The sequence below is a fragment of the Lagopus muta genome, chromosome 5 (genome assembly GCF_023343835.1).
Source record: "Lagopus muta isolate bLagMut1 chromosome 5, bLagMut1 primary, whole genome shotgun sequence".
Taxonomy (NCBI): Eukaryota; Metazoa; Chordata; class Aves; order Galliformes; family Phasianidae; genus Lagopus; species Lagopus muta.
The window spans coordinates 38,254,138-38,830,853 of NC_064437.1; the positions used below are offsets into that span (position 1 = coordinate 38,254,138).

At 39.6% G+C, this 576,716-nt stretch overlaps 7 protein-coding genes and 4 long non-coding RNA genes across 51 annotated transcripts; 5 read left to right on the forward strand and 6 right to left on the reverse strand.

Moving 5' to 3' along the window:
• Positions 1–1,247: 1,247 nt before the first annotated feature.
• LOC125693888 (protein FAM13A-like) lies at positions 1,248–31,235 on the reverse strand. Of its 3 annotated transcripts, none has more exons than XM_048946330.1 (8): positions 19,305–31,235; positions 15,956–16,127; positions 15,529–15,738; positions 13,839–14,022; positions 8,027–8,162; positions 6,605–6,823; positions 4,813–4,974; positions 1,248–1,277 (listed from the first exon to the last, which is right to left on the reverse strand). In XM_048946330.1, exons 1-7 carry the CDS (start codon positions 19,338–19,340, stop codon positions 4,957–4,959), a joined length of 975 nt encoding a protein of 324 aa, XP_048802287.1. In that variant the 5' UTR covers positions 19,341–31,235; the 3' UTR covers positions 1,248–1,277; positions 4,813–4,956. The 3 variants fall into 3 exon arrangements, with proteins under 3 accessions (XP_048802287.1, XP_048802285.1, XP_048802288.1); XM_048946328.1 differs by having other exon boundaries at positions 4,813–6,520; XM_048946331.1 differs by lacking the exons at positions 1,248–1,277; positions 4,813–4,974 and having other exon boundaries at positions 6,716–6,826.
• On the forward strand, positions 8,456–17,729 carry LOC125693891 (uncharacterized). The gene is made up of 3 exons (XR_007377292.1): positions 8,456–11,471; positions 11,956–12,018; positions 15,969–17,729. It is a non-coding gene; the product is annotated as an uncharacterized LOC125693891 (long non-coding RNA).
• Positions 31,236–31,352: 117 nt separating the features above from the next.
• Positions 31,353–50,498, reverse strand: SLC16A9 (solute carrier family 16 member 9). 10 transcript variants are annotated; one of them, XM_048946318.1, is made up of 9 exons: positions 49,847–49,876; positions 46,745–46,791; positions 45,969–46,028; positions 45,399–45,516; positions 44,495–44,723; positions 36,156–36,299; positions 35,174–35,269; positions 32,569–33,477; positions 31,353–32,274 (listed from the first exon to the last, which is right to left on the reverse strand). In XM_048946318.1, the coding sequence occupies exons 5-9, from the start codon at positions 44,688–44,690 to the stop codon at positions 32,096–32,098; spliced, it is 1,524 nt and encodes a 507-aa protein (XP_048802275.1). In that variant the 5' UTR covers positions 44,691–44,723; positions 45,399–45,516; positions 45,969–46,028; positions 46,745–46,791; positions 49,847–49,876; the 3' UTR covers positions 31,353–32,095. The 10 variants fall into 10 exon arrangements, with proteins under 10 accessions (XP_048802275.1, XP_048802276.1, XP_048802278.1 ...); XM_048946319.1 differs by lacking the exons at positions 46,745–46,791; positions 49,847–49,876 and adding an exon at positions 50,430–50,495; XM_048946321.1 differs by lacking the exons at positions 46,745–46,791; positions 49,847–49,876 and adding an exon at positions 50,365–50,387.
• Positions 50,499–50,595: 97 nt separating this feature from the next.
• Positions 50,596–57,192, reverse strand: LOC125693892 (uncharacterized). Its single transcript, XR_007377293.1, has 3 exons — positions 57,081–57,192; positions 52,866–55,154; positions 50,596–51,788 (listed from the first exon to the last, which is right to left on the reverse strand). It is a non-coding gene; the product is annotated as an uncharacterized LOC125693892 (long non-coding RNA).
• Positions 57,193–62,873: 5,681 nt separating this feature from the next.
• On the forward strand, positions 62,874–67,364 carry LOC125693890 (uncharacterized). Its single transcript, XR_007377291.1, has 2 exons — positions 62,874–62,971; positions 64,130–67,364. It is a non-coding gene; the product is annotated as an uncharacterized LOC125693890 (long non-coding RNA).
• On the reverse strand, positions 67,334–113,742 carry CCDC6 (coiled-coil domain containing 6). The gene is made up of 9 exons (XM_048946323.1): positions 113,410–113,742; positions 96,232–96,381; positions 90,531–90,659; positions 85,833–85,936; positions 83,880–84,040; positions 81,518–81,674; positions 78,207–78,307; positions 74,451–74,575; positions 67,334–72,089 (listed from the first exon to the last, which is right to left on the reverse strand). Exons 1-9 carry the CDS (start codon positions 113,725–113,727, stop codon positions 71,898–71,900), a joined length of 1,437 nt encoding a protein of 478 aa, XP_048802280.1. The 5' UTR covers positions 113,728–113,742; the 3' UTR covers positions 67,334–71,897.
• Positions 113,743–119,721: 5,979 nt separating this feature from the next.
• Positions 119,722–320,869, reverse strand: ANK3 (ankyrin 3). 23 transcript variants are annotated; one of them, XM_048946931.1, is made up of 50 exons: positions 320,457–320,869; positions 265,732–265,833; positions 265,156–265,254; positions 264,710–264,808; positions 259,908–260,006; positions 256,380–256,565; positions 255,805–255,828; positions 254,507–254,605; positions 242,745–242,843; positions 235,586–235,684; positions 231,236–231,433; positions 229,328–229,426; positions 226,870–226,968; positions 225,532–225,630; positions 223,694–223,891; positions 223,059–223,157; positions 222,224–222,322; positions 218,715–218,912; positions 216,667–216,765; positions 206,295–206,393; positions 206,107–206,205; positions 205,622–205,717; positions 202,654–202,726; positions 202,398–202,460; positions 196,025–196,148; positions 194,287–194,298; positions 193,047–193,134; positions 185,765–185,871; positions 181,732–181,764; positions 177,902–178,126; positions 174,729–174,883; positions 168,249–168,460; positions 166,193–166,400; positions 165,480–165,576; positions 164,004–164,232; positions 163,324–163,449; positions 162,485–162,607; positions 161,993–162,019; positions 158,705–158,786; positions 146,334–154,022; positions 145,651–145,725; positions 144,634–144,765; positions 143,468–143,611; positions 140,491–140,578; positions 138,269–138,647; positions 134,934–135,026; positions 126,742–126,825; positions 126,560–126,619; positions 124,905–124,997; positions 119,722–122,851 (listed from the first exon to the last, which is right to left on the reverse strand). In XM_048946931.1, exons 1-49 carry the CDS (start codon positions 320,568–320,570, stop codon positions 124,929–124,931), a joined length of 13,299 nt encoding a protein of 4,432 aa, XP_048802888.1. In that variant the 5' UTR covers positions 320,571–320,869; the 3' UTR covers positions 119,722–122,851; positions 124,905–124,928. The 23 variants fall into 23 exon arrangements, with proteins under 23 accessions (XP_048802888.1, XP_048802889.1, XP_048802894.1 ...); XM_048946932.1 differs by lacking the exon at positions 194,287–194,298; XM_048946930.1 differs by lacking the exon at positions 194,287–194,298 and having other exon boundaries at positions 119,723–122,851; positions 193,047–193,149.
• Positions 196,155–199,439, forward strand: LOC125694159 (uncharacterized). Its single transcript, XR_007377438.1, has 3 exons — positions 196,155–196,926; positions 198,676–199,254; positions 199,332–199,439. It is a non-coding gene; the product is annotated as an uncharacterized LOC125694159 (long non-coding RNA).
• A 148,164-nt stretch (positions 320,870–469,033) lies between the features above and the next one.
• CDK1 (cyclin dependent kinase 1) lies at positions 469,034–476,855 on the forward strand. Its single transcript, XM_048946268.1, has 8 exons — positions 469,034–469,161; positions 469,869–469,919; positions 471,247–471,403; positions 472,451–472,574; positions 472,964–473,134; positions 473,644–473,807; positions 473,913–474,054; positions 476,563–476,855. Exons 2-8 carry the CDS (start codon positions 469,883–469,885, stop codon positions 476,677–476,679), a joined length of 912 nt encoding a protein of 303 aa, XP_048802225.1. The 5' UTR covers positions 469,034–469,161; positions 469,869–469,882; the 3' UTR covers positions 476,680–476,855.
• Positions 476,856–501,438: 24,583 nt separating this feature from the next.
• On the reverse strand, positions 501,439–549,285 carry RHOBTB1 (Rho related BTB domain containing 1). 8 transcript variants are annotated; one of them, XM_048946431.1, is made up of 13 exons: positions 549,187–549,285; positions 544,976–545,070; positions 535,039–535,095; positions 534,461–534,574; positions 522,595–522,796; positions 522,112–522,215; positions 511,324–511,509; positions 508,670–509,637; positions 508,142–508,260; positions 505,525–505,675; positions 503,812–503,900; positions 502,573–502,678; positions 501,439–502,094 (listed from the first exon to the last, which is right to left on the reverse strand). In XM_048946431.1, exons 5-13 carry the CDS (start codon positions 522,784–522,786, stop codon positions 501,925–501,927), a joined length of 2,085 nt encoding a protein of 694 aa, XP_048802388.1. In that variant the 5' UTR covers positions 522,787–522,796; positions 534,461–534,574; positions 535,039–535,095; positions 544,976–545,070; positions 549,187–549,285; the 3' UTR covers positions 501,439–501,924. The 8 variants fall into 8 exon arrangements, with proteins under 8 accessions (XP_048802388.1, XP_048802387.1, XP_048802384.1 ...); XM_048946430.1 differs by having other exon boundaries at positions 535,019–535,095; XM_048946427.1 differs by lacking the exon at positions 535,039–535,095.
• Positions 549,286–556,286: 7,001 nt separating this feature from the next.
• Positions 556,287–562,128, forward strand: LOC125693679 (rho guanine nucleotide exchange factor TIAM1-like). Its single transcript, XM_048945872.1, has 2 exons — positions 556,287–556,553; positions 561,502–562,128. The coding sequence occupies exons 1-2, from the start codon at positions 556,464–556,466 to the stop codon at positions 562,126–562,128; spliced, it is 717 nt and encodes a 238-aa protein (XP_048801829.1). The 5' UTR covers positions 556,287–556,463.
• The last annotated feature ends 14,588 nt before the right edge of the window (positions 562,129–576,716 follow it).

Below are 576,716 nucleotides of genomic sequence, written 5' to 3' on the forward strand. Positions count from 1 at the left end.
TAGCCGGTGAAAATGCATAGCTGCTGGTGGTGGTTATGCTGAAAAGAGTTCGTTGTAACTGACAATTTTCTGTCTTACACAATGTCACTGTGCTCTTTGTATCTGCTGTACTTTCCATGGAAATAGATAGGAGGCGCTACTTTCAGAGTGTCCTGTGTAAGGGTCATGTAGCAGTTTCCAAAACTATTATTTTGCTATGAATGGAAGAGCTGCAGAAGGGTGAGATAGGGACACAACTCCAAACTTCATTTAAATGATTAATGAGTTGATATTGAAGAAGTAATTTATTTTTCTCTTTTCCACTACATTTTTTTTCTTCCTTTCAACTAATAGAAAAGCCATACTGAAGACCATACAGGGACAGCAGCATCCCTTCAACTCCAAAGTCAACTTTGATTAAAAAAAGAAAACCCATGTTATGTAAGGATTTCAAAGAGGGAACAATATATATTGTAGAATCTGCTGACTAGGAAGAAGTCTAACTGAAGAGAACCATAATTTCCCCTCAGTATTCTTAAGAGCTGACCTGTCTGTTCATTGAAATTACCATATCCCATTTTGAAGAATTTCTTTCCTTTTCCAGAGTGCCTGAAGAAATGCCAAGCTGCCCAAGAGAGACAGCTTCATAACAATATAAAAAAATTTGCTGTCCTCTTCTGCACATAGAGATTTTGATGTTTTTTCTTTTAATTTAACTTCATAAAGAATGACAATTACATGGATATGCTTTTGCAATATATACTAGAAGCAAAGTTTTACAAGGATTGACATAGACATGGATCTAGATTTAGATTTGATCTGCTTATGCTCTTTCTGGTTAGAATTCACAGTGACATTGCTACCAAATCCATATAAGGAATAAGCAACACGGGAAAAGAAGTCAGCAGCGCTGATGCCAGTAACTCACTGCACACATATCCAGATAGAAATTTTGGTTTAGCTCACAAGCCTGCCTGCAATTGCAAATTTGCTAGGAGCATTTTTATTCTACAACTTAAAAGAATAGAAGACTATTTTCTCTGTAATGCCCAAATTACCCAGAGCAGTCAAAAAGAAAGGAACGCAGAGCTTAGTGACTATCTAGAACATACCAGCTTGATGTTCCAGCAGCAGCAGCTTTCACGAGTTGCTCAACTTCTTACATGAGGTGCCCCTATTGATTGCAAAACATAATTACGCAGAGACATGTTGTCTGCATTGTTCTATAGCCCATTCAATATTAACCTTGAATGCAGTTTTCTCTTTCTCTTCCCCTTTTGTCCACCCCAGCCAGTATTCTGTTTAAACATGGAAAGAGTTATGGAATATGGTTAGTAAAATAGCTAAGAATTTGCTTAGATGAAACTTCAAGGACATGAAAGGAAGAGTTGAAAGAAAAGTAAAGTAGCCAAGGAAATAATTTCATCCATCATTCCTTGCACTGAGGTGGTAGATTGCTTGCTATGCTTTCCTAGTGAAAATATGCAAAAGACAAACATTTTTAGAAGTAGTGTATGGCTTTGAGTTACAGTGTGCTGCATAAACTCAACTCACCATTTATTATTGTGGCATAGCCCTCTCCTAATGATGGTAAAAAAGATTAGGTAGCTCAAAGTATCAAGAGTTGGATTTGATCCCCTTCCAACATGGGATATTCTGTGACTCTGTGAAAGCTATCCACACAATTCTGATGTTTGAAAAAAGCGTTAAAAAGCTAACAACTGAAATAATATCAGAGAAAGTGCTAAGTTGCAATTTCTTCCCTTGCTCCCTTGATCTTCAGCATAACTTTTTGAAAATCCTAAAGCTATCACATAAATGTAAATGTACATAATGGGTTCTTTTTTCCCCAACTTTTTTTTCTTTTTTTTTTTTTTTTAAACGGTAATAGATTTCTTAATTTCAGTGTATAAAAATGGGAAAAAAAAACCCAAAATCCTAAAGAATCTAGGATACCATTTGTTCTCCTCTACTTGGACCCCCAATACTTAACTTGCATAGCTCAGCTCTGTCACAGTTCAGCCTGGCTTGGCCTGGTTCCATGATGGAGGGGCAAAACCAAGATCCCAAAACCTGGCTGCTGGCATAGGGCTCTCCAGAATTAACCGAAACCTGAGCTCCTAACTCTGCTTTTGTGTACAGCCAGCAACACTAGCAACTCCCAGGTAAAGCTCCAGTCACATACTGGAAGCAGTACTGCCTTGTGCTGCAGCAACCCCTCATCAAGTATTTAACTCTTCAACAATTTACCAAAAAAATGCAGTACTGACCAGCACCCTTTAATACAGTCATCCCACAGCACAGTTATGCCACTTGTGAGAACAAAGTCAGACAGTATTAAGGACTCTACCCAGTAAGGAAAGGTATACTCATCTGTGGCCCTACATTTCAAGCCATACATTTCATCTGATTTTTCATATTTTCTGCTCAGCTGCACTTGTGTTCTCCTAATAAGCACATTTTACATCTTTCCTTTTTCATAGCAAAATAAGAAAGTACCCAGTCTTTAGTTTGATAGCTCTGGAAACTATTTAATAGCAGTGCTGACTCATGAATACACATTTCCTTTTTCACTTGAAGCAAAGAAATTAAATACCACAGAGACTGCTCTACAGCAAAAATCCAAATAAGTTGGGAGTGAAACTGCATTAGGCTATAACACACTGATACGCTTTCAAGATTCAGCCAAGCTTTTCTTCTTGCAACTGTGATAAGTGCTGGCATATTCTTCTGGCAAAGTGATGTTAAGTACTTCAGCATGTTTGCATACTTGCTAGGGTAGACGAAAAACCCACTAAAGATGAAAAAAGTGGTCTAAGAATTTGGGGCAGAAGGGAGGGAGCACTGCATTCAGAAAACATCTATTGAATTCACTGCTGCATAGCAGAAAGCCCAAATCTCTATGAAAACTACAGAAAGATGAAAAACAGGATCTTTTTTTCATTCCAGTGAAAATATCCATAACAGTGGATATTTTAAGGGTTTTATTTTACATTTTGTCTGCTTCTCTGAAAACATTTCCCTTTCCCAACCCTACCCTAATATAAACTGAAAAGCCACGAAAAGTTTAAAAGAAATGTCAATTTTTTTGCTACAATAACAGCAAAAAAAAAAAAAAAAAAATAGGACTGAAATGTTTTGATGCTTACATATCACAAGTCTTTCAATAAAAATACTTTTAATTTCCCAAGGGAGGAGTTTCCTATGAAAGACTTCACCTCCAATGTTTTCTCAAAACACCCTGATCATCGGTATGTGTGGAACAAATCAAGTTGCTCGTGTTCACCAAAGAAAATGAATACAAAAGCGATAACAGGCTTTATTGGTAGTCTTGCCGAGTTAAAGAAGGTGACATGAACATAAAATGAAAAAGAGTTGTGTTTCACAGTGATTTGGAGGTGAGTTCATACCCTTCCTTCATGCTTCTCTGACATCAGTAATTATCTAAGGAAGGAACAGGATGGTCTGCTGATATGTTACAGAAATAGAAATTTAATATGTACTTTTAAGATAGGTGCTCAGAACGTATTAAAGGGTTATGCTTAAAGGAAATACAGCTCAGGAGCCAGGGAGAACAATGCTGACACCAAGTGGAAGAAAATGTTGCTGCAAACTTGAGATGGATCTCTGAGCCGCAAGTCTTCTCAAGCCACAAGCACAGTAAATTTTAATAAACATCAGAGGAAGGCCGCATGGTCCTCTGAAAGTAGAACTTTGTGTTATCCTAACATGTACACCATATTAATTGAGTCTGTTCCCTGTGTTGCAGCTGGCCTTGATAAGCAACACAACCACCTGCCATTCTAAACACATCTAAACATATCAGATATTTCTCTCCGTTGTGAACTGCAAATAAGACTCTTCGATCTGTAATCAACATACAGTCTGCAAGTCTGGCTTGGTAGGAGCTTTCAAGATGCTCTGTTCGCAGCAAAACTGAAAACAGGCATTCACAGAGAGGTAACAAAGGTAAATCTCCATTACTGCTTAGTTTGTTTCTGTACAGCATATCACCTCTCAGTGTTTTTCCAATTCAGGAAAGGCATCTGTCAGCAATCAGTTTTAGAAAGACCTTTCCCACTCACATTCTTTATGCCATTATTGAATGGCTGATGGTGATCAATGTCATCAGCTTGTGCAATCACTTGAGCACTATTTCTGAATTATTCATCACATTAAAGAATCATAGGACTTCAATGTAACTGGCTTCCCTCTTCATGTTCAAGTCACTTGCTGAAGTAAAGCGCAGCTGAGAGTGTGCTTCAAAGCCTGCAGAACACACCTTCTCCTACCCCTATTCCCTCCTAGCACAACTTTCACCAGCCAAAGAAAAATAAAAGTAACATTGTCTAGATGTCACAGGGAGCAGAGAGGTAGTGGCAAAATCCACTAAGTCACAAAAAGGATTTAAGTGTGACAGCACTCATACAGTAAGGCAGCAGAAAGCCCCAGCAATGCTGGAGCAAGCATTACATGTGTCACATTCACTCCACACCTTGTAGTTTGCTAAAAACAGAGACCAGGGACATTTGTCATTTCAGACTTACAGACCTCCACCACAAAGGCAAGTCTACTGAAGACCATAGGCACAGCTCAGAAATAACATCACACATTACCATATCCCCTCTGCTCTTCACCTATCAATGGGAAGGCTTTGCCATTGAAGACCTAGAATGTGTACTGAATATTCCAGCCACCTCTAGTAAGTCTTTTTAAGTCACAACTGCCTAACACAGTGCTCTTTATCAAATCCTTATGCTTGCAGTCAGTAAAATATTTTTCTTTGTTTATCCAGAAGAAGAAGAAAAAAAAAACATTTTCACAATATATTACCCATAATTTCTGTGGAGATCCAAGTCCTGCTCTGATTCTCAATGTGAGGCATTTTTAATCCAGTCTTCTGGTTTGGACATCTCCCAAACTCAAACTTACAACTTAATGTTTAATGAGCCCATGCTTTCACGAAATTTACAAAGGTCAGAAAAAATACTTTTCCTGTGGAATGGGAAGTAATATAAAGAAATCTTTCTATAACATAACAGCAAGCCCTACAGAAGAACTGACAAATCTCTTGGCAGTTCAAATGCTACGCACAGAACTTGCTATGTTCACAACTCAACTAGAAGTTATCTTTGCAATGCAGAGAACTTATGTGAAAGAAAATAATCAGGATTGTACCAGTTAGAAAAAAATGCTAAACCCACAAATATGAATCGGAATTATGAGACTCTATCCATGAAAAATTACACTGGCGGGACGCTTTAGTCTAAACTGGAAGCTTGAGTTAACTAACTCATAAGATCACATTTGTTTTTTTTGTTTTTTTGGGTTTTTTTTTTTGTTTGTTTTTGAAAGTTTTCAACTAATATCAAAAGCATGATCATGGGATTAACGAAGGAGAACATCATTTAAATTATGAGCTGTCCTTGAAATTGAGGACAGCCCACTTGGAAAACTGCAAATCTTTTTTTATATCAACTTCAAACAAAAGCGAAGCATCGATTTTTCTTTTTTTCTTTTTTTTAAACAAATCGGTTAATGTGGAAACATCCACAATCCTCACTGAAAAATGCTAAAAACCTGATACTAACAAAACTCCCTAAACCACAAAGAGCCATCTCAATAAAACTGTAAGTCAAACAGATAAATTCTCCATAAAATATTTAGCTGCAGTAAGCCGACCAACTCAAACCTCATTGTACAGTTTCAGAAATCCACTCTGAGGTGTCTGTGGTCTTTCTGAAGGACTGGAAGAGTGTTCACCTCCCCTCTCCCAGCAATGGCTCTCTGTAATCACTTTTCAGTAGGGCTCCACTATTGCAGAGAATAACTACATAGTCTCTGCAGCCTTGCTGATAAAAAGGGAAGCACACGTAAAGGTCACAGGAAGAAGAGAAAACAAAAAATGAGAGTTATTTCCTCAGGGTTTTAGCTTTTCTTTTAATTAACTGAAGGATGGGATGCAGTGGTATGCACACACCAAAAAAGTCGTGCTTCTGTTTGCTTAGTTCAGGAAGGATTTATCTATCATGCTTCAGCACAGAGATGAGATACGAAAAAGCACTCTAAAACTCCATGCCAAATAAATAAATAAATAAATAAATAAATAATCGATCCAGTCGTTTCTTAACCCAGAACATAAGATTTGGAAATAATGATGAAAGAGTATGACAAATCACTACTAGCAAGGTTTGATTTATAATTTAATTCACTTACATGGCATAATCTTCTACAAAAAGCGCACCCCAACAGCAATAAAAAGATCCCTCAAATTAAATAGCTGAAAATGCAAACATCAGCGTAACTGCTTCAAGTTACTTCAGGAGAAACAGCCAATAAAAGCAAGTTTCATTTTCAGGAAGAAACAAGGGATCTGAGCCACGTTTGCCATTTCACTTTTTGCTTGCTTTGCTGGAACTAGTTCATGCACGTTGACTGTGTTTACTTTGTAAACCTAACTTTCATGTTTCTCATTTAGTGGACTTTTAGCAATTGTTATATCATGAAAGATGAAGAGTACCTATCCAATATGCTGGATTTCCTGCCAGAAATTACAAAAGAAAGATCAACCACAGAATTCTAAATTCCCTTCTCACCACAGATGGGATTTCTTTCATAAGCTTACCTCAGAGCAGGAGAGTGCCTTGTGGCTATGCTTCATCTGGACTTTTATTAAAGAACTTGAAAGGATTTTTTTCACCATACTTCTTTCCCACATCACCACAAGCCCAGACAGACTGTGACATTCTGCAGAATTACAGGGAGTGAAGTTCCTTCTAAAACAGTCATTGAAATTGAATGCCAAGTCTCTTGGCTTTTCCAAGACATTTCCAATTTCCTCTTGCTACTGTAAAAATACATAGTTATTGTGAGTAGAAGCATATACAGTTGGATGGTCTTGCACACTCATTTGAGTACATGTTTCAGGGATTCTCAAAGATAGCAGTGACACAGGAGAGTATGACGGGAGGTAGAAGTGCGTGTTTCGATGCTATCTATATGAATTGACTAGGATTTTAGATTTGGAATCATTTCATAAACTTCTTTGCACTGGTGTCTTCTGTTCTCTGTACCTATGATTATACAGAATTTTTCAGGATTTTTTTTTATAGAGAGGTGTTCCAAGAAGAATGACAGTCCCAATATTCTCCTTGCAGATATAGAACATGCTCTACATATGAACTGTGACTTAGCATTATAAAAGTCTGCTGATTTTTCCTTACTGCAGAAAATTAAGTAAGAAGCCAAAAAGAATGGAGTCACAAATGTGAGACTCATGATCTTCAATTACATACAATTTAAAACTATTTAATAATACTCTACATGATCTTTTATCCTTCTAATCATCTAGGCATGACTTGCAAGGATTTGTGGTAACTTCATGGTATGTAGTATGAGACAGCAGGCCTTACTACTACATGCCCCTCCAGTTTTTTTCTAAAAAAATCAATTTCAAATTAGGCAGTAATGATATGTGACATCACAAACTGAAAACTAAACTTATATTGACCTTCCCCCCTAAAGCAACAATAGTCTATCAAGGTTCTTCCACCAGGAGATTTTTGACAAATGAGGCCAACAAGAAATCAAAGTACTAACATTCTTTTAAAGAAGAACATGTCGCCCAAGGAGAATCTCAGACAGTTCAGCAAAATATGGAAAGATGAAATGGGTTTCACTCTTCTGTATTTTGCTCCCCTGACTCACCAGTGTGTAGCAATACGGTATAAAGAGTTTCAGCAGGGGAAAAATTCAGTGGCTTTGATCTAACAAATCTCTGCATTAAGATATTTAAAATGGAAAACATTGGAATCCTATTCCTGACTCAGTTCTTATACTATTACATTTGCATTTTTTCAAAAATCAGAATTTTAACTTCTGTTTCCCCTCTAGCTTATGCATGTGATGAATAAGTATTCACAGTACTCGCAAGTAGCTGTGGTCAGTACCTAAACTACATACAAAGTAAATTATTTCCATTTGTAGCTTACAAGCCAATTAAGCACTTTTGTTGACCTTGCTGAATCAGTTCATGTAACTTTCTTACCTGGAGGCCATCTGCTTGTCTTGGTGAGAAATAAGGGCTCACATCAACAAAAAGCATCTCATAGTGCTGAAGCAAATACAGCAGGAGGCCATTGTAAAGCCTTTGTTCTTCACAAGCCAAGGGACTGACGGGAATCCTAAGGGAAGAACAGATAGATCAAGTTTCAGAGCTCTGAGATCAGGGGCTAGTGGTAAGTCATGCAGGAAGCACCCCTAATATCCCAAACAATTCAGAATGCAACCTGTTGAACAACTGGATAAAACAAGTGTTCCAGCCCCCTTCCTAATATGCAATTGTTGAGACGGGAGTCATCTCCATTTGCTGGGGGTCACGATACTGCAAAGCTCACAGTGATAGAGTCTCAGTTTGCTACAGCTACTCACATCACACTGAATCTTTGATGCAGTACAACAATATAGCTAGAGCCTGACAGTTTCTCAGCTGTGAAGTTCATAAAATCAAGGATGAAGAGGACAAAAAAAAAAAAAAAAGCCTCAAAAATCTGCCTCTACTCAAAGGCACAAGGGCTTAAAGAGCTGTTTTGCTGTTTCAGCTTCTGATGGTGAATTTTGATGACTCAAATATTAAGAGAACAGCCTGTGGGGAAAAAAGAAAATTGTAAGTAAGACAGTGTTTCATTATAATAATTTGTAATTTCATAGACTTTGGTCACATGTAGCAGAATTTCCAGCTGCTCCCAATAATAGATGGTCCATCATGGGATTTTTTATTATTATTAAATAAGTGGTAGTTTAACTTGTTCTATCCGTACAAGTAGACTAAGTTGGAATAATTTAATTTAAATCTGGGGATTCATTAGGTGGCATTGTAATCTCATTCCCTGAAAGGACTGCGTATTCCCATCGTGACCTATCTGGAGGCTCGGAGGACATTTGCATATAAATTTGTTGCCTAATCCAGCTTCCCTAGTTATGCTGCATCAACTCAATTCTATGCAGCACGATACTATTATTTAAACAAGAAATTCATAAACTCTGGAGACTAAAGAAGAGAAATGCACACACCAGTCTTCTGTTTGCCAAATCGGTACGTTCCTTATTCATTTGCAATTCTGAAGTACGAATATATGGACCAGGTCCAGTCCAAGTGCTTTTGTTTTCACATTTTACTTTTACCTACTGTTGTTTCTGTAAGAGCTTGGGCTTCTTTTAAAGGAGAATGTTTTAAGCAGAGTTACATGCAGATGTAACTTAGATGCACTGGATAAACCGCCTGATCAGCAAGCACTTCTTTCTTCAGGACTGGCTAACAATTCTCCCTCTTGAATTCCTCTTTTTCTCAAAACTTCATCAATTTCTCAAAAAACAAAGCAAAACAAAAATAAAAATCCTCTTTTTCAGGCTTGTTAATAGAGCACACAGCAACCTCATGAGACTACTCATACTTTACCCAAACATTAATACCCTCAATTCACAGTTGCTACAAGGAATCTTTTCTGTTCCCTGCCTTCTTTTTCATCGGCTTAAACATTTGTTCTCTAATTTACCAACTCTTTACTATGTTAGCATGGAGCATTCCACAAACAGCTCTCTCCATATTTACTGGGGCTCACATTCGCACAGTACTACTGAGTGCTCCATTCCAAGTCAGCTTTAGACAAACCAAAGCAATACTCAGAATGCGGCCCTACTGCTAACTCCAAATATCAGATATCTGCAGATATTCACAGGTGGCAACACATGAGGATTCCAAATATAGAAAGAACATTTTTAGTTTTCTCTGCAGCCACATTCCACATTCAGTTTCAATTAGTTCTGCAAAACAAGCACTTCCTGCCTCTTCAGACACTTCTGCTTCTAGCAGAAACTAATCATCAGGCTGACAAGAGGAGCTGTGTTCATTCTGCACTGACCAGGAATATGTTCCTAGGAAGGGCATAGCTACTGGAGCACATGCTGCACTTTAGCTCAAAAACTCTTTTGTAGTACAAATCAAACACAAAAGAACTCTAAAAATGAGAAATAAAACTTGATTTTGTCAGGAATCAATTAATGTTTTCCTTGAGAAAGCCTAAATCTTTCAAAGTTGCTTTGCCACAGAGCGCAAGCTAGAAAATTCATACACGCTTTGCCTTGGTTTTATTCAGGAGACCTGCCAAGGTTCCTTGCTGGCAGAAGCTTGCATGTAAGACTTGCTGTAAATTTACAGAAAGAATGAGTCAAAATGAGTAGATGCAAACAGATAGTTGGCTAGCATCCTTACACACACATCCAAGAACTGCTAACTGCGGTTAGCAAAAATCTCTTTAGCAAGATGAGGCATAGCGAAGTACACACAGAAATCTAAGTAATACAGGTCAAATCTCTGATAAAAGAAAAGCAACATTCTCTCTTCTCAGCACTTGTGCAGGCTAACAGGACACGAAACAGCTCACAAGAAGGATGAATAGTGATAGAAATGAATAGTTCAGAGGATGAGCAGAAAGAATTCACTGGTGGAAACTGAAAGAAAATGGGCCTCAGCAAAGAAAATCTAGGGAGTAACCAGTGTAACTCTTGACCTATGAGCTACTTTTTTGGCTCCCTCACCTACAAGGAGGTGAGGACGCGATAGCTGCATTGTGCAGATTTTAATTCTGGAGTTTTAAAAAGCAAGAAACAAATGCCTCAAAATCTCAAAAAAAAAGGCTCAAAATGTAAGAGAATGGTGTCACAGGAAGAAAAAAACAGAAGCTGGTTTATGAAGACTAAAGTGAAAATTGGAATATTTTACTCAGTTACCATTTTTTCTGATATATACCTTCTTTTTTTATTGACACTTTTGGTCCTATCACACCAAACAGGGACAAGAAGTATATGTGCCACTAATATAATAGAGAATAATTCCAGTGTAAAAAAGTTTTCAGTCAAATATTCAAAACAAGCAGGACTAAGGTAAAGGGTTGCAACAGATTAAAATCAGAGAACTGACATTTAATAGCCAGTTTTCATATGGAGATTTTTTTTAGCATTTAAAATTCAAGGTAGTAAGTTTTCTGTGTTCCTGTAACTAGTCTTCCAATGTAACGCCTATGCTAAGGCTTGTAATTTCTATGTTGAGATAATGTACTTAATAGCTGTTCGGTATACACAGTTTAGGTTGGCAAGGTGTAATTAGCAGCAAGTTTTATACTCTAATTTTGTGTCCCAAAATCCGTAACTGCTCCATGGTCCAATTACTGAAATACTAAACTCCATCACTTTAGTGAAGCGTACAGGAAATGTTGAGTCACAGCCTGAAGCGCTGATTGAGCACCTGCAGAAAGGACCTGGTCAGCCCTGGGAGCACAGGTGAAGGCAATGCAGCTGTGTGACTGGAAGTCACGGAGCCTGGGTGCACCTCTCTTAGATCCATTTAAGGGCTGACTGCCACAGGGGAAGATTTCTTCCCGGAGAACTCTCTCTGGTGGAGCTTTCCTCTGTGAACCTGGAATCTTCTGATATGGGTAAGCAATCTTTTTCCCTTCCCTTATAGCACCTTTCTATCATGCTGATCCTCCCATCATACCGATTTGCCCAATTGCTGCAGTGAACTATGAAAATGACAGGTCTCCACATTGAAACTGTCAACAGATTTAGACAGGTAATAATTGAAAATCGAATTTATGCTTGAATATCAACAGATCAAAAACTAAAGCAGAACAGTATAATGAATAACCCAACATAAAAGCAGGAAGACATTGTTATACTGAAAATGCAGAGTACCAGTATAGGTGAAGAACAGTTAACACCTGCAACAAATTAATGTCACAACCATAGTTAATGTTACATCCAGGAAGATATTTCCAACAATAGCATGGGGTGTATGTTTCTGTAGACTAGAATTAAAATTGTATTTTCCACAAGCTATATGTTCTGAAGCAGAACTATATTCAAAGTATGGCAAGGAGTACTCAGTATGTCTCACTTTCCTGTTTATCTGTATCCTAGGTGCCAAGCATTTAATGATGTTGCAGCTAATCGTGCAAAGGTCCTTCTTTGAGAGACTTAATGGTAATGTATGGCTTTATTCCCTGTGCCATGCTTGACTACCTAGAAATTAATCTGGTACAGGAAAATACAGCAGTTTGCTCTGAATCTTGGAGGCCTCAGGCTACTCAGCAGGAAGCAGTACAGCAATCTTACTGAAAGAAAATGCCAGTTGAAAGGCTCTCCTCCCCACCCAATTACCAGAAAGGTGGTTTTTCACAATTCTGTAGAGTAGCTCTCAAGGACAGCACTAGCTACACACTTCACAAAAAAGAAAATGACCTACTGGTTTACCTCTCCCAGAGCTGGTGAGATCAGAATGACTATAAAAAGCATTAACATTCACTTTCATTGGGTAGATACACTTCTATTTAAGATGCTGTGCTGTCTTAACAAATCTCTCTGGCAGGGAAACTCAAAGCTGATAATTTCTAAGGCTTCTCATACAAATTACTGCCACAAACATTTAGTTTAGCACTAAGTGAACTCTAAAAAAAACCCAAACAAACAGGCATGATTGGAACTAGCTTGAGGATCTCCCAAAATAGATTAGGATGCTTAAAAACTGGAAGAGTTTATCAATTAAAAATGGAACCCACTTGGTTCTTCTGCAGAGATAAAGAAATCTGTGGGCATAGATTCAAATAATTTGGGAAAAGAGTAATAAAACATTATGTCTACATGCACACAAGCTAAATGTGATGGCAAAGGTGCCTTAGGATACAAGTGTGGCAGTCAGTGCAGTCCTTGTTGAGTTAGCATGGGGTGAGGTCTGGATTTTTGATGGAGGCTTTTTAGCATCAATCTTTTTTACCTATTCTAGGTATCATGCAACTAGCCCAGACACTTGAAGCAAATCTCATTTGCCTACACTTATTAGTTAATAAGCTTTCAGTACACAGGTATTAAGGGGTTGCGTTGTACAACTGCTTTGTTCCACTGGAGTCCCTTGGAGTAGGCTCCATGGCGAAGTCTATTCTTGTAAGAGTGAATGCTATAAGCCCTCTCACACTACACGCTGCTAGATAAGTCTCTCCAGCTGTTTTTTTTAACTTGCAAGGGTTTATAAGCTGTACACCCTGTATTAAGCTCTCAGAGTAGAGAAAAAGACATGGAACATCCTGAAAATGCTGAGCACAGTTCCCCAAAACAAAGATTGTCATTACTTTCTAACATATATTCAGTGAAATTGGTAACAAGTATGCTTTTTAAAAATCTGCCTTTAAAAAATTTGCCACATTGAGAAGTAGGAGGAAAAAAAACACAAGAGTTCTATTGCTGTATAGAAAATGCCAATAGTTAATAAAAATTTTGCAAGTAGACATTAGCTTGTAATTCACACTAAGCTGGAATGACTGATCCACTGAAACAAAGGTTTACAAATTTTGAAACAAGTATAAACACTTCATCACTTTTCTGTGTCAATGTGAAGGATTGGATGAAGTGCTGAGATTTCAGTTTCTCTGGGAAACCCAGCACCGTCAGACTATTCCAGGCTGCTGCTTCTTACCACCTTGACTGACCTGACATATGCTCTCCCACCTTTCTTTTTTAGCACCCAGTTTAGTGTCTGGCCTCTACCATTTCAAATGCACCTTCAGCAGCTTCAGCACCTACTGCTTGCAAGCAGAGCTGCCCACAGTTCAGGTATTGACATGCAATTCAGTGGCACCAATATATCCAAAACTCTCTCGACGAAGAATACAATGAATTACTTGTGCATCTTGGAGAGACACTAGCCCATAATATTCTGTACAGACATTTAACTTTCAAAACGCTATGCTTACTATTGGATATGTTATGATAGAAAGCCTTATTTTAAGGTGTGATCATGTAGTACTCACTTGAAAAGAGCAGGTCCAAACACAATGGCTAAATTTTCCAGAGTCATGCAATTCACTGCACTGTACGTTGCTACCTTTAACAGGAATGCAAACAAGAACTGGAGAAGGTTTTGATGTGCTTTGGGAAGGCAGCTAATTAACTGTCTCAGATTCTTTATGCACTCTGTAGTGTCGGTCCTGTGCTCTGTATTTAAAAAAAAAAAAAGTTATTTCATAGTTATTCCTGGTAATAACAACCTCACCAGAGACATTAAAATATTTGTTCTGTGCTTTACTCTTAGTATGTATTCTAAATGAAGAATTTATACACTAAATTTTAGTAACTATTTTCACAGATTTCCCAGATAACAAGTTTTATATGCACTGTTTATGCTATTCTTCCTGCTAGGATAGAAGAAGCTAGTACTTGTTGCTTTTTTAGTAAAGCTGGTAACAGACAGTAATCATGTACATGAATCCTTAAGGCTGCCTTGAGGACATAAGATTATCAGCCTTGATTTTACGCAGAGATCTGATGCATGTTGTTTGCCTCTCATTAAGAGGTATAAGAAATAGTACCCCTTCAGTCCCAACTCACCTCCATTTCCTGACTAATTAGTAGGTCTCCATCTCAAAACAATTTTGCTCTATGAATACATGAGTGTAGTTACACGAGATGCTCAAAAAAAACTAAATTGTGGATACTTAGCATTTCCTTGATTCCCATTCTTCAAAGAAATGTTACAAGGCAAAATTGTCTCCCTGTTTGATCAGCAATTCAGAATTAGAGTGATAAAGTCTCCTGGATATTAGAACTGAAATGTCAGTGCTGCTCAGTAACTGTCAGCTGATGCCCAAATTCGCCGTAGATCTCCAGGAAACATCTGTGTAGCTTTAATACTGTGAAGAGCAAATCAATCCTTTAGGGCAATTGTAACCCTAAAAAATACATTTCATAAAAATTAAGACCCATGTTGCTCAACATATTAATAAAAAGGAGTTGGAATGGAGGAGGAAAAAAAGAAAGAACAAGCAAGATTATTCAGGGTACTCAAAACATGATGATTGCAAAAATTTGTGGAAACAGAAAGATCTTTCAGCACAATCTTCTAGAGTTGATGAAAGTGATTTTCTGTGGTCTTTTTTTGTCATCACTGTTGGTTTGGTTTTTGGTTTTTTTTTCTTTTTTCTGAAGTATTTATATAACTTGGAATTAGCAGATGAAGTTTGAACAAGAGCAACCTGCAGTATAACCCATAAAACACACTTATTTGTACACAAAAACTTGAACTGGTTATCACTGAAAAGCACTTGCTGTAATTGCCTGAAAGCATTAGCTACCATCCATGGTAGAGTTTTATTTTATTTTACACATTAAGAACTATCAGTGGGAACAGGGAACTAGACAGCATTGCTCTAAGCAACTCCTTCTGGCTTTGCAATTAAAATACTGCACACCATTCCATGCCACCCACTGCTTCAAGGAAGTTGGTAAGAAAATTGGTAAAAAGTACTGCATCAGAACAGGGAATAAAAAGGTTGCTGTACAAGGAAATGTGAAATAGTGAAGATTTGGCTTTGGAAAGAGAGATGTGAGGCAGTAGATAAATAAACGTAATATTATGGTGATTAGATTAAAAAATGGCATCTCAGCAGTTAGTAAAGCAGTGAATCTTTTGGAGAAGGAAGCTTAGAAATGTCCATTCTGTACCTTGGAAAGCTTTTAGCATGCCAGCACAGACATTGTCTGGAAGAACAGCCACTGGCAGTTCATTTAGAAACAGTTTCAGAAGGCTGGCCACAGAATCAACATCTCCATGATTAATGAGGTCTACTTCTTCTCCCTGATTGTACTTCTGCTTCAGTTCCTTGATTTTATTCACTGAACCACTGATTCGAAATATACCAACATGCTGCAGACCTGCTCAAGAAGAAATATGAAGCAGTAAGCAAGAGTCATATATCATACCTATGTGGTGAGAACCGCATCTTAAAAAGTTCTTTAAAAAAAGCACAATAATAGAAATAGATGATGGAAGTGCTGAGTATTTACAGCTTAAATGTACAGTTTATGTAAAAAAAAAAAAAAAAAACAACAACAGCTCTCAGAGAGCAGAGAAGACAAAACATTAACTTACCAAATACTTCTAGGTACTCCACCATCTGTGTGACAAGAGAGGGGACTCCACATTGCGTTGCATTCTTTGTGAGAGCTTCTAGAGGAGCACCAAATGCTCTTTCTCTGCTGAACTGTGGGTCTGGTGAAACTTTACTTGTTGTGTGCCTGACTTGAATAGAAGATAATGATTTCTGGGGAATTAAAACAGGCAAGATAGAAGAAGTAGTTGATTTTCCTTCATTTTAAGGTTGAAGAGTCAAACATTTTAGTTATAATTATTGTGCTCATTAGAATCATGGAATATCCAGAACTGAAAGGAACCCACAAGGAACACTGAGATCAACTCTTGAGGCTCCACAAAGGACCATCCAAAATCAAGCTCCGTTTCTGAGATCATCATCTAAAACCCCCCTGATCTCTGGCCATCCTGGGGCCCTGATCACAGCTCTGGGAATCTTTTTCCATGCCCACCGCCCTCTGGTGCAAAACTTCTTCCTGATACTCAACCTGCCCCTCCCCTGACACAGCTACACACTGTTCCTTCAGGCCCTGTCACTGTCACGGAGAGCAGAGCTCGGCGCTGCCCCTCCGCTGCATTTGAGGAGCTGCAGCTGCCATGAGGTCTCCCCTCAGCTCCTCTGCTCTGGGTTGAGCAAACAAACGGACTCTGTTGCTCTTCATACATCTTGCCTTACAGATCTTTAACCTTCACAGCCTTCCCTTGGAAGCTCTCTAATAGTCTTGTATCCCTCTGATGTTGCAGCGCACAGTGCCCAAGGTGAGACTGCACCAGCTCACAGTAGAGGCTCTTTGCACATGTTTTACCTCCATTGCACATTCCTAACATTGTAGACTGTTAATATCTTCCTTCTTTAGAGCTGAGATAGGACCTGTGAACACTTTAACCATAAAAATCCAGATACAGGTGGTGTTTGAAGAGCCCTGGAGAGCAGCAGCATGGAGCTGTCAGCCCTGCAGAGCCAGGAGCTCACTCAGCTAATGCTTATTGTGGTTTCCACACATAGACATGCCTATAACTGCACATAGACACATAGACACAACCTAACGCTACAGTTCAGCAAGAAATCCAACCGTGCAAGCTTAAAACATAGAGGGCTGTGAGTAGTAGCTGTAGGTCTCTTGGGAGGTCCTAGTGGCGGGGCCTTCACCACAGCCTGCTGATGAGAAGAGCAGCATGGCACAGCAGCAGTCGTTCTGAGTTCCACAAGCCTCCCATTGCTTCTGTATTCAAATCCAGGTGGCCACAAGTCAGAAGCTTAACCTGAAGCCCTGAAAGGTACATGTGCTATTTATGTCAGCTGTTCCATGAGAACACTCCTGAGCATTGCTATAACCACACCAGCCTCCCTGGCAATCAAACCTTCTGCTTTGGAAACTGGGTTCCTGTGTAATGCAGACGCAGCATTACCTCAGCTACCAAAATACACAAAGCCAGGAGCCTCAAGCACCAACTGTCCCCTTCCCTCCTGTTCTCTTGCTCCTAAGTAATGCAAACTTAACCCCTACATTCAGCATATTAAATCCAAACAAATGCAACTTTCCACAAACCCTAGCTAATGGAAACCCATATTCTCAGCACATATGCTGACACACTCTTAGCCACACACACCACACCTAATGTGTGAAAGCACATCGTGTTTGTAGCAGTACCCAACCAAACCCAAAGTTTGCTGCAGGCACCTGCTATCAGCACACTTCTCTGTCCACAGACTGACCTCTGAATTTCCGAGAAAAATACAAGTAGAAATCAACCAGTATCAGACCTAGCAAAGGGGAAAATGCCCCCACTTCCTTATTCTCCTTCCCTCCTCATACCCATTCCTCTGCATTTTGCCTTATGAAGTCCCTGGAGGTGTTCAAGGTGAGTTGTGATGGGGACCTGGGCAGCCTGGCCTAGTATTAAATGTGGAAGTTGGTGGCTTTACACATGGCAGGGGGGTTGGAACTTGATGATCCTTGGGGTCCCTTCCAACCCAAGCTTTTCTATGATTCTATGATGTGGTATTATCCACTACGCTGCATTTTGTTCTCAATTTTCTTTCATGCAGGCCATGCTTTATCACACAGGAAAGGACTCATTTATTCAAAGCTTCACACAGCACAGAAAGCAGAATTCTAAACCCAAACCTTCCAGACTTACATGCTGGTATCAGTTCTGCATCAGGAAGATTTAAACAAGCACCCACATTTCATTTTAAAGGGGAATTCTGATTTTTATGTTTTAATAGTGCCATCCTAACACATTACAAAACCTTTTTAAATGTTGTTATTACTATGTTATTATATTATATATATAATATTATATAATTTTACAATATATGATATATAATATTATATATTATGTTGTTATCACCATGTTTCACTACAAAAGGAAAGACTTTCTCACAGATTCGTAGCTGAATTGCTACAGCAAAAGCAGCTTATAAAATGTACACCTTCAAGTTCTGGCTTGCGGCACTGTTGACTTGGCTTCTGTTCAGCTCTGTTGCCATGGCAAAAGTGCACAAACTGAAAAAACTAAACCTTATTCTGCTCTTTCAGTACATAATATGCAAGGTTAGAACATGATATTATTAATGCTAAAGAGCTAATGATTACTACAAAAAAAAAAAAAAAGCATAGAAAAATTAATGTATTTTAAACATTTTTTCTGTATAAGTTGTGACATGTTAAAAAAAGTCTCTATATTAAAAATATCTATGATATTTTACTCTAAAAGTCTCAGATACAACAGCTGAGTTGAGAAAAGAAGAGCATCTTTCTCAGAAAACGAGAGAAGACATGAGAGAGACCCACGAAGCCAGAGGTAAGTTCACTTACACAAACTGAAAGGGAGGCACTTGCTCCCATATTAGCCTGGAGAATAGCAGTATTTCAGCTGTGCTGCTCAGAAGATACCATCACCTTTCTTCCCATTATAAGTCTGTGCAGCGCAGCCAAGACAAACTGCATCCATCAGGCTGTTCCTCTGTAATTAACTTATCGCAGCACAGTTGCTAAGTATCATCTTCATCAGCAGTTTCACCCCAAGCATGTCCCAGGTAGAGGTTAACTCCTAGGAGAAGAGAATTCTTTGTAGCCAACCCTTTCCTCCAGGCTCATATTGCAAAAGTTCACAGGTGTATTACCATTAAGAGATGTCTCCATGGCACCTAATACACAATGGCACAGCTTCCTGAAAACCCATACATCATCTGTTTGATATTTAGTTTTGAGCAGCTTTTCCAATGCAAATTTGCAAATACTCATATTGCCTGCTGTCTGTTCTGTCTGCCAGGAGCAGTAAAATGTTTTGAGGTGGCCCACAGCATATGCATATTATAGGTATACATTTATATAACACTTACACAAACATCTTGGTAAGCATATGAGCAAGGATCCATCCAATCTTAGAAATAAAGTCATAGATGCTGTTAAGAACAACACACACAGTATTATAATTCCTTCAGATATTAATTCAATCCTATGAAATAAGCCAAAACAAAGCAGTTAATGTTGCAATTAAAAGTAACTGGGATAGATTCTTAACACAAATTTAGTCAATTTTGTAATCAGGTACATAGAAAGCAATAAACACAAATGATAAACACACAAAATTATAAACGGAGTAAAGGAACTTCTTTTCTAGGGTGCTACAAAAATGAATTACTCCATCAGCACACCAAATCAGTGGTTTAAGTACAGATGGAAAGTCCGTCTTCCTTAGTAGAGGGAGTATCACTTAAATATAATACAGATTTTTAGCCCTCTTACCTCTCCACAAGGTCCAGTGCTGCTCTCTGGAAATGCTTCAATTTAAAGTTTTCTTGCCTATGATCCAAGGTTTTCCTAATCATCTGGAGTGAATCAACAGGGCACACATGTGAGGACCCTGCTTTCACATTAGGGCACATTCACTACCACCATTACACCCAGGTGCAGCGAGGACATGGCCAAACATGTAGTAAGCAGGGTTCATATTCACACTGCTATCTCAGCATGCTCCAGATCTGGGTTTTTTAGCACTTGGAGTATCAGTCAATTACCTTGCTTTGCAACAGAAGATGCTAGCAGATTTAGCCACCCCAATGGGCATTTAATCTCTTTGTTTCATGGTTCACATGCTATTCCACAGTCCAGACAGTTTCCCCCAAAGCCCATTTAGTATCAGTGTCCCACTGCAAGGTGTGAAGGGACAGCCAGTTCTGGCACACAGCAGCAGTGTCAAGGTGACTGCTTGGAACAAAGTGTGTCACATTTCCTTTTGTTCAAAGTCCCTCTGTTATTTTCTGTCAAGACACTGGGGTGGAAGAGAGGACTATGCAAGCATGGTGCTGCTATTGCCTTGTCCTCCTGTCAGGCAGATGTTGTACAGGAGCTAGCAGGCAGCAAGAGCTAGGCTTTCCTCCAGTACCAGAAAAGCAGGGTTTTGAACATGCTCTGGGAAAGTGAAGAACAGGGCCCTCTCCCTTTGTGTTTGTGACGGAAAAGGCTCAGAAGACAGCTGCAAGAGAAACAGTTGTGTAGATTACAGCCCAACACCATTTCAGCTCCCTCCTGCCCTTCTTGCCATCCTGGCCTGCACACACAGCCACAGGGACCTCTCTCATGCTCTGCCCATGGGCTGAACAGGGGGCTGATGTCACTTTTCCAGCAGCACAGCCTTCCCCAGAACAGCAACCCCATCATCACTACCTCCTGGTGTCCAGCCAGCTGAGCAGCATCCCATCACCACTGATATGCTCCACCTGGGCCCATAGCTACAGCTGTCTGAGAGGCCCTAAACCTGCCTGGATACCTCCAGCACTGCCACCCTATGAAATGACCAATTTCAAGCTCTTGTTCTTGCTCCTGCAGGCAGCACCCAGGCTGGTAGTACCATACCCCCAGGCAGCACATGTCCTGCCTGCAGCTGACAGTCATTCTATGCCTCACCTCCAAGCACAATTGTGAAATGATGACTGAGATGGGAATGACTACAGCTCTGCAACCACTAGTAGCAGTGAGAGGGTTCACTCACAGCCTGCGTCAATGCCCTGTCCAGATGAACTGCAGAGATACAGTACTGGCTGCAAGAACAGATGGCCCTGGAGCAGGACAAACAAGTACAGCTCATGGATGTTTATCTTCAAGAAAAGAAACCACACAAAAAGACTGATTAAAAAAAGACAACAAAATGTATTGGTCCTGCAATACCCCATGGTGTGACTACTCTTTTCTGTCACAGCAATGTGGCTGTCCAGTGCTTATCTCTGAGAGGTTACAGTGGTATTTTGTTGCACTGAATCTCCTTTGGGATGGAAAAAAGCACAAAGCAGTCAGAGCCAGCAGCTCCCCAGCTAACTGTGCCTGCAGGCTGGTAGCTATCTGTTGTCCACAGAGTAACAAAAACCTGAGCCAAAAACCCCTAACCCGCTGCTCCCTGCCACACAGAGCATTTCTAACCCCTCATCTCTCTCTATTTCACAGAATGTGTCATAGCTGACACATTGCTCCCCCCTGCTTCAGCTGAACATTTAAACTCTAAGCACATACCTTTTAAAGCAACAAATTCCCTGCCTGAGCAGCAAGCACAAGTTTTTTCTATTGGATCATCACAGCAGTAGCAGTGCAAACAAGGCAGTAGTGACTATAATCAGCCACTTGCTCTCTACTGTGTCCTTAACTGCAATTGTCCAATAATTTGTTTTCAAAACCTGCTTGCTGAGTCCAAAACCAGAATGCAGCAAGTGAAGTTTATGTAAAACTGAGATATTTCAGCTCTCCAGACAGCCTGCAGCAGCTAGAGGGCACACGAGGCATGCTGCAGAGGTGGTCCTGCAACCCTCACTGCAGACACAGCAAGGAAACCTAAGGCCTGAACAGTTTTCCTTTCATACAAAGCAACACAGTTCAAAGGGATGATTTCTCATTCTGATGTTGTATGAAGAACAGAAGGCCACACACATGACAAATGAAACATATTTCAGCCCAAACCCTTGTTCTGATTAAAATGAATTCCTGTAAGACTTCTGTTGTCTGAGTACAATGCACAGTGCTCTGAGCAGCCACCCTTACTTCAAGGGCTGCATCTAAATTAAAACCAAAACTTTCGGTGTCCTATCACCCTACTGACCTGGGGAAGGCTACTGAGAAAAGACAGTGCCCTGGCTTGGGTGGTGCAAGGAGGCTGGGGAAGCACTAGGGGTTGCTTTCGTACTTTTTTCACTTGGAAATGACCTCCAGCTTCAGAAGGGCTGCTTCTGAGGCCTGCTGATGTCTTGAAAAGACAGGAAGAATATAAAACAATAAACATGGAAAGAAAATATAAAAGCTTCATTTTCTTCTTTAGAAAACTTTTTTTTTAAAAAAAGTAGAAGCATTAGAAACAACAGTATCCCTGTGGGAGAGGGCAGAGGTAGCTGCTGTGGTAAATAGTCTGTCAGCAGCAGTAAAAACAAAAAACAACAGCAGCAAGAAAAATAATTAACTGGAACTTTATGGTTCAGTTAGAGTTTTCCTTCAAAACTGCAAGCAGCCTGTTCTGAAGGTCCAGTAATCTCAGTTTCAGGAGTCTCATGGCATGCAGTCAGATAGGAAGAAAAAGCCCTTCTTGGTGGGCAAGAGCCATCACAGCCAGAGCACATGCCCTGCAGAGAGGCCATGGTGGGGTTGCAGCGTGGGTAGCCACTTGCCCTGCCCTGGACCAGGTCCAGCTGGAGAGACTGTAGTGGCTCTGGGTTAGAAGAAAACACCACAGAATGCAGCCCTGCTGATCCCAGCTGAAGAGTCACTTGCAAACCACAGATGCTAGATGCTCAAGATCAGAGGAGAATCGTAGGGTTCAAAAATAAACCAAGTTTGATCTAAAGCAAAGAAATTCAATCCAACTGCAACTGTTAGCCAGCCCTTCCATGACACAATCCTTATTAGCTAGTGAAAGCTTCACAGCAGCTTTTTTCAAGGATACATGGAAATACAATGCCAATGAAAAGGCAGCACTCATTTAAAGCACTGTCCACACCAAAATGCTGTGTTTTAGTCATACTGCTTGTCTTCTGGTATCTAACTCATGTCATCTTAAAACAGAACTTATGATTCCCTGATATGTGTTGTTGCCTTGTCGCATGTAGGTCTTTTACATTGTTTTTCACGTGGATAACTGCAGTGAAGAAGAACCATTTCTCTGAGTGAGAAGGTCAGAGAACAGCCTAAATGCAAATTAACCAACTCTTGAGAACAGCACAAAATTTGTTCCATCTGTACTAAATAATCCAGACCCTCTGTGACTGCTCTGGTGGAGATGCCAAATTATGCTGTTGCTACAGGAAGATTATGAACTGCGTGGCATCCGGAACAGGGGATATTACAATTCCACATAATCAACATCCAAGTCATTTCAGCTGCTTTAACAATCTTTTCATTTCCATATCCCAAAACAAATGCCAGGTGAAAAAGCCCACTGGGCAGCATCTCAGAGAATCTCACAGTTAAAGGTGCTGCTTTTTTTTGCGGTTGCCAGCAGGCCAATCAGTGCATGCACCCAAACAGTACTCTGCAGCTGTGAGACCCATGACAACACTGCCTCTTGCCCATCCCAGTGCAGGGCCTTGGGGCAGTGCAGTGCAAAAAGGGCCAGGCAGACCATGTGAGAGCTGAGGGAAGCAGGGAAGGCACGGGAAGATGAGACAGCGTAAGAAGCTGATGGTGTAAAGCAAGGCATACAGGACTCCAGCAAATTGCTCTGCTGTACTCAGAACGATTTTGAAAAGCACAGTTTGTTTTGGGTGGGGAGCTTCAAGAAAAGTCTCTTGCATAAGCAGGGATGCAATTGCCCTGACTTTGTAATCCATATAGCTTTCTAAAAATAGGATAAAAGACCATGACAGGCACACAAACCCATGCCAGCACCCATCAGAGCATGCTGACCTCTTACAGCTGACAGCTTCAGAAAGTAAGACAGGAAACACCGAAAGGCCCCCCCGATTTGTCTGAACAGAAGGAAAACACAGACAGAATTCTGTTGCCCATTCCCTGGTTCAAAATCTTTAAAACTGTCCAGTTCAGGAATGTATTCTCTTTTCTTTCTATGGAAACAGCATGATCCCTTGCTAAATTCACTATGATGCAACAGTTGCAACATCTGGGGCTTGACAACTCTTTTGTACTTACCCCATATAAAAGTATTCTTGAATTATCACAGAAAACATTCAGGGTCAGATACATACAGAGAAGTTTCCATCAGATGAACCCATCTTACTGGCCCCCAAAGTGGGTTTCATTGACACCACAGACACACAGCAGTCATCTATTTTGTTCCAATTAATCTTGAACCACTTGAAACTGAAAAATGAGTAAGTCATAAAAAATCTTGTATTTTAAAGGCAATTAGATGGAACTGGTGGTGAAACTACTGGATCTTTCATGAGGGACAGTCAGTACTGAAGTGCAGAAGGAGAAAAAATGCACGCATTAGATAACCACTGACTAGAAATGAGGCATGAAAAAAATGGTATTTCTATATTTTAATCACTACTGCATAAATATACAATACTTTTCCCCATAATTTAGCTGCTAAAAGCCATAGTATAGACATAAAAGAATGGTTGCCACACATCCCCCATCACAATATTTTGACTGCCTGCTCACCAAACTCAATTGTCAGATGTTGCTGTCCTGACAAGAAAGCAGCTCTCCCCTGTTGCATTGCTTTTCACCTACTTGTAGAGACAGTATACAGGCCACAATCCCTCCTACCAGGCAAGCTCAACAGCTGCCAGCAATGTCCCCCACCCCCCAACCCAATTTTATTTCTGCTCACAGCTGATGAGGTAGGATCTCATCTCCTTGGGATGTGGATGCCTGGGGGACAAAGGCAGGTACATCTCCTGGCCAGACATGTGCAAGGAAACTGCCTCCTTCTCCATCAGCCAGGCACGTACCAGTCCAGTGTTGTGCCTGAGCAAATATCTCCTGAGTCATGGCAAGGCTATTATTTATTACTGTAGACGCAGCACTACATTAACCCACCTGGCAAGTTTGCAGTTGCTTTCCTCTATCTGCACCCATCTCTGGCAGTGAATGTGTTAGTGCCCTGCAGTGGCTCAGCAGAACCTGTTTCCAGGCAGCTGAATTACAGGCATGTGGAGAACTGTCCAACAAAACAGCAGGAGGCACATGTTAGGAATGCTTGATCACTTACCCTAGCTCCCCCGCACCCCCTTCCCCTGTTTAAACTCATGCATGTTTTCTTTCAAAGGCTTTAGAAAATCATAAGCTTTAGAAAATGGCATACTGGCTTGGCACTTTTTGCAGAACTACAAGCACCATGTGGCAGGTCAATTGCTGACAGTGCTCTTCTCCACTTGGGGAGAAATGGTATGAAGGTGAGCTGAAGCCTGTCTCTCCCTGCTTCCTGATTTCAATTTCATTTTCTTCCTCTAATCTCCATCTGGCACTCAAATCTCTTAAATTTCTTAATGCTGTTCCAGGGAAAGCAAGTCAGTATTCAAAATTCAGTATTGCTTCATTATCAAAGGCACTGTCTTGCTCTTGCTGCTAAAGAGCACAAGCATCAGGAAAACCAGCTGTGGGTATGGAGGAAGAAAAGCTCTTTTCAAGACTTACGAGTTATTTAAAACTCTTCTAAGACATATCACAAAGTTCAAAATGCATATGAATAAGGCTGATAACTGAGCTCTATATTCAGGGAATTAACTGAGTGAAAGTAAATCCCAAACTTTGACACAGATGGTAAATTTGAGAGGAAAAGTATTTCCAAAATAGCTGGGGTTAATATTTCTTACCAGTAGAGGTTCTGTGCAGCAAAAATTGAGCATAGATGCAAAGGCTTTTCTGCAACTAGACATCTATCACTGCTCCTTATCATACTTCATATGTCAGTATATACAGCATCTCTTACTGGAAAAGACACGAAGAAATACTCAGTGGGAAAGAAAACCATTCTCTCTCCACAGACAAATATTCAACCTGCTTCTTGGTGCAGTCCACACATACAAAAAAGAAGTTTCGGGAACAGGGGCTTGGTATGAAGGATTGTATTTGTAAAAGAGAACCTTTTCTTCTTTCCAGACAGATTTCTCTGCCATTTGCTAACGGTTGCCTCATTTTTCTCTGCTCCAAATTTCCTAAGCTGTCTTTTTCACTTCAAAGTGAATGTTAGCTTACAGCGCTAGAAGTCAGTATTTCTAGCATTACAATTGCACCAGAGTACAGAAAACATCTCAATAAGATTTGGCCTCTGCTGCAGCTATGGGTATTTTCCTGCAGTTAAGGGCACCTGGATTTTCTGCTAAGGCACTACAGCAATATTTGAATGAAGCTGACTGACAAGCAATTACTGAACATTCATGCAAATGTAATCAGGAAATGATAACTTAGGAGAATGTTCTTTCATTTTGGCTGACCCCAGGTTTTCTTCTCCAAGAAACAAGAATCTGAAAAATGAAACTTGAAGCAAAACAAAATACTCATAATTATGGCTTGTTCCCTATCCATTCATTTTCATATCATATTTGAATGCTGGACTAGCTTTAGCTAAAGCTGTTAAGGACCAGCCCATTTCCTGCCACCCCAGTCATCCTCCCAGGAAGAAACATCTGCAACATCTAGCCTGACCAACCCGCGAGGCTCCATCTAGGACCTGGTCACCACTTTCTGATGATTTTCCATGGCTGATAAGAAACCTGACTCCCACCTACAGCTCTATACAGCTCATGGACTATGGACATCTATTTAAAGTAATCATCTCTGGCATAATATACTGCCATTTTACATAAATGATAGTTCCAACACAATATTATCTCTTTGAAGAAATCTTTGAGAAGCTGCAAAGAAATAAAACACAGTTAGTCCTTGCCTGCTCTCTGCATCTAGCTTGAACAACATCTGAAGTGGGAACTGAAAAAAAAAACAAAACAGCAGGAATACAGTAAGAGGAGACTTCAGCATCTTCCTGCACCATAAACATTGTCCAAACACACGTGGAAGCCAGGCAGAGGCAGGTTTCTATCTATATTCTTTCCAGTAGCATATTGATACCTTTGGTCTTTACTGATTCAGTATCATTTCAAATGAATTCACCTGAGCATTAACTCTGTCTTCTGCACCCTAGTGATACTTGTTCCTGAGCAAAATTAGAAAGAACTCAGAAAAGGTGGAAGACCCTCTAAAATGACATCTTCCCTCTATGAAACTCACATGGCAGCAGCAACTTCACTAGCTCTCCCCATTCCAGGCAAGATGAAGACCGTTTTCAGTAATTGAATCCATCATATTCAAATTAAAGCCTCCAATTTCTGAAGCAACAAGGTACACAGTGTGCTCAGTGAGAATTCCCTCTTCCCCATCTCTGTCTCCCCATTTTCAGTAGCCACCATACAGCCCAGTGACTATTTAGTTCTATTTTCTACAATAACAGTGCCTATGGAGACACCAGACAGTCATGCCTAGTCTTGTAAATTTTTTGTCCCTTATCCTGTGACAATACCTTCACGTGATCCTGTTTTATTTGGAGCAAATATTAAATAATACAAGTTTTTTTTTTTTTTTTTTTTTTTTTTTTAATGAACACTTGCCCTCATATATGGTATTTATTGTAATTCAGAACATATCAGATGATTTCAGTTACTCTGATTTGCAAGGACAGCTAAGTAACTAAAAGCAGAGAGACAGCCACTGTAACCCAGGGACATTTTAACCAAACAGCAAAGTAATTTAATTCCAACAGAAGGCAGCATGGCCCAATGCAACTTGATATGCATGTCACATTACCAAATTTTAAAGTCATAATCACAAAAAAAAAAAGCACAAAATCTAGATATGATCTCTACATATAGAGTTGGTCTGAACATTGGCCATTTACAAAACAGGTGGGTAGGCATTCATCTTGTTACTCAGCAACATCCCTAAGTCGTTGCTGTTAACCACAGAAAACATTTACTTTTCAATGTGAACTATGACACCAACAAAAATGGAAAGAGTTTAGTCAGGTGATTTTCAGCTTGTAATGAGAGAAACAGGGGGAAAAAAAAAACCCAACACATTAATTTGAATTATTAGAAAACATCTTGGTAAGTTTAACTATGACAAAGTAAGGCTCAGCTTGGAGTTTTAGACAGCCGGGCATGATGTAGGCTGCATGACCATAACAGTTTCCAAAGAAATTACTCCAAGCTCAGTCCAATCCTCATGCTGGCATGCTGTTGTTTACCAAGCAGGCAGTTACACATGAACCCTTACTTTAAAAACAACTAGCTAATCTCAGCTATAAAAAGAAGCATTTCCAAGGGGGTTTCTGGATGGGTTCACAATGCAACACCTGTGAAAATGCACTGAAGAGGCATAACAGCTCAGCAAGAAAAGCATGCCAAGGATGCTTCCTTGAAGACTGGAGCCATAAATATTAAGTCTTATGCTCCAAGCATACTGTTTTCCTGCCTCTAACCTTATGCTAGTTCACATACAGGTCATATATGACATGGGAGATCCAAATGAAAAGATCCGTGTTGAGACCCTGGAGCCAAGTCATTTGTCCCACCTTTACTCGTCATGTTCAAGACCTCCATTCCTTCATTAAATGAAGTCTTGAACATCTGCAGGCAGAGAAATTGTGAGGTCTGCATTCATACCAGTCATACTTGGTTTTAGTTCTGTAGCAGAGAGTCTTCTGGATAGAAGTCTCACAAGCCTTTAACTTGGGTCTTTAGCATAATTCCTTTAGTCTACAGCAAAACTTCAATAAAACAGTCCTTTGAATTTAAAGAATTCTATTTTGTACTAGACAGAAGCTTTTGCCTGTCCCTTTGAGATATCGATCCAATTTCTGTATCATTTATGCTTTGCCAGTTTTAATCTGATCAGCATCATACTCAGCCCAACATATTCATCAAACTTGCCCTTAAAAAGAGCATTTTTTTGAAACATCTTTCTATAAAAAATACTGCAATGTCAGTATAATACTATACACCATCTCAGCCAATTTTCATAGCACGTCATCTGTAGCCCTTACTCAGTACGTTGTTCAATGGCAGTACGCAATGCTGGAATCCAGTATCAGCATGATGAAAACAAATTAACAGCTACCAAAGGAATGCAATTAATTTTTTTGCAGCTAACCATAAAAACTATCAATTAAGCAAGGCACATAATAGACTATAAATCTAACAGAACTTAGTCGTTTCATTTGTATTGGGTTTTGGTAACTGCAGTACATTTTCTTAAGATCTGCAAATAAGGACATAAATGTTCTGTTCATGACTGACGCCGTATTAATTTAGGTAATAAGCAATTAATTTATTTTAGAATGAAGAATAATTATCTAAGCATTGAAATTTTTCTGTCCCACATCTGTCTGGCAACAATGGTAAGATTCAGGGAGATGCAGAATTTAATTCTACATGGCAGAACTGTATATTTCCCTACCTCTAACAGCCTGTCAAGACTAATGACCAAACAATCAAACAAAGGAGGCAAAGATAAACATGTTGTACCCATCCTGCAGCCTTCAAAAACAAACAAAAAAACAGCAACAAAAATCCCACCCCATTTGAGCCTATTGTTCAATGTAAATGAAATCTTCCAGTCAGAAGTAAATACTTTCAGACAGAACGCAAGCATCCCTGAAAATAATTTCCTGAAATGAACCTACCCCTCCCCCAGTCAAAACTAGAGAAGTAAAAGCGAAAGCTGAAACACTAAGTCCTTGCTCTTGTTTATCAGTTAGTATGGGCACAGTGCTCAACCATCTGGTTGGGATTAGCAGTCCTAACACACTGACTGCAGTGGCAATATAAGGTCATTCCACAGCCTGGCTTCTTTCCTCATACACGGATAATGTTATACCAGGAAACTGTCACAAATCACTAGCCAGATTTCCAAACACATCAAGCTGCCTAATTATAGACACTATTTCCATTGCAGAAGAGCACTACACGTTGCCCAATCTTTAACATTAATTGTAGCTGACTTTTTCCAGAAACTAATAAATAATAATGTAACACCAGTTTCATATTCAACATATTCAGAATGCACTGTTAGCAGAAAGTGAAATACTTTTAAGATATTAACGTGCAGGCACACACATCCTGATCACATCCAATATACCACTGCAGTGTCTCTGAGATGCATAGAATGTTACTACCTCCACATGAGTGCAGTGAAAGCTGACTATAGGTGCAAATTCACTTCAGATTTGCAGAGCTCCAATTTAGAATTGGAGCTGCATTTCTGCATATAATGAGTACTCAATATTTTTTCCCCCCACATGCATTGAATAAGAAATCTAAGAAATAAAGAACAGTCATTACACCCAGTTGACATGTGGAGGAAAGAACAGAAGGCCAAATTACTGAACTGTTATTTTTTTCAGACTTTAATACAAACAGAAATAAGAGTCTTGGAAAGCTAGCAGAAAATGTCTGAAGGCAACCTGCTTTTTTCCACCTTGGGCCAGAAAAGGGAACTTCACTGACTCTTATATCTGCCCCACTTAAGGGATATCTGACTCTTGCATAACTAGCTCTGAAAAAAATAGTGACTCTCTTCATAGTACTTTGACAACAAAGGCTGCTCATTACATGCATTTCTTTTTATCTTAAGAATTATTTGTGAGCCAGAATCACAGCACACATTTGAAGAACATACTATGGCAGAGAAGAACACATGCATCTGCAGAGAGCAGTATGTAAATCAGGAAAAACTAAAAACATCCAATTCGTACAAGGCTTCCCAATATGTTCCAGTAAACTTCAAGCCTACAAGAAGCCAAAGCACGCAGGATGTGCCACTGGTGGACAGGAGATTGCTGTGACTATGATGTAAGAACAATGGCGTGGGAGAAGCAACAGAAGCTACTGCACAGGGCACTGAAAGCAGAGCAGGCCCAGCTGAGCCTTCCTGCCTTGCTCAGGAAAAGCCTCCTCCTCACACAGCATCCCTTAAGTCACACCGACCTTTGGTTAAGCAAAAAGCAACACAGGCGTATGGAGCTGGACTGCAGTGAGAGAGTTTCAGGGCAGCAGTTCCAGTAGCTCATTCAGGGCCTGCTTGGCATTCCAGTGTTGCAATTCTCACCAACGTGTCTCTTCTATTATCCCTCCCACACATATTGTATTGATCCCTTTTATTTGCTTCTCTTCTTGCTATATCCATTCAGAAAATTGCAGCAAAAATAAGATTAGTATCACATTTTTTCCTTTTTCAGTCAAATCTTCTTTGTTGAAAGCTCTCTGACTCATCACAAGCTCACTTCAGCAGGCCCAGCCAACTAACTGCAGTTGTGCAACAAGAGATGCCCCTGGTACTGCTAGACTGCAGCAACTTGCTTAGAAACACTCACCTGAGGGCTTCTGTGAACACATCTCCAACTTCAATCTGAACACTTTCAACTTGTATAACCAAGTCAGCATTTCTTTACATGGTTTCAAAAATCATGTTTATTCCTTGGTTTGAAAGATTTTGGTTCAACAGTATCATAAACAAACTTCACCAAAAGTGCAATAATTATAAACATAGTCCTCAGTCGCAGTGTTAGTAAGAATCTTTACTTTCATCATAAAGTTCATTAATGCAACAGAAGGATGGTTTTGTTCTTCCTCCCTCATTGGCACTTAATTGTAAATTGGAGAAACTTTAAGAAGTCAGAAGGTTAATCTAAACATTATGTTACGAGCACCTTGCCATAGCATTATATTCTCATAAGGCAAATGTTTGTTTCATAAAGTCTGATTGTGCATCTTGGAGACCTATAAATGGTGACAGAAATGCCAGTCTTCTCCAATAAGAAATAGGCCTTCATTTTTGCTTCAATGTCTTCAACCCTCCACACTCCCTATCCCTTAAAAAACAGCAACAACAAAAACAGTACAGCCAATAATACAGCACAATATATCCATTACAGGCTGAGAGGAAATTGCAGTAGACAAAGGCAGAAAACACAGTGCACAGTAGACAAAATAAGATTTTATAAGATAATATTGTTCTTAAAAAAAGGGGATGGGAAAAGGATAAAAAAAGGAAAAAAAAAAGCTGAATATAAACAGCAATATAATTTTTCTAGTGGATAAGGATTTTTGGACTTCATAAATAAGTGAAAAATTACTAAAATCCTTTGCTATATAATATATAAAAAAGGCATAAAGTAGTGTTTTCCAGTTGTCACCTAAGCACTAGATGCAACTTTGTAGGAGTAAGTATTTGGAGGCAGCTTTGAGCTCTGACTGGTACAGGCATTCCAGCAGGGTAACGCTGCCAACAGCAGAAGAAATCCTCCCAGTAAAACACAAAAGCCACTGAAATAGAATGCAGTGTCATACTCCTGCGTCCAGTCATAAAACCAACCTGAGGGTGAAAATAAAAGAGAAGAGCATCAGTGAAGAGTTAAACAGAACACAGCACTGTAAATCAAAGGAAAATCATGGGGATAAAACAAAAGGTTAAATGTAATTCACACTATGACCACTTACACATGAAATGTGCTTTTAAGCAAAGCCAAAAACAGAACAAAATCTGGAGAAACAGGGTTTAGTTTTTAAGATTTTTATATCATCTTTCTACTGTTATTAGAACAAAGTAGGACTACCCACATACAAATGGGGTTCTGATAATCTCGTGTTAATTTTAACTTGACCTTACCTACAATTGGTGGTCCGAGGCTGTTTCCAAGTCCAGCAAAGAACATCAGTATCCCATAAGCATGAGTCAGTTTCTCAATTCCCACAGTCTTTGTTGTTACATATGGAAAAATTGACCAATTCCCAGTCAGAAAACCCAGAATCCCAGAAAGCACTGCTAATGTGAAGTAACTTCTGGCAAATGGAATTGCAAGCAAGGCCGCTCCCATCATTAGTAATGTAAGTACATATAGATACAATGTGTTAACCCACTTAAAATCTGCCAGTATTCCTAAAATAAGTTTGCCAATAGCAGTCATAATGCCTATAATGGAAACAAGGGGCATATGATAGTCTTCTTCATTGATGTTTGCACTTCTTGCTATATCTTCCATGAGCAGAGAAGGAGGAAATCCACCAATATCAAAGAGCAAAATGGCAAAAAAGAGAGCTGAAAATACTCTGTTCTTAAAAAGAACCACAGTTTCCTCCCAGTAGTTCAAATAGAGCTGCCATTTTCTTTTAGCTAGTTGCTTGCAGAAGTTTGTCTGTTCCACAACTTTCTTTTTATAAGTGTCTTTCTCATTTACATTTATTGAGCTTAATACATTCTTATTTAAAATATTATCTTGTTTGTAGTCAGGCACATTGTTTGTGCATTTCTCATCAGTGTAGCCCTTTTCAAGGATGCTTATATTTTCTTCTACAGTTTTTTCTTTTTCATGGTAAACAAAGTATTGATCTGGGACTTTGTCTATATGTGCTTTTTCTGTTGAAGGGGAATCAGATGACTCCAATGGTCTCATTAAGCTGCCACATGCTAATATATTTAGAGAGAGTGCACCAACTATTAGCAGGCAACCATCCAGTCCGTACAGCTCAATAAGCTCTCTTTGTAATGCTGCATATATAAAGAGTCCAACACTTGAGCCTATAAAACAAGAATAACATAACTGAGAACTTTGTTCACCAATAAAAAATTAACATTCCTGTGACAGCATATTTTGTAGTTGTTGAAATACAGAAGTCATTTGTGCTCCTTTGTTCTCAATCTAATAAACTAATTACCTTCCCTGCTTAAGTCAGTTTCTTGAGTGATTATGCACACAATATTTTTCAAAACATTGGAGAATTTATGATGATTAACACCAGCAGACACTTTTAGAAACAAGTAGAATCCAGACAGTATCTGATGAAAATTATACACATATCCCTTTAGGTACCATGTTCAGTAACACTCTGAATCAGTTCTGTTAGAATTTCACATAAGACCGTTTTCTCCTTTCTCCTCACTGCTGCCACCTGCCTCCTCTAAGGCAGAAGGAGACCAGTGGTTCACCAAGAGCCTTTCTACAAACAGCAGGTGACCATCTGGTGTTTAAGGAGAGTAGCTCAGAGCCTACAGGTAAATTTACTCCAGAGGCACTTCTGAAGCCCTACAGGTCCAAACATGCATTTGAGAAACCTGACTACTCAGAAGAAAATATTGAAGGGTAAGCAACTACAAGGAGCACAAGCATTTTATGCAATCCTACCAACGTAAAGTATGCACTCTTGGCTAAAGTGAGCATAGATTCATTGCATAATCAATGGATATCCACTCACAAATACAAAGCACTGATTTTTCAAGTCAATTTAAAGACAAATTTTTAATTATTTTCTGAAGAATCTCCAGGTTTTATAAAAATAATCCATACACTTGAATGTATGAACTAACACTCAAATAAGATCAAGTCCCACAGCCAACTGCCTGCAAACCCAATAAAAGCCACTAAAAGTATTTCTAGGGCAGAATGCAGTAGTGGTTCCCCTTTATTACACCAATGTAGGTCATCTGTACATAACTTGGAGTACTAACGGTACTGACCAGGCCCCTCTTAACTAACCACTGCTTGAGAAAAAGGATCAAAGACACAATACAACACAGAAAGACAGGTGTGGAACAGTACACTTCTTTAACTATTTCTACTTGGTTCATTAAGTTAATTTCTCCTGGTAAAAAGTGCAACACCACACAACCTAAAGACTGAGAAAGGCTGCTCAGCAGCCTTCAAATTATTTCCCTTCTATTATCAGAGGTTCATTCTTCTAAGATCCCTTTCACACACATGGATAAAAATTGGGATGAGCTTTTGGAACATTCTTTGAGCTTTCAGACATTCATCTTCCTTTTATACTGAAAAGGAAAACAAAAACAAGACTGAGCCCAAACTTTAACTCTAGTTTTTAGGAAATAGTTGATGAGAGATTATGTTAATCCAGCATTTATATTTATATCTCAAGTCTCTTTTATCTGTAATCTTGTGTAAGTACAAAGAGAAAGAAGAGAACTGTGTAGAAAGTTTCCTCTGGTATTACTCCCATGGAACACAGCCCAGGCTACTCATAATCTATTTTCATTTTGGTGAATTGCCATTTCTCATCTCTATGGATAATCCACATGGCCATATAACTGCAGATGTAGTTACTAATTTATCTGAAGCCGACCGTTACATGCTCATTGCTACTGAGGCTTTCTCTTCAGGAAGTAACTAAGAAAAATATAATGCTCCATTTTTCTACTGCCAGAATAATATTAGCTGTGTTAGCACTGAAAAATTAGAGAGAACGGCAATTAAAAATCATACCTGTTGAAATCAGACCAAGTGCAAGGCCTCTGCGTTTGTCAAAATACTGGCAAGTGATGGTAACTGTTGCAGTATACAGAAGGCCACATCCGAGTCCTGCAAAGAAAGAAAAATAAGGCATAAACTGTATTCAGGGAAATGAACATCCGCTTAGTCCCTAGATGTGGTGTACCCCAGACACAGAGATGTTTTTAAACCTGGCTCAGCACCCATCACACTGACAGTGGCATTTGGCTGCCAGCACTGTCCAAACCTTCTCTCCCTACAGCTAATCCCAGTTCCCAAATCTGCATGAAGCTGGCTCAGTTTGAGCAGTTCACCAGCTCACATTTTATGCTATGTGGAAGCAGTTAAATGGCTGGCCTGGGCCAAAATACAGCTTTGTCTGCATGGCACTGTACCATAGCTAGGACACCCTGCTGGGTCCTGATGGCCAGTAAGGCGTCTAGATTCTTGACACAGTTAATTGGAAATTTGATAACCACCCACAGCAGCCCTCTGCAGCAAAAAAACAGCCCCCGTCCCACGAGGAGAACTGCACTTTCATGCCCTTAGCAGAACACCTTAGGTTCAAACCAGTTTATGTGGAGAACAACACTGCTCCTTAACGATCTCTAATTTACTAAGTTAGAATGAGTACATGAGTACAAAATTCCTGAAGGGATTTTATTCTTTCAAGATTAGTGCTTCCAACCCACAGAAGACCTGCTTGAATCTACCCCTCCCTCAGGGTAAATGAGTATTTCCATCTCTAGTAATCATATTAACAGAGAACAAACTGCTTTTAAATCCCAAAGAACATATGCATTGCCTTTGTCTTTCACAACGAGGTAACAGGCTGTGTGACCCACCCTGAAGTAAATTAATCCGTGGTAACTCAAGTCCTAGACTATAGCTGCCTCTGTGAATCAGCTTCTTTCAGATTACTAAACCAAGACTTAAAAAGCTCTAAGTCTCTATATGAAAGGGAGATGTTTCTTACCAACAACAATCCCATATGAAAGATAGAGAAAGTATATGTTTGGTGCAAAACTGCTCATCATGAGGCCACCAGCCACCATAAAGCCACTGAAGATTGCTACTGGTCTTGCTCCAAAGGATGATACACATATGCTGCACACAGGACCTAGGTAAAAAGCAGGAAAAACAGTCCTGTAAATAGCAGTAACAGGAAGAAATACAAAAACCTTGGTCAATGTTCCTTGTGATAATAAATATATAATTACACTAAAAAACAATTGAGTACACATGGGATTCTTTAAGAGTAGGTTATAAAAACATGAAAGATCAAGCTTGCAAGAATTCTGCTCAAGGAATGCAAAATTATAAGAGCAGGGAGGGAGAGAGCAAAATATAATATAAAAATAGGGTGATACATACATTCTATACTATAACACTGTGACTACAAACCTGAGAACTTGTACGAAGGTTCTGAAAAAGAGTCTTCATCTGTACGTACCAAAAAATTTAGACCCTCAGCCAGGCTTTAGCCAAGCAGACTTTTTTTAATAGAAACAAAAAACGGTGTTTCAGAAAGGAGTATCAGTAGTCATCTTGATATGAGATGAAAGGTAGAAAAGCGAAATGGAAAAATCTGATCATAATCACAGTAACAATGCCACCTGGTGCTTAGAGAGAGGAAACATCTGCTGATGTAGCACATAAAGTCCAGTGGTACTCTTCCCTGATTTTTGAGGGAACATCTGCCAGCCAGTATTTTATTAAATAACTGTTCATTACCTGCCTTGACTATTATTGTAAAATTATGGAAAATAGAAGTCATTTATTGAGAACGTCCAGAGCAATGTTTACAAAGCTTGCAAGAGGTTTCTCCTTCTCTTTGTCCCCCAACATTTCCTGGTTGGTTGGTTTTTCAAAACAAGAAGAAAATACAGGCAACAGCCATACTCTGCCTCTACTGAATCAGTTCTTCCCTCACAGAAGTTGTAGAACAAGCACTTAATTTTCTGTTGTGTGGCCTTTTAGCATGCAAGCTCCGCATCCTGCATAAATAAGTAACCAGCATGGGACTTGGCTCACAAAAAACAAATTCTCTTCTGAAACCCCCCAGTTCCAAACATTCATAGACGTATCTCAGACCCACAATCCTGAATTCGTCAGCCGTGAAATTAGAAGTTTGATATACATTCAAATGACATTATTTAAAGAACAAAACAAAACAAAAACCCCTCACCATCTTTGCATCATGTTCACATTGATAAAAAAGGCACCTCACAGTCAATAGAGTCTGTGAAAGCAGTAATTTCAGAGTCTGCTCTTTTTCAGGTCGGTTCTCCGACTCACACAGAACTACGATTCCTGGCAGATGGGAGCTGAGCCCAGACATGATATAAGGTGAACAACAACACTTGGAGCTGATGACGGTGCTTGCCTAGGTTTACAGACAGGAGCTAGCAGCTGGGAATGCAGACAAGGTGTTTGTGTGGTTACCAGCCATGGGACAAGGAGTTCTGGCAGGCAGGAGCACTGATTCGTTAGCAGGTGAAACAGCCCTCAGATGGAAAGCAGGTCAGAACTTCTGCCCTATGTGAGAGCTGTTTGCTTAGGAAACTTAAAGAGAACAGAGTTTGAACTGAGATTTAACTAGGCCAAAAGTCAGAGTTCAAGAAGAAAGGAGAAAATCTTCTGGGGAAGTTGGGTTTACGTGCATTCTGGAAACAATGAGAAAGGAAGATATAAGCACTTGCTGCTTCTCAAGAACCAGCACGCTGTGGGAATGAAAGCCAGCCAGAATAACTTGGGCAGAGCAACTTGCCAAGAACAAAAGCTGAGAGTGTTAGATTGATGCTGATTCCTAGAATTACTTACAAGAACTGGCAAATTAAGATTGGCATGTTTCTTAAAATTGCAGGGTTTATAATAAATAAAGGATTGAATCTGCATCATATTAAAAAAAAAAAAAAAAAAAACTTCTACACTGAAAGAACGTTAGGTAGTGATAACATAATTCAATTAAGCAAAGGAATTTGCATGCTTTCTACCCATTATTTCTTACCCACTGCCCTGCTGAAACAAACTATTTCCCTTACACATTCTCTCTACGCTGTGACATATTCTTCTTTCAGAAGCTCTCTGCCCAGCCTGCAGTGCTGATATGGATTGCACTGGTTGCTAGCAAAGGATTCAAAGTAAAATGGGATCTCCTGGAACCCAGCCAAGGAAGGCAGGGGGAGAAAGAACTGAGGAACACATCTGCATACTGTGACAAGGGCACTCTTTGGAACATCATCAGAAGCAGCTCTGACAGGGTCCAAGGAGATGTTCTTCCATCTTCTTCCCATTACAAAAAATAATCCCAAAAGAGAATAGAATGTACAAAGAGATCTTTCTGCTCTGACATGGAAAATAACCTGCACAAAACTAAATAACTCATTCCAGTAAGTTCAGAATTAATATGTCGTCTCACACAGCAAGAGATTTGGCATCTCAGCAATGGCTCTGTTTATAAGAAGGAGCACCACTAAAGCAGTTATAGATCTCCAGGATGAGAAGAAAAACAGATCCATCTTCCACAACAGGCCTTACTTTCTCGCTCCCATTATTATACTGCTAGAAAATAAGTCACAAAAGAAAACCCCCACAAGAGCAAGCATCTTTGTTTCATTTTCCTGCCTCTCCACAGTTCTTAACTCTGTTTCCCAAAGAACACTTTTTTCAATAGGCAAAGTATGTTTGGTTATTACCATGGTATTTGCACAGGAGTTTACTGTACACAAACATGTCATTCTCTACAAGTAATTCAAGCACAATGGGTTCAAAGCAGTTAAATCTGGTCGAACATTCAGCTTTCCCAGAATGGGACTGAGACTTGCTCTGTGAACTCCTGCCCTGTGGATTTTGTTCAAAGTGGACGCTTGTATTCTCAAGAATGTAAGAGTCAACGCACAATCACACAGCAAAAAGATTTACAGGCAGTGTAAAGGTTTTTATTTAGTCAAATGTTTCAGAAGGATCCTTCTACTGATAATACATTTCCCATCATAACATGAACAAAAAATAGAATCCCAGTGGCAATCCTCAACAGGAAGCACAGATAACATTTTGTAGGCCAGGATTTTCTTCAGTTTCCTAAGCAACTCCAGAGGTTAGAACTAGAATTGGAATATTTGAAGACATGGCTCACAATATACCTCTCTTACAAATTAAATCTCAGAGGGTTTTTTTCTTTTTTTTTCTTCCAAGTAAAGTCTATCAGGAAGAAACCAGCCCACTTTACCAGAAGGGCAGCTAACTCTAGGAAGAAAACTGAGTTCTCTGAAAGACTTCAAAGGCAGCACTGGAACTGCCAGTGGTGTTCTGCATACAACCTATCAATGATCGGCTGCCTGGTAATTGTTCTATATGCAGAAGAGTGGTCCAGATGCTCCCTAGAAAAAAAAAAACTGGAAGAGGCAGCAGAAAAGACATGCTTTCTCTTGATGGAAAACGATCAAAGGGAAAGAACTCCAGAAAAGAATCAAGTTTACACTGATATTTTCATTAGGATTTTCTAAATAAATAAAAGATTTTACACTCAGTGAGATCTGGATGTGACAGTGATTCCTTCATGAAATGTGAAAACAAGCCATATGATGCTAACGCAAGATCTTCACAACTGCTCTGATCTTCCGACCTCTGTAAACACACTCCTTCCAAACAGATGCTTCCGTCTGTAATTTCACTACAGAGCTGTTTTCTTTTATGACATCAAGAGCTAACACTCTCTTCCTCAGTGTTCCCACACAGAGCAAAAAAAAAAAATACTGCAAACAAATACGCTCTTCCTTCACCCTCATATCTACAGTCCTCCTTCCTCACTTCACAGCTACTAAACAAACAATGCTGGGCAACAGTTCTTTTTCTTATCACCCACATTAATCTGACCCACCTTACCTGTTGGTATCTCTACTAGCTCCTTGAAACAGCAGAGTAAGAGCAATGCTCATAAACTGTAAGTAAAATAAACTGGACATAACACAAGAACATTTTTTGCATACTACAAGCATTGCTAAAACCTGCTGAAAACAAACACAGTATCCTCTAAGAGTTTGTATAAGAACATAGATAAGAAAAAGAAATCTCTCTCTAACTCATTAAAGAAGATCACTCCCTTTTGATAAAATTTTTAGATGGTCTGGGCTTCTCTTTGGAGGAATCTGGGGACCCTCTCCACTCCTTCCGTGTTCTGTACAGTTTCCACAGCCATGGGTGGGAGCTACCCATGTGCAAGGTTTTTTGTCTAAAACTCTGTAGATGGTCTTTTGCAGAGTTGTACAAATATTGCTTGACAATACAAAAGTTCACCATTTTTTCAGACATTTAATACAAAGAACCTCAGGCCAGCAGAAACAGTCCATTAATTTATCAAGACCTGCTTTTCAAGAAAATCTTCCCTTTGTTCTTAATCCATCAATAAAGGGAAGTGGGAATGAGAGACATACTGCTGGCTTACCGTAAACAGCTGTGGTGCCAACTACAGGTGCTAAGGTCTTTGTCTGTTTTGCTTTTAACAAGTATAACATGGACCTAATTTAATTTCAGGCTCCAAATGGATGTCAAATTAAGAACACTTGGTGCAGGAGAAACAATCTTCAAGAACATAATGCATATTTTCCTCTGGCCTGCTTTACCAAGCAAAACATAAGTGCTTTTAATTTCTTCCTACACAACAAGTCCTACATCATCCCTGGAGCCATCTCCCACATCTATGATAACCAATCAGTGTTATGATATCTCATGTTCAGACATTGTCTCACCACTGCCCTGTACAATGACACTGATGCATTCTCCTTTTTTTTTTTTTTTTTTTTACTTACTCTTCTTTCAACACACGGTCATAGAAAGTTCCAACTTGAGTCATCCCACAAGGAAGCAATCGGTCAGGCCCCTGTCCCACTTCCGTTTCTAGCTGATGAACTTTTTTCAACTCAGAGCTGGATTGTCCTTAGCCTCACAGCCTGTACTCCAACGGGACAGTAACTGAACACCAGAGTACCAGGGAATTCGTCTCAATAAACAAGGTATTGTACTAGGTTTCTATGTCTTGGCCTAAGTTTAGCTCTCACGCAAGCAGAGTGAACACTGTAGAAAGGATATCAGCAAAACAAATGTATCAGCACTCACCAGCATCTACTACTTTAAAAAATGTTTAAAACTACGTTTACAGACAGGACAGAAACTTTTCTCACTGCCAACTGTCTTTCACATAAGGACATAGTCCTGCTTTCAGTTAAATTACAGTATCTATCTAGCAAACTCACTAGACATACCTCTCACTGTCACAGAAGTTATCTGATGTATTTTTCAATGCTGATAATGAGAAAACAAAACAAAACAAACCAGAAAACTGGTATCAATGACGAAAAGAGACTGAATCAAAGTATACAGGCTTAAAAGAAAAAAATAATTACATTGCAGTCTCCAAACACAAACAACACTTATCCTGGACACTTCAAATATACCATTTTTAAAGATAAACTTATTAATCAGCTGAAAGTTAAAACTAAACAACCTCTATGATAAGATTACATACTCTCAAGGAAGCAATTAACTACTGAGAAAAGTTACAAGAGATGGAGAATGCGCTAAACAAACACTTTCTGATAATTTAGAAAAATATCTATTAGCCTGATCATCTATTTAACATAGGCTACAACACACAATGGTCCTGTGCATCTGGCCTGTAATACTAGAACCTGCAATTGATAGAACCAGAATTGATAACAAAAACAAGTTCACTTGTTCTATGATCATGAAAAGGTTCTAACACTGCAGTGTGTTATACCATTGGTTTTGCACTAAAAACACATGCTTTTTGCACTAGTGACTGGGTCTTTCCTGCTATGAATTCTGCAGGAAAAACAGTTTCTGTAAGAGACTGCATGTTCCACAAACAAGAATGAAAATACTCCTTGTACCAATCTAGAAGGCTAATCTACTGAAGCCCTTGGAATTTTAACATGATAAGAGATTGAGACATTTCTACAAATAAAAAAAAGGATTAATTAACCATATCTTTTTACAGGCTTTTTGTAGCCATTCCTGCTCTTCAATGAGCTGATCTTTAATAAAAACACTTTTAGAGAATTACAGTTTTTAAGGTCACTTTTTACGCAACATGAAAGAATTCTGATGAGCTTTACAGTCACTGACACTAATGCATCCTTCTTCCACAGCAAGGAAAGAGGAACAAATCTCCCACAGAGAGCAACAGAAGATATGATGGGTGCACAGATTCATGAGCATCATCAATTTCATTATTTTAGTCTTTGCTAAACCTCCTTCATAAGTCCCTTATTTGCAATAAAGAGCTTTTATCGTCAGAGCCAGAAATTACTCCCTCAAGACATAAGATTTCATATAAAAGGACAACGGGATTTTTCCCTTATTTCCTGCTGTGAACACCGAACCAACTGGACAACATCATCATTACTGTGTTTATGTTAGTCTCACAGAGAAACTTTTACATACTTCAATTTAAGGGGTACTGGGGGAATTTTCCAGTAGGATACCAGCACATCACAGAATTGTAAACCCTCAAAAGCATTCTAGTTTTCAGTAGAGGTTAGGATAATCACAGTGCCCTTCAATAAGTTTAAATCAAGTAGAGTTACTACTAAGGTCAGATCCCAGCTTGACAAGACAGCAGGATCTTCCATTTAACGTAGAACAGGGGACACAACTTTTGTTTTCAGTCAACTCTGATAACTTCAATGCAATTAAAATATTTCTCTGTGCTTTTCTCTGAGCTAAAACTACAAATTACTGCTCAGCTTTCAAATCCCAAACTGAAATAATAAAATCATACTGACAGACTGTCAAAATGTCAAGCAATTTAATCATTCCACACCAAAGCAATTTATAACAGCACCTTTTTCCTGCACCATTCAGTCACAGAAGTTTCTATTTGCCTAAAAGCACATTACTGACAACTGATTACAGAGGCAAGGCAGAGGGAACTAAGAAAGCTGGAAATTAGCACGGTGTTGCCATATGAAGAAAGGGTCTGAAGCTCTCATTAGAGGAGTGAGCCAAAGACTTCCAGTCTGCAGAGAGGTTTTTCCTCGCTCCTTCTCTTGCAATCCCCTTCTGCTTAGTTTTCCTTCAGTAACTATCTTGTTTGGCCTTATTTTCTCCCACAAGTTTATTTGGGCTTTAATCCTTTCATAATAAGAGTAAACGCCCTCAAAACAGAAAAGTAAAATTCTATAAGAGAAGAATAGACTCATACACCCTCAGACTGAATATAGTTGTGTGGTAAACCATCTGCCTTTGCCTCTTCCTGTTCTGCCTAGTGATATAAATCCCTAACACAAATGCAAGAACAGTATTTGGCCATTTAGAGTTGCATAAAGCAGAGGCTTTTGTTCAGTTCTGTATCATAATTTGAATGTCAGTTCTCTTTTCAGGAGAGATTTCCTCAGAATCCTGAACTAGATTTCAGCCATTAAGTTACTTGAATGCTTTTGCCCATAGCAATATTTCTGCTGATGGGCCATTTTTCTCCAGATTCAGCAAAAAGGTAATAGCTCCCTTGACAAATCTTTGAGAAGCAGAAGTTAGTCATGTTACCAGTAGATTACCCATGGCTCAGTAGTAAAACAACAACAGCAAAACGGACCTATGGACCTTCGCAACGGTACTTAATTTTCACAAAACCCTGCTGTTCCTCTTCAGGACAATGTCTTACTAAAATAAATAAATAAATAAAAAGCTTCCAGTGAAATTATTTTATTTAATGCCACTTTTATCCATGGCTCAAAAACCTTCAAGAACAGCTTTTTTCACCTCAAACAAAAAGCAAGAGAGCCCAAATCTACTTCACTTGGTGAATTTATTTCTAGAGATAAAAAACAAGTAACTAGTTTATTAACTGACTTTTTTTTTCCTGAAGCACTTGAGACATTTCAGACTAGCAGTTTGCCCTGATTTTAAAGACACTAATGCAAATGTTAGCCAACACCACATTAAAAAAAAAAAAAAAAAAAAAAAAAAAAAAAAAAAAAAAAAAGTCCTAACAACAAAATTACCATTGAGTTTCTCAAGTATAGTTTGGTATTTGTAGATTATTCAGATACAGCCATTTTGAATTTTATAGGGTTAATACTTCTTTTGCTATTTTACCATTGTTTTGGTTTATTGAAAGGGTAACTACAAATGCAGTATTCTTACCTATCTTGACCTGAAACAAAAATACACTATTCCTCATGCTCTTTCGTCATTACAGCTGTGTTAAATACAATTCCGAAAGCACACACAGATGAAGGCATCTGTTAGAAAGGAAATGTTTCCATTTAAGATAGATACTGTATCTACACTTACTGGCAAGCAATCCGATTCCATTTGCTAGTGATCCAACCCAAGCAGTCTTGCCTTTGCCTTCTCCAAAAGCATCCAACCATTCCAAATACAAGACTCCCACCGCCAGCGGTGATCCGTAACACAAGAACTGAGTAAAGAAGGAAACGATAACAATCACCCAGCCCCAGCCACCATCGGGTGGTTTCTGAAACACCATCTTGTCAGATGAGCATAGATGGACACGGAGACCCTGTGCAAACAAACAAACAAACAAGAAAAAAGAGAGAGTCAGAACAGAGCATTAAAATCTGGGCTTGTTAATATAACTGAGCTGTAGAAGTAAGATAATGCCAAGCAAACTTCAAGAAATATAATAAAAAGCAGCATACAGGCAATGAAGATGAGTTGCCATATGGTATTTCTGATCCTCCATAGTCATATATGGCTCCCGTTGTACAGTGCGAGTCATATATTAGTATGTCACACATCCATCAGCACTGCAGAAATGGATCACATTTCGTTTTCTGAATGCTACGGAAGCTTTGTGAAGGCCCCAGGCACCAATATATGGTGCAGTACAGCAAGAGAAACACTTGGTCACTAGCAGTTATGCCCTTGGTTATCCTAAGCAAGCACACAGGCCCAAAGGCAAAGGAAGACTACAAGTATAAAATAACTCTAATAAATAATTTAGGCATGAAAAAAATTCAGAAGCATAAAAGTATTAGTCCAAGGCATGGCAAGATCCACCATCTGTGCATCTCAGCTTTAAATAACTAACTGTCCTCACCTTCTTAGGGCTAGTTTCTGAATGTAGGGAGAGGTGCCTCTAACTTGTAGCAAAGAATTTATTAGTTTCCAGACTAAATTGCTTTGGAGTTTGGATGACTCCATTGATACGTGAGTTCCCATGCATGCAACTAACCTGCCCTCCCTCTCTTTAGGGAGCAATCTGCTGAACTGATGATCACAAAACCCATGTTCTGTTCCTGGCTCTCTCACTAACCAGATGTGTGATTTTCAATCGTTTTATTTTCCTTACCCTGTAAGACAGAGACAGATAAGATCTCACTCTGTTTCTTTCAGGACATTTTCACACCACAGCTTAAGCATTAAGAGTGCTGCAGTAATGGTTCTGATCTGGGAGACCCCAGGGGCAAAACAACAAAATAAGCAGGTCTTACTGTCTGTTTGTGAAGAGGTGCCAGTTCTTGAACATTTTTCAGTGAAAAGGGGGAAAAAAAATGACTGCTTTATGAAAGTAATGATCTAAATGAGTAGATTGTAACAGAAGTCCCATTCAAGAGTCTGCTCTTCATGATCAGTTTTTAAGGATTCATGTGGAAAACTCACAAAAAAAAAAAAAAAAACAGCAACAAAAAATGCAGTATAAAATTGCAAAGAATAAATACTATAGGGTGAGACACGAAAAGAGCTGGTTCTATCTAATTCATAGACACAATGCTTAAATGTTACTTCAGGAGTAGATACTTACAGATGACAACAGGCAAGTCCTTCAGCCCCCTACAAATGTAGCTTCATGTGGCAGCTCTACCTGCAGAAAAAGAGCAGCAAAGCAACTGTTCAGCCCAAGTATCACTGCAACAGTAGAAACAGTATTTTTACAGAGGAAGTTCAGAAGAATTCAAGTTACGGAGTTACCTCAGTGGAGAAATACTGATTCCCCCCCCCCAATAAATCAACAGCTGACAGCAGCCTTGAGCACGAAATAACAATAACATGACCTACTAACATAAAATAAGCCTTGACATTCGAGGTCTTAGGGGAAAGATTTATGGTTTTAACCTAATAACTGTCCTTCATGATATAGTATTTCCAGTTACAACCATCATGAAGTTTTCTTTCAGTTACAAACCTAAATTCTGATTTACTCCTTCAAATGTCTGGCAACTGCCCATTGATCACAGTGGATGCCAGGGTGATAGCTGTCTGAAATCACAGGATACATAAGGCACACTAAAAAGCTGCTTAAAGGTATCTTCCAACAATAACCCTTACAATTACACAACAGAGGATCTCCTCTATCTCTAAACAAAGCACACTACATGTATACAGTCATAAGAAGACTGGGCACATGCACCTCTTCTTGCACTAAAGAAGTGTTTGCTTTGTCCCTGAATGGGGTAAAAATGGTGGAAATTAGTTACAGCTTCTAGAAAAGACAGTTCCACTGAGGGAAAAGTAATAATAATAATAATAATAATAATAATAATAATAATAATAATCACATTGTAGATTTTGAAAACTCACCAAAATATATACAGTGAATAATCCCAACTCTTGTTTGTTTAAGGTCTCTAGAAAACAATACATGCTAGCTGTTATGCTCACAGCAAAACTTTGCAAAGGCACAGCTCTCACCTAACTCAGTTCTGCTATTCTTTGATACGATGGGGAGGAAGGGAGGGCAGGTGATGAAAAGTTTTCACAGCCTTCAGTCTTAGTCTTTTCTAATAGAAAGTTTAAAATAAAATTTGGACCAGCTCCTTGTCTGCCTTTAGTCCACATGGCTTTATCAACTTTAACAGAGTTCTGCCAAGTTAGGGCGGCAAAAGAGCTGACCTTTGATTTCCCAGAAGACTCCTATTTTGCACAGCAGTTTTCTTTCACATCTTTCAGCTAAAATGACAGATATATATGACAGATGTCTATAAAGACAGCAAAAATGTCTCTTTTCTAAGCACTTCAGGCCATTTACAGGCAACTGTCAAGCACAAAGTGAAAATCACCATCACTTCCCCCAAAGAAATCATCCTTGTAGTGAAAAAAGGATTTACCAAATCCCACAGATTGTTTTTACCAGCTATCATGCCCTGGCTTTTCTTTCCCTCTCTTGCAGGTCCCTTAAGGGACATTGCTGTGTGCCTATTTATCTACAACAAGGCACATTTTCTTACTTCCCTGAAGGCATGAAGTTCTCCCGTGGAGAAAGTGTTAGCCAAGAGCCTGTCTCCTGGAGCTTTCTGCTACAGTACATGGTTAAAGGTACTCCAGTAAACCAAACCTATTATCACAAGTGTGGATATCAAGGTACCTTTTATTGGTACGTCATTTAATAGTTCCCTGCAAATGGCAAGTTGGAATACAAAATTATTTAGCAGAGCCCTGCTGAAAAGGCCTTGGGGTACTGGAGGATGGCAAGCTGGCTGTGAGCCAGCAAGGTACCCTTGTAGCCCAGAAAGCTGACTGCATCTTGAGCTGTATCTAAAGCATCATGGCCAGCAAGGTGAGGGAGGTGATCCTGCCCCTCTACTCCATGTTGGTGAGACCTCAGTTAGAGCACTGCATCCAGATGTGGAGTCCTCAGTACAGGAGAGACACAGAGCTGTTGGAGCACATCCAGAGGGGAGCCACAAATATGATATAAGGGATGGAACACTTCCACTATGAGCTGAGAGAGCTGGGGCTGTGCAGCCTAGAGAGAGAAGGCTCCACGGAGACCTGATAGAGACCTTCCAGTATCTAAAGGGAGGCTATATTAAAGAAGGGGACACAACACCTTAGCAGGGTTTGTCATGACAGGACAGGACAAGGGAAATGGTTTCAAACTGAAAGAGTGGATGTTTAGATTGGATACATGGAAGAAGATTTTTTTTTTTTACAATAAGGGTGGTGAGGTGCTGGAAGAGGCTGCTCAGAGAGGTGGTGGATACCTCAAGCCTGGAGACATTCAACCTGAGCAACCTGATCTAGCTGTAGATGTCCCTGTTCACTGCAAAGGAGTTGGATTAAATTGGATTAAATGACCTTTAAAGGTCACTTTCAACTCAAATGATACTATGATAAAAATCCAGTAGGATGGCCAAGAGCTGACAGTAAGAGTTAAAGCGTTGTTACTCCCAGTGCTGCCTAGATGGGCATCCATTCTGTGCATCTGCCTGGGAGGGATGCAAAGTGCCTCCCACTGTTTTCTCTCTCTGGGCAAGAGGAAGACACAGACTGTACTAAATCGTCAAAAATAAAGAAGGATGCTCATAAAGAAGAGAGGTTAATGGACAATGAACACCTGTTAACACAGTAATTTAGGCGGGAACCAGTCTGCAAATCTTACTGTTCAGAAGAACTGAGGATGTTGTTTTGGACTGCAGGAAACCTAGTCACTTCAAAATGACAGAAATGGAGAAATAAAGCAAAAAGGGGTAAACAGTAACTGGAAGAGTGTTTAGAAAAAGCTTTTCAATGATTTGTACTCACAAAGAACAAGAATCGGAGGAAGAGAGCTGTTTGATGAAGGCCTTGAACAATAGCAAGAAAAGAAAAACAAACCCTAGAGAACAAACTGAACAACAGTTAAAACATAGGATAGTGGTGTCATGCTGTAACTACTTTACTCTGTATAGCTGGTTTCCTCACAACACCAAACCGTTATTGTAGAAATGTTAAAATTCAGCTTAAAGATGACAGATGAGCACCAACACACCAAAACACAAGTTGACTTGAACTGCATGATTGCAATTGAAACTCCAGCCCTCAGCACAGAAACTTGTATCAATCTGTGGCAAAGGGAATCTTGAGAAAAACAGTAGCAAAAGGATTGTTTTCAGTTTGTTATATGTGTAACTGGAAGCTCGTTAAGCACGCCGCTTTCTGTGAGCAGCATACGGCTGCAAGGAAGGCTGAGGTCAGCAGAATCTGTGCGATTAACAGCTCTTCCAGTCTGGCAACGCACTGGTACGAACAGAGACAGAAGCAGGCAGAATGATAGTATCCCCCATTTTAAAGAGGATTCAATTTCAGGTAGATTTGTGGGGCTTTTTTTTCTTCAGTCACAGATGCTATGGCAAGTACAGGCATTGTGTTAAAAGCACTGAAAAAGGCTTGTCTGTACTTTGACAATGTCAGGCTTGAACTGATGTTTGAGCTACAGTAGCTCCCCACACTTCAATACCAGTCTTTAAGTACTTCCACCCCAAGCACAAAAGCGTCCTCTCAGTTCTCAGCATTCAGGTTTACACATCTATCACACTTCACTTTCCCTTTGGCAGCTCACACGGGAGGCTCCTCAACATAAACACTTCCTTCCATTTCTGCCCGAGCAGTACCACGGGGCTTAAAACAAAACACCGGAACAAAACTTCCTGACAACGTAATAACATTTTTCCCATTAAGCTCACTAAGTTCACACAAAGAAGCGTCCGTCAGGGCAGCACAGAGCCCAGCCACCCTCGTACAGGTCCGTCAGCTCAGCACAACCAGTCCTACCTGTTCTCAGCCCCACCACCCCAGAGGATGTGGAAACCCCCCCTCTGCAGTACAACCAGCCGTCAGAGAGCAGGCAGAGGTAAAGCCAGTCGCAAGCCACCAGCCAGCCACGCTGGGAAGATGAGCGCGCGTCTCCGTACGCATCGCTACCTGCGAGGGCTGCCGCGCTGCGCTCCCTCACCAGCCCGCGTCCCTCGGCCGCCTCTACGGGACGGACGCGCTTTTATGGCCCCGGCTCGCCTGGCCCCTTCCCACGCCCCCGGGCCAGCCCAGCCGCCGGGCCAAGGGCCAAGTTACGCGCGGTGCCTTCCGCCCGGGCCCACATAGCGGGCGAGGAACGGCAAGAGGACATCCTCGGCGCGTTCCTCTCAGCGGAGCCCAACGTCACGCGAGCATGGAGACGGGCGCACGCTCTCCCGAAACGCCGAGGGCGCTCCGCGACGGGCACCGGAGTGACGGGCACCTGCCGCGGATACCGCCGCGTGCGCGCAGCGGAAGCCAGCGGGCGTCTGCACGCCGACGGGCATCTGCGAGGGACGGCGCGGGCGCGGAGCCGTCTCGTGCCGAGCGCCACGGGGAGCCCCGCGTTGCCCCGTCCAGGCGGGGCGCGATGCAGGACACCCCGCGCGAGGCCCCCCACCCGGCTCCCCGCCGCGGCCCCGCCTCACCCCGGACCGGCGGCGCCTCCGCTCGGGGCCCCCCGGCCCGGGCCCCCGGCGCCGTCCTCGGTTACCTGCGCGGCGGGGGCAGGAGCCGCCCCCGGGAGCGCCGGGGCAGCCCCGCATCCCCGGCGGGGCGGGGCGCGGCCGCGGCCGGTGCCAGCCCGAACCGGTTGTAACTTGGCGGGGGGAGGAGCCGCCGGGGGCCGCCGCCACCGCCTCCTCTCGAGGCTGCGGGCGGGGGGGGTTGCCCGGCCCCGCGGGTCCCGAGCGACCCCTTCGGGCGAGAGCACCGCTCGCCTCCGCAGCGGCCCCGGCCCTCCTCCGCGCTCCGGGCGGCCCCCGGCCCCGCCGCCTCCTCCCGCCGGCAAGTCTCGCTGCCTCCCCCATTTTTATTGACGCGTCTGTGGCGAAGCCTCGCAAGCACGACCGCCGCTTCTCTCGCTTTTAACGCGCCCGGGTGCACGCAGCGGGGATCACGGCCGCGCCGCTTGATGACCGCAGGCGCTTCCTTGCGGCATCACGGCCGGCCCCGAGCTCCCCCCTGTTCGGCGCGCTGCGGCTTTCCCTCCACGGTCTGCGATACCCGCCGCAGAAGCTGCCCGACACCGCGGCCCGTGTGACAGCCGTGCCGCTGCCCTGCCAGGCCGGCACTAGCGTCCGCCGCATCCGCATCAGCTGCAGCTGGGAATAGAAATATTCCCAGACGAGTGGCTGCTGACGTTCTGAAGCAATTTAAAACGTGCACAGCCCCCGCAGCAGTGACAGGCATGGCAGAACTCCTTTTTGGTATCAGCAGTCCAGACTGACTCCTCCATACACACTTTGTAAAGGTCCATGAACTTTAGCGGTTTCTTAAAGTGCTTAAATCTACCTCAGAGTGTTCAAGAAAATAAAGAAACACTGCCAGGAGTGACAGATGTATGATATGAACTCCAGCCTCATTTCTGAGACAGTGCTGTAGTGCAAAAGGCTCTGTCTGTGTACTTCACAGCAGAAAGAGCAGCCCACAACACAAAAAGAGCCATCAGGGCTCTAGAAAACTGGTAATGGGAGAAAACTACATGGGGTTTAACCTAAAGAGAAGGAGAGCAGAATGATACATAACATTCTTCCAGAAAACAAAACAAGTCACGGCAAAGAAAAAGAACAAACTTATACTAGCCATAACCAAGAGGTCAGTGAGCTTCAGTTCCATCAGAGAATTTTGCGCTACATATTAGGAAAAGTAAGGTTAGTGTGGCATTGGCAGAGATTTCCCTGGGAGAGCGTGGCATTTCGCAAACACACGCACTGGGTTGCCTAAGTGAGAAGTGACTGAAGACAGCTGCCCAGCCAGCACAGTCTCCATTTACTTCAGTCATTCCTTGGGCTCCATGACAGCTGAAGCGGAAAGGCCACTTGAAATTTTACTGTAGCCACACGAGGAGCAGCTGGAAAATAACAATTCTGAAATGACCATTCAAGTCGTGCTGTTTCCTATACGTAATAGAAAACTAACAACTTTGATAAAACTCATTTTTTTCCACATAAGTGTACAGATGCCCCAGTTCCCATTACGGCACTTGACAGAAGTGTTTTGCTTTTTGAATTCTGCAAAAGCTTAGAAAACAATGCTACAGGCTAAAATTAAACACAAAACATTTCAGTCTACCAAAATTGGTTATAAGCATCAGAAAAAAAGGGTGAGGAAGAATATTTGTGTATTCTCAAGTAGATCTGCACAGAAGAAGCTAAAAGTTAGTTGTGGCTTATCTATACAGGAACATTCAAAGGAGTTGTGTATCAGTCACAGCATACATTAAAATAACCTAGCTCTTTCTGCAGAGGAAGTGGTCCAAGGCATATCCAATTCAACCTCAGATCACAAGCAGCTTTGGACCTAAGTGAGAAACCTCACTTCAGAAATAAAATGCACTTTATGTGAGTGCATATTGATCCTAGTTGCTTTACCTTAACTCCTTTGGATGCCCTCCTATTGAGAAGTCCTCTGCTTCAAATTTAACTCTGCCTTTCATATGAACAAGCCAGTCATGCACATATCATAATTGTGAGAGGGCAGCCTTGCTAGTAAAAAACAGTCCTATGAAAATGAGCCATAGAAACCAAAGCCCTCCTCCACGTCTGCTTCATCCTTGGTTTTGCAACAAGCAACACATCTCCCTCCAATTCCAGGTTTTTGCTCACAGCCTACAGTGCTTTGGCAGCTGCCACTTGGCTTAGTTCTCAAATCAGTGATAAATCTCATTTCTTCACATCAGAAACCCTTCCTAAAGGGCCTTCAAAGGCAAGCAAATTGTAACAGTGCCACAGCTGCATCTTTAATAGTTACGCTTTTGTCCTATACATCACCAGAAGAATTCTCAATCTTCTGCTGCAAAATAGAAAACAAAGGGAAGTACAAATAAAGCCTATAGCAGCCCTCCCCAGCCTTAGGGCTTAGGAATCTAAAGGGCAAATACTCATGAAACATGGCCAGACATGAGACTAACACTTAGTTAAAAAATTACCTTATTTTGGTCTAGAATGATCTCGGGGTGTGCAATTCTAGGTCACAGCTGTACGGGTGTACAGATAGATGATCTGCTCTGCAGGTGGTGTAGCAGTGGCAGCTCCTGAGGGCATAGAGAAGTGCATCCATAAAGCCCCCTGGAAGGAGTACTTGCCAGGCACTGAATGCAGCTGGTGTGCTAAATAACCCAAAGGAATAACTTCCTCAGTTTAAAGTGGTGGTTTTTCTTTGCTGTTGTTTTATTATCAGAAGGTACAAAATCTGCTATGGAGGAAAACCTCGAAACACAGAACTGTTCCACATAATAGACCTACTACTGTCCTCTAACCTGTGGTCCAGACTGAGAAGCACCCTTTTGTACACTTGCAGTCTTTACAAGATCTCTCTGTTGGTGAACTAATTCTAGAAGTACAAATTCAAACTAGTAAGTCCAAAGTTCGTCATCTGCTTGGGTGTTTTAACTTACTTGTAGGAAACGTTCATTAATGATTGAAGGGAAAAAAAGGTGAGGAAAGCAATCAGTATAATTTACGTGGATGTATTAAACATCTGTGTTTAAAGTCACAGAGTCTAAAGGACAGTCATGTTATAATTTAACCTTTCATGTGAGAGGCAGAAAAAACAAAGCTGCTGGACCACGTTAAACAGGATCTTTATACCTTCTTTAAGATTTGAGTGAAAGGGAGCAAGATTGCTTAAGCTGCAAAGAACTCTGATTTCCCCCCAGATGCCCAAAGGGTACTGCAATAGTCCCTAGTGCCATCAGGGCTGCGCTGACAGGGAACTCAGCATGCAGTGCCAAGAGCCAGGTCCAGCAGCAGAAACACTTCATCTGCCTTGCCAACATGCAGTGCAATGAACCCACGCTGTGGTCTTCTGAAAGGGCCTGAAAGATGGACCAGCCCTGAAGCAGGTGTTCAGAATATTGCCAGGCTAATTGCTGTCTGGCAGACTGTGTACTTAGAAATGCTGATAAAGAAAGTCTCCTAAGTTAATCTTCAAAAATACGTGTGCCAGATAAATGCCATTTTTGAACATGCAAAACTTGTAACAAAAAATAAGTAGTAGACATTTAATTTGAAAAATGCAATCTATGATCACCTTTGTAGCTTTTGCATTACTGTATAAGATATTTTTTTTAGGCTCTCACACTAATCATTTAAGTGATAAGGCCATGGAAAAATTATAGGAAAATGTTGCCTGAAACAACAACAACAACAACAACAATTTTATCTTGTTCTTCATTTAAATATTTTTGCTATGCAATGCATTCCACTACTGTACTCACAAGGACTGTCTTCTGAAGATTTCACAACTACATGTGCTTAATAGGTTTTTTTGTAATAAACTAGGGAACTATCACAACTTTTCCATAGCGTAATTTTACTAATCGACCAATGTCTATTCATTCTCTATGCTGATAAACAAACTATTTGGGTTCCCAAATTAATTATATTGTATGTATTAGAACATTAAGAAAAAAATCACAGTAACTTAAGGCATTTTTTAAAAAAATTATCTTTCAACAAAAATGCAATAGTATACATGAAATGATAAATAACTGCTGGTAGCATGAAGAACATTTGCTAACTGTGTAAAATGGAAATAAAATGACAGTACTATATCTTCAAGCAAAGAAATATTCCTTCCTTTTCTCAGAGCATTCACTTTTACTGAACACAAAGGATGTATTTATTATGGCATAGGCCTTTCATGACCTCTGTGTTAGCCATAAATTCACTGAGATCAATGCCAGCATACGTCACAGGTGTATGGAGATTTTCTGATTTTCAACTGTCTTCTCTTACTGCACTACTCTCATGAAACATCCCCCACAGCAAAACAAAACTTAAGTAAGACCAGGATAACTCAGATCTGTCTTAGGGAAAAGATTCAATTTCCTCTGTAAATTGGAAAAGGGCTTCTTATGGGAGAGAGGCAAGAATCACAGCCATCCCACTTGGGAACAGAACTCATACATACAAGTACAGTTACATGAGAGACCCAGATGTCAGTGAAAATATCTCTATGTTAAAAAAAGAAAAAAAAAAATCATAATATACAAATAATCAATCCGCTTTCATAGAAAATAGCATTCACAAGGAAATACAATCTATTTCCCATTTCTGAACACTGCACCTCTTCCTGAACTGTTGTACATATATGAATACGGCATCTGAATAGTTTACTTACCTATAGGAAGGTGAACTGGCTTACACGACATTGACTTTTTTGTTTTCCATCACAAATATCAGACCTTTTTTCATCCGCTGCTGAAAGTAAAAATCTGTTATACAGAAAATAAAAGAACCAGGTCTTTATTATTTCTGAAAAGCAGCGTTAACTTTACAAAGCAAGTACCAGAACATCCCCTCTGGTGCCATGCTACAAATCCAGGGCTGACTACTGCAATAATCAGAGCCATGACACAGGACATGATGAGGTGGCAAAAATGCATTAGAGAAGGTCCTTTAAGAAAACAATGACACCTTTGTTACACAGAACTATCTCCAGCATCTGCTCGTCAAGCGTATGACATGGATAGGGCTGTTACCAACCACATCACGTGCCTGATGACTTCCCAGTGGGACTCAGTGTACAATCTGTGTCAATTGATTGCTCTAGAAATGCTCAGGTACTCTCCAGGGGGTAGCTGTTAGTCATTGTTAAGACTATTTAGAATTTCAGAATGGCTTGGTTTGGAAGAGACCTTGAAGATCATCCAGTTTCAAACACCCTGCCATGGGCAGGGTTGGCACCCACCCAATGAGGCTGCCCAGAGCCCCATCCAACCCAGCCTTGAATGCCTCCAGGGATGGGGCATCCACAGCTTCTCTGGGCAGCCTGTGCCAGTGCCTCACCACCCTCTGAGTAAAGAGTTTCTTCCTAACATCTAACCCAAATTTTCCCTCTTACAGCTTAAAGTCATTCTCCCTTGTCCTATCACTATCAGACCATACAAAAAGACAGCCCCCTCCTGCTTATAAGCTCCCTTCAGGTAGTGGAAGTTGGCAGTGAGGTTTTGCCTGGAACCTTCTCTTCACCAAGCTAAACAAGCCCAACTCCCTCAGCCTTTATTCCTAAGAGAGGTGCTTCAGCCCAAGCATTTGTGGCCCTCCTCTGGACCCACTCCAACAACTCTACAGCTTTCTTGTGCTGGGGGTCCCAGGTCTAGATGTAGTACTCCAGATGCAGTCTCACAAAGGCAGGGTAGAGGGAGACAATCACCTCCCTTACTCTGCTGGCCATCCGTCTTTCAATGCAACCTCTGTCAGAACAGTCCAAGGAGGTGACTTCACCTCCATAGCAGAAATAATGACCATCTTAGCATACTACAAAGGAAGTATTTTTGTCAAGGTAGTCATAAGGCATGGCAAGGATACTGGAGGAAGCCCTTCAGAAAGAGGGTTTGCTTATTTCTTAATGAAAATTAATCTACTTGCCATTACCACATGCTGAAATGTAATGGCATCCATCGATCACAGCAGGAAGGATGATGTATTTGTCTCTCTGCAGACAACACACACACACTTTTCATCTTGCTAGAGTATTAAGTTAATAGAGTTGGTAGCTTTTCCCTCACTTAGTTAACTACATTAAAATACTGAGGAAGGCATTTATATTCTGTCAACAAAATTGAGAGGTTAATAGGAGCAGTACAAAACAGCCAGTGACCTAAATTCATCTCAATGCAATCTCATTACTTCAATGTTGTCATTTTTTTTCCTTGCCAGCTAAGTTGTAGCCTCATTTCCTATATTGTTCTCAGCCTAATCTTGCGTTGTCACAGAGGCAGAGATTTCAAATTACACTGCATTTTTGTAGTCATGCTTACAGTTTGTTACATAGCATGTTCTAAAGCAAGTCACAATTTATCTCTAAATACCCGTGAAGTGTCCCCAAAGGCCTGTGTATTTTAACTTTGTATTGCCAACACAAACTCAGTGGAAGGATGAAAAGGAAAGGAAGGTTCCACAATGGAAGAGGTTTATTTTAAACCTATGTTAAGCTGCCACCTGGCCTGTCTAAATATACATTTGTCTACAGTAAACACCCTTAGTCTGCATTTAGTGCAGACACGCGGAGTTCTTCAGGAACAGCAAGGAGGCTTTGCATTCACACCCAGGCCAAAGATAATCATAACCGATGTCCAATGAAAGTTTGTAAGCATGTTTTTGTGTGTAGGGAGGAACAATAACCAAGAAAAGCTTACCTCTACTGTTGGCCTTGTGCCTTTGTCATCTGAGCTTTGGGAAGCTCCATGAAGGCTCTCGAGATGAGTAGCATGTTCACCAAGGGGCTTCAGCTTTCAAGACTAGTTCTTCAAGTCAGCTCAGTTTGCAAAGGACAGGTAAGTGGGGTCTGTGCAGACACGTTCCTTGAGCTTCTGCAGTGGCTTGCACGTCCCCAGGCAGGAGGCAGCTTGTGCTGGACACGTGTTGGTCCTGGCTCTGCCCAGTCAGAAATCCTGCCACTTCTGCCTGAGGTTCCTGCTAACTCCTACCTCCTGTCCTCCACTTGCTAATACTTGCTTTAGCTCTGGCTTGCTAATCCTTGTATTCAGCTAAATATTCAACTATACTGAAATCATCTATATCAAGTACCAGCAAGTAGCCACATCTGTGAAGAGCTTGGACAATGTACTATCACTAAATTAGCTTAAAAGTTATTTGCTCTGACAACTACAGTGTAAACACAACTGGTTCCACCACAGTACTGATACTCTCTCCAAGCTTGCATTAATTGTACAGCAGTGACTGTGAAGAGAATTGGAAACCTCTGTGTGTTTTGATTGATCAGAGTCAACCATTTTATTCATAGAATACCTTTCTAAGTAGAAAAGGTACAAATGTGAACAAGCATATTTTCACTGAAACAGCCTAGAGACTCCTTTGTACTCTGTAAACCAGGCATAAATGTGTAACTATATTTATGATAAACTTCATTTGACTTTTCAGCTTTGCTACTGGACTACTAGATCAGGACTGATTTGCAGGCTGTATTTTAGCAGACTAGCAGATCTGCCAAGATTGAGTACTGCGCTGTTGTGCTGACTCAGAGACAGAACGGTGCAGTGTCAGCACCTGGGATGGTTCCAGACCTCAATGTAATATGAGCGTTCAGCTCTGAGGTGCATCACCTACCAATGAAATCACGTAACGAGATGTATCTTTGAAACCTTCACAATCTGGTTTGAGGTAGAATATTTCAACTTGTCCAACAACTAGTGAAACAAGTAGACAAAGTAGAAAACAATACTGTCATTAGCACATATGCATGTTGCATACTCATTTCTGTCCTGAAAACAAGCTGATGAAGGTTTTTGCTTTGCAGCAGCTACCAGTGCAACATATCCACAGAACGAGTTCTGACCAAATCTGTACAATACTCCTCTCTCACAAATAACACTCCTTATACAACATCACCTGGCCAGTACATCTTAAGTCTTATGGACCATCTGCTGCCCCTGCAAATCAAGCAGCAAATGCAACAAGAATCATGCTGGAGTACCAGTATCATTTAAATTATCAGCTCTCCAGAATGCATCAATGTTCAGGAACAGTCATTCATTTTGAGGGAGGAAGGAAAAAATTCTTCATAGCACCTGAGTTTTCCACAGCTGGTGTTAACACTTATCCTTATCTCACAAGGAATGATCCTAAGACTTATTGGTGCCACAGGTCAAAAAAAAGAGATGTGTGTGAGGAAAAAGAAAACACCCCCTTTAGGAATATGAAAGGCAAATACGGTGCTTTGGTATCCTTTAAGCTATAAAATCTCTGCACTCAGAGGATGAAACAAGCTGTGGAATATGCATATCAGCAAGGCAAAGGTAAATCTTCTGGCAGTGCACTTCAGATTAGGCAATGCCAAAGCAGAAGCTTTCCACCTTGAAAGTGAGATTAGGAGGGGCAGGCAGAAAGACCAGCTCACTGATGCCAGTCTCAGAAAATCCAGTGCCATTATATACGTAAAGAGAGTTCCAAATGACTGATTTAGATGTCATTCAGACACTGCTGAACAGAGAAGTGAAATACACTCCTGTAAATATAAATGGATTTTGCCTCGGTGATTTCATAACATTTTGACATACAGTCTACATTCATTTGCAGGGTTTCTGGCTTTGACCTTCTTATGTTCAGATGTTAAGATCTGATAAGCTTTTGTCCAAAAAGTTACACGTGAGTCATGATCTAATTTTTAAGACACAGCCTGAAGTCTCTACCTTGAATTCACAACATTTTGGAGCAAATTTGTTTTTCCCCAAAGCAAAAGCATGCATTTAATACACACACAAAAAAAGACCACTTTCAGAGGAAAGCTTCTTGAAAAGGTTGCACTGCCAAGTGTGCAACAGGAAACAGAGTCCCACCTTGAAGTGCACAACACATGCTTGTAACAATGCCATGAGACTGAGGGCTAAGCCATGGTTCTGCAGGGGCGTGCATTTTGGGGATAATTCAAGCAGGCTTTTAAAGATCTTCTAAAGCAATAAAAAGCCCATCTGTTCTCATCTGTTCCTCATCCTCAGAATACGAATCTCTGTAACCATACTTAGTCCATACAGACCTTGCTGATTTGCTCTGTAAATTGTTTTTAAATTGTTTTAATTTGTGTCATATAATATATATTAAAAAAAAAAACCCTCATATACTTCATGCATTTCAGCAATACTTTCTAAGGACTGTGAATGTGCACTGAAATAAGTACACAGTTATCCAGTTTTTTTACACTGTTGATTCAGCTAGCAGATAACACACACAGAAATGGGCACAGGAAGAATGTTATAATCCCATATTAAATCGTACATGCATTTGCTTATCATGGAGCCCAGAGGAAGATTATTCCATACCAATCGAGGCACACAGTAATAAACTACAAGAATTTCTATTTTCAAATATCCAGTATTTATCAGTGCCATAAGTAATGAGGAACTGCCTTATCTTTTTCACGACATTTAATTAGCGTTGACTGGTGGTATTACTGTGTAAGAACTTTGAAGAAGCTCAAGTTTTAGTACATCACTCTACAAGCAAGCCTTAACTTACGTTAGGTATGTGACATATAGAGCAGCCAGAATAAGTATCATCAGATCACCACGACAAACAGGTGTTTTGAATGAGTATTGGTTAGAAAATTTGAGCTTAGAGTAAACTGTTCAGCTTCTTCTCTCTACTGGTGAGTCTCATCTTAGAGTAAGGTTATTTCTCCATTGATTTATGTGACCTATTTTTAGTTACTGAGAAGGTCCTCAGAAGAGCCACAAGTATCTGCAAGGATATTAAAGGGATTTGAGAGGCAAAAAACCCCATTCTCTTGCGGAGGGAAAAGGCTATTCTTGTTTGGATATACTTATGTATTTTGGAAATATTTGAGACACAAAGGAAAGTTTATTTTAAAAATCTCTACATAGGCTTTGAATTTATTTTTAACACATAGCATTCCCACACAGTTAATGTTCATGAACTGACACGTTACTTCTTCCTCTTTCCTCTGCACTGGATAATCATTAAAAGAAGTATCTATGGTTATAGTTAGCCCAAAAGTTCAATTGACATTGACTTAATATGTAATTAGATTGCATCTTAAGTACAGGTCTTCATACAAAATGCCATTGCTTCATATTGCAGTTTATTTTATTTATTTATTTTAAACAAACGCCAGTGAGGAAAACAATCTCAGAGCAGATCTACCCCAGTCAAAAGACTTAAAGTAAAACAGGTGAAGAAATATGAATTTAAAACTTGAGTAAGCTGACAGTGAATTAAGCCTGCAATCCCAGAACATTGTTATTTTTTTAAAAGGGAAGTTTTTTGCCTCAGGGTAGGCTGACAAACCACCTTAACTTTCTCCAGTTCAGAGATGGAAATCATCCTTCACAGCTTCCATTACCTGTTTTTGATGTCCTGCAGTAATTACACAACTGCTCTGGAAAGCAAAGAGGAGCTACGGGATCCTTGCCTCTGAGTAGAACACTTGGGAAGGGGCTAAGAAAAAAGTTTTTGCTGATCCATTGCTCTTCACTGAGACCTCCCCCAACCTAACCCTAAGGCTGGGATGGGAAAGCAGAAGAGAGCATGTTAGGTTTTTATTGCTTGTTCTACTTTTGGGGATTGGCTGTGGAGGAAGAAAGTAAACCCTGATTATCACGAGGGCAACTTTAGTATCAGTGGACAGATAAGGAGAAAGCAGCATGTTGGCCCCTTTTGCCCCACAGGAATGACGTTGCCGTGCCTTTCGCTGAAATCTGAGATCTGAACCCGGGAGGAAGCGCTCAGTTTAGAAATCACCATGAATTTGTCAGGAAGGTGTAGAAGACTCCAAAGTTAATTTTGAAATCTGCTGATCCATTTGGAATTTGCAACCAAACTCAGTTCTCATTTCTACTTGTCTAGTTCCCAAGCTATTTTACAACTGCTATTTCACCAGTATGAACAACAGCTGACCCACAATATCTAGGTAAGTCCTAATTTCTGCTAACAATAAATCCTAGTATTTTGGGAATCAAAAATTCATTGATGTCTGCTCAATTACATCTAAAAAGATTCCTTGCCATAATACATTTAAATAATATCAGGTAGGTGACAGTGCTGTAAAATAAGCAAACCACTACAAACTCCTTCCCAGAACAGTTTATTAAGAAGGAATCTGGAAGACAAGGAGAAAACAGAAAAATGAGAGCACTGAAGTTGTTCTGTCAGCAGCTAATGGGGCTACTATGAAATGACAGTTAAGTTTGGCAGTTTCAGTATCATTTATAAGAAAAAAATCACTGAAACACAGTTCTGCAGTAGTAAAAGGAAGCTGCCCCAGCAAGTATAGGAGACTGCCAAAAGGCAGTATGGACAAAAGATTCAGACCTGCATGAGAAGTAAGCAGCAAAAGATCAAAGAAGAAAAGGGCAAATAAACCTGGTAGCATGTTAAAAAAAAAACAAAGGAACAAACTTCTAAAGAAGTGAAACTTGTAGCCTGACAGACTCTCAGTCATGATCAGTTCAATCAGTGCACTGTTTATCCAGCACTTCACAGCTTTTCCCAGCATACTTACAGTAAATTGTATCACAATCATCAGACATCCTGTCTAGCCAAATACTGGGAATCTTTGGGAAATTACTTTCCTTTCATTTTTAAGAATATATAACCTGGGAAAATGGAGATGCCTTGTTTGGCTTGACACATCCTGAAACTAAGAATATGTTTCAGAGTAAGAATATTATTCAGAATATTTCAATAGTGAAATGGAAATACTTAAGGAAAAACAAAACAGAACAAAACAAAATAAACACAAAAAATCCACAACTATTAATTCCAGCAAAAAGGTCACTTTCCTCTTCAAAAATGAGCTAGATTCCCCACTCACTGGGTTTTTAACCAGTGTAAAGGAACTTACTCTGTTCACGTTGTGCCCTGTCCTCCCGTTATCCATCTGGCACACTCAAACTGCTGTCACGCATTACTCACAGCAGTTTGTTTCATTATTCAGATAACTTTCTGTAAAAATGGTGGGTAGATAAGTTAAGCTGTTATACATTAAAACAGAAACTGAAAACCTAAAACTTTCCTTGCCCGACAGTCTTGCCCTGGAAGCAGCAGTCTGTGTTGCATGTCAGAAGTGTAAAAACCTGTCAGGGATTCTTGCTCTCAGCATATGTGGGAGGTGAAATCACAGAAGCCAATTACTTTCCTTCTGTTTTCCTTGCTCTTTTTTTTCCATACCTCTTCCCTCCCCCTATTCTTTGCAAAGATAGGAACAAGCCAGAACCAGACAGACTGCAGTGAGGGCTCCAGCTCACATGCTGGCTGTGCTAAAGCTATGATACAGTGTTGAATCTGAAATGGGCTTTGTTTTGTCTTCCTGCTACAGATCAGGCAGATGCATAGAACTAGGAGAGGTGGTAAAACTGGAAGGACATTAATAATATTTCTAGCCACGTTCATATAAGCACGGATGTTTGGACTCGATGATCTCTTGAGGTCCCTTCCAATTCCTGTGATCTCTCTCTAGAAAAACAAACCAAACCCACCAAACACATGCATTAAACTCCAGATGAGCTAAGAATGGTGACTGTTCTCAAGAGACCACGTGTTTACAAGAATCTAGGTAAGATTTGGGTTGAAATTACAGTTAATACGGATTTAGTGCAAAGTGCTCTCCTTTCAATTAGGTGGGTTTCTACAACATACGATAAACATAAAAGTCAAAGCTTTACTCTGTAGTTTTGACTCTCACAAACCATCCATCCAATGCACTGACACTTGAATCAGGGAGATTCAAGGAAAAGGGCATCACATTCCCAGAGCATCTTTGGGAAGCTATTGGGGTATTTCAGCCAAAAAATAGGTTTTGCTTTGCACTTAACTCAGAAATTAACTTCAGTTACACAGAGCCAATACTCATACACTTAAAAATAAGAGACACTTCAGTCTACACACAAGGTTTTAAAAGAAACTTCATGACTTTTCACAATATGAAATAGTTGATTTCAGAACCCTTAACTTCCTCTAGGAACTAACTGCATTAATAAAGTCCTTCATTAAACAGTCAAGACAACAGTCATACTAAACCTAGAGCTTTGTAATAGTGTGAAGAGTGTAGTAACATTTAACAGGATTAATTCCTTAATACGTTGTCATGGCTAACATTTATTTTGGAAATAACTTAAATAAAACTTATGATATTTATGATTCACTAAATTTGCTGTAAGTTCTCTGTGCAGGACGAGCAAATAGATTACTCAACAGTTACATACAAATATGTTTGGATAAGTGACAGTACTCAAGGATGTATTATAAGACTTTATTCTAACCACTCATGCACAGAAACTCATTTCTAAATAGTTTCAGTGAACATTAAGATGTTGCTGATATACAACACTGCAGATGTGGATTAAACACTTCAAGGCCCTAAACACAGTTGGCTACATCCAGATGTTCTGTGAGATCCCTGTAATTTCCTCAACTCACCTCTACTGTGAGAAGTACCTGCGCTGTTTAGATCAGAACCACTAGTCATGAGCTTCTGCCTTGTTGAAAGAACAGAGATGATCACACAACATGCATTTGAGACTATCACAGACCACTGTTTGGGTTTCATTAAATTCATGACAGATTCTGTTTAAAATACCTGATGTCCAGCTTTTACTCTTATTTCTAAATAATCTTTTACTCTATGTCACTCAAAGGAAAAAAAAACAACAAATGTTTGCCAGAGCAGGCATTACCACCAACTCACTGATTAACAAGACTTTCTCTCTTCCAGGGATACAGAAGAGGCTGTAGCCAATTCCATGACGAGCCCTCAGGTGGAAAAGCAGTACTCCCCAATACTCGCATTCAGTGTTTTCTGTATTCCAAAGAACTAATGGTCTTTCACATGCATTTTAAATCTCCATCTGGGAAATGCAGGACTAATTTCAAACTCTTCTTGCTTCTGCACTGAAGGATATTTTGTTCACCTCTCACCTTACACCTCAAAAGGTATATAATTGCCTATAATTGCCAGAGAAAAGGTGTATAATAATGCGTGAGCAACTTAATACTCCTACTGGCATTCTATATAAACGATTAGGGTTATCAAAATTGCTTACTTTACAATGCAGAGTTTATTTTCTGCTCTCAGCAGTTTATCGGAATTTTTATTACTGCAATGCTGAGAACCTGCTTTCCCAGTACAAGCTCCAGAAGAAATAAAGAAGAACCACTTAAAGAGGAGATCACACGGACAAAGGAACTTGAAATTACACTGATCACATGCATATTCTTCTCATTTTGTCTTCTGGAAGAATTCAATTTACTCCTTTCAGTTCAGACAAATGTCAGAGAAAAGATGAAAGGCATGAAGACAAACAGCATCAGCACAGCTCATTCACTGGTTAACACTCTCACCAGGTGCGTCAGTATCAAGCAGGATACTCACAAGGAGACAGGCAGAACAGATTGCTCAGCATTTGCAGCAGTGGAGAGAATAAAAGCATCTGATGAAATACTGCATTGTAGGTACAGAATAACACAGAAGAGCTAGATCAGCATTTCACTGCAGAAGTACTCACATGTCCTGCTGCCCTAGGACCTGCAGTCTGATATCATGCTACAGGGATTTTCCTGTATATATTATCACCAGATTAAATGGACAACATGCTCTTTATAGTGTCAGTGAGAAAAGAGTACAAAGTAATGCAGTAACTCTTATTCATACACAGGAACACAGGAAATGCAGAGCAGAGAGTGCGCATACAGATACGTACCAGAGAAGGAGCTGAACAAGGCAGGAACAAGTGGATCCATCCAAGCAGTTTGGTAAGACTTGGACACTGAATAGAAGATGAACAAAGGACAACTGAGAAGTGCTTCCAAGGCTAAGATCTAAGCCCAGAAACTTAGCAATACAGCAAAGTACACAAAAAGTATGCTGTGCAGGCAAACTCTGTGCTAAGTTAATGCATGAATGCATACAACAATAAGAAGATGACAAAAACAGATTTCACAAGGGACAACAAAACAAAGCACCTACACAAGTTTCAGAAATGCATATCCACCACTGTTAGCTATCTAAGGCTTATAATTCAACACACTGCAACTATAAAAATGCTAGGACTGTTCTTATCACTGCTTTCACTCAAAGACAGTTAACACAATGTCACAGTATCAAAGTGTTCACTACAAATAACAAAAATATCCGTAAATTTATATTAATCAATGCAATGCTTTAACAAAGACAAAACAGTACAAACAGTACAAATTATGGTGGATTTTTAACATAAGTCTCCATTAGAATATGGCAGAATATGTCAAAAATAGAACTACTTAAAGCTGTCAATGTTTGACTACAATAAAAATCATGAAAAACTGTAACAGACTACCAGACACTATAACCTTTAGCAGTGCAAAAAAACTGGAAGGTATTCTCTTCCAAACTACGAAACAGAAAGCAAACCTTTTAGTACGTGCAAAGGAACATTTTTCCCTTCTCTTCCACTCACAAACAGAATAGAACAGTAGCTGTACCGTTGTAAACTTCTTAAGACTCAAGAATGTGTGATAGGGCCCATGTCCCAAATAATCAAAAAGTACCCGCAAGGTGTGCAGGCCTACTAAGATCAAAAGTTCTTGCTGTGGCAAAAAAAAAGAGATAAATCTCACTGGAAGGAAATTGGAGGTCAAATATACATATTTAACTGTGAAAGATGTTCTGGAATTTTTAGTGCCCCATCCCTGCAGGCATTCAAGGCCAGGCTGGATGTGGCTCTGGGCAGCCTGGTCTGGTGGTTGGCGACACTGCACATAGCAAGGAGGCTGAAACTAGATGATCATTGTGGTCCTTTTCAACCCAGGCCATTCTATCATTCTATGATTTTCCCCACAATAACAGCTCAAGAGACAGAGCTACACTTTTCCAAGATGGAAGTAAAGCTAAGGAATCAAATATGCACGGCTGATTGTACCTTGAATATCCACATCTGATTCAAAGCGAAGAGCATCTCAGGTACAAACTTTATTATACAAATAAGGTAATCCCCAGATTCTCCAATCAGCCATTTAAGTGAAAATACCAGAAACGGTCCAATTAGAATCAAAAACAGCAAAAACAGACAAGCACATATCTTTCACTGATTCTTAGTTTTCATTCTCTTCACCCCAGTGATGGCAGGCTGATAGAAGGAAATATACATCCACCCCATAGTCTTTCAATACAAGTAAATACAAAAAAATCAAGTGTTTATTGGAAATCTGCATGAAGGCACAGATGAGCTTGATTACAGACACATTGTAACAATTACAAATATATGTAAACACGTTGAGATATACAACAAAGCAGTAATACAGCTAATACAGGAATAAAATGTAATCTGTTAAAAAAACAACAACAAACTTTTGTATCGGAGGTTCTTTCAGTTATAAGATCTGATTCACACCAACACAGTGTAATGTTTTTAAGTCACCACTTGGATTCACACTCAACAAATCTGCACTTTGACTGTTGTTATTAACTGATGTATTTATAAACTGGATCCAAATTTGAACAGGCTTCCTTCCCTAGGAGCGGGAAAACAAAGGAATAACCAACTAGACACGCATCCAACCTAGAATAAGGCTTCAGAGATTCCCTAAACACGTAAGAGCAATCACCGATGTACTGAAATTAAATATAAGCTTCAGAAAAGCTCAAGGACGTTAGTTCCACTTTTACTTGCATTTGAGGAAATTGCTGAATTTCTGCAGGAAAGGAACAGTCTACATCTGTCAGGTGATTTTTTTCTTCCTCCACAGGAGGCTTAGATTTCATCTGAAACACCTGCCAAAACAAAAGTCAGCAATCACAAACTAAAGTGCCTTGGACAGCTTAGGCTTTACCACTAGAACAAAATGCCTTTGTTTACAGATACAACATTAATTCATATAGTGAGAAAACTCACCTTTGCAAGTAGAACACTACTTCCAATATTTCTGTGGAAAGGGGAATCACTTTTTTTTTTTTTTTTTTTTTTTTTTTTAATTAGATACCAGCACCAAGAACTTAAAAAAAAAAACAACAACTGCGACACAGCTCTTTGAAAAACGTTGTGGTTCAGGCCTAGCCAAAGAGTACTCTGAGCAGCAACTTACTACAGGAACACGCAGTTTTCTCAACCTCAACCATCTGGCCAACTCTCCACTCCCCATCTACAAAAGCTTTATAACCTTTGGAGCCCAGCTGCAGTGAAGAAAGACTCCTGTCTGGGTAATATATGCTGAAAAAAACCTAGCATAGCTACATTTCTACTGACTCTGCAGCCACATCATCCCAACGTAAAGATGAGGTAGTACTTTTCTTTGGAGCCCAACTAGTTGAACAGGAAAGGAACAAAGATTATTCTCCCTACTGTAGCAGCTGTCTGTTAATGCAGCACCAAATTTCTGCATTTTCCCCCTCTACTTCAGGGCACATTACTAATGCAAGCACAGGAATAGCTTCTTAAAAGAGAAATCATATTATGAGCATACAATCCCACCTGAACTAAGACTGAATCATAAAGGCCACATTATGGCACACTGAGTGGCTTTCTCCAATCCACAAAATGGCAATGTCTCTTAACCTCTATTTGTACTGGGACTAGTGATTTTTATCCAAAGAGCATACGAAAGATCCTGAGTACTTATTACAGTGAAACGCAGACTAAAAAAAATACAGAAAAATAAAAATTAACAAGTCTAGTTCAAACCCAAAAAAGATTGGGAGAGAAATTCACCTCATTTGAGAACTGAGGAAACCAGATTGTCTCTATGAATACAGTTCATTTGGAACTTATGGGCCTTGTTTTCCCTCCCTTGAAGAAGGCAGTTCCTTCCCCTTAAGGGAGATTGCTGCAACGTACATATGTATCAAGATTTCAAAGCTTACACTAATAAGCCTTCTGTTTCTTTATGAGATGGCTTGAACTGGAGAAATATGCTCTGCATAGTTCATACTCTGTAGACTCCCACAGATCAAAAAGAAACCACTTGCTATGACTAAAACAGAGGAAACACTGGAAAAAAATGGAATAGGATTAGAACTTATACTGCCTGTAAAACTAAATATTAGAGGGGGAAAAAAAACAAAACAAAACAAAACAAAACCACTATAAGACTTTAAAGAGGTCCCTGGATGCATCCTCTTAGTAAGCAATAACTAATATTGAGAATGAAAGACTGTGACCTTTGCCAGACAAAACCAGCCAAGGCTCCATGGTCAGCTTCCATATTTAACAAAATATATGGAGTCTAAATTGTTTCCTGTTAACAGTGCAGCTTGCACAGATTCCAGGAAATTCCAACATTTTCGCTGCTTCCAAGACTGTACTTTTCATTCAGTTGAAGTGCACTGAAGTTCCACTCAGACAGATGGATTCATGAACCTGATTTTAACAGGACAAGGAGTCCTGACTCTAACAGGACAAGGAGTCCTGTTTAGCTCTGGTACAGCAAGACAGACGTTACTGTCTTTGAACGTTACTTTCTTGGGAATCTCTGATAATCCTTTTTGACCTTGGGAATATGCTCTTAGAGGAGTAGATATAATTAAAACAATCTTATCTGGCTTTTAGCTGGAAGACTATCTCCGAACAATCCCATCTCTTCTTCCAAAGAACTCCTCTGGAACAAATTCTGGATAAAATGAACTCAATGCTCTACAGAGATCAGCTGCATTCCAGTGTCGAAACCAGATCCCTTGAGAGAAAAAGTAAAAAAGAAAGCTGTTTGGTTGTCAGAGAAGTAAGTACTGCTGAAACAGCCACAAGATTTATTTATTTATTTTAAACCTTCAGCTATAAACAGGCACACTCACAAAATGTTCATCACGGCTAAAAGTTGCTTCTGTGACCTTGCACAACTCGCGATGATGCATCGTGTAACCCACAGGCATCATAAATGATGACAACAGCAGAAACCTACCCGGATGCTTCTGAGATAAAATAAAGAAGCTAAGTCAGACCTCTCTGTCAAAGGAGTTTCTCTAGCCTATGGAAGATTCTCACAAAATCACCACTGCAGAATGATAATTCATTATTATAATTCACAAAGAAAACTGAAAATCCATTTACATTTATTAGGACATGGTTGTGCACAATTCCTTATCTTCTTCAAAAAGACTACAAATAGAGCTTAACACTTCTCATTGCAAGCACAAGTTTGTTCAACGTTCTTAATTAGGTAAGGCCAATTTAGTGGCTTGTTACATTTTCAGGATTTAGTATACATTTGGCAGTTCTTTACTTTCATCTGGTAACAGTCCCATTGGAATAATACGGAGAGTTCACTAAGACACTTCATAACAGCAGCTGAATTGAGTTACACAAATTCAGTTTTGGAATATGCATCAAATGTTATTCGAGGCAAATTTCTATTTTAAGGTCCTTATACAACATTATCAAAGGCCTTCCCCCACCCCCAGCATTTATACTAGTACTACTATTGGCTCGTACTCCATAGAGCCATACGGCCAAAAATCTCAAAGCACTTCAGAAAGGAGGACACCATTTTCAACAGTGATATGATCAAGCTGGAATCCTGCTTATAAAAGAATATATATTTTTTATTTCTCTTCAGCTTACAAAACCAATCCTACCTATCTTGACCTTAGTCTCACCTCTGACTGCCTGTCATCTTCTCACATTCAATCCTACCACTGATTCAGGAGCTGCGTTTAATGGTAATGCTCACAGCTGCATTTCCTCTGTGGAAAAATGAGCACCTGCCATGGGCAGTTATTTTCAGATGGAAGCACTGGTCGAATTGTAGATCTGCCACAATCTTGAGTATCACTTTATCAGAAAGTCACCGTCATAACTAAAGTAATTTGATAATGCACTTGATCCCATACTGGTTTAACAAGTGTAATAGGCTAGGTATGCATTTCTCTAAATTCTCTATGAGCCGAAACTACATAGATAGAATGAATAAATTCTAGTTTTGCCATAAGCTGAACCTTTTACAACACTGTTTTAACTTACTACTTTGATTTAGAGCACTGATTTTATGAAGATATTCAACCTTCAACTCTTACTGAATAGTTGAGCGGCAAACATGGAAAATACATGTACAAGTCTTACTATACTACCAGAATGCTGTACTTCCTTCTTAAAAGTGTCCTTAATAAAGCATAGGCATGTCAAACAAATTTTTGTAAACAAAAGATAAATTACTCACGTTCTGCTCTGATTATAGCCAGATACATATTCTCATAAAATAAACATTCTCTTGTCATTTTCCATGGCCCACATATAGATGAGGTAAACCACTTGAAATCATCAATAATATATAAACCTCAGTACTCAACAGGAACCTCAGGAAAAATAAAACTGAGCAAGATGTCAATACCAAGAAGTGACACTTTGTTCCACTGCAAAGTGAAACCAAACAATTTATTTGTGCTAAATGAATGCAAAGAATGTATTTGAAACATACTTCTTTATACATTGTACCGGCTTAGGCTGCTAAATAAGCATTCATTAGTGCCATGTTGTGCTACTTTCTTGTACTCTGTTTCTATCAAGTAATACAACATTTTTGGCTGTTATGCCAATATATTCCTATATGCTCATGGTACATCTTGTTATCTAACAGACTTGAACATTTCAAATACTTGTTCGATCTTTGTTTTAGGGAAATCACAATTAATATATTTTAACAAGGAAAAAATAATCAGCTGTTTTCTACAATCATGTTGCCTTCTGCAGCAAAAAAATCAAAGAGCACACTTCAATCAGCTATCAGTAACCTGTGGGCAGGACCACACTTAGAGCTCTAAGTTAACTGCGACAGATCACACCGTATGGACAGCTTACAGGTTAATGTAAACGTCAAGTGAAATAATTAAATCTTAAGGTCCACAAATTGTACATTCCATATACTCCAGCAAGTCAGCTCCCTCTCCTTAAAATTCAGACTACACCATACGTTTGAGGTGTTTTTAAACAGAAGTATGGATGTGTCCTGTGTGCTGAATTAAGCTTATTTACTACGTAATACAATAGAGTATGTGTCTTGGGCACTGATTAGGGTGACTGACTCACTTTTGCGCTAGAAGCTGTTATTTCAAATGACTGAAACGTAGTGCTAATTTTCCACAAGCTTGGTAAAACACTGTAATATTTCAGAATTTATCAGATAGCCCATCATGCCTTTAACTTTATGCAAATTGTCATGAAAAAATATAGAAAGGTATCCCTTTAATTTTACAAACCTAGAAGCCAGGAAAATGAAGCTTTGGAGCCAAGCAAAACGACATAATGTCGTATTACCAAACAGAGTTGCAAATGTTCCAGCCAGAGAATGGACATACATGTAGTTCAAGTAAACACTGATGGAAATTTTCGTTAAGTTAGTGTTGTAGACCCACAACACTGGCTGCATTTTTATACAAACGTTTACAACACAATTAACAGTGAAGCCTATATAACCTCAGTGCAAATAAGTCAAATCCAAATATGCCAAGTAAGCCTTTGGCTTTAGTAAACTGCTCCATGTTATGAGTCCAATTCTGACATACAGACTGCTGAGCACATGCACTAAGGCTGAGAGGAGGGATGCACTGAATGTTGAAAAGTGGCTGACTGCGATGCTGCGGATTGGACCGTAGGTTGCACAGGTGGAGGAGGTGGTGGCGGAGGTGGCTGCACAGGGGTCTGCGTGTTTGGAGAAGGAGGAGGAGTGGGACGTTTAAATTTGTCAGGGCTGTTACTTCTTCGTGGTGAAGGCCTCTGCAGAACAAATATTGAAATTATGTTTAACTCATTCCTTAACAACTTTAGGTGCAAGTCCTCTAATCAATGCATTGAGCTTGGCACAGGAAAAAAAAAATCCAACACAATTATATGGGGACAATCACTTTCAAACATCGCAAGAGTCACCGTACAATTTCTATGTATGATACATTGTTTCTCTAAAACGGAAAGCAAAGGAAAGTAGAAGTATTTCTGAAACCAAACAAAACATGCGTTCCTCCCAGTCAGCTTGCAGGAAATGAAAATAAGACATTATGTCCTGAACATATGTTTACCTCTGATGATCTGCAACCTATAAAAGAGATTTGGAGAGACGCCGAAAAGATGGTACCTCTCAGTTGTGCTAGCCCAACAGCAGGCACTGATGAACTTTTAAATTCACACTGCTGGCACATCAGGTCCAAATATGCAGTCTGTGAGTGAGTGTGGGAATGTCCTGAATGCCAAAGCATTTGCCTGGAATCTTTAGCATTCTGAAGGACTCCTAACCTGCATACTGGAGCAAGACTGAAGCATAACTTATGTTTTCATTCTGAGAATAAATACCACACAACAAAGATCACAATCCCTTGAGCTGCAGAAAAAAGCAGTTGTTAGAAAGCTCCCCACAACACAAACCACAGATCTGCCATAGACTCCACATTTAAACACAAAGATTTAAAGTCCAGTTTATATTTACAATCCAGTGAGGAGAAAAGAATCTTAAAAGTTAGCAATGTGACAACTGTAAGTTACACTGCAGAACTAACTTCTACAGTTTTGAAACTGAAATGGTCACTACTTACCAATATGGAACTTCATGGTATGACAAAACCACCCACCCACAATTAATAACCACCAAAATCAATCAGCTCTGAGGAGAAGAATGGTTACAGTGCTACACTAAATGCTTTACATATAAACTCAATTTATTCCATAAAGGAGGTTAAAAATAAGAACCAAGAAGCAAATAGCAGTTTGATCAAAAAATGTGTATTGTATCTATTTGTCTGCAAAACTATGTACAATAGATCAGTTGCACATTCTACGGAAAAAGTCAAGAGATTATCAATAACTGACTGATGTTTCTGAAACATTTTAAAATCATTTATTGCCTTTGTTATTGCCTTTATGTCTAATAACATGAAGGGAACCGGCCTAAGCATCAACACAAAGCCAAGAGCCACTTAACACACCTTCTTCAAAACAGTATTTTGTCCTAGCAGTTGTCCCTGTTATAGTGACTGAGTGAGACCCCAATTAACTTATACTAGATGAAAGAGCAGAAATAGCATTTCACAGAGACTGAAGAGAACAAGGTCCTTCAAAAATTCACTTATAAAACTAGGCTCTAGATCTTCCAGAAGATTTTCCTGTGGCTAACCTGGGGTTAGTTACAGCAGGGTGCTGGACTTGGATTAGGACTCTACCCTTCTGCTGAGCTCCAGCCTCCTGTTCAAAGTACTAGTATATAGCTCCCACTTCCATTTGCTCACTGGAATTAGCAATGACTTTAGCATGTTTACCTAAGCAATTTTAGAAACAGACATATTTTAACATTCTTCTAAATACTCTATTGAAACAAGTTTTCACATCTGAGAATGACAAGTATGAGCAAACACCTTACAGAACAATATTTACACTTGACCATATCTGTTGAGAAAAATCAAAATGGTCTTGACACACCCACTACAAGCTGTCTTTCCAAAGATGGCTAATACTGAGGCTCTGTTTGCTCATAAAACTCCACAAATACTGAGAAGAAACTCAATTAGGTAGAAATGCATTAAATAACAGTGTTAAAAAGGAAACAAATCCAGTTGAAAGATATACTGAGAAATTGTCCTAGCAGATGTTTATTATATTAACTTTCTTCTTTGCCAATGAGAATAGAAAATAAGAGTTAACTGCCTGTTACAGTGACATGGTGGTAGCATTGTGTGCCATCCTGGAGAAAACCTGAGCTTGGAGCAACCTCAGATGACTCATCCGTCAGATGGTGGAGACTAGGAGAAAAATGAAAGCAGTGTTTTTACTTCCTGTGATAGGCTCAGTAGCTTAGAACATCACTTCTCACATCCTGCCTGCTGATCCATAAGATGATACCTATTACTGTCCTTAAGATGATAATACATCCTATTCTTTTGCGGAAAATAAGGTTCTTCAAAAAGAATCAGTTTCTGAGGGGTGAAGAGGAAAATCAGGGTTGAAGAAAGCAGCAATAGATATCTTGGAGTAAGGAGACAAAAACAAACATATACAAAACTGTTTTGCACAAAGCTTAAGGACAAGCAATCATAACTTACAAAAAATTAAACTGACATTGGCAACAACTATTTGCTTTGTTACAATACTTACTGTAATACCATGGGACGGACCCATATGTTGCACGTGAAGGCCTGGGGAATTGTAGTAAGACATTCCAGCTCTAGTCAGTGAAGTTGGTGGTGTGAAACCAACTGTGTGACTTGCATATGACAGACCTAAAAATTGTTAGAAAAACTAACATCAATATTCTTGTTTATTTTTTAAAATAAAGAGGTTTTAGGGGTGCTTTTTTATTATTTTTAAACAATGATGAGTTATTATTTAAATAATAACTGGTGCCAAATTAGACACCTAAAAAAATTCACTGCACTGAAAAGAGTGATTCAAGATTTATTCCATTCTTTTCCTGTAGTAAACTACCAGGTGTTTCAAAACACACATCACACGGCATTAAACATGCATTTTCACTTCACGTAAACAAGTCTCCCTTGTAAGTTTACCTTCAGTTCACAGATATTCCATGCAACTTTCCATCTCTCCTTGGAACAAATCGCTCCCTGGACAAAATGCAGTCTGAAGAAGTAGACACGTTGTGTCTGGAGAAGCTGTCTAGCACTGAGACACTAAGAGTTTCTACATGAAAGAAACTGGATGGAGGTGCTTCCTTCAAGGCAGAGCAGCTCTGCATCCAAACCAACAGCAGCCTACTTTTTTGCCTTGGTGTTTATAGGCAGAATCCCGAAGATCTTTGGAGATGTGAAGTTAAAATACTATGGGATGATATTCCACACTAAGAACAAACATCTAAAATTAAAATGTGTTCTATCTGTGTTAAAGAGACTGTAATATTCAAAAGAGCTAATATCTAATCCTCCCACCTCAACACTTCCTCTCTGTAAATCCCAGTTTATAAAAATGCAGAGTACTTGTATAGCGAACCTAGGTGAGAAGAAACAGTAGCAGCCAATTGCACGAAATTCAGACTTGGAAGTGTTCTGACCATTTTAACTATTTCTCAAAACAGCAAACTTTCAAAAACTTTTAGCTCACCTTCACCTTCTGGAAAAAATGTCAGTAGGATAGCAGACAACTCTTTTCTCAGCTGCTTAGTATTAGAAACTAGAAACTGCTTTAGAACACCTCACTGAATTTAGCAGTTTTCACACTACATCAATGCAATCAAGTGTAAGTAAAGATACAGTACACACTCTCATCATTAAAGCTTTGTCCTTAACTCCATATACCTGCTTTCGTGCCTGTTCTTGATGAGGCTTTTCAGAAAAACAAAAACAAACAACAAAAAAGCTTCAGATCACTAATAAAGCTGTACAAGAAAACATATTATGCTACCCTTGCTTCTTTCTATTCTACGTTTGATTCTGCTTCGTTATCAATGTACATCTAGTGCAAACTGTGAGCAAATCCATCACTTTAGAGTAGCTAAACAATACAGATAACAAATCAATTTCATTTTTGACTATGTAATCTAATCGTCTGCATAGCACATATTTTATAACTAACATATCAAGTCATCTTTGCAATATTACAATTTTGGACTCCTCTGGGATACATCAGCTTCAAAAACTTCAGAAATGCAAATCTGCATGGCAGTCAAATCAGTGATAACAGTAATGCATGTACGCGCAAGGTAGCTCATCCACAGCTCTGCAGCCTAAAATATCTATCTAGCCTGGATGCAGAAGAAAAGCATACAAAGCTTTAACTACACCAAAGACTAATCAGTAATTACAGCAACCATTCCCCAGCTGCCTAGGAGTAGCAGTTTCATGCACTGTGCTATAAATCGCAGTGTGCTGCTTGAAAGAGTCCTCAAAAGCAGCATCTCAAGCCACACAAGCGTGAAAGGCTTCAAAAATAAGGAGCCAGAATCTGACCCATTAAGTCCGACTCACTAACGCATAAATTTATACCATTTTAAAATGGTTTCAAATTATGTCTCTAAAAAGTCAAGCAAATCATTTATTTTAAAAACCCAATATGTCAGGTCAATTGATCAAATCAATTGATGCAAAATACTAATAGTATTTTCTGTGCTGATACTTCTTGCAGTCTTACTGCTTTACTCTCAAAAACAAACTGTTTTCATTAATTACTACTTTCATACATATCAGACAACTGTGTGAAATTCCCTACTGATCTCATTAGTTCTCTAGCAAACTGCTGTTTTTGTTTTTCTAAGTCTGAAACTTTCCAGCTGTGGACATTAATTTATCAAATATGAAGGAGAGCAGTATAGCCGCCTGTGCAGAAGTGCTGAGCTGGAATATCTTCTGTACAACCACCAAAAAAACCTGTGAGGTCTGTTGGAAATGATCATTTCAGCCATGCTATTTTTAACTCCATTTCAGACTGCATTGCAGCATCCCCTGCCTGTAGGAATAATTCCCACAAGAATGCAGGACTGCCTCCCATGAGCAGAGGAAGCCCACAGCAAGCAAGGAACCTGCCACAGTCCCAGTGCAGAAACAATGAACCAAAAGAACACTCCTGCTCTGAAACATCAGCATGCATTTCTAGGAAATCTAGCATGTAAGCTTAGCATAAGCTGCCAGCGAATTTTCACCACACATACTTTTTATTATTTTAACACTGTGTGGACTGCAGATGCAATGTGTAAATGAGTACTGGGTCATTATGAAGCCTGCGCAGATACATGTTCAAAGCAGTTGCTTGAGAACAGTTTTTAGTATGGCTGTATCTCTGTACACACCACACAGTTAGAGGCAAAGGATAAGAAGGTATGTATCATTTCTGTGATAGTATATCTAGTAAAACATTAAAAGCCAAGTGATCTGGCTCATCTCTTTAAAAAAACTAAACTCTCAGTCATAAGCCAGTGCCAGAAAAATACATGCTTGCTCTTTTACCCACATAAAGATGAAAACTGTTTTGAGTCTTTCTGAAAAACTGAAGTCAATCTTGAAAACTAAGGAGTTTAAACACACTACTTATGTTCTAGCAGACCTATGCAATCAAATGTCTAAGTCCCACTCTGTAGAATGTATCAATATTAAGAACATCTCCTTTGCTCTTATGGTAGGACTCTGTCTGACAGGTTCTAAAGCTGAACTTTGTAAAGAGAAGCATGCAGGATTCACTTTGTTAAATACAAGTGAATAGGTGATCATCACCTAACATCCATGGTCAACAATTTATAACAAATATCCAGTGCCATTTCTAATGAATTTTATATGTCAACACAAATACACTTCCTTTGACTTAAAAATATATTCAGTTATTAAAAATTCAATCATCTAAGGTCAGATGTAATCCATTCAGGTTCTTTCGAAATTCCAAAGCCTACATAATCCACTTATTATAGTCAAAAAAGGTTAGTTTGCTTTTAATGCATAAGGTACAATGGACAGAAATCCTTAATTTTATTATTGTTATTGTTTTAAAACATAAATTGGCAGCAGTGCCAAAGCCATTTCTCTACAGAAGAGAAATGAAAATGAACTTATTTCCAGTATGTCAAGATTAGACTTCTACAAGACATTTTATTCAAACCACAATAGCAGTCTCACTTCTAGTCTGTCAGGAGAATCAGGATATCTACTGGAATGAAAGAAATGCAGCTATGGGGAAGGCAGGGGAAGTAGAGAGGAGTTAAAATGATAGCTACTTAACTGACCTCTGATAATTTGATCACAGCATAAAACAGAACCATTCAAAACACATGCTGCAGTAGAAGAAATCTAAGGCAAATCTATTATTACATTTACAATGCACTTTTTCCCCAGACCAGCTTTGAAAGGCTATCGACCTAGGGCACATTACTATGTGATGCATACAAAAATTTTAGAAACTGGGTAAAATATTTACCAGGTGATATAGGTCTGCTAGAACTTGGTGAGGGTGTATAAGGGATAGGACTGGACACAGTGCGAGGTCTTAATCCTTGTGCAGACATCTCATTAAAATATCTAACAAAAGAAGGCAAAGAATAATTAGATTAAACCTTTTAAAATGTGCCATGCTTTAAATGTTTCACTGTGCATTTTCAATTCCCATAAGAGTCACACGAGATTAGTGTAGGACCACCAGTTGCCTTTAGGAAGGCATGACAGGAACAATTCATTGCTGAACGGAAACAGATGGACTTACAGTCATTTGCAGTTAAACTGTACAAGTTGTGCACAATTGGAATAATATGTATTAAGGTCAGGGGTTTACACCACATCATTCCATTTGACCTACGCTACAGTCTTGCATTTACAATTACATTTTAGAATTTCTACATTGAACTCAATACCTTGTCTCCCAGGAATGCTCCTACTGCCAGAAAGACATTCAAGCATTAATTTTTAATCACAAAAAAAGGAGAAAAGCCACTCAAGTATTGACAGTTGGTTACAAGAGCTGGTCAGTCTCAGTCCTGCTTCCTATTTGAATCCATCTAGTCTCAACATTAAGCCATCTGCTCATCAGGTCTTTTGCCACAGGAACAGAGAGCTATTTTGAATGCAGCACTTTCACCTGCTAGACACTTGTAGGTTGTGTAGCAAGATGCCTCCCACACTTCATTTTGATAAAATAAACAGGTAGAATTTTATTCCACCTGTAACTATTTTAGTGGCTATTTTATTTGTTCTTTCTTCACCGAATAAAGAGAAGTTTCTTCACAACCATGAAGTGCTAGTCCTACTCAGTATAACAAGAATCATACCACTTGCTCCTAGTTCCGCTCAGTGTTTCTATCTCAGAAGCAATTTTATGTATTTTTTTCCATAGCACTGTGATGTTAACTTTTAGGTTTACTTGCTCATGCTTCCTCCCTGTAGATTTTTCAATCGCTGTGTAGATCAGAAGTTTCTCTGCTCATTTCCTCCTGTACATAAGGCTGCAAATCAACGGCCTCATATTAACAGCACATCTACCTGTGTTTCTTTACTGAACTTCACAAAGCAGCAGGCAAAATTAGCTAGCTAAATACCCTTTTCCATCTACCACTGTGCTGCTCAGAAATTCTTAGTTACTACACTTACTTTCAGATCAAAGGAAAAAGAAATATTATAAAATATTCCTAGTCAATGGAACTCAGTGAGTGCTTTGAGCCCTGCATGGCAGTTCTTAATCAATCTGATAAATGCTTTAACACTGCATTTAATTCATTTTTAATCAAAATATTCAGAGTCATCAAACCACAATACCTACCAGAGGCAGTGGATTGTAGCAAGGCTGAAGTTGGTTTAAACTTAGGTAGATAAAGCAACAATGGTAGCTGCCACCTGGAACAACTGTGGGCAAATAAGGGCTTTACTTAAATACCAGTTTCCCAAAGAGATGCCAATGGCAGCACTGGCAAAATTGAACTGACGAGGTTACTTCCATAACATACAAGAATTTGTAATGCAGACAATATATGCATTACAGCAAGGCAGTGGTCTTTATGACTCAATCTTATTCTAGATAAATACAACTTTTTTTTTTTTTTTTTAAGTCTTCCTAGTTACCTAGAGCATATCAAATGGAATAACCACATATCATTTGTATGCTTCTTGGGTTTAGAAATCTCCATCTTATTTTCTTCAATAACAGGGAAAAGATAAAGCTTCTGCTGTCAAGTTGAGAAAATTTTGGGAGAACTATGCATTTTTAATCCAGTAAAGCATCTTCATCTACCCCATCCACAAAAAAGCACACATAAGTTTCATCCACTAGCAACGCAACTAAAAAATCTGGATAACTGATCTGCCAGCATGATCACTTTTAGGAAAACAAAAGAAGCTGACAAATTTACGATTTTAAGTCATTACCACATGTTGTTCTACAGTTTTTTCTCTGTGCAGTTCTCTTCTAAGACTAACCATTCTAACATATGCCTAAGTACTTCACATTACTAACAGTGCAAATCACTGTTTTGGAGTGATTCTCTTATGTTTTTGCAATAACAAAAAGAAAAAAACAATATGACAATGAAATCTCTTATTTAATCATTTTCCACATTTTTACTACTATCACTACGTGGAAAAAGTAGGAAAAAAAGTCGGGATATGTCACATTTTTAGATGAACATTGATAATTCATATAAATAGAGATTCTGACTATTTCTATTGTAATGTAAGTATTGGTGGAAAATGTCAGGCTATTAAAATTAGATCTGAACACCAGAATCCTGTGTTTCTCTCTACACTCTAATTTAGATGGTATTAACTACAGCATAATACTGGATTCTACTGCAACAAACATCAGTTGCTTAGCATTTCATCAGAATGAACATATTGCTTTGTATTTTAAGGGCGTTTCTTGAAGCAAAGTATCTGACACTCTTTCTGGTAGATTATATTTCACAACAAATATACTGCTGACACAAGAAGCATCATCTCAGTATCTGCAGAACACATCACAGGGTGAGGGTGGGTTTATTTTGTTTTGTTTTTTAAAACCATAAATCCAAAATAATGTAAAATTGTAACAAAATAATGGGCATGTTAGAAGAAATAAGATAACACCACCTTCGAAATGTAACACTGTCATGATACTATCACGTAAAAAAAACCTAAGAGGCATTACATAAAACCAAGATAACAAAATCTGAACTACCTGTAAGGACAGTGCAAGCAATGCATTTCTCAGTAGAGTAAAAACAAACAAACAGAAAACCACCAAGCATGTTATGTCTTGGACTTCAAGAATGCATTAGCTCTGGAAATGCCTCCTCTTTCTAAGGCTTTATATATTACTCCCTTAGATTTGGCAGAATGTATCCTATTTTCTGCAAAAGAAAAGTTTGCTGCAAGTAAGAATATTGTACCTACCTCAAAGAACTCATTACAAATTCATTAAGTCATCAAGTTAGAGGAAGAATAAAGGTATCATGATTAAAGCATCCTCAAGCTCAATCACACAGGTATATTTATTTCGATATACATTATCAAAACCCTAAATGATCCTTAGAAGTAACTTTTTCAATTCTCACTGTTATAATTAGTCCAATTTTACACAAGTTTGACATAGTTCTACCAAACATATTGCTGCACCATGCTGAAATTTGATACATATATGAAAACCATATGTCAGTTATTACCATGAGTACTCATTGTGCAGTACTAAGAATAAATCTAAAACACAATACACACATAATAATTAACAAGCTCAATGCCAACATACCTGAATAGCTAAAAGATACACACCTTTCATCGTCCATTTCCAAGCTGGATTCGCTTTCTGACAGTTGCCTGCAGAGTGCTTCCCTACGCTCCATTTCCCTCTGTAATTTTCTTTGAAGCCTCAAGTTTTCTTCCCTCATATGTCGCTCCTCTTCTAAATACTGCGCCATCTTCTCCGAATCTGAAATTCAGAATTCTGTTAAAATTTGATTCAAATTCCATTTCAGAGACAGGAATTTTACCTCACTACGTCAAGAAGGAAGGTGTAGAAAATGTTCAGAATGGATCATCGAGATTCTCATCCATAAGACACTACTGCTCTGGCTAATTTGTAACAGTAGCTACTAAAACAAAGTGCTGTCTGACTGCAATTTTACAAGGAAGGGTAAAAAGCTAAACAAGTTTCAAGTATTTACTTAAATAAATTCAAAAAGCAAAGAAAAAAGTCATTAAGAAAATGATAAAACCAAAACCGTGAAGCAGTACCATGAATGACTGCTGCTTCATTTGAGTAATGCTACTGAACATCTACAAGAATTTTATGAAGAAATGATTTAAGGTATTTGACAAGGGAAAGAGAGCAAAACAAGTTCTGTAACACAAAATATTCCAACTTAATTAAATTGCTATCTTAAAATATTCTATAGCATGCTTTCAATAAGCCAGCAGGACATCTACCAGTATCAAAAGCTAACCAGTGATTTACTCTCTACATAAAAGATAACCTGAGTTTGCAGTTCTAAAGAGTTCATCAGACATCACTTTAAAAGTCATTTACCAGATCATTTAAGTGATTAAATTACATCAAGGAAAGCCTTGTAGCACACTGATACATTATTGCAATAAAACAGAACCTACGGTACGTGTAACGTATTTTGTGAGGTTTTCTAATATTTGATCGAGTATATAGTGAATTCCTTGTTACTAAAACAAAAAAAGTGATCCCTTACTCTCTGATCATTTCTTTATGCTGCAGTCCAAAGAATATTCCTGTTTCAGAAAACTATCAACTGTCTACAATTCTCCACTTATCTGTGTGAATACAACTTCTAAATGTAACAGCATTACGTATTTGCAGATATTACTGTACCAATAATACATAACAATACAAAATTAGTATTGTCCTAAACTGGAAGTGTTTCGGGAAAATGCAATATAACAACACAATAACAATTTTCTAAGTAGACTTTACAAAGTACTCAAGTAAAACAGTAAGGGTTCTGAAACAGCCACATACTGCAAAGCATCAAACTTCCTCCCCCAAAAAACTGCTTTTCAGTTTAACCTTCTGTTTGCAGGCAGTCCATAAAGCAGTAAATCCACAACTTTCATTAGTATGGCTATACATTCTGCAGCTTTTTCTAACCTGTTTACAACAGAAAAGAGTATTTCTAAACCTAAACTCCACTTTTCATAAGAATTTGACTTCAACTGCTTCAAAATTTTTACTCTAAATCACAGTATTTCAAAAAGAAATTACCTGGAAATAATAAAGAATGCGTGAAATGAGATTAATTATGCCAGATCTGCATAATGACAGTAAATCTAAGGCCATGCTCTCATTCTGAGGTTCACAAAGCGAAGGCTACAGCACAGAACTGCCAAGTACAAAGATTAGCAGCCCTTATCTTCTTTTAACTGAGACAAATTATTAATGCCACCAATGTGTGTACAAGGCCTTTGCACAAGAGCACTCTGCAAGCTACTCCGCCTGTAAGGAAAGTCTCTGGCAAGCTGTTGGAGAAGTACTGTAGTCAGCCTGTCATAGCCAGCACTGCTGAGGGGATATTGTTTGCTTCCTGCTCCCCCACACTTTCCTGACCACGTAGCTAGGTACCTCCTTATCTAGCGGTGGAAGTACACCATGACTAAAAAAATACACAAAAAACAAAAAGGTGGAGCCGACTAACCACAGATAGGAACTTTAATTGTAGGATGAAGGGATGATGGAATGGTCTTGCAGACCACAGGAAGAAACAAACCATCTTCCTGCCACCCTAAAACACGCATTTGGGCCCTTCCTTTCTCCCCAAGAGGGGTGGAGCTTGATGATCCTTGAGGTCCCTTCCAACCCAAGCCATTCTATGATCCTATGAAAGTATTTGTGTGTTGAAATACTTCTAAAAGTCTCTGGAAAAAAAAAAACACGATAGAAACATATATTCAAGAACTATTCAGTGATTCTTTCCCATTCTAATAATGCTAAAAACAAACAGACCAAACTGCTGTATAAGTACATTAATGAGTTATAATACTGCAATCATTAAACTATTTTAGACTGAACTTGTCCCATTTGTCCACTGATATCTTAAATTACACCACACAATTTTAGGTAGAAATCTAATATTACATCCTTAAAAAGATTTGCAGCAAATTGTTTACTCACGCTGTAACTGTGCAGCCCTCAGTTGTTTCTTTAACCTCTCCACTTCATTCTTTAAAAATCTGATATGTCTCATCATATTTTCTGGGGAATCTATCTCCATTGATATGTCTCTGGGTGACGGTGGAGCGGATACTGGCTGGTCTAATTTCTCCTGCAAAATTCTGAATAGAAAACAGCTTGAACTTTACCTTCAGCTTTAATGAAAAGAAAACCCTTTAAATTCCTCAGAAAGTAAGCGAAAGGATTTTGACAGATAACCGAAATTATCAAATACAATTATCTACTATATTCGTTTTGAAGAACCTTAGGAAGATTTATAATGTTTTCTTCTTTAATTTAGAATTTTAAAAATTAAGATTTGTCCAAGGACAAATAGACTTCTTAGGACACTCAGATGTTGTCACTGCCAAATATTTATGCATATAGTTTGGGAAAAACAAGTCACAGACCATACATAGTGACCTCTGTTTCACACGCAAAATATGATTATTCCCCAAAATAATTTCAAGTAAAGTCACTTAATCTGAGTTTTTACATGCATGTTCTCACAGGAAGAATAAACATGAAGGTGAGAAAAGGAGTATGGTGAAATGCAGCCTTTTCTGCATTCCACTCCTACAACGAAACAAGCACTTGGAACACGTCTGTGTTTCAGTACATATTTCCTGACTTCACGTGCATTTTTTCAGCCTGGAAGCACGAAACTGTTCTTCACTTGAACAAGGCTGACTGGCCAGATCCAAGTTTGCCCTGAAGAGCAGGGACACTACTACACAAACACAGCAGCTGCACGGCCTGCTATTCACAAGTACCACACAATGTGGTACTAAAGCACAGTTTATGACTCCACCATATATCCTGGAAAGAAGGCGTGCAGTCCAAAATAAATTATACCACAAATAATCTAGCTTAAAAAAGACTTCAAGATGCACAAAAAAGTTCTACAAAGACATATCTGCTATGGATTTATCACTGCTGGATATATGAAGCTCTTTGGAGCTCCTTCCACACAGCAGGGCTCTATAAAATAAAACTACAAAAACTGCAGTTCTGATTGGTTTCTAGTCCGTAGCCAAGATTCACAGAGTTGCACCAGCATAACTCTCCTAAAACATGTAGCAGAAATTAAGGAATTAGAAATCTCTTCTCCCTTACTCCTTCCAAGGCAAAGTTCTCATAATGTAGCAAAGAGAGGATCAAGAGAGGATTTAATCCTAGCTTTCCCAGGAACATAAAAAATCCTTGTCTTATTTTCTAGTGAACAAATAGAGGGAAATGTATGGGAACTGCTGAATCACGGCCTGAACATTTGATTGACTGGAGAATGATCTCTTTTGCAGATGGCTTCTCTTGGAGTCTTCTCAGTGAGCCCAGGACAAGGGTAAGCTTTCCATCCATTCTTCTTTAGTATGACAACCTGCTTAGCCTAACTTTCCTGTATTATAACCTTAATTATACAACCTATATAACCTTAATTATATAACCTATATAACCTTAATTATAATGTCCGAATATTCATTGATTACACAGGGAAGTCTTAGTGAAACAAATGCACAGCTGAGAAATAGTTGAAGTCTTCTCCAAGCAGGCAGGGAAAAAACAAGAGCTTCTCATAAAAAGAATAAACTAAAACAATGCATTATTTTCTTCTGGCCACAAACAGAAAGCTACTTCTAAACCAAGATATCTTGAGTATATCAGCTGTTGAAAAAATTCAGAAAACTTTTCCTTTCCCAGCTTTCCCAGGTCAATTTTTATACTGTCCTCATTTCATCTAGTTTAGGCACTCAAGCCTGCGGTAACACGTAAACAAAGACCTTTACAACAATGTTAAATTCCAGGTTTCCATAGATCAGATAGTGCTTGCATTACTGAAATGAACATACTTAAATCAGAAGTTAAGTATTAAATGATACATCTCCCACAGTAACAAATACACTGAACAAGACAAACCGTTTTTCTGCTTCGAGCTTGTCCATCCTCTTCCAAAGACGATTCACTAGTGCTTCTTGCTCTTGTTCCAAAGTATTTTCAAGGTCAATCTTCTCACGTCTTAGCTGCAGAGAAAAGCAATCGATTAAAATGATGGGAATAGAAATATTTGCAAAGAATTGTCATTAGGAATGACTACTGTGTTGCAAGAAAGACAAGACAGTTTCCCAAGATTCTCTAAGATGCCAAGAAGGCAAAGGAGAGAAAAATAAAGGAAAAATCTTTTCTTGGTAGTATTTTAGTACAAACACTGTGCAACTATTAATACGAATACACTAGGATATCAGGAGCCAATCTTATCCAGTAACACTAGTGGCTGAACTACGGGAGATAGCAGTAACAAAACCAACATGATGATTAGCATCTTTATAAAAATACTATGGAGGTATTTCCCCCACCCAACTACAGTGAGCTGAAGTTAACACATGCTATCTTTGGAATAGGCAGAAAAGCCCACATTCATTGAAAGAATGAAAACACATCAAATGACTTTCTTGCATCCTCACTGCATCAGTACAGCTGAAGTGGTATTACAGCAACTAAATCCATCAGGGCTATGTTCTAACCACTTCATAATGCGATAACCAAGCAGAATTTACACTTGTGCACTTAATGCAGCAGTAATGGTTTAATGAGTGCATAACTGTCTTTTTCAACACTTAGGGCAATTAGATACCACAAGTAAAAACATATTCATTTTGATGAGTAATAGGAAAAAAATAAGAAAAAAAAAACAGTCAACCTTCTCATGTCTGTACTTCTGGATGTACATTAATAGTTGAGGGAATTTAGACTTTGGTAACATAGCAGTCAGGAGCAATATGCTTCAGTCTCACATGAGAGATGAGAATTTGTACCCTGCTACTTGCACACTGTAGACCCTGGCTGCCACTTGCACACTGTAGCAAGTATTTTATACCAGAATGGTATGAAGACAAAGCGCTCAGCCCTGGAGAGACATGGCACTCTGCCTTAGGACACAGCTCAATAACCACCTGGTCGATGCCTGGGCTGGATGAGTTCAGAAGGACGAAAGTAATACAAATCAACACACCATGCTCCAGTATTAACAGCATGCAGATCTTCATTACATCAGATAACTATCTGTATAACAACATGGTGAAGGTTTGACTGCAAATGACTCATTCTGCAACAATGGTTTTTGCATCACTTCAATGTAGTATCATTTAGACTCATCTGCTCTGACCCTTCATAGTCTTTTTACAACTACATGATTAATCTTGCACCAACAAGACATACAGATGAAAATAAATCTATCTCATTTAATGGTAGGAAAAAGAGCACACTTGGAAAGTGAATTACTTATAACCTGATTTGAAAAATCAGTGTTATAGCAGCCATCACCACGGCAGCAGTTTGTTAATTAGGCACCTGTATATAGTTGAGCATGTACAATGGGAAAGTCAAATCATCAGAGATAACAGATAAATGAGCCAGGAAAGTATTGCAACCTGAGGCTGACGGATGTCGTCTGATGAAAGGCCAAAGAAGCTGGGCTTTGAAAGAGATCTAAAGCTCTACTTTTTCAAGAATGTCAGACTATACAGCAAAGAAGAATCCTTCTCTGTTAATCTTCACTGTTTTACCAGTTCCTACCAGGATATTAAAGCTTTAAGGATTTCAACCTACATAAGCCAGTACAGCATGCTGAGCAGAGCTGCGAATTCACAGGGACAGTAGGTATGTTTGTTTTGTTATAGGTATTCCAAGTGTACTTTGAAATGAAGTCTAGCTCTAGTCAATGCGTTTCTTTGGAATTTGATTGTATTTAGAATGAAATTGAGAAAAAGGATCACATCTCAAGACAAAACTAACAGCTCTGTCAATATTAGTGCTTGATACCCATGTAAGATGACATCTTTTAATTTTTATCATCACAGTAGGGAAGTGAAAAAAGTATTGCTTATTGTTGTGAACCTTAGTCTTCCCTTCAGAAGAAGAGAAGAATCCCTTTTAAGCTTTCTCACCATCCAATTGTGTTTTACTTGTCTCTGGCACTTGCTTTACTTCTAATGGAGCCAAAATATGCATTGTCTGTATTTCTAGATTATTGCCTCTTCAGTCTTCCAGCAAACTTGCTAACAAGCACAACTGTTTCCTCCTAAAATGTTGGACATCTTATAGATCAATGAAAGCTGTGTACACTCTCCACCTAGTCCCACTATCCCAAATCCCACATATTTTGCTTCTCATCTGCTGCTTCCCGTTTGTATCACTTTTCTGTTCTCCAAGAAAATCTTTCCAGGAAATTTTACATTTAATGATCTTCTCCTTTTCAAGATGCAGACATAGGAGATGATTACTGGCATCTTAGTTCTTATTTCTCATCTGCTAGCTGCATTCAGTTACCCACTGTAACGTGTGAAATAGCAAAGCGATTAAACAGGGTAACAGCAAGACTACACAAACTCGACCTCTGTAGAACAAAACTGGCAGCTACTACATTTCCTATCAAATCACTGAACTATAACCGAAAAGCCTTACTGTTCCTTTTGGCTAAAACATTCAGTTAAGAAAATAGTTCTGTGTTGCAAACTTCTTCATGGTCAGCCTTTAGAGAATTCTCTGCTGCTTCAGGCTGGCTCAAGCAAATTACGCTGGGTCACATGTGAAATCTAAGAAACCAATTTTTTTAAATTAGGATTAACATCCGTCAAAACCATCACTGCTACAGACCAGCTACTTAAGGTGCTACAAGCTGGTTGGATGAGAGAAAGCAGATGAAAAAGGAATCAAAGCACAGCTAATTCACATTATTCCATATTTTAAGGAAAGTAATTAATGGATAATTAATTTTGTTCTAACTGTCTGATCATTGGTTGCAGTGATAGATCTAGTGAAGATAAAGTTGCAAGCAATACAGTTCTAGCTCACTACGTTCAAAGCATTCCTGAAATACTTGTTCCAAGTCCTGTTTAACAGTGCTCTTGTTGAAGATGTGTAAGTCTCCTCTCCTTTATTTCCTATTTGCACAATAAAGGCATAACTGCTCTGCTCACAATTTTTGGTTGCTTCTTACTAGATAAAACAGTGTTGCAAGAAAGCATAAAGATCGAATATGAGATTTTTTTTCTATTTTATTGTATTGGATGACATTTAAAAATACATGGAAATTCAAAGTAAGACCAAAAGCCTATTAGAACACCTTCATAATCAAAGTAAGCTTACAAGGTCACATATTTGAGAGAAAGACCTGATAACACTAACATATAAGCAAATTCATTGTTAAGCTTTCACATTTTTTTAAAGACATCTACTGTTGATATTCCAACATAGCAAAAAGTTCCAAATGTTATCATTTCACGTGTCTGTTTGCCCAGCACAATGATGCAAAAATAAATACCACTGAGCTTCCAGCTGTGGCTCATTCTAATATTTCAAAGGCTAAACCAGCTTAATGCCCCATCCCTGGAGGCATTCAAGGCAAGGCTAGATATGGCTCCGGGCAACCCTGCACACAGCAGGGGAGTTGAAACCTTTTCAACCCAGGCCATTCTATGAAACTAAGTTTGGAGTATGCAGCTTAATTTGTAATCTTTGCATTCACTGCAGTTTTGATTACGTGGCCATCACCACCACCTTGTGGCTAAGAGAGTTAGTTCAGCCTCATTAATTTACATGCAGCTTCAGGATTTGCTGGCAACTCCAGCTTCCTACCTTTATACATTTATTTCGTAGATCTCTTTGCATAGAATGTTAACATAAGAATTGAGAAAATTCATTTCGTCATTAAGATAGCTATTAATTAAGTAGTCTATGATGCCAAATGAAATATGAAAGTCAAAAAACTACTAAAATTTCAGATGACCAGTAGCACAAGATTTATGTGTCTGAGAATAGCAAGCAAAGTCTCACGAATAACGTACGATATTTACACCACTCAAAATTGCTGGAGTTTCACAAGTTAGGAAAACTGAAGTTCTTTAACAAGCGTGTATTTTTTCATCAGTCTGTCTTTCAGTCAAAAAGATTCCTCCTAAAGCCATTCAGATGCTTTGATGCACATGCTTAAAATTCAGCAGGATAGGAGCAATTTCCAGTGGAAACAAGGTGGAAACTAGCGGAGTTTTCACCTGTAATCTCTCTCTAGGGGGAAAGGGAGTTGAACGTAGCTTCATCTCAAATCTTTGTGAGTTTACACACAGCTGACATTTGAGTACTGTGCTACCCAAGGTACCACAAAATGGTCACCCACAGTACAAGTATACCACATATATGTGGTTTACTACCACACTTAACTGCTAATAGAAGAGGCAGTCCTCAATAGCTGCACGATAGTGCAAACTAACAAACAGCAACAGGAAGCATAACTTATAAAAAAAAGTAAATTACTTCTGCAAAATAATTACAGCTTATCCAGCAGATATTAAGGTCTGCATTAAGGGCACTAAGAGCTATAAAGGCCATGGGAAAAAAAAAAAAAAAAAAAAAAATTCCTAATAATTTCTGTGAATAATTTATTGCTTTGACTGCAAGAAAATCCCCCCCCCCCCTTTTTTTTTTAAATATACATATTCTTGATATTGCCTAATTTCCTAAAGATTTAAAAAGGAATTCGAATCGAATAAAAAAATAAGAAGATACTTTTTGAATCCCTTCTTGTTTTACAGCCATACAGCTCCAAAAGGAATGCATTACCTGTTCCAGGGTGAGCTGTTTTGAAATCGTATCATTTTCCAGTTTTTTAATCTTCTTCATCAGTTTGTTCACTTGAAATTCCTGTTCCTGCTCTAGATGCTGCTCCAGCTCAGCTTTCTCATGCTGTAGCTAAAAATTCAGGACACATGAAATATTTTAAACACACAGAAATATGAAACATTATGTTACATTTATACTTCTATTTTTACATGTTGATTCATACTGAACATTAAATTCTCTACTGATGATTCTTCTGAAAAGACTTCAAAATGCACAACCCACCCAACAGCCTTTCACAAAGGAGCATTTTAAACAGTTCAATTTATAAAGAAGATGGAAGTAAGCTACATTTCTAAATAGTTAATAAAGTCAAATCAAAATAGACACATTATATACAGCATATAAAAAGCACACACATTTCAAAAGGAAAAATACATCAATGTTCACAAAAGCATTAATTTTAATCTACATGCATAATCTTGAGCACTCACAACATAAAATGCAGGCCTTAGCATGTCTTCCTTCACAGCTGAAACTTTAAAATTCATGGAAGTCATAATACTGACAATACTGTGCAACAATATAAAAATCTTACACTGTGCAATAATAGAAAAAATCTTATTTCTATTCCTGTGACAGCAAGAATCAAAAGATTATGATGACAAAGATGCTGTTATTACAAAGCCATGGTATTGGTTTTCTTAATACTTAAGAGCACTTTTTTTTTTTTTTTTTTTTTTTTTTTTTGTGTGTCCATGTAATAGTTTCCATGAAAATAAAGAAATCTTTAAGAGACAGAAAACAAAAATCTCTGACAGGTAGAAATCAAAAAAAACACAAATTATGGTGTGGAGTAGAGTCACTTCTAGTATTAACTGTCAAAATCAGAATGGAATCCTGAGAAAAGGATTCAAGCCTTCCTACAGATAAGAGCAACTGTCACCGTGACATGAGTACATGACATGACTTACTGGGAATTAAATGTCACAAAAAGACAGTGGTGCTGGCCATACAACAAAAATTGGAGGCATTTTTTCACTTGCTTACTTTCTTTGCCAGTTCTTCTGAGTTAAATAATGGTTTGAATGGTAAGATGACAACAGATATCTGCAGCACATTGTGAGAAACATCTGAAGACATACCTAATAGTCATGGACACAAGTCAAGAATGCTATACTTCTACAACAAAGAAAAATAATTTTCTAACAAGCTGAATTTCATTAGTTCATTAATTCAACTTCTTTTGCTGCTAACCTGCAGACAAAATGATCTATGAAGTGTAGACTGGCAGAAGATTTAAAGCAGAAATCTTAGTGTGGAGAGAGCACTAGACAAACAGAAACTGCTTGCAACACACAAAGAATTTAGAGCTCACCTGTGTTTTCAGGGCTTCTCAGTATTTTAATACGTGAAAAATGAAATTGTAATGAAGAATTTTCAAATAAATGAGTTCACTCCATTCATTTTTTTCCCCCAAACCCGAGGCACATGGAAATTCCCATGCACTTGAGGAAGCCAGCTGGACCCATGTGATATAACTGAGCTTATCATGGCCATTCATTCTTAATTGAATGGTTAGGAAATCTTGTTACATTGCCTAGTCAGAAACGAAGCCATTTCCTTTTTGTGTGAGAAAACGCAGGGCTACTAAGAAAGATTTTCATTAGGAAAAAAAAGTTGCATTTAGAGTTTTAAATCAAAATACTGGTTTTGTTTTTAAGAATCAAAAGTTTAAGACTGAAGACAGCCAAAGCACACACAGAACAGGCAGGGTGCAAATGCCCACCTAGCACCAGGTGCTTGTGCCTAGCTACAAATTAAAACCAAAGTCAGTTGCTGCAATCAGCTTATATTTAGTTAGCTGAATAAACTGTGCAAAAAGGCACAGTGCCAAAATCTCAGCCTAGAGCCAGATGCTGCTAAGATGAAATTAGGAACTGGGGGCATTAGCAGGCACTCTAGAGAGCCAGGCTGCTGTTATGGCCCTATGAAGGTACCTGAAACCAACCTAACAAGTTCTATTTCTTGATCTCACATCCTGTATATAAATGCAGTTGTCATATTACTTAAAACAAATTGAGCTGCAATAGCACAATATTGCTTGTTAAATCATTATTTTTTAAAGTTTGCATGGAATTTGCGTCACATGGAAACTGATAATTCTTACTTGTTGGATCTGTAGCTGCTGTGTAGCATCTACTAAACCTTATCTTGGGAGCAGGAACTGCAGCCAGAGGATCACTCTAGCTGAGCAGAAGGCTAATAAGTCAAGTTAGAAGAGATCTACTACAGCAATATTTTCTATTCGGGTTTAATCATAAGTACACCAGGAAGTGAAATAACTATTATTCAAAGCAGGAAGAAAACAGTGATAGCCCTCTCAAAACACATCTCAGTGATCACTCACACTTGGGTAAAATCCTCCTTTGCTTTCACTGCTTTTGATCAGAAAACAAAAGGAACCACCACAAACAAGTGAATGCTGAAACCCTAAGACTGAAACAATGAGAAAGTATTCAATGGTAACACATGGATAAAGACTTTACTCAGGAAAAGAAGCAAACATTTTCAAACTTTTACATTGTATGTAATGGTAGTAACAACTGTTTCCATATACACCTATAACTGCTAACTGAGGAGAAGCAAAATATGAGTTAGATTGAATCACCTTCGCAATGTCTTTCTTACAGACCTTGAAGTGCCCATGAAAGTCGTAGGAGAAATACGGTATGCATTTACACAAGATCAAAAATGGACTTAGGTTAACAAAGATAGCAAATACTTTGAAGTGAGAAGTAGAGCTTTAAACAGAAAGCTTAGCAGCAACAAGAGTGCATGCATTAGTTCAGGTAAGTCATAAACAACTACAGTAATATTCTATTCTCCCTACAAAGATGATTCCTGATGCAACATAGGATGACATCTGCCATAATATTTTACCATACTGCCTTGTGCCATTAAAAAAAATGCTTGAAGTTCCCTTTTCAAATAAAACCCAGCAAACAAATATCCCTCAGACTACAACCTCGTACGCTGAACACTTCCTTTTTACTGTGTCAGCCTTCAAAATTTGTTCAATTCCTTTTCCACTGTATGTTGAAAGCCCTTTTCATTAACAAACCTGCACCATCAGCATGCCTCCTCTTTAATCCAGATGAACATCAAATCCATGATAGATGAGTTTACTCTGATAATTCAGCACTGCTTTTATTTATTTGCATCCTCAGGCTGAAGCATGGTATATGGAGAGCAGGAAGGAAATACCTTATGTCAACTGACTTACAACTTTTGAAAGCATTGCCAAGAATCAGACTTTCACAGGGTACCTTTCATTATAGCTTCCCATTTACTTAATTCACCCTTAATTCAGCTATTATCTTTGGAAGTCACAACATTTTCATTTCAAGGACAGGTACTTAAGAGTCACTTGCACTTTCAAAATAAAAGACACAGAAGATCTGTATTTGTAATTTGAAATCTGTATTTGATTTTGAAAAGGACTGCTAGACAATGTGCAGAATAATGGACTTCGTAAATTAAAGCAATATTAAAAATTAATTACTCTTCTAAGCAGGCTTTTCACAACAGATGTGATTTTACTTCCTTAAATCTCAAAACTACAACTCAACAACCCATGTGCACAGCTGCAGGAGTAGATTTCCCATCAAAACACTTGTAGTGATACTCTGCCAAACATTACTACCATTCTCCAGTGATTAGGAATTGACAGCTCTACAAAAATAATTATGCCAAACTTTCCAGAGATGTAGCCTGGTAAATGACAATAAGGAGTACACACATGGAAAAGTGTAGTGGATTTATATAGAGCTTATTAAAACAAGGAATAAGTGTAATGGATAGCTTTTGTTTACGCCAAAATATCTATTAAGATGGATATATGGATGTTCTCCCTCATCTCTGCTGCACTTCATTTAGAAAATCAAAAATTGTGTTAATCCAAGGAAAATCAACAGGTAAAAGAATACATTTACCTATTAGGCTTGTAAAGTCAGTAAAAGCTAAGGCCACACAGTTATAAATACACAGCTAGCATCCAGCAATGGTTTGACATCAGAAAGCCTGGCCACAGAAAGACAATAGTATTTTATTGAAAACTCTTTCATACAGAATCAGTCTGGCAGTGAATGCTTCAAATTTACTTTCCTAGAACAACACTGCAAACCTGATACAGCAGTGTTTTACAGCAGCAGCACACATCATGCTGATCTGGGAAATTCATGTTAGGCTATTAGTGAGGAGCACTGCAGCTGGAACTCTGGCAGACAGCTTTCATATTTGAAGCATGTTAGCACTGTAGGATCTTGGTCCCAATGCTGCTCTGAATGCCATGCATAAGCCCCTACAACAATGAAAAACAAAGGGCTAAAAACCTGCTACCTGCATGCAAAGTCACCACATAGGTTCAAAACCCTTCAGCCAAATCAAGTGTAATTCATGCTGTTACTTTTAAAGCATTACTTTGCTTAATACAATATAACAGCACGGCCCCACATAACCTGGTTCTGTAACCAATTTCCACATAGCCCTTTCAATCAGCAGCACTGCTCAATACAGCATTTTCTTTAGTAGAAAGCTTTTTTGATAGTATGTACATCTTCAATTAGAAAAGAACACTAGAGAACTTTTTTTTTTTTTAAAGTTGACTTTGAAAGCAAATGTCTTACTCAGAAATGTTCTCACCAGTCCTCAACCAGAGTAATGGGAAACGGTATATATAAGGTAGAGGATATTTAACTTGACAACATACTAGGTGATATTAGGCATTAAACTAAGTCTCAGGAGTTTTCAGCACAGAGGGGGTTCAGATGAATGGGATTAGCTCTAAAGTTGTTTAGAAACAACACATTTCCTAACTGCAGGGCTACACATGCCTCTCAAATCTCCAACTGCAGCATATAAGAAATTGTTACAACATACTGGCAGGTTATTCAAACTCAACTAATTTTTCACGACAAAGCTTGTACAAAATCACATGAGAAGAGCCATAGTAGACCACACCTAACTTAGTGACCCATCTTCCTCAGAGGCCAAAACCAGGTACTGCACACCTATCAGAACAGGGCAGACGTGTACAGAAACTTCCCACAGATACTCACCCACTCTCCACAAATTTGCACCGTGGGTAATCAAAAGGTGTTTCTCTGCCATAAATTGTTCCAGCACCTTAAACTATTTTACTTCCAGCACCTAACACATATTAGAGTTTTCTAGAGAATTCTAGAGAAGCAACTGTTTTGTTAGAAATATGGCTAAACTCGCAGTTTCCTGGCAACCTTCAAGCATCACTGCACAGTTCTGTATATAAAGTTCAATATTCAGGACTCACTGAAATATCACGTAGTCCAGAGGGAAAAAAAAAAAAAAAGAAAAAGCATCTATCTCACTCACTTTTAAAATTAACTAACCATCTTTACGAGTTACATCTACTGCTTTGTATCTCTATAAACTTATAGGTTCTCAATGTGCATTTCAAGATGCAAATTCCACAATAACATATTAAAAAACAAAAAACATCAAAAGCCAACCCTCACTCACTGTACTTCTTGTACTTTACTTTATCAGATGTCAGCTTTACTGCAAATATGACCTGACCACATCCCTGACTGCCCTCACACTAGCAAGAACAAAAACTCAGCCACTGTTTGGCCCTGAGAGAAACACCAGAAAAGGAACCACTTACCTGCATCAGTTTTCTTGAGAGCTCATTAGTGAGAAATTCCTCTTCCTTTTCATAGTTTACCGCAAGTGTTTCTTTCTCTTTCTGCAGAGCCTGAATCTTCTTGAACAGTGTGTTACTGATGAATTCTTCCTCCTGCTCTGCCCTTGCTTGCTGTGAAATAAAGACAAAGTTTTAAGAAAAAAAGGAAGCAACTTTCCACACCAAAAACTACAATTATTCTGTTTGTCTTAATATTCCTTTTCTCCACCCTTCATATTAAAGCTTGTCCGTCCATTCTGGAGAACAGTGAGATGAACGTAGGCCCTGTTACCTTTTCCAGCAGAACAACATCATTCTTCCTTTTTTTTTGTTCCCCATCTTTTAACTTTGGAAACTACACAGATGGTTTAAAGTGGCTTCCCTCAACCAAATGCATGAACTCCTTAGCCTCTTAAAGTTTATAAAAACATCAGTGATTCAGAGATAACCACTTTTACCTTCTCTATTCCTAAAAACAAAATACTGCAGCCACCTCTCTAAATGTTCTCCATTACGAACCAACGCACAGATGTGAGGCATTCAGCACTGTGCCAACTTGCCAGATCCCTTCAGCTGCAGCACTGCTCTCTGGGAGGCACACAGTGTTTGTCTCTCCTGCAGGTACACCTCTGGTGACAGTGACAGGGCCAGAGGGAATGGCTTGGAGCTGTGTCAGGGGAGAGACAGGCTGGTGTTAGGGAAAGGTTCTGCACCAGAGGGCGGTGAGCATGGAACAGGGCAATGAGCACAGCCCCAGGTTGCTGGAGTTTGGTGAGCATTTGGTTGACACTCTCAGACAAAAGGTTCGGATTCTGGATGGTCCTTTTTGGGGCCAGGAGTTGGGCTGCTCCAAAGAAAGACAACTAAACTCCTCCCTCCGCCTCCCCCTTTGCATTCTCTGCTATTCAGGTATTTCCAGATTTTTTATGTACACTTAAGAAACTTCATAAACAGAATATAGTAGTTATCTTTGGATGTCTGCTCTAGAAAACCGCAAAGGGCAACTCATATGGGCAAATGACAGCCCACAGCTACAGATGGGTAAAGCCAACTCCTAATTACACAAGCAATGCATAATTAGCCCAGAAAAACAGAACAACACAAACACAGAATTCCCAAGCCATAACCTTCAACAAATCAGACCACACAGTGTTGAGGAGTTTTCTCTGTCCCTACAACAAAACCCATATCACATGAACTGCAGATTTGTGATTTCCCCTGAGTTTAATAAAATTATACCAGCTTGTAGCTTGCAATACATAAGGATTTGCTTAGTTTTATTTCAGCAAAATTTGACTGTGGAAACTTTAAGAAATAGGATCCAGAAGTATAACTGTTTAACTTGCATAATGTTCTGCCCCAAATGTGGCAGAATAATCATCTCTTTATATATATTGCACAATGGAAAGTGCTCACAGGATTTCATTATGTCAGTGATCTTTTAACTGGAATGATGCATTCCCTAGTAGTCCAAGAGGCAATTACTTAAGCAGAGACACCTTTCATGCCTACAAGAAAATTTACTTACAAAGCATAACTGTCTTTAAAGCTGGTGGAATAAAAGGGACAACCATAAATATCCCCAGATCTCCAGTATCATAAAATCTATAGCAGTGGTTTGGAAACTTTTCAATTGAGTCTTCCTTGCTTCAAATCTTCACATCCTTACCAGTGCCTTCTCCCATCTTCATTGCTTTTGTGCCATGGCCCTTACACACTACCTGCTACCAGCTCCTGTCTCGCTTGGCACAATCCCAAGATGAGGAAAAAGACAATAAGGAAAGAAAGGAAGCTCTGGCACAGTTTATTAGATGAGGTCCTGCTCAGCACCTTCTCTCTAACGTCAGTGCATCTCACTGGCACAGAACCACTCTTCCTGCATGTTCATTAAGGGTTATCATTGGCCACATCAGGACAACATAAAGATGCCCAAACGCCTGAAAGAAATACTAAATTGTCAGCTTACATATCAGAATGCTACAACACAAGGGATCTGACTAAAATCTCAATAACATCATTATCCCGTTATAAATGTAGCTTTACTTTGAGCTACTAACAATCTTATGCCTTCACAGAAATGTCAGAACAGAATAAACAATTCAAACTGCAAAGGTTCATTGTCCTCAAATTGTTAAAATTCATGTGTTCTCTTCCAAAGTCATCCCCCTCCTTTGTCTTCATGGCACAGATTTCTACTGCCAGCTTTCTGATGGTTCAAAGACAGTAAAAGGGAAGAAGCAGACCAAGTATACATAGAATTATATTAGAAAGGTCTTGGTTTTAAAGACTCAAAATGCATCTACTTTGATTTCTCTTCGTTTCTAACTTGCATAAAGTCTGTTCTGTCCCAGCTTTGCACCCATCAAAACCTTTGAAATCATATTTCTCAGCTGAACAAACAAGAAGCATACAAATCTAAGTATGAATGTAAGTCTGTAAGAATGTAAGATATCCATATGTCAAATTAAATACAGCATCCACTTAAACTACTTGGTGGTCTGCAATTTCAACATTATCTATGAAGTAAAAAAACCACACTAGAGTTATGAAACAAGGTATAAAAAGCACAGAGTGTTCCTCTATTTCTTCTAAAGCTACATACTTTCATTCTGAAACTTTCCCTTTATCTTGTTCATCGCTGGAGATAGTTTGGCTGTAACAAAATCCCTCATGTTAATATTGCCTGAAATCTATTAGTCATTTAGCCCACAGTCAAAAACACTGTTTCCTGCACAGACTGTCACAGTAATATTTTTCTGAACATACATGCACAGTTTCCATACAAATAATCTGACTCTAAATCAGGCATTTGCATTAGAAAACAGCCCCTGATAGAATCAGCAAAAAAATTGAGAAAGAGCACGGAAATCAGAGACAGTGGGTCAGTGAGGGCATAGAGTTCATGATTTCTCTGCTACTCACATTACATTCAACATCCATAAATGCCAAAAGTAATTTACTTCATTCTGTATACCACCTTACAAAACAAATTGCTAAGACACTGAGTGATATAAAATTATAACATTGGATCTGACAGCTTTTAGAAACCTGAAAGGTGCAATCTCCTTGCTGCACAGATCTGCAGATATAACCATGTCCACCTGTCAGCTGTGTCTCAAACTTCAGGTCTGGCTAACTCAGAGGACTGCATGGACGCACCCAGTAAGGGGATATCTGTAATTACTGAAGTCAACACCACACATGTCTAAGACAACCATCAAAGACAATCATGTTACTTTGTGAAAATCAAAAATAAAGAGGGGATTTTGACTGCAGTAGCATGCGACATCCCAATTACTAGTAGAGTAGGGGTGTGAAGTGTTATAAAAGATCCATCCTTCTGACTTTAGTATCCAGTGGACTGTTTTTAACAGAACTAAGACATATTTCTTTTGAAAACTTTACATAGTAACTGAGCACCTTATTAAGAAGACAATCTCATTACAAGTTATTTTTCCACACACTGCGTATGTGTGGAAGTATAAACTATCAAGAGTTTAGGTCCAAAGTATTTTTATGCTTTCAGTTCTTCCTGTGTATGTATCTCTAGCAGGCCAAGAGCACACGCTGCTAGATTCCCCTCTGCCCACTTGCTTCTAGCTCCCACAGCAGCTTCTGCGCCTGGTGGAATGCTCTCTTTCTGCATCAGACCAGATTCCAACCACTGCTCTAGTGGCAATATTTTATGAACAGCAAAACCCCGGTTTTCTGATGCTTTAACAAAGCCAAATAACAATGACAGCTGCCTACACTTCCTTCTCCTCCAAGGTTACCATTTCTCTAAGTTTCACAAATCTTCCCATTACTGCAAAGCAGGGTAAGGAAAAGCAGGTTCAACATCACAGCTGAAAGCTATTTCCTAGAGAACACCAGTGCCACATTATCAGTGGTATGACGTGAATGAGACCTTGCATTTTAATTTCAGCTCTTTCTTCAGATGCAGTCTCAGGAATACGTGTTTCATGAATGGCTTGTCGGCCCCATAAAGCCTGAGAGCTAGGTGGCAAAGCACCATCCGCCTTCGCTAGTGCCTGCAGTAGAGCTGGCACTAAGATTTCAGGGGATGTTGCTGGAGACAGCTTACCAAGCACTGTTCTGATCTAATTCATCCTTGAAGTTTCCCTATCTTTAAAGACAAGGCCCACCACTGACTCTTTATCACTCACCCATGCAGAGCAATTTCTGCTGGGTGACAGGGACAAAATACACCTGCAGATGGAGCTGAAGAGCAATTCAACCCGCTGGCTATACACTCAGAAACTCAATCTTCACTACTGAATATAGCCCAAAAGGTTGGGGCAGCTTCAGGAGGGATACCTCAGTGCAGCACACGGTACACTGAGATAGAACTGCCTCTTCAGAAAGCTGCCTGTCCCAAGATCCTACAAGAAAGCATGAAGTGAACAGGGTGTAAAGAGCAGTAAGGCACAGTGACACAATTTTAGAAATGTAAAATCTTCCCACAAAACATTACCATATTTAGGTTTCCCATTTGTGCTGTAGCACATACTTCTCTAGCACAGTCAACTCAAGAACTGCTCTAGCCATGCTTACTGCACTAGTTTAAAATAATACAGAAAAGTCCTGGTCCACAAATGCAACAATTATCTCAGTTAAACAATGCTGTTCCTTTACAGGAGAAACTTTCACACTGCAGCCCTTCTGGGTTGGAGCTCTTTATCTTACAAGTTCTTCAGCAGCTGAAACAACCACACTGCATGCAGCGTGCCTTTCAGACAAGAAGAAACACAAACTACTGCAAACTATGTGCAAGGAAAAGACTGTTTTCAAGAAATGGAAGAAGAATCAGCTCAGAGATGATGGCTCACACTGCCGCAGCTGCTGTGGCTGCCCAGCAGCACACTCTATTTGTGGCTCCTGGGGTACAAGGAAGGCCATTGAAGCCCTCCTGTGCCACAGCCAGATACCTCTGCAGCCTTCCGGCTCACAGCTCCCATGGGCACAGCCATGTTCTGCACCTCAAGTTCTGGGTCTGATTTGAGTGTGATTTCCTGTTTTATGTAGGGCAACCCCCCAGATAACTTCCTCACTTTCACTTCAGGCAGAAGAGCAAGTTTAGTTTGTTTTTTTTTTTTGCTTTTTTCTTTCTTTCCCCTTTACATTTTTTTCCTCCTCTTTTCCCATTTAAGTGAAATTTTCAGGAGTAATGGAGCTATTGTGTGTGCTACTTCCAAAACAGACAAATGGAAGAGGAAAAAAATGAATCACCATCAGACCTCAACCTACCAGCTTCAACTACTCTAAACATAATATATCCTGCAACATTAACACCACAAACAGAACTGCCTTAAAACATTATTTAGTGTTAAAATACTGTTCCCTTCTCTCTCCCTTTCATCCCCTCTCACCCCTTTTAATAGGACCAGCCAGGCTTTGGCTGAGCTGTGATCAGATGTTTTTAGCTACACAGCACCCATGCAGCCTCATGAGCAACCCTCTCAAAAAACACAGTTATATTCAAGATGAGTGCATCCATACTGTGCTTTGGAAAGCTACACAAGAAACAGCTCTTTATACTCAATACCTATATATATATATACATACACACACACCTACACTCTAGTCCTCAACACCAACTACCTTCTTGAAGACAGAAGTTCTGTAGTGTTAACGCACACTAAGCCTCTGAGCATTGCAATTCACTGTCTGATGGTGTGCAATTGCATTCCACTTCAGACTTCTACATGCCTAAAATAGCTTCCCTCTGCAGGTTGCTGCTGACCTGTGAGAGTCCCAGCAACTGAAAGACATCAGGTGAAACAAGAAGGTTATGAAAACAGTTGTTCCATAAACATGGTGACACATAAAATTCATGCATTTGGTTCATCACACAAAACTTATGAGAAGCTATGTGCAATTCATAATTCATACAGTGCAATTTTAAAATAATTTTAAAGGCTTTCTTCAAGGCATAAAAAATTGGTCTGTTCTCTTTGAGGGAGTTTATTTTGTCAAAATACTGGCTTTAAATAGTTAATTAAAAGGCAGCTCCTGGAAAAGCTACTGTAATAAGAAAATGTCAAGACAGGGTCCAGAAAGTGTATCAACCTTCAAATAACTTTTACCTAGCAGCTTAACCATGATCATACACCGTTATGCAAAAGTCTTATGTCATTAAAGACTACGTGGGCATAAAGCTCCACAAAGGAAAGGCAGCACAGCTGTACAGGTAAACTGTATGTCAATATTTCCTATTTGGAGTGCTTAGGATTAGCAGAGACATATTAGGATTCACCAGAGACATATTGATAGCATGAATTTTTCAATCACTTAGCCATCTCCACGTGGAAGCCCAGCAGACCGTGAGGACGCAACTGTGGTCTCCCATACACAAGAGCTGTAAGCTGAGCTAGCAGAAGCTACAGGCCAAGACAGGAATGACCTAGCAGGAATACACTCTGTTCTGGGAGCATGAAGCTCTGCCTTGACAAAGACAACCAATATCCTTTCTAGTTAATCAATAGGTGTAAAGCAAATAGACTACAGAAACACGTGGAACAGGTTTTGCATCTGTTCAGCCTCAGTATAAAAGCTGCTGAAAAATGAAATAAGGACACACATGTACATAGGTGCACAGATCCCCAACCAGACTTGTAGTTGTACTTCAGTCTGCCCAAGTTTTTGAACATGCAGCCTTCTGGATGGAGCAATGATGAAATGGTGGAGTGGGGTGAAAGTGATCCAATTGCATGTAGCTAATGTTGGGGCAGACTTGGTTGGTTTTATTTGTTTGGGTTTTTTAAACTTATTTTTCATAGGCTCCATGATCATTTGAACTTCCTTTAGACTTGATCGTCCTTTAGAAATAGACTTCATGTTTGATTTGCATCTAAAATACCCCAGCTAAATGCAATCTGGTTGTGTCAGGCTGCTCAGAAAGCAAAAAACCAACACCAGCTAAAATCCCAGCAATGCCACTACTCAGTAGGACAACTTGGAAGAAATGTAACCCTGCTGCAAACTGGTCCAACTACTCTGCAGCATGAGATGTCCAGGGCACAAAAATATAACTTATCTTATTAGTACTTCTTTGCCTTTTTTTCTACTACTTTTACTACTTACTTCCTACTACTTCACCATTTATCTTTGATGCAGAGAGGTATTAATTACAAAATATACTACATTAATCACAAAACATACTGCTGACCAATTAAAAACTCCTTGTTGCTCACTCCCAAAGTTTCAGTGAAAGAAAAAAGAGCAGCAAAAAACAGCAAGGATTCAGAAGAATAGAACAGAAAGAAAGAAAACAAACAGAAGAATAACTACTAGGTGACTAATTTACTAAGCAGCTTCTTTTCAGTGAGCTATGCACATCTGTGCCATCAGGCACCGACCCATGTTTTAAAACAACACGCTTGTGCACAAAGTGCAAGCACAGCACGCTTTTGTTAGAAGCTGCCACGGCTGCTTCTCTCTGCAGGCAAACAGAGAGGAGAGGCTGAGCAGCCAGCCCCTCTAAATCATCTGTGTCAATCCTACTTCACCTCCTAGCTCAGATAAGCCAGGGCAAAGATGCGGATATAAAACAGTTGGTCTTCTTCACTGGAGTAGATAACAGCCAAAGCATTATCCTGTCCCACCCCACTTCTCTAGGCAGACCATACATTGCTACCACAAGCATCCCCCATGCAGTGCCTTCGGCATTTTCTTAAAACCTCTGCTGTTGGCTTCTTGGTTTTGCTTTTTATAATGCCAAGTTTCAATACAGCTTACATAGTCATAGGGATGGCCGTGTTCTTCTCCACACTAGCAAGGTGCCTGATAACACAACCAGCCTCTGAAGAGCGCTCCTTTCAAAACCCCCCTTAATTCCTCATGCACACACTGGCTTTCCAGAAAAGCCATAATGTCACCAACATTAATCACACCTTGTTCCAAACCCACACATTCACAAAGCTCACATCACATCATCCATCCCACAGTTAACGCATACTAGCTCTAATTCCAACACAACAAACACGTGTTCAGAACTCTGTGCATTCAGGGTTTTTTTTTTCCCAAATATTTTGGGTCTCTTGCAATACACACACCATAATATGTCAAAGTGCAATCACTTTTCAGGCTTTCAAGACAAGAAACAGGTCTATTACACAGTGCAGGAGAAGACGCTGAGGAAGATGAAGCATCTACATCCTCTGCTCTGCCTGTGAAGGTGCAGAGGTTTACAGGATGTAAGAGAATGCACTCATCTTTGAGTATTCACCCCATAAAGAACTGAAAAAGTACATCTAACACAGAGAAATAACCATATGCATTTTTCAGGAAATGCCTACCCATCTTTCCATCCTCAGAGCAGGAACTTTAAGTTAAATATCTCACTTTTTAAAAGAAAAAGGAGGTTATGCCAGATCTTGACTCAGCCAGCACCTCAGGGCCTATGAGGGCATTGCTTTTACCTAATGAATGGATTACTCGCAAAGCTGGCTGCAGAAAACTCCTACTCTTCATTTGTCACAGATGTGAAAAACACACTGTTTGAAGCTCTTGGAAAAGTATTGATAAAAACTAAATTTTGCAAAAGTCATAGTAACTGCTTTTGCTGCTTATTTGGAAGTAAAGGGAAACAAAGTGACAATCCCTCCACTACAATCAAAAACAAAGTCCTTTCCACATTTGCTCTAAGTAGAAATGGAACTCCAAGGGACAGGAAGAAACATCGTAAGGGGCTTTTGAATATCAAACTTTATCATGTCTGACTTAATAAGAATCATTTATATCTTTATCCAAAACTGAACTGTATCATTGTGGGAATTATATATATTTTTTTAATCTTTGTGGTAGGACTTTTAAATATCACAGAATGACTAAGGTTGGAAAAGACCTCTGAGATCATCCAGTTCAACCACCAACCCATCACCACCGTGTCCGCTAACCCACATCATGGTTAGCATCAACAGCAATAAAGGAACTAAAAATCCTTAGCTTTATGGCAACTAACAGAAACGTCACATTCTGAGGCTATTTAGACCAAAGCTGACAGACAGCTGAAACACTGCGAGGACACTTCGATCTACAGCACAGCTGAGGAGATGCACATCTACTTCTTAAAGCTTACCCCAGCCTGAAAAGCAGCTCATGTTAACAAGGCCTTATGCCAAGTGTCTCTCCCTTGGTTGTACCACCAGCACCAGCTTAGCTGAAGGAATGCCCTCTTTCCAGGAACTCAGTGGGAGCAACAGAAGACACAAAGATGCGGATGACTCCTGAGAACTGCTAGGACTGCTGCTGTAGGCAACAGTTAGCCTACAATTTTAACAGGAAAGTTGAAAAAGTTACAGCACAGACATCACAATTCAACACTGATTCAACATTTCTGCAAATTGCTTTAACTTTAACCAAGGAGCCCTTACAACCCCCAGATGTGAGATCTACACATCACTTGTGCTACAGCCTTTCTGACTTAGACATTTGCCTGTTTACTTTGGAATAGTGTACCTCAATGGTCTTGCCTTCGTCATTACTTCTTTTTTCATCCCATGTATTGAAACAGGACCATAACAGTCCCTGTAATTAGAGCTCAGACATTCCCCTGGTCAGCCAGGCAGCAGGCCTTGGCTAAAGATGAACTCAAGGCCTTGTTTTGTTGATGCCCCCTGGCTGCTGCACTGGAAGCAATGTATCACAGCAGTATTTTCCCTTACTGATCCATAGGGACTTGTTTTGTATTTTATTTTCTGCCTCTCTTCCAGAACATGTCATTGCCTCATCCACTCCTTCTGTTCAGATATGAAAACCTGTACAAGATGCAGTTTGTACATTTTGTCCCTACCATTCTCCTCCTCCAGATTTTTTTTTCCAAGTAAGACAAAAAAGGATTCACCCCTTGCTCTGCTGCTAAATTCAGTATCTTCCTCCTACCCCCAAGCATAAAAAAGAGCAGCAAACAACTGTTTCTCTCTGCTGCTCTTAGCAAGCTATGCTGCAGTGCATCAGATATGTTCTGCTGACAAATTCTGCTCCTTTGGAAGAGTACTTTCTTACTCCCTATTGCACATTTCAAGAACAGTGAGAAGTTAGCATCATGTCCTTCTGTGGCATCTCGCACACTGAGCTCAGTGACCAGCTCTATTTGCAGCATCGTGGATTCACCACTGCAAGCATTCTGTGGCCTTAGAGTTTCTACCTGAAATTCCACCCAAGCACATCTTATAAGCTGCTGTGTGATGACACAATCTTTTGTTGAAATCATTAGCAGCAGCAAATCATTACCTGCTTAACACACCTGTGTTGCACACAGCAGTATTATTTCCTCATGTGACACAAGGAGTGTTAGCATTAACAGTCTGCAGATGAAAATATGCCCCCTGCACACCAACACCCAGGACTGAGTGCTTAGGAACAAACTCCAATATTAACTGAAGCCAATATCAGCAGCAGGAGGAAACAATCAATAAAGACAAGTAAAATGAACTTGCAGGTGAAAGAAAAGCAAAGACCAAGTCACTACTCTAAATGAAAGACTTAAACAGTCAGATTTCCTTCACCCTTTGCAATCAGCAATAAAAATCAAACTCTATTACGCTCAAAACTGCAACTAAAATGCAGTGCAGAACTTCCAGGAGTTGAAAATCATTCTACGGTTTTGTCCATAGTAGCTTTTCAAAACTGGGATTAGCAACAGGGCTAGAACCTGGAGAAAAGACCAAAGCCTTACCCTACCATTCAAAGCAACAGGTGTGTAGCATACAGGGATATTTGTTTCTGTGAAAACAGACCTGTTAGGTGTACAATGCAGAAGAAACTAGAACAGCTCCTTCAAAATGCTTCAGTCCTTGAAGACACACTAAGAAAGAAGAGCTGCTAGCCTCAGTAAATGTTCAAACCTGGCAATAAGCTGTGTTTGGAAAAACTCACTACAAACAGTCTGACACAGAACTGAATACCACTTTGATGAGAAGGTTTGTTTAAAAGAACACTGCACACGCACAACAGGAAGCTTACAGAAACAACAAGGACTTTGCATTATTAAAAATTCCTAAATATATTCTCAAATCACAGTTCTTACTTCACTTCCATCCCAAATTAATTCAAACCAATATACCAACACTACTATTGATTGAAGACATTCCACCATTACTCAACAAAGCAACACCAGTAAAGTAACGGGTAACGAAGCAGAGCTGTTTTGCAACCTTTCTAGGCAAGCATGACATAGATGGTTATCACAGTTTGGTATCAACCCAATGGCAATACTGAAAACAAACTCACTGTAAAAAGGACAGAAACATTAGGAGAGCTATTTGGCATGGTTTTATAGGGAACAAGTTCTGGCAGATAAGCAGAGATTTATCTTTCAGCCAAAGCCTATTTCTAATAAAGATTACTGCAAAGGCATAAGACATGTACATGGTGCTCATAAGACTGTATTGAAGACAGCAATGCAATAATCAAAGTACAGGCAGAATTCCGGAGTGGCTTGCAGACCTTAAAAACACTTGTCGGTGGGAAATGTCTAATGCAATTTCACACCAACACGTACTAAGCATGATGCTGATCAAAACATCAACTGCATATCACTCTTCATTAAGTCATTTCTGACAAACTCCACGAGACTAAAATTGCAAGATGGCTAAAAAAGAGACTCTTTACCAATCCCACAAATAAGGGATTCTCCTCAGAGAATGGACATGGAGAGAAGGGAGCACTGGCCTCACCAGTGATGCTGCAGCAGAGGTACTGCTCCACAAGGTCCTCCAGGCTCCAGCAGAGGAGAACACCTCCACCACCGTGAGCAGCATCGGTGAAACTGATATGGGGAAATAAATGTATGGCGTTACGATCTCTTTGTAAAGAGAGCTAAAAGAGCCTCATAAAAATCAAGAACAGAGGAAAACATTCTTTTTGAGACCATGGCACCGCAGTTACGAGCACCAAATCAGGTGGTGCTGCAGCAGTACGAGTCAGGCCTGGAAAAGACATGCGTGTGCTGCTGCAAGTTGTGCTCAGTTAGCTGCAGCACACAACAGTCAGCTCACAGAGCAAGACTGACGATACAAGATGAAAAAATAAAAGCCATCAGTTCCAAATGAAGCTCTCAGAAACAGCTGGGCAAATCTGGAGCAGAAAAACGTGTTCAGCCTCGACCAGTGCATCATACAGCCACAGCATATTGATCCAGCACATTGGACTTTCAGCATCTCAGAGCCTGACAGCTTTTTTCAGTTGTGCCAGGAGCTGTGCACAAGGATCAAGCAGCAGCAAACGGTACCACACCTTCCCATTAGCAGCTTACCAGCACTGCAGCAAACAGCATGGCTTTTATCACCTTAACCTAAGGGTCACGAACAGTAACAAAGTCCATCATGAAGCTTCCTTCTTCCTTTACAGATTTCTGTAGAAGTTCAATTTCTTGAGAAGGCGGCAAACACAACATTCAAATACAAGACAGTTGTTTCCTCTGCATCTGCTCTTTCTGAAAAACTTTGGAGTTTCACTGCATATTAATTTGCTCATCTCAGCAAAAATGTTGTCTTCAAGAAGCCAAAAACCAGAACTGAACGATGCTGTTAGATTTGAAAGCTGTGAGAGCACTTTTACACCTACAGAAGTTGCCACAAAACAGCAGAACCCCCTTTTTCACACTTGCAACACCTACTTTAAAGCAAAGCATAAATAACAGACTTTACCTCTGCTAAAACATTCACCTCCTCACTTTCTTGATTCACTTTGTAACTTCTAACCGCTCTCCTCCCTCTGCCCTTAGCTGAGTACCTTTCAGAAGTTTGTGTTTTCATACAGCCTGCTCTGCTTTTTCTCCTACCATTCACATTCTGTATTGAAAAAGCATTCTGCTTTGAAACTCTGGTTCCAACTGCAGGAAAGGCAAAAGCGCTCTTTGCAGAGGATTTTCACCAATACAATACACATGAACTTCCCCAAACTACCTCTCCAGGCTGACATTTTCCACAAAGAACCACAGCAGCAGATCACAAACACACACACATCCCACCACATACTTCCTTGAGAACAAAATGCTAAAATCACATCTATTTCCAGCACCTAAATCTGGTTGTTTACCAAGAAAACTGTAACAACTCTGCAATACCACAGAAGATTTTGCCAATCTCTAAGTCACAGAAAGCCTGCTTGTTTGCAGGAGATGTCTGTTATTGCAAGCGACGAATTTCCCCAGAATTTGTGACTAAAACAAGGAAATGAGAGCTGAGTAAGCCCTTTTCTTCCATTGTTTCTCCCAGCTAGCAGAAGCCTGTCCACACTGCAGTGCAGAAACACAGGAGACTGTGAAGCTAGGAGCCGCAGCTGCCCTCTGCTAACATTCAGTATATAAACAAGGTCGTGCTTGGCCCCAAGGTGTGGGTTTAGCTGGAGGGACAAGGACAGCAGAGACTCCCAGGAAAACACTGCTGCTCGCAACTCGCAGCACAGCAGCCCTTTGCCCCAACTCCTGTGCCTCTGAGCATCATGGAACTCACAGCACGACAGCAGGGCACATGACAAGCTCACCCCAGCAGCACCCATGTGGCACTCATACCATCGCTGTTTGGGATCAGTCTTCTCTATCTCAACCTATATTCCTTCGGGCACCCACATACCTCACAATGGGATTTCTAGGATCTTTCCTTCCCTGCAAAGCAAACCGGGTAGAAGAACAGGAAGCTGTTCTCAGAAAGTCTATGTTACAGCATTAAAACTGCTACATCTGGCACCATGCAACAGGAACGTTCTCAAATCAAGACTATGCAAATCCACTACCTTTACACCAGTTAGAAAAAAATAATCCCTAGAGTAAGGCTCACTACACCTTATTCCTCTGATGCTACAGGAGATGCCGGACTATTCCAGGCCAACTCATGGGAGGTAAATGACCGAACCTAACACCCAGGGAAGCATGTACGTACCTGCAGGAATTGGACTGAAACGGGTTTTGTAATGAAAAGCAGCCTGCTTCTATGAGGCCTGTTAAGTAGAAAGAACAACAAAACCAAAACGCTCCAAGACTGCGTGGCTTTCACTGAGCCAACTTTGTGACATCAAACACTGGAAGGTGAAAATCAAATAATGAAAGGAACAAACCCAAGCTCTTCTGACTTCAGGACAGACTCCCTTACCCAGACATGCGCGCAGCCTCCTGGCTGAAGCACTGCAGCTCCCATGGCACGCAGCAGTGCAACCTTTGGGAGAGTGCTCCTCCTCCCCCCAGGGTTGCACGTACTCTGCTTTCACCAGAGAAGTTGTGCTGTGTCAGACTTAGTCCACCATGTATGACATTTCCTTGCAGACCTCTCACCAAGAAACGAAGGAAGTACATACAGGAACTCCTCTTCTGGTAGTGTATGTAGCACTGTAACCAAAAGTAATGACTTCACATCACAAACACACAGCTGCTCAGATTTTCAGACTTTTCCCAACCTGAACACCATTCTTTCCATTTCCTAAAAACGATCTTACAGAAACATATAATGCAATCATATAATTAAAGATTGCTAAATACATGCAAACAAGTGACGTGAACTCAGCTATTTCTTTTTAATACTTACTCTCATACTCCAGACAACACTTTAGATCTCCACACTTTCCTCACTGAGTACCTCCCCATGGTAATTACCAATAGCAGCAGGTCAGATAAAATTATCTTGTGTACTTATTTAACGCCATAGCCTTGCACGAGACCAGCAGTGTAACTCCATTTGCATTTCAGGCTGCAGGAATGAGCAGAGCTTGCAAGCTTTTTGGAAACACACTTAGACCAAGCAAGTTTTACAGATTCCGGCATTAAACCAGCATCTGTTGTTACACATTTTATGAAGTTAGTGAGCGTACAAATCTGCCAAGTCAACACCTCTTCTCAATCAGTTTTCCAAGTACCACTGCTTAACATACGTCCCCTATGCTGACCAATTATTTTCAACCCTACAATGCTAGGATTAACTACAAATATCAGGATGCCTATGCAGCAAGCATAGTACAGTTCCTGAACACCGTACATGCTCACACTGACACCAACAATTCTACACACAAACGAAAACAGTGCCATCTTACAAGCGTACGTCAGTACAGACACGAGAGGAAAGAAGAAAAAGACTGCCTTCTATCCGGTAAATCTAAAAGGGAAAATATTCAAAACCAGAAAAGAAGTTGGAGGGAACTATTTAAAGCACAGTGTCACTGCAGCACAACAGAGTTCAGAGGAAGGGGTGGCGAAAGGCACGGGGATGATGGGACACACAGCCAGAAGCATCACCTCCACCTACTGCACACAGCTTGCATCATCTCACCTGCAGTTCTGGCTACCTCTCGGTTCCGCTCATGCTTCACAGCTCATCCCCAGCAAATGATAAAAATCAAAGCTGATCCGTGAGAGCACAGTGCCTACAGCAGGAAGTGGCTGTGCTGCACAGCCCTGCCCACACTGCACACCAGCGACCAGCTGGAGAGGGGCTGTGGGAGTACCTCCACAACGGCTTACCATCACAATGGGGAAAATCAGAAAACTTTGCATTTAATGACATTTCCATGCAAATGGCACACATTTCAGCGTTCCAACAACGCTCATCTCCGATCACTTTCATAGTCAGAGCAACAAAGTATTGTGACTGCAAATTTGTTTACATTAAGGACTATGTAAATCGCAGCACAGTCTCGGTGGCTCAAAAAAAAAAAACCCAAACCTGCTCTGCATTCACTGTTTTGCTGCTTGCTGAATTAGGAGTGGTTCACTCAACTATGTATAGCAAAAACAGTGTCTGCTCAAGACGCTGGTTTTCTAGGCAGCCTACAGGTTGCTGTGAAAGTCTAACACCTTCCCCTCTTCAGTCAAGATGTCGAGAAAGACACAGATGGTTTCAGATTTAAGAAAAACACTCCCTTTTTTCCAATTAAAACCTAATGTAATCAGTCCCTAGAGAGAGCACAAAAGGAATGTTAGTTCACAGGAACTCATTTACAAACAGCAATACATCTACCAGGGGTTCAGACAGATGCCATGTCTTTCCAACAGGCAGAGAGAAAATGTCTGACTGACAAGATGTCTTAGCCCCTTCCAGCACTGAAGGCACTCCACCGCTACCTAATTAAGACTCATTCTCTTCTCGTAAAGTACTAACAAAGCACACGTTTCCCCAACCGGCACTATATTTGTCATTCTTGAATAAATTACTTCTGTACTGTGTTTCACGCACTCTTCCGGCCCACATCCTGCTAGCACTATTGGGAACAGAGGAGGGGTCTGCCTGCGTGAGCTCCAGATCCCATTCCTTTGCTAGATGTATCGCAACAAACTGCTCAGCAATTGAACGGCTACGAGCCGGTCAGTGAAGCATCAGATGGGAATGAGCACTCGCAGGTGGGCTCTGGAGTCTTTACTGCGGCTCTGCCCGCAGCAGCAAGGGCTGCAGGGCAGCACAGCGCTGCCGGCACCACCTCCAAGTCCGTATTCCCCCAGCTGCCTGGGCTGCCCGCACACCAGCCGTGGCCATTGCAGCACCCAGAGCAGCGCTGACGGCTGAGATAGCACAGACAGTCCCCCCAGATAGCACAGACCTAAACCCCAGACGCCCCTCAGATGGGGAAGGAAACCGTGCCATGCGGATTACATTTTCATACGTCTTTTGCCGAGGACTGACGCCTCGGAGCGCCGCAAAGTGAAGATAAACTCATTTATCCTGCCGGTGCTGATAAGGGAGCAGGAGCGGAGCTAGGACGGCGCGGCGCGCTCCCGCACGGCTGTCGGTCCTCCTCTCGCGCGAGCTCCGGACCACCTTTTCAGACGGTACGAACGACCAGAACGAGTTCGGGCCACCGGGTCACCACCCGCAGCTCTCGCGGTTCGGTCCGCCCGAAGAGGCGGCTGTTCGGAGCGGCCCCGCCGCGCATCCCGCTCGCACCCCCGCACGAAGCGGTGCTCCAAGAAACTTCGCGGCAACCCGCGTCCCGTCGGGGCGCCCTCGGGCCCGACGCCCGCCGTCCCTTCTCAGCCGCGGCCCGCGGAGGGCGGCTCGGGGCCGGGCTCTCGGCGCGCGGCCGCGCCGCTGACGGCCGGCGGCCTCTGTGCCCGCGGCGATCCCGGCCGGCGCGGGGCCCGGCGTGGCGCGGGGCAGGCCGAGGCCCGGCCGCGCGTGGAGCCCCGAGGCCCGGTGCCGCCCCGCCGCCCCCTCCCGCGGCGCCGCCCGCACTCACGATGGTGACGCTGGCCTTGCGCAGGTCGCGATTCTCCTCCTGCAGCGCCTTGCACTTCAGCTTGTAGGTCTCCAGCTCGATCTTCAGCACCTTGTTCTCCTGCTGCAGCGAGGCCAGCCGGTTCGTCAGCTCCTCCAGCCGGAACGGCGAGATCACGATCCCGCCCGCCTTGCCGCCGCCCGCGCTCCCCGAGCCGCCGCCGCCGCCCGGCCCCGCCGCCGCCGCCGGGCCGCCCGCCGCCAGCGCTCCCGCCGCGCTCCCTCCGCCCCCGCTGCCGCCGGCGCCGTCCGTGTCGCTCTCGCTGGCGCTGTCCGCCATCGCCGCCGCTCCCGCCGCCGCCGCGCCGCCAGGCGAGCAGGGGGCGGCGCCCGCCGCGCGCCGCCGCCGCCGCCGCCGCCCCGCGCGCCGAGAGCGGCCGCCGATCGCGCCGCCCGCCACAGCGCCCCCTGGCGGACCCGCCCGCCGCAACGCCCGGACCAGGGGCGGCCCCCGAGGGGATCCCGCGGGCGCAGCCGCCGCTGGCACGGTGTGCCGGCGGAGCCGCGTGCTCCGCGGAGCCCGGCGACCTCGGGTGGAAGCGTCCCTTCTGACGGAAGACGCCCGCTTCGGTACCGACTGAAACCTTCCCCCGTGGAAAGGCTTTTAAGTGGAGCGCGTTGTTTAAATATTAAAATAATCGTGTCTACCAGCTCGTACGCAGAGCTTGGGTTTCATGGCTGAGTACGTGGCAGAGAAACGCCGAGCGTGCAGAGCCGGGCGCACGCAGCGGCTCTTTGCTGCGGGTGCTGACACGCAGCTGCTGCCCAGGTTTCATTTACACGAGATCGGTGCTGCAGCCTCATTTACACGCGGTTGAAACAACCGAACCCCCTGTGTTATAAAGAAACAAATATATATAATATACATAATACAAGGAGCATTCCTCGGGGATCTCGCTTTTCATTGTACAGGGAGGCAAAACGTAGGAAGAGTTCCTTCAGAGGCTACTGAACGATTGATGATAAATCCCAGGGAATGCTGACTTTCCTCAGCACGGTGCCTCCAGAACTGATTTGTCATCAGCATTCATTCCGGTCTGGGAGTGGGAGAGGAAAGCGTTGCTCCCTTGGACATGGCTCCTGGAAAACCAGTGGGCAAGTCACAGAGGAAAGCACGCTCCCTGGAAATAGCATCACCCTGGAAACAGATGTAAGGACATTCCTTCCACTTTATTCAGTGTGGGGCTGCTGCGGACTGCCTTCCGTGCACATCTGGTTCACGCTGATCTGCCTCGATGACTTCAGCTAAACTTCATCATGATGATGACACCAAAATGCTTTGCATCTCATTCTCACGCTCTGTATCTTGAGTATTAGGTCATGACTTCGCAGGTTGCTTCATCTCTCTGCTTTCTTCAAAGAGCTCTTTGGGAGGCCTGTGTGGCTCGGCAGTGAGCATTTCATGCTGGAGTGCACTTCAGCAGGGGCTGCATTGAAAACTCTTCAGAAAGAGGAAAAAAAAACACCTTAATCTCATCAGCCTCCTGCCTGATTGCCAAAGTTATAAGCATTTTCCCCAGCCAGATCAGATAACTCCCAGGGACTAGAGAAAGAGGAGGAAAATTCCTTACTGGAAAAGTTGATTTACATTCAGGATCATTTTCTGACATGCACAAAGCTGTATGCTCTTACTGGAATAGACCTCAGCTTCAGTATTTCACTACTGGATGCTGTAAGACAATTTGAAACGAAGATTGGTTTGTAATCTGATAACTGGAGTCTGGATTGCAGAGCATGCCACAGCTTGCCTGGGCAACTTTAATAGCACAAACATCTAAATCAAGCAGGAAATCTAACCACAGCCAGTTTGGTGGTTATTCCCTCGGGCGAGAAGGCATAACACAGCGGGGTTCCTGCAGGCCTGCTTGTGCAGAGCTGTGCCAGAGCAGGCAGGGGCGAAAGAGGGAAGTGGCATGGCTGCGCTGAGCTGGGAGCAGTTTCTGCATCTCATCTCTCACACTTCGGACTCGACTTTCCTAGCCAGCTCTCAGTTTGTATCTATTGCTCGAGTGTGCAGCAGATTTTCTTTGCCTGACGCAGCCCATCATGAGTGCAAAGCCGTGTCCCAGGGGCAGCATCTTCAGTTGGGACACACACACCCTGTGCAGCAGTGAGCAGCAGGACAGCTCTGTGGGGACAAAGGCGTGGTGGACCCAGGTGGCTCTGGGGCAGCCAGCAGCAGGGAGCTGCCATGCCTCATAGAACCATAGAATGGCCAGGGTTGGAAGGGACCTCAAGGATCATCAAGCTCCAACCCCACTGCCACAGGCAGGGCCATCAACCTCCAGATCTGGTACCCAGGGCCCCATCCAACCTGGTCTTGAGTGCTTCCAGGGATGGGGCATGCACAGCCTCTCTGGGCAGCCTGTGCCAGCACCTCACCACTCTCTCTGTGAAGAACTTCCCCTCACAACATGTTTTGCTGAGAGCAAAGCATGCCTTGCAGCTGCCATGGTGCAGCATGCTGCTGTGATGGGCAGCACAGCACACAGGTCTGGATGAACCCCATTTGGCCCAGCCCAGCCCTGGCTGTGCATGTCTGCAAAACCCTTCTTCCATTTACAGCACAGGGACTAAATGGCATGTTAATTCAGGCTTCTCTGCTTAGGCAAAGTCATTTTAAATTGAGATACATTAATGCACATCTCTCATTTTAGATGATGTATATTCTGATTACTATGTGCATTCATTTCCTTCTTTATTATTATTATTAGTTTGAGGAGTAGCTGAATAAAGGAATGAGTTGTAGGGAAATGTAATGGAGCGTACACGCTGTTCGTTATATGGAATAGCGTGGTCCATACTGCTTCTGGATAAATGAGTCACCAGGACTCTATAATTGGTTTCTTAATTATTTATGAAGGGGTCTTTTAACAACGGTAATTTTTCCATTAATGGCAAGTAAGGATTTCATTATCTCTAACTACACTGCCTTTTTGTTCTATGCCACAGCAAATATCAAATTTTATTCTTTCTACGGCTATAATATACGAAGGAATTTCAACTCTGTAAAGTAATTATTCTTTGCCGTCTGCCTGGGAATACAAGTGTAGGTCATCTTATTTTTGGTTTCTTAATCACAAGAAGGTGTATCATTTTTCAGAGGACTTATTGGGCAGGGGCCTCTGCTATTTCAGGCAGCACAGGGAGCCTGGAAGGGGGGACTGGGCAGTGCACTCAACATCCCCAGTGCAGCCACTGGGACTGGTCAGCTCAGCCAGGGACTGTGCTCACAGGCCTACATCGGACAGCTGTTGATATTGCTTTCAACAGAAAATATAAAAAAATAGGCTGGAATTGCTACAGACCTGCAGGTGCACAGATGAGGTGCTCTCAGGTGACAGGAGAGTTTCTCCTGGTAAAGTCCAGCCTCCATGCCATCCACACTCTGAGGGCATTGCATCAGAGTGCTTGCTCCCCAGCCAGCACGACTGTTTTCATAATAATAAATTATAACTTGGCACTTTTGTAGCACTCTCCAGTTCAAAGCTGTGCTGAAACATTATCTAATTAATTCTCACAATAGCCCTGGAAGGCAAGAAGTGGAGGTAGTGAGCTAATGTACTTGCCCAATGACAAACAATGAGTCAGTGGGAGAGTGGGAGTAACACTCAAGGGCCCTTGATGTTTAGATCTGAGACAGCATCCTTCTTTTCATAAAAGCATTTTAGTGATTTACAAGACAGACCCCATATATTTAATTACAATTATATCCAACTACTCCAAATTAATAGATTAAAAGGGGAGAGAAAACATTAGCCTAGTTAGCACCAAGAAGAAATCACATGCTTTGCACATCAGTAAAACATTAACTGAAGCAATTAAAAGGTACAAATATGTGGTATAAGCAGAGTTGGCAAACCCTCATGGGAGGGCTTCCAGCTGCAAGGGGCTGGGCACAGGCTGGCAGGTCCTGCCCTCCTCTGCCCTCCCAGGGGCTGGGTGCTCCTACGGCACCAAATCCACCAACCCATCCCCACCGCAGGGCACAGGGCCATTTGCCTTGCCCCATAGAGGCAGAGATGCCTCTTGCTGCCCAGCAGCAAACCCGAGGGACCTGCAGAGATGCAGCTCAGTGTTTCACTGAAGCAGGCAAAGAGTGGCAGTAATATTGTATGAGAAATAAATGCAAAACTCTAGGGGGCAAGGGGAGCAAGTAAAGAGTCTTAAAATGTCGCTGGCACTGTAATGGTACCAAAGCAGATATCACAGCAAGAAGCAGCAATAAAAAAGGCAGGGATTTATTAAGAGAAACTGTCAGTACAGGAGATAATGGGCAATTAGAATCGGTATTTCATAAACTCATATCAACAGTAGAAATATTTGAATAAAATATACTGCTGGCATGAGGAAGAGGTATGTTCAGAGATTTCATACAAACTGAAATATAATTCCAGGGGTCCATTAATCAGCTGGAACAACTTCTGTAACAATGCAATTTTATTAAAATGTTCAGCAGTTACAGAGTGAAAAGAGCCACTGAAGCTAATTAACCTAGGAACAATTCTTTAGTGGTACTCAGGAGTATCCGACTGAAATTGAGAGGGGAAAAAGAAAGGAAAGTCACTGTTGCATTAAAATGCAGGTAATGGAAAATAAACTGAAGCAGGGTCAAAAATAATTGTGACTTCTATGCAAGCAAATATTCAAGGAGAATGCTGATTGTATATGTAGGGACTTTACCACCTTCCGAGGGTTGTTGAAAGGGAGAAACCTAGATTTGAAAAATATGTGTAAAAAAGAAAACAAATTCACTGATGCTGTTAATTAAATTGTTTATTAATGCAGGATGTCTCATAAGAAGTAGATCAAACTAAAATAACGATGTGGCACTTTCTTTTTCAGACAGACAATTATTTAATCAGAAACTTGTATTTGAAAAATAGCCTCTCTTCAGAACAGAATATGGGATTATGGAAATTTTCCACGTGGCAGCAATCCAGCAGATAGTGCACCTTCAGCTCTTGGGCTTTTCTTTCTTATTCTTATTTTCCCAGGGAATTTTTTTTTCAAAATTTGGAATAGGTTTGTTCTTTTGTTCTGGCCTTGCCATAGCAATACCCAGCTTCTGGAGGCTTTCCAAGGAAATTGGTGAACAGTGGATTGCTGTGTGTTGCTGTTTTATTGACCAAATGGCTCTCAATAATTAGCGTGATGGGAAGAGTACCAATAAAACTTTCATTATAAATCTTTGCTTTCCTCCACGATTTAGGGTCAAATAATAGAGCCATGCACAAGCAGTGCACTGTTTTTAGCATCAGCAGTCATGAAAACCGTGGCACGTACATAAGATTTTTCTCGAGCAGCTCATTTTTCTGTCCTTCACTAACCTTTTTCTCTTATGGTAATGGATTATTTTTTATGGAAAGCACTTTGTAGCATGCAGGGTCAAAGTTTTCCATCTCTCCCTCCCTCCCCTTGGGTCTGCATTTCAGTCGGAAAATCGCTGCTCTCTCAGCCAAGTGAGAGCATTTTCCTCCCTGCTCTCCCTGTAGGATGGGGCCTATCCTGAACACATAGGCCCTGTTTGCTCTGCTGCACCCAGCACAGCCTCATTGTGCCTCTTCCCACATCTCTATGCCCAGTGCCCCACCCTGCTCCACAGCTTCCCAAGGAGTGGGCCACACGACCTGGAGCTGCAGTAGCACAGAGGCTACCACTGGCCAGGCACCTGCCTTACATGGGCACAGACTTTGTGTGACCCCATGTAAGGGTCTGCCCTTATAGACGTTGTTAAAAACTCCAACCCCGGACTTGCAGTCCCCTACCCCCAGCTGATAGAACACAGCTGGGCAAGAGACTGGCGCCCAGCCCTGGCACCTCTGGGCTGCCCCAAGTGACCAACTGTGTGTCAGGGCTTGGGGGAGAGCAGCAGCCCCCCCAGGAAAGCACAGCATGATTGCCTGCACTGTGCATGCTACAGACAAAAGCTTGCGTTCAACAATCCCCCAGGAAATTAGCATTAATTAGCAGGGTGCTGCAATCCTGCAAGCTACTGCCATTTATCCCACTAATGTCATCTCTGCACTACAGGAGCTCTTAAGATTTCTGACATTAAAACTACTACCAGCCTCAAATAAAACGTAATTGATATTCTTTCCAAAGTGGAAAAAGTACTGGAGAATATTATTCAGCATGATTATTAGGTAGTGCTAAAACAAATAGCAAAGGTTGAAAAGACCACTGTACTTAGCAATCTCCTTTATTTTTATAGATGCAGTAAAAGCCCCATGACTTACAGTTTTAGTTCTAAGGAGAATGTTCTCACTGGAGAAAAAAATGAAAAAATGACAAAAGCATGTATTAGATGCAGAGCCCTCACTCTGCTGCCTGCACTTGATGCTAGTACTGGCAATATTTCTTTTAAGATGTTTGTGCTTCTACCTCGTTTTTTCCTGAGCTACTGTTGAAGTCAATACATTCAGCACAAACAAATCAACACCCACAGAATTCCGTTTGTGCAACATTTACTGGGAAATTCACAACTCTGGGAATGCAGCTGCAGACTTCCACCTTTCCCTCCCTCCTTTGAATCAAAGCTTCACAGGCAGGGCTGGGGAGGCAGCAAGCAGCAGAAGAGGCAGCCTGCACTGCAGGCAAGAGATTCACCTGCACACCTCTGCTACCCTGCACAGGCAACCCTGTTTCTCTGTCTAAGGAGACCTTCTGCCTGCCAGAACTACAGTATCAGCTTTTTTCCTTGCATCAGCACCGAGAGGTGACCAGGAAGAGAACAGAGATGAATCAAATCGAAGTCCTGTGCTCTGGATGCTGCTAGAGATGAGTGAGGCTCTTCGACACTGTTGCTCATGCATTTGTGCTGCTGGCCACTGCAGTCTTTGTTTCCAACTGTAGAGTGATATAATAGTAAACATACACACCACTCACTCAAAACATTCACTTTCACCCAAACAGCATGGATACTTACAACTGGGATGGAGGCAGCTGGACAGAGAGGTCGCCAGGAGCATGGACACTGTTGGACTGTGACCTGCAATCAGATGTTTTTGCTCTTCGCTGACTTAAAAGGCATTTTCCCTGCAGACTTGCTCATGTCTTAAAGCTGCCAGCATTGTACCAGCAGTCTCCTGAGCGAGGAGTGTGCATGGCAACACAGATTAACTGCTGAAATTATGAGGAACTCTTCATTTACTGCCTCTTCTACAAAAGCTCGCAGCCCTAATAACTCAGAAGCACTGACAAACCTGTTATGCTCTGCCAAAGCCAGCTAGTGCTTCTGTAATGCTTTTCACCACAGAGGCTTTGCTTATTGATCCCAGGTGAGGACTGGCTCCTGAGCTTTCAGTACAGCACAGCTCTAATAAGCAGACTGAGCCCCCTCTGCAACAATGGTGCTTCCTCCAGTGCCAACATAGGGTAAAATACATCTTTGTATTACCTTCAAAGTCAAGTAAAACCAAACCTTCAGCAATAAAAAGTATTTATTGTGCTCAAGCAGAAGACGCATTCCAGCAGCAAGCGTGTACTGAAGCTACTTAGAAAACTTTGTTTCTATATGTAAAGATCCACCACCTATAATAAACTGGAAATGCATGCAATATACAAGAGATGTATGCTCCATTTCCATCATCTGCAGTGAGCTGGTTATTGGTCTGACTGACACCTACTGGGAACAAAACTACTTTTAGTAGTGATTTTCCTGGTGTTCTCAGTAGGGTGAAATAAATTAAAGAAGGTCCAGATTTAACATGTGTTGGAGAAGAGGCTGTGCATAACCTACTGCACTGGTTCCTCCCCCAGGTCCGAGTCTCCTGTGTCCCAGAGGTGGGGGCTCCTTGTTTTTACTGAAGATGTGCTGGCTGCTGGGTCTTACTCCTGTTCCACATACTGTGGGACAGCCTGCTGACCGACAGCCTGCCACACTAGGAAGACGAGGAGGTGAATCACACAAAGAAACAGTGGAAAAGAAGCAAAATGCCAGGGATGATTAACAGCTAACATTCTGAAGACACTTCTATGGGGTACAATAACACTGCCAAATACACATTATCCAAGAGTTTTAACACAATTTATTTTATGCTTAAATAATCAACTAGATCATCCAGTGTTTGTTGTTTTCATACATATGTAATTAGAGCTATTATCAATGAATGCTGTTTCCATATGAATATAATCAACAAATTAAAGTATTTCACCAAAACCCAAATAAAAATGCCCTTTAAAACACAGCAGCCTTAACAACCTAATATTACACTGCTAGGATGATTACAGATGATTGGCTTACTGAAAGATTCTACATCTTATAGCCAGTACACAATACAGTAATAATTTTACAGCGTGCTGCCAGTCTATTAGCTAATAATTTCTCTTCAGTTCATTTAAAAATATCCCAAACTTGTGCCCGCTGGAGCACCAACCCACTTCTAAAGCTGCAAGCAGTACCCCCGTTATAAAGCGAGAACAGATAGCACCCCCCTCCCCATAATGCAACTACTGTATATGTTATGGTTCTTAGGTCATTTCATTGAAAAATTGGCAACAGCAACAAATATTAGATGAAGGGCTTTGTGTTTACAGATAAAATCTTATTTTTCATGTTGCAGTATAGTGTTTGCAAAACTGGAAAAGATTTAATCAAAATAAGGTGAAACACATGCATCAAAATATTAGTACTCTGAAGAAAAATTTTCACAGAACTACAGAATTCCTCATTTTGGGAATCATTTAAATTTGCAGCAGATTTTAAAGATTTTTTTAAAATCAAGCTAGCATTTTTGCATATACAAACATTATAATTGCTAATATACAAGAATCTGTGAAGATACACCCAGAATATCCCTGTAGGTGTAGCTGCTTGAGACACCTAGCCTGCTCAATGCATTTGCGGTATTCTGTTTGTGATCGAAAAGGCAGTGCCTTATCAACATTTATTCTATTTTGTTAGAATTTATACAGTGTTATTTATTTACAGCAAAACTATCGATGTTTAAAAAAGAAACAACTAGTGTTTTATACCCTGACAGTTTGGGTCCGAGAAAAATAAGGCGAGCTGTTGTGGATTTTAGTAATTTTAGTGTCTTTCCATGGTTTAACCATTTCGTCTTCGTACATCCCCTCTAGCCACAGGAATTTATTTCTTTTGTGATGACATCAAACTGCTTGAAATAAGCTGTTAACAGCATGACATCTTGTATATACACTGCATTGTTAACTGCGCACTCTCCAATCCTGTGAATGAAAGTGAATTTCCATGCTCTGTAAATTGGCTCATGCTAAATTAACTTTTTGTTTCTTTGTTTTGTTTTTGCTTTTGCATAAAAACCATGCGGTTAATGTGTGGAAGCAGCAAACACACGCACACTTTTATAGGTGAATGTTTAATTCCTGTTGATTTTTCTTCTGTGACTGTCCCTCTGGAATACTGGCAGTAAAAGCACACGGTCCTACGGAAAGGAAAGAGAGCACAGAGTCATTTCAGAATATCTCGTTAGAATCAATTTCATGCCTTTCCCTGACTAAACATAATAGTTTTAATTGACATTATGGGATCCTGTAATGGGCTAAATCATACAGTTTCTAGGTATGTAATGAAATTAGTTGAGCCCCTAGCACGAAGGGAAAATGCATCATTTACAGACACCCACGTTGCTCATGAGCTGATTTACAAATATGTTTGCAAGACACTGCATTTCATCACCTCTAAGTAACAGCTCTTCAGTAAGGATTACAAGAAATTTATGCTCACTATGATGGAAGATATGATGAAGCACTGTCTCCAGAATGACACAGCGGCTTCCTTCACAACACACTTTTGTTTGTTATTTAATAATATGCAACCGCTCATATTGGTCTAAAACCTGCACTCCTTGCACATCCACCTCTCTGCCTCTTGGGGAATGTGACCATAAGAGCCAGGAATGCAGAGGGAAGCCCTCATGAGGCTTCACAGAGGACAAAGTAAGGAAGAAGAGCTGCTGCGCAACATCTTCCACCTGGCTCATGTGAGCGGCACAGACTTGTTTACTAATCAGGTCACAGGTCCATGTGCATTCTCTGGGAGCACCTGCACTCTGCTATGCTAAAACAATGTGTCCTCGCCCACACCTATGGCTGACATAAATCTATGCTGTAGCTAAAAGCTGTGTATTCACAATGCACCAGCCAGACTCGCTTGCACAGTGCTTGGTGGAAACCTGTCCTGCACTTCTGCAGAGCTTCATGCAAAATGTTGTGGCTTTTCCTTTAAACTTGCATTTTGCAGTGGGTTTATCTGCAATGGTGACAAAGCCTACGTGATTTTTTTCCCCCAAAAAACATTTAAAAGAAAAGCAGCACATCTGATCCCCAGAGAGGACTTTTTGTCTTTTGTGACAAAGAAACCATTGGGCTATCAGAATGCCTGTTCTGTGAAAATTCATCCACTTCCACGTTCAAATGGAACTTCTACAATAGATACCTGGCTGGGCTTAAGTAAATGATTACTTAAAGCACCTCTGCTTGGTGCTATCCCATAAAGCCCTCACCAAGATCCCACACACTGAGTCACTGCAATCACAAATGGCACTCAGCACACACTCAGAAATCCAGTACTGTCATGTGGCTTTAGGAGGACATATTGCAATGGATGGAAGGGACTAATGGCTCAAGAGAGCTGCTTCTGTTCTTTACAGAACACCTCTGCTTCTGTTCTTTACCTCCACACCATTTGGTATGTTCAACAGGTCCTGTTTATTCTGTTCATTAACCCTGCAGTCAATCCTTTATGAAAATGATAACACAAACTTCCACTTCTTAAACTCCTCTGCCCACTTCCTAAAAGCCACCAAAGCTAAGAAAAATTCTGAGTGGAAAAAAGACAAACACAGTAAATACACACACAGTGTGATTACAGCTATAGACAAAGCATCTTCTGGCTTCACGGGATCCTGCACTCTGTTGCAATAGTGTCAGCCTGTGGCATTTGTTTTCACTTTGGGAAGCTCTTGTACTGCCAGCTGCTTTTTTTGTTACAATCATTTAGGTTGCATCAATAAAATCTACAAGACACATCTGGTAAGGATTCTTTGTTGGAAAATATCTAGACACTTCACAAGGTCACTGACATGCATGACTGCCTGTAGACCACAGGTTCAGCTGTGGAAGAAGTCTTTCCCTTCCAGAACATCTACTTGTATACACAGCTCTATAACTGCTGGCATCTAAGTCCACCCTTAGGAGTAGAACATACTGTGGATTATAAACTACTCTTTGTGAAACTACAAATTCTTACACATGACGCAGTTTTGCTTTGCTTACGTTCCGATAGATAAAGCTCAGTTTCTGTACGTGAACTCAAGGTCATATTCTCCTTACACGACAGAGGGTCATCTCCTCAGCTTTGCAGCTTGAAAGCAATGCCAGGAAGCAAAAAGCAAGCCTTTACTCTGTGCTCAAGTGCTAGTTCCTTGCGATGCTGTGCAAAAGGCTTCACAAGCAAAGAAAACTGATAAAACTGACCGGTCAGTGGTTGGCTTTCAGCTTTCACGAGTAACTTTTCTTCTCCACATGTCTGACTTCTTTCTTCGTCTTAACCTTGTAAGCTTCGCCCTGCTTTGAAGGAAAAGTATAAACATTAACATAGCCTGTGGAGAGTGCTCACAATTATAAACCTACTTACAAACCAGCCTCCACATTTTGCTGCAACAGGATAAGTAAAAAGCAGTTAAATCACATTAATGTTTCATTTCAAAGATACACACAATATGTTTATCCACTCTGCTGAGCTGCAAAAGCACAGGCCTGAAATATCATCTTCAAGTAGATAACACAGATCTACAATTTGGGAATGAGCACCTGGGCTGGAGCACCTGGGCTGAGCCCCTGCCAGCAGCTGCAGCCAGATTTGCCACCATCATCAGGGAAAAAATCAGTCTCCAGTCAGTGTCCTGGGCCAGGGTCAGTGGGCATTTCTTAGAGCGCAGGGCATGGCTGCTGTTGTGATGTTTCAAAATGTCTGTGCTTTAATGTGAGCAGGTTAGTAATGGAATAAAGAAAACAGGATGAAAGCAGCAAAAACCATCCCCAAAGCAGAGCGGAAGTAAAACCAATGGTAGTGACAAGCAGTGCAGGTTTTTGGTGTCTTTTAAACAGCAAACACCAAAATCAGAAGTTCATTGCGCTCATTAAAAATAGCTCAATAGTCATCTAAAAATAAATACTCCGGTAATCACAAGCCTCATTCACATCAGAGAATGTATCTGTTTATGTGTGGCTATCGGCAGAATTTACCCCTTGGCTGGTCTGCATTGATTTATCTGTAACTATTTGTAGTTTCTGAGTACTCTAATCTGGTGCAGCGTAATTCTCCTTTGCTGGGCAGAACTAATACTTTCCCTGATAAAGGACAGAGAAAGAGAGGATGGAGATACATATTTTTTTTCAACTCTCTTCTATTTCTGTACTCCCTGCCTGGTTTTTTAGTCTTCATTATTAGAAGAAAAGAGTAATTTTTCATATTTGTTATGTTTTTGAGTCTCCAATTCTGTCTTCACTCAAAAATTCCACTGACAATTTAACTGGAGCAACACCCTCCTCCACAGAGGGCTTCCAATTTTATCTGCATGGGACAGAGCCCTGTCCTGATATTTGTTTATACAGGGTACTATTACATAGCTACGTTCATGCGACCCCACTGTCTAGCAAGGGGTTATTGCACAGGTGAGTGAGAGGCTGGTAGGGACCAAGCTGGGGTTTACTCCTTTGGGCTGGTGAAAAACCAACACCGCACACCTATGGGTGTAAGGTACAACTCCAACAAGGGCTTAGCTTTACTCACAGACACTGCTTGTTTTGATGAAACACAAAAGGCCTTAAAGCTGTTTTAAACACGCTGCCTATTTCAAATAAACAGACTGTAATGCTTTTGTGTGGAAGGCATTTTGCACAGAGCAGAACTCTGTGAGGCCTCCTTGAAACATCCCCTAACAGGAAACAAAATGAAGAGAAATGCCTGCCCCTAGCCCCCAATGCATAACTTGTCAATAACTGCAAGCACTGCACTTTGCCAAGGCTTCTTGTTAAATGCAAACTTCCAGCCCTTTAGCAGCACTTTCTAGCAGCCAACACAACCCTCTGCATTTACTGTAATTTCCTGGCAGTCCCCATTCCATTACCATTTCACCAGCTTTCCTCTCATGTGGGATAACAACACGCCTTACTACTTTCCGGGTGATCTGTAGGAAGCAATACATGAAAAGTATTGATTTTTTTTTTTTCCTAGATTCTAAAGGGGGAAAGTATATTAAAAGAAGTTACTTGAATACAAAGACAGAGCAGTGATGTAATTCATGATTACTTTTCTTGTGATGACGTTGCCTTCTTCATCAGTAAACTGCTCTTCTGTTACAGATTCACCAGGAATGTTTTTTGCTTCCTCACCCTAAAGAACGTGTTATAAGATTAGCAATATAACCTATATTCTGCCAAACCCACACATATTTTCACACCAATCCAAGCAACAAGCACATGTTAGCTTCATCTTTATGTAACAGATTGCTTTACGTCACACAGATAACGTGAAAGCCGCTGTAACTTAACATGCCAGTACCTATGCATTTATTCCACAGAACTTGTCCTTAAAACGTGTAGGGAACACCTGGCACATTTCTATGATCTGCTAATTCATTACATGAAGCTCTGGGTAACAAATAGTCTGTTAGCCTGAGTCCTGTGAGATGGCATTAAGTCAGGACAGTAAAATCTCTAAACAGACATCCATTAGCAGGAGGCTTTTCACAGCTTCTCAGTGCTCATTACACACAGAAACATGTTCTAACACCAAGTAAGGAAGGAGAAAAATTGGAATTTTAATGACAACTCTGCCTATAGCTTGCTAAGTGCCGGGTCTTAAACACGTACACAGAAGACAAGACTGCTCGGTATTTACAAAATGGAGAACAGTGAAAGGTAACTTACATGAAACCTTTTCTGGCACAGTATCAGCGCCAACCTGCTGAGGAGTGCCAGCAGCCTGCTGCACAGTGTACTGAAATTGACAGCACTCCATCCACCAGTTCTTGTAGCACCCACAATTTATGGGACCAGTATAAATAAATACTCTAACGGCTGTGCTAGGACCAAATACTACAACGTGAATTGTTGCTGAAATTATAAATAAATGAAGTGACTTTGGAGTATAAGGCTAGCTAGCGGCCTATGTTGCAGAGAAACACTGACAATTTTACCTCAAAAAATGTTTCCAAATGTGGGTGCTGAAGTAAGCACTGCCTTTGAAGCTTCAGAAATATCCATCATCTGTGCTTAATTTGTATGAAACAAATATAATGTAGAATTATTTTCTGTAACTAGAAAACTAAGAAAGAAAATTGCTCTCTCTGTAACATCCAGTTTATATGTACTGTTTTCCATGCTTGGATCACAGTGAGAAGTACACAGCTGAAATTAACATGATTACCCATTTTGGTGCTGGGAAAACTGGGGCACACAGCAATACGACGCCATTATTTTGTTCATCTATCTTTATAACATTAGCAATCCTTACTTGCTGGCATGCCTATGAGAAACTACCACGTGCACCAACTACTCTTCCCAACAGGTGTATGCTGCACTAAAATCAGTGTTCTCCCACCCATAAGTGCAGCCCATAGGAAGGAAGCATTTTTGGCTGTGTTTGTGAGACTGTGGACAAATCTGGGCTCTCTCATCTAAAGGACTAAATCACGTTCAGAAGTCAAGATTGCAGATGACTTGCTTTTTCTATCTGCTTAGAGCAAATCAGTAGCACTCAGATGGGCAGGGAATTCCTCCATTTTTTCCCTAGAAATCTTTAATTTAAAAAAAAAAAAAAAAAAAAAAAAAAGCCTTAAAACTTTTCTTCTCCCTTAATCCTCAACCCACCATGGGAAAAACAGTAACTAGAGGAAGGAAATGGAAAACCTATTATACAAAGCATTTTATATCAATATTAACAGCAAAATAATGTTTGAATTGAGATTAATTCAAATAAACGTCAAACCTTGATAATGCTTTCAAGTATTAAGAAGCACCTGGCAAACATAATCCACGTTTACTGTTGTCTGTACACTATGTAGTTACCTTTATAAGCTCCTGGCACTGCTTTACAATGAGTAAATACAGTGAAGCCATGTTGATTTTTTGAAATTTTCTCTGCAAGTACAGCTTTTTTCAATATGCACCTTAAAGTGTTAGGTTTGTATGTTATTTCTGAGTGCTAGAACAAATAAACCTTCATTTTTGTTCACAAGCCATTAGCAGTCTTCTATAGACCGTGGTCTTACAATTTCCTTGATTTAAATATGTGACACCAGGCAAAAGCCACACGGAGGTCCTGAGGAGCTCGGTGAAACTGCCACCAACCACATCTCCAGCCATTATGTGTCATTACTCAACAGTGCAGAATTTCTACTTATACGAAAAGCTGTGTTCAAATCATCATTTGATAATAAGTAATTCAACAGGTTTAGACATATTTCCTTTTCCTGTGCTTTCACTGAATAGAGCAAAATGGTACAGCTCACAACTGCAGTACCTCAGAAGGCACTGCTGAAGGATGGGCAGCCTGTCCCCAGGGGACATCCCTGCCCTGGGATGCTTGGCTGCAGGGGCATGGCAGCAATTTGGCAAGCAGACAGCACATCAAGCGGCTGCTGAAGCTCCTGGATGGAGTCTCACATGACAATTCATGTCCCAGAAGGGCTCTACGAAGGAGATCCTGGAAGGAGAAACTAAATACCTGCCTAAGTGCCAGTGTTACACTGTGCACAACAACTCAGTGAGCGGGCCCCATTGGAAGCCAGCTCCTTCCTTCCTCACGAGCAAGAGAGCAGAAATGAAAATGGCACAGGGATGGCTGCTGCAGGCAGGGACACCAATAGCTGTGTACAGACTTGGAGAAGTGAAACCTGTGGGACTTCCTAGCTGCAATGAAATAAGGGAAAATACTGATTATGGAGACTTCACCACTTAACGAGAAATGCTGCAGACACGAAGCTGACTGCTCTGTTTCTTTCCTGGCCTCCCACCCATGGGCTCAGAATCCCCAGCGGTTCCTGAGCAGCGAGGGCTGGGACAGAAGAGAACAGTGGCTCAGACATCTCTCGCTGCCTGTGGTGCACAGAGGTACCAAGATTGTCCCTCTCATCAGGAGGGTCTCCAAAGCCACTGTGACAAAAAACAGAAACAGAACACCACAGCTCCAAACAAGGTCATCAGGTTACCCAGCACACCAAAGCTGTTAGCATGTACTGGCCCTCACTGTGATGATCAGGGCTGTTCCTTAACGCAAGACAGTGAAAGTGCATTCAATTTGAAAATGGAAAATGTATCGATACACTGAAAGACAAATGCAGTTTTAAAGGCATGGTGAATCTCGGTCTTTAATTAGCTACTTGCTCTTTTTTGCACAATCTAAAGATAAATGCTGTAAATATTCAACAGTCAGTATGCACGAAATCCAGCTTTCACAACTTTCTTTCATGTGGGCAGTTAAACAAATTGCAGGAGGGCTTGCAATTGGCAGGAAGTAGATGTGATCTACTGATGTTTCTAATCCCATACATTTATAAAGTTACCCCAAACAGTAATCCCATACAGTTACAAAGACGGATGTTTGCTAGGAAAAAGAAATCCCTTACCCACTGGCAGTTTTACTTGTCAGCTCTCAGCACAGCTTTGCGTTAGAATGGCACATTAGATGACCTTGTCAACAAAAGCTGTTTTTAAACACAAAGCTGGTACATCTGCGTCATAGCTGAAGAATAAAATTATTTCTGCCGCATCATACTAATGCGGGCTTCGTTCTACCCTTGACCAGTCTAAATCACTGACACAATACCAAGAGCTTTAGAAAGGCAGGGAGAAAACCTAATACAGTCATTTTTAGATGCTGGGTTGCATCCCTGAGACTAAACTGTACAAAGGCTGCATGCTGTACCAGACCATGCCAGGAAGCTTTGTGGAGCATAGTCTTTAACTTCACTCTGCTTGCTGGAGTGCAGTCCTGCCAAAACTAGTTGGTATCCTCTCTGCTGCTCTCCAGGGTAGGAGAACTAAGGAGCAGCTTCTGCAGCATCTCCTGCCAATTCCACTGATTTTCTTAACTGTTATTTGCAGATGATGGGTGTTCCCAGGGACTGCCAGATAAATGCAGGAGTTGGTGCTGCAGCACTGTGCCAAAGTTCACTGCAGCTTTCTCCGAGTTCTGGTTTTCTTTCATGTTTGTTTTGTTACTGAGGGATAATAGCCCTTTTATTCCTCTTTTATTCCTCTTATATATCTAGTGCTGTTGTAGCAGTGAAGGAAGAAGGTGTGGCTGGATGTCTGTTACCCAGAAGGATAAAAAGGAATTTAAAAGCAGATGGAAATAAACGAGATGGAAAGATCCTAAATATTTAATTTTGCTAATGACTGGGGGCAATGCTGTGATGGGAACAGGAGTGGTACCGAGCACTGAGATCTCTTCCCCTTCTGGCCTAAGCCACCATCCAGACATAATCCTTTCAGTCTTGACATCGCATTCTTATAAATGCATAACCAGCAGCTGCACCTCTTTCTCCTTGAAGTCTGAAGCTTCTGTGGCAGTAGAAACAAACATCTTTCATTAAGGTCATTTTCATTAGTGAGTTCTGCCTACTCAGGGAGACTTCGTTAATCACATGCCACAACTGTCCGCGTGTGCCTGTGCTGAGTTTGTACTTGCTTGCCTGAAGATGTATTGCTAAGGCACTGGGGGGGAACCAGCAGGCAAGCCAAGGAGAGCAGAAAGGAAACGGTGCTGCAAATGGCACTGAGCATAGCAGCCCAACACTGAGCCAGGTCAGAGCTCTGTTACTTGTTTGTACCTTGTGCCTCTTGTAACAGGTCTCTCAACAGAACTCTGTAGCCTGTGTTCTAATTCACATATACTGACCCAGTGCAGCCAGCAGCTCCCAATTGCCAGTCTCTCCTGGTGAAATGGGTGTGGGATGTTCACCGAGCAGAGCACAGCCCTTCTGCAGTTCTTTCAGCCTGGATGTAACTAACTGCTGCCCAGGAACCCTGTTGGTCATTCCAGGGAAAGTCTCCTCAGTCACTACTGGGGAGCTTAATGGGCAAAATGCATGGCAAGAGGAAAATCTCTATCAGAAAATGGTAAAAAATAACAAGATACACGATAACATCAGATTTAAACAACTCCTGCTTAGAAGTTTGTTTTATTTTCCACTACAAAATTCTACCATAAACTTTTTGGCAAGAATCTAACTAAACAGTTTTTGCCAAACATTTGTACCCATGAAGGATTTAACAATCTCTGAAAAAGCATGAGAAATTAGACACTGATTTCTGGCATGATGGAATAAAAAGAGCTTTGGCTCAGGCTCTGAAAGTGCACATTGTGGAAGCACTCTTATTTTTCCCTTGTGTGCTAATTGCTCGCATTCCTTCACTATTATAAAAAACTATTTCTTTTGCAATGCTCTGTCCCATCAATCCGCCATGTGAACAGAGCGAAAGGAAGCAAAACCAAAAACATCTGCACTACCTTGAGGTTAAAATACAATCTTATTACATGTGGAAATGGGCATCAGCCCCTGCTTGTCTGGTTTTATGGGCTCAGCTCTCTGAAGTGCTAAATCCCATGGGAATGTGCTCGAGAGCACTTGACAGGACCCAGCTCTCAGACCTCTGGGAAAATACCTCTGGGGACAGGAAAGACTTCTACATATTTGGGCCAGGAAAGAGGACTAAGGTAGCAGTTAAACGGAAATAATAATGTTAGCAATAACGTGGAATGGCACTGAAATGAAAAACAAGTTGAGAAAGAAGAACAAAGGCAATGAAGCAATTCAGTCCTGACAGTAACCATGGAGGCACATTGCAAATTTCTTTTTTCCACAGGAGTCAATTTATCCCCAAGGTTTAGGTGTGACAAAACTTCACTCCTGCAGGCTACATGAGTATTTCTGCTGCTTTTAATGCAGCACGGAGGCATTGATGAACACAGACTACAGCAGAACACTGACCCCACGTGCAGCTCTGCCCAGGTGCACCTTCCTCTGTGTCCATTTGCTGCAGTTGGCACAAGGCAAGTGAGCTTGCGGCACGGGCACAAGCACTGCCATAGAATTATGCAGCCCTTACCCAGGCTCTGCAGATGTTCAAAATGTTTTTTATTCCAGGGATGACATTCTCAACACAGCCTGCCAGGGCTGGCTACACCACATCCCTAACGTCAGACAGTGCAGGATAAGTGCTCCCATGGTTCAGGCATAACTGCCAAAAAGCACAGAATCATTTGAGTTGGAAGGAATCCTTAAAGGTCACCTAGCCCATCTCCCCTGCAATGAACAGGGATACCTACAGCTCCATCAGGTGCTCAGAGCCTGGTCCAGTCTAACCTTGAGTGTCTCCAAGAACTGGGGAATCCACCACTTCTCTGGGCCAGTGCCAGTGCTTCCCTACCCTGTCCTGAGAGCTGCCTGAACAAGGAGCTGGTACTCAGTTGGCACGTGCTCTGTGACTTCATTTCACATCAACAGAACCTCAGCTCCCAGGAATTTGAAAAAAATAATCGAAATCCAGATACCTTCCAATCTCAAAGCTCAATTTTTCTACTTCATACCATCAATTCATGAATCATATGTGACCAAAATGTACCTAATGGTTGCTCTCTTACTAAATTTTCTCTAAAAGGCCTGGCAACTGCTGCTTTGAAAGTTTCTTGCTCCATTTCAAACCTGTCTCAAGATGCAGAGGGAAAAAAAGAAGCAGCTACGCATCATCAGAAAATGACAGAAATATCACAGGTGTTAAAATCCAGAAACAGGGGCAGCCCGGCCCTGGCTCCACACAAGTTCTGCTGCCTCCAGTCACACACATCCCTAGAGGGTCCAGCCAGCTCCCCCGAGCCAGCTGCAGACCACACCACTCTCTGTGCAGACACAGCACTCTGTAGCTTTGTAGAGCTGCACCGCTGCTCTGTAAGCACAACCCCAAATTACACTGCCACATTTAAAAACACTTTTTTATGCCCTTTTTTAAACACTGTACTTGGGGGAAAAAAAAAATGAAGACTGCCTTTTTCACTTTCTCTCTTTCCTATTCTGACACTTCCTGATTCACAGACAGCGGACATTAAAATAGCTCAGACATTGGGTGGGAAAACCCAGAAACAGGCTGACTGTGCACAGCCTTTAAAACATGCAGCCCACTGATGCTTTATGTCTTACCAGAAATGCACTTACAGCGCTTGAAGGTTTGTGATCACCCTCAGGCCACCTGTCCCATCTGAAAACAGAATCATTCCTATTTCTTGTCATGAGTTATCTGCAGAGGCAATTACTGATAAATGGCTATATCCTAAGCTGCCCAAGGGCTTTCATTTAAGGCAGCAGGTTCTTGGTGTAAAGATGTGGTAACAGACAAAATATTTACTTAAATACAAAGTATTTAGCCTTTGCAATTCTTGCCTGGTTCAGAATGGGAACAAAACCGGTAAACTAAAGAAATACAGGATGAAGGCAGACAAAAAAATCATGCTGCATTTTCCAAAAGCATCTGTGTCTTGGAGGTATGTATGCATGTAGCACATCGGCCATTCACATTGCACAGAAGGTGCTGTGCATGTATAATACCTTTTGCACCAAACAAACAACAGCAATATCGATAGGTGCAGGCCGTGTGACAAGTAATTCCTGAAGTAAGAACTCCATCCTAGGCTATTATAGTAACAGCACTACATTGGCTGTCCTTTTTATGGCTTTAATACATGATTTTCTAATGAGAATCTAATAAATCATGTGAGTTACTGAGAACTAATGTTATTTCTGATGAAGAATGATTGTCTTATGCTATGTTATCAAGACACATAATACCAAGCTATACGACCATACAGAAAACAGTATGAGGGAGAATTCAACAATTTATATGACTCCACCATTGTTATTAGCATATGAAGTATGTTGTGCCAGGGCATGTGTAAATAAGTATACTAAACAAAGCCTAATGAAGTCAAATGCAAGCACTCTTTATTTTTATATTTATTTTATTAACTATGGTAGGTTTTAAATCAGCACCACCCACTGCTCTCCAGAACACAAGGCACTCTAGATCGCACCTTCCAGCCAGAGTACCGTGTCACCCTATATTCCACTCATGTACATTCTTGCATTTTTTTTAACTTGTCATTTAGACTTTTTTTTTTTTTAGGAGAAAAAGGGGAAATACATACAAATATCTCCTATGTCAGTCTGTAATTCATTTTCCATTTGGCCAACACTCTATACCTAGCTGTAGTCTTAAAGGTGGCATGCAAAACACTGAAGGACACATCAGGCCATGCAGCACAGTAGTTTTCCAGCAGGAGACAGCCATAAATTTCTGGGTTAAGCAATGAATGGCCACCTGCCATTTGGTTATAAATACAGATGGGCAGAGGGACTCCATTGTGCCAGAAGTGACATTCTCACACAGCAGTCCAAATCCACGTCCATGCCAACAATAGCCTCAAGAAAGCACATCACAAAATACCTTCAGAATCAACCGCCGTCGATACACTCTTGTAGTAATCCTCTGTTCCTCACCTGAGCTCGAATCACTCTCAATCTCACTGTCACTACATTCCTAATAAATGCAGTTTTAGTACATTTTAACAGCACATTTGCAAGATAGAACGTGCTATCAGAACTACAACAAGAAAATAAAGGTTATCATGGACAACATTTTTCCTGTCTATTACATACCTAATGACTTCTGCTCCTGAAGTATTTTCTGCTCTTTGACATGCTGTACTAGATACATATAACAGGTATGGAATATGCTTGCCGCTTTTAAGTGTTAGAAAATTGTATTTGGAATGCATGTGACCTAACACCTTACTTCCAAGTACCTTACTGGGAAGTGAAGAATTTTGTGTACAAAAAAATCTTCCAATAACTTTGCTGTTTCCTCCTCAAAAATTAACAATTCATTCTAATTCCAATTCTGTGCATTTACAAGGCATGGAAGTGAATTCCCTTATAAAGAAAGACTACAGTCACACAGAAAGATTCAGAGGCCCACCTGCCAAAGGTTAAAAACAAGAATTTTGAAGACGACCTTCTCTGTGTAAATGTTTTTCCTGCTCAGCATCTATCTCGTTTTAAGCAGTACTAACTGAAGCCTGAAATACAACTGCCCCACATCACTTGAGAAGGAAGGGGCAGGCCTCAGCTCGGGGCAGGCGGAGCCTGGTGCTGCTCACAGCTTGGTGCTGGGCAGGTGCTGCACACCAGTGTCTGCTCCATCCCAGTGTCTCCACCGGCCCCACTGCCTTCCCTGCAAGACCCATGGAGCACTTTGACTTCTGCTTCTTTTTCTTTCTTTTTTTTTTTTTTTTTTTTTAACCTTGCTCAAGGCATCCTAAACAAGAGGCACTTCTCAGAAATGATGTGTAAAGTCCGAGTCGGCATATGTGGGTGGAAGAGGAAAAAAGATCATGTGAGATTAAAAAAAAGCATTTAGGGCAGGATGACAACATTCATCTGCATGCAGCATCTCCTGCTATCCTCTGTCACTAGCCAAATAAAGAAATAAAAATAAAAAAAATCCAAACCTACCCTGAACAAGTAACAAGAAGCAGAAGTTTCCCAAAAGAGCACAAAAGTTTAGGAGGAAGAGTAATACTAATGCATGACTTCAAGGGTTTTAGCTGTGACAGAACTCTGGCACTTCAAGTCACCTCAACCACATGACGTAACCTTCCTTGGGATAACACAAGTGTGCTGCACTTCTCTAATTTAAAAAGATCATTTGAATCTAATGCTTAATCTTAGGTAAAACATTATACGGTCCTCACAGTCACTGCTTTTTAAAATGTTGAGCATTTATGTGGACATGGGACAAGGTCAGCAATTCACTTCATTAACATCATCAGACATCAGCCCAGATGGCTTATCTCTGTTGCAAACCACATCCCAAAATATGGATGCAGCCTCTCCCAGCAGGTGAATGCTTATTGCTTTTTAGCTATTTCCCAAAGGGTCACAGTAACAACTGCTTTCTTTAGGAAGCAATATCCTTTTGTTGCCTCTGCTTTCCACAGAATGCCTTCCAGACAGACTGCAACTGAAATTTGCTTTCTGTTTTCACGACAGCACATGAAGAATTATCTCCCTATGAACTGGATTCTGTGAGTAATTAAACTATTGACTTCAAGTAGATCACGTGAGAGACCCAGGTTTAGAAATCCCATTACTGACTCACATTGGTTTATTCAAAGATTGCATCTATTAAAAAAAATGTTATTTGGAAGATGAGATTATCACCCTTTACCAAGAAAGCAAAAGTAGTGCAAAAAGCGCATATACGAAATGCACACACTGATTCTTACCAATCCAGGTGGAATATCCAAAAGTGAAGAGAGGACAGGAGTGGATGACAACTTATCTTCTCACTGATGGGAATCCAGAGGGGGAAGTGCAGCACTGTAGCACACCCCTCAGCACATGTTACAGTGTACATCTATGCTTATCTCTGTATTTAAACTGAGCATAATAATATTAACCCACGGTCTGCCCCAAAGCCTACTGATAATACAGGAACTGCAGTCTGAGTTTAGCTGCCTCTGCAGCAGCTTTTTCTTACACTCTTTAATACTCAAGAAATGAGTGAACATTAGGAAAGATCTTAATTGCTTTAACTATGTCACAAACTAAAAAAAAGATCATAACAATCATATGCTGCATAACTGATGAGACTGATTGTTACTATTCAATAAAATAATTCTTTATTGTACAATCAAAAGAATAGTTTGAAATGAATTAAACTTGAATAATTTATTGCAGCCCATCACAGCTGCATTTTTACTGCACTACAATAAAAAAAATGCCACATCACGTAGAAGCCATTCTAAAAAATGCATCACTTCTTTAAGTCTTAGTCTTCTCTTGTATTATGCCCAAGAACAGACTGTCTCCTAACATGGGAATGTAGAAGAAATTCTATAATTCTCTTTTTTTGCAATCTTTGAGCCTAGGAATTGTCCAACCAGCTCCCAAATTCCTACTGGACTAAAAGCCATTCCTTGAGTCAATTCTGGGAAACAGAACGTAGGTCACAGAGGAAGCTGTTAAGATTTTCATTTATCTAATACCAACTTATAAGTGAGATTCTGCAGGTAAGTATGTACAAGCCAGGCAAGCAGAACTGAAGGGGAAACCCACAGCAGTAATTTAAGAATGAACTACCACCTGGGAAAGTGTACTACACATTTGGAGATTTTTTTGCTAGATGCACCTTGGAATTGGGATGAATGAAACCAAGGAGCAAAGCATAAGAAGGAGATTAGACTTCACCCAAGATTTATTTTCCTGCAAATTAATCAAGTAAAAAAAAAACAAAAAAAAACAGAAGGTGCTAGGGACAGGGATCTGGAAAGAGACAAAAGACACCCCGTATTTATTTGCTCTCCTCAATATCACAAACAGATCAGAAAACAGTGTCATCACCTTACTGGAAGTGAGTTGAGGAGAGCAGACCTGCCTAGCACTGTTTGCACAGGTAAGTCGGGCAGGAAAGGGACCTGCTTCTCAGCAATGCAAACGACATCACAAGCTGCTCTCATCCCTTCCAGATTTCAGGGCCAAGCAAGAAGAAGATTAAGCACCCTGCTTGGCTCCTCTGCCTGCCCTGACTGCACTTCATTCTGTTCATAGCACAGAAGATAATTTTCCACTAACTTCCACTTTCCTTAATTTGGCAATAAACGTAACACACATAAAGGAGGATTAAAAAAACACCTGTCACAATATTACATGTCTTATAAAAAAACTATACTAAGCAATAGGGACTCCTCAAACAGCTAATAATTACAGGACATACTGTACCTTCTGTTCAGACATTCCTGCTCCCTCCTCCTCTTGGATGCCTGTTCTTGCCTTGCCATCCTCTGAAGTACTCCAGCCCATCTTCTTCACACTGACAGGCACAGATGTTTTGCTGCCTTCCGTTGTTGGCTTGCTAGTCTCTTCCAAAGATTTCTGATATGCTGTTGATGACAATGTTTGCTCATCAGTACCAGCTGAAATTTGGGACTTTGTTTTTGGGGCTTCTTTGTCACTGTGTTTTCCCACATCATTTAAAGATTCCTGGACATAGGATTTAGTTTTTGTTTCTGTTGTGGTTTCTGAGAGGCTTCCATTTGTTTCTGGTTTCCCTGCTTCTCCTTTGACGTATGAGGTAACAGAGTCCCTACATTGGTCCAAGCTACAGAGAAACAAAAAGAAGAGACATTCATAAATAACACGCAGAAGAGAAAAGCACTCAGCCTTCAATCTTAGTGCTCACATTTCAGACAAAGTAAAATTTGAAATTCAACATGTAAGCATCAGTCTATTTAACAGCCTTGTCTTCCGCATTATGGTATCTTTTCAAAAGCAAGGAGAACATGGTGAACGTTGGAAATAAAGCCAAATGTTTAACATTAATTCCCTTCCACTTAGGAAGAAAAAAAAAGGAAAAAAAAAAGGAAAAAAAAAAAAAAACCCACAAAGAAAAAGACACCAATCCTACCATTTCCTTTGTATAATCACAAGACAAATCCCTTGTGGCACTAATTCTTTAACCTGCTCTCCAAACTAGGAAGTAATGAAAGTGTCTGCTACCCTTCCCTCAACATCTTTATTCCAAATAACTCATGCCTCCTGAAAAATACTGATGCTCAGAAATTATTCCTTAGCACAATTTCAATAATGCACAAAGCCAAGGGCCAGAAAGATTACAAGATAGAAAGCTCTGGACCAAACTTTTTTATTTTTGTTTGCTTTTCAGATAAACATTGGGACAATATGCAAGAGAAACCCACAGCTATTTGCTGGCAAAACTGCTATAAAATATAGCAAGTTGATTTCCTCTAGCTAGAAATCGATGTGTCATCTCCTTAAGGAAGATCTTTTACTCCTGGAAGAGATATATTTCATTAATTTAACACAGTAGAAAGCACATAATATAAGGCAGAATGGTTGCTTAACATAACAAAAATCATATCAGTAGCAGATCAAATGTTTTCAAGTCTTGAAAGACAACTTGTTGGAATCAAAAGCCTTCCCACTTGATTCAGAAGGACTATCTCATGCCACCTGGAGCTCTTAAACATCCTGAATCAAAGCTGCAAAGGATGTAAACTGTTGACAGAGAGACGACTGATCTGTAAGATAATCATTCTCTGCTGATTTACACCACCTGCAGAGCTGGCACCTTCTGTCACAAACCATGAGAGCCAGTACAGAATTAAGGCAAGAGCTCTTTATTGGTACCCAGCGGGCACCAATATAGCCAAACATGCCAGCACATACTGTGACTGCTGAAAGCTTACGCAGGTCCAGTGGGAGGCTGGAAAAGCACATGCAAGAGAAACACGGTGATCATAAATCTGTGGAAAGCATCTACCATCTCAGAAAGTCATTATGATGAAAGTAAATGGAGCCCAATAACGTACAAGTTCCCTGAGCATCTTCTGTAGCCAGAATTGGGTAGAAGCATATGGGACTAGATGGATTTGGTGTTGCCACTGTTACCTTCTTGTGACTTGAAACACATTGCTTAAAACGTCTAGCAAATTAGCATGACATAACACACTTGAAGTAAACGTTATAAAATGGTGTCAGCTTAAAAAACTGTGGTATGGAGAAAGAAATGCCTCTTTGATGGAATGCAAAGAGATGCAATAAAAAGGATGACTGCTAAAATAAGAGCAACACAGTATCCTGGTTCCAACAAGTTGTCATTTCATAGTCTCAAATTCCAATTCCATTTGCCTTGCTTAGATTCATTCAAAATGGAAATACAAAGAACATGAAAACAAAGATTATCTAGGAAATATAATGTAAACTAATTCTGTATTAAGCATGAAACTTGCTATATATACATTTTTGAAAATAAAAATGTTTGAAGCCAGATGGAGTCACAATGTTTTTTCTTACATACATATGCACATACATATATATATGCACAATCTCATAAAACAGCAGAACATCAGCCTGAGACTGCTCCTTGAAGGCAATGGCTGCACATGAAGGCTATTTACACACATGTACAAGAAGATGCTCACCTATCATCCAGGCGATCTAGCAGGCTACCACCTATCCTGCGTCCCGACGTTGGTGGCTCAGTGACACTTGATGAGTCAGTCTGCCAACCTGTAATTGAAGACATTTCGTGTTCTGCTTGCTGAACACCTTTAAGAATTGACCATACTTTTTCTTCCGTCATCTCCTCAGACTCAGCTCCTTCTTCCAGATGAATGTCCTCAAACAGAGATTTAAACTTTTCTTCCGTTATCTCCTCATCAGTACCAGACTTTTCTCTCTCAGGCTGTTCAGTCCTTACTCCTGTTTTGCTAGTCTCTTCGCTCTGCCTTTGTTTAGCATCCTTAGGTATCCCGCCATAACTACCAAGATACCGTGGATAATCCTTAAGGTCCACTTCCTCCAACTGGCTCTGGCCTACAGAAATACCTTTAGGTGTTCCTTCGCTAGGCACTGAGAAATCATGCTTGCTGTCGTCCAGTGAGGTGTCTTCTTCAGTCACCACTGGCGGTGCTGCTGCTGTACCATCTACATGTCCCTGGGAGGTCACTAACACGTCACTCAGTCTACTGGGAGTTCTAAGGGGTGACTCTAGGCTAGAGGTGTCGCTAAAGAAATCATCCTGGTGGAAAGGGGTGGGTGGCACGAAGCGCAACCCAGTGGGAGTTTCCAGTTCCACTTGAATGGTGGGATAACCTAAGGAAGACAGCACATTTGGACTGACTGGGATGAAGCATGGAGCAACAAATCAGCAAATGTTAAAAGACTCATGAGTTACGTCAAGTATGAAAACCATGAGGAGATGCAGGTGTATAAGAACAAATGCAGTTCTGATAGATTTACTTTGCTCTAAATATTTGGAACAAAAAAGAGCATTGCCAAAATAGCTAGTACAGCAAAGCTAATACTTTTGACTATTTTGTAAATAGTCTGTAAAGATTTCAGCAATTGCTTTTGCAGCCACTCGAATGTTTTCAAGCTATAGCAGATTGCCTTATGAATCAAATTGCATGCAATGAATCAAACATGGACAGGGATGGCTGTCCCTTTATAGCCAGTCCAGAATCTTGCAGCCAAATTGCATACATCTTTCTGAGTTTTTACTGCTTTAAAATTGGAATTTTAATAAATAGACTTTAAAGACAGAAGTAGATTGAAACATTGGACAGTCACTTTTCATAAATATATATTAAACAGGTCCACATTCTTAATATACTTATATAAAAAATACACAATACTAGCAAGACAATGCTACTAATACTTATCTCCAATATAATCACAGAGCCACAAGAATAGAATAGTTAAAGAATGAGGCATAGAAATGGATCTCAAGGAGGATACTAAAGAACAGTAGGGGTAAATACACAGCAGGATAAAAAACTAAAGAAGGAAGTTAGCAGGAAATTAAGAGAATACAAAAAACACAGGGAGAGCTAGATGAATATTTCAGGTACAGTAAAGTTATACAGGTGAGAGGACTGTGGTGGGTAAGGAGATCTTGGTGATCTTGGAGACTGAGGCGATCTTGGTGACATGGGAACAATCAGATACACTGATCAAATGAAAAGAGAAAAGAAAAGGAAATTGATGAAAACATAAGAAAATCATACAAAAGGATTAAACTGAATACACATGTAAAATGACAACAAAACCTGAAATTCATTGCAACAGATAATAGACTGTGTAACCCACCGAAGGAAAAAATACATGCTTTGGGTTAACTTGACATTGTGCTGCCTGCAAAGGGAGATGCTCTGACAGGGCTTGCTTTTTTTCTGTTTCCTGAATCAGCTGAGAGAAAGGTAAAGGCGGTCTGGTCTTGGTGAGGAAAGGAAGCTTGAGGAAGGCTCAGAGAAGAGGAGAGACAGAAAGCAACTGCAGGGAAGCGTACTGTCTTCAGGAAAACTCTGATGCTGCTATTTAAAGGCGCAAGCAACATTTCAAGAGCAACTTTCTTAAAATGTCAACAGAAAATTATTTCTGTAGTGCAATGATTCAATGACCAGCAATGCTGCTCAACAATGGAAGTACACTGAGCTTATATGCTCTGAGTACAAGAACATCCTGCTAAAACACAGAGAGGGACCAATACAAACTTGAATATACTACAAAAAAAAAAAAAAAACAAAAAACAAACAAACAAAAAAAAAAAAAAACTCAAAGAAGTCTTACTTAACAAGCTATTTATAACACATGGTAAAAAAAAAAAAAAATCAAAGTAAAGAATATAGCAACCCAGTGTCATTAACTAACATTTAAAAGAAGAAACAACATTTAGCATGCTCAACATAATGATAAATAATAAGCATACCTCTAGCAATTCTGATTTATAAGCAGAACTCCACTTATCCTGTTAAGATCTGACTCAAAATAACCATGCACAATTCTATGCTCAGTGTGTTCAGCTTCCATGCGAAGATTATTACATTTTTAGTCATTACTAGACTGACAAAGATATTGTCTCATGAAAAAATGTAACATTTTCTTATTTTTCTACTGCCACTACACATTTGGATAATAATGGCCCCAAATAACAACAACAAAAATCATGAAAATCTTGAAATAATTGATGTTTGTAGATAACTCATAGAGTTGCTGAACACTTTTTCCTTGAAAGAAATCTTACAGTTACTTACGTAGAGAGGAAGTCAAAGAGCGGGGGATGAGGTGAGTATGAGAGATTTCCAGCTAACTTGGAAAGCATAAATGGACTAACACCAACACACGACTACTGAAGGAGAAAAACATTCAGGTCTATTCAGGTCTTGTCAACTGATACTGAGGCTGGTGGAAACGAGCTTACTTAGGTGTGCATTTGTGGGATCCTGAGCTTGTTCTCTGGGACATCAGTGTACAATGCGAATATACCATGAGGAAAAAGCCTTAACATTAAAAGCAATCATTTCTTTAGACCTTCTTTTTCTTAACATCTAGTTAACACAACATTATTACATTACCGGAGATAATACAGAACTAAATATGACCATGGAATTCAATTACCATCAATGGGATCATGAAAAACGTTATTTTCGTCTGCAAAGCTTCTGGTGCCTGAAATATTTCCATAATCAAATATTGGTCCTTCCAGCAGGGTCACAATATCTATTCGATTAATTTTTGTCAATACAGAAGTTAAGGCATCAGCTGAAAAACAAATAAGTCACATCAGAAAACAGGTTCAGTGTTCAGAACTGTCTAATTGTTTCAGTTACATTCACACTGCATTAATTATAAGTTGCTGACAAATGTTTCTGTCCCAATGCCTTTGATTCTAGCAAACTCCATCATTTATGTAGTCATTTTGCTGCCTACTTATGCAAGATGTACCTCTATTAAGATTTTTCCCTCGCGAGTGCTATATTGCAACATAAGAAGCAGGAAAAATAGGGTCGAAGAGCTCTTAAAGAACATATTTACTTGCTACTGAAATAAAATAACTTTTTATTGGAACGTAAAAGGATTGTTAAAATCCTTGACAGAATTCTATTTTAAGAAACAGAATAGGTAGCCTTATAAGTAGTAATGCACATAAAGGCTGTTCACGTGGTACACACTGAAATCACATTTACAACAGTCCTGTTGCAAGAACACAGTAATAGCGGAAACAACTTTTACATTGAAAAAGATACAGGTTGACTTAAATACCACGCAGAAGTTTGTGGGTTAGAGAATGGTAACAATCACCATTGACTGAATACAAAAATCAGACCCCTATTTCAATTTGAGGAATTTACAGAGATAAATACAGCAGAATCGACCCAGACCTTGTCCCCAGAGAGTTCTCTTGTCTCAAACACATACATTACTTCTCAGAGGAGAGTGTCTGGTCTATTATTAAAACCTGCAATACTGCGAGACTATGTAACTTTTCCAGGCAGCCTATTTCTATGTTTTAGGTTTATTGCTATTGCCAAATCTTCCCTAATATTTCCTTCACTGGGATTTAAACATTTTTCTTGCCCTGTCCTATGGATGTGGAGAAGATATTATTTCCCTCTGCATAGGTACTGAATAAATATTACACTTCTCTGCCTTCTGGCAAAAATGTAGCTGAAACATTTCTTTCCCATTAGTGATTTGCATAAGAAATTAATTGCTATCTTCTACTTAACTTACCTAGAACAGGCTGTAACTTACAAACAACTGAAGTAACTAATTGAACTTACTTGTAGCATTTTTCCCGTCTCTGGTAACCCATTTTTTTAATAACATGAAACTCTGAGCAATAAGAGAATTTGGGTTTTCTACTCGGATTTGGTTTATTTCATCCACAGAAAAATTCAGTTCTCTTGCCAGTTCTATGAAGAAAAAAAAATAAAAAAAAAAAAAAAAATAAAGAACAATAACAACAAAAGCTCCAAACAGCACAAGTCTCTCAATTATCCTGTCAGGCTTAGAAGTATTAGCCTTCTTAGACCGCACAGACATCAGCAAATCTACCTGACGCAAAGGGGTATCTTAATAGATAATGACGAGCATGGCACTAAACACTTAAACACTTCAGTTTCCTAAGACAGGCATAATTCTGAATTTTCAATCACGTCTCTGCAAGCTGCTACTGCATTTATATAACGCTCTCAACCAGTGAAGAAAAGCTCCATGGAGACTTCATCACTGCTCACCAATAACACTTGTCCTGGTGACCACTGCTCATTTGTGAGTTTGCTGCACAGCTCACATACCAGCACTGCCATTGCTACAGCAGGGAGAGCTGACTGCAGCACCCATAAATCCAGGAGGAGCCAGCACTGCCCGTCAACATGTTGATGGTACGGTGGGCACATGATGAGGCAATCCTACATGGCACCAAACTGCTGGAGCCCCAGGAAGCCCCCAGGGCTTTGAGGAATTCACTGCCTTGCCACAGCATCAGATACCAGAAGCCCTGACCCTGAGTAGATAGATCCTTCCAACTACTTCGGTGTAATATCTTGGGAGGAAAAACATTTTAGCTATATACCCTATGAGTTTCCATTTGATTCAGTGAAACCTGGTACAATAACTCCACTGAGCCATTTCCTACCAGACATCTCTTCCCAGCTATCTGCTGAATATTTTCAGAGGCTGGGCTCACTGTGAATTCAGGAGAAGCTGACAGGGCCTTGCTGCAGCTTTTGGTAAAAAAGACTACCTGAGAATGCAACAGCAAAGACTGATTTCAGTATAAAAGCAGAAAAGCTTACCTGTCCAGCTAAGTCCAAGGTGATCAGCTACAATTGCCATCCTTATATCTGTTCGCTCACATGGACTTTGTGGACCTGCGATTTACAATTTCTTGATTAAAAGAGTTTTGCACAAAAAAACACAATACCGGACAATAGTTTCTTATAAGTTATAGCTGGAATTCGACTAAGTTGCCGGTGCTTATATTGTTTACTAGAATGGTTGTGTGTCCTAATAACCTACAAAGCAAATTTTTTTTTTTCACCTGTGTAAAGCCGAATGTCAAACTACATGATGTTGTGTAATGAAATCAAACATGCTGACAATCTAGCTGTTAGACTGTACACAAGTTGTTTAATTACCGGTGGAAACCACCAAGACCAAATTAACATCTATTTTCTCTACTTTGACAGAACAAATTTGCTGTCACAAAATAAATCTTTCAATTTCTAAGTTACATCAATGTCTTTGGCATGCTTCACTAGCTTTCTACAGTACAGGATTTGTTTAAAGGAAGAAAGAAGAGTATAAGACAGCACATACAGATGACAATGACAGAATGAAAACTACGGTTAAGTCACTTCACAGGCAATCACAACAGTTCATGCACTAGGATCAACAAGTTGAAAGTTTTACAAACTAGGCTTGATCTCCACGAGGTGAGCCATGAGAGCTCCAGAAACCTGACTGCCTTCATTCTCACCAGTCCTCTTACTCCTCCTCCTCTCACTGTCGGCCTTTTCACTCTTTGATTTTATAGATGCTGCCTCTGTTCTCATATCTCTAGCAGACTTCGATGTAATGGAAGGCAGGTACACTTGAGTAGCTTCTGACAGTGATGTGTTCCTTGATGTACTGTCTTCTTCATCGTCAGAGACCTCTGACTGCATCTTTTTCTCTTCATCAGATAGACGATCCACAAGCTTTAATGTCTCACCACTAATTCCCTTAAAATATTCAATTGAATGTTTACACACCTCCCTAAGCTGATTTTTTTTTACTTTAACTGTTGTCATTGTGACGGAGGTAGATCTTACCTTTACTGGTAATTTAGAAGGAAGCTGTTTTGGTTTTTCTTTCTCTACCTGCTCTTGCTTTGGTAGGGCTGGAGGTTTTCTAGATAAATTACTCCTACGTGTATTTTTTACAGGAATCCTAGACCTTCCTTCTAGACAGGGAGGAGCATTATCTTGTTTTGCTTTGTCAGGCTTACTAGCCTGTCTCACTTTACTCCCTGTGTTGCTTTGGAGATTATTTTGCGGCAAGACTTCTTTTACTGAGCTGGCCTTTACAGGAAGTTTTGATTTTCCTCTAGCCCCTACCAACTCTGTTGACTTCTGCTGCTCTCCATGTGCTTTTTGTTTCTCTCTTACTCTTTGTCCTTGTGTTGTCCCTGTACCTTTTCCTGAAGTGCTTTTTGCTGGGTTAGCTTTCTGCAGGGAACATTTTGGTTCCGAATGTTCTTCTAGCACTACATTAGAGGTAATATCATCTGTAGAGACTGCAGATGAATCCAAATTGTTGTTGTTATTAAAATTATCTTTTGGAAACTCAGTGTTTTCTGTTTGCCTACAGCTTGTCTCGCTAGAAGCTGAACTCGCAATCATTGCTACAGTTTCATTTTCTAATCCCTGACCACTTGGCATCACAGCTTCTATCTTATCTGTCACTTCGCCAGGACCATCTTTCTTCAGAGTCATGGTGGAAGCAGAAATTCCCATTTTAATTGGCGTGCGCAATTTGGGATCAACTTTAGAAGCATTTACCGCTGCCGATGATTTTTCCAGTGAGTTACTACCAAGTGTTTGTTCCATGCAATCTCCACTGGCCTGGATGATGGGCTTATGTTCAACTGCTGGTGTTTCTACTGGTCTCTCTAGGTTTGTTTCTACAGTGTTGTCCCCTGCCTGTGGCTGTGTGATGGCAGTGACTGTACTTTTATCCCCTTCCCCCTTGTCCCCTGACTTCCCTTCAGAAGTATGCTCACCAATCTGAAAAAATTGGAGTCTTTCTTCAACAAAATCCCTCTTGCTCATGTCAATTGCACCACTGCGAGTCATCTCAAACATCTTCCCTTCATGAAATGGGAAGGGGTTGGGCTCGCTAGTTGGCGTACTCTCATCTGTTGGAGTTCTGGCTGGAGTTGTATCAGGTGTTGTTGCTTGAGATCTGTCTTCTACTGCCAGACCAAATGGCTTTGCCTCATCATCCCTTGATTTAGTCTCAAACACTTCGTCGTCACCTCGGTTATTGGACCATGGGTCAAAATCTAGACTCTTAGTGGCCACAGTTTTGAAAGGCGTTGCAAATTCTTCATCTACTTTGTAACTGAAATATGAATCGGGAAACACAGTCCTGTCAGGGTGTCTGCCTTCCAAAGTGAAAAACTGCGCCCCTGACTTCTGCTCGCTTTTATCTCCGGCCTTTTCAGAAGCTGGACCCTTTGAAGGCACCTTGTCTTCTTCAGGGCCTACCTTCCCTTCCTCCTCAATGACTTCAAGTTTACTCTGGCTAAAGCAGCGATCAGTCTGCTTTAGAATACCTTCTGTAGTCCATACGTCCTTTTTGGTTTCAACTGCCGGACCTGCAAGTTTAGAATCACTCTCAGTTAAACCATCATCTTCATCTTGCAAATCATAACCGTCAAGAGAGTCAATCTCAGTCGCATCGGTATCATGGGAGAATTCTGCAGTGGTTGCTATGGAACACTCTGTGACAGACTGGTCATTATTATTCCCATTTTGCACTACATCATTCTGGGGTGAATCAAGCCCAACGTCAAACTCACTAGGTTTCCCAGAAGTGGGGTGTCCTAACTCTTTCTGTTTCTCAATCTTTTCAGGGGTTCTGGGTTTTGAGCTTTCTTTCTGGTCATCTTCTAGTTCTTTCAGTTTGAACGTGTACTTTTTAAGCGGAACAGGTTGATAGAGAGATTCATCATCACTGGAGTCACTGACATCTGCTCCCGGCGGCACAGGAGACGGCGGCTGTACTCTTATAACTGGCTCAGCCAGTTGACATTTGTCATGTTCATCCTGCAGGTTCACTTCTGTCATCTCCATTTCACTCTCAGTGGAATACTGAAGCTTCTTTTCTGACTCGCCTTGATCGGCATCCAGTGGTGGAGGAGGTGGGAATTCAATGTAGGCAACTCTGTTACCTTTCGGTCTTTTGTTAGAGTCCTTATTTATATGGTTAGGTAATGATTTGTCAGTCTGTGGTTCCTCAACTACTGCCTGTTTTACAGAGGTTGACTTAGCCTCTGCTTCCTCCTCTGATTCCTCAGAAACCTCAGGTATAGGACTGGGTTTGCCTGGGATATATGCTATTAGTGAGTCAGGTGTTTTAGATGTAAACTCATAACTCACTTCCTCTGAACTTGGTGTTTCTGGTGTTAAAGGACTTTTGCCAGAGCTATCAATAAAGGACACCTGTTCTAGCGTATCATCTTCTGGACTACCTTGTGGAGAGGGAGGTTGCTTTTGCTGTCTAGCTGTGTAAAAGGTCCCCCTTGTCTCTTGCACTGTCTTACTTTCCTGACTGACAATTTTTTTAATATTTCCTTGTTGCACCTCTTTCTCATATTGCTTTCCTACTTGCACAAAACTGACATAAACCGGTAAGGTCTTAATTTCTTTCACTCCCTCTGTACTTACTAATGGTGCAACTTTATCCAAGTAATCACTGGCACCAGGGTCAACTAACTCATTTGAAGGAGATTCCTTTCCTGGACTAAATTCTAGAGAATCTGGTGATTTGCTAGGGGATATCTCAGTTTCCTCAACAGGAGGACTTAGACCTATCAAGCTCTGCTGCTTGGTAACTCTTCTAATTTCTGAATGCTTTACTTGATCATCTTCCATATAACCTATCTGCCTCTCAACTTTCTCCTTAATCACAGCTGACTGGGATACTTTAGCTGAAAGTTGATAAACACCATCAAGCACAGTTCTCTTCTCCTCAGCAATCCTTACTGGAATATGGGACACAGCAATTTCTTCTTTCCTTCTGGATATTTTATCAGCTATTTCACCGTTATGTTCCCCCTCCCTGACAACAAATTCTCTGTATAAAACCTTTTTTGAGGGAGATTTTACAGTCATTTCTTTCACTTCTTCTGAATGAATGCCATTTGCTGCCAGTTTGTGCTCTGTCAGAGTAATAAATTCAGTTTTTTTGTCAGCTTCAACATGATCAACGTGGTTTTCCTTTACTGTATCTGGAATCAGCACATGTGAAAGCTTCTCTTTTTGTGTTTTATGATTAGAAGTTCCAGGACTTTCCCAAGTCCTATAGATTTTTTTGTCCCAGTGTCCCTTTGCCGTTGAGTCTGAGCCATACACCAGGTCTTTTGTCTGTGATTCTGAAAAGTACTCTGGCACACTTGTTTCAGTTCTTTGCTTTTGTGTGTCTGAAGCACAGAATTCTTCTATAGCTTTTCCTTTACCTGGGACAAAATCTTCCTGTATTTTCACCTCTTTCTGTAAAGCTGCACTTCCATCAATGAGCTCGACTTGCTTTGCGTGTTTTTCTCTAGAATAAAACTGGTAAACCGGTAACTTACTTTCTTGCAACTTCTTTACTGGAATTTTGGACTGACTGTCCAGTTTTTTTTCCTCTTGAGTTGGGTCCTTACTCTTTGGACTTATGCTTTGTTCAAACTTCAGCCTAATAGAACTGAGTTTTGATTGCTTCAGCTGAAATCCAGCCTGTGAAACCTCAGGCACTCCAGTCTGCTGAGCACTTCTTTTGTGTTCCATAGTTTGTTTAGAGTCCTCTGCTGGTTGCACAAATATCCTTTTCTCAGGACTGCTGGGCAAACTGGACACTTTTCTTTCATCCACTTTAGGAAAGCATTTGCCATCACGTGCATGCTGCTTTGCTTTACTCCAGTCATCACCAGACGCTGGTAATTCAGAGAGTAGAACCTTCTCAGGGCTGCTGCTGGCAGAGCTCTGACTAGAATGTATTTCTTTGCCATTTTTTTTATGCTGTTTTTTCTCTGGAGACTGTAGCTCATCATTCAACTTCTCTGTTTTATCCCGAAAAAACTGTGATACTTCAGTCAGTTTTTCTTCTGCCTCCTTAACAGTCCTGTCCACCCTGTCTTCATACATCAACTTTTCTCTACCTCTGTCTAATCTGTCCTCAGTAAAGCGCATCCACATCGCATGCTTTGGACTACTAACATCTCCAGTGTAGTGTAATACTGTCACTTTATCATAATGATCATCTTTAGACATTTTACCCACACCATTTTCAGATACATCTTTATAGATTTTGGAGAGAATCTCTTTTTTAGGGGCAGTAGCTACTTTTTCTCTGCATCGTTTATCAGACCCCTGTAACTCTGCACTAAGGGGTAGAGCATGATCAGTAACTGACTCCTCAGTATCAGACTGAGAAACATCTAGCTTTTCTGAAAGAAGCATTTTCTCAGCAAACCTGTAAGACTCCCCTCTTAGTTCTGACAACTCATCATCATGGTATTCTATTGAGTGCTGACTCAAAAGCTTCAGTGTTTTGTAAGAGTCATCAGACATGAGTTGAGCAGAACTAGGGCGACTGTCTTCTTCCTGGGACACGGGAGTGTTAACTCTAGAGGATTCCAGATAAGAAGGAAGTGACTCTTCGGCTGTGAGCTCCTCTTCTTCTTGCTGACCTTGTTCATCTGAACAAGGAAAAGCATCATGTTTTTCCAACTCTTTTAAGTTAATATCTCCCCGAGGTAAGTCTTTCTGATATACATACATTTCTTTTTCTGGATGCTTTTTTGTTTCTCTAATAATCACTTCAGTAGGTTCAGCCTGATTACCTTTTTCAATATGGACCTCTATTATTCGCTCCAGTTTGGGTTTCATTTTGCTGTCCTTCTCTGCATGTTGTGGTGAAGTTTCAGCAGACTTGCTAACATCGGCTGTTACTGATGATTTATGTTCAAACAGACCTGCCAGTTCTTTGGAAGGGTCACGTCCAGACTGAAAGGCTTTCATTATGTCATGAACAGACATCGTTTCCTCAATTCTTTCCGATGTGCTTTCAGTGCATGGAGGTTTATGATAAACCATCCTAGTTGTCGTAGTGATGTGAGTTTCTTCTTTTACTCGGACACCTTTGCTAAGGACACACTTATGGTCATCTTCCTCACTGCTGCTAGCTTTCATTTGAAATGCTTTAACCTTCTCTTTAATAGACCCGGCAGGCTTTTGCTCCAGCTCCATGAAAGCAGGAGCAGGCTTTGCAGCCGGTAGTTCTTCTGTTTTCTGCTCTGGAATTTCTTCAGATGATGGTTCGTAGCTACGGATAACATGAACTACCTCAGTTCTTGTTTCTGTAATGACGGGAGGGATGGGTACATCATGGAAAAGTGGTTTTGGCCCTGTGCTTTCAGCGCTTTGAGGGGCAGAAGGTGTTTTTTCACTCCTTGTTTCAAAGCCACTGTCAGATAAAGGACTTTTGTCTTGATCGTGTTGAGAAAAGTCATCCGGAGACTCTAAAATTGTATCTGCTCCAAAAAAGGAATCTGCAATTTTACATAACTCCTTTTCTGATGTTGAAGGCCTCATGGAGGCAGGAGGCATTTTGAGTTTGTGTTCCTGCAAAGCAATAGCTGGCTTTAAAATGCGCTTTTGTCTCTCTTCACCTTCTTTTTTCCCCTCTTCAAACTTGTACTTTATGTTTGTTAATGAACTGCTACCGATATCATTTGCTAAGTAATCAATAACTTTTGATAAGTTATAATCCTTTTCCGACACAGTTTTAGCTTTAATTTGTGCCTTCTCTGGAACAGACATAGGAGGGCTTGTCAAAGCTTGCTGTCTTGCTTCATCAATCTCCTCTGTACTGAACTCTACCCAGTCATCCTCAGAGACATGTCCTTGATCGCTTTTAGATACTTTAGCAGACCCTTTACTTTCTAAACATACATCTTTTTTCAGAATCTCACTAACTTTTACTAAGTCCTCTTTCACTTTCTCAACAATTTTAAAAGGCTCTTCATCATCGATTCTACCCTCTTTTGGTATCTCAGGATGGAACGGTTTGTCCTCTGTGACATCTGTCTGCAATATTGCAGTCATTCTTATTAGATCCTCTTTCATTTCAGCAACATCTTTCAGTATCTCCTGACTGGAGGATAAAGAAGATGGCGTGGACAATTTGAGAGCAGAGGGTGCTAAGAACAAGGACGATTTTATTGGAGATGAAGTTCGATTAAAGGGAGGTTGCGTGCGTGCCTCTGTAGTCAATGTTTTAATAGGTGACAGTAACGCAGCAGCTGATTTTGTAAGCGGAGATGACTCTGGGAGCTTCTTTAATGCTGGTTCAGACAAAACATTGACTACAGAATATACCGGCACTGTTATTGTTGATGAAGTTACAGATGAGGTAGTTGCTGATATTGACCCAAGGGCTGTATACAAAGCACCTGCAGGAGGAGTTCTTATTGACTGGAAAGCTGATGGTGCTGACGACACAAATGACCTGAGTGGAGAAAATGACATTGTTGAAGCAGTTGAAAACACTCTCTCAGCTGTGTCAGCAACTGCGCTAGCAGCACAACTTGCAGAATGTGCAGCTGCAGCAATCTTGTCTTGGAAAACAGCTGCAGCTTTGGATCCATTTATTAAGCTGGAAGAAGATGGGTATTTCAGCGGTGACACAGACCCATTAAGTAATGGTACATCTGTGTGCCCAGCTACATGTTTTGCTGGCGACGAGAGAGACGAGGCCATCATGACCTTAGAGGATGAAACAGCATCAACTGCTGACTTAGCAGGTGACACCACTGACTTTAGAGGGGACGATAATAGTGAGGATGCTGATGTGATGACCGATTTAAGAGGCAAACTCGAAGAGTACATGTTAATGTTGGATTTGGGGGATGCTGGAGGCGTCATGGTTATGGATGATCTCTCCAAGAGAGACCCTGCTGTAGTCACAGGAGATGTCCGAGTGGGGAATGTGGTAGTGGATGCCAGCCCTTTTAGGCTAGCAGCTTCTGTTACTGCGGGAGCTCTGACGAAAGAACCTGAAGTAACCTGCATATTGTACGGAGGCTGCGAAACCACAGTTTTTATTGGTGAGGAGATTGTCCGAAATGATCTAATCGGAGATGCTACATCACTAACAGATTTAACTGATGATGTGGTAGAAGCTCCTAATGTGGATTTGATTGGAGAAGCAGAAGAAACAGACCATATTGATTTTAATGGGGAAGCTGTAGGAGTGTTAGAGGAAGAGCTTGATAAGGAAGTGAAGCCTGATTTGGTTTGCCCAGGCACTGTAATTGGAGCTGTTGTCCATGACTGATATGGCCGTGTTGAAAAGAATGGCTTGTATGAGTAAGTAGCAGGTAGGGATCTTGTTGCTCCTGCACTCCGTTCAACTGTTTCTTAAATTGTTAAATTAAAATCAAACATAAAATCAACAAAAATGATTGGAAAACAGAGAGACCAGAGAAGAAAATTGGTCAGTAAACGTTGTAATATTACAAAAAGCAAGTACAATTGTTCGCATGAGTTAGGATGAAGGAGGCAAAAGAAGATTTAAAAAGGAAATAAATATGAATGGAGCCATACACTGACGATTGGTCCAAAACAAAAAGTAACATGAAATGAAAGACAGAAAGACATAGCAATCGAGTCTGCAAAAAGTGAAGACCAGAAAACACAAAGAAGGAATCCATAAGGTAAAAATAAAAACCACATGAAAATTCTTCTCTTACTTCCTATTGACTTTCTGACGTGCTAATTCTGAAATACTCGTATCAGTGCTCTTTTGCCTGTTTATGTATGCTTGATTTGCACAACTATTAGAATTATCCTATTAATAATTTTTGTTGATGGTGTTGTTCTATTCAGATATTGAACCTATACAAAACATAAGCTTATGTAAAATGACATTATATTGCTAAAATCTTTTTTTTTTAAACCAGTCAGAACTATTTCATGCAGAACCCAAAATTCCTTTTAGTGACAGGCAATTAATGTGCAAACTGTGAAGCAACTGGAATAAAATTCAAATCTGTATCTCCCATGCATAATTCGGATATGCTTCACACTCACAAAGCCAATAAGAGCAAGAGCTTTTCTGAGTTGATATTTTATAAAATAATAAATAAAAAAAAAGGAACGTTTGCATTTGTTTTTCATGCGATATTCCTTTTGTTTGGAAAAAAAAATAAGTAAAACTAAAGTAGAACTTTACATGAAATGATTTAAGAAGCATATGTCATACATCAAATACGGAAAGTATGATATATGATAAACGTGAGCAAGCAAAGCAACTGAATCAGTTTTCGTTCATGCACAATATATCATGTCAAAACAAGCACACATTAATAAGTTTTTATGCTGGATAAGCACAAATATGTAAATCTTAAAAATATCATTTCACAAGTGGCCATTAAAAGAAGAGTACACTTTTTCTACAAGATGTAGTGTCTTGGTACCTTTTGAGGAGATTTCTTGCATCAGCTCATAGACAGACCTGTTCAACTTTCAATTTCTCAAAAGGTAACATTAGAAAAGCAGTCAAAGAACAATATGTTATGCAAAAAACTTCCTGGCAAGGACAAACCTGTCAACTGTTACCATCCCCCAGAACACTCAGCTTATTCATAGGCATTTCAAACAAAATCATCATCAACCACATTTTGCATCATGGGAGGTACTCATGCCAGAAGACAGCATTTCTGGGAATCCCAATACATATCCTCTGATACAACGATAACATTTAGAGAGTTGACATTGAAAGTGAATTAAAGGATCTTTTTTTTCTTTTTTTTTTTAAACTCCTCGGTTTAAAGTTGAGTTAGAAACTGAGCTGAAATATCCAAATAACTTATTCAACAAACCTTTCTCTGAAGTAATAATTTGTCAAACTTACTTGGTCTGTCTTATAGACAGTAACTTCCATGAAAGAAACTTAATAAGGCTAATACTAAACTGTTAAAACACACACAATTGCAGAATTGTAAATAAGTGTTCAGTATACCACAGGTCCATATCCTGCAAGGAAAAACGTGCTGGTCCTACAAAAGCCAGATGAAACTCAGAAAGCAATGTGGATGGCTGGTGATGTGGCAATATTAGAACATCTAGGTTGAAGAGAGCTTGAATGCTAGGCCTGACTGGCACAGCCTATTTCTAGAAATGTTCAATTTTCCCATCCTCCTCACAAATTTATTTTGAAGCACATACATACCTTTTTTTTTTTCCCCCAAAGAAGAAAACCCTTTGTATTCCATTAAATTAATTAGACTTCATTGTGAAGATTAATTAGCAGCACCTGCTGACACTCACCAGAAGTTCACACTGCCCCAAGTCCAAAAAACAACCCCCCAAATCACTGAAAAAATAACCAACATCAAAACAACTTGTTCAGCAGTTTCTGTTTGGAAATGTCTTCAGAGGGACCCCACTGTGCTGTGTTGAGCAATTCTGCCACAACTGGTTTGTACAGTAATCAAACCAGCAAACCATCCTCTTAACTGTTCTTTATCCCTAAATCACGAAGTCAGACACATATAAGATGCTTTTTTGGTACTCTGTATGGCAGCTGAGAAGAACTGATACAAACAAAAAGGACTAATTTACAAATGTGTGCAGTTCTGACACAAGTCAAAATAGCAGGAAAACGGGGCAGTTTTACTGTTCTGAAATAGCAAAGCAATCCCCACAATCATTCCAGACTTCAGAGTAGGGTATGATTCTAAAGAGTGTAGTTTCTAAATCAGAACAGCCTTTTTTAGTTAAAATTTAGTTTAGTTACTGGACACTGCTGGCCTTAGCAGTATCCATTCCTCTGTATCCGAGGCTATCAGAAAACACATTACTATCTTCTGTACAGCAAACGGCATTTGCTTGCAGCTGGTAACTGAAAGCACTGAGTGAACTTCACCATGCAAATGCCCCCAGCTCCTGCTGGAGCAGCCCTCCTCCTCTTCAGCTGCAAGCAGTCAGCACTGGGCAGGGTTAACCCACCACAGCTGTCCTTTTCAGTGCGAAATCTCACTGCTGGGGAGAACAGAGAAGCCCCTCTGACCTCTCCTCCCTGAGGAGGGATAAGAAGAGGTAGGCAGGAGACTGCCTCACCTTCCTTGCTCTCTTCTGCCCCTACACTGGCACCAACACAAGCAGAGCAAAAAAAAGTTGTGTGTGTGTGCATGCCTGAACTTGTGAGAGAAAAACAGCCCAGCCTGCACTGCTACCAAAACTGAAGAGTTGTGCCATCACATTTGCTGGAAAGAGGCAGAAGTTACACACACCTCCACCAGTGAAGCAAATGCTCTGTGGAGTAAAGCAACCACAGCAGCCTCACTGGCTCTGTTGGGTAGCATGCTCTAGAAGAACTGTGCCTCTAAACCTGCATTATCTCCCAGCAGCAGCATGTTGGTGGTGATGGTGGCAGCCAACAACTGCAAACTGTGTGCACAGGAGGTGGTACTCAGGTTGTTGGCCAAACCACTGCCTGCCATCTTTCCTGGCACATACAATAATTTTTGCATGCTCTTTGAGTAGCTCACCACCACAAGTAGAAACCACTGCCTCATGGGATAGAGTAGTTAAAGAATGGTCAAGGACTTCTACTATGCCCTAACGTTAGTTTTCTTAGAATAAAGCCCATTAACTGGATTTGTTTTTTTCTTCCACTTTTTGCAAATGAGACTTAATGAACCTTTGGTGAATAAATTTTAAATAGTTTAAAACTTTTTTTTTTCTTTTGTCCCCCAACGAGGCCTGAAAAACAAATTGTAAGCAGTACACACAAGCATCAAACTTATTTGAAGCAGCTTCCTTTTCACAGAATCACCAAGGTTGGAAAAGACCTACAAGATCACCCAGTCCAAACATCACTAATATCTCTCACTAAACCGAGTCCCTCAACACAACATCCAAACGTTCCTTGAACACCTCCAGGGTCGGTGACTCCACCACCTCCCTGGGCAGCCTATTCCAGTGCCTGACAGCTCTTTCAGAGAAGTAGCAGAGTTTCCTAACGTCCCCTGGTGTAGCTTGAAACCATTCCCTCGAGTCCTATCACCAGTTACGTGAGAGAAGAAGCCCCCCCAGCTCACTACAACCTCTCTTCCGGTAGTCTCAGTTCCCAGCAAGCCTTTGACGATACCTGATGACGATACCATCAAGAAGTCTCAGTAGATCTGATAGCTTCTTCAGATGTTATATGCTTGAGGTCTTCTTCCAGGTCTGAGAAGTGTAATACATTCTGGAGCACATCTGATCCAAAGAAGCCACAGATCTTATAGGGCAATTAAACAGCAGCCTTCCAGTGGAAACTCTCAAGACCCGATGAAGCTTGTCTATGGATTTTGGAATTATACCAAAGGGTCTGTTGCAGGGTAGCAACTGAGAAGTTATGAGGCAGAAAACAGATAAGAAAAAGTCTGGCAATGGGGAACAACAGCAGTCAACCTCAGGCAGGAAACGTGAAGGAATAAAAGGTAAGCCAAATATATTGTATTTAATGAGGAAGGAAAGTAATGACACAGGTCTAGTGAAGGGGAACAAATCTAAGAGGAAGCAACATGTGGTGCCAAAGAATAGAAAGCATCTGCAGGGAACAAAGGAACAAGGGAAGAGGACAAGAAAGAGGAGGAAGATACAAAATATGTGAGAGTCTGTTTTGGCTAAGCATCTAAACATTTAAGTGCTTATCTAAATGTCATTCTCCAGTCTTGCTGAACTTTTGCATATCACTCCCTTCTGCAAAACGAAGGTATAGCAGCTAGTCTAACATCCCTAAGGGAAGAGGAACAGACTCCTTGTGGAAGCAATCTGTAATCCTATTTGTCTGAAGCTACATGGTACTTAAAAAATATATTATGTTTTTACTTAATTAGTGCATGCCATTTGCCAGTCAGGATTCTTCAAGCTCTCACAACACAAAATTTCACAGACCATCCAACAGTTTTGCTTTAGATAGCTGTTTTTTTTTTTCCTTCCCATTTTCTTTTTCTCCAAAGTGACACCAAATACAACGTTTATAGAAAAAATGTCTCTTCTTCTGAAAAATCACATATATATGGTTTAGTATTTGGTAAGAGCAACTCACTCATTCCAGGCTCAGTCAGATAGCTGTAGCGCTTACGTAAAGCAAGGGAGACAAAGTTCTGACGCCGGTCGGCTTTCTCCATCTGCAACAAAACATAATGCTGTTTGGTGCCATCCCCCATACAAAACATCATCAAACCCCAGCACGACAGGACATCCTGCAGTACACATCCCCACACAGGAAAACTGATGCCTCCACTCAGCTTCAGGATGGTATGCTGGAGGCAAATTTGGGCAAGCAGTGAGAAATGGACAGAGCAGATCTCCATTCCTGTCTGCCATGTAATGAGCGTCAGGTGTTGTGGAGCAGGGAGCATGGCTATCAGAGGTGGCAGGCACTTGCTACGAACAACCACCATCCTAGAGAAAGCAGGCAAGAAGCTGCAACCCTAGGAGACAATCCCATGGACTCTTTCCTTCTCAATGTCTCTGCTCACAAGGTAGAAGAGCTTAAATAGCAGACACAGTTCATGTTGTTGCCCTACTGTATTTCAATACTATGTTATCCTACCATCACTTAGCAAACTGTTTCATACTACTACAAATGGCATGATATTTTTCATTCTCTATAAAATAAACCACCTTTGACTGGAAACAGGAGATCAACACAAAAGACTACAGATGCAGACATAGAACATTCAGAGAAGTACAACTTTGATCAAATGTCTCTCCCCGAATTAATTTGTCCTGGAAGCACATACACCATGATGTACACTGGCTTTTGAGTGAATACATTCAGGACAAAAAAGGTAAGGGAGGGGATTTTTCTATTTAATAGGCACAAAATGCAAAGATGCAGATTAGAAAACAGACTACTACTGTTAACTAGTAAAGTGCTCCTTTATCCTAAGTAACTGCATTCAGTGACATAGCTGCTAGTGTGATGTCTTCAATATCAGAAGTCCTTCAGAAATCAGCTCACTCGATTGTTTAGAAACATTTAATTTGTTTAGAAAGAAAACTTGTTTTAGCTATATAATAGTTCACAAGGATCAAACTCTGCGGAGGCAACGTGATATAGTTGGAGTTATTATTTGAACATAATAAGGAGTGTTTTATTTCTGTTTTGGTCAGCAGGTGGCTGCTGAAGTTTGTTTTCTACCAGGAAGAGAAAAATGGTTTGCTGCTAAGGGATGAAGGGATCTATCTTGTGTGGTTTCCTTCTTAAGGTGATCTCAATTACTGCCATCTTCGACTAAAACCCATTCAATTTCCTGACAATCACATGTGGCAGTTTCTGGCAAACTAGGCATTTCTAAGCTGCAAATATTTAAGGTTTATTTGAAAATATATTTATACACAATATCTAGGAATTGCTCTTGGTTATTTTGCTTTTTAGAAGGGTTTAGTTTATTTTCAGAAATAAAATAAGAGATCTGCTCTGAAACTAATGCCCCCTATTTTATTACATTGGCTCACGATGTCAGAGTTGGATGGTGGTGGGACGGCAGTAGAGGATGAACCTTCCCACCAGTATTCTGTTGTGCTGTAACAGATGACAGCAGAGAGGCAGTCATCTGACATCAAAGTGTGTATGAAACAAAGGTGTATCACTGAAATCCTCCATGTGGAAACAATGGCACCCATTCACATTTATCAATGATTCCTGAACATTTATGGAGACCAAACAGTGCACGTGAGCACTGCGAGGTAGTGAGTGGTGCATTTCAACAGTGGTGACAGCAGTGTGAAAGACAAGCCATATTCCAGATCACAGAATCACAGAATGACCAGGGTTGGAAGGGACCTCAAGGATCATGAATCTCCAACCCCCCTGCCACATGCAGGGCCACTGACCTTCAAGTTTAGTGCTGAACCAGGCTGCCCAGGGCCCCATGCAACCTGGCCTTGAATACCTCCAAGGACAGGGCATCCACAACCTCTCTGGGCAGCCTGCTCCAGTATCTCACCACTCTCTGGGTAAAGAATTTTCCCCTGATGTCCAACCCAGATGACCATCTACAGATGTCACATCACAAAATGAAGAGTGTCTCGGTCACCTCACATGCACAGATCAGTGGATTACAACCAATGAACTGCATACGGAGCTGCTTACCAGCTTCTACGCATTGGAAATGATGGTGGCAAAGCTAGAATATTGCAAAGCTTGTGCCAAGTGAGTCCCATGAATACACACATGGGAAGAGAAAGAATAGTGTATGCAAGTTTGTCAGGATCTATTCAACCAATACAAGTCTGAAGGTGACAACTGCCTGGATCACATCATAATCAGTGACACGATGCAATGTCATCACTACAAGCTGTACTCAAAACAGCAGTCCATGGAGTGGCAACATGTGAATTTCCCATTGAAGAAAAAGTTCAAGACACAGCTCTCAGTGGGTAAAGTGATGTTCACTGTTTGCAATAGGAAAGAAGTGATCCTTCTGGATTTAGAGGAACTCAGACAAAACATTGACCTTGACTGCTATATTACAACACTGACTAAGCTACACGCTCAAACTTCCAGAGTCAGGCCAGAGGACAACCTTTCTCTTGCAACACAATAACGCCAGGCTTCGTGTTAGTTTAAAGATCATGGAGCACATAGCCATTTTAGGTTGGAATGTCCACTGTATAGCCTGGATTTGGTGCTTTCTGACTTCCATCTGTTTGGGCCCATGAAAGATGGACTGCATGAGCAACATCCTTCCAGCAACAGTGCTGTCACAGCAGCTGTGAAACAGTGGCTCACCTCCACTAGTGCAGATTTTTATGAGCGCAGCATGAGGGCTCTTGTTCATTGCTGTAAAATGTGCATAGCTACTGGAGATGACTGTGTTGAAAAAGAATGTTTTGCAGCCAAGGTTTTGCTCTATCAAATAGTGTTATTGTATTCTTTGTAGTTGTTGTAGTTTCCATGGAAATACATAGGAGGCATTACTTTCAGAGTGCCATCCATACTATAGGCCATTGTTTTAATACCTTCTCAGATACGTGAGTTATCAAAACACTGGAAGTATTATTCCAAGAGCTAAAAATCACACAGTAAGCTCTTTGTGATTTTGCCAAAAATAGACTTGATCACTACTTTGTAATGATGCCATTTTTTTCAGAAGAAAATCAGTTAAATGTTAGACTACTGTTATTCAACATGTAGTTTATTTTTATCACATATAGTCCTGTTTTCTACATTTGTGATTTGTTTTGCAACATAATATAAGATGCTGAGGAAATGGTTATTCTGTAAGTATTACTTCAATGCCATAGCTATTTTTTTTCTATAACATATTTACTGTTCTTCACTAAATCTGAAGAAAATAAAAACAGAAGACAGTGTTTATATTACCTCATCATCTTGATCTGACTCTGTTTCCTTTTGGTCCCAAGATGCATTGCAGAGACAAGGAATATTATAATGGACAGCAGGGAAAAGAATATCAGGATATGAAAAGGACCAGATTGGGAGCACAAAATGCAAGCTGATTTATAAGGCAAAGCAAATCCAAAATGCCAACACACACATAAAAAAAACTTACATCTACTGCAAATTAACATGTGACATTATTGAAAGCATAAACCTATGACTTGCAGGCTGAAGCATGAGCTGCAAACAGAATCATAAAAAATACAGGAACTTGACACCACAGTAACAAGAGACTTTAAAAGTGTTCTACAGGAAACCAATAAAACATAAATGTAAACTCTTAACCATACTCCAAAGCATTCTCACAACTGGCATTTCACAAGTTTTCTTTATCACTAGCGGAAAAAAGACAAAGACTAGAAGAGCAAAAATAAAATCAAACCAACTCTAAGGACAATGTTTCCTAACAAATACCTTTTTGTGTGCTGGCAAAGTGATATTCAAGTTGCAAACAGCTGTTTGTGGCAGTCCTTTGGTAGTCTTTGGTTCTTTCAAAAATGATAATCGACCACAGGGTTCTTGGCTGGTGTCTCTTACCTAAAAAATAAATGTTAGTGATTTGCAGTAATTCACATATGTAGGGGAGGTTTCTGAAGGGTTTCTCAGAGTGTCCTTTCACAAGAACCTATCTAATGTTAGCGAGCTGGGGCTCAGTCTCCTCTCTAAGAAAATAAAGAATTACCATAAATGAGTTACATCAGCCTGAAGCTTCCTGAATAGAAACAAGCTCCTGAAATCCATGTAAGAAAAGATGCTGGGTGAGTCCAACCAGATAGCAACATCCTAGTATAAAAATGATTACATTTTCAGCTCACCTTCATTTTTCTCTGCAGTGTTTTGCACTTGTGTTCAAAACCTATTTGTTTATATTTTTTTCCTCACAGAAACAAGGCTAACAAAAGCTTGCACCCTTTCATGGTAATTTAGAAGTGAAGAGTTTGCACGCATATTTTGGGGACTGTTCTGCTGCACCTCTTCTTAGTCCCTGGGACACTGTGATCTAACACTGCTACTGTGGAGGTCTAACTCATATGGTTTTGTTAGAAGTTTGAGAGTCCTTATCACGGGTTTTCTGGTCCTAGCTCTGTCAGCAACTCTCTTGTGGCTTCATGCAAAGCACCATCTCCACACTATTCACATATTAAACAATGACACTGACACCCTTGGGGTAAGTTAGTTCTATCTGGCTGAAAAAGCGTTATCACGGAAAAAATAAAGATCTCAGCAGATTTAGTTGGCTTGTTTTCTTTTACCTTGATAGAGAATGGCAGTCTATTTTCTTTGAAAGCATAAAAATTAAAAACAAGCTGCTGTCCTCCTTTAGTCAAAGGGGCAAGATTTCCATAGCAATCAACGTAAATAGGCTTTCCTTCGAGAACCTATCAAAGTAATAAAAGTCAATAAAATCTCTTTTCATAGTAGATCCATGCAAGTAAATATAGCATTATTTCCCCCACCACAGTTCCTGAGTTTAGCATAAGCCCCTATTCACAGTAAATTCAATGACAAATTACAGTCAGTGAGCATTATTGCAAGGTATTTTGAGTGCTGGCAGTTTGAGAAACTGCTACATGAGCAGCTTTTCTTCAAGAGACACTGTGTTGTTGCCAAAGTATTCATCACGGACCAGCTCTACCTGAAAAGCATGTCTGTGAGATTGGTGAGAAAGAACTGAAGGTCAATTTTCTTCAAAACCTTAAGTTACTTGATACAACAGGTGCGAAACCCACCACAGACTAGCATCCATCCATGAGGGCACACCTTCATGCTTTCTCTACTTATTCTCTCTTGATATCATCTCAATAATTTTTTTGACGTAGTCTTGCTGTGAACCTTTATTTAACTGAGTTTACAGTGGCTTTTGTAGGATCTACTGCCATTTGGAAAACAGACAATCTGCTCACAAGGAGGAAACCAGCTGTAAGAAATATACCTCAATGTCTTTGCTTCTTGCAACTTCTTCAAAATTCTCTTGTTGCTCCAAAGTTTTGTCCACTTTGTCATCAGTCATGCAGAAGCAACGCAAATTGGATTCTACAGGGTCATTCATTTTGGCAAATATAACAAACTTTGCCATGTAAGGAACACATATTAATTCTCTGTAAAGCTGCGTTGCCAGCCCAACAGTCTCTAGTACTTGATGGCAGTCTGCAAGCCAAAATCTGAATGGGAAAAAGGAAATTGTTAAATTAACTCTTTATTATGTTCAAACATAAGCCTTTAAAAAGAAAGCATGACCTATGATTTTTTGTCTGCTTTGCATGTGTACTGTCTCTTCAGGTATCCCAGAGCTGTGACTTTTCTTCTGTTTTCAATAGAGCCTTAAACATTCAAAAATGTGAACACCTAGCAGTGAAAGGTTGATATTTTTACTTGTCCCTTTCTATGTAAACTGTTTTTGTGAGGCAAAACTGTGCAAACAGCATGTTTTTTGTGACCATATGCTATGTATATTGTAACTTGCTGGCGCTTCACTGTAAATTTGATTGTTAGGAAATCTTTGCCTAAACAGCCGCTTTGATAAAACATACATACAACAAAATCGCATTTCCCACCTAGACTGACTCCAAATAAGCCCACAGTTCAGTTTCTCAAAGAGATATTATACTATAATTTCCTCCTTGCAAGATTAAGAGCTTGATAACAATTTTGATAAAACTCAGAAATATTTTCATCTGTAGTTCATACAAGTCTTCCTTCAATATTACAGTCCTAACGCATTTGGTTTGTTCAGCCATTTGCTCCCTCTATAAAGCTCCCTTGTACATGCAAATGCTATGCACCAAATGATAAACTCTTTACCTGGCATACAAATTTTCTCCCCCAGGATGTGTGATTTGTACTGAATGTCTCCAGACATCATGCAAATCCACTACGTCCATTGCAATTCATTTAAAACTTTGATTTTTTTTTTCCCCAGAAATGATATTTTTGTGAAAATAATTTCACATCATCTTCAACTTAAAAGCCAAGGACCAGAAATTGAACCCCTTCTGCATTTTAAGAAAATATACTTCTATGAGTCCTCCATATTCTTTTACTGAACGACCATTTAAAACTTTCCTCTTCTGTTGCTGTTTGCAGAAAAACAAACCCATGTGTGGCACTGCAACCTTTAGCAAAACAGCATGTGTGACCGCCAGGAGACATCTCAACATCTCCCAGCAGAAAAGGCCAAGACAAAACTTCATGTGCAACCTTAAGTGCCTGGCATGCTGATACACAGTGACAAAGAAGCATCTGGTTCATTATCGCTTCATCAGTCTTGTAAAAGTCTTAGTGAAAGCGGAAAAAAACCAAACCCACCATCATCATAAATAACCCCTTCCCTCCCATTCTCACAACAGTGCACACTGTTAATCAAGGAACACTATTCTCTGGCGGCATTTGACAAGTTCTGCTACCTTACCTGGCTGAAACATTGGTTGTGAAGGAGACACAATCATTAGAGAACGTCAGAGGAGTCGTGCCTGTGATGTCCTCCCACTGCGCAGGTGAAGTACCTCCTGTGTACATATATATACATAAACCATATGTATAAACCATAAACCATATACACCATCTATAAACCATAGAGATATTTTCTTTCAAACATCAAGCAAATGCAGACTATGTAGAACATTTCTGTCAAAATACTTTGCTTCACACAGCAAATGACAGCACAGACTATCATGTTTTCCAACAGGTAAACTACATGTTACAGATTTAACGTATGTTAAATACCAGGAAATGGTGTGATGTCAGAAAGGTACATTCCCTACAGTCAACAGTGAAAGTCTCCCTTTGATATCAGCTAAGCAGAATTACTTCGGCAAACTAATTTATTGATAACTATATGTAATAGCCAGGTTGAAATTCTTTGTACTAGCTAAATATAAAGGAGTATTTATTATCTGTTGTCCAGAATTCTTTTAAAACAGCGTGAGACAAGACTAAAAGCCCAGGGAACAAGTGAGAGGCTTTCAGGTGACCTGAGCTGGCTTTGCCCAGAGGAACTGATCTGAAATCTACTGGACCAACCAACTTCCTGTTACTGGTAGGAACAACTTATACAGCTATATGAGTGGGTACAGAGGCACTGTTGCCACAGAAACCTTTTCAAAGAGCATGATTTTCTCTAACCTGTAATGCTACATAAAAGTCGAAGGCTGGGCGTCGTGTCTCCTTTGTACCCATTGGTTACACCTTCTCCTGATGGAGGTGGCACAGGAATTGTCATGGTTATTGGCTTATGAAATTTTCTTCTTCTTGGCTCCACTGTGACAATGGGACTGAAAGTTGCCTTGTTTCCAAGGATTTTTTTAACAATTTCCTCTGGAACTGGTTGAGCCTGTCAACATAGAGAAAATAGTTTAAAGAAGAGCTACAAATTGACTGTACACACACAGAACTGTTTTCCAACACATAACTTTATTTTCCTTAAATTTTCTCCAGAATTTTATTTCATCTTCTCTTATAGCTCTCATGTGATTAGTAGTACAATTCATACTTCAGCATTATTCTTAAAAGCCCACTTGTGATTTCCTAAGAACTAACTTTGTTGATAAAAGCTATAAATCTCAGAGGGCTGTCTGTAGTTTTTGCTGAGAAGTTTTCAGAGCTTGCTCATTTGAAATTTACTGTGATGTGTGACATCACAGAAAATTTCAAAATGCAAGTGCAGCCTTATTTTGTTACAAGGGTCTTGAGAGGTGAGGACTAAACACTCTCTCTCAGATGCTGAACAGTTCTCACATCTCTGCATCTCCTCACTTCTTTTTGTGCACAAATCCATGCACAGAAGGAACACCGTGTACCCCTGATCTGCCTTTGTCTTCAGTGCTTCATATGCTATTTTGCTATCAATTATTAGTAAACAAATATTTGAGTCAAATTTATACAGAATACAAACAGTTGCCTTAAGCTGAGCTATAAGTGATTTTCAGACTTTCCACATCCATTTTTGTACCTTCAGAGATTTCTTAACTTTTTACTGGTAGAAAAAAAGAATGAGTATGGGAAGAAGTGCTGCAGAATTTTAGCAGTTTTTGTTATGTGAGATTTGAACTCAGAACTAACATGGGTTTTTGCAATTGCTTTTTAAAATAAATTCAACTCCCTATTTAAATCAGGTTGAACTGTAACTTGCTGCATTATTTAAACTATAAATTGTATTGATATTCAAAGAATAGGTGGTCATATTGCAATTTCAACAGTGATAACACTGCATGTGGAGATAATATGTTTCCTTCACTCCAGCTAGCTCTGGAAAGACAGCTGAAGAACAGTAATAGCAGAGCTTCCAGTTTCTCAGGATTAATAGTCTTTCTTTGAAATATTGTTAGCAGATGAGAAATGTTCCAGGGTATGAGGAAAGGCTGAGTAATCTGGATCTGTTGAGCCTGGGGAAAAGAAGACTGAGAGGGGATCTGATAAATGTTTATAAATATCTAAAGGGAGGTGGGAGGCAAATGGATGAGGCCAGGCTCTTCTTGGGGGTGCAAAGTGATAGAAATAAGGTGTAACGGCCTAAAGATCGAACATAGGAAGTTCTATACAAACATGCAGAAGAATTTTAAGGTAGTGGTGACAGCACTGGAACAGGCTGCCCAGAGGAGTTGTGGAGTTTCCCTACCCGTGTGACCTATTGTAGGGTACCCGCTTTGACAAGGGGGTTGCACTCAATTTCTTGAGGTCCCTTCCAACCCCTGCAATCCTGTGATTTCCAAACACTGGGATTCAAACCAGCATCCCTGTTTCATGAACCCATCACACTCATCAGGTTATTAAGAAATTTTACGCAATAATCAACAGAACTCAATGAAAAGATACATTCTACAAAGTATTTCTCCACTTTTCAGGCAGTTTGTTCAAGGACAGGTCAAGCTATTTGCTCCTTCCAGATTCCATCCATTGCTAGAAACACCATGACCTAAGCTACGACAGATGTATACAGAATGTACATAGCTGCCACTTAGCCACAGGAGACCGGACTGCAGAGCAGCTGTGCAGCTCACAGGAGACTGCCACTAAGGCTTGTTATGGCTCCAGACCTTTGCCTATTCTCTCCATCCTAAGTGATATGCCAGGTGACAATAAAAGAGTAGCTAGGTTTTTGCCACACAGTGGAGGACCATCCTTTACCCACAGCAAAGAAGCACAGTGTACACAGGTGACAAGATGATGAGGGCACCCTTACCTGGAGTCCCACACGGATTCTTTTGGTTAGAGCACCCTCGGGGAAGGACGCCTGGACACGTGGCACCGTTGTGCTGCTCAGCACGCCGCCCTCTGGGCCAATTTGGTTACTTTCTTGCTTGATTCGTGAAACCACTGCAAAGTACTGAGGGAAATCCTTTGTGACAATCCTACAGATACGCTTCTTCTCTAGCTCCTCAACGCTGTCCAGCTCTGGAGGGAGAAGACAGGTAAAACAGGCTCATATCAGATATATCTACCAGCTTGCAAGGTTTTTAACTTGCATTTATATCTTGAGAAGATTAAAAAAAATTATTTACTACAGGAAAAACAAACACAACAGTGCTATTAATTATCAAGCATTGGTTTGCTCTGGGAACTTTTGCATATATCTTAACTATGAAAGCTCTCAGCACTGGACACACAGATATGCCCGGACACTGAAGCACATGACAGCTGCCCTGGGATGGCAGGTTGGTCACTGGAGCCCACTGAGATGCAGAGGAGACTGTCAAGCTTCTTTTCTCTCATTTACATCTGGAAGCACAGAAGTAAACTGATCTTTCTGAGTAAACTTTGCAGAGATGTTTATTTCCTGCCTCCTCCCTCACACAGCTCTGGCACACAGAAAAGCAGAGAAAATTGCAGGCAGTTCATGAACAAACTGTACAGCAAGTGTAAAGACACCTGGAACAGAAACAGGACAGCAATAAGGAGAGCCCAGTGCCACATTCCCAGCACGTAGGGTCACCAGAGTGCAGAAAGGGGCATGGTATATCCACTCATAGCAATTAAGTAGATCTTATGTAAGTATGTGCACAGAAGAAAACTGTGATGTGCGACAGCTATGAAACTGTAGCTATGTGTATGTGTATCCCTTAATGAAATCTCCGTGATACAGACAAATGCAGGTAATTACATGACTGTCATGCATTTCTCGTGTAATTTTGTTACACTTTACCTTCTTAGATATTTCTGGGCTTTCCTCCAGCATACCACAAGATGCCACTCTTATTTTCCTCCTTAAAAAAAGCACCATGATTCTAAACAAGAAAGTTCACTGCTCAAAAGATGACACTTCTACCAGATGCAGTAAGAGAAAGCTGGAGGACCAAAATAAGTACTATGACAATGGACACTTGTACAATTATTTACTTGGCTGAGACATTTTCCTCCTCTGAGCATGTAAGCTCAATTGCAAGTCCAAAAAATTTGAATATAAATTTGGTAAAATGTCAAGTTTTCCATTTTAAAACCTTCAATGGCTAATTTGAATTAATTGCTCAGTGTTGCTGTGGATCATACAAACCTACCAGAAGAGGATAATTTCTTATCATAATGTCAGCTTCCATTTAGTTTGACTCAGAGATGATATCTGGAGCCCCCTAATGAATTAGGTATTCTGCCTGCAGCCTCTGGAAGCAATGGCTCGTGCTGTGGACAAACTGAATTCTTAAATTCCTAGGCAGGTATAATCTTGATTGGTAAATCCTGTGTGTTCTTGCGAGAATAAGTGCACTGTAAAATGCTCACTGAGATAGAGGATAATTAAAATTCTCCTGCAGTAGAAATTTTTATATAAGAACAAAGCCCTCTGAAAGCCCTCTGTAGCCTGGCAAGCACTCTCCTTTAGAAATGGAAGATGCACAGATAAGAGTGGCAAAACAACAGCCAGGCATGGCGAGGAGTTTGACCACATACACGGAAATTATGTTGGATATGTATCTGAGCTTTTACATGGATTTGCCCCCTAGAAAAACAAAGAAAGGAAATAAAAAATCAGACCAGAAAATGAACAATCTTTAGCTGCCTCTCCACATGTGTAAAGAATGCAGCATTAGCATGACAGAATTAAAGAAACAGGGACAACACGGCTTGGGAAAAGTCACTTTCCCAAACACACCTCATACATTTTACAGCTAGAGAAATACTCCATCATTACTGTTTTCCTCACCAGCTGATGCTTCATTACTGTGCAGCGCATTTCACTTAAAAAACTGAAAGGTTTTGTTTTCTTATATTTAAATCACAGAGGAAATACGCTATACACTTCATCTTACAGCAAAACAGAGAGAAATAAAGCAGAAAAGTAATGGCAGAATCGGGACCATTCTTCCAGTGTCATGCTCTGATATTGTGCTAATAGTCCAAAAAACACCTACTGCCATTAAGTTTTGGTAGGTCAACAGAAGGGTACCACGCGTGCTCCTTGCAGAGGTCTTCCACTGCCACCCAAATGTAAGATATGCTTATCCTTACATAGCTGGTGGGAGCAAGTACCCAGAGATGAGGATGGAGGAAAGGAAAGGAGAGAGAAAGGAAGATTGCTTCTGTAGTCCATTCAGCCCACTTGAGTGCTATAGGTCCTGGACAGGAGAGGAGAAACCTAGTTGCGTCCTCTAGGATCAGAGGGGGACCTCATGTAGGCTAGCTCAGGTCAAGGACAGCAATCACACCAGTTCTGCCAGGTGTGAGGCAGCTGTGGATCAAATTAATTCCTTCTCTGATTCTTTCTTACATTCAGGTAAAGTGTTTTCTGACTGCAAATGGAATTAGAGAAGTCCCAGAACACCTGCTTCATGACCTTCAAAGTGTCTTTATGTGATCCAGGATTGTACTTCTCTTACTACAGCCATACAAGTTTTGCTCACATCTAAAATGCAAACCCCACAGTTATTTAGCAGACCAAACAGCTCTTGGAGTTTTGCAACCCTCCTACAGTTCTGGTTAGAGCAGAGCTGACCTAGTCTCTGTACAATGAAAGACAGAACAAACTTATGACACCAGTTTCTCCAGTAAGGAAATTGTTGTAATAAAGACAAAACACACAGCAGGCAGTGCTCACATGGAAAATTACTGGAGATGGACAGATGCAAAAAGGGGAAGGGACAAAGAAAAACAGAGTGCTGACACTTAAAAATGCTGGCAAGTCACTCTCTCAGCTTCACCATACAGAACTGGACACTTCCAATACCACAGCTAGCAAGGAAGTCTCATCTTCAAATGAGGCAATGTTCTTTACATGCTCCTTTGCCTATTTAAGCAGTTTCTTATCTTGCTGTTCACAGCATGAGGTTTAACAGTGGTAAGTTTAAAAGCTTTTCTTGGAAACGTGGCAAAATCACTGCAGCAATTTATGGTGGTATTTTAAAATTCAAGCATAAACAAGGTCACTCTGGTCTTATCTGTAGATCTGAAGAACTATTTATGCAAAGACTCCTGCTTCACATCTGAAACCACACTGTGCAGCTGCAAGCATACTGTAGCCACAAATACATGCATTGCTTGGCTCACTCACTAGCTTGCAATTGTCCATCAAAAGTTTAGCTACCCTGGTGTGTGCATTTATGCTCACAGTTTGTCTACAGGTACAGAAAGGTGCCTGTAAAAGGAGCAAGAACGTAAAAAGCAAGCACACATTAGACCTAAAAGAAGACCTGATTAAATGTAACCTATTTATAAGACAGAGAGCTTTTTCCTATATATGTATATACACACATATATTTTACTTGATTTTATTTTAAATAAACGTACTAGAGGCAAGAGCTGTGAATTACTACCCTCACATCTGGAATCAAGCTCATTCTATTCCAAAAAGGAACCCATGTAATGCTGATGCAATACAGGTATAGCACTATCTTCTGAAAAAAATTAATTAAACAGAATTAATAAAATTAATCTAAACAGAAACCTGATGGTACCAAAGGAACTGACTCTTTGCATCACAATATACTGCTCTTCCATGGTAATAAAAGTTTTGCTATTATTTAATTCTACATTTAGTACCCTGAAGTACTGCCTCCTGTTCTGGATTATTGTGAGTCTCTGACAAGTTTTTCCAGCAGATGGTGCTGCTTCCAGTAAAGAACAGGCAGATTTTCAGTAGTCCCCACGGAGGGAGAGCAAAGATGTCCTCACTCTCATCCCCACTGGCTGAGCAGAGCAGAGCAGGGAAAAGGACAATTAAACCAGAAAAGCAGACTGCATCTTTAAAAGTCAGCACATCAACTAGTCGAGAACACAAGTCTGACTGTGCTCCTTCCACACAGATAGAAAGAACCAGTGAAACACAGCACGTCTAACACAAAATAGAACAACTGCTTTTAACAGAAAAAATGGCTATTCCTGCAGCATGTTACTTGGAGGTGACTGCGCAGATGAATTTCCGTCCAGTGAGACATTAAATTTTTAGAAATTACTGAGCATCTAGATGGTCATCTTTTTACTTCAGTTCAAAGATTGCTTCTGCCTCCAGATTTCATACCTGGAATCAACTTCTTCCAAAGCCATGGCTTCTGAGATACAAAACATTGCTTCAGAGCCAAGTCCAACTGAGATACATCACAATAATCCAGAAAAAAATAAGATTAAAAATGCTTGTAATTCTAGGAATCTGTATTTTATGTCAGCACTTGGAATTTTTTTTAAGTAGAAAAGGTCTCCTTTGAGCAGGACAGAATTTTGTCAAGGCCCTTGTACTATTTTAATTCAGGGTTTTTTGTTTCTTTTTCTTTCCCAATTAAAGAAGGATTTAGAGAAAATGAATTGAGCAAGTAATCAACACAGTGCTCTGAGCATGACCGCAGTATTTTTTTGTCCTTTTTCTCTCATAAATGATTGTCTGTGTTGGTAGACTGCTTTTCTGTGGCTTGGAGTTTAAGATGCCTAGTGCCCATGGTACTTTCTGTGACACAGACTGTACTTATGAGCACTAATTTCAAACAGCAGTACCCTGGAAGGTAAGAGCCACCTGAAGTCCTTAGGAGTTGTAATCTGGCTCCAAATTTTGAAGCTTATTATTTTACGCTCCAAGTACAGAAGAGTTCATGCCCACCTCACTCAAAGTGATTTTATTTTCAATACGTGATTTTTCTATATGGCACCTCTGGGACCTCTTTCATAAGCAGTGTGAGTTGGAGCACTTCAGAACAGTTATTTGTGCCTAGATTTCCAATTCCCAAACTGAACTCAACTCAGCTTGGAAAGCACACAAAGCAAATGAGCAAATTGTTAATCATTTCTGACTACCTCATCATGGACAAGGCACAGATACCTTACCCAAATGCCAAGCCTTTATTTCCTGTCTCGTATTCTAGTGCACAGAGAAGCAGCTGCCGCTGGTGAGATCTTTCATTCAGAAAGGCTAGTGCCTTCAATTCTGGAGCAGTTCTTACCTAAGCAACACCATCCTTGGTCACGCTTCACTGCTTTTAGGTACATTTCTGTGACAAGGTTTATCACATTTTTCCAAACCCAGTGACCCAACATCCACAGTGTTTCTGCCTCAGTACTTGTTGGTTCTATTAGATTTATTATACAGCTACATTAAGTAGTCATGTAATGAACACATCCTCCTCCTCTTTTTACATGCTTAGGTGCAGCTCAAGTAGTTCAAAATGATGATATTACACTAGCCCATTCTGCAAATTCCTATCTCAGATATCCAGATGCTAATCTCATATCTCAGATGCCCAGGGAACCTCTCACAACTGTTTTCCTTTCCATGTTTTCAAAGCTCACTTTTTACTAAGGCTGCCCTCTTTAAACAAGGGAGGCCAAGATCAAAGGCAGAGCTGGCTCACAGATAATTCTCATAGCTGCCATCCAAATCTGATCATTATCTTCAAACACTTCTGCCAATGATGGAAGAACTTTCCTGCAGCTTGTACCTCACTGCACAGTGACTTTCTGGAAGATGTTATCCACAGAAAATCCTGTGGATAAACCCTTATAGAAAAACGAAGTTCAAACTTCAGGCCATTTCATTCACAGTCAGATGCAAAGAGCTAGAATAATGTTTTATCAACACAAGTGCTGAAAAATACTTGCTGGGAAAAGAAAGCAGTGGTGCCAAGGACTCTCTGCAGCCCCAGCCTGGCTTTGCTCACAACATGTCCGCAGGGACCATCTGTCACAGCATCTTCTGATGCACTGAGTACAGCTGAGCCCTCTCTTCTTCAGGGACTCTCACAAACATCAATATCCACACAAAACAAGGGAGCCAGACTTCCCAGATGGACACTGAGGCAGCAGGTTGTGTATCTGTGGGAGATGACCTCTAACAATAGCGATTCTAAGAAGAATGGACTATAGGCTGAGGCCTGCATCTGTGGGAAAACTGAACTGAACTGATAGTTACCCTTGGCTTGGAATGACCTTCACATGGCCCCATCTGAGCTGAAGAAACACACTTACCTCCAGCTGGGATGTTATTCTCAGCTCTGTGCTGTAAAGCAACTGCGCAGCTTTGCTTAAACTTGGCACAACTTCAGACCAAAGCTTAAGATTTATTCTAGGATGTCTCCAGGCCAGTGCTGAACCATTTCTCTATACAATCTTTCCATTTGTTTAATAGGTAACATACTGTATTCCCCAAAGTCAGATATCCTCTGCTCTGTTTTATTTTAGGTTACTTCAGTCTACTTACATTAGCAAGCCCTAAGAAAGATAAGGCCTGCTAAAGCTGTGAGAAAATGTTTACCTTCATCCATGCCATTGAGTACTTCAGTTAAGTCTTCGTGCTTGCTGTCATACTGGTGCTCCTTCCACGTTTCACCATTTTCACTTCGAAGCACGATTAACTCTCTTTCCTTTCCTCGCATTGATCCAAAATGTGGGATTTCCACTATGACAGGACTAGACAAAAAAATAATCAAATTATTTTTAAACCATGCAACTCCCTACTGCCCTTAATTTTCCTATGGGTGTTAAATCCTTAAGAAAACTATCATCATTTTAAATAGTAAGCATTGTTACAGTAAAAGTGCTTTTAAAATTGCCAAAGCTGCACAATCCTTTATCATTTAAACTGTAGATAATATATTAACTTGATGATATTCGTACATAGCTCATTTTAAACATAAATCTTTCCAAATAACTGCCTAATGAAAAAAACATCCACAAATTTTGCTGAAGACCCCGTGCATTTATCCCAGGATGTGGGTGAACCAACCCTGCCTCCACAACATGCAGCACTGCTGACTTTCAAGTGGCATTATTATAGCCAAAATTTGGAATTGGTTCAAGGAATTTGAAGGAATCAAACTTAGTTCAGCAACAGCCCAGCTATTCGAATGCATGCAAATGCTATTGACTGCAGCAGGAATTGTGTGAGCATGTAGCTTTTAGATTTCAAACCAAGTCTCAAACTTTACAGATAGGTTTCTTCTCATTAGTTTCACTTTCTGGTTCTCATGCCCAAAATCACAGCTGCAGCATCTGCACTGTAAACATCACCAGGGAATGTTTAGATCCTTACAGAATGGATTTCTCTGAGTTTAGCAACACTGCAACCACATTTAGATAAGTTACTGTCAAACATTCTGGGGGGAAGGAAGGGGAAAGGGAAGGTGGTTAATAGTACACCTATGTCACCAGACAATGTACCTTCAACAGAGGACCGCAAGTGCATTACTGAACAATAGTTGTGAACAACTGACAGAAACCACCATTCACTTCATGTGCCATTCCTGAACAAAACAGACACTTTTGCCAAACACTTCACAGGCAAGATATGCATTTTAAAGTATGCTAAGACATCTGACTGAAATCACGCAGTAAGTGAACAACTATGGATTATGCAGCTTTAAGACATTTAAATAGACAGTATCATCATTTTCCTACAGAGGTTGTAAAATATTTCACCTCTTTGTTTCACTCAGTTGAAAGAAACACCACATGACGGGAGGAGTACGCAGCACTTCTGCACTACCAAACACCAGCAAGGTGCTAGGCTGCAGTAACCAATCAATTATTTGAGTACAGAAATCACAACAGCCATCGTCAGGAGAAAATACAAATTGGAAGAGCCAGATTTCATACTCTACACTGTTTGTCCCCACAAAAATTATCAAAAGGCAGTTTAATTCATACGTATTTTAGATGCTTTTAAGAACACCCAGGCTGTTAATCCAATCTTGAATCTTTTAACAAGAAATAGAAATGTATCTGCTGCCTCATTGTGCACAGCAAATAAATACAAAAAATTCAAATACATATTCAGATATTTACTCTCTAGTTCAAAAGGAGTCCGAACTGAAAAACTAACACTGTAGTACAATCTTTGCAGGCTAATATTTCAGATACTGTCTCTGTAAATATTTAGAAACCACACAATTTTGTGCATGACATTTAACAAGAATACTCAGTGAGAAGGTATTAAACAGGTATTGAACACCAAACACTCACCAATATTTTGTAAACCTAATGCAGTAAATTTCACAGTATGGTTTGAAAACAACATCAAAAATGTATGGAAACATTCTTACATTTTAGACCATACCCTGCAGCTCCTTTGGGTTGCATTCTTGGCGTTATAAATCTATTTTAACAAGATGACTCTTGCAGTTTGAAAATAATAGTATCTCTTCAGCCTTGTTAAAATAAAGTTATTCACTCAATGAGATCTTGAATAATCTTTTATAAATAGTAGACTTTATACGACCACATTTTACAATGCTTTTCCCAAAACAGACTCACTCAAGGCCTGTAAATACCTTCTCTACTACAGGGTTGAAATTAAAGGACTGTCACTGTGTATTAAAATGTATTTGATGCAGTTGAAACACTTCAAATTTAAAAAATTACAAAAGCACAGAAGTTATGAAAGCAGAATGCTGGCAGTGAATTTTACATGCCTGTAAGCACAAGGTAGTAGCAGAGCTATATTAAATCAAGCCACTATGATTTTCTTTCAGTGACATAAGTCAACTGAAAGCTTTAGAAAACTAAATAAATAAATAAATGGGAATAACGAAAAATTGGAAACAAAAGAAAAACTGTAGACATTCTGTATCTTTTCCGTATATATCCTACCCAATAAATTTTGTTCCTTGTGGACCAAGCTGCAGGATTCGGCTAACCATGCTCTCGCCCTCATTTAGAGGGGGAGGAGATTTAGGAAGATGCAGTTTACTGAATAACATCCATGCAGCAGGAAGAGAAACAAGAAGGGGAAATTAGGAACAAGCTGTCATTCCCAACAGAACCGGCAGTTTACACCAAGGTGCCACTCACGGTAATGAACAAAATTTATAATTAGGAAAAAAAAAAGCCACATCATAGTGGATTGTTTCCCCTATTTCAAGCTTTAAAAAATGTTAGTTCCTAGCATTTGTGCTCCTTGATGCTCTATAGTAAGTGCTCTGCCATCACCCTCCGTGGCCTTGCTACTTGGGAGGAAGAGGAAGCTCGCAGCAACTTGGGCAGAAGCCATGTATGCACTATGGCACAGGGAACTGAGCTCAATGTTTGGGCCCTTGTGACTGTTTAGGATGCACTTCTGTGACAGTGACATCTCTGTGGCACTCTGTGAGCGAGAGGGTCAAAACGTGCTCTGGGTTACAGGCTCACGAGTCCTCCTGACTTCAAAGGGAGGTTGCACAAGTAGCTGGGGGCAGGGATCTGGCCTTTTCACGTCTTTCCTTACCTTTGGCTTCTCCCTGCAGTCATCATAGAGGCAAAGCTCCTCTTAAAACACAAAGGTACTTTCAAGGTAGGAACTGCAGTTTGGCTTTTTAACTATTTTAAGATAAGTAACCTAATCTTACATGGCCAAATGAGGTAAAGTCAATGTTTAACTTCTTAGATCCACAGAATAACAGAAATGGAAGATGCAACACCAGTGTGAACAATGAAATTCATAGAAGAACTCACCCTAAAAATTGTGCCCCTGCTGGCCCCATTTCTACAAGTCTACTTGCTAATCCTTCTCCTTCAACCATTGGTGGTGGGCTGGCCAGCTTATGCCTCTTTACCAAGCGGCAGGTGATGCGGGTTGGTGCTGTGCATTTGCGTGGTGGGATGATAATTCTCATTCCATGATGACGACTACCTCTCATCGAACCCCCGCGGGCATCGACCATAAAACTAACCAGGAAACTGCAGGGAAAAGGAAACAAGTCATTAAAAATAGTCATAAAATAAGCAGGGAAAACATCAGCAAAAAGTCAACTGCCACAAACTTAAAAGCTTATCGGAAAAGTCCTCCCAGGCCCAGATAAACTAAGAAAAACATAATAATTTATTTATACTTACATGTTAACTATTGGTTAAGAAAAGCAGGAATTTCTAAAGGTCTAGCAATATTATAGTGAAATATCAGGTGAATAATCAGGTGCTACTGAGTAATTTGGATTAGAGAGTTCACAAGTAGCGTATTAGTAGTGTCGTATTAGAATTTAAGATCAGCCCTCTGTTATTGTTATCTCTACTGTCCAAAAATAAGTAATGAGCCCCACATGCAGAAAGGAACCAGACAGCGTAGAAAACGGAGAATCAAAAGTGCACATTGTTGTAGGAGTCTCAGCCTTCACAACCTCCTCAAACTCTCATCTGCAAACACTTCTGCTGGCTGACAGAGAGTGCTGGCACTGTGGGTGACAGTTGGAGCTACAGCTGCTTCCGCTGATGGGGAACGAGTAAGAATATCAGGAACGTAACTAGCTTTAGACTGCTGGCACTCTTGAGAAAACCATGCCATTAGCCCTCTGTGAAGATGACGTTCCTTAGCAAAAAGCTGCATTAGGGGAAAAAACATTCTTTCCAATGCCAAATTTTCCAATTAATAATTAAAGAATAAGCAATTACATTTTAAAGGGTAAGTGGTAGACTTAAAAATTGAATTACTTTTAATAGCAAGGGAATAATAATAATACTGAGAAGAATAACTGCTAATAGTCATGGACTATTTCATCTGTGAAATGCTGAGCAGCAGTGTATGTGAAGCATTACTGTCCTTAACAAATCACAACAGTGATAGCAAACTGGAGCCTCCTTCCAAGGCTGGCAACACACTTCACCCTCTTTCAAAACTGCAGCAAATAATTCTTCCAGTTTAAGGGGATCAAAACCTACAGGTTACTTAAAGGCTAAGGTGTTACTAGGGTGGTCCTTTGAGGTTCCATTCTCTCTAGAACATAAACTACAGACAGATTCAGTTAATGGGCCAGCATCAACAGGGACAAGAGTTACAAATTCAGCCTTGGTGCCTGTCCATTTTTTTGTTTGTTTGCTCCTTCTGTATGTTGCAAAGATGCTCACATAGCTGGCACATCTGCTGAATAGCTTCAGTATTTTCAAGGCTGTTGCCAAAACTTCCAGATCTCACAGGCTAAATCTTCACAAGACTAGAAGGTGAATCCATTCCATTTCCTGGCTCCCTACTGTAAACATAATGCAGGCTAAGAGCCAATAATCCAGGGGGGTCATGAAGATTCTTTAAAACAAAAAAAAACAAAACAAAACAAAAACAAAACAAAACCAAGTGCTTTTAAGTGTGTATGAAAATTTATGTAAGAAAGTTTGATTTGCTTTTGAGACCAGCAGGATATCAAAAGTAACAGCTGACATGCAAGTGGCAAGCCCTGCAAAAAAGATACATTTGAAAGTCCTGCCAACGTGGGTGGGAAAAATTTGCACAAAAGCAGGAGCATAATCAAAACTTTGTATTGAGTGCACTGTAGGAGGCAGGCACATAAGGAGGTCAGCTGTAAATATATGAAGCAAGAAAAAAGTTGTCCAACTGAATTATAGAAAAAAATTGCTAGGCTGCCCTTTTTCAAATTAAATTAAAATGCATCAGTAGAGATAGGAAGATAAAGCACACCTCCCAGATGACCCTAACTCTAACTTATCAGTCTTTGTGCTACACATACTTTAGAAGGCTGAAGCATGGAACAATATTTGTCTGCTCTAGCATTAGATAAGGAGGTTGGTGGCCCTGCATTCGAGAGTGGAGTTGGAGATTGATCATCCTTGAGGTTGCTTCCAACCCAAGCCACTCTATGATTCTGATTTGTCATGTCTTACACTAGTTTTCATACAAATAAACTGTGCCTACATTTTCCTCCTAGACAAAACACTATGTATACCACTGAACAAATTCAAGTGCTGCCACTAGGTAGCCCAATTCCTAATAAAAGGAATTATGTTTCAGTGGAATGTCTGCTGAATGGTTATCCAAACACTTTCAATATTTTATCTATATTAAAACCAATATCATTGAATTTTTAAATTACAGTAGAAGTTACAGTAATCTTAATATTTATAGATACAAGATGTCAGATGTCCTGCAAACCACTGACTGGAAACTTATCAGTTTGCTAACAATGGGCTGTAAACAATCAAAAACAGCAGCTACAGAGAGCCTAGCCTCACTCCCCTTTGCTCACTAACTGCTACTAGCCAGTCATTCTGTTTTTTCACCCTGCAACTGCTCTTCATGGTGAGCACTGATGGGATGAGGCAGATGTCACTGAACCTGTGGGGAAAGTAGGCTACAGTTGGTCTTCAGAGCTGGCAAGGAGCCAGCTTGTGACTAGCTGTGAAGAGAGTTCAAGACAATCCATTATCATTTATGAAACAAAGTAAAATACTGAGAGGGGACTCACAGCCCTTGGTCTCTGAAGGGAAAACACTGAGAGAGGAATCCACTATAGTTGTGCCATGATGGCTTTTTAGAAATGCACTTGGCTTTGGTCTGCAGAAAGGGAAACCAATTCTGTCGAGAGAGAAGCACAGAGCGAGAGGCTGGAGCATCCCTTCAGGGTGGCCGTAGCAGCTGTGCTGAGGGGCACATCTGGCTGGAGTGCACAGCAAGGTGGGGCCTCCGGGGAGCTTGGCCTGATGGCTCAGTGCAAGGCAGAGCTTTGGAGAGCTGCCTATCGTCTATGCGATTACTAACATGCTAAGTCAGCTCATAATTAATACAAAAGTTCTTCATCTCACACAAAAATGCCAGAGCTTCCACTCAGATAAGACGCCCCTGCATCCACATGACTTAAAAGATGTAAGTATGTAACCATGGATTTTTAAAAATCTAGGCACCTAAATCAACTGACACGTTATACAAAAATCAGTGGAAGTTAGACATAGCTATAAAAATTGGACCCAGACTTCCCAGGTGTATTTATTTAGGTTGTATGGGGATAGGTGGGCAGGGTTTGATGGCAGGCACTTACACTGCCCAGCCTGGGGCTCAGCAATGCTCACAGCAAGGGAAGATCAGCCCCTGGCACAAGTCCACTCCCCAGCAAAGGAACCAGCCCTCTTACAGCCAGCGAGGGTGTCTATGCCACACTACAGCCTTCTGTGAAGATAAAACCCTTAGCAGATCAGTCTTGGTGTGTATTGATCCCATATAAAAGTCACTATTGTTGAGATTATAGTAATTCTCTGTTTAGTTCCCTGATTAGTATTTTATCATTTCAAGCAATAACAATAATTTTAAACAGTATTTCATGCACTTTCTATCACAAAGATTAGTAGTCGATGCTTACCTACATTAATGCTGTACTAATAATGGAAATTACAGTATGATCTCTAAACACAAATGCTAAATGCTGGTGAGCATTTCTACTTGAATATATGGAAGGGATGAGGATGTGGGTGGATGCACTACAAACATCTACATACACTCTGACTGTGGGAAACAAGTTTGAAAAAAAATAAAAGATGAGGATTCACAGAAAGCACAGAGTTATCACCTTGAATCATACTGGGGAAGTGGAGAGGAATAGCTGCAAAATAATTTAAAAGCAAATGGGAAAAATTAATATAAGATAATTAGAGGCAAGCAACAGAAAATATCAATAATAAGCGCAAAGGAAAAGTATCAATCAGAAAAAAAATAACAAAAGTAGCATGTTTGAAGTTCAGCTTTAAAAATGATTTGGCTTTTGCTTCGCATATCACAAACCATGACATAAAATACACCACTCATGGAAAAAAAAAAAACTATCTGAAGGGAAGTTTTCATTTCACTGGTCAGCACAAATCTGTAACTTCTCTGAGAAACACAGAAGTTCATGGAATAGTGAAAAGCATGTGAGATTTACTCAGGTCAACAGAGAATTTACTTTAAAAGAACTTCTTTGATTCCCAAAACAAGTTTCACTGTGTGATGTAAAATCAGGTATTGTGCTTTTCTATAGTCGTTTATTTTCCAAAGTATAGCTTATAAAATATGTATGGCAGAATATCTGAAGGGAATATCAGCCTTTGCCATTCATGACACTGCTTTCAAAAATAAATTCTCTCTCTAAAAAGGTTGGAATAATTAACTTGAATATGACACTTTGCAAGACTGGATCACGCATTTTTGAGTTTCTCAGTTTGGGAGAGAGTAACACATTCATTTCTTTCTTTGGGCTCAGGAAATCAAGGAGTTTAAAAGGGCAATAAGAAGAGAGCACAGCCACAATTTGACTGGGAGGTCACAAGAAGGCTCACATCTGAGAGCTGGAGGTCACCATGGTGAAGTGGATCTACCCTTTCAGAAGCTTCACAATTCACAGCATATTTTAATGTCTTATTTACAATGGACTCTGTTCAAAACATGCTGGCAAAACAATTTACCTGCACCCAGAAAGAAAAACATTGAATACTGTCTTGGCTTAAAAAAAGGAAAAACCAGAAGAGTCAAAATTACTGCCAGCACTTCCTTCTCTCTTCCCCTTTCACTGATACATTGCTGGATACACACAACCTGCTGCCCCAAATTCTCCTTCTGCCTGAGTTTAGAAATGGGAAGAAACATCGATGCTCTCTTCTGGCAGCAGGTGCAAGGGGAAAGGAGCAAGCTGAGGCAGCAGGCTGCAGAGGGGTGGCCCCACTATGGCATGCTGCAGGCTCAGGAGAGTGAGGAATGTGGAGGGCAGTGAGGTCAGGCTTCAGCCACAGGGTGACCCCGACCCCAAGGGCTGCTGGCAGCTGGGGAGCCAGCTGTCACATTTCTGCCTGCGGGCACAGAACAAGCAGGGACCAGGTGAGGGGACTAAGCAGGAAAGGAGTGGATTTTCAGAAAAGACAACTCATGTTTTAATGCCTCTCAGAAATGCCAAGGTACTGGGAGATGCAAGATGAACACCTGGTGGTTACCCCTAGATGAAGATAATGGGGACAATCAAACAGTACCATATTATCATTGGAGATCACGATAGAAAACAAGCAAAAAGGGCTTTGTTTTTTTTTTTTGTTTGTTTGTTTTTACTAAGAAAGGAACTGAGTCTCAGTATCATTTCAGATGGACTTTATCCATAAAATGTGACAGGCCAGAAAAGCCACACCTGGTGGCAGTGTTTCGGTGTTTGGATTCTCTCCCTTACCATCTCCTTTCTCCTCTGCAGCCCCATAGTTTTCTGCACAGCTGCAGGTCTGCAGGCCTTCCCCTCCAAACAGCAGTCTTAGCTGCAGGCATTAGCAGGGACTCTCAAGTAGTTAATGCAAAAGATCCCATGTCCACAGACTGTATGTTTTGAAGGGCTGGAAGCATTAATGAGCACATTGAACAAAGTGGTTCTAGAGGACCAGCAGAAGGCAAACATCAGCTCTACTCTGTACCAGGAAGAAGAAGAGCCAGAAAATTTTAGGCCATCATTCTAACATTGATTACTGCAAATGTTCAGGAGTAAATTATCCAACAATCAATTTATGGGGACAATGACAACCAACGTATAGGAATAATACAGCTATTAGAACTCAACTACCACCAACAATTCTCAAAACAAGAAAAAGCCAAAATATTTGCTGCAAGAGTAACATACATCAAATTGAATCAACTACCTTCTTTTACAGGGCAACTTATCCAGTGGATGCATGGAAATTCTCTATTTGTACTCCAGTAAGCATGTGAAGCACAGTACATATAAGTGCACAAACACTTAACAAACAGCCTCAGAAGAGCCACCCTTTGTGTTTTCCTGCCAAACTGAAAGGAAAATTCAAGTGGGGATTTCACTGTACTGTCCTGGGCCTGACCAGGCACCAAGCTAGTGTCTTCATTCATGATTTGAGCACTGGACAGAAAGGTCTGAATAACACTTTGGAAAAGAGGAGCAAAATTAAAAGCTATCTTGCTAAAATGGGTTCTGATAACAGCAATCTAAAATACAGTAAAGGTAAGTACAAATAGAAGAACCAAACACATAAGCACAAAACATAGTAAAAAATACCTAGATTGCAGAACTTCAGAAAGAAACTAAGAAATGCTTGCAGGTCAAACATGTCTACTAACAGAAGCTGCAATTACCAGAACATTAAGTGTCACTGTGGGATTCCTTAAGACTAGCTGTGCCATGTGTCAGACACAGAAGTAGCAATCCTATCCTAGTCAGTACTGATGATGTCTCCTCTTTGGAAGCCTGATGCCCAAACTGGTTTAGAAACAATCAATCATCAAAAAGAGAGAGGCAGGGGATGCCTGCAAGAATCCCGTGGTGTGCAGGAAGCACCACCTAGCAAGACCTGAGATGTTACAGTTTACAAAAGAGAAGAGAATGTTCCATTTTTTTCCATTTTATGTTCCACAACATAAAATATTGTAAAGAGACTACTAAGATACTGTGCTTCACAAATACCAGTGATAAGACAAGAAGGCTTAACTGGCAAAGAGACTTTGAATATCAAGGAAAGAAATATTGTAACAGACAGTGAGACAAAGAAGCTAGAAGACCATAGATCTTAAGTGGCGATGAAGAAATTGATCATATTTCAGGAATGGGTTGCTTACATTTTATCCTGCCATAAAACAAATGGGTGGCCTGCGAGCTCTCTGAGGTCCCATGGAAGGTCATATCCTTCCATGCTTACAGGCTTCAACTTTTCATTATGAAGCTACTGATATTTCAATTCTAGCACTGAACATATGCAGTGTTTTAGTAAATTAAGACCTCGAACCCCACCCAATGCATAGTTCCATTCAGCTCAAGCAGGTGTTTATGCTTATTGTGGGCCTGTGGCTTTAGGTCTGTGGGACTTATTGTTACCTTGGAACTGAAATTGTTTGGTTTGTGCTGGAGACATTTTCATTTTAAGAATGCAATTAGTCACAAAGTGGGGAAGTAAATTAAAAAGATATGAAACCTTATGCCCTGATCCTGAAAATTATACAATCAAGATTTATAGAGGACAATCTTATATGCAATATTATATTCAGCTACATATTTATTTGTAAATTTTTATAACGTGCATTCCAAAATTACTCCTGTTGCATTTAATCAGGTTTGTGTGCTACTGCCAAGAAGCACTGTCAGCACAGTAATGATTCTTGTATAAATGACTGAAGTCAAACCATGTATTTTGGAGAACAGACAGGAGTATAGAGACATATATAAAACATGAAATTAAAGCCCCTCATTCTTCCTGTAAGAAAGAACAAAAGGCATTAACGCTATGACTTCATGCTTCAAATAATTTAATATAATTCAAACAAAATCACCTTACAACACTTGAAAGCATAAGCAACAGAAAAAGCAAAACATGACTATTAAAGAGAAGCCTGTGAGATTACCACGTTTTTTGGCATTCAGAAAATAAATGCAGACGCAATGTTCTGGTTTGATAAGCAACAATTTAGCCTGACTCCTGTTATTAAGCACCCACGTTGAAGCCAGTGTGAATTTTGCCACTGGCTTCAACTGGAGCAAGAACAGGCATGTCATCAGCCATCACAGAACACCATATTCTTCATCTAATACATTTCCACATTTAAACATAAAGGAAATCTGCTAAATGACCTACCCAGAATGGATGGGACTTGAAACAAGGTTAACATTGTCCAAGGTGTCTGCAGCCCAGCTGTAGTGTCTGAGAGAATCAGAATCAAACTCCCTCTGAAACGTCAGGTGCTTAAAAAACAAACAAAAAAACAAACGTAAGATGTAAAACACTTGTCTTAAATACAAGCTTATTAATATAATTCCCTTACATTTAGATCCGTCCCCTTTCCTATAGCCAGTATCCTAGGTGTTGAATTACTAGAAATTCCTGAATAGAAATATGGAACCCAGAGAGAAATTTATCTCATGTCTTCAAACCTCTTTTCAAAATTTCTTTTGCTAGCTCTCACCGGTTCCTTCAGTTACATGTACACCTCTCTTCAATCTGTATTTACACACACAAAGTTAAAGAAGACTGAAAAAATACTACAGTTTGTACTACAATCATATGCTATATAAACAGGCAGCATATTATTCCCACACAGAAAATGCCACTGCCCAGATCCTTACTCGAGCACAACTTCTATCCGTACAATCAACATGGGCACTATCTGGGAGTGCCACCATCCCTACTCATCTGTATAAAAATAGTCATAACTCTGTGTAGCCCTGGCACACTAGTGCTCTAATTAAACTGTCTCATCTGACCGACACCGAGGCTTAGTTTGGTTCTGACTACTGCCTGTAGACATGAGCGCACGCAGGCTTCGCATGTCCTGCAACAAGGTCTCACTCTGTAAATCTTCTGTATAGCAAAGCCATTTGTGGCAAATATATATATATTTTTGTCTTCTTTTTGTCATCCCCCCCCTTCTTTTTTTCCCCTAGGAAATTAAATAAATCACATCTGTAAGTACTGTTAGATTATATTTCCAGGGCAATATGAAACCATTTATGCAACCACCATTAGAAGTTACACAAATAAAACTAAGTCAAGATACTGCCATGCAACACACAGACCATCCTCCACCAAGATGGTGTTAAAAACATCAGTGTATCCTCCAGGCAGGTTGTTTTCTGGTGACAGATAACTACAGGCTGAGTTCTCCACTTTCTTTCTCAATACTGTGAAGACTAAAACCTCATGGGCCATTTTCAAATTAAATTCCATGACTACCACTCAAACCTGAGCCAAACACAAACACACACCTCTGCAGAGAGGAGTTTTATAACTTTCATTTTTTAAAATTTTTGTTAATGTACTGGCATACAGAGGTATTGTAAGCATATTAGTTTGAATGGAAATGCCAGCATTAGTAGTAAATCTATAAAGCCAGTCATAAAAATCCCGAGATACTTCTGTTCAGAAACTTCCACAAGAAAAGCAAACAGACACTGATCTGTTGTTGGTCAGAACCTGCAACATTCCTGTTACTTCTTGGAGACCTCATTGGGGCCTTCCAATATTTGAAGGGAGCATACAAATAGGAGGGGGAACAACTGTTTACGAGAGTGGGTGGACAGTGATAGGACAAGGGGGAATGGTTTTAAACTGAGACAGGGGAGATTTAGGTTAGATATTAGAAGGAAGTTTTTCCATACAGAGAGTGGTGACACGCTGGAATAGGTTGCCCAAGGAGATTGCAGATGCCCCATGCCTGGAGGCATTCAAGGCCAGGCTGGACGCGGCTCCGGGCAGCCAGGTCTGACGGTTGGCAACCCTGCCTGTGGCAAGGAGGTTGAAACTAGATGATCATTGTGGTCCTTTTCAATCCAGGCCATTCTATGATTCTATGATACTCTGGGGTTTGATACTCTTTGGACATTTCCTGCAATTAAATAAGCACCCCAGGCTTACTCCCACAACTGACAAGATTATAATTTACTGCTAATTAGTAGTAATATCTGCAGGGGACAGCTTCACTTTATCATCTGTCCAACACTATAGCACACGTTTTCAATGCCTCCTTCTTTTGCTACCTTAAGCTCTTTTATTAGGATCTTCTACCAGTCTTTGTACTGTGAGATATGCACTTGAGGCCTGATGGTTCAATCACAGACAACAGTAACAGGCAAACACACTGCTAAGTGTGGCACACATTGACCACAAAATACACCAAGAGATGTAACAGATAAAATTAATGCCATTTAAAAACAATGGTGATTAAACAAGGGCACTGAATTTAATTAGCACTACTTTGAAAAATGTGTTATAATTCAGTTTAATGAAGACAGTTTTATAACTCCTTCCAGTAGAATACATGGGACTCTTCCACATGCCTTGAAGAACCTGTGGTTTAGACACAAAAACTGCCACTGTGGATTTCTGTTGTTCCAAGTCACCTAACTTTGTAAGAGCTCATACCAAATACACAACTACTTTCTGACTCCAGAGATGTTGGGATCCGGATGTGGTATCAGAAATTGTAAATATTTAGATAAACATAAATAAAAAATAGCACACCACATAGATTTTGTAAGACATGCATTAAAAAGGAGGAAAAAACAATTTAGTGTTTGTCATTCTGATGTCCACTGAGCTATAACTGTCCCTGCACTGAGGTCCAGGCATGCAAAAAAATACAGAAAACACAGGATTGCATTTGCTGTAACAGATGAAAAATGTCAAAAGTTCGTGAGCACTGTAGAGCCATATGATTTTCAAAGAAATACCACCTCTCTAAAACAATCTAATCCAGACAGAGATGCTGCTATCCCCACCTAAGTTGCCGTAAGTTTACTTGCATGTACACATAGGGCTCTTTGCTGTATTCCTACAGGGTCTGAACATGAGGTGAACTTCTTTGGTGCATTCCTTTCCGACAGAGTGCATTCGAGTAAATCTTTGGGGCATATTTACAGCCAGCAAAAGCACAAAAACTGCAGCCAATAATTTTGGCAGAGAAACAGACTAATAAAAGCTAATGGCTGGACAAACACATCTTACACACAGCACACATCTGCTGATCTCATTCCGTTGACCTGCTGAGGTGTTGGATTTTCCAGGCAGGCAAAGAAATCTCCCAGTGCAAACTGCAGTATGTATGAGCAGTCCAGAAGACAGTACATCATCTGTGATACTGAACTGCAAGATTTGTCCCGGGTTTGGTCAGGGCAAAGCATTCCCTACTTGGACTGAGGGAGATTAAATATGCATTGGTAGGGGGTGTGCTGTTGTCAGATGCAAACGCGTGTACTAAAATGCTGACAGTTCTGTTGTCAAGGATCCTGCTGGTTGCATAACCAAATATCCAGGCTGCGTAATATCAGAGTTCAGCAAATGGAAGAATTTATGCTTCCTCCCAGATGAATTTATCCAGACAGAAGAGATTCAGCAAGCTGCTATGCAATGGACAGCCTGATTCATCGTGCCTGTGGCTGATGTAAATTATTCCATGGAGAATGTCGCTCAGATTTGGTCTGAGTTACAGTATCCATGGTAACGCACTAGGACACACAAATTTTAACTTTGCTCTAGCCAGGTTATGAGGCACAGTATGGCCTGGACTCAGCTTTCCCTGTTGAAAAGAATCAGCAATAAAGAACCAAGTTCAAACAACGAAGATTGTCTTGACTTCTTTGGCAGTTCTTAGAAAATCCTCTCAAACACCCAACCTCTCATGATAGCAGCCAATATCAGCAAAAAACTGTCTTAAATCTTCCTCACGTGACCCTTTTTAGACTTCCAAGTCTCCCAGTGGTCTGGTGAAGAAGTGGTCATGGGACCTTCTGATTCCACCTTAGCAGCAATTTGACAGTTGTCCATCTTTAATATCCTTTTATTTCTGGTAATATTAATTCCCTTTATCCTGAGAGCTGCTGTAATTAACTGTACATGCTTTACAACAGAAGAGAAGCCATTTATACAAATAGGTAATGGCTTGTTACTTCTTCTAAGCTATGTAATACCCCTCATATCCCGTATGAGCTTCCAGCTGGTCTTTTAAGATAAGGTTTTGACCCACTGTGAACTTTGTTCCTATGACTTTCATAGATGGAACATGATTCTTCTTCTTCCTTTTCACTGTGAAAGCAGAGATTACTTGGAAACCCAGTAATGTGCAAAAGGAGGGATGGGAAGAACAAAGGCAGGAGTATTCTCCCTCTCCCAGATGCACTTTTCCCATTTCAGCTGAAGCACCATAAATTTTACCCAACTTCCCTTTGATATGTTTAGGTTGACAACTTTCTTGAAGAACAAGAAAATTCCCAAGGACAAACTTATTTTTTTGTCAAGACTTCAAGGCTGGCAAAAGCCATAGCATAAAAAATGTTAACAGTGTCCCCTTTCTCAAGAAGATAATTCATTGTTTTATTGTTGTTTGTTTTCAGGGGAATCGTGTTACAAACCTCTTGAGAAAGCTCAGAACTAGGAATGACATTGTTCTCACCATTACCTTCACCATTTCCTGCTCTCCTGGATACAAGAAACTTGAAGCTTGTCTAAAAAATTAAGACTAACATAACATGCAAAATTAGACTGTTAAGACAGGCATCCAGTCTGACTTCATTTTGTATGACAGATTTGGACCGGAGTTGAAGTGCAATAATTGCACAACCACTGCTGGACAAAAACTAGAATTACAAAAATATGAAGATTAAAAATGCAAAGAAAACAGCCTGATCTCTACTGCTCAGCATTAATACTTTTAAGTGAAGAGGCACCATTGCAAGCAATTCTCCAGAAAGAATGGAGGTCCATAGCCATTTGTACAGAATATGACATTTGCTCTACGTTGATTTGCTGTATGCAATGAGGTGTTGCTGCAACCTCTCCATGCACAGAGAAGTCACTTTTCATTGTCAAGTTGTATTTTGTAATAAAAGCAGGTTAACAATACACACTTTGAACAATGTTCTTTAGGAGTTATTTGGCACAGTGTTTCTTGTAGGTCTTGTTATTTGATCAAATGCATCATAGCTGCCATCAATACCATCAACTTTTATGATAATCCCGAAAACAACCAGAATCCTAAAACAAAATGTGTTCTCAGACTGGAGGGAAGGCTTCCCTCTCCTATGTTATGTCTATCACATCAGGAAGATTTAATGAAGGCTTAGAAGAAAGAACTGTCAAAGGAATTTTAGGTTCTCACACCTGAAGTTCTATTACTGAGATAGCTGTTATTGATCAAGGTTATTGAAGGCTTACGGCACTTCATTTGGAAGTAACAATCTAATAATACACAAAGGCTAATGCCTCCTATTGTATTATGTTGGCCTACGACATCAGAGCGGATGTTGGTAGGATGGTAGTAGAGGCTGAACCTTCCCACCAATATTCTGTCACATTTTGTTGCTGTGTGACAGACGGCAGCAGAGAAACAGTCATTTGACATCAAAGCATGTATGTGGCGAGTGGTGCATTTCAGCAGTGGTGACAGCAGTGTGAAAGACAAGCCATATTCCAGATGACCATGCACAGCTGCCACATCACAAAATGAAGAGTGTCTCGGTCACCTCATGTGCACAGATCAGTGGATTACAACCAATGAGCTGCATACAGAGCTGCATATCACCTTCAACACATTGGAAATGATGGTGGCAAAGCTGGAATATTGCATAGCTTTTGTCAGGTGAGTCCCATGAATGTGAACAGAAAGAACAACATATGCAAGTTTGTCAGGACTTAGTCAACCAATATGAGTCTAAAGAGGGCAGCTGCCTGGACCACATCATTAACAGTGACAAGATGCAATGTCACCACTGCAAGCCATACTCAAAACAGGAATCCATAGACTGGCAACAGGTGAATTCCCCATTGAAGAAAAAGTTCAAGATGCAGCCCCCAGCGAGTAATGTTCACTGTCTTCTGCAATAGGAAAGAAATGATCCCTCTGGATGGATTTCCTGGAATCTGGACAAACCATCAACTCTGACCACTACACTGCAATACTAAGGCTGAGGGCTTGAACTTTCAGAGTCAGGCCAGAAAAAAAGACAATCTTTCTCTTGCAACAAGAGAATGCCAAGCCTCATCTCAGTTTGAAGACCGTGGAGCATATTGCCAATCTTGGCTAGACTATTCCATCAGACCCACCAAATAGTTCAGATTTGGTACCTTCTGACTTTCATCTACTTGGGTTCCATGAAAGCTGGGCTGCATGGGCAATATTTTAGCAATGATGTCATCACTGCAACTGTAAAACAGTGGCTCACCTCCACTGGTGCAGATTTTTATGAGCGCAGCACACACGCTCTTGTTCATCACTGGCAAACATGCATAGCTAATGGTGGTAACTATGTTGAAAAACAGTGTTTTGTAGCTGAGAATTTGCTCTATCAAATGAAAAACTGCTCTATCAAATAGTGTTATTGTGCTCTTTGTGGCTGTTGTAAGTTCCATGGAAATAAATAGGAGGCAGTACTTTTGGAGTGACTTATGTACCTTTCCTTGCTAAAGAGAGTAGAATTTATACCATGGCCAGAATACTAACAAAACTGTGTGCAAAAGCTGTAGTAGAACTGGACAATTTACACTACACTGGAACTAATACAAAAAAGATTTAAAAAGCTGGAGTCTCACCCCATGGACCCTTTCCCCTGTGAAAGTATTCATTCTATCTATAAAACCCTGTGCAGGAATACTTGCCACTGCTGAATGGAACCCCTGCAAAATTGATAGCAGAAAATCTGTTTTCCGTTACAATCCATCTAATGCTTCTCTAGGACATAACAGTTCCACTCCACAGTTCTTTAACTCCTAAGTAAAAACTCTTCTGTGGGTTTTATCCAGCTTCCTAGCAGATCTCTGGCTTCTGTGATGAAGAAACTCATGAGTAACTTAACTGGATTTAAAAGTCACAAGCAAGTCCACCAAAAGCTAAGGAGCTCACAAAACAAAGCATATAGCACCCTATCACCTCCAGCATTAGCTTTTCAAAATACTTTCCCACGCTGTAATCAGGTCAAAAGATTCTGTGCTTCTTTTATTAGTCATTGAATAAATGTTTGGAAGAGACACGAACTGGTTAGTGGATAATAGCTCAATCATTACAAGGCCAAATTTTTCCCAAGGGTGGAAAAACAAGGACAGTGGTTGGAGTCTTCTCCCTATGGGCAGAACTGGCAAGACCCAAACTCCTGGTCTCTACGGTGCTGACAACGGTTGTTTAGTGTAAAATACATTGCTCTCAGCTTAACAAAGCACTGAAAATACACGTAACATTAATCTCACAGATACTCTCACCAACACAAAATCAAAGCCACAATATGGCAAACCCATGATTTCTTTCTTGCAGCTCTTCTCCTTTTTCAACAGTCAAGAGTAGTCATAGTCACTGCAAGCACAACTGAGGGCTGCAGATTATCATCCCCTACAACCACAGAGCACAAACACCTGGTGCCAGAGAGGCAGCACATACCTGATCCTTTGCTGGTACCAGCAGCTCTTCAATCATCATGCTGTCTCGGGCATAAGAACTTCTGTTCAGCGTGTAGGACCTATCCGAACTGAAGGAGCGGAGGCTGTTGTATTTACCATTTATCATAGAAAGTGCAGATGACAATGAGATGAACAAAAAATAAAAATAAATTAATACATGCAACTTCCAGGGATAGATGGAAAAATATACATACTATATGAAATAAATACAAGGGAAAAATGGAGTAGTAAGTACTTAACTGTATTTAAATATTTACTTGCCTAAAATATACATAAACAAACTGAAACAGATGTTTACTGCTTAGGTAGCAATGCTATGGCTTAAGAATAAATCCAGAAAAGTGTATTTGAGTATTTAGATGAATTTTTGCAAATGCCTTCAAGCCCTAATCCTGCAACAAGACACATAAGGGCAGGTCCTAGTGGATCTGTGGGTAGTTTATAGTGCCTGCCCACACTGCTGAGTCAGGTTCAACTAAATGCAAGTTTTATGTGGTGGTGTTCTCTCTTTGTGGCTGAACCACTTTGACTTTGTTGTAAACACCCTAGTTAGTCACTTAGGAGAAGAAAAAAAAAAGAGAATTTTGAAATAAATTAAAAAATTATTTCTTAATGATTAAATACGGATTCCAATACTTGGGGGATTGTTTTGTGCGCGTTAGATTATTCAGAAATTAATGACTGCTCTGAATGTGTTGCAATTAAATCAATGTTGAAGCGTGTTACACTTAGCCCTGGAAGATACATTATGGTATGTGCTAAAAACATGCTGCAGGCCTAGACATGCTCACTACGTGACAAAAAATAAAGTAGTATAAAACGTGAATTAATAAAAAGCAACATCCAACAACATGTTACACCTTCAAACTAGCAACACTGTTCAGACTCAAAACTCTACAACTCATTTCATGCACTTGGTAGTTGTTAATAGAACTTTTCTAGTCCTTGGCAAACATTTTTCCTTGTGCTGGAAGCAGAACCAGGATTTTTATTACATTCTCTAGGCATACATTAAGCAAACTCTCACATGACAAAGGGTATAATGAAATCAAGTTACATTTGTTAGAACAACAAACGGATATTCTCTAAGGCTGAGCAAACTCTTCCCACCCTCTATCCCCTGCCCCAAAAGAAAAGCATGTCATTTTCTAATGCTGAATAAAATGAAGATGAGCAATGGCAGCAGCAGGAGGATGTAACACGATGCCATGCCTTCTTACCTGACTTTAGGACTAAAGCAATTTACAGTGGAAAAGAAACAGGAGAAATAGAAAGCAAAGAATCAGACGGGAAAAGCAAGATGTTATGGCTTGGATGGCTTATATATTTAATGTGTTTATTTCTTAATGTTACACTCAGAATCAGTAGTAAGGTATACTCTCAGAATACTTTTCACCGAACAAAAAAAAGCACTGTTGTTTATCTCCTCTGAGCATAACATGTGTGCAATGTAAAACATGAGTTACGCAGCAACAAATAATAATGGCACTGCTAAAATCAGAAGCATGGAAATATTAGGTTTCTCTCAAAGAAAACTCTCAGGTTTATCTAACAGACTTTGACCGTGAAATTCTGCTCTCCCATTTGCAGAGTGAGAATTTAGACCTCTGCATGAAGAGCAGCATAACGAGGAGGTGTCCTGTAAAGCAGAGCACCCAGCTCTGTATGCTGGCCTCACACTCTCCTCTATCCCTTACAAACTGACCACATCATATAGTGCTGTCTGATGACCTTGTTCATGCCAGCTCATGTTTAAAAGCAGCACATCAGCTTTGCTAATTAACTGTACAAAGACATCAGATTCTCCCTTCTGTTCTAGTTGATGAACATTTAAAAGCATTTTGGCATTCTCTGTGAATGTATTATCACAAAAATTCTTATTAACTTACCTAAAAATTGGAAATGAAGCAAAACATGGCTGGGTATTACTAAAGAGCAAATTTGCAAGGCATGCTTGCATTTCTAATGCAACCATAACAAACAAGATTTGAGGAGCAGACATCGAGGCTTTACCTTATGGGAGTTGCCATTCACTGTTAGACAATGAACTCACTTTTTAAAACAGATCTTTAAACTACAGTACAGGAAAAAGTCCTCAGGGCTCCAGCATATGAGGTTTAATTATTAGCTCCAGTACAATCCAACTGTCAGTAAACACACTGCAGATCCACAGCTATGGAATTAATCTGTCTTCACACAGCTTTACTTGTTTTGAGCAATGAACAGTGCAGGCTTTAGCAAGATTTAAAGAAGAAACCTACAACGTTGATCTACAAACATGTGAGTTTGAATCAACAGTAGTCAGACGTTATGTTAACTCTACAGTGTTTTATCCGGTTCAGGGAAACTTTGGCCTGCTTTATGCAACACGATCTGTTTCCAGTCACAAGAAATCTGACATCAGATTTAGGGTTCACCTCACCTTTCTACGAATTCTTGGACCAACTTTCTTTAATACTGACTATCTGTCTGCTTATTCACTGGCACCCTTAAAGAAATAAAAGCACCGAAACAGCAAAATGATTTAATTCAATTTTTCTGGCATTTACATTCTTTGGCTAAATCGGTCCATCAAGGAATACTCAAACGTAAGCACTAGTCTGAGGGTCAGCAGTGAGAAGAACTCAAATATCAGTGGTGGTGCTAGATCAGTTTCTAGACCAGTAGGAAACTCGCAGTGAGGAGAGGCCTGGAAGATGCTCAGAGAACAAGTAGATACCAGAAAAAATGAAGTTAGTTTTCTGTATCATTGCCATAAGAAGCCAACATGAACAAAGATTGTGAAATAAAACAGCAATGAACATATGCTTTAAAGGCACAGTATTACCATAACACGGAAATACACCCCGTCTGCTTCATTTCAAAATAGACTCTAGCTTTGAGTGAAAGAGAGTGCTTGGTTGGTAACAACTTGTAACTGTGGTGACACACAAACACAAGAAACAGCAAATACAATACCTGGCAGAGCGGGCTCCCAGGCTAAAGCCCATGTAGCCTTCAGCAGGCAAAGAATCATCGCCCAACTCTTTTAGATCCTGGGGTCCGAGATATTTGTCCGTGTCACCTGTCATTGCATCCTCACCTGCCAAAAGAAAAGCCAAGCTGAAATCAGCAGCTGCTTGTCTCATAAATGTTTGTGCACTTACTAATTTATAACACCCTCCTTGTGCTTGCCAGCAAGTAAGCAATCCCATCAAGCCTACTTTCCCTAAGGCTCCTCCTGTGCAGACTGTCAATTATCCACCCTCTGAATGGGCCTGAGAAAATCATTTTATTGGGGGCAAATATAAAAGGCAAATCTGCATGTTGACATAAAATCAATTTAGTTATACACAGGATGACTTTTGCCCAATTGCTTAAGCAAGCTAAAGGGATCTTCTGTACTTTGAACCATCCCACTCAGTTTTGCTTTCCTTACCAAAAGGCTGAGCTGACAAAGTTGGGTCTCTGACACTAAGAAACCAGCTGTGAAGGCTGCCCACTTGCCCATCAGTACGGAACTGTGCAGGAATGTGAACGGATGCAACTGAAGAGGCCTACCCTTCGCCCTTGGTATTTCTCAGTAACTTTTCTGAGTTTGAATACAAGAGGGAACTTCTATTTTTTTGTAATGACGCATTCCCCAGGCCCTGGCTCACGTTGCCCAGGTGAGAGGAGCACTGTACCCAGCCTCTGCCGGGCACAGCAAGACGTCCATCCGCGGGAGCAACACAAAGCCTTAACCCAGCAGGCCCTCCCAGCACGCCAGCATCAGGCAGCCCACATTCACATAAGCACCGCCACCAGCTGAGCTCAAACCGCCAGACACCAGGGTACGGGGCATCGGCTGAGAAGCAGATTCGTGTTTTAGAAAAACGGAGGTAAGGAAAGTTAAGTCTTGGGGGAGGAGGGCGGATGCCGCAAAGGGTTAATGGAGCAGCTCTCTCTCCCTGGGAGCATTTGCATACCATTACATCATGCAAAAACTACATTCTTGCACTGACACAGCAAGTCCAAAATATGCCTTCTGCGGTGGAAAGAGGTTTTCCCCGTTCCCTTTACAACACGGAGCAGTGAGCTTCCTGCAGCTCGTTATTTGCCTACGCTTGCACTCTCCCTTTGTTGTGAATGCATCTCAGGTGTGTACAATTGCCCAACAGACAACTTTCTCAGCGGGTTTACAAAACTCGGGCTCCGCAAGCCCAGTCCGTCCGCAAGCCCAGTCCGTCCCCAGTCCCATTCACGGCGCTACACGGCTTCCCATTCACTTCGCTCAGGAAACCACCGCGAGCGCTGCTTCAAACCAACAATCGGGTCTAAAAATACCCCTTCGGCCACTGCTCCGCGAACGGCAAACAAACACACCAACTTTCCCCTCCAACCCGACAACAACGCTTATTTTAAGCACGAGTTTCTAAGCTAAAGTAGTCAGCGCGTACCACAAAACATTACGAAAAACAAAAACGTAAACATAAGCATGAACGTTATAGATTAAATTAAACTTTAAAAGATCTTACTGTTTTGGAAAGCCATTTCCACAGCCTGGTCTATAAGGTTTTTCCCTGGTGTTTCCAAGAATTCCTATTAGTCCTATTAGTCCTTAAGCAGTGATTTAGAGTTAATCTCCAAACCAGCACCAGCAAACTAATCCCTGGGGGTCATATTCGCTTTCCACACAACAACCGAGATCTTCTTAACATCCTGATCTCTTCGTATGTATTTTACGACATGTGCATCTTTGTCCTCTCGATTCGGATCAAACTTCTTTCCAAGTATGAAACAAAACGAAAAGTAATGACTACAGTTTAAAAAAAAAAAAAAAATCCCTTTTTAATCACTCTGCAGACATCCCTTTAAAGCTTCTGCTGATTGGATTACAGCCTCCCTTGGCAAGCCCCTTGACTGGTGACATAAATGCAGGCACTCGAGCTATTTGTATGTAAATCGGGGTGCTGCGAGGGTGTAGTTTTGCTGTAATTCGATACCGGGGCCGAGCGGGAGCGCGGGGCGGTAGGGAAAGGCGCAGCGCTCCGCCCGCCCTCCCGGGGCCGCCTCCTGCGCCCGGGGCCGCGCCGCTCCGCATGTGCTCGGGGAGCGGCCGCCAGGTGAGAGCTGCTGCATGGAGAGCCTCCGGGGGCCGGGGCGAGAGAGGACTAGAGGCGGCTCTGAGCGGTGATAAACAGAGCGGTAACGTTTGGAAGCTCCCGCCCTTCCGACGTGCGGAGACGAACGCTGTGCCGCTGTCACGAAGCTCGAGTCTGCCAGTTGGACTGCAGAAGGCGTGAGGTGTTAGGGAGCTCTGCAGCCAGCTGGATGGCTCTGATGAAACGCTCATCAAAGGAAAAGCTGCAGCTAGGAGTGGTTGTTTCAAAGGATTCCACACGCTGTGGGGTGATCGTGGGAGGCTCCAGCGGAATGGGTGGTGCGCGGTTCAGCAGTCCCACTCCGGTTAGTTAGGTACTGCAGCCTAATCCCTCTCCTTTTGGGAGACGAGCATGGAGTGTTGCAGCACACTGTACTCCTGCACAGATGTCCCACAGACAAAGTGGGACATCAACACTGTTCAGTGTTGAGTGAGGCACTGATTAAAGAACAATGAAAAAAGAGAATATTGCATTGCTTTGTTGCAGTTGCTATCCTTCCTTTCTGCTTTCCTCCACCATCTGCTGTGCTGAAGCAAGGTGTTCCTGTAAACAGCGGGGAAACACGGCCATGGGCAGTCTAGGAATCCATTCAAAACCATGGACAAATGACAGCCACAGGTCAAAGCAAAGGTCCATCTGCCCAAGAACATCCTGCTCTGATGACAGGCAAACTTCACAGAAGAAGTGAAGAAGAGGACAAGGTTGGAAGTCCTCCAGGACATTTCTCTAGCCGGCAGCTGGTGCAAACACAGATTTTTCTGAGAGAGAGGTTGGTATTGTCACAAAAGGCTTTTTTTTTTTTTATCATTCCATTTACATTTGGAACCTTCATAGACTTCTTGCATTCTCCAAAGCAAGGATGTGTGCAGGGGTCCCACGCTGCAAGCAGCTCTTGCACTGAGAGCAGTCCCTTTCACTTAGGCTGAACCTACACCTCGCTGGTCTCACCTGTGCATCCTGTTTGTGGACTTCAGGGGACGCAGCAAGCAGCCCATTCACCACTCCCTTTGCCACCCACTGCCTCACACGTTCTAGCTCATCCCTCAAGATTTTCTTCTGTGATAGGTAATCCTACTCTCTTTACTGTCTTCTTCCCTAGAAGCTTTTCTGTATCTCTGATCACCTTTGTCATCTATTCCCAGGCTTTCCCCATTTTCCTGATTCCTCAGAGCCCGTTCATACAGCTGGGAACTGCGAAACTACAGCGCCTGAGCTCTTTTTAGAGGCCAGGGACAAACATGGCTCTCTGGCAGCAGGAGTGAAGGGATCATATGGCTTGTCCCAAGCTACATTTCATTATAGCTTGGGATCCAAACAGACATTTGTCATTGGCTTTGCTTTTGCCACTCCCTCATCACAGCCTGTCCAGAGCTGTCTGGTGGCAGAGCAGGACGCTTCTGGTTTTAGCCAAGGTTTTGGAGAAAAGCCAGGATCAAACCACTGAAACTTGTGCTGATCTGTATAAGTGTATCTAGATAGTCTCAGAAAACTTCTGAGTGTAAAAATATAATAAATTCATCCCTCCTAAAATCACTGGAACAGACTTTAATTCCTGAGAATGTCCTGACCTGTCTTAAAGGCGCTCATTTCCGTAACCCAGCACCTGCTCTGGGATCAGGCCCTGTGCCCTCACTTCCTCCTCGGGCACCTGCCTAATCTGCCAGAGATGGATTAGCATGATACTTACTCCTACAGAGAGAGGAATATCCATTAAATGGGTTTAAAACAGTGTCCTTATTTACACCAAAAAAGAGTTACCTACTGAAGACCAAATTAAAAAAAAAAAACAATTAAAGCTCAGCACCACACGTGCCTTCTAAATTTTCAACATTTAAACTATTGTTGGGTTTTTGTTTTGGCCATTTCTCTTTTGTGGTAAAGCAGTTTCCCAGCACATAATCTCATTTGGCCAAGCCTTCCAGAGCACTCTAGGAAAATGAGTCCCTTCTCATTTGGGGCAACTGCAAACCAAACTCTCCACTGCAGGGAAATTACACCATTTCTGAGTAAGTGCTTATTTAGAAGACACAGCAAGCAGCAAATAGAAGGAAGCAGTTCCCTGACATGCTTGTCTCTGAGTTCTGAAACTACTTTCGGCTTCAAGCTTTCAGTTGCTCTTAGGAGAGAAACCTTGAGGTTTTCTGAATAATGAGAAATTATGGGGCAAATTTTGCACTGAATGGTTTGGCTGATGACCTGAATATGAAGGGAGAGCTCAGGTTTGGGACATAGATTTGTGTCCATCTCTCAACTGGAAATCTATTCCCTGGCTATGAGATTTGTGATTTCCACCCTGAAGGAACACACTGTCAGCACCCAGCAGTTGCAGGAAAGGGCATCAATATCCTGTCTTCAAGGATGCACAAGGCAGAAGAAAGAGACAGGACAGTGGTTACTGCCTCAAAGCCTGTAATTCCCCACCTTTGCATACTGCAGTGCTCCGGCATGGATTAATAAAATACCTATTATCTGATTTGAGAGCTCCAGTTCAACAGTAGACTTTGAAAACAACCTTGTTACGTGTAAGCCAGCCTCTTAGCTCTCCTAGTAACAGCATGGTTGCAGAACACACTCTTTAGGTAAGGAATTGATTAGATTACCCCATATCCTTAATATTTATTTTTTCCCTGAAATGAGAGTTTGTGACTACAAAAACCTCCCACAGATCTCTCACTTCCCTTCAGTTCTGCATTTGGCCATTAGAAGTGATTCCATACATGAAGGACACATTTAACATCTTAGATCTAATATTCTGACCCTACACAGGCGTTTCTCATCTGCAGCAAACCTCATGCTGTGCCATGGGCTAAGGCAGCTGTTGCTGCTCTATTAACTAACTATTAGGCATCTGCATTCCAGCCAGTTACAACAATGCAGTATTTTGAGCAGTACAATAGTCCAGAAGAGTTACTTGGAAAACACAGGTGCACAGTAAGAACGTGATCTATTTAAGAATGCAAATATAGGAACACTGACAAACTGAAAACAAAAGCCTCAGTGACTGAATTGAACAAGAGCTGCACACAGTGAGCTTCTCTTGCAGCTTTTACACCATACTGCTTTAGTGCTATAAACATGTAAACACATCACTTGGTGCAAAGAAAGAGGCTGACTACACAGCCACAAGCTAACTGGACCCAGTCACTTCTCTCCCCCTAGAAAGGAAAATCTGCAGCTCTAATGCAAGTGACCAAATACACACATAAAAGCCTCCAGGGTGCTGCCATCGTTCCCTTCCTCAACACAAGACCTTCCTGTCTCTGAGTGTGACATGGGAATGTAATCCCACTGTGGCCTCTGGAAACCTGCAGTTCCTGGTGGGACTCGCACAGGCTCCTGCACATCCGCACCATGGAAGGTCTGACCTAGCAGGGGATGGTGGTTGGGAGGAAAGCAGCTACCAAATGAGTTCCAGATACTTAACAGACCACTGAAACTGTGTCAGCCCAGCCAGACACTGAGGAGTGAGCTGTGATGGGCAAGCTGCTGGTGTGAGCAGCTTAAATCTCATCCAGAGGCACTGAGAAGACATGGCTTATTGCCCCACTCATGGACTACACATCACCTTGCAGAATGATACAGAATACAGAAATCCCAGCTACAAGAGTACATCATTAATCCCAAGAAACACAACTTGCTGAGTTCAGCGCAGCATCCCCTTTGCTTAGGACAAAAGTAATTCATTGTGGTTTTGCTGAACATTATGATTAAAATACAGTTTTGTTTTAAATCCTAAAAGTATTTCTACACTAGAGTTGACAATCAATGTAAATCAATAATTCCATAGCTGAACACACAGAAGAATTAAAAACAAAAACGAAAAAAACCACCCATCCTTTTGTCCTTCACTTTTACTATCAGCTATTTCTTCTAAAGTACTTTGATATTTGACCCTTTTGTCTGATATTTTTCAGTTGCAATAATAAACTAATTCTTTACTTTATAGAAGCAGCAGCAAAAGGACCCTTCCAGGAAAAATGGAGGTAATTTCATTTAGAAATTAGTAGTAAGACATTCAGGGAAAAAAAAAAAAAAACGATGATCATTAACAGCTTGAAGAGTTTCTGAAAGCATTCTAAACTGTAAAGCAGAAGTTATTGTTAGTAGGATGAGAAGAAGATTATCTGAAAAGATTAATTTCCAGTAAGACACAGTAAAAGGAAGAGGCTTAAGTTAAATATCACTGCAACACAAGAATGTACAAATACCTTCTTCAACATCTGACAAATATTCAGCATCACTGAGTATTTCAGGGGCATTGGCTTTACGAACTGCATGATTTAAATAAACAAAAGAATTAAATAAAAGCATAGACATTCAATGAATCAATAAATCAATGTAAAACAATAACGTATGTGCAGAGAGCATATCCAACTAGTACTTTAAAAAAAAGCAAACAAAAAACAAGGCTTCTTACAATAACAGACTGAAAAATAAGTGAGAAGGTTTTTTATTATCTAATACCTTCATCGTCAGACATATCAAGAACTTCATTCATGGTTTCAGGTACATTCATTTTGTGCTTCTCTGTAACAGTCTGTCAAAGAAAAAAAAAATCATTTCAGGGTGTATTTTTATCTACATTTAGCAAAACTCTTGTTTGGATTCTTTTCAACTTTTTTATTCCCTGGCTTTCCATAGATGAATATAACTACACATCGAAAAAGACTATACTGAAATAATACAGAAATAAACAATATTACCTTTAAGCAAGTTAAGGGTATTTATAAGAACTCTCTGAAAAGTCATCTAAATTTTAAGCAGGAGCGTGTCATCTATATTTAAACTATACTAACATTCATTCTGAGGGATGTGCTTCTCCTTTCTCAGCAGAAAAATCATAGAATTGTGGAATTTTCAAGGTTGGAAAAGGCCCTTAACATCATCAAGTCCAACTATGGTAGAATAAGCTTGCTCTCAAATTACATGTGAAATTTTTCAGAGGTTCCTCTACAAGAATTGCGTTTTTCCCACACGTGAAAACAACTGCAACTACATGCAAGCTAAATAAAACCCATTACAGAATGCGTTTTAACAAAGAAGCCGTTGATTTTCATCATTATACTTATGTTGATTCAGGCCCAAGATAAAGATTTAAAAAAAAAAAAAAATTAAAAGCAGAAAAAAGATATCCTGAATGCCTCAAAGCCGCTCCTAGAATACCTGTGTATCCCACAAAATACACAGCCATGTACATGGTACTCTCCAGCTTGAACAGAGTGCAGTAAGCACTTTGGTAAAGTTTTAGGTTACACAGGAGACGCTCCAGAGATAGAGCTCATGGAGTGGAGTTCAAAAAATAAGAATCTAAAGTACTCCCAACCCCTCCCCTAAAGCAGGTTCTCTAGGGTAAGTTGCAGAGAAAAGCATGGAGGTGGATTTTGAATATCTCTAGAGGAGACTCGACCACCTCTTTGCAGCCTATTCCAGTGCTCTGTTACCCTCACAGTAAAGAACTTTTCCCTTGTGTTCATATGGTACTTTCTGTGTTCCAGTTTGTGCCCAGTGCCCCTTGTCCTGTCTCTAGACAACACTGAAAAGAGCCTGGCACCATCCACTTGACTCCTGTCCTTTAAATATTTATAACCATTAATAAGATACCCTCTTAGTATTCTCCAGAGAGCATATCCATCTCCAGGCTGTATAGTCCTAGGTCTCAGCCTTTCCTCATGAGGGAGATGCTCCAGGCCACTAATCATCTTCGTGGCCCTCCGCTTGACTCTCTCTACGAGATCCCTGCGTCTTCCTTGACCCAAGAAGCCCAGAACTGGACATCACACTCTGGATGTGGCACTCCAGGATACCATTAGTCTTCTCAGCTACAAGAGTACACTGCTGGCTCATGATCAACCTGCTGTCCACCAGGACACGCAAGCCCTGCTCCACCGAGCTCCTTTCTAGCAGGTCATCCCTGAACCTATACTGATGCATACAGTTATTCCTCCCCAGGGATAGGACCCTACACTTGCCCTTGTTTGTGTTTTTAATCACTATCACTTCTCATTCTTCATATACAAATAAGAAAACATTAACAAGATCAGGTCAAAACAGCTTTTCTATCTTCACCTATTTACAAATATTTTGGGTTTTCTCTTGCCTCATAATTACTCATATCACAGTTCACCTTTCTTGAGCTACTGCCATCCCTTGAAATAGCAGAAGATTGCCTGTATGCTCAAACATCACAAAACCAATAAAAAGCTTCAGAGTTCTTTCATTTCATGGTATTCTCTTTTTAGGTTTTTAACACATTGCTGTTAAGCTAGCAAAATCACAGGATTTTTTCAGGCATAAACAGACTTTCAGTAAAGAATAACAAATCACAGTAAAACTAGCTATGCTCATCCTGGTTTCATTAAACTTACTTTAGGGAGTTATTTAGCCACATGCCCCCAAAAATAGCTATCTGAGTTTTTAAGATATTCAGCTGTAAATCAGATCTCATGTTTAGGTTTCCACAGTCTATCAAGTACACACTTGTGACTGATAAACAGCGTATTTCAGTTTTTGTGGAAATTATTTCTGTGCTTGTCTTCAGCGTAGGTGCTCGCAGATTGTAGTACAGGCTGCTCAGCATCTAACATTTCCTCTAAAACAATTCACAGCCTGATCATTAAGTTGAACTAAAAATTGCTCGTCATCTCAACTGTATTGCAACCACCCGCTTGCACTGACAGACCACACAAATGTGTGATGACAAAACATGGAATGTACAATAACTGTTTTCAGTTTCCTATAAGGTTAAAAATGCATACATGCATATGACTCCCCTTTTAAGCACTAAAAGGCTGCAAAAAGGAAAAAGTCAATTATGAGCTGGTGCTCTGAATTTATGTTCTTAATGCTCTGTTTTTGCTTTACTTCTATGGTTGTTCATAGAGGCTCCGCATTTTACGAGAACAGTCTTCATTAGGCACTTTGCCATAAGATCTTCGAGAAATATCTTGAATTCTGGTAATTGCCATTTTTTGATAGGCATTATCTGACTACTTTCTTTAATCTCCTCTGGCTAACATACAACAGCAAGCCTTCTTGAGAGACAAGACAGATGAGGTGGAGTTCAAGGATATGTCAGCTGGGGTTGCAGACACTTGCTGCATGTATAAGATACTGTTAGCCATCTTTCAGAAGCCACCAGAAAGAAGCTTCTATGAATGTATTTGCCACTACAAATCAGTTTGCATTCATGTCATTTATGCAATAAGCAAAGTATGCTATATGCTATGAAAAACAGGCCAGCTATGACTAGCCCTTTACAGTGCCATTTTCTGCTTGGTTTCTACCTACATCTAACTTAATATCTACTTTATAGTGCTAAAAGGAGCTAGGTAGAAATTAGACTGAAATCTCAGTAGACATCTAACTAAACAAAGATGAACATGCTGGCTTAGCAAAAATCCTTCCTTCCACTACTGAAATAAACTGTACTTACAATTGTAGTCATGGTCTCCTCTGTCACCACCTTTAATGTGTCAACAACTGAAATGTAGCCAAGTCGCTTTGCAATGGCGAGGGCAGTATTTCCATTCTAGCAATTGAAAAAATTGTATGAAAAGCTGAATGCTAGAAGCGTACAAATTGCTAGTTAGAGAAAAATGCATAATAATGAAGTACACAAACGTTTGCATATTGGTGACTGATATAGATTTTGGGTAGTAGAATATGTAACCATAAGAGTTTAAGTCTACAGAAATTGGATGAAAAAGAAAACATTGTGCAGATGTTTGCTGTTCTGGTTTTGGAAGAGACAATGGAGGACACAAAACACAGAGGTGATTGGAATAGCCTTCCTCTGCTCTTTTCCTCCCCCTCGTCACATTTTTTTTTTGTCATTTCCTGTACTCAAACACAGCAGGGACACAATGCTTCATGCAGGGTGGAATGACCGAGACTGAGCGGTGGCTTCTTGGCACTTACCACAGTGAGCTCATTGGGCGCCGCACCGTGCTGGAGCAGAACGTTGATGATGTGGGTGTGCCCCTGCTGTGCAGCCTGGTGCAGCGGCGTGTACCCGTTCTGCAGGCACAAGGAAAGGGAAAGACTGTGGTGGACACAGCAAACTTGCTGCCTCCAAAGAACGAATGAAGCAGAGGCGGAAAACTCACCTTCGTTTTGGCATTGATTTTTGCAGAATGTTGCAGAAGGAAATTAACAATCTTTATGTTTCCGTAGTGGCAGCCAACATGCAGGGGAGTATATCCCATCTAGAATGGACATAAGAAAATATGAATAGTCCCATGCATCCCATGAGAAAAAATAACAGACATATAGCAGCAAAAATCCTGTCAAGTTTTATTTCTTTAGTCTATGTGGGGAAAAAAAAACAACAAAACAAACACAGCAACTTTGGAAAAATGCCTCTCACTAATGCCATTTTAAGTTCCATTCTTCATAAACATCTCTGCCTGTCTTGTACTTCGGTAGTCTTCAACATATGCAACACTGATTAACTATTTGCTTTCCCCTGCAACACTCAGATCATCAGGTCTCTGAGATGATCCTGTTTTTTTAAATGAATGTGTGTATACTACCTTGCACAGTGAGGTTCACATGTTTGACTGGTGTTCCTGCAATGTGATGAAAAACTAGTAGTAGCAACTTACTAAAAAAACTAAGTGTGCTGAGGTCTGCCTCAGCTACAGAGCAATTTACAGTCCATCCATTCTGACAGAAATACCCAAAAGATAGATCAAAAACAGTGCAACAGATGCATCAGCTTTGTAAGAAAACACGAGCCTACAGAAACTGGAACACTGACTTGTGAGTTAAGGCTTTAAGACAATAAAATCTGATTTTTTTGGTGTCTGGCCTAGTGTACCACAAACTGTAAGAAATTGCATTTCTTGGCAACTGCAAAGAGAAGAAAGTTGAATGTCCCTGTTATTTGGTTTCCATTATTAATAAATAGACTAAAATCATTTGTCAACTTTGAGAGACACCCATCAAATGCTCTAAAAACTAAATGACTTCTTATATTAAGTTTATATATCCTGGAAATTTTTCCAATGACTTCTTATATTAAGTTTATATATCCTGGAAATTTTTCCAAAAATGTTTAATAGAAGAAGAATATTACCTATCACTTAAAAACTAATAAACAAGAAAAGAAGCTACTTTAAGTGTTAACAACACAATAAAATAAAACAGAGGACCAAAGATTGAACAATTTGGAACTAGATCCAGAAGCCTAAACTTGTGGGCAGAAACACTGAAAGATGTGCTGGTCTTGCACTGACCCATGGATCTAATCAGTGTTCAAAAGCAGAAAAAGGGTCTTCACTTTTCTGCTGAGGAAAAAAATCTACTGCCCAGGAGGCACACAGAGAGTTAAAAGCTGTAGTCTGCCATCCTTCATTTATGCACACACCTCAGTGAGGTGTGGCAAGTTGAGACAACTGGGTCAAAAGCACTGAGGAAGGCAAGTCCAAGGTCTGCCTTGGGCTGGGGTTCAGGAGTCAGCCCTACACTACGTGTTCAAGTTGTGAGGTCAGAGCTACGTTCTCCTGTGCAATCTTCTCTAGGGAATCTGCTTTAGCAGGAAGTTTGGACTAGATGGTTTCCAAAGAACCCTTTCAACCTCTATGAATCTATGAAAGAAAGAAAACCCCTCAAAAAATTTCCACTGTAGGGAGGTTTCAATAGCCTGTGGGTTTAGATACACCATTTTTTCATGACACTTTGACTCTGATGCTACTTCACACAAGGTTACCTATTTTCATCCATATCTGTACATGCTAGAAGATGGTAGCTATACCAGTTACTTTAAATTAGGGTGTGTACATTTCTTTCAGTTAATTACATACTGCCATCTAAAGAAATTTCTAGCTCTGACAACCAAGACGAGTTAATGATTGCAAGAAACAGTGACAGATTCAAATTCCACTGTTATCAGCAGAATGAATTTTTCCACTGACTTATATGAACATTGGATCAGATGCCAAATCACTACAATGAACTTTTCCTCCTGAACAGTTGTGCAGTGGTAAAAGCCCAAATGCTAGTTAAAACAGTCATTGTGACCTGAACGCTGGAACATTGCCTTACAGTCACTGTTAACATAGGGCTGGCCTGAGAGCTTCCAAGCAGTGCCCAGGATTCAAGTGTGACACGGTTCCCCGTAGAGTAGCTGCAGTCTTGAGACTTCAGTAGAAAGATGAGCACTCTCATACCAAGTACCTTAAACACAGCTTCTGTCACTCCTCTCCAACATTTCAAACAAATTCAGATTAAACAAACTATGAAACAATCAGTTCAAAAGAATGCAGTGAAACCTCCTCATATAAGAAACTTAACTCCCTTCTACCCTTTCAAAATACAGGCCCACATAAAATCATACATTGTAAGACCAACTGGAGAGATAAAAGCCAAAGTCAACGACCACCTTCTGGGAACCCCCTGTTAATAACCCTAAAACATTAAAATCTGGAAAGAGTTGGAGAGCCAGGACAGCTGATCTCAACTCTCGCTTTGAAGTGATTGCTTTAAATACTGGAAGGCCATAATGAGGTTGCCTCACAGCCTTCTCTTCTCCAGACCGAACAGCCTGTCTTCATAGGAGAGTTGCTCCAGTCCCTGATCATCTCTGTGATCCTCTTCTGGACCCTCTCCCAAAGCTCAACATCTTTCCTTTGTCGGGGGCACTAGACTGGATATAATACTCCAAATGGGACTTCATGAGCGCAGAGGAGATAGGGACAACAACCTCTCTCTCCAACTGGCCACCCCTCTTTTGATGCAGCCCAGGATACTGTTGGTCTTGCAGGCTGCAAGTGCTCACTGCTGGTTTGTGCTTTTTGTGTGTGTGTTTTGTTTTGTTGTTTTTTTTAAAATCTACCAGGACCCTTAAGTCCTCCTCAGCAGGGCTACTCTCAAGGAGATCTTCTCCCAGTCTGGGATATCTGGGATTGCCCCAAATCAAGTGCAAAACCTTGAACTTCACTTTGTTGAACCCCATTAGGTTCACATTGACCCATCTTTCAAGTTTATTATGGTCCCTCTGGATGACATCTTTTCCTTCTGCTGTATTAACTGCACCACTCAGCTTGGTCTGCAAGTCATTGTCTGCAAATGTGCTGACGATGCACTTAATGCCATCATCCTATATCACTGCTAAAGAGTACCAGTCCCAAAACAGACCCCTGGAGGATTACCACTCATCAATGACCTCCACCTGAACATAGAGCCACAGATCACTACCCTCTGGCTGTGACCTTCCAACCAGTTCCTTATCCACCAAATAGTCCACCATTCAAATCCACGTCTTCAAATTTAGAGACAAGCATGTGGTGGGGTTCATGTCAAAAGCACTGCAAAATCTAGGCAAATGACAGCATTAGCCTTCTCTTTGTACACTGATGCCATCACTTCATTACAGAAGGCCACTAGATTGGTCAGGCACAATCTTCCCTTGATGGAGCCATGCTGGCTGTATTGCATCACCTGCTCAACCTTCGTGTGCCTTAACATGCCTTCCAGAAGGATCTGTTACATGATCTTGGACACGGACACAGAGACTCAGAGACTCACCAGCCTATAGTTCCCAGGGTTTTCCTTCCCCCTTTCTTATAAATGGAAGTGATGTTTCTCTTCTTCCAGTCACCAAGGACTTTGCCTGACAGCCATGACTTCTCAAATATGATGGAGAGCAGCCTGGCAACCACAGTCAGCACCCTTAGGATCCTGGGATGCATGCTGTCCGGCCCCATGGACTTGTACACATTCAGTCTCATGAGGTGGTCTCAGAATTGCTCTGCTCATAGAGTGGGGTAGAGTTGCTCTCCCAGTTCCCTCCAAGAAGTTCAGGGATCTGGGAAAGGTGCAAATCCCAGCTGCTAGTGAAGACTGAGATAAAGAACTCACTGAGTACCTCAGGCTTTTCTGTATTTGTAGTAGAGAGTTCTCCTTTCACATTTGTCAGAGGTGGTATGCTCTCTTTGGCCTATATCTTCCGACCAATATACCTATAGAACCCCTTCTTGTTATTAACATCTATCACCAAGTTCAGATCCATCTGCGTCCTGTCTTTCCTAATCCCATCTTTGCATGTCTGGACAGCATTCCTGTATTCTTCCCAGGTGACACATCCTTGTTTCTACTGCCTATACATGCCCTTCTTTTCCTGCAATTTGACCAGCAGATCCTTGCCAAGACATGCTATTTTCCTGCCTCCTTTCTAATTTTAAGGGATGGAAAGCTCATGTGCTTGCAGGAATACATCCTTAAAGAGTAGCCAGCTTTACTCCACTCCTTTGTCTCTAAGGACAAAGGGATGTGAAGTCTTTATAACATTTTTTTACTTTTCTGGTAGCAGCTTTGTGTGACCCACCTTGAAAGACTGGAAGGGAATAGTAGTTGCGTGGTTTCATCATACCCGATCTCTTCTTGATGTACAAAATGTGGGTCCCTAGCTAGCAGCAAACCTCTCTAGAGAGGTTATCCGGGCATCAGATGAGCACCTCAGTGCTTGTCAGCAAAGAGTCTCCAATTCCTAAGAAATTACTACTGGTGCCTTTGTTTAGCAGCACCAGTTGTGACTTGGGTCCTTGGTTGAACCTTTTTAACATGATCACCTCTTCCAGTTCTGAGTCACTGTTGATACCTTCTTCTCTCTTCCACAACAGAGCTTGTAATCTATTGGTTAGTGGGACTTCAGAAACTTCAACATCCCAACGTACTCACTGAAAACAGACTTTAACTTTTCTGAAACACACTGACTGGCAGATTCTGTGATTACGCAATCAAATTTTCTATAACAGCACTGATTCTCATCGCTACTTCCCTATTATTATATTATATTCCCTATTATATATTATTTCCCTATAGAAATGTATCCAGGAGACTAAAATATTTTGCTTCAATATATATATATATATAAAAGCTCTGAAATTACAAATGTTTCTGCAAAGCAGAGTCATATTTACTGGCATAATCTCTATGGTACTTAATAGATATTCTAATACTAAAAAGTTGTTTCCAAGAAAAATCATGGGTTTTGTTTAATACAAGCATATCACCTTCTCGCAGTCAGTTGCCATGCTGCTGCTTGTTGTTCTAAAGAATGAGCAGCAATATGGAAGTTAGCAGCTGGGAAAGGCTTATCAAAAGCCACAAGAATAAGTGCCAAAAAAATGAAATCAGGAATACTTAGCTTTTTTATCCTCATGGAACACACAATCACAGAGCACCCCTTATTTCTTTTTGCTCCTCAATTTTTTGAAGGAAATTATCACAAGCCTCATGTGTTTGTCAGTGTATTACTTTAATATCCTCCAATGGCAATAACCATAAATCCTAGCAGCTTGAATGATTGCCTATTTCTAGTCATGCTGACTCTCAAGCTGCTATGCTTTTGTTTTTCAGCTGTATATGTCAGACAATGAAGCTGCAATACATCAGCATTGATAAGGCTGGAAAATGCTCTTGTTCCAAAGATTGCAAAGGCATCCAGTCCTGATGCAATATAACAAATAAACCTATAGGTACCTACACATATACTGCAGTGCTGAATCGTGGCCAAACATGCTGAATTTTTTGTCTTGCATTATTAGGCTGGAAATTTCCACGTAAATGTCTGAATAGCGACTGAACTTGCACCAAGAGTTAAGGGGAGAGAGAGAGAGGATGTACCATGAAGACACATTAAGATGTTTATGTGTTTGTTCTGTGAAAGTGATTCTTCCTGATAGCACTTTCCACCTTCTCTGCCCCACTCCCACTCTCTTACTGCACTTGAAAATTGGTTATTCCAAAATAAAAATGAGAGCACGGTTAGGAGCCGCTGTAGCACTCAGGCTGCTATGGGGCTCCTCTCAGAACAGAGCAGGCTGAGCTGAATAAATACCTAAATAAATCTGATAAAAAAGGCCCAGCTCAACCTGCAAAACAACACTGTGACCTCTCAGTCACCTTTATCTTCTACCACCACTACAGCCTTAGGAACAAAAGGCAGTTTTATGATGGGCTTTATTATTCAGACAGTTGTCAACCAGGGACTATGAGACCACAAGTTCCCCAGAGGCACAATACCAAGCACAGTGTAACAACTGTTTGCTGAAAACTGTCTGCACAGAATGAAAATCCTTGACTGAACCAGCACTCTCCTCCCATTGGTTTTCCTTTGTCCATCCATCACCTTAATGCTGTATCCTACAATAATGTTATACAGCAGGAAAAGGGTTTGAGAAATGACTTGTGAAGATTTGCTGATCCATGAAACAATATTTACTCATGCCAATTCTCAGCACAGAAGCCCTGCAACGAAACCCAACATCACATGTGCCAGGACAGCTTTTACACACTCAACATGATTACTAGGAGAAGAAACATCTGCTCACTGCACAGCTTCAAATTAATTGTAACCTCCCAGTATTACGTGCAAAAGGAGGGGATAATATAAGCTGAGATAGACGTGATACTGCACAACAGATTCATATGAAACAGTCTTTAGCGTACCTAAATTCAGACACAAATGCAACATTAGAACGGGCAAAAGCTGCTGCCTTTGCAGCAGGACCCTATTATGCCTTCTCTAAAACACTAGATTTGATTTTTTAAACCTTTTTAAATCACACAGACTGATGTCCACAGAAAAGGTTTTCCATAGTATTAGATCTTTCTTCTTCCTTGCTATAGCTTCAGGGTGTTAAATATGTTTCTGCCCAATCTTCCCTTTTAATCGCCCAAATAACCCCAAATCATATCCGTGGCTCTGTGAACGTGAGCAGAAATAAGAAGTACTCCCATGTGATAAAGCTGCAAACTCTAGATGTTTTAAGAGGGACTGTAAGTTATATATAAATGACGATTAAAGAACTCGCACCAGAGGTGGAAGCTGATAGCTCACTTGGCCTTACCCAAGATGCTGAATGACATGCTAAGAGTATTTCCTCCATTGATGGAAACTGTGTGGGAGTGACCCAACCAACACTTCATTGGGAAACATGATGATGAGAGAATCTAATAAATAATAATGATAAAAGACTTGGCTGTTTGTCTAGCCTACGACAAATAAGGCAATAAAAGCATATAAAATAAGAGAAATAAGAGAAGAAAATGAAAGGTTAGTGCTGATACTGCTGGAGGCCCACAGAAATCCCCAACATAATGTCACTAGGCTGTACAGACCGACTTCTTGGATTTTAGAGCAGAGATGGATACACCTTTGACGCTCTATGCACAAAGTAAAAACCTGAACTGGATGTGCTGGATGGTATCATGCAAACATGCAAGCATAGCAACAGTGCTTTTGGAGTCAACTCAGCTGTTGCTGTATCTTCCTCCCCAGTGCCTCTGGTTTTAGGGGAAGCACGCACAGACATTTTATTCTCATAGAACAGTTAATCCATCTCAACAAGAGAGCCTGTAACTACAGAACTGCTGTTTTACAAAGCCAGTCATCCAAACCTTACCTGTATAAAACACGAGGGGAAGATATTGTAGCTTTTGCCGCAAAACTATTTCTCCTTCATTGTAGAAGTTCAGAGCTTGCTGGCTCTTTTCTTAGGAATGCAAGACCATCCCCAGTTAATGCAGAAACTATTCCATGTTAAAATACATGGCACTGCATTGCAACTTATCCTATATCACGGGTTGTAATGAGTGGGTATCTGACAGATAACTTCCACATAGCTGGTTGTGAGGAGTCTGCAGAGGTCATTGCTGCAAACCCAGCAGACAACACCCTGCAGAAGTCAGTGAATAACCACCAAGCTCACTCCACTAGAATATAGTACTACAAGACGCAAGGCACTTTCTTCCTTAGGAGAAGATGAGTTAGGACAGTAGGCAAAAGTACAAGCCATCATCATAGACCTACAGGGTTAATAGTTACATTCTCCCAGACATGGGAGAATTATTACCCAAGAGGAGTTGAGCATAAAATACACTGAGGACTTTGTCTGACCTATGAGCTCCTGCTCCATGTCCTGGCAACTAAGGGGATGTCCTGTGGAAGCAAATCTGTACTAGGAAGCAATTCGTTACTTATAGTAGTTACATGTATGAGGAACAAGTGAAGAATGAGGATGAACATCAGGCATCTTTTTTTTTTTTTCTTCTTGAAAATGATACAACTATTACCGACGACAGGATTCAAGCTGCAGGTCAAATACAATTCCTTGGTTGTTCTTTGTTGTTGCTGTTGCTTTCCCTTTTTTGTTTGTTTGTTTCACTTGTGATAGTTTTACTTACTGACTAGCTCAACTTTCAGAGATACAATTAAGAAATTCAGCTCCATCCAGAGATCTCTGAATAAGAATTTGAAGCCCTTTTCCCACGTGTCTCTACAGTTTCATGCTTGCTTGACCACACTGCCATCCTGCCACATGCACCATTCAGCACAGAGCTCGTGCAGCAGCACAGGTTTTCCCTGAAACACAACAAACGCTCTTCTTCTCAGCTGTGACAGTATTTCAGCACTACACCACGTTAATGTGACTGAAAGGCCATTACTCCAGAACTGGATCCTATTTGGACATCGGAGAGCAGGCAAAGGGGACACATGACTGCCTGCACCTGTTGATGTAAATATCTCCTTAGACTGTTTACTATTTGTGGGATGGAGAAGAGTGGGAGAAAGGCAGAGACAAGTTTTACAGACTAGGAGGCGATTCAGCTCTTGACCAAGTTAAAAGAGCAGATTGTTCTACACAAACCAAAACAAGGTAGATTTCCTTTCTCCAGAAAGGCAACCAGTTACATCTAAGGAAATTATCCAAAGAATGAACCAGGGCTGATCTCATCTGCTGCTGAATGATTTAGCAAACTGACAAGAACCTACACTGATTCATCTGGAAAACAGGTTGAGAACAGGTTACGAAAGTACAAAAACTGGACAAACTCCTGGGATTTCATAAGGAGTATATTAAATTTCATGCCAGAATAACATCACTGAAATCAATAGCTTAAAACAAAAGTGCAGTTGGAATTATACAACAGAAAGTACCTATGACTTTTCCCACTATCATCAATCACAGTCAGCCAACCTGCAGCAAGAGATGATGACGGATTCAGCCTTTTTTGAAATGTCAGTGTGATGACGAAATGATAGTACTGTTGGATGGCTGGGCACACATTTCTGCGATGCAAGCACAGCACTTAACTTGGGGATACATGCTTAACAGATTTTTTAATGCTTCTATCTTGCACAAGTCTCTAAGCAATCCAGATCAGACTGTGGGACTTCATTTATTTTAGCTGATTTGATCAGCTACTTTTCAAGTACTTGATCACAACTGATTTCTTACCCAGCTAAAGGAATGCCTCCTAGATCCAGGTAATGCATGAAGAATTTAAATGAAATCAACACTGAGATTATCATCTTTACGTTCTAAGCATGGTATACGCCAAGTATAAAATAATTTCCAGACAGCTTGTTGGAATTAGGTCACAGACACCGTACCCAAACCAACACTGTGCAGTGGGGGGAATTATTGCTTGGGGTTCCAAAATCCCTTCCCAGTCATTCTAGAAAATAGTTATAAATCCTCTTATCAAGAGGTCCAATTATTTACTTTAAGAAAATCTATTTTTAGGTCAGTAAGTCTGAAAGTATCCATCACCATGTATATATACCCCGTATCAGATAACAGCATTAAATAATTTCAAATTTGTTCTTAAGGGGTATATGTTTCAACTTCAATAGTATTTCTGAAGACAGAATAGAGCAATATTTATCCAGTACCTAACATCAGGAGGACACTGGCCCAATCTCAGTTTGGGACCCTCAAAAAAGTCAGTTTCCTAGAATGTACCAGTATTATGAAATAGACTAGTGCTCTGTACCTTGCAAAATAGAATGGTTGAGAAATGTAGGCACATTCAGTCATGAAGGCTGATTCAAGCTCTGAGAGCAAGGGTAAGTCTTTACTAATAAACTTGTAGAATCATGCCTATGGATGACTGCTTAGTAACAGCTCAGCAAAAGACTACTCAATTCTACAAACTCTATTAAGTCATAGGAAAAACTATTAACCACTTAATAACAAGGAATGCCTACTTTGCATTTACACTGTTTCTCCAGCTGTAAATATAGATGTTGTAAACAACAGTTCTCCTGTGTTTTGTTTCTACTGTTAGATGAGCGCTGTACGTGCAACATGTAAAAACTACTAAACTACATGAGCATGTGCATATGGTAAAAGATTACATGACTCCCTGTAGAAAGAGTTCTAGTTTTTCTGAAAGTTTCTTTACGTAAAAAACAGCTCAATCCTGCTCACCTTCAGTAAAACTCAATAGTAGGAAACATATATATTGATCTAAACATTTGGCAAGAAATAAGCTTACAGCTCACAGACTGAGTATAATACTAAATGTGGAGGTTTATGTCTTTAGTGTTCAAAATATAATCTACAACTTATTACAAGGAATGTTTTACTGCTGTTTTTTCTGTTTCACTCTGAAACTGATTACCAGATCAGTGTACAGGCTTCTGCCTCCATGAAAGAAAACAATACATGTTGACAGTGGCATCCATACCTTTGTCTGAGCATCAACAGCAGCTCCTTGGTTAACAAGAACCTCTGCTACATTGACTCTGTCCTCTTGAGCAGCCAAGTGCAATGGTGTCAGTCCACTCTGTAAATGAGGAGGAGCAGGTAACAATCTTGAGAGGTGACACATAAATATTAAATACAAATTCAATATCAGTAAAATTCAGAAAGTCCTGCTGAAGTTAGAGATGTGAAGAATTCTACTTTCACTTAGAAGCTGTGTATTGCAATTCCTGATTTATTCAATTGCAAGAAACTATAACTTAAAAACTATGAAGATAATATTTCTTTCACACAAGGAACATTTCCTTGTGTGACATTAAATAGAGAATAGCAAATTTTATAATGCACTTGAGGAAAAAGCCTCACAGTATTTTTTTCCCCTCCTGGCTAATTCACTTCTTCAGAATGAGCAAGACTTTAAAAGAAAATTTGAATAATTGCTTAGACTTCCACAAAATTTTTACCAGCAATATATGCTCAGATTTAAGCCTTACCTATCCTTAAACCCAAATAAATCTCCACAGGACTGCACACATTCCACCCACAGCTTGCAGCATGGACTCCTGACTAAAGGCAATAACAATACTGCTCTTGAAAAGGCAGTGCTGATGACAACAATGGTTAGGTGGATCCCACTGCATGAATATATAAAAGTAATCAACTGTAAATTACACAACAGGACTTGAATATTATGGGCCAAACTTTCTTAAAAGTTTTAGTAAGTAGTCAGTGTCAGCACTGAAACTCTAGCAAGTCTTGAAACTTGAGCACTCAGTTCCCAACTACCCTGTGGACTCTGAAGAAGACAAAGGGCCTTTTACTTCCATTGCCAAACTCAGAGTTGTTGTGCTTTAAATGTCTAGCTTCATATAAAGGTACTGAGTTCAGAGGAAATGTGCATTGCTAAGCAAGCATAGGACAATTATTTTCATAGGTGCTAATATCTGTATAATGAGAAAACAAGAGATTGCAACCAAACAGCAACGGACTGGAAGATGTTGCAGGTAACTAATGGTGGGACTGCATCAAAAAACCAAGCAGCAGTTATCATGCTCTCCATAGCCAATGTGATGCAGAATGTGTACGTGGCAGATTGTATGACAGCGATACAAAACATATCCAATGCTGCACAAGCCCACACTTTGACATGAGGGCAAATCAACATCCTCAAGAGAACCTATTCAAGGACGGACTGAAAATAAGCAACCCTGTGCAGCACCGTCCACAGCCTCAGAGGACGCAATTTTTTTCTACCTACTGAGAATGAGAAATGTTCTCCGTGAAAAATTTTACTCTTGCCTTTCTACATTAGTCACATGAATCCACACTGAAACTGCACTTTGCAAGATCTCTGATGGCTAGGGAGAGCATTTAAAGAACGAAGGCTGCACATTTGCTAGAAACATTACCATAGAGTAGACTTAATAATCTATAGAATTGCAGAAACTAAGATCTACTAGCTTTTCTCTTCCTGACCCCAGGAGAAACTACAGTAAAAGTCACTGTGCTGTAAGGAACATGTACTGGGAGGAAGAGTCACTTACTTTAATGAACAACAACAACAAAATCTCTGACTACCTCACTGTTACCTCATAAAACAAAGAAAAAAAACTAGTTTCCCTTAGCAAGTTAGCTGTTACCATTGCTTAATGGACAGGCACATCTCTGAAGACTCCTAAGTGACTCCCCAACATCACACTAAGCACTAGGGTGAGGAAGACATTTTCTCCCGTGGCATATTTTGGCAGATGAGTATAACATGACAGGGAGGGAGATGGATTTATAAATTCCTCTGCAGCATATGGTGCTAGACATCATCAAAACCTGGGGACTACAAAATACAGTTCATTCAATCTGACAGAGCACTTGCTGCACGCTGCTCTCTTTGCTATAAGAAATAGCAATTTGTAGTCAAACACCTACAGTGTTTTTCAGAACCTGCAAAATCATACTGGATAAAACTGGAGGCCTCCATCCTTCCTGTCACTATGTTTGTTTATTGCTTTAGCACCAAGCAGAGGAAACACTTACCTTGTTGCTGAGATTTACATTAGCATTTCTAGTAAGAAGTAAGGACACCATGTCCACATGGCCATCCTGCGAGGCCAGATGTACAGGGGCAATACCCTGCCTGGTTACAGCATTGGCATCAGCACCATATTCCAGCAGTGTAGTTGCTATGTCCATCTGGTTTTTCTTGGCAGCTATGTGTAGTGGCGTGTAGCCGTTCTGTCAACAGAAAGCACTTCATTGCAAGCTATTCATTAAACAATGAGATAGAATCTTTAACAAAGAGAAGAGCAGGATGTGTGTTCACAACTTTCAACAGCTGTTACTGACTTGTGGTTTTTTTTTTTTTTTTTTCCTATTTCCCAGTGTGAATGAAAGCATTGTGTATATGAAACACTGCTTTTCTTGCAGCATTTAGTCTAATTCTACCAACAGACTTTCTTGGTTCAGATCAAGGGAAAATTAAAGCATGCAACTTTTGTCTTGTATTCTTTTTCAGTTTGTTTTCCTTCTTTTCTCTCCTATCAACGCATAAAATTTTGTAACTCTAAAAGATGATTTGGCAGAAAATAGAGTAATAAAAATAAATTATTAGCATACAAATACCAGAATACTGACCAAAACACAACTAACTCACTTTTAGTACAAACTGCAAGACCTTTTTAATCCAGAACTTTCCATCACTTAGAAATGTATCAGACTTTATTTTAAAGCTAATGGCAAACATAAATGCATATGTATATGACTAAGTAAGAAGTTAAGACCTCTGCTGCATGAACACTTCATATGGTATAGTAATTACCATGTACATTTCAAATTACACAGTCCAATAAAATCTATCTAAAAGCACAAACCCATTCACCTGGCTCATGCCCTCCCTGCACCCCACAAGGCAGCAGGGCTGGATACAATAGATGTAGGGCAATGCAGGAGGAATAGAGAATAAATGCACAGGGGCATGCAAACGTTTGTGAGACTGCACTGGTAGTAATGTGGAAGTGAGAGAGATGTACAGCACTAACTGCACATGGAAAAGGCTCCATAGCCTTTAACGTTATTTGGGTTAGCCCTTAGATATTAAGATATTGCAGAACAGTCAGCTTAACACAGCCTGTACTGTTTGTTCAAAACGCAATTTGCACCTACTTGAGCAGAGTGGGAGTGCTCAGCACCTCAGCAAAGCAGACTGCAGCACTTCCAAAATGACACCCAGGAACAGCAGTGCCACAGCAGCTAATGAGGGAGGGGCATGGGCATTAATGTTCACTTGGAAGATGAAGTGCATCAAGGAAAACAAATGCAGTCCCCTCAGACTTCCTGCATAAGACTGACATGTAAAATAGACACCACCACATAAGCACCTATTCTCTGTGTTAAATCCTATATAGCATATATTTTGTATATGACAAAATACAAGTGCACTTTCAGGTCTTTTCCTCAGAAATTGACATACTTCACTTTTAGTGGAATGACAAAGAGCAGGTCACCAAGAGAAGGCAAAGACAGCTGAAAAACAAAAACTGAAACTCAGATTCAGATAGCATCTTCTTATGGTAAGAGCTGCACTCTGTCATTACAAATAAATGCAGAAAGGAACATGAAAGTTTGGAGGGACAGTATTTGGTTATTCTGGTTGCCAGGAAAAAGGGGCAAAAAGTGAATAAGGTTAAAGATGGAAGGGCAGAGAGAAAAAGAAGCCTTGAGAGGGGGAGAGGGAAGGAAGGCATTGCAAAGTGAATGGCAAATTAAAATAAAGCAGAAGCCTAATTTTAGGCAACAAGGAAGAATGGTTTATCTGAATAACTGTATTAGAGGACTGTATGGGACACGGCCACTTCCCACACCCCCTCACTGATCCCTCTACGAGGCCTGGCTAACAAAACAAGCAATTCTTAAGATGACTGTTGATGAAGAGTGTTATAAAGAAAGCAACTCACTAACTGCAGAGCAAGTGATGAGAGTTATGATGTAACACCCTTATTTATTAGGCCACACTAGCAAAATGGGAAATCATCTGCTGTTACCAACATCATCTTTCAGATGACTGCACTGTGGGTGCCTAAAGCGACAAACATTCTACCATTAATTTTATTTAATATTGATGCTCTGCTCAGTGTGCTCCTGTGTACTTGCTGCAGAAGACTAACAAATGCTCTCTTTCAGGAAGACATAGCTAGCACTGAAGGCCTGAAGTGGCAGCTGCAAAATTATTATTATTTTTGCAAGTGGGGAAGCTAAGGTGACTTTGACACTTGAGTTTGTGTAGTATTATACTGTAAGCTATAGTGCTTCCACTTTGGTTTGTGCTTCCCAAGCTTTCTGCAGTGGGTACTGCAACCCCTGCTCCCTACATGATTCACAGAATCCAGAGGTAGTGAAAGGCAGATTTTTTTAGTTACGATTGGAAAGTCAGTGTCTTCTCATCCCTTTCAGAATGTCTTTCCTTCCCCACAATGGCATTTAGGAGTGCTGCAGTAGTAAAAGATCGGAGATCAGTTCAGTTCACCTCCTGGGGCATTGCTCTGGCGGATTGCCACTATTGGCATTTATTGATTTCAGACTGTGCTATTTCTGCAGGCTATCCATGTTTATTTAAGTTTTGCACCATAATCTCTGGGAGCTCCCATATATGACAGTTTCTTTCCTCCTCTTTAGCCATGCAGAAGGGCTCTCCTATTATGGCCGTACTCAGTCATGTGTAAGTGGAAGGCAATCAAGGAGAGATGCCTGCCTGAAAGTGCTCTGCTCGCTCACCCTTTTCCACAGTGTTTCTTCATGGTGATTTTAGTAATACATCTGGATTGTTTCAAACAGGATATTTGCACCACACTTGCCTAACTGAACCTACACAGGTTTGCAACCTTGTTTTACTTATCACCGTTGTCCAACTACTGATTATGTGACAATATTTAAAACTGGGATCCAGAAAGGAGAAAAACTTTAAAAACTCCTCTAAATTCTTCTATTCATAAAACTGTTATGCATTTAAGTATTTATTCTTTCACATCTGAAATCTTAACGCTATGCTTTGTCTGGAGAGTAAATTACAAACCAAGCAGGGCTATGACTAGTTTTCTCAACTGTCCATTTACACTCAACTAGAAATACCATGAAGCACATCAGTAACATTGTATGTTGTGCTGAGAAACTTTTCACACCTTCTGTGGCACAATACAGGGGCACTAGTGGTGCACAGCAAAGAATTATGTCCAAGCTTGCCCTGTGAAGATGTTAAGACGCAGTGATACAAAGTTGGCTGGACTTCTGAAAGTATGGAGATGGGGCAAGGCTCAATCTTCAGTGAAACTAATAATTTCAGATTTTTCTACATCTATATTTGCTTTTATTTTTTATTTTTATTATTGTTTTATTAATCTGTAGAATCATTCTAACAGCTTACAAACCTTTATGTGGTTGTAAGATTTTATAAACAAGGTCACTGCAATTGCAAGCACATACATTCTAGAAAGAGCATGTAGACAGGAAAAAAAGTGACAGAAAGGCTAGCTATTATTCTCCAGTACTTGTACCTTGGCAGATGCATGAGGTGAAGCTCCCTGGTCCAACAGTAGGAGTGCCACTTTTTGATTATCGTAGTGTGCAGCTACATGCAGTGGTGTTAAACCGCTCTAAAAACATGCAGAACAAACAAGTGCTGTTACAGACCCTCTCCAGGAAAAACTAAAGAGTTTGGAAGATTAGAGAAAAGGCGAAAAAACACATTTTTTATTCATTCATGTATCCAGATTCTTCGATAAATGTTGAAGCAAAAATTGAAACAAGGCTTTCAAAATAGTTACTGAGACGTGTGAGCCCTTTTTGCTTTTTCCAGGGAAGATGCACAGAAGTACATGTCAGCGTTGCCTCTTGGACAGAGCAAGTAAGGAATTTTGACCCTGAGGTCAAAACCTCAGCAATGTTTTTCTTTTACTGCACTGCTCAAAGTAAATTGTCCCTTGGATCTTTAAAAATGCAAGTTGGGCTAGTTTAAAAAGCTTGAAGTCCTACTGGGCCTTTGCCCTATCATGGGGCCTGGGGAAGCAGAGCCAGCTGCCTGAATACTCTGTTAAGGATTGTAAATAGTTGGGGAGCAATGCAGGGGAGTTGTGTGTTTCCATTACCCTGGATGCGTACTGAGAGGACATAATTTTGCTGTCAATTAGTGACAATAAAAGTCACCTTTGTTAAGTTTGCAGACTCCTGGCAGTGCAAGTAGGAATAAGGATATCACATGAAACTTACTCCAGTTAAAACCAGGATGTGAATGTTAGTGTGTGTGCAAGGGCAAGCAGGTAGAAGGGTATTACTATCATATTATGTGTGCATATATGCTTGCTGTGCAAATAGAAGCGACTTCTGTCCTACCTTCCCAGAAGCATCAGGAGATGCATTCTTCTGAAGTAGGAGGTTTGCTACCTCAATTTTCCCATATTTTGCAGCCACGTGTAGAGGAGTAAATCCTTTCTGTAGGAGAGAGCACATAGCAGCTTCAGGCACTTTCTTCCTTGGTGCCTAGACAGTCGGGGCAAAGTATGCCTCCAATCTACAGAGATACGCTATTTCTATCTACTCCCCTTTAACAGTTCCATATACAGGCAAGCAAGTCCATAGTTTCTCACTGCCCTGGAAGGTTTGAAGGCTTTCCCTTGCAAGGAAAAGCTCTACCCATATAAAAATGACTAAAAAGATGACTAAAGAGAAAGATGGTTCCTTCCTTTTCAACGACCCAAGGACAAGGTTGGGCAACAGCTTATCAACTCCCATCAAGAATCTCTGCTCTGCATTCCTTTCATTCTAAGGAAACGCGTGTCAGATCACTAGGATGTGTTATAAATCAGGTTCTGAGGTTAAAGAGTAAAGCTTTGAACCTTTTAAACAACATGCAGCTCAATCTCATATCATTCGTATATGTATATAACTATTCTAGCATTTAACTTGCCAGTAGCACTCATTACAGATATATTTTACTATAGAAGCTATCACTTCTGCATCTCTCTTACCTTGGTAATAATAGCTAAAGATGCACCATGCTCCAAAAGAACAGAAGCTACATCTTCATGGCCTTCTCGAGCTGAAAGATGCAAGGGCGTATAGCCAGAAGTTGTAGCTGCATTTGGAGACGCTCCTTGCTGTAACAGCTGCTGTACTATATCTGCTTTTCCCAGTCGAGCAGAAATGTGCAGCGGGGTCTGGTCATCCTAAACATAAAGGGAAAAATCACGATTCTACATCAGAAAACTAAGACTCATATTTTGACAGAAAACATTTGGTCAGATTCTATTGTCTTTCTATTTTTTAAAATTGCATGTGAAAATTAATTCTACTGAAGTCCTAATTGGTATTAGTGCTGGTGTATAACCTATTCTGTTTAGTTGTTATTTATGAGGCATGTTGATTACAGTAATGGCAGCTTGCTCAAATTCATTGTGCGAAATTTAGAGAATGTTTGCATGAATGTGCTTCTGAACACGAGCTGTTCACTTTCAGGAATGTCTTAGATTTACAAACCACATGATTCACTTCTATTGTCAGACTACTCCCAGATATGAAATATATCTGCTATAAATATTTAGTCAGAGTTCCTTATAAGTAGATGCTCTTACTAGTAAGCAGTTCTCAGATGATAATTTCACAGTGAAAAGTACATCTCTTTGAAATTGTATTTATTTAGTGACTATTTGGAAAAAAAAATCCTGGTTATTATCCCACCAATTACAACGGCCATACATTATGCCCATTTATCTACTCTTCCTGTGTGCATCCTGGAACTTCTATTTCTGTATTTTTCTATGCTTCTTCAGTAGCTCTTGACCATTTCTTGGCCTTCTTCCTTTATTTTCCTCAGTTGCATCTTTTTCTGTAGAGTCTGCTCCTTTTTTCCAGCTCTATTCTACATGTTCCTTCTGTGCCTTCCACACTTTTTTGATTTAGTACCCATATCATGCCTTTCAGGTTGCTTTTCCTGTAGACAGACCAATTCATCCTGCAGCTAGGTCAAGACAATGGTTGTGTTGATCTAGGAAGTTTGTTTTTCTCTTGTACGTGCCCTTCATTTGCTCTTCCAAATTCTTTCCTTCCACTGACTCTGGTTAACTCCTCTGTTTTGCACAGAATCTTCCACAGTATCACTTATCCTGAGCTATTAAAATAGCTCCTGTGTATTCCACTCTTTGAAATGCAGAGGAATAATGCAAATTAATACATTTCCCATTCTTCCATAACAGTGATCTTCCAACTGAAACAGGCTCCCACATTCATCCACCCACTATTAAGCTTGCTCTTCTTCGTCTTCATCTGCTGCTGAGAAACTCCTACAAGCAACTTACTTTTCCTTTCCAGCTGACCTAGACAGTCTTCTCCAGCTGCCCAAAGCTCCCACATCTGTTTTCTAAGGAGTTTCAGATCTGACACCTCTCTGGTGAGCCCTGTAGGAAGCGTTCTTTAAAAGTCTATTTCTGAATGCATACAGGCTGATGCTTGAGGGATATGACAACAGACATCAGCAGCCTAGTGATCACAGTTTTGCAAAAATAAAACTAGATTTGAGGTATTCCTCCTACCTTGCCCTGCATCTCTTACCCCAAATCAAAATTCAAAGATAGAATAGTCTGTATCATATGTTGGTGAAAAAACAATCATGGTGGCAATTTGACATCTCCTGCCTTCCCTCTTACATTCAGCTCACTCATGACTACAGTAATGAAGTATGTAACAAAATATTAGTGACCTTTATGCCAAGATCCTTGGCTTCATCTCCCTTTTCTCTTTCCAAATAACACATGCAATATGAATGCAATTTCCTGCTTTATTAAATAGCCTTAAACATAAATCATCTTACCTTAGCTTTAGCCTCCACCTGAGCTCCGTTTTGTACTAGGTATCGAACGACCTCTGTTTGGCCTGCTCTGGCAGCCATGTGCAGTGCTGTTTCTCCTCTCTAGCAACAGCAGAAACAAAATATCAAAGATGACAAAACAAACAAGAAAACACACAAGGAAAACAAAGGCAACATATTTAATAATCACAAATATATACTGGTGATGCAATTCAGAATAATCGCAGTTAGAAAATCCATAGGAGTTGTCTGTAAGCAAGATAGGAGATTAAGCTGTGAACTGCACGCTACCAAGCAATTTATTTCCCTTCCTTAACACAACAGGCTTTGTGCCTAACCTTTTGCTGTAAAGAGAACGCATTTTTCCTACTAGCAATTTACAGTGTTTAAAATTATACCCATTTAAATAAAGCCTATTTTAGTGTTTTGTTTTGTTTTTAAATTTTGTCCATTCAGAAACATATTTTTCTTGGATTTTCTCCTGCTATGCCCTATTCTCTCAGTATCATTTTCTATCTGATAAGTACTGAAATGTGAGAACGTGGGGAAAAAAAACATCACCATCATTTCTATCAAGGTTTCAAAGTCTTAATGAAAGACAAATTTAAGGAAACTGGAATAAATTCAGGGGGAATCTGCTTCCTAGATTTTTGGATGCAAGTATATCTTTAGGAACAAATGTCTCGTTTATGAAAACAGTGTTGCAAATGTATATAATTTATACAACTAGCAGATGAAGACTTAAAACAAAATATTCTTTTCTAACTGTACACTGTACAAGATTTTTGAGACCAAAGCACTAAAAAGAGTGAAGGAGATTCTACTGCCCTCCCATTTCTCAACTTTCAAGTACCATCTAACTATGACTTCAATTTTTACACATGCCCTGGGAGCCTTGAGGCACACAGTGCACATCCAGTAGAAAAGCACACTTGTATGGCTGTATGGACACAGGCAATATGTCCCGACAATCTGCTGCAATCTGTTGATAACAGCATAACTTCCCTTAAATGGTAAGCCCCCGGGGTGCTGGGAGAACAGTCAAGTACACATCTCAAAAATTACATGAGAGAAGCTACAGTATGTTCTGATTATTTACTTCAAAAAAATAAAGAGAATAGAGTCTGCTTAACGTCAGCCTCTTCTGAGGTCTCCTAAACCTGTCAAGCACCTCCCAAGCAGGTGGCAGCAGGCCTTGCTTTCCCAAGACTCCAGCAGGAGCCATGACTGCTAAGGAGGCGGGTGACTAACACCAGAATTATGCACTTCCCAACAGTGCTTCTCACGGACACTGTCATGCATTCAGAGCCCCGCTATGCTGAAAAGCAACCTGTTACTCACCACATTGGTAGTGTTGGGTGATGCTCCATGATGCATTAACTGTGATACAATATTTGCATGTCCCATGAAGGCAGCAACATGGATTGGAGTTAGGCCCGACTGAAAGGAAAACCAACGTCAAACATATATTACCACACTTCTTTACAAAATTGCTATGGGGAAAAGCAAATTATTTCAAAATAGGTAAGCCTAAGTGCTTGCATTTCTAAAAAAATATACACATCTTTAAAGAACACATAGATTTCAAAACATAGATGAGCATGACTCATGAGCAAGCAAAAATTCTGCAGGAATTCAGTACAAAGATAAGACTTTCTACAAAATACAGCTAATGCAAAAAAGATGATGCATCCCTTGTCCCCATTAAATCCAGTTGAGATCTTAGTGGAAAAAAAAAGCTCACTGTTCTGTTTAATTTCTTAATTTCTACTGTTTCTTCAGGAGAAATTGAATTCAAAACCACAGCATACAGCAGGAGAGGCACAGACATACAACACACGCTGAAAAGAAATCCCCCTTCCCTCAGCACCTTGCAGCACCATCATTTTGAATATCTTGTGGAAGGGCAGTAATACAAGTTTAAAGAACCAACTGGATTGATGGAAGGTCATCTAGCAGGAAATGACATCAGGGATTATGACTCAAAAGTCAATAATTCTTGGAGTAGAATTACCCTAAAGCCTCTTCACAGCTGCTTCTGCACAACTGTGGCAACAGCCAGCCAGGAGCTGCAAAGGGAAGTTTTGCTATCAAGAGAAGGAGAAACCTTAACTGATCTCTGGATATGCCCTGACTATGCAACTTCCTCACTGATGTACAGAAGTCCTCAAGAAGATAGAGGCAAGGAAAACACACTTTTGTTCCTTTCTGATGCAGGACAGCAAACACAAGCAGGGAGGCAAAATAACTGGTTATTTCTTTTTCCTGATTCACTTAACTTAGTAAATACTTTTAAAATAATAGAGCGTAGGAAATGCAAAGCACTTATGTCATATTTGACCATAAACACTAACTCATATTGCAGAGATTCAAGCCTGCAACTGAAAATGAAACGTGCAAATGAAAGCATGGTATCTACCTGGAAAACAGAATTTGCCATGGAAAAAGATAAAAAGCATTTCCTTCAATAATCTGTTTATTAATCAATGTATTTGGTAACATATGGATGCTAAATATTACAGCTCTGAATTCAGCCTTAAAGCTTGTTACAGTGCTACAGACAGTGGAAGAAGCAGGAAGGCAGGCAGAGCCCCTCACTACAGGACCGTAATGAGTCTCAACAAATGCAGAGCCATGAGATCATGTGCAGTGACAGGAGATTAAGGAAGAGCTCTTGCTTTCAGAAAATTTGTCTGTATAAGCAGTTCAGAGGAGAGTATCAATCTGATGGTTCAGCTGGTTGACTCACATAGTAATGTACTACTGTTATCTTTCTTTTTTTTTTTTTTTTTTTTTTAAATTCTTTGTACTTAAAATGATTAAAAATGAACAGAGAAATGTTTTATTTCCACAGGGACTGATTAATATGGAGGACAGACATGACGCCTTTTTTTGTGAAGGTTCTCTTTGTGCCTCTCACTCCTCTACAAACATGACTTCAAGCTACACTCTGCAAGCTTCATCCACAAATCTTGTGGTTTTAAGAACTAGTCTAGAGTTTTGTGAGCTGCAGCAAGGCCCAGTTCTTTCTCAAGAAAGCCAGGAAGGGAACTGTGTGACTTGCTACTGAATAATTGGAATACAAGCCATAAATCAAATGAAATTCCATTCTGGGGAGATGAGCTGCTCCTATTTGTAACTTTTTTAATCAATGGGATTTTTTTTTATCATTTTCTAACCTGCTTTCTTCCATGATGGTCCCACATTCATATATGTGACCTTTGTTCCTAAGTTAGTAGAGCATACATATACGATAAAGCCAAATTTTCCTCATAGGTTCCTATTAATTTCTAAATTGTGCCAATAACCACACACCGATCATCTCGTGCTGACTGAAATAGTAGTGTATCGATTGCTGTCTAACTGATTTGAGATGACCTGCGATGGTGGCCAAATGACATTTCTGTGTGGAAAGTCAAACCAAGGTCTGTGAATTAAACCACCTTTAGAATTAAGTCTTGAAGGAAGCAGTCTTCACCCTGATCTCCTTAGCAGTGTGAATGTCATCTACACATTTAATTACAGACAGAAATAGACAGAAATGATCATCCTTAAAATTTTACCAGTTATGTGTCACTTGTTATTCCCACTGTCTTCCCAAAGTGAACCAATTCTTTGGGTATTCTGATCCATTAGAGCAGCTGATTATCCAATTTTATGATCTTTTATTATCTAACTGAAAATCATCACTGACTTGAGTGACACATGATCTTCAGAAATACTCAAATATTAATCAATACAGATGCAATGAATTTTTTAGGAAAGAAACACAAACAAAAGTGAAAAGACCACTTCTCACCTCAGTCACAGCTTGGATTGATGCACCATGCTTCAGAAGAAGTTCCATCACTTTTATCCTGTTCTTCTTGCATGCAATGTGCAGAGGTGTGAAACCATTCTGTAAATGAGAAAGAACACATTTTTTTTGGTACTTTGTACATATTAAAAGGCAAACCTGTGTATGGAAGTCACACAAAGCATTCCTCTGTGATAACAAAACTCTTTCCAAGTTTGTTTTGGCTTCACTGAACTGTTTTGTAAAAGAGAGAAAAATCTTCTGAAGAGGAAAGAAAGCGACCTAGCTTATACAGCCACTTTTCTTTATGACATATATTGCCCATTCTAATTAAAAAAAAAAAAAAAAAATCAATTCTCATTCACATAAAACTTTTAAAATGTTCATTTTTTTGTGCTCACTCTTCATCCCTCTTGTTTTATTTGAGACTTGTCAGAACTGCTGATGAAAAAGAATACAAACTTTACAAGCTTTGGCATTTAGATCTTTTTCTAAACTACCTTACTATTATTTCTTCTTTCATTCATTACATGCCACTTTACTACACTTTATCACATTTACAAGTTTTTGTCTCTTCCATTAAATGAACTGCATACATAGCAATGGGAACATTTTAAATAACCATCTTATTTGGTGCAAAGTGATATAGCAGAACAAGTAGAACAGGAAAATAAGCTGTGCAGAGCATCCAAGACCAACATCAACATCATATCATATCAACTATCATAAGCCTTTGTAACGTGAGGTCAGTGCAATTGTCTGTTCCAGTTAAGTGTGAGCAGCTCTCAAATCTGCTCCTTAGTAGTGGACAACATCCAGGGTAAACTCAGATGCGTTTCAGGGAAGGGTAAGCCTCAGTTTCACATACTGCACTATATGGCACCCATCTAGTTAATCATCCTGAGTGGAGATGAGGACAGAATAGAAGGAAATAGAAACCTGTGGCTAGGTGACAAGATTAATAAAGGCCACTGCCAGCAACTCTGAAAAATTAAACTGATGATGCTTTGATTATTATATGATGCTAAAATAAATATTACAGCACCACTATCTTTCCCACTTGCCTGTTATATAGAGCAAAACTTATATATCCTAATAGGTTGACCAAATACATCAAGGACAGATTCATCTGACACAGTAAACAGAGAAGCTGAAATGAGCAAATCTTTGGAGCCTGTGCTGTTCTCAAGATAATCAATCCCACCAGCTCTTGAGGATTTCAGGAGCTCATATAACATTACAGGGATTAACTTCAGAAGTAAAACTTTTTGGAACAGTTTTTGAAGACCCATTAAAAAAAAAAACCAAAACATTTGAAAGACAGTAGGCTGCAAGTATATATTTTTTAAAAAAATAAGGAATTCAGTTTGCATGCAGTTTAATTATACTACCAGGTTTTAGTGCTGAAGTGGTTTTGAAGTAAAAATGCTTGTGGCTCCATTGCTATAATTACACAATACCACAAATATTGCTTAGGCAACTCATTCTTATTTTTTACCATTTCACATCTTTGAGAGCAAATAAAAATTCCCCTAATTTTAAAGGTTGAAAGTGCTTATTTTCTTTATGAACATACAGAAAATGAGAATTCTCTCTGTACTAAAAACTACAGCAGTTACATCTGCAGCTGCTTAATCTATTCAGAATTGCAACAAGCTACCAGAAGGCAAAAGTGCTCCAGTTACACTAAAAATAGATAAATGACTGTTGACCATCCATAAGCAAAAGTCTGCTCTGATTGCATGAAACACATTACTAATACTTTGAACCTCAAGCATCCTCTCTTATGCTGTAGTAATACAACGCAGCCTTGCTGTCAACCATCAGCAGGCAGAAAATAACTCTCAAATAAATCTCACAGCAACTTTGGAAGAATGTTTAGCTGTGAATAGTAACCCGCTGTGTACTCACCAGTGCTTTGGCATTAGGATTAGCTTTCTTGTCCAAGAGAACCTTGGCAACTTTGTAGTGGCCACAGTGGGCGGCAACATGCAGCGCAGTCAAATAGTCATTAGTGACATCATCCACAGGCACGTTGTGCTGAATCAGGAGCTGAACACAGTTTAGATGATCTCCTTGTGTTGCCATGTGCAATGGAGACAAACCATTCTGCAAACAAAAAGACCCAGTGCTGATGGGTTACAGAACGCTCAGAGAATAAAAACTCTAATCTTGTCCTTACAGAGTGCGTTGTGTGAAAGATTTCACATGCCCATACAGAACCCAAAATCAACTGGGCACATTGAATGTAATAGTGAAGGTCTTAGTCTGATAAAAGCCATACGGAATTTGAAGCGTATCTGGTGAGAGTATATAGACAGCTCCACTTTAAAAAGTAGGTGTAACAGCAATGCTATGAAAGCTTAGCTTATTTCAGCTAACATAGCTCAGGTAAGTTGCTAGAGTTAACCAAGCTATGTGAAGAACAGTGCTTAGTGACTTTTAATACCCTAACCAGCACATCTGCTGTTTTAAAAAGCTGCATTAAACTTCTTGTTGTAATGCAGCCTGTAAATGCCAGGCAGGAGCAGAGCATCACTCACTGATCACTATAACCTTCCCTCATCCGTCCCCTAGCGTATCCCTGAATTTGGTTGTACACATACCTTACACATCTGTGGAGACCATTCTTCATTTTTTACAACAGCACAACAAAAATTTTTTACAACAGCAAAAAAAAAAAAAAAAAAAAAATCTGAATGTGACCACCATGATGTGACCTACCAGAAGTTGATAAGGCTCTATTTAATCAGGGAAATGCCTGAAAGATTCATATTTGGGAACTAAATCTCCATTGAGACTTACTGCTTGCACTGCTTATGGCAGCTAATCAACAAGCTGATGACTATTTTACTGTTCCAGAGTAAAAGACATTAAACACAAGAAACAATTCCCAGAATTCCCATTTGTATACTTTGTTACTCAGTCCTTCTGATGCCAAAATTAGATTCAAGTTCAGGAAGTAGCACGTAACACTACGTAATCTATAAGTGACTGACAGTACACTGTTTGCTATCACGTAGAAAATAAAACTCTTGCTCTCAGATGCAGTGCCCTCATGTGACCACAGTTAGCAAAGGCAAAGCTGCAGTGTAAAACTGCGGAGATCTCAGGCTTTCTGAAACACAAGAGCTCTTTCCCCTCCCTTCCCCTGGCAATATCATAACAGTAAGTAACAAACTTTCAAAATAAAAGTGGGAATACACAGTGAAATATTTTTTTTAAAGTGACATGGGAGAAGGTTAGTGAAAATGAACAGGCCAATGCTGTCCTAATTTGAAAGCAGTTTTGCTCAGTGCTGAAAAGCAGAGATTCTTGGGCACTGTTCTATCTTTTGAGTAAGATTATCTCATGGGCATGATTTACGTTGGCTAGGACAAACCTCTTTCCTATTCCCAAAGGTTACTAAAACAATTATATACATGAAAGCTAGATACTAGCATTGCAATTTAAATGTAATTAAATAAGATAATAAGGGAAAAACAAAAATCACATTAATTTCCCACAGTCACCAAGTCCTCCCTGGTGAGGGCTTTTTAGGCGTTAGCAAAAAATCATGGAAGTTTATATGGTGTTCTGTTTTACTGTTAAAAGAAAAAACTCTCCAAGTGAAAAGTGTCATTCATTCTAGAGCCAGTAAACCTCACATAATAATGGACTAAGAAATTGAGTAGATGGGATGAAACTCCCTCATAGGAAAGACTTGTAAGGAGAAGGCTGAAAGTGATGAAGAAGAAAGGAAAAAGCAGAGCTGCTGTACTTCCATTTAGGAAAACAAACTAGATGCTTCATAAAAAAATCTGTTGTGGATGAGAAAATACACTTCATACAAAAGAGCAAGAGACAAGACTGGATGTTAAAGGCATCAATAAAAACAAATGATCGTTGTCTTCTGTTATGACATAAAATATGTGCTTATAATTCTGTTGCAGTTTAAACTTTGAATGTCTTTGTCTTCCCATTTATAAAATAAAAACATTATGTATAACACCTTTATCCTGCATCACATCCATGCTGTGAGATAGTTTGTAAAAGGTGATTTGGTACTCTGAGATGGAGCCACTATATAATAGATACATGTTGCTTTTATGCAGATTATCAAGAAAATATTTAAAGATGAAGTTTAATAGGAATGAAAGAGATCAATGGCCAAATGGTATCTTAAAAAATAAATAAAGAAAAAAAAATTCAGAACAGGACTAGAGAGATTAAATAGAGTGTCAAATGCCTGAGTGGGCAAAGAAGCATATCAGTGATACAGCATAATTTGTAGCTGTGCTGAAGTACTTTAATCAGAGGAATGGTATATCTCACATAGCAAATCAGGGCATACTCAGGGCTACAATTCAGGTTCCTTTTGCTCTTGGAAAACTCAGGATAAATTAGTAGGTCACTACCTGCCCAGAAAATAAATCTGAGGTTATTCCAGTGTGAAAAAGGACCTTTGCTATCCTAATAATCTCTTAATAGAAAAAAGTGATCAAAATGCAGTTTAGTTATTCCCCCTAAATAATTTCATTTGATAGTAGAAAACTTTGAGACGCTCCAATTCTTTCCAAGATGTGTTCTATTTGAAGAGAATGGAATCATGAGTTTTACAAGATGACTGTACCATAGTTTAGTGCCAAATGAATGGCTTCATTAATGTCATTCAGAGGTAGAAACTTCTTAGATCACTTTCTGAAAACAGCAGAATTTACACATCAGAGAACAGTTCAGGAAGCTCTGCACTTTCTTCTGTTCATTTTTAATATGTAATATAGTTTTCCCTTCTCCAGTGAGGAGCTCTCATTTTGCTGCAGGTGTCCAAACAAGCCTCTGCAGTTCAATGTCCAAAGCGCGTCTTCCAGCACTGTGCTATTTCAAACCCACCAATCTATCTTCTCACCTGTCTGATTTCAGCTAATGAACTATGGGCCACACAGTGTGAATCTCCTCAGAGGAAGAACAAATTCAAAGCCCACAGACCCCACATGGCAGGTTAAGCTTCAGGATAACTCCTGGCATGCAAAATCCGTGTGGCAAAGAAACATAGTTCCATAAGAGTAGGTTTTATTTAAGACAGCGAAAACCAAGGAAATGGGCTTTATGCTTCCTCCGCCAATTAACTGAGCTACCAGAGAGCGTGGAAAATTCTGACTGCCTGGAGTACAAGCTCTAGACACAGTGTGGCTGAAACAAGGGGATATGCCCTGGAAAGCAATTTGCTCCTCCTTCTGCTTGAGGAGATTCTAAGTCTGGGTTCCTGGAGCCCAATGGAAACTCAGCATGCAGAAGACGGGTGGATCCTGTCTGTCAGATTAACCATGACAGCACTTGCCAGTGACTCACTGAGCAGAACCAAGCTGGTGTCACAGCCTCTCCAAACAGAAAGCTAAATATAGTCCAGAGAAGGGGGAAAAAAAAAAGAAAAGAAAAAAAAAAAAGAGGGAGGAGGAAAGCAGAATATAGAAGGACACTGAGAAAGAATAGGGCAGGATGACAGAAGAGAGGAGAAATAACAGAAGGAAACATGACATGTTGCTTACAGACTTGAGAGCCAAAAAGTGGAGGAACATATCTTGGGAAAGAACATCAAAAAACTGCACAATTCAGCTGTCAGTCTTTGGATGGTAAAGTCATGGAATGTGCTGTGCTACAAACAAGACTACTGCATCGAGATTTAAAACCAGCAATAGCTGCAGCACAGATCACCAGAAGAAGAGTTCTTGTGCTTTAATGCTAACCCATGAGTCTAGAGCAATTGCACACATTTTAGTGCAGGTGATGTGAAATTCCCATGAAGAACTGTGTGACAAACTGCAGAGAGAAACAAAGTGAAAAAACTGGTAATCACTCCAGTTCCCAATGAAATATAAGCTGTTACCTGCAAAAAGATGTTACTCTATTTATATCCGTTATCTCTTTTCAAGCCTGAGGGTAATTCAGTGCAAGCTGAAAATATACTGTAATCACCATGTATTTATTCCAGGATACAGACATTTTCTAGCTACTGTTATTCTAAGTGTTGGGGTTAATTACCATAAATGCCTTTTCGGTCGGCAGAAAAACCTTTTCTTGTGCATCTTGATTTAACATATTTTAGATATGCAGACGTGTGCTACATATGGCATCCACTTTGGAGAGCTCCCACACAGGTACTTTAAATAGCTATGAAACAGGGAAGTTATTATCAAGCTCTTAAATACAGTATCATGCAGAATTACAGCTTCAAAAAAGTACAAGGACTATCCCTGCAGAAAATAGAACAGTATCAGTTACCTTTGTTTTGGAAAGAATAGGAGCACCACGATCCAGCAGCATTTCTACAACTTGTTCATGGCCGCTTCTTGCTCCACAGTGGAGGGGGGTCAACCCATCCTGGGGGACACAAGCAATATTATCTATTACACTCAGACACAGTAAAGTTTGGTGGGTTTTTTTTGTTTGTTTGTTTTTCTTCCCACTTTAATTAAAAAAAAAACCTGCAATGTCTAAAGAAACTATTTTCTGCTGGGTGCTGATCCTGTGCATCTGAAGAGTTGAACCCATTTATTTAAATGTACAGAGTACGTTTTGGCTCCATTTTCTAAATATGTAAATAGTTGTATCAAATTGGTGCAATGGGCTCTTCTACTTTACAGGCATTAAGGAAGATTGTACATCAGGTACTTCTTGATTGCATGTCTTCAAGAAAACTGGGTCAGTCAGCATGCATCAAAGCGAATGGATATTACTTATATTTAAAAAAAATCTTTCTTATTGAGTTTGATTTTATTACATTGATTTTGACAGGTGTACAGCAGATGAGAAAACCATCTTAACCCTGGGTGGTAAAAGTATGCTGGATTAATTCTTGCTTCTTGTAGCGTAAACCATAACTGTGCAACTTCCAGCTGAATGTCTGATCCAGGGTCACAGCCTGTTCTCAGTACTTCTTTCAAAATAGTTTTCTTAATAATAGTTTTCACCATGTTAGAAATACGTTCCTCAATTAAGACAAAGACGCTTTTTTAACATCAGAATTATTCCAAGTTAATTTGATTGTTCCTTGTCTTGTACCCTGTTTAAAATGTTCAAGTACTCTGTTTTCCATAATGGGTGCTATGATGAAAGACAGCACACATGCCTCGAGTAACTGTGAGTAAAGTCACATGGAGTTTTTCAATACCATATGTCATAATGGTTATTGCAAATAGTAATGCCATGGCTTTGAGAAAAATTAGGAAGAAAAATGTATGTTTTTTGAATTAGTAAAAGCAAATCTTTCACTTGTTACAAGCACGCCAAATTTGCAGAAGATTATTGTTATACAACAACTACATTGAATTTTCACCAAATATGTCAAAGGAGAAGCCCTTATAACTAACATGGAAGCAAGGTAAGCATTTTCTAATTTTTCAAGCGCAGATCATAAAGGAAGGGGCCCCTCTCCAGTGTCTTTCACCACTCTTAAAAATACTTCATATCGCCTAAAGTACATTACAACATTTTTATATAAAGGATTATCTAATTTCTTATCACATATCCTGTGCTTGTCAATTTACACACACTCTGTATGATAGAAGATTCTCCTAAATTACCTTATTCTATGTATTTTCCCCATATATATATAATAATGTTCCGTTATTAGTTTAAGGCTAATGAAGTATAGAAGGCAGCTGGAGGAATGGAGGTACTGATTTTGAGAGTCTTATGCCTTTCTCCTGCTTCTACTTTTTGCTCTCTCCTAAGAAGCTTTTGAAATTCAGCAGCAGAAATTCTTCTGATTTAATTTTTCTGCTGTTCTCATTTAAACCTAATGTGGCTCTAACTGTACACTTTTTATTACTTAAGACATACAATTCTGATGCAGGTAAAGGAAAGATTTTTGGATGAGACTTGAATGCAATTCAGGAGCTATTTATTCATGCAAGACAAACACTCTTCAGCTCACTTCTCAGATTATACCAAGATCATAGGGAATAAGATGCATTTGCTCACCTTCATAAGCTGAATAGAGCATCCTGAATTACACCAGTGCTCCCCAGAGCACAGAGCCACAACAGTGTGGTTGTGCTGGGCCCACAGCTGCTTCCTGCAGCTGACAAGGCTCCAGCAGCACAGGAGGTGGCAGGCAGTCAGTCACGCCTGGCCAATCGTACAGCAGTCCCAACAGCAGATATATCACACGGCATGACACAACACTGCAATGCAATGTAGGTTCTTGTTGGGACACCGTATCTGAAGCTATTCTTATGAGAATGTCAGGGCTCCCACGAGAAAAGGCAAATATGCTTTGAGACAGCTCACTCAGCTGCAAGGGGTTTTTGGTACTCTGAAAATGAACCAACTATTCACCCAGAACAGTAAATTGCTATATGGCCCTAAGAAGAAGTAAAGAAATTCAGTCGATCTGAAACAGGTCACAGAATGATGTACAACACACAACATTTACATATATATTTACAAAAAATCTGAGATTAGAAGACACTACTCTGAAGTCAGCAAGACCACTGATTTTGTCAGGAGATTTTCTAGTTGCTTACTTATGGTTGATACAGACTACACTACACAAAGCATAAAACGCACCGCATGAGTTAAGAAGCTATCTTTCCTTAATATGATAGTCTGCAATGGCTCTGAAAAAAACATTACAAACGATTATGACAATAATCTGCAGATTAAAGACAGTCTAAGTATATACTGACATAACAAATCATATCATTTGTATTATCTATTCCTCCAGAGAGCCCAAGAGCATCTCCAGCAGAAGCCGGGAGGAAAATAGTAGGGATTCTGCTCAGATACAGGCTTCCTTCCCATAAGCACTGCACAAATTACTGCTGTCTCTAGGATTTATCATCCCTATTCCAGCATGGTGAGCTTCTTAGCAGGTGCTTCTGCCCAGCATGGCCTCTACACACCCTAAAATCACACAAACTCTTCTTTTCATCAATGCTACTACAAAGAATCACCAGTGCAGCAGGGTAAGAAATGAGCTTTGCTCTGCTTACACATGCAAAATATGCTGCCAAGTCAGTGCTATTCTTCTCATGATTTTTAATCTTAAAGCAGGAGGCTTTTCTGGAGCAGCTTATGTATGATCTGATGCATCTTAAAAAGAGTATATCCCACGTGTTCTCATACAGATATGAGTGCTAGCCTGTTGTTTAGCTATAAAATCAGTAAAATGAAGATTACAGACTTACTGTTAATCCAAGCTAAATTGTGCTCAGTGCCTGCTTCAGACAAATTCACTTTGGCATATGCAGTATTAGGCAGCCAAAGAAAATCAAGCTAATTTGATCAGCCTAATTACACTATTTTTTAAGTTTTTCTGGAAGATAGAGAAAAAATAATTAGGGCAACATTCAGTAAACATGTTACATCAGGCATTAACAGGTCTTTGCTTGAAAGTTAGTTAAAGACCAGAGCTAAAAAAAGCTGCCAAGGGCAGACAAAATCAGGGCATGGTTAGGGCTTTGCATGGCTAGTTACTGAGGAGCACACTAAAGAATTAAGTGCAAAATCCCAAGTGCCAGCTGCTAGACATTACACACACACACACACACAAAGGACAGCTGGAAGAGAAGCAACTGATTAAAATAAACAGGACAAAGTAAGTGTGAACTAAAGAAAAAAGATGGCTGAGTCACAAAATGAATGCAAGATCATTTTTTGAAATAACCTCATATGCTCATACATTATCTGAACTCTTAACTGCAGTTCAAAGGTGCACAACAATGTTTGTGGTGCTCATCAAATCCTATTCCTAATGAATACAGTGAAACCTTGAGGCCACGGATGTCTTCTACAATAATTTTAACAGGATAAGGACTTAGTCCTTCACGTTAACCTTTGGTGCAGTACCTCAGAACTGCAGTCTCCAGGACCATCTGCCAGCAGAAAACATGAGTGCTCAGAGAAATGACTAAAGAAAACAATTCATTACCCCAACTTAATTTAATGCTCAAGAAAGACTTCATGTGAATTTATCTACAAAATGGGTATGTCTGTGAAAAATAAAAGCCAATTCTACATGGAGAACATTTCCACTACCAATTCCAGAGAATGGACTGTGGGCACATCACAAAATGACAGCTGAATAGCTAAATTTGTCCCATTTAAGATCCCAGCCTTGTTGGCATTTTTTCAGCATCACAGGATGGTATCTTCTGCAAACTCCTGTAAAGGTCAGTTACAGATCTGATAAGGAGAAGCAAAAGGGCTGGGAATTCCTGCCTCTGAGCAAGGGAAACAAGCTCTTTTCAGGTACTGTTGTCCTTTCATATGGGTACAGTAACGTTGTAGTTCACCTTTAATGAGGCCTTTTGTGCTCCATAATCAACATTTGCATTAAATAGTATCCAAGAAAAAAAATGATTTTAATCAAAGCAAAACAAAACAAAAAAGCTACAGAACTCTGCTTCACTTAAAGAAGAGGTCACACCTACATTTATCAAGCTTTATAAACATGTGTAAACTTATAAAAGAGAAGCCTCACTTATTTTTTATGTGCAAATCCCATTCCTGTGTAAAGTTGCATGCTCTGCCAGCACCTGCCCCTGCCTCTCGCAGAGCACTTGGAGGCTGGGCTCAGACTGAGCATCCCGCTGATGGACGTGATTTGACAGTTAGAAAATACAGCCTTGGCAGCTTGTTGCCTTTCAGTATGCATAGTAGTGGTCATACTGCTATAAAGGGATATGACTGCAGCTTTTGTCATCCTGTATTTTCGTAAGACCATTCTCAGCCTGAGACATTAAAAAAAAAGGAGAGCACTTAAGAAAAAAAGTGAAATGTCTGCAAAACTGACACACCTCGATTATTCTGCCTTGGGAAAAAAAACACTGGGTCAGGTAGGAAGAGCAAGAGAACTTTAATAGGAACATGTAGTATAATGGCTCACAGCAATTAATCATAATTATTGAACAAGTCATGCAGTCTCTGCTGAAATAGAGTTATTTTCTACTCTAATATTGCATTACTCTCAGCCTTCTCTTGCTTCTCCTACTGACTTGTAAATCCCTTCTGATCTATTCCAATGATTCTCTTCCCTTTTCAGATCTCCCTGGTAGAACCCCTTACTGCCTAGACCAGGGGCTGGTAAACCCTTGCCAGGATGTGTCAGTGCTGCTGGGAGGAAAGCTTCCAAGTCATCACTAACTAGCAGAAAATGATGCCTCTGGTGATGCCAGAGAAGTGCAACATACATATGGCACAAGTAGGAGAAGTTACACAAATCCCTTTTGATATATGGGAAAAGTATTTGGAGAATTCTCTAGGTGAAACCAGAAAAGGAAAGGAACAAAAACAGAACAAAATGACAACAAAAACCACCAAGCCACAAGATCTTCCAGAACTGCACTCTTCCCTCACTGTGAAGCTCTGCCAGACTACAGAGGTGTTAATGCTTCCGTCCTCTTCCTAGATCCTGTTTCCATCACAGCCCATATTTTTAGTTACATAAATTATCCTAATGTCTGACCCTGGGGTCTGTGACACAGAAAATGTAGCAGATCATGTTTTTGTAACTAGGGGAAAAGAACAAGTCAGACTTCAACTATTTAAAATAGTGGTCCCCAACTTTCTGGCTGCAATAGCCAAATAAATGCTTGTAGAGAGGAAACAAAGAATTCCTTCCCATGTTCCCAAATGCACATCTGTCACATCATCAAAATGGGCTCCCCCTACACAGGATATGCACCCTTGCCCTCTAATCCCAGCAGCACCCAGTGTGGCAGGTAGGAGACTGGTATTTCAATCCAGAAGAAAGAAATCAGAATCATGGAATGGCTGACGTTAAAAGTGTTTGTAACATGCCTCCAGTCTGACTGCTTTTTTAAACAATGGAGGGCAAGAGAGAGAGGAAGAGAAGAGGAGGTTACTCAGAAAGAATTGTCACATCCCCCACACAAGGCAAACCCAGGAGCCAATACCACCCTGAGGGAGAAAAGTGCTTCTAAGAAACTATCACAGCAAAAAAATCAAGGGTGAGACACAGAGCCAGCAGCAGAGGAAAAAAAAAGTCAAATTCTGTGATCAAGTGCTAGCTATGCTGTCATTTTGATATACAAAGGTAGAAAGCAAAGGGAAGTAACAAGAAAAGAAAATAACTGTTGTTACAGATGTGGGGTACCACATCCTGACAAGAGAATGGATCTGTATGGCAGTCTGTTAAGACTCAATTCCATACAAGCTAGTGCACACTGTGCATAGGACCAAAGATTTTATGCAGGCTGTTCTTTAAATCCTCTTGAGATGGTGTTTCTCGCTAACGTCAAGAGCAAGAACCACCCACTGTGTACAAGTTATCCCTTCCATATCCCCCCAATTATAAAAAAATAGATGCATCTTACAAAGAAATCATGAATTGCTTCTAAAGGTAAAGCAGAAAAACAACTGGAAAAAAAAGTGTGAATAGAGTGAAGAGAAAAGGAGCTGACCCAGTTTTTGAATTTGTCACAAAAATAAAAAATAAGAACGTCTCTCAACAAAGACTGCAGGAAATCTCAGACACTGCTGAAAGCCTAGAAAACCAAACGGAAATCTGTGCATACAGCAGTAAGTGCATAAAAGATATTCTTAGTTTATATTCTTGATCTGTTCAAGATTTTTTTTTTTCTGGTGAAAATTATACAGAAAAACTAAAAATGAAAGACAGATACACGTCAAGCTAACATTTCAAGGAAACTACAATTGTTCCAAAGGTACAGTCACAACACCATGAAGACTGCCCCACATGTACACGAACACGTTGCAAAGACTGCTGTGACAGCCCGCAGCACTAGTTCTGAAACATTTCTTTTGACCACTGTGTAAGTAAATAAAACAGACCTAAACTGGTTTGATTGGGTTTTAACTACAACAATTAGATGTAAGTGTCTGCACTGACCTCCTAAGGACACTCAGCAACTCAAGTCAGGCACCATCTGGATGGAAACCATCACTACACCTGGCACATTTACTCACAAATCCAAGCCAGTAGTTAAGCACCAAGTCAGGCAGAAGCTGAACTGTCACACAGCTCTGCAAGAGGTGGTGAGATTCACCACCAGTGCTACACTCTGTAACACTGCCCTGTGGATGAAGAAAGGCAAACATACTGCAGTGAAGGTTATTCTTTTAATATTCAGGTTCTGAAAGATCTGAATTGAATTCTCACGTTTCAGTATTTTCCTGTGTAGCCATTTCTACCCCAGCTAATTCAAAACATCATTTAACTTAGTTCTCTAAGGACACAGAAAATAGTTTGTTCTGAACTTTGCCATTCAGGTGTTTCACATTGTTTTAAGAGACGTAAATCGTTAGCATCCTACTGCAATCATTTTATAAGGAAGAAATGCAGTACAGTTATGGTAGCCTGCCAGAAAGACGAATGATTTAGTTTGTACAGCAGCTTTCAGGTCAGAAGCAAGAACTCCATACAGTCACTTGCAGTATTCACGCAGAAGCTTACCCTTGTTTTGGCATCAATTTTAGCTCCTCGATCAAGTAGGAGTTTGACCATATTTGCATTTCCCCTCTTCGATGCAACATGTAATGGTGTGATATCATTCTGTGGAAGAAGAAAACAAAACATGAAAATAAATTTACATGTCTTTCAGGAACTCTACAATTAGTTTGCTCACAGAATGAATTATGTCAGCTTTGCTGAGGGATAACATGACTTTATTTATCTGGCAATATTAAAGGAAGTGAAAGCTGAGTTTCTCCACATTTGAAAGGTGATGGTAGGCCATTATTTTCACATTATAAAGAGAAATGCTTAAGTTGTGATTGGAATTATAACAAGACATCATGATTGTGCCCCATTTGTCAGTTTTTGTACAAGACCTAAACATCATCAGTCTTACTTTTTAAACCCTAGCAATTTTATCCATCTGTGCCTGTTTCTGAACATATAAGAGAAGGAACAAATACATCAAAACTTCATTTGTCAGTTAGGAGCTATGAAGATTTAAAAAAAAAAAAAACAGCATTTCATTTGGAGGTCTCATTCATAAACAACAAGATGCCCATGTCATTTATTTCTATCAGCAAATTCTGACTCTTAAGCAGCTTCGTATCACGGTTCCATCACTCATTTCATCTACCTGACCAAATACATCCCCTTCTAGTAGGCCCATGTGTGCTTCTCCAGTGATGCCCCACAAGATAGCAGAGTGTAGCTGAGCTGCACATTGAGGGCAGTTACATAACAGATGCGTGCACGCACAAACATGCTTTTTAACAAGATGTAGCTAGGACATTTCTTTATGCTCTGATGAATCCTTTATCTGTTGGTGTATGAAAGATGCATCCTGGATATATTTGATCATATGGAGCTAAGTGGAGATAAAAGAACATAAATAGAGCATGCAGCTACAGTATGGAGACAAATAATTTTAAAGAACAATTTTCTGTGCGTTCAGGAGCAGCCCAAACAGCTGGCTGTGTAAAGCTGGCTTCCCCCTGACTGAGCAGAAAGCAGTGAATTTTAGTGAGCATGTGTCCTCTGGCTGACTGAATTGGAAAGGCACCCATTACCTTGACTAGCTGGAGAGCTGTACAAATGTCTTACCTGGCCAACGGAGCGTTAAACAGCACTTCCTCAAAACTGCAGGTGAGTGGAATGAGAGAAAGCCAGTACCAGAAAAAAATCTCACAGATGTGACAAGTTGACTCAGCTTAATAATGATGCTCAGTACCTAACCCAATATGCTCTATTTTTATTTACTTGCAATTTCCCTACGAAGCTAACCCACAGCTACTAGATGGTATGAATTAATATTACTGCAGAGGTAAAATACACTTTAGCAAGAGGAAATGACAGAGCTGCTTTCTCCAGTACGAATCATTAGAGCACCACAGCTACTTTGTCAGAGTAGTTCCCAATTTATTTAAAAAGTGAAATAAAATGTAGAGACAATTAACACATTAAACAAGAAGTATGGTATGCCTAACCTTCTCAGGGATGTAAATCTGAGACTGCATAACATGCAACGTTTGAGTTGGTTTTGAAAAAATGAGTGATTCTATCTGGCTGGGAGTTAAATTCAGATATAATATGGGGTCAAAATATTAGTGTATCAGCTACAAAGAGGGCAGAAAAAAAAGACGACAATTACGTTGAGATACTTTATACTTTTCCCCTCTTCCCAGGAGGAAAGATGTTACCAAGGTCAGAGGGAGAAGATGACAAATTGTACTTTCTCAATAAAGAACAGTAGAGGAAATAACTCTCATATCTTCAAGTAAGGGGGTACTGCAGGTAATTTAGAGTGAGGACCAGTTTTTCTGCTTGCTCTGCTTGCTTGGGGTTGATGGACAAAGAGACTAACTCAGCCTAATAGACTTCAGTGCCCTGTTAACATCGCAAAATAATTTCTACAAATAATTTCCTACATTAAGTAGAGAGTAGAAGAAATGTCTTTTCTAAGCATCATCAAAGAAATAGAAGAGGAAGATGAAGGCATTACAAAAGGCAGGAGTAACACAGATTAAATATGTGGCTCTCATTTGACACCAAACTAAATCAAATTCGTGTGGCACAGGGGAAAATAACCAGACAAGAACATGCTCATTGGATCTAATTCTTCACCAGCCCAATCTTTTAGATTGTCTATTGCCTTAAATGAAAGACAGTTGATTCTAGATTGAATGGATGAGCACTGGCAGACAAGCACCCCAACTGCAAAAGAGAAGACTTCTCCTCAGAAGCTGAGGGTTAGGTTACACTGTTGGTTTGCAACAGAGGGGAAAAATAATACTTATTGTTATAGTCAGAAAGGAGTCCTGTTCATTTCCTTCACATTTTAGGTTAGTACAAATACTATCATGACTTCCACAGTTGGTCTCGGCTTCTGGCAGGGGTCAAGCACCCTGGCTGGGAACATGGTGAAATTCTCCAGCACCTAATAAGCACCAAACTCACTTGTACAAGCTGGAGCCAGCAAGCCTCCTTCCCTCCATTTGATAGACTGTCTTTACAAAAGGCATATACATTAAAAGTCTCTAATACCTTGAAATCCTGAGTTATATTTGGTTTATATTGCATTAACTGCATTCATATTAGAAAGAGACAGGTACATAAAGGATATATTCATTTTAGTCACAGATTGTTAGGAAAAGCAAAAAACACACAGCTATTGGGAAATAACAATTTGAACAGGAATAAAGGAAATGGAACACTGTACACCCAGTGAAACATCTGTCCTTATGAACAAACTCAGTTCCTTTTCGCTGGAAAAAGAGAGTTGCAGAAGCAGTATTTGCTCGCTCTCTAGGGTTTTTTTTTCCACACTCTATTAACCTACTCAAGCAGTTCATGAAAGGAATTAAGAGATAAAGGAGAAGAAGCTTATTTGGCCCTGCTCAGCCTTATCAGCTGTGAAAAATATTATGGGAATATCAATGTAAAGAAAATCAAGATGGGCCAGTTTTCCATTCAGAATTTAACTTCAGCATTTAGCTAATTTGAGCTTTCACAGGTAACAAACGATATGAAGTAATAATTTGGGTTGCCAAGAGTCCTGAGCCCTGCACAGATGAAGGGAAACATGTGAAAATCTGTACAACTTCCCACTGAATTTTAGGGCAAGCAACTTGTCTTTGGTCACTACTGGGCTTAGCTGAGGCTTAGGGAATCACTGCTGGATGCACCACATATATTGCCCCATCCCATCTCAGCACACATCTATGACAATTGAGAATATCAAATGACACGGGAACAAACCTCAGACACCAACATCATTAATGTTTCTGATGATAGAAAAAGGAAAGCAAGCAATTCAAACCCCAGTTGTTTGTTCTTGTCACAAGAAAACAGAGATAAAACAAAAAGGCTTCATAATATGCACGGCCTGGGTATAGATTATTAACACCAAAACTGTGGTATCAGCAAATAATATAGTCACCAAATGTAAGGTTCTGAATTCTTCAGTAAATCAACAGCATCTGCTGCCTTTTCAGTCTATTTTTATCTGTTTGATCTTCTATAAATTTCTCCCTTTGTTCTTAAGGAAGAATAGTAAATCAGGAAAATTTTGAAGATGTTTTCCTGCAGTAAAAAAGATGAAATCCCTTCAAGAAGTTGCCATAAAAAGATGCAGTTCAGATCTAGAAGTCTATCAGAGCACTCCTTTCCTTGCTCTCCCTGCTGAAATATCAAACACTGGATAATGTGTCATGAAAATCCCTCACTGGTGAGATCCCCTACCATCCAATTATAGAGTTAAAAAAAAAAAGAATTGTGCAAGGAATATAAAATATAACTTACGAGAATAACAACCTAGAACTTCACAATAAATGGTCATAGCATTATTAAATAGCACATGGTCTTTCTTCTCCCCTTTGGCAGATGTCAGGACTACATGATTCAAAGTATTCTGAAAGCGCATACAAACTGAAGTGTGATGGATTACAGGCAGGCATTTTTCTTTTTAAAGCTCGCAACATCGTGCTCAGCTATTTTGCCTGTACCTCCATGCACTGTTTGCTGCTATGCTCTCACACAGGCCCTGTGCCTTCCTTTGCAGGTATAAATAGGATGGATGAAAAGAGATCTGTTTTTCTTCTTCAGCAGCTTCTGCTTGTTGCTGATGAGAGGAGACACTAAGCTCTTTCAGCTGCATCTATCTACAGTTTCATAAGAAAATTTAAAAAAATTCAAGCTATCCTATTCTGAGCAAAAAGCCACCTCCATTTCCCATCTGAAATGAAACCACCAAGTTCCCACTGACACAAGCCACCACCCATCACAGCTCACCACAGCAGTCCATGTTATCTCTTACTGCTACAAATTGGCAACAGGAATATCTAGGAATTTAGAAAAAAAAAAAAATGCAGTAAACTAAAAAGAGACAGAGGTATGATATGCTTTGGGATTGCAATTTTCTTCCATCAAACAGCCTGAGTTTACAAGCATAAGGATACTAATAATAAACAAGAAAAGTAAATATTTGCACTTGTAGTACCATATTAGGCTTTGAAGAGTATCTTCAAAAGGAAACAAGCAAAACATAAGTGTTTCCTATTCATGTCCTACTCATGTCCTATTGTTTCAAACACAGACTAAGTGGGCTATGAGGTAAGTAACGTGGGTGCACTGCAGAAGTGGAAATAAATCCCTCTGGAGAACTGATGCTATAGCAGCGATACAAACAAGCGATGTCTTGTGCCAAAGACAGAAGTGGGGACTGGTCCTCTGCAATCCTGCAAGGGCCGACAGTCCAAGCAGCAGGTTGGTCGCTTGGCTGAAGGACAAGCTGTATTCCCATGCTGCAGCTATCGTCAGGGGCAGACCAAAACATTTATTCAATTATTTTTAAAACATAGCTTCTTACCAAAATGTTCAGATGAATTGGAATTTAATAAAATTGTCCTTCTCTGTTCCCACTGAGAGCTGACTCAGAACCGACCAAGAATGAGTAAAACAGGCTGAAACAGACAGACTGCTCAGTGGTAAAGTCTAGAAAATCTCTCCATCCTCAGGGGTTTCCTTAAGAAAAAAGCATGACATTGGTTGTCATGTACTAGAATTGTGATCAATAACCGCATGAATATTATCCATATTACCAGTTCATGGAGAAAGTGGAGGATTGTGCTAACTGTTACAGGCAACCATGCAGTTACAACAATGCGTTTTATATGAGAACAGACAGTATTTTCTCCTATCGTTTTCTGCAATTCAAAACTGGAGCTATAACTGAGTAGAAGTCCTGCAGATAAAAGTTTTCTAGTTTAGCAGCCGTTACTGATCACTGAAGCTCACATGAGACTTTCAGAAATAAAAGATATTACAGGTGCAAACATGCCATCTTTGCAGAAAAAACGACAATGCAAAGAATTAGGTTTTTTTCCCTCCTCTGTTTATTGTTTAGTAAATCTTAGATGATGCTAAATTAATTATTGTATACTCATATATTCATTTTTCTTCAGGCTTGAGATGCTTTAAATGAATCCTGAAAGAGGGAAGAATATAGCAAGGAACCATTATGACAAGCTACCACTAGGGAAATAAAAAAAAAGTGCTTCTCTTATGTTACTGTCACTTACATACTGCCTGCTTTTTTTGATGGACTAATGGTGTGCTGCCCCTCAGCCTCAGGGTCATCATTAATGCATGCTGGCCTCACACCACCCTCTCAAGATTACTAAATCCTTTCTCAACCTTCCAGTAAGCAAACTTTCTGCAGGCAAAGTCCACTGCCAGTGCAACTGAGATCTGCTCTAGAAAAGGAGTGCCCTGAATGCGGAAGGCTGTTTGTAAGGCTGGATGCAGTTGTATGGCATAATGACCACCTCTCCTATGCTATGGTAAAAAAAAGATTTGGGCAGAGGTCACCTTCATGTAGAGAATTCCCTTGTCACCTGAATCTTCTGGCTTACTCAAATATGGAGTAGATGTGAGAGTCACAGAAGCTTCTTTCAGTCTGAAAAGTTGTAGAGAATGATTTTTTTTTTCTTTTCTAACCACTGTGCTCCCTCAGAGATAGGTAAGAACTTCAGAGGCATTTCCTTACCTGGGCTAGACAGTTATTGCCACTGCAAGATGACTCAAGTCAGAAGAATAATAATCTAATGACTCTGTGAACCCCTCAAGTATGCCTTTTCCCTAATTTTTATTTAAAAAAAAAAAAAAAAAAAAAAAAAAAAAGCTGTTTATTCAAAGTACCTTGTACCTTTCCCACCTACCTAATCTGCACATGCAGGCATGGAGAAACGCCAACTTGTGCTGCCTAAGCATAAGGCAACCTGGCTACACAGCTTCATTCCCAGCCCTCCCTGCATGCTGCCCTTGAGGTGGCCCAAAGCCTGAATGGAAAAGAGCAGGCACTCTGTAGAGATGTGATTTATAGCAAAAGAGTTTTCTTGCACAGGATAATGTACATTTAACCAGAGTTGCTAACAAAAATGGTTTCTCATTCCATTCAGTGGCTGTAACTCGCATTTAGCATGTATCTGCATGCACCTTTCCAAGTCCTAGATACCAAAGAGCAAAGCATTCTTTGCTCAAAACAAATTTGAAGGGGGCAGTAGAGAATGGAAACCCATTGTGACCTGTCCTTTATCTCCAGCACCTCACCTGCCCTCAGGCTGAAGGTGATCTGATTCCTGGTAAGCAAGAGTGAAGAAGCACCTGCAACAGCATTCAGCACCAGAAGCAGCAGCTCAGATGGGAACACAGCAGTTTTCCCCACTTATTTGCTCACTGTACACCACAACAACAGGTTTCCAGAAGGAAAGTCTGGAACAGGAGAGTATTTGGCACTCCATATTAATTATTAAATTGGTAGTTCTAGAACATGGAAAGTAGATACTAAAACTATCAAAAACACAGGGTAACACTGGGTACAGTTTTATTCAAAGTTAGAAGAGGCTGATGAACAATATTTGCTCATTAGAGAATGGTGCTAGGCATTTTTGTAATCCTTCAGAGCTCAGCTAATGACTGTACTGAAACATTAAACTTGCCAAGGAGACTGACTACATCCTTGCTTAACCCTTTCTTCTCTTCGTCCACTTCTTTAGCCTGTATGTGATTATTTCACAGCTTAGCAAGAGGGAAACACATTGATATGATGAAGAGAAACACAGCCATACACATGGAAGTTTCTTATAGATATCAGAAACTAACATGTTTACAGATAATTCAAGGCCAAGAAGTGATTTAGAAAGAATATTTTTCCTTCGGTACAAAATGGCAAAGGCCAACACAAAATCAGTGAAATGGCTTGGACTGGGGTTATGAGGTTAAGGGAGCTGCCTTCCCTAGAAATAGGTAGGAATTAAGGGCATCACAAAGGTGATTTACTGAAGTCATTTCCATCCATCCTGCAGGACACTTTCCGTGTAGCACCACATTGCCTGCGTGTTCCTTTCCTGTAGTAAGGTCAGAGAACATATAGATTCAGAAAAGCAAATGCACTTCAGTGGAAGAGAAGTCACTAAATCTCTTGCTGTGTTGGGAGACTGCAAATCAAGAGGAGGCACCCTTCCAAACCTCCCAGCCTTTATGCTCTGCAGGTACACTGGCCAGCAGGCACAGTAACACCTGTAAGAGCTCTTGGACCTATGCCTATTTTTCTTAGGAGCAATGAAAGAAGGGAACAAAGGAGTGAGCGTATGACAACCGAGAGGCAGGCAGGTGTACACTGGCAGGGGTGAGGAGAGCAGCTGCTACCGCATATCACTGGGGACATCATTTATTTACAGTACAGCACTACTGCTCACCTCCTGTCCACACACCAGCAGCCATTATCAAACTTACATCTTCCCCTGCCTTCATTGCTGGAACGTTTTTTTTTTAATTTGGTTTTCCCTTGAGTCCCTCAGAAATCCACTGAAAACACTGCAGCTTTGTCTCCAGTCTGCCTTCCTCCTTTTTTGTATCATTTCACCAGCTCCTCTTTTCACCAGACTCACCATTGCTCTCAAAACTCAGAGCTCTGCCTTCATCCTGCTTGTCCCTCCACTCTACCTCCACCTATCCTCATGTTCAGCAGGAGCTGAACTCATACATTTATCTTTGTGTTGCCTCATTCCATACAAACCAACCCCTGTTACCATAATCCTCTGTTCTTGTTCAGTTCTCCCCCAGAACTGACAGTTCTAAATACTTCAACATAAATTCAGAGATACAGAATTGTCAATTCATATTTATTCAGCCAGGACAAAGGAAAAAGTATTGATTGTCAAAAGCACTTTTGACATCATCATCCTACAGTTCGGTCTTTCTACATCTGAAAGCTACAGTGCATGCACACAGTATGATTTTATTTGGGTTATATCCCTTCTCCACCTTTACTCTGTTGCTTGTCTTCCAGATTCTCAACAACTCAATTAAAGACCCTTCCCCAAGGCAAGGCACACAGCTCATTGTGAAGACTGCTTATAGAAATTAAACAAACAAGAAACAATGAGGTGGCAGCAGGCAGGCAGTACCTGTGGATCACTTTCAGCACCTGCTCTAGTGCCTCTGCCTGCCTTGTTGACAGGGTAATCAAGGATCATGCAAGGACTCTGTTACTTGGTGCTAACATTGATACTTTGTCCTCAACTCATATTTGTCTGCGTTTGTCTACAAATCCACTGCTTTACCAGAATCTAATTTATATTTCTATTAAGCACCTTCATTTCCAGCCTTCTGATAGAACTAAACTCAACTTCATATTACTATATTTATGCAATTATTTCTGTCAGAGCTACCTCATATAGATTTGCAATCACCACGTAGTAGAGATGAGCTTTGCAGATGCCTTCACCCAGCTACTGTTAGCACAAACAAGCTGCTTAGCACTGACTCACTGAGAGCACTGCTCTCTCGGGCTGTTGTCATTGCATCTGCACATCCCAAGCTGTCTGAGCAGTCTCCTCTCTGATGATGAGGAAAGCTCATGGAGGGTGAAGCTGGGATTTCTGAATCTTGAAGGGGAAGGAACAACACTCTTCTGACTTCTTATCTGCTCTCCTCTGGTGCCCTTAATCCAAACTGATGCTGCTAAAGCTCAGATTTATTATTTCATTGAAACAGGAACAAATGGATGATGTCTAGCAACACTGGCAATAAATGCTGCTAATTGCTAATGTAGTTGCATGGCTAATCCTTAATCATGCTTCTGAGTGGAAGAGTTAACACAAGATCTGTTCATCTTCCTCGCTCCTGTGATTAGTGCCTATCAAATATTGGGCACGAAAGTTTATGACAGTTCAAAATGACTTAATGCTCTAATTTGGTCAGATTAAGGCTCTGGGAATAAAAAAAATCAATGTAATCAGTGAAGCCAAGCACTCGTAGTTAGAAAATTCCCTTAACTGCCAAATCTACCCTTAACTAATGAACTTCACATGAATCTAGCCTTGGACCTTCTCTCTTTCACCAGTAACATAAAACCTATTTTAGTGATGCATGAGCTGCGGAAAACAATTTGTGAGAAATACACAAGGAGTTCTGTTCCTTTGATATTCACCTATCAGCTTTACTCAAGTATCTGCTAGTATTCTTCTCACCAGCATTAGTAGGTACTGCACTGTGTTTTATATTTTTTCTCCGTAGCTTTGAGGATTTATCTTCATTAACAGACTACTGAACAATGCTATGTTGAATGAACAATGGTCAGCACTTGTAGTACTCACCTGCACTCCTACTTACAGTTTAAAGAAAACATTTTGGGTCAAAACACCTTGTTGTAGGCGAATGCGAGACCCCCCACATGGGATGTGACGAGATAGGCCCTCTCCCAGCTCTATGATTGATGTGTGGCACAACACCTAAGGTGTGTTACTCAGCACTTCTATCCATGCTCTACCCCTCATCAATTCTCCTCATTAGCTACAGAGAAACTCTACGAAAGAACTGTTCAGGTTTTATTTAATTCTGAGAAGTCCCATAAGTAAAATAGTAGCTTATTTAGTAAATAAACACAATGTTATTTTACTGTTTTTGTTGATTTGCAATGTTTATCAAAGACTTTGCTTGATGATCTTATGATTTTTCCCTAGTCTAAATGATTTTACAATACTAAGTAAATATAATTAAGTATGGAAGCAGCAGAGTTTTTACATATACATATTACATATACAGATACATCCTGAGCACAGATACAGAGAATAGCTTGAGAGCATCCCTGAGGAGAAGATTTTTGGAGGGTCAGTTGATGAAAGATTCAAAATAAGCCAGTTGTGTGCATTTGCAGCCCAGAAAGCCAACTGTATTCTGGATTTCATCAAGAGAAGAGCAACCAGCAGGTCGAGAGAGGTGATTCTGCCCTTCTGCTCTGCTCTCATGAGACCACACCTGGAGTACTGTGTCCTTTTCTGGAGCCCCCAACACAAGAAGGATATGGAACTCCTAGAGCAAGTCCAGAGAAGGGCCATGAAGATGATCAGAGGGCTGGAGCACCTCCTCTATGAGGACAGGCTGAGAGAGCTGGGGCTCTACAGCCTAGAGAAGAGCTCTGAGGAGACATTATAGCAGCTTTCCAGTACCTGAGGGCGCCTACAGGAGAGCTGGGGAGGGACTTTATTGAGGGAAGACAGTGACTGGACAAAGGGAAATGGTTTTAAGCTGATTTAGACTAGATGTTCAGAAGAAATTCTTTACTATGAGGGTGGTGAGACACTGGAATAGATTGCCCAGCTAGGTTTGTGGATGCTCTCTCCCTGGAAGCGTTCAAGGCCAGGCTGGATTGGGCTGTGAGCAACCTGGTCTACAGGGAGGAGTCTCTGCTGATAGTAGAGGGGTTGGAACTAGGTGATCTTAAAGGTCCCTTCCAAACCAAACTATTCTATTATTCTATGATATATCTGAAGTAAAAGAAAAACTGCATTTTGCCTTTGTTATGTGACAAAATAATTTGAACAGTAGAATCATACTTTTTGCATTGCAAAAACAATATGCACAACACATACTCAAAACCTTTGCAGAGAAACTGTTGAATATGACACAGTTCAGTCCTGTCTAATCACAGATACCATGCCAAATAGCTTCCCTCATATATACCATCTTCAATACTGTTGGTTTTTTTCACCCCATTTTAATTGAAAAGCTGCAGACATGGGGGATATTTCAGAAACCCAAACCACATTCATCCTGGCTTTTTCTCCTTTTCCATTTATCTGAGGAACAATCCTGCTACTTTCCTTTGACTTTGGATCAGAGCTTATGGGATCAGGAAGGTTATTTCACCCACTTTATCATGGCTTCTGCTATAAGGCTCAAATCTTAACTCCCTTCCATTTCTATACCTCATTCTCATCTTCTACCCCTCATTTTTCTCAGATCTTCTTTATGCATCATCTGACACTCGCATATGCAGTGAAGGCACAGCTGCTTTATCCATCAGCAACACTTTCCCTTCCTGTTCACTGGATACTGCATATGTTACTGCATATTGAGGACAATTCAACAGGGACAGAATTCCTACCATATGTTAAAGGTACAGGTGGAAGGAGTCTCCTCACCAAACAGCCTGCCTTTCACAACACTAACTATGAAAATAGTAGGGTTTTTTTTTTGTTTGGTTGGTTTTAGTTAAAACAGAGGTTTTCAAGAGCGAGCACTAAAGTTCACGTTCAGCAGCATGGACATCCCCCCCCCAACACACACTTTAAGGTAACAAAGCAAGCTGTCAGGCCAGGCGTCTCCTCTAGCACACATAATAACTTTTCCATATCTTGTGAAAAAAAGTTTCAAAGTGTTGATTAAGTAAACTAGAGTAACTATGATTCCATTCTTACCCTTGCAGTGAAGTCCACAGCAGCTCCTCGATTTAACAGCAATGTAGCTACATTGATATTTCCATAGTGAGCAGCTATGTGAAGGGGTGTGAACCCACTCTGGAAAAACAAACAAAAAAATATATATATAAATAACTGTTTGGTACTCCAAAATTTGTAGCACATCATCGACTAAAGCTAGTAATAGGAGTGTGCTGCAAGTCACCATTCCAAATCTGTACTAGTTCTCACTCACTGGCAATTATTTACTCACTCTCAAAGTCTAGATAAAATTATACTGCTGTGCAGGAGGGAAAATAAATTAAATTAGCGTAATTATTCTAGAAGATTAGAACTAAAATAAAACTTTTAGATATTTCAGAAAAAACAGCAGCAAAACATGTAACTATTAAAGCATTGATCTGTCTTTTATAATACATTGATTTCTGATGTCTACTTGTTATTGGCATTATACTAGACTTGCAAACCAAATTTCTTAGGAGATTCTTAGGAGAAGTTCAGATACAAGTCATTTGATGATACTTGCTAACTGTTTTTATAAATTCAAAGTAGATGCAAATGAAAACAACATCAAAGACCATTTTAAATGATTAATATGGATTTATTTCCAAGGGTTAGTACCATAAAGATCAGTCTCCCACTGAGGGCAATCACATTGGGTTATGTTCAGACACCACAAGTTATCAACCTAATTAGAAGATTCCTTACTGATAACATCACTTCAGCAAGTTATTTTCATATTTAAGTAGTTTTACTTCTTTTAAAAATAATGCTAAAACATGCAGCAATTCCATCAGTCCTGCAAAGTATGAAACCTTAGGGGAACTAGATGCATTTCTAAATCGTTAGCAAGCCATGCTAGCTGCCACTGCCTTGCTTTGGGAGTTTTGCAGATTTAAAATCACAGATCACTCTATTTGCTGACACCATCAAGGTAAGTGTCATGCAGAAGCCTGAAATCAGTCTTGAATGCACAACACAACAGGGTTGTCTGCAGCTCTTGACACATCTGGTAAATGTCTACTCCATGAGAATCCCTGAAAACTCCATCTTACATAATATCGCTTTTTTATGATGGCAATCAGCACCCAAGAACACTTACTCTCATTTTTAAACCCTAGTTTCAGCTGCAGAAAGCCCTGGTATCTAAACTACAGTGTTCTCTAGCACATGCTACTTCATTTGATCTAAAGCAGGTAACTATCCTATAGAAGGCGATGCAAAAAGGAGGAGGAAAACATGATGCAGCAGCACTAAGTCATGGAGGAGTGATGATGCATATATATATTTATATATACCTCTGTTGTTCTATTCACCATCATCTAGGTTAACACATTTGGAAGCAAAGAGGGGGAAAAAATGAACGGTTAGTTCACCACTGGTGATATGGATGCAAAAAGCTTCATGATTGCTACATGGCATGGCAGCTCAAACGACAGCACAATTGGCACAAAGAAAGCTTGACTGAATGGAAGCTGAATGATTGAGTATTTTGAATGTTAATTGTTACATGTTTATTAGAATTCTTAAAGTGGCAATTTCACAAACAACTAATCAAATGACTTAATTGTATGGTCTCTCTAGCAGACCACCTCAACAGTGGCTTCCATTTTCAAGAGAATGATTGTAATAATATTTTGCTTTTATTTTCCATTTGCAAAATTTCTAGAAGAGGAGTTAGCCCTGATTCAAACAAAAAGGGAATGAGGAAAAAAAGAGGCAAGGGAAGCTAATGAAACATTTTTAGTCACAAGCAATCGGAGAAAGTTACGTGCAACTCATAAGCCAAACACTTTAATAAAGGGAGATCTTCACTGGACACAAGACGTGCTCAGCACTTAACAGCATCAAACCTTACATCCCTACAACTGACCTTTGACTCCACGTCAGCATTGTGGTCATTCTGCAGGAGCAGAGCCGCTGCCTTCGTATCATCCTTCCGAGCAGCGATGTGAAGAGCAGGAAGACGGACTTTTCCTTTTGTATCATTTTCAAGCAACAGTGAAACCACCTGGTCATGACCTTGCTGTAAAGCTACTGCCAAAGGTGTGAAACCATCCTGCAACATACAACAAGGCTGCTCAACACTTATTCCAAAATTTCCAGGGGGGGAAAAATGGGAGTGAAGAGATCTCATTGCAGGTGACAGTAAAATTATAAGACATATGCAAACAAAGCTGACTTGGAAAAAAACATTAAACTATTCACTTTACACACTTCACTATATGCATAAGTGTGTGCGTTAGTATACAGAAATACAAAAAGCTGGTATTACTTAAAAGTGGTAATGATGTCTCCATAGCAAATTATCATTCTTCCTCCCCAAAGCTACCAATTATAACATATATTTCCATTTTATTATTAAATTTCATCTCAACTCTCAAATATTTAAATATGGATTTTGAACAATATCTGTATATATTTAAACAATAAGTATCAATAATACATTTCAGTAATATTTGAAAAAGAATGCTCATTCTCCCAATATACCAATTGCTTTGCTATAACTCCAAAGCATACAAGTGACATATAATCCTCTTATGAACAGAAGTTATTTCTTTTCAGACTAGCAAATGATAAACCAAATGTGGAAGAAGACCTGAAAAATAGAAGACTTATTTAATAGATTTTAGAGTGGATCCCTCAAACACAGGAGAAGTACAGCCCGAGATGTTTTTATAATTGTATTTTAATGGATTTTTAGAAGACTGAAGAATTAGTTATTATTTAGAATCACTTTTATCTAGTATAATACCCACAAATCACCCGAAATCATAATGCAAATTATACTACTTAAGGATTTATTTGGTTATTACTTTAACACTTGATCTGCATGCTCAGAGTTTTTATTAGTAAACCTCAATACAGGGTGGTAGGTAGAAAACACATTCTATCATTTCTTTACTATTTCTGTCATGATCCAACTGTATGTTTACATCAGTGTGAAACAGCAGCACAGCAATATCATAGAAGTATGCTGATCCCTACAATGCCAGAAGTGCAGAGTTCAAACATTAGCCTTTTAGCTGTTGGAGGTAGAAATAATGTCTTCAATAAGGAATTTCTTCTCTGTCTCCCAAAACAAAGAGAAACTAATCTTAAGAAAACAAAGGAAAGTAAAGAAAGACAGAGACAGCATCTTTGCAAAAAAAATTGAGGAAAAGATAGAAGAAAACTCAATGAAATTCCTTGGTTCCTAACAAGTCATTTATTTAAGGAGCTGCTGTTTTTTCAGTTAATTTTTCCTTTCTCGTTGAATGATTTATTTATTAACTCACTGAACCCAGCCTTCTCCTTGGCATGATGCTCACCCTCCTGTAGAGGCGGGGCAGGGCTCTGGGCTGTGGTCCCAGGGATGTTCCAGCAGGCAGGCACATGGTATGAAAAACACCGCCCAGCTTTGAAGGCCAAAACTGCCACAAATATCCCCACCAGAGGGCTCTGACAATAAAGCTACACTGTACCTGCAGAAATGGAGACCTGGAGGAACCTTGAAAGGGACAGCACACACATGGTGACCTGGAGATGTTTGCTTCCCTCTCTACACAGCCAACGGCAGTGGCACGGTCAGCTGCTTCTCAGAGACAAGTGCCTTAACTATCACCAACATCTTTTCTCAACAGACTTCCTCTTCTGGTAAAAATGCTGCTAACAACGAGGAAAAAAAAAATCCTAGGAATACATTTTCCCCTTTCCTTAGGGAAAAGTGAGTGTACAAATGGGAGCACTTCATTTCAACACCAAAATAGCTGCTATATCCTACAATCCGGTTTCCTAACTCTGATGAGGTCCGCCAACAGATTCAGTTTGTGCAGAGATCACTGTACCACGGCCAAGAAACTGAGACCAGGAATATTAGCAATGACAAGAATGCATTTCCACCACGTGCTATCTGAAATTACCGACCTCAAAAAACAATTGCAAGTATCTCGATGTCAGTAGTATAATTAGCAACTACACTTTAAAACATAAAGCAAAGCCCACTCTAGGAAAAAAAAAAAAAAACAAAAAACCCAAAAACTAAGCATGATTTAAAGACAGCGTGTGGCTCTACTTTTTTTTAATGTATATTAAAACGTCTTTGCTGAAGAGTTATCATTAATGAATAATTAGTTGAGTAGTAACTGTCTAATAACAAAGGCTTTTGAAATTAAATTTTCATATAAAAACTTTAACCCAGAGAAAACAAAAAGCACTCCTAAGCAACTATCACAAACAAGTAAGGCAGTAAAGGCAACATTGTTTTGTAGTCTGAATCTTTAAAGGAATTACAGCATGGGTATCAGGCTGAGTTGGACAACAGCTCAGGCTAAACTGACATAAGCAGCTCAAGAGAAAAAGTGTAGAAGAATCAGAACCAACTACTTGTGCACAATTCTACTTAATTCTATTTTCAGAAAATCAGTTTGGCACAGATTATAGGTGATTTTGAAAGCTTTTCATCCATGAATTATTTTTACAATACTGTCATCAAAACAGAAGATTCTCTACATACATCAGTAAGCAATGATGTTACAATGTACAGTGAAGCAATGAAGTAATTTTTCATCTTGTATTTTGCAAAAAATGCAACTTTCTCAAGCATTATTGGTTTTGTGGAATCAGTTCACATGGAGCAGTTAATTTCCTAAAAAGTTTTAGAGAGAAAATACTTTTTTTTTTTTTTTAACAGATGGAATGCAGTCCTATTGAAATGCTATTTAAGACTATTTTTAAGAATATTAATGTCTGCTATTCTTATAATCACTTTGAATATTTTTCTAAGTTTCCTCACTGAGTTATAATTATTCTTTAAAACTAGAAATAAAAACTGTTGTTCGAGAAAGATCACAGAACACTTTTAAGGATGGATCTTCCATTATTCTGTCAACTTGCAATTATCACTGCAAAACCAGACAGAATAATTGCATGCTGCAGAGAGGGTATCAACTTGGCAATAAATGCAGCTCAGAAAATACTCCAAGCACTTAGTAACCCTGGGTTTTCCCTGATATCCCAGAGCTGGCTCCGCAGCATAAACAGTTCTTGCTTTATGATTGCCCTCTATATTAGTTCTCTGTGCCTTCATTAAAAGTACAGACTGTTACATCTTGCATACAGCTTCTCTGAGCACTTAACCTGAAAGATTACCAGAAATGACTAAGAACATATCTACTTTTAGAACTGTTTCTAGTTAGTCTTTTTTTTTTTTTTTTTTTTTTTTTTTTTTAATTCTAGAAATGGCAAAAGGTTTAAATTGCTGAGAAGTCAATAAATCAATATTCATTAGCACATTTCATAGAGAGCACTTTTTTCTGCTCTTCAATTTCGTACTTGAAAGACAAGCTTGGTGAAAGCTGGCAACAGTTAATACTGGATTGCATTGTATTTTCTTTGTGAACTGAAAAACTCAAACTTTTACCTCTGTGGCAAGGCTCTGACTGGCACCATTATCAAGAAGAAACTTAACAACCTCCAGGTGGTTTTCTTGGGCTGCCATATACAGAGGAGTGAAACCATTCTGAAACAGGAAAACAGGAGTGTAAACACATCACAAACATTTTATACATAGCAAAGGTCTGCCAAACTCAGGTAGATTAGCAGGAAAACAAACACAGCATTTGCTCACATACTAGTTAGTAACATGACCACCCTTGATTTAACTGAAGATAGGAAAAGGGTAGTTAATATTTTAAAAGACACTTTCAGTTGATCAGAAAGTTTCTACAGGTAAGCAAGAATAGTTCCTTTTATATCCACTGAAGTCAAACTAAAAGTCAGTTTGAACAACCATTTGGTAGAGAAAAGCTCTGATTCACGATAAATGCAACTGCAGGTCAAAATACAAAATGGGACAGGCAAATACAATGCACATCTATAGAGACAGCAAGGGCAATGACTTAAGAATGATTTTTTCTCTTTTCTCCATTATCTTTCATTTCTAATTCACTTGTGCTTCCTATTTATGGCTTGTATCTCCTCAAAGAGCTGCCTGTAGAACACAGCCTGCTTGTAGTCACTGAGCTACTTCACATTTCAGGCATCAGGAGATCTTGGGATGACTGGTTCTCAGCAGTTTGAGACAAAGGTTTATCAGTGTTTCTGATCACATTAGAGCATTTGTCAAATTATGCTCAAGTGAGTGATTTCAATCAATGCAAAACTAGTATTAGAGGCTGAAAGGCTTAACTCATTCTCTGGCAAGTACTTTCCACTTACAGTCAATGCTGTTATCTTTGCCTTAACCGTACACAGGCCACAACCTTTCAGGAATTGGATTTCCACAATTTAATTCTTCTGTACACTCCTATGCATTTCTGAAATTCAGAGCTTTGACATAACTCACAAAACCAAAACAGCAAAATGAAATCATGATACTTGTTCTGGTTTCAAGGTACTTCAAAAGGAATTCATAAAGTTGCTGCTTTGAACCTGAAATTGCTTGGTTTTCATATAACACTGCATGTTCCTCAGTGCAACAGTCAAGAACCAGTGGATAAATTCACTTTACAGTAACAACTTGCATCATCCACATAATATTGACTAAACAGTTTGGTGGAGGTGAAACAACCAAAGTAGCACCAGCAATAAAAACAACCAATTATTTTATCCTGTGATTTATGATACATTTGTTTACTCTTCATGTTCCAGCACGACCCTTTTTGTCAGTTGCAATGGTGCCAAGCAGCTCTTCTCTTCAACTGCTCCATCCTAAGACCCCAGAGCTCTTGCCTGGTTACACAGCACTCAACCGAAGAAAATGAAGCTCAGCTCAGTGCTCACACCAGAACTTGGTGTTTCTTGCTCAAACCCTGAAGATGTGCTGACATACAGCTAAGACAGGGAAAGGTTGAGCTTCAGTGGCACGAATAAAGAAGAGCCAACAAAAACCAAAGAGTGCATTTTAACATTTCTAGAGATCACATTTCTTTGTATCTAGGCCCTTTTGAGAACAGGGAGAACAATTTGAAAATCTTAAACAAATCAAGTAGTCCTATTGCAAAAACAGGACAGAAGCTCGGTGTTACCCTGAACATGAAAAACAACCACAGACAGCTTTTGGGCTTGCTGCACTTTTATGTCAATGAAGCAATTCCAATGGCAAAAAACAGAACCAATTCTGGTGTGCTTCATTTCATAAACACTTCATCCCATTCTGTGAGAGCCAATGAAGTAAACAGAATAGAACAGGAGGTAAGGGCTAGTTAAAAATAAGAGGTATAACAGGAGAGGTATTTCATCAGGCTTCAGTAATGAGGAGGTCAGGGAGTGTGTGCATATGACTGTGTTTTGCTGAGACCTTGTCAGCACCCTCAGGGCTGCAACATGGTTAGAGCAGACATTTCGGCAGGGCAGAAGGAACAGGGGAGTAACTCAGCAGTGCTGCTACAGAGGACACTGACCTTGCTGCAGGAAACCAAGGGAGACAACCAGAGGTGGGCCATACAGTTGCATCATTTGCAACAAGACATTAACATTCTGCATGCTGGGATGAAGGGAAATTATAGTCTAAGACTTGCAGCAGTGAATGGTGGCTGAGTTATATTAGCCATGGCGAAAACAGCTGAAAGACATTGGATTGTTACAGCAATAGGGCAGTGTTGTATGGCACACATCCAATGTGGATGCACAAGAGTGCAGGTGACCCAGGGCCAAGCATGTAGACTTCACTGGCAGCAGAGGCAAACAGGAGCGCAGAAAAAATGACAGTTGGAGAGGAAATGGCATGTGAATGCTTGATCCAAGAGGAACTTCACAGTCAGGAAGACACTGAGCAGCTGTGAAGCCACATGTTTACAAGGATCACACAGGCTGCAGGGTCTGTTGCTGTTCTGGTATTTGGGTAATTTGGTCTCAATTCAGTAAAGCACGCTACAAGCGTGAAGTGCAGTGCTGAAGTTCTACCAGAGGCGAAGCAGTATGTCAGTGCTCTCACCAGAAATGAGACCTAACAGTTTTGCTACAGCACAGTTAAAATCTGGCTTAATGTTAAAAACAAAACAAACAAACAAACAAACAAACCCATAAAGTGCTCACTGAGGTGTCTGTCACATTACAGATTACTTTTTATAGTGAATAGCAGTCTGGCACTTTTCCCTATAATTTCATGATACACTCAATGCCTATTTAGTAACTCAGCTGGAAATTAAGATTAATTTTCTTAAGTTTTAAACAGTTGTATTTAGACAACAAGCAGGAAATACTTCAACACTCCTGATTGTTAGTTTCAGGAAACAAATAATAGGTGACATTCCTCAGAACCAAGAATTATTAGCATCTGGAGGCAGAGCAGAATCCTTTTTCTTATATCAAAGTTATTGTAGGGTATTCATAATCTTTTCCACCACACCCTACTTTTTCATTTCCCTCAAAATAAGAAATAGAAATTGATAAGAGAGCTAACATACTACAAGAGGAAGTAAAAATTCAGACTCAGATTTTATATATATATATTTTTATTTATATTTATTTTATTTATTAAATATATATATATTTGAAGGACACAAAGATTTGATTAAAGACTTAACCTTGCTAATGCTAGTGCGTTGAGCAGGACTGAGCTGTTACCTTCAGGTGAAGAAGAAATAAAGCCAAACTCACATAAAACAGGATCAGTATTGAAAAAACAAACAAACAAACAACAACAACAAAACTTCTTTGGGGGTTTCTCGCTGTTGGTACATAAAAATCATCAGAATGTTATTACAAGCTCTACAACAGTTAAGTTATGCTCAGAGCCACTGCTCCTGGTGCAGGAGCAGTTAACAGGGAGCTCCAGTGACCACAAGGGACCCCTCAGGAAGACTGATCCCAGGTGGAATGTCACACCCACAGGTACTGGTGTAGAATGGACAATATACAAATGGCAAAGAAAATCTATTATTCTCACATCTTAGCAAAATTAAGGTAACGTGGCAAAACCTTAGGGTATACAGACAATGCAATTATATAAGGTGTTTACAATCCCAGATTGTTTTTATTTTCAGGGATGAATACACAGGTTCTAAATCACAATCAGAAGAGGTCAGTTTCTCCAGCAGGAAAACCAATGGAAATGTTTCTGCTTTGTTTTATATCCTAACACACTTAGAAAATTTTAACTGGAACTACTATTGCTATTTTTCTCTTTACGTTCAAATTCTGTTGTGCCTAGAACTAAATATAAGAGTACCTAGCTAGCATAAAAGAGTGAGAAAGTGAAACAAGTAGCTCATTTGTCCAAGCAAATAAACATGAAATATAGTTTGCAAGTACCTAATATTCTTGAAAGGGATCCTCTTAAATATTTTGTTCATATTGATAAACCATTTTAAAATGTTCATTTAAAATGTGCATCTTTATAAAATATTTTTAACGTGGCTTCTTAGGTTTCCTTCTCTTCCCAAACACTGTCTATCATGTCCAAACTGTCATAGTATGGAAAAATAGCAATACTGGACCAGATGACAATATCACCTCCTAATCTGATCTTCTTTCTCTGACGCTCATCCACGAGCAGGGAGAACATGAACAAGAGAGGACTCCAAAGTCACCTGTGACATAGCTACTTCTCATTTCCAACAGTCAATGGTTTACACATTTTTAAAGCCTGAATGTTTTCCTGTTTCTTTCTACTTCTTTTCTTTTAACACTGTTTTTCCTTATTTCAAATCTTCCATAATTGATCTAAATGATCCTTCAAAGGACTTCACCGTACTTAAAAGCTCTGCATATGCTTGTGGTATCTACTCATACAAGGGAAGGGGAAGGCCTCAATTAAGCCTCAGACACTAAATCATGTGAAACAAGATCTCTGTCGTTTGAAAAAGTTCTCTCCCACTCTCTGGTTTTATTAGTATCTCTTTTGTCTCTGTAACAATTAGCAGTTCATAAGACACACTGGAGGGCAGATCTAAAGCTGAAGGGTAAATGCTTTGCTGTGCTGCACATTAAAGAACCATACAAGTATATTCCAAACACCCCTGGATGTGGCTCTGCTTTCTTAAACTCCAGGGGTGTGTGCCTGTGTGGCTCCTGAACAGCTTAAAATAGAGATGTTATTTCTAAGCTTCTTCTGCTGGTGAATGAGGTGGGCAATTCAGAGTTAATACTGACTTCATCAAATCTGATTTTCAAGGGCCAGTATTAATACTGTGAATCTACCAAACACACCTACTAACACCAGAAAGGGAGACAGACTGTATCATCAGCAATGTTCCAAATGAGAAACTAATATTACTTTACCTGAGATTGTGCATTGACATTGGCTCGATTTGTAACCAACACTTTGACAACTTCTGCTTGCCCAGCCAGGGATGCTATGTGCAATGCTGTGTTTCCTTTCTGAAATAAGAAACAGCAATATTTGAGAAGACTACAAAACTCAACCTTGAATACACAATATTGTCAAGAATGCAGTCCACTTTAAAATACAGTATTTCCTGAGATGAAATATTCTTTTTGATTACTAGAAAACACAAGAAAGAAACCTACACAGAAATCCTCAATTCATTGACTAAATCACATCCCTAGTCATCTCTGGCATTTACTACAACCCAGCAAGTTCCTATTAACTTAACCAGTGGAAAATAATTAATTATTGCTGCAGTAATGTCTGCAATCAATTGGCTGACACCTTACATCCATGGCATCAGTGCGGCCAAGAGAACAATCAGATGGGCCTGACTGACCTTTGTCGCCGCATCCACACTGGCACCTCGCTGTATCAGTTCAGAGACAACTTCTACGTGCCCTTCTTTGGAAGCAAGATGGAGTGCATTCAACCCATTCTGATTCAAACAAACAAACAAAAAACAACAAAGAAATGCAACTTAAAAGATTGGCATAGCTTTTCCTCTGTAGTAAATAACACATCAGCAGCTGATAAATTACATCCCAGTGAGAGGACTGCTTCCAAAAATTATTCTCATGTGAACCTTATGACAAATAAATTGCAAGAAAAGAGTATGAACTGAGTTATGATATACTAGCTCTGAGGTCTCAAGTCCTGTGTGCTGTCCAAGACATGATGTAATGCAAATGGAATGAAAGATAATGTTAAATAGCATAATGTTCTCCAAGTGGAATTGAAATGATGTCTTGGTAAGGGGTAAAGTTTGAATTGGGTAAGATATGCAAACATGACTCATCCAAAACCAAACACATTATTGCTGATACAAAGTGCAAATACATAGACAGAAATGTCTTTTCTTGAGAAAGGAGGAGAGAGGTATTTTACAGAAAATTTGATCAGAATATTTTTCAACCTGATTAGAAATGTTGATGTCCACTCCACTTTTTAAGTAGTCAAGAGCCTTTTCCAAGTTGCCAGCTCGAGCAGCTCTCAAGTAACTTGCATTTGTGTCAGACTGGAAGAAAGAGGAAAAAATTCTGTTAGGAATTACAGCACTATATAAAATTATATTCTCTTGAAAAAGAAGTTACTAATGATACAATGTATTATGCATACATTTAATTAGATGACAACAGATCTCAAAATGCCTTCTCAAATACGGGTCAAACCCTGCCCTCCTTGCTTAACTCTCTCTGGTGTAAGTATGCTTGACAAGGCAGCACAACATGGACTTCACAAATACAAGTCAATTACGCAGCAGTGACCAGCACGCAAGGCTAGTAGCCAAGGACACATCTGTTACCCAGTCATGGTGAGACACAGCACAGGACTCCAAGGAAATCACCCCACTCTTTCTAAGAGAGCCACATCATATTCAGTGTCAAAATAAACAGACTGGACTGCTACTGTGAGATCTCACATAACAGACTAAAAAGCAAAATACTCTGTGTTGAAGGACTGGACTACTTGAATGAAAAACTAAATTCTACAAGTGAAGGCACTTTACAGTGATTGTTTTGTTTTCCCCATTCTCCCTCACTTTACGGCACATTTTATTTACAATATTTGTTCATATTTCAGTGATCAGAAATCCCTAGGCACAGCGCCATTATTTCTTCACAAAGTTTTAATTATTTTTCAGATCTTCCTTTAAAGATTGTCTTTCAAATTTTCTTTATTATGACTTCAGCTTGAATATCAGCATGACAGAAAGGATGGTTAAGTCATGAAAGGGATCTCTGAAAGCAATTCCCATTCCCCAGAGGGTTTTAACAAGTTATGCAAATATCCACCAAGGATGATAATGCTGATCCTGCCTTGGAGCAAGTGGAATGAACTGGGTTAGCTTTCCAGAGGGACAAATCTTTGATTTTATCTGCACCACAGCTTCCCCTGACATTCTGAGAAGTCAACACATGTTTTTGTGTCCTCTCCTCCAGGAACTGTCACAGTTTTTCCTCAGTATCATTTCATGGCAGGCTTACATCACTATAGCTTTTAAGTGTTTTAAGGTCCTCTAAGGTTCTAGAAGTGCGGTAATTATCTTCATAGGAAAAAAATGAAAGCAATAATGGTTGAGATAAATATAACACGTTGTGGCCCCAATGCTCAGTTACCCATCCAGCCTAAACTCATTGTTTTCATCCTCCATTTTCTAGATTTGCTATAGACTTCTGTCAATTCAGCTGCTGCAAACTGGATGTTCTGTTCAAGCACTGCCTCCAAGTCCATTTGAAGTTACTTCTTTTTGTATAGGATGAAGCAATCTTGGGCATAATGACAGCAAAATAGCAAGCTATATGAAGATTGCTTTCCTCTTTGTAGTAATACAAGCTACAAGGCTATTTCACTAATGCTTTCAGCACAAGCGTGCTCACTGTCTCTCTCAAAGAGAGAGCTATTACTTATGGACTTATTTTCTTCTGTGTTTTGTGCACATAGCATTACGCTTCCAAGGCTAAGTTACTGGTTTACAGCCTTCTCTGCTCAAAATCATTATTTCCCAAGTACGACATGCTGATCACTACAAATCAATTTCTGTGATGTGTTTTCAACAAAACAGCCCTCCAACACCAATGTTTAATTAGGCTCTATGAAAAAATCAGGCTCAGGATGCTGCTACAAGCTGCATGGTCAGCCCTGTAAAGACTGTGGGGGAAAATAGCTGCCTGGAGAAGGGCAGGAAAACAATCTCATTGGGAAGATCATTTGAACTGTGCAACGCAGATTATTACAGGAGACAGGTCATTTTCTCAGTGCTTAGCAACAGCAGCCACTGGGGTAAAAACCAGGTCAGCATTTTATCAGCATTACCAAAGGTATGAGGGAAGGCTTAATAGACTGGGAGCCTTTTTTGTCACAGCGTAATGGCATGCCTGTTTGGCATAGTCAGCAGGTGGACGCTAATTAACATCAGCTGTTTACAGCTGCTTCTGGGTGGGGAAGGACGCATCAGAGAGTCTTGCTTTGGAAAATCACTTCCAGCCAGTCACACCAATTCACATGAGACAAGAAACACTGCTAACACTCAGACAGATCTGAACCTTTCTATCTGCTCAACAAAACGCAGGGAGGGGGAGAGAAAGCAGAAAGAAGGAATGATAAATAGCTAATACACATGTTAGCAACAAATGACTGCTGCACTGTGCAGTACAGCAAAGGCCGTGTCTTTTAAGGACTTCTAATGATAAGAATAAGAGTCAGGGTATACTCCCAGTGTGGGCACATAAAAATGTTTCAAATAAGCTAGCTCAGGTGCTGCTAAGTGATGCACAAATCTATTCCCAAAAGCTCTCAAACAAACAGAATGCCTTCCTTTGCCAGTCACCACTCACAACATTATTTTTTGCTCAAATTACCCAGCAACGCAAGTGCCACCAGCAGCTATGTCCCCCGGGTGGCAGGAGAGCAGGCAAGGGACACAGAACTGCGCTCAGAGGCAGCTTGGGCTCTTCTCACCCAGTGCCTTACTGCAAGAGGACAGCGGAAGGGAAAAGCAGCACAGGCATGCTGCAAGAACTTGGGAGCACCCAGAGAAACTGCCCCCCAAGCACGCTGGGAACAACCCAAACTCACCTACACCTCAGCCCATCTAAGGAAGCACTCCCAGTTGCTGCACTAATTGTTTCCAGTTACTTGAATGTGATGTGAACTTGCGCGTGAGACTGCACGAGCTGCCTGAGCAGCCAGGTGTAATACATCCCTACAGACCAAAAAAGGGAAACCCATTTTTCCTGACCTTAGCTAAAGCCCCCAAGTCCTCAGGCTGGGGAAATTTTCTCCTTTTTCTGAGACTCCAAACATAGAAATTTGGAGATTTTAACAAACGGGACAACACACTGGAGTTGTACAACTGAGCAAAAGTTCAGTCAGGCTTCTGGGATTCTCTCCACCCATTACGGTCTGTGCCATAAGCAGAAACAAGCTATAACATCAGAGAGAAAAGTGAGCCAGCATTCTTGAAAACCTAAATCAATTCCAGCCTCTCTAAAAGCAGCATTGCCAGCTTCCAGTTTCCCTATGACTAAGGCATTATTTCAGAACAGTCTTACAAGTTTTTTCTACCTTGCAAAATGACTTGAATACTCTTGTTTTAAAGACACCTCATTCCCAAAAAACAGAAGAACAAACAAACAAGCGGTTACCAACTTGGAGCACAGGGGTCAGTCACCTCCCCTCCAAATCAAGAAAGCAAACAAACAAAACCAGTTTTAACAAAATCGTTTGGTGACTGCAATCAACAGCTCATAGGGACAGTCTCCAGAGCACCCAGAGCAATCTTTTGCAGAAGACAAAATTATTTTGTGTTCCAGAATACAATAATAAGGTTTAAGTTCCTAATCTGCTCCAAGACTTGGGACTTCTTAGTGGTGTCTACTGTTGACTGCAGACAGGAGAAACATATTTTATAGTTCACAGTAGCTTCTCAGTTTTAAGTTCCAACATCTTTTCAACCAAGCCATACTCAGAAAAGTTTCAAATAAAACCAGATGCAAGAAGAACAGTCAGCTACAACTGACATTCTTTGCAATGTAGAAGCCAATGCAAAGCAATCATATCTCATCCTTTCCCAAACCCAGGAAAAACAAACCTATCCTAGAGAATGGCAGTAGGAGTGGACTTGGGCTGTCTAAATTCTGTTTGCTTATTACAGCTCATCATAAATAAAAGCTTTTCTTTTTTTTTTTTTTAAACACAAAATCTATTTCTAATGTCATCTTAATAATAACGTTCTAATATTATCCTAATAACAATAATGTAGAGGGGCACAGCGCAGCTGAACTACCACTGCCATGATTCTCAGAACAGAATCTTAAAAAAAAAAAATTGATAAAAAAAAAATCAAACCAGAACGTTGACATTTCTAGGTCCAAAATTCTCTCATCTTTGCATTTCTATTTAAAGCTTAAATTCAATTTTTAAGATTACCTTTTATTTTTCAAATATCACAATTAAGTGGAGAAGTGCCATTTCCAATTGGGACTATTTTATTTAAAACAAAGACTCTTAAGTCCATGACAGAACCTGCAATTGCCACTGCACAGGCAGGAACAGCATCAGAGCTGAGGCTCAAATCCCTGAAGGATTTGAGAGTCCAAACAAGCCTAACAATAATGTCAGTAATTATTTATCTGGACTGCCATCATGCCTAGGAGCCTGTGTAGAAGACTGGTTAATGACCTGTTTTGTTTAAATGCATTAAATAACACAGAAGAGGAACAACAAAAAAAAAAAGTTGTCTTAGGTTTCCAGCTCTCCCTCAGGAATCCCATGCAGGTAAGTGCTCCCTAGGGGAAGGTCACTGCTCTGAAACAGCCAACTCTGTGTCTCCACGCTAACTGGCATCTGAAAGACAAGCCCCACACAGGCAATGCATCTATAGGACATTTAACTTGATGGACCTAAAAATACCTTTTTTTCTCTTTTTTAATTTCCCATCTTCATTACTTAAATCTCAATATTCCTGAGAGAGGCATTCTGTACGTTAGCAATCTATTCTGATCCCCCCTCCCCACTTCTTCTTTGTAATCAATCCCAACATGAAATGAAGATGAAAATGAGCTTTTGATTCTACACTGTCTTGACAAATATCAAGAGAACAACGAACATGGGACATACATCAAAACAGCCCAAACATCAGATGTTTTTGCACTCAACCACAAAGACTGCAGCCCTTCTTGCGTATCTGACACAGGCTTTCTCCCCTAAGCCTTCCACAGCTCTCTGTTGTGTTCCCTTATGGATTTCCAATCTTCCAATCTGTCTTTCCAATCTTTAAACCCAGGCCTAAATTAAAATCACAATTCATAAAGTGTTTTAATTTTTGGATATATACACCTCAGATGTGCACAGTGCTTTGTTCCAGAATAGCAATAAGACAGTATTTCACAAATAGTGGATTTATGAGAGTACCAGCATGATAAGACTTCTTCCCACCACCCCCTCCCCCCTATTGTACTTCTTTGGAAGAAAAAGGAGCTACTTGTGCTTTTAAGAAATGCATAAATGCAGATTGTCTAATGAACATACCACATTCCTAATTCCACATACCACAGTGCAAAAAATCAACTCAACCACAAAGCATACAAACAAACTAGCAGCTGCAGGTGGCCTGCAGCCCAGAGCAGGTTCCCCCAGCTTGGAGCTCATTTTAGCAACTCTCATCCCAGGGCTGACTCTGAACTGAGCTGAGGCTGGACAAGGTGTACAGCAGCAGCACTGTATGTCCCAGCTCTGCCTTACTCAAAGGTCCTCCAGTGACATACAGCTGTAAGGCCAGAGACTATGTCCCTGTTGTGAAGAGGAGCGTATGCGTTGAAAACACTCACATTAATAGGAAAGACTATGTTTTAAATCAGTTGGATATTACCTTAAGCTTCCACTTTAAAACAGAAAATGTTGATGCTGACTCACACTAGCTAATAAATATTCAGTATCTTTTCTGCAAAAATCTCCCAGAGAAATAACAGGCTATTTATCGTCAGTAAAGACAAAATATGATAGCAGATGTTACACTGACTGTCAGCCCGGGCTCAGGCTGGGCTTCTCCATGGGACTAGAGAGGGTTATTCCATTTAGTGGACCCCCACAAGCATTATTTTCAACGTGCATAACCCCTCTCCCATACTGATGGTATTTTTATTACTGCTCATCTCTTTTCCCTTTGTGTTCTGCTTACAGTGGCTTCTTTTTCAGATTAAAAATCCAGTCTTTTTTTCCACGTTGAGAGCAGGGTTTTGTTTTTCACTCCATCTTTAACAGTAGCTGTTGTGAAGGGAAACCCCCAGCAGGTTCCCATTGTGCCAGAGCAGGATGCATTCTGGCTTGAGTCCCAACTAAAAGATGCTAACCATGCCTAACATTTGTTGTGGGGGGAGGCAATGACCTCATTTTAAGTGAGGAACTTACGTTACTTCCATTTGGAAACATGCTCAGTAAAACTAGTCCTGCAGCAGCATGAGATGACCTGAGAAAACAGATGATACAATTTCTACTTATTTTGATAAGAGTGGGCTTACTGAAACTGATCGATTTTTTCTTTGCTGCAAGGCCCTGATGAGTGTGAAGCATACACTGGAAACTGAAGGTCCTCAGCATTTCTTAAGATTTTGTTCTTACGTTAATTTAGAATTTTCATTCAGGCAAATGTTATTGGAAAGGGATGAAACTTTATTTCAATTTAATTGTACTGACCAGTTAGCAGCAATGACTGAACCAAATGACATAAACAGGCCATGTGATCTTCTACAGGAGATTCTCCATCTATTCTCCCTGCTACCCCATAACTATATATGCATGAGAAAATTCCACTTGCATCTTCTTCAACAGAAAGGACATTGGTTGGCCTGGATGATAAAATGCCACTCTCTGTGCAAACAGCTACAGCTTTATGTACCATGCTGCCATACATGTTTTCTTTTGATAAGAACGTGACAGCCTGGAGCCAACTGCTATCTGCAATTCTGCTTTTAATTATCCTTCAGAGAGATGCTCTTGGGATCCCAACCCTAAACACAACCACAGGGCAAGAGGAAATGCTTTTTTCCTACTGCCTGACAATTCAAAGGATACATCCTTCAGCTAATAAAAGCTACCTTCTTTGAATTTGACTGCGGAATGAGAAATCATGTCATTATTGTCAAATACCAAACAAATCCCTCTACTTGTTTGGCCCATCACGCAATTTAATCATCAGCTTTCTTTGATCATGTTATTGTATTGCACAAGATAAATTAACCAAAATATTCTACTATTTACTATGTTTCTATGACCAATCCTGTTCTAACTATATGATCTGATTTCTGTAAGTTAAAAAAAATAGAGTTTTCAGGCTATGTGAAACCTCTCTTCTTGGTCAGACTACAGTACCTCATTTCTGCCACAACTGTATCTGACTCCATAACCAAGTGTACTTGGAACAACAGGGTCTCTACCCTGTGAGCAACAGTCTATCTAACAAGCTTTTGTAGAGAGAATAAAATATTCACTCTCAGTTGCACACATTTAAGTCCAAAATAGAGCTTAAAAGGTGCATTTTAGATTCAGCTCCTACCTTCGAGAAATCTTCAATCAAAACATTAGAACATCCAAGAAAAAGAAGTCTCTTCCCTATTGGACCATAAGACAAAATAAGGCTGACACAAAGATTTAGTATGCATCAGTGTCAAGATCACTTGCAAACTCCTGGCTGTCTCTGCCAAATGCTGAATCTGTGCTCAGTTACCACTGGAAATGAGCCACCTATGTTGGAGCAGATGACTGAAAAGGACCCAGAGACATTCAGGCTGGTGCACACAAGGAAATTTCTCAGCTTCCAGGGCAAGAGTGGTTTGTGTGTAATGACACATAGCTCCTGCAAAACTGCACTTCTAATGCACCCCTCCTACTGCACAATTTGCTTAGACTTTATGCACACGGTCTTCTCTGGCAGACACTAAATAAATCTAGCCAGTCGTGTGAATTGTGATGAGACTAATCCAGCCCCAGCTGTCTTTAAATGCCTGAATGAGTCCTTCCTAAGAGAACTCAAACACAGGATGGAAATGGAAAGTAGCTGTTATACCTTTCAGTTTCTACAAAGAGCAAAGTGTGTAATTTCCAAGGCACAAAAGACATGCAAACTTAGATGGGAAACACTTGCCTAACATCCACACTACATGGATGTTATGTTCAAATGTTATACATGTTGAGAATCTCACTCAAGATATCATCTCCTTTTACTTGTCACCACAATTACTTTGCCATCACTGATGTTCAACACAATTCAGAACAATTTACCTGGAGTTCTAGCAAAATCAATGTCAAAGCCCAACAGAAAGCACTTGAAGTGACATCAAAAGAATCTCATAAGACCAGTGTTTGGACAGGAGACAAGGGTCTGTGTAACTCAAAATCTTCACTGCCAGCTTGCACAGATGCAGTTTTGAGACTTTGAAACACAGTTTTAATGTGTCAGCTTCCCCTGAAGAATTTACAAAAAACACTTACAAGCATGCATGTGCTGAATTAATAGCACCAAAACCAAGGTCCTAATTTTTAAGAACTACAAATCATCATACATCTGCAAAAAAACACAAACAAATGTTCTTTTAATGAGAAGATGCAGATCCTTTTACCACTGACTTTTCAGCTGTCAGACTGCCCTGAATTAAAATGCAAACTTGGATGACAAAGTAAACTGGGACACACTGTTCAAGAGCACAAAACCAGAGTAATCACTGTTTTCACCAGTGAATCCCTGCGCTGCACTGGGAGTGAGCAATGAGCCGAAGAACCATGCTCTTTGTGATCAACTCAAATATATCATCGATGAAAAGCATCCGATACAGTTAAGGGCAAAAAGATTTCTGCATCTAAAATTCAAGATTTATTCTTTAGTCTGACAGCTTCAGCTTCTGAAAGTTTGTTTCAAACTCTGAAAAGCAACTCCTGGGTCTGTGATGACTCATCTCTTACTCTCTGAAGTTTTGTTATCATGCACTTACAAGTATAAAATAAATCACTGACTTTCATAACTGCTACTGCAGTCACAAAGAGCTAGAGAAGATTGGGATGTGCTTGGAGGGTTTCTTCTTATGTTTATATTCACCACAAATAACAGCTCATAAGGCGAGGTATTGCTATTTTCTCTCTCTCAGAAACTGAGTACCCAATGAGCATGGAAGGAATTTCAGCACATCCTAGGCTCAAATTTAAATTTAAAGCCATTTCCACACCAATGTCATATTGTTCAGATAACAGAGGCATGAGTTGGTCTACCTTGCATTCTGTGTGCACCTGATTTTACAATCAAGATAGGTGAGGAAAAAAACAATCAACAATCCTCTTCAAAACATTTTTAAAGTGTACTTATTTGTAATTTCAGATACAGTCCTCTGAAGTTAATGGAAAAAAAAACCTGAGTATGAGCCTAAGTCTGGTAATACTGCTAATTCTAAGGAAAGATTTTATTCACATAAAATGAGTTCTCTGCAAAAATACTATGTAAATATGCTTCAGTCAGTTGCAGTGATGGGGAAGTTGGTAATAAAACAGAACAAACTAGTTGTGCATAATACAACTATTCCCTAAACCGTACCCTAATAACACTATAGTAAGTGAGCTTTATAAACTGTAAATGGGTTACCTAACCTCTTTTGTAGCTAGACAAACTATTAAGAGCTTTCCTAGGAATTGGAAGTTCCCTGCTCTGTTTCTACCTTTCCATTTCATGCCCACTTTTGAATGTATCCTTAATTGAAAACCAAAATAATTCTGCCTTGGAAGTTAAGAGGCATTTGAATGGCTACTTGCAAAGCCTATCTACTATGGTTTAAAAGCTTTAATACTCCACTCAGGATTCACAAACCTCTACTGGTTTCTTAGTGCCAACAGCCATTAGAGGTTTGCCAGTAGGGGTTATAACCTCAGAAGCAAAGAATCTCTTCCAATTTACACACCTGAAAACCTTGTTAAGGAGAGTCCTCTGGCTTGAAAACCCCACGTGCTCCACGTGACTGAATCAGAAGGATCAGGGGGAATTATCTAAAAAGCTTTCAAGTACCAAGAGGGCTTCTGGGGCAAGATTTGCAACACAGCACATAAACTGCATTAACAGTCAGTTCTGTAGGGCTGGTTAGAAGCACCACATGAGCTTTGTAACAGCAGTTTACCTTAGCAGAGCTTGTAACACTTCACAGAACAGACTGTCCTGACACCTCTTTGTAGATTCACTGTGAAATATATATATGGCCTAGCCCAACGAGATGCAATCAGTGGAACCAATAAAGCTAGAAATTCACTGCAGATTTGAAGATGCCATTTTTGCACAGTCACTTTGCAGTAACAGAACTGAACCATCATTATTCTGCCCTTCAAAGCCACTATGCACTAAAGGTTTGGAGTCCTTTAGGAGAACGCTGATGACCTGGACATCAAAGGAGGTGCTTCAAGATTCTTGACAAAAATAGAAGTAACAGAACTGTCTGAACATTTCACCTCTCCTTAACCTTCTGAGTTTATCACCTGAGAATCAGCACTGTTTCTGAGCAAGATAATTAAACATATTTGGAAACTAATATTGTTTAATCAAATAAAATAATTGTATCACCTGCATGAGTAAACAAACTGGGCTAAAAAGCTTTCCTTCTAGTATTTTAATAAGCATAAACTTAGAATTGGCTTTTACTTACAGCATTAAATTGAAGATTAGTTTATTATACGCCTATAGAAAGAGGCTATGGCCAACTGCTACCTACCAGCCCTATAGGAATTTCCCCTAACATTTGATGAGAGAATAAGCCATTAGTATGCAATGTTAATTAAAAACACTGCTTCTGAACAGCAAATCTACAAGATAAACAAGTAATGACGTAGATCACATTTCTCTCTTACACTTAAAGCACACATGACAACCTACAGGACATCTATATATAAATGGAATGAGAATTAGAATCTACCATAAGCGTCATCAGCAGAACACTTGCAAATATATTCCACAACCCTTCTCCATAGCTGAATTCCATTTCTAACAGCTACATTTTCAACAGGCAAGCAGTGCATATACTAATGGAAGCAACAGTCTCTATGCACAAAACCCCATAAAGCAAGAGCAAATGGTGCCCTGCTGCAGCACAGCTGCAGACCACACCATGCCAGCCCATGGCTCAAGGGCTGCAGAGTTTCCCTTCGTTCTGTTTTGGTTGCTGTGACACACCAATTGTCAGGGCAGCACCGAAGGCTGTACCGCTGAGGCTCAAAATAAAGCATCAGAAAAGAGGTTTATCATCAGAAGTTTGGTATTACTGCGTGAAAAGACAGGAGAGTGTAAATAATATCTGCAGGACTGAAAAACAGAAGAGTTTAATCAAGTGCCATAAAGCATCACAATCTAATAAAATCTTCTTCTACAAGAGAGTCGTTTCACAAAGAAAAACCCTGGGATAAACATCTTCTCAATTTTGAAATTCCTGGTGGCAATGAATTTTCAGACAAGGAGAGTATCACCAGAAAATGCTCAGCATTTCCAAGATAGGTTTCAGCAGGGAATGACAAGCCAGTTCTGTGTTGACAGGAGGTGAACCAAACCATACATATTTAAGAGAATTCACTACTGCATTATTCCTGAGCACAAAGCTATTGCTGACATGGAAATTAGCTAATAAACTTCTGGGTGCTATCATCAGTAATGTTTCCAGCTACAGAAAATACTGCTGTGAACTGATGTTTCCAGAAAACTTGGCACTCATCAACATTAATAACTGGATACCACACTTTCTCAGGAACCTGTATTTTAGTTCTCCAGCAAAGCTGCATCAACAGTGGTTGCTCTAACTTTGTGCTTTTAAACCGCCACGAATAACTCAATCCACGGAGACCTTCAGAGGCCAGTTCCCAGGACACGGATGCCATTTCACAGCAGCTTACTCACAGCAGGAATTTTTAAAGCACACAGGGAGCACCTTGGAGGTCACTGGGACTACCCCAAGAGAGTAAGAGTGATACGGGTGCCTCCTTACAGGTCACTACCAGCACAGTAGTAGCAGGCTCCTTTTTCAGTTTTAATTGACCTATGGATTATCAGTAAAGCAGCTGCATTATTTGATAAAGTAATCATTAAAAATGTACTTATCACCAGGCTTTTTATTATAATTTTTCTCCAAAATATGCAAGATGGGCTAAAACATTTCAGTGAAGAAAACTTATATTCACCGAGGTTAGTTAAGGCTCCGATCACAGAACAAAACGTTAAGTTTCTGCAATTTAATAAGCACCTTTATCTGTAGAGTGCCTTGAACAGAATGCAGTTATTCAGGAGCGAAACAAATACTTCCACGTACCATTTGACTGCTGCTGCAGCCTATACCACAACCCGAATGTTAGAACACAACATACACAAGCCTAAACATACCTCTTCTTATGTCCACTTTTTTTGTTTCATACAATTAAAGACTTAAAACATTAATCTAGAAGAACTCAATACACAGATCTCACTCAACGCAGAATGTTCAAATGCTTACTTGTTCTGAAAAGCATTCTCCCTCTTCCACTGCCATTTTCTGTGGCCAGATATGAAACCTGACGATTCAATTAGTTAACATTTTGGACACTGCACAACTGCTAAAAATAGCAGCCTCAGGAAGTGTTTTTCTCTTTTTTTTTTTTTTTTTTTTTTTTTAAGAACTAGGCACAGGGACTTGTTAGCATTCCCTTGGCTATTTAAATGGCAAAGGACAAGTGTTTGTGAGACTACGAAGTTAGTAACAGAGCGTGTCCCAGGATTCCTGGCTCACTTACCATATTTGCAGCCTCCAATCATTCCCGCTGCATGCAATCATGATCTGTGGAATACCCAAAATAGCTGCAACATCAGCTGATCAGAAAACCACTGCTGCTTGGAATCACTCGTGAAATGAGCTTTTGTCATTCTGCTTATCAGCTCTTTCTAATGCAGACTACTTTGAACTATTTCTAAAGGAAACAATAACACCATTTTACACTCTGTGTGCTTTGAATGCCACATATGCCAGCCTCCTACTCCACGGTAATTTTATATTTATTCAGATTTTCTGATGACTAATTGTTATAGATTTACATTGCTGGTTCTAGAGGCTATTTTCCTAACTAGAAGGCCTGTTTCTATGTACTTCAGGTTCCAAAATTCAAGAGGTAAAAAGCTGTATCAGTAACAAAACTGTTTTGTTTTGGAGGGATGGAAGAAAAGTGCAATTTCAGCAAAGCAGACTTTTTCCTTTACAACGGAAGCTATTGCCAACTGCAGGAATTTACTTGCACGCTTCCCTGCAGCTCTTGTGAGGGAATGAAATGCTTACCTGTCCTCAACTCTCTGCAGACACCTGCACAGCACACACTGCTACAAGGATTCACCCTGCCTGTGTACCAACCCACCACAGGCTGTACCCTGACACCGATACAGCAGAACAAGGGGTAAGATGAGGACAAAAATAACAAAGCTGTCCTGTTTTGCCAGACAAGCTATGTCCAGAAGTCCAGAAATAGAGAAATATCTATACAAAATTTCATGAGAATAACTACAGATTTCCACGACATTTCTCCATGTCTGCAACAACTCAAATAGAGCTGCAAGGCAGCAGCTTATTGCTCTTTGGTTATAATGCAGAGCTTGTTGCAAGTTACCTGTGCAGTCTTTTGGAAAGCAAAATATGTGAGGCCTAGATGCATTGATAAGGAATAACATGGGCCACACACTTAGGTAATCTAGCCTGGAATGGCTTTATTAATGTCACTGACAACGCTCTCCAGTTATTACCAACAACGCACTGCTTCTGCACAATTGTGCCTATGGCATTTCAGTATCTATGACTAAGATCCACTTCTGCCAGTGACTAAACACTGTTAACTAAAGTTAACAGCAGTCTGCAGGGGTGGAGGAGAGCCTTCCACCTTAATTTAAATACACGATGATGACCAAGTCAGTTCAAATGACTTTACCTCCCTGACACATCAGTGGCACAGTTCCCTGCAGCAGAGATTTCAATCACATCTACCACAGCTACTGCAACGATGGTGCTCTCGGGAGCTACCCCAGCAATACGCAGCATCCTGAAAAATCCAATTTCTAAAGCTGAATTTAAAGTCACTCAGTATTCTGAGGACTGAGAGTTATTTCAAAATGCTAAAATGAAACACCACAACCCTGGAGACCCAAGAGCATACAGCTACTATCCAGTAGTTGAATTTTCATTTCTGAGTGAAGAGAGTCTTGTTCTGAGTGAAAGAACCAGGTGAACACCTTTGAAAACCCGCTTAAGAGCAAGAAAAAAGGAAATACAATAATTTCTGTAGTGGGATTCAAGGGAATCGCATGGCATTTCAAACTTGCAGAGCAGTTCTTTGTGTCAATGAAAGTGTTAAGTTGAGCTGTTTTATGGACACTCACAAGAGCCCTGTCAGCAGACACAGCCCATTGCAGCATGGCAGCCCCTTGCAACCAGGCTCCCCTGAACTGCAGCCCCTGCTGGGCACCGTGACTAGGGACAAATAACTGGCAACCTGGCAGCTCTCCCAGAGATAAAGCACCAGTTCCTTGGAAAGGAGCAACAAAAATTTTTTGGAAAAGGATTCAGCAGCCTCCACATGTCTGGTTCACCCAGGGGCTGTGCCATTCACCCCTTGCGCAGCCCCCATCCTGTGCCTGCTGCCAGCAGGGCCTTGTCCGCAGCCCACTCCCCAGCACCTTCCTGCCCACAGCCTGCGGGTGCCAGCTGCCACAGGCCCTTTGCCTTCAGCTCACCAGCTCGTGGCTCTTCAGCTTCGCACACATCTGTTGACATAAGTGGATGATCAGCCCAGATCGTTGCCTATTAACAATCCTAGGTCAGGTTGCGACATCCCCACAAGAGAAGATGCCTAATCGTCTCTCCATTAATTTTAAAAGGGCGATGATCAGACTTAGAAAAGAACAGCACAAAAAACTTACAAGCTTGCAGCACCAAAAAGTCATCTAAGCATGCTCCCCTCCATCAATTCAGATCTGACAGCTCATGTCATAAATCATAGTGACACTGTATTTTTTTTAACCTCGTGGATCAGTTTTACAGAGTTCAGGATGAGATCTCACATGCATGCTATTAACAAAGGGCAATAAGGGCATGATACAAATGGCAAATCAATTTGTTACAGACCTTGGAAAAAAAATTCAGGATCTTCGGTTACTCTGCATCCTGAATTATGTGACCTGCAAATTCCTACAGTCATTCTCAGCTTGGGAAAGAGAAAAGGCCTTGGACACAGTCACGTACTAAGTAGACACGTAAGAAAAAATCATCTCGACAATCAATCTTCTCTCCACCCCAAAAAAGAAAAACCTAACAAAAACCCTTTACAATCTCAGTTAAATGCAGATTTGGTACAGATGGAGGGCTCTTTTAAACAGAAGAGTGGAAATGTCCTTTTACATCATCACTACTCTGCTCCCAAACCAGATGGAGTGCTTATGATTACTGGCTTGGAAGCAACTTACAAACAAAGCAACACATGGCAGAATTCAGCAGGAAGAAAAACATGGTTTGACATGAAATACAGACAATATAAATAATCTTCCCAAGAATGGGAAAGACAAGCTAGAATAGTTTACAGTGATCTGTGACTACTGATCCAGATTTTACAAGGAGGATAGAATTTTTCCTGTAACTGCAGTGAATGATAGATATTTCAGACAGTTCTGAAAGGTAAAGATATAAGAAGCCCACCAGAACAGAGAACATAGCTCTGTGGTATTTCAGGCATCCTTTCAGAGAGGGAATGGTTGACAATTACCGATGCCTTCTTATGCTGCTTACTCCTACGGAGTCGTCAGTTGTAGGGACTTCGTATATCTCAGAAAGCAGTGATTGTATCTGAGATACAGAACATTAATATCTAAAATCCTTCCCTAATCACTAAAAGCAGCTAACGTTTGCCTCAACCAAGACTTTATGGAATCACAGAATCGCATTTAAAATGCGATTTAAAATGGCATTTCAAGTGCAGGTACTACAAAGGCTACATACAGCACCTAGCTGTGCAGGAAGCAGCTCTCAGGGACCCACAGGCTGCAGGTTCTCATGCCAAGTCAGAAAAGATGCAGACTGCATACAGTGAAAGAAATTAAGAACCTCACCAGACAAACTGCTCCATTCCTCTAAGAGAACCCCCCGATGTCACACTCCTTACCTCTGTGGATCTAGATTCTAACAAGTTACTACTTCAAGAAAAGCACATTTACTCATTGTGCTTCAATTATCAGAATCATGGCTACTGAGAACATACAGGCACAGCAAAATAAATAAATCAATCATGTCCTAGTTACAAAAGAGTCAGCATCATCTCGGTACAGAACCAACATCCATCAGGAAAATACTATGCTTGCTATACTACCATTCAAACGCTGCCAGCCCAGTTCATTTGCTATTAGAAAACAGCCACATAATTAGGCAGAAGCATAAAATAAAGAGCAATTGAAAAAATAAGGATAGAAAAAAGACCTCCACATATTAAGTCAAGGTCACACAGCAAGATGAAAATACTTTTATTTTTTCCTAGAGAATCTTATTTCTGCTCTTTCATAATATATTGTTCCTGAAGAGGAAGTAGGTACAAAAACACAGTAAATCCTTTCGTTGTTTTCCTTTAGCTATTTTTTTCTCTACTTTGACAAGAGTGATGATCTGCCATCATCCCCAAATAATCTGAAGCTATGCAGAATTAAGAAAGGAAATCCCGTCACTTCTGCTAACAATGTTTAGAATGTTTCTTTAAGGGCTTTCCAAATGACTGAACAGAACGCCCACAGTCTCATCCTATTCTTCCTCAAGAGTAGCTAAGATCAAATCTGAAAGACTGAAATATGACCATTTTTAAAGGATAGCCTGAAGTAATTTCACAGGTCTCCAAATACTTCAAAACAGCATGCCTCTAAACCAGCCCTGCTGTGACCTGTGAAATTCAGCATGTTACAGATATTCCAAATGAAATGCATGCACCAAAGTGCTGCAGTGTTTACTCTATCAAGATCCGTAACAGCTCCCATTACTTCACCATCAGCACTCTGCCTCCCCAGGACATACAGCAGGGCAAAAGGGCTCTCAGGATTAGGGGCTAAAATAAGTGCTACATGCATGGCATGAGTGGTATGCACAAAGAATGTGAATTGCTATCTACAAAACCACTTTAAATTCCACTTTTTAACCCTGTATTGTTCCCTTATCCATCAGAGTACAATTACATGACTTGCATTCCGCCCTGCTAATCTCAGGCTTTGTTGAAGAGCACTTTTTGTTTCATTTTCAAGCCTTATTTGTAGTTTCCATGCTCAAATTCTAAAGTTCCTCCAACTTTTAACTATCTTGGACCTGGAACACCAGCAGACTGTTCTTCAGAATAACCTTGTCCCCTGTGAACAGGAAGAATTCAGACCAGGTGAAATATAGACTGTTAAATAAACCTGAACTTCCTGTCCAAAATAGATCATTCAGGACTTCCACCGCTGCGACTTGAGCAATTTCTTCTCATCAGTAGCATTAGCTCACCTTTTCAATATATTGATTGACTGTACATGCGAAAGAGGTACATCTCCAACCTCTATGTTTCAGAGACTCAAGAGATGATTTTGCAAAACCAATGCAGCAATATCACAGAAATCTCATAATCAGCCACTGTATGAAAACGAAACTCAGATAAAATTTTTCAAGGCAACTTCTTACCATCAACACCACTCTATGCTCTCCAGATCATAAAGAACTGAAGAGAGCAGCAGTTTTCATTACATCCATCCTCTAAGGGCCAGGAAGAACAGCCTCAGTTAAGCCAGATAAAATTATTTGGCTATATTATTATTTCCTTCTCTCTCACTGATGCAACCTTCACCACCTATGGTGGTGATACACCCACGTCATTTATTTTTTTCCATGGAGAACACCTCAACAAGCCTTTGGAAAAACCTAGGGCAATAAGCTGTGAGCTGGAAGAAGTGTATACATAATCACCACGATGAAAATCACACAACCGACTCCTGGACAAATTGACTTGACGCCATCATGCTTGAAATGTAACTACTAGAAGCCAATTAGGAGGGGGAAAAAACAAAAGTCAGAGACTCCAGGCAGCTCTGTGTTTAGTAAAACCACAGACCTTGCATGAACTGTCAGAGATGAGGGGAAGAAGAAGGGCAAAGTACTATATATGGCAAGCACAAGGAGACATGGCAGCAAACCTTCCTAGATCATCTTGAAGCATTGCTGATGACTGCAAATTCTCTGCTGATTAATCAGATGGCTTGTTGCTTGCCATGAGTCTAGTTTCAAGCCATGCTGAAAATTGGGATTTTGTACAAAATTGAAAATGCCAACTGCCTTACTCTTCCTTTGAAATACTTCACTGGAGCACAGAATCCAGAAAGTGGAGTTTCCTTGGATCCAAGCAGTAATGCACAGCATTTTCAGTAAATAGGGAACTATTTTTCTACTCTTTAAATAAATCAATAAATACTACTAGTGGGCTAATGAAATCAGTGGCTGGTGATTGTCTCCACAGGTGTGTGGGTATACAAAAACAAACACATTTCTAAGAATATACCAAAAACTTAACTTAAAAAAATCACAGGAATATTTCATGAAACACAGTCCATTTGTATACAGCAGCCATGTGACAACAACTCGGCTTTCAGTCTGAATACCATTTCTAGCAATATTCAATATTCCAGTATTGCCAGGAGCAAAGAAGTAATCATAAGATTCATGGTGACAACAGCTAAGTATTTTGTACTAAAATTGAGTTAAGCACCCGAAATGTGACTGCTGTCAAATCAGCTGTTCCAAACACACCCTCTCTCTGTTGTCTATCTTTTAGGCTTATTCTGAACACAACTGCAATACGAAGCCTCAGAACTGCCAGATGGTTTCAAAATGCTCAGACATGGTTTCTGCTCAGAAGAGATTTCTATCATGTACTACGTTCCAAGAACAATATTGCAAAAGCTGTAGTTGGCCAGGATATCTGATAATGGATTGCCTTCACAACAGTTTAGTCAAAAAAGCAACTCCACCAGCCATCAGTATTAACTATTGGACTATCCTCTTGACTTTCTTTGATCCTCCATCTAAAGGAACTATCCCAATGGAAACAGACATAGGTTTTATTCAGAGAAATATCAAGAACAGTATTCAAGTTTATCAGCTCATCACAGGAAGAATGCTACATGAGATGTCCAGAGTCTTGTGAAATGAACACAATCTAACCCATCCATCACTTAAGGTATAACATTATACATGCTTATTAAGACTTTTTTTTTTATTGATGGTGCACTGCATTATTCAATGACAGAAAAACTGAACCACTGGATTAACTATAACTAATGATTTTAATCTGTTCTTGAATGCAATTAGGATACTTCGATGGAATAGGATTATGACCAGGGCTACTAAGCAACAACTACCCTGTTAGTCATTCTAGATGTATAGACTATGGCCAAATTATACTACTGTAAATACACGTGCCAACACAAGGTAAAGCTTCCTAATAATACAGCATAATACAGGGCCACAGCTTCTGTTCTGCAGAGCTTTGTCTGTAAAAAAAACATACAGTCTGCCCAGTAATGGGCAAAAGGTTGCTACGCAGTGAGCATAAGCTGTTACTAACATCTTTTAACAATTAAAATAGCTTGTATTTGTCAAAAAAAAAAAAAAAAAAAAAAAAAAAAAAAAAAAAAAGCAAGCAAAACCCACCATCAACATGCAGTGAGTTCAGCAGGTTCCTCCCTCCCAACTTCCTTTGCTAAGGTGCCATCGTTTCCAAAGAAAACACATGCTGGGGAGAAAGCACCATGAGCTGCACAATCTGAAGTGTGATGTCCCTTTTAAACATGGTCACAGCAAACCCTCAAGTGATTTCTCTTAATTTCTCTTTGAACTACCAAATGGCATAAAATCAAGGAGTAGAAAAATTATGAAATGATTTATAGAACTGAATTTCCAGCTTCTTTGAGGTCAGTGTTTTGGTCGAACATGAAACTGTCCCACAGTGTTGACACCACACTGAAAATTCTGGGTAGCAAGTACAAGAAAAGTTCCTGACTGCTTCCTTCTCAAATCTTAGGTGGGGTGGTAACATCAGTCATTATTGCCTTTTCTGCATTGAGGTCATGCAGCAATTTCCCCTAAACAGAGGAAAACAAATAAAAAGCACTCTTCTCATCAAGATCACACTGCTGACATACTGCTAGGGGATGAGGACAGTTAAGCAAATTACATTCCAAACAGGACTTACATTTGTCAGCACTGATGTATATAAGTGTCTCTCAGCTCTCTCTCACCATAGTGCTGGCAACTTGGCTAAATATTAACACTATCCTTGAAGCTACTGATTTTACATCTCTTTATGTACATTACACACGATGGTGGCCATTAGCACTAAAAAGGAACAGAAGAGGGCAGCTTCAGTGCATCAATGCTTATATGTCCCTAGGAATTAAGGATAGGAGAGCAGGTGGAAACTATAGGATGTAAAATTCCTAAACACAGAGTTGAGCTTTCCAGACATGCAGAGATTTCATTGCACTAACTTGCAGTGTAATACATTCTAGCTATACCACAGGTATTTTATGCAGCAAGTTAACTTTCACTGTACAGCAAAGCAGCTCACCTAAAACTTATTCAGAAATTAAGGATGCCTTTTCCTGCCTTTGTAGGCAAATTACAAGAAAGATCCACACTATTAAAAGTCTTTATGAAGAATCCATATACTTGCAGTGCCTTAACTCACATGCACCATACTTTATATATCTAACAGTTATGTTATATTTATCAAAATGTATTTCAAACTTTATATAAGGTTAGAATACAGCTTAACTGTTCTTTTTGACCTGGCTTAGGTAGTTATAATGAGTGATTAATAAATCAGTTATTATACCAGTGAAAACAGGCTCGTGACTTTCTGGCAACCAGTTTCATACCAAATGTTTTGAACAGATGCACAAATGCACCTTGCAATGACAGCATCATCCATGCAGCCATGTTGATAGTGCACAGCCATATTTTCATTCTCTAACCTACTTAGCTTTGTCTCACTCACAGTGCATTTCTTTTCCTTGAGAGTAGCTGCTGTAGATAGCTCTTGAGTTTCCTTTCCTCTCTGTGAGCAGTTAATTCTTATCTGATGTTAAATAGCTTTTGCAGAGCTTCTGAAATTACTGTATAGCAGTAGTATTTCTCATATCTGTATTGCCAACACGATGCTTCAGCAAAAAGCAGTCCCTTGGCAGGACTAACTAGCTACTGTTCACACTGAATTATGGAGGAGGCAGCAGCTGCTATATTTAGGGCACTGAATATCTTCTTCCATTATAAATCTATTTTACAGATTTTGAAAGTCACGGCTGCCTTTTCTGACTGATCAGAACCCTTTTCAGCTGTAATTGACAAGCTGATCATTAAATCAGTGTTCCTTTTTCTCTTGTTACCTATTTGCCTTAATAAAATAAAAATCATACATAAACGCATCAAAAGGAACTGAAGCCCCAGTGAGAAGCTGCATCAAGGCTCACTGCGTGCTAGGACACAAGGACTGTCATGGGGAAGGGTGGCAGCCCACAAAGCCTGCTGAGACGGGGATCCTCCGAGCACCGCTCCTGTGACATGGGGAAGGGAGGTTGGTGGGTGCACGGCCTGGCTGCACCCACTGCTATCAGGAAGCAGCACGCACCCTGGCGCTGCAAGCTGACAACATAGGGCTAAAATCACATAGAGCAGAATACTCTTACCTTTTCCTATGGAATAAAAATCTCGAATTTTACAAAATAATATGTTGGAAGACAACAAAAATCAGACATTTAAGGTGTTGTGTAAAACTTTCTCCTGGAAAGCACGCCACAGTTACCACAGACAAGATTTTTCTATTTATCCTACTTATGGCATTTATTTGTTATCACTAAACATTTTCTGAGCGAGATATGAATAGTTAAAATTTCATTAACACACATAAATGGCACTTCCTTACTTTCCCCTCACGCCCCACCCTTAAAACGCACAGTGGCATTTAACATTACTTTAGTACACAATAGTTTATAGAGCAGCCCAGTGCTTTTCCCAAAATGATTCTCACATCCCAGTAGCATGCTGGATTTTACTCACTAAAAATGAAACCACATCCTGTGAATTGCCAGGACAAGCCATTGAACCTGTATCTGTAATTTCTGTGGATAATCCCAGTATCAAAAATGCTCCTACATTTCCCAGTTCTTCTCCACAGCAGCGGCTAACAAGCTCTGATCGTTCTGAGGCTATCTCAGATGAGCCAAGGCTTTAATGCGGTTTTTAAAAGACATCTAAAATACATTATAAGTGTATCACTGATCCAACTTTTCTTTGGATAAAGTTCCCCAATAACTTACCTATTGTTTTTGTAATGGCATGAAATGTAATAGATCTTTTCAAAGACACTTCCCTGTTGAGACAAACAATTCTGTGCACATGCAGAGAGTTCACGTTTATCAACTATCTATTAAAATATTCCCCAGTCCAATGTGTTCAACACACAGACAGCTAGGCTACTGAGCTGAGAAGTGCAGAATAGTATTGATCCTGAATTTAAACAAAGGAAAGTTATGGACCTCATCAAATGGCTTTCACTGGCTACAGGGCTAACAAACTCTCGAGACAAAAAGCAGGATAACCACAAAGACAAAGATGTCTTTTTCACTATTAGAAAAGACTGCTTAGATCTGCATGTACCACTCCTGCTCTAAGTTAGAAAGAAGCACATATGAATTCAAATACAGATTTGATGCAAACTTGCACATAATGTATTCATGCTGTCTAGCAAATATCATGTGGTCGGCAGCACACAAGTACTCTCTCCACAATAACACTGGATCTCATCTGAAATTTAACTGCAGACAATTTAAGAGAAGGGAATGCCTTCCATTTTGATTGGAGTTGCAAGCAGCATCTTGGGGAACTAGAAAGCCTGTGGATCAGAATAAGAGAGGTTTACAAGCTCCTCTCAGTATCTGACAGGGAATGCCACCTGGCTATAAAAAAAAAAAAAAAAAAAAAAAAAAAGAACAAGAGTAAAGCTATTTATTTATCTCTCCTGCTCCAGACTCATGTACCAATGAAATGAAGCTTTTTTCCTACCTAAAAAATTAAGGACATCTTGTCTCTTCCTACCTGCATACAAAGTGCCGTGGGCAGCACACTGATATATTCGTTGGCAAAGAATTGAAGATCAGATTCCTGAGGCTATAACAAGAAACTACAGTCTCTCCATAATGTAGAGTTCAGCTTCATCTCCCGCTCTTCTCTTCCCTCTCTGTCTCACAGTACCATTATAAACTGGTCATGTCTGATTTACAGGGCAAATGTCTTTCTCCTTAGATGAGGGTACTTTTTCACAAAAGCTCAGCTCAAAGGCTTAGTATAATATTGTCTGCTAAAAAAAGTTTGCACTAGGTGCATATGTAACCTTTAGCATAGTTGTGTTGCATTGGGGTGATGGCAGATGTCATTCTGCAAGCTGGATGAGAAGACTTTTTCTTTTCAGATGAAAATAGCATTTGCATGATGAAAAATGAAGGAAACATAGATGCCTATGGCATTTTAAAGAAAAAGTCACATGCAAATTGATGCAATCTATTTTTAATTCCTAAGCACAACTAATGATATTATTATCAATATGATTGTATCCATCAGCATTCAGCAGAGAATTCTCTTGCTCCTACACAACTCCATGGAACTATTTGAAATGTAAATAGAAACAGGAAAAAAAGCTCTCCAACAAGGGCTAGTTCATCTATGAATATTAAACTGAAACAAACCCTCATGGGAGCTATGACAGACTGCTCGAGAATGCAAAACCATGTCATTACTAACATGAATCATATTTCCTAAAATTAGTGGGAAGAAAATGTTCTTTTATAAAAGCACCATCCGTGTGTTTAATAGCAAATCAGTATGGGTGACCCAAAGATACATTCGTTATTCTTGTCCTCATTATTAGGATTCTTAGCCAAATTACACAGAGAAAATAAACAACCATCATTCTACATTTTTGCTATCAATTACTTCAGCACTTGGATCTAATCTTACTACTTGCATACAAGGTCAGAAACTCACTAATGAAAAGCACAGAAAAAAAGAAGCAGAACAGGCAGGCAGATGGAGTTTTGCCTCTTGTGACAGTAGTGCTGGTGGATGTGCTGCTCCTGCCATGGTTCTGCTTTTTTTAGCCTATCATGTAAAGCTATAGCATGTGAGAGAGTTAACTGTGATATCAGGAAAAGCACTGCTCTCTAAAAGAATTATTAAAAAAAAGAAGGTGAACCTATTAGGATGATGTGTGCACCTTCAAACTTTAGTGGTTTCAGCATTAAATTGGTTTAAATTAGGAGTTAAATTTGGGTGTTGAATTTGGAAAAAGATTGTACAAATGTATTACCACTTAAAAATTCACTGGACATTAATGCAGCACGTGTCCCGCTGTATATGCAAATGTATCTGTACATGTGTGAATTTGCATTAAAAAGCTCCCTTGCATTTTTATGCTGTTCTATTTTACTTATTACTAGTAAGAACTTGGATCAAGCACAAAACCCCTCTGCATCTCACAGACTCCAAAGATCTCAGCTTGCCTTTTGCAAACTTAGAGCAAAATGGATGCCATGGCCAAATTCCAGCTCGGGAATTGAACTCCCCCTCAGCCACTTCCCAAAGCAGTGGTAATTACTTACAGCATTCTTTATCCACTGACACCAGCTACTGGCTACCTGCTAGACATCTAGTATTTTCAGCAGCAGTGTTAGAGGTTCCTTATTTTTTGTTTGTTTTTACTTCACACTCATAAGAGAATACCAGCTATACACAACTAGCTACAAATTATGTTCTTTCATTGGCAAAGTCCTTCAAGATTCTTTCAATTAAAGCAAAAGTGGTTTTTTGTTTGATGTTTGTTTTTTTTTCCCATTAAAAATGCAGTGAAATAATGGATAATGATAGAAATCATAATGAAAAGATGTAAACAGTGGCAACAGGTCAGTGCCACTGTACATTCATTTGTCCACCTGCAAAGTTCATGCTAAGAGCTTTGGACATTCTACTAACACTTTCCATTGCTTTTCAACTCAGTATACCTCAAATAGGTCCCATATGATTGGAAATCACTTCTCTGTAATTTCAGCTCGGCAGTCAGCCAATAAGTCCAAACCCAGCCAAAGCCAGCCCTAGCTGGCTTAGATTTCTAGCAGTAAAGAAGAATGGTCTTGTTATTTTTTGAAAGACACACCTAAAGCTATGTAATAAATATAAGCCAAGGGATAATATGGGAAACTTGTGGGAAGTTGTGTAAAAATATCATTCCTTCTGCTTTGGGTACAGTTTCATTAATGAGGTTTCAAGAACTGCAGAATAAAACACAACTTTGTGAGCTCCTCACACATACTGTACAGAAAGAGCAAATTGGAATTTGCGCTTTATAAATATATGTCTGGTTTGTTGTTTTTTTGTTTTGTTTTGCTTTTTAAGTGCAGTCAGCTGGCTGAGCTTTAAATAGCACCACTGCCAACCAGTACTTTACAGCCCTCCAGCACAGGTGTTTACTTCCCTTAGGCTGAATAACAAACTCATTGGCATAAATCACAATATTCTGTTAAGCTCCCTCTCAGGCCAGCATGGCTATGAAATAACCTCTGGGAGGATATGGTCTGGCTGCATCGGTATGAACTATCACAGCCTGCACTCAGGGGTGCTGCATATCAACACACACAAAAGAGCCTGGTGCAGGCTGACAGACTGCTCGTCATGGGTAGCTTCAGGGCTTCAGTCAAGGTCCCTAGAAAGGTCAGCCCATCAGCAGGGACATCACTGAACTGCTCCAATGAGGAGCCCAAAACAATTCCTGGAGATAACACTTTCCACTGAGGTATGTGCAGGACCTTGTTGAGATGCCATGACTTCTAGGTTTGCATTCTACTTCAAAGATGCTCAAAACATCTCAAAACAAAGATGCTCCCCCTTATTTGGGATATCTGACCTGAGGAAGTACATATGCTTCTCCATTTACGTTGTACAGGCAGCATAACAACAGCAAAAACTAAACTATCTCAAAGAGATTTATGGATTTCATTTACCAGTTGCTTTTAACTGACTAATGGGTTAATTCCCTCTCTGGCATGAAGCCCTTACTCAAATTATGTGAGACTTTGTAAGCCACTTTCAACAACAACAATTAAAAAAAATAGGGGAAATAGTAAGCTTGTCCAGTTTATGTTTAAAAAAATAGGATATATTCTGTTGGAGTAGTATTTTAGATAGTCCCCTTGGAAAACAAAAATCAGCCACAATCAGTCCTAATGTTCTGTTTCGAACAGCAGCCCAATAGATGCAGTAACATTTCCCTTCCTTTCCCACTCCACCCTGCTGGCTTCCCAGCCTCTGAATCATGGCTCTCCTTCGTTACTGAAGGAGAACACCAGAACACCAGAGAATGAACACCAGAGATGCTGATTAGTGTCCCAGATACTTGATAACAGCAACAGTAATCAACACCTCTCCCTAAATCTGCCTATAGAGGAAGTTATGGCCCTGTCCTCTTGGATACAAGTTCTGCTACTGTGATCTATGGCTCTAATACTGCAGCAAGATTGGATTAGCACAGAGCACTCTTCTTTAGTTATTCTTTGCCTTCTGCTAATACATAGTATGTCTGTGCCACTGCTGCTGTCTGTCTACGGAGCTTCAAAGTGCTGGTTCTAGAAAATATAGCTCCAGCTACTCTTGGATCAGGCTGCCTGACAGGCTCCCACAGCCATCCCATGTCCCACATAGCAGCCAGGGCTGCCTCTCTCATCAACAGAGCTTGTGTACGCAAGCTGCTGCCAGTAGCCAGCTCAACTACTTTGAAACTTTACTGGGTTTTTGTTTATTTGTTGGTTGGTTTCAGAGCCACAGTGGAGAAATACTTGGACTTTCCTAGGGGAAACCACAATATGGAAGATTCAGGTTTTGGCCTCAGTTTTACAGATAGCATCACACATATGCTTAGCTATAAAGAGCCATCTCCCAGAAGCTTTATGGCACAGGTGCAGGCAAACTTCAGCCAATTCCTTCTATTTATTTCTTTGATGTTTAATTTATAAACGTATTCTTTTATATTTGTGCTCTGTAGCACAAAACAAGTCCCTACAAATTTGTTTTGTGTACCTCTAAAAAAAACATACTGCATAGTAATACTGCAAATTGACTACAGCTGAATTTATCTTCACCAGTACAGCTTATACTGCACTATAAGACAACCAATTTTAAGACAACATCAATATTAGAAATCCCAGCTAGGTGCAGGAGCCTAATTGGATCATCTTTACTTTGCATTTTTTGCAGGAAGATATTAACTTCTTTACTTTTATAGGAACACACTGACAGACATATTTCAGTAGACCAATGTGACACACGATCAATAGTCTCAAAAAACCACATGCAATTATAGAACACTTTCTGAGCAAGCATCCTCCTTCTCACTACTTATGTGAAGAGCACACTGTTCAAAATCTAACCAATGCAGTTTATCAGGTTTTGACATAGAATCTCTCTGGAGATTGGGATTCAGAGATCCATCTCTGAAAAGGAGCACAGCAGTGGTCAGAGCTGCCAGTGAGCTTTCCATACCGGTTGTGCTGAGCTGTGGCATGGGCAGCAGTAGCTCAGGCCAGCCAATGAGGCCCCCTGCACCAGTAGCAGCTGGATGAGAGCAAAGGCAATGCTCTGTTCTTCTTCTGCTGTGTTCTGTGTAGGATGAGGAATAAAAGCAGCACAGCTTTGGTCTGTTGAGATCACCTCTTGGTGAGCACAGAACAAGCAGGCGAGTGCATATTGAAAAGCCAGCAACTCCCTGGGCTTCACACTTGTCTCTGGCTGGCTCCAGGCTGAAGGCAGGAAGCCAGCAGCATGCATTAGGATCACAAATTTAGGTAGGACACTGCCCGTCTGAATAAAGCACAAGCATCTGAGAGGATCTTTTGCACACAGTAGTGAGAGGCACATTATTTCTTTGTGACTTAAAGCTCTGACCATGACTCAAGTGCCTTGGGAGTCACTGAATCAAACTGTCTCATCCAAGGCTTATCCCACCAGGGCCTGACCTTCCCTAAATGATTCTCTCCAGACTCAGGGCTATCCTCACTCACATAAGCTGCAAACCAAAGACTTTTTGCCAAATCAAGGAACAAGGCCATATCTTTCTGGTGCCTGACATTCTCTTCAGCACAGACAGGGGGAACATGAGAAGGCCCTTTCAGTGCCCTAAGTCTGGCAAGGATGACTGGGGCTCCAGCATCCTGCTATCCGCAGCCACGTTACTACTGCAGCATCACCTTAGTGACACCAGCAGTGAAAGAGCAGCCAAATGACCCACATTTGGAGGCAGGACCTACTGACCTGAGTGAGACTGCTCAAGCCCAGCATCAGCCAAATTAAGTGACTTCAGAAGAGCTGTTTTAGAGCTGTAAATGTGCTGACCAACATGTGCTGCTGTGGCTCCTGCTCTCCTCAGCACAGTGCGGAAGATCAATACAGCTCACTGCATTAAGCACATGCAGTACCTTGGGAGCCTGCCTTCCCCAGGCTGTACAGGGAAGCCATGCATGCCACCAGGTCGGCACTTCCAGAGCCTGTGCATTTCAGCAAGATCTGGAGCACGAAGGCAGCTGGGGCCACTTTTCACGCAATGCTGCCTCTCACCCAGGGGACAAGGTGTGCGAAGGGCTGCACAACAGCTGTATTCTGGTTGCAAGCTCGCAGTCTCCAATTCCAGTGTAGGTATGATTCTATGATAGCAGTCTCTTACTTCCATCTCATTGACTCATCCCTTTTTTACTGCACAGATACTCCTTAGCTCTGTCTGGGTGACCCAACATACTCTATAATAATTACAGAAATCAGATGTTTTCTTTTTTTTTAAAAAAAAAAAAAAAAAAAGCAGCAGGAGGGAAAAATTCACCTATCAATAAATAATCCATGGGCTTTTAATGGGGTTTGCAGATGAAAAACCAAGAACCATTAGTCTGCGAACTCAGGATGAATTCTGAATAAAGATAGGGAGAAATCAGTATTTGCAGGCTTGTACTTGAAACTTCAGCCTCTGAGATTGTGATGAAATGACAGGCCAGAGTTCACACAAGAAAAAAAAGCTCAGCTTTGACAGACACACAGCCAGCACACAAGGATGTGTCTCTACAGCAAACAGCTACCTTACAAAATGCCCTAAAGCCTCACATGCTATATGCAGTATGTTACTTCAAATGTCTAGTAATGTATTCTGCAGTACCCTCAAGCTTCAGGGCTCATCTGGAAGCCAGCGGATAAGCAGCATTATCAGAAATGCAGAAAAACCCACTGGCAGAAAAGGAAGCCCTTTTTTTACACGTGTCCAACCAGTTTTTTGAAAAACAATTAGCCTATTTTTGGGAACATGGGATACTTCAGGAGGTTGCATCTCAACACTTTTCTCACACAAAAAATGAAAGAGAATCATACAACAAAGAGCTGCGAGCTGCCGCAACGTCTGCTATCTTGCATCAAACCCTAATGGCTGTTTTGAAATTTTAAGATATTTCTTAGAAAGACACAGCAGGGGAGAAGTATCAGAAATGACATTCACATCCTCACTGTAGACGCCCCAAGACATTTTTGAAGACTGAAAACGAATTCAAATTCGAAGTGACAAACTCTATTATGACTAGCGGAATAAATATTTATAATTGAACTGCTTACAGGGCAATTACTGAAATTTTAAAAATATTGTTTTTAAAAACAAAGTGAAGTCAAAATGTCTTTAAAAATATTCCGAAGTAGTGACGACACTGAAGCTTCCAACCACCATGAGGACAGGATAGGAAGCACACAAGCGCATTTAAAAACAACCAACCAACAAACATACCTCCAAATATTCACTCTTGATGCACCACTTTCCTTTTGGTCTTACCTCAGCATGGAAAACACCAATGATATCGCACTCCAAAACCTACTACTCAAGAGAGGTACGATCTGATGAGCCCATTAGGAGTGTCTTTCTATGAACACTTGATTTGGTATCTCTTTCATTATATGGTTTTATTTTCTTTACAAAACACAACATACAGCTAGCACATAAAGGGAATAAGGTCATATATTGCTAAAAACAAACCCCTTGATATTTCCTCTTCCATTAAAGAGAAGTATGTTCCATGAGCAGGAGTAAATATCGCAAATCCCGTCACTGGCATTGCCTCTTGGGGAAATCAGAGGGATTCAAATGTAACACCATAAAGACTTCTAATATCACTTAAAGACTTCTAATAAACACTTCAAATTCTAAGACACACTGAAGAAAGTGCTCTTTATCACAAAGAACATGCTCTTCCCCAGACTAAGTCCACATCAAAATTGAAGTTCTAAATTTCAGTGAGAAGAAATATTAAGGCCAAAGATACCAGCTTTGTTTCACATTTAAGGGCATGAAATCATCCCTCTTCTTGCCTCAATCATGCAGGAAAAAAGAAACAAACAACAACAAATCCCTAATCCAAATGCCATCCTTTCCATCTATCCTTACTAAAATTGAAACTTCTCACAGGAAAGGCATTACAGAAAGAAAAATAGAATAAAGAAGGACAGGAGGAATAGGAATACAAAAGATGGAAAAGAAAACATCGAGACTAAGAATGCCAGGGCAAGTTTTGGATGAAAACAAAAACTGCAGAGAAATAAAACCATTTAACATGCACCCTACGTTATCTTTAGTTGCACGCAGCACAATAGAAAAAGCCTTTAAGAGCATTCTGAAAGATTTTCTTCGTTTTTCTTCAAATCAAGCATGTGATACACAGAGATTGGTTTGGATGGAAATACACAAGGCATGGGGTCTGCAATACATCCCAGAAGACTGTTATTTTGAAAGCACTGAGCCTGAAGACTAAAACAGAGTTTATTAAGAAAACTAAATATTTGAAAGATGTCAAAGGATGTTTACAATGTGACAAATCTAGGGGAAAGAATGCTGGGAAGCACCTCAGAGGTGAAAATTAGGAAGAGGTAGCAGTGTCTTCTTTCTTTCCCTTCCAGCCTAATATTTTCAATAACAAGTAAATAAGTCCCCAGATGCACGAATGGCTGCCATCCAGGAAATGCATCTGCTGTGTTTATGGGATCTGCAGTTCATAAATAATTGCCAAATATAGAATTATTCACTTCAGTGCTATCAGAGGCTGTTTTATAAGAAAACAGAACATACCAGAATTACACTTATGAGGCAGATCAATCAGTTTGATTTAGAATTCATGCATGCACACAAAAGATTTGCTTTTGGGGAAAAGGGACATTAACAATTTCTGCACAAACTAAGTGACAGTTGAAGCTTTCTGTGCCAAGCACACCACCGTTTGCCAAGAGCACCCTCTTGTACGCATACTTGTGTGCAAATTTCAGTCCTTCAGCCTACGAAAACCTTAACTCCATTTTGTCAATTTTATGTCCTTGTGCTATAAGGAAACAAACAGTCTCTGGGTTGTAAACATCAAATAGTATATGCTACCTTCATGGCACCCTAGTTTACAGTTGCTCACAACCAAATGTTGAGAAAAAAGGAGCTTAGTGGGGAAAAAAACCCACAACCACCCATTGATTTTCACAGGGACTGGATCATACCAGAGCTAACTGAGGAACATATGGATATTTTAGAGGTACAGCTACTGGTATGGTGCTCAAGCATTTAAAGTAAGAAAATTTATTCCAATTATGATCCAATCCTATTTAGCACTTGAAAAATAACGCTGAACAAATAAATTCAGCCCAGAGAAGGAAATAGATATAGATACAGATATACAGAAGGTACATATGAAGCAGAATGAGATCTAGGAAAATAAGATCTAAATATTTATCATTTTATGTGCAGGACAGACCAGTACAAACCATGTGGCAGAGGCCATCTCACCTTCTGAGATGCTGCTGTGCTCCTAGCATGGCTCTCCACATTAACTTCAGCAGGTGAGGGAACACAAGAATCTGTCTGCATGAAAAACCAAGCAGGCATTTTCATAGTCCATAGAGCAGGAAAGACACCTAAGTAAAGACTATCTATGGATATTTTCAAGTTCTGGCCATATAGTCCATCGTAGGATATCAGCTCAGACATTGTGCCTTTGTAAACATGGTATACATAAGGGCTTCCAGCTCTATCTGGCCCACGAGCCACAGGTTTCTGGTCCTTTTTCAGGCACTAAGAAAAAGCAAAACTCTTAAGCATCCAGTCCCAAAGATACAGAAAAACATTTACACTGTGAGAGGCCAACAGGGGTCAGCCCTGCATAGCACTGAAGCAAAGAAGAATGCAGTAACACATCATTTCCATCTCCAAGGCCTTAGTCACAACACAGTCAAAAGCCCCATTTGAAAAATACACTATGCTTGAATAAATAACATTGTTATAAAGAAACTACAGTCATGGACAAGGAGTGTAACACTCAGCAGCAGGAGTCTTCTAAAGGAAACCATTCAGCTCTCCAACGTTAGTTCAGACTCATCTCAACTATGGAGTTCTGCATCTGAAAGCAGTGTGAATGAGGCCTGGTGGGCTCAGTTTCCATCTCACAAGCCCACATGCATACAGAAATAGTACCAAGCTCCCTGTCTGCATATCACATCTTGTGGCTTCAGCACTGCCTGGACACAGTGAGCAATGGCCTCTTCCAAGACAGACATGGTACAGGTTTGTCAAAGCAGCACCTTCAGCAACCGTGAATCTTACTTGCAAAGTGTTTTCTACTGGAAAGCAATTTTTATTAAACAGAGCCGTATCATTTAAAAAAAAAAAAAAAAAAGACAAAAAAAGTCCTTCTGCAAGGAATACTCTAGGCAGAGTTTGTGGCATGTCAAATACCACCCTCAGCCATCTTCCGTGATCAACTGTGAAAGCTGCATGGACACTCCATGCCAAGAATTAGATGAGGGGCACAAAAGCATAAAGGATAAGCTCAGCAACCAGACCAAACATTGCAACCAGCTGAAGAAGCAAGCAAGAGAAGGGCATTAAGAAGCATTAAATGGGGAGGTTGGTGGCCCTGCATGTGGCAGGAGGATTGGATTCATGATCCCTGAGGTCCCTTCCAACCCTGGCCATTCTGTGATCCTGTGAAGGGCGTCCTTTGCTTGGATGTCACTATTGTTGTGCTCATTTCAATGATGAAATGGACCAAGTGCTTTAGATGCAGCAATGCACCTCAGGCACGCACAGCTCCCCGGGCTGCAGTAGCACAGGCACGCTGTAGAGGAGAAAGGAACCCTTTGTGTTGTACCAAACACTGGAACAACCACCAGATGATCTACGTTTTAGTCACACTTTATCTCATGATCAGCTGTGCTGGGATACTAAACACATTGTGAATTGTTTAATGATGGAAAAATAAAGCTGCAAGCTGCAGTTTGTGTTTAGTAAGGTGTTGATTAGCTATTCATTTCATCAGGACATAAAGCATTGCAGAAGAAATGCTGGAAAGTGTAATCGAATGTTGAAAAATATTTAATTCTATTTCTATATCATTTTGGCTGTATCCTTCCACTGGTACTTTCTGATGAATATACAGCATATCCACTAAACTCAGCATGCATACAACATGCATACATGTAAATTCACGTGAATTTTATATTGTGTATAACAAATTGTTTTCTCCTAAAACAGCCTGGTTAATGCTAACCATCAAAGTAAGTATAAATGTTGGTTTGGCTCAGATGCTCTGTGCTTACTGAAACACTGAAAACTGAGCATTGCATTCCATACACCACAGTAATGTGAAAGATACCTAAAATTCAATCCTATAAAAAACAAACAAACAAACAACAACAAAAAAAAAACAACAAACATGATCCTGGTGATGTGCTGAATTCCACCACAGTTCTACAGCCAAAATTGTCTCCAAAGATCTTCTACTGATGCCTTCCTTCTGTTCAGCCTCCTGAGAAGCCACAGGCAACAAATAACACATTATCCATCTAACGTCTTCAGTACAACATGTAAAAAACGTCAATCTTCTACTTTCATTCTGAAACAAGCAAATTAATACACACCAATGCAAACCTGTAAATCACGCTCTCTTATAATTACCAAAATAACGCAGGCACAAATCAGGAGAAGAGCACAAATGCTTCCAGATTAATTTCTGTCACTTGCAGTTCCTGCACACTTTGGGAGTTTATATATGCTCGCCTACCCAAACACGTCTGATTTTATGGTTTCACTAGATAGATAGACTCCCATCTCCGTTTGAGGGCTGCTTCCTCTTGTAGACCAGAAAACCCAGCCCATGTGATTTTTTCTTTAGAGAAATTGGGAATCACTTGTTCTTTGGAAGAATGTTCACGTTCAGACACAAAAGATGATGCAAACAAAATGAAATCTATTGATTCTCTTTAATACAAAGATCAGACTGTGCAACCTAATATACTCTTCACATAAGCAAAATAATGTTGATTTTCTCTGTTAAATATTGTGCAACAAATCTACTAGCAAGGGTTTGCTTCTTTGGGGTTTTGTATACAGTGGAATTATTTGCATCTGAACCAAAAGAGGTGACAAGTTAACCATTAACAGAGCAGTCTTTTAACATTCCTTAACATTCCAGTCTTTTAACATCCCATTATCTACGTAAAGCACAATGTAAAAATAAGGTCAGTCTCAGTTCTCCTCTCATTTGATAAAAGTTAGGTAGCGGGGGCATTTTCCAACTACCATTTCCTTTTTTGCATTCACAGTGAAGAAATCTTAATCTCTCCTTCTCTCCTCAATATATTTTCAGACACACTCAAATCTTTGATTATGTAAATCATAGGTTGGAAAAGACCTCCAAGATCATCCAAGTCCAACCGCCCACCCATCAGCAATATTTCCCACTAAACCATGTCCCTCAGTACAACATCTAAATGTTTTGACCACCTCCAGGGACGGTGGCTCTACCAGAGTAGAGACCAACTCCTACCTCACCACAGCCTTCTTTCCAGTAGCTGTAGAGAACCATAAGGTCCCACCCACACCTTCTCTTCTCCAGACTGAACAGTCCCAGCTCCCTCAGCTGCTCCTCATAAGACTTGTGCTCCAGACCCCTCACAGCTCTGATGGCCTTCTCTGGACACACTTCAGGGCCTCAATGTCTTTCTTATAGGGCCCAAAACTGAATACGTTACTCGAGGTGTAGCCTCACCAGAGCTGAGTACACAGAGACAATCATTTCCCTGTTCCTGCTGGTGACGCTCTTTCTGATACAAGCCTTTATGCCTTTTTGCCCTCTTGGCCACACCACTGGCTCACATTCAGCCAAGCATCAACCAATACCTCCAGGTATTGGTCCATTTTCTCTATACATCTTCCAGTCACTCTGCCCCTGAAGTATTGCCTGGGTTGTTGTGGCTGCAGTGCAGGACCCGGCATTTGGTCTTGTTGAACTTTATCCCCCTGGTCTGAGCCCAGCTATCCAGCCTGTCCAGATCCCTATGTAGGGCCTTCCTACCCTCCGGCAAATCAACATTTCCTGCCAGGTTAGTGTCATCTGCAAATTTACTGAGGATGTGCTTAGTGCCCTCTTCCAGGACATCAATAAAGATACTGAACAGGACAGGCCCCAATAACAACCCCTGTGGAACAAAGAATAGCTTAGGTTGGAAGGGACCTTACAGATTACCCAGTCCCAAAAATCCTGTCATGGGCAGGGTTGCCACTCTCAAGATCAGGCTGCCCAGGACTCCATCCAAGTGAAATTCTCATTATAACAGAAGTATTAGTTTACCTGTCAATTTGCCACAGCATAGCATTTTCTGGCACTTCACAGGTCATTCCTAGAGGACTTGATCAACATATGGTTGTATAGAAACTCAACATATGTTCAGTATGGTGGAGGAAAGAAGGAGCAAAACAAAGTATTGATTAGAGTCAGTCTACAGCGCCATTCACTTTGTTTTCAACAAAGTCCAAACCCTACGTTTTTATCTTCAAGTGTTTGACATCTACTTGTAAAGCTTCGAGCAGTTACATTCATCCAGTCTGTAACTTTGTCTCAAGCTCAAACATCCAAATTAGTAGACATTTGCCATGCGAGTCAACATGCATTTCACACCTGTAACCACAAATCATCTGTACCTTAGCACAGGCTTTGTTGTTACTGATGCTGTGACTCATGTCTTATACATGGTAAAAGCATACCACTGTCAAGTATTAATCAACTAGTTTTTTTTGGTTTCTTCTCAACAGAAAATTGAAATATTTTAATGTTAAAGCTCAGAGATTTAGCAGCACCATAACTTTTAGTAACAAGTTTTCAAAAACCAAATCATTTTGCTTTAGTTCAGTCACTTCTTGTACCAAAATTGCAAACAAGTTTGTGGAAACAATGATAACTGGTCTTTAAAGTTCTGACACTTGCATAATCCACTAGAGCACATAAACAGAAGAACAGAAGTGAACCCTAAAGCTAGAAGCAAATCACTGCCAAACCACTAAGTTTTGGGAATTGGGATTAGCAGTGTTTTCCTTCTCTTTCTTTTTAATCTCAGGAACAGCCAAACCACTTGAAAGGCTGGGTACAAAATGAACTTCTTGTAGGATATTTCCTACAAAAATAGGTAGCAATTTCAGTTTCCGACAGCAGTAGCAAGAAAGCAGAACTTTACTTGCACCCATAGACATTTCACTCACCCTATATATCATTCCGGTACACAGTTGCAACCAGAGAATACAATAGTTATATTTTTCAGGGTTTTATCTGAAAACCCTGTTTATCTGTGGTCAATAGAGCAACAGACTATATGCCGGGCAACACTTTTTAATTGACAAATACTGCCCAGTTAGTGGATGAAGTTCTGGAGAAACTAGAGATATTGTAGAGGTGACAACTGGCTACAAAAACAACAACAACAATGCAATACCTAAAGGCTAACTAAGGACAATGAGAAAGTGTATTGGAAATGTATTCTTTTACCTTACAATTATACAGACTGAAATACAAAGGAATACAGTGCAAAGGACAGAACAAACCACATCTCTCTTAGTATTTTCTACCTAGATAAGTGTTGGAGACTCAAACATGCATCTGTTTCTATTCGACAATATCAGGAGGGTGCAGCTGAAATGCAAAATTAAGCTGAAATAACTGTGTGCCACACGCACAGTGTGTCCTCATACGGTGCTCATACACTCTTAGCTGTCATTCCCATCAGGCCAGCATTGCTGTTGCACCCAAACCATTGGTATCTCTCAAAAGGTGAGCTGAACATCTGCAATACTAGACATATAAACACTGTGTGTGCTAAGATGGGGGTAAAAATGTTAAATTCTGCATCCTTTTAGTGACAAGTGTTTTTTAGTTCAGTAAATTTAAACAGACTGTACTCCAAGAAACACCTGGCAATACACCAAGATCACACAAAGACTAGATCTTACTTGACCTCTTAATGACCTGTTTGTTGCTTATGTAGGGACATGCTAAAGAAGACAGTATGGTTACAGATATTCTCTGAAATACCTGACAGACAAGCCTCTCTGTTGTAATTAACCCATATTCTCGTTTTTTAGCACACAGTATTCAGTTCCTCAGTAACCAGTGCCACCATTTACTAAGCAGTTCTGTGGAGCTAAGGCTGAAGGCTCCTTTTGCTGCACTGATCAGTGCTTTCTTGGTTTGGACTCTAGACATACACTCTGTCCAGAAAAGAAAACAAGAAGTAGAAAAGTAAAACACATTTTAATTTTATCCTAGATAGGAATATTTGTGAACTAACTAGCTTGCAGAGGACACATACTGACATGCTGTTCATCCCTTAGAACCAAAAATTTGCATACAAAGATATTCCCCAGCTGATTCAGGGGACTTAGTTCAACTTGCAAAACCTTGCATGTTATTTTGACTGGTAGAAGCCAAAGAGCTTATTCCAAGCTCCTTGCACAACTGGATAAAGGATGGCCACATCAGCTTTGATGTCTACTGAAGCTACAGTGAGTAACAGAAGCCCTGAAGATAAGGTTGCTTAAACCTGAAGGCAGAACACGTGCATTAGGACAGCAGTGTCCTAGTTACAGCAATATAGTGCTAACAGGAAAACTGCTGCAACTAGCTAATGCAGAGCAAAGGTCTGAAAATTGTATCAACTCTGGAGCTGCCTTGTGAGAAGCCAGCAGGAGGGTCCCTGCCTAGTGATTCATGTGCAACATGGACATCTCTGAAACAGTAGCAATCACCCTCTATGACAATCTCCATTTTAACCACACTGAAGCAGCAGCTCTCCTTTTGCAGCAGTTGGACTCTTCAGCCTTTGCCACAGACTCAACTCAAACAAACCTTACATTCCTTAACATTAAATTTTCAAATCTTACTGTTTTCAAACTCTGTGATACTAAGGGACGGAAGAAAAAACATCTCCTTCTCATGCCAAAGACAATGAATTGTTTCTACTACCAAGTTGCCACATTCACAACAGTTGTAAAAAGCTGCAGCTCCACAGAAAAATACTTGGCTCTGAAATGGAGCAGGTGGTAGGGGATATGTGAGACCCAGGTTCTCCTTGGTCCTTGGTTCATGGAAAGATGAAGGCACAAAGGACAAAGCCTGCTACATCCACACATGCACTCCTGTACACATCCTTTGTGCCTTCACACAACGTGTTACATTTTCTACCACCATTTTGGCTCTCCAAAGTGGGAACATTCCACGTTCCTAAGGTTTTGCATAGTGACCTCTGGCTGAGGACTGAGCTCCATGCCTTTCCAACAGGAGGACAGCCCCAGGGCTGCTTTGGTCTGTTTATATTCACTGCTCATCTTTGGGTCAAAGCCATAGCACTGCAGTGCTAGAAGTGCTGACTGCCAGTGCAAAAGGCAAAGAGATTTCACAGACCTCACACTTACCTCGGAAAGAGAAGGCCAAAGACTATAGTTCTTAATTGAAATTAAAAAATAATAATAATAATAATCACAGAAAAGTAACAAAAAAAAAAAACCCACCTCACTTCAGACTCTTAGTTAAAAGAATTTAATCTAAAAGACAGGTGTAGTTAGTATAGTCTGCACCTACAGCTATCACTATTACAGCACAAATAGCGAGACAAATCCTGATGTAAAATGGAATGCACGAAAAGCAAAGACATTTGAAAACTTTGAAAACAAATTTTCCTGCCAGAAAACCTTCTATTTCATCCTAGGGTTTTTTTTTTTTTTTTTTTTTTTTTTTGGCTATTTTTATTCTATCCATGGACACTACTCCCAGCAGTCAGTAATGCAAAATAAGAATGCACATGAATCAGATAATGATCCTACTAGTGACAATTATACAAACATTCAATGTCATGCATATGAATAATCTTGGAATTTTGAGCACTTTGCACACAAAACCTTCAAACCAATACTTTATTTTTCAACTGCTGGACACAACGAACTGGAATATTGCTGCGAAAGAATGCTCAGCAAACACAATAGGAATGCTGAAAGTACCACGTAGACTTCTTTCTGTGTAGTTCTACATTGCTCCAGTTTCATATCTGATTGAGTTATTCCTGTTTCAAGAATAACTTTTTATCATTTCAAAACAAATTATTCAGACATAGTGGTCTCTGACTAAAGAACCGTTCTACAAAATACTGCCTAGGCCATTCTGAAATACATCCATCTTGAGAAACTCAAATACACAGAGTACATGTATAAAACCCTGCCTCTCTTTATGCAATAGAAATTTTGCAAGGTTTCCTTCTTTAAGTAAAATTTCCTAGTTTCAAATTCATTGCCCTTGAGGGTATCGAGTAATGTGATAAAATAATGAAAGGTTTCTGCCGTTACAATCAAGGTCAAAATACAGTGGAACATTTCTTTTGTCTCACTTTCTGGATGATCAAAGCATTGAGGCGATAAGAGGGAAGCAAGGGTTTTTATGTGATGCAATATCATCAAGCTGTATGTCCAGTCATTGCCTGGTGCTGCACTGCAGCTTCTGAAACAAATCCTGATGTGTCCCCAGTGACATCAGGAGAACTCAGGGCCTACTTCTATTTTAAAATGACAGAAGCATTTTTCCTTCAAGGTAGAAAATATTCTTGATCACAGTACATAACATCATTTCTTTGAAGGGATCATTAGAATTTACGATGATGTTCACTTATTCAACATATAAACGTGGAACCTAAATCAAGTGAGAGGAAGAAAAAAGTGTAAATAATATGCACAGAGCCCACTGCGAATGCAGATGGAATTTGTACGGTTCACCTGACGCTTGTCTGATTTAATGAAGACAGTAAATTGCACAGCACAGTGACTGCATTCCACACTGCATACACCGCCGTGCAGCCGCATTTACTAGGGACTGATAATTGCTTTCTTCTAGCTTTACAATATTCTCCCTGATTTAATCACCACATGGCATACTGGAGAAGAGTCTCCAGGATATGGGAGAAAGTCTGGAACCTAAGCATACTAGCTAAACGGCTAAGAGGAAAATTCACAGGAAACATCCTGCTTTTCCTCACTCACTCTTACCCTCCCCACACGCAGAAGTTGAAGAATAGATGAATTCTTGGCCTGGTTGCCATGAAAACCAAGAGATATAATCTTACCTCAGAGGAAATGATGTTATGCTTACATGATGAATAAGAAATGAGAGCAGCACAGTCTCACCTCAGTAATACAAAAGCTAAGCAAAAATTGTGCCTTTCTAAAACCCAGGCATTATGTGGATTCTAATCAACTCTGTTTATAACATAAGATCATCGTTAATTGTTCATTAATTCCACCATGTCATTTGTTCAGATTATACCCTCCACATAACGAATGTTTTGGGGGTACTCCCCAGCAGAGGAAATTAGATAGATAATAGCTGTGATTTAAAATAGTTACCTTAGCAATTAGGTTCGAATCCACTGACCTAAAATGCTTTTTAGAATATTTCAAGACATCCAAAAAATTGTCCTTTTAATACAGTTGCAACATTGAATGCAACAGAGTCGCTGAAAAAGCACAGAGCACGAAATGCCTGTGCTTGGTAAAGGACATGTTTGTGTTTCACTCCTGGATTTAGGGAAGCATTTTAATGAAGCAATTTACTCCACTGTAGAAGAAGAGACACGCGTGTAACGTCACAAAGAACATGCTCATCCAAATAACACTGGTATTTGCCAATTTTACTGCTTGAGTCTCCAGAATCAAGGATGTGTCAAGAATGACAGTACGTACTTAGCTGCCATCACCAAGGGTTTGTATTTCATTTCACTTGCTGTCTTAGGGTAAGCTGATCCTTGATAGTTTTCACAAGACTGAATGTAGCTATAGAGTCATGATGTGTTTGGAGGGCTGTCACAAAGAGAGCAGTGTTAGAAATAAAATGGCTCACTCTGCTCACAGCAACAAAGAAGAGATCTGGATAGAACACTAGATTACACAAATTATTTTACAAATCCCTCAGTGACTAAGCAACATGCTGTAATCAGAATGTTCAGATTTCTAAAACACTTACAAAGGAGTTTTAAAGCAATTTAAAACATAATCATTTCAAATGCCAAAGCAAAAGTCCTTTCAAGGGACTGAATTTTTTCATTTTCATATGTAAATTTGCTTTTTTTTTTTTCTCCCCAAAATGTGTTTATCTTGTCATTGGTGAGCTGAAATAAAATTTGTGAGTTTGAATTTATTATATTCTGCAGTCTCCAGGTTAAGAAATTCTTACCTGAAAATTTGGGCTTGAATTATTTGCTACAATTTTGGCCAGCATGTTCCAAATTTACATCGGTCTGTGGCATAGAAATAACTTTATGTATGTACTTACACATTACACTTTGGAATAACACTTCCGAAACGTCAGGCATATAATGAGTTAATTAGCTGCTTAATAAGTGTGATTAAATCAAGTGAATGCAATTCTCAGCTGTAACTTAGAGCAAGATGCTCTTTCTTTCCTTAATTTATGAATTTACCATTGCTCTCATCTTCTAGGTTTATTTAGGGTTTATTTAGGCCCTGAGAATTCTTGGCCAACATTTATTAATATATAACCCTGCCAACATTATTAAAAGCACCTATGAAGAAAATAACATCTTAAAAATTCAGTATTTCAATTCATTATTCAAGGCAAATGATGTCATCTCCAGCCCGCAAGTCCTTGCGCCCAACCTGGTGTGCACAGGGTAACTGAGAGCATTTCAATACGGACCTTTTCCTCTAAAAAGTCGCCATTTGCTGATGGCATAAGCACTATGGCCCTATTCACTGCATCACTTAGGACCAGACACAGCTTTAAGGACACAGTGCTCCCTATGTACTTGATGGAATTACAAAAAGGCTTAAGTTTAAGTGCACACTTAAGTACTTTGCTGGATTAGTGCCAGAATATTTAGCACTTTGACTAATCAGACCCATGACAACAGAACCAAAGATACCAGGCAGTCTACTTAGTCATTTGTGAGCACTAAGAAATAGCGGTGCATCTTTTTATTGTTTACTGAAAGTAGAAATAAAAATTAAATAAAGATTTCAAAAACAGAAGTGACAGTTTTTCTTTCCTATCAGCTGAATATATAGAGCTGATTAGTCTAACTAATTGCAAAACACATTGATTTCTTTAAACTGAAACCTGTGATCAGCACACAGCATCATTTTCCAGTATGTGTTTCAACTGCAATAGCTTATACATATCTTGCAGCTATAGTTATTTGAAATCAAAGCAAAGAGAACATTTCCTTGATCCAGTGCAAAAGAACTTAGTTCACTGGGGGGGAATTAAATATCCCTCTCATGGATGAGATAAGGAGGGTCCTCCTCATTTTGCAACCTGCAGTACGAGGTGTTTCACTCACTCCCACCTGCTCTCCCCAACATCTGGCAGCATCACTCAGGAAAGGCCACTTGCCACGGCTCACAGATCACACACTTTTAAAAGTCATTCCAAGTGCACTGTAACTAGACTTAAAAGACAAGCAGCTTTTTTTTTTAAGACAAATCTTAATGTTTGCAGTGCATCAGAATGGAAGAAAGGTGTTTTCTAAACATAGACAATATACAAACAATGGCAAGGACAACAGCTTTTCTCCACAGACATCCCTAAGTAGAGTTACTACACAATACCAGAGGAGCCAACAGCAGTTCTCCCACAAACCATAACCACACTTCCCTCATCACAGAACAAAAACTGCAGTTTAGCATTATCCCTGCCCTGCTGCTAAATATTCCAGTTGTGTCACTCGCCAAAAGCACCTCTTGTCATTCTGAGGCTTGTTCGTGTGCTCCTGAGTTGCCTCTGACCTTGTCCTCTCCTGCCACCAGCCACTCTTCCCCTGAGCAGCCATAAATGTCTCTTCATCAAACAGCAGGATATATTCAAAATAAGGTTGGTACAGATTAAACCTAAATGTACTGCTAGAAAATCCTCCCTAAAGCTATCCAGCTGAAATCTGCAACTGCCAAACATAAGAGCTATAGACAAATCACATTCAGTGAATCACAGGAACTGGCTACCCATGAAATAAAACTGATCCCAGGCAGCCCTGCAAATAATTAGACTTCAGATATTTATACGTGCATGAACAAAACTATCCAAGAGGCAAAGGACTGAATATTCATCTGAACAAGAAATGCATAAAATAAATAACATTAACAAAATCAGTGGCTGATACTTAACATAAATGATTCTTTAAAAAAAAAAAATGATGGAACAAAACCCACTATTTTGAATGAGACAAACTTTATCCCACTAAAAGACACAATGTATTTCAAAGTTCCTCTTAGAGGCTCCTCAGAAGCTAAAAATAGTTGTTTTGTTTGTTGCTTTTTCTTTCCTTGCTGGTAAATTTGTAAGTTTTATCAATTTCCCCACAGTTGGTTTTTTTTTCTTTCATTTCCATATTTCTCAGTATTTCCTTAAGATATTGTCTAGAATTGTAGAATATGAATTTAACCCATAACTTTCTTTCCCTTTTCGGATATCATCTTTGCTCCTTTTTCAGACAATTATTTTCTAACCACAGCCACAGACAGCAAAGCGCCTTGCTAAAACTAGGACAGGAACTTGTCAAGAAAATTTTACCACAAAGGAAAGCAGAATGAAGCTGAATTTTGTTTTCTCTGCTAAAATTTAAGGGGTAGATATATTTTGGGTAGAAGAATGCTATTTTGAGGAATAAAAGCCATTTTTTTAATTGTTCAACTTCATATCAGAAGTATTTTAACAATGACCCTGACCCATCTGTGATTACCTTTGCAAGTAGACTTTGACAAAGCCAGGGGCTGCCTATCTGTGGTATAAGTTCACACAGCCAGACAATGGATAACATCGTTCCAAGGATTTAATCAGATACCCTTCAACCAAACTCTGCACCCTGCTACATAAAGCTAGAGGTTTTCATCATTTTGTCTCATTTCATGCCTGAATTTCTGCCCCAACAAGTCAACATCTCTTTCTGGGAAAGAGAGGATCCCAAGTACAACTGTAATCCCCCAGCAGCAGTACATCAGCAGTCACACAGATAGCTCAGTATTACTGGCCATGCATCACCTTTGTTGCTCAGAGCCAAGTTGCCCCATTCTGCAAGGAACTACTGGTCTCCCTGAGTTCAGGGGGGCTTGGACCCAGATCCCTGCAGAGATAGAACAGATGCAAGTTTTGCTACATTCTGGCTTTATCCAAGTTTGCCTGTGTGAGACACCTCAGCTTAATAAGAGCTCCTCGCAATTGAGGAGTCTGGCTTCCCAAAACTCCTTATAACCCTACAAAAACAAACTTCCAGGCTCATTGTCCCAGCTACCCTCCAGTAACTTCACTTCCCACATTTTAAATGTCCCTTTCTGATGCTTACATTCCTTTATCCTCATCTTCCAACGGATTTAGAAGTGCCATCAGCTTTTTTCATTTGCATTTGGTATTAAACAAGAATAAATGGGCAGCTTTGCTTTTGGGAAGAAAGAGCACCAGTTCTGAACAGCTTCCCTGAGGATCTTGTTTGGTCACAGCATCCCTTGGCCTTCCAACCCAAGGCACATTGTGCATGTAGTCTTTCAAGCTGAATTTATTGCATATGTTCAGTGGTTCTTCTAATTGGACCTATGACTTGACCGCAATTGAACAAGTTTAGCTTCAAGCACAAGCAAGGCACGTAGGTCAGCATGGAGATACATACATCGTAAACAACACTATATTCGTCATTTTAAATTAAATTATTCTACTTTTAATACCAGAATTTTGATTATTATTCTGTGTATCAGGTGAGTACACTCCTTTACAAACAACATTTCTCCTCCAGAATGATGGCAAGTCACCAGCAAAAATGTCCTCGGATGCTGTGGACACAGCCAAGAGGTCTCACACCAGGGCAGCATGGATCAGCTTTTACATCACTAAAGTATAAACTGTGTATGTGCAGAGTTAGCAACAACCATCCTTATGTAAGGCATGCAAAATACATCACACAGCAGGAACTGAAGAGTGTTTGGTGTTTGTTATTTGAAAACAGATTTTTAAAATGACAAGTAGGAAAATACAGAAATACTTTGCAAGGAGGAAAATCAGAGATTAAGTAAATAGCTGAAGATCAAACCAGTGGAAAAGTTGGTGGGAGAAACCCCTGCCCCTTGTTTGTTGCTTAAACAACTTAGAAGTTTGCGTTCTTTTATATGGATAGTTTGTGCTGAGTGTGCAAAACATTTATTAAGGCTTTTTTAAGCACAACCAGGCATTGTGATATTACAAAATATGTAGACAGGAAAACATCAGCTGTGAACATCAAACAAAAAACACTTTCCCATAAATGTTAAAAAGCGTTGGCTGCTCCTCAGGCTGCCCTACTTAGTAACTTTGATTGTGCACCCACTGTCAGAAGAGATGCGTTCTTCTCAACATCTTTTTTAATCCTTTCAGACCAGTAGAAAAACAGCAGTCTTTAGTTATCAGAATGTTGATGCTTAACAGCTTCAAAGTGCTGGTGTTTTCAAACTCAATCAAGAGGTATGAAAAACTAGGACTGCGAGTATCCAGTGTATTCACTAATTCTCCTTGAAGATGTTTTCTTCATTTAAACTGTAAAAATGTAATAAAGGAAGCCTTTCCCACCAACTTCTCAGCAATATTTCATAACGAGACATTTTAACCTCTTAAAGTCTTGTGCAAGAAAAAGGAAACTGTTCACAGCCACCCTCCAAAACAGTGCCCATGCCTGCCTACAAAGCCTCTTTTGAGGGGCTTCCTCAGCAGTAAGGAAAAGGCTGCATTTACTTACACAGTCTGAGGCCCTTTACAACTTGCTGCATCAAGAAGTGCTCTGCACATGCATATCTTCTCTTGTGGGGTCTTTACTGCCAGGCATGAAGAGCACTCCAGATTTATTTTCTCATGCTTCAGTCAGCAGTCTATATCTGAGTGCTACCTGTGTTCCTGCAGCCTGAGCATGAAAACACAATCTTCTGCACCAGAGATGATTGCTGGATTCACATAAATCCCAGGTGGGCAGCAGAAGAGGTTATGGACTCAGATTACCCAGATGGTATTTTTTCCACAGGTCAATGGTAAATTTAGCTGATGATATGGTTGTAAATGCTAAACATGAAGCTAGTGATTAATGAACAGGAAGCGAATGCAGCTTCAGAGATACCATGTTAGTGTCTGCAAGGAGAGGTGATGCAGTTACAGGAAAAAGAAAAAATGGCATGGTAGAAAATGAAATTACTCAGCCTGTGAAAGAATCTCACCTAAAGCGATATATGCTTACACTTATATGATAATCTGATTATAAAAATCAGCAAATGACCTAAAAATTATATACACTTGGCCACAGTGGCTTAGTTTTTCCTTTGCCTTTTTGTTGCAATAGTTCTTCATAAACTTTTGTGGGAAACTGGTGGAAATATAAACATCCAGTAGAAACAGCACAGGTTTGCTTTTCTACAGGTTGCAAGAGCACACTGGAGACCACCCCCAGATGGGTAAAGTTTGGGTACAACATATGGGACACATCAGTGGGAAGAATGACTGTCCAGCTGCCTGCAGTGGCCTCACATAACTGAAGTCACTGGCAGTTGCAAAAGTACACAGATAGGCAGTCTCAAAATCCCCAACTGCCACCTCCCCTCCCACTCTTGCCTTGTGTAAATACAAACTCATTCTCACAGTGGTTCTATTATATACATATTTTGCTGTATATAAATCCTGTAATTGTAGAAAGTGAATTTCTGTACTCAGAATACTTCAACAATCAGAGTGTATAGATGCCATGCAAATAGCTGTTTACAACTCAGTCATTAGTGGAGAAGAGTATTTATGTTGCACCTTATGGTTACCCCTCAGTCCTAGTAAACTATGGGAGTACTTGAATTCAGCTTGGTTACTAGCTGTTGTAATCTCTCAGAGTTCAGGGATTTGCATAATCATAGTGCTTACTTGTAAAACAACGACACAACAACAGCCACTTCAGCAGCTACTGGAATCCCTTTGCTGCACTAGAATCCAGCAGTTTCCCTTCCGGCTCATATTCCAGCAGAGCTAGGATGCTTAAAATCTTATTTCAAAAGCCAGTGGTCACAGGGTTAAGTATAGGACTGTAGCTCAGAGTGGAACTGACAAGATTTCAGAGGAAACAAAAAAGCAAATACTTCCCACTTTCAAAAATACAAGCAATGACATGTTACAGCTTCATCCTGCCTATGCATATGGATTTAAAGGGGTATTCTTTCAAATCAGTGTTGAATACATGAATGTAATTCAAATTTATGCAGTGCCCAGTGATTTTTCTTTCATTATGCACCAAAACAGACAGCTGTTAAGCAACCTGCTTCGAGCTTACAAACTACAATTTTCCACAAGCCATCACTGACAGTTTTGCAGAAAGGTGAACAATCAGATGCTTTCTCCTTGATTTCCACTAGCATTGTATCAGGTATCAAACTATACATCCATCTCTTCCCTCACAAATGAGGCAATGAGCAAGAGTGCAGACCTTCTGGTATTGCACAAATGACTGCTTACAGGGCTAGAACATGAGACACCCTTGTAAGAGATGGGGTCACCAGAGACACCAGGTTTAACATTACTGATAGATTTTGTTGGGGTAACCACCACTAGGCACTGTATGGCACATCACAGCCATGATAGAAACATGGATGTTGTATCTGTAGAATTTGCTGTGACAGGGTGCCAGATACCTGTTAATGAACAAAGCTTCATTTCCTTCTTGTGCTCATGAGCATAACCAGCGCGGTAACAGAGGCCTGCCTTGGATGCTACCAACTTTATCAAGAAGTAATAACTTCCATGAAGTACTATTAAACTCCACTTGGATAAATAGAAATCAGGCTATATTCTGTCTAAAGTGGAATACCAACATTTGCACAAGATGCAAACTTAAAAAAAAAACAAAAAACACAAAACATAAAGTGAATCCCTTGTACCTTCCTTTCTCTTTAATTAAAACTTACTTCCAATGAAAGATAAGGAGACTACTGAAAGGAATAAGAAACTGAGAATTAAAATTGATACATGAACTGTGATGGCACAGCAACTAATCCATTACATCTTTCCAATAAACTAATATCCAAAACTGAATTAAAAGTTATTATTAACAGAATTGAACAGTTGATTAAAAAAATTTAGGTAGAAGACATCATTCAATTCATTCTAATAAGCTATGGAAAACTTCACAAGACAATGCTGAGATGAAGGACATGCTGCAGTACAATGTGTACTGTATCTTTCAGCAACTGCAAAGGCAATATAACATTTCTGGTACGTATTAAGCAGGTATTAAACTACTCGTGCACATCTCAGAGCATGAACAATCTAACTTGGGATGAGTTCACACACACAGTCAAAGCATTCTAAATAAAAGGAAGCTTTGGCTTGCTGGTAATTGTGAATGTTTTTTAACAAACACATCCCAGAGTAATTTTCTTTTCCACTGGCAAAATAAGCCTCTCTTCTTAATCTAGCCCTCCTGTCCAATTCAGTCTTACTTAAACATATACTAAGGAAGCCTTCTGTTGGATTTCCTTTTCAAGACATCATACAGTGATTTCAGTCTCTCCAAAAATAAAACCAAAAGTCAAGCTCTTCTGCAGAGGTCAGTCATGAGCCACCACGCTGACCAACAAAGCAGCACTCCACACACATACCACATGCAGGCAGCAGATGTATCAGAATAGTTTCTGATCCCAAACACAATCCGTGGATACCATGGCCTGATCTGCAGAATGCATGAATGCCCAAAGCTTGCACATCTAGAGGATACTCAATATCTTTAAAAACAAGGACAGTGCTGTAAGTTGTCTTACTCACACACACTGAATTACCCTCTCAAGGCATCTATCTTTTTCCATCAAATATGTAATGTGTTAAGCTAAGTGAGATAACTGAAGTTGGGAACAATGCAGGGCAGTTGTATTCCCCAAATTGAGCTCATTACCTTAAAGCGCCCCCACACACCCCACTTTCACTGACTGCATTATTTGGTTGAGCTGCTGAAAGATTTCCAAGTTCACTGTCTCTCTGGGCACAAAGAAAATCTTACGGCCTGGTTCTCTGCCCCCTTCACAGACAAGTCCTTTGCTTGAACCACTACTGCTGTGCCCTTATTACCACCCTAGTGGTCTCAATAGCTGTGTGAACAATTGAACACTAGCCAATCCAGCTCACTATTGTCCTTTTGCCCATTTAAATCAATATGGTAAAACATCAAGCTTTGCATATGGATTAAGTTGAGGGAAATATTATTTTTTTGCTTTTAAGTACAACTCACAACTTGTCCAGCCACATCACATATCAACAATGGACCCAGCTTGGACCCAGCTCAAGTCAAACAAGTGCTGACTGAGCCTAATGCTCGCTTTCAGTGTGCCATCATCCCCTGTATTCACAGTAACTGAGCAGGCCAGAAAGAGTCCTCTTCCCAACTGGTCTTGCATTCTTCCAGTTGATTCCAAATAAAGAGTAAGTATGATCTCCTGGGTTGCCTCCAATGGCCTGCTGTTCCCAGGTTCCCTGAATTTTGACCCACAGTAACCAATATTTAGTGAATGGGCAAGAGGAATCATATTAGAGCACCTTTTACTTAATCCAAACTCATCAATTCAGGCAACTGAAGAGCATAATAACATTCAGCAGTACTTTGACTTTTAGCACAGGGATGAATATTCATAATCACATGAAGAGACGTTTATCTTTTAAATCTTTCCTTTTACTTCTAAATCATTCATTTTCCCTAGAAGAGACATTTTCTTCTACTGTTCTTCTTCTCAGCTCTCCCCCTCAAAAAAAAAAAAAAAAAAAAAGCAAAATAATAACTGCTAATAAAGCCCAGCATGGGTGGAAAAGACAGAAGACTAGAAGACTAGAAGACTCCATTAATACCAGCCACCAGCCACACAGTTGAAACAGTATTGATTTACACTCACCGAGAGTCAAGCTCTAAATCTAGCCATTTAACAATCTTCCTATAAGGAAGAGACCATCTATTAGTCTTCTCTCTTCCCCATTTCCTCTCACCATTAGCTGGTAGCATTAATTAGGTATAATGTGATTTACAACCCAAACTGACATCTGCATAATAACTGTAGGTTATCAATTGTGATTGCCCAACCTTGAGGTATCAAGGCCGAAGAAAATGTAGGAGTATTGTAAACCTGCTTAAATAAAATGTAAGTTTCTAACAGTGCAAAACAATTTCCGGGTTTATAAGCAAGCAGGCAACACTGATCAGTGCCCATTTCAAATAACGCTGTAGGGCTACGCACACAACAAGGCAATACAATCTTTTCATTACTTTTGGGGTCATCTTCAAAGTAGGAATTGGTTTTGGTCAGTTGAATTGAAACACGCTTTCAATACCAGATCTCCAGCTGATAAAAAAAAAAAATAAAAATCAACATTGCCCCTAAGTTTCTCTCTAAGTGTTCTACGATTCTTTTAATGTTTTTTGCTTGTGACAGAGCATCAGGTCCAAAATCAAGGACATGATCCAAATTCTCCTAGCACCTAGGCAAGATTCACCAACTTCAACAACTTTTCCTAATCTGCATCATCCTTTTATTTGTCACAGACAATACTCCCAGGTATGGTAAAGCAACGTCTTCCTGGTTTGTGCCTTAACACAAATGAGTTAAGTCAAAATCACGTGTTAACAACATGTCTCCACTATTGCTATGTACAGCTGTTGAGAAATCATGAAACAGATTTTGCTATTCCTGAGGTATGTCTGAAAGTTACAAGACAAACAAGTTTTAAAATCCATCACAACTTACACTTGCTTTCTGAGTTTCAAACTTTTAAGCTCAAATTTCAAAGTTCTACCTCATAGCTACTAGGCCTCGTTGCATGTGAAAATTACACCAATACAAATTGCTTTTTAAACCCACACAGCAATCCACTGCAGGAACACATACCTGCCAGACAAGTTTGTTCAATCTGTTTCATTATCATCATGATCTAAACTGAAGGAGCCACTTGCACTGAGTCTAGCCTGCACACAAACCCACTGCTCACGTTCAGTATGTGGGTGCAGACAAATTTTTCAACTTCTTAAGACTCAGACTGAGTCCCTGTTGCGGCTGAAATCTGTAAAAGACATTTGAGAGCCCCAAGAGATGTAAAGGGAAAGGGACCCAGTGGGTTTCCCAGCCAGGATGCAGCACTGAATGCCAGGGTCCCCCTCCTTGGGATGTGCTAGCAGCACTGCTCACCCCAGCAGGCTTTCTGCAGCCTCTCACAACCTCACCATCCACCACATACCCTCAGGTTGGTCACTGTTGTCCAGGGCAATTTTCCCAGGAGGTCTGAAGTTTCAGCAAACACCTTCAAACACCCCAAGTCTCAAGACAAAACAACCAGGATTTGCAACATTAATATCTGTTCTGTTCCTTGCTGCATACAAGTTTGCAGCAGCAGAGAATGTGACAGCAGCAGCCTTTAACATCTCGGAGACAGCAGCAGAGAAGCTCTGCACCATGATCATGCTATTCTGCGTCTCCAAAGAACATGCTGGTTTCTGAACACTACATGCAAATGGAAAACACTTCAGCCTTACTGAATATTGCATAAAACATAAATCATTGAGTATGCGCCAAGACCTTCCCTTCTCTTTTACTATATACTGACCTAAAAAAACCCACATAAGGGCATCAAAATTTCACCTTCATTATAGAAACGGCACTGAAGTAACTGATTTGTTTCCAGACATTATTATAGGATAAGCAAATTCTACTTTTTACAATAAGTAACACAATGGAACTGCACTATACAGAATCCAGCAAACCATCCTATCAAACACTCTGTTAAAAGTGTCTTAGTTCTGAGATACCATTTAAAGCAGGCTGCCCTTGGTTGTGCCCAAAACACTTGCAGTGTAGGACACTGCACAACTATCCAGAGGCAGAATTGCTTGAAGCTGTAAAATAGACCTGAGCAGAACAAATGGGAAGCCCGTGCAATGCAGATCTTTCACTGTTCTTGCCAAAAGAAAAAGCGTGGTGGGCCCTTAGCATGCAGAAGCACAGATTCTCTACAAAGAAAATGCAGCAATTTTTAAAATCTCAGCATATAATACAGTTTTGTTTTGTATATATGTTTTAAAAGGTCATTTCTCTCACACAAGTATTGAAGAAAGACTTGATAGAAACATTATTACTCTGTAAATTGCTTAACCAGACAAAAGCTGTGAATATTAACCTCAGACTGCAATGCTAAAGCTACGTGGGGGCATAAATCAGCATGACTGTTGCTGGTATCATCAAGCCTAGGACACTGGGTGTTCCCACCAATGCTTTCCAGCCATTGGATGCCTTAGTCGCCTCACTGTATAAATTATCCAGAAACATTAGCGCTCACTGCTATTGCGATGCACCTAGAAGACCCTAAAGGAGATTTCTGTATGCTGCTTAAGCAAAGGGTTAGCTTTGTGCAGTATCATGTGATCAACAGAAAAAACCAACCCTGAATACTGCTTGTGGGTGGTGCAGAGGAACAAGAAGTGACTCACAACTCATAGTGGAAAAAATGGGGGGAAAATGTTTTAAATAGTCAGGAAAGTACAAAATGGCAAACCACAATTATTGGACTTCCTACGCCCCACATACTGGGTTGCAAACCATGCCTTTGCTAAGAGTAGACTGATGCCCAAATATGTGTGTTAAAATTAAACAGTTGCTGGCTTTTGCCTCATTCTTCTAACAGTCTCTACCTGCCCTGAATTTGCAACAAAATCCAGAAGGTAATTGTAAAAAGCCAACAAATTCCAGTGTGACATGATGAAAAAAAAAAAAAAAAAAGCCTTTGAAGGGGTGAAAACTCTCTTTATCTAAGAAGAGGAAGTAAGATGCTGAAATAAAACAGTGGAAAAAAATCCAGGCATTTGAGATTAATAGGTTGATATTTAGCCATGTGCCACTCTGGTTGCTAAGAGATCTCCCTTCTACAGCACTGTTTTGTATAAACAATAAAGCATTTTTGTCCACAAAGCAATTGTCTCACCTCACTGAACCAAGAGCCTCTCACTGCCACATCCCTTCTATATTGCTCTAATTACAAACTGTGAGAAAGCACCCTCACACAAAGACCATCCATGTATACAGTAAGGCATGTCATTGTGAAACTTAAGCACATTAAGTACAATGTGGTCTTCCTGCATCGCAAGCAGAGTTAACAGAGAGACTGTACATTTTATCCCACAACCCATAGGTAAATATGGGTTGACAGCCAGTCCTAAAATGCTTGAATGCTGTGGCTGTTTCCAGCATGAGGGGGTGGAATACCACCCTGCTACATTACAGACCTACACAGAATTATAACAGCAGACAAGAAAAATATTGCTAATTAAGGCCAGCTTCAAACAGGAGAGCCTCAAAGACAGGATCTTATTTTCACACTCATTTATATTGGAAGATGATTCAGAAGATCTTTACGTATATTCACCCAGAAAAAATATGTACAGCTAACATGCTGCAGTACATTCACTGCAGCCATCTAAACTGCCTCCTAATGTGTTCACTAGAACAGAAGGCAGTGGGTTTCTTAGTGCTTTTTATTATGTATAACACTGCCATCACAGAGAAATAAGGGAAAAGGGCAGGGAAATGCTGACTCTCACACAACCAAAAGATGCACATATGTTAGAGGAAATCTACATGTCATTTAGGAAGCACATGCGCTGCTTCTCTGAGCATATGAAGATTATCCAATCCCCCTTAGGGGGGTTTCACAAAAGCACACAGAAATACTACATGCCCAGGTTTCTGTTAAGAAAACCAGCTTCTTGACAAACTGCAATAAAATACAACCAAAGACAAGAAATCATGGCCCGGCCTTATTTCTGTGGAGTAGAGTATAAGGTGTCATTCTTAAGGACATATCACAGAGCAGCCAAAGTGAGTGTCGTGAGTGTCTCTTTATCTGTCATTATACCACAAACTGTAATTGTTTTGCTTGATAACTCAGAGAAAATTAGTGGGACTTGAATCATGTACAGGCTCCTTAACTGAACAATGAGCAATGCAGTGCCTACTGAAATTTACAGGTCCCAGTGTGCTGGAGGATTCTCTGCATCCAAGACAAATCTACAGCAGAGAGAAGCCGGGCTGTGAGATCTCAGCCGCATATTTCCCTAACAAAAGAAAGTTGCTAATAACAGATTGCTGCGGCTCAAAACTTAACACTGTTTCACCCTTAGAAAAAAAGAGAAACAATAAAACACCTTATTTCTCTAACATTACCCCAAAAATGTATGTTTCAGAAGGCAAACATGTGACACAGTCCAAACACAAAGAAAAGATATCTGCCTGCACACACATTCCCCTTAAGTACATGTATGCAGGGCTAAACTATGCTGTGAAACCCTTGAGAAAGCTGCGCATTTAGCCTTACATCACGGTTACAAACTACTTTCAAGTCACAGACAGTTTGCATATCATGGAAACACGAGTGATTTATCTGTGAAACAAATGCACACCTTCTGCATCATCCCTGCAATCAACTAATACCCGATTAAACATTCAATGGCTATGCAAAGCCCCCAGTTGCAGTTATCAATGTCATTTTACAATGTTAACAAATTACTCCGACAGCAGCCACGTTACATGCAAGAATGAGCTAATTGAAACAAAAGAAATCCTGTCAGAATTTGGCACAGATCTAGATACCTTTTTCTTCCGATCCCGGGATCTTTTCCTGTGTTTTCTTTTTTTCTCAGTTTCTTCTTCAGCATTAATTTCTAAATCCCTGTTTTTCTTTAACTGTGATGCCGCGTGAGCCATAATGCATTAGAAATCCTTTACAACAATGCTCCCTTGTAAAAGGTGATTTCCTCGGGCACCTTTAACCAGCCCTTACAGCAAATGTTCCAGTGACTGGAAGGAAATCTGTGACCAGAGCCAGGAACACATTCAGGATTCACAGATCTCACAGAAGCTTGCATTCACTACAAAAATACATAGTTGCAGATTTCTTCCTGTACCTTTCTGTACCTGAATCTTTACAAAGCGGTGCAGCCATCGTAATGCATTTAACGTAATGAAAAAGACAGCTGGGACAGAGAAAGCTATATTATGGCTGTATCCCCTGCCACCAGCTGGAAGTGTCTAAGTGACTCCACTGAAGGGGGAATGCTGAAAAGCAAGGCTTTCTATTAAAAAAATTCCAGAACAATAACATATGTTGTGTTATATTTTCTTCACTCATCATGAACTAGATTTTTAAAGCCTATTGAAAAGAATAGCATTAATGATTTACATTTCTCAACCAATTTTGCAGGGTAAGTCATTTAACCTGTAATGAAATGGAGCAGCTCCTACTTTAGGTTAACTGCTGATGGTGACAAAAAAAAAAAAAATAATAAAAATTTCTTTTTGCCATGGAGACTCTGACTGCATTATGCAGAAAACAATGCATGCATTGCCATATCTTAACAGTGTGTCCTTTATACTCATTTTTCAATTTAAATACATTTTGTGAGAGAGGATTACAGAAAGCCCCGTTGTCTTTCCTCTTTTTTTTCTGTTTTAAACATACTTATTACAAAACATCATATAGAAAGAAAGATGTGATCATGCTAGTATTTGAAGCAGGAATTTAATTCATGGAGATTTCCTGAAACCATCATTTAATGTGGTAAGAAAGAGGAATTGACACTATTTCCATGTAGTTAGAAACGCACTTTTAGGATTCTGTGTCAAGGCTCACTTCAATCATCTTACTATTTTTGCCACCTGAGTCCTCAATGACTGCAGCTTTTGAATATTCATTACAGGAGGTAAGATAGCAGCAGCGTTACAGGCCTGCAGGAGGATCTTTCACTAGTATGAACATAAAGCAAGCATCTAGTAAATAGGGAACCATATTTTCCCTATGTAAATATGAGCAACCAGCAGCTTGCCTAGAAATTGCTGGTTTTAACCTTTCCTGGTATTCCTAGTAGATAGAGTACCTCACAGTAATGAAGATCCACATTTTGAGTCACTCTGATTTCTTTTGGATAAGAACCAAAAGTCCCCAAAAAGCAAAGCTAGTATATTTTAGACAATATAGCATGACTTTTCTGAGGGAAAACAAATCAAAACAGAACCAAAATTTGTACTGTAAAAAAAAGAAGTTAATTTATATTTGAAGTGCAATTTGCAAAATCATACTGAAGTGTCAGAATTTAGCAGAAAACCCAGAACCGTCTCATAAAGTTATCAGTGCTCCTGCCTGGAACTTGAGAGAGAATTTTCTGAATTCAGGCTGTAAGGTCCATTAGGTGCCATGCATCCATTGCATCAGTTCTCACATGACATGGCTAAGAGCAAAATAACCTTTTTAAATCTCCAGAACTGAAACTATTTTGAATACTCTGTATGTTATTCAAAAGGCAGCACATAATGAACTGTTTGTCTGTTCATGGGCTAATAAGCCAGGTTTTAAACACTGCTTATTTGGGGATGCCTTTTAAGAAATGCTTGAGGATGGAGATAAACCACAGTTATGTGACCTTAAGAACCTTTCTTCCTGGTACAGTTAAACAACAGGTTCCTGTATCTAAGACTCACTGTACCTACCACACTCATACCACTACATACCTCTCCCTACTCCTCCCCTCTGAAGCACTTTGGAAGACACATGTACTGACTTTTGAAAGCTGTGGCAGAAGGAATGCTGCCCTTTAGCAATGCCTGGTGTTACAACAGAAGTAGCAAATTCCTAATTCTCTATGTGCTAGAAGCTTGAATGATCATTACTGCTGTTCTTAGAGATGCAAAACGTGCATCTGAATGATGTTCGGAGCATGTTTTCAACTGCAATGCAAGGAGCATAGCAGCAAACAGTCAAAGGACACATTCAGGCATCTATCTGGATTGAGGCCCAGCTCCTCAGTGAAGCACAAGGCATCAGGGAAGAGAGTCCACTGCATTACAGGAGCCCTACAGCAGTAGGGAACCGGGCATAATGGATGGCACAAGGGGCTGGAGACGTTTTCTCGAGGAGGTTGGTGGAGGAACAGTCAGGGAAACACAAGGCTGCCTTATGGTTGAAGCAAAATAAAAATCATACCTAAGACTTCGCTTTCTAGCTCACAGGCTGCCTACGTGACCTTGGAATTAATGGTCTCTGAAGTTCAGGTCTTCCTCTGTGAAGCCAAGTTGACTTGTGTCCCCTCTCTGGCAGAATGCAGTTGCTAGCAGGGAAGTGCTCAGAGAATACAGAAGGACCAGAATCAGAAATACATTCAACAGGACTCAATAGAGTTTGGCCTCTTCCACTTCTGGCATGTTTCCATTTGGATTTGGAGGACTCAAGAGCCTTTGCCTTACAAAACCAACTTCCCGTTTGAGCCACAGATGATGTGAATATGCAGTAATTCATCACTTCCAGGCTAATCCCGAGATGTTCCACAAACCCTTTAACCATGCAGCCTGCAATTTATGCCTAAATAACCTCATTAAGTGAAAACACAATGAATTTATGATGAAGTGTTGTATGTTTAAAATACTTGAAGCACACTTTTTGAATCAGCAGCAGAGAGATTAATCTCTCCATGGTCCACGGGCAGGTAAAAAGCCTTAATGCCACCTCATGTATGGACCATATGACCGTGCACAGAGAAAGCAGCCCAATCTTGTATTAATGAGAACTATTCTAACAAATTATGATAAGTGAACTTGCCCAATCCCCTGAGATACACATAAGTGCAAGGGTTTTATCTGTCAGGCTTCTCCCAAGTATCTTTTCAAGTAATTAACCAACTGGGCCAAACATGCACGTGCTGTTATTATGTGGATTACAACTCCAGCTTCAACTGTAGATTCCAAACTTCTGAATTAAATTTCAAGGAGAAAGAAAAGCTAGAATTTCAGGAAATTACATCTTAGCTATTAAAACAGAAGTAAAAAATAAAAAAATAAAAAAATAAAAAAAAAAAAAGAAGAAAAAAGTTTCATATAGAAAAGAGATTATGAAAAAGGTGTGAGTAAAAGATTCAGGCCCCTCTGGAAAAGAGACCATATACACAGAACGTCTGCTTTTGGGGAAACGGTGAATTGCTGTCATCATTCACTGGGAGGTGATAGGGCACTGCCAGACTGATAGTTGGATGAAGTGTGAAGGTTTTCATGCCAGATGTCATAACTCACTTCAAGGGAATTAGGTGCTAGAAAACTTCATTAAGTGCTTTTTTTCAGACTTCAGTAAAATAATTAAGCTATTTGATTTCACTCTTAATTACAAAGTTAATGAAATGCCAATGACTGTTTCAGTACAATCCACAGGGTCCTGATAAAGTTATGGAGAATGATCAACTGTATCTTACTTCAGCACTGGGAAAATTAAAGTTTTTGTTAGCGGAAGAATAACATCTCCTCAGCTTCATCTGCTCACAAAGCTGCAATAGTGGCTTCATCAACTTGAAGTTTGTCAGTTGGATTAGTTTAACCTAGTAGAGCACTATTATGATGCGACATTCAAAAAAGTCTGCAAAACAGCACTAACACACAGCATTGAGACAGACCTTAAAAGAACATAAGAATATGTAGAGAAAAATGTGTCTGTGTTCTAATTAATGGAGTTAACTTATAGATTACTGAGCAGCTTATGGAGCAAGGACAGTATCATCGCATTTATATTAAATACGCAGCACAGAAATAGAGGAGTCAATCATGAAAACATTGGTTTACCACAAATCTACGAAAAATCAGAACTACGAATACGTAAACTCTTTTAGGGTAGACACAGTACCATAAAAGCATTCAAGAATTACACTATTAGATCACTATGGGTTAGTTAAGGATGATCATGTGCAGCGCTAGAAGGCCACTCTAAGAACTTACTGGTAAACAAGGTATGAGTATATTTTCCCCAAACACTTCAAGATTTACACGTGGAATAAGAAATGTGGAGAGCAAAGGAAAGGAAAACACATGAAGGAAAAATAAAGCCAATTCTCGTTATGTTAATCTGTTAAATTCTTCAAGATACCAAATACTGAAAAAATAATGAAGGAATGGATAAGGGAAGAGTCTGGATTATTTTGTTAAGAGAAATAGTGGAAGTATAAGGAAAAGAAGAACGAACAAGACATAGAAATGCAATGTAAATTTATCAGTTCATGAAAATAACGATTTGGGAGAAGAATTACAGTAGAAAGAAAACACTAGCTATAAAAGAGCTGGATGAAACTTGGTTAACTCATAAAAAGAAAATCCGTCAAGAGGAGATTCATAATACCATGCAGCGTTCACCTGTGAGACTAGCAGGTCTTGCATCTCAAAAACTAACAAGAAAAAAAACAACAAAAGAAAAGGAGTTTAAAAGCTCAGTTAGCATTAGTTTCTACTTTTATCTCCTTTTCACACAGCCAGTTTCACACAGAATCACAGAATCACCTGGGTTGGAAGGGACCCCAAGGATCATGCAGCTCCAACCCCCCTGCCTAACAGGGCCACCAAACATACACATTCAGATCAGGTTGCCCAGGACCCCGTCCAACCTGGCCTTAAACACGTCCAAGGACGGGGCATCCACAACCTCCCTGGGCAGCCCGTTCCAGGGCCTAACCACTCTCCTAGTAAAGAACTTCCCCCTAACATCCAACCTAAATCTTCCCTCCTTCAACTTAAAACCATTTCCCCTAGTCCTGCTGTTGTCAGCCCTTTTGAAGAGTTTACTCCCCTCCTGGGTGTAGGTTCCCTTCAGGTATTGATAGGCTGCAATGAGGTCACCCCGCAGCCTTCTCTTCTCCAGGCTGAACAAGCCCAACTCCCTCAGCCTGTCCTCATAGGGGAGGTGCTCCAGCCCCCTGATCATCTTAGTCGCCCTCCTCTGGACCCTTTCCAAAATCTCAATGTCTTTCAACAAGTTTCAGGGCAGGATGGATCAGCTCCCAAACATACAGAAAAGCATCAAGATCACTGAGCAGCAAATGCATTGAAAAAGTTAAGGGCTTGTTTTGCCCTTCTGTTTCATTGCATAGCAAGTTAAGTTTTAATTTAGATACAAAATCTGGAATTTCCTGAAATTATAATTAGTCTCTTCTTTGACTTCTTTACAGCACAATAGCTTTGGAAAATGGCACCAGTTTGGAGATGTACGCAATAACAGATATTTGAAGCTGAGGGTATTTGTACAGTCCTGCCAAGAGGTTTACTACTGCTTAAATAACCTTGTTGCCCACACTGGAAATTTCATTAGAAGTGATAACATTGTCAACATAAACAACAAGAACCATCAACAACCCACACATAACAGCCAAGAAACTCGCTCTTCACTGTGTGCTTTCCAGATGCATGAGTGGCCTTCTGAGCTCAGTCATGCTCAAGTGAATGATGAATTTCAGCCTCACAGAATTAAACACAAAGCTACTAGTCCTCTAATGCAGGGAAGAGGATGTTTGGCTGAACCAATGATATTAGTATCGCCTGCAGTGCAACACACTCCCAATACAAGGTTGGCTGAGCTGTGAACTCATCAAGAACTTTCAGTTTGAAACATGGCATCTGAAAGAAAACAACTACTGATTTTGTTTTGACTTTAAGACTTGCACTGTAAATTTGAAAAATTTAAAACCTGAAGTGAGGCTCAAACCCTTAGTCCCAGAGGCAGAGAAAACAAATTTTCAGATGCATGGGTCCTCCCACCAAGACATAATAAAGCCGCCTGCAAACAAATCTGGAAAAGAGAAACAACGTACTCAGAGTAGAAAGTAGAAGACTGAAGAGTACGCCATACCTGGAGATTACAAGCCCCGACTTTCACAAGAGGATAAATTTGTTTCTTATATTTGCCTCAAAGAGCTTTAACTTTCACTTTTCTACAAATACAGTGTAAAGGAGGTTTCATCTCTGACTCGCAATAAAGAAAAAAATACCAATCTATCTTATTTCTAGAGGCACATAAATTGGAAGATACTCCAAGAGTGGGTTTGCAGATGGAACTGAGAAGGAGCCTAGGAAATGCAGCTGATGCAAGGAGAACGGTAGGAGTAATGTATGTAGTCTTTAAACTGTCGCACAGCAAATACAAAAAAGACCTTCTTCCTTTTTTCCCTTTCCCAAAAATAATATTGGTAAAAAACTGCATTTACCAAGAACCATTTAAATTATACGAATATGCACTTTTCTAAAGTGTTGCATACGTTTCTCCCTAACAGTCAAATAGCAGACTACAATCAGGACTGAAATACACATTCAGTGTCGGTATACGAAGGACTGACAAAAATCACTCACTATGAAATGCTAGTAAACAAGCTTCAAACACGTAAGTGGCTGAAAGTTATATCCCAGGCTGATGGTCACGATCTGTAATATTTTCCAACTCATTTGGAATTCCAAGTATGTTAACATTCCCCAGATCTCTACCTTCAGAGCTATTCTCTGCCTGGCCAGCTTTGCTCTGGTTTGGCTAATGCCAGCTCCAGTCCAGCTGCAGGAACTGGAGGTCAGCAGGATGGTACTGCATGGTTCCAAACTGACAATTTTGTTCAGACAAATGTTAGATGCCTCTGTCAACGACACCAGCGCGGCCAGGAAAAGTTATCCCAGCACATGGGATTAAGTGCAAAAGCAGGCTTAGAATCAGGTCTGCACTTCGAGCCTGTGGAGGGGTTTCCTTCAACACAACTAAGGCAGAGATCAAGGAGGTCCTTGCATGATTTTCAGAAGTGACTCTGCCAGTTTCCGATTTGATACAAGAGGAGTTATTCCCTGCTCATCTCAGATGGAAAACACTCCATCTCAGTGTGGTTTAAAAATAACACAAAACAGCAGCAGGAAAGGCCTTTACAGTATTTCAAGTTACTCAACACCAAGTCCACGCCTGGTGTGCCTTTTTTGGAGCAGTAGCAGTTTCATAATAATAAAAGCAGCATCAAAAGCAATCCCACTACAGAACTGTAACACCTGCAACAGTGTAATAAATGAATCTCCTTCAGGAAATGCAGCTGCTAAACAAAGAGTGGGATGGGATATTGGTCATAAACAGATGCAACAATTTTGTCTGTGAGTAATGGATCATTTTCCAGCCACAACTGATTTTTGTTAGGCTGCAGTCAAAAGTATATATTTCAGGTTAAATGAAATCTTGACTACAAGAGCTTCCAAACCAATTGCTGTAACACAGCTGCCCAAGGAAAAAAACATAATTTTGGGCAGAGGCAGAGCCTGCTGACCATACGGCATGGGTTATCTTACCCACTTGCTTTAATTGACCTGGTGACCATGTATTTTCCTGTTTCTAAGCCTTCCATATAGAGAACAGCTTACTTGCTTTATTTAGCAATAAAAAGCTGCTGAATAAACATAAAGCAGCCATCTGCAAAGGTCACAATGAAAGCGTTCCATTTGAAGTTTTCACCATCTCTCAACTGCCCTCAGACTTTCAGTCGTACAATATTTTCTTGAATTCCTGTGGTGCGAAAATACAGAAGTCACAAGAAAGGAAGAAAAATGGCTTATTGGCTTCTGTTGTATGCTATTGCGTGTATTTTTCAGTCTTGATTTCCCTGATGCTGTTTCACATGCAAAAAACATCTATTAGCAACAACCAGTGCTCCTAAGACAATGCAGACAGGCAGATGGGAGCCAGTAAGGAGCACAGCTTCAATTCAGTTTCAATTCCTTCGTTTTTCAGTACTATGCTTACATACAGGCCTCTCTAGACACATGCAAAGCTTTTATTTAGCAACTCTGACTCGAACAGCACTCTTCCCATTTAAGCAAAGCCCAGAAGTTTCAGTGTAGATCCTAGTTTTTTCCAAACTACACCCAATTCCTTAAGCTCATGAAGAAATATTTTAAAATAAAACAAAATAAAATCTAATTCTCTTTAGGATAAGAAACTCATTTAATTAGACTACTTAATTATTCAATATTCCTTTTCGTGTGTTCAAGTGGTTATCCTTGTCTCATTCCCAAAGGGTCTTCACCATAATTAAGGCAGGGAATCATTAAAATCTCAACATGCTGCCCAAGTCAGATTTCAGCACTGTTAGAGTTCTGCATGCTCCATGCAAGCAATGATTTGAATTTTATTAGAAACAATGTAAAAAGCAGAATCATTAGCAATAAGAAGAGGCAGAAAATTATCAAATGCTTGTTATGCAGATGTCATTTTTCTCATTTTCCAAGGAGTAAACCCACACCTGAGACATAAAATCTACAAGCTTACGTTTAAAACATGGGTACGTAAGAATTCTCATTTTTCTGAAGGTAAAAACAAACCCAAGATCATGTAGGGACTTTTTTGAACTGGAGATTTGCATTTTAATTGGGGGGGGGGAAAAAAAAAAAAAAAAAAAAAAAAAAAAAAGTAGCGTAGTCCAGGAATTAATCTTTGGAACAAGAAAGATAACTACTATGGACTGGTTGATAACAAAACCTAAAATCCACTGCCACTCCAAACAATTCAGTGATGTTGTATATGCGTAATTTTCACAAAGCTATTATATATCCACAGGAGATGTGGTTCTTGGGCTACTAAGAACAATGGAGCCTACATACGTATAAAGTTTGCTCCAAAATAAATACCTCCTATTAAATTCTGCTGGCCCACAACATCAGAGGTGGAGGTTGGCAGCGTGTTGCTAGAAGTTGAACCTTAGCACCAATATTCTGTTGCATTTTTTGCTGTGTGACAGATGGCAGCAGAAGGGCAGTCTGACAAATGGTGCCTGACATGGAAGTGCAGATGAAGCAAAGGTGTGGAACTGAATTCCTTCATGAGGGAGAAAATGACACACAATGACATCCATCAGTGCTTGCTGAACATTTACGGAGACCAAAGAGTAGATGTAAGCACAGTCAGGTGGTGGGTGGTGCATTTCAGCTGTGGTGACAGTGCCATGAAAGCCAAACCACATTATGGATGGCTATGCACTGCTGTCACATCACAAAAACGAAAAGCATCTTGATTAGCTCATCCCAGCAAGTTGCCTAACGGTGATGATAATGTTGAAAAATAGGGTTTTGTAGATGAGTATCTGCTCTATCAATTAGTGTTGTTTGCATCTATTATTTTCAAGAAAATAAGAGGTATTACTTTCAAAGCAACATATGCGTAAGAATCCACCAACGTAAAAATCATAATTATGACAGAATAGGTGCAATGATGCTATGTGTGAAACCCAGATAACACTAATGCTCTGTTCAGAAAATGTAAGAGGCAATTCCTGCCCTGGTCTACTGGTACACTAAATACATGGTACCCAGAGAATGAAAAGGACTGTAAAACTCCCTCTTTAGAGAGGAGTAATTGAAGTGGAGATGATGAGGCTGGGTGGTAGTGGCTTTTGTATTGGGGGGTTGGACTCGATGATCTCTGGAGGTCCCTTCCAACCCCTACAATTCTGTGATTCTGTGATTGTATTCTATGGTATTTGTATTGTATAAACAAGGTGAACTCAGCCAGCGGTAGGCAGATATATTGTGGGATGTATTAACATAAGTAACAGCCTAGAAGATACAGCAAAGGAATCTCTCTACATAGCTTTGCTCTAGCCTCAACTGGAGAACTGTGTCCTGTTTCAGGCACTAAATTTTTTTAGAAGGACAGTATCATTGAGCACTGCGTTCTCTCTCACACCTTCCTTCCATTCCCTGAAAAGAAACAAAAAGACCCCAACAAAACAGACAAGCCAGTATGATTGGAATCAAACCTGCACAAGAATCAAAAGTTCTTAGTTTTTCTTCCAGTGTTTGTTTTGCTTTCAAATATAACTGGTTTGTGGAGGGGCTGTAGAGGAGTCAAGCTGCGCGACAGTTCTGTGTGGAGATATTTGCTTTTGCTCTTCTTCTAAAGATAGCACAAATTCTACCTAAAATATAGGATGAACCTAACCTTCAAAACAACCAGTACTCCACCAAGCAGAACATAAGAAACACGCACTAAATGACAATCTAGAACCAAGTCGAACAACTTGAAGAGGACTAAAATATGCACATCAGCCAGGCAGCCTACAAGCAGTTCAAGCCAGGACACTGGAATGGCAGATGGTTCGCTTACAATTTCAACCACTGTCACCTTTTTGAGACCTCTTAGAAAATTGGCAAGATAACAGAAGTCTGATGAAGGGCAACCATGGCACTGAACTTGAAGGAACAGGGTGAAGAAAAAGGATTTAAAAGGAGATTTAAAAAACACACCAGTGTACAGAGGTGCAGTTGTGATGGTTTCACATCCACAGCCAGTGAAACTCCACTACGTTGCTCTTTTGTTCCCATTCTTCAAAGGAAGAGGAAAGAAAAAATACTATGAAAAAAACTCTATGGTTGAGACAAGGACACAGAGATTGCTCACCAATTATCATCGTGGGCAGAATAGACTCAATGTAGGGAGATTAACATAATTTATTGCCTACTAATAACAGACTAGAGCATTGAGAAACTAAAAGTAAACTGAAACCACCTTCCTCTCATCCACTTTCTTCTTACCTCCTCCGTCAAGCAGTGCAAGGAAACAGCGAATACATTTGCAGTCAGTTCATAACCCTCCAGCTGTTTCTCTTCCCCTGCTGCATTCAGCACAGACCTTGTTGGCTGCAGGGCTGTTTTTCTCTCAATCTCTCACTCCCCTCTTACCTTAAATCTGCTCCCCCAGAGGCATAGCCACTGCTGCTCATGGTTCAACCTGCTAGCAGCAAGTCCCTATTGGAGATAGCTGTGATCCGACATGGGGTAGCTGCTGGGCTCTGCTCACAGAGACCACCTCTGCAACCCCTCTCTATCAAACCTTGCCGTGTAAACCCAGCAGACCAATAAAATTCCAGTCTTAGAAAATTCCCAAATAAAATAATTTGTGATTGCTTAAATTGTAACTGCATGAATTACAACCAATTTGAATTTGTTCAAAGGAAACTGTGTCAAATTGAATAAAATGACCAGAGGAATGATTTAGAGAAAACACAGTAACAACAACAACAACAAAAAGAACAAATTAATGTCAACAGGAAAACTAGGGGGAGAAAAAGTAGAGGTTAAGAAAGATGTTAGGCTGTTCTTCAGCAAGTTCTGGAAGTTACTGCAAGTTGAACAAGGGACAAAAGATAAACAGCACAGCAGAGTGTAGAAATACAGACTGTACAATAAAACAAATAACCTTTCTGTCCTCCTTAGCATTTGTAAAACTTCAGATATACTGAGACTGACTTCTGCTACTCCCAGAAAGACAGAAAACAGAAGCAATCAGATGTCTGTAAAACACAACCTCATTTAACTTATGGTAAAGATGACTAATGGAACAGGGCAGCAGACCTCACACCTATCAATAGTTATCAAAACTAGAAGAAAATAGTCTGTTCTGCTCAGTCAGTACAATTGAGTAAAACATGAAAAAGAATAAGTATAATGAAGTTCTACAAGGGAACACAGGAGAGACTTATTTTTGCCACTGATCTCCTGGAAAAGGTTTGACCAAACCACCTAGGATTCATACTTCTACAGAAGCCCATGAAAGTCAGTAGAGCGCCAAAGCCAGAAGACACCTATGCAAAAAATGGGTACTGAAGACTGTATGAAAACATTTCCTGTAATACATCCGAAGTAAGAAAATCAGTAATACAATCTGTACTTAAAAAACTTTTGAACACCATCATGAGAAAAAAATGTAGTGTATTATGCAGGGTTTGATGCAGAATAAAAAAAACCCAGCAGCCCAAAAACTATCTTGTGGGTCAGATAAACCCTTAAAAAACCACTCTGTCTCCAAATCAAGACATTCCTGTGTCCCAAATAACATGATCTGCTCAATGCAACTTAATACATAAGTGAGCATAACAAGATTAATGCAGAAGTAATTGTCTAATATATAAAAGAAGCAAATACATAATCAAATGTATTAGTGCTAAAGTAAACTGAAAACCCCTGTCTCTCCTTTCAGAGAAGAAAGCTGAACCCAATACACACTACATATTTTCAAGGCTGGTTATCTGGCCACTTACAGACAAAATCTTTGAGATTTAAGATTTTAATTATGATCAGAATGAAAACTTTACAACTCTTTCTTTCTGAAAAAAGACATTTGGATGCATTTGAAAATTTATGAGTGACACTCACCAGCACCATATGACCACTGCACCAAGAGCATCACAGATTTCACAGCTTCCCAAACTCTGTACTCAGCCTTATTGTGACAGCAAAAAGCTGTTCTATTGATTTCAGCATTTTATGTTTTAATAAGATAGCATAGCTAGAAACACATTTTCAATGCGTAACACAAAATCTGGGACCTTTCGCATGCTTTGACTTCTCAGAAGTATTTGCTGCAGACACCAGAGCTACAAATGAAGATCCAAATCAAAAGGGAACAGAGATGTTCCTGAATTATTCTGTTGAGTGTTAAGGTCTTAAAAATGTACTAGATGGTACATCTAAAGTGCAGAAAAGAAATAATAACAATAATAATAATAAAATCTACAATTATTTCACAAAATAAAAAAGGAAGAACTAAACACAGCTACCCAGAAGCATACAATATACCAGAATTGTTGGCATAAATAACAGACCCTCAGAATCCCCCTCCAAAGAAACTAGTGGAAGCCCATTACTTGTCCATCTGAAACTGAGATTGAAAATGCAGAAAAGAATTGTAAGGGACAATTCTGCATTGTAAGGGTAATGGACAAGATGATCTAATCAGCCTTTTCCATCTCTCATCCCATCACTGCATTTTGATTACTTCTGGGAGTAAAAGTCCTAGGCACCATTTTTCCCCTTTAGACAATAAGACATTCTTCAGTTCTTCTGCATATGCAGAGCTGTGATTTTTAGACATACCTACAGGCTGAAACATTCAGTGTTAACTTGCAATTGCTCTACGTAAGATTACATAGATTTAAAGATGCTGTAACTACTTGCTAACAATAAACATTTAAAATAATGTTTAAAATAAACATAGTACTACAGCAGCTTTTTATTTATTTTAAACTTCATTTGCAGCCTAAAAGCTCCATTCTAGAGTTGTAGCATGGACTCTGAAGGGTATTCCATATGTGTAGTTAGGCAGAGAACTACGGGTACTACAGGTGACAATGAAAAACAGGTCTTGGACTATACTACAAGAATTGTGTACATGTGAACAGAAAATAAACAATTTATGTATTATTCAGTAACAAAGAACCACTAACCAGAATAAACAAGTTTCCACTGGCTTCCAGCATGTAGCTCAATAATTGTTTCATCATGATAATAGCCTTTATGATAATCAATCATGTTCTCACTGTTGCACTCAAAGCTCCAAAATACCATTTGTGTTCTTATACCCACAGCAAGGCCTATCAAGTCTTTGCATCTGAAGAATGTCCTACTCTGCAGCTTCTGCCCTTGGCTGGTAACACAGGCAGGGTATACTCTTACGTTTCATGCCTTCGCATTTAAATAACAAAAGATTTTTTCTGTAGATAGAAAAGTATACACTGAAATTCTGGGTTGTGAAGATGACATCTTCCAGACCATCATTAATTTAAAACAGTTTCCAGATAGCAGAAACAATACAAAAATAATGTACATCTTAAAATAAAAATGGAGATGGACCTTTATTTTCTGTAGATCATTTCCCCCCCTACTTTTTACTTCACAAACACTGCAGCTTACACTGGATTCTACATTGAGACCAAAGTCACAAAATACGCCTTACCACTCCTTCTAATCTTAATGGATGCCTGGGAGTTATTATTTCAAAACATGAAGACTTTAAATGTTTTCTGGGTTAATACAGCAGTGAAAATTAACACCAGACATAGGTGTGGTAAGTGATTGAGCTAAGGCCAAAAGCCATCAAGTGTTCACCAGTATTCCACTAATGCTACCCAAGGCAAAATCCAAAGTACTAAAAAAAAAAGAAGAAACATGAGTTTTGTATTCCTGATCAATAGGCAGAAAAAGCACATATGCTGCACTGTGTTCACATTACAAACTGACGCAGAGTCTTTCTTTGTCTCTTCTAATATGGGGTGAAGACCATTGTCTCCATGATTAACCCATTACAATCAGCATACCCACATAACTGAAAGCTTTCTTGTTTTGGTTTGGTTGGTTTTTTTTTGTTGTTTTTTTTTTTTTTGTTTGTTTGTTTGTTTTGTTTTTTTGCTTTAGCAAGATACTCAGTGGCTGAGTTTACATACAAACATAAACTGAACAAACTTAAAAGCAGTAGATGAGCTTTTTTCATCAGTACAGACTGGTGTCAGGGCAGGCTGTGTAATACCACCAGTTGGGTTTCTACAGTACAACCTTCTCCAGCCTCATTCCCATCTACTTTAATCACTGGATCATCTGCATCTCCCTTCAAGGTCAGTACTTCACAAAAGCGAGCATATTCTTTTTAGTTTTATCTATCACGTGAGACCTCAGAAAGCACTAACTGCAGAAGAGAGTAGCTGCCAGTTCCTGGATGGCTGCTGGAGCCGGCTCCAAGGCTGCCTGACCTCCTCAGCAAAGGCTGGTTACTGCTGCTGTCTACAGAGAAGAGCAGAGCTCCCTGGCAGTTCACTGCAGCACTGTCTAGAGCACAGGCAAGCTTGTCAGTACATGACAATACAAATACAAGCTGCTCAGAATTACATTCATTTGTCCTTAAAAACCATTTTAAAGAATCGTATTAATTACATAAGTTGGGTGAGCATCTTATTTCGTTACAAGTGCATTATAGGTACACTGCCCAAAACTCTCCATCATTTTTTCAAATTTAAGTTGCTGCTTAGGCCTGATTTTCTGTCCCAAGTTTGCATGGTATCTCACCCATTTTGCCACAAGACTTGGGAAATCGTTAAGCTCATAACAGATGACTTTATGAGGCAGGCGTGATTTTATTCACCTTCAGTCATTCTAATTCATGCTATAGAGATTTATTTCGTTTCCTTCATTTAAAAAGCTATTCTTTTGCCCTTCTCTTCATCTGTTTTCACTTTATTTCAGTTTCCTGTCCGTACAGTGAAATGACAGAACAGAAGCTCTTCTCAACACAAAGCACACTGCAAAGCCTTAAAGTCATAAAGACACAGAAATGTGTTTTGCTTTCTGTTCCGTTTCTAACTATTCCTTTGTTATTTGTCTTTTTATCACACAATTGGACAATAAACAGACATGTTAAGCCAGTATATGAATGTTCTAAATTGTTGGCACTAAACAAAAAAGTAAAGAAATTCAAAACACCAAGGCCTTGTTCAGATATTAAGATGTTCAAGATGAAGGAATACATCCATTAATCTTGCCCAGTTACCCCCAAAGAATTGCAATTTTACATTTCATTTGCTTTATACAGATATAATTTAAACAAATCTCATTTTTTCTTCCCAAACTGTAATGTCATCTCCAGAAATATTCACACTTCCCAGAGGATACAGAATTGCTGGAAATCCTTCTACATACTTTTCTGAATGATAGTGAGATCAGAATCATACTATGCACAAAGTAGGAGTCATCCTAACAAGTCCAGTAAGGAAGTAGTAACTAAGTAACTGACACAAAGCAAGCCAAAGAAAACCTAGACAGATGTTCTCAGAAATACTCCCAAGTCAAGAAAGAAGTCATTTGGAAATGGTATTGCAGATTAAAGGCTAAGTAGCAGACAAATGAATGCTCATTTATTTCAATACAAGAATTGAGCTAGAGCTTCTGGAAACAGACTAACAGAAGCAAGTGACATCTTGGCAGAGGTGCAGGCAACAACACTTTCACCAATCCAAGGCTTTGGCAGTATCCCAGGGAAGAGCTGGGATTTGTATTGTTATAACCATCAGTTTCCAACTCCACAACCCAGCTGGGAAAGCCACCTTACAGTTTAAAAGGCTTCTTTTCCCCAAGATCTGCTGGAGCAAGCAACACATCTATGGAATGGGGATTAAGAATTTCTACATAAAAGTGATAACCTTCAACCCCTATTCTACAAATGATCCACTGGCTTTGCACTAATCTGGCTTCTGAATGATTGAGCATGAAATCTTTCTGAGTTGCTTCCACAGACTTACAGTAAGTTGCTACATTTCTGTGTTAATGGCAGCTATTTTTTAAAATGTGCACATTTGACTCTTCGTAAGTCAAAAACATTAACTAATGCCAATATCATTTTTTTTCAAAAGGTAGAAAACAGAGGAGGGCTGAGACTAATTAGTCTCTAGATTAGGAAAACACATTACAGCATAACTGGGTAGGACTTGTCTTAAATTCTTCTAAATCTGTATCAACAGACAAGATAAACCCAAAATTACGGGTACTAGTTTAGCTATCTATAACTTATATAACAATAGCTACTTTGTTGTTGCAGCTCCACTCAGCCTCTCCTAACTTGATGCCTCTGCTTGGTGACTCCTCAACACACACCTTAGGTACTCTATCAGATAAAAAAGAGAAGTTATTTCTTTCAGTTACACTGGATTATGACTTCAGCCTTCCCTAGTGTGAACATCTCCAAAAGCCTAACTCTAGCTGGCATGGATCATAAGACAGAGCAAACTTCAGCTCCCCATTTAAAACAAAAAAAAATCCAACTCAGATTTCTCCATCCAAACAAGTTTGTGTCACTTGGAGAAGAAAGTTAGTACCATTAATGGAATTTCAAACTCCCTTCATAAAGGAGCACTGCAGTAAGACACACATAAAAGTGACTCTCCTGTGCTCAGAATTTCAAGGCAATATTTTGGATTAGGGCTGTTCGCAATTGAAAACAAATATCAAACAAACTTCTATTAAAACTACTAAGAAAGAGAAGTACTGTTGATATTTTATACTTTTCTCTTGGAAGTTTTAAATATGGTATGGCCTGGTTTCTTGCCCTCTCTCTGATGGGGAATTATGTTATAGCATGTACAGAAAGAAGTCCAGGCAGCAATAGACAGTATCAATCAATGCAGACAGTGTAGTGACTATCACTACCTTATATGCACATGATAATGGAAAAGGCCAACTCAACCTCATCCTCTGAGCATTTGATTTTTCAGGTCATCTGTTTATCATGGTGACAAAGTTCTTGCTCTTGGTGTCACACAAAGTGCACCTAAGCGTCTAAAACAGAAAAAATACTGATTAAATTCCCCTAAAGGGTTAGCCATTCATTTGCTTGTGATAGATAAAACACCTATGCAAAACCGCTGTAAAGCTGTGGATTAGGTTCCAATCTTGAAGCTCATGACCTGGCCTTAAACACAAAAATATCTTTTGGATAGCTTTCTTCTTAGGACATGTTGTTCATACTGGCAACTGTAACAGGGTTGTGTCATACCTGGCCAGAGAAAACCATAGGCATAAAGTCAAGGCTACTTAAGAAGTGAGAGAAGACAGCAAAAGGAGTCAGGCATGTCAGAATGCACCCTAAGGACATTCTCTCTGAACTACATTAACAAAATATCTCCAGTTGGTGTAGTAGATTAATCAAATAAAGAATTCAGTACAATTTATGACAATCCAATAAAGGCAACTACTTTTGCATTAGAAGTTTCAAATGACACTGTAAGAATATGATAAAATTATTGTATTACATTGACTACCTGCTTTCAATACAGATTTCAAGATAACTTTGATCAAAAATTATTTTTCTCTTTGATGATTCACATTATGACTTCTGTCTGGAAAAGGTAGAGTTAAGTGTCCACTGCTATTTTCATTAAAGACTATTTTATGCCTCAGTTACTCAGAAACCCGATTTTGCTGTAAAACCAGACTTGGCAGGCAAATACACAGCCAAACATGTGGGTTAATAGATTTGTCAAAGCAAGATACATCTTACAGACAAAAAAGGGGAAAAAAAAGAAAAATGAAAAAAGCTCAAAACAGCTTCCAATACTGAACCAATTCACAAAGTTTAAATCCATATTTAGAGAGGTACACACTGTTTTACTAATCAGTTGTGCTGTATGGCTGTTTTTCTTTAAAGCAATAAATATCCTGGCAGGTCTAGAAATCAGCACTCTTCTTAACATAATAACAACAGGAAAATGCCATGCTTTGAACATCATAGCTTAGGCTTTGTGATCACTTACACAACTCAACTTCCCAAGAGTGCAGCAACTCTAGCCCAATCCTGTTCAAAGGCTTAACAACCTGTGCCAGTCTGCAACACCTGAAATGCCCACAAAACACAACCTTCTGCTGCTTCTACTGTCCTGTAGGTGGATTTGTTACCCAGTGTTTAGGAAGGCAATCTCACATAGAGACAAGATATTGATCTATATTAAAGCTGTGCAAGTAGCACCGCTAGACAGTCTCTCACTAAGCTAGCACACCTGTATAATCAATAAATATACAGATGATATAATTAAGAAATATACAGGAAAGTTAGGCAAAACAGGTTATCACACCGATGAAGAACAGATGGAAAATTTACCTTTGTCCCGGGCTTGCTGAGAAGACTCCAGGAGGAATGATCTTCAAAAGAGATCCTTCCCTACTGGTAGCCAGCTCTAGAAGAGGTGCAGCCAGGCTCCACCCCTTCTGGTACCATAGGTGAATTGCCTTCACCTGTGCTCCCAGGGCTGACTCATTGCTCACTTCAGGTGGTCAATCAGAGGTTCAGGCCATGACTCAGCAGTTCCCAGATTTTCACAATGCTTTTTGTACATGTTCTCATCACTTGACCAGTACCCTGATACAGCCTCCAGCCTACAGTTTGTCGGTTAAAGATAGGGCTCATTTCTCTACCTGCTGGGTAGACACGCTAATTAACTACACAGTCTTTTAAGATGCTCCTATCTCCAAAGACAAGTTTAGTCCTTGCACTGTGATTAGGAGTTCCTTTACTTAATCACTTCAGCAGCTCCACTGTAGCTCACTTTGATGAAAGAACGTATTTGCTGTATCTAAGGATACACACACAAAGATTTGTAAAAAAGTTAATTCTTACTGACAACATTTTTCACTTAGCTGTAGGAGAAGTGTGGAACCCTACTTGAATTCCCTTCTTGAGGGGGACAACTGCAAACCAGTTTTGTATGAGAGAGGCAATTCCTATGCAGCAGCCTAGAGGGGGACACTCAAATCCCTGCCTGAGAAAGACTCAAACATGTCACTTTAGGACAACTTAATTTGTCAGTTCAGTTGTGAAGCTGTCAGTCAGGGATCTATTCACACAAACAGCACCTGCCCCCATACTTCTTCCACAAAGACAAGGGGGAAAGCAACTCTACGTTACCTTTCCCAGTATCCTGGGATTCCTTGCTCACATGTAAACAGGGACCAGGATTTGTCCCTGTAGTAATCAAAATCACCAAGAGGTGGAGACTTTGAATGGGAAAAAAAAAATTGACTTGTTCCCTGTAACCAGTGGAAGTTGTAAACTGCCAAATCATTGAAGTGTTTCCCTATGGACCTTCTGTACTTACTTTGGAATTTTAGGAATACTTTGAAAATCAACATTTTTGATGCACAATAAAAAATAACCAACTAAAAATCAGATTGTCAACATAAATATTTAACTCAAAAAAAGTTCTGGCACATATACTGAGCGACAGCGGGAGAAGTGAGACTAGAAAATATACATAAAAAGTCCCACCAGCTAACAGAAAATTAATTCTTAATCTAAGCCTTCCTCCTTAGAAGCAGAAAATACAAATTCTTCTCAGAGATGCACAGAGCCTTTTGAAATGATGTGAGGTACTTAAATGTATGACAAGCATTAATAGGAGTACCCAGGTAGATTCCAGAACATCAATTTTCAAAATCCCTTTTGTAACCTAGCTAAACACACTGTTTTTTGTTTGTTGAATCATTAACAAATTGAAATGAGGCTTAAAAAAAAAAATCGATAGGGTGTACTGTACAGACACAGATGTGATTTTGGTGCACTACCATCTTGTGGACTACCTAGGAAAAACAATAAATGGAGTTTTATATAAACGACCAGATCACAACCAGAGAATTTACTATCTGTGAAAAGAGTCCTCAAATTGAGTTGGTTTGTTAAGATTTTGCAGATTGTACAATAACATAATAATACATGAAAGTAGCAGCCTTGAGAAAAGTTTCACCAAAACTCCAAGATTATACAGAGCAACTGCAGATCCACCAAACTCACTGCTGTCTCTCATGACACTTGTACACAATTGCACGGCTTCGTGACTTTCATCTGCACACACATGGGAATTTCTCCTGTAGGCACAGCTGTACATTACAGCTCAAAAGATAAAGCCTGGTTTTTAATGCCATTATCTGGGATATGATAAGGCTGTTTAAGTTAGCTATCTGTAACAACACATCTGTATACACATCCATCTACACACGTGTAGTTGTATATAATATATATATAATATATCCAAAAATGCCTTTTACAACACAGTTTTCACACATGTAAACATTGTTTACAGGTGTGTATATACATACATATGAACTCTAAATGCATTAAAAAACATACATACCCTCCCATGCCCACCCTACCTATACATGTAAAAACTGGCATGTTGTGGTTGCATAGAAGTCACTGTAGGCAGACACTCAACTGTAATTAACACTAATGCTTCTTCCTGCAGCTACAGAGTAAATTACATTTCTGACAGCTAACCATTTAAGGACTAGCCACTGCCACCTAATGCGCCCCTGAACATCCCTACTGCAATCCCAGAATGGTTCCCAGGCAAGTCGTTAGCATTTGCATTCCTTTCTCCATACTCTAGCTGTCCTGCTACTTAGCTCTACTATGTAGCACATTTCTCCAGTGCAAAGAAGTTGAAAAGAGAGACTTTCAGAGCTCTTCATGTTACTGGTAAGATACCTTTATCATTAGGCTGGAAAGCAATTTTAAGTGTCTGGGAACTGCATGACAAGAAAGGAACGGAGGAGAGCAGCCCAGCTTTCTGTTAGATGAGAACAGAGTTTCTGCCTGCGGGCAGAGCACAAACTGGCATGACTGCCTCACTTCTAAACACGGCCATGACTCCCAAATAAACTGACCACAGCCACTACCAGCATCCCGCTCTGCAGCCTTAACAAGCAGTCTCAGGTTTGGAAAAATAACAAAGGCAACTCGGGGGGAAAAAAAGAATTCAAAATGAATATAGTTTAATAAAAAGAAAGTCAGCATTATTCAGATAGTTGAAGCTTGCAGAAAATAAAAGATGAAAAATCAATAAAGAGGCCTGAGATACTGTATGAAGATGATGTTAACTTCCACATACTACCCCAAGTAACACAACTAAAATATTATTTCTCAGTAAAATACAATTGTTTCTGAAATTTAGGCATTAGTATTGAAAGATTTCTCAGTGTCCACACAAGAATTAAAAACATACCTGGCAGCCCTTCCACAGCATGGAAAAATTCTTCTAGGATTATCAAGTGCGATGAGCCATTCGACAAGTTGTATAACTGACCAAGTATTTACAGGGGTCACCACTGGTAATTAAGGTGCTGCTACGAATGCTGATATGCAAACATGACTTTCTACTTTTAATGACTGAACCAGTAAAAAATATTGAAGTTCAGATTGAAATCACAGATATTAAATCTGTTAGATTTAGAGCTAACCTATTAATTTTTACTTCATGAACTCACACCTGAAAAGAAAACTATATGTAAAGGAAAATACTTTAACAACTCAAAATACAAGAAAATCCCTTTAAGTACCAATTCCAATGCAGATAATGGTTCAATTATTTAATTTCAGGGGTTTTTTTTGTTTGTTTTTGTTTTTTTTTTTTTTGGAAGAAGAATCTTTTATTTTAAGAGAACTTGAGGTATGGAATACTGATAAAGGGGAAAATACAGCCTGGATCTTAAACATTACCCAAGAGAAGAAAAAAAAAAAAAAAAAAAAAAAAAAAAAAAAAAAAAAAAAAAAAGCAATAGTAATTGAAATCTACTGACAGCTGACTGACATGACTGAACTAAAACAATATCTCAAATCCATTTGTTAAACAAGCACTTGCAGACATGGAAACAGTGACAACAATATACTGATCTACTCAGCCCATTTTTATCCAGTCTTAGAAGAAATCATGGTTTTGGTTCATAGATTTATACCTCATCCAAAGTGGAAGATGGAGCTGGGTGTTGGCAGCAGGTGCTTGGCTCCCATGGGAACTTTCATTCTATACATTCTGGACCTTTTCTGTGAATTAACAAAGCAGAACAAGCTGATTTCAAAGCACAGGTTTGCTTGCCTATGGTTCACAGTGCTATCAGTTGGGAATACTTCATGACACTTCACAAAGCCAGAATTTTATGGATGTTTCTTTCTATCACGTGTTGTAGGTGAAAGATACCTTCCTTCAAAAATAATTTTTCAGTGCTTAATGCACAGTTAATGATACAATTGTTTTGCTAAAACAGTTTATGAAATCTTAAAAATGAAGGCTGGTCAGGAACATCCAAAGAGATCCATTATGCAAGAGTTACTGCAATAAAAGCAAGGCCTTGTCCTGGACCCAAATGTGAGTAGGTCCTGGTATGTATGAGGAAATGATCATTTTGGAATCCTGTAGACACGTGCAGTCATGCAATTTCATTTAGCTGCAGAGATGTTGGGCACTGACACAAGAATTTTAACTCATACCTAACAAGAAAACTATACGTAAAGTTTAGCTAAAGATTTGACCCAGGCTCTTGCTTTGATTTCAGTTTTTTCACAGTACTGTGCCATGGAGCTCTGTGAACAGAAATGACCTTGAAAAACAGAAACAATTAACCCAAGCATAATGGATTCATCTCAGTAGTTATTCTAATTCCTTCTATATACTGACATAGCTAGTGAAATATGGCACATAATGCAGACAGCCTTAGAATTTTCTTAACGTGTTTCAGAGAAAAAAAAAGGGGGGGGGGGTCTTAATAAAAAGCTATTGACATTTGAGCAGAAAGTAACTTATCTCATTTTTCCTCTGCTGAATTTTGTCATGTGCAACATTCTGCCTTTTTCAAAATATTTTAATAGACGAGTTGAGCTTAGATGTGATTTTCAAATATTTCTAAAAGGTTTTTTCAAAAATAAGTATTTTCAGAATAAGTACTAATGACATTAGAAATGAAGCCTTCTGCTGCAGAGATTACATTAAGTACTATCTAACAATTCTGTTTACAGTAATGAAAATTTCAAAGCATAAAAATTCACATATCATCATCCATGGATCTATGATTAGTATGCAGTAGTCAGTATTGTGAGCTCCAGAGCTCACAATTGTTCACCACTGTTTGCTGGTTTAAGCAGCACCAACACCAGAATAGACAAAGAAAAAAATGTTTTGCTCATAGTCTCACACACACACACAAAAATAAAAACAACAATCAAAACTGAAAGAATTTTAATAAGAAAGATTCAATACATCTTAAAACTACTTCCATGAGAGATGATCTCACTCTTAAAGAACATAACGGGAACCACTGCCAATTAACAAATATTTCCAAACTCATAATTAATAAGGAAATTCTCCACAGGAAGTACATATGACAAGCACCTTCTGACATCTGAAAGCCATTCCAGGCAACACAACGCCCAGCTCACTTAAAACCATCTTTCCACTTGAAGGAGTATCGGCTATCAGATGTTATGCGAGAGGAATGGTTGCCAGAGGGAAACCAGCAAAGATGAGAAGGGATGGCAGGAAGCAAGATCGATGAATCAGCAGGTGACAAGCAAAGCAATACCACTGCACTGCCAGCATGCTGCAAGGAAGGCACTGTTTTTCAAGTAAGATTAGGATCATTTAAAGAACTCTCTGCGTCCAGCTAAATTCTAGGTCCTAACTAAGCAGCCTAATACCAAAAGATTGACCGTATCAAAACTGCATTGCACAGAGTGACCAAAATCGATTTTGAGTCTTTTAAATATATCCTTACATTTCAACACATGCATTTCCAGCTTTCACCTTTAAGCCCTGACAGCAATTGTATTTAATTAATTACTGACTTCTTAAGAGTATATCAGTGAAAATTTCATTACAGTGCCATTGTAGCAGTAAGCTAACAAATAGCTTAAGCTCCGAGAGGAAGCTGAGTGTTTCTAATGTATGCAAATAACTCAAACATGCTTTGTTTCCCTACAGAAATTGCTGATGTTGCTTACAGTACATTTGACACCCTGTCACATTACACTGTTCAAACACACAGTGTTCTATTAACAATATTCCTATCTCTTAGCAATAACCAAAGCATGACATGGCACACTGACAAGCAACGTGACAGCTCCTTTCTAATCAAATGTGTTCAACATAAATCGTGATTCACTATGCCTGACACTCAGTGCCAGATTAATAAGCAGCAAAGGCAATGCTCTAAGAATTTCACCAATGTATGTTTTAAATTATCTTTTTTATTTTTATTTTTTATTTTAATTATCTTTTTCCAAACCTTGCCTGCTCTGTAACATCAGATTCTCTATTGCTGTCATGGCACGTTACAGTTCAAAATCTGCCTTGATCTTCTTGCATACATACAATTTTGTCACTAGAGGGTGCGGTTGTTCTGTTCCTTAAACCCAAGTTACTGGCATATAATATTTTGCTCCATGACTAAGCTCTTTCAGTGATTTTGTTGAGCTACATACATACTGCATATTTAATTCAAAAGAATTTAAGCTCTCCAAATAACTAAACTGGGAGTCGATGCACATTTTCTTCAGCAAGGAAGACTAACTTCGTTAAAACTCAAATAAATTTTAATAAATAATCCTGACTTCATATTAAATGACAACTAAGTAAGTGAGAAAGCAAGACTTCCAGTAAAAGATGTTCCAAATTAATCAGGCTCAATAATTAGATTATTGCTGTTTGCACACTCATTTTTACAGTGGTTATGTGACTTTGTCTAATTATTCTTCCCATTGTCTTCTCTTTAAATTACTTGATGTGTTAACAACAGACGTGCTTCAGTTCCTGACCTGTAAAGTACATCCACTCACGTGAACATCAGAGAAGGCAGTAAATATGGACGACTGAGTGGAGTCCAAGACAGATCTCAACACTTTACCATCTCATTTCTCTGCCTGGAAAATTAAATAGGTGACTTCACACAATCCTTTATTTACCAGGCTACACAGTGGTGGTTAGACAGAGGCGTATCCCATCTGAAGGGAAAGATAAAGTGGTCATACAAACCATTAGTCCCTTAGTCTTTCAGTAGAGCTAAGACTGGCAGAACACAAGAACAACAGTGTTAAACCTCACTCAGGCTCCATCACAGATGCTGCTAAATTCAACACTTTACCATGTGGCTCAGCAAGAACCAGACCCTGAAGCTGCTCACTGCAGCAGGTACCCGCTCCTCTCACGAAAGGCCGTGGGCACCCAGTTTTGGTACACCTGCCAACCTGCCATGCTGCTGTCTCATCCAGTCAGCTGCAATGCCATGCAGATGATGCTGCTGCCTAACAAACACTGAACACTTCAGAAGCCCAGCTTTAGAAATATTCTCCTTCCATAGAAACACTGCCAAATCTGCAGCTATGAAATTGGACATAATATCTATAAAAAAGATTTTTTTCTACTGAAAATCTGAGTTTGGATAGTCTACATTTTTTATCTACAACAGAGTCCAACAGAGGAATGCAATTGATACTTTTCTCTTTAGACTCACTTTATTTAGGTGGAAAAAAATCATCGCTCTTTTTGCAAGAGTCAAATCCACATTGTCTGTTTCAAAGAATACATATACTTTCCTCACCAATACAATCACATCTCAGGAAACTGAGAAACTATTCCCAGTGCCCATCTGACAATATTATCAGGGAGCATTTAAACCTACAACTCTTTAATTTGACAGACAGTTAGTTTTCCATTTATCTGCAGATCCACAGAAACTTAGGGCAGATATTCCACTAATGACAATTAGATCCACCTTTATCAGACCAGCTTGGCAACATCCAAATTGTTTTATACTTATGTTAAGCACAGCTTGGGGTGCACGTGCCAGCACTGTAGTGCATAACTGAGGAAGAGCACAGGGCTTGCCAGCCAACAACCTCAAGGCAAATCATGAGTACTGCCATGGGGCTGATGCATGAACAAAAACAAAATCAGGCTTAGGATCAGAAACAGCCTCATTTCTCTCCTGTGTTAAGTGTGGGCACTGCAGCAGTGGAAGAAAAAGCAAAACAAGCCATCATTTCAATTTAAAGTAGAACCCCAAGTCTTAAAGCTGAATATAACTGTGTGTTCTTTCTGACAGAAGATGATCCAATTCTTCCTTGAGACAACAGATAGAATACAAATAAGGGCTTTTTTTGTTCATTAATCTGGTTAATGTTTGCTTTAACAGATCACGCTGTGAGCTTGACAAAATGCTGCAAGTCAATCATACTGTTTTCTACAGTTCAGTTAAGTGCTGTGAAATATATTTGCAGTGTACTGAGCTCTATCTGAAGGCATGAAAGCCTGTTAAGAGGATCCAGAGCATAGCTACAATAAACACCAAGATTCAGTGTGTTCCAGCTATATAAAAAAGAAACTTTCATTGTTAACTCCATATGGAATGAGAGAATGAGCATTAACTAGAAAAGCAACTGGCACCTGGAGAAAAAAAAACAATGCAGAAAAAAATCACCTTTACTTTGTATATACTGAGTAGACAGAAATGCAGAAAGCATTAATTATAAATATTGTCAAGACTTGTTAAGAAATACATCAGAAACTATTTATGATTATCAACAAAAATGCAGGAAGTCAGTTTCTCCTCTGTTATTTTCATTTTAGAGACAGCTTATACAGCTATTAAAGCTTTATTATTATCATTAAAGCATCACAGAGGAGAACACCTCAAATCTTGGGTTCACAAGGTATTGGAGACATAGTCTATGGTTTCCTTCTCCACAAGAAGGCTATGAGGGTTGCAAGTCCCTGTGCTTTGCCGTAATGTTGGAACTGAATGAGGGGGCAGGCAGTAAAAGGAGCTAACAGGAGCTTCATTCAACAGCAGTGTCAATTCATCTGCCATTCATACAGTGCCCTTGGTAAATAAGGATCTAAGCCACAGGTATAACCAAAAGACAAAAACGTGTAACCTTCCTAGGTTGTATCTTCATTTCGTAATACAAGTTTTACAAGGGCTAAACAGATGACTAAAAAACAAACAGGGAGGAAAAAAAGCAACAACAACAAAAAAAACAAACAAACAAACAAAAAAAGGAAGAAAACACAGTACTTGATGTGTTTTACCCAAAGAAAAACCAGGCAATTCGCAATGAAACATCGGAAGCATAAATCTCCAGGAAAGGAAAACGAATGAATAAATTAGCCTTAACATTAAATACAAGTTAGCTTGCAGAACGTGAAAAATGGAACAAGAAAGGCTGCACAAAGCTAGGGCTGGGGGGAATCATTTCTACAACCACAAATGATCTAGTTGCAGAACATTTATAGAACCTCATCCTGCAAATGACAGAAAGAGGCTGATAGCCCATCTTCACATTCATCCGGGGGGAATTTTCACAAATGTCTTGATATTTATATCCCTAAATATGTTCAATTTTGTATTGAGCAGGTTTAAAACAAAACCATCATTTCACACCCTGGACTCTTGAGAAAGATGTTACAAGCTTACAACATAACAAGATGTTTCAGCAGTACTTAACTGAGCATCTGAGCCTTACGTTCAGAGCTCACACAAAACATCTATTCTGAACTTACTAACAAAAACAGGGTGACAGGAAGAATGTGCATGGCACCTAAGGGCAACTAATAAACAACAGAGAGATGCTGCTGAATTTGTTCACTCCTTCCTAGACAGAAACATCACATGGCAAGCTTAGAAAAAGCTACAAAATGGATGGTGGAATACGATCACATGCTTTGATTTTCCTTCCAGGACATAGAAATCTGGATCTTCCATTTTATCTACATTAGCAAAGTAGGCTGTGTCACAGTTTATTGCATTTAAATGGTGAGAAACTGCGGAAATAAAATAATGCAAAATAGGAAACAGATAAGAATTTGATTCACGTTCTGTGCAAGTAGCTCACAAGAAAATAAGCATGTTTTAACTCTATTTTGCTCTACTATGAGACAAACACTGAAAAAAAATCAACTGAAGTGTTGTTTATCTAAAGCACCGCATGTCTATTTTATGAACTATAAGTTGTCACTGTACAAGAGTAAAGCCTGAATATTGATCACCCAGAAGCTTTCATATTGGATGCTATGGGCCAGCCAGTACAACTGAAAATTAAAAAACCTTTCAGAATTTCAAAAAAATCCCATCCTATCCTTCGATATATACAACATATCAATTGCAAAATTGCCAGTTTTACAATATTCCATATTCCTAAAGCAATAACATCTGGTTTTGCTTTGTTTCTGTGGATTATTTATTAACTTCAGCTACTGGTAGCCTGGCATAAGAGCTAACATTGCCCATTGCTCCAGAGCATGCATACAGACTGAACAAGGGAACAAAGCTGTAGTGCACAGATTGTCCTAAAACAATGCTATCATCTCTCACCTCTGGGCACTGCCAGGTATTTCAATTGCTAACAGGTTTCTGCATACTAACATTCTTTCATTTCTGCAATACCAGTCACAGAAACACTTTCTCTTGTGTAAGAAAATATTCAATTTTATATTCTGGCTATTTGTTACACAGAGCACAGATATCATCAGGCTGCAGAATCTCTTTTTATCTTCATCAGAGAGGAGTAGCTTCAGGGTCTGAAATGACCCACAGACTTGCTGATGCCTGGACAGGAATAAGGCACAATATAAATAAATAACTGCCTGAACAATAGTTTGACAAGTAAAATAATAGTCTGACAGACATGATGGAAAGGGGCACAGGAAGGAAAACAGCATCCATGCCTATTAGCTGCTGTTTTTGTGAAAAGGGTTTAGAGACCGCACTCATGCAGAGGCTAATAGCTAGCCTTCAAGTAGACTGGATAACATACATTCAATTTTAGCTACCTGCTAAATTTGACATGGTCAAAAGCTGGTGCTTGAATGCTAAGATGTAATTCAAGGTGATGCATGAAATACCATTCTGCAGCACATATATTACCAAAACATTCTGCTTCTAAACTTTTATGATCACTGGTTTAAGCAGCATTGCCATGTAACACACTGCACAAGAATACTAATAAGTGACTTGAATTCTGGATAGTTAAACAATTACAATTGTTTTGGGTGCACATCCCTTGGTTTCTCTCTTCTCAGTGAGGATACTCCTTAGTGTAGCTGAGCGCGGCCCTGTTACATGCTTTGAAGTCTGCTTTTGCTGATTTTTTGTTGCTGTGGTCATCTCTTTAGGATTGATTTTTGTTTTTAATGCTGGAATTTTGCTGACCACTTCTCAGGCTGCTTGTAAGGCAGCTCCACCAGCTGTGACTGATGGCCTAGGGCTTAAGATGCAGGGTCCCACAGCACCAGAGGAAAATATCTTCTGTGCTTCTTGGTTTGGAATTGCTGTCATGTTCTTTATCCCCACACCTCAGCCTCCAATTACCAAACTGTGGGAGAGAAATCCTGCACTCTCAGCTGATCTGAATAACCTTTGCAAAATTGACGTAGCTTAAAACATTTTTTGTTCAGGAACAACTGAAATCACATTTTGTTACTATGAATTCATTAATAAAATTCTTGCTGGGATAGATTCTTAAAACTTTTCTTCTTTCTACTACACCTTATTTGAATGTACAATATATATTAAAAAACCTTGTGCAAAAGTTAGACAGGAGGTGCAGCCTGGCACAATGCATTTTTTGACTCCATTTTCATTCACTTTTTGTCTGTAGCTTGGCCTAGGGCTACAGTTCTTCTCTATTCCTGTTAGCCCAACTTAAGACAAACAGCATCGATCACGTTGTACATTTCAGTACTCTGCCATACTGTTTTTGTGGGAATTAATCATCCAGGTGAAGGAAGTAAAAAGCAAAAGCCAGTAAGAATGACCACTAGCACTTAGATTTCAGGATGTACAGATACAGCTGTTGTGATACAGCAATATTAGAGGTCAAGATTTAAACAATGCATGGAAAGAACTTTAACGATCTTTGATTTCTTGTGCAAATACATAGTACTTGCAGAGAAATATCAAATATCCACCAAAAAATAGAAGGATGTGTATAATTATCAATACTGCAAACATTAGATTGAATAAAGCTAGATTAGCTTTATCCGAGCATACTCAACTGACAATTGAGCAGTGTACTTCCCCCCAAGCCTGCTAATGGAGTCAGGTAGTTAATGGGTTAGTGTGATGATTCTAAACAATCACAGCAGTTGTTGGTTTCCATCATTCAGACTGGGGCGAAAGAAAACATGCCTTAGGAGGCATCCTTCCAAACTTCCGCATTCTCAATATATTTATAAATAAATAAATGGGAATTACATCAGGATAAAAAACATAGCATTTGATTTTCCACAGAACCACTGCTCTTCTCTGACTCTTGTAGAACTTCTTCTACACCTCAAAATAATGAAAAAAACCAACAAATCCAAACAAATTAAAAAAGACACTAACAAAAGCAGAATGCATCTTCCCTCTGTTATCCAGGGTCCCTTGCTTTCAGGCAAATGCAAGACTAGGATGTTGCCTGCTGATAAGTAGTAAGAAAAACAGAGACATCTGTTGGGACAGGACTTGCAACCAGCACTGCCTTGTCAGCTTGTGAAGCAACTCTACAAAGGGGACAAGATCTAACGACAGTATCAGAACAGACAGTATCACAATTTTTTCTTTTTGCTGTAGCTGCAGTTTGGGGAAGGTATGGGAAGATGGCTACGAGCAACAGGGCTAAGTGTGCCAACACAGAACTGTGTTTATGGTAAGTAATTGTATATGATTTCTGATATTTCCTTTTCATGACTTTAAGCCCCATTGTCACTTTCACATTTTTTCATGTCCACAAGGCTAGACAGACAAATGAGGCTGACTCATAGCAAGCCTGCTTCTCATGTGCAAATATCAACTTGAATGCCTTGCAATTAACTGGGAAAGAACAAAAAAAATAATTTCTATAGAACAAATGAAGTACAGTACAGGAGCATTCGTGGGTGGTTAGGGTGAGGTGTGTGCCCATTCAAAGCAGCATCAGCAGAAAAGTGCACACACAAGGCAAGGACTGTAATCCAGCCATAAAAAACCAGCAGCTTTAACAGCATAGCAGCTTACCACCAGGTTTGCAGGCTGCCTGTTGCAGGCAGTATTTGTTACAGCCTGGTTTTGAACAGGTAGCTTGACAGCTTTTCCTCCTCGGAGACACCTTTGGTTACCAAACCGCAGAGGATACATGTTGCTCACACCAGACCCCAGTCAGCACAGGCAGCCAGACACGGCAAAAACAAGCGGCAGCAACAAATACCATCTCAACCAATGATCCTGACCTCAAATGAAAGCTTGTGTGGGCTTTGAGGCATTGTTAGGGATTTATTTATTTATTTATTATAAAATAATTTTTTTTCCTGGTCTTCTGCTTTGTTGTTCTGTTTCGAAAGGGAGGTAAGTGAAGGAGAAGCAAGATAACAGAGTAGATAGCATTCATAAGCGTATCATCTGTACCTTCAAGGACAGTTTCACCACTTGCTGGCATAGTGCACAGCAGGGAATTACCCTCAGTATGCTACTGAGGAAAGAACTGCTTTGAAGTGGTTACTGAAAACAGCAAAAAATTGATCTCAGACTTTTGCCAATGATGTAAAATAAAAACAGCCAACTCAAATTTCAAATTGTACTTAAAATGCCACAGAGCTTACAGTTCAGAATTTGTGTACATAACGTATATTTTCATTGATTTCAGTCTCTCACACAGACTTTCAAGAAACAAAAAAATAAAATCATGGCATACATTGTCCACAGGGGGGCAAAAATGGGTCACTCATAGACAAATCCTTACGTTTACACACAGGTATGTAATTGTATGCAACTTCTCTCCCACTCCCATATTTTATTTTCTTATTCCTAATCAGAATATCAGCTTCCAAAGTACCCTTACATCTTTCTTTGATCATATAGCATGGTAATGATCTCATCAAGCTACTCGAACTAATGCAAGAGCATTTCTTTTCTTTACTCCACACAATGCTACTCCTTGCTCTTTTCTCTTTTTCTCCAACTTCCATGAACTATGAGCTCACCCATAAAGAACAAAGAGTTTCCTGAAGCTGAAGAGTCTCTCTGAAGTCTTCTAGCAACAGCATCTCTTTACTGAAGGCTTTAACATCCCAACACCGCAACCTAAATGTACATTCATTTGGCAGAGCTTGTAAAAATATATTGGACTAACATATATCGCTATATATCCCAAATTCCAGTTCATGAAATTTCATGCTACATTTACAGAATTTATTTAAAGAAAGTGAAACACACTTCTCCCTGAATGTCTGCTTCTTGCAGAACTTATTCCATTCTATATTTCATTTCTATTTATTTTAAAACCTGAGTAAACTGATGTTCTTTATCGTATGCACACTAAAGGTTGCCATCTGCAGTATCTGAGTTGGGGCTGATCTGCTGAGTTTTTGCTTCACTCCACACTCACAAAAATGCAAGAAGCTTCTCAACTATGTATGTACTAACAATTCCTTCAAAAATATTGCTGTTGATGCTAAGATAAAGAAACAAATAAAGACAAACTGAATACCTAAAGCCATTCATGTTTTCTATTGTATGCTGCTACCTGAAATTCATGCTGTATCTCAGAGCACTAGATAACACATTAACTATTCAACCTCTCATGAAGTTTGCAGCAGCAGAATTCCCATCTCTTCCTACAAGGCCTTCCATTTCTGTGAAGATGACATACTCAGAGCTGAATCTGTTTGCAAGCTAAGAACTGTTTATCAGTGAGTATTAACAGAGGATGAGAGTAACGCGCAATATGCACGACTATTTTGAAAATTAAAACAAAATGATCTTAAGAAAGGGGCTAGAAAATTCCTTTCCTTTAAGATGGTAACTGCAGATTTCAAAACCCTTCTTACTTGCAGAAGACTGCACCAGCTAACTGCTTGATCACTTCACCAGATGCTAAACTGGTATCTAGCCCAAAAGTTGAGCAACAGCCCTAAAATTAGATACGTTGCTCTTCAGTTGGAGCACGAAGACCAGAAAAGCTCAGAAAAGAAACCGAACTATGGTTCTGCCGTGAGCTCTTATCCCCATGCAGACACAAGCTGTACCATTAGTGACTCTAGGACTCTAAAGCCCTTCCTCTGACAAACTTGGGTGCTTTTCAGACAAGAAAATCCAACTAGATTGACAACCTTTACATTCTCTGGAATATTTGTGGAGCTACCAGGAATTCAGCAGCAAGGGTAAGACAAATCTAGCTACAGCAAAGCCCGTAAATCCTCATTATGCAGCTCTACACTAGCTTAGCTGATAGCTTGGTCTTCTCCAGCAACAAGAGTTAAGGCATTTTGTAAGGTTGAGTTTTAAACGTCTGCAGTCACAATTAATCCAGCCAGTAATATTTCACTGTATTGTGGCTCACAATGAAACATGAAGATGCATTATCCTAATCATCTTGGTAAACTACACAGTGTACTGCCACATCTTGTCAATTTACATCATTTTCACTGACATTTCTGGTTAGCAAAAAGACGACTTCGGGCAAAACAGCACACTCACAGAAACACTGGTTATATCAAGCATGTGGCCATTTTTCCCTGCAGACCTAAGCGCTATCTAACAGCTATTTGTTCGTGGCATCATTTCCCTGAACTTGCTTCAAGAAAAAAAGCTTGATCTTCACAGTGACTTCTCTAATCAAGTCTTATCTAGATCATTTTCACATGGTATGTAACAACTAATTTTACTGGGTTACTGGATATCTATTTTCAGAATTTTTTTTGCATATAAAAGTATATGTAGATATCTAAAATGTATCAAATAGCGTTGACCATTGCAATGCTTAGTAAAAGAAGTAGCAAAATAACAGACTTGTCTTAAAGCCCAAACCAACCAGAATAGAGACATCAGAGATAAAGCACTAATCTGGGCTCACCTCAAGTATGGAGGCTCATCTCAGTCCCATAAAAACATTAATATCTTAAAGGACAACTGAAAGAGAAAAAGAAAGGGTTTCTACACACCATTAAGGCTTCAGAGGACTGAAGTCTAATGGGAATACAAAGTGTGTTTTCCAAGGAACATGTGTGACAAATGAATCATCAGCCCTCAGACTTGCTCACTCAGGTTTCCCCCCCTCACACTCTTCCACTACTATACTTGCATATAACTCTTCTGCATGGCAGGTGCTCTGCTTCGGGATGCACCCCTTCCTGAAAAGTCAGACTCAAGGCATTCACAGGAGGAAAAGAAAAAGAGATTCAAGTCCAGCCCATACAAATAAACAGCCAGTCAGAAGAGCAAAATACATTATGGAAGATATGCAGCTTTGGACATGTGATCTTCCAGATTAAGGCCTGGAGTCTGGTGACATGCACTAGCTAATGGGGATTAAACAAGCAAAGCATTTCACAGCTACCTGGCTATGAAAGTTACAGCAAACTATGCCATTCATTCAAGAAAGTATGTCATTTCCTTCCATTATTATTGATCAAGATTAGATAGCAGGTGTCTAACTAATGCAAGTTTTTAAGGAACACGTTTGATGCAGTGAGACACCCACATTTTTAAAAACAAAAGGAGAAAAATTTTTTGTATGTACGTAGCACCATTTCCCAGGCTATGGTCCCAAAGACTGAACTATTTTAAAACAGACAGAGAAAAGCCATAAGCATTGTATGCTTTTTATACAGAATCCTCTTACTTTCAATAACAAAATTGGGTACAGATTAAGAATTTAATTCATCCCCCTAGTAGAATACTTGCGCAGAAAGAAGAATACAAAATTCTTCCATCTCATACTTTTGTTTCAAGTAGTCTAGTCCTTCTTGCCACAAAAATCTAATCTTTAGGATTATTTATATTTTTAATCAGAAGTCCAACAACATGCCTTTTTTTGCAGAATTGATGCTGAAATGAAAAATATTACACCTAAAGAAGCCTACATTTCAAAGGCTTGTCTTCTACCAGTTGTTTTTGTCAACTTCTGCTCCTTTGTACATTGAAGTTGAGAAATTTTGTCCCATTTTCATATAACTGGAGGAATTTCTCTTGCCCTTATTTTTTTTTTCCTTCAGTAATTAAGGTATTAGCTATTAATTTGAACCATAACATTCCCATTATCTAGATCCTACAGTTAAACTAAACTGCATGGCTATGATACTAACAGAAACTCTTTATTGTTTGGACAAATCCTATTCTCTAAACAGTACTCTGTCTTCCATATTGGAGATCACTAAAACAGATCTGAATTGCTGCAATCTTTGAGTTGCAACTGTGCTGAAGTTTTATCAATTCTTTTGGTCTCTCTCATTAATTCTGCTTCAATGTGCCTGAAAAAACGGATGAAATCCCAAAACATAAAGTCAACAAGCACACACCACATGCAGCACTTGGTGTGAAGCGACAGGCTTACTAGAAAGTTACTCCTTAAACATATTTAAACATATGAGTTGGAAGATGACACAACTGCACCTCATTGCATCTCCTCAGTAAGAGCTCTCTAAGCTATTTACTTAATTACGATTGCATTCAATCTCTTCCACAGCATGTCCATAGCAATGGTGAAAACTTCCAGTGAATGTAAGTAAGCAGAAAATGAATGTTATTAAAAATTATTGCTGAAGTCATGCTCAAGAATTGTCAACAACTAGCTCAGCTGCTCCAAATTCACATTTTGTAATAACAAATTGGCAGAATTGGGATTTCAATTATTTTTGCATTAGTCTTTTCTACTCTAAAACATAGCTCAGGAACAATTAGAGAACAATTTCTATATTACATACTTTTAAAAAGAAGATTCACAAATGGTTAAACATTTATATATGCTGGGTATGTTAACCAAACCTGCTTCTGAGCAATTTATTAAGCTACTGGCAACATATCATAAAAAGGTAAAAATTAGCTATGCTGAATTTGAACTGGAGAAAATGCATTCTTAGCACTACAAGAAATATATATTTCCTCTTCAGGAACAACAAAAGATTTTGTATGTGCAGTGTTTCACATAATCAACAGTAATTTGCAGGATTAGTTTCACAGGGTGCTTTCCCTATAGAGAGTGAGCTCTACAAAGCCATCTTTACGAAAGCAGAGGAGCCACCTTTTAGGAATGGGCATGTAGAAACTAAGATCAATAACAGAAGGTGTTCTAAAACTGTTGTGCAGGAAGGGATGCTCCACTCAAAAACTGCAAGGAGAAGGGAGAAGGAATATAAATTTAAATATTATTCATTATATTTATATACCATTAAATATTATGCAACCTATTTACCAATCTTGCAATATTTACCTGTACATGCATTAAAAACAAGTTTGTGCCTATTTTACAGTTACTGATGAGTCAGTACATCTTTCTCACATAACTGTAGCTCTTGCAGATAGGTGTGGCATTTATTAAGTAGATACATAAGAGAAGCCACATATCACTAACAGTAAATGTATTAATTTTAATTTACAGATAGTGCTACGAACAGCATGATGGCTGGCTGACATCTCTTAAATAGTTGCAGACCTGCAGTACTTCAATAATATTGTGGCTTATCATCATGCTTGGAATGCAAAAAGCTATGGTTAGGAAAAGTTTAATCTAAGACATTCAGACATTTTCATTATTAAAACTACTTTACATTGGTTTTGGTGCCTTGGACATAATGCACAATCACACTGAGCTCCAGGAAATCAATTATCTTCTACTGGCATGCAACAGCCTCTGTTATGGACTTTTTCTTCCTCACTAAGTCTTCAAGTTTATCACTTTAAGGCAATCCTTAAGAGTGTATCTCACAGTCCCACCTCCATAAGCAGAATGTCATTCACAAAACCTAGAGCAAAGGCATAATATTCCCTCAGCACATGTCAAACAGTACCTCCCACAATATCCTACATACAGCAGCTCCTCTACATTTTTAAGCCTATTACCAAGTAGGCTTCAACAGACAAAACACCATAGAATTGTTTAATCAACCATGTAACTTGGTTTATGCTGTGACCTCATACAGAATCAAAATTTTAGGTAAGACTTGAGGGATCTCTCCCCTGTCGTAAGGAAATATTCTTCACTCTTTGGGATGCCCTAACATATTGTTAGCACAGGCACAGTTCTAAATACACACTCATTGTAATGCAGTCTGTTTCTACCAAAACCACTAGACTGGGCCATGTAGAATAAATGCGACTTCACAAGCTTTCACAATTGTCACAGGGAATACGAAGGCAGGCTAGCTGGCATTCAGGAATGAAAAAATATTCCAACACGATAACTTATCTTCATAGAATTGAAGTCTGGCTACTTTCCCTTCCCCTGGCAAACTTTAACAACTTCCTACCCCATTCTAGTACTACAAAGTTAAATGATCCCAGCTCTTCACCCATTATCTTTGCACTGGTTCTTTAACAGAGTGTGGGTCCACATCGTTTCCCAATCCACTGAATCATCTCAAAAGAGGAAGAACAGATTTGCCAGCCTCTGAGAATCATCCCCTCCAGCTCAGTATCTGCAAAAGGAAAAATCTGCACATTATAAGCAGGAGCTCAAAAGCCCCTGATAAAAGGAACTAGCAAAGGGCAAACAAAGCACAAGAGTCATAAAGCACATGACATGTATTTGTGAAAACAACACTGTGCGGAGTAGTGAGCATCTATGAGATAAAACTCTGATGAAGAGGGTGAACAATAATAAAGAAGCAGCAGTACATCTACAAGAGAGAACCAGAGAGAAGCCTGAGGCTGTTGCAAAACAGAAGCAGGGTGGGGCTTACCTAGATCGGAGTGAGGATGGAAAAAAAGGATTCCATTTGAAACAGAAAGGAAAAAAGTACAGCACAACAACAAAAAACACCCCAAGCCCTCTTTTTTTAAAAAAGGAAAAAATAAATATGTAAGAAAGCAGTAAAATGTGCAAGTGATATGGCTTTCCCAAATTAATCAAATGAATACAGCTGAAGCAAGTGATTGGTGTTTATGCATGAGACAAGGAACAGTTCAGCATCCAGTTAATGTCTTTCTTTAGGCATATAATCTTTACTTACTGAGTACTTCGCATCTTCCAAGATTCTATGTAATAATCTCCCCATATATATCCTGCTGCATTCTCCATTAGGAAGCTATCTATTATAGTATCTTTTTAGTCCTATCCTATCCTAATTCAGTTTGACAAATTAATCATGGGGAGCATAGCCTTCTTACATTCTATGATATGATCTTAAAATATCAATCACCATAACACATACGAAAATATAAATTACATTCTAAAAATGAGAATCCAAATGTTTCCCTCTGACTTGGAGTTATCCATTTTGTCATGCTGATCTGAGTATGTTACAAAACACAACACACATCTTGGTTTACTTTAAGATCAAATGTAGATCTTAAAGAAATGATATAAAAAGAATATGGCTACATGCTAGTGGCTCTGTGTATGTAAAGCTTTTGGTTTTTAATTAAGTCATTTGCTGCTTCCTGATTTTTTTTTTTTTTTTTTAAACAGCCAGACATTCATTATATGTATTTCTGACAAGCATATTTGCCATAGCAAGTTTTTCTTGCTCCTTTAGATTATTTCACATTCATATATTTTATCTGTGACTTTTATACATATCACCTGCAGCTCGTCTACTTACAGCAGGTAGTTTTTGCAAGCGTGACTATAAGTTGTCCATAATTTAGATTTATCTGTTCAACATACATGACTTTCTTCTAGATCACAGAATTACGTGATCACAAAAAGCGTCTCTCAAGTGAAGTTTGGAAGTAGTTTCCTAAGGGTCATCAATTGAAATAGTTTACTTCTGTTTGGCAAACAGAAGTTGCCAGAGGCAACATTTTCCTTGCTTTTTTCACATGAAGCTTCTCCTGCAGTCATTCTCTGCAAGATTTCTGCATTTTGAAGCTTTCTTGAAGAGAATCCTTAAACATTAACAGTTAACTGACTTGACCACTTCACTGTCTATGGCAAGCTGACACTGCAAGGTGGCCAAATTCCCATTCACACTCAAGCTCTCTGTAGGAAGAAATGGAGTCCATTATCTGAAACAGCCTGCCTGCCAATTTGCTTGTCTGTCCAATTTAATGGTGGTCACAGTGTCACTGTCTGACAATGTTTCCCAGAAGTCCCAGTGAGTCATAGCTCCTCAGCAGGGATGGCCCGGAATGACTCCCAGGCAAGCATTAGGCTACCTCTGTATGGAAGAGCACGAGCAATGCCTTCCGACATCAGTTATTTTCTTCCCTTATTTGACAGCACCTTGATTTTCATGCATAGCCTGTTCACTGCTAGCAGTAGTGACACTCCCAGCCACCTCTTCAGAGGGAAGAAGCCATCATGTATTTTTAATTTGTCTGATTTTGCTTGCAATTTTGTTTTCTTTTGTTGCCTACTGCTAAGGAAGACTGTAGCATAGTGCTGTTACTGATGTCCTACCAAATCTTTGGCATCCTGCTTCTTATTTATTTGCATGTCACTGATTTGTCATTGCATCTGATGCTTATCTGAGCTTAATAAATCATTCACTTTTGCTGTTTACACATGAACTGCTTTAATGTCACATATGTACTCTCTTATCCTCATGCGTCATTGCTTACCTCCTGAAAACAAGGCACACTGCAGTGTAATGACTTCTACTATAATTACTCTACTTTTCTACTCTGGGGGGAGAATCTTCATCTATTACGTTTTTCTGCATAAAATGTGTATTGTGTCACAGTTCTTCTAATATGAGCCTATTTGAAAATAATCTCATTTGAAAAAAGCTTCCTGAATTTTCTAAAGCTTTTCAGAGCCTACTGCTCACAAATCATGCACCAACTGTAATCCATTGAAACTAACAAACTATTCTTATTTTTTCTTCCTCCTTTCAGAGCTACAGTTTTGCAGCTCTCCTCACTGTTAGAATCATTCCCTCAGCTACCACAAACTGACCTCCAATATGCTGCCAGAATTAACTTCATTTGTGTGTTTCACCAAACTACTCTTTTTAATTCTGTAAACCTCTTTTAGAGGTCAGATAATTTCCTGTGCTCCATCAGGAAAAGCTTGTTGAGAGGAAGGTAAAACATTGGGGCACTTTTCAGTCCTTGATAAATTTGAAAAATAAAAACCACAAAAGCTTTCTTCTGTTGTTTGTTACAAAATCCCCCACAGCAGCAACAAATGCAATCCAAGTATTTCCAAATCACAGCAAAAGCAGCGTTATCAGAAATCTGATTACCAGCACATATAATCCCAATAATTATGTTGCAAGAAAAAATAATTCCCTCTGGAATACCCATCAGTTACAAAGGTTTAAAAAACCTACGCTGCAATTTTAGCAAGTATCTCCATGACAGCTATCTGCACCAGAGGTATGACATTACTAATGTGCCACTAAGCTAGTGAATAGTGGTTAGAGAGGTGATTGACAATGAGAAAGGAAGAATTAAGGGTCCACCAGGCTAACTTTGCTGCCCATGTGAGGCACGTGCTTTTGATTCACAGCTGCCATCCTTGGAATATAACTCGTGCACTTTTTGAGATAAGCACAAACATATTCTTAGGTCCATGCATAAGCTATCAGCCTCTCTACAAACCCTTCTAACATTGCAGAGAGTCAGTGGTTAAGAATTCCTGGCTCATCTCTGCTTCCATCCAAGCTCATGATGAAGCTGAAAATCCAAATGAAAACAGAACCAGATGAAGCAGGGAAGTGCATTATTCCGCTAGTAAGTATTCAATAATCAAGATTGTGGCACTGAATCACCAAATCATTTAAAATACTATGCTTTATATTCAAGTGTGTGTTGCCTTTTGAGTCTCCCCATTGCCCAAAATTGTATTTGCTCCTGTCTCAAATACAAGACAGTAGCACACACAAAAAGACATGGTTCAAATCTCATGTAATAGTACTTAGGGAAATACAGTACCATTTTCCTCTCTAAACCACTAATGGAGACATGAAGATGTAAATCTGAATCTATTTTTAAAGAAGCACGTGGGCCATACTGATAACTACATTCATTGACTATAAGCCTTATCACCCAAATACATATGGTGCAAGCTGAGACAAGACCACTCTCCAGCCTTGTATTTCATTTTGTGTTGCAGGAAAAAAATCATCACACGGTAGCTATGGTTACACACAGACGATAAGAGCAGCGTTTTTCATCCAACGATGTCAGAAATGTGCATAAATTCAGGATCTGCACTTGATGTTTTTTCGGGCCTCCCCATCTGCACATTTATTTTCTGCTCTCCGTATCTCCTTTGACATACCAAGATTCTAGATGTTTCAAGAAAGAGTTCTTTTCACTGTATTTAATCTAAAAGGCAGTTCTCAATTATCCTTAAAGGACAAATTATCGCAAATCTTTTCTGAAAAGCAGAATCTAAAGCTCATGCTCATAGCAAAACCATTCAATTTAGTATTTGACACGTATTTACTGGCAAAACCAGTGTGACAGCAAGCTCACTGATATAACACTGCTTTCTTTTGTCCTTACAGTATGAAAAGCAATGCTAAAAGAAACTTAAATTATTTCTTCTAAAATAATATTTTTTTTAAAAGCTGTTTTATTTCACGCTGATTTAGTGAAATGGTGTTTCATGGCTTAACTTGTACAGACAGACAAAAATGGAAACAAAATATCTGCAAAAGACTAAAATCAGATTAGCATACTGATTAATTCCACAGAGACAAAACCGCAAGTGTCTAGTGAAGTGCTGCCTAAATTGCGAGTGCAAGCCTGGGGCTGTACAGGTTGCACCCTATTCATGAGACACTGATTTTTCTCTGCAGTGCTCTTCCCTTCAAAAATTCAAATTCAGCAAAAGATATGCATCTTTCAAAAATGGACAAGCTGCAATTTCATTCTAAAAGACAGACAGATTGAACTCAATCTACCAAAGAAATATTTCAAAGCTTGCTGGCCAGATGAGCCACTATAGTTCACCTCAACCAGCTCCCCAGTTAAATAACTGCAAGTGATCATTTTCCAGTTTAGCTCCCGGTGTTTCTGTAGACCTCTTATGGAAACAGGATTCCCATGATTCAAAAGATCAGGCAGCCTAGTACACACCGGGCTATCTGAAAGACAGCAGCATTCCTACCTCCATGCCCATCATCTCAACAGAGCTGACAGATACACAGACAGCTACCATGGTGGATACCATCTTCAATCACCCCTGGCACTAGTGGCTCTCAGTCATGAAACTCACGACTGCGACATGTTTCTGTCACCAGCTGAAATCAGATGGATATTTACACTTACAAGCATATTGTTCCAATGTTGCGTTTTTAAATTCTTTTTCAGGGCAATACTCTTCCTCCTCCACTCAGTCATAATAAGATAATGCAGAACTCATTACTGCCCTAACGTACTCCCCTCAGAGAGCCAACACAAAGGGCAGACTCTTTTAGTTACTTCAGGGAGAACCTCTCAAGTCTCAATTTCTGGATGGCCTTCATAACTCTGCGTGTGTTAACCTAGGTGAGTATGGGCTCCTCTGTAAATGTTTTGGGATCCACTGCGACAACAAATAGAATGTACTTAGCAAAAGAACACCATGGTTAAAGCCATTTGAAAGACACGGTAATTTAAATCCAAACAATACCACTTCAAAGGGATCCTAATCATATATGCATTATCCACGCCTACATTAACCACCAGCAGCAGCAAACCAAAGCAAAATTCTAACTGAATGAAGAATTATTGAGTGAAAAAACAACTAAATTTTATGCCTTATCTGGCATAACATGACTGGATAATTAGTAATACTGAGTAGGATTTAAAGAAAGACAAACAAATGAAAGCCGGCTCAGTGAGATACGTCATGATAAACCAGCTTGCAAGCTGGACAAGGAATGCACAGTACAGTGAAGAAAGCCTCCTATTTTCTAGAGAAAAACAGACGTAGACCAGCTGGGCGAGAAATGCACCCATGTGTGCAGCAAAATGTATTGGTGCAAGAAGCATCACAAACCTCTGGGAAATCAGCATATAAGGGGAGCTCTAAGAAGATCCTCCTGCCACACTTTCAAGTGGGAGGGGAGAGAACAAGAGAGACAGGACGAGGGAGAGACATGGTTCTCACTTGTGCAGGTCTGAAGGTATTCTACAAGCCAACAGCTGAAAAGCTGGCTTAGGAAAAGGTTTGGGTAGGATACCCCCACAGAATGCTGCTTCTACTAAAGCAATAATGGCTGTATTACAAAGCTATCAGCTAGATATGGTGAAAAAGAAATCTTATTCTGGGATCCATTTAGCATTCCTCTGTTTGTAAAAGGCTCAGAATGTTAGCAACATAGGAAGAACTCAAAGACATCTTGCTTTACTAAGCCAATTAAAGAAAAACAGTCATGTTTTAAGTCAAAATAACAAACATTACAATAGGAAAGTTCCATGTTTTAGACATGCTGGAAAACATGCTTTAAGAACTATCTACTTATGTTTTAAATTGGAACAATTATTGCTGGAAGAGAAATCCATTCAATCACAATTCCTGCACAATACTCATTTGTCCACCTCAACAGTTTTGAGGGCGGGGCTCCCTCAGCCCATGGGGCTTCAGTTTTAACAGAATATATCTTAGCAAAAACCAAAGCCTAAAATATTTTGTTTTAAATAGATATATTCATAGATCCGAGTTTAAACAAAGGCCAGGCTAAATTTGTATCTGGCAGCAATGGAGATCAACGTATTGCCTAAGCGTTAGCATACCTATTCCAATCTTCCAAGCAAAAGAAATCTTCAGGGTTGGAAACATGCTACATAAGATGGTAAGATGTTATAGATCATGTCAGAATGCAGAACACAGCATTCACAATCATTTTTCAGCCGAGTCTCTCCATTCATGCTTCAGCTCAGGAAGCATCTATTTTAGATGTCTGCAAAGAACTCATGGATACCTAAGGAAGTCATGCATTTATAATTAAATATACCTTGTGAGATTTTTTTTTTTTTTTACAATTATAGCCTTCTGTTTTCTAAAATATTATCTGTATAGATTAACACTTCAGATATTTAAGATTTTAAAAAGGATTATTTGCAAGAAATAATTATATGAATAGTTGTTTAGTTTGACTAATTAAAGTTTAAGTGGAGCTTTCTATTTTTAACGTACTATAAGGACTACACTCTACAAATACTAATCAAAGGCTTACTTTTTTTTTCCCTAGGAATTCCTGCCGGCAGTAATTTCTAGGTACACACAAAATCATCATATTTCTATAACTGTTACTAGTTTAACAATATAATTACATTCCAGTGTGTTTTACCATTGCTTGTGCAGCCAAATAAAAGCTAAAAGCCAAGCATGCAACAAGGAAAAACCAGGAGACGGCCCAACTAATGCAATGGTGATTTTTGTTCTAGTATTGATCAAGAGAGGGCAAAGCTGCAGGGATGTTCCATGCAAGAGCAGAAAAGCGAACTGCATTGAAAAGATGCTTACTCTAAGTGTGGGGGAAATAAAACTAAAAGCCACAAGCCAAAACAGAGCCCAAGACATAGAAGCCTTGACAAGTTTTCAAATTCAATCACCCTCAACAATTCAGACAGACATTCATGGCATATATTTCATTTCCAAAACACATATGGGGAAGAGCACAGCTTCTTAACTGAGTGATTAATGGAACATTAAATCACCAAATTACTGATGTGACAGGAGAACATTTATTTTCCTACATACGCCAGAAATGAAACAGCAGTCATTATGGATTGCTCTTTCCAAATACTGGCAGAGTGGCTTCTCTATGCATGAAGATGTGAGCTCCTGGGAGACAGCACACTGAAGGTCAGAACACGATGGTCCTGAATGTGAATCGCATTCTAAAGTTTTCAGTACAACAGTTGACTGAAAAGTGGGATTATTCTGGAAAGAATAAAGGCACAATAATTCCGCAAAAACAAGGATTCAGCAGCTGGCAACCAATTCTTTTGAGATATTCACGCAACATTTCAATGATCTTGTATGGAATAAGAAATGCCAGGGTTTTTTTCTGTTGGCTTTTTTTTTTTTTTTTTTTTTTAATTTATGTCAAAAAAATGTCAAAAATTAAGAGTATTCCTCAGTGACACTGGAGATTTAGGACTTCAGGAATCCTAATGACATGCTGATAAAGTATGAGGCAGTCAAAAAATACATTTTGGAAAGAGCAAATGAAGTTTTTGTCTATGTTGATGGCTAATGAATTGCATCACAATCTGACAGAAAAAAAAAAAGATATGAGATTAGGTTTACAACAGACACATGTTCCCATTCTGATGTTTAAATAAAGAGGATAAATCTTCAAGTTTTCAAATTGCTTTGTGAAAATTCTAACTTCAAATGGAAACATCTGCTTTTTGATTTCAACTGGGAGCTGAAGATTTTGTTTCTGAAATTCTTCTTTCTGAGCTCTTCACTGCACAGTAAGACCCTTAAGACACCTCACTATCCCAGAGCAAAAACATGATGTAAGGTTTAATTTAGAGAATAGCACAAAAATTATATTTTACATATCATTATTTCAACATTATGCACCTACTTAATATTTTCTATAACAGTATTTGTAAGCTATTTTGCATGACTTCAATTAAACCTGGCAACCTCCTGTAGAAGAGATGTCATACCTAATTTACAGGTAACTGGATTGAAACTGAGGAGCTAAGAAATCTTTACTTCAACTGAAAAAGAACTCATAGATGAGGATTAGCACAAATCATCCTACTCTCTTCTGTGACTATTTTCTTTGTGTTTGTTGCCATTGTGTGCTCTAGGTAGAGCCGCGTTGAACTAAAACATTTTTAAAACACAATTTTTGGAAAACTCCCATAACAGACGTGCAGTTTGCATCCTTCAGCCCCTTCACTGATTCAAAGCAACAGGATTCCAACTGGATTCTTCCAGGGGGCTCAAACTTACAGAAAAGATATACCAGAGGGGAACAGCTATGACATCCGTGTCAGACTCTTTGCAGACAGTAAAGCAAAACATTTATTTTGCTGATCTGTACAACGTTGTAATAGACCCGTACAAGAAACTATGTCCAAGACAGTCCCCAAAAGCATTTTATTGGGGTGTTAGTAGAGCTGAACTCTTAGTAGTGTAAGCACCTCTTTGTACTATGCCACAGGGATAACAGAAAATATTTGTGTTCATGAAAGCTAACTGGCATTTATTGATGTAATGACGGTGTTAAGCTATTGAAATTTGACAAAAGATACGTAACATGAAACAATGCCGGAATAAACACTATTATTCTTTCAGGTATATTTATTTTTCTGAGGGATGAATCAAATGATTAGCTAGTCTTTTTTTTTTTCTTTTCAGTGAACATGTTATTGGCTCCCGTTAGAACCCACTGTCTATGTCTCATCCACATATGGACAGATACTCTGCAAGGCATGATCCCAATAGCTGCCAGGGGCTTTAGCACAATACTGTGCAGAGTAAAGTTTTCAAATCAATTAGAAAACAACACTGGTATAGAAAAATGTGATCTTCCCTTGAAATACCTTGTATGAGCCGAATGAGCAACTTCTGCAGGACGCTGATTTGCATCAATTAAGGAGCAGTGAAAATACCAGAAGTGCCTACCCAAGAATCAAATTATACTGATGAGGAAGGAAAAGGAAAACTTCTGGAGTTCCCACAATAATCAGAATATTTCCTTTAGCTTTGTCCTGTATAGAGATTCAGAGTAACAGCTCTGACTGCTAAAGTAGTTTCAAGATAACCCTTAACATCTTCCCCAAAGACCAACAGAAATACAGCAATAAAACTATTTTTCTTTTACTTGGTAACTATTGTCAGTTTATCTGAACTTCTAAGTAATTTAATCCATCAGCCACATTTTCATGGTGTCTCACTATTTCCGTTTTTATTGCTTATCTTTGTATGCTTTCCCAGTAACAGACATACATTCCTACGAAGTTTTCAAAAACACAGATTTTAACCTGTCCAAATGGTCAGCACTGACTAATAGATATCTATTAACTGGACTCAATTTGCGTGCATCCTTTCTCACAAAAATTACATAGGCATTCTGGATACTTAGCTGGTCTTTGTTTTATGTTGTGCACAGATACTCAGCATCAGTACATACTTTACCCAACAACTGTCCAGCAGATCCTCTGTAGATTCTGTCCCTACTACAGAGCACTTTAAAACAATACCACAGCCCTGAAAATGACATTTCAGTAAGCTTTAGCCAACAGATAAAAATCGATTGAAAGAAACTTCGATTACGCATTTCCCAGGCTGTTGAAGGTGCTTCAGATGTATATCGAAAATACCAGGTGCTTCAACTGTGACTCACTGCTACACATCAGGGTTTGCTGCTTGTCAAGCTTTATTTGTCAAAATTGGCAAATACAATAGCCACAGTAAAATCAAAATGTTAAACAGAAATGAGTCATGATAATGTCAGAGAGAATGACCTCAGTTTTTCTACTCTACTCAGGTCACATTATGACTTATTTCTAAACTATGAAAAATAATTTCAGGTGTTTTTTTGTTGTTGTTTAGAGAAGGAAAATCATCCTTATCCTGAATAACCAAATGGCCATTATGTCTGGCGTATCCAGGCATAAAATGTCTGGATATTTACAAACATATCAACATTTTTAAGTCATACATAACGATGAATTAAATGCATCTAAAGCTATGCCACTATGGAGCTGTGATCCCATCTGTCTTAACAGGGCTATCGTGCTGGGTTGGTACTGTTATGCTGCACTGAGGAACATCTGCACACTAAAATGAGTTACTGCTAAACCAATTTTCCAACACGATGTTAGCATAACTATTCAAATTGTAAATTAAATGCAAGACAAGGTCTTGACTGTTTGTGGTCATTACAGTTCCCACGATATTTGAATGGCATTCACTGTAACCCAGATGAATTTCCAGTTTGGGAAATTTCAACAATCGTAAAAGTGTCCACTGTGGCTTCATTAAAGTGTAATAAGCTTCTTCCTGTCTGAAATTCGCACGTTCAGTTCCATACCCAGTAACAACAGTTGCTAGATTTTCGTGGTGAAGTCACTACTATATATAGTTTGCAACCAGGATCTACAGTACCTAGTCAAAGGATAGTACAAGTAAATGTTGTTATAACGACTCCAGTTTCCAGCAAGTATCAAGGAAAACAGCGTGATAGCAATTTAGTGATTTTCTTCTTGCCTCTATTCACCATAAGAATCATCCCGTAATTACATTATTCAGCTTTATAGCTCATTGCTGACATTTTTCTAGAATTCTCTTTTTGCACTGGATAGCCACTAACAAAACTTTGAAAATAACACTCTTTCAACATCATGCAAGCAATCAACTACAGGAGAGTTTGCAGACTTAATGACTCTCAGGAATACAATATTGCAACTGCGTATAAAATATGCCACAAAAAAAAGTGATAGGAAACTTAGAGAAAGAAATATAATAGTCAATATTAAATACCTCAGGGCTCATAAATACTTGATAAAGAACATGATATGATAAGTGTGATATGCTAAAGGTTTTATACGTAAGAGCCTCACCTTGAAGTCACTAAAACAGTCTTACTGGCTAAGAACTAGAGGAACACAGTTGTTCCAATTAGCACAACAAAGACATCTGACTTCAGTACTCATGAATTCCAAAAAATTGATTGGCAGGGATGGGAAAGGTACAGTGAAGGCAAAAAGTGCTAAAGCAGATCTAAGCAAAGCACAAATCAAACCTGCATACAGGAACATCTGCCTTCGTATAAAACTACAGTCAATGGACAAGTTCTCTTTCAAAATGCCCTGACTTAAAGGAAGAATGTGATTCATCCCACTTGCTAGCTCCAGGAAACAGTGAGGAAAATGAACAGCAAACTCAACTGGATTTTAGTGTAGGGATTTAACTGTCTGTTTCTAATTGGACACATCTAAAGTTATAAAATAAGCACTTCCTATTTTCAAAGGTAAATCAGCACTTGTTGTTTTGGCTCTTTGAGTAAATAAGCCAGACTGATTACATTCACATGCCCTAACAAATATTGCTCCATTGATTCTTTCCCAGAGTTTACTGCAATAATTAAGGTGCTTTCTCTAATCACTGGCCTCAGGAATTACACGGAGTTATGTTCTACAAGCTAAATAAAGGGCATTGCCTCTGATCTGCCAGCAGATTTTAAGAGTGGATGATCCTGGCCCAGTTAGCTTGCCCTGCTAGCCTGTTTTTCCCAAGAGATGGAGATGAGAATAACCTTAAGCTGGGCTGTGTGAAGCAACAAGTACTGTTGTCCTGAGCAGGGAGGATTAGGTAGTAATACAGAAAGCTGTGTAGTTTACACATCCCTTAAGGTCATGAAGGGAACCTCCCTCTCTGCCACTGAACAGCACAGCTTACAACTGGCAAAGACCAGGCTCTATTTCATCTTTACTGTTCCACTGGACATGAGCTTGTCTATCTTCTTTTCTGCCAACAAGCAGGTTAATCACACACAGCAAGCATAACACAAAAAGAGCGACCAAAAAGGGTATTAAATTGATGGCAAATCTGAGGCAGGGGGTTGGAAGCGGATGCCTATCAAGGTCCCTTCCACCCTGAGCCCTTCTGTGATTCTACAATTAGAGTACCTGCGTGGGCCCTGCTGCAGATGCTGTTGTTTCTCACCTCACACCATCCACAGGATCAGAGTCAAAAATTAAAGAAAATTCACCTAACTCAGCATGGCTTGTAAAAGATTCAACGGCTTTCTGCCAGCAGCGGACGCTGGCTGCAGGACTCTGGAGGAGCGAGCACGGCTGCCCTCTGCAGCTGCAGCTCTGGCAGGTTCTGGAAGGTTCTGGCAGCAGCAGCACAGCTGGCGGTGCCTGTGATGGATCGGACTGAAGGGGGGCAAGCACACACTGCACGTGTTGAGGTGAAACATTTTCTTTTCAGTGCTCCTGATAAATCCTTGTGGATTCGTACTTACATAGGGAACCTGAAATCCCTTGGCAACCAGATTCTGAAGAAAAAAAAAAGCCTTTCCTCACACTGAAAATACCTTCAGCAGCATGTTGTAGGTCACAGCCCTCAGGAACTTGCTGCTGCCCCTCACACCGTGTCCCACAGCACGCTCAGCGCAAACACCAACAACTTCAATTGCAGTCCATTTTGATTTCAAGCCATTTCTATCTTACATTTTCCACTTTATTTCGGAGCACCAAATGGAGCTTACAGGAATGACTGAGGGTGGAATTTAGCTTTCTGAAATAGAGGCTTATTTTTAAGAAGCGAGAAATGCTCTTTGAGGATTCATACTTACATAGGGAACCTGAAGCCTCTTGGCAACCGGATTCTGAAGGAAAAAAAGCCTTTCCTCGCACTGAAAATACCTTCTTCAGCATGTTAAAAACAGGGAAGTGACTACAGTGAAAGCACATATCTGCATAAGATCAGACCTTTGAGGTGCTGAACACATTCATTTCACTTGCTCTTTTTTTTTTCCCCTCAAGAGCAACCTTTCCAGCAGGAATACTGCTTTTGTTTCCAGAGTAATAGGACACAGAGGACAGACAAAAGCCTTTGTGCAATTTTGATTACCAATATATCTTGTTAAGGTCACAGTTTAGAGTACATTAATTAGTCAAAATTGTAAAAGTGAGGATATTTCATTAGTCTACCACAGCACATAGGGAACTCTGTCACTTCGAATTTCAAATGAAGGTTGACTGTCTTTATAAAAATATGTTTGATTTTTCCAGAAACTATAGGTGTTGTGTACAGTTTCTATATTCTGCTGGGCAGGAAATCAAAAGAGGACAAAGAAAATAATCCTACTAACCTTAAACCCAGTCAGTCTTAAGTAGGAGCACTACATACATTTCCTGACATCAGATGCCAAACTTTTGGTAATGTTATTAAATAGTTCTTTTTTACTGTTGCTTTTCATCTCACTTTCTACTGTGAACTGTGACCTTCTGTGTTTATAAGACTTAGATATATTTCCACATCAGGCCTAAAAGTACACTGGCCTTCCCTTCATGAGAAGAAAACTGTGTTATTTATGATGAAAAGCACAAATCCAACTTGTCAACATCCTTGAAAGCCAAACAGTGTACTTCAGGGAAAAGTCTCAGTATCCATTCAGCACAGACCTTCACTGCACTGTATCTTCTCTTCAAAGGTTAAATGTTGTTTTCACATCCACTGCATTTTGTACCTTATTGAGGATTAACTTTTTACAGTGTTTGTTTATAATTCATTCCCACTCATCACAACGTTATTTCTAGCTTTGCATAAACATTTTGTCCGGTATGATATCCCTCCAAACCTCACCATATGTCTTGTCCATTACAATTTTAGTAGCAACAACATCAACACATAACACCCTAACATTTCTTACCTTACAGATTTTCTCCACCTCTGACAAGGAGTTTAATTGTTAGCCCAAAAAATTAGCCACAAACAAGCAGTTCCCTTACAAAAAAATTTCTGGAAACATACTGATAAAGAAGTCACTACAGTTATGCAACACTTTATGATTATTTCTTCCCATGCTTGTTATATTTGCTTTCTAGTAAGAATGAAGAGAATGATGCTGTCTTCAAAACAATACTTTACAGGAACAATGCCTTGAACTATATGCATTTCTCCAGGTAAGCCAAACAAAAAATGGGATAACAATAACATACATAGAACATTTCAATCCTAGAAGTAAGGCATTTGCAAAGATACGCCTCTTCCACTAGATACAAACAAAATTATCACAGTGTGTAAACAGTATAAAATGCTAGCTGCACAGGCTATTTTCTACCAAGATGTAGCTAAGTGCAAATTCACATTTCGTTATAAACTTTTGTTTGGACACAGTAGCACATGCAATGCCATCCCTATAGAACTAAACTTTTCTCACTGTCAGAAATTATGATAGTACATAACTAAGAATGTGCAGAAAAAAAAAAAAAAAAGGCAAACAAAACTAGTTGCAGCCTGCAGTCATGCTAATTAAAATTAATAAATAAGCCATTTCCAGAATTTTAAAGTTAAAACTGCAAAGCAATGAAAATGATATGATATGGGTGTTCACCTTGGAACAGAACTTTAACCAAGAGGACAAAACATTAATTCTTCTGCCATGAAAGATATTTTGAGTCCAAGTAGCCATTGCACCAGGTACCTCAAGAGTAGTACAGAAATAAGCTATAGCCTCACAGTGGGCAAATACCAGGTTATGAGTTTTCAAAACCTGGACCTGATCTTCGCATGGATTCCCATCCTGCTCAGAGCAGTCCTCACTTTATCTTCTCCACAGTCTCAGAGTTTAAAGATTATTGACAATTTGAAAAGAACAAACCCTGCAAAACTGTTGCAAGGACACACAAAGGATGATGACAGTGTTACCTTTGGAAAAAAAATTTTCAGCTATTAAATATTTGTTTCACAATCATCACTTGAATAATCAGGATATACATGCACCACTTTCTAAATCTATACAAAACATATCATTATGAGAAGTTTATGGATAAGATTTTCTCACCTCACCAACATTAACAAATACCACTCTGATATTCAAACAAGAATTTGGCAGTACTTTTTGCTAGAGGTTAACTGGAAAACATACTGAATTGGCTAACTCCTGCTTTTGTGGTATTTAGAACGGGCATCTGTTTAAAGAAATAGCAAGAAGGGTACAGAGTTGCAATGATCTGATCATAAATTGTGGTATTTTTGTAAAAGGAAAAGCCATGATTATAGTGGAAAAGAATCATGAATTATCTAGTTAGACTTCACAATATAAGATTACAACGAGCCTTAGTTAAATGGAACTTTTGCAAAATACTTGATCAGCCATTTTCAGCCAGAGAGTTGGGTGTTATTTTTCATTAGAATGAAATCTAACTATTCATTTATTTACTTATCCTGGAAAGATCACCCTCTGTCGTGTCTGGTTCTCAGTCTGCAAATTTTGTTCTGGAACTCCATGTTAAGAATATTGAAAGAGAAATAAGAAGAAAATAATACATCACATAAGTTCAGTCTAGCCTTAAGTAAGGAGCATCGTGGCCACACATTCACAGCAATTCACAAGTTACAGCACCAAAAATATCAGGTAGGAAGCTGGGGACCACAGTGCAGTTTTTACTTCTGAGGCCACCATAAAAAAAAAATATATCTGAATTTTCACTTGAAAATACATAGGAAGTCAATAGAGTACACGATGTAAGTAGTTGAATTAGATTTTTTTCATAAAGGTCAATATAGCTAACACCCCACCTCCCCACAATGATGAAATCTTCTCAGGATTTCAGTCTTCTAACAAGAACCTGCATCTTGTTTGCAGGTTATTAAATAAATATATTTTGAGAGACTCCTGAACAAATTAGGAATTTCAGATGCAAAGTAGATAATGGAATCTAATGTTCCATTATCAGATATTAAAAAAAAAGCAATTGACATGGCAAGGGAGCACAGCCATAAATGAAGAACAGGCAGACTTTTAAAATTAATGCTCACTTACAATTTTTTAAATGCAAAATAGTATTTTTTTACTAAGCAAAAGTTCTCATTTATTACCTTAGCTTTAATTTTAACTAAGTTGTTTACCAGCATAAAAGGAGCCCAAACAGAAATAGAGAAATACAATTTCCACCACACATGCTATTTGGCTAATTTCTATGGACATGTGCATTTCAATGGGAACAGTACTTTAGAATTGGACCCCAGAAATAAGCTCAATGACTTCATTCCCCTATGTCCAAAAAATACCCCTATAGCAGGTTTTGATCAATCACTTACAAGACGACCAGCTTTACACTTAAAACTTGACTAGCTTTTCCAGAGACCAGAACAGAAGGTCTATTTTCAAGTATCACTAGCAGTGTTTTAGAATCAACTATCAGATCAAAAAATATTCAATACATTTATTTAATATGCTACAGAGCACCTGTTGCACCGCTCCGAGTTTTGAAATAAGAGTTTTTAATTTACCCATACTAACATACAGCTCAGGTACTGTGGAAAACAAGGTTTTAGTGACCAGCATGTAATCCACACCTCCCAACAACTACAGACTCCTCAATGACCTTAAGCTACAGAATGGGGGAGAGGACAAGGAAGTAGTACAATTGTGAATTGTGGTTGTAAAGGCATATTACTCCTCCCTGTCTGTGCTTGCTGCTGGGGAGAGAGAGGTTTGGAAGGTTCCTGCTGCAAAAAAGTCATCCATTCTGGGAGATGCCCTGATAGGACAAGCCTGGTATAAACTTTTCTTCAAGTGATCTACCAACTTGCAATATCCAAATAAGAAGCAGGTTGCATTTAAGATGTTCTGACAACTTGAATTTCAAATGTGACAGCTTGACAAGTGAACTAGTGATGCTTACCAATGTAAGTTACTGAAATAAGCCTGAGGGATAACTCTCTGCAGCTTGTAAAGCTGTAATATCCACTGAGTAGACAGAGCTGACTGTACCTAAGTAACAAAAAACTTTTGTCAGTCTGCATCTCATTCATCCCTTCCAGTTGCTTCCCTTTCAATACCACTACAGTCCTGTTTCTGCTGATCAAGACAGCTAGTTTTCATCCCCAAATTCACCCACAAATTGCCTCAGGGCATCACATGTTTTTAACTGGATCACCTCAGCACACCTGATGGCCTAATCTGTGTTTCTTTACAAACCATCCCCTCAGTCCAAGGTACATTTTAAGTGACAATGAAACAGCTTCTTTGACATCTCATGCGAGAGGGCAGAAATACAGGTGTTCCCAGCCATGCTTGGTGCCTCCCGTATCTTTTCTGTTCCTTTCTGCCCACTGACACCACAAAAATTAAATAAATGAGAATGATAATAAGTTAAAAAAAAAAAAAAAAAAAAAGCAAAACTTTACAAAACTCAAAACCAAATTGTTTCTACGATCCAGAACAGGCAGTTCCCAAACGTTTGTTTTCATAATTATGTTATAGAAAATACCTATGTGTGTAAATAATACTGAAATAACAAAACAACCCCCTTCCGATCATTTTATAGTGTTCTCCAAACCATGCTAGATCTAAACAAGGAACGATCACATAGTAGCTAATACCATATCCTACCACATAATGTAAAGCACCTATTCAACTGATGCAGATTATATATTTAAATATATTGGAACTATAAATACTATTTCATTCCTAACTGATTATTTTAAAATATAAATTTATCATGTGAATATGTATGCACATATTTGCATATGTATATAGCCTACAAGCAGAAAAAAATCAGTCTATAAAACAAAGGATTTATGAATACATAATTATCCAGTGAGAAATTTGTAAGGCATTCAGGGACAACAAAGCCAGCTATTTAATGACTGTCCTTATTTATAGTTTACTGACTATAGTATTTCACCTCCCATAAAGAATCTGTAAAATATTTATGCAAGTAATTTTCACTGATGTTTTAAAAGATACTGTAAACATGTTTTCAGCTGTTTTTCCATGTGTTAAAGATGACATATGATGTTACAAGTGATGAAATTCAGTCACTGGAAGTCTAAGAGTTCACGGGGTTTTAAGCTCTGAGGATAGGAAATCATTCTGGCTCTCTCCCATAATGAACTGTCTAACCAGAAAACAAATTGTACTAAATTTGCTAGTAATTCCTTACAGCACATCTCACTGACTTTTCAGAATTATCAGAATTTTAATTTAGCAGAGAAGACCTCACTCAATTCATGGATACTGATACGTGCAGCTGAGGATGATGAGGCTAAGCTATAGCATGGCCAGAACTAACAGATCAATGCTGGAGCTTCTGAACACATCAGGAAAACTCATCTGGCACTGCCACTAGACTGTACAGAAAACATCAGAGTTGAGACTAGACTGGCGTTCTGGTCCTTCACATGTGTGAAATACAAAGAGCAGTTGGAGGCTCGTGTCCCTGAAGGAGGAGTAATTTGTCCCTCTGAGAATATTTTGAAACACCTTAGATGATCTCCGAGCAGGGACTAAAGGGGACATTACCCCTTTTAAAGTCACTTACTCAATGTTTCTACAGATATTTCATGAAAAACACAGCATTTAAAACAAGATCCCCGTAACAGCCCTTGTTTATAAAGAGTTCAGTACTTCTATTCAAAGAAACTCGTATGTCAAACTAATGGGTGCTGCTTTAGAATGTAAGATATGTTTTTGCCTTCTCTGAAAATGCTGCATAATACTGAGCTCACTTGGAACTCCCTCTGCCATAACACTGAAATAAACAAGCTCCTTCTTCCATTTTTATTTTAAACCTTAGTTCACAGTGGTATATTTCCATTCCTCTAAAAATCTCCCCTGCATTGTGCATCTCCTGGAGCATAATTAAGTATCTGTAAAACCTGACTAATTTCCAATTTATAAAAAGTAATGCAATTATCTTGTTCAAATTAGATTTAATTGCAAAGCCTCTGATTGCTTGAAGAGTATTATTTTCTTGAAACATGCTCTGCTGAAAACTCTCCTAATTTTCAACACAGTGCACAATATCCATTTCTGATTGTATACTTCTCCTCCTAGTTTGAGGATCTGTGCTTAAATACACCACCCTGGAATATCTCCCTAAATGATATCTGGTTTCCAAGCTGCAATGTTGAAATTCAAAGGAGAAGACTAAGAACCTTTAAAGAGAGAAGCATGTGCAAAAATCCTGAAATATGGGGGGGACTTAAAGAAATAAAATCTACAGAAAACTAGTACCCATCAATCTTGCAAAGCAGTTACCATTTTATCCTCCCTTCAGCAGTGCCAAAGAACTGTTTCCAGGAGCACAACAAGCTGCTGGATATGTCAGCTGCAAATTACTAAATTGCTATTATGTTGTATGTGAGGATGGAAAACATTCCACTTACCATCTTCTTCAGAATATATACTTCAATAGTATCCACAGTACCTGCATGTCAGCATTCTCCTATTGTCTTTATTGCTTTTATTCCATAAATTGGCATCAAAAATAAGAGCCAAAGAAAGTGACAATAATGTAGATAGAGATGCCTCAGTGCCACATTCACTTACCTGCAAAGGGAAAAGCACAGGGTTTGAGCTTGCTAATCACAGAAGTTAGCTAATCTTATTAGACAGCTGCTGATTATCTCTGACACAAAGAAGGATTACACGAGGCAGGAAAAGAAATGGTTTTTAATAGACATCAATCGCTTGTACTGGGGGAAGAAAACAAATATTATTGTATTTATCAAGAGATCATAAACATTTCCCATTCTGTTTGCTAAAGAGCAGATGTGACAATGAAACAGGTGGTGGAAATATAAACCCTTCTAAAACCTCCAGGGTGTTTTCTCAGGGAGTGTCTAACGATTGTCACTAGATCTGTCGCAGCTCTTACTTTATAGGCTAACGTGGTGTAAGTAGTTGCTGGGGTTTTGCCAGCGATCTCCTAGGCAACTGGCTGCTCAAAGGAGCCACAAATAGAAGCAGTAAACCCCGCTCCCAATTTCAGCCTAAAAGCAGTTTGCACTTGTAACGTTCTCTGTGCAAACAATATGCGTTCGACAAAGGTATGGGTGATCGAAAAATGCATGTATTCCCTTTCTGAACACAACGCAGGCACAAATGTTGGGAATAAGAGTTTGATTTGTGTGTTACCAAGTGGTGGATAAAAATGTTTCCAATTTGCTAAATTTTAAAAAGTAAATCTCTAGTAACATAGAAGCATTCACACAGACTGCGCAGTAATACACAAAGTGACCATTTGGTTCCTCAGGCATGAGAGAAAACAAAAGTTTTGTATATTTTAAAAGTTATAATGATTTGTTATATTTTTACTTCTATTTAGCTTGCACTACAATCAAATTTATTAAACTTTCATCACTTATGCATTTTATTTAGAAAGACAATAAATAGCAAGTGAAATTTAGAGTGAGTAATCTACAGTCAGCTGTTCCAAACAATAAGCTCATATATTAGTTACATCTCTCTAAGAATAACAATTTGTCATTTGTTTTCCTGCTAAACACAATTTTTATTTTTCTCCAGTAATAGTCCTTGAAACTGTAAAAACAGGGATACTTTTGTGACTGTTAGAATTACTCAAAAATGACTACAGATTATCTACACAGTGATATCTGAGTTTTCTCTGTATTTATATAGAACTATGCTGCTGTATTTATATAGAACTGTGCTGCTAGAAAAAAATTGTCCAGCAACTGTCCAGCATTGAGAGAATGATGAAAAACTTAAGGAGTTCTCCATAAAAATCAAACTGAAATAGATTTCAAAGCTAGAATTAAATAGAATGTAGATGGTTTCAGAAAAGGGTATTTCCTGAGTTATTAAAACACTGAGTCCAGGTGACAAGTAACAGCAGGCATAGATTTGCTAACAAAGTATACAGAATCAAAACATAAGAAATCTCATGCTGTTAACTTATGTCAGTGTTACACTGATGAGGTCAACATTTATTTTAAAAACCTCCTACCATCTCTTAGCAGAGAAACAGTCAAGGAAATACTTCAGTAAACACATTACTCATACAGACACCTTTTTAAACAGACACACACACACACAAAAATCATGATTTTATCAGTCTTTATTTGAATAAAAGAAAAGTTCAGTTTTAAAGCTAGAAGTAGGTTTTGCACATACATAAATCCTATTTTCTTTATTTGAAGCCTTAGGTTACTTAAAAAGTGTCTCACAACACTTTGCTTAGGCTAAGTACAGAGATTTACTGTAACTTGGAGTTCTATCATTTAAAGGTTTTGAATGCTACAAAAGCATTTAAAAAACAATTCTTTTTGTGCACTTCATACTCTACAATGAAAGTACAAAATGAAGTACATAAGCTGACTTAGGTGTCTGAAACAGTCTAGGCACATCACACAGATACTGAGTTAATATAATCTACTTTTCAGCTGTGCAGCTTCTGAGATAACTTGCATAGCAATTTCTGTGATACATCCACATGACATCGTACTGTGTCACTAGACACAGCCTCAATGACCTACCACATTATCTCATTCAACCTGTCCTGATACAAGGTGTGTAGACTCCAGATACACAGTGTATATCATGCTTATCTGCAGGGCCAGTTCTGAGTAGATGCACTCAGTCTTTAACTGCTCTTCAGCTGAAAGCGTTGAGCATTTGGAGGGTTACCCTTACCTGAGCAAACTAGTTAACAGCAGTCTGGTAGTGAAAGACCTCTTCATCTGCTGGGGCAACCAGCAATATTCATCTTATGAAGTCATCTCCTTCCTTTTCTTGAAAATTAGGTTCTAATTGGAGTCCCAATAGCAATACAGAAAGTTAGTTTAATAGCTCATTTGAAAGCTTCTGCATCTGCTGCTCACATGAAGGACCTGTGAGGGTTAAGAGGAACAGGGACAGCCAATATGCATTGAGCCTTTGGGGGTATTCCCACAAAGGGCTCAGATGGACAAAGGCAATAGGCTAAGGGCTTTGCAATCCTGACCTCATGCGCACAAGCATGCTGGTAACAGTATCATTGCAGGAGTTTCTGCAAGACAGTGACAAGCCTGATCCAAGACCTTACAATCTACAGTAATAGCCAGGGAAAAGGACATGTTCTTCATTTTTTGAGGAAGTAGCAGCAGCAAGGAAGGCTGCAGAAGAAAAAGAAGAAAAACATCAGCAGCAACTGTGCTGATGGACATAATGTTTTTAGGAAGCAAGAGCAAATGGTCTTCTTCAGCAATGACTTTATCCAGAAAGTATCATGAGGAATAAATGTGAAGCAGCACTTCCTGCACTCAGAGTGTTTCTTGCATGGCCAATGTTTGCAGTCAATAGACTGGAGAGAAAAACTGCTGCTTGGACAAATTATGGCACAACATTTTTTCAGTTGCTTTACAACCAAGTGACTGTGCCATTCCTTCAAAGAGAGTTATGAAAAGTTTTCTTTACTAAGTTCTGCTATCTGAGGACACCAGAAGCATTACTTGGAAAAAAACCCACGCAAATAAACCACTGTCAAGAGATGTTCTGGAATACAAAAGAAACTATATGAATTAATTAAAGAAATTTATGATGGCATCTTACTTTAAAGAGAGTGAATATGAGGTCATTTGCAATGGCTGCTTTTCTGGGGAACAAACTTCATTGTAAGTCTGCTAGGGAATTGCAAATGCCAAAAGGCTCAGGTATATTCACTCAAGGTTAAGAGAACAAAACCACAACTATTATAAATGCCTACAAAGGCTGATCTCAAATTCCAAAGGACTTTTCTCCTATTCTACCAGTAGGCTGGAAAAGGAGACAGATGAATGGGGACCTCCTTTCAAGTTCATAAAGGCATTATAGATCCTTCATCTGAACAAGATCAACATTCTGTACTGTAAAACAATCCAAATATCAGCTCTCCGTGAACTCATGTCCCTGTGCATCAACTCCTGTGGCCCTGCAGCTAAATAATCTAGGCACAGACCTGGACTTCACTCTAGCAGGGCAAGCTGTAAGGAGCATACTACCCACCCTGAAGCACTGATTCACATTAAGTTTGTGACATGCTCTGATGACTTTGGGAGGGGGGGGGCGGGGGGAGGGAAGGTTGATTAATTAACTGGGATTCTAAATCTGCATTCTGCAATTTGTATTTCCTTCTATTCATTTTTCCAGTTTTATGACAACACACATTATGGTTCCATTTTTCACTGTCTGCAGTTAATCAAAGTATGTGTGAAGTTGTTTTTCTATTAAAAAGTAAACAATACTAATATTGTGAAGCGCGTTTGTTCCATTTACATTTCAGAATTCTACAGCTGACACGAATTTCTGATATCAGTTTATATGCTCTGAAAATTCACTGTTAAAAATTAAAGCTGACTGGGAAATGAAGGATTTCTAGACATCCAGAGGACTGAATGAGAAAAATAACAAAAACCTTAAACCTTCAAAGTGACAATTTCCACTATCTCCCTACTGCCTCCCAAAAAATAAAAGATTTCCAATAGTATAGGAGGACTTGCATCCATTGGAAAATCTGTTCTACTTGTAACAGCATAATCTATAGAACATGAGCACTATTCATCCCATGGAAGTAACTTGGATGTCATGTAAGTATCTCCTGATCATCACTATTGGAAGCAAAATTGCCGAGTAACTGTGCTACAATCAGATAAAACAACTAAACTGGAAAAAAAAAATGGAGGTAGCGCTTTTAAGATGTTTCCATGCATAGTTTACTGGTCTCATGGCACTGCGCCATTCACATAAGCTGTAGTTAAATACACATCCACCCTATTATTTCTATCACACGTGAATATATTCACACAGAGCCAAGTAAAATTGCAAAAGCACCATTAACAGAAACTGACATGACATTTTCTTCTCCTAGAAGATGGGTTTGTCACTCATAAGCACTGTAGTAAATCTAAAGGCCAAGGAAAACAAACCAAGCCTGCCATAAAAAGAACAAACAATTCTGAAAACCAAAGATCACACTGTATATACATACTATGACAAGAAAATAAAAAGCCAACAAATGCCTTTCTAGAGGAGAGCATCTTTGTGTCATTCCAATTAACAATGAGCAACAAAGATAGAAAAGTGGCTGTTCTTTCTAATTGACTGAAGTAAAATATGTCTCTGACCAATTATATTGTGAATGCATGTAATAATATGAGGTGTACAAACTGAAATGGAAAGGAACAGACATCTGGAGTTTAATACTGCAGTGACTGCAAATGGCCCCAGTCATAGCCTACTCAAGATTTTAACTTTTTTTTTTTTTTTTTTTTTAAACAAAATGGAAGTATGAGAAGCTAGGACACAAATTTTATTTCGCAATAGAAATCCCAAAGCACTGAACTCCTTAATTTGCATTTTAGCAGAAATTAATCATCTGACCAGTTCCCAGGCACGGCCTACCAACAGTCTATCTCAGTTCTTCACTCTTGGCTGGATATCTTCGGTCCAGAATCCTGAAGTAAAATAGGAGCAAAGATGGAATTGCTAGGATCGGACTAAAGCAGAAAAACTGAAAACAAAACTATTGCTGGGATCAGTCTTTCCACATGATCACTGCACCTATATTCTGAATCCCAGAAGGTTCCTGTGTGAACTCCATACCTTTTAAACCAAGCTACTTGGAAAGGTTGAGAGTGAAAACCTAGTGCTGGAGATTCTCCAAAAAGTCAAGGATATGCATTAGGCATACTTAAAACTCCACTTTCCTGAAAACATCAATATGAAACAGTTAGGAATTTAATGAAAATAATTAACGTTGCACATTCACTATAGTCTGCTCTCTTATGGAGGCTCTTGCAGTCATTTTTCAGAAAAACAGTGGCTTCTATACTAGTTCTAACAAAACTAGCTTTTCTTCACTAAAATAATTTCTCTAGGTTTTGGTACAATGGCAGCTAATTCCACGGCTAAAAAGTATAACTTGCTTTTGGTTTGCTACTTCTGTCATGAAAGGAAATACTCTTTCAGTCACAACATTGGCACTGTTTTCCATGAAGTACCATGCCTTATTTGGCATCAGGACAACACTTGGCACTTGATCCAAAAGTACCAAAATTTACCTCATGAAACTGGCATGCACAAGAGTTACATATCCCACAGTTACTTCGGTTAATATCAAATCAACTTAATTAAGCAGCAAGCACAAGCACTTGATGATGAATTACACTAATATCAGAATATAGGGGTAAAAACCCTAACACTTAGGAAATCACTTAGTGGAAAAGAATGATTACAGAGTACAATAAATACTTTTATTTAGAATGTTAAAAAAAATAATCAGACTACCTTCTAAAAAAGCATACTTCTGTTGAACTAGAAATAATGGAGCTGGTTAAAGAAATCACAGGGTGAGATTTTCTGCCTCATGCTGTGGAAGGGTTTAATCACCATGACTCTTCTTAGCTCTGTGTGCTATGAATTTATGAATTTCAGATAAGTTATGCATGCTGTGCAAATTCTGAAAGAAACTGAAATGCTTGGGAATATCGGCACTAATACCTGAGGCAGCTGGAACTTGGGGAGGTGCTATGTTCATATCAGAAGGTGTGATCACAAAGGTGTCAGAACAGGGATACAACAGAGAAAGAGTGTGATAATTTCAGGTGGGCAACAGTTAAAGAATTGTGTAAATGTTGGCGCGTCTATACCCAGAGTTACAACAATCTTCCTGCTGAACATTCCCCAAAGGTGGATTCAGCTCAGAATATTTATCCACCTCAGAAGCCCTGCTGTTACGAAATGCAGAGCGTGTGTTCTTATGCCACTATGAACTACACAAAGGCAACTATGGAAGATGCTAAGAGTCAGGTTAATAATTTATTGACTGTATTTTACTGTATTTACTTGGTTTCATAGACAATGAGAAAGGAATAATTTGATGCTCTTGGAAATTCAGAAGAGTAATCTTCAATACTGATGAACTAGACTGAAGGGTAACTACCAGGACACTGGCAGCTGCTTTGGGAAGCCTAGTGGGAAAAAAAACTGCAAAAGAAGTTTCTCTAGGAACTGATCTTTACTATTAATGGAAGCAGAAAACACAGCAATGGAAAATGTGATTCTGGAAGAGCTGTGTTATTTACTAGGATTTTTCTTCCCTGACACTTGAAGTACCTTTACCACATAACTTTGCAAAAAAATCCTGCAAAAATAAACCAGTGATTGCAACTCGCTACAAAAGAACAACCTAACGAGGTCTTCTATTTTCAACCATGTTGTAAATTCCCACATGCATGAAAACCACTGTGGAATCGTTATTTCCAGGATACTCAGAGGAGCTTCAGAAGCACTTAGAAGAAGCACAGCACTGTACTAGCACAAAGCACTGTACTGAAGAACTTCTACACCACAACTGGTTTTCATGAGCCGGATCAAACTGAACATACACTCCATGAATACACAGAGAGCTTTAGAAAGTGAGTTATTTGGCAATGGAAGAACAGAAAGACGGTGAAGGTTAAGAAACAGGCGTGCATTCACTTCCTAATGTTAGACTGCTCTTCTGAAAGTTGAAAAAAGCTGTATGTGAAACAAGCATGTATACCAAACCTATTCTGTAATACCACTGCAGACACTTGGGAAAAAAGCTTAGCATAGGAATAAAAACACCAGGAAAGAATTGCAAGAGTCGGCTCCAGGCCTCACATTACTCATGGTAAAGAATCAAGTGGCATTGCTTTAAGAACCTAATTCTCTTAATAGCTACTGGTTCACTAATCACAACTCATGAAACAGCTTGCTTTCCAGTTTATAGCTAGAATATAATTCAAGAAGGAGCAAGATTTCATACGAAGAACTTCACAAATGACAGAACATGGAGGAGGTTTCTGTCTTCCATTTCTATAGTTGCTGGTGAGGGTGAAAATAGAGTTTCATAAGATGAAATGGAAATCACATTAAGGTCTGCTAGGCTGGCAGGAATAGGCACTTGCCTAGCAGCTGCGCAAAATAGAAGAATCTATTGAGCACATCCATCCTACAGACTACTTGCAAAGCCCCTAACAAAGGCATCAATCAATCAGAAAAAACAGAGATGCTCTATGGCAGAAAGAGGGACAGTCCAGCAACTGTCAGAACACAAGAATAGCAGCAGTGCATTGCTGAATCCTGAGCCCTTTCTAGCTTCTGGTCGACTGAATTCTGGCTCCTGCCAACTGCCGGTAATCCTATGAACAGGTTTTCTCCTTACTCACTCTCCAACTTTCCCATTTTGCTACTCCCCCTTCCAATAGGCCTTCTGGATTAATATCTTCCATGCAAAAATAATTAGATTGTAAGAGATTGGGAAGACATGGAACTATCATGATAATTTTGATTCTACTCTTCTTGCTTACATTTTTGCTCCCCAACCTTTTACTATTTTAACAGTGAAAAGGCAGAATACGAGAGCCAGGCCCTTACCTCACACAGACTTCTGCATAAAAGGGCTCTAACTATAATTGCTGATTCTACACAACTACTGAGAAATAAACTCAAAATTAAATCCTACTAAACAGGTATTTCTCCTCTCAAACTCTCACAGCTCCCTGAAACAGCAATAAAATTGAAGGCTGTTCACTGAATGGCATGTATGCACAAGATAAGCTTGAAAAGAAACAAGCAAATTTTGGCTGGCTGAATGCCACCTGTGAGGAGAACAACAATTCCTGTCCTTGCAAGAGAGGACCAAAAAGATTCACGGGGCTTTAAAACACCTTTCTTTAAGCTAATATATCCATTCCCCACAGTGTAATAGCTTACTTGAATACATTTAGAGAACTAAGTTTCTGTACAGTAAACAGAGACCACACTCACCCCCACCATCTTTTGATTGGTATAAAAGCAGCTGAAATAACGCAAAAGCAATTTGCATGATAAGCCAGAGCTACGTTTTTAAAATTACAATATTTCAGCTTTAATTAGTTACAAAAACTGGATTTTTTCAATTTCTTACGTTGTTATCAATTGCTTTTTCACTGTCAGGTCTTTTGTAGGTTTCCTTCATTTGCTTGGACATGATTGAAAACTAACTCATCAGCAAGTAACAAGTTGCATCTTGGAATAACACATAATGGAAGTGTCCCCCCACTTTATTAGGGAGGATTTGCCTATATTAGCTGGAACTTTGTATTCTCTATCTTCTAGTTTTCTCCACATATTGGAAGTGAAGACTAAATGCTTTGTTTCCACCTCAGGTATGAAAATTCATGGATGAAGTGGTTATTCACAGAGGCTGCAAACCATCTGCGCACCCCCACAGCTAATGCACATAAAACAGGAACCTACCTCATCCATGGAGCCAGGGCAGGCAGCCACACCTCCAGCACAACAGGACTAGCCATCCTCCCAGCCCTCTCCACCTCAAAGCAGAGTGGTGAAAAATCTGTCACTGTATCTAAGAGAAATAAAAGCAGCAGGAATTCTGAGGGACTGCACTGTCACGTGATTACAAGTTCTGGCACACCACCATTTGGGGACTACTCACAAGCCATACAAGGTTCTAAAAAGTAGCCACCTTCCCAAAGCTACGAGGCTACAGTTAGCTTCCTGCACGTAAAGAGCCTGCCTCTCCAATAGATGGTACAGTTGAAGACACATGAATGAAGAAAGTGGACAAGTTATTATTTAAGCTTTCATGTTCTCTACGAATTGTACTGAAAAATTACCCTTATACTGAAGAAAAATACTGCATGACAGTAAGAGACTGTATTGAAAACACATGTGATATTGAAGAACAGCAAACTGAAGAAGGCAGTCAGAGAAGTGAGGAGATGGGCAAATGCATAAACACTGCAAAGTGTTAATCAAGCATGTTTCTACCTATAACAAGCTCATGCTATACAATAGAACATAGTGTGAAAGCTTTCATACGAAGTGCAATTCACTGCAAAGAGAGAACAGCAAATTTTGCTTCCAATGAGATCAGGTTCTTGCTTAAAGTCTTCACACCTGACACAATGTACCAGTCAGAGAGAATAAAATAACTCTTCTCATTCTTCGCCGTATTTTCCACACTTATACATCCCTGACAAAAGCAAGTCATTTTCAGAACATTTCCAGCACTGATGTATCTGATTCTTTGAAATAATACATACACATAAGCCACATAGAAAGCTTCAAAACTCTGTATAAAATTTGCAGCAACTAATGCTTATTAGCATATCTGAAAAAGTGATTGCTATTGATTTATCTTATCAGATATATAGATATACTGGAAATAACAGAGAAGCACAGCTGACAGTGTAAAGTTCACTGACAGTCCTGAAAAGGACAGAACAAGCTCTGATGAATTGCCACTCACAACCCCAGGCAGAAGCATCCATTCTTAAATCCATATATACAGGAGTTCTGATTTATGGATACAATGGTTATAGGAGTAAATTTTAAGTTTCCTTCCCACTGCTGCTACTTTTCAACTGCATAATGGACGTTGTTATCCTCAACTACCTCACTGCAGTTCTGAGGAACATATGTTCATTAGCTCATGCATTAAGAAAAAAAAAGTTATTTTCCTAAAGGTGATTTAAATATATGTTTTTTCTTAAATTCCACTGAAGTAAAAGAGCCTAGAAAGTAAAATGTTCAATGTATGACTTCTTTATCTAAGAAATTGCACGTTTTTCATTTAACACTTTTCCCCTCTAAAAAAAATTAAATCCTCTACTATTTCCAGATTGACTTTTAAGAAGTTGATTAGAGTAGACAATTAACTACCTAGACTTAACCCTACCATTGTAAAGTCTTGCAGACAATAGAACATAAAAGGGAAGGCAACAAACGCAAAACCAAGAGGCATGAACTAAAACGCTATTCTACTACAACAGAGACACAGCAAGGTAACCAAACATGCCTTGAGAATATGCAACGGTTTTAATGGCTGCTAATCCTGTGATGGTGTCTGTCTTCTATAGCTCATCCCAAGGAACACGTAACTGCTTCACATGTCTTCATGGATGGCATTTTTCTTTTGGGCGACACTGGCATCATTCTATTTTATGCAGGCAGACTAGACAACAGTCAGAAATCTCCCCTATCTTACAAGTTCTCCTTCATTCCTTCAGACTTGGTTACTCTTTCACTTATTCAATTTAGCCTTATGTAACGCAGGTTTCACAGGATCAAATGTACCTGTCTACATGGTGATAAATTCTAAGAAGCTTGCAACTGTTAAACTTCATACCCTTGCTAGACTAGGGAAAAATCATCAGCTGCTGTCAGTGCATCCTCTTACAACTCTATAAGGATCATCCCAGCTACTTGAGTACCATAGAAAGGTAAATATCTTCCATATTGTATCCCTTTACTTTGAGAACAGTTGTAACACCATGGAAAGCGCAGCAATGACAGCAGAACAGCAAGGTCCCAGGCTGCAGCAAGTGAGGATTTGTCCAGATACAACAGCTATGGACACAGAAATAAAGGAAAGAAGCTGCTTACCTTCTGAAAGCCTCAGGTAGGCAGGAATCTCCAGCAAGATACCATCCCCTCCACTGTCAGTCCTTCAATGAAGTCTGGGAAAGGGCGTGGATTTTGCCTCCACCCCTTGAAGTCACTCAGGTGTATTGCATGCACCTGAGCTCCCCAGGGTTGGCCCTGCCTCCCCACCAAGTGCTCAATTACTGGTTCAGGCCATTACTTGACATTTCTGCTACACCATATACCACAAATGATGTCATTTGATGCAGATACCCCAAGTATAGGGAACAACTCTTCTACATGCTCTGAAATCCATCATCTACAATATCCTGCATTATCCTCTCAAACAGAGGTAATCTCTGTTGGTTGGTTAGACTGTATGTGACCAAAGGCAGTACAGATGTTATGACAGCAGACTACAAATTGAGCCTTCTTGGGTTTATTCCCTTTGTGATTGGCAATGACACAAGCAGTACTACAGCAACTCTGAACTACTCAAGACCCAACAGTGCAGAAACAGATAAAGTGACTTACAACTGTGGGGAATTAAAGCAAAAAACAGTAAGCAGGTATTTCTGGACATTATTTACTGCGTAGCTCCAATACACTGAATAGTTTGAAGTCAAAGGCAGCAACACATGCCTCTCATTACAGCAGTACAGAGACATTTTGTCAGTGGCAACTTTCCAGCACTGTAATAGAAAACGACTAAATCCTATGAAGGATGGACACTATTCAGTTGTAAGATAGCAACTAGTATCCTACATTTTGCATGTACGTAGGTAGGATGCAAGCTTGCTGATTGTTTTGAGCCTTTTTTGTGTTCTGTGCTACTTTACACCTCTCTTTCCTTTTGCAGACTGCATTGTTTTTGCTGCTGCTACATCACCTCTAAGCTTCCCCTTGCTGATCATTGTCCTCTGGCCAGCCCTACTTCTCTTGATTCTCAGAACATTGACTGTCTCTTCCCTACTACTTCAGCCTTTCTACTTCTGCTGCTCTGTCTGAAAATTCAATCTTCCAAGAAGAGATTAGTCCTACCAGACCAAAGAAAGGAAGCTAAATACCTAAAAACTGCAACATTTAAACTCAGATAATTGTTGCAAAGATTAATCTATGGCTACCAAAAAAAAAAAAAAGGTTAGTGATGAAAAGAAGAGTCAAGTCAAACCAAGCTTGTTTTTATTTAACTTTGCTTTAATTACCACATTTGGCACTGAAGACCAAATGTTGGGTGCTTTCTTTTGTTTTTTTATTTTAGCTTCGGCCTTAAGACAAGAATGCTTACCAAAGTAATATTGAATAAGCTTATGTCCACAAAAGCAATAACATCATATATGTAATGTTGCAGGAAATAATTCATGCAACAATTTATCCAACACAAGGAAGCTTTACTTGAAATTATGTTTTCAGCCCAGTGTATTACAAATTCAGTTTGAATTTGCCAAATAATTGCTCTGAAAAATGATCATAAGAGTAGATACTCTACTTTTATCATCTCCCTTTGGTATTACAGCTGCACATCAAGACCTATAAGACTTTGAGAAAGATATATTCTCTTTTTCTTCGCTGTGAAAGAAATTGAACAAGCGTCTCCCAGATCACCAGATAAAAGCTGATCTTAGTACAGATTTCTGTCCTGAACCAGCAGATAATGGATTAAGCACAAAATTTCCATACTACATTCAGATAAGTTGTTGTTACATCTGTCGTATGAACCATTCTGGTCTGCACACACACACACAAACACACAGAAGTTAATATATGGAGAAAATATGCTATTACTGAATTAAGGAAGTCAGAATACAAAGGAAGGTCCCTGTTAATTCCCTGGTGAGAATTATGTGCTCATATTAATAAGCAATCAAACACTGATGAATGCATTCTCAGGTTACTTTTCCCCTTCCATACACTTTTCTCTATTTCTACCAGAAAAAAAACTTTCATTTGTAGATCTGTACAGCTCCAGTCACACCCTATAACGGCATCTCCAAAGCAGACTAATCAGCTCTGCTTCCTGCCTGCAGTATATTAGGTCATGCTTCCCCCGATAGCCCTGCTCTCCAGTCACAGTGCACTTCAGTCAGACAGCGAGGACAAATTTGTTCTTCTCCAGTCAATCTATATTAAGGGGCTTACACTGTAAAGCAAAGGAAGTGAGGAAAGAGGATACGAATAGATTAATACCATTACTACTTGTAAATGATCCTGGGAAATTAAAAACAGCCTCCTTGAAAATTTAAAGAGACTGATGCTACAGGCATCCACAACAGAGCAAAAGTGCCTGTATCTATTAGACATAGTATGCATAATTGAAAATGTTTTCCCCTCATTTCTGTAGCAATAAATTTTGCACTTGGGTAAAGGTCTCCTTTCCTAAGGCAAAAAAAAGTATTTTCATGCAGAGCAAAGGAGAGGGTTGGATAAAGTATCTTCACACATTTTTTAAAGGCCTTCTACAGATGTCTCTTAATAGATAAAATAGCTGCTTAAGTAATATACATCTCCTACTCCCTCGTATATCCATACATATCTGTTTGTTTGGTAAATAACAATGCTATTGAAAATTCTTGTTTATGTTTAGATACTACATTGAAATACAATTCCTCAAAGGTTTTATACTTACAATCAGTAACAGCTAATAGTCAAAATAAACTGATAAATTGCAATGAATACATTAATGAATACAGTTCTAATTCTTTCTTTTTCTTTTCAAGCTTTGAGCAGTTGAGCAGAGAGCAGTGTTTGTACCCTCAGTTGAACTCGCTCCTTCTAGAAGGTCAGGCTTCAATCACACCCTCCAGTTTGCATCATGCAAATTATTTTGCTGATACTGCTGCATCAAAGGGGCCAGGCTTTGAAATGTTTGTTGCCCCATCATACCTTAAATTCCTACAAAACCAACCAAATAACCAACAAAAAAGCCATCATGCTATTTTCTGTGTACAGTTCTTTGGTTGTATTAACACTGGTAAATGTGAAGGTGTACACTAACAGCTGTGCAGTAAGCCAGTGCTACGAAGCATGAAAGTGTCACCAAAGATCACCTTTTTGGGTGCAGAGAGAGAGGAAATCCCAGGAACTATCATCATGCCTTCTGGCTGTTACAGCAGATGAGAATGCTTGTGCCTTGGAAAGGACATGCCACGAGCTGAGCAATTGATGATTGAAATGAGAACACCTTGTCTGAACATAGCTGAGGTTGTGGCCCTATGTAGGCATGCAACTGAAATTTGGAACATTTTAGAGATACAGTTGGTGGGGTTTTTGGCTTTTTTTTTTCTTTTTCTTCAGGCCTGGGGTTTGATTCTCAACTTTAGACTGAAGTGGAATGTACCTTGCATCTCCGTAAGTATACAGACTCCATAATATTTCACAATGCAATTCATCACAAAATGAGCTGCCAGCCCTGCCATTTTGTTCTGCCACAGAAGATTTTGCTGAGATGGCTATTAGTGCTAATGCTCATCCTGGCAATGGATCACACTACTGAACAAATTTTCTTGCTATAATTATTTGAATTACTTAAAATTAGTGAAGTGCCAATCCTTTGTTCTGTAGAGACACAGGCATTTTCTAACAAACATCAAACAGAGTTCTCCTAGTCAACCAAAATTGTTTTAGGGGGCTCCAGAGACACGTAATATTAAAAGCCACTTTGTGCATTGCTTAAGTCATTTTCAAAAGTCCTAAGGTGTACAGTGTTAAAATAGTCATAATGAAATAAATGCTTTGAGAAAAAAATAATATACGGCAATGCTAAATAAAGATGTGTGAGTACAGAACTCACGTAATTTCCCAAAGCTAACAAATCACTTGACAGTATTTACACGTTGAAGAATCACTGGTATGCACTAAAATACAACACCTGGAAAGAGTGACAGAGTTTAGCAGTAGTTTCTACCTTTCGGTACAGCCTGCCTGAGATGTGCACCCTTGCCCCCTGTGAAGCAACGGAAGTGTTGGAGATAAGTCAAAAATTTAAATCCTCACCGGATGAACCATCAGCTGAGTTTAAATTCACTGTTGTTACACACCCACATATCATGTTTACAGGTCATAGGAGGTCCTGGCTGTAAGCAAGCTACTACTTCCTGAGCGGTTATAGAATCAAAGCTGCAAGGGAAAACCACTGATTTCTCAACCTGCAGTGAATGGCTGCTCCTATATTCCTAGCAGATCCTGAATTCTCACTTCTAAATTCAATGGATAGCTCAGATATGAAGGCACAGAAATACTGCAGATTAATAGTTGCAGAAAGTGCTTCAGTGTCTCTGGCAATTTCAAATAAACACAATATAAACTATAAACTGGACATGAATACTTTTAATTACAGTGACTGGTAAGCAAATAAAGAATCCCTGATTTTCAGGTACTTATAACTTAAAAATACAGCTTGAGCTGAAAGACAATACATCGTCACATCCTGCTATTCTCACAGGATCTTGTCTCTATTTTTAAGACTATGTTTTAGAATCACCCCCCACAACTGGGGCAGCAAATGCTACTATGCCAGTCCTCGTACACCACACACATTTGGTAGCTGTTGATATCCATTCATCACAAGTACAAAGGAACAGGATGGTGAATACAGATTTGGAAACAGTATGTATCTGCTTTTACTGCCTTAAATATAGAAAAGGAGGCAATAGCATTCCAGATTTAGATGATAACCCACTTTCAAGGTAGATGCCCCAAATTTCCTCTTCTCTCTCATCCCAATTCCCCCAAAATAATCATTGACTACATTTTTACTTCTCAAATTGGAGGGTTTTTTTGTTTTTTTTTGCTTTTTTTTGTTTTGCAGCCACAAGCTTGTTAGCAGGCTCTGCTCCATTCAGATGAAGCGTGAAGGTTCCACAGACCTTAGAAAACTATAAGCCACAAAAGCTTGAAATACTAGCATTCACAGCTAGAGGATAACACTAGATTTGGCATCTTAATTATACAGCCTATACATTTTCAAAAGCATACTATTTTGCCCTCTGTGCAACAAGTATAAAACTGCTGAAGGCAATCATTTAAAGCTATTCTGTAATATTTGGATATTACAAACCACTTTCATGCTGGCACTATAGTCACATTTATCTTATAGGAAAAGAAGAATGACAGTCATGTAAATAAGGGATTTGGTACTGCATTACTGTGGCAAACAGTAGTGAGACACAGTAAGGGCTCTCTGTTTCCATGCTTCCCTCCCAGACCACTGATCTTAATGAAGAACACACTTCTTTGGAAAGACTACGCATTTGAAGTCCAGGCAACCACACCATCCCAAGTTTATTGTTGTTTCCCCAGGAAGTAAAGCAAGGACATTTTGCCTATCTAATGCTGAATCATAATTAGAATAATACAATAGCTCTGTATTTCCTTTTGTTGATATTCTTTTTTCCTTTGGTGTTAAAGGACTAGAAGAATGATGGGTTTATTTGTATCTTACGATTATTATATGAAAGCCTGGCCTTAGAAGAAATGCATAATAATAGCACTGAGTGAACAAGATGGCATTTACTTATTTTTTGGACCAATTTAATTTCTGCATTAGTGACTAAATCCGAGCAGCGTACAATATGAATCAAGATATGATTCATTCTGCAATGAATTAATATGCATTAACTTAATGAAAAAAACCAACAAAGGTTATTTAAAAATTCCAATGGGGTGTGCATGTTCCCGGGATAAAATGAATCAGACTATATAAAATTTCAAGACAGTCTCAATTCTACAACACAGTAATTTTGAGCTCTTCATGCCTGTGGTTCAGATGTGAGAACTGAGTGCCTGCTAGAACTTTACATGGCTGTTCCACATACCTATTGGGTGGAAAATGCAACCTCTCTGATCAGGAAAGCAGCCAGGACTTCTCTACCTGCTCCCCTCAATGTTTGATTCACATCAGTATTATTACAGCTTGACTGGCTCACTGTACACAGTGATGCTGACTCTTATGCTCAGTCAATGGCCAGCATGTGATCCATGGGCCTGGGTTCTCCAGCTCATACAATCCTTCTTCAATCCCAGTAGCTTACCACTATCTCAGTCTCACCAAGAGCAATGGGAATGCTCCTTAAACACTTTCAGATATCATCATCATTACAGTCCAGCAGCTGTAAGTAGCTCTACACAGGATGGCATCATTTCAAACACCAGTGCTAGGCAAAAGACTGTAATGCTACTAGGGTTGAACTTCCCCTCCACCTAAGACTAACAGCCCTCACCACTCTTGGTATAAATTACATAATCACTGAAAATTGTCATTAATGCAGCATCTTCATTAACATTATTTAGTTAGAAAATATGATAAAATAATGCAAAAGGCTACTCTTCTATACAGTTTTGAATGAAGTGGCCACTTACAACCTTAGTCCCTAATTAACCTGCAGAATCAATTGCGTTTTTCTGTTTCACTTCATTGTACATTTAGCATCACAGTTATAAAGTAGAAATAGCTCAGACACGGAATCTTTATCACTGTGGCTTTTTAAAAATACACCTTATTGATGCACATACACATTCAGGTCTTTAAGATATTTTCTGTTGAAATGCAGACCTGCAGCAAGATGAAAAGTTAAACATTTGGAAGCCAACTTGTAGTAATGATAGAATACTTTAAAAAAAGAGAAAAGTAGAATTCCTGAAAAGATCAAGCCAACACTACAACTGATTCTTTCAGCCTCTCCTGTTCTGTACATGACTAACTACGGCAGAGATCTTGATTCAACTTATTAGACATAACACTGATACTATCAAGTAAGGGGAGAGGTTACTGCAGAGATAGAAGCTGCCTTGAGAAGAGGCTCAGCAGAACATTCAGTTATGCCCTTCCCAGCAGGCTGAGAACAGATACTGCTTTGCTGCAGATGGAAGTATCACACGTTTTCTGAAATAAAGTGAAAATATGTCCCAAATAGCTACTTCCTCTCCTCCTTTCCCCACATTCTAATTTTAAGTCCACTCCTAGTTTTGTTGGATTTATCTGTGCATGCACTCAGCTGTATATCTAGCATTATGAATGGCAAAGCATGGCAAACCAGCATTGTAATAGTCATTCACAAAAGTGGGCTGTGATGCATTTAAAAAACTACATGGGCTATGCTGGGCTAAGTAAGTAGCCTGATTTTAAAACTGCTGAACAGACAAGCAACTCCCACTCTCCAGTGAAGCTGCTGAGTGCTAACTCTTAAAAACTCCATAATCTCTGCTTCTAGTTTGCCTTCTGAACATTTTGGCTTGCCACAAATATATATTCAGTACAATCCCTTTTATGAGACTAAATTAAACACTTTTTTTGTGGCACTCAATTACACCAGTTTCATAGGGGCAAAAATTCATATGCTCTGTTTTAAAAACCAATAGTTTCAACTTGTAGTATTCTGCCCTATCACATTTGAAGGTAGCCTTTGGAATATTTATTGTTTAACCATGTTTCACTAGACATCTTGAAATCTTGACTTCTTTAAGTTTTAAGCAGGAGTTAATGGTTTTATGTGGTGTGTTTTGTTTGCTTGGCTTCTGTTTTCAACATTTTGCATAATAACTCTAACCCCTCATCATTACCATTTTGTTGCCTATTTTAGAATGAGTCCTGTGCCTCCCAGCTGTAAAATGGCTTCAAGCAGAATTGGCAAACATTAGAAGTCAAAAAAGTAACTCCACTTGACATAAGACCTCCAAGCCATATTTTACAGGCAATGTATTACTGCTTATTTATTGTCTAGATTAAGTTACAATTACAGAGAAACAAGAAAATGCACGAGCTCAAATATTCTACTTTTTTGCCCTCATCTTTCCAGCACTTGCTAGACAGACAATACAGATACTGAAATAATGTATGTATATAAATTCTCTATCTTTTTAAATCCAGGAGAACATTTGAAAAAAGTTGCAAATGCAAATCCCTGATTCAGTTACCAGTATGAACTCCTCTAAATAAAAAAAATATTAATTTTCCTTCAAGAAAAATCAGTATTGTCCTTTCAGTTAAACAGGAGAAAAAGAATGTTCATACCGTTGTTCTCTCTCCACCAACCCAATACAGAGATAGAACAGTTTTGTTTTGTTTTTTAAAGGGCAGAGTAACAGAACTGATCTTTTCTCAGTAAACCCTTGAAATTGCAAAACTGCAATTTGATTTTTAAACAGTCCCCTCAGAATCACAGCACACACTGCAATTATTTCACGTCAGCTATTCCAAAGCAACCGGGTGAACACTCCCCATCACAGAAGGTTAATTTCAGACTCCCTGTTCAATATGAAGTCCTGCTAATCAATTGCAAAATAATCTTAAAAGTTTTAACAATTTACATATGGTTCAGTACTGACAAAATAGGTCAATATTTAACTATTAAAATTATCTCAGGTGGCAAAGGTAACTAATAAGAAAAACAAGTAGGAAAGTTTGACATCAACCACACTCAAGTTTCATTTAACAGTATGCATCAGTCATCACACCATGTCTAAGGACACTCAAGCCAGATTTGAGAAGCTTGCTACAGTTTAAAGCAGTATTTGAGTGCTGCAAGCAGATATTTCTCCACCTTCATCCTTACATTTGTTATACTATAATCTTCAGATTCGGAGGGGCTATGGCATACTCTGAGAAAAAGAGATTTTCAGTATAACATCTTTTTCATCACTTTGTAATGTAGGTATTAAAAGCAGGCATCTAAAACTCTTCCATACAGGTGGTTGACTAATTACGTCTAGAAATAAATGATGTACTCTTTTAGATTAGATAAACATTATGGTATCAAGATAAAAATGAAACTAAAAAAGTAACACTTTTGGAGTCATCTTGAAAATTAAATTCACAAAAAACAAACAAACAAAAAAAAAAAACAGATACAGTATCCTTATGGAAAAATTGAAAGACTGCGAAGAAGAAATGCTGACATTGGTAACTAAGTAAATAAGTAGCTTTGTTGTTCACTGAAATTTGTTCTCCTTTTAGATCCCTCTACAAAGGCTTGGACAAGATGAAAAAAGGCCGGCCATTCACAACCACTACAACTAGGACCAGTTGGGATTTTTTCATTTTGATTTCTGAGTGTGCTTAGTAATTTCAAAAGGTGAGAAGAAAGATCTAAGACAGCATACATTTATTCCTGCACCTGTTACTATTAGCATGACACTTAAAAATAAATCAGAATATTATAATGCAGTAAAGTAATCCAGCAGATCTGTTGCTGTCTAAGATAAAATTGAGGAAAAGGGAACAAGGCATACACTGGCAATACTTCATTCAAATCCTTTCCAAGATCCAAGTATATTGTAGAGTAAATGGTAGAACTAAGAGTATATGCAGGACCTCTGAAGGAAACACAGGAACAAAGCGGCAAGGTGAGCACTGTGGGCAGAAAAGGCTCTTGTTCTCCTACCCCACCTATCTTTTCCCATCCTCCTCAACTTCTCCTCCTCTCCCCCTTCCCCCAAAATCACCTGCTGCATTTCACTTTTAAAGTACTTAGGAGTAGCTTTAATAAACAATGGAATCTCTGAAAGGTGGCTGGCTTGTCCTTCCTTTCCCCACTGTCCTTGACAACAGCTGTAGCCACAGCCAGCAACACTGCAGGTCAGACAAGCATTGCTCCTCTTGTGCTGCATGGTCTGCCATAACACGAAGTGGCATGTCCCCCTTTGCGCTATTTCAGATTAGAGCAAGACAAATGTTTTACCAGCAGCCAGTTTGCATGCCTCATACTCAAACTATCTTGATTATTAGCATCCTCTCACTTATGATTACTGATACTTGTTGGTATGCATTGAAAGTAGTCCATCAGTGTCAAATAAATAGGTCCCCTACAACATAATCTCCAGAAAATGAGCCGCATTTAGCTGCAGTTTACAATTAGGTGTCTGTGCATCATTCTTTGCTATCTGCTGATAAAAACACCTCTGTGCTGCCCTTTCATTCAGAGCTTCCACTATAGGGAATAGTTTGATGCTGCATCCACAGAAGCTTTTCCTGTCAAGACCATTGCAAAGAGCCGCTGACTGCCCCTCCAACCTGACCCTGACATCGGGGTCAGTTTTGCCACAGAAATTTTTCCTTAGAAATACAACCATATGCATGTAGAAGTGGGAGGAAAAAAGCCAGAGTGATGAGCAGCATCTTGATTTTGTTCTCAAGTTTTTTTGTAACCAACACATAGATACAGAATTGTGAGCAAATAGAATATTTAGAAAGGCTAGTGGTACAGCTCAGAGGAAACTATTTCATTGCAAAGAACTTTTTATTTAACGGAACTACAGATTTTCACATTATTAACATTTTAGAAATATGTACATCTGTGTAATGCAAAGGAATGGAGTAGACAGGGAGAGAAAAATGCTGTATTAGATCCAATCATGAGTACAAGAAAGATGATCTGGAGGGTTAAGCAAACTGAATATTTGTAGTCGTGGGCTCTTATTGCACAGCCAGACTCAGAGATAAGAAGAATAGAAGCACACAGCTGGACTCGTGAATCAACACAGACAAACAGCACTGAAGTGTTTGGACAACAGTCTCAGAATCACAGCTTGAATTTTTAGAGATCCCTTGTGGAGACAGAAGTTGAAATCAATGATCTTCAGGGGTCCCTCCCAGCTCAGGCTATTCTAGAGTCCATGGTAAGAAAAAAGGAGGTTGACTCACAGAAACTGTTAAAGTAGAAACAAAAAATTTCAGCTGTTCTTTCAGGTGTTTTTTTTTTCCTTAGATGAAACACTAGGGGGCGTAGCAGAAGTAGTCTTCATCCCACTTAATCCAGCACCTGGGATTATTTTATCCAATTGCCAGCTCAACACAAATGGACTCATATTGCTAGGATTTGGGAACTTTCTAAAGAAAACTTCAAATGCCTCTCCTGAAAGATTATTTTTTTCTATTTCCTGACAGATCATTTGATATAAAAACAAAACTACAAAGTTCTCCCCTAAAGTAGTAATTTGCCAATGATACAGTAGTGCTAGTAGGTTCAGTTTACATTTGGTTAGGCTACCACTGGTGTAGCTACATATGACCACTCGTACAGCACATCTCAGAGCAGGGTAAAAGCCAAGGCTGTGATTCTTGAATTCAACCACACTCCTAAAAGCAGCAGGGGAAGTTACAATATGCTTAAATGTTATCCTGAACAGAGTCAGCCTTAGATTTTAACTTCAGTTTATTTTAAATACCATCATGAATGAGACTGTTTGGTGCTGCTATTCTATTTTCAAAAGTTCCATTTTCAGGCAAATAGCTCCTACAGACCCTATTGCAAATATAACACTTCATTACTCTGTAGTTCCATCAATATCCATGGACATCCAGATATCTTATTTGATTTCATTTTCACTGCCAGTAGCTGATCAGATACCTCCATTTATTGAGTAAGTTATTGATGTGATTGCATTACTAAATCTTTAAATTATTAAACACATTACAATTTTCATATTTTCAGAGTATTTCTTTTGTAATGTACATGAAAATATAGCTGGCTGCTGAAATCTGCTTCAAGAACAGGACCGTGAAGACCTTGTTTAACCCAAGCTTACTATAGCTGCTTTGAATCTTCTCTCAAGTATTTTTGTTAAGATTACCAAAAGAAGTAAGATCCTTGCCATTCTTTTCATCTTTCTGTCTTCCTTGACAAAACTGCAGTTTTAGATTAGCTAACAAACCGTATTTTGGTGGAGTCAATCAACATTCTTGTTGTATACAATAGCTGTTTTCTGTTACTTGGAACTATCACTGGAGTAACTTATCCTCACCTTACTTCAGATCTCTTCTTAAAGAAAGGACAAAAATACATATATATGTTCTGTAAATATATTCCAAAATAATATAAATCTTTATTCTCTCCTAGAGGTGTTCCACTAATAAGGTGTGTTTAGGTATGTGCTAATCTTTCAGAATGACTCTGAACTGAAAGTAAAGCTACCATGTTCACCTGCCCATTTTTCCCTTTCAAGACTACTTCAGCTAATGTTTCTAATGACAGACTATTGTTCCATACCAGGCTGCCAGGGAATGCCAGATAGCTGCATGCAGCTGCTGTGAAAAGGCATCTAATGAGAAGAGGCACAGTGCAACATAAGCAGTACTGAAGGAAGAGGTTAGTTACTTCAGTTGTCTCTGAAACTCATCAGTTCATCGATTCATCCAAAGGAGAGACACAAAAATTATGTAACAGAGACACAGGAAGAGCATGAAATGTTCCAAACTAAGCTTTTTCAAAAATTGAATGTTAGTAAAAAAAATGAATTTATGTAAGAAACCACTCTGTTCCAAACACAAGCTTACCAACTGCAGTGCTTAGCTCAGCGAAACAGCTGGATTCCACTATGGCTTAGGGTGGACTGGCATCTTCACCTTTAGATTTTTATATGAAAAGACAATGAAATGAAGCCTTTCGCTAGAACATATCCGTCCAATTCAATAGAGCATGAGTGGAACCTGCTGCCAGAATTATGCAGACCATCTCCGATAATACGTTTTCAGTTTGTAAGCTAAACTGGCACTGTTCTATTCACTACGGCTTTCCCCATAACTACACCCTGGTGTTCTACTACTAATACTTTACTAATGATACTGCTCCCCAGCCACAAATAAAAGTAATTATGTAACTTATTATTATACTTATTATATTATACTTATTGTTAGGTTATTTAATCTTATAGCCCCCACTATCAGGATAGCTACATGTTCTTCAGCCCAAGTATGTACACAGCCAAACATAGATAGGGAAAAAAAAAATAAATCAAAAGCCAGCTGAAGATAGAAAAAACTAAAAGGCAGCTGATGATGGTAATGTCCTGTCCATGCTCCCAATGAAGGAAATGTAACCCTGGACAGTTCTGAAAATCCCATTTCAGCCACCTCCTGTTCAGCCAGGCCCTCCCATTCCCTATCCACTCTCAGCCCAAGAGAATTACAAATTCACATAGCACTTGAATCACTGAGATAAGAAGCATCTTAACAAGACTGTGAAACCACCTCATTCAGAATCTCTTTAGAAACATTCTTACTTTCTCTTTTAGAAACCAATAATCAAGAATTATACGAGGCAACTTTGATTAAATTGATTAAAAGTATCAACTCTCCCTTCATTAAGAGGCCCTCCATAAAACACACCATTAAGGAAAGTTACATAGATACCAGCTAGTAAAGCCGAACTTTGGTGGTTTTTTTAACTTCCCGTTTTCCTACATTAGTTCATTAAGGAAAACAAAAAAGGAAAAACAACGTAATTCCATAATGATAACCAAAAATAGGAGGAACACAGCTTACAGCGATCTGATAATTTTGACATTACAATACCCTTGCCTCAAACTGAAAGAAAAATAACACCCAAGACAGCAGTACACAGCTGTGTAACAAATACCATGTAAAACTGATTACCCACCCCTGCCCCAAATGGCAGTTTTAAACAGAACTACGAAACACTAGTGAATAACATGAAGCATTGAGTTGCTTTATACCATTCCCTTTTACAAAATAATGACTCATTAAAAAGTATTCAAGTCAATCCTTGCTTATATTCAGTTTGCTGATTTGCTACAGAGAATTCTCAGCAACGAGAATCACTTGTAGGCACAAAACTGAAATGATGGTGACACCTAATCTGAAGTGTCTTAAAGGTATTAGTTACACATTTCATTTAGATGTAACAAGACACTGTGTGTATTACATATCAAAGAAGTGGTAAATAAAATTTCTCATTTGTTTTCCATTCAGCTAGCTTATGTCTTCTTCAGCATAAAAGAAGTAAGGCAGGATTTGCCCTGTTCTTCTTTGGGAATGAAAGGGTACCAAACTTGTGCCCATTTCAATTTAATCAGCAAATACTTTCCGTTGGTTGATACAAAACCTGAGAATGACCAAAGGGAATTTGTCACATTTTTTATTTGATCAGATGTATCATCATTTGAAATAAGGACCTAGTATTTACAAGCTTAGTAAAATTGTTCTATCTCATTAAGAGCTAAAGCCAGAAGCTTTTTGATAAGTGGAAGATCTGTCAGCTAGACACAGTATAGTAGTCCAAAATTCTCAATGAATTTTCCAAAACAAAGTTTCCAAAATACTTTAAAAAAAGATTAAAATTGTAAATTGCCTACAGTGTAATCATATCTCTCCATTACATCAGAAAAGTGATGGAGCCAGTTCTCTCCTGCGGGGCATTGGCCCTCTAGACCCTGAAATCGCAACACCACCCTTGCTGCTGCCTGGAGGCAGCCAGAGGAGAAAGAAAGCTGCAGGAAGGAAGCTTAACAGACCAATGAATGAATCCATGACCAGCAAGGGCAATGCAGATATCCAGGCTCTTTTGTTTGGAAGGACGATACTCAGATAGCATTTACTTTTCTCAACCTGTAAATCACAGAGTGAAAACATTTTTTATTCTAAAGACATAAGTGTGGTAAGTACCTTAACACCTGGCACACCCACCTAAATGCTATTGTTAAGACCTACTGAATTTCGTAATTGCATTAGTCACAGGCTTCAGAAAAGGGAAATCCTTCATAACCACAGACTTTTTTTTGATTCAAAGGGACATGAAAAAATGTCCATATGACATGAGTTGAAGCTGAAGCAAGCTGAAGTTTATGCAATGGTTTGATATAAAGACTACTGCAAAAAAATTTACACCACTTCCCTTCCCAGTGATGATTGCAAAAGTGCAATGTATAACTGAAGCTCATCCACTGTGTTTCTCATAGTTCAAACCCACTTCCTGTAAACTAATCTAACTGTAACTTAATTGTACATTGAACGATTGCCTGTAAAAGAAAACAATGTGACCTGCACTGCTAGTGCTCAGGTTCTGAAGTAGGAAGGACTGGAAGTCCTCCAATTGAGGTGCCAAGCACCGGCAGTAGCCCATGCGCAACCCATCCCTGAGTGCTGCCTGTTGCATTCATGCTCTACCACACTGCACTCAGGACAGGCCACCAAAGAATCAGATCTTGGTACAGGGAGTTCATTCCTCTGTGTGATAACATGGTTTACAACATACAGGCTCCATTCTGGGGATGGAACCCCTCTGTAAATTACCTAGTTCAACACAAAGAAAGTCTTGAGAGAACAAAAAGTTCAACCTAGAAACAGATTTGAGGCAAAAAAAACCAACCAACCAAACAACAACAACAAAAAAACAAACAACAACAACTCTCCTGGAGGACATACAATGAAACAAACAAGATCACTCAAGGGAAGGACCAACTCAGAAACCCATTGAAATGAAAGAAGGAAAAGGCAGCAAATGCCTCAGAAGGTGATGCTGGCAAGCACCTGGTTCTCTAGCAGCTGGAAACATTCATTCAAGCAAGCAAAAATCATCACCACAAGGGAAGCAGAATTTGGTAAACTATGATAAAAGGCCATAATCAAAAACTCTGCCACAAAGAGGTAAATCTCAGCCACAAGAAAATATTAAGCTGCAAGAAGACAGTAATAAAACATTTCACTACCAAAAATATCTAAGCTTTTAAGCCATGGGAAATGCAACGTGATCCTATGCTACTTCAGGCACCTGTAGAACTGACCATTAACAAACCTCCATTCTGGGTAGTCCTTAGCACCCCTGTTTTATGACTAGAGTTTGATATTGGCTGATCTTTACACTATCTTTCCTCACTTGCAAAGCTTTTGTGGAAAGAGCAGTCTACAGTGAAGTCCTACAGTTTAAGCCCTTTTAAAGGAAACTGATTGTTTAACCCTGTTATTTTCTCCATATTTAATCATGAATGCAATTTCCCATAAAAAGAAGTTGAGACCAAAAAAAAAATCAGTAAAGTTCTTGTACAGAGTTTCCCTTGTCCTACTTCTTGGATCCATACTTCAGAACAGCCAAGAACATTCAATATCTGAATTTTCTGGAAAAAGCTGAAAACTCTAGGATGACGTTATGTCACAGTACCTAAGAATCTCTCACAATTTTCATATTCTCTCCTAAACTACAAGTTTTTTTCTTTTTTTTTTTTTTTTTAAAGCAGGAAATTGAGTGATTTTTACTCAGATTACAAGTTCTGTCACTCATCTACTGAATAAATTATGTTAAAAACCACTAATTTTTTAACATCATTCACCAACTTCTGTAGTATTTGTCAAAGTATTAGTCAGTAGCTCCTAGATCCAGGTAAACGTCATCTAGAAATCATTTTTTTCCAGGAAAAGTGAATATGTGAAATGATTCTTTACAAAACAATAAGATTCATAACTTGCTTCCATATATTTTATTTTGTTTCAGTCTGATAGAAATGAAGTAAAAACATTATTACTATGTATGATAGCAATTTTCCAGTGAAGATGACATGAATGAGTACATTTTGATTTTCTCAGGACATGTCAGCAAATTGTTGATGTCAAGAAAATGTAAATGCACTTTAATTCAGATGAACAGAATTTCAAAGTATGAAGGGTTGTTGTTCATGTTTGATTTATTTAGGGTTTTTTTCAAGCAGTTCATCATCATAATTATTGAACATCATTCGTTCTACTACTCTTGGGCTTCCTTACTTGGACGTACAAATGACGAGTACTTTTCCTGAAGTTCTGGGAGTTTTTTGCTCTTTTTTTTTTCCTTTAATATATTTGCTGAAAATGTGAGATTGAGAATCTATCAGAAAAAAAAAAAAAATTAAAAGCTGAAGTAGAAGAAATTGGCAAGCACGGAAAAAACAAATCTGTTTGTCATCTTACTGAATTAAATTCTCAGCACAGGATGTTTTGATTTATTAGGGTTTAAGACCACCACAACACAGTCAAACTCAATTCTATGAGAATCATTTATCTTTTGTGGAAACCCAAAGTTAACAATATAGGGCAAACCTTATTTGCAAAATTCTGCTCCTTCCCAAGCCTTTTTGCATTCCATTTCATACACTGAAGAACTTTATTTCTTAGTTTTTGAAGAACAACCCAAATTGGGAAATCAACTTACACTTCAAGCAATTAGTTAATTTAATGAATAAATTAAAAGCCTCCAAACAATTAGAAATGTTTACCATGAACATTTTCTTGACCATTAGCAAAAAGTACTTATCCACTGGGACTGAGCAGGGGTGAATAATCCATACAGACAATCATGACACTTCTTATACAAGAAGTGAACATAGATAAACTGTTAAAGTGACAATCAAATCAGTAGATCTGGGTTGCAAAAGATACTTTGAAAAAAAAGTTTGATAGCACCATGCACTTCAGAAACAAAACACCATGCAACAGGTGCCCAGAGAGGTTGTGGATGCCCCGTCCTTGTAGGTATTCAAGGCCGGGTTGGATGGGGCCCTGGGCAGCCTGGTTTAGCATTAAACGTGGAGGTTGGTGGCCCTGCATATGGCAGGGGGGTTGGAGATTCATGATCCTTGACGTCCCTTCCAACCCTGGCCATTCTGTGATTCTGTGATTTCTCATCTTGTCGGGACTTCAGTGGTTCTGAGTCACGACCACCAGCAGGCCCACTGTAAGGCTACACAGATGAATCATTTGATCAAAGATGAAATCCCAAGACCTCAAGCCCCAAATATTGTCCTCATTGAAGTCTGTGATGTTATTTTAGTAGAAATAGTTCTTACTTATAAAGAATCAAGAAACATGTAGATGTGGCACTTAGGGATGTGGTTAGTGGGCCTGGCGGTGATAGGTTGACAGTGGACTAGATGATCTTAGAAGTCTTTTCCAACCTTAATTATTCTATAATTTCATCTTTTTTCCACCAGAGACTCTTTCATACCACTACTTATATTTTTTATTATTTTTTTTTAAACTACAGTGGGGAATGGCTCACCACGCCCAAGAGAACTTTTGACTTCTCAGCCTCTACCCCATAAAAATGTCCCTGCAGCTTCTCATCCCAGTAAAGACATGCTGCTAGTCAGATTTTCAGCTCTGTACAATAATGCAAGACTCCTCACTGAAGATAGCCACCAATTCTGCTGAGTCTTTGGAGTTACAAAAGAGTTAATACATCATTAGCAGAAATCTCAGGTATGTTTCCCAGTGCCCTGAGCCTAGGCTGCTGACAAAAAAAAAAGGGATTTTGATAAATCTCCTACTAGTCCAAAATCACAGCATTGGCAACCATGATTATTCTGATGCCAAGCGCATATTTTCAATCTGCTGCATAAGCAGGTTGTTCCTCTCTGTATGTCATATTTGTATCTTACATAAAGCGATGGAACACAGTGTTGAAATCAGACCACAGTGACTGACTGCTGTCTAATAAAGCAGTGAGGTGGATTAAAACAAATTACACTAGAATGAGATTAAAAGTTCTGCATGAAATCTCACCTCTCAAGTGCACATTCAAGAAAGCACTCTTTTTTGCGCATATCTGTTCAGAATTTCCACGCTCAATTTGTGCTTTGTGTGTGACATGAGATGCATTGTTGATATTCATTGTGCAGTTTGTCTGAAGATCTTAGAGAGGGCAGTGAAAGAAGGGAACAAAAGATTTCCTAAAACAAAACTATGCATTTCCAGTAAAACTTGATGTATGAGAGTTTACTGTGGTTTCTCACTACTTAGAAATGAATGGTGGTCAGATGACTGTAAAATTAAATGGAAGAGTGTCTTACACTACAGAAGTTTTGAGGTGATCAAAATTATTTCTTATTCCCGCACTTTTGATTATCTTTTGAAGTTCCAGAGGACCACAAGCATTTTTATAGCTAATTTCATATTGGTAGTTCAAAGCAGAAGGGAAAAGTACAACACTTCTCTTTCGTTAAAAATCAAAACATATCTTAAATCTCTAGTGACAACTGAGTTCAACACTTTTCTACCACTGACATTCCAAAATTTACTGAAAAGTGATGACACAAACATACAAGATAAAGCCACTCCATAACGCCTAGGGATTCAAGCTGACAGCTTCAAAACACGACTCTGTAAGAGCATGGTTGGAAATTGCAGGACAACTGATGCTCAAGTACAAGAGGCACAGAGTGCTGCTCAAAAGGAACAATGAAGAATGGAATACAGAATTGTTAATCAGGCTTTCTATTCCATCAGGGTTAATTGTGTTCTCCATAACCTCAGCAACACATATTGATGTGGTACCCTCATCATCATTTGAAAGCCGTATTCCCACTTAATATTACACTACTAAATGCAGTATATGTTTTGCTTTCTTCTAGATTGCCCACTCTTCAAAATAAATCCCAGCATCACCACTCTATATATCCATCCTCTCAGTTCAGATTGAGATTTTTAACATACTTCCAAAACAGTCTGCTTTTGCCAGCCCATTCTAGATGTATGGTATAATTATTGCATGACAGTGTTCAAAAATGAGACACTGTTCCCCAGGTTAGGGGTTATTTTTGTGGTACTCTCCACTGAGCGAGAGAATTCAGAGTACGCTACTGATTGTGGTTTTCCATTTAGTACTGTGTGATCTTTCCATTGCTATTCCTCTGTATCTTTATTTCCTTGTTGTCCTGCTCAGAAATTGCAAAACAGGAAAACTGGGATTTGATGAAGGGAGAATGGGATATGAACAAGCACCTCACCTCACTGAGGAACAGAAGACTTGGCACCACTCAACCTTAATGATAAGGCAGGTGGTAAAAGAAGTGCCAAATATGAGAAAATAGCTGCCAGTGAAGCAACTTTCTGAACAGAACAGCAAGAAGGCCATGAGAATACCCACTTCAGGATACATACTTTTAAGAGGGGCAGGTTCTGTAACTCACTGCAATCACAGACTCAGTTAAGCTTTCATCAGGGTCAGGAGTACGTGCCCAACTAACATCATTTGTTCATCAAATTTCCTTTTTGGAGAATGTTCCTGAATGAACTAAGGCTTCTTCATTGGCCATCTAGAGATTCATCTTTGGAATCAAAACAATAAATTTGAACTAGAACCAGAAGAAATGGTTGCTTAAAAAGAAATAACAAAAAGAGAAGCAGTTTCCTTTCCATTGGGAACATTCTGGCACAAGCTTGTGTTTAACAGTGACATGTAAGCAGGCTTGATGTGCGCTGGTCATAAGGGACACACCTAACACTGATACAGCATAACCCAGCAACAATCTCAATTCCATCAGCATTAAGAAAAATCAAACAGAACAGCAGAACAACACCTCTAGCTTCTTCCCCATTGAAATGCAATGGTTTGCAGTCACACACTGTTCGTTGCAGCTCATGCGGCGAAGGTCCGAGGCAATACAGCAGGCTTTGCCATTACCTCACAAAGCATCATTTTGCCGTTGGCCTTCAATGCTCACAGCCATAACTCACGAACATAAACAAGTCTGACAGTTTTTCCCTGCCTTAAGAAAAATGACATCATACCAGTCAGTGGAGGGTGGCTTTGGACAGGACAGCTGTAGCTCCTGCCCACAGGTGGAACATCACCTTTTACGATGTGAAGCTACAACCAGCACCAACCACCGCTAGAACAACAAGTGAGACTCCAAACTTGACACCATCCTACATTGCCCAGTATGTTCTGTTGGCTAATGTTTGGAAGACAAATCTATACACAAGCTTAAGTAATAAAATTTGCTATGTACTATCAAATTAGATTGCTAAATGCCATAAAAAAAGCTTTTGAAAAATAGTAAAAAATATTAATATGTTCAAAGCTTAACGCCATCCCAGAATCTAGTTGTAAACATGTCTTCTATCCCTGAGGCAATGTATCATGCCTGATGCTTTTGGTATGTCAGGAAAGTATCCTAATTTACCATTAAGAGTGTTTTAAAATTATATTTCTCCCTGCTTCCTTTCCAAAGCTGCTCTTTCCATTTCTGGCAAGACAGAGCGGACAGTCTGATTTAATTTGCATTTTTGACAATCTTTATTAAATCCTTCACCAAGGAAATGGATTAACTCAGAAGCTCTCATACACTTTCATATGATATAAAGGCACATTTAGAAAAAAAGGGTGGGAGTCTGAACAGATTCTCTACAGCAATAATCAACATTTCAGAAGCATCTTCTGACAGTAGTTTCAGGGAATTCACATTATAAATTAATACAGCAAGTTAATATTTATAATGAGTAAAAAACCTGAAGAAGTCAACTTCCTAGGTTTAACAACCTGGCACATAAAAATCACCTTTTTCTAAATGGGAGAAGAAAAAATGGATATCAGAAAAGCAAGAACTGCACCACAGAAAGCAATAATGTATCAAATCCATCTAAGTACAGTTTCAGGCAAAAGACTTAAAGCGTAACATAAATTAGCGCCACTGAAAACGGAATTCTATCCAGAGTTTGGTTTAACCACATTTCCCCCATGGTATATAAGGTTGATTCAAGTGCCACTTTTTAAAAATAAAAACTATTTGGAAAACTTGCTTTCTTCAGCAATGTCCATAATATTCTTTTACAAGAGCACATGTTGATTATCAGTCTCTTGTTTGGAAAAGGCTTCATTTAGATACTGTTTACATGTCAATCCCACATTTGGAATGCACAAGGAAAACTACAGCCACACAGAAATTCTATGATTATCATATATTTAAACATTTGAATGTTTATATAATAAAAAATAATTGAGTTCTGATGTTATTACTGATTCTAGAAGAGAACACACCCATCAGCATCCAGCACAAACAAAACCATCTCAATTCTACAGTCATCCTCATTCTAAGTATATTATCCAAAGCCATGCCACATCCAGAAGCACACTGCTCAGAACACAAAATGACTAGGAAAACAAAATGGGAAAAAAAACAACAACTAATCATTACAGCAAAGTGTCTAAACAGGGAGTTACCTTTTTTCCTTTCTTTTTCCTGTGAGCTGGTTTAGCATTTTTCTCCTTTGCTTCCTCACTCATTTTTCAGCAGGTAACGTACAGGGGAAAGGGAGTAAAAGAGATCACTGCTTGTATTCCAACATGCAAAGCCACTGCAAATATTCACAGCCCTGAAACCAAAGTCCATCTGCTGACGTTTCTCAGACAAGTAACAGAATAACTGCTGTTTAAAGCCAGTCTCTGCTCCTCCTGCACTGACTTGAATCGTTCACAGCCTTGCTCTTTTCCTCAGCGAGAAACTGGGTGTTCTCACATCAAACAGTCTGCGATTCCTCTAAAGAAAAGAGAAAGCATTCTCATTCTTAGCTAGTCTTCACTCCTGAGATAGGATCATGACAACACTTCCCAGCTTGGTCATCCACAGCGCTTCCAGTCTCTGAAATGGGGTTGATGAGCCAGGCAGAAATTAGCTGCAGACGGCTGACAAGTCAGAAGCATTCACCAGCAGATGATTTGCCATTTCTTGCAGACAGAGAAAGTGAGCTCGAATCGCTCTGATTGCCGGTCGTGCACAATACCAACATGTGTTGAATGCATCGGGGCATACCAGAAAAGGAAGCCTCCGAGAGTGATAGAAGATCAGGTTACTGGATCTTAAAGCCACTCCCAGGCAGATTCAAACAATAAAAGGCACAACACACTGCTGAAGAAATTGCTAGATGAGATGTTTACATTTCCAGCAGCTCTATATCTCCATCCAAAGAAGCTGCAAATTGCCACTCAGAACTCAACGTTTGTAATATTAATTATTCATCTCATAAAAGCAGCAGCAGTATTTCAGCAAAACACGTATTTACAACTATCTCTGCCTGTGAAAGCTTGCTCCTCCCTTGTATGCCTGTTCCTGTGACAGGATTTGTAGTCTCTCTTCTAATGCAGCTCTTTCACAGAAGCGTTACGTGCCTCATGTGTGTGCATGACTGGCAGGTTTCAGATCATGTTTCCACATGCCGCTGACCTACTCCACAGAATGGAAAAAATCAAGAGAGGTCAGAGACTTCAATAATAATAATTCTCTCCAGCCTGTGCCCATTAAGCTATGTTACACATAACTCGTGTTACCAACAGCCATGACAACAGTCATTCACGAGACATTGCATTGATGTCATTACCACATATCTCTCCTCAGGCACCCACGATTCCCATATTGACTCTCTCTCTCAGAATCTCACCCCTCTATCAAGATAGGTGGGAGGGGAGCAGAGGAACGGGGGAAATACAGAAGAGGTTATCAGACTTCATGCAGCAGCCTCATCCATTGCTGCCATACCACTGAGCTGAGTTAGCAGTACACTGATTTTCCCATTTCTGAGGGCTCCGGTCACATCAGAGGTGGCAAGTGACAATCATGATTGGTTTCAGGGGCTTTGCAGTCAAGATTCTCCTATTCCCATTGCTCACACCTTCCTCCCCTTCATTCTCATTTCTGATCTATGACAACCAATATCACAGACCGAAAAAAAAGATTTAATGCACCCATGTTATACAACGCCATTTGCCCCAACTCTACCTCCTTGTCTCATTCTCCACAAGTGATTTCAGTGAGCTGCCACAACAGCACCATCACATGGAGGTTAATTTCCGTATGTTAGCAACAAGTCCTAGTGCTCACTGTTTGCATGCACTGGAAATGGATCAGTGCCAGCTAAACCCGAGGCTCAAAACTAGAATTATCTTTATCAGCCTGCCTGCTAAGGTGGGTATTTTTAAGGAACCATACCTCATATTGTGCAAAGTTTAAATAAACACTATCCAGAGACCACTCATAAAATTTCCCTTAAATTTTTCTTTATGTCATTAGCATACAATAACATTTATACTTACTAAGCAGTACGTTGTACAGAATGCAATCACCTTTGATAATAAACAAAACTAGGAATTTCATTTTCCCAGACATGTGATTTCTAATGGCTGTCTCAAAGAAAGGAAAAAACCTCCAGCCTCTCCCAATTTCACTTTTTTTTTTTTTTAAGAATAGATGTTATGTTATAAACTGAAGTGCTCTCTGCTGGTTAACCGTGGTTAAAACAATGCATAAACGCTCAAAATACCTTCTATCCCAAAGTGCATGAAAAACAAATCTTATATTTTCAAAACTGTTTTTGTCTTGTGTACATAGCACTGAACAACACTTAATGTTTTCTGAAATAAGTCCACGTAAGTAGAGCTCAAGCACAGTTTAATCATGTCTTGTAAAACTAAGTTAAAACTTTGATAAATAAATTGACTAGTTAAATTAAAGCATATGTAATTTGTGACATGCACAGTTAATTGCATACCTATAGAGTCACCTCTTAAATAAAAGATCATTAAGTAATGCCATGATTCTGCATAAATAGAAATGAATAAAAAGGTCTCTTTCCCCAGCAACCTGGTAGCTCTCAAGAAGCTGACATTTAAACCTATCACTGAGCTCAATGTACATAGATCAAGGAATGCCCCATGTCCCTGCTGAACTGTTGTTACTCAGATGTGTACATTCTAGTCCAGTCCATGAGATGAGACTGTGTTTATTAGGTTTGAGGATTCTTATATCCCGGTTCCTACCTTGCAGGGCACCTAATTACTTCTGAAGCAGCAATGACCTCATTGGCTTCCTGTTTCAGAATCCTTTGTATTTGTCCTTTTCTTCCATTTTCATTAATTTTCACCAAAAAAATCTTTCCAATGTATACATATAGAACAAGAAGGAAAAATCCAGATGAAGAAATACAGGAATTTTGCAGTCACAAAATGCTCGCTCTAAGAGGTAGGGAAAGATCTCACTTTTCATGCCCTATATTGTACAGCTAACCATAGCAACTCTGCTAGAAAGGAATGTAATGTACCTATCCTCTCCCATTTCAAGTAAATGTTCACATGTCAACATTCAGAACCTTTTATGAATTGTGTTTCATTTCCTCCTTACCTCCAAATTTGCCAAATTTTTACTCTAGGTAAAGCCACTATGACAGCAGGAGCAGCTAAGTATTAAATAGAAAAGTACTTTGCAGAAATCTACTAGCAATTTCTCAGGAAAGGCTTTTAGGAAAGAAACATAACAAAAACATGTGTTCAGATTGTGCTTTTCAAACTTCTTGTGTGAAGCCCACAAGATTTCTCTCCGGTAGTAAATCTGGTAACAGTTGAAATCAGTCCGCCTCTAAAATTATACAGAAGAAATTATTCAAGTAAACCTTCTTCCATCCCCAAGCCTTCTGCATATTCTGTGTAAATCCATACATCTGAATACTTAAGATAATTGAACTAGAGAGAGAAAAAGTCAAATAGGTCTGTTTGGGAAAAATAAAGATTTTCAATACCTGATTCCTTGTGCACATTAAATTGCAGCTGAGGCACAATACCTGAGAAACAACAACCAACTTTCTGAAAAGCAACAAATCAAGGAAGACTTCAAGATTCTGAAGCGAGCTTCAATTAATATTTAAAAAAAAAAAAAAAAAAAAAAAAAAAAAAAAAAAAAAAAAGATCAACACCAATTCAAAATTGCATTAAAATATGCTAAAGAAAGACGACCATTCAGAAAGAATATATATTTAAACACACAGCAGTACTGCTGCAGCCAAGGGTGCAGTTTGATCAATTAGGAGTAACAATTACTGCCTTTTGTCTACAAGGTCTGGGACCACTGAACTTTGTCAGTTTGGTTGCTTTTAAAGAGCACTTATAAAAAGTTATTTCTTTGTGGAAGTTTGTCTGTGTATCCAGGTATGCCCTGATGAGATAAAGCAAAGGAACACAGTTACCACTTGGAAACGTATAGCTACTTGAAAACGACATTAACACCATTGTACTTCAAAACTCTTTACGTTCCTGAAGAGAACACACACACTGCTCCCTGCAACTTACTGCTTAATTACAGTAGTGTCCAGAAGTGAACTTTCACAACCTCGTTGATACATATCTACTAGGACAGTTCTATTTTTAAATCAAAATAACTGGCATAAGAGGACAACAGGACAGGCCAAGTTCTGTCTATCAGTACAGTTCTATTTATAAAGTAGAGTGACTTGTGTGCAAGAAGCAAGGGGTGCACAACTTGTTATTGGTGACCTGTTTTGTAACTGTGTGCAATGGGTTTTAACAAGAAGATGGCTGTGAGCAAGCTGCTGCCCGTACCAAAACATCCAAATCCAAATAGCTGAGCAACTTCAAAGTCCAGCTAAAACCCTACTATTTGTGTCAGAAAAGCAAGGCAGAAAAAAAAAAAAAAAAAGGCAACTGCCATTTCATTTAGGTAGAAATCCACAAATTAATTTAACAAAAGCTTGTGGCACTCAATGTTTACTGCAAGATCACTTTACAGATTGACTGCCTAGTACTTCTTGCATCTCAACCAATATTCTGTTATAATAAGACAAAATTCAAGGTTAAATCAAGTATTTCCTACACGGGAATGGAATAAGTGCTGAGAGGCTGGAAGGCAAATGAACTCTTATCATCTCTTTCTCACAAAAAGAATGTCTTAAAAACAACAATTTAAATGCCACCATTACTGCCTTCCTTAACTTTTATTCTAAAGAAAACACAGCCTATGTGTCAATCTGCTTGTTTGCAAAGACTCACTCAAGCAGAGATCTATTATCTCAAGCAAACAGGAAAACCACCCCCAAAAAACAATGCTTTGTGGGAAGTCATTAAAATAGAGTGGTGGTCTCCACTTCAAGATGTGCTTGATTACTAGCATGGTTCACTATAGACAAAGTTACCATGTTGAAGATTATCCTGGCCTAAAAAGCATGTGGTAGGCTGGCAGTAACCCAGTCAGACTCCCTTCTCCTTTTAATGAAAAGTGCAGCAAACATTCAAGGCCAGAACAGCATTCTAGGATAGAAGCAGAAGTGAACTAAAGATGCAAAGAGGAAGAGAGCCTTCCAATTAAATACTCAATGAATAACCACAAACTCTCCTATACTATCAAGAAAGAATTTATTACTCCTTGAGGAGGACAAATAACTGGATTTGAAAAGAAAAGTGTATTCTGAGCTGAGATAAACAAACAACATAAAATAGAAGTAAAGATGAACAAAGTCAGATTTTACTCAGATTAAGAAGTTAAAAATAATTTGTGTATTGAAGTCCAGATGAACATGAGATACTAACATGGATCAAAATTGAGCTGCCTTATCTTCACAGTTACTTTAACACATGTTAGCTAACTGAAGTTAAGAGCCTTGAGGACAAACATATCCCTCGAGGATGGAACTGAAGGGAGACTGGGAGTGAAGCCCAGAGCGGCTGGGAAGTTACTCAGTGGGAGGGAGAAAGGTAAGAGATTAAATTCCTTCCCTTGCTCCCTATAGGGAGGAATTAGCTTGCTTTGAGACATCCCTTAGCAAATGAGGTTTGTAAGAGTTCCAGTTGACTAGCAACAGGATACTAAACCAAAAATTAGGTAAGCAACAGAGTAACACCAAAGAAATCCTACAAAATTTGCTAGATAGTGCAAATAAATTCTCTGCCAACTGAGATTGAAAATAGTTATGCAGAGATCATACCTTACATCCAAGCCATAGAAGTCCACCTTTGCATGCTAAGAGATACTTGATAACAGACTCTGATTTCAATTTTACTTCTTTTACCTTTTACACTTTGTGAGACTATAAATATGTTTCATATGGAGTTTTTTGAAGTTTCGGTCTAGAAAAACAGACCATTTTACTAAGTTAAGGTAGCACATTTTAGGCTGGGCACACATGCATCACTGTTTGTAAAGCCCTGCAGTAGATGGATCGGAGCAAATACAGCCTGTTTCAAACTTCCACAGAGGCTGAATTAGAATGAGTGTGAAGCAAAGGAGCCTCACCCTACAAACAATACTTCCATCTACATATTCCCAATGTCCCTTGATGTCAGAAACCATGAGAGGATTCTGAAATGTGACATCTCAGTGTGTATGAGGAGTTTCCCAGCATGCAACATCTACTCACATTTATATCAGAAAATAAAGAGGAAAACAAGCAGAGAGACTGCCTCTCTCCCAGGGTTGTTTCACCATGCTGCATAGCAGTGCCACGGCTAGGGGAGATGTGAGGTAACCCTCCATGGTGCTTCCTCCACCATGAGCCCCCAGGCTGGCTGGTTCAGTCTCACATCAATGCAGGGGTTCACAATTTGGTCATCAGGCAACAGTTCCAGAACAGCACATCTCTGTCATTGGTTTATATTAAGTCCAACCTAACATCAACCTACTTAAGTCAAGTAGTTGGGACAATGGAATGTAAGAGAGATGAAGCATAGCTACACATATGTGCATGCACAGCCTTTTTATTCCCTAAAACAATACTGATTCTGGCAATCACAGGAAAAAAGGGACAGCAGCTTCACAAGCAAGGAAAATGTATAAGCCTTCATGACAAATTATTCACAGAACTACAGTTCAATGAACAAGGAAGCGCTGAGCAACACGAACTTCACATTTATTCAAAGACCTCAGATTGAGAGGTTTTTTATTTCTGTTTTTCTTAAACTCACACACATCTGATTTTCACTGATAATAGTGCAGCAACAAGCAAAGCAGTTCTCTTCAAAAAGAAGTGAAAAATTGCTAAAGATCTGCTTTGGGACTACATTTAGAGCATAATATAATAGGAATATCTAGTTCCCTAATTAGGGAGAAAAATGTACTTCATGACATTTCGGTTAGATGACCATTTCTTCATCTCTTACCTTTTATTTTAAAGCACATTATTTGCACCCACTGTAAAAAAAAAAAAGGCTTTAAAATGGCAAGAAAAACATTACGTGGTATCACTAACTGAAAAATGTGCAACATTCAAGCTGAATGTTTTCACTAAGGAATTTAAAAACAAAACATTTTTAGTCTCACAACTATTATGCCTGATAGTACCTGAGGTATATAAAGTAGGTGACATTTGCCTGTTCCCAAAAAGACACCATAAAAAGCCTGAAAATCTCTATTGCTGGAAGACTCACAAAGACTGACACAGGTTCAGAAAGACATTGAAACACTGTTGTTGTGTTTAATGACCCCACTGAGGAAAGACTAGAATAGGAATGAAGTCTGAAAAGACAAAGATCTGAAGTCTTAGCTCAGGTAAGCACATATTTTAAAAAAAGATTGGAAAAAGTAAGATTTGACATTCTTAGTTTTGTTTTCAAATTAGACCCTGAAACAGAAACTATTACGTAGATTTGCTCCAAAGAGTCCAAAAACATTCCAATTAAATTTATCAAAATTCTAGTAGTCATTGGATCAGTGACTACTATCTTGTCTAGTTGAAACATGTACATACAAGCATTTACCTGAAACTGCTCTCAAAAGATAAATAATGCCCACATCTATTTAGTTTGTTTACTAAATCAAAGCAAAGTGACTGAACTGTCATCTGGCCAATCACCTTGAAAAAAAAAAAACAGCCCTGAAATATGAATCACGTAGATGAGATCTAGTCTAAACTGTAACAAACTGTATAAAGTTCCTTTTATATTTGTACAAATGTAGATAGCCATACTACAAGACATACCAGAGATTAAACAGTTTACACAAGCAATCAAGTTAGATTTTTTCCCCTTCAGAGGGGGAATTTTCCTTGATTTTTTTTCAGTTCTTTCAAAATTGACAAAAATATCCCCACAAAAAAATGTCTGGGGGCTAAGGGGACACAGGAAAAGATTAATGAGGTTTTGTTCCCACTTCTTTCTCTTGTGAAACATCTTTCATCTGCTCTGTGTTTTAGGAAAGAAGAGAAAGGCTGAAACACCAAGCCATCTTCGTGGTGAACAAAATTTATTATTACTATCATTTTCCATCTCCAACAATAAGAGCAGAATTTTTTGCCAGCTGCAACACATAAAAAAATAGGTGAGATGACGGCCATAACAATTTGAGAGAGCTAAATGATAAAAATGATAACTCATATCCTATTTACATTCAAGGCTGGTGTATGGCCACGATTACAGTTCTCTCATTAGAAGAAACATGGGTGGGAATAAATTTCCCAGATAATGGAGTGGCAGGGAAGACGAGACCAGAGAGAGCATGCAAGCAGTCAAATAAATATATTAAATCTGACCTTTAGCAGCATCAAAAAAAGAGAAACACTGCCATTTTTATTTTCCTTTTAATGCTTTGCCCATAATTTAAAGTGGCTCAGAGATTCTCTAATAACCAACAAATGTGTGTAGGGGGAGTTCTTTGTTCATTTGTTTGCTTTTTCCTTCAGGGGATCAGCTGAGGGCAAGGAGAAGAGATGTTTGTTTGGAATCTCATAAACAGAAACAGTTTGGGATTTCATTTCTTCCCAACATGGGAATACATGTTGTACCTACCAAAAAGAATGAAAGAATTTCCTTTACAAAAACAACTGTTTAAGAACATATATGTATGTAAACAAAATTCCTTTCAAGCTGCACTGGTTAGTGGCTGTAAATTACAATTTTCCATTTCCACTTGCAATCGTGAAAGTAATTTTCATACCTTTATAAAAGAAAATCTTTATAATTGTTTGTCAAATATTTCCCTAAACAGAGCTTAATCAAAACATTCTTTATACAATCTATTCATATGTAACACCACGTACTATTCATCACTAAAACACACCATAAACTTTAAATCAAATCTGTACATTTGATTTGCCTATGTCTACTAAACTTCCAATAATCTTTTCCAACCTTGAACTACATAAAATATTCTCTACTAAAAAACCCCCACACCTATAAACAAACAAACAAAAAAAAACCAAAAGCCAGAAGACCTTGGGATAGCACCAGCTACAACTGCCTTTCATTTAAATACTGGAAAAGGGCCCCCAGAAATAAGTGAAGCAAGCACATATTCTTTTCCTCTATCTGTAATCACAAATCTAATTGTCATGCAGAATATGGATTTTTCATTTTAGCCAAAAGCCAATCTGAGTTTCTGAGTTATTAAATTAGAATAGCTTCAAAAGAAGGGAAGAACTTCCGCTTCTCACAAAACAAGCAGAAAAATCTTTGTAATTCAAATAATTAATTCATGAATTCTCATAATAGATGCTATGGCACTGTATAAAAATCAAATGGATATAATAGAATGTATCAAATGTAGCAAGCTTCCAGTTTTGTGCAAGTTGCATGCTTCAAAACTGCTGCCTTCTATTCCACAGAGTTCAAGATTAACTTTATTGAAATCTGTGAAGAAAAGCAAATGATGAATGTCAAGAGCCAAGAAAATGCCTCCCAGACAGTTGGCAGTAAGTTGTGTAAATCCAAAATATTCTTATTATCTATGCAAACCACAGTGAAAATATACAATATTTTCCTTTAACATAATTTTTCTCATACTATTCCTATATTTTCAACTCTGAAATTCATGATAGTTTGAATTTATAATTATATCTGATTGGAAGTAATCTTTTTGGAGGGAGTCAGTGTCTTTCTTACCATCCAATTGTATGCTTACAATTTACAGGAGGGGGAACAGCTGTTTACAAGGGTGAATAGTGATAGGACAAGGGTTTTAAAGTGAGATAGGGGAGGTTTAGGTTAGATAGTAGGAGCAAGTTTTTCACACAGAAGGTGGTGATGTACTGGAACAGGTTGCCCAAGGAGGTTGTGGATGCCCCATCCCTGCAGGCATTCAAGGTCAGGTCAGACGTGGCTCTGGGCAGCCTGGTCTGGTGGTTGGCGACCCTGCCATTCTATGATTCCATATTTAATAGGCAATAAATTAGACCAGCTCTCTCAAATCAAGAATATTTTACCCAGGATGGGAAACGGTAAGAAATCTTACTGTCTTTATCCTAGCACATGAGCTTTTTATTCTTAGTATCTCTTATCCTACTGAGAATGGGTAGTTTTACAGAACAGTTGAGTTTACAGAGGGAACCAACACTGGAAAGCAAAGAAGTCTTTAAAGTCAGTAAAAGATGACTACCATCATAATATCCTCTTTAACCCAAGTGTATTTTCCTGTTCCTTTCATCAGTTGGATGGTGAGTAGGAGAAAGAAACCATTTAAATAGCTAAAATGTAAGACGCACTTTGTCATTATGGAATATAAAACTTACACATGTAAAGTGATACTTAATGTGCACTTAAGGCCAAGAGTTCCACAACTGTACAATATTTTTTCAGGATAAGTACTTGCCTATCCTAAGCAAAGAGCAGCCGCAGAAAAGGAAGGTATCTCTCTGAAACCAGGAACCAGGCTGCACTGGACAATCCAGATGAATTTGTGGGGATTCACATCTTGCAGACGTTGCAGCTATGACATGACACAAATCATGCAGCTCAAAGGGGCACTTGATGTGACAGTTTCACCAAACGTTGGAAAGAAGTTACCTGTGCTGCAGTTTTTATGCACAAGCCTGCCCTCTTCCCGAAATGCTCACTTTGCCACCAAGTGGCAAAGAGATATTAAAAATAATCCCTTTCAAAGAGAACTTCCTGCTTAAAAGTGCTGTTTGCTTTTTCAAAAATCAATCCACAGTTACAGCCTTATTCAACTGAAAACATTGATTTCTCTAGTGCTCTGCAAAGTGTATTTTACTTCAATGTGAAAACCATTTACTCACTTTTCAGTGCTAACCAATTATCTCAAGGAATATGCACATGAAGTTCTCTTGAGAATTTTCCATAGTGTCAATCCTAAATCAAACAAAATCCCTCTTCCAGAGAGAACTTCACTGCATTTCAAAGTGTTGCATGCATTCTGCAGTATATTTCTTCATCACACATTTGTTTAATTGCACATCACTACAGCATTTCTACCTTCCTATGTGATGACCCTTAAAGCTTACAAGCACTAGTCAAGCCCAATTCATCCTCCAAGGGCTTCCCACCATCTCATTCCTATATGGAGAGCTGCTAACAAACTTCACGGCCTGCACTGTTGCAGTCATATCAAACAGAACTCAAACATGGAATATTCTGAAAGGATCTATTCCTTTGGTCTCCAAACAGCAGTCTTGCATTATGTTTCCGTATCATTCATTCTTCATGCTGTATAAACATCAGTGTCTAGAACAAAAAACAAATCCTTGCACATCACACGTGCCATTTCCACGTTATTTTACGGCACTGCTTACAATATTTTCTTGCTGAAGAAGGACCATTAAAGCATTTATCAGTAATGGCAATACTTGTTCTCATAACAGGATGCATTAGCAGAAACAGATTTCCAAATACTGCATTTATGAAGTTCACATTTTGCTATCTGCATGTGGTCTTCTTCAGACTGCATTTCAGCTTCTATTTATACAATTCTGATAACCAGAAAAGCAGTTTAAGTTTCATTACCATTACACATAAGTCAGTCAGAATGACCATTAGCTAGAAATGTTGTAATGAAGAAGTCCATTTTCAAAGTCTTACTGGCTGACAAAGAGAACTGATTACTGCCATTTGATTATGAAACTCCAGGACATCATAAGTGCTTCACAGAGATATCATTATTAACATGTATTTAATAAAAACAAAGCAGCAAAATGCATGCACAATACACAGCACTCATTTATGCCCATTTCAGAGCATAAAATTGGAGCTACTTGAAGCTCCAATCTATATAACAATTGAGTTTCAAGTTGCAAAAATCAGTCATCCAACTCTAAGTTGTGAATTTTTTTCTTAAAGATGAAGGAGATCACTACTTTATGACAGCTTATAAACTGATTGCTAAAATCATGCCAAACATGAATAAAGGAATAACTCTCAATATAAAGTCATAGTCTTTCACTTATTATTACAATTATCCATTCAGTCTATGCAGAAGGAGTTAAACTGCCATCTTGTTTTTCTTCTGAGGCATAGCAAATGTGCTATTCTTTTCCAAAGCAGTTTAAAAGTAGCTGTTATTTCTCAGTTTTCTTCATTTGAGGTTCTTCCATCACTCCCCTTGCCTTTTGTTTTCTTTGTAAATGAATTATTCTCCATCCTCTCTCTCTCTCTCTCTCATGTCATCTGTATCACGACTTGCGTGCACTGTTCTGACTCAGAATAGATGTTGAAACTTCATTCCAGTCAGCAAATTTCGACTCTCCAATTCCTCCTGCCCTTCTACAGGCCTTCTCTACACAAATCAGCTCCCTCTAAATGCCACCTTGGTCACACATCTCACTTTGCCTTTTACATACATACCTACCCCTGGAATCAGTGCTTATCATGGCTCTCCAGTGTCCATCCACTCTATCAGGAGAGAACTGTGATCTCCAGTAATCTCTCCATCAATCTGCCTCCTGGCTTTTTCCCCAGTCACCCTCCCCCTGTTCTTTACAGTTCTGATAGACTGAAGGCTTGCCCTCTGGACCTTTACAGGCACAGGTGAATACCTGCTCACTTTCAATTTAGATCTCAGCATCAGATGCATTCTGTATAACATCACAGAAAATGCAGTTTCACACAGCTGGCATCTGCCTAGTTTTTTTTTTTTCCAACCATCTTTTACCATACATTCTTCTTCGCTTTGTCACTTACAAACTTAGGTTTCCCATTTTATTTCTTCCCAGGTGTTTTCAGCCCTCAAGGTTTTTCTCACAATCCGTGCCCATTTAACCCAGCATGCTTAGATACTCTTGCCAGGATTAGATTCTGAACAGCCTAATCAGTTCCTTCTTACCCCACACTTAGCATCTTTCAGGCTCCTCAGAACCTGGTACTTTAGGTTTAATCACTGTACCAACCCCTTCTGGGGCGTACCCCACATTTCTGCCACGTTTCTGGGATAGCTAGCAGTCATTTTCCTCACCTTTATCTCAAGAGATAGGAGAGAATGAAATCCTTTCACAGTGACCAAACTGAAAAAGATTCACTGTTAACATTTACATCTCCTGTCACAACAGCTTCTCTCTGCTTGGCAAGAAGAGTTCCCTGGCTCGTGCCATGAGGAAACTAGGCAGTTTTGCTACTGGCACGATGATAGAAAATGGTGCAGTTTCTATAAAGCCATCATCATTTCATCAGCAAAGATTGCTTCAGAGTGATTGGCACTCCAGAAACTTCAGACATATGCTTGACTCATTTTTTTTTCACCCTACCCTTTGAGTGATCTCTCTATATGGCTAAAAACACAAGGGTAGCTTGAATCGGATAGTTTTCCTTGTCCTTAGCTGACTGCTTCTGTCAGCAACCATTGCTCAAACTGAGGATTCATACAATACCCCTCCTCCAACAGGTGCTGCACAGATGCAACAAAGCCATTGCATAATGGAAGTTTGGAGATAAGCCCAGAAGCCTTACCATCTTCTGCCGAGGCATCACTTTGGCCCATTACTTCTGAAGCCAGGAAATCGTAATGTTTAAAACCCCAACCTTCCTGACATTTTGCATATAAATTTGCAGCATTCAGAAAACAAAAGTAATTCTTGTAATTGCATAGGAAAAAATCAAAACTGATTTGTTTGAGAAAGGCTGAGATAAAGTAACAAAGTTGCGTTTTCCATTGATAATGTTCTTTCCACTAAGAAAAAAAGTCCCTCAGGAATACACTCATGCTAAAGTCTACATAACAGAAGATAATTTTTTATTCTTACACTCTGAATAAAGTAATTTCTAATAGAAATGAGATAATTTTCATGAAAAATCAAATGGGAGATAGAAAAAATTAAAAAGAAAAAAAAAAAAAGAGCTCACCGGTACTAAGAGAACTGAAATAAGCGGGATTTTACAGATTGCTGATATTACTGATGGCTGCTACTACTATTTCTGAGGTATTGCCAAAGGTTTTTGTCATTTTTATTTCTACCTACCATTGTGCCTATTTGCAGAGAGTAGGGCAACACAGATTAACTAAAACTTGAAAGAACAATCTGTCCTGCTCAGACCCATTATTATGATTTATGTATTTATGAAAATGTTCTAAAAGGAATAGCATACAATAGGTTCCTAGCTGAAGCAATATTTGCCTGCCAAAAATAGCTGCAGTGGCTGACTTGTACTCTGGAGGATGAAGAAAAAGCAACTTTCAGATTTACGCTGCAGACAACAGCTAAACTAGAAATCTCAATATGATGGGGTTTTGGTTTTGTTTTAAATCACAGTTCTGGAATGTTCATGTGGCTCTACCATCTGGTACATCACAGCCACTGTACTTCACCTGTCCCAACTCACATGAATCTGACTTACAAGAGCTTTCGTAAGAAGTCCTATTTGTATATACATATAAGTTGCATATATAAAAACTATATATCCACACAATATACACTAACACACATGTATTAGTTGAACTTATTACAAAACTACAAATTACATATAATGTATTTGAATAAATATAGGGAATAAATTCCTATTATACACAGGAATTGAGGTTCAGATGACTTACGAAGAACTAAACCAAAATCCCTTGTTGCTTTTTTTTTTTTTTTTGTCCTGAAAAGAATTATCTTTTTTCCTCTGTCCCTGGTGGCTGATAGATAACTCCTTTTGATACTTACTAAAAGTAGAAAAACACTTAGAAAAGGCAACCCATGCTGTGTATCTCAGGTAAAGAACCCCAGGTATGATGCTGATACAAGAGCCATGATAAATTGTCTTTGATAGCTTAAAAATTTTAAATTGTGTTCAAAAAGTCTTTTTGTCAACATATACAGAACTGAAGCGGGGTGATGGATAAAAGGCCCCACTGGACCACAGAATGCCACCATAAGTAGGTCACAAAAATAATTCCTCAGTAAGGAGGTAACAGCATTTTCCCCAGAACTTGAGACAGCACATCAGAAGCATCCACAAAGACAGTAATCTGTTCACCAGCTAATACACCATCGAAACAAAACACTGGAGGATTCTTGCCACAGATAAATAATGCTGAGGTTTAGGGCATGTTCCTATAGCTCTAAAAAAGTTTATTAACCCTGTCTTTACCATCTAACACTGTCTTCAAATTGCAGTGCCCCTTGTAGAAAATTGTTTTGTTATAACAAATGTAGGTTTATTTTTGCAAATAACAATCTTGCAGTTCGAAGTGCAGATATATGAATGAATACGTGCTGTGTTATAAGTTGACCTGCCAAGATTTCTAAGACACATAAGCACAGACAAGACAGTGCATTTGACATTCATGCTTTCGCAATGCAGTCACATCATACTATCTTCACACACGTACTCAAAAGAACTCCAATGCACATCTTGATGCATATCAAGGCTCTGCATGAACATAGCTAAAAAGTCAGTAAGAAGCATGCGTCATTACTAGCAGTTTCTTCTATCAGTTGAAGAATTGGATCCAATGCTCTTTTTTTCCCCCACCAGAAGATATTAAGTATTTTCATTTGGAGGTCAAATTCTGGAAGAGGCACCTATTTCCCAGGCACAAATTCACACCTGCAGTTAATCATGGACATATTCTATCTGTAAGACACTATATAGCAAAAATACGAGACAAAATACTGTATTTTCAAAGCCAATATATTTTGTTTGAGTAATTCTGTAGGATTTTTGTTCTACTTTATTTTGTTTTCAATGTGTGTGTGTGTGTGTGTGTGTGTGTGTGTGTGTGTGTGTGTCACAAATAACCGCAAAGTCATCAGAACTCTCAAATTATTCCAATATCATTTGCTAGATGCAAGATTTAAAAGTTTTACATTTCCCAAATTCCAGGATTTGGCACTGCACAAAGTTGGATCAGCACAAACCACATAACAGATGCAGTTAACAGTACTTAATCATTCCATGTAGTTTCTGTTAAACTCATTTTTCCTCCAGTAAATTTGTACCCAGCACACTGTGCACTGCTTCCTGAGTATCATGCCATTGTCTTCCAGTAGAGAGAATATCAACCCCAGTCTGTTCCTCTGCCCGCCCGGTCCCCACTTCTGGCTGTTTCCATTAACTTAACACAGCTTTAAACAAAAAGGCCTACAGGTGCCAGTTCTAATTTCCAAGCTTTTATATCCAAGTCCTGACCAGACAGATAACTGGCACAAAAGACTGAAGCAGTGAAGTAGATTTCTAAAATGCTGCCATCTGATTCTCGTCCCACACAAATATGTAATCTAAGTAATGAAAAAAGCTTTCGTCTCAAACATCAGCTCGTTCAAAGCTCTTGAAATCAGTAAATGTTGAAGTTTGGATTGAGTCATGACAAGGTAAAACTGTAATAGTAAGAAATAACCTTCAGAACAACAATAAAAAGAACATACTTAATGTCAGGCAGAAGAGAAGGCAATTGCACTTTCAGACTAGGACTGTCAGTTTAAAAATATACAATGTAAAGAAAAAACAGTTTAAAATCTCTTTTCAATTCATGATTCTTCATCATAAATTCTAAGGACCTATAATGTTTTTACAGTCCACACACCTTACACTACAAAAAAAATGGCAGCTATTTCTGTTGAAATTTAAAGGGAAATTGTTTCTGGCATTAAGACAGTAATTAATATGTAGGTATAATTTCCTCTGTGTCCATTCTTTTAAGTATGCACTGCAGTTGAAGACTTTAAGGGTACAAAAATAGGAACTGAATATCATGAGCTCAGCAGGCACCAAGCACACAGGTTAGTGTACACCAACAGCATGTGGGATGTAAGACTTAAAAAGCAAAAGTGGTCACCACAGATCAGTATAGCTCAGCCACTCTCATAGCAGGTAGTTGATTATTAGTCAGCTGTTAACACTGTCCAATGCTACCAAGGAAGCAGGAAAGATAGGAAGAGAACTGCTTGCTGTGTGGAAACAATTCCTGGTGTTTCCCTGAAAATTCTCCTTTCTCTCCTTTCCTTCCCAACAATAAGCAATGCAGGGCTCAACTGCACAGCCACATGGTACTTGCCAGGTTGGGTATCTGATGAGCACAGCAGACCAGACAAGCAGCAGCCACCAGGGAGGGAGCCACTTGAAGTGAGATGTTAAGTGGGAACATGCTTAAAGACCACATATTCAGTTCTATTAATTCAGAAGCTTTGTTTCGTAGAATCAAATAATTAGACAGCTGGGCTTTGCAAAAAAACCAAAAACCTCCTTTCTCATCAGCAGTGAGTTAATCAGGGCACAAGAGGGTCTTCTAGTCCCAAGAGCATTGAACCAAGTATTACTGAGCTCAGCAGGCAGCAAGCACTGTTGTTTGTAACAGCAAAGTTACAGAAGTACTTCTAAACCCTGGAGTTTAAGACGAAACCAAAACGTACTACAGAAAATTAGGTTAGAGTTGTCCATTTAAACTTAAGCATATCACAGGGTCCAACAAACACAAAACAGCTCTGTGAAGTGTTTGGTTGGTGCTGTTGTTTTTAGTTTTGGAAAATAAAAACGTAAGTGAACAGTAAGAGATTTCTGTTCCATGAAGAAACTCCATAAATCTGAAGAGTAGAATTTCAGCAGACGAAGGGAATAAAGACAAAGTTGAGATACATGATGAATGCGACTATCTGATTAGATGGTACAACAGGTCTGACACAGCATCTCTCCAGTGCACATACTTGTTTGAACCAGTGACAGCAGTAACAGGGAAAAACTTGTCTGATTACAATACAAAAACAGAAAGTCAACTTCAATTAAATTATTCACTGCGCAACATTTGGCCTTAGCACTTGTAAGAAATATGCTACCCAGACAAGAGGAAAAAACAGAAGGAAAAAGACTGACATGAATATGTTTCCTTCTCCCAAACTTCCTGGAATCTTTTAAAGTATCCAATTTTATTTATTTATTTATTTTTCTCTCTTCCAGTGCTGAGCTTTATTTTGCAAGTTTGGGATAGGAGCTAGAGAAATAACAAACTGACATGTGAACTCAGATAATGAACAAAAGTAGAACTGTAAGGTTTTACCTTTCTGGGGCTTCCTGGAGGGTAGAATCTAGGGCATACCTAAAGTAAGTGAAATAGAAAAGAATTAAAACTGATAAGCAAAGCAATCTGCAAAGTAGTACAAATAAACACAGTGCTTACATGAAAACAAATTATATTAGCTGGCCCTACTGTGGGCTTCAGAAATACCCACACTGTACCACGCAAGCAGATACAATGTGGAGTGTGTCAACACAAGTTGCAATACAATTGACTGACATCGCAGTGTTTCACATCCCACAGAATGATATCTCCTATCCCACAGACACTGCGCATACAAATAGTTTTTAACCCATGTAAGAAAAAAGCATCTGCATATCCCTGAAATCCGTCCACACGGTTTTTCAGATCCACAAATTGCCACTTGCAAACAGGAAAAAGGAAAAAAAAGATTAAGTAATCCTGAGAGATTAGACAGGATGGAATAGCAAACCAAAAGCCTGCAAAGCGCTGAAAAAGTATGAGATCATCCTTTAACTTCTGATAACTTTCCCTCTCGTTCTGCCAAAACCTACAGACAGGAAAAAAAACCTGCAAGATGAAGCCAATGAAAAAAAAAAAAAAAAAAAAGAGACATCTGCTTCATCTACTTGGAAAATAACAAGAACAGAGACAGTCCACATTCTTCAGCACACTTCAGTTTAAGCGTATCAGTAGCTTTGCATTCTAGGTGCCCCACTACAGTGCTTGACCAAATGCTTCAGTGAGAAAAGTGGTCGGGGACACAAGTAGGTAACAGATGACTTCTTGGCAGGGGGTGGGATAAAGGCCAAACAGATCCCACTGAGTTATGTCACCGCTCCCCAGAGCAATGCACAGAGCTGGGACTATCCAACTTCAGGAGCAAAAGTAGGAAGCTGAACCCATCAATCTTACTGAAACACTGGCTTTTTTCTAAGTCTGCTTGTCTGAATTCACTGGTTCAAAAGACAAAATAGAATGAACGAGCGCGGTGCCAGTGTGACTCCTGTAACCAACACTGAACTGCTTGCTTTCAAATATATTCAGATATATTAGAAACATAAAGAGAGGTCTTTGATTTCCAATACTGGTGAAATGACTCAGTTACAGTATATGCAGACTGTGAGGTGTAGCTGTTTATCAGTCCAGTTCTTTACATGGAAAACATTTTCTTGATTTCAGTAGCTCTAAATAAAACTGTTTTCTCTGTTTTAAAAAAAAAAAAACTTATGCCTTCCCACAGAACAGTCACTCCCTTTGAGCTGCTTGATTTCAATACTGATTGCAGAAAAATTAACTAAGCTTCAAACTGTTGTACCATCTCTGCTTTCTGTAAGTGAATACAGCATGTAGTGCTGGAAAAGGTATGCAGAATGACTGTGTCATTTACTGCCACAGACTGCAAATCAACTGTGGCAAAACTACCACCTTACTACAGAAGCAGTCCTACTGAAAAAGAACCAGAGTGCATTGCTCATTTTCTACCATTCTTTCTCAGTACACTTACATCCTATGAGAGAAACTAAGCTCAAGGAATATATATACTTATATATACACACACACACACACACCTGGTTTGGTTCTTTTGTCAGAGTGGGAATACAACCATCACTAACAAATAGAAAGGTCCGATAATTCCATGTATCATATGAAAAGCCAAACAGCTCAGAGAGATTCCTTGCCATGTAAGCACATTCTGACCAATAACTTCAGTAATGAAAAATTCAATATTTTCACAAGTCCCTCAAAATCTTGTTCCAAGACCCAACTTCCATACTAAACATTTCATTAATAATCAGGAGAAAAAACAAACAGCAAATAGCATTGCTCACCAAATAATCATTAAGATTTCCCATAATAAAAATCAAACAGCCTTCCAGTTCAGTAATTATTTGGCTACAATTCTGAACAATAGGTTCTGCCTCTGTAAATATTATGTTCCCATTTTAATTGTTAAGTTACGCTTAACATTACATAGATCACTAGACAAATCATCCTGAAAAGGTCTTCAGAATCCATAGTGAATAATTCATGTTTCTCTTTTGCCATTCTCTCCTGGCATAGAAGGAGCACCTTTAATTCAGTCACAGCCCTAATATCATGAAATCAGAACATGAACTCTTAATACCACCAGGAAATAGTCAAAAAGCTCACAAGGAGGATCTGCTATGCAAACCCAATTCACTTCCCAAATGGAAGAACTAAGTAATTCTAAATTTCACTAAAACATCAAGCAAGAATCTGAAGAGACTGACCATATGCTAAACTCTCACTCTCCCATACTGGGTGATGAATTAAGATACTAGTGCAACTGGCTGCTTACTACAATCCTGCTCATGACACTCACATATGTTGCTTTGGCAAGTACTCATTTTTTGTAATCTAAGCAACATGTCAGATTTGAGAACAATTTTTTTGACCTATTTCCATAGAACTGGAAGAAATACTATGAAAGGACTAGAAAATATATGAAGAGTAATTATTGTACCTTTGCAATTGGCATGATGAAAAGCATTAGAAAACCAAGACACAGCTAAACAACAGCTCAATTACTAGCATTTTCAAAAGCCTGAAAACACGGTAATGTAAGGTCTGTGGCATTATAAAGAGGATTTACAGAGGGAGACAGAACTGACCCCAGAATGGAGCCCTGCAGAACAGCACCAGTGACAGGCACCAGCATCATGTAGCCCCATTTACCATAACACTAGCTGTATGCTTGACATTTTGTCCAAAAGGGTGCTGTAAGCAGCACTGGAAAGCTTTACTGAAATCCTAAAAGATTGCATCAGCTGGCTGCCCATGGTCACCTATAAGAGTAACCTTGTCATAGAAGGAGATTAAGTTCATTACACAGGACTTTCCCTTTGTGTATTTGTGTTGGCTGTGACAAATGACTACATTGTCTTTCAGGTGTTTTTCAATAAATCCCAGAACAACCTTCTCCACAATTTTACCAGGCACTGAAGTGAGACTGACAGGCTGTTCTGGTTTAACTTAGGCAGCTAAGCACTACACAGCCATTCACTCACTCCCACCCCACACCCCACCAGAGGGATGAGGAAGACAATCAGAGGAAAAATAAAATGTAAAACTTGTAGGTTGAAATAAAGACAGAACAGAAGTAGGAAGGTAAAATTAATAATAATAACAGTAGTAAAGAATACATAAAACAAGTGATGCACAATGCAATTGCTTGCCATCTGCTGACCAGTGCCCAGACAGTCCTCAAGCAGCAGCAATCACCTCCCCAGCCAACTCCTCCGCACTTCATTGTTCAGTACAATTCCATCTGACATAGGGTATTCCTTCAGCCAATTTCAGCCAGCTGTCCTGGTTCTGACCCCTCCCAGCTTCTCGCACACTCCCAGCTTCCTGCTTGTAGAACAGCACAAGAAGCCGAAAAGTCCCTGGCTCAGTGTTAAGTACTGCTTAGTAACTGCTTAAACACCAGTATGTTAGCAACATTTTCCTCATTCTAAATCCAAAACACAACACCACACCAGCTACATGAGCCAGCAGTTTGCCCAGCTGGTCAAGAAGAACAATAGCATCCTGGCTTGTACCAGAAATAGCATAGCCATTAGGACTAAGGATTCTGTGATTCCAACTATTCCAGTCAAAACCAGGGGAAAGGTTAGTAATTGCCATTCTTTCTTGACCTTCTTGAAAACTGAAACAATATTTGATAGCTTCCAGCTGGCTGGGGCCTGTCCAGATTCCCAAGACCATTGAAAAATGATGACATCTACCAGCTCTTTGAGTAACTCAGGATGAACACCACTGAGTCCCATGCAAATGAAGCAGCAAATCCTGCACAAGTTTAGGGTTGGATGAGGATTTTTTTTTTTTTTAATATGACAGTTACAGCCCTCCAACTAGGTTCTCTAGGTGTCCCAGGACCCTACACAAACACTGAAGAGAGAAGACAACATTAAATGCCTGCTTTGTTTGCATCCCTGCTTGTGAGTTGACCAACCTCATCAAATAATGGATCAATGTTACCTCCTTTTGCTGCTGACATTTTTGAAAGACTTTTTTGTTTTCTCTCACAGTACCTGTGAGGTTCAACTTTAATTGAGCCTTTGCAGCTTTCTCCCTGTAATGGCAAACAGCATCTCTGCAGCATTCCTGTTTCCTCAGTTCCAGGGGCCATACACCTTTTTTCTGCCTTAGAATAACATCCCTACTCAGCCAAGTCAACTTCCTGTTGAATCTACATGCCTTCAACATTTTGGAATTGTTATTTAGCTCTTAGCAGCATTTCTTACACTCCACAAGAACAGTAAGTCTCCACATTCCCCAAAATTTGCACTAGGAAAGAAGCGCCACTTTGACAGTGGGACCTCATAATGAAAAGTCCCAAGAATTGCTATATTTGGAGTTTCACAAAGCCTTTTCTGACAAATTGGAAGCTGAGGGATATGGGTTGCACATTTGCAGTGAGGGGTGGTGGGGAAGGAGTGGAATATATCTGTACTTTCCATAAGCAGTTCAAGGTACAAGGAGTCCTCTGAATATCTCATTTTTAATAGATTGGATTCTTCTTTGCAATTCATCTTTCTCATCCATTTACTCTTAGGCTACACTGAAGTTTCTGTAACCAACAGTACTGTAACACGTAGATCTTTCTGCAGCTGCTTGTGTGTCATATCTAATATAGAGTTTGACAGAATGCAGACGTACAACATCCTGACCTCCACAGAAATAGTGAGCTGCAGATGGCTAGGGAAAATTATCTTAGTACAACTTGTTTATGGAATCTTACTTTAATACTTGCATTTACATGCATGAGTCTGGTTGAACTAAGTTCCTATATGTAAGAGCATATATAGATGGTGATGAATGCCACTGTAATACTGATTCTGTGTTGCATTTATGAAAAGGCACCAGCAAGTCTAGAAAAACAGAAATGGAGATGTTTTAGGCGATGCAAATAGCACTTTTGAGGTAATACAAAAATTTAATCACTTGTCAGTTTTACAAAATTTGGCTTCTGATTAGGCACCTCAAACCACAAATACTCTGTTACTTGCTCTGTGATGAGGGGGAATTCGGAATACCACATTTCTCAATACCTTCAGCAGCTGCTACCACTCCTATGCATGCCAGTGAGTACCAGTCAAGCCAGAATATCAATGAAAAAAATTAACAGAACTTCTTAGGGATTTGGCAACCTACTAAACTTCCATGCATTTTCCAACAAAACATGCCTAGGCAATACATCAGGCAGTCAATACAGAAGAACTCTTATGAGACAGAATTACTTAGCTTAACAAGTTGCCAAAGAGATTCAAAGGATGCCAATAGCAGCAGGCGTGTTATTAAGTATGGTCAGCAAAATGATAACTATATGCAAACAAATATAAATACTTTCAGCAGCAGTGAATGTCATTTTGGTCTCTCCGCCCACTGGTTCTAAAGAGACAAGAGAAGTGTGACATATTACTAGGGGTTTTGTAGCTTTAAAAACAGTATATACATATAAAAGTGTAGTGAATCTAACAGCACAATTGGTTTGATTACAGGCTTATGAAGATCAACCTTTTCTCAGAAAAATATCCATTTCCAACAGTGACTCAAAATAAACAAAATATTTAATCAGTATTGCAGGTAGAACTGTATCTTCATGAGAGTGAAAATTTTAGGCAAAAGTTTGACTTACTGCCTCTGCATTTCAGTGGTAACAGCCAGTAATGTCACACCACTGGCAGATGTCTCACTGTTCTACTGAACACCTGTGTTTAGGGATACATCTTCCAATCACATATAGCAGTCACACACCACATTCTTTCTGCTGAAATCACATGAGATGCTCCGGCAAGCTTCGTCACATACCTTAATTCCATTAGCCAAAACACAGAAAAGAGGTATTAATGCACTATTATTTTCCTTTCTGATACATCTTCATACTCTATGAGACTGCTATTTACCCTGTAAACTATCAGTGTCACTTTCAAGCTGATGCATGAATTCAAAGGCCTTCTTTATCATGCACTGTTTGCAGAACTGGCACATTTTAAAGGTTGAACTACCTGGTCCCATTGCAACACACGCTTTCATAACATTTTAATGTTTTGCCGTTTAGTAGCAAGAATCCAGCAAAGAACATACAAGTGCTGCCACTGCTAGCTAATGGACTTCTCCTTGGGCTCAGTCAATGAACTACATTTTGAAGAAAGGGCTCAATTCCCAAAGGGAACAACCTCCTTTTTTCATCACCATCCAACACTTAGACTAAAGAAGAATTCTGACAAGTGGTTGGCAGGGACAATATTCATATTTCTACGTCTAGGTTCCCACTTACCAGAAGATAAAGGCATTGCATAACAATTTATGCAGGTCACATCCAATACATGGAGTCCTATGGAAGTCCATATTTCCTCAAACAGCCCTTTCCCATTACCATTTTAAAATGGTCTTTTATTCAAAGTATTCTTTTAAAAAACAAAACAAACATTTAAAAACTATATAGAAACAGCAAAAAACATTATCAATGTTTTGATTTGCTTCACTCAATACATGATGTTCAACTCAACGCTCAACTACCTTCCAGCTGTGTTAATATGGTGGTGCAGTTAATGTCAGCCTCTGTTACCTAACCCATATCCCACTGCTCTTACACCACTTTTGGGAGAGCTGCAGCACAAGGAAGCAGATGAGTCAAAACTGGTGTTCATCTATCTGCTGGAAGTACTAAAGACCCCAGTTTGCCCGCACAGTTCAAAAGAGCAACATTAATTTCAGAACCAAGACAGTGTATGCTGTAGTCAGCGACCGGAATTCACATTCCTTTTGTTTTCAGGTCATCTCAGTAGCAGCAAAAAATATTTCTCATGATCATGCTTTCTCAAAGGTGTAAGGATGCCTCCAGAATGCAGCTTAGCACTGCTTTAAATACGACCCCTGCAAGTTTATTATCATTCCCAATATGTTTCCTATTCTTGCCAAAGCTTCATCTGCAGAAATGGTTAAAAATCCAGAGCTGGAAGAGTACACACTGCAGCCACTGCTGGCTGGCACCAGAGATGCCAATCCTACTAATGCTGCCTCCGGCACATGCAGCATTCTGTAGACAAGCTCCCCTGCCACATTTGCATGCCTGCAACAGCCGCCGCAACTGCAAAATGCAGAGCATTTTCACTCACCACTATTGAGCACATCACTCCTTCACAGGCTATATGGCAAAATTATGAAGATCTCACTCATTTTCTGAACTCTCTAAATAAATGCATGCTAATCAATGGCAGATACCCCCCTTTTCCCTTATGCCCAGGACTAGACCTTTTCTTTCACTCCATACACAGTGAATAGAGCACTTCCGCAAAAAATCCAAGCCTGAACTCCAACTCTTTGCAATTACTTTTGTTTTTTATCTCAAAAGCAAGCCACACTTTCTCATTTCACCCCAGAGAGAACTTAACAAGAACTTGGTTTCTTCAGGTCACACATTTATGAAAAACAGTTCTGTCTCAGGAATAGCCCTTTGGGAGATCATCTAAGGCACCAGAAGTGCCCCAGGAAACACTCACATGAGCCAGCACTTACAGTTACTGCTTTTAACTTGCATCAAAGTGAGACTTTTCTAACATGACTAACATTGCAGAAACAGGATTACCATCCTAACTGGCTTTATTCTAATATACTAATGAAATAAAATAACTGTGAAAACAAAGCATTAACTTCTCCCTCAGTAGGGAAGAATAATACATGCATATCTTACTCCCTATATGGCCCAGAGAGGCTGTGGATGCCCTGTCCCTGGAGGTGTTCAAGGCCAGATTGGATGGGGTCCTGGTCAGTCTGGTGTAGTGTTAAATGGGGAGTTTGGTGGCCCTGCTTGTGGCAGGGGGGGTTGGAGATTTATGATCCTTGAGTTCCCTTCCAGCCTGGGCCATTCTGCGATTCTTATTTAATGTATTACAAGATTTCCTATCTAGCACATACGATTTCAGTTGTCTATGCTGATTTAATTGAAGATTTGGGCCTTTCTCATGTATTCTCATTTTAATTCAGTACATCTCCAGCATGTCAACAGCAGCAGAAATTTGCTTGGATTTAATTACTCAACTAAAACAGAAGCATCTCTTTCAAGATTCAAGCTGCTGCCTTTCTATGCAGTAAGAATTTGTACAGAAGCATTCTATGTATCAGCAAACCTACATGTTTGCTTAACTGAAGACCTGTAAGTAACCTCAGCATCCAATTCAACATCTTGCAATCTACTGACATGTGAATTAATAGCCCTAATAAATAAACAACTGGCTGTCTTTGAGAGCTGACCACTTGGAGTATGTGTATAATAATGAAAATACAAAGTAATCTCACGCCACAGTTTCAAATATTTCTCAGAAAGCAATAATCAACTTCTACTCAGCATGCACTTGTGTGAGACTACCATCAATATTATGGCAGTGAAAACAGCAGCAAACAGATTCCATGGGTATCATTTCATATAATTTATTTCTTTCACTCAATTACCATCGCCTCTCTGAAAACCCTAGCATTTACATGAAAAGAGTTCACATAGACTGTTTAATTTCATGGAATAAGCCTTGTAATCTTGTTTGCAGAAATCTGCTTTTAGATGTGACATAGTAAACTGAACACTCAGTCACTGCTGGAGGTCTTGGTGGGGGATCTGACAAACTAACCACAAGTAAATGCTGAGCAGTTCCATCAGACAGCTCAGAGACAGCTTTCAGCTGTACCCATGTATTACCTCAAGAAGCCTCTCCAAGCTCAAATTATGGAAGTGGCAACTATATCACCTCCCTCTCTTTAATAGCAGTAGCTTGTACAGACATGTTCTGCACTCTACTGTCACACAGGCTCTCTACATAGAGCTGCTGAACCCACGTGAGAGTGACCAACAGTTACCATTCTTATGGCTATGTTAATATTTCATAGGTGAAGAAATGTCATCATTACTGCATTTAGCGGTGGTACATTTGTCAGTACTGGAAATAGATAAAGAGTGCACAAAGATGTTCGCATAATATTTTTAATAGGTTCACTTGGCATAGACTGGTAACCTCCAGAGCTGATTGCAACAAACAATAGTCATCTGCAAAGAAAATTAAGGTGATAATGACAGACTATTCGATGAGTTTGAATTATGTAACTTCACTTTCAGTGTGAATGCCAAACAGTTACATTCCTTAAGAGGGAATGGGATCCTTCTACAAGCACTGCTCATAAGCTGAGAAAGCATTTCAAACCAATTGCTTACAAACACCCACTGACTAGAATTATTTCAAGACTAATTCCTGCTTTCAGTATACTCTTCCAGCTGACTAGAAGAAAAACAATATAGAGTTATTAGGCAGTAGTCTGAGTTGTTCTGTTATGCAACTGTTAAGTTTTTATGTAGAAGATCACAGACAAGAAATTTTTCCAGTAGCCAATTGTAAAGTATCTTGACAAGGTTAAGGGCACCAAGAATGAGCATTGAAGAGCAGCACCTTCTTGCATTGTGTTGAATACTTTGGAATCTGCTTTCCATTCACATACTAATTCCAGTGCTCTGGAGAAAGGTCCCATACAGGCAAAATCAGAGCATACATGCATTATATCTGATAGGAAACAAGAACATTCACTGAAGTTCTCTTTGAAACAAGCTCTAGATTTACATCAAAAGCTGCTCAAGTGTCTGCTCATATCAGCACAGTTCTTCACTGTGCTAACTCACCACACTACACTTTCTGCCTTTAGAAAAGTACTGTAAAAAAAAAAAAATAAATCCTTTTCCTTCAAAAATTTTTATCTTGAATAAGAAAGGACTGCGTGAAGAAATAACAGCAATCAGGATGAAAAGAAAGCCTTCACTGGCCTCTGCAGATACCCATCTTTGCAGGCATCGATTCAAAGGAGCCATGTGTTTAACTACTGCTACACCTGCACATAAATTACTATCATTAAACAAAGCTAGTAACTGCTTATTGCAAAACTTTAATCCACTGCAAAACAAAATTGCAACAATGTTGAAATACAGATATTTTGTAAATGCATTAACAAACTTACAGAAAAAAAACGTTGTTTCCCCTCGTTTGGTTTTTTTTTTTTTAAACCGAGTACTTAAAAGCATATTTGCTTTAATGAAGTTTTAGAGCACTGTGAGATAGCATTTTTAGAAGCAGCAATGTGATTCAGACCATACAGTCTGACTCAGTTTAAAAGCAAACCCAATTTGAAGAAGTGTAGAGAAAAGAAAAAGCATTAGCTTTCCTGGCTATCAGCTTTCAGGATGCTCAAAGACAGCACTGCTTGAAAATGTAATTCAGTTGTTTAATTATCATATATAAATTTGTCATGTTCTCTGGGTAAGGTTAGGAAAAAAGAAGTCTTTCAGCTCAGACTTTCGAACTGGGAAACAGCTTAGAAGAACAGGACTCCAAGAAATAGCTGAAATTCTACATTCAGCTGGGAAAGAAGCCAAGGATCCAAGCAAACCTGCTCTATCAATCTGAATAGAAAAGAATAAGGCTATGAGCTGATAAAGTGATCTCTGAAGTTCAACCTTTTAAATAACATGATGAAAGCAAGTTTTGTTTGTTTTAAGGCAGTTCTATAGGCTAACCACAACAAGGAAATAATAACTATGAAAAAACTAATGTGTCCTCTGCAGAAACCTTTATCCTTTGAGGCTAAGAATGCTGTTCTTCCAGACATATCAAATTCCACTGTTCAGGAATATTACATTATCAGCATTTGAGGTTTTGGTTTTTTCCTCCCCATTAAAAATAAAAATATGAAGGCATTGCCCAAGTATCTCCACTGCATGCAGTTGTGTATCTAACTAATAAAACACACTGGGTGGGAGCCATCTATGTGCCTAACTGTCCCATCTCCACAGGCTACATGGGAGCACTCCACAGCTGCTCAAGCATTCCTAGAAGCGCAAAGCTTTTTTCTGCAGCTCCTTGATGAGGTGCTTTACAACCTGAAAACCGTACAAAAGAAAACAGAGACAAACAAACAGCATTGCATTAGCAAATAGCTGATAGATTTTAGTTTGCTTTTCACACTTCTAAACATCTCCAACATCAAAATAAATCCTCCTGCAATGGACAGAAAGCATTACTGACCCAAAGCTGCCCATTGATAGCACTGATCCCCTGCTAAGCAAAACAAAGCTAGCATTACACCAGCTGGTAACTGGCCCCATCTTCCTAAAAAGAGGTTCTAAATCCAGAACTTGCTCATATGCACTTAGGTATACTCGGAAAGGTTGTTACTGAGGAAGGTCATTGAAGGCAGAAGCTGCCAGCTCAGATGTTTTGGTTTCAAACCACAACACAAAAGAACATGTGAAAAACGTAAACCGCTTCAACACAACAGTTCTATTTTAACATCCTCAGAGGTCAAGCTATTCCCTTGCTGCTGCTTTCTGAAATCCATTTTCCTTGCATCTAGAACCGACACTAACCCAGCGGTCCCTGTTAACATAATGAAGATGCTGCAGTGCTAATGACCCAGGGGTACGCTGGCAGTGTTCTTTAACACATTCAAGCCACCAGCAGATCGGTTCAGGTTCAGCCAGGCAGATTTGCGAGCTGATCTGCAGAAGGAACAGAATGGCGGAGGTTGCCATAGGAACACAGTACAACTACACACCTCTCCATGGCAACCAGGCCTCAGTGGAATACTAAAGAGTGCCCATGGCAACACAAAGCCAACGACAAGATGTCTGGAGACCAAATATTTCATGTATCATTTATAACAAAGGCTATAAATATATTTGTACGTTTCCTGTGTAGGATTCGATGGGTTTGGAGCCCTGCAAAATGTTACATCTGCGGCAATCACGCAAGGAGTCAAAATCATACAGCCACAGCTTAAATGGAAAATCCTATTTCAAGGCAATGCAAAAGATGGTGTTTAATCCCACAAAGAATACGGAGCCAACACATCTTGCACACAAGCACTGCTGTCAACCCGTAACACATCAAAGTTATCTGCGCACAACGCTCTGTGTGTTCTATGACCATCAGAAAGGCACTGTTCCTCCCCAGCACAGAGCACTGCAGTGAACACAGCCCTGTTTTCCATATGGCAACTGCTGCAATTCGTGTTCCAAGGTCAGGAAGCATTGCTTTGGTATTCAGAGAAGACTCACGGCAAGGATTCCTGTCACTGAAGAATGCTCCAGCACCTCAGTGTATCATCAGTGCCTTAGGGTTATTTATTCATATGTATGGATCCACAGCTGAAAGTTACATATCATAAAATGTTTGTACTCAAGTGATAAAAATCATCACTTACATGACATTCAGTGCAATTGTATTTTTAAATACTCTCTATAAAGCTGAACTTCAAGACAGCTTCTAGATCATTTTGCACATACCATCCATAATCAAATATATTTTCAGGTATCCTGTCAGAAACCTGTTTTCCTCTAAAAGAGAAGCGATACCACAGAAAGGCTGTGCTATATGTGCCAGGAGTACCCTGAAATGTGGTGAATCCCATCAAGAGACAGCAAAATTCTTGGTAACAGAGGACATCCCAGGGAACATGAGTGCCAGGGATTCCAGCTTGCATCAGAGCAACAAAAAGCAGTTGTTTTAAGGTTTTTTTCCTTATATTTTTGTTTTGATAACTTCAGATTCCTTGCACAAGCCCCTGCTCTCAATTATCAAATCAGATACTAGATAAAAGATTTATTTTCTTCTCTCCCTCAACAGCTATGCAAGAGCATCCAAAATATGATCTGTGGCATGTATTCATTAGCCGTGTTCCAGGTGCAAGCAGACCATTTGCTGCATTTCCTAAATGACAGAGCAATGATGCCACCAATGCGGGATAGAGAAATCTGCCTTGTGCAAGGTATTTCACAACAGCCTTATGGTTGCAGAGCTTCTCAGGTTCAGATTCTTACTGTTATGGAATGACTGCAACAGCTGGTGCTACCCTAGTGGTAAAACACCCACACCACTGTCCCTCCAGAAAACTGCTCCAAGCATAGACGAGACAGCCCCACACAGCAGAAGTTACGTTTCTGACTAGATCAGATGCATCAGTTGCATTTGTTTGTTTTCCTGAAGAGGCTTGAAGGAACTACAAGCACACATACTCATGAATTCCTCACAGTAGGATACCAAGCAAGGTCTGCATTCACTTACACAGAATTCTCACAAGCAAGTTATTCTACGATTTGCTGCAGGAATGCCACAGCATCAGTTAAACTGGAAAGACTTCATCTTGTATCATATGTTAAGAGCATGCTCTACAACATGGAGCTAACCTGGACCAGTATGCAGAAAGTAGCTCTTCTGCTTCCAAATACTTCTGCAGCCACAATGCATTGAACACATGCATACAAGCAATATTAAATCCACATAATCACATTCAGCATTATCAGATTAGTGTAAGCACTGGCTATGATTACATTACAAGTTTTCTGTGAGTTGCAGAACCACGTTAATTGGTATGCTCAGAGAGATCTGAAAAATAAGGTTGGGGATGAAATGACAATACAAAATGTAGACCATAGACCTGGTATTGAATTTAGGATCAGTTTCCTTGAAATAGTATCACAAGACAAAAGAGCTCATTGAATTAAATGAACGTTTTTGTTTCAGAAGCTTCAATTAGTATAGAGTGGGTAAAAACAACAAAGAAGAGGGAGAGGGAGAGAGAGTGAGAGAAGGAAAAGGCAAACTGCTTTTTAAGCAGCTGAACAGACTGCAGATTAACAAATTGCTTCACCAAGCAATAAACATATCCCACGGCAGACCTACAATCAAAAAAGTCTTCCATGGAGGAGCAGAGCTTGCATTACTGCTGTGACAACACACAGCATTACCCAATGCAAAATTTGTCTTCTTGCATCTAACCTGGTTGCACAGCACTAAAGTCAGTTGTTTGGTTTTTTTTTTTTTTTAAACTATTTTAAGTACATTTCAAATAGTAAGTATTTTAAGCACTAAACACTACAAAGCCCAATATAAAAATCCACCTTTCTTCTGTCAGTGCCAAGTGATGAAGTTTACATTGGAACAATCAGACAGGAAAAAGATTTGCATTAAATTACAAGAATACATGGCTGCATACCGTGTCTATAGCAAAGTCCAGAGTTTTACTTCAGTCTCTACTTTTCCATGAACATTTTGGTACTTTTTCTTGTGTGTGGTTTTAATGTTTGTATTTACCCTCCTGCCCTTCCCCCCCAAAAAAACTGTTATCCTTGTTCTTTTGTATTCCTCTTTCTTTGGGTCTGCTTTATATTATGAGGGGACATCAGCATTATCTCCTGCAAAGAAAAATGCAATACTGAGTTGGGTCTGTGGTTGGCAATGGTAATGACTAATTTTAAAAAAAGACGAAAGGCACTCGTTTACTAGAATGTTTCATGTCATCTGCTAGTAAATTAAAGATAATTTTGCTTTTGTCTGTTTTTTAAATACTAAGTCATACGAGGGGCCATGAAGCAACCAGCCATGTAGCACACTTGCTACTCTTCATTTTGGATCTTGCACATGAATCCACTTGGGCCATGTATGTGCAAGGCTGCTTCTGAGAAATGCCTATTGCCAAGCCCACACATTCAAAATATTACTGCATCTGCTTATCACTTCCCTTGCATGGCAGGGCAAACACACAGCAAATTGGTCATACAAATGCACCCACAACACGAGTGGAGTGGGACACACTCTGTAGGCTTTTCTGCTTTGCTCTGGCTAAACCAAGGAGGGACCTATATAATACAAAAAGAGCAGTTGCTACACTTCAGCAGTCACTGTTGAAGATAACAGTTAGGAAAGTAGGGCAAATTAACCAGACGCCATCTCCTGAAGACAGCAGATAAGCATCTGAGTAATTCCCCTCTACATAACTGGGGTGATTCTACATAGCATAATTTAAAAGGTCTCATGTCCATGAAGCTGTGGGATGTCCCATGTAAGACAGACATAAATATTTGTCCCAGTCAGTTTAAGCTATTAGAACTTTATATCTTAATCCTTCCCACTTAATTACTGGTTATTCATTTTCTTGTTTGGGAAGAATTTACCACTGTATTTTATTTTTATTTCCTCTGCTTAGTTTATATACTTAGTTTGTGACACCCTCCTACATTTCTCCTCTTATACCACAGCTATTGTATAGATGTCCTATTTCAGCAACCAGTTATAAACATTTCAGTCAGCACTTGAGACCTTCTAAACTGGTTAAATGCTGAAAGGGAAGAGCACTTAACAGAGAAAGGCAGGCTAAGGGAGACATAGGTAACACACACCGCAGGAAGAATGAAGAACTAATACTATCTCCATTTAGAGGCAATTTGTACTCCCAGAAGACAGGAAGAGGTGGTATTTCATAGAATCATAGAGGTAGTATTTAGAAATGCTTTCTTCATCGCAGATAAGGTGTAACCATCTTAGACGAAGACATTAATGAAAGTGCAATACATTTACAAACTAAATTTCTCAGAAAGGAGTGAAAAGACATCAGGTTTGGGTAAATGTAGTAGATGAGCTTTCTTTTTTTCTAGTGTTTCATTCAATAACTATCTATCAGGATGTTAAAAACCTATCAGTGATGCCTTTCCAATAAAAAGCATTCATTTCCATATGCTGTTATTTAAATTAATGCAACTAAAAGCATATGAAACAACACAAAGCTACAACCCTTTTGAGCACACAGCCAGTTCAGCAAAGCACTTAAGAGCATATGCACGGGAATAGCACTCAGAGGCCGTGCTTCAGAGTAGAGCAACAATCTCTGAATTACCTTCAGACAAGATGTTCTGTAAAACGTGGTACAAAAAGCATGCTATTTAAAAAAAAAAAAAACAACTTGTGATTATCAAGCAATTTGGGTCAGAGATGCTCCTGAAGCAACATAATGGCCTTACCTTACTCAATAGCATTTAATTTTTTTTTTTCCTCTCTAAACCACTTATTTAAACAAGTGTATTACCAAGATATGTACCTAAACATCTGCAAATGACCGAAGTGCAAAGGTACAGCCAGATCACTGAAACGAGCCACAAGCCGAGGAAGGGACTTTCACAGGCTGTGTCATACAACGGCAGGGCCCGGAGGCCATCTACTGGCCAATTGGGGACTTTCTCTTGCTGTTTTATTACTCGGTGTAAGGCTGGTGCCGGAAGACGTCTGCACATGGGCAAACGCCTTTCAGTTACTCACGCTACGCAGTGTTTTTAGTCACAGCATTCATTGTATGCCTTGTCACAGGTAGGTATATATTAAACCAAGTCTATATGCTTGCTTAACATTTTGGTAGTACAAGAAATCTAGGTAACTGTGGAAATGATAATGGGTCATTGTTCTGTTCTGCTCCAATTGTTTTCCCTTAATATTCATTGAATGAGTTATTCCTTCCCCTACACTTTCAATTCGTTTCCTAAAGACACCAACTGCAAGGCCATTATGCAGTTATGAGCTCCACCAATAAGCCAAGGAGGTATTACCCATCCCTCCAAGGAGGTATTAGCCATCCCTCCGCCCTCCCCCCTCCTTCTATTAAACTAACTGGTGGGAAAAGAGAAAAATAGACAGACGTGTTTCACACAAACAAAACCTTACAGCTTCCTATTTCTCACATATTAAGAGACCCAAAAGTTAAATAAGTTTATATAAGGCTGTTTTTTAAAAAAAATATTTATATTTTGAAACTACTGTTGCTGCTACAACAAAATCACTGTAATTACTACCAGCACCCACCCGTCAGCAGCTCCAAGAGTAAGGTTGCTTGTCATCAACTCCTGGACATTTGTTTTGACATGAGTGTCTGGTATTCCCATCATACACAGAAATGTTTGCTGTGCACCATCACATAATAAAGGTAATATTTAGCAAACTTAAACCATCCTGCGTCAATATAAAAGCATGCCACATGACATGTAAGACTCCTGGTGCAGGCACTGGCAAATATGATTCAAAGCCCAGCAGAAAGGTATACAGGTAGATTTTATTTATTTATTTATTTTTAAGATGCAGCTACAAATCCACTCTATTTTCAATGTTCTATCTGCATGATGAACAAGCTGTAAAAGGCAAGGGTAAAATAGAACTTTAAAATAATGCATTAAGTACAAATAACTGTGACATGGTGCTCAGGGCATATTCCAGTACTTTCCTGGAAATGAATGTATACTTTTGTAGTCATTGTTTGACCTGAGCAAGTGAAACGTGGCAAAATAGCATACAGCAATGGCTGGATGTGAGTGATGGAATGGGTGACTGCTTCTAGTAAACATGCAGGAAATTAAAGTTGTTCCCTTCCTCCATTCCCCAGAATGGCTCAGGTATGTTCACGGTGCATAACTAAGAGGAAGCAGTTAAGCAGCAAAGACGCTGAGAGGAGAGAGTCAATACTGATGGAAGTGAAAGATTCATGAAAGTGAAAACGTTAAGGAGAAAAACAAGGAACGAGCTCAGTTTCTGCTGAACGGGGTGAAGTTACCCATGGAAGCATCCAAGCATCAATGTGAGATACTTCATTGACAGTAAAGAAATCCTAAGCATAATTGCACTACGTACAGCATGTTCTCTCTCTGCACTGGAACTGACAATGTGAGGCACTACGTTGCTGTACACAAAGTTTTAAGAGAAGTCCTTCTGCACTCTCTGTCCCTTACTGGCCTGTCCACACATGACACCTCACACTTTTCAGACAGCATCACAAACCTAACTTACAAAATAACAGTAAATAGATTCATACTTTATATAAACATCATAGAATCACCAAGGTTGGAAAAGCCCTCTAGTTCTATCACTAGTTATGTGGGGGAAGAAGCTGATCCCCACCTCACCTCAGCCTGCCTTCAGGTAGTTGTAGAGAGCAATAAGGTTTCCCCTGAGCCTCCTCTTCTCCAGACCGAACAATCCCAGCTCCCTCAGCCATTCCTCGTAAGACTTGTGCTTCAGACCCCTCACAGCTTCACTGCCATTCTCTGGACACGTTCTAGGGTCTCAGTGTCATTCTCATATTGAGAGGCCCAAAACTGAATGCACTTCTTGAGGTGCAGCCTCACCAGAGCTGAGTACAGAGGGACTTTTGCCTCCCTGCTCCAGCTAGCAACACTATTTCTGATACAAGCCTTGATGCCACTGGCCTTCTTGACCATCTGGGCACACTGCTGGCTCACATCCAGCTGAATGTCAACCGATACCCCTAGGTCCTTTTCTTCATAAGAGCTTCAACTCATAGTTCTGCTGAAGAGGAAAGCCATGCTGAAGGAACAAAAACCATTGCAACCAAAGGTGACAGTGTTCACTGTTTTTAGTATGGAGTCTGACCATTCAGCTTGCCAAACTATTTAAGTTACTGGTCATTACTGGGTTATATATTTCATTTTATAAGATTATTGGAGACCTTCCCAGGGGCTTTGAAGGAACACATGTCAATTGAAAAATAGAACAAAAGACTTTGAAGTCAACACATTTTAATGATACCATTAAAGGCTACAAAGTACATAGTGTGCATCTCCTTGCTTTCTTTTCTTTCCTCCAATAAAGGCAAAGGTAATTCACCATTAGCAACTGGAATAAATTAGCAATTAGTAAAGTTGAGGCCAGCCAAGAAGGACAAAGTGACTGATTTCAGTGATGGCTAAAAATATAACACTCAGGTCATCATGCAGCAAGTTTTGTTGCTGTGATTATGTAAGCACATACCAGACAGTGGAATAGAGCCGAATGTCCAAAAGCACATGCTTAACATTAATGCCTTCAGATCAATTCCAAATTCCTATTACAGTAAAACTGTCTATGTAGATTGCTGTTCTCCAAGACTTTTCTTGCTTACAAGTGTTAGAAAGTTAAATACTACTCCTAGCAAAATAAGTCTTCTGAATAGTGCGTGAACTGATGCATTCATAGCCCTTACAAGATGCAAACAAGACTTTGGGTATATTCATTGACATATACTTTACATAACAGGGTTAAATAAAACAATTACAAAAATGGATCTTTGGTTATTTATTTCACAATACTAGGAGCTACCTTACACTAAAATGGCAAACTGCAATCTTACTGCAGAACAACAGCTCTTAATCCCTGTGTCAACAATCACAACAAGACATTTTCAAAAGGTCTACTCTTCACACACATCAAATGAAGGATCATTGGCTTTTGGATTCCTGAGCAAACAGAAGTGAGATGCAGTTGTGCCCAGAACTGCCATTAGAAAGGAGAGGTCCATCTCAGCCTTCCTTTAGTCTACTCTGCTTGCTTTACCTCTTCCCTTCCCCAACACTCAGCAAATACTCTGCAAGCCTTAACTCACTAAAGCAAGAGAAAACAAACCACCTTTCTACTCGATTTGTAGTCTTCAGAAAATCACAGAGAACATCAGCTACCAAATGCTGAGGATGGCACAAGGAAATAAAGCCAGAAACACAAATTTCTCCCTTTAGCACTGACCCCACATAGTCAGCTGCCTTTTGAGGATCTTTTCTGTGCATGCTACATTTTTGTAAAGTTCACTGACTTACTATTAGGCTAAGCCAGAGCAAGTAGCTCCTAGATTGCTACTCAGACACCAGCAAAGATCTCACACAAACTGATTGTTTTGCACTGGAAGCCTTTTACATTCAATTCAGATACAAACACATTATAAGCACATGGGTGCACTGCTCTGTGAGCACTCAGAGCTCAAGTTCACCAAGACAGCTAACATCAGATGAAGTCAGTCATTACTTTTGAAAAACAAAAGCTGTAACAACAGGCTGAAGTTCTGACTCAGCAAAGCACCATAGGGCACAAGTTTAAGCCAGTGGGATACAGGTTTGTATATGTGCTTAACAGAATCAGTCCTGAATAGTTTATACAAAAGGCACCTGGAGATGCATGAATCTGACATTTAAGAAAAAAATCTGCTACAAACATTGCAACAATTTCACTCTGGTAAATCTCTCTCATAATTTTATCATAGAAATAGAGGAAAAAAGTTGCACAGATTACCCATACGCAGTTCGCTAATCAACTTCCACAGCATGCTTGAGTAACAAAAGGCATTTCTATTAAACACTTGCGTTTGAGAACTACATTGTAATTTAGCTCTAAATGCTTCCCTAAGCACATAGATTACATTTCACATTTGATACAAATAAGTATCTGGAATAATTCCTTTATTCATTTTCTACTTCTATGTGGAGAAAACCACACCTTATAAAGTCTATCAGTTCAGAACTTACTGCAGAAAAAATATCACTAAGGATCATTGTGCCTTTATTTTCATACTACGTGTATTGAAGAATCAATGTCTAAACACCATTAAAATGTTACTTTTGTGTAAACACATTATAGAATAGGTCATGGAGTTAACCTCATTGTTTGCAACCATCATCCATGCCCTTACCTACACAGAAACATAATTAAAGACCACACTAATTTTAACAGTGCCATAGTTCAGGATGGAAGTGTTTTTCCTTTCCATTCTATTCTGAAAGTGTTACATGACCTTTGTGCATCAACTTCAAAAGAACGTTTGTTTTAGAAACTCACCTGAAGAATAATGCAAAGCCACCCTACTCCCCATGTTCTTATTTCAGGAACTCAGGTTTTCACACAAGGGAAAGCAAGCATTCTGCCACACATGCTCATGCAACACTGGCATGCTGCTTCAGTTTTATTTTAAGACTGAAACAGTAGAGAGAAGCTAAAAGTTAGAATCGATAGGATACTTTTTTTTTTTTGATGCATTGCTTTTTTTTCCCCCCACCTCCAGTGATTGCACAGAAGAAAAGGGCAATTCTAATAACAATGGTGACTAATGAGTACATAAAGCTATATAGTAATGAAATTCAAGTCACAGATAAAACTAATGAACTAGAAAAATATTAAACATTGGGCTTCTAAAGGGCTTCCAGGACTGTAGCTGCCATAAAAAAAATAAGACAAAGTCACTGGAAGCAGGTTTAGCAGTGCTGGAGTTGAAACATTCAATACAAAGTATCTTATTAACCATTTACAAATACAGTATTGAAATTAGACTTCTGGATACAAACATAAGGAAAATAGACTGAGGAATCTAAGTATCCATTCGATAGAAAGGCTACAAATAGAGTTTAAACAATCATTTAATCAAGAAAGCTTTGGCATCTCTTTCATCTATTAGATAGATCTAGTACAGACTTGCCTTATGCAAATTTGTCATTTCAGTTCTAAAAGGCTTACAGCTGGGAAACTGACTGAACAGAACACAAATTGCCTGAGGCAGAAACTCTTACCACAAATTCCTCTTGAATGATAAGAAAACTGTAAGCCTACAAGACAAGGTGAAGCTCTTGTGCTTTTAATTTTCAATCATTGTGTACACAACAACGAATATCCCCATTTTATGAATATATCTTTGTTTACCAAACATTTTTATAGTTAACTTATAACCTCCAATGCAAACAGGCACCTCTAAAACACACTGACCAAAACACCACCTCACTGTATTAACTGTCAATAATAAACCCAAGGGCAACACCTTCAGAATTTAAAAGTGTCACACTTAATACTATGGCAAACAGACACAAAATTGATTGCAACTGCACTACTCAGTTCATGGCCATCTGTTAAAAATTAAATTTTTTAAAAAAAGCTAATTTCCCCATCAGCTCTTCCCAAGTGCTGAAGCGTATTTTAACTTGGTCTCTGTCTCGTAAGCTGTAGCTTCATAGAGATTCATAGAGTGTTTTGTGTTGAAAAGGACCTTGAGCTCATCCCGTTCCAACCTCCTTGTCATGGGCAAGACACCTTCCACAAGGCTCAGTGCCCCACCCAACCTGGCCATCAACACTTACAGGGATGAGGCATCCTCCACTCCCCTGCGAAGGCTGCTCCAGTGTTCCATCACTCCTGTAGGAACAAATTTCTTCCAAATATCCAAAATAAATCCACCCTTATGCTTTAGACTGTTACCATCTGTCCTATCCCTTCATTCTTGATAAAGAGGCCCTCTTTAGCTTTCCTGAGCTGAACAGCCTCGCCCAGGCACACAGTAAGACTATTTAATGTCACAAAGAAATTGTGCGAGCACAACCGATGTTTCCAAGCCTCCAATTTGGCCCAAGATGCTTTAATATTTACTATTGTTCTCATAAGTTCCATATAGATATTCTTTCTATACTGCACATATTTAATTCATATTTTAGAATAGCACATATTCCAAATATTAGTCTAACAGAAATGGTAAAACTTTAACATTTCCACCAAATTTCTGTATGTTCAAAAAAGAAAAAAAAAACAAGTTGAACGGCAGAAATTCAAGTGCTTAAATCCTATGCCATAGGAGAGAGAACTGTAATACTCCAAGTTTAGTACATGATTCATAAGGCATACAAACTGCCAGTGGATTAAAAGCAAAAACAGAACATAGGCCTCCTAAATGAGTTTTTGCAACACCCTAAAGCAGGCTTCAAGGAGAGATGATATTGGACAGACTTACTGATCAATTATTAGTGAGCTGGTATTGAACAAAACATCACACTGTAATAGATAAACAAAGCCTCATGTCAGCCTAAAATACAGTTCTCTTTGCTAGGTGGAAGACTGATAATGAGCATCCACACAGAGCCTGCCCCTCCTGGCATGCTCAACATCTCATTCCAAGGACCATGAGCTCCAACACTCCATATTTTGGTATTCTCACACACTGTAACATGCCCGTTACTGTCTGCATATTCCTGCTGTACATCCAAAGTATTTTGACCAGTTTTTGAAGCAACCGAGGCCACTCTTTAAACATCTAGGCCTGCATCAGCAGTCACTAATCATTTCTCACTTTTCTCACACGGTAAAACCACCGGCCTAATTGAATGGTATGAATAACAAAGCCAACAAAAAATTCTCTGGAAATATTAAACAAAAATAAATCAAGCTTTGCATTGACTCGAGTGGAACTGAAGCATAGACAAGAGGGAGCAGGAAGTAACAAGTAAGGAACTGAAATGGTAATGAGGAAAACTTGACACCAAACAACCAAAACAAAGGGCTGGTCTCCAGGTATTTGCGACAAAGCACTGTCAGCCATCCAGACTAGGAGATCTGGAGACTTCTCCACCAGCAGAGCTAAAGGAAGAAAAATCCACAGAGATAGGACTATGAAGATCCTTGGTTGTTAGTTTTTTTTGTTCTTTTTTTTTTAATCCTGTTTATCTTGCATCCTGCTTATGTCATAACATTATTTTTGGGAAGATATGTTTCCACCAAGCACAAGGTGCTAGTAACCGATTTGGGGAAAAGGAGGCTGAGAGGAGACCTTACTGCTCTCTTCCAATACCTGGCAGGTGCTTAGAGCAAGAGTGGGGCTTCTCACAGGTGACTGGATGAGGGGAAATGGCCTCAAGTTGCACCAGGGGAAGCTTAGGTTCAATATCAGGAAAAACTTCTTTACAGAAAGAGTTGTTAAGCAGTGGAATCGGCCCCCCAGGGAGGTGGTTGAGTCACCATCCCTGTGCTTAAAAACCATTTGGATGTGGTGCTCAGGGCCATGATTTAGCAGAGGGTTGTTAGAGTTAGGGCAGTACAGTTGGGTTGTGGTTGGACTCAATGATCTTTGAGGTCTTCTCCAACCTGAGCGATTCTATGATTGTGTAACATCCAAAAGGGAGAAAACCTCTGGTTCTTTAACATGCTTTGCATCTTTAAAGAAAGAGCTTCTGAACCAGTTCTCAACTTTTTTTTTTTTTTGTAAACTTTAACAAAGGTTGGTGCTGAAACATTTTATGAGCATGTGACACAATTAATTCATTTTGTGAACTCTGGAACTTACCTCATCTGTGTCCCAGTCCCACGCGTTCTCCGAACACAGCTAAACTCGCACTACTGTGGGTGAGCTGGAAATGTAAATTTGTTGAAGCTCCTTTTTCTGCTCATGTGTTTTCACAAAGCTTATGGAAAATTAACTTGAGCTGTTTCTGCTCTGTGAAACTTAACTGAAAGTAGCCAAGAAATTCAAGATGTCTGACTGTTGGTAAGGAGAGCTCAACAGAAAGGATTACCGTGGGAAAACCCAGCAGGAATGTATGTTCTCTCACCAAAAACACTGTCAACTCATAGAAAAGTTATGTATTCAATAGGTCAAACAGTAACACTCTCAGCAGATTAAAAAAAGCTATTTGACTTTAGATCTTTGTCTCAGCTAGCTATCCCCATATGATTCTGTTAGCAGAGCTGCTGGGTGCAGATTTAAGATCCAGGCTTCTTCCCATGCGTGGCTCTGCCCACAACTTCCATCTCATCTCTCCTGATGCTGGCAGCTCCTTTCCAAGCACTACAAGCAAGCAGGGGCAGTGCAAATGTGAAACTGCAGAGAAGCAGTAGCAGTTGTGCACTGCGCTGCCCTCCCTGCCCCAGCTGTCACAGCCTGCACTGCCTGCGGCTGCTGCCTTCCAACCACAGTGCTGCCAGCAGCTGGGACAGGCTGTGCAGAACAGCCAGTCAGCTGGACACACAGATGACTGGTATAGAAGCAGCTAGCAGCCACAGCTTTCCCTCACCAATATCCTCATGCAAGAGTAGCACTGCCAGAAGATGAAGATACAGACATAGCACATCAAATACCATCTGCTGTATGAATTCACATGTTGGTCAAGCATTGGTTTCAGAGCTGATCCGATTAAATGAAAATGAAATAATAGTTCGTTCATCAGCTAAACACTGAAGTCCCAAAGCTACAAATCTTACTCATACTCCAACAGCTTCACTGCTTTCCCAAAACGTTTCAACAGCATAAACTGTTTATACTTCAGAGGCAAGTGCATACAATAGGTATAGAGATCTTGTTTTAACTACAGTAGAAAAATAATTACTGTGAACTTCCTACCTCCCACTTGCAATTCCTCTCCAAAAGGAACAATTGCAAAGCAAAACAGTGATTTAGCTGTATGGTTGCATTTTGGCACTCCAATTCAACAGCCAATTAAGTACACATGTGAAACAGTCCTTACACATTCTTAATCACCAACAAAACTGATAACAATAAACAACAATAAACTGAACTTGTAATTTCCTAGTCCTGGAGTTGTTCAACCTGCTACCTCTTGAGTCATTTATGCTTTGGGAAAAGAAAATTAAAAAAATGAAAGTTCTTTCCTTCCATTCTCTGCTGGGGAGATTTTATAGCAATAGCAAAGGGAGAAATTTAATGTCTATATTACTTGCTGAAACAATTTTTTCAGTGGCAGAGCAGCGGCCTTATTACTATGTGAACTTGGCAGTAGATTTGGGTTTTAGTTTCAGCTTCGAAACTTCAGTTTCCTGAATCTTACATTGAATCTTCCAGGAAAACATCAATTCGTAGCCATGATGCTGCTGGCTCCGATTCAGGAATATATTGCAATGTTGTTCTGGGGAACAACTCATCGGGTGCTACAGACCAACAATGAGTTTAGATATTGTCAGTTGCCTTCCTGAAAAAGAGCTAAAAGCAAAAATATCTGCGCATATTACTATTACGTTTTTAGCCATTGTTTTATTCCATTATTTCTGCCAGGGGGCAGAGAAAGCATAGGTGCTTGTATTAAGGATGCTGCAGCTGCAGTGTTGAAGTGACCCAGAGCCCATTTATTACACAAGTGGAAAACCAAGCAAACACTCCAGGCTCTGAGTAGCTATTAAGGAAGCAATAGAGTAAAACTTGGATCCAGATTTTTTGTTGCTTTAAAAAAAAATGTTTTCTGAGGGAGTATTTACCCTGTAAGTTTGGTGTGTTTTTTTTTTTTTTTTTACATATTTCTTAAAGTCAGCCCTGTAAGAATACTTATAGCTCTGCAGTTGATAATCCACACTCAAATTCCTATAGACGAGTGGTGACATCCATTAAATTTAAACAGAAAGATACAACTAACATTATCAACAGTCTCCTAAAGCATTTGCTTTTCTAATCCCTTTCCACACTGTTCCTGCTTGCCCACTTTTGAGCAAGAACAAGTCCCCAAACCCTATGAATAAGAGGACTCAATTAGCCTAAAGAAATTAACAGGGGCATGAGAATATTTGGCATGGGGTACAGAAAGGCACACCAGTTTGCTTTTCTTCCACAACAGCCAGCTCTTGGAAGACCAACTTGACAAGTATAGTATTCTTTTGTGTTACTCCTGGCTCCAGAAATGGCTTTTCATGCAGCTGTTGGAAGGAATTTCAGCTCTATTTGAAAACAGGGATTCAACTCAAAAACAAACCAGATTAACTCAAGATCCAAGCACAAGCATTTTAAGGCCAATATTTTAAATTTAAGATAAAGTAGTTGTCAACTTTGCAGCTTCTGCACACAAAAAACTTCATTTTCTGATTTAAGCAACCTTCCCTCACTGATAAGTGATGAGCATTTCCCAGAACATTAAAATAGAATATTAAGATACAAGGAAAGCAAAGTACTTTTCATTTTGTTTTTACTATTTTGACGGCATAGGAGAAGGCTACTAAATTTGAGCAAAGAAAATTGTTTTGGAAACAACCTTGAGAGAAATAACACACAATTACTAGACACTGAAACACACAGACTGTTTACATTCCCATTATTGCACAAAGATCCATGCTACAGAAGAGCCATTTCATCCTCCGCCAAGAAAGAATAAATGAAAGCACTCAGAAATGTTGTAAGGAGAGAGCAAAGGAAGAACACTCAGAAGTGACCTCACATTATCCAGGTGTGAAGGAGAAGGCCAAGCTGTGGGTAGGGAAAAAGTGCCTACTTCCTAGACCCAAGACCAACTGTGACAGGACTGTACTTACCTTGCAAATTTTCCACTGCTCTTCTTAGGACATGCTGAATATCAGCAATGTCCTAAATGGATATCTTCAGGATGCAATGGGGCACAAATTATACCAGCTTAAAGCCATGATGGTTATGGTCACAGACAGCTCCAGAGAACCCTCTAACCTTCACTCTCTTACAAGGCAGTCTGCACTTCTCATCTCTCAGAATAGTGGTTATTCAAGTCACATTTTTGGCTTTAGTCCTCAGAAGAATTTTGAAGGATATTCCTACCAATACTACAAATATCCCCAAGAAACCCAAAGTGAATGGAAAAACACATAGCATGCCAACAGCACTTGTTTAAACCTGATACTTTTTCATAAGTTTTGGGGTGGGAGGGCATGATCAGCAAGAAGGCAGAGAACAGCCAGCGTGTCTGAAGCTTAAACATTGTACATTGAGGATTCCACAAACCAGAAACTGAGTGCAAGTCTTCATATATTATTATTATTATATGACCTGAATTTCAAAACCTGATTTCACTTGTTCATCTAGAGAAGAGCAAGGAAAAACTATTTACATACAAACACAAATTAGAGAGAACTTTCTGCTGGTAATAAAACAAGTCATGTAATATATATTTCTTCCATTTCAAAGCATCCCCAGTCTGATGAAGATTAATATTACAGTGTTACCCTCTTTCATTTGTTTTTCCACTGAACGTACAATTTCCTACTTGGCTAAACATTTAAATGTGATTATGAAACAAGACTACACACCACTGAATCTCAATTGAGGAACACAAAGCTCATTTATTAGAAGCTAGCCATGTCAAAGAAATAAAAGCAGATAAGTGGAGTTTTACTGCTTACGAGTATCCAAACAATATGTGGTTGTTTGTTTGTTTGTTTTTTTAAATAGATTTTTGCCCCCAGGCACAGTGTCAGGAAAGGGAAAAAATCAGCCCAACACATTCTTTTCTTTTTGTAACATTTAGTTAAGTTACCAACTGCAGTCATTCATGAGGAACAATCAATGAGTTTGAACGCACAGTTTTTAAAGTCCTTATGATTCAACAAGATGCAAATTTTAGAAAGGTTAAGTAACACAGTGCTACCTGATGCCTTCTCTTCAAATCTCTGTATCTATTTTTAAGCAAAAAAATAATTTTTTTTAATTAGTAGTTGCGCAGTTTCATGACCTTTCCATCTTCAATAAAAGCGTGTGCTCATTAGTGGGTATTGCAGTGAGTTTACTGCCCTTCCAAACTACCGTGTATCAACATACAATTACCCAGTTACCAGATGACTGAAACAATAAGGGCATTGATGCTTATTATCAAGTAAACAATCATTAACTGGAAAAGTTAATTAAAATAGAAAAGAAAACACTCTTAAGACTTGTATCCTCATTTCATGCCGGATTGTCTGGTTATGTTAGGCATAACACTAAATATGAAAGTACCATTGTAAATATTTTGTTGATGAGTGCCAAAAGTTAAATCAAAAAAAAAAAAAAAAAGGAAGATATAAGCTTCAGCACTTGATAGCATCATTGCAAATCTCAGAGCCAAAAATGCTTTTTCACCACTAATACTGATGAAAATAAAGTATTTCTTCCTATTCTACAGTAATGCTGAGAAGTGTCCTCCCTGGTTTGACAACAGCAACAAAACTTCAGCACACGGCAATCCCAGAAAGCAGAGCTGATTCATGTGACTATCCAGAGGTTCCACAGAACACTGAGGGGGTGGGGGAATAAAAGTAAATGAATAAAATGCAAAATACTGAAAATCTGAGAGAAAAGCACAAAAGCATTAGCTTTCACTACCTGCATTTTTTTTAAAAGGGATTCAATGAGCATGGGAACATAAGTGCAGGTTATTCCACAGGGACAAAACAAAGTTGGGGGCATTCCTAGTAAGATAGCTTCACAGATAGCTTTCCTTTAGCACAGGCATTTGAACTCAACAATTACATTTTAATTACTCAAGGAACAACATCAAAATGCAAATTTTAATCATTATCTACTTAATATCTATCTAAATCACTATGAAAGAAAAACAAAGATCCTGAAGTGGAGAAGTTTAACATAACATCAGTCGCAAAGAGACCCACACCAGCACCCATAATCAGCTTCAAGAATTCTATCCATTTCAGCAGGCTTCGAGTCTGAGATTTATTTGGCATGGTTCATTAAATACAAAGCTATTTCTTGAATCTGTATGACCAGCTTTGGTTCCAGATTAACTGTAATCACGGCCAGGCACATTTAGGAATACAGCAGAAACAATAACACCTGCAAACAAACAGTGAAAACCTACATTCCTCTGCCATGCCAGCATGGTCAGACAGCTGCTGGGTGGGAGGAGATGGACCATGCCAAAGCTGGCAGCTAAAAAGAGGACCTAACAGAGCTATCATGAAGGACATGACCACAACTGCAGCAGCTACAGCTGACAGAGAAGAAAGACCCCAGCTATCTTCTATCCTGCTCTCTGCTGAACCTCTCCTACAGGCAATACTCAATACACTCCCTGCCTTCATTCACTAACTGACCCCAGAATTCTAGGTTGAGATTTCAGCGAAGTGGCTGACAAAAATGCAAGCTAATAAAAGACAGAGATGAGCAGCCACAGTTGGCATTTCAGGCACCGAGAGTATTACAGTAGATGTAATTTGTGTGCTGAGGCTCCCTGTCCATATTACCACTCTGGAAATCCAGTCACATATACTAACTGATTATCTGCTCTCTTTGTTTTATGTTTCCATGACGATTTTTCTTTCCCAAGCTTATTAAACAAATCTTATAAACTTCTAAACCAAATAAATCAATAAGCTGCTCTGAAAGTAATGCTTCCCATTTATTTCCATGAAAACTGCAGTAAATAGAACACAATTATGCTATTGGATAGAGCAAATTCTGAGCTACAAAACACCTTATTTCAACAGTCAGTGCCAGTAGCTCTGCATTTTTGCTAATGATGAACAAGAGCCTGCATGTCACACTTGTAAAAACCTGCACTAGTAGAGGTGACCCTCTGTTGCTGCTGAAGCTGCTGAAATGCAGCGCTCACTGCCTCTCTGTGCTCACATCCACTGGTCGATCTCCATAAAAGTACAGCAAACATCAATGAATGTCAATAGGTGTCAATATTTCCACATGGAGGAATTCAGTGACACATCTTTGCATCTTCCTCGCTTCCATGTCAAATGCCACCATGTCAGACGTCCCCTCTGCTGCCATCTGTCACACAGCGACACTTAACAGAATATTGGTGGGAAGGTTCAACCTCCACTGCCATACCAACATCTGCCTCTGACATCATGGACCAACAGAATAAAGTAGAAGGCAATACTTCAGAGCAGCCCTCATAGAATACACAGATCAATCCATTGTTCCTATAAAATATACACATGAATTTTAGAACTGTGGATTTAATAAGATAAACTGTCAGTCCTGGATAGCACCATTACTGTTTAGCACAATTCTTATGTGACCTAAATTAAAAATCTACAATAGAAACATATAGTTTTGGTGTCTTTTATTATAAGGAGCTGCATCTCTCCTTCCAACTTGGGTGATGATATCCTCTAACATTCAAAGCCTACCAGAAGTTGAACCACTCCCTGGCTCTGCACACACAAAGGACAAAGCCAGCTCCCCTCCCCCAGCTGAAGGCTGTAATCCCATTTGTTACAATTGAAAAGATCAGTGTGATGGAAGCAGGATACAAAGCGTAACAACAGGACCGGCATACATAGGGCAGTATTTTAAGGAAAATAAAGCTGCCGAAGACATAGGCTCAAAGGAAAGACTCCACAAGGGAGAGAACTCCAAGCAGAGATCCTTGTCCACTGGCAGTCTGCCCTTAAATGAGGCCTAAGAGAAGTACAGCCAGGCTCCACCGATTCTGGTCACACAGCTGAATTGCCTTCACCTGTGCTACCAGGGCTGAGCTGATCCTTTCCACAGGTGCTCCATCAGCACTTCAGGCCATGACTCAACAGTTCCCATACATCATTAAATACAGATTTACACATTATCACGCAAGTTAATCTGTTGGGATACTACACTTAGAAGGTTCTCTTAATGCACTTCCCAAAGTTTTCCAAACCTGGCTGTTCTACTTTCTGATTATGGAAGAGCACCACAAGTAACTTTCCTTGACCAACAAACCCTGTGAGGAATTCAAGTGACAAATACAGCTGGATTTACTGCACTTACATCAACAACAGCTGTCACGGAAACAAGAAAAATAAAAAGGAGTTTTCCATTTAAAAAAATAATCAAGTGGTATATTGACATGGGTGTTGACAGTTCTCCCCCAATACTAGTGTCCTTCATGTAGAAAACCTACCTGGCTTGTTATGCTCAAATGCCAAAATGATCTGCATCATTTGGAACTGGCACATAAATAAACTGATGACAAAATTACAGGTGTCTGAGAGAACTACTGCTCCTTCCATTGAAGCAAGTTTTATGGTACCCCCTTTTTTTTTATTTACATTAGACCAGTTTTGTTAACTGCAGTTAAGGCAGGGCACAAAAGAAATATTAACCATAGCAAAGCTCTGCTCCTTTTGTTTTTTAGTTAAAAAAAAATTACACAGCTTTGCTATATTACTTATGGGTGCCTTCTTACACATATACCACCAAACATCCAATCTATAGTAGACATAAAACACAGGTCCTGTTTCCTGTTTATAAGTTTTTCCCAAGTCTAAACTTTGCAATAACTACCTGATACGATTTTTTTTCCATCCTCCCTCATGCATCTGAACTCAGTATGAGGTTATTCTTTGCACATTTGCTTTACAAGCTTTGGATCATTGTTGAATATTATATTTCCTTTTGTTCCACTTTGATCAAGGGAATCCTCCTCGAAACCAGCTTGTTTGTTAACATGCTCTCTAGGGAGAAAGGCACATTAAAGGCAAGGGAAAGACACTACAGAAAGCACACATGTCATTAGAATTATGATGATTGCAATACATGAATGAAAAGTGCTTAATCAATCCAGAAGCATGTTGTTATGTACCCAAATCACTGCAGCAAGCAACTCAACTTATAACTATCTGGAGTAATGCAGTCAACAGAACAAAGAGTACCTCACTTTGAAAGCAGTTTTAATTTACTAAACAAAAAAAAGAAAAAGAAAAAGAAAAAGAAAAACAACAACCAAAAAAAAAAACATCACCTTGTTGCTTATATCCTGTAAGACCAAAGCTTTCACAGTAATCTTATATTAGCATCTGAAAACAAAGATGGCACAATCACAGTGGGGAGAAAGAGTTGCATAAATAAGCAACGGCATTAAATAAGTGGACGAGAGACAAGGCAGACAACTTCCAAAGGGCAATTACAGGGCACACTGCCTAGAATCACAATTCTCTTAGAAGTTGTTTTCTTTGCTATCATAGACTTCCTCATGGGCATATGAACAGTAATAAAATATGAGAATACTAACTGGGCAGAAATATTAGCATTTGTAATAAAGAAATCTGGGAGCTGGATTACTGGTCAGATGGGAGACAGAGAAAAATATTTGGAAGGACGTTTACAAGCAGCCCAAAATTCCACTGTCCTCTCCCACACGAGCACACAGGACTGATATCCATTGAGAGCTGCTGATGGTGATGGAGAGGGGCAGGAGGAATGTTAACAATCCTCCCCTTTTGACCCACATCAAGGCTGAGATCACAAAGAGGCTTTGCAAGGGCAGAGCCTGGAAAGAAATCCAGGCCACACACAGGAGCCATGCTGAACTAACAGGCTGGTTCATGTGCATGCTTCCCCTCATCCTCCCCTGCTTTAAAACGCAAAAACAACAAACAAACAAACCAATCAACATCTCAGTTAGTAGATTGTACCATGTATCTGATCTTTATAATGAGACCACTGCTTTTTAATTTTATGTTTGGATAAAAACCGCTTCATATAGCACTTAATGACAACCCACTGCTAACGCCCAGACTTCCCCAGCCACTGAACTAAACCTGCACCAGTTGTTACTGTTCCACACAGCAAATTTCTAAGTGGGAGATATGCTGTTTAGGAGGTTCTTGCTTTTCCTTTACACACTGTGACTTGCTCCTACCTTCCCACCAGGGCCCACTCTCCCACAGCAAGGCTAACTCATGCATTAGCAGAGTCATGAGCTGTGAAATGATTTGGCTTTCCAGACAGACACATGCGCTCTCTGCAGTGTTCTTTGAACAGGAATAAGCAGAACCAAGGTGTCAGAGGAAGAAGAGAGGAAATTGGCTTTGTCATCATTGACTCAAAACATTCAATCACACCCACAGATCATTCACCTACAAAATGGGGTCATGTCCATGGCACAAGTCATTGCTGTTAAAAACAAATGTCACAGAAGGAGCAAGTCCACATCCTGACACAGTCGTTCCCTTCCACTTCTCAGGCTGCAAGTACTGCGCCCTTAGAATTTGGGCTGAATTCCACCAATAAGGTAATGAAGGCTCATGGGTCTCCACAGCAAAATAAAATAAATAAACAAACTTATTTAGTGGTGTGAATGTGATGAGTGATGAAACATAGCACAATACTAGAGAGGCTGAGGTTAAATAGAAAGAAACCATTGCTACTGTCTCAGTCGAAGCACCAGGCAGCTGCTCCACATTGCAGACACTCAAAGCAATAACTTTGGAAATGTTAATCCAGATTCAAAAAGAAAAACACAAAAACAGGCACTAGAAGGCCAGGGACTCAGAAGCCCTGTGGATTTCTATCTTTTCCTAATGTAAAGATCAGCAAAACCAACCAACACAACTTAGTAGACATTATGTTAGATCACCTATGTGAAAAGCAACTATAGACACACATAACATTCACAGCTGAAGTGTTCTAACAAACAGTTAAGAGTATCTTCCATCTTTGACATCTTTTCCCTCTCCACTTTTCCCACCATGAAGGCAGCTTGTTACTGTTACTTTTCAATATTACAGACTACTCCTACCTATGCTTTGATGGCTTTTACTTTTAAGAGTTTTTTGCTTTTTTCCCCCCCTCTCCTGAATGCAGTCAGAACTAGGGCCAGCTGACACACCTTTTGTGTTAAGTATTTACCATTCTATTATGCCCCAGAGCTATAAGCTGAAAGCACGCTTGGGTCACTTGGCCTTGTATGGTTTCCCTTCCCCACTCACAAGATTGCAAAACAGATTTTTAAACACCAGTTCCCAGAACACATACCTCCAATGGCAAGCAGTGAAGCACAGAAGCAAAGGTGTCAGCAGCTCAGGATTCCTCCACAGCACAACCAGAAAGCTCCAAAGTAAAGGGCAAGTGAAGATAAAGGGCAAGTGAAGATAACGAGCAAGAATCTCACCCAAATTAACTGCCCATCAGCAACACCTGCAGCTTTCCTTCTTAACCCATGGGCCTTGCTTTCCCATTGCAAGAGCCTGACTTTGGAGCTACTCTAGGTTCAGATATAGGCCAGACTCATCTCATCAAGACAAAAAACATAGACTAGAACTAATTAGTAAGTTTTAGTAACTAATTAGTAACTTTTCAGCTTTGTCAGATCTGCTCTCTGCTGTGTTTGGGAGTTCTTTGCACAGTATGCCCAGAAACTTCAGATAGACTGTCTTGGAACCCATCCTAAAGCTGAACGGGTGTTTTGAAGAAATAGGGCCATCACAGAAACTGCTCTTTAGTCTGAGGCTGCACTAAGCTTTTACAGGGTCAGAAGTGAGGATGACATTACAAGACAGGAAAAACAACAACGAAAACCAACACCAACAAACCTCCCACCCAAAAAACAACAACAACCAGCAAAAGGCAAGCGCTCTTAAGAGTGACAGATAAAATGTAAATATACAGGATAGTAAATTTAGGTAAAAACAAGCAAGAATCAGCTTCATATGTTTGAATGAAAATGAGTACTTCACATCACAGAGATGTTATATCAGATTTTAAAAACAAAAATGAAGCCCCCACAAAGACTGCGTAAGAAACAAGCTCCTGTATGGCAAACATACACTATCAACTACTCTGTCATTGCAGAATGTTATTTTTCCTTTCTCCTACTAAAATAAGCTGTCATCATGACCTGTTTAACATAATAACCCAGAAGATGAGTGTAGAAACTCAGCCAGCTCTTGCTTTAGCATAATAACGTGGTTGAGAAAGCCTCAGTGCATGAACACTCCCCACTACATCTATGTAGAAACATTACAAGCTAATGGAAGGAGTTTGAAGTCATAATCAGATAGAAAGGGCATCACATACTGATAAACTCATGATGCATGCATCAGATATTATATGGAAACTTGGAACAATTCCTCCCGTGAAGGGCACCAACCCCGATATGCCCTTGGAGAGCAGCTCCCTCAGTTACAAAAGGAGACCAAAGGAAAGATGATACACTCCTTTCTCCTCAACAAGTGAGTGGAAATTGAGGTTTTAAATTGATTCAACCAAAGAAATAACAACATGAGAAGCTAATACTACCTCATTTCAACAGGATGCCATGGGGGAGTACAGAAGGAACTGCAGCCACTGCTCCAAGAGTGCACTGCACGGTTTTGTTCATGATACTAATAAAACTGGGACAGGCTGCAACAGCACAAAACCCTCATGGGAATGGGGCAATGACTGACGCAAGCAGAGCAAGGTCCTCAGAACTTCACTATCGCACCAGTCAATATTTTAACAGTGATTTTCTCTGTTGTCCCCATCATCTTCCTCACCCGCTATTCTCAGCCTGTAACACATCTTCTCTGCAGCCACACAAGCCCCAACAACAAGAGAAAAAACAGTGCAAGCAACTGTTATTTCCTATGCATTCATGAAAGCACTTGCATAGTTTAAAATGTGAAAGCAAGAGCACCAGACATCAGGCAATGCATGCAAGTTATCACAAGGGCAGCAAGTTCTATTTCTAATTTTTGCTGGATTTATCCACATTTTCAGGGAAGAAAGGAATGGGAATCCAAACTAACTTTATTAAGGAAGTATGTTAAAAAACTACTTTGAGGGATTTGTTTTGAAATAGTCAAACCTTCAAATTATTATTTTCCTTCCTAGAAATGCCAGCACTGTAAGCACCACTTAACAAACATTACATGGTTTAGAAATCCTGCACAGAACCCACACAAGTGTTTTATAATGCCCTCATGCCCCAGGTTCTATACCACTGAGCTTTTTCCAGAGAAATAATTAGGTGCCAAGAACTGCTGAAAAAAAAGAAAGTCTTCCTTGGGCCAAGTCATTGTCAAACTTGTTCAAAGAGCTAACAAAATTTTGCCTGATTAAAGATTGCAAAAGCATGCTTATCCGCAGAATTAAAGCAACGTGCCAGGTCATATTTTGTCACCCAAAAAGCTGTGCCAAAATGGTTAGAAGTACCACTGTCAGCAGCTTCACACAAACCCTAACATATATGGGAAACGTTCACACTTTGGGCAATGCAGAGTGGCAAAAATAACCTCCAGTGGGTATTTGACCACTGCACCACCAGCACGTCAGTTTTTATATGCTGTCAAGAGTGCTGAACGTGCAGTTTCTGAGGAAAAGAGTGAGAAAGAGTATGTCAGGAGAAAGCTTCAAGAGCTTCAGAGTAGAAAAAAGTGAAACTGTTGGAAACACAGGGGTAAAAGTAAGATAAACAGCAAACCTGCCTATACTAAAGAGCTGCCTGAAAGCGAGACACCAGCAGTCTGACCTGTATGCTACATTTTAAACTTCTAAATTGTCATATGCCCCAAAGCTTACAATAACTAGGGGAAAAAAAGGCACTGTTTTTCAAAGCAGCAATGACTGGAGTTACAGTACTGCAGATCATACATAAACACTTATTTTGGGAAATCAATTTTCCACAAACAATAAATATTTTTTCTTACGAGAGCAATACAGCTTTCTTATTTGAACAGTTTGGATTTTTCTTCTCCTACATAGTAAGACCATTGTCTCCTCCCTTCTCCCATGAAGGCCTTAAGTTTACACAAAACTAAACAGTGAATGAAATACATAAACTTAAACTTCTAGAATCTAGGGTAACATCCTACAAGTTTTAGACACTGCCAGACTTGTTGAGCTCAGTAAACCGATCAGATGAAAGCACCTTTGGGCAAAACACAGCTCCGCCAGCAACCCCCAGGCACAGCTCGCTGACCCTCAGAACAACTACAGCAGGCGAACTGAAGAGGCATTCTACTTCTCTACACCCCAAATTCTTAACAGCAAAGTAGTCCAGTGCCACAACAGCAGCTTTAAGGGCAAGCTAATTGCTTTCCAATGTTGCGACAGGCTTTCAGACCCACTGTAAAGCTCAAAGAGTAGATTTTTAAAAGAAAACAAAGCCAAACAAATATTTATCTACCAGTAAACGCACTAACACAGCAGGTCTCAACATTACGACAGGTACATTGCATCGTGTTAACCAAAGTACGCGACCAACAAAGTAACACCTAAAAGGGAAGGGCAGGGCGGTAACGCTTTTAATCTCACAACTCCCCGAGCCCATCAGTACCAGCACGTGAGCTCCAACGGCACGTGACGCTGCAACGGCACATATAGAACGCGAGCACTTAGCAGCAGGAGCCGAGCGCCCAGCACCAGCACCGTCCCACGGCAGTCACCTAAGACGCGACGGACGTACGATAGCAGAAAAGATCATCCCCAGCTGCTCACTGTGAGCGGTTGGTGGGAGCGCCGTCGGCGAATGGAGGGGAAATCAGCAAGCTCCTGCCCCGCGCTCACCTGGTCGCGGCCGCCCCGTCCCGCGGGGCAGGAGGAGGAGGAGGCCATGTTGCAGCGCGCTCAGCACCTCGCTTCGCCCAGCGTGGGGGCAGAGCTGTCCCGGGCTCGCTCCCACCGGCGGGAAGGACTGCCTCTCGTCGCCGCCGCCCCCTCAGGTGGAGCCGGGCACGGCGGCGGGCGGGGCGGCCCAGGGGCACCGCCGCCGTTCCTGGGAGCTGCGGTCGTTCCGCCCCGTGGTGGTGTAGCATGGAGCCCGAAGCGGCCGGCGGTAGTTTTGCCCGTCGTCGTCCTCGGCGCTTTTAATGTCTGTATCTCGCTTATTCCGGACGGGACCCGTTTCCTCAGCCTACACATGGGCTCGCGCAACTGATGGCAGGAGGAATTTTTAAGCGTGTAAGCGTGATGCTTGTGTGTAAATCTTCAGTTCGTTTCCTCCCTTGTCTCATCTACACTCCCATCTGGAAGAGAATCTCTCCTTTCTTGGCAGCTAGAGCGATACCTGCAAGGAAGGAAGTGAACTTCCCTCGCTGCAGGGCACGTTTCCAGTTGTGCTCCCCTGCCTGAGGTTTGGGATTCCCGTGTGCTACGGGATGTGATACAGCCGTGCAGCAGGTGGTGTGGGGAGAAGTGCATGCTGACAAGGAGTGCAGAGAAAACCTAAGTCTGCTGTAACTGAGAAAATCAGTACTATTTGGTCTCTTTTTCTTTTCCCTTAGCAGCTCTCAAACGCTTATTGGGAGGTTGTTTTGTTTTGTTTTGTTTTTTGCTTGTTTGTTTTTGCCTGCAGTCAAAACATGAACATGGGATGAGAGCAGCAAAGCTGTTCTCCATATCTGTTGATGGTGGGAATTGTCCTGCAGAGCAAAAGACATTTAACAAGCTAAAATAATCACACAAGTGCTGTGTTTAAGAGGTATTGCCCTCTAATATTACCTTCCTTAAATGCTGCAAGTAACTCTTACTGTACTTTTGCTTTGTTATAGTGACAAAATAATTCCTTATTATCTAATAGATGTTAGGAGAAGCCAGTCAGTATTAGTGTTTATTTTCTTTTGAGTGCAGTGGACACAGTCCATTTTAGATTCTCTAACTACTATTTACAAACAAGTCAACTTTTTAAATCCCATCATTGTGTAAAAGACAGAATGCACTGTTTCTCTTATTTACAGTGATGCTGTTGTTGAGGATAATATAATTATTATAGGAAAGACAAGACTATATTGACTCTTGCAGCTGTCCTCTACTCAGAATAGAAGTTGTCCAGAGTATTACGTTGGATTCTTAGCCATGAATACAACAGTAATACTATAATCTGAGATTGGCATTGTAGGTCTGATCCTATATTCCTTGCACAAACAGCATTTCAGTGGATGGAGAAGAACTGAATGCAGAGTGGATTTAAATATACTTGCCCTTTGCACGTTTATATAAATAAAATGGTAACTTGTGTTATATTGCCAAGGTAAACTAGATTTCTTTGCTGTTTGTCTTCAAGTTTTTCCTCAGTTTTGTATCTGAACTCATGTTTTGTTTTAAACGGGAGCAGGAATCCTATGGAATGCTTAGAAATTCCAAAATCTGTACTCCTCTGTGCGTTTATGACTCAGTTGTAAGCAGGCTACTATTGCTTCACACAGAAAACTAAATGTCTTCAAACACAAAAGCAAATACAATTGTATCACGCTGCTTGTGTTAAGCAGTACTGTTAGCTATTGCTGTGTCTAGAACAATAATCAAAATGAGATAAGCAATATCCAGTCAGAAGAAAGATGTTTTGTATCCTAAAGATAGCCAGACAATGCAGGGAGGGAGGAGAACTGTAGATATTCAGAACTGCCAAACTGATACTTGGCAAGTTTAAGTACAGGTCTGTCATGGCATTAATGCATTGAGCCTTCCAAGGAAGCTGAGCAGAACCTTTCCACAGTGAGAAAGCACTGTGTTTGGGGTGTGTAACACCCGAGTTGATTAGCCTGTGATTAAGCCAGCACAACTTGTGTACTGATGCAGTGTCACAAGAACAGACAAGGTGGCGGGGGCTTAGAGCACAACAGCCATCAGACTGATCCTAAAACCATGCACATGCTAGGTTGTTTCTAAAGCGTGCAACACAAAACTGTCAAAGAGGTCAAAGCTTGTCATTTCAGGTCCTGGTTTGGGGGGGGAAGGCCTAAGGTCCTGGCTGGCGGCTCATTGCCACAAGGAGCAACTCAGAAAGCTGGTGCTGCTATCTAAAAAATTCAGGTTAAGTCTGAGATTTCCCACATGTTCATTTGAAGGGAAAGAAAGATTTTGGCCACCTTCCTATAGTTTGTGGACAAGGACCGGTTCAGCTGAGTCAGGAGCAGTGGTTCTAACTTGTGCTGGATACACAATGCAGCCCCCTAAAGCTATTGAGCGCACACGGGCTGACTGTGCTGGCCGTGCAGTCAGGCCTGAGGGATGTGTCACAAACACTTTGCTTCAACTGTGCAGCCAGTCAGTGTGCTGCTGAGCCTGGGCTGTGCTGGAAGAGAACTTCTCTGTGCCTGTACAAAGCATGCTGGACTCACACCCTACAAACTGCATAGGATATGAGGCTGTACTTCTGCCCAGGGCTTCCCAAAGTGATGCAACGGTTTTGTTCTGTGCAGGTAATCTCAGCAAGTGCTGGGAACACACACTTCAAGGTAAACAAAAACTGGATGGTATGTGTGCTGCCTGTTTCTCAGAGGCAAAAATTCCCCTTGAGGGAGGGGAAAGCAGAGGATTTCTGTTGCTGAAACTGATGTATGTTGGAGGGGAGGAGCTGAGTAGCGGCCTCTCGCCTTTGCCGTGAGGAGCGGGGAAGAAGGAAGTGCACAGTGAGAAGTTCTGTCTGCTGAAATCAACATCTGACAGAGACGCCTTGGGAAAGCTGCGTGGATTTTTAAAGACCAGCCCATCCCGCTTACACTTAGCAGCAAGCAGCAACACTGTGTTTCAAAAACGCCAACCAGTGCAGAGAACCAATAAAAAAGAGTTCGTCAGTGCGCAGCCGTGCTTACACTTCAGTACCGCACGGACTGCAGGCTTCCCTAGGAGCGTGCTAGATCGGTGCTGGCCGCAGCGGGTGAGGGGTTTGCAGCGGATGGGGCAGAATTCTGACTGAAGTTACAGGGGATCTGAACGCGGGTTGTGGTGTCAGCCCACAGAGCTCCAGCCCCGCCATCAGCAAACAAACACGGACAGCCGCTCCGCGCTCGCGGCTGTTCCCACAGCAAGCAGTGCCGCACAGCTCTTGTTTTCTGCGCGCTGTTACACCAACACAGTGAGCACGGGGACAGCCGAGTCCGGCTTTACATCTTCAGTTCCCGACCTTCTTTGAAAACTCTTATAACACAGTGACTAATTGATTTTAATCTGGGAGCGGTCACACAGGGCTTTAACTTTCTACAGAGGTACGTTTTGTGGCATTAAAGCGGCCAGTGACCTTTCAGCAACGCGTATAGTTTAAACAAGCCGCAGCAGTGCGTTGCGGATCAGCGACCTTGGAGCCGGACGCGACGGATTTACGGCGTAGCACCCCGAGGACCGGCCCTTCTCTCAGCGCCCACAGCTCAGCGGCTCGGGCCGCCGCTCCTGGTGCCGGGCCGAGCGCCGAGCTCCTCCACGCCAGCTGGGGTCGCTGTGCCCCGGGACGGGCAGCTCGCGTCGGTCTTCCCTGCCGCTTTTCGTTCTCGCTTTGGCGCCGCTGGAGCGGAGCGTGCCGATTGGTCGCTTTGAATCATCTCGGCGCGACGCCATTGGTGGGACGTGGCGGCGGCGCGACGCGGCCGGTTCGAATGCGCGGCGCCCGCCCCCGCGCCCGGCCGAGGACTTCCCTGCGAGCGCGGAGCTGGGTGGCGGCGCCGGCGTCTCGGGTTCGCCGCGGTACCCGCCGCGTGAAGGTGACTGGGGGGGCGCTGGGCGCTACGGAAGCGGCGGGGAGCCGGCTTTGGGCGGCCGCTTGTGAGTGCGGCCGCCCGACGCCCCGGGGTGCGGGGGGTGCGGGCGCTCGGGGCCGCCCGGCCGCTCCGTTGGGATGGGTGTGGCGGGTGCCGGCATCGCAGTCCTTCCGTTCGGGCTTCTAGCGGTGCGAGCGGGCCGCGGCACCCGCCGGTGGCGCGTTGGGAGCCGGGCCGTGGTGGCGGTAGGGGTCGGGCGGCGCCGCTCGGAGCCCTGCGTGGCTCAGCCGCTACCCGGGGCGGGACGGATTGCCGGGCCCCGGGCTGGGAGCTCTAACGGGGAGGACCGCGCGCAGGCAGCGGGCGGTGCGGGCTGCCGTCCTCGTGCGCTGGCAGCCGTCGGTCTCGCGGGCCGAGGCGCGTTGCTGCTGACGCGTAACTAAGAAAGCTCCCGAGAGCGGTATTCTCTGTGGCTTTCCTCGAGAGGCCATCTTTCCCTTCTGATTCGGCGCGCGTTTGTACTTGGGGATGTTTTTTTTTAGCTGGATCCCCGAATAAACGCTTTTTCCCCCCGTTTTTTTGGAGAGGAGGGGTAAATATTTCACACTGAGTCTTTATGCAAGATTCCGAAGTCCTGGTGTAACTTCTGGCACTTGTCTGCATTCAGGGACCTCCTGTTGATTCCTGTTGACTGTGGCTTTTTGTTCCAGGAACGCTCGCAGCTATGGAGGATTACACAAAGATAGAGAAGATTGGGGAAGGTGAGTAAGGTTGCCGGGAGCCTTGCAAGGTTCTGCAGCTTGGGCTACCAGCTGTTGTAAGCTTTGTGACCCCCTGCTATCCAGAGAAGTACCGGCATTCTATGAAGTCTTCTCTCTGTGTAAATGCACTCAGGCTGTCTTTCTTCTGAAGGTGGCCCTGGGCAGCCTGGTCTAGTGTTAAATGTGCAGGTTGGTGGTCCTGCATGTGGCAAGGGGGGTTGGAGATTCGTGATCCTTAAGGTCCCTTCCAACCCTCGCCATTCTGTGACAGTCTGTTTGAAGCAGCTGATCAGTGCTGGGAGGCATTTCCCTTCATACTGATGGTCAGCTGTGTACCATGTCTCTGCAAGGGTAAAAGCATTCTGAGTCAAGAAATCAGCTTTCCTGTTTGTTGGAACATATCTATTCCTTTGCAACTGCACCTGTTTACAAGCTGCCCCTGAAATTGCACTTTGGGTGTGCTTTTGTTTGGAGCCCCTGGTAGGGAGAAGTAGTGTGCAGGTGTTTTTACTGGGGTTATGTCCTGTTGCTGCACTTGTTACAGGAAGGGAAACACTGTGAACCTGTGTGCAGAAGTGAGTTTTCATAGAATCATCAAATTGCTCAGGTTGGAAAAGGCCTTAAAGATTATCGAGTAGTCCAACCCCAGCCCAACCATACTACCCTAACTCTAACAACCCTCTGCTAAACCGTCCCTGAGCACCACATCCAAATGGTTTTTAAACACGTTCAGGGGTTTGGTGACTCAACCGCTTAACTGGGGAGCCTCTGTTGACTTATATATATATATAAGGCACTTACTATAAGGTACTGCATTGTAGAAGACTGGTGCCGATGTTTGTCACAACCACCTTTTCATTGGGTGCCCTTCCTTTATCAAATGTGGAAGTTGATGTCTTTCATAATGCTTTAGCCTTACGTATGCTTGAAGATTTGCAGTGCATTACTCTGAGAAGCTCCAGATGAATTGCAGTGCACTGCTTGGTGCTTACAGTAGTGCTTTGTAACTGAAGCCTCATTCTTTCTTTTTGAAAGAAACCAGACAGAGCTTCATGTGAGGAATTCATTCTTTAGGAAGTGAGAAGGAATACTGCTTGGTTGCTTTGGGGGTTCTATTTCTGTCAATGATGATAGTTCAAATAGTTATTTTTTTCTTTAATTTGAAATTTACCACTAGTTCCAGTTTTTTTTTCTGCTGAGACCCATAGCACTATTAAGAATACTGTGTTGCAAGGATTCTTGCCTATATAGCAGTTCTCATTTGCAATGACTTATCTGCACCTGAAACTGGTATTTCCTATATGCGTTTCCCTGTTTGTTTGTTCAGGTACCTATGGTGTTGTGTATAAAGGGCGCCACAAAACCACAGGCCAAGTGGTTGCAATGAAGAAAATACGTCTAGAAAGTGAGGAGGAAGGTGTTCCAAGTACTGCTATCCGAGAAATTTCTTTATTAAAAGAGCTGCATCATCCCAATATAGTCTGGTATGCATACGCTGGTATTTAGCCATACTCTCTGAAGGGCACTAGGTCTCTTCAGATAAATTGTTTTCCCACTGTTCTAGCAAGGAAGCAGTTATTCAATGTAGTTGCTGCAAAGCAGGCATTACACTTTAGTCCCAAATCCTGGCAGCATGCTGGTTTTTAATTAAGACTGTCTTCTGCTGCACCTATTCTAAGAATTGAACAAAAGTATTGCTGTTAGTTATCTTCAAACGGTTATCGAAGAAATGGTGACATTTCAAGAAATGCTTCTTGAAAACTGTTTAAGTCAATCTCAGAACTTTTTTTATTCATCTGACTGGTGTTCTTGGTGTGGGCCTCTGTCACCAGGCACTTCCTTACTGTCCCATACCAGAGCTGTAGGTGCTGCGCTATAATACTATCAGCTGGCATTTCTGATCCATGCCTGAAACTTCCATCAATGGCTGCCTGATGTGAAGAATTGGTTGTAGCTGTTGCCTTCCCTACAAAATACATATGTTTTAATGTAGCAAAATACCTCGGGTTTAATGTGGCCTGAAACTGGCCAAGCTTCGGCCAGGTGGTGTCCCAGTGAATGATGTGTGTATTTAGGAACCTTTATAATCTACTGAAGATGGAGGAGATGCTTAAAAACCTGTACAACTCCTGCTGCATCTAGTAGGTTCCTACTCTTCTAATGCAGAACCCTTAAACTCTTCCAGTAATTCTGCTATAGTAAGCCAGATTCAGCTGGAAGCTAGGCACTAATACCCACAGAACTCATTTTTTTTTCTGCAGACTTCCCCTGCCTCATGCATGAGGAAATACAAGATTCAGAGGAAACATATGGGGTGTTTGTCTCACTTTGGCACTGTTTCATATATGCGCAGTTTTCCAAACAACAGTGCAACTTGCTAAGGCTGTTAATCTTTGAAGACTGAGAGAAAGCTTTGTAAGCCTTTCATATTAGGTACTTAGAAACACCAGCTTGTGTTCCTGTTGAGAGGGGAAGCAAACCAGTAGGTCTGTGCACTTTGCAGTGGAGCTGACTGTATGCTCAATTTTCAGTCTTCAGGATGTTCTTATGCAGGACGCACGGCTATACCTCATTTTTGAATTCCTTTCCATGGATCTCAAGAAATACTTGGATACTATTCCATCTGGCCAATATTTGGATCGTTCACGTGTTAAGGTAATTAGGATAATTTCTTAATATAACTTAAAAAATTAAGGGAACTCTACAAAGCTATAAGCAAGACTTAACTCTTGCTCTTATCTTAACTCTTTGTATTTCTTTGAGGAAAAAAGGAAGGATTGAAGAGGCAGCTGTGAATAATAGGATGCATTTTTCTTTAAAAGAAAGTTCTGCTCTCAAATGCAACTATGAAATTAACTGCCTTGAACTGAACTCAAACACCCAATTTTGTATGGATTTCTGGTTGAACTCAATAATTGCAACGCTGAAGATCTAATTCTATTTACAGAGTTAATGTAAGGAAACAGCTTTACGTTGTAGAACCACTGACTTCAGTGAAGGTCGTGTTATTTCTCCCCCTCTCTCTCACCCCGTCCTATCTGCAGAGTTACCTGTATCAGATCCTGCAAGGTATCGTCTTCTGCCATTCAAGACGAGTTCTGCACAGAGACCTAAAACCTCAGAATCTTCTAATAGATGACAAAGGGGTGATTAAACTGGCAGATTTTGGACTGGCTCGAGCCTTTGGAATTCCAGTGCGGGTATACACTCATGAAGTGAGTTGAACATACTTTTGGTCATTTGGACGGGGCTTATTAGCTTCCTTGTACCAATTGTTTATGAAAAAGCTGGAAATCACAGAGCTTTTGAAGTTGTCATAAACTAACAGTATTAAGGTTATATTTCAGCTTAGTTTTACTTGGTGCCTTTTCAACCCCCAGACCCTATTTTACTCTGAAGTGCTAATGTATCTTATGAAATGCCACTGTTGTTACCTTGACAGTGAGTTTAGATAGGCCAGACCAGTTAGGTGCTAAAGATGTGCTTCCTGCTCTTTGCTTGCAGTAGAGACTACTGCAATAGGATTTTGTATACTTATTTTTAAGTGAAGTTTGATGCAAGTATTTTCACTGGAACTTGTAGCTTCTAGTCTAAACAGGATATTATTCTTATTAAAAAAGCGGAATGCTCCTTAGTAATGAATGAGCCATTGTGGTTGCAGTCAATTAGAGGACCTATTTCTATAAATGTAACTTAAAAAAAAAAAAAATTCTTTGTTCAATAGGTAGTGACACTGTGGTACAGGTCTCCAGAGGTTCTGCTAGGATCTGCTCGTTATTCCACTCCTGTAGATATATGGAGCATAGGTACCATATTTGCAGAGTTAGCAACTAAAAAGCCACTTTTCCATGGGGACTCAGAGATTGATCAGCTCTTCAGAATCTTCAGGTACGTCATGCTGAAACTTTCACTTGCTGTGAACTTAGTAAAATCATAACAGTCCATACAGTTTTCATACTAAACTGATCAAATGTTTTGCTTATGCTTGCACAGAGCTTTAGGGACACCCAACAATGATGTGTGGCCTGACGTGGAATCCTTGCAAGACTATAAAAACACTTTCCCAAAATGGAAACCTGGCAGCCTGGGAACACATGTCCAAAACTTAGATGAGGATGGACTCGATCTGTTGTCTGTAAGTATTCTCTCCTAAACTGTGTGTTAAGAAGTGAGCAGGTAGTTTCAAGTACTCTCTAATTTCTACAAGCTTGTAACTGATACCTTCTTGGCACTGGCATTAATTGTGGTGTGTCTATATGACTATTCATGTAGTTGGAAATACTTTTATGTGGTGGCACGTGGACTAATAGTGACTGGCTCATTTTGGTTAGCTTTTGTGGGGTCTTAAATGAATACAGTGATGGAAACAACTGGCTTTATTGATTAGCTGTGAAACTGGAGGCTGTTTTGTCAGCATGTAAGGTCTCTGTCAATTGCATTTTAATATCAAGTTAGAGGTTTAGGCTGTGGTTGAATGACTTTTAACTTCTGAATTTTGTGGCTAGGGTGAATTTACTTTAGCTTCATGGCCAAGAAGTTAAAATACTATGGCCAAATCTTTTAGACAAGATCCTCACCAGACTTCATTTAGCTCATGTGCTTCCACTGCAGATGAGTCTGCATTAATTCTTAGATGTGCTTACGTGCACTTTAAGAATGTACCTTGGTGACTTTATCACTTGGCTTTTCTAAAGCTCCATTTACACAGTACAGATTTGCATATAGCAGGGGATGCTCTATGCATCATGAGATAAGCTGGAACTTCAGAACCACCTTGTTACAAGGAGAACCCTGTGCAGTAATTATCATTGTAGCTGGCTCCTGTTTTAAGTGGACATAAAGGAGAAGTTGTTTATTGTGCACAATAGAGTGGTATTACTCAAGGAGCTTAAATAACTACAATGTTTCACTTCTTTCTGAGAACAGAACCACAGTTCAAGGCTGGCAAACTGAACGATGTTAAAGTTTTTTTTGGATAGCTCTCTGTAGCTCATAGCAGTATTTCACAGAAATAACCAACTTGCAGAGTAATTATCCTCAACTTGTGCACTGATAGCATCGCTGTTAAATCAGTTTGAAATGGAATTACTACTGATTAAAAGCTGAAAGCAATTGAACAGGCAAGTGAGTGTTTTGGACAGTCATTTAACTGGACTGCTAAGTACTGAACTGAGCTTAGTGGCTTTGTCATGGGGAAAAAACATGTTTTTGGATGCTACTAATGCAGACAAAAAAAATCATTAATCAAGTGATCTTAACAGTATACTAATCTTACAGTATATTGATTCACATAAAGCTTTGCCTTGAATTAAGACTAAAATTGTAGCTTTCTGTAGCTGCCTGCTAACAATGGCACGGTTGCATTTTGAGGCATCTGGAATCCGTTTAAATTTCCTGTAGTCCTGCTTTGGGCTGAAGTGATACAATTTTAAAGGCAACAAAAATGAATAGCTTTAACAAGAGCAATAGAGCAATAGCATGGATGTGGCAATGAAAGTGTTTGTACTTCTGTAGACTGTTGAAGATGGAAGCAATATGTAAAACAGCTGGTTTTAAAAAAGGGTAGTATACTTAACTGATTTTGAATTTGAGATGTATTTTCCTCTAGTAAAGATGAGTAAAATGGAAGGCTGTTGACAGGGATTTTGCTAGCTTTAAAATGTTAGAATTTAGGATATTTTAGGATTATGCTAGATATGAAAACTTAGAATTGTCCCAAAGCTGTGTAACCTTGTAAGGCTTGGAAGGAGGACTGCAGGAGTTCCATCTGAATTGTCTACATGTGAGCATACAATTGCATGGGGTAGCTTCATCCTTCTTTTTGGCCAGATTGCACAATATAAACTGTGGTTGTTTATTTTTTTTTAAATGGATAGCAAAGCAAGTATCTTGCCTCTCTTCTAGAAAGTTTTGAGGACTATTTTAGAGGGGAATGCATCCGTTGTATTTTCTCTCATCAACTTCATTATTGAGCTCTTCAGCTGTATAAAATTACTTTTTTGAAAAGAAATGCATGATTTAGAACTATTTTTTTCCAGATCCATCAGCTTTAGACATGCAGTATACTTCTTTCCTACCCAGGGTCCCATAGCTGAACAGTTGCTATATTTCAACTGTGAACAGCTGCACCAAACTGAAAATAAGCAGCTTCACAACAGTTTTTTCACTATCAGTGTAATAAGACAAGTGCATGAACACTTATTCATGTAAGTATTATAGGCTTTAGTAGCCTAAGGTTTACCAGCTTCCCTTAATTGAGAAGTTGAGACAAATATTCATGCTTGATAATTGGTTCTGGATTCGGTTGATTGCACACGGTACCCTGATACAGGTGTGGGCTGTGGATAAATGGTTTTTCACTTTGGGATGTTAGACATTAATACCATTCTCACTTGTAGGAGAAAGTAGGAATGACTTCTATGAGATATCATGGAACATAGGGAAGAACTTATCACAGAATCACAGAATTGTAGGGGATTGGAAGGGTCCTCCAGAGATTGAGTCCAACCCCCTTGCCAAAGTAGGTCCTCTACACCAGGTTATTTCTAGTCATCTGATCATCACTGTGATTATATATTAATCTACTTAACATTGAGTACCCATTTCATGAGAGAGTAAATGTTTCCTTTCATTTTTCTTCCAGAAAATGTTAATTTATGATCCTGCAAAAAGGATTTCTGGCAAAATGGCCTTGAACCACCCGTACTTCGATGATTTGGACAAATCTATTCTTCCTGCTAATCTGATTAAGAAATTCTAAAACTTTGGACTAAATCAGAGTGAAATAATCACTATTACTTTTACTATTGTCTGTCTGTAACTTTGTATGCCTACTTTAAAATTGTGGCTTTTTAGTTTGTTTTGGTTTATGTTACTTAAATGTAAATATTAATCGACTAATGTGGTGAACTTCCTATAAATAAAACTTTAAATCTAGTGGAGGACTGAACTCCTTTCCACACTCCTACAAAAGCAAAGCCTTTCAGAATGGGCTGGTAAGTTGCTGCTCGTCTGCCAAAGCAGGTAACTAAAAGTACTGAAGTTGCTTTTGATACGACTTCTCTGAAGTTCAACTGTTTCATTGCTATGCAGAGATGAAATGTAAGACTTGCATTGTACTGAATGTGCCAAATGACATCTAAAATGGGATGCTTCAGTAATGTGCAATTCGAAACAAAGGAGGTGGCCAAACGCTTCTAGGGTTTCTTTTTCTGAAGATATTTGGGACATCTTTATGCTTTTCTGTTGTCTTGAAGGCACAAGAATGTATTTTGCATTGGGGTGCTAACCTGTGAGTCAGTGTAATTCTAGCCCCTGGAATAGTTAAGGTGTGTGATGTTAAGTTCTACAGGACTGCCTATATACTGATGTGCAGTTGGCTGACACGGCTCTTTTCAACTGCTAGCAGTAATGCAATTCTCATCTGATTCTTATTAAAGGCAGAACCCCCTGGATTATACTGGGAAGGCTAACCTTTTCACATAGGAATATTCAAGTAAATGTTGACTTAATAAGACTGCTCTCAGAAATGTATGAAATACTGCATGTCTACAGACATGTCCACAACTAAAGCACGGGCTTTCTAAAGTTCCACAACATTTAACATTTACAGGTGAGACATTATAAAACCTTGACAGAATTCACCAAACTATATAGTAAGAAATGATTGGCCATCACTAGATTTCTAATTGCTACCTTTGCTTTTGGTTTCCTATACATCAAATGGGATACAATGCTAGATTATGAGAAGAAAAGCAATGGAACACTTGTGGATGCGTTAAAATCACAGTTCGATTAAACTTAACTGCAGTTCTATTTCTAGTGTTATAGCTGCTGTAATCTCTAGTTGTAGGACTGCACATCTGTCAAGTTTTATTGGATCTCAGCACCATGGAGCTCTTGCACTTGCTGACTTACAGCCAAGTGTGGAATAGGAATGAAGGTCTGTAAGTTTTAAGTCAAGCATGTGAAAGGAATAATGCAAACCACTCAAAAACAGTTTTTAAGTCCTGTGAGTCTTTGAAACAAAACCAGTGGAGGTAACATTATGTCCATATGTTTACTTTCATGCCTACTTATGAATAACTGAAAGAAATAGTGCTGGACCTTGTTCTAATTAATCATCTGCAGTATTAACATTGGTGATAAGATGTATTTTCAAGGCAAATTAGGGTAGAGGTCTCAATTGCTGTCTTTTGAGTGCAGTAATTTGATGTGAGCATACAGGTCAGGGCACAGTATTGGTGCTAACACTAGATTAGAAAAAGAACTTACAAGCACTAGCCAGCAACTGCTCTGAAAATCAGAAGATAAATATTGGTTTAAACAGATTATCTATATAATGTTTGTCTCTGTAGTGGACAGATTTGCATCTTTATGTGATGAGAGGAAGGCTTTCAGCTAGGCAAACTCAAATTTTGTTGTTTGCAACTGCTTAATCCTTATTTCTATAATATAAGTTCCGGTGTCCATTGCAGTTTCATGTGACAGTGAATGCTTCAGCCTATTCTAACTGAAAGAGTACAGTACTAAAATTGCTGAAGAAAGCTTATTTTCAAACAGAAACTTACGGTGCCATGCAACTTCTGTGCTGTGAACCCAGGCACTGTGTTATGACTGGTGATGTAACAACACATGTGGAGCTGTGACAGTGGCTGCCTTAGTCCTCCTAGCAAATGTGACAGAGAAATGAACGCAACGTCATCCATCCGTGTGTGAGGTCGGGTATGGCAGTGAGTATCATGCCTAGTGACATACGCTGTATTAGTACCTGTTCTGAAATACAGTGCAAACTTAGTGGTGCTCTCTAGGCCTAATATTTAGAGGGCTTGTGATGCTTGAAGCTTCAGCTACCTGAAACTTAACACTGGTAAAAACGAAAGCTGCCTTGCACTTCTGGGTTTTACTTCACTGTGGATGACAACTGGCAGCTCTATTGATAGTGCTCTGACTGTGTAGTAGGAGAACTGAATTGCTGCAGTATGTTTCCCTTGTCCTTCAGCTGAGACCACTGTAGTGCTTGGCAGGGTTTCACTGGTTCATAATCTTTAATTAAGGCATTTAGGCAATTGAATGTTGCTAATCTAACAGTTGTTGGATGTTGGCCCAATATGCAATAACCAGTATATTTTTCATTGCCACAGATAGAATGATTACTTGAGAACAGAAAACACTCTGCTTTTCCTGAAGTGACTAGGAATCCACTTATTTTCTTTCCCACTGAGTGTGCAGTAGACTCAGTACTAAGTTACATAGTTAAATTACTAACTGCCAGCTTGCAATTATTACTACCTAATGGAGATTATAGATTAACAAAATTGAATTTTTGGTTATCTTTAAGGGTTTTTATAGTGATAGTCACAGAATCACAGAATTGCAGGGGTTGGAAGGGACCTCCAGAGATCATCGAGTCCAACCCCCCTGCCAAAGCAGGTTCCCTACAGCAGGTCGCACAGGTCGGCATCCAGGCAGGTCTTGAACATCTCCAGAGAAGGAGACTCCACCACCTCCCTGGGCAGCCTGTTCCAGTGCTCCGTCACCTCACTGTAAAGAAGTTCTTGTGTACATTTGTGCAGAACTTCCTATGCTGCAGTTTCCAGCCGTTTCCCCTTGTCCTGTCTCCACTCACCACTGAAAAGAGTCCGGCCTCGCCATTCTGCCCCCCACACCTTAGATATTTATAGATCTGGAGCAGTGAGCACCTGTTGAAGACCTACATATTTGCATTGCATTTCTTAATGTTGGAAGAAGCAAGGTGGGAGAGAGACAACAAAAAGCAGTCTGCTCTTGGTTGCAATAGAGTTTTATAATGCTGCATCTATGTCAGCTCTGGTATTAGGGCAGCTGTTCAGTGTTTTCTCTTAGAATATGGGCAAACCCCAGCAGGGAGCGTTACTTAATTTTCTGTTTAAATTGCTTCTATTCTATCCCATTAAAAAGTAATATGGATAAGAAAGTTGAGGTATATAAGATTGGGATCAAGTTAGCATTATTGTCAAGTTGTTATTATTTCTAACAAAAGCTTCTAAGTGCTCTCAAGTGTTGTAATCCAAAATATCTGGCCTGTGCTACTGGATGCTTGCAGATAAAAGCAGCTGAGCTCAGTCTTACTTGGATATGATAATATATCCTCACTAAAATGAATTGCCACCTGCTCCTTTGAAAATAATTGATTCTTAAAAATAGAGATCTTGCAGGGAGCAAAGAAAACAGTAACACTTTCTAAATCACTTGGATAGGACAACTGCCATAAAATCTGCTCTCCACGGTACCTTTCCACGTGCAGGTGTCAGGTCAGAAGGGTCCTTCTCAGGCCAGTTCCAGTACTGTCTTTTGTGCTGTGGTGTTAAGTGAATCCATCACCTTTAATATGAACAGGTAGAGGAAAGTTAGCTGATAAGTCTGTAGCAGAGCATGCTTAACCTGTTTTGAACAATGCTTCTTTTATACGTTGTTCTTTTTCTGTGATTTATCTTCCTGTGGCCGTTTTCTTATTGCAACTTGTTTACCTTTACAGCACCTGGAAATGGATCAGTGTCATTAGCTACCTTTCTGAAATTACTGCCACCAAACGTGCAGAACTCATATCTTCCTGTGTTTTCCCTTTATCCAGAATTATTATCACTTTTTCATCCATACCAATTTTATCGTATATCTGATATCCCTTTTCTTTGCTTATTTTCTTGTCTAACTATTTTCTGCTATCACATACCAGCTATTTCTAGAGTCATGTTTCTTTTTGAAAATGTGAATCTATTTTTCTTCACGCGGACTCTTATTAAAACCTGTTGGCTGTGTGTCATGCTATACATCTTACTCTCTGCCCAGTAGTTTACTGTAGTAGGAGGTACAAGTAATTTTGTAAGGAAAGATAAAGGCAAGTCCAGGGAGATTAAATACCTAGTACTGCCTGCTTGTAGGATGGAATGCTCTGCACTAGCTTACCCCATCTCAAAATAGTGGTCAGAGGCTGAGTGGAAAGAGGTTTAGTGATTTGTCTGGAGAACTATATCTTCATTGAACCGCAGGGCTTAAACTGGTAGTGGCTTCTTCCTCATTTATGAAGAGTTGGAGGGATCTGAAGGAGGAACTATAATGGTGAAAAAAGGGTATTTGGAGAAAGCAGGATGCCGCTTAGAGCATGAAACAGAAGGAAAGCAAGGAGTAGAGCGAACACCAGAAAAAGGGTTCCAATCTCAGTCTCAGGGAACCAAGAAACTTCTCACAGAGGGGAAACCGGCTTTTTGGTGCTCTGGAAAGCAAAAGCTCCTCAGGGTTGAGTCTGGAACTGCCACACCAGCTCCTATTCACCAGCCTTATGTTTGCCTGTTCAAATGTGCCCATGTGCCATCTTTACTCAGCCTTAAAAGAGATGATTGAACTCTGCTTTAAACAACTAAATTGTTTGCAAAGCGATGTATGTTTAAGGCTTGGATCTGACATGACTGTTCTAAGCATGGTCTGCAAGTTGTAGTTGATGTGTTTGTAACCTGCTTTGACTATACCAGGCTATCTGGTAACGTGTGATTTAAAGAATCCCCTAGCAATCCTATTGTACCCAACTCAGAAACAGAAAGGCTAAGCATGCTGTCTCATCCCTACCTGTGTCACTCAGTGTGGACTGCAGTTGTGTACTTGGAGTGTTTGATAATCTCAGCCCTGGATACTACAGATGTTAACTTGTATTAGAATACACGCTTGCTACTCGTGGTAATTTGTCAGTACCAGGAAAATGCTATTCTTGATTAGAGCTGTTAAAGAAACAGCTTTAACATTTTATGTAACTACAGTAATCAGAACAGGAGGAGTGTATGTACTGCAAAGCTGAATTCACTGAGACCCTGCTCGATTTGCTGGTAAATAAAATGCTGCTTGCTGCTTTATGCTGAGTGCAGAGTTGGTTCCAAAGGGAAACGATTAAGAAGATTTTTATTAAATGAAAGCACTGCGTACTTCTGAACAATTAAAGTTAGAATGTCCCTTATGCATAAGTCAGTTTCTGAATGAAGACTAAAGCTGCTGTTAAGTACACTGTGAGGGCAGCTCAGGGAGGTACCATACTTATAGGGGCTGAATAAACATTGCCTTGGATTAGCCCTGCAGTACTGCTGGTAAATCCACATTCTGTGCAATTCCTGCAATTCTTTAAAAACATATAAAATATATATTATTATATTAATATATATTTAAAAAAGAAAAAAATATATATAGTTTGACACTTCATTGGAGCGTGTAGATCTGTTGTCAAAGTCTGTATAATCACTTTTTTTCCCAGGAGGAAGAGGACATCAGATTATTTGGCAAACTACTTAAGAATAATGTGAAGTACCTCCCCTCCTATTCGTTACCTTCAGAAGCCTGTCTGTACTGGGATGGGCACTACAAAAAGGCTCCTTTGATCCTTTAGAAGTTGAAGCAGAGAGTAGGCATAAGATTTACACTGGCCCAGAGAGGACAGGAAATGTATGTGCTGGAGTCATAAACCACATATGAGAAAATATCTATTCAGCAAGATTGCAGCTGCCTTTGCTGTAATTAAAATTAGACAGCAAATAATTTTTCTGTAGCAGATGGGATGTTGTGGCTTTCCAGTACCAGTTACTTCTGAAAATTCAGCTTTGAAAGTATTCCCTGCTAGGTATCCAGAGGCAATCACAAAAAAGACATTGCACTGCTACTGGCTCTGCCTGATCGTACTTCGGATCAGCTTTATAAAGACTAAGTGAGAATAAAGAAGCCTTGTTATAGAGGCCATACTTCATTAAATCTGACTCTGTTTCCATCTAAACTCCCATGCCTTATTTTCTGACAGGCTGTATCAATTCTTGGAGGCAATGTAAGCATTCCACATTGCTTTGGCTATCAGTTGCTCTGATTTACATCTGCTTTATCAATAGCTGATTTGTGGTAATGAGTTTTGGTTTTGTTTGTACTGTATGTTCCTGTATAGTGTGCTGTTTTCCTCATGTAAATGTCACTGGGAAACTAAGTGTTCACCTCTGTTTCCAGGGTATATTTCTCTTCGGAATGGTCTGTTGACTATTCCAGTATGTTCTCGTTGTGTCCGAATCAATAGCTGCGATCTGTATTGATGCTACTGCTAGTTGATTAATTGACTGATCCCAAACACACACATCCATTATTGGTGGTTGATTTGGAATGGAAGAAGTGCAAGTGGCAACTGGTCTCTTCCAGTCACTAAAATGATGAGTAAATTATATATTTGGAGGTAATTAGTGGCTTAAAAGGGTTAAATTTCTCCAGTTGTTTAAATTACTACTATTATTTCTGCTGACCTGTAGAATTTAGATTGGGCTGCTGGGAGAAATTGTTTAAAAAATATTTTCCCAAGCTCTTTTAAGTTGCAACCTACTTCATTTATTTTGGCAAAGTCTTGCCAACAATTGCCAAAATATCCAGTACATGTAGGGTATTGTGTTCCTGACCTAGACAAAACTTGTGATCTTGGTTCTTTCCAGCATGGATCCTTAATCCTGAAGAGACATGCTTTTTCCATAGCTGTTCAGATTCAGCATGCTGCTCCCCATGAACCTGCAATCCAAGTAGGCTAATGCAGCTCCCCCCATTTAGTTAATCTGCACCTATTGCTTTTCTTTGTGTAAGACATTAAGAGGTAATTCTGTCTTTAGAAACATTGTTTGCCTTTAAAAAATGAGACATTTTGTTCCTGTATCATTTAAAACTATTATTCTTATTCCTGCCCTCTCCAACTGCCTTTCAGTGATATTTTTTCCCCGTTATCTGAGTCTGTTCACTTAAGAGGTAGCAGAGATGGAGCTTTTAGAAGGCCTTTCACCTTGGCAGTGATGAGAAGAAGAACACCATAAGCAAGCCGAGGGCTCTCCCTGCCTTGCTTCCAACAGAGACTCAAGAAGAGGATGAGGATTATTTACTGGAGGTGGTTTCCTTGTGTGAGCATTTTGACTTGGTAATATCAGAGAGCTTGGGCTCTAAAATGTTCCCAGTTGGTGGCCTGGGGGGATAACGGGAAAGGTCATTTTTCTTCACCTTGTAGCCTTACTCTTAATGGATCATGCTGCAAACAGCTTATTGCTGTGACCTAGCAGGTCCTCAGCCACCTGTGAGGATCAGAAAGGATTGGGCTAGTTGAAGGAAGGCGGGGGAAATCTTAAGGATCTTCTAGAGTCCTTCTTCATGGTTCAGCTTTGGTTGCTTCCTATGTGACCTTCGTGTTTTTGTCTCATCTGTATTCAGTACCTCATCGCACAGAGAGTGAGACCCTGAGCTTCTATGCTCCGTTTCCATTCTGGAAATGGAGAACTGTGGAGAGTAGTGGAAATGCTCCACTGTAGTTTGCTGAACAGTGTGCCCTGAGCTGTGAACATACCAAGTTCTGTGTCAGAACTGTGCCTGCTTTTTCCCTCTAATACAGGCTTTGGAAGTTCCTTTCAACTCACTGGTTGGAAAAAAAGGGTAAAGGGTTCTCATCTATTGGATTTCCTTGATCTTACAGGAATTACTGTTTCTGTAAATTACCTCATCTTGAGATGTGCTGGGAGTACTGACTTGCTGGTTAATAGCTCCTCAGCAACCTTCAGAAGATTTCACAGTATAAGCAGAAGTGCTTCTAAAAAGCAAAACTGCAGAACTGGCAGACAGCTGAGGATTTATTTTGCCTTCTTCATAACGAAAAAAATATTATGGGGAAGCTCTTCTTACAAGTTGCTTAAAACAGTTCAGGTGTGACAGTGGTGATACATACTGAAGTCTTTATGTGTATTTAGTACAAAATCACGGTTTTGTTTGTTGAATTTTTATTATTCATTTGTTTGTCTCCTTGGCCACGAGGTGGCACCATGGGACTTGAATACAAAAACCACGCTGCTGAGGGGGAGGGTAGGGAAGCTATAACTCTCGAGCCTGCATGAAAAATTGAAGGGTATTTATTTTCTGGTAGGCAGCCAGGCTGAAAATACTATCTGAATTGAAAACCTTTCACAAAACATCTGGGCAGTTAAATTTTGCTAACTTCAAACATGTCCAGTACTGCACTGCCATACTGATTTCTTTCTTTAGTGAAGAATCTCATAGGCTAACACAAAAAAGTCTCTGTGAAAACTATTTCATGCTGAAACTAATGATCAGAATTACTTTTCTTAAAAAATTGAGTATTACAGAAGTGCCAAACTATATAGCTAGGCTACACCAAGCCAATAATCAGTCTCATAAGTCCCCAAAACTTGTCCATTGTGAGCAGTTTTGTAGGGGATTTTTTAAAATTGACAAGTTTAATATCTACATTTCCCAGTCTGTGTGTGCAAATTGCCCATGTTTTGTTCAGTAATTTCTTAAAATTTTTCAACAGGTTGACTAATTCTTTGCTGGAAAAAAAATAAAATAAAAAAAAATATATATGTATATATATATCTTATAACACTGGCATTAAGGTCTTGTTTTATTTGTTTTCTCCTGAATGCAAAAGCTTCTATCTAAAAGCAGAACTATGGAAAAGGCTTCCCAGATGATTTGATCACCGAGGCATGGGATTATTCAATCACATGCCTGGTGAAACTGACCTCAGTATTGGTGTATGAGCCATTACACCCTTCCCCTCTTCAGTGTACACAGTGATGCGTAAGTACACAACCTACACTAACAGTCCTACTCGCTGTGCTGCTTGGGACAGTTTGTTGGGTGGACTTTGATAGTTATCCTTAGGAATGGAGAAATACTTTGTTCGCTTCCCAAGCCTCACTCAAAGGCTTACAAGATGGTCTAGGTAAGCATGCATTTTACACATGGTCAAAGAGCAGAAATATGTGTTCATTCTTATGAGATGTGGCCCTACCAAAGCATGTGTTAAGTGGAAAAATGCTAATGATGCCTCTTCATAGTGAGGCTTTTTTTAGTGAGACAAAAATCACATATTATGTACTCATCTCCTTAACATCAGTTGTAAGGCCAGACATTGAACACAAAGAAAAACATAGCCTTTAGTAATACCTGCCATTGGTTTAAGTTGGAGTCACGATAGATGATTCTTCAAGCCATAGAAACTGTGCCAAAGGCAGACTGTGCAACTTAACTCTTACTGTTCACCTCTGACAGCCCAGCTTATAAGCCAGGTTCCTCACCAGTAACAATGCTGCATTGCACAGCTTTGCATGTTCACCAGGTGACAATTATCCTCAGTCAGAGTACAGCGCTGTGCACTGAAGAACGCAAACTCAGATTTAGGACAGAGGGACTGCGTACAGAAATAAACAATGCTGTGTTTGAGGAGCTTAAAACACTATTCAGCTTCTAACTAAAAGGCGCTGAGCAAGAACTCTATGGAAGATGGTTTTGTTTGTTTGTTTTTCCTCTCCTCATGGGGAAATGATGAGATGCATATTGTAAGTATTGCTGCCATGCGCAATAAAAACTAGGTTAGTCTTCAAAGCTGAGCACAAGAACTAGAGGAACAGGGTATAGCTTCCTTTGTCCTGGTAAGAAGAGTAATGTATCAGCTCTGATCTTTTGATCTGCTACAAGAAAACAATCACTTTCTATAGAAGAGTAAGTTTCTATATGAAATTCTCATGTAATGCTTGTTACATGGTGTGAAAATACTTTCTTAGTTGAGAACTGAATTGACTTAGAAAAAAGGAAGTTTATTGATAATATAAAGCAGTGCTTGTACAAGTTTTTCCTTTTCTAGCTTTGAACAATCATCAGCTGCTTTAATTAGCTCCAAACATCTTTATATTGTTATTTGAACCCAAAGTAATTGTGATTATTACCCATACTTTATATGCCTGCTGGTTATTTTAAAGCATGAAGATGTTTTCAAAGCAAAAGATCAGTTTTGTAATCTCTGTGCAACCAAGCAGCATTGAAAAGTGCTTTTGTTTTGGTTTCACTGTTTCTTTGATGTGACCTCTTTAATTTTGAAGTTAAGAGCATTTATTGAATATTTTGAAATCTGGGGAGTACTTCCCAGCTGATTAAATCAATACTCATAGCAAATGTAATGTTGAGAAGCCTGTTAACCTCTAGAAGATTTACCTTATCTATGAACTTGTCTGTCAGTATTTTTAGCACCACTCCTGTGAACTTCACACAGATGTGCCTGTTTCCCTGTAGGCAGCCACAGGTAGGGGGAAGCTAAAGCAAAGACACTGGCTATGGGTCTTGTATTTGTAGATCACATATGCCAGTTTTCCTCCTAAAATGTAATTATCAGCTTTACAACAGAAACTGGACATGAAATGTCAACAAAACTGGAAACTAAACTATTCAGCATTACCTCTAGCAGAGAGCAAAATAAGCACATTCCTGTAGGTTTACTACGGTCAGACTGAAATTTCACATCAAACATACCTAGTAAGTGACAGGTCACAAGACATGCCTTCAAAATACCAGGAAAAGCAAAGCAGTCTGATAAAGATTTCTGGGGCTTGGTATGGTTGGTTGAAGAGACTCACAGTGAGCTATTAGCGTAATCAAACCAGCTGCCAGGTCAGTGATTAGTCTGTATTCAGCACTGGTTATTCTTTCAATCATCCTTTGAGTTTGATTAGGGACCGTCTTGGTGTTTATCTCTTCAGGCCTGTCCTGAAAACATTCTGTTACTTCACATCTCTCACAAAAACCATGCCATTGCATTTCAGTTCTGCTTTGCTAAGATTGTGGAGGAACATGTATCAAGTGTATCACATATCAACAGACCCTCCTTTACCAAAGGCATAGTGAAATGAAGAGGTTATTCTGGGGCTTCACATTACCACAAAGCAGCTGGCGTGCACAAGGTGATAAATGCATCAAGCCTACGACAAATGAGAGGTAATCCCAGTTTAGTCCTTACCCTCCAAAATTTAAAAAAAAAAAAAAAGGAAAAAAAAATTAAATTAATTTAAAAAAATCAATCTGATATAAGTAATGGAGCCTTCAGAAAGTTCCCCGACCAGCAGGAAAGTTTCTCACCATCTGGCCCTACAATTTCAGTATGACAGGCTCACAGCATTTGCCATGGTTTTGACAGTCCTTGACTTTGCCATTTTAATAAACTGGATTCTAAAGCACAGCCTTTTCTGTTCAGTGCCTTTCACCTTTTCAGAAGTTAAACTCAGCTTGTTGGGTTTTACCCACACAATTGTGGAACAGGAGTGAGACTCCCATTTAGAGGAATTTCAAGCTATGGGTGCTACACGTAAGCAGGAAGAATCAGTCGTTTCAGAACTATTTGACATTAAAATAAGTAAGGGTTTATTATCACTTTATTACAATTGTTTTCATAATTTCTGGCTATAAAGTTATAGGCTTTGTGATCACTATTGGGCCTATAAGACTTTCTGACCAGTTATGAGAGCCAAACTAAGACATGAATACTGTCAGCTTGGTGTCCAATGACCACATGGGGTTATCAGTGTCTCAGCTTTCATTTAAAAAGCCTCATTTCATTTTAAAGTCTCTAGGCCTCACAGAGGGTCCAGAAGGTAGAAGGCCATACCAAGGATAATAACCAATCACACAAGGTTCTGGCTTCACTGCCTGAACCTCCTGCCAGGATACAGTCACTGCCTTGTGCAGAGTGCCCCAGACACAGCACGTACCTGGGAACCTGCAGCCCCACACCAGACTTGGTAGAGGACTGGAGAGGGGAGGTTTGGCTTGGCTGCCCATATCCACGCACCCTCCCAGAGCTCATGTTCTGAGGTTCCTGAGCCAACCTCTCCATGCCACTGTCTGTGACTTGTGTTTGGCAGCAGAGGTGGGCACAGAGGAGCTGCTCTCCAGACAGATCCACACGGATCTCTTCCGTGCATTACCAACTACACTCACAGCTGGAGACAAGTAAAGCTATGGCATGAAGGGCGTTTGCCCAGGCCAGGTGCCACATTGTCTGTGCATCCCTAAGGCCTTCATAATGCTGAGGAAAACATAGTGCTCCAGAGCAACATGTGGACGTCCCTAGTGCTTCCTCCATATATTTAGTTACACGCATACATCCCTTATGAAGATGTATATTCCTCATACTTTTCATGAACGGAGTGTGTGTGCCAGATAATCAAAAGACTGATTCCCCAAGGAATTCATGAACCTGTCACCCGTAGGATACAATTATGAAGGGATGTTTTCATTTTTGTGTTGTACAAAACCCAATAAAACTGAAATACCTTTTCCGCATACCTTGCCAGCTAATAGAGGCAAGAAAAAAAAAAGGTTATGCTTGACTAAATTCAGGAAAACTTCAGTTAGAGATTGAAGGAGAGGCAGCAGCACACAGGAAAGGATTAAACAGAATTATTTTTTCTGGTCAGCAAAACAATTGCACTCTTTTTCCTTAAGAACCTGTTCATTATCCTCTTAGCAATCCAATCCTCAAATTTTATATAGGACTACAGCAGATAACAGATTACAGAAGGATGTCAAAGTTTGCGAATGGGTCTCCTCTAAGAAATAAGCTTAAAATATTTTTAATTTAAACTTTCTAAAGAAATATCTGCTTTATGTGGCAGAACGAAAGCAAGAAAACATTAAGACATTTAGCACAGCACAATTTCAGTAGATAAAGATGTAATTAAAACCAATGCTACACCTGAAATAAATTCACTTTCCTAGTAGGTTAAAACCCGCTGAAATAAAGGCTGGAGGAGGAGAGATAGGGAATGCTGCAAAGGTTTCTGGGGGACAGCAGGGCAATAAAAGCTGAAGTAGCAGCAGCTGTGTTGATTGCTTCAAAGCTGGAGGAAGGTAGAGCAGTGTTTAAAGTTAAAAGGAGTAAAAGGTAATGAGTTTCGTGCTTGCCTGATTTAAATTGATATTTTTGTTCTGTTGTGTGAGAAGAATTAAGTTAGAAAGTATTTAAAAAAAAAAAAAGAAAAAAAAAAAGGAAGAAGAAAGACAGCTCTTATGAGGGCTATATGGAAAATCCCCTTCTTTGCAGGGGAATTTCCACTGCTGGACAAGGAGGTAATGTTTACATACTAGTAGCAATTTAGGTGGGGTATTTGCTTAACCTGCATGTTTGCTCGCAGATTGAGCTAAGGATTCCTTACAGTTTCATTTGCTACGTTTTAGCATTCAAGATTGTGGTCTGCTAGAAACCTTCTGGCTTTGTTGGGGTTGGCGTTGTGTAAGTTTATGACACGGCAGGATTCCTCTTGTAAGGAAATAATTGTAAGCTTCTGTTATTTCTAGATTTCAGTCTGTGTTCCCTGATGCTATACTGCATCACTGTGCAAGAGAAAGAGGTGTTTAAATAAGGAATGAATAGTAAAACATCAGTAACTACAGGAGAGGGTTGATACAGGGGACAAATCATGGCTTGGCATTAATAGCTGGAAAAAATGCCTTGCTCAAAGATTTAGAAGGTATTGTTGCTGCAGTATTGTGCAACAGCTAAAGATAAGTAGGTGTGGGGTTCTCTGTGCAGCTGATAGATGGTAGTTGATCTGAAAGTAACACCTCCTATTTTGTTATATTGGTCCATGATATCAGAGGCAGGTGTTGATGGTATGGCAGTAAAGACGAATCTTCTCACCAATATTCTGTTATATTTTGTTGCTGTGTGACAAATGGCAGTAGATGAGCAGTCTGACAGGATGTGTCTAAGGCAGAAATGAGGATGAAGCAAAGGGATGGGATTGAATTAGCCCATATAGGAAGAAAAAAAAAAAAAAAGGGACCCACTGACATTCAACGCTCACTGAATGCTTTTTGAAAATGAAACAGTGGATGTGAGCAAAGCCAGGCAGAGGGTGGAGTGTTTCAGCAATGGCAACAGTGACAGAAGGTCATCTCTGCTGGTGCAAACTCTTAGGAGTCTGGAATGCAGGCTGTTGGTCATTGCTGGTAAAATGCATAGCTAATGGCAGGGACTATACTGAGAAATCATGTTTCGTAGTTGAGAACTTGCTCTACTGAACAGTGCTGTTATGCTCTTTGTATTTGTTCTAGTTTTCATGGAGCTAAATAAGCATTACACTTGAAATGACCTACACTCTTTCAATTAGCTTCTGCAGACTACATTTATTTATTGCATTTTTCCCTTTACAGTTCTGCCTATTTCACAAAGGTGTCACAGTACTAAATTGATTAATCTTGGAGCACTATGTCATACTACAGGAATATTGCAGATTAGCCACTCATGTTGCTTGAATCAGACCTTCAACAATATGTTCAGTTTTTATCTTACTACTTCTGATGTTGTGATTTTGTCTTTTTTGACACTTTCCCTATCTCCTGTTTCTGGTAACCTTTAAAACCCTCTGCAGGCAGGTGAAGAACCCAAAACATAAAAATGAATCTAATTTATCAGGAAATGTGGAAGCTCTTGTAACTACTTGCAAAGCTATGCAGTAGCTAGCTATGCAAAGGTAGAATTGATGTGAGGTAGGCTTTAATGTGCAGTGCTCAGGAGAAAGCAAGGCCAAAAATAAGCCATTTGTGTGACTGGCTTGCATCCAAATGCAATGAGTCTGAAGGTTGTCTTAGCAGCTCACCTGTGATAGTGCTTAATGAGCTGCTCCAGAGCTTTCCTGCAGCTGGAGGTCAGAGGGTGGCTGTGCAAGAAGATCTGTGTGCATGAGTGAGGCTTGCAAGCATCCTCCTCAGCTAAAGCAAACGTAGGTGAATACACTAGAGGTGGCAGTTGTACATCTAAACACAAGCCTCACCTACCACCTTCTATTCAGCCTTGCTTAAACATTAGCATTTTCCTTTTTCCTCCCCCTAGTCACAAAGACATTGAAGTACATATCATGTTTTCAAGGGCTCGGTTTGCACTCACAGCAAGCTACTAACACAGGGCGAGGATGAAAGGCTCTGCTGTCCCTGAACTTTATATCCTCAGTCTATTTTTAGGAAAAACAGTGGTTTTCTTGATAACCAGCTTAGTACTGACAATGTTTACTCAAATGTTCTCCCTAAGGCTTGTGTTTTCAATTAAAAACTGGCACTACACCTCTGCATGAGTATCATTCTCAGCTGAACCTGGGTACTTCCCAAAGGGTGTTTATGGTAGATGAAGCAATGTTCTGTGTGTGACTGCAATCTGCTACCAGACTATCTAGGAAGAGTTGCTCTTTCTTTGTCACAGGAAAGTAAGGGCTGGCCTAGTCTGGCAGCTCTGACTAATTTGCTTTGTCCTATCTGAATCTCTGTGAGCTCACAGCAGTGATGGTAGTACCTGTTTTGTACTAAGTTTTCCCTTTACTTTGATGTGAGTGTACCCTCAGTCATCTTTAATCACACAATATCTAAGCTTTGCTACATAGCTTAAGAAAAGCTTAAGCTAAAAGAGGGAGGAGGATTTATGGAGAGGGGGAAGGTGGGAAGGAATAATTCTTAAAGGCAACTGTAAACAGAGCCTGGACTGTTTCTTTTAAAAAACATCTTTAAATACAGATCATATATATAAGTAAAGAGATGTAACTTAAACTAAGGATGTAAAGCCACAAAACTAAATGAAGCTCTGAGGGATAGTTGTAGCTTGCTGTTCTAAGGGTTTTCAGCTGCGCTGGACAGTATTGAGAAGCTTCTCCTCCAGGGAGGATGCCAGACCCTCTGTCATCTATGTGGAACTGAGAACTGGAATGTGGTGGCAGAAGTCAGCAGGTTCAAAGTCTCATTTCTAGGTGAAAAATTGCACTGCAAAAGCTATGAACATGCTGATCAACTAGCCAGCAAAGAACTCATCAGAGACATATAAATACAGCTTCGCACACTTTAATGTGTGTAACCTATTCAACAAAATAAATTATGTCACACTGGTAGAGTGGTAGAAGGCCTAAAGAAAATTGAAAAAGCTTATATAATAATGAAAGATTATTCCCTGTTCAGTAGAAGAAATGTATATTGCAATAAGTGTCCGAGCTTTGTCAGCCTTGTGTGTGAAAAGAATGAGCAAAGTAAAACAAAGAGGGTGGGCAGAAGTGGTAGCAGGATGCAGCCACCAGGCTGTTCACCAGAGTAAGCACTACACCTGAAGGCACATCTCCCTGCTACTACTGTTCATTGTTGCCCTTTGACATGTTACTGTACAGGTATGGAATTAGAAACATTCATTTCCAAAGGGCAAAGAAGACACCCAAAGAGCAGTGCAGCACAGTTGATTCTGAAGTCACAACACTGAATCTAACACATTGCTTAAGTGCTTGCTTAAAATCCCTGGCAGGCATCTTATTCATACTATGCTTTACCATTATTTAGCATCACCCATAACAATGACTGGCATTTGCTGGAGATTGTGAGGATGGGTTTCACCATTCATTACGTGTACAGGGCATGACTAGTCTATCTTCATCCTGGGAGATGGCACCTGGTTCTGACTACTGTGCTCAAAGGGGCTCCCATTTTGCAGTCTTTCCATCTGTAGCTTTAGGGATTTGGCCTCATCTAATAAACTTACTCTTTGCATGGAACACTGTGAGAACATAACCATCTTCCATAAACAGACACACAATCCCTCTGCTTTCTCTTTTTCCCCTTCACAGGCTGTACTCATGCTTGCCATCAGCAGGTAAGTGAGCTCCCGAACTGACACTAGACAAAAGACCAGACTGTTCATACACTCTACCCATCGCACAGGGTGGGAAGCAGGAGACAAGTATTTCCATGTGGAAATGGAAGCCTCGCTAGGGTAGGTCACAGGAGCAGCCACAGCAAAGTGCTCGGTGATTCCCTGATAGCCTTTCCATCCTTTGTGAGTTTGGGCTTAGCCAATATACATACATTTTTTTCTGTCTCAGGCTGAACACTGCCCTTACTGTAATAGAGATGGCTGCCTTTTAGCCCTCTACCTCTTCCTGAGGAGCCCTCTTGCTTCCTAGTGTGCGCTACTCCTTGCAAATGTGCAGACAATTCAACACGAAAATAGTGATTTTGCCAGTCCACCTTCTCTATGTCCAAATGTAGTCTGTATATTAAAAAAAAAAGGCATATTCATTAAATTTCAAGTGCCCAAATCAAATGTTTTTTGACTTGATTGGTATTCACTCAAATTCTGCCAAATCAGAAGATGACAATATAGCTGTGAATGGACAAGGGAAAAATGTGGCTTTATTTTATTTCCTGAGTGTAACAGTTAAGGCTAAAAGGGAATTCAAAGAGAAGGTATCTTATGTTGGTGGTCCTTGAAAGGAAATAGCAGTAGATGAAGCAGTGCAAAGGGAGCACTTAGCTTATATCTAATGATCCATACAAGAACTGAATTGATTATGATTGGCTGTGCACCTAGAGGAGAGAGATCAGAGGTAGGTATTGCTTGTCCTGAAAAAAAGCACTTGTTTCAAATCTGCTGCTGCGAAGTAAAGAGCAAATATGGTAAATTTGGATAAACAGCCAAGAGATGAGAAGTGTGCTACAGAACAATGGACTCCTGTGACTGGTAGAGAGAAGACTGGATAGTGCCCAGTCTGCCAGGGTGTTGTGAATGAACAATATGGAAATATTCAGCACAGATGGTAGTAAAGGCTGCATGTTAACCTTCAAAAAGTGCAGGTGAGTGAAGTTTTTTTTCCCCCATGTGTGCTGCCCTCAGTGCCACTTAGATTTATATTGGCACTCACTGTTATAGGGACTGCTGTCAGTAGTAGAGCTTCTAGAAATGTAGCTTTCACAGTTAAAGATGTTTTTTTTTAAAAAAAAAAAAAAAAAAAAAAAGCAGGGAAACATCCCTTTTTGATAGCTTACTGCAAAAGGACCATGCAAATAGATAGGAAAAGATCCCTCTGAAGCTTGAATCCCTCATCCCATCATTTTTTAGAGCATAGAAAATAGCAGTGCTAGGTCAGACCAAGGATCTGTGTATCCCTTGCATTGCCTCTGAAACCTAGAGAAGGAATAGCGTGATTGGTTAGCAATGCCTCTTCTGAAAACTCCCAGCATTTGTTTGACTTGGGGAATTGCTCAGTCAAGCGTAGTGTCCGTGTATTTATTAGCATCAATAAATATTTCATCCATGAGCCATTCTGGATTTCTTATGAACTTGTGTAAGATCTTTGTATCCCCAGTGTCACGTGGTGAGTTCTGCAGCTTGACTGCTCTGCGTGGGCAGCCTGGCTGATGAGGACTCGAACTAGCTTAGATGGACTGGGAGTTCAATATGCTACGTTGTTGGATTTCTGCTTGGCGTCTGTGTACCAAAGTTTAAGAGAACAAGTCTCTGAAGCCTGAAGAAAGAATGTAGCTCTAACTCAAAGGTCATCTCCCTGGAGTGAATCTAACCTTTATTTAGGGGACTGGGAGGGTGAGGAACATCTCCTTGGTACTTATTCCTAGAGAAAAGGGAAAGCCATGGAGCTAGATAAGAACAGCAAGGTCATCAACTGCTGCACCTATGTGTGCACTTGCTGTAAAAGTTGCAACCACCTTGTTCAGTTATATGACACATTTACTCCCTGTAGTGCTGCAGAATGCTTTCCCAGAGCCATACAGTAAGCTCCAACCAACATCACCTACTGCAGCGTACTGCAAAGATGTGGTAGATGGTGAATCACTTCATGATCTCTAACAGAGGCACTTTTGCCCCTCTTTTCAGCTAAAGAGAGGCAGTTTATTCTATTAAGAGTTGGGACAAGTCTGCCCAGCAATCCCAGTACTGATCTTCAAAACTTTCATCATAGTCTAACACCTGGGAGATGCCTAAAAAAGGAAAGGAAGTCCTTAATTACCCAATTGCTTTTTGATAGTTACCCAATTTTCTTTTAATGCATTTTCAATTTTTATTCTTCCTATCTAAAATTAGTTTCAACAAAATAAACCTTGCTGTGACTACAGCAAACAAGCTCCCCACAGGATATAAAAGCTGTGAGAAGAAGATACACTGGACCCTATTGCTCGTTACTACTGCTATTCATTTTCTATCATTACTAATCTGAAAATGAAAAGAATATTCAGCTGTGAGTCCTCCAGTTCTCCACTCACCACAGTGACTTCTAGAGATGTGCTCTCATCTGGTGGGTCAGACATCACTTCAGCGTTCTCCAACTTTTCTGCCCTTGGCCAGCCGAAATCAAATGGGAACAGAGCTAGAGAGGACCTGCCTCAGCAGGTGAGTCTGAGGGAAGCAGAAAAAGTTCTGTACCCAACCCTAATGGAAAGCAGAGACAAATCCTATTCTCCACAGATGAATAGTTGAGTGTGCAAGAATTTACATTTGATTGATGCTCACTTAAAGAGCCGTGTGTCTTACTGACTGCAGGACTAGTGACCCTACATCACACCTCTAGCAAGCTAGTGCAGCTCTTCCTGCAGAATTTGCTACACAAGAATAGGGAGGATTCAGTCTCATGCTCCTGAGTGATCCTGCTCAGGGATCTTCTAATGGAGTCTTTTTTTTAATGTGAGATTTGTTAATTGTCTAAAAAATAAACCCAGACACCCCACAGTTGGAAATGCACGTGCAAATCAGAATGGGGATCCATGAAACTCTGCAAGTGGACTGTAAGTCCAACTGAGAACCTAGGATAGAAGCCTTATGAATGACATTTGTAATATGAAGAGACTGAGCTAATGTTTATAAGGTGGTAGGGAATTGCATCTCATCATATGCTCAGAATGCCCATCTTATACTTACAGCAAAGATGTAAATTTAATGATATATTCCTAAGATACTGCCAATTGTGTTTTGTTTTTTAACTCTTGAGGGTATTTTGACTAAGCACAAGTATCAGGAATGCCATGTAATCCTTGTTCTACAGCCTCAGTGTAAAACTAAAATAGTTCCCATGAGGAATAAATAATTACCTTTTTTTCTTTCTTTTTTTTTTTTTTTTTAATGTTAAGGTCAAGAATTAAAAATCCTCCTTGTGAGTTGTCATCAACGGGCTGCTTATCTAAACTTCACTGAAGCCAGAATGGGAGCTGGGAAGAGACGCTCCACTAGTGCAGCTACTCAGGCCTGCAGAACACAGAAGGGATGGCACCCAGATCACTAAATATCTAATGGTGAAGACCTAAAGCTGAAAGTCAGTGTTGGTATCTACAGGGAATCTCCCCCATCCCAGTGTAGAATTTTTATATGGTACCTGAAAAGCTGTTGCACTGCCGTTACCCGTGTTTCTGTGATTCACCCTCTTGACTTTGTGTTTTTCAGAAGCTGATGAACTTTTCTACATTGAAATCTCTGAAAAGGCCACTCCCTGGTGTCACAGAACTTTGCTGTGTGCTGTCCTGATAACATAGACCGACTGGAGATCCTTTGTATATTGGGGTAAGGACTTGCTGTTCTGGAATACTCTTTCAGAAGACAAAAATAGATATCCCAGATGGTACTGGGCTCTTTCTAAGGCCAAAGGACAGACTGAGGTTTCAGTGCAGTATGGGAACGGATTTGAGATGAATCAGCAATACAAAATAATGTTTTCACTGTAATGTGTGCATAGGACATGCAGGAGCTATAACTGAGCACATCTCTAACTGTAAAACAGCCCAGCAGGATGTTACAGTGATTGTGTCTGCTTGCAAATGAGATACTAAGATCAAACAATTATAGAGGAGCCGTAACAACTTTGTTCTGTGTTAACTGCTCTCTCTGAATCGCATCTTAATCTTCTCACTGGACACTCTTCAGAGTTTAGATACGTTAGCGTTACTTGTGCATCTCATGTTCAAGTTTCTTCATAGGCTTCTTTAGCCTTGATCCCAGAACTTCTCACATTTCTACCGAAAGCTCAAGATTTTCATGTAAGCAGCAGGGTGGGATTTAGTTTCCCTGTATAGAAGGATATACAATAGTCTCACTACTCTGGCTGCTAATGCAAAGCAAATCTTGACACGGGTTATATTCTTTTACCTGAAGGCAAAGGCATATGCTAGCTGACAATGAGTTATCCTGTTGCAGAGCCTGCAGGATGGGGATTATTGCTGCTAACACGCTTTCATCCTGCATGCAGTACACAGAGCAAATTTCAGTTAGCAGATTTTGAACAAAGACAGGTGATAATGTGTAAATTCATTAGGTGGCAATTCAGAGCCCAAAGTGTGCTTTTAGGATAGCTCATTGATTTCAATAGGAATTTTGCCTGCAGGAGAAATAGACTCATGCAAATGCTGTTGTATCATTTTAATAGACCAAAAATCTAAGGGGATTCAGGAGTGGCAAGAAGACACCTTAAGGCATCTCTGCATAGTACGTGCCTTGGACTCCAAATAAGAACAAATAAATGCCGGCTTATCTGATGACAAAAGACTGACCTGGGTTTAAAAAAAAAAAAAAAAAAAAAAAAAAAAAAAAAAAAAAAAAACAAATGTAGACAAAAACTGTGGCTTAATCTGACAAGGTCAGCAAATCTCTCTACCAAACTGCAATCCTTCTCAGTGTGGAAGAACTGAAATATTTCACCATTCAGATACCAAAAGTTCAGATACCAAAATTAGTCCTATTTAGTATAGAAGATGGAAGACTTGGCCCTCAGAGCAGGATTACCAAGATGCCTTTAGACAGACTCTGAGTGCTTGTTATGGCAACAAAGGGAAAGCCCTACATTTTACAAATCAAACACTTCAAGGTATAAATTGCTCTGTACTTGGTGGATTCCTGTAGATAAGTTGATGTAGAATTAGGCCAATAAACTACAGTGCTGCTCCTTTCTTAATTCCTTTGGCAACACCACCATGCTTTCAGTGCTCAGAAGTTATGTTCAGATTCATCTCTTCTATGAGGTAATCCTTTTTAATGTATCCATGAATTCAATGCTTTCCTTTGCACACCTTGAGACCTTATCTGACTGAAAGGCAAGGACAGCTACATCTTCAGAAAATGAAATTAGTGAGTTACAGCTGAGTATGGTCAATCTCTTATTACTCACAGAATATCTTATTTCTGGCTCCTGGTGTGCTGTGTGCAGGTGGGAAGCTGCAAACATTGGCTCTTGTTGTGATACAAGTACTCTAGGCCAGATCTTGCTTGTAGAAGTTCTTGCTGTCTTAGAAAAAAAACCAGAAGAATGCTGTTTCTAAGCAATAAGCTGAGTCTCTCCAGAAACAAAAGCTATGCAGCTTTCTCTAGATTCTATATATATGTATTTTCACCTATGCTTTTAAAACATATTTATATATGTGTGTATGCATATATATATATACACACACACACACAAAACAGGCCTGAAAAGCAACAATTCTGACTTGAAGCTACTGGTTTAATCAGAAGCATTTTCATATTTTTTGTCACTGCTTTTTGTGTTGAGATCATTACCTTTTCTAATGGTAAATTCAAAAGAGTAAAAAATTGCTTCCAGAAGTATCAAATTGCTGACATTAACAATCCTATAAATTAGCACTTTAGAAAAAATGTACGTTGTGTGCTGAATGCATTTACTTTTCCATGCCCTTTGTATTGACTAAAAGCTTTGAGAAAAATCATAAATGCTGTGCTTTTCATTGTCTTACCACAGTCTTCTAGAAAAGCAACATCTTTCTACCTAGTATCAATCTTAATATCTGTAGTTGGGGACACTTTTGCTGAGGGGCTACTAACAGGTAATTAGGGATTCTGTACAAAGGCTGACAACCTCAGTAGTGAGAAAGCAGGAAACTTAAAGCATACTGAAAACCTTACGGATTTCCTGCTGTTTACCTGCAATTTTTTTCCCCATGTCTGTCTTGACTAATTAGTTTCATGTCCCTTGGGTAGTATCATGGTAATTAAACAGTAGAAACCACACAGAAAAGTGGCAGGAGGTTTTTTGTTATCCTGTTGAACAGTAAATGACAAGTAGCAACCTTCCTGCATCCCTGACACATACAAACACTAGAGAACTTCCCTGTCACATTCCCAACCATAAATCTGAATATGTCATGCAAATACCAGCTCAGCAAATCTCCCTGAATGATACTGAAGTCAAATGCTTAGAAGTAGCTCCAAAAAGCATGGCAGACTTTTCAGGAATTTAAAAAGCTTCTTAAAAAAGCTGAGAGACCATTTGTAACTAAACAGTTTTATTGACTTTTTTGCAAAATAAAAAACACAAAGTAACCACCAAGATTAAAGGCCATAGACAGCATTAACCAAATGAACCAGCCACTTGGTTATAGTAGCTGATAACTAGCACAACTGGATTTTATTGCATATACCTCAGGTTCACTTATATATCCATTAGTTTGGCAAGATTACAATCATACAGTAGCTTTGGTTGTGTAAAACCTAGTAGTAATACTTACTCAAAATGGCTAATGTTTTATGACAACAGATACTTATCACATCTTTGCCTTCACACATCTTTTCTCATTCTTTCTTCTCTGTAATTTCCATCATCGCTGACCAAGAATTAAGGAGACAGTGTTTGCAACTATCATTTATAGCCCTTCTTTATCAACGTATGGTGATGAATCTTTTATAGGGATAGGAATCTGTTGCTTGCTTGCCTTATAGAAGTCTGTAGAGCAGCATGTCTTTCCCTGCTAGGCAGCTTCTACCACCCTGCGGTAGCAAGTGCCCAGAATTATTCCAACTGGAACCTAAATAAGTAGAGGTGTATATGGCTTTCAGTCCAAAGCCTTTCCTGACCTACAGCATGGGGGCTTGACTGCACTGCCTTACCTGTGAATACAGAAAATAAAAACATAAACAGCTTTTCACATTGGTATGCTGAGACACCAGCACAAAAAATATTAACAAACCTAATATACAATACCTAACTTAGTTACAGAATTGTGCCTGAGACACTGTGCAGGGCTGCACATGTATGTTCTACAATCTATATATTTTACTTTTGGTCTTTTAAAAATGCTTCTTTCTTATATAATCTAGTATAACACCGCAGCTTTAAAGCAATGGTTGATAAAAAGTCATAAACACACAGCGTATCTGAAAACACTGGAGGCTTTTTTTTTCTCACATTGCTTTTGAGGAATTCCTTCCTTTCTGCCTTTATTTTGCCCCCAGCTTTCTGAGATATTTCCAGAGGAAATACATGGCCTACTCAAACCCTATCACTTTGAGTTCTACCAGGGAAAAAGCTACAAAACACTTTAGATTAAAATGAAGTGATAGTGTGCGAAGATCATTCTTCACTTACGAAAGGTTATAATACTAGATAACTTAGTTGGTTTTGCAGCCCTTTCATTTGCTTGCACTGAAGTAAAATGGAATTCGGCATGAGGAATGGCTGCATGGTTAAGACCACAATGAACAAGGTAACTGCTGTGCAGTACTTCAAATGCAAGCAGTATAACTGCTTTCTCTATTCAGATCCATACTTATAAAGATATAAATTAATAAGCCCTTCTAAATGGTTTTAGAAACATCCTCTTTGATCTAGACGCTTAAAACCTCTGAATGCTTAGAACCACTAGATTTCACATGGCTCACATAGTCATAATTATTTGCACTTACAGGGCAAATATTAGAAATACATTTGCCTGCAGTTGAACAGGTAATTATATTGCCTATTATTCAGCTGAGCAAAGATCAAGCACTCCGTATCTTGCAGTTATTGGATCTTATTCTAACTTTTTACTTTAGAAAGGAGAAATACCCATCTAATTATATTACCAAATGCACAGTACTTAGTTTTAAAAAAAAATAACAAAACCAACATTTATACTAGGCATCTTGTTTTTTTTTTCCTAAGGTGACTTTTTTATGAGATTGAGAGATTAGACTCTAAAAGCTGTTTCTGATGACTGAGGATTGTCTATTTCACTGTACTCGTATAGTAAAAATAGTTAAAATCTAATACAAAGCTGCTACATGGTTTTGTGGTCTGTAAAATAAAATGATAATCCACAACTTTATCTGAACAAAATACACTAGACAGTATAAAAATATTTCCCAATTGGAGATTGAAACATTAATGCTCTATTATTATTTTTTATATAAAAAGAAAGGTAATAATGGTAGACATTTGTCTTCTTATTAGCCAAAAATATACATAGGACTTTGAGGAGCTGTTCCAGGCTCACTTTCAGTGGGCTTGTGCTTTTGACCCTAGCAGTAATAAATGCACAGATATGGAACAAAGTTTCCTGAAAACATCTTATTTCTAACAATAAGACTAACTTCTGACACTGGCTATGAATTTCCAGTTATGTGTTCTGTTCAGGCAACTACAGCAGAGGAATTCCAGAAGCACCACTTCCGCCTTGAATGGTGTTTATTTAGTGCAAAATCTTCCTTTTCTCTTTCTTTCTTAACTCGTTGGTAGTGATCTTCTTCTTTTAAATACCACACAGGTGGCCAGCGATGCCTCTCAAAATATTCTTGATTATCTGATTAAAAAGAAACAAAGCACAAACCAGCCAGTAAATTACACAGATCCCCAAAAATGCCTTGTTTGCAGAAAGCTACACAACTAATCATTTATCCAGTCTCTGTGTTAGCTAGCTTATCAGAAATTCCCCTAGTTTCCTGATGTACTTACAGTGAAAAGAATCTGAAAGCAGCCACATGTGAGAATTCTCAGACCACTAAAGTGTTAAAAATGCAAGACCTTTATAGAGCCTATCTTTAATTGTGACACCAGTACATAACTTTTCCTTTTAGCATCTCTGAAGTAGGTAAAGAGCAACATGTTTGCCTAGGAATCAGGCTAATGACTATGACCCTTCTTTATAGATTAGAAGAATGTAAAAATGCTACATGTAATTGTGCAGACGTTCAGTCTCACAGCTGAGCTATCTATGTGTTGAATGGACTAGGAGAGAAAGAAGGAGTGGCCTCATGAAAATGGAGAAGTGTTACCCATACCTGAAGATTTGGCTTTGATCTCCTTGCGGAATTTGGAGCAAACACTGTTGTAATTGGTGCAGATGTAGTGCAAACACCAAGCTGCCAGCTGGTTAGCGTTGTGAAACTGTAAAGAAAAACAAGAAGCTTATTCAGTTTACTGAGGTTATTGTTCATTCTGCAGTCCCAACTAAGAACCAAAGCTAGTGTGATTCCCCAGTGAGTTGTATCTGGCAGCACTCTCACAAGAGCACAGGGAAGCTTTTGAAGATGAATTCCCCTCTAGATGTTCTAGCCCTTGTCAGGCTTCTCTGCTGGAGCAAATGGTGGCCCAAAAGGCTTGTAAGTAGGTGTTTAGTATGCACAGCATTTAGTTCCCCTGAACCTCAGGCATGCTGGACCTTTCCCTTATGTCTGTACCTATGAGTTATTACAAAGCCTGTTCTGAAGTAGCTTTCTGTAAGCCTAGCGTCACTGATAGAATTCAAGCATTAACGAAAGCTCAATACAACACCTAGTAAAAGCTTCCTACAGTCATAAGGAAGAAATAGCTAGAATGCAAATCAACCTTCATTGCATGTGTTTCAGTTGTCTACTATGACCTCAGGTTACAAACACATTGCAGTTGCATGTACAAGGCAGTGAGGATATCCTAACAGCAGTTAAAACTTCCTAATTCTGTCTTCAAGCAAGGAAACAAAAAAACACCCTTCATAAAATTAAGTAAGCTGCCCTTCTCTTGAAAAGGGTTCAGTCTTGGTTTCTGGGACTCAGCAAACATTGAAATATGTCTGAACAAGAAGAAGTAATATTTGTACATGCTCTGAACTATCAGAAGACTGGCTCTGAGTAGCTAGTCTAGGCATTAAGTTTAAAAACATAAAAGCTTTTGCTGCTACACTGCAGATCTAAATATCTACTGGAACTAAACAGAGAGGAACCCAAGAACGAGTTACCATTGCTAAACTGCTCCATTATATTACAACACAGCCATGAAAATAAAGAGCTTGCAAGCTCAATGATCAAGAAAAATTAAAACTTGTATTTGAAACAGAACTACCTCCAGTTTACTTCATAGATATTTCATCTCTGAACTAACGTAAAAACCTTCTTTACAATAGAAAATAAGAGTCAGTTTTATTGTCAGTTGCTCTCAGAAGTAAGGACTTTGAGTTTCTTAAGTGTAATAGTCAGAACAAAGAGAGCTAAAACAAGTGCTACAGTTGGCAAGAGTATCTTTAAAGAACAGTGTGCACTAACCTGAGCCAATTCTAAACAGGACAGTACATCCCCATCTATTGCAACGCCACTCATGGAGGCCTTGGTCAGCTCTTGTACTGCATGCTGCTCTGTTACAGGAGAAAACCCATTACTCATATGGGAAACAGTCACATCTCAAGGTCAGATCATCCAGCAGTAACAAAGATCCAAGAAGCCACGTTCTTCCTCCTTCCAGTGTTAGCTCTAGCATTGTGTAAGTGGCATATTCACTTAGGTAGCCTCAGCAACTTCAAATCTAAGTAAAGTCAAATTCTGGCCTTCACAGCTATGGCTGAAGATTCTGCATCACTCCTGTGAACTCTATTGCTACAGTAAAGGACAGTCCATACCAGTATTTGCCTCTTTGCCTCAACTGAAATAATTCATTTCTGTTTTCACATGTAATTGTTATCTCTTTCTTACAGAAAATGAGCAACTATTAATCACTCATAGAAGTACAAAATTCAGCAGCCACCTGTCTCCTTCTGGCAGAATGGATAGGTGCAAACTTCAATATAACTTAGAAAAACACATCGGCTGTCTTTTTTGGGTAGTACAAAAACAATAGCCAAGGTTTTGGCAATAGCATACTGACAGCACTAATAAAGAAAAATTCACTTCAGGCCCTCAAAGATTAGTTACTTCTGCAGATCTAAATGTGGGCTCACCACTGAAAGGTACTTCAGGAGATTCTCCTTCACCCTTTCCTAGAAGCATAAACATTTTAGAGGCTGGAGTGTTTACTGGGAAGTGAGCTGATTTGGCTCTTCCGGATTAAGCTGCTGGCAAAAGCCTTTGGGCTCAAAATTATTTCAACAAGAATTAAATAGAACAAAATATTCTTAATAGTAAATGTATGCTTATGCTTCAACTACTTATAAGAATTATCAGGCAATAAAGACTTGTTCTGTCACAACCAATGTAGACAAGATATGCATTCCTGATGCACAATTGGAAGAGAGCGAGGATTTGGTACATGGTTAGAATTTGCAACATTTTTTTTCCTATTAACCCGTGTAACCTTTGCTTCAAGCATCTCTGACAGTTTTAGCCTTGGCCACGTCTTCATAATAATATCAAGTTACACACAAAGAAAAACATATCCTAGAGGTCTGGGGCATGAATAGACTTAATTTTAAAACCAGAATAGTAACCTATTCTGTCATTTTTCTCTAAATATATGGTAGATGAGTTTCATAGTGAACTGAAGATTGAATACCCGTGTGTATACCAAAATATCCAACTCCCACCTGGGCAGTGAAAAGAGATACAGTATTTCTAAAAAACTCATGAACATCATGATAATTTTTAAATCGGTTCAGTTACCCTCTTTGAACAGAAATCTATAATGGAGCACTTTATCTATTACATAACAAAAAGTTCAGGGTCCATCCTGTTTTCAGGTAAATTATTAACTACAGAATGGATACTATAAACCATAGATATTGCATCAAGGCTAAAGAGAAGGTTTACTCTTCGCATTTTTAAAGCACAAAATGCTTCAACGAGCTGGTTTTGCACAAAGCTAAAAAAGGCATGAGGAAGACAAATACATTTTCATAAGAGAAAACATGAAGTTGTACTATAATTTTCCTTTCATGGAAAAAAGAATATCATCTTTGATATGAAAAAATCCTGTGCGTTCCAAAATCATTAAGACATGTTTAAACTGTTGCAGAAGACACTGCATTGGACATGGTCACAGGTCCTTACCTGCTAGAGCAACCAGGTGAGGAAGGCAAAACCTATTTGCCAATGCGATTAACTCAAGTATGTCCAGTTCTTGAGTGGAGGATAATTGCTTGGTGTACAAGTAATCTAAAACAGCTTGCATGGAAGTCTTGTTTATGTTGGGCAGAACTACCTGGAAAAGACATATTAAAAAAACCCAAAAACTCCAATAATTGAGGATTTTTAATATAAGGGTCATGTATCACTTTTGCCACTTTGCTGGATGGTCCCTTTTTCTCAAGTCATCTTAGAAATACAAGGAAATTATTTTTTCAAAAAAGGAATTTGCCATTAAAGTTCAACAAGCTGCCAACTGGCAAGTTTACCTCCAGAGTCAGACCTTTTGTCAGCTTAAATACAGACAATTCTACCAATTTACTGGAATTGGCTCCACATCAAACAGTGAATCTGCACAATGCTTTCTAGCCTGCAAATGGACAGCTTTGTTAGAAGCTGAGCACTTCCCATGCCAAAACTCTCTCAGTACATTTCTTAAGGAATACAATCTATCTGTTACTAGCAAGGGATATTCTAGGAAATCTGAGAATAACAGAAACCAAAGGATAAGAAAGCAAGTAATCAGCCAACCAACAAAACAAGGCATAATCGCCAAATCAGAAAAAAACAAACTATACACACACACACAAACAAACAAAAACAAAAAACCCCAAACCAACAAAAAACCCCCAAACCTTCTCAGTTTGTTTCAAAATAGCCAAATTATCCAAGTAAATGACAGTTGGGAAAGGACTGAGAACTGAAGAAACGAGGCAAACCTTTTCTGCCACACATATACATCAGCGTAACTACTGTGCCATGAAACTCCCTATACTGAGACAAATGCTATTTAATTTTTCACCAGCACAACCCTAAATCCTTGTCACCATGGAACTACCTTAAAAGAAGAGGAAGGAGAAATAGAAAATTTCACTGTAACCTATCATTGTAGTATCTCAACTGCAGTTTGCAGACGTGGTCATTCTCCCACAGTAAAACTGATTCTTGTGGGTCTCAAGGTTGTGCTAGTTGTGCTAGCCCAAGCTAGCTATCTCTCTAATCAGCAGTTTGTAATTCATATCTGCACGACTCAATAGATGCTGGCACTGAAGAATGCACTGTGGTGTTCTGAAAATCTTTTAGTAAAAAAATGGAATGGCACAGTAGAAAATAATAATAAAAATATGGCGAGGAATTAAACATAACTTAATCTGACTGCTTGAAAGCACTCAGTACGTAATTCCTGCTAGAACTGAATTAATCATTGTCACGTGGCCAGCAGTTAACTTTGGGGGCTTGGAAATTTTTCAGTCAGCTGGATGGGTGGGATTCAAACTCAGATTTGTTATAGCTAAAACATAGTCTTATGTGTATCAGATGCTCTGGGAAATGTTCAGTTCTCCAAGTAAGAGCTAATTGTAAAACTCATTCATTATTAACATATTTTGTTAATGCAGAGAACAGTAAATTCAGTGAATGAATTTATTGAATGCTGTGCCTCAAGTACCGAAAAGTAATAACTGAAAAGTAGGTAATTTTGTTTTTGTAAACCAGTTGGAGAAGAAAATTAAATTCCTATCTACATGTACTTAAAAACTTGCAAATTCATTACTGAACACTTTAAACTCTACAAAGCGGAAGCTAAATATTTTAAATGCAAAAGAAGAGCTAAAATTTAAGTTTGTGATTAAAAATAGGTAGAAAATAAATGTGTACTCTTCATTGCCAAATGCTGCTTACTACAATCAAACTATGTTGTTTTGTTTTCTTTTTAAATGAACTACTTGTACTGCATGCCTCCAGGCAAGGAATTGTTTACAGCTGTATTAGAAAAAACAAGAAAAATCTAAGTAGAACACAACCTTACTAAATATTAAATACAAAACACCTGAACTCTTCATAAGAGTTTCATGATAGAATGGACGAAGAAAATTATAACAAGAACCAACAAAACTCAAATCAAATTCTAGATACAGTAAGACACATGGAAAAAAATGCTAGCAGAGCATTTAGAACTCGAAAAATAGACCATGAATACATCTGAAAATATACAGTTTCTAGTAAAAAATCTTAATTCAAAGCTTTAGAGATCTTTTATACTCCATAGCTGTTTTATTCAAGAGAATAAGACAACACAGTAGAGAATTACAGTTTAGCTTTCTGCCAAAGTACTGTGAAGCCAGCTCTCATTTCTAGTTTAATACTCTAATTTTTAAAATATTTTTTCCTTTAAATCAATGTCTTTTTTGTATTTTTGTATTTTTTCCTTTAGATCAATGTCTCCTGCCCCAAGTATTCTTCAAAATGTTTTTACTTGAATAAATACATATTCACACATCTTTAAAACTTATTTGAAAGAAATTAGACATTCATATTTAATTATTTCAATATAAAGTATTTTAAATAGGATTTTAGGTTCTGAGCACATTTTGAGGAAGTCTCATGCCTTGCAGAAATTATGACATCCTCCTAGGCACTGCAATTTTCTTCATGGAAAAAAGAAAGAATCTTTCCAGGGATTACTGTAACCGCTCAAGTAGCTACAGAATGATGCTTCCATTGCCCAATATCCACCAAACACTATTAAAATGTGGACAAATACCTCGCTGTTCAAGCTCTCGATAAATGATCCTCCAAACATTGCGGACATCCATTCACAGCTACAGATCAGTAGTGGCTTGTGGGCATTAATGGTTCCATCATCCAATTTAAATGTCACATCTGCCATAGGAACAAAGAAACAGGCATGCTGCAAGTCTGTGTTTAAAGTGAAAGTGCCTCAAGAATGCACGTATCCATTACACATTGTTAAGCAAGAACTCTCTCTCCTCCAAGATAACCCTAGGGTTTTGCACAGTTAAGTAAAAATAAAACCTTAAAGCCTCACTTAAAAGGGAGATTCTGGCTGTTCAACACTTGGGAAAGTTCAGCCACTTAGTTAAAAGCTTCTGTATAGATCTGAAGAAGTTAAACTGCAGAATCCCAAGCTGACAAAGCTGGCCACGAGTAACACTAACTTTGTTCTCATCTCTCTCCTCTCAGAACAATGTAAGCTTTTGAAGTACGCAAAGAGACGGTAACATGAGTAAGAGAATTAATACTTAGCCTGTTAAAGTGTGTATTTACTCACCAGAGAACGTCCCTTTGCAAAGGCACTCTTTTATCCGATTAGCTTTTCTGACATGAAATGCTTTAGTAATCTCTTGATTCATGAAGGCTTCTTTATTCATAATGTTCTCCACCATCATTCGCAAATCAAATACTTCCAAGATCTCAGCAATCTGAGCCAGTCTTGTGAGATCTTTTTCATTTTCATCCAGTTGCCCTGTGTATAAAAACTGCAGAACAGTTTTGAAAGGTCCAGCCTGCACAGAGGAATCCATTTTTACCACAGTTACAGGACACATCCTATTTGAGACAGGATTCATTTGCATTTCCTTATGCACACTAACAAACCCCTTGCCCCAGGATGACAGAGATCTTGCTGCAGAAATTGTTTCAGCAGGTTCGGGTTTGAGCATGTTCAAAGAATCAGTACTTTCTGGTGCAGGAATTTTAACATCAACAGATTTCAAGGATATCTCATCAGTGTCATAATTTGTCTCAAGGTGACTTGTCAGAACATCTTTACTTGTATTTTCTTTATTGCACTGTGTTTCATCCAAGTCTGAACTTTCCTCACATTCCATTAAGAAAAGGTCATAAAACTTTGAAGAGGAGGTAGCTAGGTAAATTTTGTGAGCAAAGATGCAGTCCTGCTCCTGGAGAACAAACATCACATCTGCACACAGAGGGCTGTCCAGTAAATAGCCAGCTTCGTTCACGCTCGGTACAGGACATTCAGGAATTTTGATAACTGGAGGAGGGGCTTTTGGAGGTAGGAATGGAGCCTGAAGCAAAGGTTTTTGGACCTTCTTCAAATGAGATTTCCAGAACTGCAGATGTCTTCTGGAGATCAGGGCAGCTCTAATTGCGTTGTCAAACACATCTTTAATTCCAAATTGGTCAAATACACTGGTTTCATAATACGGTATCCCAAGCTCCTTGGCAACCTCTCTGCCTTTTTCAGGTGGCAAAATGTCTCCTCTTTTTATCGGCCTAGGGTTAAACAAAAACAGACCTCCTCACACTGTGATCACTTCAGAGTTACTCCAGAAAGCACAGATTTTTACAAAATGTCACAGCACCAACTGTGAGACAAATATAATTCAAACAAATACATAGCACAAAATAAGTGCACAAAACCCTTTGGGAATCTATAACCACTATACCAGAGAGTATTAGTATAATACACGTAATTCTGCTCAAGTTCGGTGACGTCTTTATAAGTAACTATGCTACTAAGAACATATACAAAATCATTTTCACAAGATGGAGCAAGTTCTCTCTCTATTGATGAAAAATTTACAGTAGGAAGAGCTGAAAGGATGCTTTAGAACTCTGTTTAAAAAAAAGTCTCCCCAAATCCTCTTCTACTTAGCTGTTCAACCAGCATCTTTCTTTGTATTCATCCTTCAATCTCAATGGGAGACTGTCAGACAGAGATGTCAGACAGAGAAAATGACAGAGAAATGCCTCAAATACAGCTAAATACAAAGAGAGAAATATTTCTTAGGCTTACGCTTTTTTAAGAAAATCATAGTAGCCCATGACAAAATTGCACAGAATAAACACATGAAGAGATAGGCCCTGGTTTGGGTTCAGAAGCATTCTGTAGGATCTCATAAATTTCCAGAGCAGCTTTAGTACATGATACAGCAAATCAGAAAAAAATCTGGGCTGGGATCCAGTTTCCCAACAGAAATATCCAGAAGATATGACCTCAACACTGCATACCATTTTGGACAGACACAACCTGGCACAGATGTAACATGTTCCAGACTACAGTTCGCTGTTGTTGCCAGCTAATAATCAGCTCAGGTGGCAAAGTGTGTGCTAGACATGCAGAGTCCTAATTCAAGCTTCATTACTAGTGAAATCATAAAGGAACATTAGAATAATTTTGAGCTTTGAAAAATACTTCCTTTTAAAGAGTCCACAAGAGAACCCAGATCACCCACACAAAAAGGTAATCTGTTTAAAAAAGCAAACCTAAGAAAACATTATTGCAAGACAAGAATTTGAATGTAAGGTAAAGCTGTATAAGAGCCCATGTAATATTAATTCAGCCTTTTTATGGTAACAGGTCACAACAGACGCTTTAACTATATTTTCACAGATACTATTCATGAATCTGGTATCATTCAGATTCTTATAAAGTGGAGAAACTAGAAGCAATATGTGAAAGTTGTTGTTCTTTTTGAATCTAGGAAAAGCAAAGCTTCTCTACAGAAGCTCCTAACTATCAATCTCCAGTTTAATTTGGAGCACTTATTTTCTGGCATGATCTAGGATTATGTTTAGAAAAGAAAAACCCATTGAAAATTAAGATACATGAATAGAACCAATCTGTTTAAAACAGTACCTGATAAGAAATACAGGGTAGGACATGACACATATTTGGGTGGAGAAAGATACATAAAAGCCCCCAGTAATCATTATTATCTACATTATACTAGTGTCCAGGCACTCATGCAAGTTTGGATGTCCAATGAGCAAAAATATTGTTGGAAACATACAATAACTGTGTGTGTTTAAGAAGTAATGAGCCAAAACAACAGAATTACGAATTATAATTTTACTCAAAAAAAAAGGGAGGAGGGAAATGTCATGCTCTGCTTTTTCTCTTTGGAAGTTATTACATTTGATTTACATTTTAAATTCCTATTCTTGTTTAAACTTTACCTTGCCAAGGGCCGTCTGGCTCTGTTAACAGCCTCAAGATCTGCATAGCGGAGATCTAGTTGGCAGCCCACCAGAATGACAGGTGTACGAGGACAGAAGTGCTTGATTTCTTGATACCACATCGTTTTCACATGATTCAGGGAATTAGGATTAGCAATTGAAAAGCAGAGAACAACTACATCAGACCTAGAAAGGGAACATGAAGATACCAATTAAAACCCAACAAGCACACTTTCCACTGCAACTTCACACCTATTTTAATCACTCCTTCTTAAAGCTATTCCATTGTGTGCTTTGAAAAACACACTGACACCCAACAAGAGAACACACGTTGTTCATGCAAAGGTTTTATAGAAGCTATGCATTTAATCACGAAAGCATGAGAGCACAGAGCCACATACTTAGGAAGTGCTGGCCCCATATGCAGAGAGATGATCTCTGCACATATAAACAGAGCACTAAGAAGGGAGGTAGAACTTGCCCTTTTCTACTTTTACACTGCAGTTGTCCACAGGCTGTCACTGCTTGCAATTGCTGACTGGATACCTGAATGCAATTCAAAGATCACTGGTGCTCAGGAATTAGAAAGGTGTTACACAGAACTCCAGAAAAGCCACACCAGCAGACAGACCGTTTCTGAGCTTGCCACAGAGGAATAACTTTACTGCATTCTTCTAGATAGTGAGGCTGTATCCTCTGCAGTGCAGTTTGTACAGCAGTGCTTCCAACATCTTTAATAAATAACCTGTTAAAAGGATTAATTGCCACAGAATTTACAGCAATGATCACTTCCACAATACAAGCAAAAATGAGTATTGTAAAAATAAGGGCAATGCAGCACAGAACAAGACAGTACCTTAAATCAGTGCAAGCACAAAAATGTTCGAGAGCTTTTACAAGTTTTAAGAAAAGACAAAATATTTCAGTAAATAAAACTGCTTTCTAAAGCACAAACATGAGGATTAAAGTTGGGAGTTCAGCCACCAAACCACTTGCCAGACCTAGCACCGCAAGTACTTGTCTCAGAGCATTCCTATCCTGGGATAATTCCTTTATTTATAAACTAGGATGGGATTTATAAAGCAGTTTTCACACTCCTGGGTCTCTCATGAAAGAAAAACAAGAGCAACAAAAATTAAAATTAAAAAAAACAACGTTGAATTGAAACTCTAAGAAAAGACTGGGGGAAAGGGACATCTGGGGTGGTAGAGGGAACTTGCTAATACAGAGCTGACAGCAGAATAACCTCCGCAATACTGTGTCTACCTCAGTTCTGTTACTCGTTAATTTAGCACAATATGCTGTGTCCGTAGTTCGCATAAAAGATACAGAAGGAACAATGAATCTTAGCGTTTGCCTTCTAAATAATGGAATACCTCCTCAGTACTGCTGCTTTCTACATTACAGCGAGGGCACAGACATACCCAGCGGGACTGCTTCTAAAAATAGCTGCAACAGTGCAGGTACTGCTGCGAGCATAACTCACACAGGAGAAATGCACCAGCTCCAGATCTGTACCTCATATAAACTACAGCACATCTGTCATATTTAGAGACAAGCCCTTTTCAAATTGGAATGTTATCTGCTAAATAGGGAGAGGTAAGTAGCCAAAACACGGTTCTTCTATGTAACTGAAGCAAATACAAATCAAATTTAAGTTCGCTCTATTCAAGGTCACATAAGAATAATACCTAGATCCAGGACAAATTTGCTTAGATTCCAGGAAGGAGGAATCAGTGTGTAGCTACAGTGAAAAATCTGTTAGATGTATTCTGATCTGCTCAATTGCTTAATTTAAGATGATCAGAATTGCCAGAGCAGGAAACGTTGGCTGTCAGGCCAGCTCCAACTATAACTGAACAGTCTGTCTTGTGATTTTCAGAAACTGACACCTAAGCCAAGTAATTGCAGCCATGAGTACTCAACCCTCCTGACTCTACAAACCACAAGATACGCATCTCTGCAAACCAGAAGTAAAGAGAACTCTGCAGGAGCTCCTAGGCAGGAGATGACAACAGCTGCCCCCAGCACTTGTACTGCCCAGTGCTGGGATGGCCAGAGCTGGGCTGCTGAGACAAGCCAGGGACAACCTGTTTCCTTGGCCAGGACAGCCCCAAATCACTCAGCAGACCAGACCCAGTGCAGACCTGTGGTTGGGGAAATAATTCTTACTGCAAAACATTTACATCTGATGTGTGCCCAGCTTGCTCTAAACATAGCTATAGACAACTTATAGGAGACTTCTATGGACAAAGAAAGTAGGTCATAAACATTCTGAGATGCACACAAACATAAGTATTACTTCAATGCATTCAGTGGTACACATTTGAACATGGATAAGAACTTTTCATGAAAGCAGCTACCCCTTTTAAACTTCAGAGAATGAAAAAAAAGCCTCTGGAGAATCACATTTGTGGCAGGAATTAGTACATGGTGTGCTGCTACATGGGACATGTACATGGGAACTCCTAGTGTCTGAGATACGAACTTTATCAGATGTAGAGACAGCAGTGTAAGTCACTGCAGAAAAGCAAGTAGTACAGCAAAATGACAAGATAGTTTTAAATTAGCAGCCGCATGGTCTGGCAGCATTCAAGGTACAGGTAACTACTGCACCCATCTGAAGTTTCTCAGCAATTGCTACTATCAGAAACTCCCAAGGTGGGGGAGAAAAGGCAGTATATTAGCCATGTGACAAGCCTTTCTGAAAGAGCTGTTAGAAGCAACAGATAAAGTAATGTTTTTTACAGAAGGCTGCTTTCTCTAACGGAGTATTCAACTGGTTTGGGACTGGGATTTTTGAAGACTCATCTGCTTACATGCTGTGTATATTCCTGAACTGTGTAATGAGGTGCACTGCAGATACAGCTGCACATCATGCTGCTGAGCCATCTCTCAGTGACAAACTACTACATAGTTTCATCTTAACTAATACTTTTATTTTAGATAAAATTTGAAGGAAACAGCGATATTAAATGGCATCTCATAAATTCTATGGCAAGTGTGCTTAAAAGTTTATCATTTTGTAGTTGGAAACTAGAGTTATAAACTATGGTGATGGCTGCAGATACTCTAATGTGGATTTATGGATCATTAAAGAAACAGGGTGCTTTCTGAAATGCGTATATGCTGCATTACCTATGAAGAAGTTCTGTGTAGTTTGTAATTTACAAGATAGTGGGAAAAACTGCTGCGTTCAAGAACTGCTGGTTACAGTTATGGGGTATCGTCATCGTCACGCAGTCATGGAGTAATACTGTTTGGTTTGGAAAAGGGAAGAAATAAAGCTGAGGAATACAGAATGTGAAGAGGAGATGCATTTGATCCAGAAATAAATGGAAGGAGTAGGAAAGAAGGCGGGAGAAAGGCTGAACTATACTGCAATGCTATCTTTTTGTCTTTCTAGAAGACAAGTTAGAAGTATGCATTTGTTTTAGAGAGCTTAATTGAGACTCAAGAGACAAATCTGACAGAATCACTTTAAGGATAGACAAGTTATATTTTGTTTGACAAGAAGGCTGTTACGCCTATTCATTCAAAGGAAACTAGAAACTAGAACTAGGAACAGACTACATTTTTTTCCCCCTGTATCTAGATATTAGCATTCTCTGCGAAGATTCAAGTTCAAAAAAAGGGAGTCCATTCTTAGAGTTTTAAAGAGCAAGCTCTATTGCAGAGGTTCATTCAAACAGCTAGACTCTTTTGATTTTACCTTAACAGCTAATCTTTACAGGTTGATTTATCAAGAAAATGTTGTTTTGCTTTTGCTCCTTCTGCCCTCATTTTTTTTTTCTCTACATGTCCCATAATTTTGCCTCAGAGTTCCTCAGAGGACCGTGCCACAGTTAAATGTATCCGATTTGAGACAGAATTGGACATTGCATAGGCTTTCAGCCACATGAATAAACAGATTGTAGGACAGCCCGACTGCACACATCAGCTGCAAACACAGTAGATTCAGGCTGTAGAAGACTACAAATTAAATCCAGAATCTCATTTATGGCACAAGAAAATCCTGCTGTATCTCCCCATCAATCCTTTGAAGAGAGAGATTCACTTGATTATACAACATTTTGTCATTCATGCATCTCACAGAGCTGCAAAAAGAACCAAAACAAAAACCAAAAAGCACTTTTTAATTTAAATTAAATTAACTTTTAATTATGCAGACAGCTATAAGCAGGACTGATAATATGTTTTCAATAGAACTCAGTTTTTAGTAAGTGCAGTTGCAGCCATCACATGAAATGAGAAGAAATTCATTAAGTGACCCATGAGAATAACAAAATGACCTGAAAAAACAGGACTTACGTGCACACACTCAAAACAGATGAGACAATAGGAAAACTAAAATGTGGGGGGTGCCTAGCACGTGAAGAACTGAAGGTATCCAGGTAAGGCAGGGCAAGACCACGCAATGCCCTGGACGTGAGCAGGAGAATCAGTTAGTTCTATACTTTACCGACAGCAGCGAAGCTTCTTAAATACTGGTGTAATGAGCAAAACTGTCAAAATGCCCTGAAATATATTCCCATTTTGTGATGAGTAGTATGCAGATCTATTGCTACAATTTCTGTAACATCATTTTTAGTTAGAAACAAAAGTCATAAGAAGATGATAAAGCTAGCTCTAGGAAAGCTGTGTATTTCAAGGTTGTGGTTCAAAAGTGGAAGATTTTCCCATACATTGTTTACAAATAATACATCATTCTTAACTGTAAGCGTTTAAAAAATCTCTATTTCCTTTGAGGTACTCATGGAAAAAGTAGTGGTGCATGTGCAATGAATGGCAAGAAGTGTTTCAGTATCATTAAGAATTAAGATACCATATCCTCCACAGCAGAAACCTGCAAGAGCTGTTCTTAGTGTTCAAATGTCTGTGCAGCAGTAGTGCTAAAAAGAATGGTGAAGTGGCCTGCAACAATGAAACGGGGAAAGCAGTTTTATTTTTAATTTAAAGTACTTCTTAGAAAGCCTGGGGATTTGGTTCATTTTATTGTTGGCTATAAGAAGTAAATTTACCCATAAGTCTGGTTCATCATTTGCATAAAAAGAATACCATCTTAGTGCCACACAGAAATCTGCAGATGAAACAGGCTGTCTGCAAACTACCTTGGTAGTATTCTGGGCCAAACTTTGCCAGTTTCAACTCAGTACAGTTCTCCTTGGAATACGGTATGTTTGTACTTTACACATCCAAATACTAAGCACATCCACAGGAGCAGAGATATAGATTACTTCATTCCTAACAGGGGAATAAAAATTCCATGATAAATAGAATTATAGAGATAGTTAATTGGAGTCAGAAATTCTTAATTTGCAAAATCAATGTTTATAAAAGTAAGACACACAGCTTGAACACCAAATCAAGGGAGAAGGGTGGAAAAAAAAAAAGCCAGCGATACCATAAAAAAGGATGGAAAAAAAAAAACAGCCAGAAATAAAATAGGGACTAAAGAGGATTTAGCTAGTAATGTTTTTGTGAACTGAATGCTGCCTTTGGATGGAAGATGAAATAATATTAACTCACAAAACGATGAACAAAACAGACAGAGGGAAAGATGAGATTTGCACCCTTATTTTGTTATTTTCTACTATATTTTCTGTAAGTAGGCAGCTTGCAGATTAGAACTACATGCTATTTGTCTATGGAGAACCAGCAACTTCTGTCAAGGAAACTGCAGCAAAATAAAGGCAAGAACAAATGAACCCCTTATTTACTCCCACACCATCCTCTTAAAAAATACCAGGAACTACTGCTCCGTTAGAAAAAAAAACAAGTCTGAGGGAGGTAAGAAGAGATTTTGCTGAAATACCATTCGAACCAATGAAATTTAGAAAGAAAAAAGACCCTAAAGGTAGTGAATGGATGTGAGTATAGAAAGCAAACACAAAAATGAAGATCCAAAGCTAGATCCTAACATTCCTATAAATGATGATTTTTTATAAGTGCTAATGAAAGGCAACAGTGGAAAGGACAAAGAGAGGCAAAAGTCTAGAGCAGAGGACAGAATTACAGGGTCTGGTTTGCATCCACTATGAGAGTAACTTCTGAAGTCATGCAAGACAAGAAAACTGAACATTAACAGATGCTAGACAGACCTTCACTATCTGGAGAGAAAAAATACTTTTTTTTTTTTTTTTGCTTTTTTTGGGCTGTCACCAAAATCATTTATTACTTAAAAAAAACAATAACAGTTGTCAGGAAGTTTAAACTTGCAAGTTGATTTCAATAAGTTATTAGTAAGTGAAATCCACTTAAAATATTTAAACGTGGTTGTGCAAGTGGTTTCTGTACCCTGATATACGCATAAGGAAATTCAGACTAAGAACTTTAAAGTAGCGCTCTACCTAGTAGATATGCACAAAGAAATAATTCACAGAGATCTACATTTCTGCAGTCAGTTATCAAGTTCAGCACTTCTGAAAGATTTTCCTTTTGCACTGCAGTCCTTAGGATAGAGCCCAAATACTTTCTTCCCATTCCCTCCCCCAGACAGTGATTTATGAGAACAAGGAGAAAAAAGAAAGCTATGTAATACAGCAAATAATATCAGATACATACTTTTTCACTCCAGTCAAGGAGTGACTTGAAAACTTTGAAACATTAGAGGTTCTTCTCTACTGTATGTCAAACAGAGCCTCAGACACCACTGTTTATTAGGTACACATCCTTTTAAGGAAAGAAGGACTCCTAACCACAATTCCAAGCTCTTTCTATTCACAGTATGGAGCCATGGCAGCATGCAGAAAAGACAAGTAATAGATCTGCACTGATTTTACTGCTTTAAGTACATAAAGCAAATACTTACATGTTGATTGACTGGAAAAGCCTGAAATATTAGTGTACGTAATGAAAAAAAAATAGTGCGTATATACTCCATATCAAAAGAAAATCTCTTGAGAAAGTGATCTATGAAACTCTACTCATTATAGTGTTTCTTGGGGGTGACCAACTCAAAAGAAAAAATATTTTGCATCAAATATCAACATTTTTTTACAGGACTTCAGAACTACTTGATGAAGAACCTGAATAGCCACTGTAAACTACAGGAACGGCTCAAAATGTTGGTCAATGAAGACGACTTGAAGATACAGCACGTCGTTTTTTTTGTGGCAGCTAAACACTCCAAAAGTAAGCAGTTAAAGCAAAAAAAAAATACATGTCTGGAAACAAGTGGATTCTCCACCAGCTGACTCTTTGTCAGCAGAGCAAAAAACTCTTCTAAGTGCTACTACTGCAAAGATGCATCTCTGCAGTCTCCCTCCAGCCCTTGCCAGTAAAAGACCAGTAAAAGGTATGTGCAAGTAGGATCATTGCTCTAATATAAAAATAGCAGAATTCCTTGTCCTGAGAAAAGTGTGGGCTTTCTCAAAGCATTTCTGAAATCTTACTCCTCTGAACAAAGCAGAGGAGCTGCTGCCATTCCCAACTTTGGCACAGACAGCAAGTAACAGATGATCTAATTGATCTAACTAATCTGTGTGCACAGTTGCACACAATGAAGACACCCACTTCACTCTAATCTTGTCAAGTTTCCTGAGTGCAAATAACATTTTACGTCAAAGCTACCTGGGCTTTGTTGTTAGAGAAACACTATCATCGCTGCTTTTTATGAAAACCAAAAAACAGCAGCAACAATGCCCAGAAAACTAAAGAACCCTTAAACAGATTGGCAAAAATCTTCAACTATTGGTGATAAACACCTTTTCTCATGGACTCATTTCAGCAGTGATCTAAATGTGTGTTTCTATGGATTCAATTACATGGAAGTAACATGTTAAGAAACCTGTAACCGCAGAGGAAAAGATGAATGCATGTGTACCTCTGTGTATATACAATACCCACAAAGATTATGAAGTCCATTCAGAACAGAGGTAATACTATGAACATATTTTAAGAAGCTCTGTCAGTAGTTTCACAGAATGGCTCATTCACATTTGTAAGTCATGAGAAAAAAGCCGTTTGCTGCCCAAGCTGTATGAACAGATTTTGTTTGGTCTACAGCATACTTAAGTTGCAAGTAAATAAATCATCCTGGCTACATTAGCTGACAAACTACACTCGTAGTATTGAGAACAAATATTTGATAAAGGCTGAATTAACTCTTGATTTCACAAATGAGCTCTGTGCTTGTGTTTACACATACTAGAGCTGCATATATCAAAAAACTTTGTAGGTTATTAATCAAACTGTGTTGGAATATGTTTACATGAGGGAAAAAGAGTGCAAGCCAATCTTTTTCCTGTTTTGAATTAATTTGAACATAGCAACAAGTTGACACGTATTCAAAATCAGATTGTCAGAAGGATAGCTATCCTGAAAACTGAAAGAAGTGTAAATAAAGATGTTTTCTTGTCTTTAAACACGCAGTTTTGTGCCTCCCAGGGACACTGGTAAATCATTGCAACCTCCCTTTCCTCCTGTAATCTGCCAGGATCTGTTTCCCAAAGCTCCTGTAGGATTGTGATTACTATACTAAACACCACACAGTAGAGCACAGACTGATCTCACTCCCCACACTTTCATTTTAAAGGATGACACTATAAATATTAACCATTCCATCCTCAGTGGTATTGAAATATGTTTATTTCTTCCTCTCTCACACACACAAAAATAGTTGAAAAACACTCCTTTTGCCAATCTTCTTTAATGTTTCTATCTGAAAAATAAAGAATTAAGAAGGATTTATCTTTGCTGCAAGTCCTCTTAACTGTTTGCCCTGTCATTTATAGCATATCTATTTATGTAACATGTTGCAAAACTGTATGGAACAATCTTTTCCAACGTGCAGCAAGTGAATTAATGACCTGCTGGTTCTTGTTACACCATGTTTAGAACAATTAGAGGTCTTGGTTGAGTGCTCGGCTGAAATAAACCTTCCCTTGCACAAGGAGCACATGCATAAAATGGTTTTGTAGGGAATTGAAGGAATATCTCATTAAAGAACCTTTCAGACAGTCTGACAGAGTACCTCTAGGTGTAGCCTTGAGCAGTTCAATATAAACTGTTCGCTGAAAGATTCCACTCTGCTATGAGTAGACTGTGGGTCAATGTATGCTATTTAAAATGAATTCCTATAAACATGAATATTCAATATTTTTTTGAATGGTTAAACATTTAGAAATGCTAAAATAGATAAAATGTTAAACAACTGACTTACAACACTGGTATGCATATATATTTTTCAAGTCCTTGATCATTGTTTACGACTGGGAAACTTTAGAACCAAAATTATAAGAGAGTTTCCAGTGATTTACTGTATTACAAGACTTGCAGAAGATAAACCACTAATGGCACAGTAAGTTTTTAGAACAGCCTTTTGAAGTTGACCAGGTATAACAAACCTGACTCTACATGCACTCGGTTCTGCTACCATCACATATGAATGCCTGTGTTCGTATGATTAATCCTATAAGATCTTCATTTATTCATGTCTTCCTTGGTGTTTGCAGGATTAGACAATAAGTATGCTGTTTTTCCCCTCTCCCATCCTGTCAGCAAACAGTGGATCAGAGTTCAGAACATGCCTGATTTTGTTCTCTTAATCTCTAGTAATCTTCTCAGTGGCACAGTATCTGTTGCAGAATATCAGGAGGCCACACCAAAGAGGAACATTCAGAGGAATCATTAAGTTACATCTAAATTTATCAAAGTAGGTTCCATATGTGCCAAATGTTAAAACAGTATCTACTACATACTGGAGCAGCACTGAGTATTAAATCAGCGCTAACCTAGAAATCACACACAGACCTTATTGACAAATGGTACATGTTGTATCCCTATGTATTGCTGTGGTGCTGCACCTTAGCTCCTGACACAAACAAAATTCAAGCTAATTCATGAAAGCACACTACTAACATAGGGCTGTATGCAAAGAATAGTTTGTCCCAACTGCTATATAGTTTTATACTTTGAAAATTTAACAACTGAATTCAACCACAGAACCCTTCTGCAGTGATTCTGAGGGATGAAGATAAGACCATCATCTCCCAAAGGTGCTCGTTTCATCATGTAGTGAAGGAAAAGTAAATATGTTTTGGCAAAATGTAATTTGAAGATAGGACAGACACTATACAACTTAAGGGGTACAACCAGACATTAAAAAAAAAAAAAAAAGAGAAGGAGAGAAAATATGTGAGGATTGAGACCTTGTTCTTGTTAGTTACTTGTTAGTTGTTCCTCGTTAGTTATGGAAAAAACTATTCAGACCCCATCTTCTTCTATGGAGCTAAACATTTGCTCCATAGAGGTAGTCTGCTGTCATTATATTTGCATACAGAAGTACCTCACCTTTCGTGGAATGGGCTCTGCTCATTCGGTGTGAGCTGTCCATTTCATGTGAGCTGTCCAATCAACATGGCAGGTTTTGTTACAAGAAATATTCCAATGAATGCTAATAATGGTTTCCAGTATCTCTGCTTGTTCTTTCAGCGTTAAGTAGGCAATTACATCATATGCTGCTTGATCAGGCAGGGAATACCAATGTTCAATTTTGTAAAACCACGATCTTATTTTTGGGAATGTTCTTTAAAAATTGAAATGGGACATTTGTTGACAGAGCTTAGCAGGCATTTCAAGGAAATGTTGTGTAGTAAAACTACACAGCTTTTAAAATATTTATCTCTTTTTAATCCTTCTGGTATATAATCCTCTTTCCAGTAGGCAGGAATAGGAATACCCTTGATTATTTGTAAGTCCTTGCTTTTCAAAAATCAAGATTTGCAAACGTTTATGCTCTAAATTTTACTACAAGTACTATTTAAAGTTTAGCCTGGATCAACTTACCTTCCGTAAGCAAAGCGCCTGTCTTTGTGGTGGTCCCCAAACGTATCCCACAGCCTGAGAGAAACACTCACTTCATCCACAACATCTCGTGAGCGTTCAAGAACCTAAACAGAGCACAACTTATGTTCTTTTCCTCCATCAAACGAGTACATTTCTTATTTGCCTTGTAAGGAGATTCAAAACATAGTACATCAAGAGTCTATCATGTGGTTTTCAGTGAATTGTATATTTCATAAAACACAAGCAATATATTAATCTTCTCAAAATAGTTTTAATTAAAACACAAACAAACCAACACACTTTGAAATGACAGACTCAGGGACATGACAGCCCTCCTTGCTTTCCAGACCATGGCTGCAGCAGAAACCATGCATGCAATATATCTGAGTGCACTGTTACATTTTGACAGGGAAAGGCTAGCCAGTAAATATTAGTGCAACCTCAAAGCATGCACTCTCTATTCTGTAAACCTGCAGTCCTTACCTCTTGGCAGACACGGTACTGATCAATGGCCCAGACTGTTGGTACATGAGTTGCCAGCAGCTGATACTGAGTCAAGGTTGTATTGCAAGCTCTTGCACAAATTAGACGAGTCTTCCCCACTGCATTATCTCCAACCACCACACACTTGATAGTTTCAACGTTGGGTCTTTCGTAGTCCATGTCAATGTCCATTTACCAAAAACTGTAACAAGACAGTTAAAACTGTTTTCTACCACAGTACAAATAATGTTATTTAGAACCAGACCCTTCTACTTCTTCAAAGATGTCTGAGAAAGACTGAAGCCTCAAGGAAATGTCTGTAGCTGTACCAAAGTATCCTTTAAATAGTGCACAGTTATGCAAATGCAGGACTATTTTGACCGCAGTCAGTTTATGTTGTTCACATGCTATTTTCACTTCAGTTTCTGTAAACAAAGCCTGTTTGCAGAAGCCAGATCTTGGTGAAACAAGGACAGCTAGCACAAACTTACCTCTTGCTAATACTTTTTATGCTAAGAAGGAGAAAAGACTGGACATCAGTGGGTTCAACCTGAAAGGTTCTAGTATAAACTTGCCTTCTCTAATCTTGCCCATTCGGGATTTGATTTAGGGCTCTCCAAACAATACTGCTAAGACCAAGTCACACAGATGGTTTTAGTTTTATGCACACAATAAAACAGACTTTGTAAGACAGCTCCAGAGACTGTTCTCTACAAACCATGGCTCCTATTACTGCCTGCACATATTACATACCCATAATTTTCCAAGGAAGTTTGTAAAGATCAGGGAGTCTAATGAAACCAAACAGCCCTGCAGAAACTTCCAAATGTGCTCACATATACCAATAAACTTTTAACATGATGCTGAAAAGTAAAGAGAATGAGATTTTTGAAGATACAATCCTGATTCTGAAAGGTATTACTGAAAGTATTTACTTACATATTCTTTGGCAATTTATTGATTAAACACCTGGGTATGAATATAAGGTGGAACAGAAAGATATTTGAAAGACTAAACTTAACCTTGCCCATTTTCTACAGAAGTCTGTCATTCACTAGTAAAGGGATGCAGGATCATAGTTTTTCATTTTCCAATGTCTGATCATCTCTCTTCAGCAATCTGGTCTTTGCTGGGGAATGTAGTCAAGGCAGAGGAAAAGTACAAGGCACAAACATGTTCAGAAAGACCTGCCTAACAGCTATTTCAGCAACAAAACCTACAGCAGCTTAACTGACAAAATACAGACCACCATCTGGAGTGATGATGTCCTTTTTTTCCTGAGAAGAAAAAGTACAACAGATAAATTACTGCGTGCCTTTGTTTCAACAGCTTTTTTAATACTTGTATCTCATTTGCTCCTAAATATAGCACATATATTAACTATTAGGGTACTGAAAATATGAGATACAAGCTGTTCCGATGGTCATTCTTCACTGTGTCAGAGGCACTATGTTGATTTAAGAAAAATCACATTTAGTAATTTGGAATCAAACACTAATTTTAATATGTTTCATTACTTTAACTGAAGTAAACAGACAAACAAAAGTCAGCGTTAGGACTAAATGTTATGCAAAGATTGTAAATTTTGAGCACAGACTGCAAAAGAAACTATGTAATGGCCATGACACGGTTATTTTAATCTGTATTTATGTGGCTGTGAGGAATTAGAGATCGCACTGACAGCTGTACAAGAGTGAGTTTATCCCACTGCTGTGTCACTACAATATGTTTTCATAGACACTGAACGCTACAGGAAAAGCCACAGCACTGACCAGCATGTAAGAATACATTTTAGAGAGTTGTCCTACACTAGTCTGCAACACAGGCCCATAAACTCTAGAGCAGATCGTGTGGTTTCAAGCATACATGTGCAGTATTTACTTAATGTAAAATGTAACGGCCTTGTGATAGCATGCTGTGTTGCCACAGAGGTTTTAGCTGCTAAGGAATGAAAGCTATTAAGATACCTCCTTTATCCTTTCACTTGAGTTGTGAAAGGTGAATAGCCATGGGCTAAAGGACTACAGAGACTTTCCAATTACTTCTGCCATCCAACCACCTCTGCTCACTGCATGCAGGCTCTCACGAGGCTGATGCCTGGGATGGACCATGAGCTTTGTATGATCACCATGAATCCAAGTAAAAGAAAGCCAGAATGAGAGATAACTCTTTTTTCCTTTCATCCACCCCTTCCAAGTATACAGCTACAATATAAACAAAAGACCAATAAAAAAATAATGTGGTGTTTTCCACATTACAGAAAATGACATTATTTGTACACTACTGCCTGAAAGCCAGGGCCCTGAACGAGTAGCAAAAAAGAAACCCAAGAGATTTCAATATGCAATCTAAAATAGTTTCATTTCACATCTGAGAATAGAGAATAACCCCCAACACATTATGTGGTATTAAATTGCTTCATATTTTATTCATGCATGGACTAGACATCACAGATGGAATGTGTTTACAAGGCTGGAAAACAAAATGAAGGCACATGGCTAGCCAGCGTGTCTGGTTGGTTTTAAACTACCAAGCAGAGTGGTGCCCAAACAATTTTTCCTCTAACCCAATATTCCATTAAAATGCTGTTATTCCAATTAGCTTTTTGTAAGAATCTGATTTTAAAATTTTTCAAGAATTCTGAAACTGTAGTTCAGCAAAATTACACTACAGTTTGGCACAAAATATGGATTAAGCACTGAGCTGGAAAAGCAAGTTTAAAATAGGAAAATCTTAATAAAGATAACAAGAGAAATCAATGCACTTATTTGAGAATCCTAGAAAAGAAACACACAAAAATGAAATTTAAAAATGAGGGTTTTTTTAAAAATTATTATTATTTTTGATATACTTATTCAATAAAAGCGAAGTTATCCTAGAATTCAGACACAGTGTGCCTGTATGCTCTGCTGGAGATCAATGGCAGTCTAATGAAGATATTTTTAGCATGACTCAATAGCGCACAGGACAGAGATTAAAATAAACTGGGAATAAAAACAATGCTAAAGCTTTGTGGCTCTGCTAAGAAAAGCTCTTAAAACCACTCCAGTAGATATGGAGTATCTCTATACTGAAAATGCAGATCACTTTAATATTGTTAAGTAGTTTTCAGAAGGAGAACAGAAAACAGAAAACAGGAAAAGACTCTGAAGAAGCTAACAGAAATAAGCCTGGCCAGATATTTAGACAGCTCAAACAAAAACTGACAGTAACAGTGTAAACAGTTTCCAAAATGTGTGCATTAAATGCTTGTAAATGTGGCTAAAACCTTTTGGAGGTACAGGGATGGTCATAGACCATTAGGAGTATGTACATAGGACATACATAGGAGTATGTACAAGACCTTAAAGATACAGCCACGGTCAGTTTGGTTTGTTGTGTTTTTAAGATATCCTCTAAGTTAGGCTTATGTTAAACCTATTATATAACCATCCTGATTAAAAATGCTAAACATGTATTTGCAAAACTTAAATAAATCTAAAGTGAGCTCTTTAGCTGGTAGCATCTGAGAAAACCAACTGGAGCTAAAACAAAACTGGTTAGACAAGAGCAATCCAGCTTACATGCAGCTTAAGAAAGAACAGCATAACATTCCAGGACCAATGAAACACTAGTCAAAACCGACCTACAACCTGCAGTACTTTAGTTTACCAACAAAAGAAAACAAGAGAAGGTAAGAGGAAAGTTACTGGAAGTGTGACTGGTCTCAGAGAGGATGCTGGCAAAAAAGACACAGAAAAATTGAAAGATCAGCAAATGAGGAGCACTGAGAAACCTACAGGGGGAACCACCAGATGTTTCCAACACAGAAAGCAGTGTAAGATTTCCCTCCTTAATCTAGTTCTAAAGAGAGATGAGAAGATGGATGGAAATGAAGGACACCCACAAGAATAACATAGGTTCACCAAAACTGCTCAGGATGTTTCTGTTTTTACATTGTCACATGTGATTATTTGTGTATCATGGGAGACAGAGGCAGCAAAAAAATCAGCAGATGTGAGCAGACTCAGAATCTGAGATAAAACCATTTAATAAACCATTAAGTTAACTAACTTCATTAGCAGGAAAGAACTATTCTAAATAAAGCTGATTTATTTCCAAAGAAATGTAAGGTTACTGCACTGAACCATGTCTTGCAGATGTTACAGACACTAATTGCTTCCTCTGCTGCTTCACTCAAATTGCTGAAAGGTGCTTAATTTTTTTTTGTTTAATATTTCTCACTGTTGAGCCACTTGTTTTTATCGCTAAAATACAATTGTGGTTGTTATGGAAAACAGGTCCTTCTGGCCAGTTAGCCTCAGTAAAGAAATGCTGTTTTCTAGGGAAATTTTCCAAAAGATCTATAGATGGAGGCTACCTATAATACAATAGTTGATCAGCTGTTGTACTGGGACACAACAGACACACATCAGCTCCTCTCTCTCTAAGCATAAATTTAAAGTATACTTATACACAAAATCTAACCAGGCCTTAATCGTGAACCTGTCTTGATTTACAAATATAGTTTAATATATTTAAAACTATAACTGCACTTTTCTCTGCTGGAAAGAAAGTGGATGATGATCCAAATCCAATAGCAAGTTACCTGTATGTTCCCTGCCACACCTATAAAATCCTACGTGGGATCAGGAATCCACCCATATGGATCTCACTACCTATGCAGCTAACTGCCCACTTTGAAATATCTAGATGTTTTACATCATCATTTAACTCATACAAAACATAGACAAGATTGGAAGAACAGCCACTAATCGTCAGCTGTTTTAGCAAAACATCACAGATAAATCACCAAAACTATCTGCAGTAATCAGTGATTATAGAGTGACTCTGCAGATGTTTACTTCTTATCTCAGTGCTTAAGCACGTCCAGTAAGACTGAGACAGCATCTGAAGACAAGCAAGCATGTTACTTAGCTCTCACATTAAGAGCAAGCCCTTAAGCTGAAGTCTCAGAATGACAGCATGTCAGGACCTTGACTATTCCATAAAGTTTTTTATTCCATGGGAAAAACAAAAATCAATAATTCCAACCTGGCTGAAGTTAACTAACCAAATGTGCAAAACAGAAAGGCCTTTACATAAATAGGTGGCCAATCAAAACTACATCATCACAATTGCTACAGGAATCTAATGGGAAGAGACACTGAAATCCACACCACATAATGTGGATAGCTTGAGTGCGAATTATTTGAAAAGTCAGGCCAGCAGAAAGGTGGTAAATCCATTAACATCAAACAGCTCTGATTTGGGGAAAGAGTAGTGGGCAAAAAGGATGGTTTGTGTCTAGGTTTTAGTAAGGAGGTTAGGGCCTCATCAAGTATATTAGTAAAATCACAACACGGTACGAAGTACAAGAAACCCTGTACCAGCTGTTGAAAGGTTATCACAAAACAAGGTATAAACATTTGGGCTATTACTAAATTGCAGGTGGACCAAAGGAGCAACTGCTAAGGCAAACACAAGAAAACCACTTCAGCATCAGGGAAGCAAATGGTGACAAAGGGTAACAAGATTCGAGCTGAGATCAGATAACTAGGTCACCAGGGGCCATTATTCTCATCCAGGATGATGAAGCATTGCCCTGTTCCATTATTTGAAGTTCTGTCAACTTACCCTGAAGGTGAACTAGGAAAAGACTGAAAAAGAACAAACTGATGTGGGATTAAGAAACTGAGGGCTGAATGCAGATTAGGGCCCTTTATCAAACCCTACTGTGGCTACTTTTGTGATAGCACAACATCTTTTAAGCACTTCCTTGGATAACCTAAAAACAGTGATATTCTTGAGACTCCCAAAATGTGCAGTTCACAAAGGACCTGTCTGTGTGTTACACTCACAGACATTTGGACACAATACAGAACCAAATGCGAAGCTCAGCATCAGACTTGAACTATGTCAGTCTTCTAAAAGGTTCTGGAAGACCTGAAGTGCAAAGTCAACAAGCTGATTAGTCTGAGCAGATTACGTATTACTTTGACCTGTTACATACATTGAAATATCCTCTGTGAAGAGATCATCTCTCTAGAAATTAATCCATACAGCAGGTGAAGGACATTTAGCCATTGCAGAAGGCAGATATCTGGGATGAAACTGTGCTGTGGAACCCTGTAAAGAGGGGACAGGTTGTACATTATTGATTTATGGCTCTCATATAGTTTTGCAAATGTGTTCTGTCAGAATTCAGGATATAGCTGGCTCCAACTGACTGCTCTTACCCTTTACCAGAGATTACAGTAGGGGACAAGGCAGTGTGCAACCTCTAGCATTGCTGTGCATCCTGTGTAATATGGCATAACAGTACAAATTGAAGTCAGCTGCAGCTGATGTGACTAGAAGTGTATGAGAACTGAATAACTGAAGAGCAGACAATACCCATTTGGACCAGGTGGTAACCACCACCAAAAAGCTGTTATCCCATAGAGCAGCCACATACAAAATATTGCTGTGCACTAAATCCCTAGACTATTCCTCCTCGTGCAGCAAAAGATGGTGTTTCAGTAGCAGATTAAGGGTGCACCACCACTAGCATTTTAGTTCAGACAAGAAAACATTTTTGAAGCAAATATCCCAGGCACTGTCACTTATTATGCCTTGATTTACATCAGGAGCAGCCACAGAGTGCACAAACTGAATTCATTTCAGGTTAATCTTAAGTGGAAGTTAAGTTACCCCCACTAACAAGTAAACGTTCAGTTCCTACCAGATGAAAGGTAATCTGAAGCAACCTCTGTTGTCCCTGAAACATGTGCTGCATGGACACTGGGTCCTCGGCACCAACATTTTCATCTGCAGATACCATGCTGACACACCACTTGACCCATTCATACACATGAAGCATCAGATGCCTTATCTCCTTATTCAATGTTTGGATCAGTATTTGAGGCAAAGCTGCAGCTGAATACTCAGTGGCTACAATGCTCAAGAGTACCTGGGATAAAATATAAAACTTGGGATGAAAGGGAGAAGCGCCACCGAACAAGCCTGATTCAGCATTACTGGGTTTTGTGATAATAAACACCATGAAATCCCTAATTTTACGTAGTTAAGAGCATTAAACTACAGATACTGTATTAAGGTTATTACTGATTTTAGCCACTATAAGGACAGGTGCTGACACTGTATGCTCCCTCTGGTATGTTACTCTGAGCAGTACTCCCAACTGGGAAAAATGAGGAAAAAACAACAAAATAGCCAACCCAAAAGAAAGACATTCTCCCAACTTCTGTACATTTCTGTGGGGAAGCATTTATCCTGTTTTGCTAGAACTACAAAGAAAAACATTCTAAAGACGTTGGTGACTTTCTAGCACAGGAAGCTGTCCCAGAAATCACTTCCTGTGATTTTTTCCTTCCAAAAGACAGAATCAGGTTCTCGTTCCTCAAACTTTAGGTGTCTCTTCTCATACATTTTGTTAATCAGTGACGTTTTGGAAAGATTTTTTTTTTTGTGATTTTATTCACTCTCACATATGATTGCTACAAGGAACCTGTAACAGGTGCATTACATCTCTAGATGACTCTCACTCTCTCTCTCCCTGTGTATACACACACACCTAAACACTGACTAGAAAAGTAAATTTTGTCAGATAGAAGACTTTAGATAAATGCTACTTTCAGATCCTGGATCAAGTTCTGAATTTATATCTCAAATGCAAATCCCATGATGCTCACTGAACTGTGATAGGAAGAAGTATATACGAAGTTGACTTGTAACATGTAGTTGCCATATAGAATTTCTTTTTTTTTATTTTAAAGAAGACAGAAATTGCTGTATTGTATCTTTTATGTCAGAGAAGATGAGAAAGAAAAAAATAGAAAGGTATTAGATGGAAACCAAAGGGAGCCTGCAGTTTAATTTCACAAGCCTACTCCCAGTAAGAGAGGGTGCAACTATCACCACATGTACCCCAGGCTGCACCAATTCCAGCCTCCACACTGTACCACCATCCACTCCCAGCACAAGGTTTTGAGCTTTTTTAGGTAAACTCAAAGAATGATCCAAGGGTGCTTTCACACTGATGTGACTAGCTTCTCAGTCTCAGTGATGCCTTGCTGTGAGTGCTGCAACTGCTGTATGCAACAATGATTGTTCAGCATTACTTTTCCTTCTCTAAAGTGCTCTGCTTGGGAGCAAGTCCAAGGTATATACTCTCTACAGCATTTGTGTACTCTTCTGGCAGAACAGGTGGGAGCAAGGAAAGGACATGTCAAACACCTGTTGCTCCTTTCCTTTCCGAATTCAAGGCTTCTCTGTCCTTTCAGCTCCATCAGCACAGAGCAACATCTGGATGCAGGACTTAAGGATTTTTCCAGTGAACACAATCTATTAGCAAAGAGTCAAACATTGGGATTTACTGGTCAAACGATGAGCTCTTCCTCTCAGTATAATACTCTACAGTATTTGTGAAGCATGGTAGTTTTAAAAGGGCAGGAGATTTAGAAAGCTGTCCAGAGTTAAAACTGATGTTTATTTCTTCTTGGATAAAAATACCTCTACACATCTGAGCATGTCCCAGATCTTATGCTCTGTAAGTACAATGTATCTAAGATAAAGAATCCTGTATAAAATATTCAGCTCATCAAGTTATTTTTTTCTGTGAATGGATACATCACAAACCTGATACATAACATCAGGCATACAAATCCAAAGCGCATAAAAGAGAAACATAACTTACTGAGAGAGGGCCTTGGTAAATTGTTTAAGAGAAATTAAGGTGCTCTGTTTCCATACACTGTGATCCTGAAGTACAGTCTGTATACAGATAGATCCCATTCAGTTGTTACTTACACTAACAGTCAAACAGCAACTCTATGTCTGTAGGTTGTAACAGCAGTGTTTTCCTCCCCACGCACATAATTTTTGCCTAGAAATAGTGCTGGCTTAAGAACTCCCATTGAACACACTGAACAAAGTAATTTCCACCCCAGCTTCTCTTACAGCTCAAGCTGAACATTTGGCTTTGTGTCAGCTGTGTGTCCTGAAATAGTACACAAACTGAGGATGAACAAAGTCATTGAGAATATTCTGGCATCACTTCCTTGCTCACACTGTGACCATATGTAGAGCTTCAAGGGCTTTTTAAAATTGTTATTACCATTGTTAAACAAGTATATCGTTAGTAGCCTGCATAGTGCTTTGACCAGCAGAAGGCAATCCTGAGCTCTCTCACTAGTCCAGCTCAGTCTGTCAACGACCAGCTTCCTTTCACCCCAGGCACTGGATGCCACAATATCCACGGAAGGTTGACTTAACAAAGCAATGTCTACTCCCGTTTCCCTTTGCAGCCCCTTTCCGTAGTGCTCAGACAGGTCCAAGCCGACAGACACTTGATAATCTGTGTGCTGCAAGCCCCACACATCAGTCTCCTGCTGTCGTCACAGCAACCCACAACAGATTCCACAGACAAAGCAGGAGAAAAGAAGGGGGAAATAAAGAGAAAGAAATCTTTCCAAACCTTCAGGTTTTTAGTAAATGACACTCAGAAGTGCCAAGCACCAGGAGGTTTCTGCTTCTCATACGCATCATCTATTTTTGTCTTGCACCTCGTGGCCTCGCTGTTAGAGGAAGCGAGAGAGATCGGCTTCATCAAGGACTCGGCTCTCTCTCACCTCGGGGGAGGGGAGAGCGCACCTGCGGGGACAGGGACCGCGCGGAGCTCCGCTAGCCGGGGCACCGGCCCGACCCGGCCCCGCTGCCGCAGCCCGATCGCGCCCGGGCGACGGGGGACCTACCCGGGATAGCGAGATGCCCGGCAGCCAGCAGCCGGGGCGCGCGCAGCGGGACCGGCCCCCCGGCGGGACATGGGACGGGGAAGCAGCAGCCGCTGCGCCTCTTCCCGCCGCTCCTTAGAGCGGGGGTGCGAGGCCGGGCGCCGGCCCGACTCGGCACGGAGGCAGCATGCCGCCGGTGGTGCTGTGCCCGCCCGGCCCGGGGCGCTGACACGGACGCTCGGGCGGCGGCGGCGGCGGCTGCGGCGGGGCCGGTGAGAGCCGCGCGCTGTGACGTCTGCGGCCCCGCGGTCTATTTATAGCGCGGCGATTGGATTTCATTCATGAAACCAGGGCCGCGCGTAAAGGGGCGGCGGCAGTGTCGTGAGCCGCTTCTGCGCCAGAACCCGGCGTGCCAGCAGCCAGCAGCCAGCAGCCAGCAGCCAGCAGCCAGCTGTGCGCCGCTCCCTGCCCCTGCCTGCCCTGCCGCTGCGGAGCTCCGCACGCACCTACAGCCCCAGCGAAAGGAAGGGATGCGCGCACACATATGCACACGCACTCCGCGAATACCGCACACCGCGGTGCAACGGTCTTGAAGGCCCCACTGGACGGTCCCCTAAATAAGGTGCACATGCTTTGTGCAGGCATGTGACTTCTGTCCTTTTTCATTAGTATTTGAAACAGGTGCAAAATTAAAACCATAAACCCCCCTTCTCCGAGTTGACACTTCTGCCCTGGGAGTTTTCTATCTGGTAGCAATGGCCCAAGCCCTGTACCTGGTAAAAGAGCTCAATTCCAGAGCAGGCTGCCTGCTACAAACACTGTTCACAGACTCTTTACCGCTTGATGTCAATAAATGCAATTAACTCTTCAGCACAGGAAAGGGAACAGGCACAATGGCTGTGGCTGAGGGACTCTTCTGACGCAGCTGTGACTCAAAAAGAAATCGTTCACTTACAGCAGGCCACACAGCTCACAGTCTGCCAGCAATAACACAGTCATCTTTTGGAAAACATGTTATAATGTTGTTCAAAGAGCACCTCCTCCAAACTACAGTGACTGGTACCAACAACACACTAACAATATCCAACTGCACTCTGCTTACAGTCAACCATTTTAAAAATGCCCAGAAGCCAAACTCACATTAGCCAGGTCAGACCGCAACACTTCAGTTGAGCACAGCTACGTCAAGAAAAATTACAGTTTGCACTTCACCAGAGGCAATTAAGCACAGGAGAACAATTCCTGTCATTGCAAATATTAAGCATGACTTTTTCTTTTTCTTTTTTTTTTTTTTTTTTTGAAAGTTTCTTGGTCTGCATACAGAAAGGACATTGAAGAAGGGCAACAAGACTTGTGAAAGGCTTGGAGAATATGCCCTATGAGGAGTGACTGAAGGAACTGGGGCTGCTCAGTCTGAGAAGAGGAGGAGGCTGGGGGGAGACCTTATTGCTCACTTCCAATATCTGAAAGGTGCTTACAGCGAGAGTGGGGTTGGTCTCTTCTCACTGGTGACAGGTGACAGGATGAGAGGAAATGGCCTCAAGTTGTGCCAGGGTAAGTTTAGGTTGGATATAAGGAAAAACTTGAAAGGGTTGTTAAGCAGTGGAATAGTCCCCCCAGGGAGGTGGTTGAGTCACCACCCCTGGATGTGTTTAAAAACCATTTGGATGTGGTGCTCAGGGAGATGATTTAGCAAACGGTTGTTAGAGTTAGGGTAGTATGGTTGGGTTGTGGTTGGACTTGATGATCTTTAACGTCTTTTCCAACCTGAGCGATTCTGTGATTCTATGAGCTACTTCTTCTCTACTGATTGTCTTTAAATTTTTTTATTCTATGTAAGAACAAAAACCCCTGTGTGTTCACTCATTTCCAGGACACAGCATTCCAGGAAACAATAAGGCCCAGGTTCATCCCACTGAACTTAGGGGCTGGGCAAAGCAGGGCGACAAAAAGTGACTAGGTGATACAGAGGGTATTAATCTTGCTCTTTTGGTATGGCAAACCTTAATTCTCTATGGTCGCTTTTGTTTTACAGTCCAAACACTTATTGAAGACAAACTACAAAGTTATAACACATGTCCCTATTAAAGACACCTGCTGTACCACTACTGCAGAGAATCTTGTTGTGGTTCTAACAGGTAAGTTAGTGTTACCTGGGAGAAAACTGCTGCAAAGCAACCAGACTTGTTCTGATAATGACTCAAGAAGCATCCAGACTGCAATAAAAATAACATTATCTCCACTTGCAAGCGTCACACAGAGTTGTCCTATAGGCATAAAGGAAGAGGGAAAAAGTATTAGTTTTAGTGCACAACAGTAAAAACAACAGAATCCAGCAATGATGGAGATTAGTTAGGTGGTGAAAAAGGAGTGGGAAGAAGTAGGGCTTTGTATCTGATGGGCTCAAAGAAAGGTTTCCCTTTTTTTTTTTTTTTTACTGTCATCAAAGGGTATGCAAAGCCTGAAGGTTTCTGCAGCTGTGGAAATAGCTGCAAGCTACTAAGAAGTTTCCACTTTAATGACCATCTAAAGCAACTTTTGTCATTCACTACCTTTCCTTCTCAAGTGTATGATTTCTTATAGAGTCCAGATTGCATCTTCTCCAATGAAGTATAAAATAAAAACCCAGGACATATCTTACAATCCTAACATCACATAATCATCAGTATTTACATTTTTCAAAGCATTTAAATGAACAGTGGAGTACTGACCATAAACTTGAGTGATGTACCTTCAGAAGTGGCTGGAATGCATCTCCAACAGTGTACAGCAACTGGCAGTTTCTAGGCTTTGATACAAGAAAGGATAGTAATAAACTCTAAGTGTTCCCCCTGAGTTAGCATAAGCATTAAAAATGTACGAGTGTTAAAGCTTTACTCAATTAGATGTGTAAGCATTCCAAGTAGCCAGCTTGGATTTTTCTTTTTTGACTATTTTCAGGGGATGGATAATAGCAAGAGGGAGAAGGAAATAAACTCAATTTCTACAAGCAATCCCAAAGGATGTGGCACTGGACCATGGCTAGCATTTAACTAGAGTCTGGACTGCCATGTCCATGCAGCTCTCCAAAACGTGATTATGTGCTGCCAAGTATGTCCCATCACTGCATTTCCATTATGTGCTGCTAACACCAGCACCAAAATTTAGAGAATAACTTCATAAAAAAAGAAAGAATAAAAACTGCATTCACACCCGTAGAGAATTCTATATAGAACAATTTTAGCATTACTAAATCACAAAACATATTTGGAAGTGAAAATGTAAGGGTACATTCCTGTATGTTCCAACATCTTATACACTACTCTGGGGCTAAATTGACCTTTTGTTTGTTGAGAATGTGTTTCTCTAGTGATTAAAAGCATCATGAGAGAACATTAGCTGTGCATAAACCATAACCAAAGTTAGAAACAACTGCTCCTGGCTCTGGTAATTTGGTTTATCTTCAGAGGCTCCTCCAACACGTATTGTTAGGATAACTCCTTAGAGAACTTTCTACCAATTCAGAACTGCTCATCAAGGTCTTCATCCAGAACAACTGAAATTACTTCTGCCATTTTTGGCAGTAACATCCAAGTACAATGACAGTTTCCTAAAACAAATTACATAAGCTTACAAACAGTCAGCATAAACAGCTACAGGACTTGATTCTGCTCCCAGGTAACCATACAAGAGAGAATGGCCTTGTGTTGTACCAGGGGAGGTTCAAGATAGATATTGGGAAAAATTTCTTCTCTGAAAGAGTGGTCAGGCACTGGCACAGGCTGCTCAGAGAGGTGGTGAAGTCATCGTCTCTGGAAATATTTAAGGAAAGGGTAGATGTATGTGGCACTTTGAGACACGGCTTAGCGGGCAGCACTGCTAGTAGGTGGACAGTTGGACTGGATGATCTTAGAGGTCTTTTCCAACATGAATGATTCTGTGATTCTAAAGCAGATATCATACAGGCAGCCTGAGGCAGTGCAAGAATCAAAGTCAGTAGCGCAGGATAAACTGGAGTTCTCCCTCCTTTACCCCTGAATGCAGGGGATCTTAGTATTAGAAAAGCTCTTAAGAGCATGTTGAGATTAAAAAGCTGTTAGCCAAAATAAATATTAATTTTACAATGAATTCAGAAAAACAAAGTAGGTTCAATTATCCTGTATGGATATGGACTGTACATTGCATCTTGTAGCCCCACAGGGACAGAAGGTACAATCTCTGAAACCTGCCTTCAATAATAAAAAAGAACATGAATGAACGATGTACAACCAAAATAAGGAGACATGGTGCATCAATTACAATGGGAGGATGGCAAATTCTGTATGTAGGATTCGTAGTCTCAGCCAGCTGGCAGCATGTGAATTAAAATACCAGAATTACCCAGCTCCCATCACTGAAGTCTACTCTTCCCCTACAACTAGGCTTAGAGGTTTTAATTATGTGGCTATATCAAAATCACTTGTAACTACTTTTGTTATGGATTGGCATATGCTCCATTAGATTTTACCCATAAAAAATTCATAAAGAGAAAAAATACACTGGAAAAACTACATAAATGTGTATTAAAATAAAATTAAAATTGAACTAAATTCAAGTCATTTCCTTTTTTTTTTTGTGTGTGTGTGTGTGTGCGTGTGTGTGTGTTAATGGGTTTGCACTCAGAACTATACAATTCCCATGTCAAATGCATACGCATTCACAACTGGCCTTCTTTTCAGAACTATTACATATTGTTTGCAGTCCTTTAGCAATGTGATTTTTTTTTTGTCTAATAAGGACAGAATTTAAGAGTTTGAGATAAGGTGCTTCTACGTCACGATCTCAGCATCTGTTCTCGGCCAATTGTGATATAAAGGAAATCAAATAGGTCAGCTGCATCCCTTTTCATAGTACCCACCCAATTCTGCCACAGTTGTCAGAGATGGAGATGTAACTTATGCAATTGTATATTCATTGTATGCATTACAGACATTTGCATTTATTTCTTTCCAGTTATTCACTGAATGCTAAACGCAGTGCAAGACATTTATTCCTTTAGAAGCCTGTCATGCATGAGAATATACTGAGACATTCTACAAATGAGATATAGCAACAATTGTTTGCTGTGCGAATAATATTTCTACACCGTTTTTCCCTAATGGAGAGAGATAAAATGCTTAATATGTGCATATATTTTGCATAGTCCTTTTGCCGTGAAGCTTTGAGAAGAGTCTAGTTGTTTCCCAACAGCTTTTTGTTAGATACCTGAAGGTACTAAGTACATTCCCTCTTAGCCTTCTCTTCTTCTCCAGATAAACATGGCTCCTTCAGTCTCTCCCTGTACATCTGGCTTTTCAGGCCCCTAGCAACTTTACTTCAGCTGCAGCTTCACAAATGCCTGAGATGAAGGGAATAATCACTTCATTGACCTCCTTGCTACGCTCTTCCCAGCACAGCCCAGAATGTGGCTAAGTCTGAATTTCTGGAAGAGCGCTCCGCTGACTCAGGTAGGTGTCAGTTCTGCTGTCAGAGTCCCATAAAACCTTGCAAAATTCTATTACTGCCTTTAATACTGCCTTGTTCTTCTGCACAGGCCGCATAGTCTGGTCTTTAAAAGGGCTGGATTCATGTGAGTTGTCCCAGTTTGCAAAGTTAGGCCTATGAAGATAGAATTAAGCAAAATAAAATTTCATCTTAATAAGGACAACAAGAGGAACAGCTGAATGCTTATATAATAGTCTCCCAAGGGAAGAAGTGGAAGAGTTACAGCTTGCTGAATTCACAACCCAGAGAGGTGAATATTAGGAATTTGTTGCATAGCTCAGTTTTGTATGAAATAGGGAACTATTTTTTTAAAGATAAAACATTTGCAACGGCTTGCCTTGGTTACATTGCCTGCTTCTAGATCCTCAGATTTACAACATCAATAGGAAAGATTTAATCAGCTGATGTACTGCTCCAAAGCAAAACTAAATGGGAAAAACTATTAGGAGGATTTATTCCACAAGCGAAGAAAATCAGAAATGTGTTACACTGAGGTATAATAAAACTTCGCCAACTACCCAGAGCCAGCTTTACCAACTATTTCCAGTTTTTAAGGGGTTTCCTGAAGTAGAGACTCATCTTCGAAATCAATGGTTTGCTCTCTGTGACAGTGCTGGAGCACAGAGCAGAAATGCTAAGTCACAGCCTGAACCAATGATGGAGCACCTTGTGGGAAGGAAAAGTCAACCCAGGGGAGCTAAAGTGCATGCAGTATGCCTGAGTGGCTGGCCAGAACCCTGGCTCCACCCCTTCCCAGACCTCATTTAAGGGTTGGCAGTGGAAGCAAGGGTATCTTGCTGGAGATCCCTACCTACCTGAGGCCTTCTAAAGGTAAGCAGATTCTCTATTTTTTTCCTGTGTGTATGGCTGTTGCCTTTGAATAAGTCCTTACTTGCTACAGCATAAGACCTTGCTGTTATTGCTGTGCTTTCCACCATGTTGCAGGAGCATTATAAAATATAATGCTTACTAGCAAAACAAATGCTAATGCATCAGTGGAATTTTGACTAAGACAAGAATTCTCAAATCTTAACAACTTTGTAAGTGCTGCCTTTGTTCACAAAGAGAAACATGTCAGAAACACGTCTTCAGTCCAGAAAAACTCCTAATTGCCACTTCATAGGAAAACATTCACATGGGTATGAAAGGCTAACCCCAGGAGAAAATCCTCATCTTGAAGAAATTATTTCATGTCTGTGCTATGTTATCCATTTATGTCACCTGTAAAGCTAATTTCTATATAATTGTTACAAATTTATTGTAACATTTCTGCCATCCAGTCAGATGTTAATGAAACAGCAAGAACTTCTTTGAGGAATGAAGTGAGTCATAGCAAACAGTCAGCTGGGGGAAATTTTCTGTCTAGCCTTCTGGCTGGACGTTGGTTTCAGTCCCTTCTCTCCACAGATCAGTCAAAATGCAGTTCTGAGTACTGAGTTTTAAACAGTGAGTGATATCTGGGAACTAAAATGCTCTCAATGGCAAATGCTGCCTTTGCTTCTCTCTCTTGATCTGGGCTATTGAGCTTTAAAAGCCAGACATAAATAGATCTTTTCTCACACTTTAAAGCACTATAAATGTTCTGCCTGCCTTTAGGGGCATGTAAAAGTCACCTAATGTATTAAAAGCCTAATAGCTGTATAAGGAGAAGGATACAAAATGCAGATCAAATTTTAAAAGCTGAAATATTGCTCAAAGACTACCACTTCTACAGGAACAATATATAAATAGAAAACTGCACCTACATGCAATTGCTGCTCCAAGTTCTTTTATACTGTAAAGAGATCGTGCAGACAAATCTTATCAACGATATCTAGTTACAGGAATGGGAAAGCGTAGGTTAGAGGTGGAGAGAAAGAGAATGGAAGTGTATTTTATCGTCTTTTCACAATAGTCAAAGACTAGTATACGTCTCTGAATCACTGCTTACATGTAACTCCAGCATCCAAAGCCATATTCTGTTCTTTCTAGGCTGGAAAACAACTGGAGCTGGATTAAGTAGTAGAATCAAGGGCAGCTTAATTTCACCACCATTAATCTTTGAAACAGTCTTGTTAAATATGATTTACCCTTGCATCTCTGTGCTATAGGTAGCTATATTTATCTACAGAAAGCAAGGAGTAAAACTTTCCACTTGACCCCCATGAGGTTCAATTTAGGTGCTATCTGTAGAATTAGTTGTAACATGCAGGTTCTAGAATTAAGACATCAGGTAGCTAAAACAAAACAGTGCTGAATGAAATGCCTATCTCTCTACTGTTTGTTTGTTGTTTTTGTTTTTTTTTTCCACTGGGCTGTTCAAAGAATGTATTGCTTTGGGTTAGTTTTTTTTAATTCAAAGATTACAGTAAAATTCTTCATTATTTTGACTAGTGTGATTATGCACATGGCTTTAATAATTTAAGATCCAAACTCTTTGTTACTTTTTTCTACATCTTCTGCTTCAGAAACACAGGTTATTTTTAAAGAGAAAACTTTGCCAGAAATGTAAAAACCTTTTGTCTCTTGCAGCTCATTTGAATCAGTTTATTAATTAATTATAATTACCTGATTTAGTTACACTAGGCACAGATTCCGACATAGAGACTGTATTTCTGCAAAACAAACTTAAATTCAGTGGACAAGCCTGGGTTATTTCAACACAAGGTTTACACTGTCCAAACAGCACTCATCTGTTTCAGTGGTTTACTTCAATATGCCTAAACAAATCTCACTGCTGCAGTTCTTGCTTCCTAATGAGTCAAGGCCTTATATCACACGCAGAAAGTTCACTGGGGTTGCTCTGGGCTGACAATTTTTTTCTCCCTTTGAAACATTTTATAGAAGTAAAAAAAATAAAAATAAAAAATTGCATAGCTGAAGGATAACAGTAACTCCAGGATTTGCAGAGAAATGCACAGAAGACATCTACTTTTATATCTTGAGGAAAAAGGCTCGGAGGCAGTAAATGATGGTTTGCTTGCTTCACTGTGGGCTGTCTAAGGGGTCCTTCCCAAATTGTTTTCACCAGGAATCCTTATCAGAATTTTTTTCTTCTTTACTAAAAGCCACCATCTGTGAAAGCACATCCTTCTTATATACAGTTGAAATTTTTACAGAGTGTGTGGAATACACAGCCTCCAGGAGCTGCCAAACAGTCATCCTCACACATTTGAAAAATGGGTTAAGGAAAAGAACAACTCAGAGGATTCAAGTTACTACATATCTGTGTGATTTTCAAAATATGAAGAAAAGGCCATCATTTTCCAACTATGCATATGCAAACAGATAACTACTGTATTTAAATATGCCAATATGCCAAGAATTTAATACTGCACAAATAGAAACTGATTAGAATAGCCAGTTAGTTTTAAATTTAATCCAGCATGTGGGTAGCTCTAATGAAGTCAAAATTGGTTCACTGTCTTGAAATTCATTGTATGTTCATTTCTGAGGAGATATGTTGAGCAGACATCTTGAACTCTATTATAGATACACTTTTTAAATAAGGCAGCAAGGGCATGTGGATTTTTATTTTTAAAGAACATCTTATACTATTTTCTGAGTTAGAACAAGTCCTTTTTCTGAGGAAGGGTGTAAGAGAAGAATTATGGAATTAGTAATCTTATGTGTGCCCATACCTGCTGGCTAAAGTGCTACAGCAGAGTGCAGTTCATAGTGCTTTAGAAGCTGCATGTGAATGCCTCCCCCAGCTTGTCTCCAAAATCTTTAGGCAGGAAAAAGTATGAATTAACTTTTGAACAGTATCTGTTACAGAAGATGATAATTTTAAATTGTAATGAAGGTGAAATGTTTATTACACTAATAACAAAATACTTATTCTTAGGGTGAGGTTTTTAGCTGAAATTCAAAACAACAGTAAAAAATATATTGCTACTCTAAGACAAATGTTGCCAGTTTCTTCATTAAGGAATTACCAGTGGGAAGCTCTGTCACAAACACACAAGGAAAGAAGGATTAAAAGAATCAGATTCAAACCTGAGGAAATTCTAACAGAACCAGTTGCATGGCCCCAAGTAAAGCCTGTCCCACAATTTCCCTTAGAAGAGTGGAAATTATCTGTAGAAATATTCCTCCTCATCTAGCAACCAAGAATCCACAGATAAGTTTAAACATGCATGCATAGTGAAAAACATGCATCTGAAAGAAAACCAGCTTTATGAAGCATTAAGCAATAGCTGTGAATGATGAACTGAAACATGCACACAATCAAGAGACCATAATTCACATCGGTCTCAGGTCTAAAAGATACTATTGCTCAGAACAATTCCTGCAACATTTGCCCATTCATAAGCCCAGGTCCATCTCATCACTGATAAAGCAGTGAAAACAAGTAACTAAAACCCAAGTACTGCTATCACGCTCATTATGTCTTTATCACTGGTAACCCTCATCTTGAGAGTGCAAATGCCTTGCTTCTGAGAGTGGAAGACAAGGATACTTCCAGTTGGCAATTGGATGTTCTGGGGTAACAATGTTGTTTATATACATGTATCGCAACTCAGATTTCTTGTGCTGGGTACCTTGTTGTTCAGGTGCCCTGGACAAATGGATATTTCAGTACTGCAGCATTTGTTTCTTGGTTTCCCACCCAGAAACAACAGACAATTGTCTCCTGGTTCTGCATAGGTGCTATGAGAATCAGTCGTTCCTCTCTGTGAAAGCACAGAAATCAGAAATGTGCATAGCACAGGATTTCACAGTCCGATAAATACTGCTAGAGAATGTAAATTCAATTCTCAGGACTAAAAGCTACAAACACAGCAACACTGCCCCTTCCTTCTACACACCAGCCAAAACAGTGCAGCAGCTCCCTCATGTTCACATTCTCCAGTCATAAGCATTTGCTAGTTTGGGAAGAACTAGTTCAAGTAACTTTAGGATTTAAAATTACCTCATCTACCTTTAGTTCTACTGCAGGTTACTGTTTCATACACACATACACCTTTCTGCTGGTTTTGCACAGTCCAGAGCATGGCTTTTATCAACCTGAATTGGCACCTAAATTACATTGCTGGAATCTACATTCTTGTGTGCAGTAACACATACACACCATTTTATTTTACTGATGGAAAAAGTAATCTCTGGGACAGCAGTAGCTTCTTTAACCAGAGAGCTGGATTTACTACCAATGCTCTCCTAATTCCTCAAGAAGCCCGCAAACAAATAAGTTGTGACTGGATATTAAGGAGGAAATAATTCTGCACATACATGTCTTCCATAGATGTAGCTTTTTTCTGAATCACATATGAGATATATAAGCTAATTTCTGCACATATTTGCAAACTAAGTTCTCTTCAAGAACTGAGAAGTGCAACTTGCTTCACACTCGTTCCCAGTATCAATACTGGAGTTCGTGGATGTGCATTTTGCACTAATGCACACATCCATGATGCTGAAATCTCTATTAAATAATTAATAGCGTCACAACTTGCATTCACGTAATATTACACGCTGGCTTTCAGGAACTACATTGCCTATGATTCTATTTTTGTTCACAAAATGTTTGTTATTGATGGTGTGCTGGACGGGGCTTATCAAATTGCTAATGCAACTATTAAAGCTATCAAATTATCAATTTTGAGGGATCAATTCAAAGCACATTAAGATAAGCAGAAATCCAAAGTAAACAAGGACATGTCTCTTCCCTTCAGTGACTCTCTTAACAGGTTTGGAATGCTGAACTCTATTCTTCCTGACAATATTAACCCCTTGTTTGGACGACCCCCACTGGCCCATACACTTAACTAGCTATTTTGGGGGCTCACTGAATGTTCTGTTTTGTCGTTTGGAATTGCAAGGGTGGATGGAGCGGGTGTGGGAGGGGAAGATGAGGAAGAGCACTGGGTTAGTGTTTATTTTGAGAGGCTGGGGGAGAGACTGCTTCCTGATAATATGCTTATTTTTATTCACATTGTCAACTATGTTTTCCCATGAACAAATACTTAAACTCGAGAGGAAGCGTTCCAGAAACATATATCAGGATAAGTAAAGTGTTCACTTCCTTTCCCCTTATTATGAGAAAGCAATTTGGTTACATGAGAAAGTAAATAGATTCCCTAGGGATGCCTGGGAGGGGGGGAAGGAGTCATTCTTGCAGGAAATCCATTCTCAAAAGTAGTTGCAGCATGTCAGTGTGTTAGATGATCTTTAGAAGCTTCATATGTGACTACAAGAAATGAGTATGTCAGAGATGTGTTTCCTTCATTCAGGGAAAAATCACATTTGCATTTTGCAATCTTAATTAAAATATTTTCCTTTCAATAAATTTTAGAAGCACAGTATGGTCCTATTTGCATTATTACAACATACGTTTAATACATATGGCAAAATATAAATTAATTTCTTATTGTTTTTGAACATACAATAGTCATTTTAATTCACTGGCCTTTTTAGTCTGAATTTCATTGACTGCTGGCAAATTTGAGCAGGAAGTTGGACTACATCATTTCCTGAGGTTCCTTTATAATCTCAATTTTCCTGTGATCCTAACTAAATTCAGGGGATGTATTTGGTTGTTTTTTTTTGTTTGTTTGTTTGTTTTTTTAACTTATTCTTCCTTAACAAACAGCAGAGATCTAGCTCAGTACAGAAGAAGCTGGGTATGTGATTTGGAGAAAGCATTATTAATAATGTGCCTGTAATTCAGGCTACCAACAGCCCAACCTATATCCAGACTGCAAAGGCCAGAAAGGAGGGATGCCTGATTGCATTAACTAAAAAAAGGAAATTGAAGTGAGAGAAACTTTTTCCTCATCCTAGGATTTCATTCATTTCCCCTGTCTGCAGTTGCTCTGCTTAAGTATTCATTCTTCAAAACTTGACTTAGCAGCTTCTATTGCTCCGATGCTTCATTCAAAAGCTGGCCGTTAGGCCAAACGCTATTATGTGTAGAAGCCACCCATTGACCAAGTGTGGAACAACACATATCCCTTATCCATTGGTTTTTATTTGGTGAAATAGCCACATGAGGTTGAGTAATCCTATAAGTGAAAGGATTAATCCTAGGACTCTCAGTTACTACTTCCAGTGCAAGGCTCTTGAAGTTATAGGTGCTGTAACTTGAAAACACATGGAAAAAAGCAGTTGGACAGAACAACAGTGGCAACAGCAACCCAAAGCAAAGGAAATCAGTTGTTCTTTCATTTCTCTTCAAGAATACTTACCTCACTGGAGAAAATAATATTCATATCCATTTTTAACTGCTTGATTAGGATCAGAATTCCATTAAAGATATTTCATGTCTTTTACCATGGCTTTCCTGAAGGGAAAAGAGAGGGAAAAGAAGACCATAAACCTTACAGTTTTCAACCTAAAGTTGTAAAAAAAGCCAAACCAAACCAAAACCCAAAGATAACATTTATCATATTTTATATTGTAGAGCAACACTGCTTACTCAACAAAACAGTCTTTCAAAGTTTCAAACATAGGTAAACTGAGTATCTGTACTTTTCACTCCAATGCGCTGGAAAAATCATGGGTACAGATGAGATTTTGAGCATACCTGGCAATTGATACACCTCTCTTAGATTTTTTTTTTTTAAAAAAAAAGCTTGTTTTTGAATAGTTGTCTTCCAGATGTGGATATAAAAAGCACTCTGTGCATTACAACCAATCACTGCTGCATCAGGGATCTGTCAACTAGTTATTCATAGGTCAGCTAACAGACCAACCACCACCTTATTACCACCTTCCACAAGGCAACAAGATTGTCTTAAAACATGAAGTTGTAGTCTGATTTATTTATTTATTTATTTAATCACTTCCACTTTTAGTCCCAAAGGAAATTAATTAGAGAAGTGTTACTATGGGGGTAAATTATTGTGGTGAGGTTCTCAGCAGTGTTGAGGTTTTCCAAGAACCTAAGGTAGGAGCAACACTGATTTTTACCCCAGTGCTGTCCTGAAATCAAAGCTCAACGGGCTAATCAGCTTTAGAGGTTCCAAGCCAGCTTGAAAATGCAGATTCTTCAGCTGAAGAGGCCTGCTTAGATTTCCTAGGCACTTCCCTCCTTATGTGAATAATCAGAGTTGAATTTAGGGCTGAAATCAGCTTCCCACAGAAATTCCTACCTTCAGTAGATACTACCCTGCAAAGACAACAGTGGAAGCGAGCACAGAAAATAAGGTATCACCTGATTCCACCTTGCAAAACAGGCAATACGCTTACACTAGAATCAAGGGCACAATCTTTATATCGTATCCTTCCAAAAGGATACTACTTCTGCCACAGAAGGAGCATCTTTGCTAGTCAGCCTTAAGTATTTCAGTTGCCAAGACCGCATTACCCTTCCTTAGCTGCTGTTTCACGCAGCTATGATTGTTAAGAATCTTCTCAGCATGTTATCTTCACCCTGACTTCCACGAGGGCAGGCCCAAACAGCCTCCACATATCAACCTTAGCAATCACAGCCTTACCCCACAAACCCCAAACAACGAACAAAGTAGAGACGTTAGCACACATGGGAGTCTTGAACTGTTTAAACACCTACTCATGTGATACTGAGACATTCATAACTTTTGTTTCCTCGTTACTGATGCCAGATTCAAAGTTATTTCCATCTTTTTTTCACACTTCTCTCTCTCAAAAAAAAGATTTGATACACCTGATCATAAACTCACAACTCTCTCTTTTTCCATTTCACTGAGATATCAAGCGTTTCAACCAGTATTTCTCTGCTTTGCCCTCACTAAAATCCACAGATACTGACTCCATTGACAGATTAAGATCTTCCTCACTTTCAGGCAGATGTGCAAAGTGTTTCCACTAGCTCCATTCATAGTTTTTCTCCAGAAGTCATTAATTATTTACACTGCTGTCCTGTTAAAGGCCACAGTGAGACTCTTCAGCTTGCTGGGAGATTTTTTAATTGTGTATAAACAGGCAGAATGTAGTTAAACCTGATTTTCATCATTACTATGGAAAAAGCTTGAAAGTTCCAGTTCACTTAAAAAAAGGAAGAAAAGATTCTGGTCTCTCTCTTCTCACCCCTCAATCTTACTTCTACTTTCTGGTTTTAAAGATAGTTGAGAACATAAAAGAAAGGTACTCTTAATTAGCACTGTGCTTCCTAGTTACAAGTCTAACTTAGCAAAGATCTTTGCTACAGTGGTAGTGGGGGCAGATCATCTCAGAAATAGAGCAGCTAAATGACACATGTAACTTCCTTATCTGAGTCTTAAGGAGCTCACAGCTGAAGAGATCTGGCTTGAAGCATCTCTTATCCTGCACTTCTGTACTACAGAGCATCTATTCTGACCACAGCAGCACAGTTCCTTCCCTCCCTGATGTGCTCCTCAGTCAGGCAGGAAACAGGCTGTCACCTGGACTGACAGCACAGGTCTTGCAGGAGCACTGTTGCTGTCTGCAGGACATGCAGTACAGACATAAACTGAGGGAAAATAAAGCCAGCTGGAACAAACAGTTATTCAGTGAGGGATGTACTTTCATAGCCTAATTCTCTAAGGTGGTGAATTTTTGTTGAGCTGTCAAGAAGCAGAGGAGGCTGTTGCAGAGGGCTGGCAGGCAATACAGCCACAGCACAAGCCAGGCCCAGCAGGAACACAAATGAGACCACGTAGAATGCTGGGCTCCCTGGATGGATCCTCAGGGCCAGTGCCTCCTCTGTGCAGGAGTCATTTCCCTAATGACATAGGAAAAAACTTATGGAGAGTTCAGTCAAATTTACTCCTTAAACGCTCCCAGTTGCACCTTTGGATTGTTCAGTACCCTATGCTGATACAACCTTTTTTCTTCTCCAGTTTTTATTTTTAAAAAGATTACTAACAAACACTACTGCAGAACTTTATCCTCTCAAACTACATAAAAGCTTATTTTTTCCAGCCTGTCACTTCTACCTATTTACTTCATGTTCCCATAACGCCAAATTTTTTCAGTACATCTGCCTGAAAGCTGTTCAGCTTCAAGGCATTATGTGGAAAAAAAAAAATAAATGCTCATAAACATGATGTTTCTACTTTAATATACTTCAAACTTTTGCCTGTAAGATTGCCAGTACGGAGAAAGTTCACATAAAACTAAGAGCAGAAGCTCAGTTTGCTGTTACAATCTCTGCTGTGACACACCTCACTTACTGTACATTACATGGTTGAACAGACATTAGAAATCTTACTTCCCATTGATACCTAACTCAACATTTCCGCTGAATACACGTTCAAGCCTTTAATGCTCCAGAACCCCGGTATAATGTGAATGTTTCACCTTTCCTTTCACCACCAGTTTTTACAAATATGCCCTTACTCGAGGTCTCCTCTGAGATGAAGATTTAGATAATGTGTGATCTAAATACTTTATTTGGCAGTCAGGTTCTAAAAGAAAATGGGGTACCACCAATGCCGCTAACACACACCACGAGCAGTGTACACAGTGACATGGTCAAATAAGTACTCAACAAAAGCACGCATGCTGAAGCTCTTAATTTCCTACACTCCCCACTTGGAGAAAGTGTTGCCCTTTTCTCATTCCTCTCTCGAGAGCTGCGGGATTGCTGGGTGAAGTGCAGCCCACACTGCTCCCCCAGCAGCCCCCTCCTGCCGCTCCTGCAGGGCCGGACCTGCACAACTCTTACTGCGGTTCTGCTCCCCCACACGTGTTTGCACTCCGCACCCATTTCAAGTGTTGTTTGTGTAACGAACAGACCCATTAATAATTTAAGATTCAACAGGAACCCAGGGGCAGGAACATTCCATTTTTGCTCAGGCGATAGATGCTACTTCACTGGTACGTCAACTCCATTTATCTCTGTGCATGCTACGTTAATTCACTAAATGACTTTTCAAACAAAGTCCATTCACAGAGTGCCCGGAGAATCTGCTTGAGAAGAAACTTCAGTTTTTGCAGTAAACGCGCCAGATCGATATTCAGAAAGAAAAACATGCACAGATTTTAACTTTGCCCACCGAGTTTTCAAAACAAGGGAGGCAGCCAGAGGAAAGCCCTCCTCGCGAACAAATGAAAGTCATATCAGACGTACCATGAAACGCCTCTGCGCGGTACTGACAGCCCGCTCGCTCGGCAAAAGAACATAAAAAATACCTGTAGCGGCAATTAGCAGCCCCGCACCGGGACCGCCGGCACGCTGGAGGAGCGCTGCGCGGGAAGGGCGCGGGACGGCGGCGCGGCCGGGCAGGTGCCGCTCCCCCCGCGCCGGGCAGCCTGGCAGCCCCTCGCCCGCCTCAGCCGCTCCTTCCCCCGCGGCGGCTCCCGCCTCGTTCCCGCCTCGTTCCCGGCGCGGCGCAGTAGCCGCTCGACCACCCCCGAACCCGCCGGGCACATCGCAGGAGCCGTACGGCTCCCGAGCGTGGCACGTCCCTCCTCCTCCGCCCCGCGGGACAGCGGCCGAGCCCGCGCGTCTCACCTGAGCGGGAAGCGCGAGGGGAACTGACAGCCGCCGCCCCCCGCAGCGCTCGGTGCGGCGCGGCACGGCACGGCCCGCCCTGCCCGGCCCGGCGCCGCGGGCGGCCCAACCAAGCAGCCAACCAGCCTCCTGGGGCGGGCTGCGCCGCGCCGTCATGTGAGCGGGCTCGAGCGCGCTCGAGCACGCGGTGCCGTTGCGGCCGTTACAGCCGTTGCGGTGCGCGGCGCTCTGTGGCGTTTCGCGCCTCGCAGGGCACAGCGCAGCCCTGAGCGGTCTTTGCATCCCCCATGTCGAGGCAGAGCCTCGCCTCCTTCCTGCCTCGTTTCCAGCTATTGAGCGGCTGCCCAGGCGGGAAATCCTGACCCGAGACAGGCGTAATATTCATGCTGAATCTCGGCAGGAGACCAATTATAAGTCTGTTTTTCTGCTTTTTCCTCTGATCCGTGATGCACTAACCGAACTCGTTAAGGAGAGCAGTGCAGGCAAGCCATAGGTAACCCAGCAGTTATGTACAGTATGCAAGAGGGTTGTGGTGCACTTTGCTAACATGCTTAAAGCTCAGGTACAAAATTCTGCTACAAAAGGAACTTTCTCCACTTGCTTGATCTCCGTGGTCAGCCCTGGAACCGTGTATGGTTTGGGGGCAGTTTGAGGAGCAGAGTGCTGAGCCGTGCTGCACCTGCAGGAGCTTCACCTGCTGCAGTGACATCGCTGTTGGTTTGGAGGGTTACTGACAGCATGGCTCAGGTAGGCTGAGAAAAACCTGGTTCAGGGCCAAGAGACAACTCAAGCTAGCAGTACAATGGAGATGCATGCCAAATTTGCTGTCAAATTGCTCTTCTGTTTGAGTGGCAGAAGTTAGCCACGATTCTGTTTAGAACTAAACTAAACTAGATCTAGCCCCCAAACCATGTAAATGAGAGCGAAAGTTGAGTTACTGAATTTACTCTGCTTTTGATGCTTTCTATTTCATGTGCTTTCCCGTGGAGTCATGAAGGCTTGGAGGGCTGTACCTGCTGTATAAGTGTCATGCATGCTGTGTCAGTATGCTACACTGTGCAGCAGCGTATATTGGCCTGTACGGAGCTGCAGGCAGCCTTGGCTAGTCTGCCTGCAACACGTATATCATTGCCTTAGGGTACTGGCAAGCACCAGCATACACAGTGCTTCAACTGTGAGAAGAATGTAGGAGAACAATCATAGGACTCTAGGAACTGGGTCTTGAAAATAAATGACACTCACCACTGTAAGCCCCTCACTATGGGGACAGAAAGAAAAGATGTTAGTAAATTGGCTATATTTTAAGATTTTGTATAAATCCTGAAAGCAAATGACCCTTGTTGGATATGTGGTATCAAGGGAAAAGATAGGTTACTGGGACAGAGTTACTGTCTGGACTGGAAGGATTCTTTTGCTTGGTAAGAGTTAATTCAGAGTTCTGGTAGCCCACATCCAGAAACCCAGTAAGTAGGCTTCCACTGTGCTTCCACAGCCATCTGAGTGCAGAAGTGTGTAGTTGTGCAATTCCAATTAGTACAAATTCTGTCTAAATTCCTGTAATTCCTGCTGAAAACAGTATCATTTGCAAGGCAATCAGAGCAGACAGCAGAGCTCACAAGGTTATCGTCTGTGTCTGTTCAGAAGATGGCCTCAAACCCTGTATTGGCTAATATTTAGCTCTTAGCTCTGCTAAGAAAACCCATGGAAGATAAAAGTCAACCCATGCAGCAGGTGATATAGTTTGCTTTAAATCAGCTGCTTTTGGTGAATGCTGAAGAGCTTGTGTCCCTTCCATGCCTTTCCTTTGCACTTCACAATGAATTTAGGCTATGTGAGAGGTGCTTGACTGACTGTCCTGAAAATTGAACTCCAGATTAGGTCCAGAGCAAGCAAGCAGGCTTCTCAGTGCTACCAGGGAGAAAACTTTGCGAGGCTGAGGGTAGTTCATTCATTTACACAAGCAAAGATGGGATTTCCTGAGGACAGTGACTGACTGTTCACCTTAAGACTTAATGGAAAAATATAGCTGGATCAAGTAACTTGATGAATATTTAAAAAAAACAAAAACAAAAACAAAAACAGTGTAAATTGCAGAAACCAACTTGCAGAAAATCTTACTATTTGGGTCTGTCCATCAACTGTTACAAAAGCTGTCTGTCTTTGCAAAAGATTTTGCATCACAGGGATGAAGTAAGAGACAGTATAATTTAAATAATCATAGAAAATGCTTAAAGACTACACTGTAAGATTAAAAAATGATTTATTAATCACAGATTGCATGGTATATCAGGATATAATGATAAAGTAAATGCATAGGTTGCTCCAAAAGTAATGCCTCCTACTTTTTTCCGTGAAAACTGCAATAAATACAAAGAGCACAATTGACACTATTTGAGAGCAAATTCTTACCTACAAAACTAGTTACAGCCATTAGCTATGTTTTTTTTGTCAGCAAGGAACAAGAGGCTGCATTTAATACTTGTCAAAATCTGTATCAGAGAAGGTGACCCACTGTCACTGTCTCCACTGCTGAAATGCAGCATGCACCACCTCGCTGTGCTCATATCCACTAGTTGATATCCATAACCGTTCAGAAAGTGTTGATGAATGTCAGTAGGTGCCATTTTTTTCCACATGGAAGAATTCAATTCCACACCTTTGCTTCATCTGCTCTTCTATGTCCAGACGTCCTTTGTCTGACTGCCCCTCTGCTGCCATCTGTTACACAACAACATAATGTAACAAACTGGTGGGAAGATTCAACCTCTACTGTCCTACCACCGTTTGCCTATGACAAACAGGGCCAACAGAAAAAAATAGAAATTTTTTTCTATTGCTAGAAATTCTATTCTTCTCTTGCTAGAAGAGCAATCCTTGTAGTAGCAGGAATTGTCTTTTGAGACACACCAACTTTTCATGGATGTTGCAGGCAATGTAATTTGATAAGTTTCTAATAATTCTCTCAAATATCAGGTAAATTGATGAAAAAACTGATAAAAAATAAAACAGGTAAAAATTACAAAAGAAAGCTAAATATACTTTGATACCACAGTGTCAAGATGCCAAAAGTTTGCTAGATTGTTCTAGCTAACAGAAACACAAAGGTTATGAGAAGGAAGCTTTGGAATCTGTATTTGCCTATCAGTTAATGGAAAATATTTTTGTAAGTTGTCTGAAACTGGCATTGCAGTTAATTTTTAAACTGTCAAGTTCTTTCTTCACTACAGTATCGTTACTGGGTCTAGGATATCTTACATTAAAACTATGTGCTGGATACTAAAACTACAAGTTCAATTCAAAAAAAGCAATAAATTAGTAATCCATCTTTTTCTAACATCTGATTATTCTGTTTCAGCCTTAAAGTACTGTGAAGCAGTACTGTGGAAAGCTAATAATCTTTACAGCATACTCACTCAGTTTTTACCAACTTTAATTTAATATCTGTAATACTTTTTGCAGACAAATTCATTTATACTTTTAAGATACAGCTTCTTTTTGTGCAAAATTGAAAGCCCTGAATCTATAAGAAGGCATAGAGAGTGTGATACTATCCTTCAAAATAGGCATGGGATAGATGAGCAGAAGCCATGTAAATTCTACATTTCAAGGAATGGATTACTAAGTATTTTATTAAATTTCCTGTCAAGAATAGTTGGCCGACAGTTGTGTAACTTTATTGATAGTATCTTGAACTCAGACACAAGACAAACTGATACTAGTCATGATGTCAGGACTGTGATTACATTGCTCCCATTCACAGCAGATACTGTGGTGACAAAAATATTTATGGTTGTGAGTCTTTTCATTGCTGCACCATTATAGATGAACTGCAGTTATGTTATTCTGACTTCAGCAGCTTCAGATGAGTCATGTTTTCCATTATAAATCTGAGATAATAGTTTGAGAGAGGTTTTTGTTCTGTAGAAAAGTGATATAAAGTCTGTTCTGTGTGATTGGTGCATTTGTCCTCTTATTCAGCACCCACTAAGCAAATAGGATGGAGCTACACTGCCTAAGCTAACACTTGTGTTCCAACAGTGTCCAGAAGCATGATACCTCACACAGGTAACACAGCACAGGCCTTTGTGCCGTGCTGGAGTAGAAGGAAAGGAGTGTTCATCTACTCAGTTGTGCAAACTGGGCTGTGATAACTGGGGAAGTCATATGGGAGGTAATAATGAGTTGATTAGGGAAGTAAAGCCCCTGTGTTTTCCAGCTGGACTTGGAAGACAGTGGCTCATTGTGCTACAGTTCACTGAGAAGCTTTTAATATTTTACTCTCTTTTGCCACAAAGGTACTCTCAGAATTACGGCTGTGGTCATCATAGCCTTTTACTACCAAATCAGTAATAGGCTTCAGACAGTGGTATCCCATTGCTGAGTATTCTCTGACTGTGCCCATAACATCCCACAAGCTGTGCCCAGATCCTGCTTACATTTCCATCCCCTAATATATGATGTTAGGGTAGTTGGAATTCCTGCTCTCCACATCTGTGTGTGGCAAAGATTTTACTGGCCGTAACTCCCAAAAGACATCAGAATCACAGTGATTCATCTACTCAGGACTTTCAGAGCCTTTCTTAGAAAGCCCTATGATGTCTTGAAGCTGTAATTTAACAAATCATTCCAAAGAGGTGAAATATGTGGATTCTTTCTTACAAGGTTTCAGCCAGCCCATATGTAAAACACTGCATTGTTCGGTGAGCAGACCAACAGCTGAATGAAACCTCAGAAGGCATGTTATAAAATTTTACTGAAGATTTAGATCATCTTTATAGGCTGATATAATATTCTAATGCTGAAGCAATGACCACAGTGAATCATTTTGTGATTGTACCAGAAAAATGTGTGTAAGCCTGGAAGAGGTTTGGCTGGATAAAGATACCAGCTTGGAAGATACATGAGAAGGAAAAAAAAAATCATTGGCAAATTGTTGTAGCAGTGAAATATTTTAGCCTGAGCAGAAATACTTGTTAGGTTGGGGAAATGCCAAATCTATCATACGCAAAGTCATGCATAGGGGATCCATCCCTAATTTTGGCAAGTCTACCTGAATCTCCCATTGCTTTATATCTCAGAAGTTGCAGGATTGAAGTGACAGCAGAATTCTTGAAGTCTAGTGGTTCTTACAAATGAAATTCTACTTGCTCTGCTTTGACAGATGGCTTCTGTTTATCCAGCATCACTCAAAGTGATTTTTTTCTTACAGCTCTTTCTTGTTCAGTAGAAGACCTTAAACCTGGTTGGACAAACCTATGAAGAATACACTCCAAAAATGCTGGAAAGAACAGCAATGTTATGGAAGAACAGGAGATAAACCCTTTCCTTCATTAATTTCTGTGGTTTAATAAAACATGATCAGTAAATACATTTAGACACACCTAACTAGACTTATGGAAAGCACCAAATTCAGCAAGTAAAGCTTATATGACTTCATTAGAAAACCTAACTGATTCAGGAAAAAAAAGAGTCATAAAATAATGTAAGATGTTACATTGTCTGAAGATTATCCATTCTTGAGTTCAAATGTAAAGCCAAGAGCAGTAACTGATAAAAAAATTCCTATCCTATCCTATCCTATCCTATCCTATCCTATCCTATCCTATCCTATCCTATCCTATCCTATCCTATCCTATCCCATCCCATCCCATCCCATCCCATCCCATCCCATCCCATCCCATCCCATCCCATCCCATCCCATCCCATCCCACCGTACCCTACCTTACCCTACCCTACCCTACCCTATTTAGTATAGGGATGAAGTCCCTCAGTTTCTATGGTTCGGCGTGCTCCTGCAACATTTGGTAAAAGTAGTGTTCAAAGTCTGCCTAGCCTGAGTTGCACAATTTAACCTCTGCTTGAAACCACTGTGGATTGTTGACTCCGCCAATAGAGAGCATTTGCGGCAGTGTAGCTGTGTTCCTAGCAAATCCCCAGTATAAAAAGCCAAGGCCTGTAATGCTACCTGGGTTAGGTTCTCAGCAACATTTCACTCTAATCTTTCACCATGCAGGGAGTGTGAAATGCTACCAAACCAGAACAGCATGGTTTTACTCAGCTTTACAAAGAATAAGCAATCAGTTGCAACTAATGGGGAATAAATCCATTGTGAATTAAATGCTGGGTAGCTGAAATCTGAGATGAATCAAATGACTTGTTTGCCTGTGCGTATTCTTCCAGGGACCAGTCAGTTTCAAAGAAAAATATAGTTTTAGTTTTATCTCTCTTTCTAGGTTTAGTGATACAAATGTCAAATTGCTTTGTGTGCCTTCACTTGTGATCTGGGATAAGTGAGGAAGATGAGAATTGCTTCCAATCCCTATCACCAAGGACCAAACCTCTCTTCAGTAGAATGCATGGGATTCTCTCATAAAGGTATCACTCTAACAAAGGCATCATTTTTCTAGTGACTGTACATGTCAGTTCAAGTACAGCTTGCTGTAAAAGAGCTCTGGAACACATATTGGAGCTGCCATGCTTGCTTCTCTGTGCCCCCATTTATCCTGTTCGTTAGTTAGAACAATTATGGATGTGAAATGTGATTTTGTTTCTGTCCTGACAGATATCTCTCATAGTTCCAAAGAGCTATGGCCAAAACAAGCCAAGATTTTTCTCTACAAGAGTACTAGAAAAACAGTACAATCCGGTATCTTGGAGTGTGATTTGTACATGAAAATGGATACAGATATCTGAAAGCATAGCACTATTAATTATTCTTTGTTTTTGCAAAGTCCTGTTTTTCATTAGCAAATAATTACTGAGGGCATATATCACTGAAATCAAGAAAGTTCTCTATTGTTTTTTATGAGATCAAGCTCATTCAGAGCTTCAGAGTTGAAGATCTGGTGTAGCATAAATGCCAAGTAACAGCTTGAACCAGTGACTGAGCACCTGGTGGGAAGGCAGGGCCAACCCGGGGCAACTCAGGTGCATGCAATGCACCTGAGTGACAGGAAGGGGTGGAACCAGGATCCACCCCTTCCCAGACCTCATTTAAGGGTTGGCAGCGGAAGCAAGAGTAAGATCTTTGCTTACCTGAGGCTCTCTTTCCCTTCTTTGGTTTTGGTGTCTATTGCCACTGTACTTGGGCTTATTCTCACTTGCTGCAGCCTAGGACTTTACCACCATGCTGTTATTGCTGCGCTTTTCATTGTATTATAGTGTTATGCCTGGCAACCCTGATACTACAGTAGAAGATACAGAGGCTCTGTGCTATAAAAATGTATTTGAGTTTATAGCTGGTGCACATTATATACCAGTGCACATCTCTGCCAGGCATGGAGAAGGAGGTATTCTGTAAGCATGGTCTTTGGGAGTTTCCTTGTCAGCATTATTTGGGATCAAAGCATTTGCAACATATTAATCTGGTAAGTAAGATAAAAGTAAGGAGTCAACATTAGTATTTCTGGCTATAAAAAGTTTCCTCTTCTCTCTTTCCACCCCTACACTTGTTTTGGCTCTGTAAAGATAATGTAGCAATCTATACTGTCATCTGTTCTGTTACATCACTTGTGCTGTACTGTATTGTGGCTCCTAAGAACAGAAAATATAATGAAAAAAGGTGTCAAAATCTGGAGTTAAAAGCCAGGTTCTCTTTAAATGTCAAACTTGTTTTGCAGGAGTTTTGTCTTTCTTTTTTACTCTGAAGTTTGTCTCTGAGGATAAAAAAAACCTTCTAAAACCTGTAGCCTTGTTGGCATGATTGGCTTTCTGCATTATTTGGCAAGGGCCAAGTGTGGTATTAATGTGAGTCATTAGGAAGAGAACTAAGAAATGGTTTGTGATTGGCTGTGGTACAATTGATTAATGAAGCGCATAGATTCATCTGGAAGTATTTCAATTTTTAGTCTGTGTTTTTGGGCTTTCAAGCACTCTTTAATTATTCATTGATAATTGATCCTGCTGAGAAGTAAAAGCAAGGAGCACTGCTGACTGTACGGTGAAAATAATATAGATTCATATCTATTTTTTAGTAGCAGAATGAGGTGATGAAAGCAAAAAAAGCCCATAACTCTGGTCAGTGGAAATTGGAGACATTATGAAGTACAGTGACTTTTTTTGTATGAAATTAGTACTTTTGATAATTTGTCTTCAGTCGATCTGAACTATAGTAGACTGCTAGATCGCAGTCCTGGATAGTAAGGCTGTGGCTTTTGCAATTAGAAGGCTACCAGGAAAGGAAGTAAGAGAGCACTTCTGTGACTCTGCCAAGGCACCTTGTTTGTTTGTGTCTCTGAATTCTGTGACCTGAGAAAGATCTGAGTTTGCAATAGCATTTCTTGGGGATCTGGCAGCACCTGCAAAATTTTCCCTACAGTTCGGATCTTCAGTGATTGAGATTTGCTCAACATTCGAATGAGGCTGGGTGCATGTATATAAAGAGAAGGGCATGCCATAAGACCTATTCATTTTTAAGGGATTCTTTTCTCACTAGCCTGGTTTCTGGTAAAATACATTGTCTTTCATCTCCACTGTGTAACAGACTGGGGCTTCCAAGCTAAAGCCTGATTCTTGTTGCCTGCTGCAGTGCTGCAGCAGCCTCCCAGACAGTTTACATTATCAGCGAGGCTATTTCCATGGACTTACTAGCTTAAATGTTTTCTTAGGCTAATGCGGTTATGCTGTTTTCAGTTCTGGGGCAGTGTGGGGGCTTCCTGCTATGTGTGTGAGGTACAGATCTCTTCACCATGTTCTGTGGAGATAGTTGGTCCACTGTTAGTGTCTTTTTTATGCTGATGCACAATTACAGGCATTTTCTCAGCCCTAGCTGACTTAGCAGGACAGGATCCCTATCAAAGGGTTTGCCAGTGAAAATAAAGACATTGGATTTCTAAGAATTTAGGAATGAGGTGAAGTTAGTGTGGGTTGAAGGTAAAATGAGGTGTTTTGTAAATAAGGACTTTGGTGTTTACCAATGCTTGTGTATGGAACAGTTCAGTGCATTTTAAGCCCATTACTCTGCTGCCTTACCAGTCACTTTTCCCCTATTTGCAAATCATAGGGTGACTGAAGAAGATCATGTGTCTCAGAGCATGTGGGTGAATGCAAGGTTAAACATCTTGATTGGTATGCAGGTGAATCTTGTGCAGTCAATCCCAGTGATATCCTATTCAGACAAAAGAGTTGCCAGTTGTGGGAGGAAAAAAAGGGGGAAGGTGAAGGAGAGGCTGTTAAATATGAATTTAATGTTACACTGCAGTAAAAAAAAAAGACTTGGGATTTGATTCTAGTCTGCAGCTGGGTCCCAATCAGATGTGTGGATATGCTAAGCACTTGCCCGAGCGTTCAGGAAGGCAAGAGGTGGGAGCTGAGACCCATAATCCTTCTGTCCACATTCATCATGAGATGGTAGGTGGATGGAGAGAGCCTGGAATTTGGCTGTATCCTATAAAATAGTCACTGTTTCTTTAGGCATAGAAGGGGCCAGATATTATTGACTTTATGTGTATACTGTACTTACATAATGAAGCTTTAACACGAAGGAAAATGTTGTTTTCTTTGCAGAGATGCTGAAATGTGTCCAGACCTGTAGTGTCCATAAATAATACAGCCAGTGTTTTGATAATCCAAAGATGATAATTATGACTGATTTAAAAATTCTTTTCTACATGGAGCTAAGAGCTTAACTGATCAGAAAGTATTTTCATTGGTCCTTTACAGTCAGTCCTACCACCACTTTGTGTGGTTTCACTGTACAGTAGCTAAAAAAAGAGTTTCAACAGTAAGCTGAAAGGCAGGGAAGCTTTTTAGGTTCTTACATTCTCTGAATTTCTAGACCATTGCGTATGATAAAAGGTTGTCTATTAGCAAAGGGCAGGAATTGCATGTTTTGTCAGATTTGGAGGTAGCTGGGTATGGAGTTCCTTTTGAACATCTGGAATATGATGCTTGTGCAACTGGGCACAGTTACACAAAGATGAGAGAAAGGAGTGGATCCTGTTTTGTACAGCAGTTTACAGATGTATACCTAACTGGAAAAAAATAATCACTTTGAGTCATGCAGGGAGTTAATAGGAAAGGGCATGGGACAGGAAACTTCTTGTCTGTAGGCTTTTGGAGGGATTCCAATAACTATTTAGAATCTGAGGTGTGGTAGGACATAAATTCAATGAAACAGCTGTGGATGGCAAAGCATTCCTAAGGAGTTTTGTGTGAAGAGGAGGTACAGAAAGAAAGGCACAGAGGCAAAGGGATGTATAATTTGGTATATTATACTTCTTATAATGAAGGGTAGGTTGGCCACTCTGTTTTCTAGTGTGTTGCAGTACCTGGGTACTTCTGCTTTTCACAGCTGACAGTCACTGAGAGAGTAGTGACGCTCCAAGGTCATTGCACACCGGATGCTGCGTAAATGTAAATGCAATTTATCTTAGAAAGGCAGCAAGATGGTTTGTGCCTCTCAACCTGCCCTGCCCCTCCCCACCCTCCAATAAACTTTTTTAGCAACTTTGACATCACAGAGAGAGATCTCTAATTGTGTTTTTTTTTTTTTTTTAATTTAATTGTGCACAATAAGTGGGTGCAGCATAGCGGAAATCAGCTATAAACTGACTGGGATAATAACCTCATCTGCCTACGTGTAGGTCTGGTCTGCTTTAGTTGTTGCAGTATTCTAAGGTAGCACTGTTATACACACAGATGGGGAGTGCTTCCTCTATATACAGAAGCTTCCAGCCTCCAATAAAGGTATCTTATGTAAAATTTAAAATTTCATAGCCATCAGCTGCTTCTTCCCGTACTATCATTAAAAGCATATATGTTGAACAAATGCTGGCACGGTTTTAAAAGTCTTATGCAAAATGTCCTTTTTGGACACTTTCCCTTAATGTAAATCCTTCTTGGAGTCAGGCACCTTTTCCATGATTTACTGACTCACTGCCTTTACTGGTAGTCATGGAGCCTTCTTTCTGTAGAGTGTGGAACACCTGTCCTTTTAAAACCCAGTCTTTTCAAGATGTTTCAAATTTGTTTTCTCATATTTAAGGCACTGTAAGTTCATAACCACTCTTTCAAATTCTGATATTGCCTTTACTCAGCCCAGGGACCCTATTCTGCATGTTGGGGAATTTTCTTATAATGGATTTCTCATTTAAGCCTTAATTCTCTGGTGGAGCTGTTATTACTGCTGTACCCAACTACTGCCAAACCTAAGGCAGTGCTGATGAATCCAGAATGAACATGGCAATTTAACTCCGTAGAGTTGAAGTTATGTTCCAAATCCATTTTTCTTCTGCAAATGGTACTCTATACAACAGCATGTAATTTGATTATGCCCTACTTACACATTTTGTACTTTGTGACCCTGGGCAGAAGAAGTCTTACTTAAAAAGATCCTACCATCACATGAGGAAAAAAGTGTTGCAGTAATAGGTCAGAAATCGTTTGTGGCTGTTGATATCTCTTATCTATCAGCCTTATTTTTTCCCTCAGTGTTATTGGTCTAGATAAAGCTAGGTAAATATCTTAGACGTGCTGGACTTGCATAGCAACACACCTCTGGTAGCTTTACCTAGCCCCTCACTTGTGTAATTATTAATTTTAAAGCATGATCCTTGAGTTAGATTCACAAAGATCATTTCCGTATGAAAAATATGCTTCCTTTGACAGAGTGAGTGGAATACTGTCTTACTCTAATAAAATACTGTCCTTGGAATCCAAGGAGAAACAGAAACATAAGGCTGAGAGGAAGAAAGCATATATTTTTGTTGAGATTCAGGTATTGCATCTAATTCCTTTTAGGGCTTAAGATGATGATCTTTTTCTCTGCCCTAGTGAACAGGTGGTCTAAAAGAATGTTGAATGTGGTCATATTACTTTCTTTCACCCCAGGGCTGGGCAGTGTGATCCCAATACTAATGTAGTCATTAACTTCTGGCTGTGATTCTGAGGTTTTAATCTATGTGTCTAGTTCTGTCATTATTTATATACGTGTGTACATATGTATATAATAGCACAGTTCTATATCTGCTAGCCTGGAATATCACAGAATCACAGAATTGTAGGGGTTGGAAGGGACCTCTAGAGATCATCGAGTCCAACCCCCCTGCCAAAGCGGGTTCCCTACAGCAGGTCGCACAGGTAGGCATCCAGGCAGGTCTTGAACATCTCCAGAGAAGGAGACTCCACCACCTCCCTGGGCAGCCTGTTCCAGTGCTCCGTCACCCTCACTGTAAAGAAGTTCTTGCGCACATTTGTGCGGAACTTCCTATGCTGCAGTTTCCGGCCGTTTCCCCTTGTCCTGTCTCCACTCACCACTGAAAAGAGTCCAGCCTCGCCATTCTGCCCCCCACAAGTGACTCAAGTGCTCATCCTCAGGAATTCACAGGACCCCAGCTGGCCACCACGAGACAAATCACAGATGCAGATAAACTGCAAAAGGTCATCTGCGAACTTCTCGAAACAGAGCGCACCTATGTCAAAGATCTAAACTGTCTAATGGAGGGATATCTGAAGCCTCTACAAAAAGAAACGTTCCTCACACCAGATGAGCTGGATGTTCTCTTCGGGAATCTGACTGAAATGGTAGCATTTCAGGTAGAGTTCCTGAAAACTCTTGAAGATGGAGTAAGGCTGGTTCCAGACCTGGAAAAGCTTGAAAAAGTTGAGCAGCTTAAGAAAGTGCTGTTTTCCTTGGGCGGATCCTTCCTTTACTACGCCGACCGTTTCAAGCTGTACAGTGCCTTCTGTGCCAGCCACATGAAAGTCCCAAAAGTACTGGTGAAAGCCAAGACAGACACTGCTTTCAAGGCATTTCTGGATGCTCAGAATCCCAGACGGCAGCACTCTTCCACGCTGGAGTCTTACCTCATCAAACCCATCCAGAGGATACTGAAATACCCTCTCCTGCTGAAGGAGCTCTTTGCTCTGACTGATGTAGACAGTGAAGAATATTATCACCTTGATGTGGCCATAAAAACAATATCCTGCTGTATTAATTTGTAGTTTGACTATGTGTTTTTCCATGTTACAAGTAGACATACCAGAAGATCACAACTACATTAAGGCTTTAAGGGAGACTACATGGAAAATCATAGGTCAGTGAGCTACACTGAGCTATACTGTCAGATCAGAATTTGTTTTGTGAAATACAGTGTGTAGCTGCAGCTGGCAACTTCAGGCACAACACTGCATTTAACATAATTATGTGAAGGAAAATTAGATGCACACACATGCACAGTTGTTTCCTGGAAAAACCACTAGCAATGGCACACTTTTTGTGGGCAGATTTCTATCACTGTATTCTGCTAATCCCACCTACCTTGATTAACATCAGATGAGTATAAAGCAGATCTGGTCATTGTCATCTTAATTCAAGTGCTGCAGTGGAATAAGTCTACAACCAAGTTGAGGCTAGTAGAAAGCTCCACTTTGTGGCTGCCAATCTGTGGCCATCTATCCCAGGCTGCTCACCAGCATGCACAGTAACAGTCTTAGTCCTTGGGGTCTGTATCAGCTGAGAGTTCATGCTACCACTTGTAATTGAAAAGGGCCGTTGAAGGAAATGGCAAAAGAGGTTACTGTGGCAGATCTGCACCTTCTGAGAATTTCCTCTGTACAACAAAGATCACTTGTAGTCAAATTCAGGAGACTTAAGGGGGCTTTGAGCCTCCCAGAGAGCAAATTGGTCGGTGACCCATTTCTTCCATTTCATTTGATTGCTTTATTGAGCCAGAATTCCTGGTACCAAGGGAGACTCTAGGGTCTGATATGTCTGATATGAAAAGAGATGTCTGAACCATCCCTTTATGGATGAAGAGGGCATAGTGGCTTGAAACAGTTTTGGCTATTCTTGTTTCCATTAAGAAACTGTGGTAGTACTTGAAGTCTCCCTGCAGGTTTTAAATGGAAAGTTCTAGTTTGTCTGTGTGATATCTAATACATATTATATACTAGACATAACATACTGCTGTGTGTGAATCATCTTATGGAGAGCTAATTCCTCACTGCCATTGTGTTTGTAATTCAAATAGTGCCCAAAAACTAAGAGCACAAATCTGGGAGTGGAAGGTGGCCGTAGGAATTTATTCTCCAATAGATAGGATTTGAGAATTGTTCTAGTATTTCAAGAGACGTGAATGACAAATCTTTGCACTTGTATTTGTGATGCCCATATTTGCTGAAATGTGCATTTACTGGATTTGCTTCTGATGACAAATGTGTCATCTCATTCTCGTTGCCAAAGCATGATTTGTTCTTCATCGGTCCATCAACAATTTTTAAACAAATTCTATTTAAAAGACACTCTGAGAACTCCTAACATAACTACTGCGTTTAGCAGACATTTTCCTTTCGTTTACCTCTTTTTGCACTCTGTCCAACTGCTCAATTCCAGTAAGTGTAGATTGTTTTCACTAACATTCACAATACTGTAACCAGCAACTTCTACTTTGAATGCAATCCTCATTGGAATGCATGAGAAACCTTATATTTATAAGAAAAAAGTAGTTGTACTTCAGGAAAAAATGAGAAGTCATAGTAGATAATAATCCAGTGAGGTCATACACACATAGGAAATTACTTATGTGGTTAAATCTGGTTGTGATCGTGCTGAACCCCAGCTTTGTCAGAAATTCATCATTCTGCTGTCAGAAGCTATGACTGCATCCATAGTAACTTTCTGCAGCAAGCACTGAGAAGGTCAGCAGTTTACAACGAAGTTGGCTGAAAGACCTGTTGTGCGTTTTAGGAATCTAAGAGCTTATATCAGTCTGAAAGTCTAGAAGTTTCTGATTATGCTTAACAGCTAGAAACAAAGATTAATGCAAGTCACATAACAAACATACACTGTCACACTGCCCTCTATTTGTTTACAGCTTCCTCTAATTCTTCAGGACTTACTCACTGATGACTTATCTCAGTGTGAGTTATGGATGCCATCTGCGGTAAATTATGTAAGAAGATTGCACAAGGTGCCTGTCCTGTGACGTAACTTACATTAAACTGTTAATCATAAACCTAGGACCTCTCAGCTTCTAATAGCTCATACAGCTGTTATACAGCCAAATCATCATCTGCAGAGTCTGAAGTTGCTCAGGTCTTGCTAATATTTTCTGGAAGCCATATTTACATGTAAACCAGGAAGAAAGTAAAACCTGGTTTCAAAAATGAAAGCTCTGGGTACATGTAGGATGTTGAATTTTGAAAAAGTAGCTTATTTTAGCAGAGAAATGTATTTATTTGTTATTTTCTGGACACATGACAAATCCTAACCCTAAGGGAAATAATTTGCTACAGCTCAGTGGTGTGTTGTATTATTGTCTGATGAGATTTGTTTGCTATGTCAGTTTTAAGAGCAGTTTATAAACCATTCATGCTGATCAAAACCAGAAGAGCAAAGAGGTTCTTAAACATTCATTACAAGAGATGCTTTATGCCTTTAAACGTAGCCTCCTTCCTTTTTGTTAGCTTGACTTTCATGAACTTTTCCTATACAGATGACTGTAAGAAAATAGTAATCTTTTAAGCTGAAGTTGTGCACGTCAGCTGTACCCATTCCCATAGTTATTAACCGTAAACCAGTCTATAAAACAATGCTAGGTTTCTCTGCATGTGGTATGCTAGTTAGCATTCAATTACACTGTTTTTTCGCCTGGCTTAGATTGACCAGTGACATAAATCTTCAGTGAAAGCCTATTTCATTCCAAGAAATGTGTTTATCATGTCTTTTGCTTTATTAAATCATTTTTCTGCTTTTTTGACATTGTTGTCCTACTAGAGGTAGCTGTTATGCCTGGTAGAGAACTTGGCATTCTGGTCTTAAGGTAAAGGGAGTGGGCTATGCCACCCCAATTCTCAGTTAATCTGGCAGAGTTGAGCACAGTTCTGTTTCTGTGCTGGGGGTACCCAAAGTAGCTAGATTCAGAAATGAAGGATTCTGGAGTTATTAGAAACTCTTGTGCAGTAAATATTTGCAGAATCAATAAGAGGAGCACCTTCCTTTCCTATTTTGTGAACAGTTGGCTATGGCCGAAGCTTACTTCTGCTTTCTGTCTACTTTGCTGGCACATCCTTACCTACCAGCTGTTTGACCAAGTAGCTTAGCTAGTGCCGAGTCAGAGCTGAGCTTCCAAGTCCATGTTTGGGGTTGTTCTTTAAGCTCCAGCCTCTTCTGGCTGGCAGTGGCATATTTTGATCAGCTGCTGGTTGCTGAACTCTGTACTTGATAACATTCTGGAAATATGCTTAAAATGTTGCAGTAGGTGCAAAAGTCAATGTATCACTGTTGATGCCTGTGATTAGTTTATGTCACTGTAGTAATATGGCATGCCACTTTGTTTTCCTCCACTGCAGGCCATATATAGCCTTGTACACTTGAATATGGTCAACAAAACAGAAGGAATTCTATTGCCTCTAAACAGCAGCTGGGTGAAAGGGGAGTGAATCCTGAAGGTATTTGACAGGCTAGGGCAACTTTGAACTTATAATTATCAGAATAACAACCCATATGTGTACTGCCAGTGTCAGGTTGGTCAGTACTCATTATTTCTAGAGTGCAGTTATGTCCTGGACCAATCTGCTCTGATTTCAACTAGGGAAGAAAACGTGGCCTGGCTAAACTTGCGTGACATGCCTTCCTGTGAGCATGTCATTAAACACGTTGCATTCTTTCAAATAATCACAGAATTGTAGGGGTTGGAAGGGACCTCCAGAGATCATCGAGTCCAACCCCCCTGCCAAAGCAGGTTCCCTACACCAGGTCGCACAGGTAGGCATCCAGGCAGGTCTTGAACATCTCCAGAGAAGGAGACTCCACCACCTCCCTGGGCAGCCTGTTCCAGTGCTCCGTCACCCTCACTGTAAAGAAGTTCCTTCACACATTTGTGCGGAACTTCCTATGCTGCAGTTTCCGGCCGTTTCCCCTTGTCCTGTCTCCACTCACCACTGAAAAGAGTCCGGCCTCTCCATTCTGCCCCCCACACCTTAGATACTTATAGACCTGGATCAGGTCCCCCCTCAGTCTTCTTTTCTCGAGGCTGATCAGACCTCGATATGTAAGACTATCTCTGTTCTTGGCAAAAAGGACAATATGTCCTTTGCCAGGTAGCTTGCATTTCCTGTTACTTTTGAATTTGAATCTTCACATTTAAGGAGTTTGGCTATGTGAATGGGACTGTTTTGTACCATTCACTACATGCAAAGCTGAATTGAAATAAGTGTACAGAGGCATATAAAAGGCTTGCATTGAGGTTGAATGTCTCTAAGAGTCAGGGAGGGCCAGAATTACTTAGAATAACTTAAAATAAGTACTTTGTTTTTAAGACAGCTGTTCTTGAAATGGAACAAGTAGCATGAAACTTGGAAGATAGTGTTGTCTTTTCTGGTGTCACTCCATGTTTTCTAAGCAAGTGGTCACACCTGGTTAATGTGTTACTGGCTGTCAAGTTTACTACATTCTTAACTTTTCTTTTTCTAATAAATAATATCTTTAGAGAATGTGGTTTTAAAATATGATTGTAATTCCATGGCATTCAACTTCATTGCAGTGAACAAAAGCAAATATTCCTGATTCATTTTGCAGGACAGAAATTGTTATCACATGGCTATATGAAGTGATAATAGAGCAAGTGATATTCTCTCTTTCGATGATTGAATTTTGTATTTAATAATGAACATGGGTTGTGAATGTGAAATTTGTAACTCTTGCAGTAAGGTGTAGGAGTGTGAGATGGTTTGAAATTCTTAGTGTAGTGCATGTTGTGAACTACATTTGAAAATCTGGTAGTGATTTTTAACACCTATTGTAAAATGAGTTAGATGCAGGAGAACCTAATCAAGATGTATATCCAAAGTATGAAATTAAATCTACTATGAATACAGTTTCCTGCATTCAGGGGCTACACATCCATGAAGCTATCAAGAATCTACAAACATTGTAGAATATAGGCTTCTTTCCCTTAGTGAGAAAGAGGAAGGTAAGATATTCAAGATTCTAACAATAGGCAATTGATGTGTTTTGCAAAATCCTGCTATAAATGTAAATACTGAATGCAATTGAAAATACAAAGGCAAACATGATTACTCATATGCTGTCCATTCATATCAAGTCAGCAAATTATGAGTAATTTTAAACATGGTTTTGAAGTATTTTCTAACCCTGTGAAAGCAAACAAGTTCTTCAACTTCAAGGTAGGTTTGTTTTGATACTGGTTAATGCAGATTGAAAAAAGGTCAGCTCTTTCCTTACCAAGCAAGGAATAGAATGCCGGGGAGAAGGTGGCATAGAAATGGCAGGGTGAAAAGATCCTCCTTTCCCTTAGCGGGGAAGGAGTTGCATTACCTTTGTTTCTTTCTGTTCTTTTCTCTCTCTCATCTTTATACTGTTATCCTGAAAATCTTTAAACTGCACAAACTTTGCTGTTTGTCCTGTGGCTGAAATTTCTCTTGTAATTTTGCTTGTTCCTAGACATCTACAGCTGGAATACACTGCCTAAACAAAGGCTCACAGTGCTGTTCCAGATACCCTATAATGTCATTTGAGATGCCTGACTGTGTTACACAGAACTTAAAAGAAATCTTTGTGCTTCTAGAGCAGCAATGGTTATCCTATGGCATCTTGCGTGAGATTAGATCCTTGCATTTAATCTAACAAATTATTTTGGCACCTTGTGTGGTTAGAGAAGAGAGATGTTGACTTTCAGATGATGACTCTGAGTACCTATCTTAGACACCTGAACAAGCCTCAAATTAATCTCCTCAAATTAATAACGCTTATTTTTGAATTGTGGGAGTTAGCATAAATCTTGCCCCTTGTAATTTTTTGGATTATGGACTTCTAATGTAAAGAGTTTAATAGTGTTGCTGAAATCATCACTTCTAGATGAATTGTAGGAAGTCCAAAGGATGAAACTGGCTAAAAATCATAGAATCAGAGAATAAACTGAGTTGGCTGGGATCCTCAAGGATCATGGAGTCCAACTCCTGGCTCCACACAGAAGCACCTGAAACTCAAGCTGTATGTCTGAAAACTACTTGATTATATGAATTCATATGAAATCATCTGAATTAAGAGCACAACTGAAATTCAGAATGAATTGGTATTGAAGTAAATACAGAAATGCTTTGATTTGGTTACATTCCACCTATTAAAATGTTTAATCAACCAGGGGAACGTTCCAATGTTATTTAAAATATGTATATCTTTTTAGCAATAAGCCATTCCTCTCAGTTTCAAACTGTCTTAGCTCTCGTGTAAGGTAGGTTTGTTGCAGATGTAATGGAGGGACAGTACAGATTAAGTATAATTTTTTTTTTTGAGGTAATGTATCCTATATTTTGTTAGAGCTGCTACTCTAGCAGGAGAGAACAGAAGAGTGTTCATCTCACAATCCCCTCCTTTGGGTTTGACAAGCTTCTCTGTTTTCTTCCAATAACTTCTGTGCAGCTATTTAAGGATATTACTCCCTGTACAAGACTAGCCTCATTTATTACTTAAGGAACGCAAATCTATTAATAGTGGAAATGAGGTAAGGAGGTCAGAACTACAAAGGGAACATGGAATATAACCTTTAGAGTTGTCCCTGTCTCACTTCAATTAGACTTAAAATGATAAAATGATTAGTTTGACATTCTAAGCTGTGGGAAATGTGGCAGTGAAGTTCAGTGTCACACAATTTCCAGTGCCATTTGAATGTCTGCAGCATGATTTTGAGGCCAGGCAGAGTTATTCAGCACAAAGCTCCTAGAGGGAGGAAAGGACTATGTATGTCCCTGCCATGTGTCCCAATAGATTCATGCAGGATGTGGGGTGAACACACAAATCATGTGCCAGAGAACTTGCATTGTAGTGCTAGTGGAGTGCATAGTATAATAAAATCTCAAATTGAAACTTGCCCATTTATACAAATGTAACTCCTTGCCTAATTTTATGTGACCTGTAACTACTTTAAATATTTAATCATCATTACTAATAAAAGTTCCTCATAGTAGTTTCAGGGGGTTCTGTCACTTTGCAACAAGTAAATTTCTTTAGCTTTAATTTAAAAACCTAGAATCCATTATTTTTAGTAGAAGGTAAATGACCAGCTTTTTGGGTTAGAGCTGCCAATAACAGCTTTGTGACTGAAAAGACTGAAGGCATTACCTGGTGATGATCCTACAAAAGTGAAAAAGCCTTTGCAAAGTAATCTTCAGGGTATTAGGCCTTAAAAGTGGAGTTTAATCAGAGTATGAATGGCTCATTAACTGTCTAGTGGGCTTGGTCTCAAAAGTGATTTCCAGATTCTTGGTATTTTTGCACACTTGTATTTTAAGTATATGCAGATTCTAACATTGTTCCCTTAGTACTAGAAAATCTTGTGTGAATGACCACAAGGTGCTGAATTCTGTGTATTTACCCTATGTTTCTTCCCTGAGATTATTTTTTTACTCACTTCCTTGCACATGTAGGAGTATACATGCATAGTATCTTTCTTTGGATTTCTTTTGTGTTCTTTTCGTTGACTACTTAATGATGGTGTTTGGTTTGTTGATGATCTTTGGCCCACAAGGAGAAACACATCTGCTCCAGAAAGGCTAGAAAATAGAATTTGTTTCATTAAAATGGACTTATGACAACACTTGCTAGGATTTATTAATAAGGTGTCAAGGTGTGAAAAGTAATTAACAGATGAGATATACAATCTGCTGGAAATGTCTCATGAAGACTTCGAGGGTGTTTTTTGGTTAATAGTGATGAGGCTAGGTAAGAGATCATCTATTGTAAATACTGTAGGGTCTGAAGAAACAGGAGTGAAAGGAGTAAGAGATCTGTAGATACCCCTGAAATTCACTTCATTGCTGGGCCATGGCAGCAGTTGTGTGAAAGACATTGGTGACTGCACAGAATCACTCTTTCAGCAGGCTGCTCTGCGTCCCAGGACTCTGTGTCTTTCTACCTCTACTGTAGAGAGAAGGTTAACTGCACCCCCTTATTCTAAAGATTCACTTGAGAATGCTGATAGTTAACCATCAAAGCAGCATGGTGTTCCTAGTCATACTAAGCAAAATAATATTTGTTTCCATTGTAGATCTCAACCTGAACAGCTTATATAATGCATGATCCAGCAATGTATGTTACCAGTAAGATATATGGTGTTTTCCTGATACAAATTTTCAATCATTTTTCATTATTTAGCAAAGCATTTTAGTAATACAGACGTTTTGTCAGGTCTGAATCTGCAGAGGTCTTGAGGTCCTCACAAAGCAGAACTTCAGGTGTGAATTGCCTACTTTTGCTTCACAATATGCTATTTTTTTATCATGAAATTAATATGATCTGATACTACATACACTGATTTCTGACATTCAACATCCTTTGAAAGGTAAGTTAGCAAAAAAAGATGATAAATTGTTGTAACTTTTTTCATTTTTCTATTTGTTTCCACAAAAATTGAAGCAGATTTCACTGTTTCAAAATTCAAAGCATTCTGATTTCATTCAGAGCATTGAAGAGAGCTGGTTGAGGCAGTTGATCCTCCTCCTCTACTCTGCCCTGCTGAGGCCACATTTAGAATGCTGTATCCAGTTCTGGAGTTTCCTGTTAAAGAAGACAGGGTTCTCCTAGGAGTTCAGCACAGGGTCACAAAGATGATGAAAGGCCTGGAGTTATCTCCTGTATGAGTAATCTGGGTCTGTTCAGCCACAAGAAATGAAGACTGAGGGGGGAATCTGATTGATGTTTATAAATATCTAGAAGAGGCCAGGCTCTTTTCAGTGTTGCTTAGCAATAGAGGAGGAAGTAAAGGCCTAAAACTTGAATATGAGAAGGTTCTATGCTAGCATGCTGAAGAACTTCTTTATGGTAAGGGTGATGGAGCACTGGAGCACGCTGCCTGGAGATATTGTTGGAGTCTCCTATGGAGGTATTCAAGACCTGTCTTGACACCTACCTGTGTGACCTATTGTAAGGAACCTGCTTTAGCAGGGGGATTGGACTCGATCTCTTGAGGTCCCTTCCAACCCCTGTGACTGTAAAATACCTGACTTTTGTTTTTAATGTTAGTGAATGAAATGACCTTAGCCTTATCCAGCGAGTCTTTTAATATTTCAGGAAATCGTAACATTGCAGAAGATGTATGTGCAAATTATCTGAGGAATGTGATGTTCTGGGGGTTCTGAATGTTCTCATGCTTCAGAAATATTGAATTGGAGCATGAAACGCAGAGTTCTATCTTCATACTGTAGTTCTTTCAGTTTATTGTCACTTGAAGGTTTTTTCCCCTGTCATTTCCTACATTCAACTACTGCAGCTGAAAACCTGCTTTACACATAAAAGCAAACTTAGAGAGGTTGCAGAAGCCTGATGGTTTGATTCTGTTAAGGTTGAGATTCAGATTAACACTTGTTCTGGAAAAGTTTGCTAATGTTTAGAAAAGAGATCAAATACAAAATTGCTTCAGTTCTGTGAATGAGAAATTCAGAGATTGCTCTGAAATGTATGGAAAACTGTAATTTCTATTTTAAGAGTATGAGATTGCCTAATGGACTTTGAGGGCAGTAGAAAGATGCAGTTGAGAAGATAATATATAGCATGGTAGGGAAAATGTTACTTCTCTAAAACTTACCCTAAAACAAAACATTATTTGTTTTATATGTCTATTGCTATTTCTGTTTGTTTATATTGTTGTTTCCATAGAAGTGAGCTTGTCACCACATTTGAAATATAACCCTTGAGGACTAAACTCTGCTGTGGAAAAAATTTAAGTATTATGGCTTTAGGATGAAATGTTTTCAGGTGAGATCAGTGCTCTACATCTGAAATGTGTTACAAATCATTAAAAACAGTACTATATGAAAATATGTAATATTTTTAATGATAAAATCATGATGCATTTTTTTGGTCTTGTTATTACTTCCATGTTTCCTGAGGCCAGGACACCTGATTACATTGAATTTTCAAAGAATCTTGTCTTGCTAGTGAGGTCTCTCTTTCAGCACGTAGCTGGAGTGCTTCAAAACATCAGGAAACACAAGGTCTAGTCATGGGAATTTCCATATGGCCACTCTGAGGTCACTTCAGAAAAAAAATTTCTGTGTAGCATGCACTGGGACAGAGTGTAGTGCAGACTTGCTGTGACAGCAAGAGATTTCCCACTGAGTAGTGATTGCACTCATACGGTTTATCTTATAAAAGCCGGGAAGTTTTGACAGAAGGGCAGTATGGCAGTTGCGTTATGTATGTATATCTAAGCATGTGCATATGCGTGTATGTATGTAGTGTAGCCCTGGAAAACCTACTGCTCTGAGTGTGTGAACAAGCATATGCATAAGTCTTTGCTTATCCAGTGACTTTAGTCAGGTGGAAAACAGTGAAATCTGCAGAAATATTGATTATGAGTCATGAATTGTTTGAGTAATGATTGCTTTTTTTGGGAGAGGATTGTAAATTTGACCATTGGCCAGATTATCCTAACTTGCTCATAGTCCCCAAGAGAGCTGCATGAGTACTTGGTGTAGTGCATACTTCTAATCCATGGTCCTGTTTAAAAATGTGGAGTTGAGCAGAGGGTTTAAGTTTCCATGGAATTTAACTTTTATCATGCAACTAATGTTTTATGTGTATGTTAAGTCACATATACATGTATAAGATACTGAAGTTCTTGAAACGTGCTGTGGTTTATATAAATATAGTGGCCACTAATACTACTTATGTCATAAATATCTGTTGGAGAAAATAAGATCTTAATTCTTACTGCAATTTCTTGGAAACAAATGCTACTGTTAAATCCTGGAAGATGGGGAAAAATGTATTTCTCTGATCTTCTACTGTTAGTAGATAAGTGACACTAATGCTGTTGTTATCCACCATTTTGTTGAATTCTAATGAGTAAAGATGGAAGAGTTACTGACTTGGTAAGCTGAAAACAAACTTTTTAAGAGTGAGAGTGATACAGTTATTGAAAAAGACTAAATTAATATGGCTTCTTTACTCGGAACTCAAGTCTCGATGCCTTTCGGAAAATATTTAGACAAAACAGTTGTCACTGATGTAGAGGTAAGATGGGAAACAACATGATTATTTCAGAGGCCATATTAAGTGATCTTTGACTCTTGTGGTCATTATTTATGAACATTGTATGTATCGGGTCAAGGAGAAAGTCAAAGGTCATCATGGCTATTTTTATCCATATTGCTACATGTGAAGTGCTTGTGATTTACTGCTGTGAGGTCATAAAACTAGCAAAGTATCCAAAGCACTGAAAGCATTCAGAACCACACCAGCTCTTCATCTAAGAGTTCTGTGGTAGTCTCAGATGCCTACCAGTGGTCACTGCATTGGTGCAGCAAGGCTGGATATGAGAAATGGGACTGGACAGTGTCTTTTCATTCATGTTGCAGGCTGGCCATCAGGGTGGAACAGGACACAGCATACGTAGAACTCACTGAAATATATAGACTGGAGGGAAGCTTAAGCTGAGATGTGGGTTCAAATTGGAACTCATTCCCCAAATACAGTGTAAATGTGTAATATGTAGTTGTATGTTCTGGAGAACCTAGAGTGCTAGATCTGTGGTGAAATATTATGTCTCAGAGTTTACAAACCATTACCAGAACTTTTCAGAGTTTAAAAAAAAAAAAAAAAAGATTCCAAGTAATATTACTTAAGCTGTTCCCACGCTTTATAATAGATAATTTTTTTGTTGGACTTTAACTTTGTGAACACAGTGTTCCCTGCTTAGATAGCTATTGTGGGAATCAACTATGCAGATCAGGCAATGGCTGTCCTATATAACTACTAAATTGAAAACAAATGTAGCTAAGTTAAGCAGTTTTTCCATAGAAGACAATATTAATATTGGCCTTTTACTTATTTGTTCTTGTTTTACTGATGTGCAGAGAGACTGCGTATCAGAGAGGTTCCATCCATGTGCCATCTGTTTCTTTGTGATGGGGAATGATAGAGTAGTTCTCTGAAAAATTGCTGACAAGATGTGGCAGGAGAACAGTAATCCATACAGGTGATATCTCTCGTTAAAGTCACTCAGCTCATCTGTGATATAGCAAGCTCTTGATTTACACTGGCCACCTCTGGAGCAGGGAGGACAGTGACTGGTAACGCTTATTTTTATTGCACAGCCTAATGTTGAGGCTCTTGACAGGATCTGGTATTGCTGTCACATCAGTTTTCATGATACAGACACATTTAGCTAAGCAAGATTATTCTAGTTGGGTAGTATATCATGATAACAGATGCAACCATAGGCGTCTCTTGACCTTGGTTACTTCATAGTGTCTTAATATTGTTTGGCTATTGTCATATAATTCCTTAAGCTCTTGCTAGGCAGGGCAGGAGGACTATACAAGGTCCTCCCTGAATTAGAACAGAGCTCACTTGTTTTGACTTTCTGATAGAGAAGATTTTGTTTTCCATGGGTGCTCCTGGTCTTCTTTTAAAACTGAGCCCAAGTACAGATTGCTTTTCCTGCTTTTGTCAGTTTATGGCACATGGGCACATCTGGACATGTCAGCTATCTGACAATAGTTGTAAACAGACAAAGGAAATTGCTCTAGGATGGCTTAAAAAGTAATTATCTGCCATAAATGTTTGTTGAGGTGGAGAGAGAGCGAAGAATAATATGCTAGAAATGAGATGAAGTCACAGATACTGTGGTATGACTCACAGAATTCCTTCCAACCTTGTAGGGATGAGAGTGTAGGGAAAAATATATAGGCAGTGAGTATACCTGGACTTAAAAGAGAAACATGTTCTCCTCCAGTTCAGTATCCTTCTTTTTCCACAGTAAAATGGAAGCTACTTCTAAGTTATGATCAGCACTTCCACACACCTGCCTACTGTTCTCTATACATCAGTATTTCACAGCAAATGCCAGCTGTCTTTCAAGAGAATACTCATAAAGTGCTTGAAAGTACTGAGTAAGTTGAGGCTCAAAGGAATCCATGATTGTGTAAATGATTTGTTGGAATAAAGGAGTTACTTATCCTTCTCTGATAAAGGGCAACTGCGGTTTTCTTTTTTTTTCCCTCAGTGTATATGGAGCCTTGGGACAGATATTTTTGTACCTAACACAAGTAAAAGTAGTATGAAAACTAGTCAGCTTTCAAGCAGAATCTTGTTTAGTCTTGAGCTGCCAGTATTACTAGATAAACTTGGGATCTGAAGACAGATCTGGTCTGTCTGTAGTCTTTCTGGTTTATGCATTGTTAACAAATGGGGGAAAAAGTTGGAGTTTCTGTCCTGGCCTTTAAAAGTCTAAAAGATGTTTATTTTAATGTAAACTTATAGTCAAATGAGCACAATCTAGGATTACAGCTGAGCTTAGGTAGATGCAGGAGTGCTGCCTTAATTATCCATACTAATGATTGGTGATAGGATACCACACAGGAGTAACCATGGGTATTCTGCCATTCATCTGACCTGACAGATCTGAAAAATAGTTTTTCATGTTTCACTTCAAGCTTTGCATTTAACAGTGGTTATTCTTCCCCTTCCTTCTCCTACCTGCTCAAAGGAAAATGTGGAAGCATGGCTGGACTTGGGAGGAAAATCAAAATCGCACCATGAAAGATGAGGTGGAATAACTAATCACAGTAGCTGTTGGGTGAACAGTAGGTTACATGTCTTCGAGCAGCTCTGTCCTGAATTAGTGGATGTGCCCACGTAAAGGTGTTCTGCTTTGCTTTCTGGCAGTGAGCACTTTTTTCTTGTAGATTGTGATTTGGGCTGCACTGGAAATGTGAGCCTGAAAGAACAGCGTGATTGGCTTGAAAGACTGTTTTGTTGTGATTGCTAAACCAGCTGCAGTCTTCCACCAGCTCACTATGTCAGATTGACATAAGCATGCTCCAGTGCATAAACGCACTTCAAGTTAAGTTCATCCAGCCATCTCTTTGATCCTTGGGCTGAGATAAAGAGGAGAGTGAGTGGCAGATACTGGAGGAGGAGGCTAGCAGATCACAGGAAGCCAGCCTAACCTGAGTTCCAAGTCACTTAGAGCCACTTAGTATTGCCACAATAATTCAGGAAGACCAAGAGCTTCATGAGCTGGGTGTACAGAAATTGAAGATTACTGAATAGTGATCCCAATATCCCCCAGTTGCAAGTGTGAAACATTAGAGTAAAATTGTATTGCACAACTCCATGTAACTCCTAATAAGCAGATCAAGAAGATGTTGCCTGAGAAAGTTCTACAGTCCTGCTATTTAGTAACGTGTTCTTTCTTACATAGTCATTGCTATCTGTATGTTTCTTGTCAGCCCATCCTCCAAAAGCTCATCGCATGTATTTGAAGCCTTAGATTAGAGTTGCTGTCTGGAATGTCAGATCCCAGAATTGAGGCTTGTTACTCTCTTACAAAGTAATAACTCAAAACATCTGATTTAGACCAACAGCTTTGCTTGGCTAGCGTCATGCTGACAGAAAGGTCCATTTTTGTTGATTGCAGAGTTGGCAGGGTTCGTCAGTTAGTACACAACACATGAATGTGGTAGGAATGTGCAGCTTTGAATGGTGATTTTTTTTTTTTTTTTGAAACAAAAAATGTAAAACTGTATGTGAAGATGAAAGATGCATGGTTTAAATTGAAACCTATAAA

Coding starts and splice junctions, on each gene's coding strand:
- CDK1 (XM_048946268.1), top strand. CDS start 469,883: ATGGAGGATTACACAAAGATAGAGAAGATTGGGGAAG. Junction 471,404..472,450: donor CATCATCCCAATATAGTCTG/GTATGCATACGC, acceptor CTCAATTTTCAG/TCTTCAGGATGTTCTTATGC. Junction 474,055..476,562: donor ATGGACTCGATCTGTTGTCT/GTAAGTATTCTC, acceptor TTTTTCTTCCAG/AAAATGTTAATTTATGATCC.
- ANK3 (XM_048946930.1), bottom strand. CDS start 320,570: ATGGCTCACGCGGCATCACAGTTAAAGAAAAACAGGGATTTAGAAATT. Junction 255,829..256,379: donor ATGCTGACGTGGAGTCAAAG/GTCAGTTGTAGG, acceptor GTGTTAACCTAG/ATGATGGTGAATAGAACAAC. Junction 229,427..231,235: donor ATCCTAATGCCAAAGCACTG/GTGAGTACACAG, acceptor TCTCATTTACAG/AATGGTTTCACACCTCTGCA.
- LOC125693888 (XM_048946328.1), bottom strand. CDS start 19,340: ATGGATCCTTGCTCATATGCTTACCAAGATGTTTGT. Junction 8,163..13,838: donor TTTGGACCTGCTCTTTTCAA/GTGAGTACTACA, acceptor TTCTTCCCTTAG/GATTCCCGTCAGTCCCTTGG. Junction 6,521..6,604: donor AGGCACTCTCCTGCTCTGAG/GTAAGCTTATGA, acceptor AATTTCTGGCAG/GAAATCCAGCATATTGGATA.
- LOC125693679 (XM_048945872.1), top strand. CDS start 556,464: ATGGAGAAGGAGGTATTCTGTAAGCATGGTCTTTGGGAGTTTCCTTGT. Junction 556,554..561,501: donor ATTTGCAACATATTAATCTG/GTAAGTAAGATA, acceptor GCTCATCCTCAG/GAATTCACAGGACCCCAGCT.
- SLC16A9 (XM_048946314.1), bottom strand. CDS start 44,690: ATGGTGTTTCAGAAACCACCCGATGGTGGCTGGGGCTGGGTGATTGTT. Junction 33,478..35,173: donor ACTTGGTCTGATTTCAACAG/GTATGATTTTTA, acceptor CTTGTTTTATAG/GCTCAAGTGTTGGACTCTTT. Junction 32,275..32,568: donor CCTCGGACCACCAATTGTAG/GTAAGGTCAAGT, acceptor TTTCACCCTCAG/GTTGGTTTTATGACTGGACG.
- CCDC6 (XM_048946323.1), bottom strand. CDS start 113,727: ATGGCGGACAGCGCCAGCGAGAGCGACACGGACGGCGCCGGCGGCAGC. Junction 78,308..81,517: donor TTGGAAATGGACGATGAAAG/GTGTGTATCTTT, acceptor TTCTTTTGTTAG/ATATTTTAATGAGATGTCTG. Junction 72,090..74,450: donor GTCCGTCCCATGGTATTACA/GTAAGTATTGTA, acceptor TTTGTTCTGCAG/AGGCCTTCACCACGAAGAAG.
- RHOBTB1 (XM_048946426.1), bottom strand. CDS start 522,786: ATGGACATTGACATGGACTACGAAAGACCCAACGTTGAAACTATCAAG. Junction 522,216..522,594: donor AGTACCGTGTCTGCCAAGAG/GTAAGGACTGCA, acceptor TGCTCTGTTTAG/GTTCTTGAACGCTCACGAGA. Junction 502,095..502,572: donor GATCAAAGCCAAATCTTCAG/GTATGGGTAACA, acceptor CTTTTTAATCAG/ATAATCAAGAATATTTTGAG.